Raw genomic sequence first — 576,716 nt, 5'->3', positions numbered from 1 at the left:
ACTCTATTAAGGAAAAAACTTCCAGCTCGCTGAAATCTGTTCATTTGCTGAAAACCATCAAAAGCACGAAAAGTTCTTGTATTTGAAGATAAAATATTTTTGCTTTGAAGAAGAAAGATCTAGCTGACTGAAATAAGTTCATTAGATGAAAACCAACAAAAATTGACAAGAACCACGAAAAGTTCTTGTATTTTAAGATAAAATCTTAGGCTATTAAAGAAAAAACTTCCAGCTCGCTGAAATCTGTTCATTTGCTGAAAACCATCAAAACCACGAAAAGTTCTTGTATTTGAAGATAAAATCTTTCTTCTTTGAAGAAGAAAGATCCAGCTGACTGAAATAAGTTCATTAGATGAAAACCAACAAAAATTGACAAGAGCCACGAAAAGTTCTTGTATTTTAAGATAAAATCTTACGCTATTAAAGAAAAAACTCCCAGCTCGCTGAAATATGTTCATTTGCTGAAAACCAACAAAACCACGAAAAGTTCTTGTATTTGAAGATAAAATCTTTTTTCTTTGAAGAAGAAAGATCGAGCTGACTGAAATAAGTTCATTAGATGAAAACCAACAAAAATTGACAAGAGCCACGAAAAGTTCTTGTATTTTAAGATAAAATCTTACTCTATTAAGGAAAAAACTTCCAGCTCGCTGAAATCTGTTCATTTGCTGAAAACCATCAAAACCACGAAAAGTTCTTGTATTTGAAGATAAAATCTTTTTGCTTTGAAGAAGAAAGATCTAGCTGACTGAAATAAGTTCATTAGATCAAAACCAACAAAAATTGACAAGAGCCACGAAAAGTTCTTGTATTTTAAGATAAAATCTTACTCTATTAAGGAAAAAACTTCCAGCTCGCTGAAATCTGTTCATTTGCTGAAAACCATCAAAACAACGAAAAGTTCTTGTATTTGAAGATAAAATCTTTTTGCTTTGAAGAAGAAAGATCTAGCTGACTGAAATAAGTTCATGAGATGAAAACCAACAAAAATTGACAAGAACCACGAAAAGTTCTTGTACTTTAAGATAAAATCTTAGGCTATTAAAGAAAAAACTTCCAGCTCGCTGAAATCTGTTCATTTGCTGAAAACCATCAAAACCACGAAAAGTTCTTGTATTTGAAGATAAAATCTTTTTGCTTTGAAGAAGAAAGATCGAGCTGACTGAAATAAGTTCATCAGATGAAAACCAACAAAAATTGACAAGAACCACGAAAAGTTCTTGTATTTTAAGATAAAATCTTACTCTATTAAGGAAAAAACTTCCAGCTCGCTGAAATCTGTTCATTTGCTGAAAACCAACAAAACCACCAAAAGTTCTTGTATTTGAAGATAAAATCTTTTTGCTTTGACGAAGAAAGATCTAGCTGACTGAAATAAGTTCATTAGATGAAAACCAACAAAAATTGACAAGAACCACGAAAAGTTCTTGTATTTTAAGATAAAATCTTAGGCTATTAAAGAAAAAACTTCCAGCTCGCTGAAATATGTTCATTTGCTGAAAACCAACAAAACCACGAAAAGTTCTTGTATTTGAAGATAAAATCTTTTTTCTTTGAAGAAGAAAGATCGAGCTGATTGAAATGAGTTCATTAGATGAAAACCAACAAAAATTGACAAGAGCCACGAAAAGTTCTTGTATTTTAAGATAAAATCTTACTCTATTAAGGAAAAAACTTCCAGCTCGCTGAAATCTGTTCATTTGCTGAAAACCATCAAAACCACGAAAAGTTCTTGTATTTGAAGATAAAATCTTTTTGCTTTGAAGAAGAAAGATCTAGCTGACTGAAATAAGTTCATTAGATGAAAACCAACAAAAATTGACAAGAACCACGAAAAGTTCTTGTATTTTAAGATAAAATCTTACTCTATTAAGGAAAAAACTTCCAGCTCGCTGAAATCTGTTCATTTGCTGAAAACCATCAAAACCACGAAAAGTTCTTGTATTTGAAGATAAAATATTTTTGCTTTGAAGAAGAAAGATCTAGCTGACTGAAATAAGTTCATTAGATGAAAACCAACAAAAATTGACAAGAACCACGAAAAGTTCTTGTATTTTAAGATAAAATCTTAGGCTATTAAAGAAAAAACTTCCAGCTCGCTGAAATCTGTTCATTTGCTGAAAACCATCAAAACCACGAAAAGTTCTTGTATTTGAAGATAAAATCTTTCTTCTTTGAAGAAGAAAGATCCAGCTGACTGAAATAAGTTCATTAGATGAAAACCAACAAAAATTGACAAGAGCCACGAAAAGTTCTTGTATTTTAAGATAAAATCTTACGCTATTAAAGAAAAAACTCCCAGCTCGCTGAAATATGTTAATTTGCTGAAAACCAACAAAACCACGAAAAGTTCTTGTATTTGAAGATAAAATCTTTTTTCTTTGAAGAAGAAAGATCTAGCTGACTGAAATAAGTTCATTAGATGAAAACCAACAAAAATTGACAAGAGCCACGAAAAGTTCTTGTATTTTAAGATAAAATCTTACTCTATTAAGGAAAAAACTTCCAGCTCGCTGAAATCTGTTCATTTGCTGAAAACCATCAAAACCACGAAAAGTTCTTGTATTTGAAGATAAAATCTTTTTGCTTTGAAGAAGAAAGATCTAGCTGACTGAAATAAGTTCATTAGATCAAAACCAACAAAAATTGACAAGAGCCACGAAAAGTTCTTGTATTTTAAGATAAAATCTTACTCTATTAAGGAAAAAACTTCCAGCTCGCTGAAATCTGTTCATTTGCTGAAAACCATCAAAACAACGAAAAGTTCTTGTATTTGAAGATAAAATCTTTTTGCTTTGAAGAAGAAAGATCTAGCTGACTGAAATAAGTTCATGAGATGAAAACCAACAAAAATTGACAAGAACCACGAAAAGTTCTTGTATTTTAAGATAAAATCTTAGGCTATTAAAGAAAAAACTTCCAGCTCGCTGAAATCTGTTCATTTGCTGAAAACCATCAAAACCACGAAAAGTTCTTGTATTTGAAGATAAAATCTTTTTGCTTTGAAGAAGAAAGATCGAGCTGACTGAAATAAGTTCATCAGATGAAAACCAACAAAAATTGACAAGAACCACGAAAAGTTCTTGTATTTTAAGATAAAATCTTACTCTATTAAGGAAAAAACTTCCAGCTCGCTGAAATCTGTTCATTTGCTGAAAACCAACAAAACCACCAAAAGTTCTTGTATTTGAAGATAAAATCTTTTTGCTTTGACGAAGAAAGATCTAGCTGACTGAAATAAGTTCATTAGATGAAAACCAACAAAAATTGACAAGAACCACGAAAAGTTCTTGTATTTTAAGATAAAATCTTAGGCTATTAAAGAAAAAACTTCCAGCTCGCTGAAATATGTTCATTTGCTGAAAACCAACAAAACCACGAAAAGTTCTTGTATTTGAAGATAAAATCTTTTTTCTTTGAAGAAGAAAGATCGAGCTGACTGAAATGAGTTCATTAGATGAAAACCAACAAAAATTGACAAGAGCCACGAAAAGTTCTTGTATTTTAAGATAAAATCTTACTCTATTAAGGAAAAAACTTCCAGCTCGCTGAAATCTGTTCATTTGCTGAAAACCATCAAAACCACGAAAAGTTCTTGTATTTGAAGATAAAATCTTTTTGCTTTGAAGAAGACAGATCTAGCTGACTGAAATAAGTTCATTAGATGAAAGCCAACAAAAATTGACAAGAACCACGAAAAGTTCTTGTATTTTAAGATAAAATCTTACTCTATTAAGGAAAAAACTTCCACCTCGCTGAAATCTGTTCATTTGCTGAAAACCATCAAAACCACGAAAAGTTCTTGTATTTGAAGATAAAATATTTTTGCTTTGAAGAAGAAAGATCTAGCTGACTGAAATAAGTTCATGAGATGAAAACCAACAAAAATTGACAAGAACCACGAAAAGTTCTTGTATTTTAAGATAAAATCTTAGGCTATTAAAGAAAAAACTTCCAGCTCGCTGAAATCTGTTCATTTGCTGAAAACCATCAAAACCACGAAAAGTTCTTGTATTTGAAGATAAAATCTTTCTTCTTTGAAGAAGAAAGATCCAGCTGACTGAAATAAGTTCATTAGATGAAAACCAACAAAAATTGACAAGAGCCACGAAAAGTTCTTGTATTTTAAGATAAAATCTTACGCTATTAAAGAAAAAACTCCCAGCTCGCTGAAATATGTTCATTTGCTGAAAACCAACAAAACCACGAAAAGTTCTTGTATTTGAAGATAAAATCTTTTTTCTTTGAAGAAGAAAGATCTAGCTGACTGAAATAAGTTCATTAGATGAAAACCAACAAAAATTGACAAGTGCCACGAAAAGTTCTTGTATTTTAAGATAAAATCTTACTCTATTAAGGAAAAAACTTCCAGCTCGCTGAAATCTGTTCATTTGCTGAAAACCATCAAAACCACGAAAAGTTCTTGTATTTGAAGATAAAATCTTTTTGCTTTGAAGAAGAAAGATCTAGCTGACTGAAATAAGTTCATGAGATGAAAACCAACAAAAATTGACAAGAACCACGAAAAGTTCTTGTATTTTAAGATAAAATCTTCCTCTATTAAGGAAAAAACTTCCAGCTCGCTGAAATATGTTCATTTGCTGAAAACCATCAAAACCACGAAAAGTTCTTGTATTTGAAGATAAAATATTTTTGCTTTGAAGAAGAAAGATCTAGCTGACTGAAGTAAGTTCATTAGATGAAAACCAACAAAAATTGACAAGAACCACGAAAAGTTCTTGTATTTTAAGATAAAATCTTACGCTATTAAAGAAAAAACTCCCAGCTCGCTGAAATATGTTCATTTGCTGAAAAACAACAAAACCGCGAAAAGTTCTTGTATGTGAAGATAAAATCCTTTTGCTTTGAAGAAGAAAGATCTAGCTGACTGAAATAAGTTCATTGGATGAAAACCAACAAAAATTGACAAGAACCACGAAAAGTTCTTGTATTTTAAGATAAAATCTTACGCTATTAAAGAAAAAACTCCCAGCTCGCTGAAATATGTTCATTTGCTGAAAACCAACAAAACCACGAAAAGTTCTTGTATTTGAAGATAAAATCTTTTTGCTTTGAAGAAGAAAGATCTAGCTGACTGAAATAAGTTCATTAGATGAAAACCAACAAAAATTGACAAGAGCCACGAAAAGTTCTTGTATTTTAAGATAAAATCTTACTCTATTAATGAAAAAACTTCCAGCTCGCTGAAATATGTTCATTTGCTGAAAACCATCAAAACCACGAAAAGTTCTTGTATTTGAAGATAAAATCTTTTTGCTTTGAAGAAGAAAGATCTAGCTGACTGAAATAAGTTCATCAGATGAAAACCAACAAAAATTGACAAGAACCACGAAAAGTTCTTGTATTTTAAGATAAAATCTTACTCTATTAAGGAAAAAACTTGCAGCTCGCTGAAATCTGTTGATTTGCTGAAAACCAACAAAACCACCAAAAGTTCTTGTATTTGAAGATAAAATCTTTTTTCTTTGACGAAGAAAGATCTAGCTGACTGAAATAAGTTCATCAGATGAAAACCAACAAAAATTGACAAGAACCACGAAAAGTTCTTGTATTTTAAGATAAAATCTTAGGCTATTAAAGAAAAAACTTCCAGCTCGCTGAAATCTGTTCATTTGCTGAAAACCATCAAAACCACGAAAAGTTCTTGTATTTGAAGATAAAATCTTTTTGCTTTGAAGAAGAAAGATCTAGCTGACTGAAATAAGTTCATTAGATAAAAACCAACAAAAATTGACAAGAACCACGAAAAGTTCTTGTATTTTAAGATAAAATCTTACGCTATTAAAGAAAAAACTTCCAGCTCGCTGAAATATGTTCATTTGCTGAAAACCATCAAAACCATGAAAAGTTCTTGTATTTGAAGATAAAATCTTTTTTCTTTGAAGAAGAAAGATCTCGCTGACTGAAATAAGTTCATTAGATGAAAACCAACAAAAATTGACAAGAACCACGAAAAGTTCTTGTATTTTAAGATAAAATCTTACGCTATTAAAGAAAAAACTCCCAGCTCGGTGAAATATGTTCATTTGCTGAAAACCAACAAAACCACGAAAAGTTCTTGTATTTGAAGATAAAATCTTTTTTCTTTGAAGAAGAAAGATCTAGCTGACTGAAATAAGTTCATTAGATCAAAACCAACAAAAATTGACAAGAGCCACGAAAAGTTCTTGTATTTTAAGATAAAATCTTACTCTATTAAGGAAAAAACTTCCAGCTCGCTGAAATCTGTTCATTTGCTGAAAACCATCAAAACCACGAAAAGTTCTTGTATTTGAAGATAAAATCTTTTTGCTTTGAAGAAGAAAGATCTAGCTGACTGAAATAAGTTCATGAGATGAAAACCAACAAAAATTGACAAGAACCACGAAAAGTTCTTGTATTTTAAGATAAAATCTTAGGCTATTAAAGAAAAAACTTCCAGCTCGCTGAAATCTGTTCATTTGCTGAAAACCATCAAAACCACGAAAAGTTCTTGTATTTGAAGATAAAATCTTTTTGCTTTGAAGAAGAAAGATCGAGCTGACTGAAATAAGTTCATCAGATGAAAACCAACAAAAATTGACAAGAACCACGAAAAGTTCTTGTATTTTAAGATAAAATCTTACTCTATTAAGGAAAAAACTTCCAGCTCGCTGAAATCTGTTCATTTGCTGAAAACCAACAAAACCACCAAAAGTTCTTGTATTTGAAGATAAAATATTTTTGCTTTGAAGAAGAAAGATCTAGCTGACTGAAATAAGTTCATTAGATAAAAACCAACAAAAATTGACAAGAACCACGAAAAGTTCTTGTATTTTAAGATAAAATCTTACGCTATTAAAGAAAAAACTCCCAGCTCGCTGAAATATGTTCATTTGCTGAAAACCAACAAAACCACGAAAAGTTCTTGTATTTGAAGATAAAATCTTTTTTCTTTGAAGAAGAAAGATCTAGCTGACTGAAATAAGTTCATTAGATCAAAACCAACAAAAATTGACAAGAGCCACGAAAAGTTCTTGTATTTTAAGATAAAATCTTACTCTATTAAGGAAAAAACTTCCAGCTCGCTGAAATCTGTTCATTTGCTGAAAACCATCAAAACCACGAAAAGTTCTTGTATTTGAAGATAAAATCTTTTTGCTTTGAAGAAGAAAGATCTAGCTGACTGAAATAAGTTCATGAGATGAAAACCAACAAAAATTGACAAGAACCACGAAAAGTTCTTGTATTTTAAGTTAAAATCTTAGGCTATTAAAGAAAAAACTTCCAGCTCGCTGAAATCTGTTCATTTGCTGAAAACCATCAAAACCACGAAAAGTTCTTGTATTTGAAGATAAAATCTTTTTGCTTTGAAGAAGAAAGATCGAGCTGACTGAAATAAGTTCATCAGATGAAAACCAACAAAAATTGACAAGAACCACGAAAAGTTCTTGTATTTTAAGATAAAATCTTACTCTATTAAGGAAAAAACTTCCAGCTCGCTGAAATCTGTTCATTTGCTGAAAACCAACAAAACCACCAAAAGTTCTTGTATTTGAAGATAAAATCTTTTTGCTTTGACGAAGAAAGATCTAGCTGACTGAAATAAGTTCATTAGATGAAAACCAACAAAAATTGACAAGAACCACGAAAAGTTTTTGTATTTTAAGATAAAATCTTAGGCTATTAAAGAAAAAACTTCCAGCTCGCTGAAATCTGTTCATTTGCTGAAAACAATCAAAACCACGAAAAGTTCTTGTATTTGAAGATAAAATCTTTTTGCTTTGAAGAAGAAAGATCTAGCTGACTGAAATAAGTTCATTAGATGAAAACCAACAAAAATTGACAAGAACCACGAAAAGTTCTTGTATTTTAAGATAAAATCTTACGCTATTAAAGAAAAAACTTCCAGCTCGCTGAAATATGTTCATTTGCTGAAAACCATCAAAACCACGAAAAGTTCTTGTATTTGAAGATAAAATCTTTTTGCTTTGAAGAAGAAAGATCTAGCTGACTGAAATAAGTTCATTAGATGAAAACCAACAAAAATTGACAAGAACCACGAAAAGTTCTTGTATTTTAAGATAAAATCTTACTCTATTAAGGAAAAAACTTCCAGCTCACTGAAATCTGTTCATTTGCTGAAAACCATCAAAACCACGAAAAGTTCTTGCATTTGAAGATAAAATCTTTTTGCTTTGAAGAAGAAAGATCTAGCTGACTGAAATAAGTTCATGAGATGAAAACCAACAAAAATTGACAAGAACCACGAAAAGTTCTTGTATTTTAAGATAAAATCTTACTCTATTAAGGAAAAAACTTCCAGCTCGCTGAAATATGTTCATTTGCTGAAAACCATCAAAACCACGAAAAGTTCTTGTATTTGAAGATAAAATCTTTTTGCTTTGAAGAAGAAAGATCTAGCTGACTGAAATAAGTTCATTAGATGAAAACCAACAAAAATTGACAAGAACCACGAAAAGTTCTTGTATTTTAAGATAAAATCTTACTCTATTAAGGAAAAAACTTCCAGCTCGCTGAAATATGTTCATTTGCTGAAAACCATCAAAACCACGAAAAGTTCTTGTATTTGAAGATAAAATCTTTTTGCTTTGAAGAAGAAAGATCTAGCTGACTGAAATAAGTTCATTAGATGAAAACCAACAAAAATTGACAAGAACCACGAAAAGTTCTTGTATTTTAAGATAAAATCTTACTCTATTCAGGAAAAAACTTCCAGCTCGCTGAAATATGTTCATTTGCTGAAAACCATCAACACCATGAAAAGTTCTTGTATTTGAAGATAAAATCTTTTTGCTTTGAAGAAGAAAGATCTAGCTGACTGAAATAAGTTCATTGGATGAAAACCAACAAAAATTGACAAGAACCACGAAAAGTTCTTGTATTTTAAGATAAAATCTTACTCTATTAAGGAAAAACCTTCCAGCTCGCTGAAATATGTTCATTTGCTGAAAACCATCAAAACCACGAAAAGTTCTTGTATTTGAAGATAAAATCTTTTTGCTTTGAAGAAGAAAGATCTAGCTGACTGAAATAAGTTCATCAGATGAAAACCAACAAAAATTGACAAGAACCACGAAAAGTTCTTGTATTTTAAGATAAAATCTTACGCTATTAAAGAAAAAACTCCCAGCTCGCTGAAATATGTTCATTTGCTGAAAACCAACAAAACCACGAAAAGTTCTTGTATTTGAAGATAAAATCTTTTTGCTTTGAAGAAGAAAGATCTAGCTGACTGAAATAAGTTCATTAGATGAAAACCAACAAAAATTGACAAGAACCACGAAAAGTTCTTGTATTTTAAGATAAAATCTTACGCTATTAAGGAAAAAACTTCCAGCTAGCTGAAATATGTTCATTTGCTGAAAACCATCAAAACCACGAAAAGTTCTTGTATTTGAAGATAAAATCTTTTTGCTTTGAAGAAGAAAGATCTAGCTGACTGAAATAAGTTCATTAGATGAAAACCAACAAAAATTGACAAGGACCACGAAAAGTTCTTGTATTTTAAGATAAAATCTTAGGCTATTAAAGAGAAAAATTCCAGCTCGCTGAAATCTGTTCATTTGCTGAAAACCATCAAAACCACGAAAAGTTCTTGTATTTGAAGATAAAATCTTTTTGCTTTGAAGAAGAAAGATCTAGCTGACTGAAATAAGTTCATTAGATGAAAACCAACAAAAATTGACAAGAACCACGAAAAGTTCTTGTATTTTAAGATAAAATCTTACTCTATCAAGGAAAAAACTTCCAGCTCGCTGAAATCTGTTCATTTGCTGAAAACCATCAAAACCACGAAAAGTTCTTGTATTTGAAGATAAAATCTTTTTGCTTTGAAGAAGAAAGATCTAGCTGACTGAAATAAGTTCATTAGATGAAAACCAACAAAAATTGACAAGAACCACGAAAAGTTCTTGTATTTTAAGATAAAATCTTACTCTATTCAGGAAAAAACTTCCAGCTCGCTGAAATATGTTCATTTGCTGAAAACCATCAAAACCACGAAAAGTTCTTGTATTTGAAGATAAAATCTTTTTGCTTTGAAGAAGAAAGATCTAGCTGACTGAAATAAGTTCATTAGATGAAAACCAACAAAAATTGACAAGAACCACGAAAAGTTCTTGTATTTTAAGATAAAATCTTACGGTATTAAAGAAAAAACTCCCAGCTCGCTGAAATATGTTCATTTGCTGAAAACCAACAAAACCACGAAAAGTTCTTGTATTTGAAGATAAAATCTTTTTTCTTTGAAGAAGAAAAATCTAGCTGACTGAAATAAGTTCATTTGATGAAAACCAACAAAAATTGACAAGAACCACGAAAAGTTCTTGTATTTTAAGATAAAATCTTACTCTATTAAGGAAAAAACTTCCAGCTCGCTGAAATATGTTCATTTGCTGAAAACCATCAAAACCACGAAAAGTTCTTGTATTTGAAGATAAAATCTTTTTGCTTTGAAGAAGAAAGATCTAGCTGACTGAAATAAGTTCATTGGATGAAAACCAACAAAAATTGACAAGAACCACGAAAAGTTCTTGTATTTTAAGATAAAATCTTACGCTATTAAAGAAAAATCTCCCAGCTCGCTGAAATATGTTCATTTGCTGAAAACCATCAAAACCACGAAAATTTCTTGTATTTGAAGATAAAATCTTTTTGCTTTGAAGAAGAAAGATCTAGCTGACTGAAATAAGTTCATTCGATGAAAACCAACAAAAATTGACAAGAACCACGAAAAGTTCTTGTATTTTAAGATAAAATCTGACTCTATTAAGGAAAAAACTTCCAGCTCGCTGAAATATGTTCATTTGCTGAAAACCATCAAAACCACGAAAAGTTCTTGTATTTGAAGATAAAATCTTTTTGCTTTGAAGAAGAAAGATCTAGCTGACTGAAATAAGTTCATTAGATGAAAACCAACAAAAATTGACAAGAACCACGAAAAGTTCTTGTATTTTAAGATAAAATCTTACGCTATTAAAGAAAAAACTCCCAGCTCGCTGAAATATGTTCATTTGCTGAAAACCAACAAAACCACGAAAAGTTCTTGTATTTGAAGATAAAATCTTTTTGCTTTGAAGAAGAAAGATCTAGCTGACTGAAATAAGTTCATTAGATGAAAACCAACAAAAATTGACAAGAACCACGAAAAGTTCTTGTATTTTAAGATAAAATCTTACGCTATTAAAGAAAAAACTCCCAGCTCGCTGAAATATGTTCATTTGCTGAAAACCATCAAAACCACGAAAAGTTCTTGAATTTGAAGATAAAATCTTTTTGCTTTGAAGAAGAAAGATCGAGCTGACTGAAATAAGTTCATGAGATGAAAACCAACAAAAATTGACAAGAACCACGAAAAGTTCTTGTATTTTAAGATAAAATCTTACTCTATTAAGGAAAAAACTTCCAGCTCGCTGAAATATGTTCATTTGCTGAAAACCATCAAAACCACGAAAAGTTCTTGTATTTGAAGATAAAATCTTTTTGCTTTGAAGAAGAAAGATCTAGCTGACTGAAATAAGTTCATGAGATGAAAACCAACAAAAATTGACAAGAACCACGAAAAGTTCTTGTATTTTAAGATAAAATCTTACGCTATTAAAGAAAAAACTCCCAGCTCGCTGAAATATGTTCATTTGCTGAAAACCATCAAAACCACGAAAATTTCTTGTATTTGAAGATAAAATCTTTTTGCTTTGAAGAAGAAAGATCTAGCTGACTGAAATAAGTTCATTAGATGAAAACCAACAAAATTTGACAAGAACCACGAAAAGTTCTTGTATTTTAAGATAAAATCTTACTCTATTAAGGAAAAAACTTCCAGCTCGCTGAAATCTGTTCATTTGCTGAAAACCATCAAAACCACGAAAAGTTCTTGTATTTGAAGATAAAATCTTTTTGCTTTGAAGAAGAAAGATCAAGCTGACTGAAATAAGTTCATTAGATGAAAACCAACAAAAATTGACAAGAACCACGAAAAGTTCTTGTATTTTAAGATAAAATCTTACGCTATTAAAGAAAAAACTTCCAGCTCGCTGAAATATGTTCATTTGCTGAAAACCATCAAAACCACGAAAAGTTCTTGTATTTGAAGATAAAATCTTTTTGCTTTGAAGAAGAAAGATCTAGCTGACTGAAATAAGTTCATTAGATGAAAACCAACAAAAATTGACAAGAACCACGAAAAGTTCTTGTATTTTAAGATAAAATCTTACTCTATTAAGGAAAAAACTTCCAGCTCACTGAAATCTGTTCATTTGCTGAAAACCATCAAAACCACGAAAAGTTCTTGCATTTGAAGATAAAATCTTTTTGCTTTGAAGAAGAAAGATCTAGCTGACTGAAATAAGTTCATGAGATGAAAACCAACAAAAATTGACAAGAACCACGAAAAGTTCTTGTATTTTAAGATAAAATCTTACTCTATTAAGGAAAAAACTTCCAGCTCGCTGAAATATGTTCATTTGCTGAAAACCATCAAAACCACGAAAAGTTCTTGTATTTGAAGATAAAATCTTTTTGCTTTGAAGAAGAAAGATCTAGCTGACTGAAATAAGTTCATTAGATGAAAACCAACAAAAATTGACAAGAACCACGAAAAGTTCTTGTATTTTAAGATAAAATCTTACTCTATTAAGGAAAAAACTTCCAGCTCGCTGAAATATGTTCATTTGCTGAAAACCATCAAAACCACGAAAAGTTCTTGTATTTGAAGATAAAATCTTTTTGCTTTGAAGAAGAAAGATCTAGCTGACTGAAATAAGTTCATTAGATGAAAACCAACAAAAATTGACAAGAACCACGAAAAGTTCTTGTATTTTAAGATAAAATCTTACTCTATTCAGGAAAAAACTTCCAGCTCGCTGAAATATGTTCATTTGCTGAAAACCATCAACACCACGAAAAGTTCTTGTATTTGAAGATAAAATCTTTTTGCTTTGAAGAAGAAAGATCTAGCTGACTGAAATAAGTTCATTGGATGAAAACCAACAAAAATTGACAAGAACCACGAAAAGTTCTTGTATTTTAAGATAAAATCTTACTCTATTAAGGAAAAACCTTCCAGCTCGCTGAAATATGTTCATTTGCTGAAAACCATCAAAACCACGAAAAGTTCTTGTATTTGAAGATAAAATCTTTTTGCTTTGAAGAAGAAAGATCTAGCTGACTGAAATAAGTTCATCAGATGAAAACCAACAAAAATTGACAAGAACCACGAAAAGTTCTTGTATTTTAAGATAAAATCTTACGCTATTAAAGAAAAAACTCCCAGCTCGCTGAAATATGTTCATTTGCTGAAAACCAACAAAACCACGAAAAGTTCTTGTATTTGAAGATAAAATCTTTTTGCTTTGAAGAAGAAAGATCTAGCTGACTGAAATAAGTTCATTAGATGAAAACCAACAAAAATTGACAAGAACCACGAAAAGTTCTTGTATTTTAAGATAAAATCTTACGCTATTAAGGAAAAAACTTCCAGCTAGCTGAAATATGTTCATTTGCTGAAAACCATCAAAACCACGAAAAGTTCTTGTATTTGAAGATAAAATCTTTTTGCTTTGAAGAAGAAAGATCTAGCTGACTGAAATAAGTTCATTAGATGAAAACCAACAAAAATTGACAAGGACCACGAAAAGTTCTTGTATTTTAAGATAAAATCTTAGGCTATTAAAGAGAAAAATTCCAGCTCGCTGAAATCTGTTCATTTGCTGAAAACCATCAAAACCACGAAAAGTTCTTGTATTTGAAGATAAAATCTTTTTGCTTTGAAGAAGAAAGATCTAGCTGACTGAAATAAGTTCATTAGATGAAAACCAACAAAAATTGACAAGAACCACGAAAAGTTCTTGTATTTTAAGATAAAATCTTACTCTATCAAGGAAAAAACTTCCAGCTCGCTGAAATCTGTTCATTTGCTGAAAACCATCAAAACCACGAAAAGTTCTTGTATTTGAAGATAAAATCTTTTTGCTTTGAAGAAGAAAGATCTAGCTGACTGAAATAAGTTCATTAGATGAAAACCAACAAAAATTGACAAGAACCACGAAAAGTTCTTGTATTTTAAGATAAAATCTTACTCTATTCAGGAAAAAACTTCCAGCTCGCTGAAATATGATCATTTGCTGAAAACCATCAAAACCACGAAAAGTTCTTGTATTTGAAGATAAAATCTTTTTGCTTTGAAGAAGAAAGATCCAGCTGACTGAAATAAGTTCATTAGATGAAAACCAACAAAAATTGACAAGAACCACGAAAAGTTCTTGTATTTTAAGATAAAATCTTACGGTATTAAAGAAAAAACTCCCAGCTCGCTGAAATATGTTCATTTGCTGAAAACCAACAAAACCACGAAAAGTTCTTGTATTTGAAGATAAAATCTTTTTTCTTTGAAGAAGAAAAATCTAGCTGACTGAAATAAGTTCATTTGATGAAAACCAACAAAAATTGACAAGAACCACGAAAAGTTCTTGTATTTTAAGATAAAATCTTACTCTATTAAGGAAAAAACTTCCAGCTCGCTGAAATATGTTCATTTGCTGAAAACCATCAAAACCACGAAAAGTTCTTGTATTTGAAGATAAAATCTTTTTGCTTTGAAGAAGAAAGATCTAGCTGACTGAAATAAGTTCATTGGATGAAAACCAACAAAAATTGACAAGAACCACGAAAAGTTCTTGTATTTTAAGATAAAATCTTACGCTATTAAAGAAAAATCTCCCAGCTCGCTGAAATATGTTCATTTGCTGAAAACCATCAAAACCACGAAAATTTCTTGTATTTGAAGATAAAATCTTTTTGCTTTGAAGAAGAAAGATCTAGCTGACTGAAATAAGTTCATTCGATGAAAACCAACAAAAATTGACAAGAACCACGAAAAGTTCTTGTATTTTAAGATAAAATCTGACTCTATTAAGGAAAAAACTTCCAGCTCGCTGAAATATGTTCATTTGCTGAAAACCATCAAAACCACGAAAAGTTCTTGTATTTGAAGATAAAATCTTTTTGCTTTGAAGAAGAAAGATCTAGCTGACTGAAATAAGTTCATTAGATGAAAACCAACAAAAATTGACAAGAACCACGAAAAGTTCTTGTATTTTAAGATAAAATCTTACGCTATTAAAGAAAAAACTCCCAGCTCGCTGAAATATGTTCATTTGCTGAAAACCAACAAAACCACGAAAAGTTCTTGTATTTGAAGATAAAATCTTTTTGCTTTGAAGAAGAAAGATCTAGCTGACTGAAATAAGTTCATTAGATGAAAACCAACAAAAATTGACAAGAACCACGAAAAGTTCTTGTATTTTAAGATAAAATCTTACGCTATTAAAGAAAAAACTCCCAGCTCGCTGAAATATGTTCATTTGCTGAAAACCATCAAAACCACGAAAAGTTCTTGAATTTGAAGATAAAATCTTTTTGCTTTGAAGAAGAAAGATCGAGCTGACTGAAATAAGTTCATGAGATGAAAACCAACAAAAATTGACAAGAACCACGAAAAGTTCTTGTATTTTAAGATAAAATCTTACTCTATTAAGGAAAAAACTTCCAGCTCGCTGAAATATGTTCATTTGCTGAAAACCATCAAAACCACGAAAAGTTCTTGTATTTGAAGATAAAATCTTTTTGCTTTGAAGAAGAAAGATCTAGCTGACTGAAATAAGTTCATGAGATGAAAACCAACAAAAATTGACAAGAACCACGAAAAGTTCTTGTATTTTAAGATAAAATCTTACGCTATTAAAGAAAAAACTCCCAGCTCGCTGAAATATGTTCATTTGCTGAAAACCATCAAAACCACGAAAATTTCTTGTATTTGAAGATAAAATCTTTTTGCTTTGAAGAAGAAAGATCTAGCTGACTGAAATAAGTTCATTAGATGAAAACCAACAAAATTTGACAAGAACCACGAAAAGTTCTTGTATTTTAAGATAAAATCTTACTCTATTAAGGAAAAAACTTCCAGCTCGCTGAAATCTGTTCATTTGCTGAAAACCATCAAAACCACGAAAAGTTCTTGTATTTGAAGATAAAATCTTTTTGCTTTGAAGAAGAAAGATCAAGCTGACTGAAATAAGTTCATTCGATGAAAACCAACAAAAATTGACAAGAACCACGAAAAGTTCTTGTATTTTAAGATAAAATCTTACTCTGTTGAAGAAAAAACTCCCAGCTCGCTGAAATATGTTCATTTGCTGAAAAACAACAAAACCGCGAAAAGTTCTTGTATTTGAAGATAAAATCTTTTTGCTTTGAAGAAGAAAGATCTAGCTGACTGAAATAAGTTCATCAGATGAAAACCAACAAAAATTGACAAGAACCACGAAAAGTTCTTGTATTTTAAGATAAAATCTTACGCTATTAAAGAAAAAACTTACAGCTCGCTGAAATCTGTTCATTTGCTGAAAACCATCAAAACCACGAAAAGTTCTTGTATTTGAAGATAAAATCTTTTTGCTTTGAAGAAGGAAGATCTAGCTGACTGAAATAAGTTCATTAGATGAAAACCAACAAAAATTGACAAGAACCACGAAAAGTTCTTGTATTTTAAGATAAAATCTTACTCTATTCAGGAAAAAACTTCCAGCTCGCTGAAATATGTTCATTTGCTGAAAACCATCAAAACCACGAAAAGTTCTTGTATTTGAAGATAAAATCTTTTTGCTTTGAAGAAGAAAGATCTAGCTGACTGAAATAAGTTCATCAGATGAAAACCAACAAAAATTGACAAGAACCACGAAAAGTTCTTGTATTTTAAGATAAAATCTTACGCTATTAAAGAAAAAACTCCCAGCTCGCTGAAATATGTTCATTTGCTGAAAACCAACAAAACCACGAAAAGTTCTTGTATTTGAAGATAAAATCTTTTTGCTTTGAAGAAGAAAGATCTAGCTGACTGAAATAAGTTCATTAGATGAAAACCAACAAAAATTGACAAGAACCACGAAAAGTTCTTGTATTTTAAGATAAAATCTTACGCTATTAAAGAAAAAACTCCCAGCTCGCTGAAATATGTTCATTTGCTGAAAACCATCAAAACCACGAAAAGTTCTTGAATTTGAAGATAAAATCTTTTTGCTTTGAAGAAGAAAGATCGAGCTGACTGAAATAAGTTCATGAGATGAAAACCAACAAAAATTGACAAGAACCACGAAAAGTTCTTGTATTTTAAGATAAAATCTTACTCTATTAAGGAAAAAACTTCCAGCTCGCTGAAATATGTTCATTTGCTGAAAACCATCAAAACCACGAAAAGTTCTTGTATTTGAAGATAAAATCTTTTTGCTTTGAAGAAGAAAGATCTAGCTGACTGAAATAAGTTCATTAGATGAAAACCAACAAAAATTGACAAGAACCACGAAAAGTTCTTGTATTTTAAGATAAAATCTTACTCTATTAAGGAAAAAACTTCCAGCCAGCTGAAATATGTTCATTTGCTGAAAACCATCAAAACCACGAAAAGTTCTTGTATTTGAAGATAAAATCTTTTTGCTTTGAAGAAGAAAGATCTAGCTGACTGAAATAAGTTCATTAGATGAAAACCAACAAAAATTGACAAGAACCATGAAAAGTTCTTGTATTTTAAGATAAAATCTTACTCTATCAAGGAAAAAACTTCCAGCTCGCTGAAATCTGTTCATTTGCTGAAAACCAACAAAACAACCAAAAATTCTTGTATTTGAAGATAAAATCTTTTTTCTTTGACGAAGAAAGATCCAGCTGACTGAAATAAGTTCATTAGATGAAAACCAACAAAAATTGACAAGAACCACGAAAAGTTCTTGTATTTTAAGATAAAATCTTAGGCTATTAAAGAAAAAACTTCCAGCTCGCTGAAATCTGTTCATTTGCTGAAAACCATCAAAACCACGAAAAGTTCTTGAATTTGAAGATAAAATCTTTTTGCTTTGAAGAAGAAAGATCGAGCTGACTGAAATAAGTTCATGAGATGAAAACCAACAAAAATTGACAAGAACCACGAAAAGTTCTTGTATTTTAAGATAAAATCTTACTCTATTAAGGAAAAAACTTCCAGCTCGCTGAAATATGTTCATTTGCTGAAAACCATCAAAACCACGAAAAGTTCTTGTATTTGAAGATAAAATCTTTTTGCTTTGAAGAAGAAAGATCTAGCTGACTGAAATAAGTTCATTAGATGAAAACCAACAAAAATTGACAAGAACCACGAAAAGTTCTTGTATTTTAAGATAAAATCTTACTCTATTAAGGAAAAAACTTCCAGCCAGCTGAAATATGTTCATTTGCTGAAAACCATCAAAACCACGAAAAGTTCTTGTATTTGAAGATAAAATCTTTTTGCTTTGAAGAAGAAAGATCTAGCTGACTGAAATAAGTTCATTAGATGAAAACCAACAAAAATTGACAAGAACCATGAAAAGTTCTTGTATTTTAAGATAAAATCTTACTCTATCAAGGAAAAAACTTCCAGCTCGCTGAAATCTGTTCATTTGCTGAAAACCAACAAAACAACCAAAAATTCTTGTATTTGAAGATAAAATCTTTTTTCTTTGACGAAGAAAGATCCAGCTGACTGAAATAAGTTCATTAGATGAAAACCAACAAAAATTGACAAGAACCACGAAAAGTTCTTGTATTTTAAGATAAAATCTTAGGCTATTAAAGAAAAAACTTCCAGCTCGCTGAAATCTGTTCATTTGCTGAAAACCATCAAAACCACGAAAAGTTCTTGTATTTGAAGATAAAATCTTTTTGCTTTGAAGAAGAAAGATCTCGCTGACTGAAATAAGTTCATTAGATGAAAACCAACAAAAATTGACAAGAACCACGAAAAGTTCTTGTATTTTAAGATAAAATCTTACTCTATTCAGGAAAAAACTTCCAGCTCGCTGAAATATGTTCATTTGCTGAAAACCATCAAAACCACGAAAAGTTCTTGTATTTGAAGATAAAATCTTTTTGCTTTGAAGAAGAAAGATCTAGCTGACTGAAATAAGTTCATTAGATGAAAACCAACAAAAATTGACAAGAACCACGAAAAGTTCTTGTATTTTAAGATAAAATCTTACTCTATTAAGGAAAAAACTTGCAGCTCGCTGAAATATGTTCATTTGCTGAAAACCATCAAAACCACGAAAAGTTCTTGAATTTGAAGATAAAATCTTTTTGCTTTGAAGAAGAAAGATCTGGCTGACTGAAATAAGTTCATTCGATGAAAACCAACAAAAATTGACAAGAACCACGAAAAGTTCTTGTATTTTAAGATAAAATCTTACTCCATTAAGGAAAAAACTTCCAGCTCGCTGAAATATGTTCATTTGCTGAAAACCATCAAAACCACGAAACGTTCTTGTATTTGAAGATAAAATCTTTTTTCTTTGAAGAAGAAAGTTCAAGCTGAGTGAAATAAGTTCATTGGATGAAAACCAACAAAAATTGACAAGAACCACGAAAAGTTCTTGTATTTTAAGATAAAATCTTAGGCTATTGAAGAAAAAACTTCCAGCTCGCTGAAATCTGTTCATTTGCTGAAAACCATCAAAACCACGAAAAGTTCTTGTATTTGAAGATAAAATCTTTTTGCTTTGAAGAAGAAAGATCCAGCTGACTGAAATAAGTTCATTAGATGAAAACCAACAAAAATTGACAAGAACCACGAAAAGTTCTTGTATTTTAAGATAAAATCTTACTCTATTCAGGAAAAAACTTCCAGCTCGCTGAAATATGTTCATTTGCTGAAAACCATCAAAACCACGAAAAGTTCTTGTATTTGAAGATAAAATCTTTTTGCTTTGAAGAAGAAAGATCTAGCTGACTGAAATAAGTTCATTAGATGAAAACCAACAAAAATTGACAAGAACCACGAAAAGTTCTTGTATTTTAAGATAAAATCTTACTCTGTTAAAGAAAAAGCTCCCAGCTCGCTGAAATATGTTCATTTGCTGAAAAACAACAAAACCGCGAAAAGTTCTTGTATTTGAAGATAAAATCTTTTTGCTTTGAAGAAGAAAGATCTAGCTGACTGAAATAAGTTCATTAGATGAAAACCAACAAAAATTGACAAGAACCACGAAAAGTTCTTGTATTTTAAGATAAAATCTTACGCTATTAAAGAAAAAACTCCCAGCTCGCTGAAATATGTTCATTTGCTGAAAACCAACAAAACCACGAAAAGTTCTTGTATTTGAAGATAAAATCTTTTTTCTTTGAAGAAGAAAGATCAAGCTGACTGAAGTAAGTTCATTAGATGAAAACCAACAAAAATTGACAAGAACCACGAAAAGTTCTTGTATTTTAAGATAAAATCTTAGGCTATTGAAGAAAAAACTTCCAGCTCGCTGAAATCTGTTCATTTGCTGAAAACCATCAAAACCACGAAAAGTTCTTGTATTTGAAGATAAAATCTTTTTGCTTTGAAGAAGAAAGATCTAGCTGACTGAAATAAGTTCATTAGATGAAAACCAACAAAAATTGACAAGAACCACGAAAAGTTCTTGTATTTTAAGATAAAATCTTACTCTATTAAGGAAAAAACTTCCAGCTCGCTGAAATCTGTTCATTTGCTGAAAACCATTAAAACCACGAAAAGTTCTTGTATTTGAAGATAAAATCTTTTTGCTTTGAAGAAGAAAGATCTAGCTGACTGAAATAAGTTCATGAGATGAAAACCAACAAAAATTGACAAGAACCACGAAAAGTTCTTGTATTTTAAGATAAAATCTTACTCTATTCAGGAAAAAACTTCCAGCTCGCTGAAATATGTTCATTTGCTGAAAACCATCAAAACCACGAAAAGTTCTTGTATTTGAAGATAAAATCTTTTTGCTTTGAAGAAGAAAGATGTAGCTGACTGAAATAAGTTCATTAGATGAAAACCAACAAAAATTGACAAGAACCACGAAAAGTTCTTGTATTTAAAGATAAAATCTTACTCTTTTAAGGAAAAAACTTCCAGCTCGCTGAAATATGTTCATTTGCTGAAAAACAACAAAACCGCGAAAAGTTCTTGTATTTGAAGATAAAATCTTTTTGCTTTGAAGAAGAAAGATCTAGCTGACTGAAATAAGTTCATTAGATGAAAACCAACAAAAATTGACAAGAACCACGAAAAGTTCTTGTATTTTAAGATAAAATCTTACTCTATTCAGGAAAAAACTTCCAGCTCGCTGAAATATGTTCATTTGCTGAAAACCATCAACACCACGAAAAGTTCTTGTATTTGAAGATAAAATCTTTTTGCTTTGAAGAAGAAAGATCTAGCTGACTGAAATAAGTTCATTAGATGAAAACCAACAAAAATTGACAAGAACCACGAAAAGTTCTTGTATTTTAAGATAAAATCTGACTCTATTAAGGAAAAAACTTCCAGCTCGCTGAAATATGTTCATTTGCTGAAAACCATCAAAACCACGAAAAGTTCTTGTATTTGAAGATAAAATCTTTTTGCTTTGAAGAAGAAAGATCTAGCTGACTGAAATAAGTTCATTAGATGAAAACCAACAAAAATTGACAAGAACCACGAAAAGTTCTTGTATTTTAAGATAAAATCTTACTCTGTTAAAGAAAAAGCTCCCAGCTCGCTGAAATATGTTCATTTGCTGAAAAACAACAAAACCGCGAAAAGTTCTTGTATTTGAAGATAAAATCTTTTTGCTTTGAAGAAGAAAGATCTAGCTGACTGAAATAAGTTCATTAGATGAAAACCAACAAAAATTGACAAGAACCACGAAAAGTTCTTGTATTTTAAGATAAAATCTTACGCTATTAAAGAAAAAACTCCCAGCTCGCTGAAATATGTTCATTTGCTGAAAACCATCAAAACCACGAAAAGTTCTTGTATTTGAAGATAAAATCTTTTTGCTTTGAAGAAGAAAGATCTAGCTGACTGAAATAAGTTCATTAGATGAAAACCAACAAAAATTGACAAGAACCACGAAAAGTTCTTGTATTTTAAGATAAAATCTTACTCTGTTAAAGAAAAAGCTCCCAGCTCGCTGAAATATGTTCATTTGCTGAAAAACAACAAAACCGCGAAAAGTTCTTGTATTTGAAGATAAAATCTTTTTGCTTTGAAGAAGAAAGATCTAGCTGACTGAAATAAGTTCATTAGATGAAAACCAACAAAAATTGACAAGAACCACGAAAAGTTCTTGTATTTTAAGATAAAATCTTACGCTATTAAAGAAAAAACTCCCAGCTCGCTGAAATATGTTCATTTGCTGAAAACCAACAAAACCACGAAAAGTTCTTGTATTTGAAGATAAAATCTTTTTTCTTTGAAGAAGAAAGATCAAGCTGACTGAAGTAAGTTCATTAGATGAAAACCAACAAAAATTGACAAGAACCACGAAAAGTTCTTGTATTTTAAGATAAAATCTTAGGCTATTGAAGAAAAAACTTCCAGCTCGCTGAAATCTGTTCATTTGCTGAAAACCATCAAAACCACGAAAAGTTCTTGTATTTGAAGATAAAATCTTTTTGCTTTGAAGAAGAAAGATCTAGCTGACTGAAATAAGTTCATTAGATGAAAACCAACAAAAATTGACAAGAACCACGAAAAGTTCTTGTATTTTAAGATAAAATCTTACTCTATTAAGGAAAAAACTTCCAGCTCGCTGAAATCTGTTCATTTGCTGAAAACCATTAAAACCACGAAAAGTTCTTGTATTTGAAGATAAAATCTTTTTGCTTTGAAGAAGAAAGATCTAGCTGACTGAAATAAGTTCATGAGATGAAAACCAACAAAAATTGACAAGAACCACGAAAAGTTCTTGTATTTTAAGATAAAATCTTACTCTATTCAGGAAAAAACTTCCAGCTCGCTGAAATATGTTCATTTGCTGAAAACCATCAAAACCACGAAAAGTTCTTGTATTTGAAGATAAAATCTTTTTGCTTTGAAGAAGAAAGATGTAGCTGACTGAAATAAGTTCATTAGATGAAAACCAACAAAAATTGACAAGAACCACGAAAAGTTCTTGTATTTAAAGATAAAATCTTACTCTTTTAAGGAAAAAACTTCCAGCTCGCTGAAATATGTTCATTTGCTGAAAAACAACAAAACCGCGAAAAGTTCTTGTATTTGAAGATAAAATCTTTTTGCTTTGAAGAAGAAAGATCTAGCTGACTGAAATAAGTTCATTAGATGAAAACCAACAAAAATTGACAAGAACCACGAAAAGTTCTTGTATTTTAAGATAAAATCTTACTCTATTCAGGAAAAAACTTCCAGCTCGCTGAAATATGTTCATTTGCTGAAAACCATCAACACCACGAAAAGTTCTTGTATTTGAAGATAAAATCTTTTTGCTTTGAAGAAGAAAGATCTAGCTGACTGAAATAAGTTCATTAGATGAAAACCAACAAAAATTGACAAGAACCACGAAAAGTTCTTGTATTTTAAGATAAAATCTGACTCTATTAAGGAAAAAACTTCCAGCTCGCTGAAATATGTTCATTTGCTGAAAACCATCAAAACCACGAAAAGTTCTTGTATTTGAAGATAAAATCTTTTTGCTTTGAAGAAGAAAGATCTAGCTGACTGAAATAAGTTCATCAGATGAAAACCAACAAAAATTGACAAGAACCACGAAAAGTTCTTGTATTTTAAGATAAAATCTTACGCTATTAAAGAAAAAACTCCCAGCTCGCTGAAATATGTTCATTTGCTGAAAACCAACAAAACCACGAAAAGTTCTTGTATTTGAAGATAAAATCTTTTTGCTTTGACGAAGAAAGATCTAGCTGACTGAAATAAGTTCATTAGATGAAAACCAACAAAAATTGACAAGAACCACGAAAAGTTCTTGTATTTTAAGATAAAATCTTACGCTATTAAAGAAAAAACTCCCAGCTCGCTGAAATATGTTCATTTGCTGAAAACCATCAAAACCACGAAAAGTTCTTGAATTTGAAGATAAAATCTTTTTGCTTTGAAGAAGAAAGATCGAGCTGACTGAAATAAGTTCATTAGATGAAAACCAACAAAAATTGACAAGAACCACGAAAAGTTCTTGTATTTTAAGATAAAATCTTACTCTATTAAGGAAAAAACTTCCAGCTCGCTGAAATATGTTCATTTGCTGAAAACCATCAAAACCACGAAAAGTTCTTGTATTTGAAGATAAAATCTTTTTGCTTTGAAGAAGAAAGATCTAGCTGACTGAAATAAGTTCATGAGATGAAAACCAACAAAAATTGACAAGAACCACGAAAAGTTCTTGTATTTTAAGATAAAATCTTACGCTATTAAAGAAAAAACTCCCAGCTCGCTGAAATATGTTCATTTGCTGAAAACCATCAAAACCACGAAAATTTCTTGTATTTGAAGATAAAATCTTTTTGCTTTGAAGAAGAAAGATCCAGCTGACTGAAATAAGTTCATTAGATGAAAACCAACAAAATTTGACAAGAACCACGAAAAGTTCTTGTATTTTAAGATAAAATCTTACTCTATTAAGGAAAAAACTTCCAGCTCGCTGAAATATGTTCATTTGCTGAAAACCATCAAAACCACGAAAAGTTCTTGTATTTGAAGATAAAATCTTTTTGCTTTGAAGAAGAAAGATCAAGCTGACTGAAATAAGTTCATTCGATGAAAACCAACAAAAATTGACAAGAACCACGAAAAGTTCTTGTATTTTAAGATAAAATCTTACTCTGTTGAAGAAAAAACTCCCAGCTCGCTGAAATATGTTCATTTGCTGAAAAACAACAAAACCGCGAAAAGTTCTTGTATTTGAAGATAAAATCTTTTTGCTTTGAAGAAGAAAGATCTAGCTGACTGAAATAAGTTCATCAGATGAAAACCAACAAAAATTGACAAGAACCACGAAAAGTTCTTGTATTTTAAGATAAAATCTTACGCTATTAAAGAAAAAACTTCCAGCTCGCTGAAATCTGTTCATTTGCTGAAAACCATCAAAACCACGAAAAGTTCTTGTATTTGAAGATAAAATCTTTTTGCTTTGAAGAAGGAAGATCTAGCTGACTGAAATAAGTTCATTAGATGAAAACCAACAAAAATTGACAAGAACCACGAAAAGTTCTTGTATTTTAAGATAAAATCTTACTCTATTCAGGAAAAAACTTCCAGCTCGCTGAAATATGTTCATTTGCTGAAAACCATCAAAACCACGAAAAGTTCTTGTATTTGAAGATAAAATCTTTTTGCTTTGAAGAAGAAAGATCTAGCTGACTGAAATAAGTTCATTAGATGAAAACCAACAAAAATTGACAAGAACCACGAAAAGTTCTTGTATTTTAAGATAAAATCTTACTCTATTCAGGAAAAAACTTCCAGCTCGCTGAAATATGTTCATTTGCTGAAAACCATCAACACCACGAAAAGTTCTTGTATTTGAAGATAAAATCTTTTTGCTTTGAAGAAGAAAGATCTAGCTGACTGAAATAAGTTCATTAGATGAAAACCAACAAAAATTGACAAGAACCACGAAAAGTTCTTGTATTTTAAGATAAAATCTTACTCTATTAAGGAAAAAACTTCCAGCTCGCTGAAATATGTTCATTTGCTGAAAACCATCAAAACCACGAAAAGTTCTTGTATTTGAAGATAAAATCTTTTTGCTTTGAAGAAAGATCTAGCTGACTGAAATAAGTTCATCAGATGAAAACCAACAAAAATTGACAAGAACCACGAAAAGTTCTTGTATTTTAAGATAAAATCTTACGCTATTAAAGAAAAAACTCCCAGCTCGCTGAAATATGTTCATTTGCTGAAAACCAACAAAACCACGAAAAGTTCTTGTATTTGAAGATAAAATCTTTTTGCTTTGAAGAAGAAAGATCTAGCTGACTGAAATAAGTTCATTAGATGAAAACCAACAAAAATTGACAAGAACCACGAAAAGTTCTTGTATTTTAAGATAAAATCTTACGCTATTAAAGAAAAAACTCCCAGCTCGCTGAAATATGTTCATTTGCTGAAAACCATCAAAACCACGAAAAGTTCTTGAATTTGAAGATAAAATCTTTTTGCTTTGAAGAAGAAAGATCGAGCTGACTGAAATAAGTTCATGAGATGAAAACCAACAAAAATTGACAAGAACCACGAAAAGTTCTTGTATTTTAAGATAAAATCTTACTCTATTAAGGAAAAAACTTCCAGCTCGCTGAAATATGTTCATTTGCTGAAAACCATCAAAACCACGAAAAGTTCTTGTATTTGAAGATAAAATCTTTTTGCTTTGAAGAAGAAAGATCTAGCTGACTGAAATAAGTTCATTAGATGAAAACCAACAAAAATTGACAAGAACCACGAAAAGTTCTTGTATTTTAAGATAAAATCTTACTCTATTAAGGAAAAAACTTCCAGCCAGCTGAAATATGTTCATTTGCTGAAAACCATCAAAACCACGAAAAGTTCTTGTATTTGAAGATAAAATCTTTTTGCTTTGAAGAAGAAAGATCTAGCTGACTGAAATAAGTTCATTAGATGAAAACCAACAAAAATTGACAAGAACCACGAAAAGTTCTTGTATTTTAAGATAAAATCTTACGCTATTAAAGAAAAAACTTCCAGCTCGCTGAAATCTGTTCATTTGCTGAAAACCATCAAAACCACGAAAAGTTCTTGTATTTGAAGATAAAATCTTTTTGCTTTGAAGAAGAAAGATCTAGCTGACTGAAATAAGTTCATTAGATGAAAACCAACAAAAATTGACAAGAACCATGAAAAGTTCTTGTATTTTAAGATAAAATCTTACTCTATCAAGGAAAAAACTTCCAGCTCGCTGAGATCTGTTCATTTGCTGAAAACCAACAAAACAACCAAAAATTCTTGTATTTGAAGATAAAATCTTTTTTCTTTGACGAAGAAAGATCCAGCTGACTGAAATAAGTTCATTAGATGAAAACCAACAAAAATTGACAAGAACCACGAAAAGTTCTTGTATTTTAAGATAAAATCTTAGGCTATTAAAGAAAAAACTTCCAGCTCGCTGAAATCTGTTCATTTGCTGAAAACCATCAAAACCACGAAAAGTTCTTGTATTTGAAGATAAAATCTTTTTGCTTTGAAGAAGAAAGATCTAGCTGACTGAAATAAGTTCATTAGATGAAAACCAACAAAAATTGACAAGAACCACGAAAAGTTCTTGTATTTTAAGATAAAATCTTACTCTATTCAGGAAAAAACTTCCAGCTCGCTGAAATATGTTCATTTGCTGAAAACCATCAAAACCACGAAAAGTTCTTGTATTTGAAGATAAAATCTTTTTGCTTTGAAGAAGAAAGATCTAGCTGACTGAAATAAGTTCATTAGATGAAAACCAACAAAAATTGACAAGAACCACGAAAAGTTCTTGTATTTTAAGATAAAATCTTACTCTATTAAGGAAAAAACTTGCAGCTCGCTGAAATATGTTCATTTGCTGAAAACCATCAAAACCACGAAAAGTTCTTGAATTTGAAGATAAAATCTTTTTGCTTTGAAGAAGAAAGATCTAGCTGACTGAAATAAGTTCATTCGATGAAAACCAACAAAAATTGACAAGAACCACGAAAAGTTCTTGTATTTTAAGATAAAATCTTACTCTATTAAGGAAAAAACTTCCAGCTCGCTGAAATATGTTCATTTGCTGAAAACCATCAAAACCACGAAACGTTCTTGTATTTGAAGATAAAATCTTTTTTCTTTGAAGAAGAAAGTTCAAGCTGAGTGAAATAAGTTCATTGGATGAAAACCAACAAAAATTGACAAGAACCACGAAAAGTTCTTGTATTTTAAGATAAAATCTTAGGCTATTGAAGAAAAAACTTCCAGCTCGCTGAAATCTGTTCATTTGCTGAAAACCATCAAAACCACGAAAAGTTCTTGTATTTGAAGATAAAATCTTTTTGCTTTGAAGAAGAAAGATCCAGCTGACTGAAATAAGTTCATTAGATGAAAACCAACAAAAATTGACAAGAACCACGAAAAGTTCTTGTATTTTAAGATAAAATCTTACTCTATTCAGGAAAAAACTTCCAGCTCGCTGAAATATGTTCATTTGCTGAAAACCATCAAAACCACGAAAAGTTCTTGTATTTGAAGATAAAATCTTTTTGCTTTGAAGAAGAAAGATCTAGCTGACTGAAATAAGTTCATTAGATGAAAACCAACAAAAATTGACAAGAACCACGAAAAGTTCTTGTATTTTAAGATAAAATCTTACTCTGTTAAAGAAAAAGCTCCCAGCTCGCTGAAATATGTTCATTTGCTGAAAAACAACAAAACCGCGAAAAGTTCTTGTATTTGAAGATAAAATCTTTTTGCTTTGAAGAAGAAAGATCTAGCTGACTGAAATAAGTTCATTAGATGAAAACCAACAAAAATTGACAAGAACCACGAAAAGTTCTTGTATTTTAAGATAAAATCTTACGCTATTAAAGAAAAAACTCCCAGCTCGCTGAAATATGTTCATTTGCTGAAAACCAACAAAACCACGAAAAGTTCTTGTATTTGAAGATAAAATCTTTTTTCTTTGAAGAAGAAAGATCAAGCTGACTGAAGTAAGTTCATTAGATGAAAACCAACAAAAATTGACAAGAACCACGAAAAGTTCTTGTATTTTAAGATAAAATCTTAGGCTATTGAAGAAAAAACTTCCAGCTCGCTGAAATCTGTTCATTTGCTGAAAACCATCAAAACCACGAAAAGTTCTTGTATTTGAAGATAAAATCTTTTTGCTTTGAAGAAGAAAGATCTAGCTGACTGAAATAAGTTCATTAGATGAAAACCAACAAAAATTGACAAGAACCACGAAAAGTTCTTGTATTTTAAGATAAAATCTTACGCTATTGAAGAAAAAACTTCCAGCTCGCTGAAATATGTTCATTTGCTGAAAACCATCAAAACCACGAAAAGTTCTTGTATTTGAAGATAAAATCTTTTTTCTTTGAAGAAGAAAGATCTAGCTGACTGAAATAAGTTCATTAGATGAAAACCAACAAAAATTGACAAGAACCACGAAAAGTTCTTGTATTTTAAGATAAAATCTTACTCTATTAAGGAAAAAACTTCCAGCTCGCTGAAATATGTTCATTTGCTGAAAACCATCAAAACCACGAAAAGTTCTTGTATTTGAAGATAAAATCTTTTTGCTTTGAAGAAGAAAGATCTCGCTGACTGAAATAAGTTCATGAGATGAAAACCAACAAAAATTGACAAGAACCACGAAAAGTTCTTGTATTTTAAGATAAAATCTTACTCTGTTAAAGAAAAAACTCCCAGCTCGCTGAAATATGTTCATTTGCTGAAAAACAACAAAACCGCGAAAAGTTCTTGTATTTGAAGATAAAATCTTTTTGCTTTGAAGAAGAAAGATCTAGCTGACTGAAATAAGTTCATTAGATGAAAACCAACAAAAATTGACAAGAACCACGAAAAGTTCTTGTATTTTAAGATAAAATCTTACGCTATTAAAGAAAAAACTCCCAGCTCGCTGAAATATGTTCATTTGCTGAAAACCAACAAAACCACGAAAAGTTCTTGTATTTGAAGATAAAATCTTTTTTCTTTGAAGAAGAAAGATCAAGCTGACTGAAGTAAGTTCATTAGATGAAAACCAACAAAAATTGACAAGAACCACGAAAAGTTCTTGTATTTTAAGATAAAATCTTAGGCTATTGAAGAAAAAACTTCCAGCTCGCTGAAATCTGTTCATTTGCTGAAAACCATCAAAACCACGAAAAGTTCTTGTATTTGAAGATAAAATCTTTTTGCTTTGAAGAAGAAAGATCTAGCTGACTGAAATAAGTTCATTAGATGAAAACCAACAAAAATTGACAAGAACCACGAAAAGTTCTTGTATTTTAAGATAAAATCTTACGCTATTGAAGAAAAAACTTCCAGCTCGCTGAAATATGTTCATTTGCTGAAAACCATCAAAACCACGAAAAGTTCTTGTATTTGAAGATAAAATCTTTTTGCTTTGAAGAAGAAAGATCTCGCTGACTGAAATAAGTTCATGAGATGAAAACCAACAAAAATTGACAAGAACCACGAAAAGTTCTTGTATTTTAAGATAAAATCTTACTCTGTTAAAGAAAAAACTCCCAGCTCGCTGAAATATGTTCATTTGCTGAAAAACAACAAAACCGCGAAAAGTTCTTGTATTTGAAGATAAAATCTTTTTTCTTTGAAGAAGAAAGATCTAGCTGACTGAAATAAGTTCATTAGATGAAAACCAACAAAAATTGACAAGAACCACGAAAAGTTCTTGTATTTTAAGATAAAATCTTACTCTATTCAGGAAAAAACTTCCAGCTCGCTGAAATCTGTTCATTTGCTGAAAACCATCAAAACCACGAAAAGTTCTTGTATTTGAAGATAAAATCTTTTTGCTTTGAAGAAGAAAGATCTAGCTGACTGAAATAAGTTCATTAGATGAAAACCAACAAAAATTGACAAGAACCACGAAAAGTTCTTGTATTTTAAGATAAAATCTTACTCTATTAAGGAAAAATCTTCCAGCTCGCTGAAATCTGTTCATTTGCTGAAAACCATTAAAACCACGAAAAGTTCTTGTATTTGAAGATAAAATCTTTTTGCTTTGAAGAAGAAAGATCTAGCTGACTGAAATAAGTTCATGAGATGAAAACCAACAAAAATTGACAAGAACCACGAAAAGTTCTTGTATTTTAAGATAAAATCTTACTCTATTCAGGAAAAAACTTCCAGCTCGCTGAAATATGTTCATTTGCTGAAAACCATCAAAACCACGAAAAGTTCTTGTATTTGAAGATAAAATCTTTTTGCTTTGAAGAAGAAAGATCTAGCTGACTGAAATAAGTTCATCAGATGAAAACCAACAAAAATTGACAAGAACCACGAAAAGTTCTTGTATTTTAAGATAAAATCTTACTCTTTTAAGGAAAAAACTTCCAGCTCGCTGAAATATGTTCATTTGCTGAAAAACAACAAAACCGCGAAAAGTTCTTGTATTTGAAGATAAAATCTTTTTTCTTTGAAGAAGAAAGATCAAGCTGACTGAAATAAGTTCATTAGATGAAAACCAACAAAAATTGACAAGAACCACGAAAAGTTCTTGTATTTTAAGATAAAATCTTACTCTATCAAGGAAAAAACTTCCAGCTCGCTGAAATCTGTTCATTTGCTGAAAACCATCAAAACCACGAAAAGTTCTTGTATTTGAAGATAAAATCTTTTTGCTTTGAAGAAGAAAGATCCAGCTGACTGAAATAAGTTCATTAGATGAAAACCAACAAAAATTGACAAGAACCACGAAAAGTTCTTGTATTTTAAGATAAAATCTTACTCTATTCAGGAAAAAACTTCCAGCTCGCTGAAATATGTTCATTTGCTGAAAACCATCAAAACCACGAAAAGTTCTTGTATTTGAAGATAAAATCTTTTTGCTTTGAAGAAGAAAGATCTAGCTGACTGAAATAAGTTCATTAGATGAAAACCAACAAAAATTGACAAGAACCACGAAAAGTTCTTGTATTTTAAGATAAAATCTTACTCTGTTAAAGAAAAAGCTCCCAGCTCGCTGAAATATGTTCATTTGCTGAAAAACAACAAAACCGCGAAAAGTTCTTGTATTTGAAGATAAAATCTTTTTGCTTTGAAGAAGAAAGATCTAGCTGACTGAAATAAGTTCATTAGATGAAAACCAACAAAAATTGACAAGAACCACGAAAAGTTCTTGTATTTTAAGATAAAATCTTACGCTATTAAAGAAAAAACTCCCAGCTCGCTGAAATATGTTCATTTGCTGAAAACCAACAAAACCACGAAAAGTTCTTGTATTTGAAGATAAAATCTTTTTTCTTTGAAGAAGAAAGATCAAGCTGACTGAAGTAAGTTCATTAGATGAAAACCAACAAAAATTGACAAGAACCACGAAAAGTTCTTGTATTTTAAGATAAAATCTTAGGCTATTGAAGAAAAAACTTCCAGCTCGCTGAAATCTGTTCATTTGCTGAAAACCATCAAAACCACGAAAAGGTCTTGTATTTGAAGATAAAATCTTTTTGCTTTGAAGAAGAAAGATCTAGCTGACTGAAATAAGTTCATTAGATGAAAACCAACAAAAATTGACAAGAACCACGAAAAGTTCTTGTATTTTAAGATAAAATCTTACGCTATTGAAGAAAAAACTTCCAGCTCGCTGAAATATGTTCATTTGCTGAAAACCATCAAAACCACGAAAAGTTCTTGTATTTGAAGATAAAATCTTTTTTCTTTGAAGAAGAAAGATCTAGCTGACTGAAATAAGTTCATTAGATGAAAACCAACAAAAATTGACAAGAACCACGAAAAGTTCTTGTATTTTAAGATAAAATCTTACTCTATTAAGGAAAAAACTTCCAGCTCGCTGAAATATGTTCATTTGCTGAAAACCATCAAAACCACGAAAAGTTCTTGTATTTGAAGATAAAATCTTTTTGCTTTGAAGAAGAAAGATCTCGCTGACTGAAATAAGTTCATGAGATGAAAACCAACAAAAATTGACAAGAACCACGAAAAGTTCTTGTATTTTAAGATAAAATCTTACTCTGTTAAAGAAAAAACTCCCAGCTCGCTGAAATATGTTCATTTGCTGAAAAACAACAAAACCGCGAAAAGTTCTTGTATTTGAAGATAAAATCTTTTTGCTTTGAAGAAGAAAGATCTAGCTGACTGAAATAAGTTCATTAGATGAAAACCAACAAAAATTGACAAGAACCACGAAAAGTTCTTGTATTTTAAGATAAAATCTTACTCTATTCAGGAAAAAACTTCCAGCTCGCTGAAATATGTTCATTTGCTGAAAACCATCAAAACCACGAAAAGTTCTTGTATTTGAAGATAAAATCTTTTTGCTTTGAAGAAGAAAGATCTAGCTGACTGAAATAAGTTCATTAGATGAAAACCAACAAAAATTGACAAGAACCACGAAAAGTTCTTGTATTTTAAGATAAAATCTTACTCTATTAAGGAAAAAACTTCCAGCTCGCTGAAATCTGTTCATTTGCTGAAAACCATTAAAACCACGAAAAGTTCTTGTATTTGAAGATAAAATCTTTTTGCTTTGAAGAAGAAAGATCTAGCTGACTGAAATAAGTTCATGAGATGAAAACCAACAAAAATTGACAAGAACCACGAAAAGTTCTTGTATTTTAAGATAAAATCTTACTCTATTCAGGAAAAAACTTCCAGCTCGCTGAAATATGTTCATTTGCTGAAAACCATCAAAACCACGAAAAGTTCTTGTATTTGAAGATAAAATCTTTTTGCTTTGAAGAAGAAAGATCTAGCTGACTGAAATAAGTTCATCAGATGAAAACCAACAAAAATTGACAAGAACCACGAAAAGTTCTTGTATTTTCAGATAAAATCTTACTCTTTTAAGGAAAAAACTTCCAGCTCGCTGAAATATGTTCATTTGCTGAAAAACAACAAAACCGCGAAAAGTTCTTGTATTTGAAGATAAAATCTTTTTTCTTTGAAGAAGAAAGATCAAGCTGACTGAAATAAGTTCATTAGATGAAAACCAACAAAAATTGACAAGAACCACGAAAAGTTCTTGTATTTTAAGATAAAATCTTACTCAGTTAAAGAAAAAGCTCCCAGCTCGCTGAAATATGTTCATTTGCTGAAAAACAACAAAACCGCGAAAAGTTCTTGTATTTGAAGATAAAATCTTTTTGCTTTGAAGAAGAAAGATCTAGCTGACTGAAATAAGTTCATTAGATGAAAACCAACAAAAATTGACAAGAACCACGAAATGTTCTTGTATTTTAAGATAAAATCTTACGCTATTAAAGAAAAAACTCCCAGCTCGCTGAAATATGTTCATTTGCTGAAAACCAACAGAACCACGAAAAGTTCTTGTATTTGAAGATAAAATCTTTTTTCTTTGAAGAAGAAAGATCAAGCTGACTGAAGTAAGTTCATGAGATGAAAACCAACAAAAATTGACAAGAACCACGAAAAGTTCTTGTATTTTAAGATAAAATCTTAGGCTATTAAAGAAAAAACTTCCAGCTCGCTGAAATCTGTTCATTTGCTGAAAACCATCAAAACCACGAAAAGTTCTTGTATTTGAAGATAAAATCTTTTTGCTTTGAAGAAGAAAGATCTAGCTGACTGAAATAAGTTCATTAGATGAAAACCAACAAAAATTGACAAGAACCACGAAAAGTTCTTGTATTTTAAGATAAAATCTTACTCTATTCAGGAAAAAACTTCCAGCTCGCTGAAATATGTTCATTTGCTGAAAACCATCAAAACCACGAAAAGTTCTTGTATTTGAAGATAAAATCTTTTTGCTTTGAAGAAGAAAGATCTAGCTGACTGAAATAAGTTCATGAGATGAAAACCAACAAAAATTGACAAGAACCACGAAAAGTTCTTGTATTTTAAGATAAAATCTTACGCTATTAAAGAAAAAACTTCCAGCTCGCTGAAATATGTTCATTTGCTGAAAACCATCAAAACCACGAAAAGTTCTTGTATTTGAAGATAAAATCTTTTTTCTTTGAAGAAGAAAGATCTAGCTGACTGAAATAAGTTCATTAGATGAAAACCAACAAAAATTGACAAGAACCACGAAAAGTTCTTGTATTTTAAGATAAAATCTTACTCTATTAAGGAAAAAACATCCAGCTCGCTGAAATATGTTCATTTGCTGAAAACCATCAAAACCACGAAAAGTTCTTGTATTTGAAGATAAAATCTTTTTGCTTTGAAGAAGAAAGATCTCGCTGACTGAAATAAGTTCATTAGATGAAAACCAACAAAAATTGACAAGAACCACGAAAAGTTCTTGTATTTTAAGATAAAATCTTACTCTATTAAGGAAAAAACTTCCAGCTCGCTGAAATATGTTCATTTGCTGAAAACCATCAAAACCACGAAAAGTTCTTGTATTTGAAGATAAAATATTTTTGCTTTGAAGAAGAAAGATCTCGCTGACTGAAATAAGTTCATTAGATGAAAACCAACAAAAATTGACAAGAACCACGAAAAGTTCTTGTATTTTAAGATAAAATCTTACTCTGTTAAAGAAAAAACTCCCAGCTCGCTGAAATATGTTCATTTGCTGAAAACCATCAAAACCACGAAACGTTCTTGTATTTGAAGATAAAATCTTTTTTCTTTGAAGAAGAAAGATCAAGCTGACTGAAATAAGTTCATTGGATGAAAACCAACAAAAATTGACAAGAACCACGAAAAGTTCTTGTATTTTAAGATAAAATCTTAGGCTATTAAAGAAAAAACTTCCAGCTCGCTGAAATCTGTTCATTTGCTGAAAACCATCAAAACCACGAAAAGTTCTTGTATTTGAAGATAAAATCTTTTTTCTTTGAAGAAGAAAGATCTAGCTGACTGAAATAAGTTCATTAGATGAAAACCAACAAAAATTGACAAGAACCACGAAAAGTTCTTGTATTTTAAGATAAAATCTTACTCTATTAAGGAAAAAACATCCAGCTCGCTGAAATATGTTCATTTGCTGAAAACCATCAAAACCACGAAAAGTTCTTGTATTTGAAGATAAAATCTTTTTGCTTTGAAGAAGAAAGATCTCGCTGACTGAAATAAGTTCATTAGATGAAAACCAACAAAAATTGACAAGAACCACGAAAAGTTCTTGTATTTTAAGATAAAATCTTACTCTATTAAGGAAAAAACTTCCAGCTCGCTGAAATATGTTCATTTGCTGAAAACCATCAAAACCACGAAAAGTTCTTGTATTTGAAGATAAAATATTTTTGCTTTGAAGAAGAAAGATCTCGCTGACTGAAATAAGTTCATTAGATGAAAACCAACAAAAATTGACAAGAACCACGAAAAGTTCTTGTATTTTAAGATAAAATCTTACTCTGTTAAAGAAAAAACTCCCAGCTCGCTGAAATATGTTCATTTGCTGAAAACCATCAAAACCACGAAACGTTCTTGTATTTGAAGATAAAATCTTTTTTCTTTGAAGAAGAAAGATCAAGCTGACTGAAATAAGTTCATTGGATGAAAACCAACAAAAATTGACAAGAACCACGAAAAGTTCTTGTATTTTAAGATAAAATCTTAGGCTATTAAAGAAAAAACTTCCAGCTCGCTGAAATCTGTTCATTTGCTGAAAACCATCAAAACCACGAAAAGTTCTTGTATTTGAAGATAAAATCTTTTTTCTTTGAAGAAGAAAGATCTAGCTGACTGAAATAAGTTCATTAGATGAAAACCAACAAAAATTGACAAGAACCACGAAAAGTTCTTGTATTTTAAGATAAAATCTTACTCTGTTCAGGAAAAAACTTCCAGCTCACTGAAATATGTTCATTTGCTGAAAACCATCAAAACCACGAAAAGTTCTTGTATTTGAAGATAAAATCTTTTTGCTTTGAAGAAGAAAGATCTAGCTGACTGAAATAAGTTCATTAGATGAAAACCAACAAAAATTGACAAGAACCACGAAAAGTTCTTGTATTTTAAGATAAAATCTTACTGTGTTAAAGAAAAAGCTCCCAGCTCGCTGAAATATGTTCATTTGCTGAAAAACAACAAAACCGCGAAAAGTTCTTGTATTTGAAGATAAAATCTTTTTGCTTTGAAGAAGAAAGATCTAGCTGACTGAAATAAGTTCATTAGATGAAAACCAACAAAAATTGACAAGAACCACGAAAAGTTCTTGTATTTTAAGATAAAATCTTACGCTATTAAAGAAAAAACTCCCAGCTCGCTGAAATATGTTCATTTGCTGAAAACCAACAAAACCACGAAAAGTTCTTGTATTTGAAGATAAAATCTTTTTTCTTTGAAGAAGAAAGATCAAGCTGACTGAAGTAAGTTCATTAGATGAAAACCAACAAAAATTGACAAGAACCACGAAAAGTTCTTGTATTTTAAGATAAAATCTTAGGCTATTAAAGAAAAAACTTCCAGCTCGCTGAAATCTGTTCATTTGCTGAAAACCATCAAAACCACGAAAAGTTCTTGTATTTGAAGATAAAATCTTTTTGCTTTGAAGAAGAAAGATCTAGCTGACTGAAATAAGTTCATGAGATGAAAACCAACAAAAATTGACAAGAACCACGAAAAGTTCTTGTATTTTAAGATAAAATCTTACTCTATTCAGGAAAAAACTTCCAGCTCGCTGAAATATGTTCATTTGCTGAAAACCATCAAAACCACGAAAAGTTCTTGTATTTGAAGATAAAATCTTTTTGCTTTGAAGAAGAAAGATCTAGCTGACTGAAATAAGTTCATCAGATGAAAACCAACAAAAATTGACAAGAACCACGAAAAGTTCTTGTATTTTAAGATAAAATCTTACTCTTTTAAGGAAAAAACTTCCAGCTCGCTGAAATATGTTCATTTGCTGAAAAACAACAAAACCGCGAAAAGTTCTTGTATTTGAAGATAAAATCTTTTTTCTTTGAAGAAGAAAGATCAAGCTGACTGAAATAAGTTCATTAGATGAAAACCAACAAAAATTGACAAGAACCACGAAAAGTTCTTGTATTTTAAGATAAAATCTTACTCAGTTAAAGAAAAAGCTCCCAGCTCGCTGAAATATGTTCATTTGCTGAAAAACAACAAAACCGCGAAAAGTTCTTGTATTTGAAGATAAAATCTTTTTGCTTTGAAGAAGAAAGATCTAGCTGACTGAAATAAGTTCATTAGATGAAAACCAACAAAAATTGACAAGAACCACGAAATGTTCTTGTATTTTAAGATAAAATCTTACGCTATTAAAGAAAAAACTCCCAGCTCGCTGAAATATGTTCATTTGCTGAAAACCAACAGAACCACGAAAAGTTCTTGTATTTGAACATAAAATCTTTTTTCTTTGAAGAAGAAAGATCAAGCTGACTGAAGTAAGTTCATGAGATGAAAACCAACAAAAATTGACAAGAACCACGAAAAGTTCTTGTATTTTAAGATAAAATCTTAGGCTATTAAAGAAAAAACTTCCAGCTCGCTGAAATCTGTTCATTTGCTGAAAACCATCAAAACCACGAAAAGTTCTTGTATTTGAAGATAAAATCTTTTTGCTTTGAAGAAGAAAGATCTAGCTGACTGAAATAAGTTCATTAGATGAAAACCAACAAAAATTGACAAGAACCACGAAAAGTTCTTGTATTTTAAGATAAAATCTTACTCTATTCAGGAAAAAACTTCCAGCTCGCTGAAATATGTTCATTTGCTGAAAACCATCAAAACCACGAAAAGTTCTTGTATTTGAAGATAAAATCTTTTTGCTTTGAAGAAGAAAGATCTAGCTGACTGAAATAAGTTCATGAGATGAAAACCAACAAAAATTGACAAGAACCACGAAAAGTTCTTGTATTTTAAGATAAAATCTTACGCTATTAAAGAAAAAACTTCCAGCTCGCTGAAATATGTTCATTTGCTGAAAACCATCAAAACCACGAAAAGTTCTTGTATTTGAAGATAAAATCTTTTTTCTTTGAAGAAGAAAGATCTAGCTGACTGAAATAAGTTCATTAGATGAAAACCAACAAAAATTGACAAGAACCACGAAAAGTTCTTGTATTTTAAGATAAAATCTTACTCTATTAAGGAAAAAACATCCAGCTCGCTGAAATATGTTCATTTGCTGAAAACCATCAAAACCACGAAAAGTTCTTGTATTTGAAGATAAAATCTTTTTGCTTTGAAGAAGAAAGATCTCGCTGACTGAAATAAGTTCATTAGATGAAAACCAACAAAAATTGACAAGAACCACGAAAAGTTCTTGTATTTTAAGATAAAATCTTACTCTATTAAGGAAAAAACTTCCAGCTCGCTGAAATATGTTCATTTGCTGAAAACCATCAAAACCACGAAAAGTTCTTGTATTTGAAGATAAAATATTTTTGCTTTGAAGAAGAAAGATCTCGCTGACTGAAATAAGTTCATTAGATGAAAACCAACAAAAATTGACAAGAACCACGAAAAGTTCTTGTATTTTAAGATAAAATCTTACTCTGTTAAAGAAAAAACTCCCAGCTCGCTGAAATATGTTCATTTGCTGAAAACCATCAAAACCACGAAACGTTCTTGTATTTGAAGATAAAATCTTTTTTCTTTGAAGAAGAAAGATCAAGCTGACTGAAATAAGTTCATTGGATGAAAACCAACAAAAATTGACAAGAACCACGAAAAGTTCTTGTATTTTAAGATAAAATCTTAGGCTATTAAAGAAAAAACTTCCAGCTCGCTGAAATCTGTTCATTTGCTGAAAACCATCAAAACCACGAAAAGTTCTTGTATTTGAAGATAAAATCTTTTTTCTTTGAAGAAGAAAGATCTAGCTGACTGAAATAAGTTCATTAGATGAAAACCAACAAAAATTGACAAGAACCACGAAAAGTTCTTGTATTTTAAGATAAAATCTTACTCTATTAAGGAAAAAACATCCAGCTCGCTGAAATATGTTCATTTGCTGAAAACCATCAAAACCACGAAAAGTTCTTGTATTTGAAGATAAAATCTTTTTGCTTTGAAGAAGAAAGATCTCGCTGACTGAAATAAGTTCATTAGATGAAAACCAACAAAAATTGACAAGAACCACGAAAAGTTCTTGTATTTTAAGATAAAATCTTACTCTATTAAGGAAAAAACTTCCAGCTCGCTGAAATATGTTCATTTGCTGAAAACCATCAAAACCACGAAAAGTTCTTGTATTTGAAGATAAAATATTTTTGCTTTGAAGAAGAAAGATCTCGCTGACTGAAATAAGTTCATTAGATGAAAACCAACAAAAATTGACAAGAACCACGAAAAGTTCTTGTATTTTAAGATAAAATCTTACTCTGTTAAAGAAAAAACTCCCAGCTCGCTGAAATATGTTCATTTGCTGAAAACCATCAAAACCACGAAACGTTCTTGTATTTGAAGATAAAATCTTTTTTCTTTGAAGAAGAAAGATCAAGCTGACTGAAATAAGTTCATTGGATGAAAACCAACAAAAATTGACAAGAACCACGAAAAGTTCTTGTATTTTAAGATAAAATCTTAGGCTATTAAAGAAAAAACTTCCAGCTCGCTGAAATCTGTTCATTTGCTGAAAACCATCAAAACCACGAAAAGTTCTTGTATTTGAAGATAAAATCTTTTTTCTTTGAAGAAGAAAGATGTGGCTGACTGAAATAAGTTCATTAGATGAAAACCAACAAAAATTGACAAGAACCACGAAAAGTTCTTGTATTTTAAGATAAAATCTTACTCTGTTCAGGAAAAAACTTCCAGCTCGCTGAAATATGTTCATTTGCTGAAAACCATCAAAACCACGAAAAGTTCTTGTATTTGAAGATAAAATCTTTTTGCTTTGAAGAAGAAAGATCTAGCTGACTGAAATAAGTTCATTAGATGAAAACCAACAAAAATTGACAAGAACCACGAAAAGTTCTTGTATTTTAAGATAAAATCTTACTGTGTTAAAGAAAAAGCTCCCAGCTCGCTGAAATATGTTCATTTGCTGAAAAACAACAAAACCGCGAAAAGTTCTTGTATTTGAAGATAAAATCTTTTTGCTTTGAAGAAGAAAGATCTAGCTGACTGAAATAAGTTCATTAGATGAAAACCAACAAAAATTGACAAGAACCACGAAAAGTTCTTGTATTTTAAGATAAAATCTTACGCTATTAAAGAAAAAACTCCCAGCTCGCTGAAATATGTTCATTTGCTGAAAACCAACAAAACCACGAAAAGTTCTTGTATTTGAAGATAAAATCTTTTTTCTTTGAAGAAGAAAGATCAAGCTGACTGAAGTAAGTTCATTAGATGAAAACCAACAAAAATTGACAAGAACCACGAAAAGTTCTTGTATTTTAAGATAAAATCTTAGGCTATTAAAGAAAAAACTTCCAGCTCGCTGAAATCTGTTCATTTGCTGAAAACCATCAAAACCACGAAAAGTTCTTGTATTTGAAGATAAAATCTTTTTGCTTTGAAGAAGAAAGATCTAGCTGACTGAAATAAGTTCATTTGATGAAAACCAACAAAAATTGACAAGAACCACGAAAAGTTCTTGTATTTTAAGATAAAATCTTACGCTATTAAAGAAAAAACTTCCAGCTCGCTGAAATATGTTCATTTGCTGAAAACCATCAAAACCACGAAAAGTTCTTGTATTTGAAGATAAAATCTTTTTTCTTTGAAGAAGAAAGATCTAGCTGACTGAAATAAGTTCATTAGATGAAAACCAACAAAAATTGACAAGAACCACGAAACGTTCTTGTATTTTAAGATAAAATCTTACTCTATTAAGGAAAAAACTTCCAGCTCGCTGAAATATGTTCATTTGCTGAAAACCATCAAAACCACGAAAAGTTCTTGTATTTGAAGATAAAATCTTTTTGCTTTGAAGAAGAAAGATCTAGCTGACTGAAATAAGTTCATTAGATGAAAACCAACAAAAATTGACAAGAACCACGAAAAGTTCTTGTATTTTAAGATAAAATCTTACTCTGTTAAAGAAAAAACTCCCAGCTCGCTGAAATATGTTCATTTGCTGAAAAACAACAAAACCGCGAAAAGTTCTTGTATTTGAAGATAAAATATTTTTGCTTTGAAGAAGAAAGATCTAGCTGACTGAAATAAGTTCATTAGATGAAAACCAACAAAAATTGACAAGAACCACGAAAAGTTCTTGTATTTTAAGATAAAATCTTACTCTATTCAGGAAAAAACTTCCAGCTCGCTGAAATATGTTCATTTGCTGAAAACCATCAAAACCACGAAAAGTTCTTGTATTTGAAGATAAAATCTTTTTGATTTGAAGAAGAAAGATCTAGCTGACTGAAATAAGTTCATTAGATGAAAACCAACAAAAATTGACAAGAACCACGAAATGTTCTTGTATTTTAAGATAAAATCTTACGCTATTAAAGAAAAAACTCCCAGCTCGCTGAAATATGTTCATTTGCTGAAAACCATCAAAACCACGAAAAGTTCTTGTATTTGAAGATAAAATCTTTTTGCTTTGAAGAAGAAAGATCTAGCTGACTGAAATAAGTTCATTAGATGAAAACCAACAAAAATTGACAAGAACCACGAAAAGTTCTTGTATTTTAAGATAAAATCTTACTCTATTAAGGAAAAAACTTCCAGCTCGCTGAAATCTGTTCATTTGCTGAAAACCATCAAAACCACGAAAAGTTCTTGTATTTGAAGATAAAATCTTTTTGCTTTGAAGAAGAAAGATCTCGCTGACTGAAATAAGTTCATGAGATGAAAACCAACAAAAATTGACAAGAACCACGAAAAGTTCTTGTATTTTAAGATAAAATCTTACTCTATTCAGGAAAAAACTTCCAGCTCGCTGAAATATGTTCATTTGCTGAAAACCATCAAAACCACGAAAAGTTCTTGTATTTGAAGATAAAATCTTTTTGCTTTGAAGAAGACAGATGCAGCTGACTGAAATAAGTTCATTAGATGAAAACCAACAAAAATTGACAAGAACCACGAAAAGTTCTTGTATTTTAAGATAAAATCTTACTCTTTTAAGGAAAAAACTTCCAGCTCGCTGAAATATGTTCATTTGCTGAAAAACAACAAAACCGCGAAAAGTTCTTGTATTTGAAGATAAAATCTTTTTTCTTTGAAGAAGAAAGATCAAGCTGACTGAAATAAGTTCATTAGATGAAAACCAACAAAAATTGACAAGAACCACGAAATGTTCTTGTATTTTAAGATAAAATCTTACTCTGTTAAAGAAAAAGCTCCCAGCTCGCTGAAATATGTTCATTTGCTGAAAAACAACAAAACCGCGAAAAGTTCTTGTATTTGAAGATAAAATCTTTTTGCTTTGAAGAAGAAAGATCTAGCTGACTGAAATAAGTTCATTAGATGAAAACCAACAAAAATTGACAAGAACCACGAAAAGTTCTTGTATTTTAAGATAAAATCTTACGCTATTAAAGAAAAAACTTCCAGCTCGCTGAAATCTGTTCATTTGCTGAAAACCATCAAAACCACGAAAAGTTCTTGTATTTGAAGATAAAATCTTTTTGCTTTGAAGAAGAAAGATCTAGCTGACTGAAATAAGTTCATCAGATGAAAACCAACAAAAATTGACAAGAACCACGAAAAGTTCTTGTATTTTAAGATAAAATCTTACTCTATTCAGGAAAAAACTTCCAGCTCACTGAAATATGTTCATTTGCTGAAAACCATCAAAACCACGAAAAGTTCTTGTATTTGAAGATAAAATCTTTTTGCTTTGAAGAAGAAAGATCTAGCTGACTGAAATAAGTTCATGAGATGAAAACCAACAAAAATTGACAAGAACCACGAAAAGTTCTTGTATTTTAAGATAAAATCTTACGCTATTAAAGAAAAAACTTCCAGCTCGCTGAAATATGTTCATTTGCTGAAAACCATCAAAACCACGAAAAGTTCTTGTATTTGAAGATAAAATCTTTTTTCTTTGAAGAAGAAAGATCTAGCTGACTGAAATAAGTTCATTAGATGAAAACCAACAAAAATTGACAAGAACCACGAAAAGTTCTTGTATTTTAAGATAAAATCTGACGCTATTGAAGAAAAAACTTCTCCCTCGCTGAAATATGTTCATTTGCTGAAAATCAACAAAACCACGAAAATTTCTTGTATTTCAAGATAAAATCTTTTTGCTTTGAAGAAGAAAGATCTAGCTGACTGAAATAAGTTCATTAGATGAAAACCAACAAAAATTGACAAGAACCACGAAAAGTTCTTGTATTTTAAGATAAAATCTTACTCTGTTAAAGAAAAAACTCCCAGCTCGCTGAAATATGTTCATTTGCTGAAAAACAACAAAACCGCGAAAAGTTCTTGTATTTGAAGATAAAATCTTTTTGCTTTGAAGAAGAAAGATCCAGCTGACTGAAATAAGTTCATTAGATGAAAACCAACAAAAATTGACAAGAACCACGAAAAGTTCTTGTATTTTAAGATAAAATCTTACTCTATTAAGGAAAAAACTTCCAGCTCGCTGAAATCTGTTCATTTGCTGAAAACCATCAAAACCACGAAAAGTTCTTGTATTTGAAGATAAAATCTTTTTGCTTTGAAGAAGAAAGATCTAGCTGACTGAAATAAGTTCATGAGATGAAAACCAACAAAAATTGACAAGAACCACGAAAAGTTCTTGTATTTTAAGATAAAATCTTACTCTATTCAGGAAAAAACTTCCAGCTCGCTGAAATATGTTCATTTGCTGAAAACCATCAAAACCACGAAAAGTTCTTGTATTTGAAGATAAAATCTTTTTGCTTTGAAGAAGAAAGATGTAGCTGACTGAAATAAGTTCATTAGATGAAAACCAACAAAAATTGACAAGAACCACGAAAAGTTCTTGTATTTTAAGATAAAATCTTACTCTTTTAAGGAAAAAACTTCCAGCTCGCTGAAATATGTTCATTTGCTGAAAAACAACAAAACCGCGAAAGGTTCTTGTATTTGAAGATAAAATCTTTTTTCTTTGAAGAAGAAAGATCAAGCTGACTGAAATAAGTTCATTAGATGAAAACCAACAAAAATTGACAAGAACCACGAAAAGTTCTTGTATTTTAAGATAAAATCTTAGGCTATTAAAGAAAAAACTTCCAGCTCGCTGAAATCTGTTCATTTGCTGAAAACCATCAAAACCACGAAAAGTTCTTGTATTTGAAGATAAAATCTTTTTTCTTTGAAGAAGAAAGATCTAGCTGACTGAAATAAGTTCATTAGATGAAAACCAACAAAAATTGACAAGAACCACGAAAAGTTCTTGTATTTTAAGATAAAATCTTACTCTGTTAAAGAAAAAACTCCCAGCTCGCTGAAATATGTTCATTTGCTGAAAAACAACAAAACCGCGAAAAGTTCTTGTATTTGAAGATAAAATATTTTTGCTTTGAAGAAGAAAGATCCAGCTGACTGAAATAAGTTCATTAGATGAAAACCAACAAAAATTGACAAGAACCACGAAAAGTTCTTGTATTTTAAGATAAAATCTTACTCTATTCAGGAAAAAACTTCCAGCTCGCTGAAATATGTTCATTTGCTGAAAACCATCAAAACCACGAAAAGTTCTTGTATTTGAAGATAAAATCTTTTTGCTTTGAAGAAGAAAGATCTAGCTGACTGAAATAAGTTCATTAGATGAAAACCAACAAAAATTGACAAGAACCACGAAAAGTTCTTGTATTTTAAGATAAAATCTTACGCTATTAAAGAAAAAACTCCCAGCTCGCTGAAATATGTTCATTTGCTGAAAACCAACAAAACCACGAAAAGTTCTTGTATTTGAAGATAAAATCTTTTTTCTTTGAAGAAGAAAGATCCAGCTGACTGAAATAAGTTCATGAGATGAAAACCAACAAAAATTGACAAGAACCACGAAAAGTTCTTGTATTTTAAGATAAAATCTTAGGCTATTAAAGAAAAAACTTCCAGCTCGCTGAAATCTGTTCATTTGCTGAAAACCATCAAAACCACGAAAAGTTCTTGTATTTGAAGATAAAATCTTTTTGCTTTGAAGAAGAAAGATCTAGCTGACTGAAATAAGTTCATTAGATGAAAACCAACAAAAATTGACAAGAACCACGAAAAGTTCTTGTATTTTAAGATAAAATCTTACTCTATTAAGGAAAAAACTTCCAGCTCGCTGAAATCTGTTCATTTGCTGAAAACCATCAAAACCACGAAAAGTTCTTGTATTTGAAGATAAAATCTTTTTGCTTTGAAGAAGAAAGATCTAGCTGACTGAAATAAGTTCATGAGATGAAAACCAACAAAAATTGACAAGAACCACGAAAAGTTCTTGTATTTTAAGATAAAATCTTACTCTGTTCAGGAAAAAACTTCCAGCTCGCTGAAATATGTTCATTTGCTGAAAACCATCAAAACCACGAAAAGTTCTTGTATTTGAAGATAAAATCTTTTTGCTTTGAAGAAGAAAGATCTAGCTGACTGAAATAAGTTCATTAGATGAAAACCAACAAAAATTGACAAGAACCACGAAAAGTTCTTGTATTTTAAGATAAAATCTTACTGTGTTAAAGAAAAAGCTCCCAGCTCGCTGAAATATGTTCATTTGCTGAAAAACAACAAAACCGCGAAAAGTTCTTGTATTTGAAGATAAAATCTTTTTGCTTTGAAGAAGAAAGATCTAGCTGACTGAAATAAGTTCATTAGATGAAAACCAACAAAAATTGACAAGAACCACGAAAAGTTCTTGTATTTTAAGATAAAATCTTACGCTATTAAAGAAAAAACTCCCAGCTCGCTGAAATATGTTCATTTGCTGAAAACCAACAAAACCACGAAAAGTTCTTGTATTTGAAGATAAAATCTTTTTTCTTTGAAGAAGAAAGATCAAGCTGACTGAAGTAAGTTCATTAGATGAAAACCAACAAAAATTGACAAGAACCACGAAAAGTTCTTGTATTTTAAGATAAAATCTTAGGCTATTAAAGAAAAAACTTCCAGCTCGCTGAAATCTGTTCATTTGCTGAAAACCATCAAAACCACGAAAAGTTCTTGTATTTGAAGATAAAATCTTTTTGCTTTGAAGAAGAAAGATCTAGCTGACTGAAATAAGTTCATTTGATGAAAACCAACAAAAATTGACAAGAACCACGAAAAGTTCTTGTATTTTAAGATAAAATCTTACGCTATTAAAGAAAAAACTTCCAGCTCGCTGAAATATGTTCATTTGCTGAAAACCATCAAAACCACGAAAAGTTCTTGTATTTGAAGATAAAATCTTTTTTCTTTGAAGAAGAAAGATCTAGCTGACTGAAATAAGTTCATTAGATGAAAACCAACAAAAATTGACAAGAACCACGAAACGTTCTTGTATTTTAAGATAAAATCTTACTCTATTAAGGAAAAAACTTCCAGCTCGCTGAAATATGTTCATTTGCTGAAAACCATCAAAACCACGAAAAGTTCTTGTATTTGAAGATAAAATCTTTTTGCTTTGAAGAAGAAAGATCTAGCTGACTGAAATAAGTTCATTAGATGAAAACCAACAAAAATTGACAAGAACCACGAAAAGTTCTTGTATTTTAAGATAAAATCTTACTCTGTTAAAGAAAAAACTCCCAGCTCGCTGAAATATGTTCATTTGCTGAAAAACAACAAAACCGCGAAAAGTTCTTGTATTTGAAGATAAAATCTTTTTGCTTTGAAGAAGAAAGATCTAGCTGACTGAAATAAGTTCATTAGATGAAAACCAACAAAAATTGACAAGAACCACGAAAAGTTCTTGTATTTTAAGATAAAATCTTACTCTATTCAGGAAAAAACTTCCAGCTCGCTGAAATATGTTCATTTGCTGAAAACCATCAAAACCACGAAAAGTTCTTGTATTTGAAGATAAAATCTTTTTGATTTGAAGAAGAAAGATCTAGCTGACTGAAATAAGTTCATTAGATGAAAACCAACAAAAATTGACAAGAACCACGAAATGTTCTTGTATTTTAAGATAAAATCTTACGCTATTAAAGAAAAAACTCCCAGCTCGCTGAAATATGTTCATTTGCTGAAAACCATCAAAACCACGAAAAGTTCTTGTATTTGAAGATAAAATCTTTTTGCTTTGAAGAAGAAAGATCTAGCTGACTGAAATAAGTTCATTAGATGAAAACCAACAAAAATTGACAAGAACCACGAAAAGTTCTTGTATTTTAAGATAAAATCTTACTCTTTTAAGGAAAAAACTTCCAGCTCGCTGAAATATGTTCATTTGCTGAAAAACAACAAAACCGCGAAAAGTTCTTGTATTTGAAGATAAAATCTTTTTTCTTTGAAGAAGAAAGATCAAGCTGACTGAAATAAGTTCATTAGATGAAAACCAACAAAAATTGACAAGAACCACGAAATGTTCTTGTATTTTAAGATAAAATCTTACTCTGTTAAAGAAAAAGCTCCCAGCTCGCTGAAATATGTTCATTTGCTGAAAAACAACAAAACCGCGAAAAGTTCTTGTATTTGAAGATAAAATCTTTTTGCTTTGAAGAAGAAAGATCTAGCTGACTGAAATAAGTTCATTAGATGAAAACCAACAAAAATTGACAAGAACCACGAAAAGTTCTTGTATTTTAAGATAAAATCTTACGCTATTAAAGAAAAAACTTCCAGCTCGCTGAAATCTGTTCATTTGCTGAAAACCATCAAAACCACGAAAAGTTCTTGTATTTGAAGATAAAATCTTTTTGCTTTGAAGAAGAAAGATCTAGCTGACTGAAATAAGTTCATCAGATGAAAACCAACAAAAATTGACAAGAACCACGAAAAGTTCTTGTATTTTAAGATAAAATCTTACTCTATTCAGGAAAAAACTTCCAGCTCACTGAAATATGTTCATTTGCTGAAAACCATCAAAACCACGAAAAGTTCTTGTATTTGAAGATAAAATCTTTTTGCTTTGAAGAAGAAAGATCTAGCTGACTGAAATAAGTTCATGAGATGAAAACCAACAAAAATTGACAAGAACCACGAAAAGTTCTTGTATTTTAAGATAAAATCTTACGCTATTAAAGAAAAAACTTCCAGCTCGCTGAAATATGTTCATTTGCTGAAAACCATCAAAACCACGAAAAGTTCTTGTATTTGAAGATAAAATCTTTTTTCTTTGAAGAAGAAAGATCTAGCTGACTGAAATAAGTTCATTAGATGAAAACCAACAAAAATTGACAAGAACCACGAAAAGTTCTTGTATTTTAAGATAAAATCTTACTCTATTAAGGAAAAAACTTCCAGCTCGCTGAAATATGTTCATTTGCTGAAAACCATCAAAACCACGAAAAGTTCTTGTATTTGAAGATAAAATCTTTTTGCTTTGAAGAAGAAAGATCTCGCTGACTGAAATAAGTTCATGAGATGAAAACCAACAAAAATTGACAAGAACCACGAAAAGTTCTTGTATTTTAAGATAAAATCTTACTCTGTTAAAGAAAAAACTCCCAGCTCGCTGAAATATGTTCATTTGCTGAAAAACAACAAAACCGCGAAAAGTTCTTGTATTTGAAGATAAAACCTTTTTGCTTTGAAGAAGAAAGATCTAGCTGACTGAAATAAGTTCATTAGATGAAAACCAACAAAAATTGACAAGAACCACGAAAAGTTCTTGTATTTTAAGATAAAATCTTACTCTATTAAGGAAAAAACTTCCAGCTCGCTGAAATCTGTTCATTTGCTGAAAACCATCAAAACCACGAAAAGTTCTTGTATTTGAAGATAAAATCTTTTTGCTTTGAAGAAGAAAGATCTAGCTGACTGAAATAAGTTCATGAGATGAAAACCAACAAAAATTGACAAGAACCACGAAAAGTTCTTGTATTTTAAGATAAAATCTTACTCTATTCAGGAAAAAACTTCCAGCTCGCTGAAATATGTTCATTTGCTGAAAACCATCAAAACCACGAAAAGTTCTTGTATTTGAAGATAAAATCTTTTTGCTTTGAAGAAGAAAGATGTAGCTGACTGAAATAAGTTCATTAGATGAAAACCAACAAAAATTGACAAGAACCACGAAAAGTTCTTGTATTTTAAGATAAAATCTTACTCTTTTAAGGAAAAAACTTCCAGCTCGCTGAAATATGTTCATTTGCTGAAAAACAACAAAACCGCGAAAGGTTCTTGTATTTGAAGATAAAATCTTTTTTCTTTGAAGAAGAAAGATCAAGCTGACTGAAATAAGTTCATTAGATGAAAACCAACAAAAATTGACAAGAACCACGAAAAGTTCTTGTATTTTAAGATAAAATCTTAGGCTATTAAAGAAAAAACTTCCAGCTCGCTGAAATCTGTTCATTTGCTGAAAACCATCAAAACCACGAAAAGTTCTTGTATTTGAAGATAAAATCTTTTTTCTTTGAAGAAGAAAGATCTAGCTGACTGAAATAAGTTCATTAGATGAAAACCAACAAAAATTGACAAGAACCACGAAAAGTTCTTGTATTTTAAGATAAAATCTTACTCTGTTAAAGAAAAAACTCCCAGCTCGCTGAAATATGTTCATTTGCTGAAAAACAACAAAACCGCGAAAAGTTCTTGTATTTGAAGATAAAATCTTTTTGCTTTGAAGAAGAAAGATCCAGCTGACTGAAATAAGTTCATTAGATGAAAACCAACAAAAATTGACAAGAACCACGAAAAGTTCTTGTATTTTAAGATAAAATCTTACTCTATTCAGGAAAAAACTTCCAGCTCGCTGAAATATGTTCATTTGCTGAAAACCATCAAAACCACGAAAAGTTCTTGTATTTGAAGATAAAATCTTTTTGCTTTGAAGAAGAAAGATCTAGCTGACTGAAATAAGTTCATTAGATGAAAACCAACAAAAATTGACAAGAACCACGAAAAGTTCTTGTATTTTAAGATAAAATCTTACGCTATTAAAGAAAAAACTCCCAGCTCGCTGAAATATGTTCATTTGCTGAAAACCAACAAAACCACGAAAAGTTCTTGTATTTGAAGATAAAATCTTTTTTCTTTGAAGAAGAAAGATCCAGCTGACTGAAATAAGTTCATGAGATGAAAACCAACAAAAATTGACAAGAACCACGAAAAGTTCTTGTATTTTAAGATAAAATCTTAGGCTATTAAAGAAAAAACTTCCAGCTCGCTGAAATCTGTTCATTTGCTGAAAACCATCAAAACCACGAAAAGTTCTTGTATTTGAAGATAAAATCTTTTTGCTTTGAAGAAGAAAGATCTAGCTGACTGAAATAAGTTCATTAGATGAAAACCAACAAAAATTGACAAGAACCACGAAAAGTTCTTGTATTTTAAGATAAAATCTTACTCTATTAAGGAAAAAACTTCCAGCTCGCTGAAATCTGTTCATTTGCTGAAAACCATCAAAACCACGAAAAGTTCTTGTATTTGAAGATAAAATCTTTTTGCTTTGAAGAAGAAAGATCTAGCTGACTGAAATAAGTTCATGAGATGAAAACCAACAAAAATTGACAAGAACCACGAAAAGTTCTTGTATTTTAAGATAAAATCTTACTCTTTTAAGGAAAAAACTTCCAGCTCGCTGAAATATGTTCATTTGCTGAAAAACAACAAAACCGCGAAAAGTTCTTGTATTTGAAGATAAAATCTTTTTTCTTTGAAGAAGAAAGATCAAGCTGACTGAAATAAGTTCATTAGATGAAAACCAACAAAAATTGACAAGAACCACGAAAAGTTCTTGTATTTTAAGATAAAATCTTACTCTGTTAAAGAAAAAGCTCCCAGCTCGCTGAAATATGTTCATTTGCTGAAAAACAACAAAACCGCGAAAAGTTCTTGTATTTGAAGATAAAATCTTTTTGCTTTGAAGAAGAAAGATCTAGCTGACTGAAATAAGTTCATGAGATGAAAACCAACAAAAATTGACAAGAACCACGAAAAGTTCTTGTATTTTAAGATAAAATCTTACGCTATTAAAGAAAAAACTTCCAGCTCGCTGAAATATGTTCATTTGCTGAAAACCATCAAAACCACGAAAAGTTCTTGTATTTGAAGATAAAATCTTTTTGCTTTGAAGAAGAAAGATCTAGCTGACTGAAATAAGTTCATGAGATGAAAACCAACAAAAATTGACAAGAACCACGAAAAGTTCTTGTATTTTAAGATAAAATCTTACGCTATTAAAGAAAAAACTTCCAGCTCGCTGAAATATGTTCATTTGCTGAAAACCATCAAAACCACGAAAAGTTCTTGTATTTGAAGATAAAATCTTTTTGCTTTGAAGAAGAAAGATCTCGCTGACTGAAATAAGTTCATGAGATGAAAACCAACAAAAATTGACAAGAACCACGAAAAGTTCTTGTATTTTAAGATAAAATCTTACTCTGTTAAAGAAAAAACTCCCAGCTCGCTGAAATATGTTCATTTGCTGAAAAACAACAAAACCGCGAAAAGTTCTTGTATTTGAAGATAAAACCTTTTTGCTTTGAAGAAGAAAGATCTAGCTGACTGAAATAAGTTCATTAGATGAAAACCAACAAAAATTGACAAGAACCACGAAAAGTTCTTGTATTTTAAGATAAAATCTTACTCTATTAAGGAAAAAACTTCCAGCTCGCTGAAATCTGTTCATTTGCTGAAAACCATCAAAACCACGAAAAGTTCTTGTATTTGAAGATAAAATCTTTTTGCTTTGAAGAAGAAAGATCTAGCTGACTGAAATAAGTTCATGAGATGAAAACCAACAAAAATTGACAAGAACCACGAAAAGTTCTTGTATTTTAAGATAAAATCTTACTCTATTCAGGAAAAAACTTCCAGCTCGCTGAAATATGTTCATTTGCTGAAAACCATCAAAACCACGAAAAGTTCTTGTATTTGAAGATAAAATCTTTTTGCTTTGAAGAAGAAAGATGTAGCTGACTGAAATAAGTTCATTAGATGAAAACCAACAAAAATTGACAAGAACCACGAAAAGTTCTTGTATTTTAAGATAAAATCTTACTCTTTTAAGGAAAAAACTTCCAGCTCGCTGAAATATGTTCATTTGCTGAAAAACAACAAAACCGCGAAAGGTTCTTGTATTTGAAGATAAAATCTTTTTTCTTTGAAGAAGAAAGATCAAGCTGACTGAAATAAGTTCATTAGATGAAAACCAACAAAAATTGACAAGAACCACGAAAAGTTCTTGTATTTTAAGATAAAATCTTACTCTATTAAGGAAAAAACTTCCAGCTCGCTGAAATCTGTTCATTTGCTGAAAACCATCAAAACCACGAAAAGTTCTTGTATTTGAAGATAAAATCTTTTTGCTTTGAAGAAGAAAGATCTAGCTGACTGAAATAAGTTCATGAGATGAAAACCAACAAAAATTGACAAGAACCACGAAAAGTTCTTGTATTTTAAGATAAAATCTTACTCTATTCAGGAAAAAACTTCCAGCTCGCTGAAATCTGTTCATTTGCTGAAAACCATCAAAACCACGAAAAGTTCTTGTATTTGAAGATAAAATCTTTTTGCTTTGAAGAAGAAAGATGTAGCTGACTGAAATAAGTTCATTAGATGAAAACCAACAAAAATTGACAAGAACCACGAAAAGTTCTTGTATTTTAAGATAAAATCTTACTCTTTTAAGGAAAAAACTTCCAGCTCGCTGAAATATGTTCATTTGCTGAAAAACAACAAAACCGCGAAAGGTTCTTGTATTTGAAGATAAAATCTTTTTTCTTTGAAGAAGAAAGATCAAGCTGACTGAAATAAGTTCATTAGATGAAAACCAACAAAAATTGACAAGAACCACGAAAAGTTCTTGTATTTTAAGATAAAATCTTAGGCTATTAAAGAAAAAACTTCCAGCTCGCTGAAATCTGTTCATTTGCTGAAAACCATCAAAACCACGAAAAGTTCTTGTATTTGAAGATAAAATCTTTTTTCTTTGAAGAAGAAAGATCTAGCTGACTGAAATAAGTTCATTAGATGAAAACCAACAAAAATTGACAAGAACCACGAAAAGTTCTTGTATTTTAAGATAAAATCTTACTCTGTTAAAGAAAAAACTCCCAGCTCGCTGAAATATGTTCATTTGCTGAAAAACAACAAAACCGCGAAAAGTTCTTGTATTTGAAGATAAAATCTTTTTGCTTTGAAGAAGAAAGATCCAGCTGACTGAAATAAGTTCATTAGATGAAAACCAACAAAAATTGACAAGAACCACGAAAAGTTCTTGTATTTTAAGATAAAATCTTACTCTATTCAGGAAAAAACTTCCAGCTCGCTGAAATATGTTCATTTGCTGAAAACCATCAAAACCACGAAAAGTTCTTGTATTTGAAGATAAAATCTTTTTGCTTTGAAGAAGAAAGATCTAGCTGACTGAAATAAGTTCATTAGATGAAAACCAACAAAAATTGACAAGAACCACGAAAAGTTCTTGTATTTTAAGATAAAATCTTACGCTATTAAAGAAAAAACTCCCAGCTCGCTGAAATATGTTCATTTGCTGAAAACCAACAAAACCACGAAAAGTTCTTGTATTTGAAGATAAAATCTTTTTTCTTTGAAGAAGAAAGATCCAGCTGACTGAAATAAGTTCATGAGATGAAAACCAACAAAAATTGACAAGAACCACGAAAAGTTCTTGTATTTTAAGATAAAATCTTAGGCTATTAAAGAAAAAACTTCCAGCTCGCTGAAATCTGTTCATTTGCTGAAAACCATCAAAACCACGAAAAGTTCTTGTATTTGAAGATAAAATCTTTTTGCTTTGAAGAAGAAAGATCTAGCTGACTGAAATAAGTTCATTAGATGAAAACCAACAAAAATTGACAAGAACCACGAAAAGTTCTTGTATTTTAAGATAAAATCTTACTCTATTAAGGAAAAAACTTCCAGCTCGCTGAAATCTGTTCATTTGCTGAAAACCATCAAAACCACGAAAAGTTCTTGTATTTGAAGATAAAATCATTTTGCTTTGAAGAAGAAAGATCTAGCTGACTGAAATAAGTTCATGAGATGAAAACCAACAAAAATTGACAAGAACCACGAAAAGTTCTTGTATTTTAAGATAAAATCTTACTCTTTTAAGGAAAAAACTTCCAGCTCGCTGAAATATGTTCATTTGCTGAAAAACAACAAAACCGCGAAAAGTTCTTGTATTTGAAGATAAAATCTTTTTTCTTTGAAGAAGAAAGATCAAGCTGACTGAAATAAGTTCATTAGATGAAAACCAACAAAAATTGACAAGAACCACGAAAAGTTCTTGTATTTTAAGATAAAATCTTACTCTGTTAAAGAAAAAGCTCCCAGCTCGCTGAAATATGTTCATTTGCTGAAAAACAACAAAACCGCGAAAAGTTCTTGTATTTGAAGATAAAATCTTTTTGCTTTGAAGAAGAAAGATCTAGCTGACTGAAATAAGTTCATTAGATGAAAACCAACAAAAATTGACAAGAACCACGAAAAGTTCTTGTATTTTAAGATAAAATCTTACGCTATTAAAGAAAAAACTTCCAGCTCGCTGAAATCTGTTCATTTGCTGAAAACCATCAAAACCACGAAAAGTTCTTGTATTTGAAGATAAAATCTTTTTGCTTTGAAGAAGAAAGATCCAGCTGACTGAAATAAGTTCATTAGATGAAAACCAACAAAAATTGACAAGAACCACGAAAAGTTCTTGTATTTTAAGATAAAATCTTACTCTATTAAGGAAAAAACTTCCAGCTCGCTGAAATCTGTTCATTTGCTGAAAACCATCAAAACCACGAAAAGTTCTTGTATTTGAAGATAAAATCTTTTTGCTTTGAAGAAGAAAGATCTAGCTGACTGAAATAAGTTCATGAGATGAAAACCAACAAAAATTGACAAGAACCACGAAAAGTTCTTGTATTTTAAGATAAAATCTTACTCTATTCAGGAAAAAACTTCCAGCTCGCTGAAATCTGTTCATTTGCTGAAAACCATCAAAACCACGAAAAGTTCTTGTATTTGAAGATAAAATCTTTTTGCTTTGAAGAAGAAAGATGTAGCTGACTGAAATAAGTTCATTAGATGAAAACCAACAAAAATTGACAAGAACCACGAAAAGTTCTTGTATTTTAAGATAAAATCTTACTCTTTTAAGGAAAAAACTTCCAGCTCGCTGAAATATGTTCATTTGCTGAAAAACAACAAAACCGCGAAAGGTTCTTGTATTTGAAGATAAAATCTTTTTTCTTTGAAGAAGAAAGATCAAGCTGACTGAAATAAGTTCATTAGATGAAAACCAACAAAAATTGACAAGAACCACGAAAAGTTCTTGTATTTTAAGATAAAATCTTAGGCTATTAAAGAAAAAACTTCCAGCTCGCTGAAATCTGTTCATTTGCTGAAAACCATCAAAACCACGAAAAGTTCTTGTATTTGAAGATAAAATCTTTTTTCTTTGAAGAAGAAAGATCTAGCTGACTGAAATAAGTTCATTCGATGAAAACCAACAAAAATTGACAAGAACCACGAAAAGTTCTTGTATTTTAAGATAAAATCTTACTCTGTTAAAGAAAAAACTCCCAGCTCGCTGAAATATGTTCATTTGCTGAAAAACAACAAAACCGCGAAAAGTTCTTGTATTTGAAGATAAAATCTTTTTGCTTTGAAGAAGAAAGATCCAGCTGACTGAAATAAGTTCATTAGATGAAAACCAACAAAAATTGACAAGAACCACGAAAAGTTCTTGTATTTTAAGATAAAATCTTACTCTATTCAGGAAAAAACTTCCAGCTCGCTGAAATATGTTCATTTGCTGAAAACCATCAAAACCACGAAAAGTTCTTGTATTTGAAGATAAAATCTTTTTGCTTTGAAGAAGAAAGATCTAGCTGACTGAAATAAGTTCATTAGATGAAAACCAACAAAAATTGACAAGAACCACGAAAAGTTCTTGTATTTTAAGATAAAATCTTACGCTATTAAAGAAAAAACTCCCAGCTCGCTGAAATATGTTCATTTGCTGAAAACCAACAAAACCACGAAAAGTTCTTGTATTTGAAGATAAAATCTTTTTTCTTTGAAGAAGAAAGATCCAGCTGACTGAAATAAGTTCATGAGATGAAAACCAACAAAAATTGACAAGAACCACGAAAAGTTCTTGTATTTTAAGATAAAATCTTAGGCTATTAAAGAAAAAACTTCCAGCTCGCTGAAATCTGTTCATTTGCTGAAAACCATCAAAACCACGAAAAGTTCTTGTATTTGAAGATAAAATCTTTTTGCTTTGAAGAAGAAAGATCTAGCTGACTGAAATAAGTTCATTAGATGAAAACCAACAAAAATTGACAAGAACCACGAAAAGTTCTTGTATTTTAAGATAAAATCTTACTCTATTAAGGAAAAAACTTCCAGCTCGCTGAAATCTGTTCATTTGCTGAAAACCATCAAAACCACGAAAAGTTCTTGTATTTGAAGATAAAATCATTTTGCTTTGAAGAAGAAAGATCTAGCTGACTGAAATAAGTTCATGAGATGAAAACCAACAAAAATTGACAAGAACCACGAAAAGTTCTTGTATTTTAAGATAAAATCTTACTCTTTTAAGGAAAAAACTTCCAGCTCGCTGAAATATGTTCATTTGCTGAAAAACAACAAAACCGCGAAAAGTTCTTGTATTTGAAGATAAAATCTTTTTTCTTTGAAGAAGAAAGATCAAGCTGACTGAAATAAGTTCATTAGATGAAAACCAACAAAAATTGACAAGAACCACGAAAAGTTCTTGTATTTTAAGATAAAATCTTACTCTGTTAAAGAAAAAGCTCCCAGCTCGCTGAAATATGTTCATTTGCTGAAAAACAACAAAACCGCGAAAAGTTCTTGTATTTGAAGATAAAATCTTTTTGCTTTGAAGAAGAAAGATCTAGCTGACTGAAATAAGTTCATGAGATGAAAACCAACAAAAATTGACAAGAACCACGAAAAGTTCTTGTATTTTAAGATAAAATCTTACGCTATTAAAGAAAAAACTTCCAGCTCGCTGAAATATGTTCATTTGCTGAAAACCATCAAAACCACGAAAAGTTCTTGTATTTGAAGATAAAATCTTTTTGCTTTGAAGAAGAAAGATCTAGCTGACTGAAATAAGTTCATGAGATGAAAACCAACAAAAATTGACAAGAACCACGAAAAGTTCTTGTATTTTAAGATAAAATCTTACGCTATTAAAGAAAAAACTTCCAGCTCGCTGAAATATGTTCATTTGCTGAAAACCATCAAAACCACGAAAAGTTCTTGTATTTGAAGATAAAATCTTTTTGCTTTGAAGAAGAAAGATCTCGCTGACTGAAATAAGTTCATGAGATGAAAACCAACAAAAATTGACAAGAACCACGAAAAGTTCTTGTATTTTAAGATAAAATCTTACTCTGTTAAAGAAAAAACTCCCAGCTCGCTGAAATATGTTCATTTGCTGAAAAACAACAAAACCGCGAAAAGTTCTTGTATTTGAAGATAAAACCTTTTTGCTTTGAAGAAGAAAGATCTAGCTGACTGAAATAAGTTCATTAGATGAAAACCAACAAAAATTGACAAGAACCACGAAAAGTTCTTGTATTTTAAGATAAAATCTTACTCTATTAAGGAAAAAACTTCCAGCTCGCTGAAATCTGTTCATTTGCTGAAAACCATCAAAACCACGAAAAGTTCTTGTATTTGAAGATAAAATCTTTTTGCTTTGAAGAAGAAAGATCTAGCTGACTGAAATAAGTTCATGAGATGAAAACCAACAAAAATTGACAAGAACCACGAAAAGTTCTTGTATTTTAAGATAAAATCTTACTCTATTCAGGAAAAAACTTCCAGCTCGCTGAAATATGTTCATTTGCTGAAAACCATCAAAACCACGAAAAGTTCTTGTATTTGAAGATAAAATCTTTTTGCTTTGAAGAAGAAAGATGTAGCTGACTGAAATAAGTTCATTAGATGAAAACCAACAAAAATTGACAAGAACCACGAAAAGTTCTTGTATTTTAAGATAAAATCTTACTCTTTTAAGGAAAAAACTTCCAGCTCGCTGAAATATGTTCATTTGCTGAAAAACAACAAAACCGCGAAAGGTTCTTGTATTTGAAGATAAAATCTTTTTTCTTTGAAGAAGAAAGATCAAGCTGACTGAAATAAGTTCATTAGATGAAAACCAACAAAAATTGACAAGAACCACGAAAAGTTCTTGTATTTTAAGATAAAATCTTAGGCTATTAAAGAAAAAACTTCCAGCTCGCTGAAATCTGTTCATTTGCTGAAAACCATCAAAACCACGAAAAGTTCTTGTATTTGAAGATAAAATCTTTTTTCTTTGAAGAAGAAAGATCTCGCTGACTGAAATAAGTTCATTAGATGAAAACCAACAAAAATTGACAAGAACCACGAAAAGTTCTTGTATTTTAAGATAAAATCTTACTCTATTCAGGAAAAAACTTCCAGCTCGCTGAAATATGTTCATTTGCTGAAAACCATCAAAACCACGAAAAGTTCTTGTATTTGAAGATAAAATCTTTTTGCTTTGAAGAAGAAAGATCTAGCTGACTGAAATAAGTTCATTAGATGAAAACCAACAAAAATTGACAAGAACCACGAAAAGTTCTTGTATTTTAAGATAAAATCTTACTCTATTCAGGAAAAAACTTCCAGCTCGCTGAAATATGTTCATTTGCTGAAAACCATCAAAACCACGAAAAGTTCTTGTATTTGAAGATAAAATCTTTTTGCTTTGAAGAAGAAAGATCTAGCTGACTGAAATAAGTTCATTAGATGAAAACCAACAAAAATTGACAAGAACCACGAAAAGTTCTTGTATTTTAAGATAAAATCTTACGCTATTAAAGAAAAAACTCCCAGCTCGCTGAAATATGTTCATTTGCTGAAAACCAACAAAACCACGAAAAGTTCTTGTATTTGAAGATAAAATCTTTTTTCTTTGAAGAAGAAAGATCCAGCTGACTGAAATAAGTTCATGAGATGAAAACCAACAAAAATTGACAAGAACCACGAAAAGTTCTTGTATTTTAAGATAAAATCTTAGGCTATTAAAGAAAAAACTTCCAGCTCGCTGAAATCTGTTCATTTGCTGAAAACCATCAAAACCACGAAAAGTTCTTGTATTTGAAGATAAAATCTTTTTGCTTTGAAGAAGAAAGATCTAGCTGACTGAAATAAGTTCATTAGATGAAAACCAACAAAAATTGACAAGAACCACGAAAAGTTCTTGTATTTTAAGATAAAATCTTACTCTATTAAGGAAAAAACTTCCAGCTCGCTGAAATCTGTTCATTTGCTGAAAACCATCAAAACCACGAAAAGTTCTTGTATTTGAAGATAAAATCTTTTTGCTTTGAAGAAGAAAGATCTAGCTGACTGAAATAAGTTCATGAGATGAAAACCAACAAAAATTGACAAGAACCACGAAAAGTTCTTGTATTTTAAGATAAAATCTTACTCTTTTAAGGAAAAAACTTCCAGCTCGCTGAAATATGTTCATTTGCTGAAAAACAACAAAACCGCGAAAAGTTCTTGTATTTGAAGATAAAATCTTTTTTCTTTGAAGAAGAAAGATCAAGCTGACTGAAATAAGTTCATTAGATGAAAACCAACAAAAATTGACAAGAACCACGAAAAGTTCTTGTATTTTAAGATAAAATCTTACTCTGTTAAAGAAAAAGCTCCCAGCTCGCTGAAATATGTTCATTTGCTGAAAAACAACAAAACCGCGAAAAGTTCTTGTATTTGAAGATAAAATCTTTTTGCTTTGAAGAAGAAAGATCTAGCTGACTGAAATAAGTTCATGAGATGAAAACCAACAAAAATTGACAAGAACCACGAAAAGTTCTTGTATTTTAAGATAAAATCTTACGCTATTAAAGAAAAAACTTCCAGCTCGCTGAAATATGTTCATTTGCTGAAAACCATCAAAACCACGAAAAGTTCTTGTATTTGAAGATAAAATCTTTTTGCTTTGAAGAAGAAAGATCTAGCTGACTGAAATAAGTTCATGAGATGAAAACCAACAAAAATTGACAAGAACCACGAAAAGTTCTTGTATTTTAAGATAAAATCTTACGCTATTAAAGAAAAAACTTCCAGCTCGCTGAAATATGTTCATTTGCTGAAAACCATCAAAACCACGAAAAGTTCTTGTATTTGAAGATAAAATCTTTTTGCTTTGAAGAAGAAAGATCTCGCTGACTGAAATAAGTTCATGAGATGAAAACCAACAAAAATTGACAAGAACCACGAAAAGTTCTTGTATTTTAAGATAAAATCTTACTCTGTTAAAGAAAAAACTCCCAGCTCGCTGAAATATGTTCATTTGCTGAAAAACAACAAAACCGCGAAAAGTTCTTGTATTTGAAGATAAAACCTTTTTGCTTTGAAGAAGAAAGATCTAGCTGACTGAAATAAGTTCATTAGATGAAAACCAACAAAAATTGACAAGAACCACGAAAAGTTCTTGTATTTTAAGATAAAATCTTACTCTATTAAGGAAAAAACTTCCAGCTCGCTGAAATCTGTTCATTTGCTGAAAACCATCAAAACCTCGAAAAGTTCTTGTATTTGAAGATAAAATCTTTTTGCTTTGAAGAAGAAAGATCTAGCTGACTGAAATAAGTTCATGAGATGAAAACCAACAAAAATTGACAAGAACCACGAAAAGTTCTTGTATTTTAAGATAAAATCTTACTCTATTCAGGAAAAAACTTCCAGCTCGCTGAAATATGTTCATTTGCTGAAAACCATCAAAACCACGAAAAGTTCTTGTATTTGAAGATAAAATCTTTTTGCTTTGAAGAAGAAAGATGTAGCTGACTGAAATAAGTTCATTAGATGAAAACCAACAAAAATTGACAAGAACCACGAAAAGTTCTTGTATTTTAAGATAAAATCTTACTCTTTTAAGGAAAAAACTTCCAGCTCGCTGAAATATGTTCATTTGCTGAAAAACAACAAAACCGCGAAAGGTTCTTGTATTTGAAGATAAAATCTTTTTTCTTTGAAGAAGAAAGATCAAGCTGACTGAAATAAGTTCATTAGATGAAAACCAACAAAAATTGACAAGAACCACGAAAAGTTCTTGTATTTTAAGATAAAATCTTAGGCTATTAAAGAAAAAACTTCCAGCTCGCTGAAATCTGTTCATTTGCTGAAAACCATCAAAACCACGAAAAGTTCTTGTATTTGAAGATAAAATCTTTTTTCTTTGAAGAAGAAAGATCTAGCTGACTGAAATAAGTTCATTAGATGAAAACCAACAAAAATTGACAAGAACCACGAAAAGTTCTTGTATTTTAAGATAAAATCTTACTCTGTTAAAGAAAAAACTCCCAGCTCGCTGAAATATGTTCATTTGCTGAAAAACAACAAAACCGCGAAAAGTTCTTGTATTTGAAGATAAAATCTTTTTGCTTTGAAGAAGAAAGATCCAGCTGACTGAAATAAGTTCATTAGATGAAAACCAACAAAAATTGACAAGAACCACGAAAAGTTCTTGTATTTTAAGATAAAATCTTACTCTATTCAGGAAAAAACTTCCAGCTCGCTGAAATATGTTCATTTGCTGAAAACCATCAAAACCACGAAAAGTTCTTGTATTTGAAGATAAAATCTTTTTGCTTTGAAGAAGAAAGATCTAGCTGACTGAAATAAGTTCATTAGATGAAAACCAACAAAAATTGACAAGAACCACGAAAAGTTCTTGTATTTTAAGATAAAATCTTACTCTATTAAAGAAAAAACTCCCAGCTCGCTGAAATATGTTCATTTGCTGAAAACCAACAAAACCACGAAAAGTTCTTGTATTTGAAGATAAAATCTTTTTTCTTTGAAGAAGAAAGATCCAGCTGACTGAAATAAGTTCATGAGATGAAAACCAACAAAAATTGACAAGAACCACGAAAAGTTCTTGTATTTTAAGATAAAATCTTAGGCTATTAAAGAAAAAACTTCCAGCTCGCTGAAATCTGTTCATTTGCTGAAAACCATCAAAACCACGAAAAGTTCTTGTATTTGAAGATAAAATCTTTTTGCTTTGAAGAAGAAAGATCTAGCTGACTGAAATAAGTTCATTAGATGAAAACCAACAAAAATTGACAAGAACCACGAAAAGTTCTTGTATTTTAAGATAAAATCTTACTCTTTTAAGGAAAAAACTTCCAGCTCGCTGAAATATGTTCATTTGCTGAAAAACAACAAAACCGCGAAAAGTTCTTGTATTTGAAGATAAAATCTTTTTTCTTTGAAGAAGAAAGATCAAGCTGACTGAAATAAGTTCATTAGATGAAAACCAACAAAAATTGACAAGAACCACGAAAAGTTCTTGTATTTTAAGATAAAATCTTACTCTGTTAAAGAAAAAGCTCCCAGCTCGCTGAAATATGTTCATTTGCTGAAAAACAACAAAACCGCGAAAAGTTCTTGTATTTGAAGATAAAATCTTTTTGCTTTGAAGAAGAAAGATCTAGCTGACTGAAATAAGTTCATTAGATGAAAACCAACAAAAATTGACAAGAACCACGAAAAGTTCTTGTATTTTAAGATAAAATCTTACTCTGTTAAAGAAAAAACTCCCAGCTCGCTGAAATATGTTCATTTGCTGAAAAACAACAAAACCGCGAAAAGTTCTTGTATTTGAAGATAAAATCTTTTTGCTTTGAAGAAGAAAGATCTAGCTGACTGAAATAATTTCATTAGATGAAAACCAACAAAAATTGACAAGAACCACGAAAAGTTCTTGTATTTTAAGATAAAATCTTACTCTATTCAGGAAAAAACTTCCAGCTCGCTGAAATATGTTCATTTGCTGAAAACCATCAAAACCACGAAAAGTTCTTGTATTTGAAGATAAAATCTTTTTGCTTTGAAGAAGAAAGATCTAGCTGACTGAAATAAGTTCATTAGATGAAAACCAACAAAAATTGACAAGAACCACGAAAAGTTCTTGTATTTTAAGATAAAATCTTACGCTATTAAAGAAAAAACTCCCTGCTCGCTGAAATATGTTCATTTGCTGAAAAACAACAAAACCGCGAAAAGTTCTTGTATTTGAAGATAAAATCTTTTTGCTTTGAAGAAGAAAGATCTAGCTGACTGAAATAAGTTCATTAGATGAAAACCAACAAAAATTGACAAGAACCACGAAAAGTTCTTGTATTTTAAGATAAAATCTTCCTCTATTCAGGAAAAAACTTCCAGCTCGCCGAAATATGTTCATTTGCTGAAAACCATCAAAACCACGAAAAGTTCTTGTATTTGAAGATAAAATCTTTTTGCTTTGAAGAAGAAAGATCTAGCTGACTGAAATAAGTTCATTAGATGAAAAGCAACAAAAATTGACAAGAACCACGAAAAGTTCTTGTATTTTAAGATAAAATCTTACGCTATTAAAGAAAAAACTCCCAGCTCGCTGAAATATGTTCATTTGCTGAAAACCAACAAAACCACGAAAAGTTCTTGTATTTGAAGATAAAATCTTTTTTCTTTGAAGAAGAAAGATCCAGCTGACTGAAATAAGTTCATGAGATGAAAACCAACAAAAATTGACAAGAACCACGAAAAGTTCTTGTATTTTAAGATAAAATCTTAGGCTATTAAAGAAAAAACTTCCAGCTCGCTGAAATCTGTTCATTTGCTGAAAACCATCGAAACCACGAAAAGTTCTTGTATTTGAAGATAAAATCTTTTTGCTTTGAAGAAGAAAGATCTAGCTGACTGAAATAAGTTCATTAGATGAAAACCAACAAAAATTGACAAGAACCACGAAAAGTTCTTGTATTTTAAGATAAAATCTTACGCTATTAAAGAAAAAACTTCCAGCTCGCTGAAATATGTTCATTTGCTGAAAACCATCAAAACCACGAAAAGTTCTTGTATTTGAAGATAAAATCTTTTTGCTTTGAAGAAGAAAGATCTCGCTGACTGAAATAAGTTCATGAGATGAAAACCAACAAAAATTGACAAGAACCACGAAAAGTTCTTGTATTTTAAGATAAAATCTTACTCTGTTAAAGAAAAAACTCCCAGCTCGCTGAAATATGTTCATTTGCTGAAAAACAACAAAACCGCGAAAAGTTCTTGTATTTGAAGATAAAACCTTTTTGCTTTGAAGAAGAAAGATCTAGCTGACTGAAATAAGTTCATTAGATGAAAACCAACAAAAATTGACAAGAACCACGAAAAGTTCTTGTATTTTAAGATAAAATCTTACTCTATTCAGGAAAAAACTTCCAGCTCGCTGAAATATGTTCATTTGCTGAAAAACAACAAAACCGCGAAAGGTTCTTGTATTTGATGATAAAATCTTTTTTCTTTGAAGAAGAAAGATCAAGCTGACTGAAATAAGTTCATTAGATGAAAACCAACAAAAATTGACAAGAACCACGAAAAGTTCTTGTATTTTAAGATAAAATCTTAGGCTATTAAAGAAAAAACTTCCAGCTCGCTGAAATCTGTTCATTTGCTGAAAACCATCAAAACCACGAAAAGTTCTTGTATTTGAAGATAAAATCTTTTTGCTTTGAAGAAGAAAGATCTAGCTGACTGAAATAAGTTCATGAGATGAAAACCAACAAAAATTGACAAGAACCACGAAAAGTTCTTGTATTTTAAGATAAAATCTTACTCGATTCAGGAAAAAACTTCCAGCTCGCTGAAATATGTTCATTTGCTGAAAACCATCAAAACCACGAAAAGTTCTTGTATTTGAAGATAAAATCTTTTTGCTTTGAAGAAGAAAGATGTAGCTGACTGAAATAAGTTCATTAGATGAAAACCAACAAAAATTGACAAGAACCACGAAAAGTTCTTGTATTTTAAGATAAAATCTTACTCTTTTAAGGAAAAAACTTCCAGCTCACTGAAATATGTTCATTTGCTGAAAAACAACAAAACCGCGAAAGGTTCTTGTATTTGAAGATAAAATCTTTTTTCTTTGAAGAAGAAAGATCAAGCTGACTGAAATAAGTTCATTAGATGAAAACCAACAAAAATTGACAAGAACCACGAAAAGTTCTTGTATTTTAAGATAAAATCTTAGGCTATTAAAGAAAAAACTTCCAGCTCGCTGAAATCTGTTCATTTGCTGAAAACCATCAAAACCACGAAAAGTTCTTGTATTTGAAGATAAAATCTTTTTTCTTTGAAGAAGAAAGATCTAGCTGACTGAAATAAGTTCATTAGATGAAAACCAACAAAAATTGACAAGAACCACGAAAAGTTCTTGTATTTTAAGATAAAATCTTACTCTGTTAAAGAAAAAACTCCCAGCTCGCTGAAATATGTTCATTTGCTGAAAAACAACAAAACCGCGAAAAGTTCTTGTATTTGAAGATAAAATCTTTTTGCTTTGAAGAAGAAAGATCCAGCTGACTGAAATAAGTTCATGAGATGAAAACCAACAAAAATTGACAAGAACCACGAAAAGTTCTTGTATTTTAAGATAAAATCTTACTCTATTCAGGAAAAAACTTCCAGCTCGCTGAAATATGTTCATTTGCTGAAAACCATCAAAACCACGAAAAGTTCTTGTATTTGAAGATAAAATCTTTTTGCTTTGAAGAAGAAAGATCTAGCTGACTGAAATAAGTTCATTAGATGAAAACCAACAAAAATTGACAAGAACCACGAAAAGTTCTTGTATTTTAAGATAAAATCTTACGCTATTAAAGAAAAAACTCCCAGCTCGCTGAAATATGTTCATTTGCTGAAAACCAACAAAACCACGAAAAGTTCTTGTATTTGAAGATAAAATCTTTTTTCTTTGAAGAAGAAAGATCCAGCTGACTGAAATAAGTTCATGAGATGAAAACCAACAAAAATTGACAAGAACCACGAAAAGTTCTTGTATTTTAAGATAAAATCTTAGGCTATTAAAGAAAAAACTTCCAGCTCGCTGAAATCTGTTCATTTGCTGAAAACCATCAAAACCACGAAAAGTTCTTGTATTTGAAGATAAAATCTTTTTGCTTTGAAGAAGAAAGATCTAGCTGACTGAAATAAGTTCATTAGATGAAAACCAACAAAAATTGACAAGAACCACGAAAAGTTCTTGTATTTTAAGATAAAATCTTACTCTTTTAAGGAAAAAACTTCCAGCTCGCTGAAATATGTTCATTTGCTGAAAAACAACAAAACCGCGAAAAGTTCTTGTATTTGAAGATAAAATCTTTTTTCTTTGAAGAAGAAAGATCAAGCTGACTGAAATAAGTTCATTAGATGAAAACCAACAAAAATTGACAAGAACCACGAAAAGTTCTTGTATTTTAAGATAAAATCTTACTCTGTTAAAGAAAAAGCTCCCAGCTCGCTGAAATATGTTCATTTGCTGAAAAACAACAAAACCGCGAAAAGTTCTTGTATTTGAAGATAAAATCTTTTTGCTTTGAAGAAGAAAGATCTAGCTGACTGAAATAAGTTCATTAGATGAAAACCAACAAAAATTGACAAGAACCACGAAAAGTTCTTGTATTTTAAGATAAAATCTTACTCTGTTAAAGAAAAAACTCCCAGCTCGCTGAAATATGTTCATTTGCTGAAAAACAACAAAACCGCGAAAAGTTCTTGTATTTGAAGATAAAATCTTTTTGCTTTGAAGAAGAAAGATCTAGCTGACTGAAATAATTTCATTAGATGAAAACCAACAAAAATTGACAAGAACCACGAAAAGTTCTTGTATTTTAAGATAAAATCTTACTCTATTCAGGAAAAAACTTCCAGCTCGCTGAAATATGTTCATTTGCTGAAAACCATCAAAACCACGAAAAGTTCTTGTATTTGAAGATAAAATCTTTTTGCTTTGAAGAAGAAAGATCTAGCTGACTGAAATAAGTTCATTAGATGAAAACCAACAAAAATTGACAAGAACCACGAAAAGTTCTTGTATTTTAAGATAAAATCTTACGCTATTAAAGAAAAAACTCCCTGCTCGCTGAAATATGTTCATTTGCTGAAAAACAACAAAACCGCGAAAAGTTCTTGTATTTGAAGATAAAATCTTTTTGCTTTGAAGAAGAAAGATCTAGCTGACTGAAATAAGTTCATTAGATGAAAACCAACAAAAATTGACAAGAACCACGAAAAGTTCTTGTATTTTAAGATAAAATCTTCCTCTATTCAGGAAAAAACTTCCAGCTCGCTGAAATATGTTCATTTGCTGAAAACCATCAAAACCACGAAAAGTTCTTGTATTTGAAGATAAAATCTTTTTGCTTTGAAGAAGAAAGATCTAGCTGACTGAAATAAGTTCATTAGATGAAAAGCAACAAAAATTGACAAGAACCACGAAAAGTTCTTGTATTTTAAGATAAAATCTTACGCTATTAAAGAAAAAACTCCCAGCTCGCTGAAATATGTTCATTTGCTGAAAACCAACAAAACCACGAAAAGTTCTTGTATTTGAAGATAAAATCTTTTTTCTTTGAAGAAGAAAGATCCAGCTGACTGAAATAAGTTCATGAGATGAAAACCAACAAAAATTGACAAGAACCACGAAAAGTTCTTGTATTTTAAGATAAAATCTTAGGCTATTAAAGAAAAAACTTCCAGCTCGCTGAAATCTGTTCATTTGCTGAAAACCATCAAAACCACGAAAAGTTCTTGTATTTGAAGATAAAATCTTTTTGCTTTGAAGAAGAAAGATCTAGCTGACTGAAATAAGTTCATTAGATGAAAACCAACAAAAATTGACAAGAACCACGAACAGTTCTTGTATTTTAAGATAAAATCTTACTCTATTAAGGAAAAAACTTCCAGCTCGCTGAAATCTGTTCATTTGCTGAAAACCATCAAAACCACGAAAAGTTCTTGTATTTGAAGATAAAATCTTTTTGCTTTGAAGAAGAAAGATCTAGCTGACTGAAATAAGTTCATGAGATGAAAACCAACAAAAATTGACAAGAACCACGAAAAGTTCTTGTATTTTAAGATAAAATCTTACTCTATTCAGGAAAAAACTTCCAGCTCGCTGAAATCTGTTCATTTGCTGAAAACCATCAAAACCACGAAAAGTTCTTGTATTTGAAGATAAAATCTTTTTGCTTTGAAGAAGAAAGATGTAGCCGACTGAAATAAGTTCATGAGATGAAAACCAACAAAAATTGACAAGAACCACGAAAAGTTCTTGTATTTTAAGATAAAATCTTACTCTTTTAAGGAAAAAACTTCCAGCTCGCTGAAATATGTTCATTTGCTGAAAAACAACAAAACCGCGAAAAGTTCTTGTATTTGAAGATAAAATCTTTTTGCTTTGAAGAAGAAAGATCAAGCTGACTGAAATAAGTTCATGAGATGAAAACCAACAAAAATTGACAAGAACCACGAAAAGTTCTTGTATTTTAAGATAAAATCTTAGGCTATTAAAGAAAAAACTTCCAGCTCGCTGAAATCTGTTCATTTGCTGAAAACCATCAAAACCACGAAAAGGTCTTGTATTTGAAGATAAAATCTTTTTTCTTTGAAGAAGAAAGATCTAGCTGACTGAAATAAGTTCATTAGATGAAAACCAACAAAAATTGACAAGAACCACGAAAAGTTCTTGTATTTTAAGATAAAATCTTCCTCTATTCAGGAAAAAACTTCCAGCTCGCTGAAATATGTTCATTTGCTGAAAACCATCAAAACCACGAAAAGTTCTTGTATTTGAAGATAAAATCTTTTTGCTTTGAAGAAGAAAGATCTAGCTGACTGAAATAAGTTCATTAGATGAAAACCAACAAAAATTGACAAGAACCACGAAAAGTTCTTGTATTTTAAGATAAAATCTTACGCTATTAAAGAAAAAACTCCCTGCTCGCTGAAATATGTTCATTTGCTGAAAACCAACAAAACCACGAAAAGTTCTTGTATTTGAAGATAAAATCTTTTTTCTTTGAAGAAGAAAGATCCAGCTGACTGAAATAAGTTCATGAGATGAAAACCAACAAAAATTGACAAGAACCACGAAAAGTTCTTGTATTTTAAGATAAAATCTTAGGCTATTAAAGAAAAAACTTCCAGCTCGCTGAAATCTGTTCATTTGCTGAAAACCATCAAAACCACGAAAAGTTCTTGTATTTGAAGATAAAATCTTTTTGCTTTGAAGAAGAAAGATCTAGCTGACTGAAATAAGTTCATGAGATGAAAACCAACAAAAATTGACAAGAACCACGAAAAGTTCTTGTATTTTAAGATAAAATCTTACTCTATTAAGGAAAAAACTTCCAGCTCGCTGAAATCTGTTCATTTGCTGAAAACCATCAAAACCACGAAAAGTTCTTGTATTTGAAGATAAAATCTTTTTGCTTTGAAGAAGAAAGATCTAGCTGACTGAAATAAGTTCATGAGATGAAAACCAACAAAAATTGACAAGAACCACGAAAAGTTCTTGTATTTTAAGATAAAATCTTACTCTATTCAGGAAAAAACTTCCAGCTCGCTGAAATATGTTCATTTGCTGAAAACCATCAAAACCACGAAAAGTTCTTGTATTTGAAGATAAAATCTTTTTGCTTTGAAGAAGAAAGATGTAGCTGACTGAAATAAGTTCATTAGATGAAAACCAACAAAAATTGACAAGAACCACGAAAAGTTCTTGTATTTTAAGATAAAATCTTACTCTTCTAAGGAAAAAACTTCCAGCTCGCTGAAATATGTTCATTTGCTGAAAAACAACAAAACCGCGAAAAGTTCTTGTATTTGAAGATAAAATCTTTTTTCTTTGAAGAAGAAAGATCAAGCTGACTGAAATAAGTTCATTAGATGAAAACCAACAAAAATTGACAAGAACCACGAAAAGTTCTTGTATTTTAAGATAAAATCTTACTCTGTTAAAGAAAAAGCTCCCAGCTCGCTGAAATATGTTCATTTGCTGAAAAACAACAAAACCGCGAAAAGTTCTTGTATTTGAAGATAAAATCTTTTTGCTTTGAAGAAGAAAGATCTAGCTGACTGAAATAAGTTCATTAGATGAAAACCAACAAAAATTGACAAGAACCACGAAAAGTTCTTGTATTTTAAGATAAAATCTTACGCTATTAAAGAAAAAACTCCCAGCTCGCTGAAATATGTTCATTTGCTGAAAACCAACAAAACCACGAAAAGTTCTTGTATTTGAAGATAAAATCTTTTTTCTTTGAAGAAGAAAGATCAAGCTGACTGAAGTAAGTTCATCAGATGAAAACCAACAAAAATTGACAAGAACCACGAAAAGTTCTTGTATTTTAAGATAAAATCTTAGGCTATTAAAGAAAAAACTTCCAGCTCGCTGAAATCTGTTCATTTGCTGAAAACCATCAAAACCACGAAAAGTTCTTGTATTTGAAGATAAAATCTTTTTGCTTTGAAGAAGAAAGATCTAGCTGACTGAAATAAGTTCATTCGATGAAAACCAACAAAAATTGACAAGAACCACGAAAAGTTCTTGTATTTTAAGATAAAATCTTACTCTATTCAGGAAAAAACTTCCAGCTCGCTGAAATATGTTCATTTGCTGAAAACCATCAAAACCACGAAAAGTTCTTGTATTTGAAGATAAAATCTTTTTGCTTTGAAGAAGAAAGATCTAGCTGACTGAAATAAGTTCATGAGATGAAAACCAACAAAAATTGACAAGAACCACGAAAAGTTCTTGTATTTTAAGATAAAATCTTACGCTATTAAAGAAAAAACTTCCAGCTCGCTGAAATATGTTCATTTGCTGAAAACCATCAAAACCACGAAAAGTTCTTGTATTTGAAGATAAAATCTTTTTTCTTTGAAGAAGAAAGATCTAGCTGACTGAAATAAGTTCATTAGATGAAAACCAACAAAAATTGACAAGAACCACGAAAAGTTCTTGTATTTTAAGATAAAATCTTACTCTATTAAGGAAAAAACTTCCAGCTCGCTGAAATATGTTCATTTGCTGAAAACCATCAAAACCACGAAAAGTTCTTGTATTTGAAGATAAAATCTTTTTGCTTTGAAGAAGAAAGATCTCGCTGACTGAAATAAGTTCATTAGATGAAAACCAACAAAAATTGACAAGAATCACGAAAAGTTCTTGTCTTTTAAGATAAAATCTTACTCTGTTAAAGACAAAACTCCCAGCTCGCTGAAATATGTTCATTTGCTGAAAAACAACAAAACCGCGAAAAGTTCTTGTATTTGAAGATAAAATCTTTTTGCTTTGAAGAAGAAAGATCTAGCTGACTGAAATAAGTTCATTAGATGAAAACCAACAAAAATTGACAAGAACCACGACAAGTTCTTGTATTTTAAGATAAAATCTTACTCTATTCAGGAAAAAACTTCCAGCTCGCTGAAATATGTTCATTTGCTGAAAACCAACAAAACCACGAAAAGTTCTTGTATTTGAAGATAAAATCTTTTTTCTTTGAAGAAGAAAGATCCAGCTGACTGAAATAAGTTCATGAGATGAAAACCAACAAAAATTGACAAGAACCACGAAAAGTTCTTGTATTTTAAGATAAAATCTTAGGCTATTAAAGAAAAAACTTCCAGCTCGCTGAAATATGTTCATTTGCTGAAAACCATCAAAACCACGAAAAGTTCTTGTATTTGAAGATAAAATCTTTTTTCTTTGAAGAAGAAAGATCTAGCTGACTGAAATAAGTTCATTCGATGAAAACCAACAAAAATTGACAAGAACCACGAAAAGTTCTTGTATTTTAAGATAAAATCTTACTCTATTAAGGAAAAAACTTCCAGCTCGCTGAAATCTGTTCATTTGCTGAAAACCATCAAAACCACGAAAAGTTCTTGTATTTGAAGATAAAATCTTTTTGCTTTGAAGAAGAAAGATCTAGCTGACTGAAATAAGTTCATGAGATGAAAACCAACAAAAATTGACAAGAACCACGAAAAGTTCTTGTATTTTAAGATAAAATCTTACTCTATTCAGGAAAAAACTTCCAGCTCGCTGAAATATGTTCATTTGCTGAAAACCATCAAAACCACGAAATGTTCTTGTATTTGAAGATAAAATCTTTTTGCTTTGAAGAAGAAAGATGTAGCTGACTGAAATAAGTTCATTAGATGAAAACCAACAAAAATTGACAAGAACCACGAAAAGTTCTTGTATTTTAAGATAAAATCTTAGGCTATTAAAGAAAAAACTTCCAGCTCGCTGAAATCTGTTCATTTGCTGAAAACCATCAAAACCACGAAAAGTTCTTGTATTTGAAGATAAAATCTTTTTTCTTTGAAGAAGAAAGATCTAGCTGACTGAAATAAGTTCATTAGATGAAAACCAACAAAAATTGACAAGAACCACGAAAAGTTCTTGTATTTTAAGATAAAATCTTAGGCTATGAAAGAAAAAACATCCAGCTCGCTGAAATCTGTTCATTTGCTGAAAACCATCAAAACCACGAAAAGTTCTTGTATTTGAAGATAAAATCTTTTTGCTTTGAAGAAGAAAGATCTAGCTGACTGAAATAAGTTCATGAGATGAAAACCAACAAAAATTGACAAGAACCACGAAAAGTTCTTGTATTTTAAGATAAAATCTTACTCTGTTAAAGAAAAAACTCCCAGCTCGCTGAAATATGTTCATTTGCTGAAAAACAACAAAACCGCGAAAAGTTCTTGTATTTGAAGATAAAATCTTTTTGCTTTGAAGAAGAAAGATCAAGCTGACTGAAATAAGTTCATTAGATGAAAACCAACAAAAATTGACAAGAACCACGAAAAGTTCTTGTATTTTAAGATAAAATCTTCGGCTATTAAAGAAAAAACTTCCAGCTCGCTGAAATCTGTTCATTTGCTGAAAACCATCAAAACCACGAAAAGTTCTTGTATTTGAAGATAAAATCTTACTCGATTCAGAAAAAAACTTCCAGCTCGCTGAAATATGTTCATTTGCTGAAAACCAACAAAACCACGAAAAGTTCTTGTATTTGAAGATAAAATCTTTTTGCTTTGAAGAAGAAAGATCTAGCTGACTGAAATAAGTTCATCAGATGAAAACCAACAAAAATTGACAAGAACCACGAAAAGTTCTTGTATTTTAAGATAAAATCTTACGCTATTAAGGAAAAAACTCGCAGCTCGCTGAAATATGTTCATTTGCTGAAAACCAACAAAACCACGAAAAGTTCTTGTATTTGAAGATAAAATCTTTTTTCTTTGAAGAAGAAAGATCTAGCTGACTGAAATAAGTTCATTAGATGAAAACCAACAAAAATTGACAAGAACCACGAAAAGTTCTTGTATTTTAAGATAAAATCTTACTCTATTAAGGAAAAAACTTCCAGCTCGCTGAAATATGTTCATTTGCTGAAAACCATCAAAACCACGAAAAGTTCTTGTATTTCAAGATAAAATCTTTTTTCTTTGAAGAAGAAAGATCTAGCTGACTGAAATAAGTTCATTAGATGAAAACCAACAAAAATTGACAAGAACCACGAAAAGTTCTTGTATTTTAAGATAAAATCTTAGGCTATGAAAGAAAAAACTTCCAGCTCGCTGAAATCTGTTCATTTGCTGAAAACCATCAAAACCACGAAAAGTTCTTGTATTTGAAGATAAAATCTTTTTGCTTTGAAGAAGAAAGATCTAGCTGACGGAAATAAGTTCATTAGATGAAAACCAACAAAAATTGACAAGAACCACGAAAAGTTCTTGTATTTTAAGATAAAATCTTACTCCATTAAGGAAAAAACTTCCAGCTCGCTGAAATATGTTCATTTGCTGAAAAACAACAAAACCGCGAAAAGTTCTTGTATTTGAAGATAAAATCTTTTTTCTTTGAAGAAGAAAGATCTCGCTGACTGAAATAAGTTCATTAGATGAAAACCAACAAAAATTGACAAGAACCACGAAAAGTTCTTGTATTTTAAGATAAAATCTTACTCTATTCAGGAAAAAACTTCCAGCTCGCTGAAATATGTTCATTTGCTGAAAACCATCAAAACCACGAAAAGTTCTTGTATTTGAAGATAAAATCTTTTTGCTTTGAAGAAGAAAGATCGAGCTGACTGAAATAAGTTCATTGGATGAAAACCAACAAAAATTGACAAGAACCACGAAAAGTTCTTGTAGTTTAAGATAAAATCTTACGCTATTAAAGAAAAAACTCCCAGCTCGCTGAAATATGTTCATTTGCTGAAAACCAACAAAACCACGAAAAGTTCTTGTATTTGAAGATAAAATCTTTTTTCTTTGAAGAAGAAAGATCAAGCTGACTGAAATAATTTCATTAGATGAAAACCAACAAAAATTGACAAGAACCACGAAAAGTTCTTGTATTTTAAGATAAAATCTTAGGCTATTAAAGAAAAAACTTCCAGCTCGCTGAAATCTGTTCATTTGCTGAAAACCATCAAAACCACGAAAAGTTCTTGTATTTGAAGATAAAATCTTTTTGCTTTGAAGAAGAAAGATCTAGCTGACTGAAATAAGTTCATTAGATGAAAACCAACAAAAATTGACAAGAACCACGAAAAGTTCTTGTATTTTAAGATAAAATCTTACTCGATTCAGAAAAAAACTTCCAGATCGCTGAAATATGTTCATTTGCTGAAAACCAACAAAACCACGAAATGTTCTTGTATTTGAAGATAAAATCTTTTTGCTTTGAAGAAGAAAGATCTAGCTGACTGAAATAAGTTCATTAGATGAAAACCAACAAAAATTGACAAGAACCACGAAAAGTTCTTGTATTTTAAGATAAAATCTTACTCTATTAAAGAAAAAACTCCCAGCTCGCTGAAATATGTTCATTTGCTGAAAACCAACAAAACCACGAAAAGTTCTTGTATGTGAAGATAAAATCTTTTTTCTTTGAAGAAGAAAGATCTAGCTGACTGAAATAAGTTCATTAGATGATAACCAACAAAAATTGACAAGAACCACGAAAAGTTCTTGTATTTTAAGATAAAATCTTACTCTATTAAGGAAAAAACTTGCAGCTCGCTGAAATATGTTCATTTGCTGAAAACCATCAAAACCACGAAAAGTTCTTGAATTTGAAGATAAAATCTTTTTGCTTTGAAGAAGAAAGATCTAGCTGACTGAAATAAGTTCATTAGATGAAAACCAACAAAAATTGACAAGAACCACGAAAAGTTCTTGTATTTTAAGATAAAATCTTAGGCTATTAAAGAAAAAACTTGCAGCTCGCTGAAATCTGTTCATTTGCTGAAAACCATCAAAACCACGAAAAGTTCTTGTATTTGAAGATAAAATCTTTTTGCTTTGAAGAAGAAAGATCTAGCTGACTGAAATAAGTTCATTAGATGAAAACCAACAAAAATTGACAAGAACCACGAAAAGTTCTTGTATTTTAAGATAAAATCTTACTCTATTCAGGAAAAAACTTCCAGCTCGCTGAAATATGTTCATTTGCTGAAAACCATCAAAACCACGAAAAGTTCTTGTATTTGAAGATAAAATCTTTTTGCTTTGAAGAAGAAAGATCTAGCTGACTGAAATAAGTTCATTAGATGAAAACCAACAAAAATTGACAAGAACCACGAAAAGTTCTTGTATTTTAAGATAAAATCTTACGCTATTAAAGAAAAAACTCCCAGCTCGCTGAAATATGTTCATTTGCTGAAAACCAACAAAACCACGAAAAGTTCTTGTATTTGAAGATAAAATCTTTTTTCTTTGAAGAAGAAAGATCCAGCTGACTGAAATAAGTTCATGAGATGAAAACCAACAAAAATTGACAAGAACCACGAAAAGTTCTTGTATTTTAAGATAAAATCTTAGGCTATTAAAGAAAAAACTTCCAGCTCGCTGAAATCTGTTCATTTGCTGAAAACCATCAAAACCACGAAAAGTTCTTGTATTTGAAGATAAAATCTTTTTTCTTTGAAGAAGAAAGATCTAGCTGACTGAAATAAGTTCATTAGATGAAAACCAACAAAAATTGACAAGAACCACGAAAAGTTCTTGTATTTTAAGATAAAATCTTACTCTATTAAGGAAAAAACTTCCAGCTCGCTGAAATCTGTTCATTTGCTGAAAACCATCAAAACCACGAAAAGTTCTTGTATTTGAAGATAAAATCTTTTTGCTTTGAAGAAGAAAGATCTAGCTGACTGAAATAAGTTCATGAGATGAAAACCAACAAAAATTGACAAGAACCACGAAAAGTTCTTGTATTTTAAGATAAAATCTTACTCTATTAAGGAAAAAACTTGCAGCTCGCTGAAATATGTTCATTTGCTGAAAACCATCAAAACCACGAAAAGTTCTTGAATTTGAAGATAAAATCTTTTTGCTTTGAAGAAGAAAGATCTAGCTGACTGAAATAAGTTCATTCGATGAAAACCAACAAAAATTGACAAGAACCACGAAAAGTTCTTGTATTTTAAGATAAAATCTTACTCTATTAAGGAAAAAACTTCCAGCTCGCTGAAATATGTTCATTTGCTGAAAACCATCAAAACCACGAAACGTTCTTGTATTTGAAGATAAAATCTTTTTTCTTTGAAGAAGAAAGATCAAGCTGACTGAAATAATTTCATTAGATGAAAACCAACAAAAATTGACAAGAACCACGAAAAGTTCTTGTATTTTAAGATAAAATCTTAGGCTATTAAAGAAAAAACTTCCAGCTCGCTGAAATCTGTTCATTTGCTGAAAACCATCAAAACCACGAAAAGTTCTTGTATTTGAAGATAAAATCTTTTTGCTTTGAAGAAGAAAGATCTAGCTGACTGAAATAAGTTCATTAGATGAAAACCAACAAAAATTGACAAGAACCACGAAAAGTTCTTGTATTTTAAGATAAAATCTTACTCGATTCAGAAAAAAACTTCCAGATCGCTGAAATATGTTCATTTGCTGAAAACCAACAAAACCACGAAATGTTCTTGTATTTGAAGATAAAATCTTTTTGCTTTGAAGAAGAAAGATCTAGCTGACTGAAATAAGTTCATTAGATGAAAACCAACAAAAATTGACAAGAACCACGAAAGGTTCTTGTATTTTAAGATAAAATCTTACTCTATTAAAGAAAAAACTCCCAGCTCGCTGAAATATGTTCATTTGCTGAAAACCAACAAAACCACGAAAAGTTCTTGTATGTGAAGATAAAATCTTTTTTCTTTGAAGAAGAAAGATCTAGCTGACTGAAATAAGTTCATTAGATGAAAACCAACAAAAATTGACAAGAACCACGAAAAGTTCTTGTATTTTAAGATAAAATCTTACTCTATTAAGGAAAAAACTTGCAGCTCGCTGAAATATGTTCATTTGCTGAAAACCATCAAAACCACGAAAAGTTCTTGAATTTGAAGATAAAATCTTTTTGCTTTGAAGAAGAAAGATCTAGCTGACTGAAATAAGTTCATTAGATGAAAACCAACAAAAATTGACAAGAACCACGAAAAGTTCTTGTATTTTAAGATAAAATCTTAGGCTATTAAAGAAAAAACTTGCAGCTCGCTGAAATCTGTTCATTTGCTGAAAACCATCAAAACCACGAAAAGTTCTTGTATTTGAAGATAAAATCTTTTTGCTTTGAAGAAGAAAGATCTAGCTGACTGAAATAAGTTCATGAGATGAAAACCAACAAAAATTGACAAGAACCACGAAAAGTTCTTGTATTTTAAGATAAAATCTTACTCTATTCAGGAAAAAACTTCCAGCTCGCTGAAATATGTTCATTTGCTGAAAACCATCAAAACCACGAAAAGTTCTTGTATTTGAAGATAAAATCTTTTTGCTTTGAAGAAGAAAGATCTAGCTGACTGAAATAAGTTCATTAGATGAAAAGCAACAAAAATTGACAAGAACCACGAAAAGTTCTTGTATTTTAAGATAAAATCTTAGGCTATGAAAGAAAAAACTTCCAGCTCGCTGAAATCTGTTCATTTGCTGAAAACCATCAAAACCACGAAAAGTTCTTGTATTTGAAGATAAAATCTTTTTGCTTTGAAGAAGAAAGATCTAGCTGACGGAAATAAGTTCATTAGATGAAAACCAACAAAAATTGACAAGAACCACGAAAAGTTCTTGTATTTTAAGATAAAATCTTACTCCATTAAGGAAAAAACTTCCAGCTCGCTGAAATATGTTCATTTGCTGAAAAACAACAAAACCGCGAAAAGTTCTTGTATTTGAAGATAAAATCTTTTTTCTTTGAAGAAGAAAGATCTCGCTGACTGAAATAAGTTCATTAGATGAAAACCAACAAAAATTGACAAGAACCACGAAAAGTTCTTGTATTTTAAGATAAAATCTTACTCTATTCAGGAAAAAACTTCCAGCTCGCTGAAATATGTTCATTTGCTGAAAACCATCAAAACCACGAAAAGTTCTTGTATTTGAAGATAAAATCTTTTTGCTTTGAAGAAGAAAGATCGAGCTGACTGAAATAAGTTCATTGGATGAAAACCAACAAAAATTGACAAGAACCACGAAAAGTTCTTGTAGTTTAAGATAAAATCTTACGCTATTAAAGAAAAAACTCCCAGCTCGCTGAAATATGTTCATTTGCTGAAAACCAACAAAACCACGAAAAGTTCTTGTATTTGAAGATAAAATCTTTTTTCTTTGAAGAAGAAAGATCAAGCTGACTGAAATAATTTCATTAGATGAAAACCAACAAAAATTGACAAGAACCACGAAAAGTTCTTGTATTTTAAGATAAAATCTTAGGCTATTAAAGAAAAAACTTCCAGCTCGCTGAAATCTGTTCATTTGCTGAAAACCATCAAAACCACGAAAAGTTCTTGTATTTGAAGATAAAATCTTTTTGCTTTGAAGAAGAAAGATCTAGCTGACTGAAATAAGTTCATTAGATGAAAACCAACAAAAATTGACAAGAACCACGAAAAGTTCTTGTATTTTAAGATAAAATCTTACTCGATTCAGAAAAAAACTTCCAGATCGCTGAAATATGTTCATTTGCTGAAAACCAACAAAACCACGAAATGTTCTTGTATTTGAAGATAAAATCTTTTTGCTTTGAAGAAGAAAGATCTAGCTGACTGAAATAAGTTCATTAGATGAAAACCAACAAAAATTGACAAGAACCACGAAAAGTTCTTGTATTTTAAGATAAAATCTTACTCTATTAAAGAAAAAACTCCCAGCTCGCTGAAATATGTTCATTTGCTGAAAACCAACAAAACCACGAAAAGTTCTTGTATGTGAAGATAAAATCTTTTTTCTTTGAAGAAGAAAGATCTAGCTGACTGAAATAAGTTCATTAGATGATAACCAACAAAAATTGACAAGAACCACGAAAAGTTCTTGTATTTTAAGATAAAATCTTACTCTATTAAGGAAAAAACTTGCAGCTCGCTGAAATATGTTCATTTGCTGAAAACCATCAAAACCACGAAAAGTTCTTGAATTTGAAGATAAAATCTTTTTGCTTTGAAGAAGAAAGATCTAGCTGACTGAAATAAGTTCATTAGATGAAAACCAACAAAAATTGACAAGAACCACGAAAAGTTCTTGTATTTTAAGATAAAATCTTAGGCTATTAAAGAAAAAACTTGCAGCTCGCTGAAATCTGTTCATTTGCTGAAAACCATCAAAACCACGAAAAGTTCTTGTATTTGAAGATAAAATCTTTTTGCTTTGAAGAAGAAAGATCTAGCTGACTGAAATAAGTTCATTAGATGAAAACCAACAAAAATTGACAAGAACCACGAAAAGTTCTTGTATTTTAAGATAAAATCTTACTCTATTCAGGAAAAAACTTCCAGCTCGCTGAAATATGTTCATTTGCTGAAAACCATCAAAACCACGAAAAGTTCTTGTATTTGAAGATAAAATCTTTTTGCTTTGAAGAAGAAAGATCTAGCTGACTGAAATAAGTTCATTAGATGAAAACCAACAAAAATTGACAAGAACCACGAAAAGTTCTTGTATTTTAAGATAAAATCTTACGCTATTAAAGAAAAAACTCCCAGCTCGCTGAAATATGTTCATTTGCTGAAAACCAACAAAACCACGAAAAGTTCTTGTATTTGAAGATAAAATCTTTTTTCTTTGAAGAAGAAAGATCCAGCTGACTGAAATAAGTTCATGAGATGAAAACCAACAAAAATTGACAAGAACCACGAAAAGTTCTTGTATTTTAAGATAAAATCTTAGGCTATTAAAGAAAAAACTTCCAGCTCGCTGAAATCTGTTCATTTGCTGAAAACCATCAAAACCACGAAAAGTTCTTGTATTTGAAGATAAAATCTTTTTTCTTTGAAGAAGAAAGATCTAGCTGACTGAAATAAGTTCATTAGATGAAAACCAACAAAAATTGACAAGAACCACGAAAAGTTCTTGTATTTTAAGATAAAATCTTACTCTATTAAGGAAAAAACTTGCAGCTCGCTGAAATATGTTCATTTGCTGAAAACCATCAAAACCACGAAAAGTTCTTGAATTTGAAGATAAAATCTTTTTGCTTTGAAGAAGAAAGATCTAGCTGACTGAAATAAGTTCATTCGATGAAAACCAACAAAAATTGACAAGAACCACGAAAAGTTCTTGTATTTTAAGATAAAATCTTACTCTATTAAGGAAAAAACTTCCAGCTCGCTGAAATATGTTCATTTGCTGAAAACCATCAAAACCACGAAACGTTCTTGTATTTGAAGATAAAATCTTTTTTCTTTGAAGAAGAAAGATCAAGCTGACTGAAATAATTTCATTAGATGAAAACCAACAAAAATTGACAAGAACCACGAAAAGTTCTTGTATTTTAAGATAAAATCTTAGGCTATTAAAGAAAAAACTTCCAGCTCGCTGAAATCTGTTCATTTGCTGAAAACCATCAAAACCACGAAAAGTTCTTGTATTTGAAGATAAAATCTTTTTGCTTTGAAGAAGAAAGATCTAGCTGACTGAAATAAGTTCATTAGATGAAAACCAACAAAAATTGACAAGAACCACGAAAAGTTCTTGTATTTTAAGATAAAATCTTACTCGATTCAGAAAAAAACTTCCAGATCGCTGAAATATGTTCATTTGCTGAAAACCAACAAAACCACGAAATGTTCTTGTATTTGAAGATAAAATCTTTTTGCTTTGAAGAAGAAAGATCTAGCTGACTGAAATAAGTTCATTAGATGAAAACCAACAAAAATTGACAAGAACCACGAAAGGTTCTTGTATTTTAAGATAAAATCTTACTCTATTAAAGAAAAAACTCCCAGCTCGCTGAAATATGTTCATTTGCTGAAAACCAACAAAACCACGAAAAGTTCTTGTATGTGAAGATAAAATCTTTTTTCTTTGAAGAAGAAAGATCTAGCTGACTGAAATAAGTTCATTAGATGAAAACCAACAAAAATTGACAAGAACCACGAAAAGTTCTTGTATTTTAAGATAAAATCTTACTCTATTAAGGAAAAAACTTGCAGCTCGCTGAAATATGTTCATTTGCTGAAAACCATCAAAACCACGAAAAGTTCTTGAATTTGAAGATAAAATCTTTTTGCTTTGAAGAAGAAAGATCTAGCTGACTGAAATAAGTTCATTAGATGAAAACCAACAAAAATTGACAAGAACCACGAAAAGTTCTTGTATTTTAAGATAAAATCTTAGGCTATTAAAGAAAAAACTTGCAGCTCGCTGAAATCTGTTCATTTGCTGAAAACCATCAAAACCACGAAAAGTTCTTGTATTTGAAGATAAAATCTTTTTGCTTTGAAGAAGAAAGATCTAGCTGACTGAAATAAGTTCATGAGATGAAAACCAACAAAAATTGACAAGAACCACGAAAAGTTCTTGTATTTTAAGATAAAATCTTACTCTATTCAGGAAAAAACTTCCAGCTCGCTGAAATATGTTCATTTGCTGAAAACCATCAAAACCACGAAAAGTTCTTGTATTTGAAGATAAAATCTTTTTGCTTTGAAGAAGAAAGATCTAGCTGACTGAAATAAGTTCATTAGATGAAAAGCAACAAAAATTGACAAGAACCACGAAAAGTTCTTGTATTTTAAGATAAAATCTTACGCTATTAAAGAAAAAACTCCCAGCTCGCTGAAATATGTTCATTTGCTGAAAACCAACAAAACCACGAAAAGTTCTTGTATTTGAAGATAAAATCTTTTTTCTTTGAAGAAGAAAGATCCAGCTGACTGAAATAAGTTCATGAGATGAAAACCAACAAAAATTGACAAGAACCACGAAAAGTTCTTGTATTTTAAGATAAAATCTTAGGCTATTAAAGAAAAAACTTCCAGCTCGCTGAAATCTGTTCATTTGCTGAAAACCATCAAAACCACGAAAAGTTCTTGTATTTGAAGATAAAATCTTTTTTCTTTGAAGAAGAAAGATCTAGCTGACTGAAATAAGTTCATTAGATGAAAACCAACAAAAATTGACAAGAACCACGAAAAGTTCTTGTATTTTAAGATAAAATCTTACTCTATTAAGGAAAAAACTTCCAGCTCGCTGAAATCTGTTCATTTGCGGAAAACCATCAAAACCACGAAAAGTTCTTGTATTTGAAGATAAAATCTTTTTGCTTTGAAGAAGAAAGATCTAGCTGACTGAAATAAGTTCATGAGATGAAAACCAACAAAAATTGACAAGAACCACGAAAAGTTCTTGTATTTTAAGATAAAATCTTACTCTATTCAGGAAAAAACTTCCAGCTCGCTGAAATATGTTCATTTGCTGAAAACCATCAAAACCACGAAATGTTCTTGTATTTGAAGATAAAATCTTTTTGCTTTGAAGAAGAAAGATCTAGCTGACTGAAATAAGTTCATTAGATGAAAACCAACAAAAATTGACAAGAACCACGAAAAGTTCTTGTATTTTAAGATAAAATCTTACTCTTTTAATGAAAAAACTTCCAGCTCGCTGAAATATGTTCATTTGCTGAAAAACAACAAAACCGCGAAAAGTTCTTGTATTTGAAGATAAAATCTTTTTTCTTTGAAGAAGAAAGATCAAGCTGACTGAAATAAGTTCATTAGATGAAAACCAACAAAAATTGACAAGAACCACGATAAGTTCTTGTATTTTAAGATAAAATCTTAGGCTATTAAAGAAAAAACTTCCAGCTCGCTGAAATCTGTTCATTTGCTGAAAACCATCAAAACCACGAAAAGTTCTTGTATTTTAAGATAAAATCTTACTCTATTAAGGAAAAAACTTCCAGCTCGCTGAAATCTGTTCATTTGCTGAAAACCATCAAAACCACGAAAAGTTCTTGTATTTGAAGATAAAATCTTTTTGCTTTGAAGAAGAAAGATCTAGCTGACTGAAATAAGTTCATGAGATGAAAACCAACAAAAATTGACAAGAACCACGAAAAGTTCTTGTATTTTAAGATAAAATCTTACTCTATTAAGGAAAAAACTTGCAGCTCGCTGAAATATGTTCATTTGCTGAAAACCATCAAAACCACGAAAAGTTCTTGAATTTGAAGATAAAATCTTTTTGCTTTGAAGAAGAAAGATCTAGCTGACTGAAATAAGTTCATTCGATGAAAACCAACAAAAATTGACAAGAACCACGAAAAGTTCTTGTATTTTAAGATAAAATCTTACTCTATTAAGGAAAAAACTTCCAGCTCGCTGAAATATGTTCATTTGCTGAAAACCATCAAAACCACGAAACGTTCTTGTATTTGAAGATAAAATCTTTTTTCTTTGAAGAAGAAAGATCAAGCTGACTGAAATAATTTCATTAGATGAAAACCAACAAAAATTGACAAGAACCACGAAAAGTTCTTGTATTTTAAGATAAAATCTTAGGCTATTAAAGAAAAAACTTCCAGCTCGCTGAAATCTGTTCATTTGCTGAAAACCATCAAAACCACGAAAAGTTCTTGTATTTGAAGATAAAATCTTTTTGCTTTGAAGAAGAAAGATCTAGCTGACTGAAATAAGTTCATTAGATGAAAACCAACAAAAATTGACAAGAACCACGAAAAGTTCTTGTATTTTAAGATAAAATCTTACTCGATTCAGAAAAAAACTTCCAGATCGCTGAAATATGTTCATTTGCTGAAAACCAACAAAACCACGAAATGTTCTTGTATTTGAAGATAAAATCTTTTTGCTTTGAAGAAGAAAGATCTAGCTGACTGAAATAAGTTCATTAGATGAAAACCAACAAAAATTGACAAGAACCACGAAAAGTTCTTGTATTTTAAGATAAAATCTTACTCTATTAAAGAAAAAACTCCCAGCTCGCTGAAATATGTTCATTTGCTGAAAACCAACAAAACCACGAAAAGTTCTTATATGTGAAGATAAAATCTTTTTTCTTTGAAGAAGAAAGATCTAGCTGACTGAAATAAGTTCATTAGATGAAAACCAACAAAAATTGACAAGAACCACGAAAAGTTCTTGTATTTTAAGATAAAATCTTACTCTATTAAGGAAAAAACTTGCAGCTCGCTGAAATATGTTCATTTGCTGAAAACCATCAAAACCACGAAAAGTTCTTGAATTTGAAGATAAAATCTTTTTGCTTTGAAGAAGAAAGATCTAGCTGACTGAAATAAGTTCATTAGATGAAAACCAACAAAAATTGACAAGAACCACGAAAAGTTCTTGTATTTTAAGATAAAATCTTAGGCTATTAAAGAAAAAACTTGCAGCTCGCTGAAATCTGTTCATTTGCTGAAAACCATCAAAACCACGAAAAGTTCTTGTATTTGAAGATAAAATCTTTTTTCTTTGAAGAAGAAAGATCTAGCTGACTGAAATAAGTTCATTAGATGAAAACCAACAAAAATTGACAAGAACCACGAAAAGTTCTTGTATTTTAAGATAAAATCTTACTCTATTAAGGAAAAAACTTCCAGCTCGCTGAAATCTGTTCATTTGCGGAAAACCATCAAAACCACGAAAAGTTCTTGTATTTGAAGATAAAATCTTTTTGCTTTGAAGAAGAAAGATCTAGCTGACTGAAATAAGTTCATGAGATGAAAACCAACAAAAATTGACAAGAACCACGAAAAGTTCTTGTATTTTAAGATAAAATCTTACTCTATTCAGGAAAAAACTTCCAGCTCGCTGAAATATGTTCATTTGCTGAAAACCATCAAAACCACGAAATGTTCTTGTATTTGAAGATAAAATCTTTTTGCTTTGAAGAAGAAAGATCTAGCTGACTGAAATAAGTTCATTAGATGAAAACCAACAAAAATTGACAAGAACCACGAAAAGTTCTTGTATTTTAAGATAAAATCTTACTCTTTTAATGAAAAAACTTCCAGCTCGCTGAAATATGTTCATTTGCTGAAAAACAACAAAACCGCGAAAAGTTCTTGTATTTGAAGATAAAATCTTTTTTCTTTGAAGAAGAAAGATCAAGCTGACTGAAATAAGTTCATTAGATGAAAACCAACAAAAATTGACAAGAACCACGATAAGTTCTTGTATTTTAAGATAAAATCTTAGGCTATTAAAGAAAAAACTTCCAGCTCGCTGAAATCTGTTCATTTGCTGAAAACCATCAAAACCACGAAAAGTTCTTGTATTTGAAGATAAAATCTTTTTTCTTTGAAGAAGAAAGATCTAGCTGACTGAAATAAGTTCATTAGATGAAAACCAACAAAAATTGACAAGAACCACGAAAAGTTCTTGTATTTTGAGATAAAATCTTACTCTATTAAGGAAAAAACTTCCAGCTCGCTGAAATATGTTCATTTGCTGAAAACCATCAAAACCACGAAAAGTTCTTGTATTTGAAGATAAAATCTTTTTTCTTTGAAGAAGAAAGATCGAGCTGACTGAAATAAGTTCATTAGATGAAAACCAACAAAAATTGACAAGAACCACGAAAAGTTCTTGTATTTTAAGATAAAATCTTAAGCTATGAAAGAAAAAACTTCCAGCTCGCTGAAATCTGTTCATTTGCTGAAAACCATCAAAACCACGAAAAGTTCTTGTATTTGAAGATAAAATCTTTTTGCTTTGAAGAAGAAAGATCTAGCTGACTGAAATAAGTTCATGAGATGAAAACCAACAAAAATTGACAAGAACCACGAAAAGTTCTTGTATTTTAAGATAAAATCTTACTCTGTTAAAGAAAAAACTCCCAGCTCGCTGAAATATGTTCATTTGCTGAAAAACAACAAAACCGCGAAAAGTTCTTGTATTTGAAGATAAAATCTTTTTGCTTTGAAGAAGAAAGATCTAGCTGACTGAAATAAGTTCATTAGATGAAAACCAACAAAAATTGACAAGAACCACGAAAAGTTCTTGTATTTTAAGATAAAATCTTACTCTATTCAGGAAAAAACTTCCAGCTCGCTGAAATATGTTCATTTGCTGAAAACCATCAAAACCACGAAAAGTTCTTGTATTTGAAGATAAAATCTTTTTGCTTTGAAGAAGAAAGATCTGGGTGACTGAAATAAGTTCATTAGATGAAAACCAACAAAAATTGACAAGAACCACGAAAAGTTCTTGTATTTTAAGATAAAATCTTACGCTATTAAAGAAAAAACTCCCAGCTCGCTGAAATATGTTCATTTGCTGAAAACCAACAAAACCACGAAAAGTTCTTGTATTTGAAGATAAAATCTTTTTTCTTTGAAGAAGAAAGATCTAGCTGACTGAAATAAGTTCATTAGATGAAAACCAACAAAAATTGACAAGAACCACGAAAAGTTCTTGTATTTTAAGATAAAATCTTACTCTATTCAGGAAAAAACTTCCAGCTCGCTGAAATATGTTCATTTGCTGAAAACCATCAAAACCACGAAATGTTCTTGTATTTGAAGATAAAATCTTTTTGCTTTGAAGAAGAAAGATCTAGCTGACTGAAATAAGTTCATTAGATGAAAACCAACAAAAATTGACAAGAACCACGAAAAGTTCTTGTATTTTAAGATAAAATCTTACTCTATTCAGGAAAAAACTTCCAGCTCGCTGAAATATGTTCATTTGCTGAAAACCATCAAAACCACGAAATGTTCTTGTATTTGAAGATAAAATCTTTTTGCTTTGAAGAAGAAAGATCTAGCTGACTGAAATAAGTTCATTAGATGAAAACCAACAAAAATTGACAAGAACCACGAAAAGTTCTTGTATTTTAAGATAAAATCTTACTCTTTTAATGAAAAAACTTCCAGCTCGCTGAAATATGTTCATTTGCTGAAAAACAACAAAACCGCGAAAAGTTCTTGTATTTGAAGATAAAATCTTTTTTCTTTGAAGAAGAAAGATCAAGCTGACTGAAATAAGTTCATTAGATGAAAACCAACAAAAATTGACAAGAACCACGATAAGTTCTTGTATTTTAAGATAAAATCTTAGGCTATTAAAGAAAAAACTTCCAGCTCGCTGAAATCTGTTCATTTGCTGAAAACCATCAAAACCACGAAAAGTTCTTGTATTTGAAGATAAAATCTTTTTTCTTTGAAGAAGAAAGATCTAGCTGACTGAAATAAGTTAATTAGATGAAAACCAACAAAAATTGACAAGAACCACGAAAAGTTCTTGTATTTTGAGATAAAATCTTACTCTATTAAGGAAAAAACTTCCAGCTCGCTGAAATATGTTCATTTGCTGAAAACCATCAAAACCACGAAAAGTTCTTGTATTTGAAGATAAAATCTTTTTTCTTTGAAGAAGAAAGATCCAGCTGACTGAAATAAGTTCATGAGATGAAAACCAACAAAAATTGACAAGAACCACGAAAAGTTCTTGTATTTTGAGATAAAATCTTACTCTATTAAGGAAAAAACTTCCAGCTCGCTGAAATATGTTCATTTGCTGAAAACCATCAAAACCACGAAAAGTTCTTGTATTTGAAGATAAAATCTTTTTTCTTTGAAGAAGAAAGATCGAGCTGACTGAAATAAGTTCATTAGATGAAAACCAACAAAAATTGACAAGAACCACGAAAAGTTCTTGTATTTTAAGATAAAATCTTAGGCTATGAAAGAAAAAACTTCCAGCTCGCTGAAATCTGTTCATTTGCTGAAAACCATCAAAACCACGAAAAGTTCTTGTATTTGAAGATAAAATCTTTTTGCTTTGAAGAAGAAAGATCTAGCTGACTGAAATAAGTTCATGAGATGAAAACCAACAAAAATTGACAAGAACCACGAAAAGTTCTTGTATTTTAAGATAAAATCTTACTCTGTTAAAGAAAAAACTCCCAGCTCGCTGAAATATGTTCATTTGCTGAAAAACAACAAAACCGCGAAAAGTTCTTGTATTTGAAGATAAAATCTTTTTGCTTTGAAGAAGAAAGATCTAGCTGACTGAAATAAGTTCATTAGATGAAAACCAACAAAAATTGACAAGAACCACGAAAAGTTCTTGTATTTTAAGATAAAATCTTACTCTATTCAGGAAAAAACTTCCAGCTCGCTGAAATATGTTCATTTGCTGAAAACCATCAAAACCACGAAAAGTTCTTGTATTTGAAGATAAAATCTTTTTGCTTTGAAGAAGAAAGATCTAGCTGACTGAAATAAGTTCATTAGATGAAAACCAACAAAAATTGACAAGAACCACGAAAAGTTCTTGTATTTTAAGATAAAATCTTACGCTATTAAAGAAAAAACTCCCAGCTCGCTGAAATATGTTCATTTGCTGAAAACCAACAAAACCACGAAAAGTTCTTGTATTTGAAGATAAAATCTTTTTTCTTTGAAGAAGAAAGATCTAGCTGACTGAAATAAGTTCATTAGATGAAAACCAACAAAAATTGACAAGAACCACGAAAAGTTCTTGTATTTTAAGATAAAATCTTACTCTATTCAGGAAAAAACTTCCAGCTCGCTGAAATATGTTCATTTGCTGAAAACCATCAAAACCACGAAATGTTCTTGTATTTGAAGATAAAATCTTTTTGCTTTGAAGAAGAAAGATCTAGCTGACTGAAATAAGTTCATTAGATGAAAACCAACAAAAATTGACAAGAACCACGAAAAGTTCTTGTATTTTAAGATAAAATCTTACTCTATTCAGGAAAAAACTTCCAGCTCGCTGAAATATGTTCATTTGCTGAAAACCATCAAAACCACGAAATGTTCTTGTATTTGAAGATAAAATCTTTTTGCTTTGAAGAAGAAAGATCTAGCTGACTGAAATAAGTTCATTAGATGAAAACCAACAAAAATTGACAAGAACCACGAAAAGTTCTTGTATTTTAAGATAAAATCTTACTCTTTTAATGAAAAAACTTCCAGCTCGCTGAAATATGTTCATTTGCTGAAAAACAACAAAACCGCGAAAAGTTCTTGTATTTGAAGATAAAATCTTTTTTCTTTGAAGAAGAAAGATCAAGCTGACTGAAATAAGTTCATTAGATGAAAACCAACAAAAATTGACAAGAACCACGATAAGTTCTTGTATTTTAAGATAAAATCTTAGGCTATTAAAGAAAAAACTTCCAGCTCGCTGAAATCTGTTCATTTGCTGAAAACCATCAAAACCACGAAAAGTTCTTGTATTTGAAGATAAAATCTTTTTTCTTTGAAGAAGAAAGATCTAGCTGACTGAAATAAGTTCATTAGATGAAAACCAACAAAAATTGACAAGAACCACGAAAAGTTCTTGTATTTTGAGATAAAATCTTACTCTATTAAGGAAAAAACTTCCAGCTCGCTGAAATATGTTCATTTGCTGAAAACCATCAAAACCACGAAAAGTTCTTGTATTTGAAGATGAAATCTTTTTTCTTTGAAGAAGAAAGATCGAGCTGACTGAAATAAGTTCATTAGATGAAAACCAACAAAAATTGACAAGAACCACGAAAAGTTCTTGTATTTTAAGATAAAATCTTAGGCTATGAAAGAAAAAACTTCCAGCTCGCTGAAATCTGTTCATTTGCTGAAAACCATCAAAACCACGAAAAGTTCTTGTATTTGAAGATAAAATCTTTTTGCTTTGAAGAAGAAAGATCTAGCTGACTGAAATAAGTTCATGAGATGAAAACCAACAAAAATTGACAAGAACCACGAAAAGTTCTTGTATTTTAAGATAAAATCTTACTCTGTTAAAGAAAAAACTCCCAGCTCGCTGAAATATGTTCATTTGCTGAAAAACAACAAAACCGCGAAAAGTTCTTGTATTTGAAGATAAAATCTTTTTGCTTTGAAGAAGAAAGATCTAGCTGACTGAAATAAGTTCATTAGATGAAAACCAACAAAAATTGACAAGAACCACGAAAAGTTCTTGTATTTTAAGATAAAATCTTACTCTATTCAGGAAAAAACTTGCAGCTCGCTGAAATATGTTCATTTGCTGAAAACCATCAAAACCACGAAAAGTTCTTGAATTTGAAGATAAAATCTTTTTGCTTTGAAGAAGAAAGATCTAGCTGACTGAAATAAGTTCATTAGATGAAAACCAACAAAAATTGACAAGAACCACGAAAAGTTCTTGTATTTTAAGATAAAATCTTAGGCTATTAAAGAAAAAACTTGCAGCTCGCTGAAATCTGTTCATTTGCTGAAAACCATCAAAACCACGAAAAGTTCTTGTATTTGAAGATAAAATCTTTTTGCTTTGAAGAAGAAAGATCTAGCTGACTGAAATAAGTTCATTAGATGAAAACCAACAAAAATTGACAAGAACCACGAAAAGTTCTTGTATTTTAAGATAAAATCTTAGGCTATTAAAGAAAAAACTTGCAGCTCGCTGAAATCTGTTCATTTGCTGAAAACCATCAAAACCACGAAAAGTTCTTGTATTTGAAGATAAAATCTTTTTGCTTTGAAGAAGAAAGATCTAGCTGACTGAAATAAGTTCATTAGATGAAAACCAACAAAAATTGACAAGAACCACGAAAAGTTCTTGTATTTTAAGATAAAATCTTACTCTATTCAGGAAAAAACTTCCAGCTCGCTGAAATATGTTCATTTGCTGAAAACCATCAAAACCACGAAAAGTTCTTGTATTTGAAGATAAAATCTTTTTGCTTTGAAGAAGAAAGATCTAGCTGACTGAAATAAGTTCATTAGATGAAAAGCAACAAAAATTGACAAGAACCACGAAAAGTTCTTGTATTTTAAGATAAAATCTTACGCTATTAAAGAAAAAACTCCCAGCTCGCTGAAATATGTTCATTTGCTGAAAACCAACAAAACCACGAAAAGTTCTTGTATTTGAAGATAAAATCTTTTTTCTTTGAAGAAGAAAGATCCAGCTGACTGAAATAAGTTCATGAGATGAAAACCAACAAAAATTGACAAGAACCACGAAAAGTTCTTGTATTTTAAGATAAAATCTTAGGCTATTAAAGAAAAAACTTCCAGCTCGCTGAAATCTGTTCATTTGCTGAAAACCATCAAAACCACGAAAAGTTCTTGTATTTGAAGATAAAATCTTTTTTCTTTGAAGAAGAAAGATCTAGCTGACTGAAATAAGTTCATTAGATGAAAACCAACACAAATTGACAAGAACCACGAAAAGTTCTTGTATTTTAAGATAAAATCTTACTCTATTAAGGAAAAAACTTCCAGCTCGCTGAAATCTGTTCATTTGCGGAAAACCATCAAAACCACGAAAAGTTCTTGTATTTGAAGATAAAATCTTTTTGCTTTGAAGAAGAAAGATCTAGCTGACTGAAATAAGTTCATGAGATGAAAACCAACAAAAATTGACAAGAACCACGAAAAGTTCTTGTATTTTAAGATAAAATCTTACTCTATTCAGGAAAAAACTTCCAGCTCGCTGAAATATGTTCATTTGCTGAAAACCATCAAAACCACGAAATGTTCTTGTATTTGAAGATAAAATCTTTTTGCTTTGAAGAAGAAAGATCTAGCTGACTGAAATAAGTTCATTAGATGAAAACCAACAAAAATTGACAAGAACCACGAAAAGTTCTTGTATTTTAAGATAAAATCTTACTCTTTTAATGAAAAAACTTCCAGCTCGCTGAAATATGTTCATTTGCTGAAAAACAACAAAACCGCGAAAAGTTCTTGTATTTGAAGATAAAATCTTTTTTCTTTGAAGAAGAAAGATCAAGCTGACTGAAATAAGTTCATTAGATGAAAACCAACAAAAATTGACAAGAACCACGATAAGTTCTTGTATTTTAAGATAAAATCTTAGGCTATTAAAGAAAAAACTTCCAGCTCGCTGAAATCTGTTCATTTGCTGAAAACCATCAAAACCACGAAAAGTTCTTGTATTTGAAGATAAAATCTTTTTTCTTTGAAGAAGAAAGATCTAGCTGACTGAAATAAGTTCATTAGATGAAAACCAACAAAAATTGACAAGAACCACGAAAAGTTCTTGTATTTTGAGATAAAATCTTACTCTATTAAGGAAAAAACTTCCAGCTCGCTGAAATATGTTCATTTGCTGAAAACCATCAAAACCACGAAAAGTTCTTGTATTTGAAGATAAAATCTTTTTTCTTTGAAGAAGAAAGATCGAGCTGACTGAAATAAGTTCATTAGATGAAAACCAACAAAAATTGACAAGAACCACGAAAAGTTCTTGTATTTTAAGATAAAATCTTAGGCTATGAAAGAAAAAACTTCCAGCTCGCTGAAATCTGTTCATTTGCTGAAAACCATCAAAACCACGAAAAGTTCTTGTATTTGAAGATAAAATCTTTTTGCTTTGAAGAAGAAAGATCTAGCTGACTGAAATAAGTTCATGAGATGAAAACCAACAAAAATTGACAAGAACCACGAAAAGTTCTTGTATTTTAAGATAAAATCTTACTCTGTTAAAGAAAAAACTCCCAGCTCGCTGAAATATGTTCATTTGCTGAAAAACAACAAAACCGCGAAAAGTTCTTGTATTTGAAGATAAAATCTTTTTGCTTTGAAGAAGAAAGATCTAGCTGACTGAAATAAGTTCATTAGATGAAAACCAACAAAAATTGACAAGAACCACGAAAAGTTCTTGTATTTTAAGATAAAATCTTACTCTATTCAGGAAAAAACTTGCAGCTCGCTGAAATATGTTCATTTGCTGAAAACCATCAAAACCACGAAAAGTTCTTGAATTTGAAGATAAAATCTTTTTGCTTTGAAGAAGAAAGATCTAGCTGAGTGAAATAAGTTCATTAGATGAAAACCAACAAAAATTGACAAGAACCACGAAAAGTTCTTGTATTTTAAGATAAAATCTTAGGCTATTAAAGAAAAAACTTGCAGCTCGCTGAAATCTGTTCATTTGTTGAAAACCATCAAAACCACGAAAAGTTCTTGTATTTGAAGATAAAATCTTTTTGCTTTGAAGAAGAAAGATCTAGCTGACTGAAATAAGTTCATGAGATGAAAACCAACAAAAATTGACAAGAACCACGAAAAGTTCTTGTATTTTAAGATAAAATCTTACTCTGTTAAAGAAAAAACTCCCAGCTCGCTGAAATATGTTCATTTGCTGAAAAACAACAAAACCGCGAAAAGTTCTTGTATTTGAAGATAAAATCTTTTTGCTTTGAAGAAGAAAGATCTAGCTGACTGAAATAAGTTCATTAGATGAAAACCAACAAAAATTGACAAGAACCACGAAAAGTTCTTGTATTTTAAGATAAAATCTTACTCTATTCAGGAAAAAACTTCCAGCTCGCTGAAATATGTTCATTTGCTGAAAACCATCAAAACCACGAAAAGTTCTTGTATTTGAAGATAAAATCTTTTTGCTTTGAAGAAGAAAGATCTAGCTGACTGAAATAAGTTCATTAGATGAAAACCAACAAAAATTGACAAGAACCACGAAAAGTTCTTGTATTTTAAGATAAAATCTTACGCTATTAAAGAAAAAACTCCCAGCTCGCTGAAATATGTTCATTTGCTGAAAACCAACAAAACCACGAAAAGTTCTTGTATTTGAAGATAAAATCTTTTTTCTTTGAAGAAGAAAGATCTAGCTGACTGAAATAAGTTCATTAGATGAAAACCAACAAAAATTGACAAGAACCACGAAAAGTTCTTGTATTTTAAGATAAAATCTTACTCTATTCAGGAAAAAACTTCCAGCTCGCTGAAATATGTTCATTTGCTGAAAACCATCAAAACCACGAAATGTTCTTGTATTTGAAGATAAAATCTTTTTGCTTTGAAGAAGAAAGATCTAGCTGACTGAAATAAGTTCATTAGATGAAAACCAACAAAAATTGACAAGAACCACGAAAAGTTCTTGTATTTTAAGATAAAATCTTACTCTATTCAGGAAAAAACTTCCAGCTCGCTGAAATATGTTCATTTGCTGAAAACCATCAAAACCACGAAATGTTCTTGTATTTGAAGATAAAATCTTTTTGCTTTGAAGAAGAAAGATCTAGCTGACTGAAATAAGTTCATTAGATGAAAACCAACAAAAATTGACAAGAACCACGAAAAGTTCTTGTATTTTAAGATAAAATCTTACTCTTTTAATGAAAAAACTTCCAGCTCGCTGAAATATGTTCATTTGCTGAAAAACAACAAAACCGCGAAAAGTTCTTGTATTTGAAGATAAAATCTTTTTTCTTTGAAGAAGAAAGATCAAGCTGACTGAAATAAGTTCATTAGATGAAAACCAACAAAAATTGACAAGAACCACGATAAGTTCTTGTATTTTAAGATAAAATCTTAGGCTATTAAAGAAAAAACTTCCAGCTCGCTGAAATCTGTTCATTTGCTGAAAACCATCAAAACCACGAAAAGTTCTTGTATTTGAAGATAAAATCTTTTTTCTTTGAAGAAGAAAGATCTAGCTGACTGAAATAAGTTCATTAGATGAAAACCAACAAAAATTGACAAGAACCACGAAAAGTTCTTGTATTTTGAGATAAAATCTTACTCTATTAAGGAAAAAACTTCCAGCTCGCTGAAATATGTTCATTTGCTGAAAACCATCAAAACCACGAAAAGTTCTTGTATTTGAAGATAAAATCTTTTTTCTTTGAAGAAGAAAGATCGAGCTGACTGAAATAAGTTCATTAGATGAAAACCAACAAAAATTGACAAGAACCACGAAAAGTTCTTGTATTTTAAGATAAAATCTTAGGCTATGAAAGAAAAAACTTCCAGCTCGCTGAAATCTGTTCATTTGCTGAAAACCATCAAAACCACGAAAAGTTCTTGTATTTGAAGATAAAATCTTTTTGCTTTGAAGAAGAAAGATCTCGCTGACTGAAATAAGTTCATGAGATGAAAACCAACAAAAATTGACAAGAACCACGAAAAGTTCTTGTATTTTAAGATAAAATCTTACTCTGTTAAAGAAAAAACTCCCAGCTCGCTGAAATATGTTCATTTGCTGAAAAACAACAAAACCGCGAAAAGTTCTTGTATTTGAAGATAAAATCTTTTTGCTTTGAAGAAGAAAGATCTAGCTGACTGAAATAAGTTCATTAGATGAAAACCAACAAAAATTGACAAGAACCACGAAAAGTTCTTGTATTTTAAGATAAAATCTTACTCTATTCAGGAAAAAACTTGCAGCTCGCTGAAATATGTTCATTTGCTGAAAACCATCAAAACCACGAAAAGTTCTTGAATTTGAAGATAAAATCTTTTTGCTTTGAAGAAGAAAGATCTAGCTGACTGAAATAAGTTCATTAGATGAAAACCAACAAAAATTGACAAGAACCACGAAAAGTTCTTGTATTTTAAGATAAAATCTTAGGCTATTAAAGAAAAAACTTGCAGCTCGCTGAAATCTGTTCATTTGCTGAAAACCATCAAAACCACGAAAAGTTCTTGTATTTGAAGATAAAATCTTTTTGCTTTGAAGAAGAAAGATCTAGCTGACTGAAATAAGTTCATTAGATGAAAACCAACAAAAATTGACAAGAACCACGAAAAGTTCTTGTATTTTAAGATAAAATCTTACTCTATTCAGGAAAAAACTTCCAGCTCGCTGAAATATGTTCATTTGCTGAAAACCATCAAAACCACGAAAAGTTCTTGTATTTGAAGATAAAATCTTTTTGCTTTGAAGAAGAAAGATCTAGCTGACTGAAATAAGTTCATTAGATGAAAAGCAACAAAAATTGACAAGAACCACGAAAAGTTCTTGTATTTTAAGATAAAATCTTACGCTATTAAAGAAAAAACTCCCAGCTCGCTGAAATATGTTCATTTGCTGAAAACCAACAAAACCACGAAAAGTTCTTGTATTTGAAGATAAAATCTTTTTTCTTTGAAGAAGAAAGATCCAGCTGACTGAAATAAGTTCATGAGATGAAAACCAACAAAAATTGACAAGAACCACGAAAAGTTCTTGTATTTTAAGATAAAATCTTAGGCTATTAAAGAAAAAACTTCCAGCTCGCTGAAATCTGTTCATTTGCTGAAAACCATCAAAACCACGAAAAGTTCTTGTATTTGAAGATAAAATCTTTTTTCTTTGAAGAAGAAAGATCTAGCTGACTGAAATAAGTTCATTAGATGAAAACCAACAAAAATTGACAAGAACCACGAAAAGTTCTTGTATTTTAAGATAAAATCTTACTCTATTAAGGAAAAAACTTCCAGCTCGCTGAAATCTGTTCATTTGCGGAAAACCATCAAAACCACGAAAAGTTCTTGTATTTGAAGATAAAATCTTTTTGCTTTGAAGAAGAAAGATCTAGCTGACTGAAATAAGTTCATGAGATGAAAACCAACAAAAATTGACAAGAACCACGAAAAGTTCTTGTATTTTAAGATAAAATCTTACTCTATTCAGGAAAAAACTTCCAGCTCGCTGAAATATGTTCATTTGCTGAAAACCATCAAAACCACGAAATGTTCTTGTATTTGAAGATAAAATCTTTTTGCTTTGAAGAAGAAAGATCTAGCTGACTGAAATAAGTTCATTAGATGAAAACCAACAAAAATTGACAAGAACCACGAAAAGTTCTTGTATTTTAAGATAAAATCTTACTCTTTTAATGAAAAAACTTCCAGCTCGCTGAAATATGTTCATTTGCTGAAAAACAACAAAACCGCGAAAAGTTCTTGTATTTGAAGATAAAATCTTTTTTCTTTGAAGAAGAAAGATCAAGCTGACTGAAATAAGTTCATTAGATGAAAACCAACAAAAATTGACAAGAACCACGATAAGTTCTTGTATTTTAAGATAAAATCTTAGGCTATTAAAGAAAAAACTTCCAGCTCGCTGAAATCTGTTCATTTGCTGAAAACCATCAAAACCACGAAAAGTTCTTGTATTTGAAGATAAAATCTTTTTTCTTTGAAGAAGAAAGATCTAGCTGACTGAAATAAGTTCATTAGATGAAAACCAACAAAAATTGACAAGAACCACGAAAAGTTCTTGTATTTTGAGATAAAATCTTACTCTATTAAGGAAAAAACTTCCAGCTCGCTGAAATATGTTCATTTGCTGAAAACCATCAAAACCACGAAAAGTTCTTGTATTTGAAGATAAAATCTTTTTTCTTTGAAGAAGAAAGATCGAGCTGACTGAAATAAGTTCATTAGATGAAAACCAACAAAAATTGACAAGAACCACGAAAAGTTCTTGTATTTTAAGATAAAATCTTAGGCTATGAAAGAAAAAACTTCCAGCTCGCTGAAATCTGTTCATTTGCTGAAAAACAACAAAACCGCGAAAAGTTCTTGTATTTGAAGATAAAATCTTTTTGCTTTGAAGAAGAAAGATCCAGCTGACTGAAATAAGTTCATTAGATGAAAACCAACAAAAATTGACAAGAACCACGAAAAGTTCTTGTATTTTAAGATAAAATCTTACTCTATTCAGGAAAAAACTTGCAGCTCGCTGAAATATGTTCATTTGCTGAAAACCATCAAAACCACGAAAAGTTCTTGAATTTGAAGATAAAATCTTTTTGCTTTGAAGAAGAAAGATCTAGCTGAGTGAAATAAGTTCATTAGATGAAAACCAACAAAAATTGACAAGAACCACGAAAAGTTCTTGTATTTTAAGATAAAATCTTAGGCTATTAAAGAAAAAACTTGCAGCTCGCTGAAATCTGTTCATTTGTTGAAAACCATCAAAACCACGAAAAGTTCTTGTATTTGAAGATAAAATCTTTTTGCTTTGAAGAAGAAAGATCTAGCTGACTGAAATAAGTTCATTAGATGAAAACCAACAAAAATTGACAAGAACCACGAAAAGTTCTTGTATTTTAAGATAAAATCTTACTCTATTCAGGAAAAAACTTCCAGCTCGCTGAAATATGTTCATTTGCTGAAAACCATCAAAACCACGAAAAGTTCTTGTATTTGAAGATAAAATCTTTTTGCTTTGAAGAAGAAAGATCTAGCTGACTGAAATAAGTTCATTAGATGAAAAGCAACAAAAATTGACAAGAACCACGAAAAGTTCTTGTATTTTAAGATAAAATCTTACGCTATTAAAGAAAAAACTCCCAGCTCGCTGAAATATGTTCATTTGCTGAAAACCAACAAAACCACGAAAAGTTCTTGTATTTGAAGATAAAATCTTTTTTCTTTGAAGAAGAAAGATCCAGCTGACTGAAATAAGTTCATGAGATGAAAACCAACAAAAATTGACAAGAACCACGAAAAGTTCTTGTATTTTAAGATAAAATCTTAGGCTATTAAAGAAAAAACTTCCAGCTCGCTGAAATCTGTTCATTTGCTGAAAACCATCAAAACCACGAAAAGTTCTTGTATTTGAAGATAAAATCTTTTTTCTTTGAAGAAGAAAGATCTAGCTGACTGAAATAAGTTCATTAGATGAAAACCAACAAAAATTGACAAGAACCACGAAAAGTTCTTGTATTTTAAGATAAAATCTTACTCTATTAAGGAAAAAACTTCCAGCTCGCTGAAATCTGTTCATTTGCGGAAAACCATCAAAACCACGAAAAGTTCTTGTATTTGAAGATAAAATCTTTTTGCTTTGAAGAAGAAAGATCTAGCTGACTGAAATAAGTTCATGAGATGAAAACCAACAAAAATTGACAAGAACCACGAAAAGTTCTTGTATTTTAAGATAAAATCTTACTCTATTCAGGAAAAAACTTCCAGCTCGCTGAAATATGTTCATTTGCTGAAAACCATCAAAACCACGAAATGTTCTTGTATTTGAAGATAAAATCTTTTTGCTTTGAAGAAGAAAGATCTAGCTGACTGAAATAAGTTCATTAGATGAAAACCAACAAAAATTGACAAGAACCACGAAAAGTTCTTGTATTTTAAGATAAAATCTTACTCTTTTAATGAAAAAACTTCCAGCTCGCTGAAATATGTTCATTTGCTGAAAAACAACAAAACCGCGAAAAGTTCTTGTATTTGAAGATAAAATCTTTTTTCTTTGAAGAAGAAAGATCAAGCTGACTGAAATAAGTTCATTAGATGAAAACCAACAAAAATTGACAAGAACCACGATAAGTTCTTGTATTTTAAGATAAAATCTTAGGCTATTAAAGAAAAAACTTCCAGCTCGCTGAAATCTGTTCATTTGCTGAAAACCATCAAAACCACGAAAAGTTCTTGTATTTGAAGATAAAATCTTTTTTCTTTGAAGAAGAAAGATCTAGCTGACTGAAATAAGTTCATTAGATGAAAACCAACAAAAATTGACAAGAACCACGAAAAGTTCTTGTATTTTGAGATAAAATCTTACTCTATTAAGGAAAAAACTTCCAGCTCGCTGAAATATGTTCATTTGCTGAAAACCATCAAAACCACGAAAAGTTCTTGTATTTGAAGATAAAATCTTTTTTCTTTGAAGAAGAAAGATCGAGCTGACTGAAATAAGTTCATTAGATGAAAACCAACAAAAATTGACAAGAACCACGAAAAGTTCTTGTATTTTAAGATAAAATCTTAGGCTATGAAAGAAAAAACTTCCAGCTCGCTGAAATCTGTTCATTTGCTGAAAACCATCAAAACCACGAAAAGTTCTTGTATTTGAAGATAAAATCTTTTTGCTTTGAAGAAGAAAGATCTAGCTGACTGAAATAAGTTCATGAGATGAAAACCAACAAAAATTGACAAGAACCACGAAAAGTTCTTGTATTTTAAGATAAAATCTTACTCTGTTAAAGAAAAAACTCCCAGCTCGCTGAAATATGTTCATTTGCTGAAAAACAACAAAACCGCGAAAAGTTCTTGTATTTGAAGATAAAATCTTTTTGCTTTGAAGAAGAAAGATCTAGCTGACTGAAATAAGTTCATTAGATGAAAACCAACAAAAATTGACAAGAACCACGAAAAGTTCTTGTATTTTAAGATAAAATCTTACTCTATTCAGGAAAAAACTTCCAGCTCGCTGAAATATGTTCATTTGCTGAAAACCATCAAAACCACGAAAAGTTCTTGTATTTGAAGATAAAATCTTTTTGCTTTGAAGAAGAAAGATCTAGCTGACTGAAATAAGTTCATTAGATGAAAACCAACAAAAATTGACAAGAACCACGAAAAGTTCTTGTATTTTAAGATAAAATCTTACGCTATTAAAGAAAAAACTCCCAGCTCGCTGAAATATGTTCATTTGCTGAAAACCAACAAAACCACGAAAAGTTCTTGTATTTGAAGATAAAATCTTTTTTCTTTGAAGAAGAAAGATCTAGCTGACTGAAATAAGTTCATTAGATGAAAACCAACAAAAATTGACAAGAACCACGAAAAGTTCTTGTATTTTAAGATAAAATCTTACTCCATTAAGGAAAAAACTTCCAGCTCGCTGAAATATGTTCATTTGCTGAAAACCATCAAAACCACGAAAAGTTCTTGTATTTGAAGATAAAATCTTTTTGCTTTGAAGAAGAAAGATCTCGCTGACTGAAATAAGTTCATTAGATGAAAACCAACAAAAATTGACAAGAACCACGAAAAGTTCTTGTATTTTAAGATAAAATCTTACTCTGTTAAAGAAAAAACTCCCAGCTCGCTGAAATATGTTCATTTGCTGAAAAACAACAAAACCGCGAAAAGTTCTTGTATTTGAAGATAAAATCTTTTTTCTTTGAAGAAGAAAGATCTAGCTGACTGAAATAAGTTCATTAGATGAAAACCAACAAAAATTGACAAGAACCACGAAAAGTTCTTGTATTTTAAGATAAAATCTTACTCCATTCAGGAAAAAACTTCCAGCTCGCTGAAATATGTTCATTTGCTGAAAACCATCAAAACCACGAAAAGTTCTTGTATTTGAAGATAAAATCTTTTTGCTTTGAAGAAGAAAGATCGAGCTGACTGAAATAAGTTCATGAGATGAAAACCAAAAAAAATTGACAAGAACCACGAAAAGTTCTTGTATTTTAAGATAAAATCTTACGCTATTAAAGAAAAAACTCCCAGCTCGCTGAAATCTGTTCATTTGCTGAAAAACAACAAAACCGCGAAAAGTTCTTGTATTTGAAGATAAAATCTTTTTGCTTTGAAGAAGAAAGATCTAGCTGACTGAAATAAGTTCATTAGATGAAAACCAACAAAAATTGACAAGAACCACGAAAAGTTCTTGTATTTTAAGATAAAATCTTACGCTATTAAAGAAAAAACTCCCAGCTCGCTGAAATATGTTCATTTGCTGAAAACCAACAAAACCACGAAAAGTTCTTGTATTTGAAGATAAAATCTTTTTTCTTTGAAGAAGAAAGATCAAGCTGACTGAAATAAGTTCATTAGATGAAAACCAACAAAAATTGACAAGAACCACGAAAAGTTCTTGTATTTTAAGATAAAATCTTAGGCTATTAAAGAAAAAACTTCCAGCTCGCTGAAATCTGTTCATTTGCTGAAAACCATCAAAACCACGAAAAGTTCTTGTATTTGAAGATAAAATCTTTTTGCTTTGAAGAAGAAAGATCTAGCTGACTGAAATAAGTTCATTAGATGAAAACCAACAAAAATTGACAAGAACCACGAAAGGTTCTTGTATTTTAAGATAAAATCTTACTCTATTAAAGAAAAAACTCCCAGCTCGCTGAAATATGTTCATTTGCTGAAAACCAACAAAACCACGAAAAGTTCTTGTATTTGAAGATAAAATCTTTTTTCTTTGAAGAAGAAAGATCTAGCTGACTGAAATAAGTTCATCAGATGAAAACCAACAAAAATTGACAAGAACCACGAAAAGTTCTTGTATTTTAAGATAAAATCTTACTCTATTAAGGAAAAAACTTGCAGCTCGCTGAAATATGTTCATTTGCTGAAAACCATCAAAACCACGAAAAGTTCTTGAATTTGAAGATAAAATCTTTTTGCTTTGAAGAAGAAAGATCTAGCTGACTGAAATAAGTTCATTAGATGAAAACCAACAAAAATTGACAAGAACCACGAAAAGTTCTTGTATTTTAAGATAAAATCTTAGGCTATTAAAGAAAAAACTTCCAGCTCGCTGAAATCTGTTCATTTGCTGAAAACCATCAAAACCACGAAAAGTTCTTGTATTTGAAGATAAAATCTTTTTGCTTTGAAGAAGAAAGATCTAGCTGACTGAAATAAGTTCATTAGATGAAAAGCAACAAAAATTGACAAGAACCACGAAAAGTTCTTGTATTTTAAGATAAAATCTTACGCTATTAAAGAAAAAACTCCCAGCTCGCTGAAATATGTTCATTTGCTGAAAACCAACAAAACCACGAAAAGTTCTTGTATTTGAAGATAAAATCTTTTTTCTTTGAAGAAGAAAGATCCAGCTGACTGAAATAAGTTCATGAGATGAAAACCAACAAAAATTGACAAGAACCACGAAAAGTTCTTGTATTTTAAGATAAAATCTTAGGCTATTAAAGAAAAAACTTCCAGCTCGCTGAAATCTGTTCATTTGCTGAAAACCATCAAAACCACGAAAAGTTCTTGTATTTGAAGATAAAATCTTTTTTCTTTGAAGAAGAAAGATCTAGCTGACTGAAATAAGTTCATTAGATGAAAACCAACAAAAATTGACAAGAACCACGAAAAGTTCTTGTATTTTAAGATAAAATCTTACTCTATTAAGGAAAAAACTTCCAGCTCGCTGAAATCTGTTCATTTGCTGAAAACCATCAAAACCACGAAAAGTTCTTGTATTTGAAGATAAAATCTTTTTGCTTTGAAGAAGAAAGATCTAGCTGACTGAAATAAGTTCATGAGATGAAAACCAACAAAAATTGACAAGAACCACGAAAAGTTCTTGTATTTTAAGATAAAATCTTACTCTATTCAGGAAAAAACTTCCAGCTCGCTGAAATATGTTCATTTGCTGAAAACCATCAAAACCACGAAATGTTCTTGTATTTGAAGATAAAATCTTTTTGCTTTGAAGAAGAAAGATGTAGCTGACTGAAATAAGTTCATTAGATGAAAACCAACAAAAATTGACAAGAACCACGAAAAGTTCTTGTATTTTAAGATAAAATCTTACTCTTTTAATGAAAAAACTTCCAGCTCGCTGAAATATGTTCATTTGCTGAAAAACAACAAAACCGCGAAAAGTTCTTGTATTTGAAGATAAAATCTTTTTTCTTTGAAGAAGAAAGATCAAGCTGACTGAAATAAGTTCATTAGATGAAAACCAACAAAAATTGACAAGAACCACGAAAAGTTCTTGTATTTTAAGATAAAATCTTAGGCTATTAAAGAAAAAACTTCCAGCTCGCTGAAATCTGTTCATTTGCTGAAAACCATCAAAACCACGAAAAGTCCTTGTATTTGAAGATAAAATCTTTTTTCTTTGAAGAAGAAAGATCTAGCTGACTGAAATAAGTTCATTAGATGAAAACCAACAAAAATTGACAAGAACCACGAAAAGTTCTTGTATTTTGAGATAAAATCTTACTCTATTAAGGAAAAAACTTCCAGCTCGCTGAAATATGTTCATTTGCTGAAAACCATCAAAACCACGAAAAGTTCTTGTATTTGAAGATAAAATCTTTTTTCTTTGAAGAAGAAAGATCTAGCTGACTGAAATAAGTTCATTAGATGAAAACCAACAAAAATTGACAAGAACCACGAAAAGTTCTTGTATTTTAAGATAAAATCTTAGGCTATGAAAGAAAAAACTTCCAGCTCGCTGAAATCTGTTCATTTGCTGAAAACCATCAAAACCACGAAAAGTTCTTGTATTTGAAGATAAAATCTTTTTGCTTTGAAGAAGAAAGATCTAGCTGACTGAAATAAGTTCATGAGATGAAAACCAACAAAAATTAACAAGAACCACGAAAAGTTCTTGTATTTTAAGATAAAATCTTACTCTGTTAAAGAAAAAACTCCCAGCTCGCTGAAATATGTTCATTTGCTGAAAAACAACAAAACCGCGAAAAGTTCTTGTATTTGAAGATAAAATCTTTTTGCTTTGAAGAAGAAAGATCTAGCTGACTGAAATAAGTTCATTAGATGAAAACCAACAAAAATTGACAAGAACCACGAAAAGTTCTTGTATTTTAAGATAAAATCTTACTCTATTCAGGAAAAAACTTCCAGCTCGCTGAAATCTGTTCATTTGCTGAAAACCATCAAAACCACGAAAAGTTCTTGTATTTGAAGATAAAATCTTTTTGCTTTGAAGAAGAAAGATCTAGCTGACTGAAATAAGTTCATTAGATGAAAACCAACAAAAATTGACAAGAACCACGAAAAGTTCTTGTATTTTAAGATAAAATCTTACGCTATTAAAGAAAAAACTCCCAGCTCGCTGAAATATGTTCATTTGCTGAAAACCAACAAAACCACGAAAAGTTCTTGTATTTGAAGATAAAATCTTTTTTCTTTGAAGAAGAAAGATCTAGCTGACTGAAATAAGTTCATTAGATGAAAACCAACAAAAATTGACAAGAACCACGAAAAGTTCTTGTATTTTAAGATAAAATCTTACTCCATTAAGGAAAAAACTTCCAGCTCGCTGAAATATGTTCATTTGCTGAAAACCATCAAAACCACGAAAAGTTCTTGTATTTGAAGATAAAATCTTTTTGCTTTGAAGAAGAAAGATCTCGCTGACTGAAATAAGTTCATTAGATGAAAACCAACAAAAATTGACAAGAACCACGAAAAGTTCTTGTATTTTAAGATAAAATCTTACTCTGTTAAAGAAAAAACTCCCAGCTCGCTGAAATATGTTCATTTGCTGAAAAACAACAAAACCGCGAAAAGTTCTTGTATTTGAAGATAAAATCTTTTTTCTTTGAAGAAGAAAGATCTAGCTGACTGAAATAAGTTCATTAGATGAAAACCAACAAAAATTGACAAGAACCACGAAAAGTTCTTGTATTTTAAGATAAAATCTTACTCTATTCAGGAAAAAACTTCCAGCTCGCTGAAATATGTTCATTTGCTGAAAACCATCAAAACCACGAAAAGTTCTTGTATTTGAAGATAAAATCTTTTTGCTTTGAAGAAGAAAGATCAAGCTGACTGAAATAAGTTCATGAGATGAAAACCAAAAAAAATTGACAAGAACCACGAAAAGTTCTTGTATTTTAAGATAAAATCTTACGCTATTAAAGAAAAAACTCCCAGCTCGCTGAAATCTGTTCATTTGCTGAAAACCAACAAAACCACGAAAAGTTCTTGTATTTGAAGATAAAATCTTTTTTCTTTGAAGAAGAAAGATCAAGCTGACTGAAATATGTTCATTAGATGAAAACCAACAAAAATTGACAAGAACCACGAAAAGTTCTTGTATTTTAAGATAAAATCTTACGCTATTAAAGAAAAAACTCCCAGCTCGCTGAAATATGTTCATTTGCTGAAAACCAACAAAACCACGAAAAGTTCTTGTATTTGAAGATAAAATCTTTTTTCTTTGAAGAAGAAAGATCTAGCTGACTGAAATAAGTTCATTAGATGAAAACCAACAAAAATTGACAAGAACCACGAAAAGTTCTTGTATTTTAAGATAAAATCTTACTCCATTAAGGAAAAAACTTCCAGCTCGCTGAAATATGTTCATTTGCTGAAAACCATCAAAACCACGAAAAGTTCTTGTATTTGAAGATAAAATCTTTTTGCTTTGAAGAAGAAAGATCTCGCTGACTGAAATAAGTTCATTAGATGAAAACCAACAAAAATTGACAAGAACCACGAAAAGTTCTTGTATTTTAAGATAAAATCTTACTCTGTTAAAGAAAAAACTCCCAGCTCGCTGAAATATGTTCATTTGCTGAAAAACAACAAAACCGCGAAAAGTTCTTGTATTTGAAGATAAAATCTTTTTTCTTTGAAGAAGAAAGATCAAGCTGACTGAAATAAGTTCATTAGATGAAAACCAACAAAAATTGACAAGAACCACGAAAAGTTCTTGTATTTTAAGATAAAATCTTACTCTATTCAGGAAAAAACTTCCAGCTCGCTGAAATATGTTCATTTGCTGAAAACCATCAAAACCACGAAAAGTTCTTGTATTTGAAGATAAAATCTTTTTGCTTTGAAGAAGAAAGATCAAGCTGACTGAAATAAGTTCATGAGATGAAAACCAAAAAAAATTGACAAGAACCACGAAAAGTTCTTGTATTTTAAGATAAAATCTTACGCTATTAAAGAAAAAACTCCCAGCTCGCTGAAATCTGTTCATTTGCTGAAAACCAACAAAACCACGAAAAGTTCTTGTATTTGAAGATAAAATCTTTTTTCTTTGAAGAAGAAAGATCAAGCTGACTGAAATATGTTCATTAGATGAAAACCAACAAAAATTGACAAGAACCACGAAAAGTTCTTGTATTTTAAGATAAAATCTTAGGCTATTAAAGAAAAAACTTCCAGCTCGCTGAAATCTGTTCATTTGCTGAAAACCATCAAAACCACGAAAAGTTCTTGTATTTGAAGATAAAATCTTACTCGATTCAGAAAAAAACTTCCAGCTCGCTGAAATATGTTCATTTGCTGAAAACCAACAAAACCACGAAAAGTTCTTGTATTTGAAGATAAAATCTTTTTGCTTTGAAGAAGAAAGATCTAGCTGACTGAAATAAGTTCATTAGATGAAAACCAACAAAAATTGACAAGAACCACGAAAAGTTCTTGTATTTTAAGATAAAATCTTACGCTATTAAGGAAAAAACTCCCAGCTCGCTGAAATATGTTCATTTGCTGAAAACCAACAAAACCACGAAAAGTTCTTGTATTTGAAGATAAAATCTTTTTTCTTTGAAGAAGAAAGATCTAGCTGACTGAAATAAGTTCATTCGATGAAAACCAACAAAAATTGACAAGAACCACGAAAAGTTCTTGTATTTTAAGATAAAATCTTACTCTATTAAGGAAAAAACTTCCAGCTCGCTGAAATATGTTCATTTGCTGAAAACCATCAAAACCACGAAAAGTTCTTGTATTTGAAGATAAAATCTTTTTTCTTTGAAGAAGAAAGATCTAGCTGACTGAAATAAGTTCATTAGATGAAAACCAACAAAAATTTACAAGAACCACGAAAAGTTCTTGTATTTTAAGATAAAATCTTAGGCTATGAAAGAAAAAACTTCCAGCTCGCTGAAATCTGTTCATTTGCTGAAAACCATCAAAACCACGAAAAGTTCTTGTATTTGAAGATAAAATCTTTTTGCTTTGAAGAAGAAAGATCTAGCTGACTGAAATAAGTTCATTCGATGAAAACCAACAAAAATTGACAAGAACCACGAAAAGTTCTTGTATTTTAAGATAAAATCTTACTCTGTTAAAGAAAAAAACTCCCAGCTCGCTGAAATATGTTCATTTGCTGAAAAACAACAAAACCGCGAAAAGTTCTTGTATTTGAAGATAAAATCTTTTTGCTTTGAAGAAGAAAGATCTAGCTGACTGAAATAAGTTCATGAGATGAAAACCAACAAAAATTGACAAGAACCACGAAAAGTTCTTGTATTTTATGATAAAATCTTACTCTATTAAGGAAAAAACTCCCAGCTCGCTGAAATATGTTCATTTGCTGAAAACCATCAAAACCACGAAAGGTTCTTGTATTTGAAGATAAAATATTTTTGCTTTGAAGAAGAAAGATCTTGCTGACTGAAATAAGTTAATTAGATGAAAACCAACAAAAATTGACAAGAACCACGAAAAGTTCTTGTATTTTAAGATAAAATCTTACTCTATTAAGGAAAAAACTTCCAGCTCGCTGAAATCTGTTCATTTGCTGAACACCAACAAAACCACCAAAAGTTCTTGTATTTGAAGATAAAATCTTTTTTCTTTGAAGAAGAAAGATCTAGCTGACTGAAATAAGTTCATTAGATGAAAACCAACAAAAATTGACAAGAACCACGAAAAGTTCTTGTATTTTAAGATAAAATCTTACTCTATTCAGGAAAAAACTTCCAGCTCGCTGAAATATGTTCATTTGCTGAAAACCATCAAAACCACGAAAAGTTCTTGTATTTGAAGATAAAATCTTTTTGCTTTGAAGAAGAAAGATCGAGCTGACTGAAATAAGTTCATGAGATGAAAACCAAAAAAAATTGACAAGAACCACGAAAAGTTCTTGTATTTTAAGATAAAATCTTACGCTATTAAAGAAAAAACTCCCAGCTCGCTGAAATCTGTTCATTTGCTGAAAAACAACAAAACCGCGAAAAGTTCTTGTATTTGAAGATAAAATCTTTTTGCTTTGAAGAAGGAAGATCTAGCTGACTGAAATAAGTTCATTAGATGAAAACCAACAAAAATTGACAAGAACCACGAAAAGTTCTTGTATTTTAAGATAAAATCTTACGCTATGAAAGAAAAAACTCCCAGCTCGCTGAAATATGTTCATTTGCTGAAAACCAACAAAACCACGAAAAGTTCTTGTATTTGAAGATAAAATCTTTTTTCTTTGAAGAAGAAAGATCAAGCTGACTGAAATAAGTTCATTAGATGAAAACCAACAAAAATTGACAAGAACCACGAAAAGTTCTTGTATTTTAAGATAAAATCTTAGGCTATTAAAGAAAAAACTTCCAGCTCGCTGAAATCTGTTCATTTGCTGAAAACCATCAAAACCACGAAAAGTTCTTGTATTTGAAGATAAAATCTTTTTGCTTTGAAGAAGAAAGATCTCGCTGACTGAAATAAGTTCATTAGATGAAAACCAACAAAAATTGACAAGAACCACGAAAAGTTCTTGTATTTTAAGATAAAATCTTACTCTGTTAAAGAAAAAACTCCCAGCTCGCTGAAATATGTTCATTTGCTGAAAAACAACAAAACCGCGAAAAGTTCTTGTATTTGAAGATAAAATATTTTTTCTTTGAAGAAGAAAGATCTAGCTGACTGAAATAAGTTCATTAGATGAAAACCAACAAAAATTGACAAGAACCACGAAAAGTTCTTGTATTTTAAGATAAAATCTTACTCTATTCAGGAAAAAACTTCCAGCTCGCTGAAATATGTTCATTTGCTGAAAACCATCAAAACCACGAAAAGTTCTTGTATTTGAAGATAAAATCTTTTTGCTTTGAAGAAGAAAGATCGAGCTGACTGAAATAAGTTCATGAGATGAAAACCAAAAAAAATTGACAAGAACCACGAAAAGTTCTTGTATTTTAAGATAAAATCTTACGCTATTAAAGAAAAAACTCCCAGCTCGCTGAAATCTGTTCATTTGCTGAAAACCAACAAAACCACGAAAAGTTCTTGTATTTGAAGATAAAATCTTTTTTCTTTGAAGAAGAAAGATCAAGCTGACTGAAATAAGTTCATTAGATGAAAACCAACAAAAATTGACAAGAACCACGAAAAGTTCTTGTATTTTAAGATAAAATCTTAGGCTATTAAAGAAAAAACTTCCAGCTCGCTGAAATCTGTTCATTTGCTGAAAACCATCAAAACCACGAAAAGTTCTTGTATTTGAAGATAAAATCTTACTCGATTCAGAAAAAAACTTCCAGCTCGCTGAAATATGTTCATTTGCTGAAAACCAACAAAACCACGAAAAGTTCTTGTATTTGAAGATAAAATCTTTTTGCTTTGAAGAAGAAAGATCTAGCTGACTGAAATAAGTTCATTAGATGAAAACCAACAAAAATTGACAAGAACCACGAAAAGTTCTTGTATTTTAAGATAAAATCTTACTCTATTCAGGAAAAAACTTCCAGCTCGCTGAAATATGTTCATTTGCTGAAAACCATCAAAACCACGAAAAGTTCTTGTATTTGAAGATAAAATCTTTTTGCTTTGAAGAAGAAAGATCGAGCTGACTGAAATAAGTTCATGAGATGAAAACCAAAAAAAATTGACAAGAACCACGAAAAGTTCTTGTATTTTAAGATAAAATCTTACGCTATTAAAGAAAAAACTCCCAGCTCGCTGAAATCTGTTCATTTGCTGAAAACCAACAAAACCACGAAAAGTTCTTGTATTTGAAGATAAAATCTTTTTTCTTTGAAGAAGAAAGATCAAGCTGACTGAAATAAGTTCATTAGATGAAAACCAACAAAAATTGACAAGAACCACGAAAAGTTCTTGTATTTTAAGATAAAATCTTAGGCTATTAAAGAAAAAACTTCCAGCTCGCTGAAATCTGTTCATTTGCTGAAAACCATCAAAACCACGAAAAGTTCTTGTATTTGAAGATAAAATCTTACTCGATTCAGAAAAAAACTTCCAGCTCGCTGAAATATGTTCATTTGCTGAAAACCAACAAAACCACGAAAAGTTCTTGTATTTGAAGATAAAATCTTTTTGCTTTGAAGAAGAAAGATCTAGCTGACTGAAATAAGTTCATTAGATGAAAACCAACAAAAATTGACAAGAACCACGAAAAGTTCTTGTATTTTAAGATAAAATCTTACGCTATTAAGGAAAAAACTCCCAGCTCGCTGAAATATGTTCATTTGCTGAAAACCAACAAAACCACGAAAAGTTCTTGTATTTGAAGATAAAATCTTTTTTCTTTGAAGAAGAAAGATCTAGCTGACTGAAATAAGTTCATTAGATGAAAACCAACAAAAATTTACAAGAACCACGAAAAGTTCTTGTATTTTAAGATAAAATCTTAGGCTATGAAAGAAAAAACTTCCAGCTCGCTGAAATCTGTTCATTTGCTGAAAACCATCAAAAGCACGAAAAGTTCTTGTATTTGAAGATAAAATCTTTTTGCTTTGAAGAAGAAAGATCTAGCTGACTGAAATAAGTTCATTCGATGAAAACCAACAAAAATTGACAAGAACCACGAAAAGTTCTTGTATTTTAAGATAAAATCTTACTCTGTTAAAGAAAAAAACTCCCAGCTCGCTGAAGTATGTTCATTTGCTGAAAAACAACAAAACCGCGAAAAGTTCTTGTATTTGAAGATAAAATCTTTTTGCTTTGAAGAAGAAAGATCTAGCTGACTGAAATAAGTTCATGAGATGAAAACCAACAAAAATTGACAAGAACCACGAAAAGTTCTTGTATTTTATGATAAAATCTTACTCTATTAAGGAAAAAACTCCCAGCTCGCTGAAATATGTTCATTTGCTGAAAACCATCAAAACCACGAAAGGTTCTTGTATTTGAAGATAAAATATTTTTGCTTTGAAGAAGAAAGATCTTGCTGACTGAAATAAGTTAATTAGATGAAAACCAACAAAAATTGACAAGAACCACGAAAAGTTCTTGTATTTTAAGATAAAATCTTACTCTATTAAGGAAAAAACTTCCAGCTCGCTGAAATCTGTTCATTTGCTGAACACCAACAAAACCACCAAAAGTTCTTGTATTTGAAGATAAAATCTTTTTTCTTTGAAGAAGAAAGATCTAGCTGACTGAAATAAGTTCATTAGATGAAAACCAACAAAAATTGACAAGAACCACGAAAAGTTCTTGTATTTTAAGATAAAATCTTACTCTATTCAGGAAAAAACTTCCAGCTCGCTGAAATATGTTCATTTGCTGAAAACCATCAAAACCACGAAAAGTTCTTGTATTTGAAGATAAAATCTTTTTGCTTTGAAGAAGAAAGATCGAGCTGACTGAAATAAGTTCATGAGATGAAAACCAAAACAAATTGACAAGAACCACGAAAAGTTCTTGTATTTTAAGATAAAATCTTACGCTATTAAAGAAAAAACTCCCAGCTCGCTGAAATCTGTTCATTTGCTGAAAAACAACAAAACCGCGAAAAGTTCTTGTATTTGAAGATAAAATCTTTTTGCTTTGAAGAAGAAAGATCTAGCTGACTGAAATAAGTTCATTAGATGAAAACCAACAAAAATTGACAAGAACCACGAAAAGTTCTTGTATTTTAAGATAAAATCTTACGCTATGAAAGAAAAAACTCCCAGCTCGCTGAAATATGTTCATTTGCTGAAAACCAACAAAACCACGAAAAGTTCTTGTATTTGAAGATAAAATCTTTTTTCTTTGAAGAAGAAAGATCAAGCTGACTGAAATAAGTTCATTAGATGAAAACCAACAAAAATTGACAAGAACCACGAAAAGTTCTTGTATTTTAAGATAAAATCTTACTCTATTCAGGAAAAAACTTCCATCTCGCTGAAATATGTTCATTTGCTGAAAACCATCAAAACCACGAAAAGTTCTTGTATTTGAAGATAAAATCTTTTTGCTTTGAAGAAGAAAGATCGAGCTGACTGAAATAAGTTCATGAGATGAAAACCAAAAAAAATTGACAAGAACCACGAAAAGTTCTTGTATTTTAAGATAAAATCTTACGCTATTAAAGAAAAAACTCCCAGCTCGCTGAAATCTGTTCATTTGCTGAAAACCAACAAAACCACGAAAAGTTCTTGTATTTGAAGATAAAATCTTTTTTCTTTGAAGAAGAAAGATCAAGCTGACTGAAATAAGTTCATTAGATGAAAACCAACAAAAATTGACAAGAACCACGAAAAGTTCTTGTATTTTAAGATAAAATCTTAGGCTATTAAAGAAAAAACTTCCAGCTCGCTGAAATCTGTTCATTTGCTGAAAACCATCAAAACCACGAAAAGTTCTTGTATTTGAAGATAAAATCTTACTCGATTCAGAAAAAAACTTCCAGCTCGCTGAAATATGTTCATTTGCTGAAAACCAACAAAACCACGAAAAGTTCTTGTATTTGAAGATAAAATCTTTTTGCTTTGAAGAAGAAAGATCTAGCTGACTGAAATAAGTTCATTAGATGAAAACCAACAAAAATTGACAAGAACCACGAAAAGTTCTTGTATTTTAAGATAAAATCTTACGCTATTAAGGAAAAAACTCCCAGCTCGCTGAAATATGTTCATTTGCTGAAAACCAACAAAACCACGAAAAGTTCTTGTATTTGAAGATAAAATCTTTTTTCTTTGAAGAAGAAAGATCTAGCTGACTGAAATAACTTCATTAGATGAAAACCAACAAAAATTGACAAGAACCACGAAAAGTTCTTGTATTTTAAGATAAAATCTTACTCTATTCAGGAAAAAACTTCCAGCTCGCTGAAATATGTTCATTTGCTGAAAACCATCAAAACCACGAAAAGTTCTTGTATTTGAAGATAAAATCTTTTTGCTTTGAAGAAGAAAGATCGAGCTGACTGAAATAAGTTCATGAGATGAAAACCAAAAAAAATTGACAAGAACCACGAAAAGTTCTTGTATTTTAAGATAAAATCTTACGCTATTAAAGAAAAAACTCCCAGCTCGCTGAAATCTGTTCATTTGCTGAAAACCAACAAAACCACGAAAAGTTCTTGTATTTGAAGATAAAATCTTTTTTCTTTGAAGAAGAAAGATCAAGCTGACTGAAATAAGTTCATTAGATGAAAACCAACAAAAATTGACAAGAACCACGAAAAGTTCTTGTATTTTAAGATAAAATCTTAGGCTATTAAAGAAAAAACTTCCAGCTCGCTGAAATCTGTTCATTTGCTGAAAACCATCAAAACCACGAAAAGTTCTTGTATTTGAAGATAAAATCTTACTCGATTCAGAAAAAAACTTCCAGCTCGCTGAAATATGTTCATTTGCTGAAAACCAACAAAACCACGAAAAGTTCTTGTATTTGAAGATAAAATCTTTTTGCTTTGAAGAAGAAAGATCTAGCTGACTGAAATAAGTTCATTAGATGAAAACCAACAAAAATTGACAAGAACCACGAAAAGTTCTTGTATTTTAAGATAAAATCTTACGCTATTAAGGAAAAAACTCCCAGCTCGCTGAAATATGTTCATTTGCTGAAAACCAACAAAACCACGAAAAGTTCTTGTATTTGAAGATAAAATCTTTTTTCTTTGAAGAAGAAAGATCTAGCTGACTGAAATAACTTCATTAGATGAAAACCAACAAAAATTGACAAGAACCACGAAAAGTTCTTGTATTTTAAGATAAAATCTTACTCTATTCAGGAAAAAACTTCCAGCTCGCTGAAATATGTTCATTTGCTGAAAACCATCAAAACCACGAAAAGTTCTTGTATTTGAAGATAAAATCTTTTTGCTTTGAAGAAGAAAGATCGAGCTGACTGAAATAAGTTCATGAGATGAAAACCAAAAAAAATTGACAAGAACCACGAAAAGTTCTTGTATTTTAAGATAAAATCTTACGCTTTAAAGAAAAAACTCCCAGCTCGCTGAAATCTGTTCATTTGCTGAAAAACAACAAAACCGCGAAAAGTTCTTGTATTTGAAGATAAAATCTTTTTGCTTTGAAGAAGAAAGATCTAGCTGACTGAAATAAGTTCATTAGATGAAAACCAACAAAAATTGACAAGAACCACGAAAAGTTCTTGTATTTTAAGATAAAATCTTACGCTATGAAAGAAAAAACTCCCAGCTCGCTGAAATATGTTCATTTGCTGAAAACCAACAAAACCACGAAAAGTTCTTGTATTTGAAGATAAAATCTTTTTTCTTTGAAGAAGAAAGATCAAGCTGACTGAAATAAGTTCATTAGATGAAAACCAACAAAAATTGACAAGAACCACGAAAAGTTCTTGTATTTTAAGATAAAATCTTAGGCTATTAAAGAAAAAACTTCCAGCTCGCTGAAATCTGTTCATTTGCTGAAAACCATCAAAACCACGAAAAGTTCTTGTATTTGAAGATAAAATCTTTTTGCTTTGAAGAAGAAAGATCTCGCTGACTGAAATAAGTTCATTAGATGAAAACCAACAAAAATTGACAAGAACCACGAAAAGTTCTTGTATTTTAAGATAAAATCTTACTCTGTTAAAGAAAAAACTCCCAGCTCGCTGAAATATGTTCATTTGCTGAAAAACAACAAAACCGCGAAAAGTTCTTGTATTTGAAGATAAAATCTTTTTTCTTTGAAGAAGAAAGATCTAGCTGACTGAAATAAGTTCATTAGATGAAAACCAACAAAAATTGACAAGAACCACGAAAAGTTCTTGTATTTTAAGATAAAATCTTACTCTATTCAGGAAAAAACTTCCAGCTCGCTGAAATATGTTCATTTGCTGAAAACCATCAAAACCACGAAAAGTTCTTGTATTTGAAGATAAAATCTTTTTGCTTTGAAGAAGAAAGATCGAGCTGACTGAAATAAGTTCATGAGATGAAAACCAAAAAAAATTGACAAGAACCACGAAAAGTTCTTGTATTTTAAGATAAAATCTTACGCTATTAAAGAAAAAACTCCCAGCTCGCTGAAATCTGTTCATTTGCTGAAAACCAACAAAACCACGAAAAGTTCTTGTATTTGAAGATAAAATCTTTTTTCTTTGAAGAAGAAAGATCAAGCTGACTGAAATAAGTTCATTAGATGAAAACCAACAAAAATTGACAAGAACCACGAAAAGTTCTTGTATTTTAAGATAAAATCTTTTTGCTTTGAAGAAGAAAGATCGAGCTGACTGAAATAAGTTCATGAGATGAAAACCAAAACAAATTGACAAGAACCACGAAAAGTTCTTGTATTTTAAGATAAAATCTTACGCTATTAAAGAAAAAACTCCCAGCTCGCTGAAATCTGTTCATTTGCTGAAAAACAACAAAACCGCGAAAAGTTCTTGTATTTGAAGATAAAATCTTTTTGCTTTGAAGAAGAAAGATCTAGCTGACTGAAATAAGTTCATTAGATGAAAACCAACAAAAATTGACAAGAACCACGAAAAGTTCTTGTATTTTAAGATAAAATCTTACGCTATGAAAGAAAAAACTCCCAGCTCGCTGAAATATGTTCATTTGCTGAAAACCAACAAAACCACGAAAAGTTCTTGTATTTGAAGATAAAATCTTTTTTCTTTGAAGAAGAAAGATCAAGCTGACTGAAATAAGTTCATTAGATGAAAACCAACAAAAATTGACAAGAACCACGAAAAGTTCTTGTATTTTAAGATAAAATCTTAGGCTATTAAAGAAAAAACTTCCAGCTCGCTGAAATCTGTTCATTTGCTGAAAACCATCAAAACCACGAAAAGTTCTTGTATTTGAAGATAAAATCTTTTTGCTTTGAAGAAGAAAGATCTCGCTGACTGAAATAAGTTCATTAGATGAAAACCAACAAAAATTGACAAGAACCACGAAAAGTTCTTGTATTTTAAGATAAAATCTTACTCTGTTAAAGAAAAAACTCCCAGCTCGCTGAAATATGTTCATTTGCTGAAAAACAACAAAACCGCGAAAAGCTCTTGTATTTGAAGATAAAATCTTTTTTCTTTGAAGAAGAAAGATCTAGCTGACTGAAATAAGTTCATTAGATGAAAACCAACAAAAATTGACAAGAACCACGAAAAGTTCTTGTATTTTAAGATAAAATCTTACTCTATTCAGGAAAAAACTTCCAGCTCGCTGAAATATGTTCATTTGCTGAAAACCATCAAAACCACGAAAAGTTCTTGTATTTGAAGATAAAATCTTTTTGCTTTGAAGAAGAAAGATCTAGCTGACTGAAATAAGTTCATTAGATGAAAACCAACAAAAATTGACAAGAACCACGAAAAGTTCTTGTATTTTAAGATAAAATCTTACGCTATTAAGGAAAAAACTCCCAGCTCGCTGAAATATGTTCATTTGCTGAAAACCAACAAAACCACGAAAAGTTCTTGTATTTGAAGATTAAATCTTTTTTCTTTGAAGAAGAAAGATCTAGCTGACTGAAATAACTTCATTAGATGAAAACCAACAAAAATTGACAAGAACCACGAAAAGTTCTTGTATTTTAAGATAAAATCTTACTCTATTCAGGAAAAAACTTCCAGCTCGCTGAAATATGTTCATTTGCTGAAAACCATCAAAACCACGAAAAGTTCTTGTATTTGAAGATAAAATCTTTTTGCTTTGAAGAAGAAAGATCGAGCTGACTGAAATAAGTTCATGAGATGAAAACCAAAAAAAATTGACAAGAACCACGAAAAGTTCTTGTATTTTAAGATAAAATCTTACGCTATTAAAGAAAAAACTCCCAGCTCGCTGAAATCTGTTCATTTGCTGAAAACCAACAAAACCACGAAAAGTTCTTGTATTTGAAGATAAAATCTTTTTTCTTTGAAGAAGAAAGATCAAGCTGACTGAAATAAGTTCATTAGATGAAAACCAACAAAAATTGACAAGAACCACGAAAAGTTCTTGTATTTTAAGATAAAATCTTAGGCTATTAAAGAAAAAACTTCCAGCTCGCTGAAATCTGTTCATTTGCTGAAAACCATCAAAACCACGAAAAGTTCTTGTATTTGAAGATAAAATCTTACTCGATTCAGAAAAAAACTTCCAGCTCGCTGAAATATGTTCATTTGCTGAAAACCAACAAAACCACGAAAAGTTCTTGTATTTGAAGATAAAATCTTTTTGCTTTGAAGAAGAAAGATCTAGCTGACTGAAATAAGTTCATTAGATGAAAACCAACAAAAATTGACAAGAACCACGAAAAGTTCTTGTATTTTAAGATAAAATCTTACGCTATTAAGGAAAAAACTCCCAGCTCGCTGAAATATGTTCATTTGCTGAAAACCAACAAAACCACGAAAAGTTCTTGTATTTGAAGATAAAATCTTTTTTCTTTGAAGAAGAAAGATCTAGCTGACTGAAATAACTTCATTAGATGAAAACCAACAAAAATTGACAAGAACCACGAAAAGTTCTTGTATTTTAAGATAAAATCTTACTCTATTCAGGAAAAAACTTCCAGCTCGCTGAAATATGTTCATTTGCTGAAAACCATCAAAACCACGAAAAGTTCTTGTATTTGAAGATAAAATCTTTTTGCTTTGAAGAAGAAAGATCGAGCTGACTGAAATAAGTTCATGAGATGAAAACCAAAAAAAATTGACAAGAACCACGAAAAGTTCTTGTATTTTAAGATAAAATCTTACGCTATTAAAGAAAAAACTCCCAGCTCGCTGAAATCTGTTCATTTGCTGAAAAACAACAAAACCGCGAAAAGTTCTTGTATTTGAAGATAAAATCTTTTTGCTTTGAAGAAGAAAGATCTAGCTGACTGAAATAAGTTCATTAGATGAAAACCAACAAAAATTGACAAGAACCACGAAAAGTTCTTGTATTTTAAGATAAAATCTTACGCTATGAAAGAAAAAACTCCCAGCTCGCTGAAATATGTTCATTTGCTGAAAACCAACAAAACCACGAAAAGTTCTTGTATTTGAAGATAAAATCTTTTTTCTTTGAAGAAGAAAGATCAAGCTGACTGAAATAAGTTCATTAGATGAAAACCAACAAAAATTGACAAGAACCACGAAAAGTTCTTGTATTTTAAGATAAAATCTTAGGCTATTAAAGAAAAAACTTCCAGCTCGCTGAAATCTGTTCATTTGCTGAAAACCATCAAAACCACGAAAAGTTCTTGTATTTGAAGATAAAATCTTTTTGCTTTGAAGAAGAAAGATCTCGCTGACTGAAATAAGTTCATTAGATGAAAACCAACAAAAATTGACAAGAACCACGAAAAGTTCTTGTATTTTAAGATAAAATCTTACTCTGTTAAAGAAAAAACTCCCAGCTCGCTGAAATATGTTCATTTGCTGAAAAACAACAAAACCGCGAAAAGTTCTTGTATTTGAAGATAAAATCTTTTTTCTTTGAAGAAGAAAGATCTAGCTGACTGAAATAAGTTCATTAGATGAAAACCAACAAAAATTGACAAGAACCACGAAAAGTTCTTGTATTTTAAGATAAAATCTTACTCTATTCAGGAAAAAACTTCCAGCTCGCTGAAATATGTTCATTTGCTGAAAACCATCAAAACCACGAAAAGTTCTTGTATTTGAAGATAAAATCTTTTTGCTTTGAAGAAGAAAGATCGAGCTGACTGAAATAAGTTCATGAGATGAAAACCCAAAAAAATTGACAAGAACCACGAAAAGTTCTTGTATTTTAAGATAAAATCTTACGCTATTAAAGAAAAAACTCCCAGCTCGCTGAAATCTGTTCATTTGCTGAAAACCAACAAAACCACGAAAAGTTCTTGTATTTGAAGATAAAATCTTTTTTCTTTGAAGAAGAAAGATCAAGCTGACTGAAATAAGTTCATTAGATGAAAACCAACAAAAATTGACAAGAACCACGAAAAGTTCTTGTATTTTAAGATAAAATCTTAGGCTATTAAAGAAAAAACTTCCAGCTCGCTGAAATCTGTTCATTTGCTGAAAACCATCAAAACCACGAAAAGTTCTTGTATTTGAAGATAAAATCTTACTCGATTCAGAAAAAAACTTCCAGCTCGCTGAAATATGTTCATTTGCTGAAAACCAACAAAACCACGAAAAGTTCTTGTATTTGAAGATAAAATCTTTTTGCTTTGAAGAAGAAAGATCTAGCTGACTGAAATAAGTTCATTAGATGAAAACCAACAAAAATTGACAAGAACCACGAAAAGTTCTTGTATTTTAAGATAAAATCTTACGCTATTAAGGAAAAAACTCCCAGCTCGCTGAAATATGTTCATTTGCTGAAAACCAACAAAACCACGAAAAGTTCTTGTATTTGAAGATAAAATCTTTTTTCTTTGAAGAAGAAAGATCTAGCTGACTGAAATAAGTTCATTCGATGAAAACCAACAAAAATTGACAAGAACCACGAAAAGTTCTTGTATTTTAAGATAAAATCTTACTCTATTAAGGAAAAAACTTCCAGCTCGCTGAAATATGTTCATTTGCTGAAAACCATCAAAACCACGAAAAGTTCTTGTATTTGAAGATAAAATCTTTTTTCTTTGAAGAAGAAAGATCTAGCTGACTGAAATAAGTTCATTAGATGAAAACCAACAAAAATTGACAAGAACCACGAAAAGTTCTTGTATTTTAAGATAAAATCTTAGGCTATGAAAGAAAAAACTTCCAGCTCGCTGAAATCTGTTCATTTGCTGAAAACCATCAAAACCACGAAAAGTTCTTGTATTTGAAGATAAAATCTTTTTGCTTTGAAGAAGAAAGATCTAGCTGACTGAAATAAGTTCATTCGATGAAAACCAACAAAAATTGACAAGAACCACGAAAAGTTCTTGTATTTTAAGATAAAATCTTACTCTGTTAAAGAAAAAACTCCCAGCTCGCTGAAATATGTTCATTTGCTGAAAAACAACAAAACCGCGAAAAGTTCTTGTATTTGAAGATAAAATCTTTTTGCTTTGAAGAAGAAAGATCTAGCTGACTGAAATAAGTTCATGAGATGAAAACCAACAAAAATTGACAAGAACCACGAAAAGTTCTTGTATTTTATGATAAAATCTTACTCTATTAAGGAAAAAACTTCCAGCTCGCTGAAATATGTTCATTTGCTGAAAACCATCAAAACCACGAAAGGTTCTTGTATTTGAAGATAAAATATTTTTGCTTTGAAGAAGAAAGATCTTGCTGACTGAAATAAGTTAATTCGATGAAAACCAACAAAAATTGACAAGAACCACGAAAAGTTCTTGTATTTTAAGATAAAATCTTACTCTATTAAGGAAAAAACTTCCAGCTCGCTGAAATCTGTTCATTTGCTGAACACCAACAAAACCACCAAAAGTTCTTGTATTTGAAGATAAAATCTTTTTTCTTTGAAGAAGAAAGATCTAGCTGACTGAAATAAGTTCATTAGATGAAAACCAACAAAAATTGACAAGAACCACGAAAAGTTCTTGTATTTTAAGATAAAATCTTACTCTATTCAGGAAAAAACTTCCAGCTCGCTGAAATATGTTCATTTGCTGAAAACCATCAAAACCACGAAAAGTTCTTGTATTTGAAGATAAAATCTTTTTGCTTTGAAGAAGAAAGATCGAGCTGACTGAAATAAGTTCATGAGATGAAAACCAAAAAAAATTGACAAGAACCACGAAAAGTTCTTGTATTTTAAGATAAAATCTTACGCTATTAAAGAAAAAACTCCCAGCTCGCTGAAATCTGTTCATTTGCTGAAAAACAACAAAACCGCGAAAAGTTCTTGTATTTGAAGATAAAATCTTTTTGCTTTGAAGAAGAAAGATCTAGCTGACTGAAATAAGTTCATTAGATGAAAACCAACAAAAATTGACAAGAACCACGAAAGGTTCTTGTATTTTAAGATAAAATCTTACGCTATGAAAGAAAAAACTCCCAGCTCGCTGAAATATGTTCATTTGCTGAAAACCAACAAAACCACGAAAAGTTCTTGTATTTGAAGATAAAATCTTTTTTCTTTGAAGAAGAAAGATCAAGCTGACTGAAATAAGTTCATTAGATGAAAACCAACAAAAATTGACAAGAACCACGAAAAGTTCTTGTATTTTAAGATAAAATCTTAGGCTATTAAAGAAAAAACTTCCAGCTCGCTGAAATCTGTTCATTTGCTGAAAACCATCAAAACCACGAAAAGTTCTTGTATTTGAAGATAAAATCTTTTTGCTTTGAAGAAGAAAGATCTCGCTGACTGAAATAAGTTCATTAGATGAAAACCAACAAAAATTGACAAGAACCACGAAAAGTTCTTGTATTTTAAGATAAAATCTTACTCTGTTAAAGAAAAAACTCCCAGCTCGCTGAAATATGTTCATTTGCTGAAAAACAACAAAACCGCGAAAAGTTCTTGTATTTGAAGATAAAATCTTTTTTCTTTGAAGAAGAAAGATCTAGCTGACTGAAATAAGTTCATTAGATGAAAACCAACAAAAATTGACAAGAACCACGAAAAGTTCTTGTATTTTAAGATAAAATCTTACTCTATTCAGGAAAAAACTTCCAGCTCGCTGAAATATGTTCATTTGCTGAAAACCATCAAAACCACGAAAAGTTCTTGTATTTGAAGATAAAATCTTTTTTCTTTGAAGAAGAAAGATCAAGCTGACTGAAATAAGTTCATTAGATGAAAACCAAGAAAAATTGACAAGAACCACGAAAAGTTCTTGTATTTTAAGATAAAATCTTAGGCTATTAAAGAAAAAACTTCCAGCTCGCTGAAATCTGTTCATTTGCTGAAAACCATCAAAACCACGAAAAGTTCTTGTATTTGAAGATAAAATCTTACTCGATTCAGAAAAAAACTTCCAGCTCGCTGAAATATGTTCATTTGCTGAAAACCAACAAAACCACGAAAAGTTCTTGTATTTGAAGATAAAATCTTTTTGCTTTGAAGAAGAAAGATCTAGCTGACTGAAATAAGTTCATTAGATGAAAACCAACAAAAATTGACAAGAACCACGAAAAGTTCTTGTATTTTAAGATAAAATCTTACGCTATTAAGGAAAAAACTCCCAGCTCGCTGAAATATGTTCATTTGCTGAAAACCAACAAAACCACGAAAAGTTCTTGTATTTGAAGATAAAATCTTTTTTCTTTGAAGAAGAAAGATCTAGCTGACTGAAATAAGTTCATTCGATGAAAACCAACAAAAATTGACAAGAACCACGAAAAGTTCTTGTATTTTAAGATAAAATCTTACTCTATTAAGGAAAAAACTTCCAGCTCGCTGAAATATGTTCATTTGCTGAAAACCATCAAAACCACGAAAAGTTCTTGTATTTGAAGATAAAATCTTTTTTCTTTGAAGAAGAAAGATCTAGCTGACTGAAATAAGTTCATTAGATGAAAACCAACAAAAATTGACAAGAACCACGAAAAGTTCTTGTATTTTAAGATAAAATCTTAGGCTATGAAAGAAAAAACTTCCAGCTCGCTGAAATCTGTTCATTTGCTGAAAACCATCAAAACCACGAAAAGTTCTTGTATTTGAAGATAAAATCTTTTTGCTTTGAAGAAGAAAGATCTAGCTGACTGAAATAAGTTCATTCGATGAAAACCAACAAAAATTGACAAGAACCACGAAAAGTTCTTGTATTTTAAGATAAAATCTTACTCTGTTAAAGAAAAAACTCCCAGCTCGCTGAAATATGTTCATTTGCTGAAAAACAACAAAACCGCGAAAAGTTCTTGTATTTGAAGATAAAATCTTTTTGCTTTGAAGAAGAAAGATCTAGCTGACTGAAATAAGTTCATGAGATGAAAACCAACAAAAATTGACAAGAACCACGAAAAGTTCTTGTATTTTATGATAAAATCTTACTCTATTAAGGAAAAAACTTCCAGCTCGCTGAAATATGTTCATTTGCTGAAAACCATCAAAACCACGAAAGGTTCTTGTATTTGAAGATAAAATATTTTTGCTTTGAAGAAGAAAGATCTTGCTGACTGAAATAAGTTAATTCGATGAAAACCAACAAAAATTGACAAGAACCACGAAAAGTTCTTGTATTTTAAGATAAAATCTTACTCTATTAAGGAAAAAACTTCCAGCTCGCTGAAATCTGTTCATTTGCTGAACACCAACAAAACCACCAAAAGTTCTTGTATTTGAAGATAAAATCTTTTTTCTTTGAAGAAGAAAGATCTAGCTGACTGAAATAAGTTCATTAGATGAAAACCAACAAAAATTGACAAGAACCACGAAAAGTTCTTGTATTTTAAGATAAAATCTTACTCTATTCAGGAAAAAACTTCCAGCTCGCTGAAATATGTTCATTTGCTGAAAACCATCAAAACCACGAAAAGTTCTTGTATTTGAAGATAAAATCTTTTTGCTTTGAAGAAGAAAGATCGAGCTGACTGAAATAAGTTCATGAGATGAAAACCAAAAAAAATTGACAAGAACCACGAAAAGTTCTTGTATTTTAAGATAAAATCTTACGCTATTAAAGAAAAAACTCCCAGCTCGCTGAAATCTGTTCATTTGCTGAAAAACAACAAAACCGCGAAAAGTTCTTGTATTTGAAGATAAAATCTTTTTGCTTTGAAGAAGAAAGATCTAGCTGACTGAAATAAGTTCATTAGATGAAAACCAACAAAAATTGACAAGAACCACGAAAAGTTCTTGTATTTTAAGATAAAATCTTACGCTATTAAAGAAAAAACTCCCAGCTCGCTGAAATATGTTCATTTGCTGAAAACCAACAAAACCACGAAAAGTTCTTGTATTTGAAGATAAAATCTTTTTTCTTTGAAGAAGAAAGATCAAGCTGACTGAAATAAGTTCATTAGATGAAAACCAACAAAAATTGACAAGAACCACGAAAAGTTCTTGTATTTTAAGATAAAATCTTAGGCTATTAAAGAAAAAACTTCCAGCTCGCTGAAATCTGTTCATTTGCTGAAAACCATCAAAACCACGAAAAGTTCTTGTATTTGAAGATAAAATCTTACTCGATTCAGAAAAAAACTTCCAGCTCGCTGAAATATGTTCATTTGCTGAAAACCAACAAAACCACGAAAAGTTCTTGTATTTGAAGATAAAATCTTTTTGCTTTGAAGAAGAAAGATCTAGCTGACTGAAATAAGTTCATTAGATGAAAACCAACAAAAATTGACAAGAACCACGAAAAGTTCTTGTATTTGAAGATAAAATCTTTTTTCTTTGAAGAAGAAAGATCTAGCTGACTGAAATAAGTTCATTAGATGAAAACCAACAAAAATTGACAAGAACCACGAAAAGTTCTTGTATTTTAAGATAAAATCTTACTCTGTTAAGGAAAAAACTTCCAGCTCGCTGAAATATGTTCATTTGCTGAAAACCATCAAAACCACGAAAAGTTCTTGTATTTGAAGATAAAATCTTTTTTCTTTGAAGAAGAAAGATCTAGCTGACTGAAATAAGTTCATTAGATGAAAACCAACAAAAATTGACAAGAAACACGAAAAGTTCCTGTATTTTAAGATAAAATCTTAGGCTATGAAAGAAAAAACTTCCAGCTCGCTGAAATCTGTTCATTTGCTGAAAACCATCAAAACCACGAAAAGTTCTTGTATTTGAAGATAAAATCTTTTTGCTTTGAAGAAGAAAGATCTAGCTGACTGAAATAAGTTCATTAGATGAAAACCAACAAAAATTGACAAGAACCACGAAAAGTTCTTGTATTTGAAGATAAAATCTTTTTTCTTTGAAGAAGAAAGATCTAGCTGACTGAAATAAGTTCATTAGATGAAAACCAACAAAAATTGACAAGAACCACGAAAAGTTCTTGTATTTTAAGATAAAATCTTACTCTGTTAAGGAAAAAACTTCCAGCTCGCTGAAATATGTTCATTTGCTGAAAACCATCAAAACCACGAAAAGTTCTTGTATTTGAAGATAAAATCTTTTTTCTTTGAAGAAGAAAGATCTAGCTGACTGAAATAAGTTCATTAGATGAAAACCAACAAAAATTGACAAGAACCACGAAAAGTTCTTGTATTTTAAGATAAAATCTTAGGCTATGAAAGAAAAAACTTCCAGCTCGCTGAAATCTGTTCATTTGCTGAAAACCATCAAAACCACGAAAAGTTCTTGTATTTGAAGATAAAATCTTTTTGCTTTGAAGAAGAAAGATCTAGCTGACTGAAATAAGTTCATTAGATGAAAACCAACAAAAATTGACAAGAACCACGAAAAGTTCTTGTATTTTAAGATAAAATCTTACTCTGTTAAAGAAAAAACTCCCAGCTCGCTGAAATATGTTCATTTGCTGAAAAACAACAAAACCGCGAAAAGTTCTTGTATTTGAAGATAAAATCTTTTTGCTTTGAAGAAGAAAGATCTAGCTGACTGAAATAAGTTCAGTAGATGAAAACCAACAAAAATTGACAAGAACCACGAAAAGTTCTTGTATTTTAAGATAAAATCTTACTCTATTCAGGAAAAAACTTCCAGCTCGCTGAAATATGTTCATTTGCTGAAAACCATCAAAACCACGAAAAGTTCTTGTATTTGAAGATAAAATCTTTTTGCTTTGAAGAAGAAAGATCTAGCTGACTGAAATAAGTTCATTAGATGAAAACCAACAAAAATTGACAAGAACCACGAAAAGTTCTTGTATTTTAAGATAAAATCTTACTCTATTCAGGAAAAAACTTCCAGCTCGCTGAAATATGTTCATTTGCTGAAAACCATCAAAACCACGAAAAGTTCTTGTATTTGAAGATAAAATCTTTTTGCTTTGAAGAAGAAAGATCCAGCTGACTGAAATAAGTTCATCAGATGAAAACCAACAAAAATTGACAAGAACCACTAAAAGTTCTTGTATTTTAAGATAAAATCTTACGCTATTAAAGAAAAAACTCCCAGCTCGCTGAAATATGTTCATTTGCTGAAAACCAACAAAACCACGAAAAGTTCTTGTATTTGAAGATAAAATCTTTTTGCTTTGAAGAAGAAAGATCTAGCTGACTGAAATAAGTTCATGAGATGAAAACCAACAAAAATTGACAAGAACCACGAAAAGTTCTTGTATTTTATGATAAAATCTTACTCTATTAAGGAAAAAACTTCCAGCTCGCTGAAATATGTTCATTTGCTGAAAACCATCAAAACCACGAAAAGTTCTTGTATTTGAAGATAAAATCTTTTTTCTTTGAAGAAGAAAGATCTAGCTGACTGAAATAAGTTCATTCGATGAAAACCAACAAAAATTGACAAGAACCACGAAAAGTTCTTGTATTTTAAGATAAAATCTTACTCTATTAAGGAAAAAACTTCCAGCTCGCTGAAATATGTTCATTTGCTGAAAACCATCAAAACCACGAAAAGTTCTTGTATTTGAAGATAAAATCTTTTTTCTTTGAAGAAGAAAGATCTAGCTGACTGAAATAAGTTCATTAGATGAAAACCAACAAAAATTGACAAGAACCACGAAAAGTTCTTGTATTTTAAGATAAAATCTTACTCTGTTAAAGAAAAAACTCCCAGCTCGCTGAAATATGTTCATTTGCTGAAAAACAACAAAACCGCGAAAAGTTCTTGTATTTGAAGATAAAATCTTTTTGCTTTGAAGAAGAAAGATCTAGCTGACTGAAATAAGTTCATGAGATGAAAACCAACAAAAATTGACAAGAACCACGAAAAGTTCTTGTATTTTATGATAAAATCTTACTCTATTAAGGAAAAAACTTCCAGCTCGCTGAAATATGTTCATTTGCTGAAAACCATCAAAACCACGAAAGGTTCTTGTATTTGAAGATAAAATATTTTTGCTTTGAAGAAGAAAGATCTTGCTGACTGAAATAAGTTAATTCGATGAAAACCAACAAAAATTGACAAGAACCACGAAAAGTTCTTGTATTTTAAGATAAAATCTTACTCTATTAAGGAAAAAACTTCCAGCTCGCTGAAATCTGTTCATTTGCTGAACACCAACAAAACCACCAAAAGTTCTTGTATTTGAAGATAAAATCTTTTTTCTTTGAAGAAGAAAGATCTAGCTGACTGAAATAAGTTCATTAGATGAAAACCAACAAAAATTGACAAGAACCACGAAAAGTTCTTGTATTTTAAGATAAAATCTTACTCTATTCAGGAAAAAACTTCCAGCTCGCTGAAATATGTTCATTTGCTGAAAACCATCAAAACCACGAAAAGTTCTTGTATTTGAAGATAAAATCTTTTTGCTTTGAAGAAGAAAGATCGAGCTGACTGAAATAAGTTCATGAGATGAAAACCAAAAAAAATTGACAAGAACCACGAAAAGTTCTTGTATTTTAAGATAAAATCTTACGCTATTAAAGAAAAAACTCCCAGCTCGCTGAAATCTGTTCATTTGCTGAAAAACAACAAAACCGCGAAAAGTTCTTGTATTTGAAGATAAAATCTTTTTGCTTTGAAGAAGAAAGATCTAGCTGACTGAAATAAGTTCATTAGATGAAAACCAACAAAAATTGACAAGAACCACGAAAAGTTCTTGTATTTTAAGATAAAATCTTACGCTATTAAAGAAAAAACTCCCAGCTCGCTGAAATATGTTCATTTGCTGAAAACCAACAAAACCACGAAAAGTTCTTGTATTTGAAGATAAAATCTTTTTTCTTTGAAGAAGAAAGATCAAGCTGACTGAAATAAGTTCATTAGATGAAAACCAACAAAAATTGACAAGAACCACGAAAAGTTCTTGTATTTTAAGATAAAATCTTAGGCTATTAAAGAAAAAACTTCCAGCTCGCTGAAATCTGTTCATTTGCTGAAAACCATCAAAACCACGAAAAGTTCTTGTATTTGAAGATAAAATCTTACTCGATTCAGAAAAAAACTTCCAGCTCGCTGAATTATGTTCATTTGCTGAAAACCAACAAAACCACGAAAAGTTCTTGTATTTGAAGATAAAATCTTTTTGCTTTGAAGAAGAAAGATCTAGCTGACTGAAATAAGTTCATTAGATGAAAACCAACAAAAATTGACAAGAACCACGAAAAGTTCTTGTATTTGAAGATAAAATCTTTTTTCTTTGAAGAAGAAAGATCTCGCTGACTGAAATAAGTTCATTAGATGAAAACCAACAAAAATTGACAAGAACCACGAAAAGTTCTTGTATTTTAAGATAAAATCTTACTCTGTTAAGGAAAAAACTTCCAGCTCGCTGAAATATGTTCATTTGCTGAAAACCATCAAAACCACGAAAAGTTCTTGTATTTGAAGATAAAATCTTTTTTCTTTGAAGAAGAAAGATCTAGCTGACTGAAATAAGTTCATTAGATGAAAACCAACAAAAATTGACAAGAACCACGAAAAGTTCTTGTATTTTAAGATAAAATCTTAGGCTATGAAAGAAAAAACTTCCAGCTCGCTGAAATCTGTTCATTTGCTGAAAACCATCAAAACCACGAAAAGTTCTTGTATTTGAAGATAAAATCTTTTTGCTTTGAAGAAGAAAGATCTAGCTGACTGAAATAAGTTCATTAGATGAAAACCAACAAAAATTGACAAGAACCACGAAAAGTTCTTGTATTTTAAGATAAAATCTTACTCTGTTAAAGAAAAAACTCCCAGCTCGCTGAAATATGTTCATTTGCTGAAAAACAACAAAACCGCGAAAAGTTCTTGTATTTGAAGATAAAATCTTTTTGCTTTGAAGAAGAAAGATCTAGCTGACTGAAATAAGTTCAGTAGATGAAAACCAACAAAAATTGACAAGAACCACGAAAAGTTCTTGTATTTTAAGATAAAATCTTACTCTATTCAGGAAAAAACTTCCAGCTCGCTGAAATATGTTCATTTGCTGAAAACCATCAAAACCACGAAAAGTTCTTGTATTTGAAGATAAAATCTTTTTGCTTTGAAGAAGAAAGATCTAGCTGACTGAAATAAGTTCATTAGATGAAAACCAACAAAAATTGACAAGAACCACGAAAAGTTCTTGTATTTTAAGATAAAATCTTACTCTATGAAGGAAAAAATTTCCAGCACGCTGAAATATGTTCATTTGCTGAAAACCATCAAAACCACGAAAAGTTCTTGTATTTGAAGATAAAATCTTTTTGCTTTGAAGAAGAAAGATCCAGCTGACTGAAATAAGTTCATCAGATGAAAACCAACAAAAATTGACAAGAACCACTAAAAGTTCTTGTATTTTAAGATAAAATCTTACGCTATTAAAGAAAAAACTCCCAGCTCGCTGAAATATGTTCATTTGCTGAAAACCAACAAAACCACGAAAAGTTCTTGTATTTGAAGATATAATCTTTTTGCTTTGAAGAAGAAAGATCTAGCTGACTGAAATAAGTTCATGAGATGAAAACCAACAAAAATTGACAAGAACCACGAAAAGTTCTTGTATTTTATGATAAAATCTTACTCTATTAAGGAAAAAACTTCCAGCTCGCTGAAATATGTTCATTTGCTGAAAACCATCAAAACCACGAAAAGTTCTTGTATTTGAAGATAAAATATTTTTGCTTTGAAGAAGAAAGATCTTGCTGACTGAAATAAGTTAATTAGATGAAAACCAACAAAAATTGACAAGAACCGCGAAAAGTTCTTGTATTTTAAGATAAAATCTTACTCTATTAAGGAAAAAACTTCCAGCTCGCTGAAATCTGTTCATTTGCTGAACACCAACAAAACCACCAAAAGTTCTTGTATTTGAAGATAAAATCTTTTTCCTTTGAAGAAGAAAGATCTAGCTGACTGAAATAAGTTCATTAGATGAAAACCAACAAAAATTGACAAGAACCACGAAAAGTTCTTGTATTTTAAGATAAAATCTTACTCTATTCAGGAAAAAACTTCCAGCTCGCTGAAATATGTTCATTTGCTGAAAACCATCAAAACCACGAAAAGTTCTTGTATTTGAAGATAAAATCTTTTTGCTTTGAAGAAGAAAGATCGAGCTGACTGAAATAAGTTCATGAGATGAAAACCAAAAAAAATTGACAAGAACCACGAAAAGTTCTTGTATTTTAAGATAAAATCTTACGCTATTAAAGAAAAAACTCCCAGCTCGCTGAAATCTGTTCATTTGCTGAAAAACAACAAAACCGCGAAAAGTTCTTGTATTTGAAGATAAAATCTTTTTGCTTTGAAGAAGAAAGATCTAGCTGACTGAAATAAGTTCATTAGATGAAAACCAACAAAAATTGACAAGAACCACGAAAAGTTCTTGTATTTTAAGATAAAATCTTACGCTATTAAAGAAAAAACTCCCAGCTCGCTGAAATATGTTCATTTGCTGAAAACCAACAAAACCACGAAAAGTTCTTGTATTTGAAGATAAAATCTTTTTTCTTTGAAGAAGAAAGATCAAACTGACTGAAATAAGTTCATTAGATGAAAACCAACAAAAATTGACAAGAACCACGAAAAGTTCTTGTATTTTAAGATAAAATCTTAGGCTATTAAAGAAAAAACTTCCAGCTCACTGAAATCTGTTCATTTGCTGAAAACCATCAAAACCACGAAAAGTTCTTGTATTTGAAGATAAAATCTTACTCGATTCAGAAAAAAACTTCCAGCTCGCTGAAATATGTTCATTTGCTGACAACCAACAAAACCACGAAAAGTTCTTGTATTTGAAGATAAAATCTTTTTGCTTTGAAGAAGAAAGATCTAGCTGACTGAAATAAGTTCATTGGATGAAAACCAACAAAAATTGACAAGAACCACGAAAAGTTCTTGTATTTTAAGATAAAATCTTACGCTATTCAGGAAAAAACTCCCAGCTCGCTGAAATATGTTCATTTGCTGAAAACCAACAAAACCACGAAAAGTTCTTGTATTTGAAGATAAAATCTTTTTTCTTTGAAGAAGAAAGATCCAGCTGACTGAAATAAGTTCATTAGATGAAAACCAACAAAAATTGACAAGAACCACGAAAAGTTCTTGTATTTTAAGATAAAATCTTACTCTATTAAGGAAAAAACTTCCAGCTCGCTGAAATATGTTCATTTGCTGAAAACCATCAAAACCACGAAAAGTTCTTGTATTTGAAGATAAAATCTTTTTTCTTTGAAGAAGAAAGATCTAGCTGACTGAAATAAGTTCATTAGATGAAAACCAACAAAAATTGACAAGAACCACGAAAAGTTCTTGTATTTTAAGATAAAATCTTACGCTATTAAAGAAAAAACTCCCAGCTCGCTGAAATATGTTCATTTGCTGAAAACCAACAAAACCACGAAAAGTTCTTGTATTTGAAGATAAAATCTTTTTTCTTTGAAGAAGAAAGATCTAGCTGACTGAAATAAGTTCATTAGATGAAAACCAACAAAAATTGACAAGAACCACGAAAAGTTCTTGTATTTTAAGATAAAATCTTACTCCATTAAGGAAAAAACTTCCAGCTCGCTGAAATATGTTCATTTGCTGAAAACCATCAAAACCACGAAAAGTTCTTGTATTTGAAGATAAAATCTTTTTGCTTTGAAGAAGAAAGATCTCGCTGACTGAAATAAGTTCATTAGATGAAAACCAACAAAAATTGACAAGAACCACGAAAAGTTCTTGTATTTTAAGATAAAATCTTAGGCTATTAAAGAAAAAACTTCCAGCTCACTGAAATCTGTTCATTTGCTGAAAACCATCAAAACCACGAAAAGTTCTTGTATTTGAAGATAAAATCTTACTCGATTCAGAAAAAAACTTCCAGCTCGCTGAAATATGTTCATTTGCTGACAACCAACAAAACCACGAAAAGTTCTTGTATTTGAAGATAAAATCTTTTTGCTTTGAAGAAGAAAGATCTAGCTGACTGAAATAAGTTCATTGGATGAAAACCAACAAAAATTGACAAGAACCACGAAAAGTTCTTGTATTTTAAGATAAAATCTTACGCTATTCAGGAAAAAACTCCCAGCTCGCTGAAATATGTTCATTTGCTGAAAACCAACAAAACCACGAAAAGTTCTTGTATTTGAAGATAAAATCTTACTCGATTCAGAAAAAAACTTCCAGCTCGCTGAAATATGTTCATTTGCTGACAACCAACAAAACCACGAAAAGTTCTTGTATTTGAAGATAAAATCTTTTTGCTTTGAAGAAGAAAGATCTAGCTGACTGAAATAAGTTCATTGGATGAAAACCAACAAAAATTGACAAGAACCACGAAAAGTTCTTGTATTTTAAGATAAAATCTTACGCTATTCAGGAAAAAACTCCCAGCTCGCTGAAATATGTTCATTTGCTGAAAACCAACAAAACCACGAAAAGTTCTTGTATTTGAAGATAAAATCTTTTTTCTTTGAAGAAGAAAGATCTAGCTGACTGAAATAAGTTCATTAGATGAAAACCAACAAAAATTGACAAGAACCACGAAAAGTTCTTGTATTTTAAGATAAAATCTTACTCTATTAAGGAAAAAACTTCCAGCTCGCTGAAATATGTTCATTTGCTGAAAACCATCAAAACCACGAAAAGTTCTTGTATTTGAAGATAAAATCTTTTTTCTTTGAAGAAGAAAGATCTAGCTGACTGAAATAAGTTCATTAGATGAAAACCAACAAAAATTGACAAGAACCACGAAAAGTTCTTGTATTTTAAGATAAAATCTTACGCTATTAAAGAAAAAACTCCCAGCTCGCTGAAATATGTTCATTTGCTGAAAACCAACAAAACCACGAAAAGTTCTTGTATTTGAAGATAAAATCTTTTTTCTTTGAAGAAGAAAGATCTAGCTGACTGAAATAAGTTCATTAGATGAAAACCAACAAAAATTGACAAGAACCACGAAAAGTTCTTGTATTTTAAGATAAAATCTTACTCCATTAAGGAAAAAACTTCCAGCTCGCTGAAATATGTTCATTTGCTGAAAACCATCAAAACCACGAAAAGTTCTTGTATTTGAAGATAAAATCTTTTTGCTTTGAAGAAGAAAGATCTCGCTGACTGAAATAAGTTCATTAGATGAAAACCAACAAAAATTGACAAGAACCACGAAAAGTTCTTGTATTTTAAGATAAAATCTTACTCTGTTAAAGAAAAAACTTCCAGCTCGCTGAAATATGTTCATTTGCTGAAAAACAACAAAACCGCGAAAAGTTCTTGTATTTGAAGATAAAATCTTTTTTCTTTGAAGAAGAAAGATCTAGCTGACTGAAATAAGTTCATTAGATGAAAACCAACAAAAATTGACAAGAACCACGAAAAGTTCTTGTATTTTAAGATAAAATCTTACTCTATTCAGGAAAAAACTTCCAGCTCGCTGAAATATGTTCATTTGCTGAAAACCATCAAAACCACGAAAAGTTCTTGTATTTGAAGATAAAATCTTTTTGCTTTGAAGAAGAAAGATCGAGCTGACTGAAATAAGTTCATTAGATGAAAACCAAAAAAAATTGACAAGAACCACGAAAAGTTCTTGTATTTTAAGATAAAATGTTACGCTATTGAAGAAAAAACTCCCAGCTCGCTGAAATATGTTCATTTGCTGAAAAACAACAAAACCGCGAAAAGTTCTTGTATTTGAAGATAAAATCTTTTTGCTTTGAAGAAGAAAGATCTAGCTGACTGAAATAAGTTCATTGGATGAAAACCAACAAAAATTGACAAGAACCACGAAAAGTTCTTGTATTTTAAGATAAAATCTTACGCTATTAAAGAAAAAACTCCCAGCTCGCTGAAATATGTTCATTTGCTGAAAACCAACAAAACCATGAAAAGTTCTTGTGTTTGAAGATAAAATCTTTTTTCTTTGAAGAAGAAAGATCAAGCTGACTGAAATAATTTCATTAGATGAAAACCAACAAAAATTGACAAGAACCACGAAAAGTTCTTGTATTTTAAGATAAAATCTTAGGCTATTAAAGAAAAAACTTCCAGCTCGCTGAAATCTGTTCATTTGCTGAAAACCATCAAAACCACGAAAAGTTCTTGTATTTGAAGATAAAATCTTTTTGCTTTGAAGAAGAAAGATCTAGCTGACTGAAATAAGTTCATTAGATGAAAACCAACAAAAATTGACAAGAACCACGAAAAGTTCTTGTATTTTAAGATAAAATCTTACTCGATTCAGAAAAAAACTTCCAGCTCGCTGAAATATGTTCATTTGCTGAAAACCAACAAAACCACGAAATGTTCTTGTATTTGAAGATAAAATCTTTTTGCTTTGAAGAAGAAAGATCTAGCTGACTGAAATAAGTTCATTAGATGAAAACCAACAAAAATTGACAAGAACCACGAAAAGTTCTTGTATTTTAAGATAAAATCTTACTCTATTAAAGAAAAAACTCCCAGCTCGCTGAAATATGTTCATTTGCTGAAAACCAACAAAACCACGAAAAGTTCTTGTATTTGAAGATAAAATCTTTTTTCTTTGAAGAAGAAAGATCTAGCTGACTGAAATAAGTTCATTAGATGAAAACCAACAAAAATTGACAAGAACCACGAAAAGTTCTTGTATTTTAAGATAAAATCTTACTCTATTAAGGAAAAAACTTGCCGCTCGCTGAAATATGTTCATTTGCTGAAAACCATCAAAACCACGAAAAGTTCTTGAATTTGAAGATAAAATCTTTTTGCTTTGAAGAAGAAAGATCTAGCTGACTGAAATAAGTTCATTAGATGAAAACCAACAAAAATTGACAAGAACCACGAAAAGTTCTTGTATTTTAAGATAAAATCTTAGGCTATTAAAGAAAAAACTTCCAGCTCGCTGAAATCTGTTCATTTGCTGAAAACCATCAAAACCACGAAAAGTTCTTGTATTTGAAGATAAAATCTTTTTGCTTTGAAGAAGAAAGTTCTAGCTGACTGAAATAAGTTCATGAGATGAAAACCAACAAAAATTGACAAGAACCACGAAAAGTTCTTGTATTTTAAGATAAAATCTTACTCTATTCAGGAAAAAACTTCCAGCTCGCTGAAATATGTTCATTTGCTGAAAACCATCAAAACCACGAAAAGTTCTTGTATTTGAAGATAAAATCTTTTTGCTTTGAAGAATAAAGATCTAGCTGACTGAAATAAGTTCATTAGATGAAAACCAACAAAAATTGATAAGAACCACGAAAAGTTCTTGTATTTTAAGATAAAATCTTACGCTATTAAAGAAAAAACTCCCAGCTCGCTGAAATATGTTCATTTGCTGAAAACCAACAAAACCAGAAAAGTTCTTGTATTTGAAGATAAAATCTTTTTTCTTTGAAGAAGAAAGATCTAGCTGACTGAAATAAGTTCATTAGATGAAAACCAACAAAAATTGACAAGAACCACGAAAAGTTCTTGTATTTTAAGATAAAATCTTACTCTATTAAGGAAAAAACTTGCAGCTCACTGAAATATGTTCATTTGCTGAAAACCATCAAAACCACGAAAAGTTCTTGTATTTGAAGATAAAATCTTTTTGCTTTGAAGAAGAAAGATCTAGCTGACTGAAATCAGTTCATTAGATGAAAACCAACAAAAATTGACAAGAACCACGAAAAGTTCTTGTATTTTAAGATAAAATCTTACTCGATTCAGGAAAAAACTTCCAGCTCGCTGAAATCTGTTCATTTGCTGAAAACCATCAAAACCACGAAAAGTTCTTGTATTTGAAGATAAAATCTTTTTGCTTTGAAGAAGAAAGATCTAGCTGACTGAAATAAGTTCATTAGATGAAAACCAACAAAAATTGACAAGAACCACGAAAAGTTCTTGTATTTTAAGATAAAATCTTACGCTATTAAAGAAAAAACTCCCAGCTCGCTGAAATATGTTCATTTGCTGAAAACCAACAAAACCACGAAAAGTTCTTGTATTTGAAGATAAAATCTTTTTTCTTTGAAGAAGAAAGATCTAGCTGACTGAAATAAGTTAATCAGATGAAAACCAACAAAAATTGACAAGAACCACGAAAAGTTCTTGTATTTTAAGATAAAATCTTACTCTATTAAGGAAAAAACTTGCAGCTCGCTGAAATATGTTCATTTGCTGAAAACCATCAAAACCACGAAAAGTTCTTGAATTTGAAGATAAAATCTTTTTGCTTTGAAGAAGAAAGATCTAGCTGACTGAAATAAGTTCATTAGATGAAAACCAACAAAAATTGACAAGAACCACGAAAAGTTCTTGTATTTTAAGATAAAATCTTACTCTATTAAGGAAAAAACATCAAGCTCGCTGAAATATGTTCATTTGCTGAAAACCATCAAAACCACGAAAAGTTCTTGTATTTGAAGATAAAATCTTTTTGCTTTGAAGAAGAAAGATCCAGCTGACTGAAATAAGTTCATCAGATGAAAACCAACAAAAATTGACAAGAACCACGAAAAGTTCTTGTATTTTAAGATAAAATCTTACGCTATTAAAGAAAAAACTCCCAGCTCGCTGAAATATGTTCATTTGCTGAAAACCAACAAAACCACGAAAAGTTCTTGTATTTGAAGATAAAATCTTTTTGCTTTGAAGAAGAAAGATCTAGCTGACTGAAATAAGTTCATAAGATGAAAACCAACAAAAATTGACAAGAACCACGAAAAGTTCTTGTATTTTAAGATAAAATCTTACTCGATTCAGGAAAAAACTTCCAGCTCGCTGAAATCTGTTCATTTGCTGAAAACCATCAAAACCACGAAAAGTTCTTGTATTTGAAGATAAAATCTTTTTGCTTTGAAGAAGAAAGATCTAGCTGACTGAAATAAGTTCATTAGATGAAAACCAACAAAAATTGACAAGAACCACGAAAAGTTCTTGTATTTTAAGATAAAATCTTACGCTATTAAAGAAAAAACTCCCAGCTCGCTGAAATATGTTCATTTGCTGAAAACCAACAAAACCACGAAAAGTTCTTGTATTTGAAGATAAAATCTTTTTTCTTTGAAGAAGAAAGATCTAGCTGACTGAAATAAGTTAATCAGATGAAAACCAACAAAAATTGACAAGAACCACGAAAAGTTCTTGTATTTTAAGATAAAATCTTACTCTATTAAGGAAAAAACTTGCAGCTCGCTGAAATATGTTCATTTGCTGAAAACCATCAAAACCACGAAAAGTTCTTGAATTTGAAGATAAAATCTTTTTGCTTTGAAGAAGAAAGATCTAGCTGACTGAAATAAGTTCATTAGATGAAAACCAACAAAAATTGACAAGAACCACGAAAAGTTCTTGTATTTTAAGATAAAATCTTACTCTATTAAGGAAAAAACATCAAGCTCGCTGAAATATGTTCATTTGCTGAAAACCATCAAAACCACGAAAAGTTCTTGTATTTGAAGATAAAATCTTTTTGCTTTGAAGAAGAAAGATCCAGCTGACTGAAATAAGTTCATCAGATGAAAACCAACAAAAATTGACAAGAACCACGAAAAGTTCTTGTATTTTAAGATAAAATCTTACGCTATTAAAGAAAAAACTCCCAGCTCGCTGAAATATGTTCATTTGCTGAAAACCAACAAAACCACGAAAAGTTCTTGTATTTGAAGATAAAATCTTTTTGCTTTGAAGAAGAAAGATCTAGCTGACTGAAATAAGTTCATAAGATGAAAACCAACAAAAATTGACAAGAACCACGAAAAGTTCTTGTATTTTATGATAAAATCTTACTCTATTAAGGAAAAAACTTCCAGCTCGCTGAAATATGTTCATTTGCTGAAAACCATCAAAACCACGAAAAGTTCTTGTATTTGAAGATAAAATCTTTTTTCTTTGAAGAAGAAAGATCTAGCTGACTGAAATAAGTTAATTAGATGAAAACCAACAAAAATTGACAAGAACCACGAAAAGTTCTTGTATTTTAAGATAAAATCTTACTCTATTAAGGAAAAAACTTGCAGCTCACTGAAATATGTTCATTTGCTGAAAACCATCAAAACCACGAAAAGTTCTTGTATTTGAAGATAAAATCTTTTTGCTTTGAAGAAGAAAGATCCAGCTGACTGAAATAAGTTCATCAGATGAAAACCAACAAAAATTGACAAGAACCACGAAAAGTTCTTGTATTTTAAGATAAAATCTTACTCTATTAAGGAAAAAACTTCCAGCTCGCTGAAATATGTTCATTTGCTGAAAACCATCAAAACCACGAAAAGTTCTTGTATTTGAAGATAAAATATTTTTGCTTTGAAGAAGAAAGATCTAGCTGACTGAAATAAGTTCATTAGATGAAAACCAACAAAAATTGACAAGAACCACGAAAAGTTCTTGTATTTTAAGATAAAATCTTACTCTATTAAGGAAAAAACTTCCAGCTCGCTGAAATCTGTTCATTTGCTGAACACCAACAAAACCACCAAAAGTTCTTGTATTTGAAGATAAAATCTTTTTGCTTTGAAGAAGAAAGATCTAGCTGACTGAAATAAGTTCATTAGATGAAAACAAACAAAAATTGACAAGAACCACGAAAAGTTCTTGTATTTTAAGATAAAATCTTAGGCTATTAAAGAAAAAACTTCCAGCTCGCTGAAATCTGTTCATTTGCTGAAAACCATCAAAACCACGAAAATTTCTTGTATTTGAAGATAAAATCTTTTTGCTTTGAAGAAGAAAGATCTAGCTGACTGAAATAAGTTCATGAGATGAAAACCAACAAAAATTGACAAGAACCACGAAAAGTTCTTGTATTTTAAGATAAAATCTTACTCCATTCAGGAAAAAACTTCCAGCTCGCTGAAATATGTTCATTTGCTGAAAACCATCAAAACCACGAAAAGTTCTTGTATTTGAAGATAAAATCTTTTTGCTTTGAAGAAGAAAGATCTAGCTGACTGAAATAAGTTCATGAGATGAAAACCAACAAAAATTGACAAGAACCACGAAAAGTTCTTGTATTTTAAGATAAAATCTTACGCTATTAAAGAAAAAACTCCCAGCTCGCTGAAATATGTTCATTTGCTGAAAACCAACAAAACCACGAAAAGATCTTGTATTTGAAGATAAAATCTTTTTTCTTTGAAGAAGAAAGATCTAGCTGACTGAAATAAGTTCATTAGATGAAAACCAACAAAAATTGACAAGAACCACGAAAAGTTCTTGTATTTTAAGATAAAATCTTACTCTATTAAGGAAAAAACTTGCAGCTCGCTGAAATATGTTCATTTGCTGAAAACCATCAAAACCACGAAAAGTTCTTGAATTTGAAGATAAAATCTTTTTGCTTTGAAGAAGAACGATCTAGCTGACTGAAATAAGTTCATTAGATGAAAACCAACAAAAATTGACAAGAACCACGAAAAGTTCTTGTATTTTAAGATAAAATCTTACTCTATTAAGGAAAAAACTTCCAGCTCGCTGAAATATGTTCATTTGCTGAAAACCATCAAAACCACGAAAAGTTCTTGTATTTGAAGATAAAATCTTTTTGCTTTGAAGGAGAAAGATCTAGCTAACTGAAATAAGTTCATTAGATGAAAACCAACAAAAATTGACAAGAACCACGAAAAGTTCTTGTATTTTAAGATAAAATCTTAGGCTATTAAAGAAAAAACTTCCAGCTCGCTGAAATCTGTTCATTTGCTGAAAACCATCAAAACCACGAAAAGCTCTTGTATTTGAAGATAAAATCTTTTTGCTTTGAAGAAGAAAGATCTTGCTGACTGAAATAAGTTCATTAGATGAAAACCAACAAAAATTGACAAGAACCACGAAAAGTTCTTGTATTTTAAGATAAAATCTTACTCTATTCAGGAAAAAACTTCCAGCTCGCTGAAATCTGTTCATTTGCTGAAAACCATCAAAACCACGAAAAGTTCTTGTATTTGAAGATAAAATCTTTTTGCTTTGAAGAAGAAAGATCTAGCTGACTGAAATAAGTTCATTAGATGAAAACCAACAAAAATTGACAAGAACCACGAAAAGTTCTTGTATTTTAAGATAAAATCTTACGCTATTAAAGAAAAAACTCCCAGCTCGCTGAAATATGTTCATTTGCTGAAAACCAACAAAACCACGAAAAATTCTTGTATTTGAAGATAAAATCTTTTTTCTTTGAAGAAGAAAGATCTAGCTGACTGAAATAAGGTAATTAGATGAAAACCAACAAAAATTGACAAGAACCACGAAAAGTTCTTGTATTTTAAGATAAAATCTTACGCTATTAAAGAAAAAACTCCCAGCTCGCTGAAATATGTTCATTTGCTGAAAACCAACAAAACCACGAAAAGATCTTGAATTTGAAGATAAAATCTTTTTGCTTTGAAGAAGAAAGATCTAGCTGACTGAAATAAGTTCATTAGATGAAAACCAACAAAAATTGACAAGAACCACGAAAAGTTCTTGTATTTTAAGATAAAATCTTACTCTATTAAGGAAAAAACTTCCAGCTCTCTGAAATATGTTCATTTGCTGAAAACCATCAAAACCACGAAAAGTTCTTGTATTTGAAGATAAAATCTTTTTGCTTTGAAGAAGAAAGATCTAGCTGACTGAAATAAGTTCATTAGATGAAAACCAACAAAAATTGACAAGAACCACGAAAAGTTCTTGTATTTTAAGATAAAATCTTACTCTATTAAGGAAAAAACTTCCAGCTCTCTGAAATATGTTCATTTGCTGAAAACCATCAAAACCACGAAAAGTTCTTGTATTTGAAGGTAAAATCTTTTTGCTTTGAAGAAGAAAGATCTAGCTGACTGAAATAAGTTCATTGGATGAAAACCAACAAAAATTGACAAGAACCACGAAAAGTTCTTGTATTTTAAGATAAAATCTTGCTCTGTTAAAGAAAAAACTCCCAGCTCGCTGAAATATGTTCATTTGCTGAAAAACAACAAAACCGCGAAAAGTTCTTGTATTTGAAGATAAAATCTTTTTGCTTTGAAGAAGAAAGATCTAGCTGACTGAAATAAGTTCATTAGATGAAAACCAACAAAAATTGACAAGAACCACGAAAAGTTCTTGTATTTTAAGATAAAATCTTACTCTATTAAGGAAAAAACTTCGAGCTCGCTGAAATATGTTCCTTTGCTGAAAACCATCAAAACCACGAAAAGTTCTTGTATTTGAAGATAAAATCTTCTTGCTTTGAAGAAGAAAGACCTAGCTGACTGAAATAAGTTCATTAGATGAAAACCAACAAAAATTGACAAGAACCACGAAAAGTTCTTGTATTTTAAGATAAAATCTTACTCTGTTAAAGAAAAAACTCCCAGCTCGCTGAAATATGTTCATTTGCTGAAAAACAACAAAACCGCGAAAAGTTCTTGTATTTGAAGATAAAATCTTTTTGCTTTGAAGAAGAAAGATCTAGCTGACTGAAATAAGTTCATTAGATGAAAACCAACAAAAATTGACAAGAACCACGAAAAGTTCTTGTATTTTAAGATAAAATCTTACTCTATTAAGGAAAAAACTTCCAGCTCGCTGAAATCTGTTCATTTGCTGAAAACCATCAAAACCACGAAAACTTCTTGTATTTGAAGATAAAATCTTTTTGCTTTGAAGAAGAAAGATCTAGCTGACTGAAATAAGTTCATTAGATGAAAACCAACAAAAATTGACAAGAACCACGAAAAGTTCTTGTATTTTAAGATAAAATCTTACGCTATTAAAGAAAAAACTCCCAGCTCGCTGAAATATGTTCATTTGCTGAAAACCAACAAAACCACGAAAAGTTCTTGTATTTGAAGATAAAATCTTTTTGCTTTGAAGAAGAAAGATCTAGCTGACTGAAATAAGTTCATTAGATGAAAACCAACAAAAATTGACAAGAACCACGAAATGTTCTTGTATTTTAAGATAAAATCTTACTCTATTAAGGAAAAAACTTCCAGCTCGCTGAAATCTGTTCATTTGCTGAACACCAACAAAACCACCAAAAGTTCTTGTATTTGAAGATAAAATCTTTTTGCTTTGAAGAAGAAAGATCTAGCTGACTGAAATAAGTTCATTAGATGAAAACAAACAAAAATTGACAAGAACCACGAAAAGTTCTTGTATTTTAAGATAAAATCTTAGGCTATTAAAGAAAAAACTTCCAGCTCGCTGAAATCTGTTCATTTGCTGAAAACCATCAAAACCACGAAAATTTCTTGTATTTGAAGATAAAATCTTTTTGCTTTGAAGAAGAAAGATCTAGCTGACTGAAATAAGTTCATGAGATGAAAACCAACAAAAATTGACAAGAACCACGAAAAGTTCTTGTATTTTAAGATAAAATCTTACTCCATTCAGGAAAAAACTTCCAGCTCGCTGAAATATGTTCATTTGCTGAAAACCATCAAAACCACGAAAAGTTCTTGTATTTGAAGATAAAATCTTTTTGCTTTGAAGAAGAAAGATCTAGCTGACTGAAATAAGTTCATGAGATGAAAACCAACAAAAATTGACAAGAACCACGAAAAGTTCTTGTATTTTAAGATAAAATCTTACGCTATTAAAGAAAAAACTCCCAGCTCGCTGAAATATGTTCATTTGCTGAAAACCAACAAAACCACGAAAAGATCTTGTATTTGAAGATAAAATCTTTTTTCTTTGAAGAAGAAAGATCTAGCTGACTGAAATAAGTTCATTAGATGAAAACCAACAAAAATTGACAAGAACCACGAAAAGTTCTTGTATTTTAAGATAAAATCTTACTCTATTAAGGAAAAAACTTGCAGCTCGCTGAAATATGTTCATTTGCTGAAAACCATCAAAACCACGAAAAGTTCTTGAATTTGAAGATAAAATCTTTTTGCTTTGAAGAAGAACGATCTAGCTGACTGAAATAAGTTCATGAGATGAAAACCAACAAAAATTGACAAGAACCACGAAAAGTTCTTGTATTTTAAGATAAAATCTTACTCTATTAAGGAAAAAACTTCCAGCTCGCTGAAATATGTTCATTTGCTGAAAACCATCAAAACCACGAAAAGTTCTTGTATTTGAAGATAAAATCTTTTTGCTTTGAAGGAGAAAGATCTAGCTAACTGAAATAAGTTCATTAGATGAAAACCAACAAAAATTGACAAGAACCACGAAAAGTTCTTGTATTTTAAGATAAAATCTTAGGCTATTAAAGAAAAAACTTCCAGCTCGCTGAAATCTGTTCATTTGCTGAAAACCATCAAAACCACGAAAAGTTCTTGTATTTGAAGATAAAATCTTTTTGCTTTGAAGAAGAAAGATCTTGCTGACTGAAATAAGTTCATTAGATGAAAACCAACAAAAATTGACAAGAACCACGAAAAGTTCTTGTATTTTAAGATAAAATCTTACTCTATTCAGGAAAAAACTTCCAGCTCGCTGAAATCTGTTCATTTGCTGAAAACCATCAAAACCACGAAAAGTTCTTGTATTTGAAGATAAAATCTTTTTGCTTTGAAGAAGAAAGATCTAGCTGACTGAAATAAGTTCATTAGATGAAAACCAACAAAAATTGACAAGAACCACGAAAAGTTCTTGTATTTTAAGATAAAATCTTACGCTATTAAAGAAAAAACTCCCAGCTCGCTGAAATATGTTCATTTGCTGAAAACCAACAAAACCACGAAAAATTCTTGTATTTGAAGATAAAATCTTTTTTCTTTGAAGAAGAAAGATCTAGCTGACTGAAATAAGGTAATTAGATGAAAACCAACAAAAATTGACAAGAACCACGAAAAGTTCTTGTATTTTAAGATAAAATCTTACGCTTTAAAGAAAAAACTCCCAGCTCGCTGAAATATGTTCATTTGCTGAAAACCAACAAAACCACGAAAAGATCTTGTATTTGAAGATAAAATCTTTTTTCTTTGAAGAAGAAAGATCTAGCTGACTGAAATAAGTTCATTAGATGAAAACCAACAAAAATTGACAAGAACCACGAAAAGTTCTTGTATTTTAAGATAAAATCTTACTCTATTAAGGAAAAAACTTCCAGCTCTCTGAAATATGTTCATTTGCTGAAAACCATCAAAACCACGAAAAGTTCTTGTATTTGAAGATAAAATCTTTTTGCTTTGAAGAAGAAAGATCTAGCTGACTGAAATAAGTTCATTAGATGAAAACCAACAAAAATTGACAAGAACCACGAAAAGTTCTTGTATTTTAAGATAAAATCTTACTCTATTAAGGAAAAAACTTCCAGCTCTCTGAAATATGTTCATTTGCTGAAAACCATCAAAACCACGAAAAGTTCTTGTATTTGAAGGTAAAATCTTTTTGCTTTGAAGAAGAAAGATCTAGCTGACTGAAATAAGTTCATTAGATGAAAACCAACAAAAATTGACAAGAACCACGAAAAGTTCTTGTATTTTAAGATAAAATCTTACTCTATTAAGGAAAAAACTTCCAGCTCTCTGAAATATGTTCATTTGCTGAAAACCAACAAAACCACGAAAAATTCTTGTATTTGAAGATAAAATCTTTTTTCTTTGAAGAAGAAAGATCTAGCTGACTGAAATAAGGTAATTAGATGAAAACCAACAAAAATTGACAAGAACCACGAAAAGTTCTTGTATTTTAAGATAAAATCTTACGCTATTAAAGAAAAAACTCCCAGCTCGCTGAAATATGTTCATTTGCTGAAAACCAACAAAACCACGAAAAGATCTTGTATTTGAAGATAAAATCTTTTTTCTTTGAAGAAGAAAGATCTAGCTGACTGAAATAAGTTCATTAGATGAAAACCAACAAAAATTGACAAGAACCACGAAAAGTTCTTGTATTTTAAGATAAAATCTTACTCTATTAAGGAAAAAACTTCCAGCTCTCTGAAATATGTTCATTTGCTGAAAACCATCAAAACCACGAAAAGTTCTTGTATTTGAAGATAAAATCTTTTTGCTTTGAAGAAGAAAGATCTAGCTGACTGAAATAAGTTCATTAGATGAAAACCAACAAAAATTGACAAGAACCACGAAAAGTTCTTGTATTTTAAGATAAAATCTTACTCTATTAAGGAAAAAACTTCCAGCTCTCTGAAATATGTTCATTTGCTGAAAACCATCAAAACCACGAAAAGTTCTTGTATTTGAAGGTAAAATCTTTTTGCTTTGAAGAAGAAAGATCTAGCTGACTGAAATAAGTTCATTGGATGAAAACCAACAAAAATTGACAAGAACCACGAAAAGTTCTTGTATTTTAAGATAAAATCTTGCTCTGTTAAAGAAAAAACTTCCAGCTCGCTGAAATATGTTCATTTGCTGAAAAACAACAAAACCGCGAAAAGTTCTTGTATTTGAAGATAAAATCTTTTTGCTTTGAAGAAGAAAGATCTAGCTGACTGAAATAAGTTCATTAGATGAAAACCAACAAAAATTGACAAGAACCACGAAAAGTTCTTGTATTTTAAGATAAAATCTTACTCTATTAAGGAAAAAACTTCGAGCTCGCTGAAATATGTTCCTTTGCTGAAAACCATCAAAACCACGAAAAGTTCTTGTATTTGAAGATAAAATCTTCTTGCTTTGAAGAAGAAAGACCTAGCTGACTGAAATAAGTTCATTAGATGAAAACCAACAAAAATTGACAAGAACCACGAAAAGTTCTTGTATTTTAAGATAAAATCTTACTCTGTTAAAGAAAAAACTCCCAGCTCGCTGAAATATGTTCATTTGCTGAAAAACAACAAAACCGCGAAAAGTTCTTGTATTTGAAGATAAAATCTTTTTGCTTTGAAGAAGAAAGATCTAGCTGACTGAAATAAGTTCATGAGATGAAAACCAACAAAAATTGACAAGAACCACGAAAAGTTCTTGTATTTTAAGATAAAATCTTACTCCATTCAGGAAAAAACTTCCAGCTCGCTGAAATATGTTCATTTGCTGAAAACCATCAAAACCACGAAAAGTTCTTGTATTTGAAGATAAAATCTTTTTGCTTTGAAGAAGAAAGATCTAGCTGACTGAAATAAGTTCATGAGATGAAAACCAACAAAAATTGACAAGAACCACGAAAAGTTCTTGTATTTTAAGATAAAATCTTACGCTATTAAAGAAAAAACTCCCAGCTCGCTGAAATATGTTCATTTGCTGAAAACCAACAAAACCACGAAAAGATCTTGTATTTGAAGATAAAATCTTTTTTCTTTGAAGAAGAAAGATCTAGCTGACTGAAATAAGTTCATTAGATGAAAACCAACAAAAATTGACAAGAACCACGAAAAGTTCTTGTATTTTAAGATAAAATCTTACTCTATTAAGGAAAAAACTTGCAGCTCGCTGAAATATGTTCATTTGCTGAAAACCATCAAAACCACGAAAAGTTCTTGAATTTGAAGATAAAATCTTTTTGCTTTGAAGAAGAACGATCTAGCTGACTGAAATAAGTTCATTAGATGAAAACCAACAAAAATTGACAAGAACCACGAAAAGTTCTTGTATTTTAAGATAAAATCTTACTCTATTAAGGAAAAAACTTCCAGCTCGCTGAAATATGTTCATTTGCTGAAAACCATCAAAACCACGAAAAGTTCTTGTATTTGAAGATAAAATCTTTTTGCTTTGAAGGAGAAAGATCTAGCTAACTGAAATAAGTTCATTAGATGAAAACCAACAAAAATTGACAAGAACCACGAAAAGTTCTTGTATTTTAAGATAAAATCTTAGGCTATTAAAGAAAAAACTTCCAGCTCGCTGAAATCTGTTCATTTGCTGAAAACCATCAAAACCACGAAAAGTTCTTGTATTTGAAGATAAAATCTTTTTGCTTTGAAGAAGAAAGATCTTGCTGACTGAAATAAGTTCATTAGATGAAAACCAACAAAAATTGACAAGAACCACGAAAAGTTCTTGTATTTTAAGATAAAATCTTACTCTATTCAGGAAAAAACTTCCAGCTCGCTGAAATCTGTTCATTTGCTGAAAACCATCAAAACCACGAAAAGTTCTTGTATTTGAAGATAAAATCTTTTTGCTTTGAAGAAGAAAGATCTAGCTGACTGAAATAAGTTCATTAGATGAAAACCAACAAAAATTGACAAGAACCACGAAAAGTTCTTGTATTTTAAGATAAAATCTTACGCTATTAAAGAAAAAACTCCCAGCTCGCTGAAATATGTTCATTTGCTGAAAACCAACAAAACCACGAAAAATTCTTGTATTTGAAGATAAAATCTTTGTTCTTTGAAGAAGAAAGATCTAGCTGACTGAAATAAGGTAATTAGATGAAAACCAACAAAAATTGACAAGAACCACGAAAAGTTCTTGTATTTTAAGATAAAATCTTACGCTATTAAAGAAAAAACTCCCAGCTCGCTGAAATATGTTCATTTGCTGAAAACCAACAAAACCACGAAAAGATCTTGAATTTGAAGATAAAATCTTTTTGCTTTGAAGAAGAAAGATCTAGCTGACTGAAATAAGTTCATTAGATGAAAACCAACAAAAATTGACAAGAACCACGAAAAGTTCTTGTATTTTAAGATAAAATCTTACTCTATTAAGGAAAAAACTTCCAGCTCTCTGAAATATGTTCATTTGCTGAAAACCATCAAAACCACGAAAAGTTCTTGTATTTGAAGATAAAATCTTTTTGCTTTGAAGAAGAAAGATCTAGCTGACTGAAATAAGTTCATTAGATGAAAACCAACAAAAATTGACAAGAACCACGAAAAGTTCTTGTATTTTAAGATAAAATCTTACTCTATTAAGGAAAAAACTTCCAGCTCTCTGAAATATGTTCATTTGCTGAAAACCATCAAAACCACGAAAAGTTCTTGTATTTGAAGGTAAAATCTTTTTGCTTTGAAGAAGAAAGATCTAGCTGACTGAAATAAGTTCATTGGATGAAAACCAACAAAAATTGACAAGAACCACGAAAAGTTCTTGTATTTTAAGATAAAATCTTGCTCTGTTAAAGAAAAAACTCCCAGCTCGCTGAAATATGTTCATTTGCTGAAAAACAACAAAACCGCGAAAAGTTCTTGTATTTGAAGATAAAATCTTTTTGCTTTGAAGAAGAAAGATCTAGCTGACTGAAATAAGTTCATTAGATGAAAACCAACAAAAATTGACAAGAACCACGAAAAGTTCTTGTATTTTAAGATAAAATCTTACTCTATTAAGGAAAAAACTTCGAGCTCGCTGAAATATGTTCCTTTGCTGAAAACCATCAAAACCACGAAAAGTTCTTGTATTTGAAGATAAAATCTTCTTGCTTTGAAGAAGAAAGACCTAGCTGACTGAAATAAGTTCATTAGATGAAAACCAACAAAAATTGACAAGAACCACGAAAAGTTCTTGTATTTTAAGATAAAATCTTACTCTGTTAAAGAAAAAACTCCCAGCTCGCTGAAATATGTTCATTTGCTGAAAAACAACAAAACCGCGAAAAGTTCTTGTATTTGAAGATAAAATCTTTTTGCTTTGAAGAAGAAAGATCTAGCTGACTGAAATAAGTTCATTAGATGAAAACCAACAAAAATTGACAAGAACCACGAAAAGTTCTTGTATTTTAAGATAAAATCTTACTCTATTAAGGAAAAAACTTCCAGCTCGCTGAAATCTGTTCATTTGCTGAAAACCATCAAAACCACGAAAACTTCTTGTATTTGAAGATAAAATCTTTTTGCTTTGAAGAAGAAAGATCTAGCTGACTGAAATAAGTTCATTAGATGAAAACCAACAAAAATTGACAAGAACCACGAAAAGTTCTTGTATTTTAAGATAAAATCTTACGCTATTAAAGAAAAAACTCCCAGCTCGCTGAAATATGTTCATTTGCTGAAAACCAACAAAACCACGAAAAGTTCTTGTATTTGAAGATAAAATCTTTTTGCTTTGAAGAAGAAAGATCTAGCTGACTGAAATAAGTTCATTAGATGAAAACCAACAAAAATTGACAAGAACCACGAAATGTTCTTGTATTTTAAGATAAAATCTTACTCTATTAAGGAAAAAACTTCCAGCTCTCTGAAATCTGTTCATTTGCTGAACACCAACAAAACCACCAAAAGTTCTTGTATTTGAAGATAAAATCTTTTTGCTTTGAAGAAGAAAGATCTAGCTGACTGAAATAAGTTCATTAGATGAAAACAAACAAAAATTGACAAGAACCACGAAAAGTTCTTGTATTTTAAGATAAAATCTTAGGCTATTAAAGAAAAAACTTCCAGCTCGCTGAAATCTGTTCATTTGCTGAAAACCATCAAAACCACGAAAATTTCTTGTATTTGAAGATAAAATCTTTTTGCTTTGAAGAAGAAAGATCTAGCTGACTGAAATAAGTTCATGAGATGAAAACCAACAAAAATTGACAAGAACCACGAAAAGTTCTTGTATTTTAAGATAAAATCTTACTCCATTCAGGAAAAAACTTCCAGCTCGCTGAAATATGTTCATTTGCTGAAAACCATCAAAACCACGAAAAGTTCTTGTATTTGAAGATAAAATCTTTTTGCTTTGAAGAAGAAAGATCTAGCTGACTGAAATAAGTTCATGAGATGAAAACCAACAAAAATTGACAAGAACCACGAAAAGTTCTTGTATTTTAAGATAAAATCTTACGCTATTAAAGAAAAAACTCCCAGCTCGCTGAAATATGTTCATTTGCTGAAAACCAACAAAACCACGAAAAGATCTTGTATTTGAAGATAAAATCTTTTTTCTTTGAAGAAGAAAGATCTAGCTGACTGAAATAAGTTCATTAGATGAAAACCAACAAAAATTGACAAGAACCACGAAAAGTTCTTGTATTTTAAGATAAAATCTTACTCTATTAAGGAAAAAACTTGCAGCTCGCTGAAATATGTTCATTTGCTGAAAACCATCAAAACCACGAAAAGTTCTTGAATTTGAAGATAAAATCTTTTTGCTTTGAAGAAGAACGATCTAGCTGACTGAAATAAGTTCATTAGATGAAAACCAACAAAAATTGACAAGAACCACGAAAAGTTCTTGTATTTTAAGATAAAATCTTACTCTATTAAGGAAAAAACTTCCAGCTCGCTGAAATATGTTCATTTGCTGAAAACCATCAAAACCACGAAAAGTTCTTGTATTTGAAGATAAAATCTTTTTGCTTTGAAGGAGAAAGATCTAGCTAACTGAAATAAGTTCATTAGATGAAAACCAACAAAAATTGACAAGAACCACGAAAAGTTCTTGTATTTTAAGATAAAATCTTAGGCTATTAAAGAAAAAACTTCCAGCTCGCTGAAATCTGTTCATTTGCTGAAAACCATCAAAACCACGAAAAGTTCTTGTATTTGAAGATAAAATCTTTTTGCTTTGAAGAAGAAAGATCTTGCTGACTGAAATAAGTTCATTAGATGAAAACCAACAAAAATTGACAAGAACCACGAAAAGTTCTTGTATTTTAAGATAAAATCTTACTCTATTCAGGAAAAAACTTCCAGCTCGCTGAAATCTGTTCATTTGCTGAAAACCATCAAAACCACGAAAAGTTCTTGTATTTGAAGATAAAATCTTTTTGCTTTGAAGAAGAAAGATCTAGCTGACTGAAATAAGTTCATTAGATGAAAACCAACAAAAATTGACAAGAACCACGAAAAGTTCTTGTATTTTAAGATAAAATCTTACGCTATTAAAGAAAAAACTCCCAGCTCGCTGAAATATGTTCATTTGCTGAAAACCAACAAAACCACGAAAAATTCTTGTATTTGAAGATAAAATCTTTTTTCTTTGAAGAAGAAAGATCTAGCTGACTGAAATAAGGTAATTAGATGAAAACCAACAAAAATTGACAAGAACCACGAAAAGTTCTTGTATTTTAAGATAAAATCTTACGCTATTAAAGAAAAAACTCCCAGCTCGCTGAAATATGTTCATTTGCTGAAAACCAACAAAACCACGAAAAGATCTTGTATTTGAAGATAAAATCTTTTTTCTTTGAAGAAGAAAGATCTAGCTGACTGAAATAAGTTCATTAGATGAAAACCAACAAAAATTGACAAGAACCACGAAAAGTTCTTGTATTTTAAGATAAAATCTTACTCTATTAAGGAAAAAACTTCCAGCTCTCTGAAATATGTTCATTTGCTGAAAACCATCAAAACCACGAAAAGTTCTTGTATTTGAAGATAAAATCTTTTTGCTTTGAAGAAGAAAGATCTAGCTGACTGAAATAAGTTCATTAGATGAAAACCAACAAAAATTGACAAGAACCACGAAAAGTTCTTGTATTTTAAGATAAAATCTTACTCTATTAAGGAAAAAACTTCCAGCTCTCTGAAATATGTTCATTTGCTGAAAACCATCAAAACCACGAAAAGTTCTTGTATTTGAAGGTAAAATCTTTTTGCTTTGAAGAAGAAAGATCTAGCTGACTGAAATAAGTTCATTGGATGAAAACCAACAAAAATTGACAAGAACCACGAAAAGTTCTTGTATTTTAAGATAAAATCTTGCTCTGTTAATGAAAAAACTCCCAGCTCGCTGAAATATGTTCATTTGCTGAAAAACAACAAAACCGCGAAAAGTTCTTGTATTTGAAGATAAAATCTTTTTGCTTTGAAGAAGAAAGATCTAGCTGACTGAAATAAGTTCATTAGATGAAAACCAACAAAAATTGACAAGAACCACGAAAAGTTCTTGTATTTTAAGATAAAATCTTACTCTATTAAGGAAAAAACTTCGAGCTCGCTGAAATATGTTCCTTTGCTGAAAACCATCAAAACCACGAAAAGTTCTTGTATTTGAAGATAAAATCTTCTTGCTTTGAAGAAGAAAGACCTAGCTGACTGAAATAAGTTCATTAGATGAAAACCAACAAAAATTGACAAGAACCACGAAAAGTTCTTGTGTTTTAAGATAAAATCTTACTCTGTTAAAGAAAAAACTCCCAGCTCGCTGAAATATGTTCATTTGCTGAAAAACAACAAAACCGCGAAAAGTTCTTGTATTTGAAGATAAAATCTTTTTGCTTTGAAGAAGAAAGATCTAGCTGACTGAAATAAGTTCATTAGATGAAAACCAACAAAAATTGACAAGAACCACGAAAAGTTCTTGTATTTTAAGATAAAATCTTACTCTATTAAGGAAAAAACTTCCAGCTCGCTGAAATATGTTCCTTTGCTGAAAACCATCAAAACCACGAAAACTTCTTGTATTTGAAGATAAAATCTTTTTGCTTTGAAGAAGAAAGATCTAGCTGACTGAAATAAGTTCATTAGATGAAAACCAACAAAAATTGACAAGAACCACGAAAAGTTCTTGTATTTTAAGATAAAATCTTACGCTATTAAAGAAAAAACTCCCAGCTCGCTGAAATATGTTCATTTGCTGAAAACCAACAAAACCACGAAAAGTTCTTGTATTTGAAGATAAAATCTTTTTGCTTTGAAGAAGAAAGATCTAGCTGACTGAAATAAGTTCATTAGATGAAAACCAACAAAAATTGACAAGAACCACGAAAAGTTCTTGTATTTTAAGATAAAATCTTACTCTTTTAAGGAAAAAACTTCCAGCTCGCTGAAATATGTTCATTTGCTGAAAACCATCAAAACCACGTAAAGTTCTTGAATTTGAAGATAAAATCTTTTTGCTTTGAAGAAGAAAGATCAAGCTGACTGAAATAAGTTCATCAGATGAAAACCAACAAAAATTGACAAGAACCACGAAAAGTTCTTGTATTTTAAGATAAAATCTTACTCTATTAAGGAAAAAACTTCCAGCTCGCTGAAATATGTTCATTTGCTGAAAACCATCAAAACCACGAAAAGTTCTTGTATTTGAAGATAAAATCTTTTTGCTTTGAAGAAGAAAGATTGAGCTGACTGAAATAAGTTCATTAGAAGAAAACCAACAAAAATTGACAAGAACCACGAAAAGTTCTTGTATTTTAAGATAAAATCTTACTCTATTAAGGAAAAAACTTCCAGCTCGCTGAAATATGTTCATTTGCTGAAAACCATCAAAACCACGAAACGTTCTTGTATTTGAAGATAAAATCTTTTTGCTTTGAAGAAGAAAGATCTAGCTGACTGAAATAAGTTCATTAGAAGAAAACCAACAAAAATTGACAAGAACCACGAAAAGTTCTTGTATTTTAAGATAAAATCTTAGGCGATTAAAGAAAAAACTTCCAGCTCGCTGAAATCTGTTCATTTGCTGAAAACCATCAAAACCACGAAAAGTTCTTGTATTTGAAGATAAAATCTTTTTGCTTTGAAGAAGAAAGATCGAGCTGACTGAAATAAGTTCATGAGATGAAAACCAACAAAAATTGACAAGAACCACGAAAAGTTCTTGTATTTTAAGATAAAATCTTACGCTATTAAAGAAAAAACTCCCAGCTCGCTGAAATATGTTCATTTGCTGAAAACCAACAAAACCACGAAAAGATCTTGTATTTGAAGATAAAATCTTTTTGCTTTGAAGAAGAAAGATCTAGCTGACTGAAATAAGTTCATTAGATGAAAACCAACAAAAATTGACAAGAACCACGAAAAGTTCTTGTATTTTAAGATAAAATCTTACTCTATTAAGGAAAAAACTTCCAGCTCTCTGAAATATGTTCATTTGCTGAAAACCATCAAAACCACGAAAAGTTCTTGTATTTGAAGATAAAATCTTTTTGCTTTGAAGAAGAAAGATCTAGCTGACTGAAATAAGTTCATTAGATGAAAACCAACAAAAATTGACAAGAACCACGAAAAGTTCTTGTATTTTAAGATAAAATCTTACTCTATTAAGGAAAAAACTTCCAGCTCGCTGAAATATGTTCATTTGCTGAAAACCAACAAAACCACGAAAAGTTCTTGTATTTGAAGGTAAAATCTTTTTGCTTTGAAGAAGAAAGATCTAGCTGACTGAAATAAGTTCATTGGATGAAAACCAAGAAAAATTGACAAGAACCACGAAAAGTTCTTGTATTTTAAGATAAAATCTTAGGCTATTAAAGAAAAAACTTCCAGCTCGCTGAAATCTGTTCATTTGCTGAAAACCATCAAAACCACGAAAAGTTCTTGTATTTGAAGATAAAATCTTTTTGCTTTGAAGAAGAAAGATCGAGCTGACTGAAATAAGTTCATTAGATGAAAACCAACAAAAATTGACAAGAACCACGAAAAGTTCTTGTATTTTAAGATAAAATCTTACGCTATTAAAGAAAAAACTCCCAGCTCGCTGAAATATGTTCATTTGCTGAAAACCAACAAAACCACGAAAAGTATTTGAAGATAAAATCTTTTTGCTTTGAAGAAGAAAGATCTAGCTGACTGAAATAAGTTCATTAGATGAAAACCAACAAAAATTGACAAGAACCACGAAAAGTTCTTGTATTTTAAGATAAAATCTTACTCTATTAAGGAAAAAACTTCCAGCTCGCTGAAATATGTTCATTTGCTGAAAACCATCAAAACCACGAAAAGTTCTTGTATTTGAAGATAAAATCTTTTTGCTTTGAAGAAGAAAGATTGAGCTGACTGAAATAAGTTCATTAGATGAAAACCAACAAAAATTGACAAGAACCACGAAAAGTTCTTGTATTTTAAGATAAAATCTTACTCTATTAAGGAAAAAACTTCCAGCTCGCTGAAATATGTTCATTTGCTGAAAACCATCAAAACCACGAAACGTTCTTGTATTTGAAGATAAAATCTTTTTGCTTTGAAGAAGAAAGATCTAGCTGACTGAAATAAGTTCATTCGAAGAAAACCAACAAAAATTGACAAGAACCACGAAAAGTTCTTGTATTTTAAGATAAAATCTTAGGCTATTAAAGAAAAAACTTCCAGCTCGCTGAAATCTGTTCATTTGCTGAAAACCATCAAAACCACGAAAAGTTCTTGTATTTGAAGATAAAATCTTTTTGCTTTGAAGAAGAAAGATCGAGCTGACTGAAATAAGTTCATGAGATGAAAACCAACAAAAATTGACAAGAACCACGAAAAGTTCTTGTATTTTAAGATAAAATCTTACGCTATTAAAGAAAAAACTCCCAGCTCGCTGAAATATGTTCATTTGCTGAAAACCAACAAAACCACGAAAAGATCTTGTATTTGAAGATAAAATCTTTTTGCTTTGAAGAAGAAAGATCTAGCTGACTGAAATAAGTTCATTAGATGAAAACCAACAAAAATTGACAAGAACCACGAAAAGTTCTTGTATTTTAAGATAAAATCTTACTCTATTAAGGAAAAAACTTCCAGCTCTCTGAAATATGTTCATTTGCTGAAAACCATCAAAACCACGAAAAGTTCTTGTATTTGAAGATAAAATCTTTTTGCTTTGAAGAAGAAAGATCTAGCTGACTGAAATAAGTTCATTAGATGAAAACCAACAAAAATTGACAAGAACCACGAAAAGTTCTTGTATTTTAAGATAAAATCTTACTCTATTAAGGAAAAAACTTCCAGCTCGCTGAAATATGTTCATTTGCTGAAAACCAACAAAACCACGAAAAGTTCTTGTATTTGAAGGTAAAATCTTTTTGCTTTGAAGAAGAAAGATCGAGCTGACTGAAATAAGTTCATTAGATGAAAACCAACAAAAATTGACAAGAACCACGAAAAGTTCTTGTATTTTAAGATAAAATCTTACTCTGTTAAAGAAAAAACTCCCAGCTCGCTGAAATATGTTCATTTGCTGAAAAACAACAAAACCGCGAAAAGTTCTTGTATTTGAAGATAAAATCTTTTTGCTTTGAAGAAGAAAGATCTAGCTGACTGAAATAAATTCATTAGATGAAAACCAACAAAAATTGACAAGAACCACGAAAAGTTCTTGTATTTTAAGATAAAATCTTACTCTTTTCAGGAAAAAACTTCCAGCTCGCTGAAATATGTTCCTTTGCTGAAAACCATCAAAACCACGAAAAGTTCTTGTATTTGAAGATAAAATCTTTTTGCTTTGAAGAAGAAAGATCTAGCTGACTGAAATAAGTTCATTAGATGAAAACCAACAAAAATTGACAAGAACCACGAAAAGTTCTTGTATTTTAAGATAAAATCTTACTCTGTTAAAGAAAAAACTCCCAGCTCGCTGAAATATGTTCATTTGCTGAAAAACAACAAAACCGCGAAAAGTTCTTGTATTTGAAGATAAAATCTTTTTGCTTTGAAGAAGAAAGATCTAGCTGACTGAAATAAGTTCATTAGATGAAAACCAACAAAAATTGACAAGAACTACGAAAAGTTCTTGTATTTTAAGATAAAATCTTACTCTATTAAGGAAAAAACTTCCAGCTCGCTGAAATATGTTCCTTTGCTGAAAACCATCAAAACCACGAAAAGTTCTTGTATTTGAAGATAAAATCTTTTTGCTTTGAAGAAGAAAGATCTAGCTGACTGAAATAAGTTCATTAGATGAAAACCAACAAAAATTGACAAGAACCACGAAAAGTTCTTGTATTTTAAGATAAAATCTTACGCTATTAAAGAAAAAACTCCCAGCTCGCTGAAATATGTTCATTTGCTGAAAACCAACAAAACCGCGAAAAGTTCTTGTATTTGAAGATAAAATCTTTTTGCTTTGAAGAAGAAAGATCTAGCTGACTGAAATAAGTTCATTAGATGAAAACCAACAAAAATTGACAAGAACCACGAAAAGTTCTTGTATTTTAAGATAAAATCTTACTCTATTAAGGAAAAAACTTCCAGCTCGCTGAAATATGTTCATTTGCTGAAAACCATCAAAACCACGAAAAGTTCTTGTATTTGAAGATAAAATCTTTTTGCTTTGAAGAAGAAAGATCTAGCTGACTGAAATAAGTTCATTAGATGAAAACCAACAAAAATTGACAAGAACCACGAAAAGTTCTTGTATTTTAAGATAAAATCTTACGCTATTAAAGAAAAAACTCCCAGCTCGCTGAAATATGTTCATTTGCTGAAAACCAACAAAACCACGAAAAGTTCTTGTATTTGAAGATAAAATCTTTTTGCTTTGAAGAAGAAAGATCTAGCTGACTGAAATAAGTTCATTAGATGAAAACCAACAAAAATTGACAAGAACCACGAAAAGTTCTTGTATTTTAAGATAAAATCTTACTCTATTAAGGAAAAAACTTCCAGCTCGCTGAAATATGTTCATTTGCTGAAAACCATCAAAACCACGAAAAGTTCTTGAATTTGAAGATAAAATCTTTTTGCTTTGAAGAAGAAAGATCAAGCTGACTGAAATAAGTTCATTAGATGAAAACCAACAAAAATTGACAAGAACCACGAAAAGTTCTTGTATTTTAAGATAAAATCTTACTCTATTAAGGAAAAAACTTCCAGCTCGCTGAAATATGTTCATTTGCTGAAAACCATCAAAACCACGAAACGTTCTTGTATTTGAAGATAAAATCTTTTTGCTTTGAAGAAGAAAGATCTAGCTGACTGAAATAAGTTCATTGGAAGAAAACCAACAAAAATTGACAAGAACCACGAAAAGTTCTTGTATTTTAAGATAAAATCTTAGGCTATTGAAGAAAAAACTTCCAGCTCACTGAAATCTGTTCATTTGCTGAAAACCATCAAAACCACGAAAAGTTCTTGTATTTGAAGATAAAATCTTTTTGCTTTGAAGAAGAAAGATCCAGCTGACTGAAATAAGTTCATTAGATGAAAACCAACAAAAATTGACAAGAACCACGAAAAGTTCTTGTATTTTAAGATAAAATCTTACTCTATTAAGGAAAAAACTTCCAGCTCGCTGAAATCTGTTCATTTGCTGAAAACCAACAAAACCACCAAAAGTTCTTGTATTTGAAGATAAAATCTTTTTGCTTTGACGAAGAAAGATCTAGCTGACTGAAATAAGTTCATTGGATGAAAACCAACAAAAATTGACAAGAACCACGAAAAGTTCTTGTATTTTAAGATAAAATCTTACTCTATTAAGGAAAAAACTTCCAGCTCGCTGAAATATGTTCCTTTGCTGAAAACCATCAAAACCACGAAAAGTTCTTGTATTTGAAGATAAAATCTTTTTGCTTTGAAGAAGAAAGATCTAGCTGACTGAAATAAGTTCATTAGATGAAAACCAACAAAAATTGACAAGAACCACGAAAAGTTCTTGTATTTTAAGATAAAATCTTACTCTATTAAGGAAAAAACTTCCAGCTCGCTGAAATATGTTCCTTTGCTGAAAACCATCAAAACCACGAAAAGTTCTTGTATTTGAAGATAAAATCTTTTTGCTTTGAAGAAGAAAGATCTAGCTGACTGAAATAAGTTCATTAGATGAAAACCAACAAAAATTGACAAGAACCACGAAAAGTTCTTGTATTTTAAGAGAAAATCTTACGCTATTAAAGAAAAATCTCCCAGCTCGCTGAAATATGTTCATTTGCTGAAAACCAACAAAACCACGAAAAGTTCTTGTATTTGAAGATAAAATCTTTTTGCTTTGAAGAAGAAAGATCTAGCTGACTGAAATAAGTTCATTAGATGAAAACCAACAAAAATTGACAAGAACCACGAAAAGTTCTTGTATTTTAAGATAAAATCTTACTCTATTAAGGAAAAAACTTCCAGCTCGCTGAAATATGTTCATTTGCTGAAAACCATCAAAACCACGAAAAGTTCTTGAATTTGAAGATAAAATCTTTTTGCTTTGAAGAAGAAAGATCAAGCTGACTGAAATAAGTTCATTAGATGAAAACCAACAAAAATTGACAAGAACCACGAAAAGTTCTTGTATTTTAAGATAAAATCTTACTCTATTAAGGAAAAAACTTCCACCTCGCTGAAATATGTTCATTTGCTGAAAACCATCAAAACCACGAAAAGTTCTTGTATTTGAAGATAAAATCTTTTTGCTTTGAAGAAGAAAGATCTAGCTGACTGAAATAAGTTTATTAGATGAAAACCAACAAAAATTGACAAGAACCACGAAAAGTTCTTGTATTTTAAGATAAAATCTTACTCTATTAAGGAAAAAACTTCCAGCTCGCTGAAATATGTTCATTTGCTGAAAACCATCAAAACCACGAAACGTTCTTGTATTTGAAGATAAAATCTTTTTGCTTTGAAGAAGAAAGATCTAGCTGACTGAAATAAGTTCATTAGAAGAAAACCAACAAAAATTGACAAGAACCACGAAAAGTTCTTGTATTTTAAGATAAAATCTTAGGCTATTAAAGAAAAAACTTCCAGCTCGCTGAAATCTGTTCATTTGCTGAAAACCATCAAAACCACCAAAAGTTCTTGTATTTGAAGATAAAATCTTTTTGCTTTGAAGAAGAAAGATCGAGCTGACTGAAATAAGTTCATTAGATGAAAACCAACAAAAATTGACAAGAACCACGAAAAGTTCTTGTATTTTAAGATAAAATCTTACTCTATTAAGGAAAAAACTTCCAGCTCGCTGAAATCTGTTCATTTGCTGAAAACCAACAAAACCACCAAAAGTTCTTGTATTTGAAGATAAAATCTTTTTGCTTTGACGAAGAAAGATCTAGCTGACCGAAATAAGTTCATTAGATGAAAACCAACAAAAATTGACAAGAACCACGAAAAGTTCTTGTATTTTAGGATAAAATCTTACTCTATTAAGGAAAAAACTTCCAGCTCGCTGAAATATGTTCCTTTGCTGAAAACCATCAAAACTACGAAAAGTTCTTGTATTTGAAGATAAAATCTTTTTGCTTTGAAGAAGAAAGATCTAGCTGACTGAAATAAGTTCATTCGATGAAAACCAACAAAAATTGACAAGAACCACGAAAAGTTCTTGTATTTTAAGATAAAATCTTACGCTATTAAAGAAAAAACTCCCAGCTCGCTGAAATATGTTCATTTGCTGAAAACCAACAAAACCACGAAAAGTTCTTGTATTTGAAGATAAAATCTTTTTGCTTTGAAGAAGAAAGATCTAGCTGACTGAAATAAGTTCATTAGATGAAAACCAACAAAAATTGACAAGAACCACGAAAAGTTCTTGTATTTTAAGATAAAATCTTACTCTATTAAGGAAAAAACTTGCAGCTCGCTGAAATATGTTCATTTGCTGAAAACCATCAAAACCACGAAAAGTTCTTGAATTTGAAGATAAAATCTTTTTGCTTTGAAGAAGAAAGATCAAGCTGACTGAAATAAGTTCATTAGATGAAAACCAAGAAAAATTGACAAGAACCACGAAAAGTTCTTGTATTTTAAGATAAAATCTTACTCTTTTAAGGAAAAAACTTCCACCTCGCTGAAATATGTTCATTTGCTGAAAACCATCAAAACCACGAAAAGTTCTTGTATTTGAAGATAAAATCTTTTTGCTTTGAAGAAGAAAGATCGAGCTGACTGAAATAAGTTCATTAGATGAAAACCAACAAAAATTGACAAGAACCACGAAAAGTTCTTGTATTTTAAGATAAAATCTTACTCTATTAAGGAAAAAACTTCCAGCTCGCTGAAATATGTTCATTTGCTGAAAACCATCAAAACCACGAAACGTTCTTGTATTTGAAGATAAAATCTTTTTGCTTTGAAGAAGAAAGATCTAGCTGACTGAAATAAGTTCATTAGAAGAAAACCAACAAAAATTGACAAGAACCACGAAAAGTTCTTGTATTTTAAGATAAAATCTTACGCTATTAAAGAAAAAACTCCCAGCTCGCTGAAATCTGTTCATTTGCTGAAAACCATCAAAACCACGAAAAGTTCTTGTATTTGAAGATAAAATCTTTTTGCTTTGAAGAAGAAAGATCTAGCTGACTGAAATAAGTTCATTAGATGAAAACCAACAAAAATTGACAAGAACCACGAAAAGTTCTTGTATTTTAAGATAAAATCTTACTCTATTAAGGAAAAAACTTCCAGCTCGCTGAAATATGTTCATTTGCTGAAAACCATCAAAACCACGAAAAGTTCTTGAATTTGAAGATAAAATCTTTTTGCTTTGAAGAAGAAAGATCAAGCTGACTGAAATAAGTTCATTAGATGAAAACCAACAAAAATTGACAAGAACCACGAAAAGTTCTTGTATTTTAAGATAAAATCTTACTCTATTAAGGAAAAAACTTCCACCTCGCTGAAATATGTTCATTTGCTGAAAACCATCAAAACCACGAAAAGTTCTTGTATTTGAAGATAAAATCTTTTTGCTTTGAAGAAGAAAGATCGAGCTGACTGAAATAAGTTCATTAGATGAAAACCAACAAAAATTGACAAGAACCACGAAAAGTTCTTATATTTTAAGATAAAATCTTACTCTATTAAGGAAAAAACTTCCAGCTCGCTGAAATATGTTCATTTGCTGAAAACCATCAAAACCACGAAACGTTCTTGTATTTGAAGATAAAATCTTTTTGCTTTGAAGAAGAAAGATCTAGCTGACTGAAATAAGTTCATTAGAAGAAAACCAACAAAAATTGACAAGAACCACGAAAAGTTCTTGTATTTTAAGATAAAATCTTAGGCTATTAAAGAAAAAACTTCCAGCTCGCTGAAATCTGTTCATTTGCTGAAAACCATCAAAACCACGAAAAGTTCTTGTATTTGAAGATAAAATCTTTTTGCTTTGAAGAAGAAAGATCGAGCTGACTGAAATAAGTTCATTAGATGAAAACCAACAAAAATTGACAAGAACCACGAAAAGTTCTTGTATTTTAAGATAAAATCTTACTCTATTAAGGAAAAAACTTCCAGCTCGCTGAAATATGTTCATTTGCTGAAAACCATCAAAACCACGAAACGTTCTTGTATTTGAAGATAAAATCTTTTTGCTTTGAAGAAGAAAGATCTAGCTGACTGAAATAAGTTCATTGGAAGAAAACCAACAAAAATTGACAAGAACCACGAAAAGTTCTTGTATTTTAAGATAAAATCTTAGGCTATTGAAGAAAAAACTTCCAGCTCACTGAAATCTGTTCATTTGCTGAAAACCATCAAAACCACGAAAAGTTCTTGTATTTGAAGATAAAATCTTTTTGCTTTGAAGAAGAAAGATCCAGCTGACTGAAATAAGTTCATTAGATGAAAACCAACAAAAATTGACAAGAACCACGAAAAGTTCTTGTATTTTAAGATAAAATCTTACTCTATTAAGGAAAAAACTTCCAGCTCGCTGAAATCTGTTCATTTGCTGAAAACCAACAAAACCACCAAAAGTTCTTGTATTTGAAGATAAAATCTTTTTGCTTTGACGAAGAAAGATCTAGCTGACTGAAATAAGTTCATTGGATGAAAACCAACAAAAATTGACAAGAACCACGAAAAGTTCTTGTATTTTAAGATAAAATCTTACTCTATTAAGGAAAAAACTTCCAGCTCGCTGAAATATGTTCCTTTGCTGAAAACCATCAAAACTACGAAAAGTTCTTGTATTTGAAGATAAAATCTTTTTGCTTTGAAGAAGAAAGATCTAGCTGACTGAAATAAGTTCATTCGATGAAAACCAACAAAAATTGACAAGAACCACGAAAAGTTCTTGTATTTTAAGATAAAATCTTACGCTATTAAAGAAAAAACTCCCAGCTCGCTGAAATATGTTCATTTGCTGAAAACCAACAAAACCACGAAAAGTTCTTGTATTTGAAGATAAAATCTTTTTGCTTTGAAGAAGAAAGATCTAGCTGACTGAAATAAGTTCATTAGATGAAAACCAACAAAAATTGACAAGAACCACGAAAAGTTCTTGTATTTTAAGATAAAATCTTACTCTATTAAGGAAAAAACTTGCAGCTCGCTGAAATATGTTCATTTGCTGAAAACCATCAAAACCACGAAAAGTTCTTGAATTTGAAGATAAAATCTTTTTGCTTTGAAGAAGAAAGATCAAGCTGACTGAAATAAGTTCATTAGATGAAAACCAAGAAAAATTGACAAGAACCACGAAAAGTTCTTGTATTTTAAGATAAAATCTTACTCTTTTAAGGAAAAAACTTCCACCTCGCTGAAATATGTTCATTTGCTGAAAACCATCAAAACCACGAAAAGTTCTTGTATTTGAAGATAAAATCTTTTTGCTTTGAAGAAGAAAGATCGAGCTGACTGAAATAAGTTCATTAGATGAAAACCAACAAAAATTGACAAGAACCACGAAAAGTTCTTGTATTTTAAGATAAAATCTTAGGCGATTAAAGAAAAAACTTCCAGCTCGCTGAAATCTGTTCATTTGCTGAAAACCATCAAAACCACGAAAAGTTCTTGTATTTGAAGATAAAATCTTTTTGCTTTGAAGAAGAAAGATCGAGCTGACTGAAATAAGTTCATGAGATGAAAACCAACAAAAATTGACAAGAACCACGAAAAGTTCTTGTATTTTAAGATAAAATCTTACGCTATTAAAGAAAAAACTCCCAGCTCGCTGAAATATGTTCATTTGCTGAAAACCAACAAAACCACGAAAAGATCTTGTATTTGAAGATAAAATCTTTTTGCTTTGAAGAAGAAAGATCTAGCTGACTGAAATAAGTTCATTAGATGAAAACCAACAAAAATTGACAAGAACCACGAAAAGTTCTTGTATTTTAAGATAAAATCTTACTCTATTAAGGAAAAAACTTCCAGCTCTCTGAAATATGTTCATTTGCTGAAAACCATCAAAACCACGAAAAGTTCTTGTATTTGAAGATAAAATCTTTTTGCTTTGAAGAAGAAAGATCTAGCTGACTGAAATAAGTTCATTAGATGAAAACCAACAAAAATTGACAAGAACCACGAAAAGTTCTTGTATTTTAAGATAAAATCTTACTCTATTAAGGAAAAAACTTCCAGCTCGCTGAAATATGTTCATTTGCTGAAAACCAACAAAACCACGAAAAGTTCTTGTATTTGAAGGTAAAATCTTTTTGCTTTGAAGAAGAAAGATCTAGCTGACTGAAATAAGTTCATTGGATGAAAACCAAGAAAAATTGACAAGAACCACGAAAAGTTCTTGTATTTTAAGATAAAATCTTAGGCTATTAAAGAAAAAACTTCCAGCTCGCTGAAATCTGTTCATTTGCTGAAAACCATCAAAACCACGAAAAGTTCTTGTATTTGAAGATAAAATCTTTTTGCTTTGAAGAAGAAAGATCGAGCTGACTGAAATAAGTTCATTAGATGAAAACCAACAAAAATTGACAAGAACCACGAAAAGTTCTTGTATTTTAAGATAAAATCTTACGCTATTAAAGAAAAAACTCCCAGCTCGCTGAAATATGTTCATTTGCTGAAAACCAACAAAACCACGAAAAGTATTTGAAGATAAAATCTTTTTGCTTTGAAGAAGAAAGATCTAGCTGACTGAAATAAGTTCATTAGATGAAAACCAACAAAAATTGACAAGAACCACGAAAAGTTCTTGTATTTTAAGATAAAATCTTACTCTATTAAGGAAAAAACTTCCAGCTCGCTGAAATATGTTCATTTGCTGAAAACCATCAAAACCACGAAAAGTTCTTGTATTTGAAGATAAAATCTTTTTGCTTTGAAGAAGAAAGATTGAGCTGACTGAAATAAGTTCATTAGATGAAAACCAACAAAAATTGACAAGAACCACGAAAAGTTCTTGTATTTTAAGATAAAATCTTACTCTATTAAGGAAAAAACTTCCAGCTCGCTGAAATATGTTCATTTGCTGAAAACCATCAAAACCACGAAACGTTCTTGTATTTGAAGATAAAATCTTTTTGCTTTGAAGAAGAAAGATCTAGCTGACTGAAATAAGTTCATTCGAAGAAAACCAACAAAAATTGACAAGAACCACGAAAAGTTCTTGTATTTTAAGATAAAATCTTAGGCTATTAAAGAAAAAACTTCCAGCTCGCTGAAATCTGTTCATTTGCTGAAAACCATCAAAACCACGAAAAGTTCTTGTATTTGAAGATAAAATCTTTTTGCTTTGAAGAAGAAAGATCGAGCTGACTGAAATAAGTTCATGAGATGAAAACCAACAAAAATTGACAAGAACCACGAAAAGTTCTTGTATTTTAAGATAAAATCTTACGCTATTAAAGAAAAAACTCCCAGCTCGCTGAAATATGTTCATTTGCTGAAAACCAACAAAACCACGAAAAGATCTTGTATTTGAAGATAAAATCTTTTTGCTTTGAAGAAGAAAGATCTAGCTGACTGAAATAAGTTCATTAGATGAAAACCAACAAAAATTGACAAGAACCACGAAAAGTTCTTGTATTTTAAGATAAAATCTTACTCTATTAAGGAAAAAACTTCCAGCTCTCTGAAATATGTTCATTTGCTGAAAACCATCAAAACCACGAAAAGTTCTTGTATTTGAAGATAAAATCTTTTTGCTTTGAAGAAGAAAGATCTAGCTGACTGAAATAAGTTCATTAGATGAAAACCAACAAAAATTGACAAGAACCACGAAAAGTTCTTGTATTTTAAGATAAAATCTTACTCTATTAAGGAAAAAACTTCCAGCTCGCTGAAATATGTTCATTTGCTGAAAACCAACAAAACCACGAAAAGTTCTTGTATTTGAAGGTAAAATCTTTTTGCTTTGAAGAAGAAAGATCGAGCTGACTGAAATAAGTTCATTAGATGAAAACCAACAAAAATTGACAAGAACCACGAAAAGTTCTTGTATTTTAAGATAAAATCTTACTCTGTTAAAGAAAAAACTCCCAGCTCGCTGAAATATGTTCATTTGCTGAAAAACAACAAAACCGCGAAAAGTTCTTGTATTTGAAGATAAAATCTTTTTGCTTTGAAGAAGAAAGATCTAGCTGACTGAAATAAATTCATTAGATGAAAACCAACAAAAATTGACAAGAACCACGAAAAGTTCTTGTATTTTAAGATAAAATCTTACTCTTTTCAGGAAAAAACTTCCAGCTCGCTGAAATATGTTCCTTTGCTGAAAACCATCAAAACCACGAAAAGTTCTTGTATTTGAAGATAAAATCTTTTTGCTTTGAAGAAGAAAGATCTAGCTGACTGAAATAAGTTCATTAGATGAAAACCAACAAAAATTGACAAGAACCACGAAAAGTTCTTGTATTTTAAGATAAAATCTTACTCTGTTAAAGAAAAAACTCCCAGCTCGCTGAAATATGTTCATTTGCTGAAAAACAACAAAACCGCGAAAAGTTCTTGTATTTGAAGATAAAATCTTTTTGCTTTGAAGAAGAAAGATCTAGCTGACTGAAATAAGTTCATTAGATGAAAACCAACAAAAATTGACAAGAACTACGAAAAGTTCTTGTATTTTAAGATAAAATCTTACTCTATTAAGGAAAAAACTTCCAGCTCGCTGAAATATGTTCCTTTGCTGAAAACCATCAAAACCACGAAAAGTTCTTGTATTTGAAGATAAAATCTTTTTGCTTTGAAGAAGAAAGATCTAGCTGACTGAAATAAGTTCATTAGATGAAAACCAACAAAAATTGACAAGAACCACGAAAAGTTCTTGTATTTTAAGATAAAATCTTACGCTATTAAAGAAAAAACTCCCAGCTCGCTGAAATATGTTCATTTGCTGAAAACCAACAAAACCACGAAAAGTTCTTGTATTTGAAGATAAAATCTTTTTGCTTTGAAGAAGAAAGATCTAGCTGACTGAAATAAGTTCATTAGATGAAAACCAACAAAAATTGACAAGAACCACGAAAAGTTCTTGTATTTTAAGATAAAATCTTACTCTGTTAAAGAAAAAACTCCCAGCTCGCTGAAATATGTTCATTTGCTGAAAAACAACAAAACCGCGAAAAGTTCTTGTATTTGAAGATAAAATCTTTTTGCTTTGAAGAAGAAAGATCTAGCTGACTGAAATAAGTTCATTAGATGAAAACCAACAAAAATTGACAAGAACCACGAAAAGTTCTTGTATTTTAAGATAAAATCTTACTCTATTAAGGAAAAAACTTCCAGCTCGCTGAAATATGTTCATTTGCTGAAAACCATCAAAACCACGAAAAGTTCTTGTATTTGAAGATAAAATCTTTTTGCTTTGAAGAAGAAAGATCTAGCTGACTGAAATAAGTTCATTAGATGAAAACCAACAAAAATTGACAAGAACCACGAAAAGTTCTTGTATTTTAAGATAAAATCTTACGCTATTAAAGAAAAAACTCCCAGCTCGCTGAAATATGTTCATTTGCTGAAAACCAACAAAACCACGAAAAGTTCTTGTATTTGAAGATAAAATCTTTTTGCTTTGAAGAAGAAAGATCTAGCTGACTGAAATAAGTTCATTAGATGAAAACCAACAAAAATTGACAAGAACCACGAAAAGTTCTTGTATTTTAAGATAAAATCTTACTCTATTAAGGAAAAAACTTCCAGCTCGCTGAAATATGTTCATTTGCTGAAAACCATCAAAACCACGAAAAGTTCTTGAATTTGAAGATAAAATCTTTTTGCTTTGAAGAAGAAAGATCAAGCTGACTGAAATAAGTTCATTAGATGAAAACCAACAAAAATTGACAAGAACCACGAAAAGTTCTTGTATTTTAAGATAAAATCTTACTCTATTAAGGAAAAAACTTCCAGCTCGCTGAAATATGTTCATTTGCTGAAAACCATCAAAACCACGAAACGTTCTTGTATTTGAAGATAAAATCTTTTTGCTTTGAAGAAGAAAGATCTAGCTGACTGAAATAAGTTCATTGGAAGAAAACCAACAAAAATTGACAAGAACCACGAAAAGTTCTTGTATTTTAAGATAAAATCTTAGGCTATTGAAGAAAAAACTTCCAGCTCACTGAAATCTGTTCATTTGCTGAAAACCATCAAAACCACGAAAAGTTCTTGTATTTGAAGATAAAATCTTTTTGCTTTGAAGAAGAAAGATCCAGCTGACTGAAATAAGTTCATTAGATGAAAACCAACAAAAATTGACAAGAACCACGAAAAGTTCTTGTATTTTAAGATAAAATCTTACTCTATTAAGGAAAAAACTTCCAGCTCGCTGAAATCTGTTCATTTGCTGAAAACCAACAAAACCACCAAAAGTTCTTGTATTTGAAGATAAAATCTTTTTGCTTTGACGAAGAAAGATCTAGCTGACTGAAATAAGTTCATTGGATGAAAACCAACAAAAATTGACAAGAACCACGAAAAGTTCTTGTATTTTAAGATAAAATCTTACTCTATTCAGGAAAAAACTTCCAGCTCGCTGAAATATGTTCCTTTGCTGAAAACCATCAAAACCACGAAAAGTTCTTGTATTTGAAGATAAAATCTTTTTGCTTTGAAGAAGAAAGATCTAGCTGACTGAAATAAGTTCATTAGATGAAAACCAACAAAAATTGACAAGAACCACGAAAAGTTCTTGTATTTTAAGATAAAATCTTACTCTATTAAGGAAAAAACTTCCAGCTCGCTGAAATATGTTCCTTTGCTGAAAACCATCAAAACCACGAAAAGTTCTTGTATTTGAAGATAAAATCTTTTTGCTTTGAAGAAGAAAGATCTAGCTGACTGAAATAAGTTCATTAGATGAAAACCAACAAAAATTGACAAGAACCACGAAAAGTTCTTGTATTTTAAGAGAAAATCTTACGCTATTAAAGAAAAATCTCCCAGCTCGCTGAAATATGTTCATTTGCTGAAAACCAACAAAACCACGAAAAGTTCTTGTATTTGAAGATAAAATCTTTTTGCTTTGAAGAAGAAAGATCTAGCTGACTGAAATAAGTTCATTAGATGAAAACCAACAAAAATTGACAAGAACCACGAAAAGTTCTTGTATTTTAAGATAAAATCTTACTCTATTAAGGAAAAAACTTCCAGCTCGCTGAAATATGTTCATTTGCTGAAAACCATCAAAACCACGAAAAGTTCTTGAATTTGAAGATAAAATCTTTTTGCTTTGAAGAAGAAAGATCAAGCTGACTGAAATAAGTTCATTAGATGAAAACCAACAAAAATTGACAAGAACCACGAAAAGTTCTTGTATTTTAAGATAAAATCTTACTCTATTAAGGAAAAAACTTCCACCTCGCTGAAATATGTTCATTTGCTGAAAACCATCAAAACCACAAAACGTTCTTGTATTTGAAGATAAAATCTTTTTGCTTTGAAGAAGAAAGATCTAGCTGACTGAAATAAGTTCATTAGAAGAAAACCAACAAAAATTGACAAGAACCACGAAAAGTTCTTGTATTTTAAGATAAAATCTTAGGCTATTAAAGAAAAAACTTCCAGCTCGCTGAAATCTGTTCATTTGCTGAAAACCATCAAAACCACCAAAAGTTCTTGTATTTGAAGATAAAATCTTTTTGCTTTGAAGAAGAAAGATCGAGCTGACTGAAATAAGTTCATTAGATGAAAACCAACAAAAATTGACAAGAACCACGAAAAGTTCTTGTATTTTAAGATAAAATCTTACTCTATTAAGGAAAAAACTTCCAGCTCGCTGAAATCTGTTCATTTGCTGAAAACCAACAAAACCACCAAAAGTTCTTGTATTTGAAGATAAAATCTTTTTGCTTTGACGAAGAAAGATCTAGCTGACCGAAATAAGTTCATTAGATGAAAACCAACAAAAATTGACAAGAACCACGAAAAGTTCTTGTATTTTAAGATAAAATCTTACTCTATTAAGGAAAAAACTTCCAGCTCGCTGAAATATGTTCCTTTGCTGAAAACCATCAAAACTACGAAAAGTTCTTGTATTTGAAGATAAAATCTTTTTGCTTTGAAGAAGAAAGATCTAGCTGACTGAAATAAGTTCATTCGATGAAAACCAACAAAAATTGACAAGAACCACGAAAAGTTCTTGTATTTTAAGATAAAATCTTACGCTATTAAAGAAAAAACTCCCAGCTCGCTGAAATATGTTCATTTGCTGAAAACCAACAAAACCACGAAAAGTTCTTGTATTTGAAGATAAAATCTTTTTGCTTTGAAGAAGAAAGATCTAGCTGACTGAAATAAGTTCATTAGATGAAAACCAACAAAAATTGACAAGAACCACGAAAAGTTCTTGTATTTTAAGATAAAATCTTACTCTATTAAGGAAAAAACTTGCAGCTCGCTGAAATATGTTCATTTGCTGAAAACCATCAAAACCACGAAAAGTTCTTGAATTTGAAGATAAAATCTTTTTGCTTTGAAGAAGAAAGATCAAGCTGACTGAAATAAGTTCATTAGATGAAAACCAAGAAAAATTGACAAGAACCACGAAAAGTTCTTGTATTTTAAGATAAAATCTTACTCTTTTAAGGAAAAAACTTCCACCTCGCTGAAATATGTTCATTTGCTGAAAACCATCAAAACCACGAAAAGTTCTTGTATTTGAAGATAAAATCTTTTTGCTTTGAAGAAGAAAGATCGAGCTGACTGAAATAAGTTCATTAGATGAAAACCAACAAAAATTGACAAGAACCACGAAAAGTTCTTGTATTTTAAGATAAAATCTTACTCTATTAAGGAAAAAACTTCCAGCTCGCTGAAATATGTTCATTTGCTGAAAACCATCAAAACCACGAAACGTTCTTGTATTTGAAGATAAAATCTTTTTGCTTTGAAGAAGAAAGATCTAGCTGACTGAAATAAGTTCATTAGAAGAAAACCAACAAAAATTGACAAGAACCACGAAAAGTTCTTGTATTTTAAGATAAAATCTTACGCTATTAAAGAAAAAACTCCCAGCTCGCTGAAATCTGTTCATTTGCTGAAAACCATCAAAACCACGAAAAGTTCTTGTATTTGAAGATAAAATCTTTTTGCTTTGAAGAAGAAAGATCTAGCTGACTGAAATAAGTTCATTAGATGAAAACCAACAAAAATTGACAAGAACCACGAAAAGTTCTTGTATTTTAAGATAAAATCTTACTCTATTAAGGAAAAAACTTCCAGCTCGCTGAAATATGTTCATTTGCTGAAAACCATCAAAACCACGAAAAGTTCTTGAATTTGAAGATAAAATCTTTTTGCTTTGAAGAAGAAAGATCAAGCTGACTGAAATAAGTTCATTAGATGAAAACCAACAAAAATTGACAAGAACCACGAAAAGTTCTTGTATTTTAAGATAAAATCTTACTCTATTAAGGAAAAAACTTCCACCTCGCTGAAATATGTTCATTTGCTGAAAACCATCAAAACCACGAAAAGTTCTTGTATTTGAAGATAAAATCTTTTTGCTTTGAAGAAGAAAGATCGAGCTGACTGAAATAAGTTCATTAGATGAAAACCAACAAAAATTGACAAGAACCACGAAAAGTTCTTATATTTTAAGATAAAATCTTACTCTATTAAGGAAAAAACTTCCAGCTCGCTGAAATATGTTCATTTGCTGAAAACCATCAAAACCACGAAACGTTCTTGTATTTGAAGATAAAATCTTTTTGCTTTGAAGAAGAAAGATCTAGCTGACTGAAATAAGTTCATTAGAAGAAAACCAACAAAAATTGACAAGAACCACGAAAAGTTCTTGTATTTTAAGATAAAATCTTAGGCTATTAAAGAAAAAACTTCCAGCTCGCTGAAATCTGTTCATTTGCTGAAAACCATCAAAACCACGAAAAGTTCTTGTATTTGAAGATAAAATCTTTTTGCTTTGAAGAAGAAAGATCGAGCTGACTGAAATAAGTTCATTAGATGAAAACCAACAAAAATTGACAAGAACCACGAAAAGTTCTTGTATTTTAAGATAAAATCTTACTCTATTAAGGAAAAAACTTCCAGCTCGCTGAAATATGTTCATTTGCTGAAAACCATCAAAACCACGAAACGTTCTTGTATTTGAAGATAAAATCTTTTTGCTTTGAAGAAGAAAGATCTAGCTGACTGAAATAAGTTCATTGGAAGAAAACCAACAAAAATTGACAAGAACCACGAAAAGTTCTTGTATTTTAAGATAAAATCTTAGGCTATTGAAGAAAAAACTTCCAGCTCACTGAAATCTGTTCATTTGCTGAAAACCATCAAAACCACGAAAAGTTCTTGTATTTGAAGATAAAATCTTTTTGCTTTGAAGAAGAAAGATCCAGCTGACTGAAATAAGTTCATTAGATGAAAACCAACAAAAATTGACAAGAACCACGAAAAGTTCTTGTATTTTAAGATAAAATCTTACTCTATTAAGGAAAAAACTTCCAGCTCGCTGAAATCTGTTCATTTGCTGAAAACCAACAAAACCACCAAAAGTTCTTGTATTTGAAGATAAAATCTTTTTGCTTTGACGAAGAAAGATCTAGCTGACTGAAATAAGTTCATTGGATGAAAACCAACAAAAATTGACAAGAACCACGAAAAGTTCTTGTATTTTAAGATAAAATCTTACTCTATTAAGGAAAAAACTTCCAGCTCGCTGAAATATGTTCCTTTGCTGAAAACCATCAAAACTACGAAAAGTTCTTGTATTTGAAGATAAAATCTTTTTGCTTTGAAGAAGAAAGATCTAGCTGACTGAAATAAGTTCATTCGATGAAAACCAACAAAAATTGACAAGAACCACGAAAAGTTCTTGTATTTTAAGATAAAATCTTACGCTATTAAAGAAAAAACTCCCAGCTCGCTGAAATATGTTCATTTGCTGAAAACCAACAAAACCACGAAAAGTTCTTGTATTTGAAGATAAAATCTTTTTGCTTTGAAGAAGAAAGATCTAGCTGACTGAAATAAGTTCATTAGATGAAAACCAACAAAAATTGACAAGAACCACGAAAAGTTCTTGTATTTTAAGATAAAATCTTACTCTATTAAGGAAAAAACTTGCAGCTCGCTGAAATATGTTCATTTGCTGAAAACCATCAAAACCACGAAAAGTTCTTGAATTTGAAGATAAAATCTTTTTGCTTTGAAGAAGAAAGATCAAGCTGACTGAAATAAGTTCATTAGATGAAAACCAAGAAAAATTGACAAGAACCACGAAAAGTTCTTGTATTTTAAGATAAAATCTTACTCTTTTAAGGAAAAAACTTCCACCTCGCTGAAATATGTTCATTTGCTGAAAACCATCAAAACCACGAAAAGTTCTTGTATTTGAAGATAAAATCTTTTTGCTTTGAAGAAGAAAGATCGAGCTGACTGAAATAAGTTCATTAGATGAAAACCAACAAAAATTGACAAGAACCACGAAAAGTTCTTGTATTTTAAGATAAAATCTTACTCTATTAAGGAAAAAACTTCCAGCTCGCTGAAATATGTTCATTTGCTGAAAACCATCAAAACCACGAAACGTTCTTGTATTTGAAGATAAAATCTTTTTGCTTTGAAGAAGAAAGATCTAGCTGACTGAAATAAGTTCATTAGAAGAAAACCAACAAAAATTGACAAGAACCACGAAAAGTTCTTGTATTTTAAGATAAAATCTTACGCTATTAAAGAAAAAACTCCCAGCTCGCTGAAATCTGTTCATTTGCTGAAAACCATCAAAACCACGAAAAGTTCTTGTATTTGAAGATAAAATCTTTTTGCTTTGAAGAAGAAAGATCTAGCTGACTGAAATAAGTTCATTAGATGAAAACCAACAAAAATTGACAAGAACCACGAAAAGTTCTTGTATTTTAAGATAAAATCTTACTCTATTAAGGAAAAAACTTCCAGCTCGCTGAAATATGTTCATTTGCTGAAAACCATCAAAACCACGAAAAGTTCTTGAATTTGAAGATAAAATCTTTTTGCTTTGAAGAAGAAAGATCAAGCTGACTGAAATAAGTTCATTAGATGAAAACCAACAAAAATTGACAAGAACCACGAAAAGTTCTTGTATTTTAAGATAAAATCTTACTCTATTAAGGAAAAAACTTCCACCTCGCTGAAATATGTTCATTTGCTGAAAACCATCAAAACCACGAAAAGTTCTTGTATTTGAAGATAAAATCTTTTTGCTTTGAAGAAGAAAGATCGAGCTGACTGAAATAAGTTCATTAGATGAAAACCAACAAAAATTGACAAGAACCACGAAAAGTTCTTATATTTTAAGATAAAATCTTACTCTATTAAGGAAAAAACTTCCAGCTCGCTGAAATATGTTCATTTGCTGAAAACCATCAAAACCACGAAACGTTCTTGTATTTGAAGATAAAATCTTTTTGCTTTGAAGAAGAAAGATCTAGCTGACTGAAATAAGTTCATTAGAAGAAAACCAACAAAAATTGACAAGAACCACGAAAAGTTCTTGTATTTTAAGATAAAATCTTAGGCTATTAAAGAAAAAACTTCCAGCTCGCTGAAATCTGTTCATTTGCTGAAAACCATCAAAACCACGAAAAGTTCTTGTATTTGAAGATAAAATCTTTTTGCTTTGAAGAAGAAAGATCGAGCTGACTGAAATAAGTTCATTAGATGAAAACCAACAAAAATTGACAAGAACCACGAAAAGTTCTTGTATTTTAAGATAAAATCTTACTCTATTAAGGAAAAAACTTCCAGCTCGCTGAAATATGTTCATTTGCTGAAAACCATCAAAACCACGAAACGTTCTTGTATTTGAAGATAAAATCTTTTTGCTTTGAAGAAGAAAGATCTAGCTGACTGAAATAAGTTCATTGGAAGAAAACCAACAAAAATTGACAAGAACCACGAAAAGTTCTTGTATTTTAAGATAAAATCTTAGGCTATTGAAGAAAAAACTTCCAGCTCACTGAAATCTGTTCATTTGCTGAAAACCATCAAAACCACGAAAAGTTCTTGTATTTGAAGATAAAATCTTTTTGCTTTGAAGAAGAAAGATCCAGCTGACTGAAATAAGTTCATTGGATGAAAACCAACAAAAATTGACAAGAACCACGAAAAGTTCTTGTATTTTAAGATAAAATCTTACTCTATTAAGGAAAAAACTTCCAGCTCGCTGAAATATGTTCCTTTGCTGAAAACCATCAAAACCACGAAAAGTTCTTGTATTTGAAGATAAAATCTTTTTGCTTTGAAGAAGAAAGATCTAGCTGACTGAAATAAGTTCATTAGATGAAAACCAACAAAAATTGACAAGAACCACGAAAAGTTCTTGTATTTTAAGATAAAATCTTACTCTATTAAGGAAAAAACTTCCAGCTCGCTGAAATATGTTCCTTTGCTGAAAACCATCAAAACCACGAAAAGTTCTTGTATTTGAAGATAAAATCTTTTTGCTTTGAAGAAGAAAGATCTAGCTGACTGAAATAAGTTCATTAGATGAAAACCAACAAAAATTGACAAGAACCACGAAAAGTTCTTGTATTTTAAGAGAAAATCTTACGCTATTAAAGAAAAATCTCCCAGCTCGCTGAAATATGTTCATTTGCTGAAAACCAACAAAACCACGAAAAGTTCTTGTATTTGAAGATAAAATCTTTTTGCTTTGAAGAAGAAAGATCTAGCTGACTGAAATAAGTTCATTAGATGAAAACCAACAAAAATTGACAAGAACCACGAAAAGTTCTTGTATTTTAAGATAAAATCTTACTCTATTAAGGAAAAAACTTCCAGCTCGCTGAAATATGTTCATTTGCTGAAAACCATCAAAACCACGAAAAGTTCTTGAATTTGAAGATAAAATCTTTTTGCTTTGAAGAAGAAAGATCAAGCTGACTGAAATAAGTTCATTAGATGAAAACCAACAAAAATTGACAAGAACCACGAAAAGTTCTTGTATTTTAAGATAAAATCTTAGGCTATTAAAGAAAAAACTTCCAGCTCGCTGAAATCTGTTCATTTGCTGAAAACCATCAAAACCACCAAAAGTTCTTGTATTTGAAGATAAAATCTTTTTGCTTTGAAGAAGAAAGATCGAGCTGACTGAAATAAGTTCATTAGATGAAAACCAACAAAAATTGACAAGAACCACGAAAAGTTCTTGTATTTTAAGATAAAATCTTACTCTATTAAGGAAAAAACTTCCAGCTCGCTGAAATCTGTTCATTTGCTGAAAACCAACAAAACCACCAAAAGTTCTTGTATTTGAAGATAAAATCTTTTTGCTTTGACGAAGAAAGATCTAGCTGACTGAAATAAGTTCATTAGATGAAAACCAACAAAAATTGACAAGAACCACGAAAAGTTCTTGTATTTTAAGATAAAATCTTACTCTATTAAGGAAAAAACTTCCAGCTCGCTGAAATATGTTCCTTTGCTGAAAACCATCAAAACTACGAAAAGTTCTTGTATTTGAAGATAAAATCTTTTTGCTTTGAAGAAGAAAGATCTAGCTGACTGAAATAAGTTCATTCGATGAAAACCAACAAAAATTGACAAGAACCACGAAAAGTTCTTGTATTTTAAGATAAAATCTTACTCTATTAAGGAAAAAACTTGCAGCTCGCTGAAATATGTTCATTTGCTGAAAACCATCAAAACCACGAAAAGTTCTTGAATTTGAAGATAAAATCTTTTTGCTTTGAAGAAGAAAGATCAAGCTGACTGAAATAAGTTCATTAGATGAAAACCAAGAAAAATTGACAAGAACCACGAAAAGTTCTTGTATTTTAAGATAAAATCTTACTCTTTTAAGGAAAAAACTTCCACCTCGCTGAAATATGTTCATTTGCTGAAAACCATCAAAACCACGAAAAGTTCTTGTATTTGAAGATAAAATCTTTTTGCTTTGAAGAAGAAAGATCGAGCTGACTGAAATAAGTTCATTAGATGAAAACCAACAAAAATTGACAAGAACCACGAAAAGTTCTTGTATTTTAAGATAAAATCTTACTCTATTAAGGAAAAAACTTCCAGCTCGCTGAAATATGTTCATTTGCTGAAAACCATCAAAACCACGAAACGTTCTTGTATTTGAAGATAAAATCTTTTTGCTTTGAAGAAGAAAGATCTAGCTGACTGAAATAAGTTCATTAGAAGAAAACCAACAAAAATTGACAAGAACCACGAAAAGTTCTTGTATTTTAAGATAAAATCTTACGCTATTAAAGAAAAAACTCCCAGCTCGCTGAAATCTGTTCATTTGCTGAAAACCATCAAAACCACGAAAAGTTCTTGTATTTGAAGATAAAATCTTTTTGCTTTGAAGAAGAAAGATCTAGCTGACTGAAATAAGTTCATTAGATGAAAACCAACAAAAATTGACAAGAACCACGAAAAGTTCTTGTATTTTAAGATAAAATCTTACTCTATTAAGGAAAAAACTTCCAGCTCGCTGAAATATGTTCATTTGCTGAAAACCATCAAAACCACGAAAAGTTCTTGAATTTGAAGATAAAATCTTTTTGCTTTGAAGAAGAAAGATCAAGCTGACTGAAATAAGTTCATTAGATGAAAACCAACAAAAATTGACAAGAACCACGAAAAGTTCTTGTATTTTAAGATAAAATCTTACTCTATTAAGGAAAAAACTTCCACCTCGCTGAAATATGTTCATTTGCTGAAAACCATCAAAACCACGAAAAGTTCTTGTATTTGAAGATAAAATCTTTTTGCTTTGAAGAAGAAAGATCGAGCTGACTGAAATAAGTTCATTAGATGAAAACCAACAAAAATTGACAAGAACCACGAAAAGTTCTTGTATTTTAAGATAAAATCTTACTCTATTAAGGAAAAAACTTCCAGCTCGCTGAAATATGTTCATTTGCTGAAAACCATCAAAACCACGAAACGTTCTTGTATTTGAAGATAAAATCTTTTTGCTTTGAAGAAGAAAGATCTAGCTGACTGAAATAAGTTCATTAGAAGAAAACCAACAAAAATTGACAAGAACCACGAAAAGTTCTTGTATTTTAAGATAAAATCTTAGGCTATTAAAGAAAAAACTTCCAGCTCGCTGAAATCTGTTCATTTGCTGAAAACCATCAAAACCACGAAAAGTTCTTGTATTTGAAGATAAAATCTTTTTGCTTTGAAGAAGAAAGATCGAGCTGACTGAAATAAGTTCATTAGATGAAAACCAACAAAAATTGACAAGAACCACGAAAAGTTCTTGTATTTTAAGATAAAATCTTACTCTATTAAGGAAAAAACTTCCAGCTCGGTGAAATATGTTCATTTGCTGAAAACCATCAAAACCACGAAAAGTTCTTGAATTTGAAGATAAAATCTTTTTGCTTTGAAGAAGAAAGATCTAGCTGACTGAAATAAGTTCATTAGATGAAAACCAAGAAAAATTGACAAGAACCACGAAAAGTTCTTGTATTTTAAGATAAAATCTTACTCTATTAAGGAAAAAACTTCCACCTCGCTGAAATATGTTCATTTGCTGAAAACCATCAAAACCACGAAAAGTTCTTGTATTTGAAGATAAAATCTTTTTGCTTTGAAGAAGAAAGATCGAGCTGACTGAAATAAGTTCATTAGATGAAAACCAACAAAAATTGACAAGAACCACGAAAAGTTCTTGTATTTTAAGATAAAATCTTACTCTATTAAGGAAAAAACTTCCAGCTCGCTGAAATATGTTCATTTGCTGAAAACCATCAAAACCACGAAACGTTCTTGTATTTGAAGATAAAATCTTTTTGCTTTGAAGAAGAAAGATCTAGCTGACTGAAATAAGTTCATTAGAAGAAAACCAACAAAAATTGACAAGAACCACGAAAAGTTCTTGTATTTTAAGATAAAGTCTTAGGCTATTAAAGAAAAAACTTCCAGCTCGCTGAAACCTGTTCATTTGCTGAAAACCATCAAAACCACGAAAAGTTCTTGTATTTGAAGATAAAATCTTTTTGCTTTGAAGAAGAAAGATCTCGCTGACTGAAATAAGTTCATTAGATGAAAACCAACAAAAATTGACAAGAACCACGAAAAGTTCTTGTATTTTAAGATAAAATCTTACTCTATTCAGGAAAAAACTTCCAGCTCGCTGAAATATGTTCATTTGCTGAAAACCATCAAAACCACGAAAAGTTCTTGTATTTGAAGATAAAATCTTTTTGCTTTGAAGAAGAAAGATCTAGCTGACTGAAATATGTTCATTAGATGAAAACCAACAAAAATTGACAAGAACCACGAAAAGTTCTTGTATTTTAAGATAAAATCTTACGCTATTAAAGAAAAAACTCCCAGCTCGCTGAAATATGTTCATTTGCTGAAAACCAACAAAACCACGAAAAGTTCTTGTATTTGAAGATAAAATCTTTTTTCTTTGAAGAAGAAAGATCCAGCTGACTGAAATAAGTTCATGAGATGAAAACCAACAAAAATTGACAAGAACCACGAAAAGTTCTTGTATTTTAAGATAAAATCTTACTCTATTAAGGAAAAAACTTCCAGCTCGCTGAAATATGTTCATTTGCTGAAAACCATCAAAACCACGAAAAGTTCTTGTATTTGAAGATAAAATCTTTTTGCTTTGAAGAAGAAAGATCTAGCTGACTGAAATAATTTCATTAGATGAAAACCAACAAAAATTGACAAGAACCACGAAAAGTTCTTGTATTTTAAGATAAAATCTTACTCTGTTAAAGAAAAAACTCCCAGCTCGCTGAAATACGTTCATTTGCTGAAAAATAACAAAACCGCGAAAAGTTCTTGTATTTGAAGATAAAATCTTTTTGCTTTGAAGAAGAAAGATCTAGCTGACTGAAATAAGTTGATTAGATGAAAACCAACAAAAATTGACAAGAACCACGAAAAGTTCTTGTATTTTAAGATAAAATCTTACTCTATTAAGGAAAAAACTTCCAGCTCGCTGAAATCTGTTCATTTGCTGAAAACCAACAAAACCACCAAAAGTTCTTGTATTTGAAGATAAAATCTTTTTGCTTTGACGAAGAAAGATCTAGCTGACTGAAATAAGTTCATTAGATGAAAACCAACAAAAATTGACAAGAACCACGAAAAGTTCTTGTATTTTAAGATAAAATCTTACTCTATTAAGGAAAAAACTTCCAGCTCGCTGAAATATGTTCCTTTGCTGAAAACCATCAAAACTACGAAAAGTTCTTGTATTTGAAGATAAAATCTTTTTGCTTTGAAGAAGAAAGATCTAGCTGACTGAAATAAGTTCATTCGATGAAAACCAACAAAAATTGACAAGAACCACGAAAAGTTCTTGTATTTTAAGATAAAATCTTACTCTATTAAGGAAAAAACTTGCAGCTCGCTGAAATATGTTCATTTGCTGAAAACCATCAAAACCACGAAAAGTTCTTGAATTTGAAGATAAAATCTTTTTGCTTTGAAGAAGAAAGATCAAGCTGACTGAAATAAGTTCATTAGATGAAAACCAAGAAAAATTGACAAGAACCACGAAAAGTTCTTGTATTTTAAGATAAAATCTTACTCTTTTAAGGAAAAAACTTCCACCTCGCTGAAATATGTTCATTTGCTGAAAACCATCAAAACCACGAAAAGTTCTTGTATTTGAAGATAAAATCTTTTTGCTTTGAAGAAGAAAGATCGAGCTGACTGAAATAAGTTCATTAGATGAAAACCAACAAAAATTGACAAGAACCACGAAAAGTTCTTGTATTTTAAGATAAAATCTTACTCTATTAAGGAAAAAACTTCCAGCTCGCTGAAATATGTTCATTTGCTGAAAACCATCAAAACCACGAAACGTTCTTGTATTTGAAGATAAAATCTTTTTGCTTTGAAGAAGAAAGATCTAGCTGACTGAAATAAGTTCATTAGAAGAAAACCAACAAAAATTGACAAGAACCACGAAAAGTTCTTGTATTTTAAGATAAAATCTTACGCTATTAAAGAAAAAACTCCCAGCTCGCTGAAATCTGTTCATTTGCTGAAAACCATCAAAACCACGAAAAGTTCTTGTATTTGAAGATAAAATCTTTTTGCTTTGAAGAAGAAAGATCTAGCTGACTGAAATAAGTTCATTAGATGAAAACCAACAAAAATTGACAAGAACCACGAAAAGTTCTTGTATTTTAAGATAAAATCTTACTCTATTAAGGAAAAAACTTCCAGCTCGCTGAAATATGTTCATTTGCTGAAAACCATCAAAACCACGAAAAGTTCTTGAATTTGAAGATAAAATCTTTTTGCTTTGAAGAAGAAAGATCAAGCTGACTGAAATAAGTTCATTAGATGAAAACCAACAAAAATTGACAAGAACCACGAAAAGTTCTTGTATTTTAAGATAAAATCTTACTCTATTAAGGAAAAAACTTCCACCTCGCTGAAATATGTTCATTTGCTGAAAACCATCAAAACCACGAAAAGTTCTTGTATTTGAAGATAAAATCTTTTTGCTTTGAAGAAGAAAGATCGAGCTGACTGAAATAAGTTCATTAGATGAAAACCAACAAAAATTGACAAGAACCACGAAAAGTTCTTGTATTTTAAGATAAAATCTTACTCTATTAAGGAAAAAACTTCCAGCTCGCTGAAATATGTTCATTTGCTGAAAACCATCAAAACCACGAAACGTTCTTGTATTTGAAGATAAAATCTTTTTGCTTTGAAGAAGAAAGATCTAGCTGACTGAAATAAGTTCATTAGAAGAAAACCAACAAAAATTGACAAGAACCACGAAAAGTTCTTGTATTTTAAGATAAAATCTTAGGCTATTAAAGAAAAAACTTCCAGCTCGCTGAAATCTGTTCATTTGCTGAAAACCATCAAAACCACGAAAAGTTCTTGTATTTGAAGATAAAATCTTTTTGCTTTGAAGAAGAAAGATCGAGCTGACTGAAATAAGTTCATTAGATGAAAACCAACAAAAATTGACAAGAACCACGAAAAGTTCTTGTATTTTAAGATAAAATCTTACTCTATTAAGGAAAAAACTTCCAGCTCGGTGAAATATGTTCATTTGCTGAAAACCATCAAAACCACGAAAAGTTCTTGAATTTGAAGATAAAATCTTTTTGCTTTGAAGAAGAAAGATCAAGCTGACTGAAATAAGTTCATTAGATGAAAACCAAGAAAAATTGACAAGAACCACGAAAAGTTCTTGTATTTTAAGATAAAATCTTACTCTATTAAGGAAAAAACTTCCACCTCGCTGAAATATGTTCATTTGCTGAAAACCATCAAAACCACGAAAAGTTCTTGTATTTGAAGATAAAATCTTTTTGCTTTGAAGAAGAAAGATCGAGCTGACTGAAATAAGTTCATTAGATGAAAACCAACAAAAATTGACAAGAACCACGAAAAGTTCTTGTATTTTAAGATAAAATCTTACTCTATTAAGGAAAAAACTTCCAGCTCGCTGAAATATGTTCATTTGCTGAAAACCATCAAAACCACGAAACGTTCTTGTATTTGAAGATAAAATCTTTTTGCTTTGAAGAAGAAAGATCTAGCTGACTGAAATAAGTTCATTAGAAGAAAACCAACAAAAATTGACAAGAACCACGAAAAGTTCTTGTATTTTAAGATAAAGTCTTAGGCTATTAAAGAAAAAACTTCCAGCTCGCTGAAACCTGTTCATTTGCTGAAAACCATCAAAACCACGAAAAGTTCTTGTATTTGAAGATAAAATCTTTTTGCTTTGAAGAAGAAAGATCTCGCTGACTGAAATAAGTTCATTAGATGAAAACCAACAAAAATTGACAAGAACCACGAAAAGTTCTTGTATTTTAAGATAAAATCTTACTCTATTCAGGAAAAAACTTCCAGCTCGCTGGAATATGTTCATTTGCTGAAAACCATCAAAACCACGAAAAGTTCTTGTATTTGAAGATAAAATCTTTTTGCTTTGAAGAAGAAAGATCTAGCTGACTGAAATATGTTCATTAGATGAAAACCAACAAAAATTGACAAGAACCACGAAAAGTTCTTGTATTTTAAGATAAAATCTTACGCTATTAAAGAAAAAACTCCCAGCTCGCTGAAATATGTTCATTTGCTGAAAACCAACAAAACCACGAAAAGTTCTTGTATTTGAAGATAAAATCTTTTTTCTTTGAAGAAGAAAGATCCAGCTGACTGAAATAAGTTCATGAGATGACAACCAACAAAAATTGACAAGAACCACGAAAAGTTCTTGTATTTTAAGATAAAATCTTACTCTATTAAGGAAAAAACTTCCAGCTCGCTGAAATATGTTCATTTGCTGAAAACCATCAAAACCACGAAAAGTTCTTGTATTTGAAGATAAAATCTTTTTGCTTTGAAGAAGAAAGATCTAGCTGACTGAAATAATTTCATTAGATGAAAACCAACAAAAATTGACAAGAACCACGAAAAGTTCTTGTATTTTAAGATAAAATCTTACTCTGTTAAAGAAAAAACTCCCAGCTCGCTGAAATACGTTCATTTGCTGAAAAATAACAAAACCGCGAAAAGTTCTTGTATTTGAAGATAAAATCTTTTTGCTTTGAAGAAGAAAGATCTAGCTGACTGAAATAAGTTGATTAGATGAAAACCAACAAAAATTGACAAGAACCACGAAAAGTTCTTGTATTTTAAGATAAAATCTTACGCTATTAAAGAAAAAACTCCCAGCTCGCTGAAATATGTTCATTTGCTGAAAACCAACAAAACCACGAAAAGTTCTTGTATTTGAAGATAAAATCTTTTTTCTTTGAAGAAGAAAGATCGAGCTGACTGAAATAAGTTCATTAGATGAAAACCAACAAAAATTGACAAGAACCACGAAAAGTTCTTGTATTTTAAGATAAAATCTTACTCTATTAAGGAAAAAACTTGCAGCTCGCTGAAATATGTTCATTTGCTGAAAACCATCAAAACCACGAAAAGTTCTTGAATTTGAAGATAAAATCTTTTTGCTTTGAAGAAGAAAGATCTAGCTGACTGAAATAAGTTCATTAGATGAAAACCAACAAAAATTGACAAGAACCACGAAAAGTTCTTGTATTTTAAGATAAAATCTTACTCTATTAAGGAAAAAACTTCCAGCTCGCTGAAATATGTTCATTTGCTGAAAACCATCAAAACCACGAAAAGCTCTTGTATTTGAAGATAAAATCTTTTTGCTTTGAAGAAGAAAGATCTAGCTGACTGAAATAAGTTCATTAGATGAAAACCAACAAAAATTGACAAGAACCACGAAAAGTTCTTGTATTTTAAGATAAAATCTTACTCTATTAAGGAAAAAACTTCCAGCTCGCTGAAATATGTTCATTTGCTGAAAACCATCAAAACCACGAAAAGTTCTTGTATTTGAAGATAAAATCTTTTTGCTTTGAAGAAGAAAGATCTAGTTGACTGAAATAAGTTCATTAGATGAAAACCAACAAAAATTGACAAGAACCACGAAAAGTTCTTGTATTTTAAGATAAAATCTTAGGCTATTAAAGAAAAAACTTCCAGCTCGCTGAAATCTGTTCATTTGCTGAAAACCATCAAAACCACGAAAAGTTCTTGTATTTGAAGATAAAATCTTTTTGCTTTGAAGAAGAAAGATCTAGCTGACTGAAATAAGTTCATTAGATGAAAACCAACAAAAATTGACAAGAACCACGAAAAGTTCTTGTATTTTAAGATAAAATCTTACTCTATTAAGGAAAAAACTTCCAGCTCGCTGAAATCTGTTCATTTGCTGAAAACCAACAAAACCACCAAAAGTTCTTGTATTTGAAGATAAAATCTTTTTGCTTTGACGAAGTAAGATCCAGCTGACTGAAATAAGTTCATTTGATGAAAACCAACAAAAATTGACAAGAACCACGAAAAGTTCTTGTATTTTAAGATAAAATCTTAGGCTATTAAAGAAAAAACTTCCAGCTCGCTGAAATCTGTTCATTTGCTGAAAACCATCAAAACCACGAAAAGTTCTTGTATTTGAAGATAAAATCTTTTTGCTTTGAAGAAGAAAGATCTAGCTGACTGAAATCAGTTCATTAGATGAAAACCAACAAAAATTGACAAGAACCACGAAAAGTTCTTGTATTTTAAGATAAAATCTTACTCTGTTAAAGAAAAAACTCCCAGCTCGCTGAAATATGTTCATTTGCTGAAAAACAACAAAACCGCGAAAAGTTCTTTTATTTGAAGATAAAATCTTTTTTCTTTGAAGAAGAAAGATCTGGCTGACTGAAATAAGTTCATTAGATGAAAACCAACAAAAATTGACAAGAACCACGAAAAGTTCTTGTATTTTAAGATAAAATCTTACTCTATTAAGGAAAAAACTTGCAGCTCGCTGAAATATGTTCATTTGCTGAAAACCATCAAAACCACGAAAAGTTCTTGAATTTGAAGATAAAATCTTTTTGCTTTGAAGAAGAAAGATCTAGCTGACTGAAATAAGTTCATTAGATGAAAACCAACAAAAATTGACAAGAACCACGAAAAGTTCTTGTATTTTAAGATAAAATCTTACTTTATTAAGGAAAAAACTTCCAGCTCGCTGAAATATGTTCATTTGCTGAAAACCATCAAAACCACGAAAAGTTCTTGTATTTGAAGATAAAATCTTTTTGCTTTGAAGAAGAAAGATCTAGCTGACTGAAATAAGTTCATTAGATGAAAACCAACAAAAATTGACAAGAACCACGAAAAGTTCTTGTATTTTAAGATAAAATCTTACTCTATTAAGGAAAAAACTTCCAGCTCGCTGAAATATGTTCATTTGCTGAAAACCATCAAAACCACGAAAAGTTCTTGTATTTGAAGATAAAATCTTTTTGCTTTGAAGAAGAAAGATCTAGCTGACTGAAATAAGTTCATGAGATGAAAACCAACAAAAATTGACAAGAACCACGAAAAGTTCTTGTATTTTAAGATAAAATCTTAGGCTATTAAAGAAAAAACTTCCAGCTCGCTGAAACCTGTTCATTTGCTGAAAACCATCAAAACCACGAAAAGTTCTTTTATTTGAAGATAAAATCTTTTTGCTTTGAAGAAGAAAGATCTCGCTGACTGAAATAAGTTCATTAGATGAAAACCAACAAAAATTGACAAGAACCACGAAAAGTTCTTGTATTTTAAGATAAAATCTTACTCTATTCAGGAAAAAACTTCCAGCTCGCTGAAATATGTTCATTTGCTGAAAACCATCAAAACCACGAAAAGTTCTTGTATTTGAAGATAAAATCTTTTTGCTTTGAAGAAGAAAGGTCTAGCTGACTGAAATAAGTTCATGAGATGAAAACCAACAAAAATTGACAAGAACCACGAAAAGTTCTTGTATTTTAAGATAAAATCTTACGCTATTAAAGAAAAAACTCCCAGCTCGCTGAAATATGTTCATTTGCTGAAAACCAACAAAACCACGAAAAGTTCTTGTATTTGAAGATAAAATCTTTTTTCTTTGAAGGAGAAAGATCCAGCTGACTGAAATAAGTTCATGAGATGAAAACCAACAAAAATTGACAAGAACCACGAAAAGTTCTTGTATTTTAAGATAAAATCTTACTCTATTAAGGAAAAAACTTCCAGCTCGCTGAAATATGTTCATTTGCTGAAAACCATCAAAACCACGAAAAGTTCTTGTATTTGAAGATAAAATCTTTTTGCTTTGAAGAAGAAAGATCTAGCTGACTGAAATAAGTTCATTAGATGAAAACCAACAAAAATTGACAAGAACCACGAAAAGTTCTTGTATTTTAAGATAAAATCTTACTCTGTTGAAGAAAAAACTCCCAGCTCGCTGAAATATGTTCATTTGCTGAAAAACAACAAAACCGCGAAAAGTTCTTGTATTTGAAGATAAAATCTTTTTGCTTTGAAGAAGAAAGATCTAGCTGACTGAAATAAGTTCATTAGATGAAAACCAACAAAAATTGACAAGAACCACGAAAAGATCTTGTATTTTAAGATAAAATCTTACGCTATTAAAGAAAAAACTCACAGCTCGCTGAAATATGTTCATTTGCTGAAAACCAACAAAACCACGAAAAGTTCTTGTATTTGAAGATAAAATCTTTTTTCTTTGAAGAAGAAAGATCTAGCTGACTGAAATAAGTTCATTAGATGAAAACCAACAAAAATTGACAAGAACCACGAAAAGTTCTTGTATTTTAAGATAAAATCTTATTCTATTCAGGAAAAAACTTGCAGCTCGCTGAAATATGTTCATTTGCTGAAAACCATCAAAACCACGAAAAGTTCTTGAATTTGAAGATAAAATCTTTTTGCTTTGAAGAAGAAAGATCTAGCTGACTGAAATAAGTTCATTAGATGAAAACCAACAAAAATTGACAAGAACCACGAAAAGTTCTTGTATTTTAAGATAAAATCTTACGCTATTAAAGAAAAAACTCCCAGCTCGCTGAAATATGTTCATTTGCTGAAAACCAACAAAACCACGAAAAGTTCTTGTATTTGAAGATAAAATCTTTTTTCTTTGAAGAAGAACGATCCAGCTGACTGAAATAAGTTCATGAGATGAAAACCAACAAAAATTGACAAGAACCACGAAAAGTTCTTGTATTTTAAGATAAAATCTTACTCTATTAAGGAAAAAACTTCCAGCTCGCTGAAATATGTTCATTTGCTGAAAACCATCAAAACCACGAAAAGTTCTTGTATTTGAAGATAAAATCTTTTTGCTTTGAAGAAGAAAGATCTAGCTGACTGAAATAAGTTCATTAGATGAAAACCAACAAAAATTGACAAGAACCACGAAAAGTTCTTGTATTTTAAGATAAAATCTTACTCTGTTGAAGAAAAAACTCCCAGCTCGCTGAAATATGTTCATTTGCTGAAAAACAACAAAACCGCGAAAAGTTCTTGTATTTGAAGATAAAATCTTTTTGCTTTGAAGAAGAAAGATCTAGCTGACTGAAATAAGTTCATTAGATGAAAACCAACAAAAATTGACAAGAACCACGAAAAGATCTTGTATTTTAAGATAAAATCTTACGCTATTAAAGAAAAAACTCACAGCTCGCTGAAATATGTTCATTTGCTGAAAACCAACAAAACCACGAAAAGTTCTTGTATTTGAAGATAAAATCTTTTTTCTTTGAAGAAGAAAGATCTAGCTGACTGAAATAAGTTCATTAGATGAAAACCAACAAAAATTGACAAGAACCACGAAAAGTTCTTGTATTTTAAGATAAAATCTTATTCTATTCAGGAAAAAACTTGCAGCTCGCTGAAATATGTTCATTTGCTGAAAACCATCAAAACCACGAAAAGTTCTTGAATTTGAAGATAAAATCTTTTTGCTTTGAAGAAGAAAGATCTAGCTGACTGAAATAAGTTCATTAGATGAAAACCAACAAAAATTGACAAGAACCACGAAAAGTTCTTGTATTTTAAGATAAAATCTTACGCTATTAAAGAAAAAACTCCCAGCTCGCTGAAATATGTTCATTTGCTGAAAACCAACAAAACCACGAAAAGTTCTTGTATTTGAAGATAAAATCTTTTTTCTTTGAAGAAGAACGATCCAGCTGACTGAAATAAGTTCATGAGATGAAAACCAACAAAAATTGACAAGAACCACGAAAAGTTCTTGTATTTTAAGATAAAATCTTACTCTATTAAGGAAAAAACTTCCAGCTCGCTGAAATATGTTCATTTGCTGAAAACCATCAAAACCACGAAAAGTTCTTGTATTTGAAGATAAAATCTTTTTGCTTTGAAGAAGAAAGATCTAGCTGACTGAAATAAGTTCATTAGATGAAAACCAACAAAAATTGACAAGAACCACGAAAAGTTCTTGTATTTTAAGATAAAATCTTACTCTGTTAAAGAAAAAACTCCCAGCTCGCTGAAATATGTTCATTTGCTGAAAAACAACAAAACCGCGAAAAGTTCTTGTATTTGAAGATAAAATCTTTTTGCTTTGAAGAAGAAAGATCTAGCTGACTGAAATAAGTTCATTAGATGAAAACCAACAAAAATTGACAAGAACCACGAAAAGTTCTTGTATTTTAAGATAAAATCTTACGCTATTAAAGAAAAAACTCCCAGCTCGCTGAAATATGTTCATTTGCTGAAAACCAACAAAACCACGAAAAGTTCTTGTATTTGAAGATGAAATCTTTTTTCTTTGAAGAAGAAAGATCTAGCTGACTGAAATAAGTTCATCAGATGAAAACCAACAAAAATTGACAAGAACCACGAAAAGTTCTTGTATTTTAAGATAAAATCTTACGCTATTAAAGAAAAAACTCCCAGCTCGCTGAAATATGTTCATTTGCTGAAAACCAACAAAACCACGAAAAGTTCTTGTATTTGAAGATAAAATCTTTTTTCTTTGAAGAAGAAAGATCTAGCTGACTGAAATAAGTTCATTAGATGAAAACCAACAAAAATTGACAAGAACCACGAAAAGTTCTTGTATTTTAAGATAAAATCTTATTCTATTCAGGAAAAAACTTGCAGCTCGCTGAAATATGTTCATTTGCTGAAAACCATCAAAACCACGAAAAGTTCTTGAATTTGAAGATAAAATCTTTTTGCTTTGAAGAAGAAAGATCTAGCTGACTGAAATAAGTTCATTAGATGAAAACCAACAAAAATTGACAAGAACCACGAAAAGTTCTTGTATTTTAAGATAAAATCTTACTCTATTAAGGAAAAAACTTCCAGCTCGCTGAAATATGTTCATTTGCTGAAAACCATCAAAACCACGAAAAGCTCTTGTATTTGAAGATAAAATCTTTTTGCTTTGAAGAAGAAAGATCTCGCTGACTGAAATAAGTTCATTAGATGAAAACCAACAAAAATTGACAAGAACCACGAAAAGTTCTTGTATTTTAAGATAAAATCTTACTCTATTCAGGAAAAAACTTCCAGCTCGCTGAAATATGTTCATTTGCTGAAAACCATCAAAACCACGAAAAGTTCTTGTATTTGAAGATAAAATCTTTTTGCTTTGAAGAAGAAAGATCTAGCTGACTGAAATAAGTTCATTAGATGAAAACCAACAAAAATTGACAAGAACCACGAAAAGTTCTTGTATTTTAAGATAAAATCTTACGCTATTAAAGAAAAAACTCCCAGCTCGCTGAAATATGTTCATTTGCTGAAAACCAACAAAACCACGAAAAGTTCTTGTATTTGAAGATAAAATCTTTTTTCTTTGAAGAAGAAAGATCCAGCTGACTGAAATAAGTTCATGAGATGAAAACCAACAAAAATTGACAAGAACCACGAAAAGTTCTTGTATTTTAAGATAAAATCTTACTCTATTAAGGAAAAAACTTCCAGCTCGCTGAAATATGTTCATTTGCTGAAAACCATCAAAACCACGAAAAGTTCTTGTATTTGAAGATAAAATCTTTTTGCTTTGAAGAAGAAAGATCTAGCTGACTGAAATAAGTTCATTAGATGAAAACCAACAAAAATTGACAAGAACCACGAAAAGTTCTTGTGTTTTAAGATAAAATCTTACTCTGTTAAAGAAAAAACTCCCAGCTCGCTGAAATATGTTCATTTGCTGAAAAACAACAAAACCGCGAAAAGTTCTTGTATTTGAAGATAAAATCTTTTTGCTTTGAAGAAGAAAGATCTAGCTGACTGAAATAAGTTCATTAGATGAAAACCAACAAAAATTGACAAGAACCACGAAAAGTTCTTGTATTTTAAGATAAAATCTTACGCTATTAAAGAAAAAACTCCCAGCTCGCTGAAATATGTTCATTTGCTGAAAACCAACAAAACCACGAAAAGTTCTTGTATTTGAAGATAAAATCTTTTTGCTTTGAAGAAGAAAGATCTAGCTGACTGAAATAAGTTCATTAGATGAAAACCAACAAAAATTGACAAGAACCACGAAAAGTTCTTGTATTTTAAGATAAAATCTTACTCTATTCAGGAAAAAACTTCCAGCTCGCTGAAATATGTTCATTTGCTGAAAACCATCAAAACCACGAAAAGTTCTTGTATTTGAAGATAAAATCTTTTTGCTTTGAAGAAGAAAGATCTAGCTGACTGAAATAAGTTCATTAGATGAAAACCAACAAAAATTGACAAGAACCACGAAAAGTTCTTGTATTTTAAGATAAAATCTTACGCTATTAAAGAAAAAACTCCCAGCTCGCTGAAATATGTTCATTTGCTGAAAACCAACAAAACCACGAAAAGTTCTTGTATTTGAAGATAAAATCTTTTTTCTTTGAAGAAGAAAGATCCAGCTGACTGAAATAAGTTCATGAGATGAAAACCAACAAAAATTGACAAGAACCACGAAAAGTTCTTGTATTTTAAGATAAAATCTTACTCTATTAAGGAAAAAACTTCCAGCTCGCTGAAATATGTTCATTTGCTGAAAACCATCAAAACCACGAAAAGTTCTTGTATTTGAAGATAAAATCTTTTTGCTTTGAAGAAGAAAGATCTAGCTAACTGAAATAAGTTCATTAGATGAAAACCAACAAAAATTGACAAGAACCACGAAAAGTTCTTGTATTTTAAGATAAAATCTTACTCTGTTAAAGAAAAAACTCCCAGCTCGCTGAAATATGTTCATTTGCTGAAAAACAACAAAACCGCGAAAAGTTCTTGTATTTGAAGATAAAATCTTTTTGCTTTGAAGAAGAAAGATCTAGCTGACTGAAATAAGTTCATTAGATGAAAACCAACAAAAATTGACAAGAACCACGAAAAGTTCTTGTATTTTAAGATAAAATCTTACGCTATTAAAGAAAAAACTCCCAGCTCGCTGAAATATGTTCATTTGCTGAAAACCAACAAAACCACGAAAAGTTCTTGTATTTGAAGATGAAATCTTTTTTCTTTGAAGAAGAAAGATCTAGCTGACTGAAATAAGTTCATCAGATGAAAACCAACAAAAATTGACAAGAACCACGAAAAGTTCTTGTATTTTAAGATAAAATCTTACGCTATTAAAGAAAAAACTCCCAGCTCGCTGAAATATGTTCATTTGCTGAAAACCAACAAAACCACGAAAAGTTCTTGTATTTGAAGATAAAATCTTTTTTCTTTGAAGAAGAAAGATCTAGCTGACTGAAATAAGTTCATTAGATGAAAACCAACAAAAATTGACAAGAACCACGAAAAGTTCTTGTATTTTAAGATAAAATCTTATTCTATTCAGGAAAAAACTTGCAGCTCGCTGAAATATGTTCATTTGCTGAAAACCATCAAAACCACGAAAAGTTCTTGAATTTGAAGATAAAATCTTTTTGCTTTGAAGAAGAAAGATCTAGCTGACTGAAATAAGTTCATTAGATGAAAACCAACAAAAATTGACAAGAACCACGAAAAGTTCTTGTATTTTAAGATAAAATCTTACTCTATTAAGGAAAAAACTTCCAGCTCGCTGAAATATGTTCATTTGCTGAAAACCATCAAAACCACGAAAAGCTCTTGTATTTGAAGATAAAATCTTTTTGCTTTGAAGAAGAAAGATCTCGCTGACTGAAATAAGTTCATTAGATGAAAACCAACAAAAATTGACAAGAACCACGAAAAGTTCTTGTATTTTAAGATAAAATCTTACTCTATTCAGGAAAAAACTTCCAGCTCGCTGAAATATGTTCATTTGCTGAAAACCATCAAAACCACGAAAAGTTCTTGTATTTGAAGATAAAATCTTTTTGCTTTGAAGAAGAAAGATCTAGCTGACTGAAATAAGTTCATTAGATGAAAACCAACAAAAATTGACAAGAACCACGAAAAGTTCTTGTATTTTAAGATAAAATCTTACGCTATTAAAGAAAAAACTCCCAGCTCGCTGAAATATGTTCATTTGCTGAAAACCAACAAAACCACGAAAAGTTCTTGTATTTGAAGATAAAATCTTTTTTCTTTGAAGAAGAAAGATCCAGCTGACTGAAATAAGTTCATGAGATGAAAACCAACAAAAATTGACAAGAACCACGAAAAGTTCTTGTATTTTAAGATAAAATCTTACTCTATTAAGGAAAAAACTTCCAGCTCGCTGAAATATGTTCATTTGCTGAAAACCATCAAAACCACGAAAAGTTCTTGTATTTGAAGATAAAATCTTTTTGCTTTGAAGAAGAAAGATCTAGCTGACTGAAATAAGTTCATTAGATGAAAACCAACAAAAATTGACAAGAACCACGAAAAGTTCTTGTATTTTAAGATAAAATCTTACTCTGTTAAAGAAAAAACTCCCAGCTCGCTGAAATATGTTCATTTGCTGAAAAACAACAAAACCGCGAAAAGTTCTTGTATTTGAAGATAAAATCTTTTTGCTTTGAAGAAGAAAGATCTAGCTGACTGAAATAAGTTCATTAGATGAAAACCAACAAAAATTGACAAGAACCACGAAAAGTTCTTGTATTTTAAGATAAAATCTTACGCTATTAAAGAAAAAACTCCCAGCTCGCTGAAATATGTTCATTTGCTGAAAACCAACAAAACCACGAAAAGTTCTTGTATTTGAAGATAAAATCTTTTTGCTTTGAAGAAGAAAGATCTAGCTGACTGAAATAAGTTCATTAGATGAAAACCAACAAAAATTGACAAGAACCACGAAAAGTTCTTGTATTTTAAGATAAAATCTTACTCTATTCAGGAAAAAACTTGCAGCTCGCTGAAATATGTTCATTTGCTGAAAACCATCAAAACCACGAAAAGTTCTTGAATTTGAAGATAAAATCTTTTTGCTTTGAAGAAGAAAGATCTAGCTGACTGAAATAAGTTCATTAGATGAAAACCAACAAAAATTGACAAGAACCACGAAAAGTTCTTGTATTTTAAGATAAAATCTTACTCTATTAAGGAAAAAACTTCCAGCTCGCTGAAATATGTTCATTTGCTGAAAACCATCAAAACCACGAAAAGTTCTTGTATTTGAAGATAAAATCTTTTTGCTTTGAAGAAGAAAGATCTAGCTGACTGAAATAAGTTCATTAGATGAAAACCAACAAAAATTGACAAGAACCACGAAAAGTTCTTGTATTTTAAGATAAAATCTTAGGCTATTAAAGAAAAAACTTCCAGCTCGCTGAAATCTGTTCATTTGCTGAAAACCATCAAAACCACGAAAAGTTCTTGTATTTGAAGATAAAATCTTTTTGCTTTGAAGAAGAAAGATCTAGCTGACTGAAATAAGTTCATGAGATGAAAACCAACAAAAATTGACAAGAACCACGAAAAGTTCTTGTATTTTAAGATAAAATCTTACTCGATTCAGGAAAAAACTTCCAGCTCGCTGAAATATGTTCATTTGCTGAAAACCATCAAAACCACGAAAAGTTCTTGTATTTGAAGATAAAATCTTTTTGCTTTGAAGAAGAAAGATCGAGCTGACTGAAATAAGTTCATGAGATGAAAACCAACAAAAATTGACAAGAACCATGAAACATTCTTGTATTTTAAGATAAAATCTTACGCTATTAAAGAAAAAACTCCCAGCTCGCTGAAATATGTTAATTTGCTGAAAACCAACAAAATCACGAAAAGTTCTTGTATTTGAAGATAAAATCTTTTTTCTTTGAAGAAGAAAGATCTAGCTGACTGAAATAAGTTCATTAGATGAAAACCAACAAAAATTGACAAGAACCACGAAAAGTTCTTGTATTTTAAGATAAAATCTTACTCTATTCAGGAAAAAACTTCCAGCTCGCTGAAATATGTTCATTTGCTGAAAACCATCAAAACCACGAAAAGTTCTTGTATTTGAAGATAAAATCTTTTTGCTTTGAAGAAGAAAGATCTAGCTGACTGAAATAAGTTCATTAGATGAAAACCAACAAAAATTGACAAGAACCACGAAAAGTTCTTGTATTTTAAGATAAAATCTTACGCTATTAAAGAAAAAACTCCCAGCTCGCTGAAATCTGTTCATTTGCTGAAAACCATCAAAACCACGAAAAGTTCTTGTATTTGAAGATAAAATCTTTTTGCTTTGAAGAAGAAAGATCTAGCTGACTGAAATAAGTTCATTAGATGAAAACCAACAAAAATTGACAAGAACCACGAAAAGTTCTTGTATTTTAAGATAAAATCTTACGCTATTAAAGAAAAAACTCCCAGCTCGCTGAAATATGTTCATTTGCTGAAAACCAACAAAACCACGAAAAGTTCTTGTATTTGAAGATAAAATCTTTTTTCTTTGAAGAAGAAAGATCTAGCTGACTGAAATAAGTTCATCAGATGAAAACCAACAAAAATTGACAAGAACCACGAAAAGTTCTTGTATTTTAAGATAAAATCTTACTCTATTAAGGAAAAAACTTGCAGCTCGCTGAAATATGTTCATTTGCTGAAAACCATCAAAACCACGAAAAGTTCTTGTATTTGAAGATAAAATCTTTTTGCTTTGAAGAAGAAAGATCGAGCTGACTGAAATAAGTTCATGAGATGAAAACCAACAAAAATTGACAAGAACCATGAAACATTCTTGTATTTTAAGATAAAATCTTACGCTATTAAAGAAAAAACTCCCAGCTCGCTGAAATATGTTAATTTGCTGAAAACCAACAAAATCACGAAAAGTTCTTGTATTTGAAGATAAAATCTTTTTTCTTTGAAGAAGAAAGATCTAGCTGACTGAAATAAGTTCATTAGATGAAAACCAACAAAAATTGACAAGAACCACGAAAAGTTCTTGTATTTTAAGATAAAATCTTACTCTATTCAGGAAAAAACTTCCAGCTCGCTGAAATATGTTCATTTGCTGAAAACCATCAAAACCACGAAAAGTTCTTGTATTTGAAGATAAAATCTTTTTGCTTTGAAGAAGAAAGATCTAGCTGACTGAAATAAGTTCATTAGATGAAAACCAACAAAAATTGACAAGAACCACGAAAAGTTCTTGTATTTTAAGATAAAATCTTACGCTATTAAAGAAAAAACTCCCAGCTCGCTGAAATCTGTTCATTTGCTGAAAACCATCAAAACCACGAAAAGTTCTTGTATTTGAAGATAAAATCTTTTTGCTTTGAAGAAGAAAGATCTAGCTGACTGAAATAAGTTCATGAGATGAAAACCAACAAAAATTGACAAGAACCACGAAAAGTTCTTGTATTTTAAGATAAAATCTTACTCGATTCAGGAAAAAACTTCCAGCTCGCTGAAATATGTTCATTTGCTGAAAACCATCAAAACCACGAAAAGTTCTTGTATTTGAAGATAAAATCTTTTTGCTTTGAAGAAGAAAGATCGAGCTGACTGAAATAAGTTCATGAGATGAAAACCAACAAAAATTGACAAGAACCATGAAACATTCTTGTATTTTAAGATAAAATCTTACGCTATTAAAGAAAAAACTCCCAGCTCGCTGAAATATGTTAATTTGCTGAAAACCAACAAAATCACGAAAAGTTCTTGTATTTGAAGATAAAATCTTTTTTCTTTGAAGAAGAAAGATCTAGCTGACTGAAATAAGTTCATTAGATGAAAACCAACAAAAATTGACAAGAACCACGAAAAGTTCTTGTATTTTAAGATAAAATCTTACTCTATTCAGGAAAAAACTTCCAGCTCGCTGAAATATGTTCATTTGCTGAAAACCATCAAAACCACGAAAAGTTCTTGTATTTGAAGATAAAATCTTTTTGCTTTGAAGAAGAAAGATCTAGCTGACTGAAATAAGTTCATTAGATGAAAACCAACAAAAATTGACAAGAACCACGAAAAGTTCTTGTATTTTAAGATAAAATCTTACGCTATTAAAGAAAAAACTCCCAGCTCGCTGAAATCTGTTCATTTGCTGAAAACCATCAAAACCACGAAAAGTTCTTGTATTTGAAGATAAAATCTTTTTGCTTTGAAGAAGAAAGATCTAGCTGACTGAAATAAGTTCATTAGATGAAAACCAACAAAAATTGACAAGAACCACGAAAAGTTCTTGTATTTTAAGATAAAATCTTACGCTATTAAAGAAAAAACTCCCAGCTCGCTGAAATATGTTCATTTGCTGAAAACCAACAAAACCACGAAAAGTTCTTGTATTTGAAGATAAAATCTTTTTTCTTTGAAGAAGAAAGATCTAGCTGACTGAAATAAGTTCATCAGATGAAAACCAACAAAAATTGACAAGAACCACGAAAAGTTCTTGTATTTTAAGATAAAATCTTACTCTATTAAGGAAAAAACTTGCAGCTCGCTGAAATATGTTCATTTGCTGAAAACCATCAAAACCACGAAAAGTTCTTGAATTTGAAGATAAAATCTTTTAGCTTTGAAGAAGAAAGATCTAGCTGACTGAAATAAGTTCATTAGATGAAAACCAACAAAAATTGACAAGAACCACGAAAAGTTCTTGTATTTTAAGATAAAAATCTTACTCTATTAAGGAAAAAACTTCCAGCTCGCTGAAATATGTTCATTTGCTGAAAACCATCAAAACCACGAAAAGCTCTTGTATTTGAAGATAAAATCTTTTTGCTTTGAAGAAGAAAGATCTAGCTGACTGAAATAAGTTCATTAGATGAAAACCAACAAAAATTGACAAGAACCACGAAAAGTTCTTGTATTTTAAGATAAAATCTTTCTCTATTAAGGAAAAAACTTCCAGCTCGCTGAAATATGTTCATTTGCTGAAAACCATCAAAACCACGAAAAGTTCTTGTATTTGAAGATAAAATCTTTTTTCTTTGAAGAAGAAAGATCTAGCTGACTGAAATAAGTTCATAAGATGAAAACCAACAAAAATTGACAAGAACCACGAAAAGTTCTTGTATTTTAAGATAAAATCTTACTCTATTAAGGAAAAAACTTGCAGCTCGCTGAAATATGTTCATTTGCTGAAAACCATCAAAACCACGAAAAGTTCTTGAATTTGAAGATAAAATCTTTTTGCTTTGAAGAAGAAAGATCCAGCTGACTGAAATAAGTTCATTAGATGAAAACCAACAAAAATTGACAAGAACCACGAAAAGTTCTTGTATTTTAAGATAAAATCTTACTCTATTAAGGGAAAAACTTCCAGCTCGCTGAAATATGTTCATTTGCTGAAAACCATCAAAACCACAAAAAGTTCTTGTATTTGAAGATAAAATCTTTTTGCTTTGAAGAAGAAAGATCAAGCTGACTGAAATAAGTTCATTAGATGAAAACCAACAAAAATTGACAAGAACCACGAAAAGTTCTTGTATTTTAAGATAAAATCTTACTCTATTAAGGAAAAAACTTCCAGCTCGCTGAAATATGTTCATTTGCTGAAAACCATCAAAACCACGAAAAGTTCTTGTATTTGAAGATAAAATCTTTTTGCTTTGAAGAAGAAAGATCCAGCTGACTGAAATAAGTTCATTAGATGAAAACCAACAAAAATTGACAAGAACCACGAAAAGTTCTTGTATTTTAAGATAAAATCTTACTCTATTAAGGAAAAAACTTCCAGCTCGCTGAAATCTGTTCATTTGTTGAAAACCAACAAAACCACCAAAAGTTCTTGTATTTGAAGATAAAATCTTTTTGCTTTGACGAAGAAAGATCGAGCTGACTGAAATAAGTTCATTAGATGAAAACCAACAAAAATTGACAAGAACCACGAAAAGTTCTTGTATTTTAAGATAAAATCTTACTCGATTAAGGAAAAAACTTCCAGCTCGCTGAAATCTGTTCATTTGCTGAAAACCAACAAAACCACCAAAAGTTCTTGTATTTGAAGATAAAATCTTTTTGCTTTGACGAAGAAAGATCGAGCTGACTGAAATAAGTTCATTAGATGAAAACCAACAAAAATTGACAAGAACCACGAAAAGTTATTGCATTTTAAGATAAAATCTTAGGCTATTAAAGAAAAAACTTCCAGCTCGCTGAAATATGTTCATTTGCTGAAAACCATCAAAACCACGAAAAGTTCTTGTATTTGAAGATAAAATCTTTTTGCTTTGAAGAAGAAAGATCTAGCTGACTGAAATAAGTTCATGAGATGAAAACCAACAAAAATTGACAAGAACCACGAAAAGTTCTAGTATTTTAAGATAAAATCTTACGCTATTAAAGAAAAAACTCCCAGCTCGCTGAAATATGTTCATTTGCTGAAAACCAACAAAACCACGAAAAGTTCTTGTATTTGAAGATAAAATCTTTTTTCTTTGAAGAAGAAAGATCTAGCTGACTGAAATAAGTTCATTAGATGAAAACCAACAAAAATTGACAAGAACCATGAAAAGTTCTTGTATTTTAAGATAAAATCTTACTCTATTAAGGAAAAAACTTCCAGCTCGCTGAAATATGTTCATTTGCTGAAAACCATCAAAACCACGAAAAGTTCTTGTATTTGAAGATAAAATCTTTTTGCTTTGAAGAAGAAAGATCTAGCTGACTGAAATAAGTTCATCAGATGAAAAACAACAAAAATTGACAAGAACCACGAAAAGTTCTTGTATTTTAAGATAAAATCTTACGCTATTAAAGAAAAAACTCCCAGCTCGCTGAAATATGTTCATTTGCTGAAAACCAACAAAACCACGAAAAGTTCTTGTATTTGAAGATAAAATCTTTTTTCTTTGAAGAAGAAAGATCCAGCTGACTGAAATAAGTTCATCAGATGAAAACCAACAAAAATTGACAAGAACCACGAAAAGTTATTGTATTTTAAGATAAAATCTTAGGCTATTAAAGAAAAAACTTCCAGCTCGCTGAAATCTGTTCATTTGCTGAAAACCAACAAAACCACGAAAAGTTCTTGTATTTGAAGATAAAATCTTTTTTCTTTGAAGAAGAAAGATCTAGCTGACTGAAATAAGTTCATTAGATGAAAACCAACAAAAATTGACAAGAACCACGAAAAGTTCTTGTATTTTAAGATAAAATCTTACTCTATTAAGGAAAAAACTTCCAGCTCGCTGAAATATGTTCATTTGCTGAAAACCATCAAAACCACGAAAAGTTCTTGTATTTGAAGATAAAATCTTTTTGCTTTGAAGAAAGATCTAGCTGACTGAAATAAGTTCATGAGATGAAAACCAACAAAAATTGACAAGAACCACGAAAAGTTCTTGTATTTTAAGATAAAATCTTACTCTGTTAAAGAAAAAACTCCCAGCTCGCTGAAATATGTTCATTTGCTGAAAAACAACAAAACCGCGAAAAGTTCTTGTATTTTAAGATAAAATCTTACTCTATTAAGGGAAAAACTTCCAGCTCGCTGAAATATGTTCATTTGCTGAAAACCATCAAAACCACAAAAAGTTCTTGTATTTGAAGATAAAATCTTTTTGCTTTGAAGAAGAAAGATCAAGCTGACTGAAATAAGTTCATTAGATGAAAACCAACAAAAATTGACAAGAACCACGAAAAGTTCTTGTATTTTAAGATAAAATCTTACTCTGTTAAAGAAAAAACTCCCAGCTCGCTGAAATATGTTCATTTGCTGAAAAACTACAAAACCGCGAAAAGTTCTTGTATTTTAAGATAAAATCTTACTCTATTAAGGGAAAAACTTCCAGCTCGCTGAAATATGTTCATTTGCTGAAAACCATCAAAACCACGAAAAGTTCTTGTATTTGAAGATAAAATCTTTTTGCTTTGAAGAAGAAAGATCTAGCTGACTGAAATAAGTTCATGAGATGAAAACCAACAAAAATTGACAAGAACCACGAAAAGTTCTAGTATTTTAAGATAAAATCTTACGCTATTAAAGAAAAAACTCCCAGCTCGCTGAAATATGTTCATTTGCTGAAAACCAACAAAACCACGAAAAGTTCTTGTATTTGAAGATAAAATCTTTTTTCTTTGAAGAAGAAAGATCTAGCTGACTGAAATAAGTTCATTAGATGAAAACCAACAAAAATTGACAAGAACCATGAAAAGTTCTTGTATTTTAAGATAAAATCTTACTCTATTAAGGAAAAAACTTCCAGCTCGCTGAAATATGTTCATTTGCTGAAAACCATCAAAACCACGAAAAGTTCTTGTATTTGAAGATAAAATCTTTTTGCTTTGAAGAATAAAGATCTAGCTGACTGAAATAAGTTCATCAGATGAAAACCAACAAAAATTGACAAGAACCACGAAAAGTTCTTGTATTTTAAGATAAAATCTTACGCTATTAAAGAAAAAACTCCCAGCTCGCTGAAATATGTTCATTTGCTGAAAACCAACAAAACCACGAAAAGTTCTTGTATTTGAAGATAAAATCTTTTTTCTTTGAAGAAGAAAGATCCAGCTGACTGAAATAAGTTCATCGGATGAAAACCAACAAAAATTGACAAGAACCACGAAAAGTTATTGTATTTTAAGATAAAATCTTAGGCTATTAAAGAAAAAACTTCCAGCTCGCTGAAATCTGTTCATTTGCTGAAAACCAACAAAACCACGAAAAGTTCTTGTATTTGAAGATAAAATCTTTTTTCTTTGAAGAAGAAAGATCTAGCTGACTGAAATAAGTTCATTAGATGAAAACCAACAAAAATTGACAAGAACCACGAAAAGTTCTTGTATTTTAAGATAAAATCTTACTCTATTAAGGAAAAAACTTCCAGCTCGCTGAAATATGTTCATTTGCTGAAAACCATCAAAACCACGAAAAGTTCTTGTATTTGAAGATAAAATCTTTTTGCTTTGAAGAAAGATCTAGCTGACTGAAATAAGTTCATGAGATGAAAACCAACAAAAATTGACAAGAACCACGAAAAGTTCTTGTATTTTAAGATAAAATCTTACTCTATTAAGGAAAAAACTTCCAGCTCGCTGAAATATGTTCATTTGCTGAAAACCATCAAAACCACGAAAAGTTCTTGTATTTGAAGATAAAATCTTTTTGCTTTGAAGAAGAAAGATCTAGCTGACTGAAATAAGTTCATTAGATGAAAACCAACAAAAATTGACAAGAACCACGAAAAGTTCTTGTATTTTAAGATAAAATCTTACTCTGTTAAAGAAAAAACTTCCAGCTCGCTGAAATCTGTTCATTTGCTGAAAACCAACAAAACCACCAAAAGTTCTTGTATTTGAAGATAAAATCTTTTTGCTTTGACGAAGAAAGATCGAGCTGACTGAAATAAGTTCATTAGATGAAAACCAACAAAAATTGACAAGAACCACGAAAAGTTATTGCATTTTAAGATAAAATCTTAGGCTATTAAAGAAAAAACTTCCAGCTCGCTGAAATCTGTTCATTTGCTGAAAACCATCAAAACCACGAAAAGTTCTTGTATTTGAAGATAAAATCTTTTTGCTTTGAAGAAGAAAGATCTAGCTGACTGAAATAAGTTCATGAGATGAAAACCAACAAAAATTGACAAGAACCACGAAAAGTTCTTGTATTTTAAGATAAAATCTTACTCTATTAAGGAAAAAACTTCCAGCTCGCTGAAATATGTTCATTTGCTGAAAACCATCAAAACCACGAAAAGTTCTTGTATTTGAAGATAAAATCTTTTTGCTTTGAAGAAGAAAGATCTAGCTGACTGAAATAAGTTCATTAGATGAAAACCAACAAAAATTGACAAGAACCACGAAAAGTTCTTGTATTTTAAGATAAAATCTTACTCTGTTAAAGAAAAAACTCCCAGCTCGCTGAAATATGTTCATTTGCTGAAAAACAACAAAACCGCGAAAAGTTCTTGTATTTGAAGATAAAATCTTTTTGCTTTGAAGAAGAAAGATCTAGCTGACTGAAATAAGTTCATTAGATGAAAACCAACAAAAATTGACAAGAACCACGAAAAGTTCTTGTATTTTAAGATAAAATCTTACGCTATTAAAGAAAAAACTCCCAGCTCGCTGAAATATGTTCATTTGCTGAAAACCAACAAAACCACGAAAAGTTCTTGTATTTGAAGATGAAATCTTTTTTCTTTGAAGAAGAAAGATCTAGCTGACTGAAATAAGTTCATCAGATGAAAACCAACAAAAATTGACAAGAACCACGAAAAGTTCTTGTATTTTAAGATAAAATCTTACGCTATTAAAGAAAAAACTCCCAGCTCGCTGAAATATGTTCATTTGCTGAAAACCAACAAAGCCACGAAAAGTTCTTGTATTTGAAGATAAAATCTTTTTTCTTTGAAGAAGAAAGATCTAGCTGACTGAAATAAGTTCATTAGATGAAAACCAACAAAAATTGACAAGAACCACGAAAAGTTCTTGTATTTTAAGATAAAATCTTATTCTATTCAGGAAAAAACTTGCAGCTCGCTGAAATATGTTCATTTGCTGAAAACCATCAAAACCACGAAAAGTTCTTGAATTTGAAGATAAAATCTTTTTGCTTTGAAGAAGAAAGATCTAGCTGACTGAAATAAGTTCATTAGATGAAAACCAACAAAAATTGACAAGAACCACGAAAAGTTCTTGTATTTTAAGATAAAATCTTACTCTATTAAGGAAAAAACTTCCAGCTCGCTGAAATATGTTCATTTGCTGAAAACCATCAAAACCACGAAAAGTTCTTGTATTTGAAGATAAAATCTTTTTGCTTTGAAGAAGAAAGATCTAGCTGACTGAAATAAGTTCATGAGATGAAAACCAACAAAAATTGACAAGAACCACGAAAAGTTCTTGTATTTTAAGATAAAATCTTACTCTATTAAGGAAAAAACTTCCAGCTCGCTGAAATATGTTCATTTGCTGAAAACCATCAAAACCACGAAAAGTTCTTGTATTTGAAGATAAAATCTTTTTGCTTTGAAGAAAGATCTAGCTGACTGAAATAAGTTCATGAGATGAAAACCAACAAAAATTGACAAGAACCACGAAAAGTTCTTGTATTTTAAGATAAAATCTTACTCTGTTAAAGAAAAAACTCCCAGCTCGCTGAAATATGTTCATTTGCTGAAAAACAACAAAACCGCGAAAAGTTCTTGTATTTGAAGATAAAATCTTTTTGCTTTGAAGAAGAAAGATCTAGCTGACTGAAATAAGTTCATTAGATGAAAACCAACAAAAAATGACAAGAACCACGAAAAGTTCTTGTATTTTAAGATAAAATCTTCCTCGATTAAGGAAAAAACTTCCAGCTCGCTGAAATCTGTTCATTTGCTGAAAACCAACAAAACCACCAAAAGTTCTTGTATTTGAAGATAAAATCTTTTTGCTTTGACGAAGAAAGATCGAGCTGACTGAAATAAGTTCATTAGATGAAAACCAACAAAAATTGACAAGAACCACGAAAAGTTATTGCATTTTAAGATAAAATCTTAGGCTATTAAAGAAAAAACTTCCAGCTCGCTGAAATCTGTTCATTTGCTGAAAACCATCAAAACCACGAAAAGTTCTTGTATTTGAAGATAAAATCTTTTTGCTTTGAAGAAGAAAGATCTAGCTGACTGAAATAAGTTCATGAGATGAAAACCAACAAAAATTGACAAGAACCACGAAAAGTTCTTGTATTTTAAGATAAAATCTTACTCTATTAAGGAAAAAACTTCCAGCTCGCTGAAATATGTTCATTTGCTGAAAACCATCAAAACCACGAAAAGTTCTTGTATTTGAAGATAAAATCTTTTTGCTTTGAAGAAGAAAGATCTAGCTGACTGAAATAAGTTCATTAGATGAAAACCAACAAAAATTGACAAGAACCACGAAAAGTTCTTGTATTTTAAGATAAAATCTTACTCTGTTAAAGAAAAAACTCCCAGCTCGCTGAAATATGTTCATTTGCTGAAAAACAACAAAACCGCGAAAAGTTCTTGTATTTGAAGATAAAATCTTTTTGCTTTGAAGAAGAAAGATCTAGCTGACTGAAATAAGTTCATTAGATGAAAACCAACAAAAATTGACAAGAACCACGAAAAGTTCTTGTATTTTAAGATAAAATCTTACGCTATTAAAGAAAAAACTCCCAGCTCGCTGAAATATGTTCATTTGCTGAAAACCAACAAAACCACGAAAAGTTCTTGTATTTGAAGATGAAATCTTTTTTCTTTGAAGAAGAAAGATCTAGCTGACTGAAATAAGTTCATCAGATGAAAACCAACAAAAATTGACAAGAACCACGAAAAGTTCTTGTATTTTAAGATAAAATCTTACGCTATTAAAGAAAAAACTCCCAGCTCGCTGAAATATGTTCATTTGCTGAAAACCAACAAAACCACGAAAAGTTCTTGTATTTGAAGATAAAATCTTTTTTCTTTGAAGAAGAAAGATCTAGCTGACTGAAATAAGTTCATTAGATGAAAACCAACAAAAATTGACAAGAACCACGAAAAGTTCTTGTATTTTAAGATAAAATCTTATTCTATTCAGGAAAAAACTTGCAGCTCGCTGAAATATGTTCATTTGCTGAAAACCATCAAAACCACGAAAAGTTCTTGAATTTGAAGATAAAATCTTTTTGCTTTGAAGAAGAAAGATCTAGCTGACTGAAATAAGTTCATTAGATGAAAACCAACAAAAATTGACAAGAACCACGAAAAGTTCTTGTATTTTAAGATAAAATCTTGCTCTATTAAGGAAAAAAGTTCCAGCTCGCTGAAATATGTTCATTTGCTGAAAACCATCAAAACCACGAAAAACTCTTGTATTTGAAGATAAAATCTTTTTGCTTTGAAGAAGAAAGATCTCGCTGACTGAAATAAGTTCATTAGATGAAAACCAACAAAAATTGACAAGAACCACGAAAAGTTCTTGTATTTTAAGATAAAATCTTACTCTATTCAGGAAAAAACTTCCAGCTCGCTGAAATATGTTCATTTGCTGAAAACCATCAAAACCACGAAAAGTTCTTGTCTTTGAAGATAAAATCTTTTTGCTTTGAAGAAGAAAGATCTAGCTGACTGAAATAAGTTCATTAGATGAAAACCAACAAAAATTGACAAGAACCACGAAAAGTTCTTGTATTTTAAGATAAAATCTTACGCTATTAAAGAAAAAACTCCCAGCTCGCTGAAATATGTTCATTTGCTGAAAACCAACAAAACCACGAAAAGTTCTTGTATTTGAAGATAAAATCTTTTTTCTTTGAAGAAGAAAGATCCAGCTGACTGAAATAAGTTCATGAGATGAAAACCAACAAAAATTGACAAGAACCACGAAAAGTTCTTGTATTTTAAGATAAAATCTTACTCTATTAAGGAAAAAACTTCCAGCTCGCTGAAATATGTTCATTTGCTGAAAACCATCAAAACCACGAAAAGTTCTTGTATTTGAAGATAAAATCTTTTTGCTTTGAAGAAGAAAGATCTAGCTGACTGAAATAAGTTCATTAGATGAAAACCAACAAAAATTGACAAGAACCACGAAAAGTTCTTGTATTTTAAGATAAAATCTTACTCTGTTAAAGAAAAAACTCCCAGCTCGCTGAAATATGTTCATTTGCTGAAAAACAACAAAACCGCGAAAAGTTCTTGTCTTTGAAGATAAAATCTTTTTGCTTTGAAGAAGAAAGATCTAGCTGACTGAAATAAGTTCATTAGATGAAAACCAACAAAAATTGACAAGAACCACGAAAAGTTCTTGTATTTTAAGATAAAATCTTACGCTATTAAAGAAAAAACTCCCAGCTCGCTGAAATATGTTCATTTGCTGAAAACCAACAAAACCACGAAAAGTTCTTGTATTTGAAGATAAAATCTTTTTTCTTTGAAGAAGAAAGATCCAGCTGACTGAAATAAGTTCATTAGATGAAAACCAACAAAAATTGACAAGAACCACGAAAAGTTCTTGTATTTTAAGATAAAATCTTACTCTATTCAGGAAAAAACTTGCAGCTCGCTGAAATATGTTCATTTGCTGAAAACCATCAAAACCACGAAAAGTTCTTGTATTTGAAGATAAAATCTTTTTGCTTTGAAGAAGAAAGATCGAGCTGACTGAAATAAGTTCATGAGATGAAAACCAACAAAAATTGACAAGAACCATGAAACATTCTTGTATTTTAAGATAAAATCTTACGCTATTAAAGAAAAAACTCCCAGCTCGCTGAAATATGTTCATTTGCTGAAAACCAACAAAATCACGAAAAGTTCTTGTATTTGAAGATAAAATCTTTTTTCTTTGAAGAAGAAAGATCTAGCTGACTGAAATAAGTTCATTAGATGAAAACCAACAAAAATTGACAAGAACCACGAAAAGTTCTTGTATTTTAAGATAAAATCTTACTCTATTCAGGAAAAAACTTCCAGCTCGCTGAAATATGTTCATTTGCTGAAAACCATCAAAACCACGAAAAGTTCTTGTATTTGAAGATAAAATCTTTTTGCTTTGAAGAAGAAAGATCTAGCTGACTGAAATAAGTTCATTAGATGAAAACCAACAAAAATTGACAAGAACCACGAAAAGTTCTTGTATTTTAAGATAAAATCTTACGCTATTAAAGAAAAAACTCCCAGCTCGCTGAAATCTGTTCATTTGCTGAAAACCATCAAAACCACGAAAAGTTCTTGTATTTGAAGATAAAATCTTTTTGCTTTGAAGAAGAAAGATCTAGCTGACTGAAATAAGTTCATTAGATGAAAACCAACAAAAATTGACAAGAACCACGAAAAGTTCTTGTATTTTAAGATAAAATCTTACGCTATTAAAGAAAAAACTCCCAGCTCGCTGAAATATGTTCATTTGCTGAAAACCAACAAAACCACGAAAAGTTCTTGTATTTGAAGATAAAATCTTTTTTCTTTGAAGAAGAAAGATCTAGCTGACTGAAATAAGTTCATCAGATGAAAACCAACAAAAATTGACAAGAACCACGAAAAGTTCTTGTATTTTAAGATAAAATCTTACTCTATTAAGGAAAAAACTTCCAGCTCGCTGAAATATGTTCATTTGCTGAAAACCATCAAAACCACGAAAAGTTCTTGAATTTGAAGATAAAATCTTTTAGCTTTGAAGAAGAAAGATCTAGCTGACTGAAATAAGTTCATTAGATGAAAACCAACAAAAATTGACAAGAACCACGAAAAGTTCTTGTATTTTAAGATAAAATCTTACTCTATTAAGGAAAAAACTTCCAGCTCGCTGAAATATGTTCATTTGCTGAAAACCATCAAAACCACGAAAAGCTCTTGTATTTGAAGATAAAATCTTTTTGCTTTGAAGAAGAAAGATCTAGCTGACTGAAATAAGTTCATTAGATGAAAACCAACAAAAATTGACAAGAACCACGAAAAGTTCTTGTATTTTAAGATAAAATCTTTCTCTATTAAGGAAAAAACTTCCAGCTCGCTGAAATATGTTCATTTGCTGAAAACCATCAAAACCACGAAAAGTTCTTGTATTTGAAGATAAAATCTTTTTGCTTTGAAGAAGAAAGATCTAGCTGACTGAAATAAGTTCATTAGATGAAAACCAACAAAAATTGACAAGAACGACGAAAAGTTCTTGTATTTTAAGATAAAATCTTAGGCGATTAAAGAAAAAACTTCCAGCTCGCTGAAATCTGTTCATTTGCTGAAAACCATCAAAACAACGAAAAGTTCTTGTATTTGAAGATAAAATCTTTTTGCTTTGAAGAAGAAAGATCTAGCTGACTGAAATAAGTTCATGAGATGAAAACCAACAAAAATTGACAAGAACCACGAAAAGTTCTTGTATTTTAAGATAAAATCTTACGCTATTAAAGAAAAAACTCCCAGCTCGCTGAAATATGTTCATTTGCTGAAAACCAACAAAACCACGAAAAGTTCTTGTATTTGAAGATAAAATCTTTTTTCTTTGAAGAAGAAAGATCCAGCTGACTGAAATAAGTTCATAAGATGAAAACCAACAAAAATTGACAAGAACCACGAAAAGTTCTTGTATTTTAAGATAAAATCTTACTCTATTAAGGAAAAAACTTGCAGCTCGCTGAAATATGTTCATTTGCTGAAAACCATCAAAACCACGAAAAGTTCTTGAATTTGAAGATAAAATCTTTTTGCTTTGAAGAAGAAAGATCCAGCTGACTGAAATAAGTTCATTAGATGAAAACCAACAAAAATTGACAAGAACCACGAAAAGTTCTTGTATTTTAAGATAAAATCTTACTCTATTAAGGGAAAAACTTCCAGCTCGCTGAAATATGTTCATTTGCTGAAAACCATCAAAACCACAAAAAGTTCTTGTATTTGAAGATAAAATCTTTTTGCTTTGAAGAAGAAAGATCAAGCTGACTGAAATAAGTTCATTAGATGAAAACCAACAAAAATTGACAAGAACCACGAAAAGTTCTTGTATTTTAAGATAAAATCTTACTCTATTAAGGAAAAAACTTCCAGCTCGCTGAAATATGTTCATTTGCTGAAAACCATCAAAACCACGAAAAGTTCTTGTATTTGAAGATAAAATCTTTTTGCTTTGAAGAAGAAAGATCCAGCTGACTGAAATAAGTTCATTAGATGAAAACCAACAAAAATTGACAAGAACCACGAAAAGTTCTTGTATTTTAAGATAAAATCTTACTCTATTAAGGAAAAAACTTCCAGCTCGCTGAAATCTGTTCATTTGCTGAAAACCAACAAAACCACCAAAAGTTCTTGTATTTGAAGATAAAATCTTTTTGCTTTGACGAAGAAAGATCGAGCTGACTGAAATAAGTTCATTAGATGAAAACCAACAAAAATTGACAAGAACCACGAAAAGTTCTTGTATTTTAAGATAAAATCTTACTCGATTAAGGAAAAAACTTCCAGCTCGCTGAAATCTGTTCATTTGCTGAAAACCAACAAAACCACGAAAAGTTCTTGTATTTGAAGATAAAATCTTTTTGCTTTGACGAAGAAAGATCGAGCTGACTGAAATAAGTTCATTAGATGAAAACCAACAAAAATTGACAAGAACCACGAAAAGTTATTGCATTTTAAGATAAAATCTTAGGCTATTAAAGAAAAAACTTCCAGCTCGCTGAAATCTGTTCATTTGCTGAAAACCATCAAAACCACGAAAAGTTCTTGTATTTGAAGATAAAATCTTTTTGCTTTGAAGAAGAAAGATCTAGCTGACTGAAATAAGTTCATTAGATGAAAACCAACAAAAATTGACAAGAACCACGAAAAGTTCTTGTATTTTAAGATAAAATCTTACTCTATTCAGGAAAAAACTTCCAGCTCGCTGAAATATGTTCATTTGCTGAAAACCATCAAAACCACGAAAAGTTCTTGTATTTGAAGATAAAATCTTTTTGCTTTGAAGAAGAAAGATCTAACTGACTGAAATACGTTCATGAGATGAAAACCAACAAAAATTGACAAGAACCACGAAAAGTTCTAGTATTTTAAGATAAAATCTTACGCTATTAAAGAAAAAACTCCCAGCTCGCTGAAATATGTTCATTTGCTGAAAACCAACAAAACCACGAAAAGTTCTTGTATTTGAAGATAAAATCTTTTTTCTTTGAAGAAGAAAGATCCAGCTGACTGAAATAAGTTCATGAGATGAAAACCAACAAAAATTGACAAGAACCACGAAAAGTTCTTGTATTTTAAGATAAAATCTTACTCTGTTAAAGAAAAAACTCCCAGCTCGCTGAAATATGTTCATTTGCTGAAAAACAACAAAACCGCGAAAAGTTCTTGTATTTGAAGATAAAATCTTTTTGCTTTGAAGAAGAAAGATCTAGCTGACTGAAATAAGTTCATCAGATGAAAACCAACAAAAATTGACAAGAACCACGAAAAGTTCTTGCATTTTAAGATAAAATCTTACGCTATTAAAGAAAAAACTCCCAGCTCGCTGAAATATGTTCATTTGCTGAAAACCAACAAAACCACGAAAAGTTCTTGTATTTGAAGATAAAATCTTTTTTCTTTGAAGAAGAAAGATCCAGCTGACTGAAATAAGTTCATCAGATGAAAACCAACAAAAATTGACAAGAACCACGAAAAGTTATTGTATTTTAAGATAAAATCTTAGGCTATTAAAGAAAAAACTTCCAGCTCGCTGAAATCTGTTCATTTGCTGAAAACCAACAAAACCACGAAAAGTTCTTGTATTTGAAGATAAAATCTTTTTTCTTTGAAGAAGAAAGATCTAGCTGACTGAAATAAGTTCATTAGATGAAAACCAACAAAAATTGACAAGAACCACGAAAAGTTCTTGTATTTTAAGATAAAATCTTACTCTATTAAGGAAAAAACTTCCAGCTCGCTGAAATATGTTCATTTGCTGAAAACCATCAAAACCACGAAAAGTTCTTGTATTTGAAGATAAAATCTTTTTGCTTTGAAGAAAGATCTAGCTGACTGAAATAAGTTCATGAGATGAAAACCAACAAAAATTGACAAGAACCACGAAAAGTTCTTGTATTTTAAGATAAAATCTTACTCTGTTAAAGAAAAAACTCCCAGCTCGCTGAAATATGTTCATTTGCTGAAAAACAACAAAACCGCGAAAAGTTCTTGTATTTGAAGATAAAATCTTTTTGCTTTGAAGAAGAAAGATCTAGCTGACTGAAATAAGTTCATTAGATGAAAACCAACAAAAATTGACAAGAACCACGAAAAGTTCTTGTATTTTAAGATAAAATCTTCCTCGATTAAGGAAAAAACTTCCAGCTCGCTGAAATCTGTTCATTTGCTGAAAACCAACAAAACCACCAAAAGTTCTTGTATTTGAAGATAAAATCTTTTTGCTTTGATGAAGAAAGATCGAGCTGACTGAAATAAGTTCATTAGATGAAAACCAACAAAAATTGACAAGAACCACGAAAAGTTATTGCATTTTAAGATAAAATCTTAGGCTATTAAAGAAAAAACTTCCAGCTCGCTGAAATCTGTTCATTTGCTGAAAACCATCAAAACCACGAAAAGTTCTTGTATTTGAAGATAAAATCTTTTTGCTTTGAAGAAGAAAGATCTAGCTGACTGAAATAAGTTCATTAGATGAAAACCAACAAAAATTGACAAGAACCACGAAAAGTTCTTGTATTTTAAGATAAAATCTTACTCTATTCAGGAAAAAACTTCCAGCTCGCTGAAATATGTTCATTTGCTGAAAACCATCAAAACCACGAAAAGTTCTTGTATTTGAAGATAAAATCTTTTTGCTTTGAAGAAGAAAGATCTAGCTGACTGAAATAAGTTCATGAGATGAAAACCAACAAAAATTGACAAGAACCACGAAAAGTTCTAGTATTTTAAGATAAAATCTTACGCTATTAAAGAAAAAACTCCCAGCTCGCTGAAATATGTTCATTTGCTGAAAACCAACAAAACCACGAAAAGTTCTTGTATTTGAAGATAAAATCTTTTTTCTTTGAAGAAGAAAGATCTAGCTGACTGAAATAAGTTCATTAGATGAAAACCAACAAAAATTGACAAGAACCATGAAAAGTTCTTGTATTTTAAGATAAAATCTTACTCTATTAAGGAAAAAACTTCCAGCTCGCTGAAATATGTTCATTTGCTGAAAACCATCAAAACCACGAAAAGTTCTTGTATTTGAAGATAAAATCTTTTTGCTTTGAAGAAGAAAGATCTAGCTGACTGAAATAAGTTCATCAGATGAAAACCAACAAAAATTGACAAGAACCACGAAAAGTTCTTGTATTTTAAGATAAAATCTTACGCTATTAAAGAAAAAACTCCCAGCTCGCTGAAATATGTTCATTTGCTGAAAACCAACAAAACCACGAAAAGTTCTTGTATTTGAAGAGAAAATCTTTTTTCTTTGAAGAAGAAAGATCCAGCTGACTGAAATAAGTTCATTAGATGAAAACCAACAAAAATTGACAAGAACCACGAAAAGTTATTGTATTTTAAGATAAAATCTTAGGCTATTAAAGAAAAAACTTCCAGCTCGCTGAAATCTGTTCATTTGCTGAAAACCAACAAAACCACGAAAAGTTCTTGTATTTGAAGATAAAATCTTTTTTCTTTGAAGAAGAAAGATCTAGCTGACTGAAATAAGTTCATTAGATGAAAACCAACAAAAATTGACAAGAACCACGAAAAGTTCTTGTATTTTAAGATAAAATCTTACTCTATTAAGGAAAAAACTTCCAGCTCGCTGAAATATGTTCATTTGCTGAAAACCATCAAAACCACGAAAAGTTCTTGTATTTGAAGATAAAATATTTTTGCTTTGAAGAAGAAAGATCTAGCTGACTGAAATAAGTTGATTAGATGAAAACCAACAAAAATTGACAAGAACCACGAAAAGTTCTTGTATTTTAAGATAAAATCTTACTCTGTTAAAGACAAAACTCCCAGCTCGCTGAAATATGTTCATTTGCTGAAAAACAACAAAACCGCGAAAAGTTCTTGTATTTGAAGATAAAATCTTTTTGCTTTGAAGAAGAAAGATCTAGCTGACTGAAATAAGTTCATTAGATGAAAACCAACAAAAATTGACAAGAACCACGAAAAGTTCTTGTATTTTAAGATAAAATCTTACGCTATTAAAGAAAAAACTCCCAGCTCGCTGAAATATGTTCATTTGCTGAAAACCAACAAAACCACGAAAAGTTCTTGTATTTGAAGATAAAATCTTTTTTCTTTGAAGAAGAAAGATCTAGCTGACTGAAATAAGTTCATTAGATGAAAACCAACAAAAATTGACAAGAACCACGAAAAGTTCTTGTATTTTAAGATAAAATCTTCCTCGATTAAGGAAAAAACTTCCAGCTCGCTGAAATCTGTTCATTTGCTGAAAACCAACAAAACCACCAAAAGTTCTTGTATTTGAAGATAAAATCTTTTTGCTTTGACAAAGAAAGATCGAGCTGACTGAAATAAGTTCATTAGATGAAAACCAACAAAAATTGACAAGAACCACGAAAAGTTATTGCATTTTAAGATAAAATCTTAGGCTATTAAAGAAAAAACTTCCAGCTCGCTGAAATCTGTTCATTTGCTGAAAACCATCAAAACCACGAAAAGTTCTTGTATTTGAAGATAAAATCTTTTTGCTTTGAAGAAGAAAGATCTAGCTGACTGAAATAAGTTCATTAGATGAAAACCAACAAAAATTGACAAGAACCACGAAAAGTTCTTGTATTTTAAGATAAAATCTTACTCTATTCAGGAAAAAACTTCCAGCTCGCTGAAATATGTTCATTTGCTGAAAACCATCAAAACCACGAAAAGTTCTTGTATTTGAAGATAAAATCTTTTTGCTTTGAAGAAGAAAGATCTAGCTGACTGAAATAAGTTCATGAGATGAAAACCAACAAAAATTGACAAGAACCACGAAAAGTTCTAGTATTTTAAGATAAAATCTTACGCTATTAAAGAAAAAACTCCCAGCTCGCTGAAATATGTTCATTTGCTGAAAACCAACAAAACCACGAAAAGTTCTTGTATTTGAAGATAAAATCTTTTTTCTTTGAAGAAGAAAGATCTAGCTGACTGAAATAAGTTCATTAGATGAAAACCAACAAAAATTGACAAGAACCATGAAAAGTTCTTGTATTTTAAGATAAAATCTTACTCTATTAAGGAAAAAACTTCCAGCTCGCTGAAATATGTTCATTTGCTGAAAACCATCAAAACCACGAAAAGTTCTTGTATTTGAAGATAAAATCTTTTTGCTTTGAAGAAGAAAGATCTAGCTGACTGAAATAAGTTCATCAGATGAAAACCAACAAAAATTGACAAGAACCACGAAAAGTTCTTGTATTTTAAGATAAAATCTTACGCTATTAAAGAAAAAACTCCCAGCTCGCTGAAATATGTTCATTTGCTGAAAACCAACAAAACCACGAAAAGTTCTTGTATTTGAAGAGAAAATCTTTTTTCTTTGAAGAAGAAAGATCCAGCTGACTGAAATAAGTTCATTAGATGAAAACCAACAAAAATTGACAAGAACCACGAAAAGTTATTGTATTTTAAGATAAAATCTTAGGCTATTAAAGAAAAAACTTCCAGCTCGCTGAAATCTGTTCATTTGCTGAAAACCAACAAAACCACGAAAAGTTCTTGTATTTGAAGATAAAATCTTTTTTCTTTGAAGAAGAAAGATCTAGCTGACTGAAATAAGTTCATTAGATGAAAACCAACAAAAATTGACAAGAACCACGAAAAGTTCTTGTATTTTAAGATAAAATCTTACTCTATTAAGGAAAAAACTTCCAGCTCGCTGAAATATGTTCATTTGCTGAAAACCATCAAAACCACGAAAAGTTCTTGTATTTGAAGATAAAATCTTTTTGCTTTGAAGAAGAAAGATCTAGCTGACTGAAATAAGTTGATTAGATGAAAACCAACAAAAATTGACAAGAACCACGAAAAGTTCTTGTATTTTAAGATAAAATCTTACTCTGTTAAAGACAAAACTCCCAGCTCGCTGAAATATGTTCATTTGCTGAAAAACAACAAAACCGCGAAAAGTTCTTGTATTTGAAGATAAAATCTTTTTGCTTTGAAGAAGAAAGATCTAGCTGACTGAAATAAGTTCATTAGATGAAAACCAACAAAAATTGACAAGAACCACGAAAAGTTCTTGTATTTTAAGATAAAATCTTACGCTATTAAAGAAAAAACTCCCAGCTCGCTGAAATATGTTCATTTGCTGAAAACCAACAAAACCACGAAAAGTTCTTGTATTTGAAGATAAAATCTTTTTTCTTTGAAGAAGAAAGATCTAGCTGACTGAAATAAGTTCATTAGATGAAAACCAACAAAAATTGACAAGAACCACGAAAAGTTCTTGTATTTTAAGATAAAATCTTACTCTATTAAGGAAAAAACTTGCAGCTCGCTGAAATATGTTCATTTGCTGAAAACCATCAAAACCACGAAAAGTTGTTGAATTTGAAGATAAAATCTTTTTGCTTTGAAGAAGAAAGATCTAGCTGACTGAAATAAGTTCATTAGATGAAAACCAACAAAAATTGACAAGAACCATGAAAAGTTCTTGTATTTTAAGATAAAATCTTACTCTATTAAGGAAAAAACTTCCAGCTCGCTGAAATATGTTCATTTGCTGAAAACCATCAAAACCACGAAAAGTTCTTGTATTTGAAGATAAAATCTTTTTGCTTTGAAGAAGAAAGACTAGCTGACTGAAATAAGTTCATGAGATGAAAACCAACAAAAATTGACAAGAACCACGAAAAGTTCTTGTATTTTAAGATAAAATCTTACTCTATTAAGGAAAAAACTTCCAGCTCGCTGAAATATGTTCATTTGCTGAAAACCATCAAAACCACGAAAAGTTCTTGTATTTGAAGATAAAATCTTTTAGCTTTGAAGAAGAAAGATCGAGCTGACTGAAATAAGTTCATTAGATGAAAACCAACAAAAATTGACAAGAACCACGAAAAGTTCTTGTATTTTAAGATAAAATCTTAGGCTATTAAAGAAAAAACTTCCAGCTCGCTGAAATCTGTTCATTTGCTGAAAACCATCAAAACCACGAAAAGTTCTTGTATTTGAAGATAAAATCTTTTTGCTTTGAAGAAGAAAGATCTAGCTGACTGAAATAAGTTCATTAGATGAAAACCAACAAAAATTGACAAGAACCACGAAAAGTTCTTGTATTTTAAGATAAAATCTTACTCTATTAAGGAAAAAACTTCCAGCTCGCTGAAATCTGTTCATTTGCTGAAAACCAACAAAACCTCCAAAAGTTCTTGTATTTGAAGATAAAATCTTTTTGCTTTGACGAAGAAAGATCGAGCTGACTGAAATAAGTTCATTAGATGAAAACCAACAAAAATTGACAAGAACCACGAAAAGTTCTTGCATTTTAAGATAAAATCTTAGGCTATTAAAGAAAAAACTTCCAGCTCGCTGAAATCTGTTCATTTGCAGAAAACCATCAAAACCACGAAAAGTTCTTGTATTTGAAGATAAAATCTTTTTGCTTTGAAGAAGAAAGATCGAGCTGACTGAAATAAGTTCATTAGATGAAAACCAACAAAAATTGACAAGAACCACAAAAAGTTCTTGTATTTTAAGATAAAATCTTACGCTATAAAGAAAAAACTCCCAGCTCGCTGAAATATGTTCATTTGCTGAAAAACAACAAAACCGCGAAAAGTTCTTGTATTTGAAGATAAAATCTTTTTGCTTTGAAGAAGAAAGATCTCGCTGACTGAAATAAGTTCATTAGATGAAAACCAACAAAAATTGACAAGAACCACGAAAAGTTCTTGTATTTTAAGATAAAATCTTACTCTATTAAGGAAAAAACTTCCAGCTCGCTGAAATATGTTCATTTGCTGAAAACCATCAAAACCACGAAAAGTTCTTGTATTTGAAGATAAAATCTTTTTGCTTTGAAGAAGAAAGATCTAGCTGACTGAAATAAGTTCATGAGATGAAAACCAACAAAAATTGACAAGAACCACGAAAAGTTCTTGTATTTTAAGATAAAATCTTACTCGATTCAGGAAAAAACTTCCAGCTCGCTGAAATATGTTCATTTGCTGAAAACCATCAAAACCACGAAAAGTTCTTGTATTTGAAGATAAAATCTTTTTGCTTTGAAGAAGAAAGATCTAGCTGACTGAAATAAGTTCATTAGATGAAAACCAACAAAAATTGACAAGAACCACGAAAAGTTCTTGTATTTTAAGATAAAATCTTACGCTATTAAAGAAAAAACTCCCAGCTCGCTGAAATATGTTCATTTGCTGAAAACCAACAAAACCACGAAAAGTTCTTGTATTTGAAGATAAAATCTTTTTGCTTTGAAGAAGAAAGATCTAGCTGACTGAAATAAGTTCATGAGATGAAAACCAACAAAAATTGACAAGAACCACGAAAAGTTCTTGTATTTTAAGATAAAATCTTCCTCTATTCAGGAAAAAACTTCCAGCTCGCTGAAATATGTTCATTTGCTGAAAACCATCAAAACCACGAAAAGTTCTTGTATTTGAAGATAAAATCTTTTTGCTTTGAAGAAGAAAGATCTAGCTGACTGAAATAAGTTCATTAGATGAAAACCAACAAAAATTGACAAGAACCACGAAAAGTTCTTGTATTTTAAGATAAAATCTTACTCTATTAAGGAAAAAACTTGCAGCTCGCTGAAATATGTTCATTTGCTGAAAACCATCAAAACCACGAAAAGTTCTTGAATTTGAAGATAAAATCTTTTTGCTTTGAAGAAGAAAGATCTAGCTGACTGAAATAAGTTCATTAGATGAAAACCAACAAAAATTGACAAGAACCACGAAAAGTTCTTGTATTTTAAGATAGAATCTTAGGCTATTAAAGAAAAAACTTCCAGCTCGCTGAAATCTGTTCATTTGCTGAAAGCCATCAAAACCACGAAAAGTTCTTGTATTTGAAGATAAAATCTTTTTGCTTTGAAGAAGAAAGATCCAGCTGACTGAAATAAGTTCATTAGATGAAAACCAACAAAAATTGACAAGAACCACGAAAAGTTCTTGTATTTTAAGATAAAATCTTACTCTATTCAGGAAAAAACTTTCAGCTCGCTGAAATATGTTCATTTGCTGAAAACCATCAAAACCACGAAAAGTTCTTGTATTTGAAGATAAAATCTTTTTTCTTTGAAGAAGAAAGATCTAGCTGACTGAAATAAGTTCATTAGATGAAAACCAACAAAAATTGACAAGAACCACGAAAAGTTCTTGTATTTTAAGATAAAATCTTACGCTATTAAAGAAAAAACTCCCAGCTCGCTGAAATATGTTCATTTGCTGAAAAACAACAAAACCGCGAAAAGTTCTTGTATTTGAAGATAAAATCTTTTTGCTTTGAAGAAGAAAGATCTAGCTGACTGAAATAAGTTCATTAGATGAAAACCAACAAAAATTGACAAGAACCACGAAAAGTTCTTGTATTTTAAGATAAAATCTTACTCTATTAAGGAAAAAAACTTGCAGTTCGCTGAAATATGTTCATTTGCTGAAAACCATCAAAACCACGAAAAGTTCTTGAATTTGAAGATAAAATCTTTTTGCTTTGAAGAGGAAAGATCTAGCTGACTGAAATAAGTTCATTAGATGAAAACCAACAAAAATTGACAAGAACCACGAAAAGTTCTTGTATTTTAAGATAAAATCTTACTCTATTAAGGAAAAAACTTCCAGCTCGCTGAAATCTGTTCATTTGCTGAAAACCAACAAAACCACCAAAAGTTCTTGTATTTGAAGATAAAATCTTTTTGCTTTGACGAAGAAAGATCGAGCTGACTGAAATAAGTTCATTAGATGAAAACCAACAAAAATTGACAAGAACCACGAAAAGTTCTTGTATTTTAAGATAAAATCTTCGGCTATTAAAGAAAAAACTTCCAGCTCGCTGAAATCTGTTCATTTGCTGAAAACCATCAAAACCACGAAAAGTTCTTGTATTTGAAGATAAAATCTTTTTGCTTTGAAGAAGAAAGATCTAGCTGACTGAAATAAGTTCATTAGATGAAAACCAACAAAAATTGACAAGAACCACGAAAAGTTCTTGTATTTTAAGATAAAATCTTATTCTATTCAGGAAAAAACTTCCAGCTCGCTGAAATATGTTCATTTGCTGAAAACCATCAAAACCACGAAAAGTTCTTGTATTTGAAGATAAAATCTTTTTGCTTTGAAGAAGAAAGATCTAGCTGACTGAAATAAGTTCATTAGATGAAAACCAACAAAAATTGACAAGAACCACGAAAAGTTGTTGTATTTTAAGATAAAATCTTACGCTATTAAAGAAAAAACTCCCAGCTCGCTGAAATATGTTCATTTGCTGAAAAACAACAAAACCGCGAAAAGTTCTTGTATTTGAAGATAAAATCTTTTTGCTTTGAAGAAGAAAGATCTAGCTGACTGAAATAAGTTCATGAGATGAAAACCAACAAAAATTGACAAGAACCACGAAAAGTTCTTGTATTTTAAGATAAAATCTTACGCTATTAAAGAAAAAACTCCCAGCTCGCTGAAATATGTTCATTTGCTGAAAACCAACAAAACCACGAAAAGTTCTTGTATTTGAAGATAAAATCTTTTTTCTTTGAAGAAGAAAGATCTAGCTGACTGAAATAAGTTCATTAGATGAAAACCAACAAAAATTGACAAGAACCACGAAAAGTTCTTGTATTTTAAGATAAAATCTTCGGCTATTAAAGAAAAAACTTCCAGCTCGCTGAAATCTGTTCATTTGCTGAAAACCATCAAAACCACGAAAAGTTCTTGTATTTGAAGATAAAATCTTTTTGCTTTGAAGAAGAAAGATCTAGCTGACTGAAATAAGTTCATTAGATGAAAACCAACAAAAATTGACAAGAACCACGAAAAGTTCTTGTATTTTAAGATAAAATCTTATTCTATTCAGGAAAAAACTTCCAGCTCGCTGAAATATGTTCATTTGCTGAAAACCATCAAAACCACGAAAAGTTCTTGTATTTGAAGATAAAATCTTTTTGCTTTGAAGAAGAAAGATCTAGCTGACTGAAATAAGTTCATTAGATGAAAACCAACAAAAATTGACAAGAACCACGAAAAGTTGTTGTATTTTAAGATAAAATCTTACGCTATTAAAGAAAAAACTCCCAGCTCGCTGAAATATGTTCATTTGCTGAAAAACAACAAAACCGCGAAAAGTTCTTGTATTTGAAGATAAAATCTTTTTGCTTTGAAGAAGAAAGATCTAGCTGACTGAAATAAGTTCATGAGATGAAAACCAACAAAAATTGACAAGAACCACGAAAAGTTCTTGTATTTTAAGATAAAATCTTACGCTATTAAAGAAAAAACTCCCAGCTCGCTGAAATATGTTCATTTGCTGAAAACCAACAAAACCACGAAAAGTTCTTGTATTTGAAGATAAAATCTTTTTTCTTTGAAGAAGAAAGATCTAGCTGACTGAAATAAGTTCATTAGATGAAAACCAACAAAAATTGACAAGAACCACGAAAAGTTCTTGTATTTTAAGATAAAATCTTACGCTATTAAAGAAAAAACTCCCAGCTCGCTGAAATATGTTCATTTGCTGAAAACCAACAAAACCACGAAAAGTTCTTGTATTTGAAGATAAAATCTTTTTTCTTTGAAGAAGAAAGATCCAGCTGACTGAAATAAGTTCATTAGATGAAAACCAACAAAAATTGACAAGAACCACGAAAAGTTCTTGTATTTTAAGATAAAATCTTACGCTATTAAAGAAAAAACTCACAGCTCGCTGAAATATGTTCATTTGCTGAAATCCAACAAAACCACGAAAAGTTCTTGTATTTGAAGATAGAATCTTTTTTCTTTGAAGAAGAAAGATCTAGCTGACTGAAATAAGTTCATTAGATGAAAACCAACAAAAATTGACAAGAACCACGAAAAGTTCTTGTATTTGAAGATAAAATCTTACTCTATTAAGGAAAAAACTTGCAGCTCGCTGAAATATGTTCATTTGCTGAAAACCATCAAAACAACGAAAAGTTCTTGAATTTGAAGATAAAATCTTTTTGCTTTGAAGAAGAAAGATCTAGCTGACTGAAATAAGTTCATTAGATGAAAACCAACAAAAATTGACAAGAACCACGAAAAGTTCTTGTATTTTAAGATAAAATCTTACTCTATTAAGGAAAAAACTTCCAGCTCGCTGAAATATGTTCATTTGCTGAAAACCATCAAAACCACGAAAAGTTCTTGTATTTGAAGATAAAATCTTTTTGCTTTGAAGAAGAAAGATCCAGCTGACTGAAATAAGTTCATTAGATGAAAACCAACAAAAATTGACAAGAACCACGAAAAGTTCTTGTATTTTAAGATAAAATCTTACTCTATTAAGGAAAAAACTTCCAGCTCGCTGAAATATGTTCATTTGCTGAAAACCATCAAAACCACGAAAAGTTCTTGTATTTGAAGATAAAATCTTTTTGCTTTGAAGAAGAAAGATCTAGCTGACTGAAATAAGTTCATTAGATGAAAACCAACAAAAATTGACAAGAACCACGAAAAGTTCTTGTATTTTAAGATAAAATCTTAGGCTATTAAAGAAAAAACTTCCAGCTCGCTGAAATCTGTTCATTTGCTGAAAACCATCAAAACCACGAAAAGTTCTTGTATTTGAAGATAAAATCTTTTTGCTTTGAAGAAGAAAGATCTAGCTGACTGAAATAAGTTCATGAGATGAAAACCAACAAAAATTGACAAGAACCACGAAAAGTTCTTGTATTTTAAGATAAAATCTTCCTCTATTCAGGAAAAAACTTCCAGCTCGCTGAAATATGTTCATTTGCTGAAAACCATCAAAACCACGAAAAGTTCTTGTATTTGAAGATAAAATCTTTTTGCTTTGAAGAAGAAAGATCTAGCTGACTGAAATAAGTTCATTAGATGAAAACCAACAAAAATTGACAAGAACCACGAAAAGTTCTTGTATTTTAAGATAAAATCTTACTCTATTAAGGAAAAAACTTGCAGCTCGCTGAAATATGTTCATTTGCTGAAAACCATCAAAACCACGAAAAGTTCTTGAATTTGAAGATAAAATCTTTTTGCTTTGAAGAAGAAAGATCTAGCTGACTGAAATAAGTTCATTAGATGAAAACCAACAAAAATTGACAAGAACCACGAAAAGTTCTTGTATTTTAAGATAGAATCTTAGGCTATTAAAGAAAAAACTTCCAGCTCGCTGAAATCTGTTCATTTGCTGAAAGCCATCAAAACCACGAAAAGTTCTTGTATTTGAAGATAAAATCTTTTTGCTTTGAAGAAGAAAGATCCAGCTGACTGAAATAAGTTCATTAGATGAAAACCAACAAAAATTGACAAGAACCACGAAAAGTTCTTGTATTTTAAGATAAAATCTTACGCTATTAAAGAAAAAACTCCCAGCTCGCTGAAATATGTTCATTTGCTGAAAAACAACAAAACCGCGAAAAGTTCTTGTATTTGAAGATAAAATCTTTTTGCTTTGAAGAAGAAAGATCTAGCTGACTGAAATAAGTTCATTAGATGAAAACCAACAAAAATTGACAAGAACCACGAAAAGTTCTTGTATTTTAAGATAAAATCTTACTCTATTAAGGAAAAAAACTTGCAGCTCGCTGAAATATGTTCATTTGCTGAAAACCATCAAAACCACGAAAAGTTCTTGAATTTGAAGATAAAATCTTTTTGCTTTGAAGAGGAAAGATCTAGCTGACTGAAATAAGTTCATTAGATGAAAACCAACAAAAATTGACAAGAACCACGAAAAGTTCTTGTATTTTAAGATAAAATCTTACTCTATTAAGGAAAAAACTTCCAGCTCGCTGAAATCTGTTCATTTGCTGAAAACCAACAAAACCACCAAAAGTTCTTGTATTTGAAGATAAAATCTTTTTGCTTTGACGAAGAAAGATCGAGCTGACTGAAATAAGTTCATTAGATGAAAACCAACAAAAATTGACAAGAACCACGAAAAGTTCTTGTATTTTAAGATAAAATCTTCGGCTATTAAAGAAAAAACTTCCAGCTCGCTGAAATCTGTTCATTTGCTGAAAACCATCAAAACCACGAAAAGTTCTTGTATTTGAAGATAAAATCTTTTTGCTTTGAAGAAGAAAGATCTAGCTGACTGAAATAAGTTCATTAGATGAAAACCAACAAAAATTGACAAGAACCACGAAAAGTTCTTGTATTTTAAGATAAAATCTTATTCTATTCAGGAAAAAACTTCCAGCTCGCTGAAATATGTTCATTTGCTGAAAACCATCAAAACCACGAAAAGTTCTTGTATTTGAAGATAAAATCTTTTTGCTTTGAAGAAGAAAGATCTAGCTGACTGAAATAAGTTCATTAGATGAAAACCAACAAAAATTGACAAGAACCACGAAAAGTTCTTGTATTTTAAGATAAAATCTTACGCTATTAAAGAAAAAACTCCCAGCTCGCTGAAATATGTTCATTTGCTGAAAAACAACAAAACCGCGAAAAGTTCTTGTATTTGAAGATAAAATCTTTTTGCTTTGAAGAAGAAAGATCTAGCTGACTGAAATAAGTTCATGAGATGAAAACCAACAAAAATTGACAAGAACCACGAAAAGTTCTTGTATTTTAAGATAAAATCTTACGCTATTAAAGAAAAAACTCCCAGCTCGCTGAAATATGTTCATTTGCTGAAAACCAACAAAACCACGAAAAGTTCTTGTATTTGAAGATAAAATCTTTTTTCTTTGAAGAAGAAAGATCTAGCTGACTGAAATAAGTTCATTAGATGAAAACCAACAAAAATTGACAAGAACCACGAAAAGTTCTTGTATTTTAAGATAAAATCTTACGCTATTAAAGAAAAAACTCCCAGCTCGCTGAAATATGTTCATTTGCTGAAAACCATCAAAACCACGAAAAGTTCTTGTATTTGAAGATAAAATCTTTTTGCTTTGAAGAAGAAAGATCTAGCTGACTGAAATAAGTTCATTAGATGAAAACCAACAAAAATTGACAAGAACCACGAAAAGTTCTTGTATTTTAAGATAAAATCTTACTCTATTAAGGAAAAAACTTCCAGCTTGCTGAAATATGTTCATTTGCTGAAAACCATCAAAACCACGAAAAGTTCTTGTATTTGAAGATAAAATCTTTTTGCTTTGAAGAAGAAAGATCAAGCTGACTGAAATAAGTTCATTAGATGAAAACCAACAAAAATTGACAAGAACCACGAAAAGTTCTTGTATTTTAAGATAAAATCTTACGCTATTAAAGAAAAAACTCCCAGCTCGCTGAAATATGTTCATTTGCTGAAAACCAACAAAACCACGAAAAGTTCTTGTATTTGAAGATAAAATCTTTTTTCTTTGAAGAAGAAAGATCTAGCTGACTGAAATAAGTTCATTAGATGAAAACCAACAAAAATTGACAAGAACCACGAAACGTTCTTGTATTTTAAGATAAAATCTTAGGTTATTAAAGAAAAAACTTCCAGCTCGTTGAAATCTGTTCATTTGCTGAAAACCATCAAAACCACGAAAAGTTCTTGTATTTGAAGATAAAATCTTTTTGCTTTGAAGAAGAAAGATCTAGCTGACTGAAATAAGTTCATTAGATGAAAACCAACAAAAATTGACAAGAACCACGAAAAGTTCTTGTATTTTAAGATAAAATCTTAGGCTATTAAAGAAAAAACTTCCAGCTCGCTGAAATCTGTTCATTTGCTGAAAACCATCAAAACCACGAAAAGTTCTTGTATTTGAAGATAAAATCTTTTTGCTTTGAAGAAGAAAGATCTAGCTGACTGAAATAAGTTCATTAGATGAAAACCAACAAAAATTGACAAGAACCACGAAAAGTTCTTGTATTTTAAGATAAAATCTTACTCTATTAAGGAAAAAACTTCCAGCTCGCTGAAATATGTTCATTTGCTGAAAACCATCAAAACCACGAAAAGTTCTTGTATTTGAAGATAAAATCTTTTTGCTTTGAAGAAGAAAGATCTAGCTGACTGAAATAAGTTCATTAGATGAAAACCAACAAAAATTGACAAGAACCACGAAAAGTTCTTGTATTTTAAGATAAAATCTTACGCTATTAAAGAAAAAACTCCCAGCTCGCTGAAATATGTTCATTTGCTGAAAACCAACAAAACCACGAAAAGTTCTTGTATTTGAAGATAAAATCTTTCTTCTTTGAAGAAGAAAGATCCAGCTGACTGAAATAAGTTCATTAGATGAAAACCAACAAAAATTGACAAGAACAAGAAAAGTTCTTGTATTTTAAGATAAAATCTTACTCTATTAAGGAAAAAACTTCCAGCTCGCTGAAATATGTTCATTTGCTGAAAACCATCAAAACCACGAAAAGTTCTTGTATTTGAAGATTAAATCTTTTTGCTTTGAGGAAGAAAGATCTAGCTGACTGAAATAAGTTCATTAGATGAAAACCAACAAAAATTGACAAGAACCACGAAAAGTTCTTGTATTTTAAGATAAAATCTTACTCTGTTAAAGAAAAAACTCCCAGCTCGCTGAAATATGTTCATTTGCTGAAAAACAACAAAACCGCGAAATGTTCTTGTATTTGAAGATAAAATCTTTTTGCTTTGAAGAAGAAAGATCTAGCTGACTGAAATAAGTTCATTAGATGAAAACCAACAAAAATTGACAAGAACCACGAAAAGTTCTTGTATTTTAAGATAAAATCTTACTCTATTAAGGAAAAAACTTCCAGCTCGCTGAAATCTGTTCATTTGCTGAAAACCAACAAAACCACGAAAAGTTCTTGTATTTTAAGATAAAATCTTAGGCTATTAAAGAAAAAACTTCCAGCTCGCTGCAATCTGTTCATTTGCTGAAAACCATCAAAACCACGAAATGTTCTTGTATTTGAAGATAAAATCTTTTTGCTTTGAAGAAGAAAGATCCAGCTGACTGAAATAAGTTCATTAGATGAAAACCAACAAAAATTGACAAGAACCACGAAAAGTTCTTGTATTTTAAGATAAAATCTTACTCCATTCAGGAAAAAACTTCCAGCTCGCTGAAATATGTTCATTTGCTGAAAACCATCAAAACCACGAAAAGTTCTTGTATTTGAAGATAAAATCTTTTTGCTTTGAAGAAGAAAGATCTAGCTGACTGAAATAAGTTCATTAGATGAAAACCAACAAAAATTGACAAGAACCACGAAAAGTTCTTGTATTTTAAGATAAAATCTTACGCTATTAAAGAAAAAACTCCCAACTCGCTGAAATATGTTCATTTGCTGAAAACCAACAAAACCACGAAAAGTTCTTTTATTTGAAGATAAAATCTTTTTTCTTTGAAGAAGAAAGATCTAGCTGACTGAAATAAGTTCATGAGATGAAAACCAACAAAAATTGACAAGAACCACGAAAAGTTCTTGTATTTTAAGATAAAATCTTACGCTATTAAAGAAAAAACTCCCAGCTCGCTGAAATATGTTCATTTGCTGAAAACCAACAAAACCACGAAAAGTTCTTGTATTTGAAGATAAAATCTTTTTTCTTTGAAGAAGAAAGATCTAGCTGACTGAAATAAGTTCATTAGATGAAAACCAACAAAAATTGACAAGAACCACGAAACGTTCTTGTATTTTAAGATAAAATCTTAGGTTATTAAAGAAAAAACTTCCAGCTCGTTGAAATCTGTTCATTTGCTGAAAACCATCAAAACCACGAAAAGTTCTTGTATTTGAAGATAAAATCTTTTTGCTTTGAAGAAGAAAGATCTAGCTGACTGAAATAAGTTCATTAGATGAAAACCAACAAAAATTGACAAGAACCACGAAAAGTTCTTGTATTTTAAGATAAAATCTTAGGCTATTAAAGAAAAAACTTCCAGCTCGCTGAAATCTGTTCATTTGCTGAAAACCATCAAAACCACGAAAAGTTCTTGTATTTGAAGATAAAATCTTTTTGCTTTGAAGAAGAAAGATCTAGCTGACTGAAATAAGTTCATTAGATGAAAACCAACAAAAATTGACAAGAACCACGAAAAGTTCTTGTATTTTAAGATAAAATCTTACTCTATTAAGGAAAAAACTTCCAGCTCGCTGAAATATGTTCATTTGCTGAAAACCATCAAAACCACGAAAAGTTCTTGTATTTGAAGATAAAATCTTTTTGCTTTGAAGAAGAAAGATCTAGCTGACTGAAATAAGTTCATTAGATGAAAACCAACAAAAATTGACAAGAACCACGAAAAGTTCTTGTATTTTAAGATAAAATCTTACGCTATTAAAGAAAAAACTCCCAGCTCGCTGAAATATGTTCATTTGCTGAAAACCAACAAAACCACGAAAAGTTCTTGTATTTGAAGATAAAATCTTTTTTCTTTGAAGAAGAAAGATCCAGCTGACTGAAATAAGTTCATTAGATGAAAACCAACAAAAATTGACAAGAACAAGAAAAGTTCTTGTATTTTAAGATAAAATCTTACTCTATTAAGGAAAAAACTTCCAGCTCGCTGAAATATGTTCATTTGCTGAAAACCATCAAAACCACGAAAAGTTCTTGTATTTGAAGATTAAATCTTTTTGCTTTGAGGAAGAAAGATCTAGCTGACTGAAATAAGTTCATTAGATGAAAACCAACAAAAATTGACAAGAACCACGAAAAGTTCTTGTATTTTAAGATAAAATCTTACTCTGTTAAAGAAAAAACTCCCAGCTCGCTGAAATATGTTCATTTGCTGAAAAACAACAAAACCGCGAAATGTTCTTGTATTTGAAGATAAAATCTTTTTGCTTTGAAGAAGAAAGATCTAGCTGACTGAAATAAGTTCATTAGATGAAAACCAACAAAAATTGACAAGAACCACGAAAAGTTCTTGTATTTTAAGATAAAATCTTACTCTATTAAGGAAAAAACTTCCAGCTCGCTGAAATCTGTTCATTTGCTGAAAACCAACAAAACCACGAAAAGTTCTTGTATTTTAAGATAAAATCTTAGGCTATTAAAGAAAAAACTTCCAGCTCGCTGCAATCTGTTCATTTGCTGAAAACCATCAAAACCACGAAATGTTCTTGTATTTGAAGATAAAATCTTTTTGCTTTGAAGAAGAAAGATCCAGCTGACTGAAATAAGTTCATTAGATGAAAACCAACAAAAATTGACAAGAACCACGAAAAGTTCTTGTATTTTAAGATAAAATCTTACTCCATTCAGGAAAAAACTTCCAGCTCGCTGAAATATGTTCATTTGCTGAAAACCATCAAAACCACGAAAAGTTCTTGTATTTGAAGATAAAATCTTTTTTCTTTGAAGAAGAAAGATCTAGCTGACTGAAATAAGTTCATTAGATGAAAACCAACAAAAATTGACAAGAACCACGAAAAGTTCTTGTATTTTAAGATAAAATCTTACGCTATTAAAGAAAAAACTCCCAGCTCGCTGAAATATGTTCATTTGCTGAAAACCAACAAAACCACGAAAAGTTCTTGTATTTGAAGATAAAATCTTTTTTCTTTGAAGAAGAAAGATCTAGCTGACTGAAATAAGTTCATTAGATGAAAACCAACAAAAATTGACAAGAACCACGAAACGTTCTTGTATTTTAAGATAAAATCTTAGGCTATTAAAGAAAAAACTTCCAGCTCGCTGAAATCTGTTCATTTGCTGAAAACCATCAAAACCACGAAAAGTTCTTGTATTTGAAGATAAAATCTTTTTCTTTGAAGAAGAAAGATCTCGCTGACTGAAATAAGTTCATTAGATGAAAACCAACAAAAATTGACAAGAACCACGAAAAGTTCTTGTATTTTAAGATAAAATCTTACGCTATTAAAGAAAAAACTCCCAGCTCGCTGAAATATGTTCATTTCCTGAAAACCAACAAAACCACGAAAAGTTCTTGTATTTGAAGATAAAATCTTTTTGCTTTGAGGAAGAAAGATCTAGCTGACTGAAATAAGTTCATTAGATGAAAACCAACAAAAATTGATAAGAACCACGAAAAGTTCTTGTATTTTAAGATAAAATCTTACTCTGTTAAAGAAAAAACTCCCAGCTCGCTGAAATATGTTCATTTGCTGAAAAACAACAAAACCGCGAAATGTTCTTGTATTTGAAGATAAAATCTTTTTGCTTTGAAGAAGAAAGATCTAGCTGACTGAAATAAGTTCATTAGATGAAAACCAACAAAAATTGACAAGAACCACGAAAAGTTCTTGTATTTTAAGATAAAATCTTACGCTATTCAGGAAAAAACTTCCAGCTCGCTGAAATATGTTCATTTGCTGAAAACCATCAAAACCACGAAAAGTTCTTGAATTTGAAGATAAAATCTTTTTGCTTTGAAGAAGAAAGATCTAGCTGACTGAAATAAGTTCATTAGATGAAAACCAACAAAAATTGACAAGAAGCACAAAAAGTTCTTGTATTTTAAGATAAAATCTTACGCTATTAAAGAAAAAACTCCCAGCTCGCTGAAATATGTTCATTTGCTGAAAACCAACAAAACCACGAAAAGTTCTTGTATTTGAAGATAAAATCTTTTTTCTTTGAAGAAGAAAGATCTAGCTGACTGAAATAAGTTCATTAGATGAAAACCAACAAAAATTGACAAGAACCACGAAAAGTTCTTGTATTTTAAGATAAAATCTTACTCTATTAAGGAAAAAACTTCCAGCTCGCTGAAATATGTTCATTTGCTGAAAACCATCAAAACCACGAAAAGTTCTTGTATTTTAAGATAAAATCTTACTCTGTCAAAGAAAAAAACTCCCAGCTCGCTGAAATATGTTCATTTGCTGAAAAACAACAAAACCGCGAAAAGTTCTTGTATTTGAAGATAAAATCTTTTTTCTTTGAAGAAGAAAGATCTAGCTGACTGAAATAAGTTCATTAGATGAAAACCAACAAAAATTGACAAGAACCACGAAAAGTTCTTGTATTTTAAGATAAAATCTTACGCTATTAAAGAAAAAACTCCCAGCTCGCTGAAATATGTTCATTTGCTGAAAACCAACAAAACCACGAAAAGTTCTTGTATTTGAAGATAAAATCTTTTTTCTTTGAAGAAGAAAGATCTAGCTGACTGAAATAAGTTCATTAGATGAAAACCAACAAAAATTGACAAGAACCACGAAAAGTTCTTGTATTTTAAGATAAAATCTTACTCTATTCAGGAAAAAACTTCCAGCTCGCTGAAATATGTTCATTTGCTGAAAACCATCAAAACCACGAAAAGTTCTTGTATTTGAAGATAAAATCTTTTTGCTTTGAAGAAGAAAGATCTTGCTGACTGAAATAAGTTCATTAGATGAAAACCAACAAAAATTGACAAGAACCACGAAAAGTTCTTGTATTTTAAGATAAAATCTTGCTCTATTCAGGAAAAAACTTCCAGCTCGCTGAAATATGTTCATTTGCTGAAAACCATCAAAACCACGAAAAGTTCTTGTATTTGAAGATAAAATCTTTTTGCTTTGAAGAAGAAAGATCTAGCTGACTGAAATAAGTTCATTAGATGAAAACCAACAAAAATTGACAAGAACCACGAAAAGTTCTTGTATTTTAAGATAAAATCTTAGGCTATTAAAGAAAAAACTTCCAGCTCGCTGAAATCTGTTCATTTGCTGAAAACCATCAAAACCACGAAAAGTTCTTGTATTTGAAGATAAAATCTTTTTGCTTTGAAGAAGAAAGATCTAGCTGACTGAAATAAGTTCATTAGATGAAAACCAACAAAAATTGACAAGAACCACGAAAAGTTCTTGTATTTTAAGATAAAATCTTACTCTATTAAGGAAAAAACTTCCAGCTCGCTGAAATATGTTCATTTGCTGAAAACCAACATAACCACGAAAAGTTCTTGTATTTGAAGATAAAATCTTTTTGCTTTGAAGAAGAAAGATCTAGCTGACTGAAATAAGTTCATGAGATGAAAACCAACAAAAATTGACAAGAACAAGAAAAGTTCTTGTATTTTAAGATAAAATCTTACTCTATTAAGGAAAAAACTTCCAGCTCGCTGAAATATGTTCATTTGCTGAAAACCATCAAAACCACGAAAAGTTCTTGTATTTGAAGATAAAATCTTTTTGCTTTGAGGAAGAAAGATCTAGCTGACTGAAATAAGTTCATTAGATGAAAACCAACAAAAATTGACAAGAACCACGAAAAGTTCTTGTATTTTAAGATAAAATCTTACGCTATTCAGGAAAAAACTCCCAGCTCGCTGAAATATGTTCATTTGCTGAAAACCAACAAAACCACGAAAAGTTCTTGTATTTGAAGATAAAATCTTTTTTCTTTGAAGAAGAAAGATCTAGCTGACTGAAATAAGTTCATTAGATGAAAACCAACAAAAATTGACAAGAACCACGAAAAGTTCTTGTATTTTAAGATAAAATCTTACTCTATTAAGGAAAAGACTTCCAGCTCGCTGAAATATGTTCATTTCCTGAAAACCAACAAAACCACGAAAAGTTCTTGTATTTGAAGATAAAATCTTTTTGCTTTGAGGAAGAAAGATCTAGCTGACTGAAATAAGTTCATTAGATGAAAACCAACAAAAATTGATAAGAACCACGAAAAGTTCTTGTATTTTAAGATAAAATCTTACTCTGTTAAAGAAAAAACACCCAGCTCGCTGAAATATGTTCATTTGCTGAAAAACAACAAAACCGCGAAATGTTCTTGTATTTGAAGATAAAATCTTTTTGCTTTGAAGAAGAAAGATCCAGCTGACTGAAATAAGTTCATTGGATGAAAACCAACAAAAATTGACAAGAACCACGAAAAGTTCTTGTATTTTAAGATAAAATCTTACTCTATTCAGGAAAAAACTTCCAGCTCGCTGAAATATGTTCATTTGCTGAAAACCATCAAAACCACGAAAAGTTCTTGTATTTGAAGATAAAATCTTTTTGCTTTGAAGAAGAAAGATCTAGCTGACTGAAATAAGTTCATTAGATGAAAACCAACAAAAATTGACAAGAAGCACGAAAAGTTCTTGTATTTTAAGATAAAATCTTACGCTATTAAAGAAAAAACTCCCAGCTCGCTGAAATATGTTCATTTGCTGAAAACCAACAAAACCACGAAAAGTTCTTGTATTTGAAGATAAAATCTTTTTTCTTTGAAGAAGAAAGATCTAGCTGACTGAAATAAGTTCATTAGATGAAAACCAACAAAAATTGACAAGAACCACGAAAAGTTCTTGTATTTTAAGATAAAATCTTACTCTATTAAGGAAAAAACTTCCAGCTCGCTGAAATATGTTCATTTGCTGAAAACCATCAAAACCACGAAAAGTTCTTGTATTTTCAGATAAAATCTTACTCTGTCAAAGAAAAAAACTCCCAGCTCGCTGAAATATGTTCATTTGCTGAAAAACAACAAAACCGCGAAAAGTTCTTGTATTTGAAGATAAAATCTTTTTTCTTTGAAGAAGAAAGATCTAGCTGACTGAAATAAGTTCATTAGATGAAAACCAACAAAAATTGACAAGAACCACGAAAAGTTCTTGTATTTTAAGATAAAATCTTACGCTATTAAAGAAAAAACTCCCAGCTCGCTGAAATATGTTCATTTGCTGAAAACCAACAAAACCACGAAAAGTTCTTGTATTTGAAGATAAAATCTTTTTTCTTTGAAGAAGAAAGATCTAGCTGACTGAAATAAGTTCATTAGATGAAAACCAACAAAAATTGACAAGAACCACGAAAAGTTCTTGTATTTTAAGATAAAATCTTACTCTATTCAGGAAAAAACTTCCAGCTCGCTGAAATATGTTCATTTGCTGAAAACCATCAAAACCACGAAAAGTTCTTGTATTTGAAGATAAAATCTTTTTGCTTTGAAGAAGAAAGATCTAGCTGACTGAAATAAGTTCATTAGATGAAAACCAACAAAAATTGACAAGAACCACGAAAAGTTCTTGTATTTTAAGATAAAATCTTGCTCTATTCAGGAAAAAACTTCCAGCTCGCTGAAATATGTTCATTTGCTGAAAACCATCAAAACCACGAAAAGTTCTTGTATTTGAAGATAAAATCTTTTTGCTTTGAAGAAGAAAGATCTAGCTGACTGAAATAAGTTCATTAGATGAAAACCAACAAAAATTGACAAGAACCACGAAAAGTTCTTGTATTTTAAGATAAAATCTTAGGCTATTAAAGAAAAAACTTCCAGCTCGCTGAAATCTGTTCATTTGCTGAAAACCATCAAAACCACGAAAAGTTCTTGTATTTGAAGATAAAATCTTTTTGCTTTGAAGAAGAAAGATCTAGCTGACTGAAATAAGTTCATTAGATGAAAACCAACAAAAATTGACAAGAACCACGAAAAGTTCTTGTATTTTAAGATAAAATCTTACTCTATTAAGGAAAAAACTTCCAGCTCGCTGAAATATGTTCATTTGCTGAAAACCAACAAAACCACGAAAAGTTCTTGTATTTGAAGATAAAATCTTTTTGCTTTGAAGAAGAAAGATCCAGCTGACTGAAATAAGTTCATGAGATGAAATCCAACAAAAATTGACAAGAACAAGAAAAGTTCTTGTATTTTAAGATAAAATCTTACTCTATTAAGGAAAAAACTTCCAGCTCGCTGAAATATGTTCATTTGCTGAAAACCATCAAAACCACGAAAAGTTCTTGTATTTGAAGATAAAATCTTTTTGCTTTGAGGAAGAAAGATCTAGCTGACTGAAATAAGTTCATTAGATGAAAACCAACAAAAATTGACAAGAACCACGAAAAGTTCTTGTATTTTAAGATAAAATCTTACGCTATTCAGGAAAAAACTCCCAGCTCGCTGAAATATGTTCATTTGCTGAAAACCAACAAAACCACGAAAAGTTCTTGTATTTGAAGATAAAATCTTTTTTCTTTGAAGAAGAAAGATCTAGCTGACTGAAATAAGTTCATTAGATGAAAACCAACAAAAATTGACAAGAACCACGAAAAGTTCTTGTATTTTAAGATAAAATCTTACTCTATTAAGGAAAAAACTTCCAGCTCGCTGAAATATGTTCATTTCCTGAAAACCAACAAAACCACGAAAAGTTCTTGTATTTGAAGATAAAATCTTTTTGCTTTGAGGAAGAAAGATCTAGCTGACTGAAATAAGTTCATTAGATGAAAACCAACAAAAATTGATAAGAACCACGAAAAGTTCTTGTATTTTAAGATAAAATCTTACTCTGTTAAAGAAAAAACTCCCAGCTCGCTGAAATATGTTCATTTGCTGAAAAACAACAAAACCGCGAAATGTTCTTGTATTTGAAGATAAAATCTTTTTGCTTTGAAGAAGAAAGATCCAGCTGACTGAAATAAGTTCATTGGATGAAAACCAACAAAAATTGACAAGAACCACGAAAAGTTCTTGTATTTTAAGATAAAATCTTACTCTATTCAGGAAAAAACTTCCAGCTCGCTGAAATATGTTCATTTGCTGAAAACCATCAAAACCACGAAAAGTTCTTGTATTTGAAGATAAAATCTTTTTGCTTTGAAGAAGAAAGATCTAGCTGACTGAAATAAGTTCATTAGATGAAAACCAACAAAAATTGACAAGAAGCACGAAAAGTTCTTGTATTTTAAGATAAAATCTTACGCTATTAAAGAAAAAACTCCCAGCTCGCTGAAATATGTTCATTTGCTGAAAACCAACAAAACCACGAAAAGTTCTTGTATTTGAAGATAAAATCTTTTTTCTTTGAAGAAGAAAGATCTAGCTGACTGAAATAAGTTCATTAGATGAAAACCAACAAAAATTGACAAGAACCACGAAAAGTTCTTGTATTTTAAGATAAAATCTTACTCTATTAAGGAAAAAACTTCCAGCTCGCTGAAATATGTTCATTTGCTGAAAACCATCAAAACCACGAAAAGTTCTTGTATTTTCAGATAAAATCTTACTCTGTCAAAGAAAAAAACTCCCAGCTCGCTGAAATATGTTCATTTGCTGAAAAACAACAAAACCGCGAAAAGTTCTTGTATTTGAAGATAAAATCTTTTTTCTTTGAAGAAGAAAGATCTAGCTGACTGAAATAAGTTCATTAGATGAAAACCAACAAAAATTGACAAGAACCACGAAAAGTTCTTGTATTTTAAGATAAAATCTTACGCTATTAAAGAAAAAACTCCCAGCTCGCTGAAATATGTTCATTTGCTGAAAACCAACAAAACCACGAAAAGTTCTTGTATTTGAAGATAAAATCTTTTTTCTTTGAAGAAGAAAGATCTAGCTGACTGAAATAAGTTCATTAGATGAAAACCAACAAAAATTGACAAGAACCACGAAAAGTTCTTGTATTTTAAGATAAAATCTTACTCTATTCAGGAAAAAACTTCCAGCTCGCTGAAATATGTTCATTTGCTGAAAACCATCAAAACCACGAAAAGTTCTTGTATTTGAAGATAAAATCTTTTTGCTTTGAAGAAGAAAGATCTAGCTGACTGAAATAAGTTCATTAGATGAAAACCAACAAAAATTGACAAGAACCACGAAAAGTTCTTGTATTTTAAGATAAAATCTTGATCTATTCAGGAAAAAACTTCCAGCTCGCTGAAATCTGTTCATTTGCTGAAAACCATCAAAACCACGAAAAGTTCTTGTATTTGAAGATAAAATCTTTTTGCTTTGAAGAAGAAAGATCTAGCTGACTGAAATAAGTTCATGAGATGAAAACCAACAAAAATTGACAAGAACCACGAAAAGTTCTTGTATTTTAAGATAAAATCTTGCTCTATTCAGGAAAAAACTTCCAGCTCGCTGAAATATGTTCATTTGCAGAAAACCATCAAAACCACGAAAAGTTCTTGTATTTGAAGATAAAATCTTTTTGCTTTGAAGAAGAAAGATCTAGCTGACTGAAATAAGTTCATTAGATGAAAACCAACAAAAATTGACAGGAACCACGAAAAGTTCTTGTATTTTAAGATAAAATCTTAGGCTATTAAAGAAAAAACTTCCAGCTCGCTGAAATCTGTTCATTTGCTGAAAACCATCAAAACCACGAAAAGTTCTTGTATTTGAAGATAAAATCTTTTTGCTTTGAAGAAGAAAGATCTAGCTGACTGAAATAAGTTCATTAGATGAAAACCAACAAAAATTGACAAGAACCACGAAAAGTTCTTGTATTTTAAGATAAAATCTTACTCTATTAAGGAAAAAACTTCCAGCTCGCTGAAATATGTTCATTTGCTGAAAACCAACAAAACCACGAAAAGTTCTTGTATTTGAAGATAAAATCTTTTTGCTTTGAAGAAGAAAGATCCAGCTGACTGAAATAAGTTCATGAGATGAAAACCAACAAAAATTGACAAGAACAAGAAAAGTTCTTGTATTTTAAGATAAAATCTTACTCTATTAAGGAAAAAACTTCCAGCTCGCTGAAATATGTTCATTTGCTGAAAACCATCAAAACCACGAAAAGTTCTTGTATTTGAAGATAAAATCTTTTTGCTTTGAGGAAGAAAGATCTAGCTGACTGAAATAAGTTCATTAGATGAAAACCAACAAAAATTGACAAGAACCACGAAAAGTTCTTGTATTTTAAGATAAAATCTTACTCTGTTAAAGAAAAAACTCCCAGCTCGCTGAAATATGTTCATTTGCTGAAAAACAACAAAACCGCGAAAAGTTCTTGTATTTGAAGATAAAATCTTTTTGCTTTGAAGAAGAAAGATCTAGCTGACTGAAATAAGTTCATTGGATGAAAGCCAACAAAAATTGACAAGAACCACGAAAAGTTCTTGTATTTTAAGATAAAATCTTACGCTATTAAAGAAAAAACTCCCAGCTCGCTGAAATATGTTCATTTGCTGAAAACCATCAAAACCAAGAAAAGTTCTTGTATTTGAAGATAAAATCTTTTTGCTTTGAAGATGAAAGATCTAGCAGACTGAAATAAGTTCATCAGATGAAAACCAACAAAAATTGACAAGAACCACGAAAAGTTCTTGTATTTTAAGATAAAATCTTACTCTATTCAGGAAAAAACTTCCAGCTCGCTGAAATATGTTCATTTGCTGAAAACCATCAAAACCACGAAAAGTTCTTGTATTTGAAGATAAAATCTTTTTGCTTTGAAGAAGAAAGATCTAGCTGACTGAAATAAGTTCATTAGATGAAAACCAACAAAAATTGACAAGAACCACGAAAAGTTCTTGTATTTTAAGATAAAATCTTAGGCTATTAAAGAAAAAACTTCCAGCTCGCTGAAATCTGTTCATTTGCTGAAAACCATCAAAACCACGAAAAGTTCTTGTATTTGAAGATAAAATCTTTTTGCTTTGAAGAAGAAAGATCTCGCTGACTGAAATAAGTTCATTAGATGAAAACCAACAAAAATTGACAAGAACAAGAAAAGTTCTTGTATTTTAAGATAAAATCTTACTCTATTAAGGAAAAAACTTCCAGCTCGCTGAAATATGTTCATTTGCTGAAAACCATCAAAACCACGAAAAGTTCTTGTATTTGAAGATAAAATCTTTTTGCTTTGAGGAAGAAAGATCTAGCTGACTGAAATAAGTTCATTAGATGAAAACCAACAAAAATTGACAAGAACCACGAAAAGTTCTTGTATTTTAAGATAAAATCTTACTCTGTTAAAGAAAAAACTCCCAGCTCGCTGAAATATGTTCATTTGCTGAAAAACAACAAAAGCGCGAAATGTTCTTGTATTTGAAGATAAAATCTTTTTGCTTTGAAGAAGAAAGATCTAGCTGACTGAAATAAGTTCATTGGATGAAAACCAACAAAAATTGACAAGAACCACGAAAAGTTCTTGTATTTTAAGATAAAATCTTACTCTATTAAAGAAAAAACTCCCAGCTCGCTGAAATATGTTCATTTGCTGAAAACCAACAAAACCACGAAAAGTTCTTGTATTTGAAGATAAAATCTTTTTTTCTTTGAAGAAGAAAGATCCAGCTGACTGAAATAAGTTCATTAGATGAAAACCAACAAAAATTGACAAGAACCACGAAAAGTTCTTGTATTTTAAGATAAAATCTTACTCTATGAAGGAAAAAACTTCCAGCTCGCTGAAATATGTTCATTTGCTGAAAACCATCAAAACCACGAAAAGTTCTTGTATTTGAAGATAAAATCTTTTTGCTTTGAAGAAGAAAGATCTAGCTGACTGAAATAAGTTCATTAGATGAAAACCAACAAAAATTGACAAGAACCACGAAAAGTTCTTGTATTTTAAGATAAAATCTTACGCTATTAAAGAAAAAACTCCCAGCTCGCTGAAATCTGTTCATTTGCTGAAAACCAACAAAATCACGAAAAGTTCTTGTATTTGAAGATAAAATCTTTTTTCTTTGAAGAAGAAAGATCTAGCTGACTGAAATAAGTTCATTAGATGAAAACCAACAAAAATTGACAAGAACAAGAAAAGTTCTTGTATTTTAAGATAAAATCTTACTCTATTAAGGAAAAAACTTCCAGCTCGCTGAAATATGTTCATTTGCTGAAAACCATCAAAACCACGAAAAGTTCTTGTATTTGAAGATAAAATCTTTTTGCTTTGAGGAAGAAAGATCTGGCTGACTGAAATAAGTTCATTAGATGAAAACCAACAAAAATTGACAAGAACCACGAAAAGTTCTTGTATTTTAAGATAAAATCTTACTCTGTTAAAGAAAAAACTCCCAGCTCGCTGAAATATGTTCATTTGCTGAAAAACAACAAAACCGCGAAAAGTTCTTGTATTTGAAGATAAAATCTTTTTGCTTTGAAGAAGAAAGATCTAGCTGACTGAAATAAGTTCATTGGATGAAAACCAACAAAAATTGACAAGAACCACGAAAAGTTCTTGTATTTTAAGATAAAATCTTACGCTATTAAAGAAAAAACTCCCAGCTCGCTGAAATATGTTCATTTGCTGAAAACCATCAAAACCAAGAAAAGTTCTTGTATTTGAAGATAAAATCTTTTTGCTTTGAAGATGAAAGATCTAGCAGACTGAAATAAGTTCATTAGATGAAAACCAACAAAAATTGACAAGAACCACGAAAAGTTCTTGTATTTTAAGATAAAATCTTACTCGAGTCAGGAAAAAACTTCCAGCTCGCTGAAATATGTTCATTTGCTGAAAACCATCAAAACCACGAAAAGTTCTTGTATTTGAAGATAAAATCTTTTTGCTTTGAAGAAGAAAGATCTAGCTGACTGAAATAAGTTCATTAGATGAAAACCAACAAAAATTGACAAGAACCACGAAAAGTTCTTGTATTTTAAGATAAAATCTTAGGCTATTAAAGAAAAAACTTCCAGCTCGCTGAAATCTGTTCATTTGCTGAAAACCATCAAAACCACGAAAAGTTCTTGTATTTGAAGATAAAATCTTTTTGCTTTGAAGAAGAAAGATCTAGCTGACTGAAATAAGTTCATTAGATGAAAACCAACAAAAATTGACAAGAACCACGAAAAGTTCTTGTATTTTAAGATAAAATCTTACTCTATTAAGGAAAAAACTTCCAGCTCGCTGAAATATGTTCATTTGCTGAAAACCATCAAAACCACGAAAAGTTCTTGTATTTGAAGATAAAATCTTTTTGCTTTGAGGAAGAAAGATCTAGCTGACTGAAATAAGTTCATTAGATGAAAACCAAGAAAAATTGACAAGAACCACGAAAAGTTCTTGTATTTTAAGATAAAATCTTACTCTGTTAAAGAAAAAACTCCCAGCTCGCTGAAATATGTTCACTTGCTGAAAAACAACAAAACCGCGAAAAGTTCTTGTATTTGAAGATAAAATCTTTTTGCTTTGAAGAAGAAAGATCTAGCTGACTGAAATAAGTTCATTGGATGAAAACCAACAAAAATTGACAAGAACCACGAAAAGTTCTTGTATTTTAAGATAAAATCTTACGCTATTAAAGAAAAAACTCCCAGCTCGCTGAAATATGTTCATTTGCTGAAAACCATCAAAACCAAGAAAAGTTCTTGTATTTGAAGATAAAATCTTTTTGCTTTGAAGATGAAAGATCTAGCAGACTGAAATAAGTTCATTAGATGAAAACCAACAAAAATTGACAAGAACCACGAAAAGTTCTTGTATTTTAAGATAAAATCTTAGGCTATTAAAGAAAAAACTTCCAGCTCGCTGAAATCTGTTCATTTGCTGAAAACCATCAAAACCACGAAAAGTTCTTGTATTTGAAGATAAAATCTTTTTGCTTTGAAGAAGAAAGATCTCGCTGACTGAAATAAGTTCATTAGATGAAAACCAACAAAAATTGACAAGAACAAGAAAAGTTCTTGTATTTTAAGATAAAATCTTACTCTATTAAGGAAAAAACTTCCAGCTCGCTGAAATATGTTCATTTGCTGAAAACCATCAAAACCACGAAAAGTTCTTGTATTTGAAGATAAAATCTTTTTGCTTTGAGGAAGAAAGATCTAGCTGACTGAAATAAGTTCATTAGATGAAAACCAACAAAAATTGACAAGAACCACGAAAAGTTCTTGTATTTTAAGATAAAATCTTACTCTGTTAAAGAAAAAACTCCCAGCTCGCTGAAATATGTTCATTTGCTGAAAAACAACAAAAGCGCGAAATGTTCTTGTATTTGAAGATAAAATATTTTTGCTTTGAAGAAGAAAGATCTAGCTGACTGAAATAAGTTCATTGGATGAAAACCAACAAAAATTGACAAGAACCACGAAAAGTTCTTGTATTTTAAGATAAAATCTTACTCTATTCAGGAAAAAACTTCAAGCTCGCTGAAATATGTTCATTTGCTGAAAACCATCAAAACCACGAAAAGTTCTTGTATTTGAAGATAAAATCTTTTTGCTTTGAAGATGAAAGATCTAGCTGACTGAAATAAGTTCATTAGATGAAAACCAACAAAAATTGACAAGAACCACGAAAAGTTGTTGTATTTTAAGATAAAATCTTAGGCTATTAAAGAAAAAACTTCCAACTCGCTGAAATCTGTTCATTTGCTGAAAACCATCAAAACCACGAAAAGTTCTTGTATTTGAAGATAAAATCTTTTTTCTTTGAAGAAGAAAGATCCAGCTGACTGAAATAAGTTCATTAGATGAAAACCAACAAAGATTGACAAGAACCACGAAAAGTTCTTGTATTTTAAGATAAAATCTTACTCTATTAAGGAAAAAACTTCCAGCTCGCTGAAATATGTTCATTTGCTGAAAACCATCAAAACCACGAAAAGTTCTTGTATTTGAAGATAAAATCTTTTTGCTTTGAAGAAGAAAGATCTAGCTGACTGAAATAAGTTCATTAGATGAAAACCAACAAAAATTGACAAGAACCACGAAAAGTTCTTGTATTTTAAGATAAAATCTTACGCTATTAAAGAAAAAACTCCCAGCTCGCTGAAATATGTTCATTTGCTGAAAACCAACAAAACCACGAAAAGTTCTTGTATTTGAAGATAAAATCTTTTTTCTTTGAAGAAGAAAGATCTAGCTGACTGAAATAAGTTCATTAGATGAAAACCAACAAAAATTGACAAGAACAAGAAAAGTTCTTGTATTTTAAGATAAAATCTTACTCTATTAAGGAAAAAACTTCCAGCTCGCTGAAATATGTTCATTTGCTGAAAACCATCAAAACCACGAAAAGTTCTTGTATTTGAAGATAAAATCTTTTTGCTTTGAGGAAGAAAGATCTGGCTGACTGAAATAAGTTCATTAGATGAAAACCAACAAAAATTGACAAGAACCACGAAAAGTTCTTGTATTTTAAGATAAAATCTTACTCTGTTAAAGAAAAAACTCCCAGCTCGCTGAAATATGTTCATTTGCTGAAAAACAACAAAACCGCGAAAAGTTCTTGTATTTGAAGATAAAATCTTTTTGCTTTGAAGAAGAAAGATCTAGCTGACTGAAATAAGTTCATTGGATGAAAACCAACAAAAATTGACAAGAACCACGAAAAGTTCTTGTATTTTAAGATAAAATCTTACGCTATTAAAGAAAAAACTCCCAGCTCGCTGAAATATGTTCATTTGCTGAAAACCATCAAAACCAAGAAAAGTTCTTGTATTTGAAGATAAAATCTTTTTGCTTTGAAGATGAAAGATCTAGCAGACTGAAATAAGTTCATTAGATGAAAACCAACAAAAATTGACAAGAACCACGAAAAGTTCTTGTATTTTAAGATAAAATCTTACTCTATTCAGGAAAAAACTTCCAGCTCGCTGAAATATGTTCATTTGCTGAAAACCATCAAAACCACGAAAAGTTCTTGTATTTGAAGATAAAATCTTTTTGCTTTGAAGAAGAAAGATCTAGCTGACTGAAATAAGTTCATTAGATGAAAACCAACAAAAATTGACAAGAACCACGAAAAGTTCTTGTATTTTAAGATAAAATCTTAGGCTATTAAAGAAAAAACTTCCAGCTCGCTGAAATCTGTTCATTTGCTGAAAACCATCAAAACCACGAAAAGTTCTTGTATTTGAAGATAAAATCTTTTTGCTTTGAAGAAGAAAGATCTAGCTGACTGAAATAAGTTCATTAGATGAAAACCAACAAAAATTGACAAGAACCACGAAAAGTTCTTGTATTTTAAGATAAAATCTTACTCTGTTAAAGAAAAAACTCCCAGCTCGCTGAAATATGTTCATTTGCTGAAAAACAACAAAACCGCGAAATGTTCTTGTATTTGAAGATAAAATCTTTTTGCTTTGAAGAAGAAAGATCTAGCTGACTGAAATAAGTTCATTGGATGAAAACCAACAAAAATTGACAAGAACCACGAAAAGTTCTTGTATTTTAAGATAAAATCTTACGCTATTAAAGAAAAAACTCCCAGCTTGCTGAAATATGTTCATTTGCTGAAAACCAACAAAACCACGAAAAGTTCTTGTATTTGAAGATAAAATCTTTTTTCTTTGAAGAAGAAAGATCCAGCTGACTGAAATAAGTTCATTAGATGAAAACCAACAAAAATTGACAACAACCACGAAAAGTTCTTGTATTTTAAGATAAAATCTTACTCTATTAAGGAAAAAACTTCCAGCTCGCTGAAATATGTTCATTTGCTGAAAACCATCAAAACCACGAAAAGTTCTTGTATTTGAAGATAAAATCTTTTTGCTTTGAAGAAGAAAGATCTAGCTGACTGAAATAAGTTCATTGGATGAAAACCAACAAAAATTGACAAGAACCACGAAAAGTTCTTGCATTTTAAGATAAAATCTTACGCTATTAAAGAAAAAACTCCCAGCTCGCTGAAATATGTTCATTTGCTGAAAACCATCAAAACCAAGAAAAGTTCTTGTATTTGAAGATAAAATCTTTTTGCTTTGAAGATGAAAGATCTAGCAGACTGAAATAAGTTCATTAGATGAAAACCAACAAAAATTGACAAGAACCACGAAAAGTTCTTGTATTTTAAGATAAAATCTTACTCGAGTCAGGAAAAAACTTCCAGCTCGCTGAAATATGTTCATTTGCTGAAAACCATCAAAACCACGAAAAGTTCTTGTATTTGAAGATAAAATCTTTTTGCTTTGAAGAAGAAAGATCTAGCTGACTGAAATAAGTTCATTAGATGAAAACCAACAAAAATTGACAAGAACCACGAAAAGTTCTTGTATTTTAAGATAAAATCTTAGGCTATTAAAGAAAAAACTTCCAGCTCGCTGAAATCTGTTCATTTGCTGAAAACCATCAAAACCACGAAAAGTTCTTGTATTTGAAGATAAAATCTTTTTGCTTTGAAGAAGAAAGATCTAGCTGACTGAAATAAGTTCATTAGATGAAAACCAACAAAAATTGACAAGAACCACGAAAAGTTCTTGTATTTTAAGATAAAATCTTACTCTATTAAGGAAAAAACTTCCAGCTCGCTGAAATATGTTCATTTGCTGAAAACCATCAAAACCACGAAAAGTTCTTGTATTTGAAGATAAAATCTTTTTGCTTTGAGGAAGAAAGATCTAGCTGACTGAAATAAGTTCATTAGATGAAAACCAACAAAAATTGACAAGAACCACGAAAAGTTCTTGTATTTTAAGATAAAATCTTACTCTGTTAAAGAAAAAACTCCCAGCTCGCTGAAATATGTTCACTTGCTGAAAAACAACAAAACCGCGAAAAGTTCTTGTATTTGAAGATAAAATCTTTTTGCTTTGAAGAAGAAAGATCTAGCTGACTGAAATAAGTTCATTGGATGAAAACCAACAAAAATTGACAAGAACCACGAAAAGTTCTTGTATTTTAAGATAAAATCTTACGCTATTAAAGAAAAAACTCCCAGCTCGCTGAAATATGTTCATTTGCTGAAAACCATCAAAACCAAGAAAAGTTCTTGTATTTGAAGATAAAATCTTTTTGCTTTGAAGATGAAAGATCTAGCAGACTGAAATAAGTTCATTAGATGAAAACCAACAAAAATTGACAAGAACCACGAAAAGTTCTTGTATTTTAAGATAAAATCTTACTCTATTCAGGAAAAAACTTCCAGCTCGCTGAAATATGTTCATTTGCTGAAAACCATCAAAACCACGAAAAGTTCTTGTATTTGAAGATAAAATCTTTTTGCTTTGAAGAAGAAAGATCTAGCTGACTGAAATAAGTTCATTAGATGAAAACCAACAAAAATTGACAAGAACCACGAAAAGTTCTTGTATTTTAAGATAAAATCTTAGGCTATTAAAGAAAAAACTTCCAGCTCGCTGAAATCTGTTCATTTGCTGAAAACCATCAAAACCACGAAAAGTTCTTGTATTTGAAGATAAAATCTTTTTGCTTTGAAGAAGAAAGATCTCGCTGACTGAAATAAGTTCATTAGATGAAAACCAACAAAAATTGACAAGAACAAGAAAAGTTCTTGTATTTTAAGATAAAATCTTACTCTATTAAGGAAAAAACTTCCAGCTCGCTGAAATATGTTCATTTGCTGAAAACCATCAAAACCACGAAAAGTTCTTGTATTTGAAGATAAAATCTTTTTGCTTTGAGGAAGAAAGATCTAGCTGACTGAAATAAGTTCATTAGATGAAAACCAACAAAAATTGACAAGAACCACGAAAAGTTCTTGTATTTTAAGATAAAATCTTACTCTGTTAAAGAAAAAACTCCCAGCTCGCTGAAATATGTTCATTTGCTGAAAAACAACAAAAGCGCGAAATGTTCTTGTATTTGAAGATAAAATCTTTTTGCTTTGAAGAAGAAAGATCTAGCTGACTGAAATAAGTTCATTGGATGAAAACCAACAAAAATTGACAAGAACCACGAAAAGTTCTTGTATTTTAAGATAAAATCTTACTCTATTCAGGAAAAAACTTCAAGCTCGCTGAAATATGTTCATTTGCTGAAAACCATCAAAACCACGAAAAGTTCTTGTATTTGAAGATAAAATCTTTTTGCTTTGAAGATGAAAGATCTAGCTGACTGAAATAAGTTCATTAGATGAAAACCAACAAAAATTGACAAGAACCACGAAAAGTTGTTGTATTTTAAGATAAAATCTTAGGCTATTAAAGAAAAAACTTCCAGCTCGCTGAAATCTGTTCATTTGCTGAAAACCATCAAAACCACGAAAAGTTCTTGTATTTGAAGATAAAATCTTTTTTCTTTGAAGAAGAAAGATCCAGCTGACTGAAATAAGTTCATTAGATGAAAACCAACAAAAATTGACAAGAACCACGAAAAGTTCTTGTATTTTAAGATAAAATCTTACTCTATTAAGGAAAAAACTTCCAGCTCGCTGAAATATGTTCATTTGCTGAAAACCATCAAAACCACGAAAAGTTCTTGTATTTGAAGATAAAATCTTTTTGCTTTGAAGAAGAAAGATCTAGCTGACTGAAATAAGTTCATTAGATGAAAACCAACAAAAATTGACAAGAACCACGAAAAGTTCTTGTATTTTAAGATAAAATCTTACGCTATTAAAGAAAAAACTCCCAGCTCGCTGAAATATGTTCATTTGCTGAAAACCAACAAAACCACGAAAAGTTCTTGTATTTGAAGATAAAATCTTTTTTCTTTGAAGAAGAAAGATCTAGCTGACTGAAATAAGTTCATTAGATGAAAACCAACAAAAATTGACAAGAACAAGAAAAGTTCTTGTATTTTAAGATAAAATCTTACTCTATTCAGGAAAAAACTTCCAGCTCGCTGAAATATGTTCATTTGCTGAAAACCATCAAAACCACGAAAAGTTCTTGTATTTGAAGATAAAATCTTTTTGCTTTGAGGAAGAAAGATCTGGCTGACTGAAATAAGTTCATTAGATGAAAACCAACAAAAATTGACAAGAACCACGAAAAGTTCTTGTATTTTAAGATAAAATCTTACTCTGTTCAAGAAAAAACTCCCAGCTCGCTGAAATATGTTCATTTGCTGAAAAACAACAAAACCGCGAAAAGTTCTTGTATTTGAAGATAAAATCTTTTTGCTTTGAAGAAGAAAGATCTAGCTGACTGAAATAAGTTCATTGGATGAAAACCAACAAAAATTGACAAGAACCACGAAAAGTTCTTGTATTTTAAGATAAAATCTTACGCTATTAAAGAAAAAACTCCCAGCTCGCTGAAATATGTTCATTTGCTGAAAACCATCAAAACCAAGAAAAGTTCTTGTATTTGAAGATAAAATCTTTTTGCTTTGAAGATGAAAGATCTAGCAGACTGAAATAAGTTCATTAGATGAAAACCAACAAAAATTGACAAGAACCACGAAAAGTTCTTGTATTTTAAGATAAAATCTTACTCTATTCAGGAAAAAACTTCCAGCTCGCTGAAATATGTTCATTTGCTGAAAACCATCAAAACCACGAAAAGTTCTTGTATTTGAAGATAAAATCTTTTTGCTTTGAAGAAGAAAGATCTAGCTGACTGAAATAAGTTCATTAGATGAAAACCAACAAAAATTGACAAGAACCACGAAAAGTTCTTGTATTTTAAGATAAAATCTTAGGCTATTAAAGAAAAAACTTCCAGCTCGCTGAAATCTGTTCATTTGCTGAAAACCATCAAAACCACGAAAAGTTCTTGTATTTGAAGATAAAATCTTTTTGCTTTGAAGAAGAAAGATCTAGCTGACTGAAATAAGTTCATTAGATGAAAACCAACAAAAATTGACAAGAACCACGAAAAGTTCTTGTATTTTAAGATAAAATCTTACTCTGTTAAAGAAAAAACTCCCAGCTCGCTGAAATATGTTCATTTGCTGAAAAACAACAAAACCGCGAAATGTTCTTGTATTTGAAGATAAAATCTTTTTGCTTTGAAGAAGAAAGATCTAGCTGACTGAAATAAGTTCATTGGATGAAAACCAACAAAAATTGACAAGAACCACGAAAAGTTCTTGTATTTTAAGATAAAATCTTACGCTATTAAAGAAAAAACTCCCAGCTCGCTGAAATATGTTCATTTGCTGAAAACCAACAAAACCACGAAAAGTTCTTGTATTTGAAGATAAAATCTTTTTTCTTTGAAGAAGAAAGATCCAGCTGACTGAAATAAGTTCATTAGATGAAAACCAACAAAAATTGACAACAACCACGAAAAGTTCTTGTATTTTAAGATAAAATCTTACTCTATTAAGGAAAAAACTTCCAGCTCGCTGAAATATGTTCATTTGCTGAAAACCATCAAAACCACGAAAAGTTCTTGTATTTGAAGATAAAATCTTTTTGCTTTGAAGAAGAAAGATCTAGCTGACTGAAATAAGTTCATTAGATGAAAACCAACAAAAATTGACAAGAACCACGAAAAGTTCTTGTATTTTAAGATAAAATCTTACGCTATTAAAGAAAAAACTCCCAGCTCGCTGAAATATGTTCATTTGCTGAAAACCAACAAAACCACGAAAAGTTCTTGTATTTGAAGATAAAATCTTTTTTCTTTGAAGAAGAAAGATCTAGCTGACTGAAATAAGTTCATTAGATGAAAACCAACAAAATTTGACAAGAACCACGAAAAGTTCTTGTATTTTAAGATAAAATCTTACTCTATTAAGGAAAAAACTTCCAGCTCGCTGAAATATGTTCATTTGCTGAAAACCATCAAAACCACGAAAAGTTCTTGTATTTGAAGATAAAATCTTTTTGCTTTGAAGAAGAAAGATCTAGCTGACTGAAATAAGTTCATCAGATGAAAACCAACAAAAATTGACAAGAACCACGAAAAGTTCTTGTATTTTAAGATAAAATCTTACTCTGTTAAAGAAAAAACTCCCAGCTCGCTGAAATATGTTCATTTGCTGAAAAACAACAAAACCGCGAAAAGTTCTTGTATTTGAAGATAAAATCTTTTTGCTTTGAAGAAGAAAGGTCTAGCTGACTGAAATAAGTTCATTAGATGAAAACCAACAAAAATTGACAAGAACCACGAAAAGTTCTTGTATTTTAAGATAAAATCTTACGCTATTAAAGAAAAAACTCCCAGCTCGCTGAAATATGTTCATTTGCTGAAAACCAACAAAACCACGAAAAGTTCTTGTATTTGAAGATAAAATCTTTTTTCTTTGAAGAAGAAAGATCTAGCTGACTGAAATAAGTTCATTAGATGAAAACCAACAAAAATTGACAAGAACCACGAAAAGTTCTTGTATTTTAAGATAAAATCTTACTCTATTCAGGAAAAAACTTCCAGCTCGCTGAAATATGTTCATTTGCTGAAAACCATCAAAACCACAAAAAGTTCTTGTATTTGAAGATAAAATCTTTTTGCTTTGAAGAAGAAAGATCTAGCTGACTGAAATAAGTTCATTAGATGAAAACCAACAAAAATTGACAAGAACCACGAAAAGTTCTTGTATTTTAAGATAAAATCTTACTCTATTCAGGAAAAAACTTCCAGCTCGCTGAAATATGTTCATTTGCTGAAAACCAACAAAACCACGAAAAGTTCTTGTATTTGAAGATAAAATCTTTTTTCTTTGAAGAAGAAAGATCTAGCTGACTGAAATAAGTTCATTCGATGAAAACCAACAAAAATTGACAAGAACCACGAAAAGTTCTTGTATTTTAAGATAAAATCTTACTCTATTCAGGAAAAAACTTCCAGCTCGCTGAAATATGTTCATTTGCTGAAAACCATCAAAACCACGAAAAGTTCTTGTATTTGAAGATAAAATCTTTTTGCTTTGAAGAAGAAAGATCTAGCTGACTGAAATAAGTTCATTAGATGAAAACCAACAAAAATTGACAAGAACCACGAAAAGTTCTTGTATTTTAAGATAAAATCTTACTCTATTCAGGAAAAAACTTCCAGCTCGCTGAAATATGTTCATTTGCTGAAAACCATCAAAACCACGAAAAGTTCTTGTATTTGAAGATAAAATCTTTTTGCTTTGAAGAAGAAAGATCTAGCTGACTGAAATAAGTTCATTAGATGAAAACCAACAAAAATTGACAAGAACCATGAAACGTTCTTGTATTTTAAGATAAAATCTTAGGCTATTAAAGAAAAAACTTCCAGCTCGCTGAAATCTGTTCATTTGCTGAAAACCATCAAAACCACGAAAAGTTCTTGTATTTGAAGATAAAATCTTTTTGCTTTGAAGAAGAAAGATCTAGCTGACTGAAATAAGATCATGAGATGAAAACCAAAAAAAATTGACAAGAACCACGAAAAGTTCTTGTATTTTAAGATAAAATCTTACTCTATTCAGGAAAAAACTTCCAGCTCGCTGAAATATGTTCATTTGCTGAAAACCATCAAAACCACGAAAAGTTCTTGTATTTGAAGATAAAATCTTTTTGCTTTGAAGAAGAAAGATCTCGCTGACTGAAATAAGTTCATTAGATGAAAACCAACAAAAATTGACAAGAACCACGAAAAGTTCTTGTATTTTAAGATAAAATCTTACGCTATTAAAGAAAAAACTCCCAGCTCGCTGAAATATGTTCATTTCCTGAAAACCAACAAAACCACGAAAAGTTCTTGTATTTGAAGATAAAATCTTTTTGCTTTGAAGAAGAAAGATCCAGCTGACTGAAATAAGTTCATTAGATGAAAACCAACAAAAATTGACAAGAACCACGAAAAGTTCTTGTATTTTAAGATAAAATCTTACTCTATTCAGGAAAAAACTTCCAGCTCGCTGAAATATGTTCATTTGCTGAAAACCATCAAAACCACGAAAAGTTCTTGTATTTGAAGATAAAATCTTTTTGCTTTGAAGAAGAAAGATCTAGCTGACTGAAATAAGTTCATTAGATGAAAACCAACAAAAATTGAAAAGAACCACGAAAAGTTCTTGTATTTTAAGATAAAATCTTACGCTATTAAAGAAAAAACTTCCAGCTCGCTCAAATATGTTCATTTGCTGAAAACCATCAAAACCACGAAAAGTTCTTGTATTTGAAGATAAAATCTTTTTTCTTTGAAGAAGAAAGATCTAGCTGACTGAAATAAGTTCATTAGATGAAAACCAACAAAAATTGACAAGAACCACGAAAAGTTATTGTATTTTAAGATAAAATCTTACTCTATTAAGGAAAAAACTTCCAGCTCGCTGAAATATGTTCATTTGCTGAAAACCATCAAAACCACGAAAAGTTCTTGTATTTGAAGATAAAATATTTTTGCTTTGACGAAGAAAGATCTTGCTGACTGAAAAAAGTTCATTCGATGAAAACCAACAAAAATTGACAAGAACCACGAAAAGTTCTTGTATTTTAAGATAAAATCTTACTCTGTTAAAGAGAAAACTCCCAGCTCGCTGAAATCTGTTCATTTGCTGAAAAACAACAAAACCGCGAAAAGTTCTTGTATTTGAAGATAAAATCTTTTTGCTTTGAAGAAGAAAGATCTAGCTGACTGAAATAAGTTCATTAGATGAAAACCAACAAAAATTGACAAGAACCACGAAAAGTTCTTGTATTTTAAGATAAAATCTTACGCTATTAAAGAAAAAACTCCCAGCTCGCTGAAATATGTTCATTTGCTGAAAACCATCAAAACCAGGAAAAGTTCTTGGATTTGAAGAGAAAATCTTTTTTCTTTGAAGAAGAAAGATCTAGCTGACTGAAATAAGTTCATTAGATGAAAACCAAGAAAAATTGACAAGAACCACGAAAAGTTCTTGTATTTTAAGATAAAATCTTACTCTATTAAGGAAAAAACTTCCAGCTCGCTGAAATATGTTCATTTGCTGAAAACCATCAAAACCACGAAAAGTTCTTGTATTTGAAGATAAAATCTTTTTGCTTTGAAGAAGAAAGATCTAGCTGACTGAAATAAGTTCATGAGATGAAAACCAACAAAATTTGACAAGAACCACGAAAACTTCTTGTATTTTAAGATAATATCTTACGCTATTAAAGAAAAAACAACAAAACCGCGAAAAGTTCTTGTATTTGAAGATAAAATCTTTTTGCTTTGAAGAAGAAAGGTCTAGCTGACTGAAATAAGTTCATTAGATGAAAACCAACAAAAATTGACAAGAACCACGAAAAGTTCTTGTATTTTAAGATAAAATCTTACGCTATTAAAGAAAAAACTCCCAGCTCGCTGAAATATGTTCATTTGCTGAAAATCAACAAAACCACGAAAAGTTCTTGTATTTGAAGATAAAATCTTTTTTCTTTGAAGAAGAAAGATCTAGCTGACTGAAATAAGTTCATTAGATGAAAACCAACAAAAATTGACAAGAACCACGAAAAGTTCTTGTATTTTAAGATAAAATCTTACTCTATTCAGGAAAAAACTTCCAGCTCGCTGAAATATGTTCATTTGCTGAAAACCATCAAAACCACAAAAAGTTCTTGTATTTGAAGATAAAATCTTTTTGCTTTGAAGAAGAAAGATCTAGCTGACTGAAATAAGTTCATTAGATGAAAACCAACAAAAATTGACAAGAACCACGAAAAGTTCTTGTATTTTAAGATAAAATCTTACTCTATTCAGGAAAAAACTTCCAGCTCGCTGAAATATGTTCATTTGCTGAAAACCAACAAAACCACGAAAAGTTCTTGTATTTGAAGATAAAATCTTTTTTCTTTGAAGAAGAAAGATCTAGCTGACTGAAATAAGTTCATTCGATGAAAACCAACAAAAATTGACAAGAACCACGAAAAGTTCTTGTATTTTAAGATAAAATCTTACTCTATTCAGGAAAAAACTTCCAGCTCGCTGAAATATGTTCATTTGCTGAAAACCATCAAAACCACGAAAAGTTCTTGTATTTGAAGATAAAATCTTTTTGCTTTGAAGAAGAAAGATCTAGCTGACTGAAATAAGTTCATTCGATGAAAACCAACAAAAATTGACAAGAACCACGAAAAGTTCTTGTATTTTAAGATAAAATCTTACTCTATTCAGGAAAAAACTTCCAGCTCGCTGAAATATGTTCATTTGCTGAAAACCATCAAAACCACGAAAAGTTCTTGTATTTGAAGATAAAATCTTTTTGCTTTGAAGAAGAAAGATCTAGCTGACTGAAATAAGTTCATTAGATGAAAACCAACAAAAATTGACAAGAACCACGAAAAGTTCTTGTATTTTAAGATAAAATCTTACTCTATTCAGGAAAAAACTTCCAGCTCGCTGAAATATGTTCATTTGCTGAAAACCATCAAAACCACGAAAAGTTCTTGTATTTGAAGATAAAATCTTTTTGCTTTGAAGAAGAAAGATCTAGCTGACTGAAATAAGTTCATTAGATGAAAACCAACAAAAATTGACAAGAACCATGAAACGTTCTTGTATTTTAAGATAAAATCTTAGGCTATTAAAGAAAAAACTTCCAGCTCGCTGAAATCTGTTCATTTGCTGAAAACCATCAAAACCACGAAAAGTTCTTGTATTTGAAGATAAAATCTTTTTGCTTTGAAGAAGAAAGATCTAGCTGACTGAAATAAGATCATGAGATGAAAACCAAAAAAAATTGACAAGAACCACGAAAAGTTCTTGTATTTTAAGATAAAATCTTACTCTATTCAGGAAAAAACTTCCAGCTCGCTGAAATATGTTCATTTGCTGAAAACCATCAAAACCACGAAAAGTTCTTGTATTTGAAGATAAAATCTTTTTGCTTTGAAGAAGAAAGATCTCGCTGACTGAAATAAGTTCATTAGATGAAAACCAACAAAAATTGACAAGAACCACGAAAAGTTCTTGTATTTTAAGATAAAATCTTACGCTATTAAAGAAAAAACTCCCAGCTCGCTGAAATATGTTCATTTCCTGAAAACCAACAAAACCACGAAAAGTTCTTGTATTTGAAGATAAAATCTTTTTGCTTTGAAGAAGAAAGATCCAGCTGACTGAAATAAGTTCATTAGATGAAAACCAACAAAAATTGACAAGAACCACGAAAAGTTCTTGTATTTTAAGATAAAATCTTACTCTATTCAGGAAAAAACTTCCAGCTCGCTGAAATATGTTCATTTGCTGAAAACCATCAAAACCACGAAAAGTTCTTGTATTTGAAGATAAAATCTTTTTGCTTTGAAGAAGAAAGATCTAGCTGACTGAAATAAGTTCATTAGATGAAAACCAACAAAAATTGAAAAGAACCACGAAAAGTTCTTGTATTTTAAGATAAAATCTTACGCTATTAAAGAAAAAACTTCCAGCTCGCTCAAATATGTTCATTTGCTGAAAACCATCAAAACCACGAAAAGTTCTTGTATTTGAAGATAAAATCTTTTTTCTTTGAAGAAGAAAGATCTAGCTGACTGAAATAAGTTCATTAGATGAAAACCAACAAAAATTGACAAGAACCACGAAAAGTTATTGTATTTTAAGATAAAATCTTACTCTATTAAGGAAAAAACTTCCAGCTCGCTGAAATATGTTCATTTGCTGAAAACCATCAAAACCACGAAAAGTTCTTGTATTTGAAGATAAAATATTTTTGCTTTGACGAAGAAAGATCTTGCTGACTGAAAAAAGTTCATTCGATGAAAACCAACAAAAATTGACAAGAACCACGAAAAGTTCTTGTATTTTAAGATAAAATCTTACTCTGTTAAAGAGAAAACTCCCAGCTCGCTGAAATCTGTTCATTTGCTGAAAAACAACAAAACCGCGAAAAGTTCTTGTATTTGAAGATAAAATCTTTTTGCTTTGAAGAAGAAAGATCTAGCTGACTGAAATAAGTTCATTAGATGAAAACCAACAAAAATTGACAAGAACCACGAAAAGTTCTTGTATTTTAAGATAAAATCTTACGCTATTAAAGAAAAAACTCCCAGCTCGCTGAAATATGTTCATTTGCTGAAAACCATCAAAACCAGGAAAAGTTCTTGGATTTGAAGAGAAAATCTTTTTTCTTTGAAGAAGAAAGATCTAGCTGACTGAAATAAGTTCATTAGATGAAAACCAAGAAAAATTGACAAGAACCACGAAAAGTTCTTGTATTTTAAGATAAAATCTTACTCTATTAAGGAAAAAACTTCCAGCTCGCTGAAATATGTTCATTTGCTGAAAACCATCAAAACCACGAAAAGTTCTTGTATTTGAAGATAAAATCTTTTTGCTTTGAAGAAGAAAGATCTAGCTGACTGAAATAAGTTCATGAGATGAAAACCAACAAAATTTGACAAGAACCACGAAAACTTCTTGTATTTTAAGATAATATCTTACGCTATTAAAGAAAAAACTTCTGGCTCGCTGAAATATGTTCATTTGCTGAAAACCAACAAAACCACGAAAAGTTCTTGTATTTGAAGATAAAATCTTTTTGCTTTGAAGAAGAAAGATCTAGCTGACTGAAATAAGTTCATTGGATGAAAACCAACAAAAATTGACAAGCACCACGAAAAGTTCTTGTATTTTAAGATAAAATCTTACTCTATTAAGGAAAAAACTTCCAGCTCGCTGAAATCTGTTCATTTGCTGAAAAGCATCAAAACCACGAAAAGTTCTTGTATTTGAAGATAAAATCTTTTTGCTTTGAAGAAGAAAGATCCAGCTGACTGAAATAAGTTCATTAGATGAAAACCAACAAAAATTGACAAGAACCACGAAAAGTTCTTGTATTTTAAGATAAAATCTTACTCTATTAAGGAAAAAACTTCCAGCTCGCTGAAATCTGTTCATTTGCTGAAAACCAACAAAACCACGAAAAGGTCTTGTATTTGAAGATAAAATCTTTTTGTTTTGACGGAGAAAGATCTAGCTGACTGAAATAAGTTCATTAGATGAAAACCAACAAAAATTGACAAGAACCACGAAAAGTTCTTGTATTTTAAGATAAAATCTTAGGCTATTAAAGAAAAAACTTCCAGCTCGCTGAAATCTGTTCATTTGCTGAAAACCATCAAAACCACGAAAAGTTCTTGTATTTGAAGATAAAATCTTTTTGCTTTGAAGAAGAAAGATCTAGCTGACTGAAATAAGTTCATGAGATGAAAACCAACAAAAATTGACAAGAACCACGAAAAGTTCTTGTATTTTAAGATAAAATCTTACTCTATTCAGGAAAAAACTTCCAGCTCGCTGAAATATGTTCATTTGCTGAAAACCATCAAAACCACGAAAAGTTCTTGTATTTGAAGATAAAATATTTTTGCTTTGAAGAAGAAAGATCTAGCTGACTGAAATAAGTTCATTAGATGAAAACCAACAAAAATTGACAAGAAATACGAAAAGTTCTTGTATTTTAAGATAAAATCTTACGCTATAAAAGAAAAAACTCCCAGCTCGCTGAAATATGTTCATTTGCTGAAAACCAACAAAACCACGAAAAGTTCTTGTATTTGAAGATAAAATCTTTTTTCTTTGAAGAAGAAAGATCCAGCTGACTGAAATAAGTTCATTAGATGAAAACCAACAAAAATTGACAAGAACAAGAAAAGTTCTTGTATTTTAAGATAAAATCTTTCTCTATTAAGGAAAAAACTTCCAGCTCGCTCAAATATGTTCATTTGCTGAAAACCATAAAAACCACGAAAAGTTCTTGTATTTGAAGATAAAATCTTTTTGCTTTGAAGAAGAAAGATCTAGCTGACTGAAATAAGTTCATTAGATGAAAACCAACAAAAATTGACAAGAACCACGAAAAGTTCTTGTATTTTAAGATAAAATCTTAGGCTATTAAAGAAAAAACTTCCAGCTCGCTGAAATCTGTTCATTTGCTGAAAACCATCAAAACCACGAAAAGTTCTTGTATTTGAAGATAAAATCTTTTTGCTTTGAAGAAGAAAGATCGCGCTGACTGAAATAAGTTCATTAGATGAAAACCAACAAAAATTGACAAGAACCACGAAAAGTTCTTGTATTTTAAGATAAAATCTTACTCTATGAAGGAAAAAACTTCCAGCTCGCTGAAATCTGTTCATTTGCTGAAAACCATCAAAACCACGAAAAGTTCTTGTATTTGAAGATAAAATCTTTTTGCTTTGAAGAAGAAAGATCTAGCTGACTGAAATAAGTTCATTAGATGAAAACCAACAAAAATTGACAAGAACCACGAAAAGTTCTTGTATTTTAAGATAAAATCTTACGCTATTAAAGTAAAAACTCCCAGTTCGCTGAAATATGTTAATTTGCTGAAAACCAACAAAACCACGAAAAGTTCTTGTATTTGAAGATAAAATCTTTTTTCTTTGAAGAAGAAAGATCCAGCTGACTGAAATAAGTTCATTAGATGAAAACCAACAAAAATTGACAAGAACCACGAAAAGTTCTTGTATTTTAAGATAAAATCTTACGCTATTAAAGTAAAAACTCCCAGTTCGCTGAAATATGTTAATTTGCTGAAAACCAACAAAACCACGAAAAGTTCTTGTATTTGAAGATAAAATCTTTTTTCTTTGAAGAAGAAAGATCCAGCTGACTGAAATAAGTTCATTAGATGAAAACCAACAAAAATTGACAAGAACCACGAAAAGTTCTTGTATTTTAACATAAAATCTTACTCTGTTAAAGAGAAAACTCCCAGCTCGCTGAAATATGTTCATTTGCTGAAAAACAACAAAACCGCGAAAAGTTCTTGTATTTGAAGATAAAATCTTTTTGCTTTGAAGAAGAAAGATCTAGCTGACTGAAATAAGTTCATTAGATGAAAACCAACAAAATTTGACAAGAACCACGAAAACTTCTTGTATTTTAAGATAATATCTTACGCTATTAAAGAAAAAACTTCTGGCTCGCTGAAATATGTTCATTTGCTGAAAACCAACAAAACCACGAAAAGTTCTTGTATTTGAAGATAAAATCTTTTTGCTTTGAAGAAGAAAGATCTAGCTGACTGAAATAAATTCATTGGATGAAAACCAACAAAAATTGACAAGAACCACGAAAAGTTCTTGTAGTTTAAGATAAAATCTTACTCTATTAAGGAAAAAACTTCCAGCTCGCTGAAATCTGTTCATTTGCTGAAAACCATCAAAACCACGAAAAGTTCTTGTATTTGAAGATACAATCTTTTTGCTTTGAAGAAGAAAGATCCAGCTGACTGAAATAAGTTCATTAGATGAAAACCAACAAAAATTGACAAGAACCACGAAAAGTTCTTGTATTTTAAGATAAAATCTTACTCTATTAAGGAAAAAACTTCCAGCTCGCTGAAATCTGTTCATTTGCTGAAAACCAACAAAACCACGAAAAGTTCTTGTATTTGAAGATAAAATCTTTTTGCTTTGACGGAGAAAGATCTAGCTGACTGAAATAAGTTCATTAGATGAAAACCAACAAAAATTGACAAGAACCACGAAAAGTTCTTGTATTTTAAGATAAAATCTTAGGCTATTAAAGAAAAAACTTCCAGCTCGCTGAAATCTGTTCATTTGCTGAAAACCATCAAAACCACGAAAAGTTCTTGTATTTGAAGATAAAATCTTTTTGCTTTGAAGAAGAAAGATCTAGCTGACTGAAATAAGTTCATGAGATGAAAACCAACAAAAATTGACAAGAACCACGAAAAGTTCTTGTATTTTAAGATAAAATCTTACTCTATTCAGGAAAAAACTTCCAGCTCGCTGAAATATGTTCATTTGCTGAAAACCATCAAAACCACGAAAAGTTCTTGTATTTGAAGATAAAATCTTTTTTCTTTGAAGAAGAAAGATCCAGCTGACTGAAATAAGTTCATCAGATGAAAACCAACAAAAATTGACAAGAACCACGAAAAGTTCTTGTATTTTAAGATAAAATCTTACTCTATTAAGGAAAAAACTCCCAGCTCGCTGAAATATGTTCATTTGCTGAAAACCATCAAAACCACGAAAAGTTCTTGTATTTGAAGATAAAATCTTTTTGCTTTGATGAAGAAAGATCTAGCTGACTGAAATAAGTTCATTCGATGAAAACCAACAAAAATTGACAAGAACCACGAAAAGTTCTTGTATTTTAAGATAAAATCTTAGGCTATTAAAGAAAAAACTTCCAGCTCGCTGAAATCTGTTCATTTGCTGAAAACCATCAAAACCACGAAAAGTTCTTGTATTTGAAGATAAAATCTTTTTGCTTTGAAGAAGAAAGATCTAGCTGACTGAAATAAGTTCATGAGATGAAAACCAACAAAAATTGACAAGAACCACGAAAAGTTCTTGTATTTTAAGATAAAATCTTACGCTATTAAAGAAAAAACTCCCAGCTCGCTGAAATCTGTTCATTTGCTGAAAACCATCAAAACCACGAAAAGTTCTTGTATTTGAAGATAAAATCTTTTTGCTTTGAAGAAGAAAGATCTAGCTGACTGAAATAAGTTCATTAGATGAAAACCAACAAAAATTGACAAGAACCACGAAAAGTTCTTGTATTTTAAGATAAAATCTTACTCTGTTAAAGAGAAAACTCCCAGCTCGCTGAAATATGTTCATTTGCTGAAAAACAACAAAACCGCGAAAAGTTCTTGTATTTGAAGATAAAATCTTTTTGCTTTGAAGAAGAAAGATCGCGCTGACTGAAATAAGTTCATTAGATGAAAACCAACAAAAATTGACAAGAACCACGAAAAGTTCTTGTATTTTAAGATAAAATCTTACTCTATGAAGGAAAAAACTTCCAGCTCGCTGAAATATGTTCATTTGCTGAAAACCATCAAAACCACGAAAAGTTCTTGTATTTGAAGATAAAATCTTTTTGCTTTGATGAAGAAAGATCTAGCTGACTGAAATAAGTTCATTCGATGAAAACCAACAAAAATTGACAAGAACCACGAAAAGTTCTTGTATTTTAAGATAAAATCTTACTCTATTCAGGAAAAAACTTCCAGCTCGCTGAAATATGTTCATTTGCTGAAAACCATCAAAACCACGAAAAGTTCTTGTATTTGAAGATAAAATCTTTTTTCTTTGAAGAAGAAAGATCCAGCTGACTGAAATAAGTTCATCAGATGAAAACCAACAAAAATTGACAAGAACCACGAAAAGTTCTTGTATTTTAAGATAAAATCTTACTCTATTAAGGAAAAAACTCCCAGCTCGCTGAAATATGTTCATTTGCTGAAAACCATCAAAACCACGAAAAGTTCTTGTATTTGAAGATAAAATCTTTTTGCTTTGATGAAGAAAGATCTAGCTGACTGAAATAAGTTCATTCGATGAAAACCAACAAAAATTGACAAGAACCACGAAAAGTTCTTGTATTTTAAGATAAAATCTTAGGCTATTAAAGAAAAAACTTCCAGCTCGCTGAAATCTGTTCATTTGCTGAAAACCATCAAAACCACGAAAAGTTCTTGTATTTGAAGATAAAATCTTTTTGCTTTGAAGAAGAAAGATCTAGCTGACTGAAATAAGTTCATGAGATGAAAACCAACAAAAATTGACAAGAACCACGAAAAGTTCTTGTATTTTAAGATAAAATCTTACGCTATTAAAGAAAAAACTCCCAGCTCGCTGAAATCTGTTCATTTGCTGAAAACCATCAAAACCACGAAAAGTTCTTGTATTTGAAGATAAAATCTTTTTGCTTTGAAGAAGAAAGATCTAGCTGACTGAAATAAGTTCATTAGATGAAAACCAACAAAAATTGACAAGAACCACGAAAAGTTCTTGTATTTTAAGATAAAATCTTACTCTGTTAAAGAGAAAACTCCCAGCTCGCTGAAATATGTTCATTTGCTGAAAAACAACAAAACCGCGAAAAGTTCTTGTATTTGAAGATAAAATCTTTTTGCTTTGAAGAAGAAAGATCGCGCTGACTGAAATAAGTTCATTAGATGAAAACCAACAAAAATTGACAAGAACCACGAAAAGTTCTTGTATTTTAAGATAAAATCTTACTCTATGAAGGAAAAAACTTCCAGCTCGCTGAAATATGTTCATTTGCTGAAAACCATCAAAACCACGAAAAGTTCTTGTATTTGAAGATAAAATCTTTTTGCTTTGATGAAGAAAGATCTAGCTGACTGAAATAAGTTCATTCGATGAAAACCAACAAAAATTGACAAGAACCACGAAAAGTTCTTGTATTTTAAGATAAAATCTTACGCTATTAAAGAAAAAACTCCCAGTTCGCTGAAATATGTTAATTTGCTGAAAACCAACAAAACCACGAAAAGTTCTTGTATTTGAAGATAAAATCTTTTTTCTTTGAAGAAGAAAGATCCAGCTGACTGAAATAAGTTCATTAGATGAAAACCAACAAAAATTGACAAGAACCACGAAAAGTTCTTGTATTTTAAGATAAAATCTTCGGCTGTTAAGGAAAAAACTTCCAGCTCGCTGAAATCTGTTCATTTGCTGAAAACCATCAAAACCACGAAAAGTTCTTGTATTTGAAGATAAAATCTTTTTGCTTTGAAGAAGAAAGATCTAGCTGACTGAAATAAGTTCATTGGATGAAAACCAACAAAAATTGACAAGAACCACGAAAAGTTCTTGTATTTTAAGATAAAATCTTACTCTGTTAAAGAGAAAACTCCCAGCTCGCTGAAATATGTTCATTTGCTGAAAAACAACAAAACCGCGAAAAGTTCTTGTATTTGAAGATAAAATCTTTTTGCTTTGAAGAAGAAAGATCTAGCTGACTGAAATAAATTCATTGGATGAAAACCAACAAAAATTGACAAGAACCACGAAAAGTTCTTGTAGTTTAAGATAAAATCTTACTCTATTAAGGAAAAAACTTCCAGCTCGCTGAAATCTGTTCATTTGCTGAAAACCATCAAAACCACGAAAAGTTCTTGTATTTGAAGATAAAATCTTTTTGCTTTGAAGAAGAAAGATCCAGCTGACTGAAATAAGTTCATTAGATGAAAACCAACAAAAATTGACAAGAACCACGAAAAGTTCTTGTATTTTAAGATAAAATCTTACTCTATTAAGGAAAAAACTTCCAGCTCGCTGAAATCTGTTCATTTGCTGAAAACCAACAAAACCACGAAAAGTTCTTGTTTTTGAAGATAAAATCTTTTTGCTTTGACGGAGAAAGATCTAGCTGACTGAAATAAGTTCATTAGATGAAAACCAACAAAAATTGACAAGAACCACGAAAAGTTCTTGTATTTTAAGATAAAATCTTAGGCTATTAAAGAAAAAACTTCCAGCTCGCTGAAATCTGTTCATTTGCTGAAAACCATCAAAACCACGAAAAGTTCTTGTATTTGAAGATAAAATCTTTTTGCTTTGAAGAAGAAAGATCTAGCTGACTGAAATAAGTTCATGAGATGAAAACCAACAAAAATTGACAAGAACCACGAAAAGTTCTTGTATTTTAAGATAAAATCTTACTCTATTCAGGAAAAAACTTCCAGCTCGCTGAAATATGTTCATTTGCTGAAAACCATCAAAACCACGAAAAGTTCTTGTATTTGAAGATAAAATCTTTTTTCTTTGAAGAAGAAAGATCCAGCTGACTGAAATAAGTTCATTAGATGAAAACCAACAAAAATTGACAAGAACCACGAAAAGTTCTTGTATTTTAAGATAAAATCTTACTCTATTAAGGAAAAAACTCCCAGCTCGCTGAAATATGTTCATTTGCTGAAAACCATCAAAACCACGAAAAGTTCTTGTATTTGAAGATAAAATCTTTTTGCTTTGATGAAGAAAGATCTAGCTGACTGAAATAAGTTCATTCGATGAAAACCAACAAAAATTGACAAGAACCACGAAAAGTTCTTGTATTTTAAGATAAAATCTTAGGCTATTAAAGAAAAAACTTCCAGCTCGCTGAAATCTGTTCATTTGCTGAAAACCATCAAAACCACGAAAAGTTCTTGTATTTGAAGATAAAATCTTTTTGCTTTGAAGAAGAAAGATCCAGCTGACTGAAATAAGTTCATTAGATGAAAACCAACAAAAATTGACAAGAACAAGAAAAGTTCTTGTATTTTAAGATAAAATCTTACTCTATTAAGGAAAAAACTTCCAGCTCGCTGAAATATGTTCATTTGCTGAAAACCATAAAAACCACGAAAAGTTCTTGTATTTGAAGATAAAATCTTTTTTCTTTGAAGAAGAAAGATCTAGCTGACTGAAATAAGTTCATTAGATGAAAACCAACAAAAATTGACAAGAACAAGAAAAGTTCTTGTATTTTAAGATAAAATCTTACTCTATTAAGGAAAAAACTTCCAGCTCGCTGAAATATGTTCATTTGCTGAAAACCATCAAAACCACGAAAAGTTCTTGTATTTGAAAATAAAATCTTTTTGCTTTGATGAAGAAAGATCTAGCTGACTGGAATAAGTTCATTAGATGAAAACCAACAAAAATTGACAAGAACCACGAAAAGTTCTTGTATTTTAAGATAAAATCTTAGGCTATTAAAGAAAAAACTTCCAGCTCGCTGAAATCTGTTCATTTGCTGAAAACCATCAAAACCACGAAAAGTTCTTGTATTTGAAGATAAAATCTTTTTGCTTTGAAGAAGAAAGATCTAGCTGACTGAAATAAGTTCATGAGATGAAAACCAACATAAATTGACAAGAACCACGAAAAGTTCTTGTATTTTAAGATAAAATCTTACTCTATTCAGGAAAAAACTTCCAGCTCGCTGAAATATGTTCATTTGCTGAAAACCATCAAAACCACGAAAAGTTCTTGTATTTGAAGATAAAATCTTTTTGCTTTGAAGAAGAAAGATCTAGCTGACTGAAATAAGTTCATTAGATGAAAACCAACAAAAATTGACAAGAACCACGGAAAGTTCTTGTATTTTAAGATAAAATCTTACGCTATTAAAGAAATAACTCCCAGTTCGCTGAAATATGTTAATTTGCTGAAAACCAACAAAACCACGAAAAGTTCTTGTATTTGAAGATAAAATCTTTTTTCTTTGAAGAAGAAAGATCCAGCTGACTGAAATAAGTTCATTAGATGAAAACCAACAAAAATTGACAAGAACCACGAAAAGTTCTTGTATTTTAAGATAAAATCTTAGGCTGTTAAGGAAAAAACTTCCAGCTCGCTGAAATCTGTTCATTTGCTGAAAACCATCAAAACCACGAAAAGTTCTTGTATTTGAAGATAAAATCTTTTTGCTTTGAAGACGAAAGATCTAGCTGACTGAAATAAGTTCATTAGATGAAAACCAACAAAAATTGACAAGAACCACGAAAAGTTCTTGTATTTTAAGATAAAATCTTACTCTGTTAAAGAGAAAACTCCCAGCTCGCTGAAATATGTTCATTTGCTGAAAAACAACAAAACCGCGAAAAGTTCTTGTATTTGAAGATAAAATCTTTTTGCTTTGAAGAAGAAAGATCTAGCTGACTGAAATAAGTTCATTAGATGAAAACCAACAAAAATTGACAAGAACCACGAAAAGTTCTTGTATTTTAAGATAAAATCTTACGCTATTAAAGAAAAAACTCCCAGCTCGCTGAAATATGTTCATTTGCTGAAAACCAACAAAACCACGAAAAGTTCTTGTATTTGAAGATAAAATCTTTTTTCTTTGAAGAAGAAAGATCTCGCTGACTGAAATAAGTTCATGAGATGAAAACCAACAAAATTTGACTAGAACCACGAAAACTTCTTGTATTTTAAGATAATATCTTACGCTATTAAAGAAAAAACTTCTGGCTCGCTGAAATATGTTCATTTGCTGAAAACCAACAAAACCACGAAAAGTTCTTGTATTTGAAGATAAAATCTTTTTGCTTTGAAGAAGAAAGATCTAGCTGACTGAAATAAATTCATTGGATGAAAACCAACAAAAATTGACAAGAACCACGAAAAGTTCTTGTATTTTAAGATAAAATCTTAGGCTATTAAAGAAAAAACTTCCAGCTCGCTGAAATCTGTTCATTTGCTGAAAACCATCAAAACCACGAAAAGTTCTTGTATTTGAAGATAAAAGCTTTTTGCTTTGAAGAAGAAAGATCTAGCTGACTGAAATAAGTTCATTCGATGAAAACCAACAAAAATTGACAAGAACCACGAAAAGTTCTTGTATTTTAAGATAAAATCTTACTCTATTAAGGAAAAAACTTCCAGCTCGCTGAAATATGTTCATTTGCTGAAAACCATCAAAACCACGAAAAGTTCTTGTATTTGAAGATAAAATCTTTTTGCTTTGAAGAAGAAAGATCTAGCTGACTGAAATAAGTTCATGAGATGAAAACCAACAAAAATTGACAAGAACCACGAAAAGTTCTTGTATTTAAAGATAAAATCTTACGCTATTAAAGAAAAAACTCCCAGCTCGCTGAAATATGTTCATTTGCTGAAAACCAACAAAACCACGAAAAGTTCTTGTATTTGAAGATAAAATCTTTTTTCTTTGAAGAAGAAAGATCCAGCTGACTGAAATAAGTTCATTAGATGAAAACCAACAAAAATTGACAAGAACAAGAAAAGTTCTTGTATTTTAAGATAAAATCTTACTCTATTAAGGAAAAAACTTCCAGCTCGCTGAAATATGTTCATTTGCTGAAAACCATCAAAACCACGAAAAGTTCTTGTATTTGAAGATAAAATCTTTTTTCTTTGAAGAAGAAAGATCCAGCTGACTGAAATAAGTTCATTAGATGAAAACCAACAAAAATTGACAAGAACCACGAAAAGTTCTTGTATTTTAAGATAAAATCTTACTCTATTAAGGAAAAAACTCCCAGCTCGCTGAAATATGTTCATTTGCTGAAAACCATCAAAACCACGAAAAGTTCTTGTATTTGAAGATAAAATCTTTTTGCTTTGATGAAGAAAGATCTAGCTGACTGAAATAAGTTCATTCGATGAAAACCAACAAAAATTGACAAGAACCACGAAAAGTTCTTGTATTTTAAGATAAAATCTTAGGCTATTAAAGAAAAAACTTCCAGCTCGCTGAAATCTGTTCATTTGCTGAAAACCATCAAAACCACGAAAAGTTCTTGTATTTGAAGATAAAATCTTTTTGCTTTGAAGAAGAAAGATCCAGCTGACTGAAATAAGTTCATTAGATGAAAACCAACAAAAATTGACAAGAACAAGAAAAGTTCTTGTATTTTAAGATAAAATCTTACTCTATTAAGGAAAAAACTTCCAGCTCGCTGAAATATGTTCATTTGCTGAAAACCATAAAAACCACGAAAAGTTCTTGTATTTGAAGATAAAATCTTTTTTCTTTGAAGAAGAAAGATCTAGCTGACTGAAATAAGTTCATTAGATGAAAACCAACAAAAATTGACAAGAACAAGAAAAGTTCTTGTATTTTAAGATAAAATCTTACTCTATTAAGGAAAAAACTTCCAGCTCGCTGAAATATGTTCATTTGCTGAAAACCATCAAAACCACGAAAAGTTCTTGTATTTGAAAATAAAATCTTTTTGCTTTGATGAAGAAAGATCTAGCTGACTGGAATAAGTTCATTAGATGAAAACCAACAAAAATTGACAAGAACCACGAAAAGTTCTTGTATTTTAAGATAAAATCTTAGGCTATTAAAGAAAAAACTTCCAGCTCGCTGAAATCTGTTCATTTGCTGAAAACCATCAAAACCACGAAAAGTTCTTGTATTTGAAGATAAAATCTTTTTGCTTTGAAGAAGAAAGATCTAGCTGACTGAAATAAGTTCATGAGATGAAAACCAACATAAATTGACAAGAACCACGAAAAGTTCTTGTATTTTAAGATAAAATCTTACTCTATTCAGGAAAAAACTTCCAGCTCGCTGAAATATGTTCATTTGCTGAAAACCATCAAAACCACGAAAAGTTCTTGTATTTGAAGATAAAATCTTTTTGCTTTGAAGAAGAAAGATCTAGCTGACTGAAATAAGTTCATTAGATGAAAACCAACAAAAATTGACAAGAACCACGGAAAGTTCTTGTATTTTAAGATAAAATCTTACGCTATTAAAGAAATAACTCCCAGTTCGCTGAAATATGTTAATTTGCTGAAAACCAACAAAACCACGAAAAGTTCTTGTATTTGAAGATAAAATCTTTTTTCTTTGAAGAAGAAAGATCCAGCTGACTGAAATAAGTTCATTAGATGAAAACCAACAAAAATTGACAAGAACCACGAAAAGTTCTTGTATTTTAAGATAAAATCTTAGGCTGTTAAGGAAAAAACTTCCAGCTCGCTGAAATCTGTTCATTTGCTGAAAACCATCAAAACCACGAAAAGTTCTTGTATTTGAAGATAAAATCTTTTTGCTTTGAAGACGAAAGATCTAGCTGACTGAAATAAGTTCATTAGATGAAAACCAACAAAAATTGACAAGAACCACGAAAAGTTCTTGTATTTTAAGATAAAATCTTACTCTGTTAAAGAGAAAACTCCCAGCTCGCTGAAATATGTTCATTTGCTGAAAAACAACAAAACCGCGAAAAGTTCTTGTATTTGAAGATAAAATCTTTTTGCTTTGAAGAAGAAAGATCTAGCTGACTGAAATAAGTTCATTAGATGAAAACCAACAAAAATTGACAAGAACCACGAAAAGTTCTTGTATTTTAAGATAAAATCTTACGCTATTAAAGAAAAAACTCCCAGCTCGCTGAAATATGTTCATTTGCTGAAAACCAACAAAACCACGAAAAGTTCTTGTATTTGAAGATAAAATCTTTTTTCTTTGAAGAAGAAAGATCTCGCTGACTGAAATAAGTTCATGAGATGAAAACCAACAAAATTTGACTAGAACCACGAAAACTTCTTGTATTTTAAGATAATATCTTACGCTATTAAAGAAAAAACTTCTGGCTCGCTGAAATATGTTCATTTGCTGAAAACCAACAAAACCACGAAAAGTTCTTGTATTTGAAGATAAAATCTTTTTGCTTTGAAGAAGAAAGATCTAGCTGACTGAAATAAATTCATTGGATGAAAACCAACAAAAATTGACAAGAACCACGAAAAGTTCTTGTATTTTAAGATAAAATCTTAGGCTATTAAAGAAAAAACTTCCAGCTCGCTGAAATCTGTTCATTTGCTGAAAACCATCAAAACCACGAAAAGTTCTTGTATTTGAAGATAAAAGCTTTTTGCTTTGAAGAAGAAAGATCTAGCTGACTGAAATAAGTTCATTCGATGAAAACCAACAAAAATTGACAAGAACCACGAAAAGTTCTTGTATTTTAAGATAAAATCTTACTCTATTAAGGAAAAAACTTCCAGCTCGCTGAAATATGTTCATTTGCTGAAAACCATCAAAACCACGAAAAGTTCTTGTATTTGAAGATAAAATCTTTTTGCTTTGAAGAAGAAAGATCTAGCTGACTGAAATAAGTTCATGAGATGAAAACCAACAAAAATTGACAAGAACCACGAAAAGTTCTTGTATTTAAAGATAAAATCTTACGCTATTAAAGAAAAAACTCCCAGCTCGCTGAAATATGTTCATTTGCTGAAAACCAACAAAACCACGAAAAGTTCTTGTATTTGAAGATAAAATCTTTTTTCTTTGAAGAAGAAAGATCCAGCTGACTGAAATAAGTTCATTAGATGAAAACCAACAAAAATTGACAAGAACAAGAAAAGTTCTTGTATTTTAAGATAAAATCTTACTCTATTAAGGAAAAAACTTCCAGCTCGCTGAAATATGTTCATTTGCTGAAAACCATAAAATCCACGAAAAGTTCTTGTATTTGAAGATAAAATCTTTTTTCTTTGAAGAAGAAAGATCTAGCTGACTGAAATAAGTTCATTAGATGAAAACCAACAAAAATTGACAAGAACCACGAAAAGTTCTTGTATTTTAAGATAAAATCTTAGGCTATTAAAGAAAAAACTTCCAGCTCGCTGAAATCTGTTCATTTGCTGAAAACCATCAAAACCACGAAAAGTTCTTGTATTTGAAGATAAAATCTTTTTGCTTTGAAGAAGAAAGATCTAGCTGACTGAAATAAGTTCATGAGATGAAAACCAACAAAAATTGACAAGAACCACGAAAGGTTCTTGTATTTTAAGATAAAATCTTACTCTATTCAGGAAAAAACTTCCAGCTCACTGAAATATGTTCATTTGCTGAAAACCATCAAAACCACGAAAAGTTCTTGTATTTGAAGATAAAATCTTTTTGCTTTGAAGAAGAAAGATCTAGCTGACTGAAATAAGTTCATTAGATGAAAACCAACAAAAATTGACAAGAACCACGAAAAGTTCTTGTATTTTAAGATAAAATCTTACGCTATTAAAGAAAAAACTCCCAGCTCGCTGAAATCTGTTCATTTGCTGAAAACCATCAAAACCACGAAAAGTTCTTGTATTTGAAGATAAAATCTTTTTGCTTTGAAGAAGAAAGATCTAGCTGACTGAAATAAGTTCATTAGATGAAAACGAACAAAAATTGACAAGAACCACGGAAAGTTCTTGTATTTTAAGATAAAATCTTACGCTATTAAAGAAATAACTCCCAGTTCGCTGAAATATGTTAATTTGCTGAAAACCAACAAAACCACTAAAAGTTCTTGTATTTGAAGATAAAATCTTTTTTCTTTGAAGAAGAAAGATCCAGCTGACTGAAATAAGTTCATTAGATGAAAACCAACAAAAATTGACAAGAACCACGAAAAGTTCTTGTATTTTAAGATAAAATCTTAGGCTGTTAAGGAAAAAACTTCCAGCTCGCTGAAATCTGTTCATTTGCTGAAAACCATCAAAACCACGAAAAGTTCTTGTATTTGAAGATAAAATCTTTTTGCTTTGAAGACGAAAGATCTAGCTGACTGAAATAAGTTCATTAGATGAAAACCAACAAAAATTGACAAGAACCACGAAAAGTTCTTGTATTTTAAGATAAAATCTTACTCTGTTAAAGAGAAAACTCCCAGCTCGCTGAAATATGTTCATTTGCTGAAAAACAACAAAACCGCGAAAAGTTCTTGTATTTGAAGATAAAATCTTTTTGCTTTGAAGAAGAAAGATCTAGCTGACTGAAATAAGTTCATTAGATGAAAACCAACAAAAATTGACAAGAACCACGAAAAGTTCTTGTATTTTAAGATAAAATCTTACGCTATTAAAGAAAAAACTCCCAGCTCGCTGAAATATGTTCATTTGCTGAAAACCAACAAAACCACGAAAAGTTCTTGTATTTGAAGATAAAATCTTTTTTCTTTGAAGAAGAAAGATCTCGCTGACTGAAATAAGTTCATGAGATGAAAACCAACAAAATTTGACAAGAACCACGAAAACTTCTTGTATTTTAAGATAATATCTTACGCTATTAAAGAAAAAACTTCTGGCTCGCTGAAATATGTTCATTTGCTGAAAACCAACAAAACCACGAAAAGTTCTTGTATTTGAAGATAAAATCTTTTTGCTTTGAAGAAGAAAGATCTAGCTGACTGAAATAAATTCATTGGATGAAAACCAACAAAAATTGACAAGAACCACGAAAAGTTCTTGTATTTTAAGATAAAATCTTACTCTATTAAGGAAAAAACTTCCAGCTCGCTGAAATCTGTTCATTTGCTGAAAACCATCAAAACCACGAAAAGTTCTTGTATTTGAAGATAAAATCTTTTTGCTTTGAAGAAGAAAGATCTAGCTGACTGAAATAAGTTCATTAGATGAAAACCAACAAAAATTGACAAGAACCACGAAAAGTTCTTGTATTTTCAGATAAAATCTTACGCTATTAAAGAAAAAACTCCCAGCTCGCTGAAATCTGTTCATTTGCTGAAAACCATCAAAACCACGAAAAGTTCTTGTATTTGAAGATAAAATCTTTTTGCTTTGAAGAAGAAAGATCTAGCTGACTGAAATAAGTTCATTAGATGAAAACCAACAAAAATTGACAAGAACCACGGAAAGTTCTTGTATTTTAAGATAAAATCTTACGCTATTAAAGAAATAACTCCCAGTTCGCTGAAATATGTTAATTTGCTGAAAACCAACAAAACCACGAAAAGTTCTTGTATTTGAAGATAAAATCTTTTTTCTTTGAAGAAGAAAGATCCAGCTGACTGAAATAAGTTCATTAGATGAAAACCAACAAAAATTGACAAGAACCACGAAAAGTTCTTGTATTTTAAGATAAAATCTTAGGCTGTTAAGGAAAAAACTTCCAGCTCGCTGAAATCTGTTCATTTGCTGAAAACCATCAAAACCACGAAAAGTTCTTGTATTTGAAGATAAAATTTTTTGCTTTGAAGACGAAAGATCTAGCTGACTGAAATAAGTTCATTAGATGAAAACCAACAAAAATTGACAAGAACCACGAAAAGTTCTTGTATTTTAAGATAAAATCTTACTCTGTTAAAGAGAAAACTCCCAGCTCGCTGAAATATGTTCATTTGCTGAAAAACAACAAAACCGCGAAAAGTTCTTGTATTTGAAGATAAAATCTTTTTGCTTTGAAGAAGAAAGATCTAGCTGACTGAAATAAGTTCATTAGATGAAAACCAACAAAAATTGACAAGAACCACGAAAAGTTCTTGTATTTTAAGATAAAATCTTACGCTATTAAAGAAAAAACTCCCAGCTCGCTGAAATATGTTCATTTGCTGAAAACCAACAAAACCACGAAAAGTTCTTGTATTTGAAGATAAAATCTTTTTTCTTTGAAGAAGAAAGATCTCGCTGACTGAAATAAGTTCATGAGATGAAAACCAACAAAATTTGACAAGAACCACGAAAACTTCTTGTATTTTAAGATAATATCTTACGCTATTAAAGAAAAAACTTCTGGCTCGCTGAAATATGTTCATTTGCTGAAAACCAACAAAACCACGAAAAGTTCTTGTATTTGAAGATAAAATCTTTTTGCTTTGAAGAAGAAAGATCTAGCTGACTGAAATAAATTCATTGGATGAAAACCAACAAAAATTGACAAGAACCACGAAAAGTTCTTGTATTTTAAGATAAAATCTTACTCTATTAAGGAAAAAACTCCCAGCTCGCTGAAATCTGTTCATTTGCTGAAAACCATCAAAACCACGAAAAGTTCTTGTATTTGAAGATAAAATCTTTTTGCTTTGAAGAAGAAAGATCTAGCTGACTGAAATAAGTTCATTAGATGAAAACCAACAAAAATTGACAAGAACCACGAAAAGTTCTTGTATTTTCAGATAAAATCTTACTCTATTAAGGAAAAAACTTCCAGCTCGCTGAAATCTGTTCATTTGCTGAAAACCAACAAAACCACGAAAAGTTCTTGTATTTGAAGATAAAATCTTTTTGCTTTGACGGAGAAAGATCTCGCTGACTGAAATAAGTTCATTAGATGAAAACCAACAAAAATTGACAAGAACCACGAAAAGTTATTGTATTTTAAGATAAAATCTTAGGCTATTAAAGAAAAAACTTCCAGCTCGCTGAAATCTGTTCATTTGCTGAAAACCATCAAAACCACGAAAAGTTCTTGTATTTGAAGATAAAATCTTTTTGCTTTGAAGAAGAAAGATCTAGCTGACTGGAATAAGTTCATGAGATGAAAACCAACAAAAATTGACAAGAACCACGAAAAGTTCTTGTATTTTAAGATAAAATCTTACTCTATTCAGGAAAAAACTTCCAGCTCGCTGAAATATGTTCATTTGCTGAAAACCATCAAAACCACGAAAAGTTCTTGTATTTGAAGATAAAATCTTTTTGCTTTGAAGAAGAAAGATCTAGCTGACTGAAATAAGTTCATTAGATGAAAACCAACAAAAATTGACAAGAACCACGAAAAGTTCTTGTATTTTAAGATAAAATCTTACGCTTTCAAAGAAAAAACTCCCAGCTCGCTGAAATATGTTCATTTGCTGAAAACCAACAAAACCACGAAAAGTTCTTGTATTTGAAGATAAAATCTTTTTTCTTTGAAGAAGAAAGATCCAGCTGACTGAAATAAGTTCATTAGATGAAAACCAACAAAAATTGACAAGAACAAGAAAAGTTCTTGTATTTTAAGATAAAATCTTACTCTATCAAGGAAAAAACTTCCAGCTCGCTGAAATATGTTCATTTGCTGAAAACCATAAAAACCACGAAAAGTTCTTGTATTTGAAGATAAAATCTTTTTGCTTTGAAGAAGAAAGATCTAGCTGACTGAAATAAGTTCATTAGATGAAAACCAACAAAAATTGACAAGAACCACGAAAAGTTCTTGTATTTTAAGATAAAATCTTAGGCTATTAAAGAAAAAACTTCCAGCTCGCTGAAATCTGTTCATTTGCTGAAAACCATCAAAACCACGAAAAGTTCTTGTATTTGAAGATAAAATCTTTTTGCTTTGAAGAAGAAAGATCTAGCTGACTGAAATAAGTTCATGAGATGAAAACCAACAAAAATTGACAAGAACCACGAAAAGTTCTTGTATTTTAAGATAAAATCTTACGCTATTAAAGAAAAAACTCCCAGCTCGCTGAAATCTGTTCATTTGCTGAAAACCATCAAAACCACGAAAAGTTCTTGTATTTGAAGATAAAATCTTTTTGCTTTGAAGAAGAAAGATCTAGCTGACTGAAATAAGTTCATTAGATGAAAACCAACAAAAATTGACAAGAACCACGGAAAGTTCTTGTATTTTAAGATAAAATCTTACGCTATTAAAGAAATAACTCCCAGTTCGCTGAAATATGTTAATTTGCTGAAAACCAACAAAACCACGAAAAGTTCTTGTATTTGAAGATAAAATCTTTTTTCTTTGAAGAAGAAAGATCCAGCTGACTGAAATAAGTTCATTAGATGAAAACCAACAAAAATTGACAAGAACCACGAAAAGTTCTTGTATTTTAAGATAAAATCTTAGGCTGTTAAGGAAAAAACTTCCAGCTCGCTGAAATCTGTTCATTTGCTGAAAACCATCAAAACCACAAAAAGTTCTTGTATTTGAAGATAAAATCTTTTTGCTTTGAAGAAGAAAGATCTAGCTGACTGAAATAAGTTCATTAGATGAAAACCAACAAAAATTGACAAGAACCACGAAAAGTTCTTGTATTTTAAGATAAAATCTTACTCTGTAAAAGAGAAAACTCCCAGCTCGCTGAAATATGTTCATTTGCTGAAAAACAACAAAACCGCGAAAAGTTCTTGTATTTGAAGATAAAATCTTTTTGCTTTGAAGAAGAAAGATCTAGCTGACTGAAATAAGTTCATTAGATGAAAACCAACAAAAATTGACAAGAACCACGAAAAGTTCTTGTATTTTAAGATACAATCTTACGCTATTAAAGAAAAAACTCCCAGCTCGCTGAAATATGTTCATTTGCTGAAAACCAACAAAACCACGAAAAGTTCTTGTATTTGAAGATAAAATCTTTTTTCTTTGAAGAAGAAAGATCTCGCTGACTGAAATAAGTTCATGAGATGAAAACCAACAAAATTTGACAAGAACCACGAAAACTTCTTGTATTTTAAGATAATATCTTACGCTATTAAAGAAAAAACTTCTGGCTCGCTGAAATATGTTCATTTGCTGAAAACCAACAAAACCACGAAAAGTTCTTGTATTTGAAGATAAAATCTTTTTGCTTTGAAGAAGAAAGATCGAGCTGACTGAAATAAATTCATTGGATGAAAACCAACAAAAATTGACAAGAACCACGAAAAGTTCTTGTAGTTTAAGATAAAATCTTACTCTATTAAGGAAAAAACTTCCAGCTCGCTGAAATCTGTTCATTTGCTGAAAACCATCAAAACCACGAAAAGTTCTTGTATTTGAAGATAAAATCTTTTTGCTTTGAAGAAGAAAGATCTAGCTGACTGAAATAAGTTCATTAGATGAAAACCAACAAAAATTGACAAGAACCACGAAAAGTTCTTGTATTTTCAGATAAAATCTTACTCTATTAAGGAAAAAACTTCCAGCTCGCTGAAATCTGTTCATTTGCTGAAAACCAACAAAACCACGAAAAGTTCTTGTATTTGAAGATAAAATCTTTTTGCTTTGACGGAGAAAGATCTAGCTGACTGAAATAAGTTCATTAGATGAAAACCAACAAAAATTGACAAGAACCACGAAAAGTTCTTGTATTTTAAGATAAAATCTTAGGCTATTAAAGAAAAAACTTCCAGCTCGCTGAAATCTGTTCATTTGCTGAAAACCATCAAAACCACGAAAAGTTCTTGTATTTGAAGATAAAATCTTTTTGCTTTGAAGAAGAAAGATCTAGCTGACTGAAATAAGTTCATGAGATGAAAACCAACAAAAATTGACAAGAACCACGAAAAGTTCTTGTATTTTAAGATAAAATCTTACTCTGTTCAGGAAAAAACTTCCAGCTCGCTGAAATATGTTCATTTGCTGAAAACCATCAAAACCACGAAAAGTTCTTGTATTTGAAGATAAAATCTTTTTGCTTTGAAGAAGAAAGATCTAGCTGACTGAAATAAGTTCATTAGATGAAAACCAACAAAAATTGACAAGAACCACGAAAAGTTCTTGTATTTTAAGATAAAATCTTACGCTATAAAAGAAAAAACTCCCAGCTCGCTGAAATATGTTCATTTGCTGAAAACCAACAAAATCACGAAAAGTTCTTGTATTTGAAGATAAAATCTTTTTTCTTTGAAGAAGAAAGATCCAGCTGACTGAAATAAGTTCATTAGATGAAAACCAACAAAAATTGACAAGAACAAGAAAAGTTCTTGTATTTTAAGATAAAATCTTACTCTATCAAGGAAAAAACTTCCAGCTCGCTGAAATATGTTCATTTGCTGAAAACCATAAAAACCACGAAAAGTTCTTGTATTTGAAGATAAAATCTTTTTGCTTTGAAGAAGAAAGATCCAGCTGACTGAAATAAGTTCATTAGATGAAAACCAACAAAAATTGACAAGAACCACGAAAAGTTCTTGTATTTTAAGATAAAATCTTACTCTATGAAGGAAAAAACTTCCAGCTCGCTGAAATCTGTTCATTTGCTGAAAACCATCAAAACCACGAAAAGTTCTTGTATTTGAAGATAAAATCTTTTTGCTTTGAAGAAGAAAGATCTAGCTGACTGAAATAAGTTCATGAGATGAAAACCAACAAAAATTGACAAGAACCACGAAAAGTTCTTGTATTTTAAGATAAAATCTTACTCTATTCAGGAAAAAACTTCCAGCTCGCTGAAATATGTTCATTTGCTGAAAACCATCAAAACCACGAAAAGTTCTTGTACTTGAAGATAAAATCTTTTTGCTTTGAAGAAGAAAGATCTAGCTGACTGAAATAAGTTCATTAGATGAAAACCAACAAAAATTGACAAGAACCACGAAAAATTCTTGTATTTTAAGATAAAATCTTGCGCTATTAAAGAAAGAACTCCCAGCTCGCTGAAATCTGTTCATTTGCTGAAAACCATCAAAACCACGAAAAGTTCTTGTATTTGAAGATAAAATCTTTTTGCTTTGAAGAAGAAAGATCTAACTGACTGAAATAAGTTCATTAGATGAAAACCAACAAAAATTGACAAGAACCACGAAAAGTTCTTGTATTTTAAGATAAAATCTTACGCTATTAAAGAAAAAACTCCCAGCTCGCTGAAATATGTTAATTTGCTGAAAACCAACAAAACCACGAAAAGTTCTTGTATTTGAAGATAAAATCTTTTTTCTTTGAAGAAGAAAGATCCAGCTGACTGAAATAAGTTCATTAGATGAAAACCAACAAAAATTGACAAGAACCACGAAAAGTTCTTGTATTTTAAGATAAAATCTTAGGCTATTAAGGAAAAAACTTCCAGCTCGCTGAAATCTGTTCATTTGCTGAAAACCATCAAAACCACGAAAAGTTCTTGTATTTGAAGATAAAATCTTTTTGCTTTGAAGAAGAAAGATCTAGCTGACTGAAATAAGTTCATTAGATGAAAACCAACAAAAATTGACAAGAACCACGAAAAGTTCTTGTATTTTAAGATAAAATCTTACTCTATGAAGGAAAAAACTCCCAGCTCGCTGAAATATGTTCATTTGCTGAAAACCATCAAAACCACGAAAAGTTCTTGTATTTGAAGATAAAATCTTTTTGCTTTGAAGAAGAAAGATCTAGCTGACTGAAATAAGTTCATTCGATGAAAACCAACAAAATTTGACAAGAACCACGAAAAGTTCTTGTATTTTAAGATAAAATCTTACGCTATTAAAGAAAAAACTCCCAGCTCGCTGAAATATGTTCATTTGCTGAAAACCCACAAAACCACGAAAAGTTCTTGTATTTGAAGATAAAATCTTTTTTCTTTGAAGAAGAAAGATCCAGCTGACTGAAATAAGTTCATTAGATGAAAACCAACAAAAATTGACAAGAACAAGAAAAGTTCTTGTATTTTAAGATAAAATCTTACTCTATTAAGGAAAAAACTTCCAGCTCGCTGAAATATGTTCATTTGCTGAAAACCATAAAAACCACGAAAAGTTCTTGTATTTGAAGATAAAATCTTTTTTCTTTGAAGAAGAAAGATCTAGCTGACTGAAATAAGTTCATTCGATGAAAACCAACAAAAATTGACAAGAACCACGAAAAGTTCTTGTATTTTAAGATGAAATCTTAGGCTATTAAAGAAAAAACTTCCAGCTCGCTGAAATCTGTTCATTTGCTGAAAACCATCAAAACCACGAAAGGTTCTTGTATTTGAAGATAAAATCTTTTTGCTTTGAAGAAGAAAGATCTAGCTGACTGAAATAAGTTCATTAGATGAAAACCAACAAAAATTGACAAGAACCACGAAAAGTTCTTGTATTTTAAGATAAAATCTTACTCTATTAAGGAAAAAACTTCCAGCTCGCTGAAATCTGTTCATTTGCTGAAAACCAACAAAACCACGAAAAGTTCTTGTATTTGAAGATAAAATCTTTTTGCTTTGACGAAGAAAGATCGAGCTGACTGAAATAAGTTCATAAGATGAAAACCAACAAAAATTGACAAGAACCACGAAAAGTTCTTGTATTTTAAGATAAAATCTTAGGCTATTAAAGAAAAAACTTCCAGCTCGCTGAAATCTGTTCATTTGCTGAAAACCATCAAAACCACGAAAAGTTCTTGTATTTGAAGATAAAATCTTTTTTCTTTGAAGAAGAAAGATCTAGCTGACTGAAATAAGTTCATTAGATGAAAACCAACAAAAATTGACAAGAACCACGAAAAGTTCTTGTATTTTAAGATAAAATCTTACTCTATTAAGGAAAAAACTTCCAGCTCGCTGAAATCTGTTCATTTGCTGAAAACCATCAAAACCACGAAAAGTTCTTGAATTTGAAGATAAAATCTTTTTGCTTTGAAGAAGAAAGATCTAGCTGACTGAAATAAGTTCATTAGATGAAAACCAACAGAAATTGACAAGAACCACGAAAAGTTATTGTATTTTAAGATAAAATCTTACTCTGTTAAAGAAAAAACTCCCAGCTCGCTGAAATATGTTCATTTGCTGAAAAACAACAGAACCGCGAAAAGTTCTTGTATTTGAAGATAAAATCTTTTTGCTTTGAAGAAGAAAGATCTAGCTGACTGAAATAAGTTCATTGGATGAAAACCAACAAAAATTGACAAGAACCACGAAAAGTTCTTGTATTTTAAGATAAAATCTTACGCTATTGAAGAAAAAACTCCCAGCTCGCTGAAATATGTTCATTTGCTGAAAACCAACAAAACCACGAAAAGTTCTTGTATTTGAAGATAAAATCTTTTTGCTTTGAAGAAGAAAGATCTAGCTGACTGAAATAAGTTCATTAGATGAAAACCAACAAAAATTGACAAGAACCACGAAAAGTTCTTGTATTTTAACATAAAATCTTACTCTGTTAAGGAAAAAACTTCCAGCTCGCTGAAATATGTTCATTTGCTGAAAACCATCAAAACCACGAAAAGTTCTTGTATTTGAAGATAAAATCTTTTTGCTTTGAAGAAGAAAGATCCAGCTGACTGAAATAAGTTCATTAGATGAAAACCAACAAAAATTGACAAGAACCACGAAAAGTTCTTGTATTTTAACATAAAATCTTACTCTATTAAGGAAAAAACTTCCGGCTCGCTGAAATATGTTCATTTGGTGAAAACCATCAAAACCACGAAAAGTTCTTGTATTTGAAGATAAAATCTTTTTGCTTTGAAGAAGAAAGATCTAGCTGACTGAAATAAGTTCATTAGATGAAAACCATCAAAACCACGAAAAGTTCTTGTATTTGAAGATAAAATCTTTTTGCTTTGAAGAAGAAAGATCTCGCTGACTGAAATAAGTTCATTCGATGAAAACCAACAAAAATTGACAAGAACCACGAAAAGTTCTTGTATTTTAAGATAAAATCTTACGCTATTAAAGAAAAAACTCCCAGCTCGCTGAAATATGTTAATTTGCTGAAAACCAACAAAACCACGAAAAGTTCTTGTATTTGAAGATAAAATCTTTTTTCTTTGAAGAAGAAAGATCCAGCTGACTGAAATAAGTTCATTCGATGAAAACCAACAAAAATTGACAAGAACCACGAAAAGTTCTTGTATTTTAAGATAAAATCTTAGGCTATTAAAGAAAAAATTTCCAGCTCGCTGAAATCTGTTCATTTGCTGAAAACCATCAAAACCACGAAAAGTTCTTGTATTTGAAGATAAAATTTTTTTGCTTTGAAGAAGAAAGATCTAGCTGACTGAAATAAGTTCATTGGATGAAAACCAACAAAAATTGACAAGAACCACGAAAAGTTCTTGTATTTTAAGATAAAATCTTACTCTATCAAGGAAAAAACTTCCAGCTCGCTGAAATATGTTCATTTGCTGAAAACCATCAAAACCACGAAAAGTTCTTGTATTTGAAGATAAAATCTTTTTGCTTTGAAGAAGAAAGATCTAGCTGACTGAAATAAGTTCATTAGATGAAAACCAACAAAAATTGACAAGAACCACGAAAAGTTCTTGTATTTTAAGATAAAATCTTAGGCTATTAAAGAAAAAACTTCCAGCTCGCTGAAATCTGTTCATTTGCTGAAAACCATCAAAACCACGAAAAGTTCTTGTATTTGAAGATAAAATCTTTTAGCTTTGAAGAAGAAAGATCTAGCTGACTGAAATAAGTTCATGAGATGAAAACCAACAAAAATTGACAAGAACCACGAAAAGTTCTTGTATTTTAAGATAAAATCTTACTCTATTCAGGAAAAAACTTCCAGCTCGCTGAAATATGTTCATTTGCTGAAAACCATCAAAACCACGAAAAGTTCTTGTATTTGAAGATAAAATCTTTTTGCTTTGAAGAAGAAAGATCTAGCTGACTGAAATAAGTTCATTAGATGAAAACCATCAAAACCACGAAAAGTTCTTGTATTTGAAGATAAAATCTTTTTGCTTTGAAGAAGAAAGATCTCGCTGACTGAAATAAGTTCATTAGATGAAAACCAACAAAAATTGACAAGAACCACGAAAAGTTCTTGTATTTTAAGATAAAATCTTAGGCTATTAAAGAAAAAACTTCCAGCTCGCTGAAATCTGTTCATTTGCTGAAAACCATCAAAACCACGAAAAGTTCTTGTATTTGAAGATAAAATTTTTTTGCTTTGAAGAAGAAAGATCTAGCTGACTGAAATAAGTTCATTGGATGAAAACCAACAAAAATTGACAAGAACCACGAAAAGTTCTTGTATTTTAAGATAAAATCTTACTCTATGAAGGAAAAAACTTCCAGCTCGCTGAAATATGTTCATTTGCTGAAAACCATCAAAACCACGAAAAGTTCTTGTATTTGAAGATAAAATCTTTTTGCTTTGAAGAAGAAAGATCTAGCTGACTGAAATAAGTTCATTAGATGAAAACCAACAAAAATTGACAAGAACCACGAAAAGTTCTTGTATTTTAAGATAAAATCTTAGGCTATTAAAGAAAAAACTTCCAGCTCGCTGAAATCTGTTCATTTGCTGAAAACCATCAAAACCACGAAAAGTTCTTGTATTTGAAGATAAAATCTTTTAGCTTTGAAGAAGAAAGATCTAGCTGACTGAAATAAGTTCATGAGATGAAAACCAACAAAAATTGACAAGAACCACGAAAAGTTCTTGTATTTTAAGATAAAATCTTACTCTATTCAGGAAAAAACTTCCAGCTCGCTGAAATATGTTCATTTGCTGAAAACCATCAAAACCACGAAAAGTTCTTGTATTTGAAGATAAAATCTTTTTGCTTTGAAGAAGAAAGATCTAGCTGACTGAAATAAGTTCATTAGATGAAAACCAACAAAAATTGACAAGAACCACGAAAAGTTCTTGTATTTTAAGATAAAATCTTACGCTATTAAAGAAAAAACTCCCAGCTCGCTGAAATATGTTCATTTGCTGAAAACCAACAAAACCACGAAAAGTTCTTGTATTTGAAGATAAAATCTTTTTTCTTTGAAGAAGAAAGATCCAGCTGACTGAAATAAGTTCATTAGATGAAAACCAACAAAAATTGACAAGAACAAGAAAAGTTCTTGTATTTTAAGATAAAATCTTACTCTATTAAGGAAAAAACTTCCAGCTCGCTGAAATATGTTAATTTGCTGAAAACCATCAAAACCACGAAAAGTTCTTGTATTTTAAGATAAAATCTTAGGCTATTAAAGAAAAAACTTCCAGCTCGCTGAAATCTGTTCATTTGCTGAAAACCATCAAAACCACGAAAAGTTCTTGTATTTGAAGATAAAATCTTTTTGCTTTGAAGAAGAAAGATCTCGCTGACTGAAATAAGTTCATTAGATGAAAACCAACAAAAATTGACAAGAACAAGAAAAGTTCTTGTATTTTAAGATAAAATCTTACTCTATCAAGGAAAAAACTTCCAGCTCGCTGAAATATGTTCATATGCTGAAAACCATAAAAACCACGAAAAGTTCTTGTATTTGAAGATAAAATCTTTTTGCTTTGAAGAAGAAAGATCTAGCTGACTGAAATAAGTTCATTAGATGAAAACCAACAAAAATTGACAAGAACCACGAAAAGTTCTTGTATTTTAAGATAAAATCTTAGGCTATTAAAGAAAAAACTTCCAGCTCGCTGAAATCTGTTCATTTGCTGAAAACCATCAAAACCACGAAAAGTTCTTGTATTTGAAGATAAAATCTTTTTGCTTTGAAGAAGAAAGATCGCGCTGACTGAAATAAGTTCATTAGATGAAAACCAACAAAAATTGACAAGAACCACGAAAAGTTCTTGTATTTTAAGATAAAATCTTACTCTATGAAGGAAAAAACTTCCAGCTCGCTGAAATCTGTTCATTTGCTGAAAACCATCAAAACCACGAAAAGTTCTTGTATTTGAAGATAAAATCTTTTTGCTTTGAAGAAGAAAGATCTAGCTGACTGAAATAAGTTCATGAGATGAAAACCAACAAAAATTGACAAGAACCACGAAAAGTTCTTGTATTTTAAGATAAAATCTTAGGCTATTAAAGAAAAAACTTCCAGCTCGCTGAAATCTGTTCATTTGCTGAAAACCATCAAAACCACGAAAAGTTCTTGTATTTGAAGATAAAATCTTTTTGCTTTGAAGAAGAAAGATCTAGCTGACTGAAATAAGTTCATGAGATGAAAACCAACAAAAATTGACAAGAACCACGAAAAGTTCTTGTATTTTAAGATAAAATCTTACTCTATTCAGGAAAAAACTTCCAGCTCGCTGAAATATGTTCATTTGCTGAAAACCATCAAAACCACGAAAAGTTCTTGTACTTGAAGATAAAATCTTTTTGCTTTGAAGAAGAAAGATCTAGCTGACTGAAATAAGGTCATTAGATGAAAACCAACAAAAATTGACAAGAACCACGAAAAATTCTTGTATTTTAAGATAAAATCTTACGCTATTAAAGAAAGAACTCCCAGCTCGCTGAAATCTGTTCATTTGCTGAAAACCATCAAAACCACGAAAAGTTCTTGTATTTGAAGATAAAATTTTTTTGCTTTGAAGAAGAAAGATCTAGCTGACTGAAATAAGTTCATTGGATGAAAACCAACAAAAATTGACAAGAACCACGAAAAGTTCTTGTATTTTAAGATAAAATCTTACTCTATGAAGGAAAAAACTTCCAGCTCGCTGAAATATGTTCATTTGCTGAAAACCATCAAAACCACGAAAAGTTCTTGTATTTGAAGATAAAATCTTTTTGCTTTGAAGAAGAAAGATCTAGCTGACTGAAATAAGTTCATTAGATGAAAACCAACAAAAATTGACAAGAACCACGAAAAGTTCTTGTATTTGAAGATAAAATTTTTTTGCTTTGAAGAAGAAAGATCTAGCTGACTGAAATAAGTTCATTGGATGAAAACCAACAAAAATTGACAAGAACCACGAAAAGTTCTTGTATTTTAAGATAAAATCTTACTCTATGAAGGAAAAAACTTCCAGCTCGCTGAAATATGTTCATTTGCTGAAAACCATCAAAACCACGAAAAGTTCTTGTATTTGAAGATAAAATCTTTTTGCTTTGAAGAAGAAAGATCTAGCTGACTGAAATAAGTTCATTAGATGAAAACCAACAAAAATTGACAAGAACCACGAAAAGTTCTTGTATTTTAAGATAAAATCTTAGGCTATTAAAGAAAAAACTTCCAGCTCGCTGAAATCTGTTCATTTGCTGAAAACCATCAAAACCACGAAAAGTTCTTGTATTTGAAGATAAAATCTTTTAGCTTTGAAGAAGAAAGATCTAGCTGACTGAAATAAGTTCATGAGATGAAAACCAACAAAAATTGACAAGAACCACGAAAAGTTCTTGTATTTTAAGATAAAATCTTACTCTATTCAGGAAAAAACTTCCAGCTCGCTGAAATATGTTCATTTGCTGAAAACCATCAAAACCACGAAAAGTTCTTGTATTTGAAGATAAAATCTTTTTGCTTTGAAGAAGAAAGATCTAGCTGACTGAAATAAGTTCATTAGATGAAAACCAACAAAAATTGACAAGAACCACGAAAAGTTCTTGTATTTTAAGATAAAATCTTACGCTATTAAAGAAAAAACTCCCAGCTCGCTGAAATATGTTCATTTGCTGAAAACCAACAAAACCACGAAAAGTTCTTGTATTTGAAGATAAAATCTTTTTTCTTTGAAGAAGAAAGATCCAGCTGACTGAAATAAGTTCATTAGATGAAAACCAACAAAAATTGACAAGAACAAGAAAAGTTCTTGTATTTTAAGATAAAATCTTACTCTATTAAGGAAAAAACTTCCAGCTCGCTGAAATATGTTAATTTGCTGAAAACCATCAAAACCACGAAAAGTTCTTGTATTTTAAGATAAAATCTTAGGCTATTAAAGAAAAAACTTCCAGCTCGCTGAAATCTGTTCATTTGCTGAAAACCATCAAAACCACGAAAAGTTCTTGTATTTGAAGATAAAATCTTTTTGCTTTGAAGAAGAAAGATCTCGCTGACTGAAATAAGTTCATTAGATGAAAACCAACAAAAATTGACAAGAACAAGAAAAGTTCTTGTATTTTAAGATAAAATCTTACTCTATCAAGGAAAAAACTTCCAGCTCGCTGAAATATGTTCATTTGCTGAAAACCATAAAAACCACGAAAAGTTCTTGTATTTGAAGATAAAATCTTTTTGCTTTGAAGAAGAAAGATCTAGCTGACTGAAATAAGTTCATTAGATGAAAACCAACAAAAATTGACAAGAACCACGAAAAGTTCTTGTATTTTAAGATAAAATCTTAGGCTATTAAAGAAAAAACTTCCAGCTCGCTGAAATCTGTTCATTTGCTGAAAACCATCAAAACCACGAAAAGTTCTTGTATTTGAAGATAAAATCTTTTTGCTTTGAAGAAGAAAGATCGCGCTGACTGAAATAAGTTCATTAGATGAAAACCAACAAAAATTGACAAGAACCACGAAAAGTTCTTGTATTTTAAGATAAAATCTTACTCTATGAAGGAAAAAACTTCCAGCTCGCTGAAATCTGTTCATTTGCTGAAAACCATCAAAACCACGAAAAGTTCTTGTATTTGAAGATAAAATCTTTTTGCTTTGAAGAAGAAAGATCTAGCTGACTGAAATAAGTTCATGAGATGAAAACCAACAAAAATTGACAAGAACCACGAAAAGTTCTTGTATTTTAAGATAAAATCTTAGGCTATTAAAGAAAAAACTTCCAGCTCGCTGAAATCTGTTCATTTGCTGAAAACCATCAAAACCACGAAAAGTTCTTGTATTTGAAGATAAAATCTTTTTGCTTTGAAGAAGAAAGATCTAGCTGACTGAAATAAGTTCATGAGATGAAAACCAACAAAAATTGACAAGAACCACGAAAAGTTCTTGTATTTTAAGATAAAATCTTACTCTATTCAGGAAAAAACTTCCAGCTCGCTGAAATATGTTCATTTGCTGAAAACCATCAAAACCACGAAAAGTTCTTGTACTTGAAGATAAAATCTTTTTGCTTTGAAGAAGAAAGATCTAGCTGACTGAAATAAGGTCATTAGATGAAAACCAACAAAAATTGACAAGAACCACGAAAAATTCTTGTATTTTAAGATAAAATCTTACGCTATTAAAGAAAGAACTCCCAGCTCGCTGAAATCTGTTCATTTGCTGAAAACCATCAAAACCACGAAAAGTTCTTGTATTTGAAGATAAAATCTTTTTGCTTTGAAGAAGAAAGATCTAACTGACTGAAATAAGTTCATTAGATGAAAACCAACAAAAATTGATAAGAACCACGAAAAGTTCTTGTATTTTAAGATAAAATCTTACGCTATTAAAGAAAAAACTCCCAGCTCGCTGAAATATGTTAATTTGCTGAAAACCAACAAAACCACGAAAAGTTCTTGTATTTGAAGATAAAATCTTTTTTCTTTGAAGAAGAAAGATCCAGCTGACTGAAATAAGTTCATTAGATGAAAACCAACAAAAATTGACAAGAACCACGAAAAGTTCTTGTATTTTAAGATAAAATCTTAGGCTATTAAGGAAAAAACTTCCAGCTCGCTGAAATCTGTTCATTTGCTGAAAACCATCAATACCACGAAAAGTTCTTGTATTTGAAGATAAAATCTTTTTGCTTTGAAGAAGAAAGATCTAGCTGACTGAAATAAGTTCATTAGATGAAAACCAACAAAAATTGACAAGAACCACGAAAAGTTCTTGTATTTTAAGATAAAATCTTACTCTATGAAGGAAAAAACTTCCAGCTCGCTGAAATATGTTCATTTGCTGAAAACCATCAAAACCACGAAAAGTTCTTGTATTTGAAGATAAAATCTTTTTGCTTTGAAGAAGAAAGATCTAGCTGACTGAAATAAGTTCATTCGATGAAAACCAACAAAATTTGACAAGAACCACGAAAAGTTCTTGTATTTTAAGATAAAATCTTACGCTATTAAAGAAAAAACTCCCAGCTCGCTGAAATATGTTCATTTGCTGAAAACCAACAAAACCACGAAAAGTTCTTGTATTTGAAGATAAAATCTTTTTTCTTTGAAGAAGAAAGATCCAGCTGACTGAAATAAGTTCATTCGATGAAAACCAACAAAAATTGACAAGAACAAGAAAAGTTCTTGTATTTTAAGATAAAATCTTACTCTATTAAGGAAAAAACTTCCAGCTCGCTGAAATATGTTCATTTGCTGAAAACCATAAAAACCATGAAAAGTTCTTGTATTTGAAGATAAAATCTTTTTTCTTTGAAGAAGAAAGATCTAGCTGACTGAAATAAGTTCATTCGATGAAAACCAACAAAAATTGACAAGAACCACGAAAAGTTCTTGTATTTTAAGATGAAATCTTAGGCTATTAAAGAAAAAACTTCCAGCTCGCTGAAATCTGTTCATTTGCTGAAAACCATCAAAACCACGAAAAGTTCTTGTATTTGAAGATAAAATCTTTTTGCTTTGAAGAAGAAAGATCTAGCTGACTGAAATAAGTTCATTAGATGAAAACCAACAAAAATTGACAAGAACCACGAAAAGTTCTTGTATTTTAAGATAAAATCTTACTCTATTAAGGAAAAAACTTCCAGCTCGCTGAAATCTGTTCATTTGCTGAAAACCAACAAAACCACCAAAAGTTCTTGTATTTGAAGATAAAATCTTTTTGCTTTGACGAAGAAAGATCTAGCTGACTGAAATAAGTTCATTAGATGAAAACCAACAAAAATTGACAAGAACCACGAAAAGTTCTTGTATTTTAAGATAAAATCTTACTCTATTCAGGAAAAAACTTCCAGCTCGCTGAAATATGTTCATTTGCTGAAAACCATCAAAACCACGAAAAGTTCTTGTATTTGAAGATAAAATCTTTTTGCTTTGACGAAGAAAGATCGAGCTGACTGAAATAAGTTCATAAGATGAAAACCAACAAAAATTGACAAGAACCACGAAAAGTTCTTGTATTTTAAGATAAAATCTTAGGCTATTAAAGAAAAAACTTCCAGCTCGCTGAAATCTGTTCATTTGCTGAAAACCATCAAAACCACGAAAAGTTCTTGTATTTGAAGATAAAATCTTTTTTCTTTGAAGAAGAAAGATCTAGCTGACTGAAATAAGTTCATTAGATGAAAACCAACAAAAATTGACAAGAACCACGAAAAGTTCTTGTATTTTAAGATAAAATCTTACTCTATTAAGGAAAAAACTTCCAGCTCGCTGAAATATGTTCATTTGCTGAAAACCATCAAAACCACGAAAAGTTCTTGAATTTGAAGATAAAATCTTTTTGCTTTGAAGAAGAAAGATCTAGCTGACTGAAATAAGTTCATTAGATGAAAACCAACAAAAATTGACAAGAACCACGAAAAGTTATTGTATTTTAAGATAAAATCTTACTGTTAAAGAAAAAACTCCCAGCTCGCTGAAATATGTTCATTTGCTGAAAAACAACAGAACCGCGAAAAGTTCTTGTATTTGAAGATAAAATCTTTTTGCTTTGAAGAAGAAAGATCTAGCTGACTGAAATAAGTTCATTGGATGAAAACCAACAAAAATTGACAAGAACCACGAAAAGTTCTTGTATTTTAAGATAAAATCTTACGCTATTAAAGAAAAAACTCCCAGCTCGCTGAAATATGTTCATTTGCTGAAAACCAACAAAACCACGAAAAGTTCTTGTATTTGAAGATAAAATCTTTTTGCTTTGAAGAAGAAAGATCTAGCTGACTGAAATAAGTTCATTGGATGAAAACCAACAAAAATTGACAAGAACCATGAAAAGTTCTTGTATTTTAAGATAAAATCTTACTCTATTCAGGAAAAAACTTCCAGCTCGCTGAAATATGTTCATTTGCTGAAAACCATCAAAACCACGAAAAGTTCTTGAATTTGAAGATAAAATCTTTTTGCTTTGAAGAAGAAAGATCTAGCTGACTGAAATAAGTTCATTAGATGAAAACCATCAAAACCACGAAAAGTTCTTGTATTTGAAGATAAAATCTTTTTGCTTTGAAGAAGAAAGATCTCGCTGACTGAAATAAGTTCATTAGATGAAAACCAACAAAAATTGACAAGAACCACGAAAAGTTCTTGTATTTTAAGATAAAATCTTACGCTATTAAAGAAAAAACTCCCAGCTCGCTGAAATATGTTAATTTGCTGAAAACCAACAAAACCACGAAAAGTTCTTGTATTTGAAGATAAAATCTTTTTTCTTTGAAGAAGAAAGATCCAGCTGACTGAAATAAGTTCATTCGATGAAAACCAACAAAAATTGACAAGAACCACGAAAAGTTCTTGTATTTTAAGATAAAATCTTAGGCTATTAAAGAAAAAACTTCCAGCTCGCTGAAATCTGTTCATTTGCTGAAAACCATCAAAACCACGAAAAGTTCTTGTATTTGAAGATAAAATTTTTTTGCTTTGAAGAAGAAAGATCTCGCTGAATGAAATAAGTTCATTGGATGAAAACCAACAAAAATTGACAAGAACCACGAAAAGTTCTTGTATTTTAAGATAAAATCTTACTCTATGAAGGAAAAAACTTCCAGCTCGCTGAAATCTGTTCATTTGCTGAAAACCATCAAAACCACGAAAAGTTCTTGTATTTGAAGATAAAATCTTTTAGCTTTGAAGAAGAAAGATCTAGCTGACTGAAATAAGTTCATGAGATGAAAACCAACAAAAATTGACAAGAACCACGAAAAGTTCTTGTATTTTAAGATAAAATCTTACTCTATTCAGGAAAAAACTTCCAGCTCGCTGAAATATGTTCATTTGCTGAAAACCATCAAAACCACGAAAAGTTCTTGTATTTGAAGATAAAATCTTTTTGCTTTGAAGAAGAAAGATCTAGCTGACTGAAATAAGTTCATTAGATGAAAACCATCAAAACCACGAAAAGTTCTTGTATTTGAAGATAAAATCTTTTTGCTTTGAAGAAGAAAGATCTCGCTGACTGAAATAAGTTCATTAGATGAAAACCAACAAAAATTGACAAGAACCACGAAAAGTTCTTGTATTTTAAGATAAAATCTTACGCTATTAAAGAAAAAACTCCCAGCTCGCTGAAATATGTTAATTTGCTGAAAACCAACAAAACCACGAAAAGTTCTTGTATTTGAAGATAAAATCTTTTTTCTTTGAAGAAGAAAGATCTAGCTGACTGAAATAAGTTCATTGGATGAAAACCAACAAAAATTGACAAGAACCACGAAAAGTTCTTGTATTTTAAGATAAAATCTTACTCTATGAAGGAAAAAACTTCCAGCTCGCTGAAATATGTTCATTTGCTGAAAACCATCAAAACCACGAAAAGTTCTTGTATTTGAAGATAAAATATTTTTGCTTTGAAGAAGAAAGATCTAGCTGACTGAAATAAGTTCATTAGATGAAAACCAACAAAAATTGACAAGAACCACGAAAAGTTCTTGTATTTTAAGATAAAATCTTAGGCTATTAAAGAAAAAACTTCCAGCTCGCTGAAATCTGTTCATTTGCTGAAAACCATCAAAACCACGAAAAGTTCTTGTATTTGAAGATAAAATCTTTTAGCTTTGAAGAAGAAAGATCTAGCTGACTGAAATAAGTTCATGAGATGAAAACCAACAAAAATTGACAAGAACCACGAAAAGTTCTTGTATTTTAAGATAAAATCTTACTCTATTCAGGAAAAAACTTCCAGCTCGCTGAAATATGTTCATTTGCTGAAAACCATCAAAACCACGAAAAGTTCTTGTATTTGAAGATAAAATCTTTTTGCTTTGAAGAAGAAAGATCTAGCTGACTGAAATAAGTTCATTAGATGAAAACCAACAAAAATTGACAAGAACCACGAAAAGTTCTTGTATTTTAAGATAAAATCTTACGCTATTAAAGAAAAAACTCCCAGCTCGCTGAAATATGTTCATTTGCTGAAAACCAACAAAACCACGAAAAGTTCTTGTATTTGAAGATAAAATCTTTTTTCTTTGAAGAAGAAAGATCCAGATGACTGAAATAAGTTCATTAGATGAAAACCAACAAAAATTGACAAGAACAAGAAAAGTTCTTGTATTTTAAGATAAAATCTTACTCTATTAAGGAAAAAACTTCCAGCTCGCTGAAATATGTTAATTTGCTGAAAACCATCAAAACCACGAAAAGTTCTTGTATTTTAAGATAAAATCTTAGGCTATTAAAGAAAAAACTTCCAGCTCGCTGAAATCTGTTCATTTGCTGAAAACCATCAAAACCACGAAAAGTTCTTGTATTTGAAGATAAAATCTTTTTGCTTTGAAGAAGAAAGATCTCGCTGACTGAAATAAGTTCATTAGATGAAAACCAACAAAAATTGACAAGAACCACGAAAAGTTCTTGTATTTTAAGATAAAATCTTACTCTATGAAGGAAAAAACTTCCAGCTCGCTGAAATATGTTCATTTGCTGAAAACCATCAAAACCACGAAAAGTTCTTGTATTTGAAGATAAAATCTTTTTGCTTTGACGAAGAAAGATCTAGCTGACTGAAATAAGTTCATTAGATGAAAACCAACAAAAATTGACAAGAACCACGAAAAGTTCTTGTATTTTAAGATAAAATCTTACGCTATTAAAGAAAAAACTCCCAGCTCGCTGAAATATGTTCATTTGCTGAAAACCAACAAAACCACGAAAAGTTCTTGTATTTGAAGATAAAATCTTTTTGCTTTGAAGAAGAAAGATCTAGCTGACTGAAATAAGTTCATTCGATGAAAACCAACAAAAATTGTCAAGAACCATGAAAAGTTCTTGTATTTTAAGATAAAATCTTACTCTATTCAGGAAAAAACTTCCAGCTCGCTGAAATATGTTCATTTGCTGAAAACCATCAAAACCACGAAAAGTTCTTGTATTTGAAGATAAAATCTTTTTGCTTTGAAGAAGAAAGATCTAGCTGACTGAAATAAGTTCATTGGATGAAAACCAACAAAAATTGACAAGAAGCACGAAAAGTTCTTGTATTTTAAGATAAAATCTTAGGCTATTAAGGAAAAAACTTCCAGCTCGCTGAAATCTGTTCATTTGCTGAAAACCATCAAAACCACGAAAAGTTCTTGTATTTGAAGATAAAATCTTTTTGCTTTGAAGAAGAAAGATCTAGCTGACTGAAATAAGTTCATTAGATGAAAACCAACAAAAATTGACAAGAACCACGAAAAGTTCTTGTATTTTAAGATAAAATCTTACTCTATGAAGGAAAAAACTTCCAGCTCGCTGAAATCTGTTCATTTGCTGAAAACCATCAAAACCACGAAAAGTTCTTGTATTTGAAGATAAAATCTTTTTGCTTTGAAGAAGAAAGATCTAGCTGACTGAAATAAGTTCATTCGATGAAAACCAACAAAATTTGACAAGAACCACGAAAAGTTCTTGTATTTTAAGATAAAATCTTACGCTATTAAAGAAAAAACTCCCAGCTCGCTGAAATATGTTCATTTGCTGAAAACCAACAAAACCACGAAAAGTTCTTGTATTTGAAGATAAAATCTTTTTTCTTTGAAGAAAGATCCAGCTGACTGAAATAAGTTCATTGGATGAAAACCAACAAAAATTGACAAGAACCACGAAAAGTTCTTGTATTTTAAGATAAAATCTTACGCTATTAAAGAAAAAACTCCCAGCTCGCTGAAATATGTTCATTTGCTGAAAACCAACAAAACCACGAAAAGTTCTTGTATTTGAAGATAAAATCTTTTTGCTTTGAAGAAGAAAGATCTAGCTGACTGAAATAAGTTCATTCGATGAAAACCAACAAAAATTGTCAAGAACCATGAAAAGTTCTTGTATTTTAAGATAAAATCTTACTCTATTCAGGAAAAAACTTCCAGCTCGCTGAAATATGTTCATTTGCTGAAAACCATCAAATCCACGAAAAGTTCTTGTATTTGAAGATAAAATCTTTTTGCTTTGAAGAAGAAAGATCTAGCTGACTGAAATAAGTTCATTAGATGAAAACCAACAAAAATTGACAAGAACCACGAAAAGTTCTTGTATTTTAAGATAAAATCTTAGGCTATTAAGGAAAAAACTTCCAGCTCGCTGAAATCTGTTCATTTGCTGAAAACCATCAAAACCACGAAAAGTTCTTGTATTTGAAGATAAAATCTTTTTGCTTTGAAGAAGAAAGATCTAGCTGACTGAAATAAGTTCATTAGATGAAAACCAACAAAAATTGACAAGAACCACGAAAAGTTCTTGTATTTTAAGATAAAATCTTACTCTATGAAGGAAAAAACTTCCAGCTCGCTGAAATATGTTCAGTTGCTGAAAACCATCAAAACCACGAAAAGTTCTTGTATTTGAAGATAAAATCTTTTTGCTTTGAAGAAGAAAGATCTAGCTGACTGAAATAAGTTCATTCGATGAAAACCAACAAAATTTGACAAGAACCACGAAAAGTTCTTGTATTTTAAGATGAAATCTTAGGCTATTAAAGAAAAAACTTCCAGCTCGCTGAAATCTGTTCATTTGCTGAAAACCATCAAAACCACGAAAAGTTCTTGTATTTGAAGATAAAATCTTTTTGCTTTGAAGAAGAAAGATCTAGCTGACTGAAATAAGTTCATTAGATGAAAACCAACAAAAATTGACAAGAACCACGAAAAGTTCTTGTATTTTAAGATAAAATCTTACTCTATTAAGGAAAAAACTTCCAGCTCGCTGAAATCTGTTCATTTGCTGAAAACCAACAAAACCACCAAAAGTTCTTGTATTTGAAGATAAAATCTTTTTGCTTTGACGAAGAAAGATCTAGCTGACTGAAATAAGTTCATTAGATGAAAACCAACAAAAATTGACAAGAACCACGAAAAGTTCTTGTATTTTAAGATAAAATCTTACTCTATTCAGGAAAAAACTTCCAGCTCGCTGAAATATGTTCATTTGCTGAAAACCATCAAAACCACGAAAAGTTCTTGTATTTGAAGATAAAATCTTTTTGCTTTGACGAAGAAAGATCGAGCTGACTGAAATAAGTTCATTAGATGAAAACCAACAAAAATTGACAAGAACCACGAAAAGTTCTTGTATTTTAAGATAAAATCTTAGGCTATTAAAGAAAAAACTTCCAGCTCGCTGAAATCTGTTCATTTGCTGAAAACCATCAAAACCACGAAAAGTTCTTGTATTTGAAGATAAAATCTTTTTTCTTTGAAGAAGAAAGATCTAGCTGACTGAAATAAGTTCATTGGATGAAAACCAACAAAAATTGACAAGAACCACGAAAAGTTCTTGTATTTTAAGATAAAATCTTACTCTATTAAGGAAAAAACTTCCAGCTCGCTGAAATATGTTCATTTGCTGAAAACCATCAAAACCACGAAAAGTTCTTGAATTTGAAGATAAAATCTTTTTGCTTTGAAGAAGAAAGATCTAGCTGACTGAAATAAGTTCATTAGATGAAAACCAACAAAAATTGACAAGAACCACGAAAAGTTATTGTATTTTAAGATAAAATCTTACTCTGTTAAAGAAAAAACTCCCAGCTCGCTGAAATATGTTCATTTGCTGAAAAACAACAGAACCGCGAAAAGTTCTTGTATTTGAAGATAAAATCTTTTTGCTTTGAAGAAGAAAGATCTAGCTGACTGAAATAAGTTCATTGGATGAAAACCAACAAAAATTGACAAGAACCACGAAAAGTTCTTGTATTTTAAGATAAAATCTTACGCTATTAAAGAAAAAACTCCCAGCTCGCTGAAATATGTTCATTTGCTGAAAACCAACAAAACCACGAAAAGTTCTTGTATTTGAAGATAAAATCTTTTTGCTTTGAAGAAGAAAGATCTAGCTGACTGAAATAAGTTCATTAGATGAAAACCAACAAAAATTGACAAGAACCATGAAAAGTTCTTGTATTTGAAGATAAAATCTTGCTCTATTCAGGAAAAAACTTCCAGCTCGCTGAAATATGTTCATTTGCTGAAAACCATCAAAACCACGAAAAGTTCTTGTATTTGAAGATAAAATCTTTTTGCTTTGAAGAAGAAAGATCTAGCTGACTGAAATAAGTTCATTAGATGAAAACCAACAAAAATTGACAAGAACCACGAAAAGTTCTTGTATTTTAACATAAAATCTTACTCTGTTAAGGAAAAAACTTCCAGCTCGCTGAAATATGTTCATTTGCTGAAAACCATCAAAACCACGAAAAGTTCTTGTATTTGAAGATAAAATCTTTTTGCTTTGAAGAAGAAAGATCTAGCTGACTGAAATAAGTTCATTAGATGAAAACCAACAAAAATTGACAAGAACCACGAAAAGTTCTTGTATTTTAACATAAAATCTTACTCTATTAAGGAAAAAACTTCCGGCTCGCTGAAATATGTTCATTGCTGAAAACCATCAAAACCACGAAAAGTTCTTGTATTTGAAGATAAAATCTTTTTGCTTTGAAGAAGAAAGATCTAGCTGACTGAAATAAGTTCATTAGATGAAAACCATCAAAACCACGAAAAGTTCTTGTATTTGAAGATAAAATCTTTTTGCTTTGAAGAAGAAAGATCTCGCTGACTGAAATAAGTTCATTAGATGAAAACCAACAAAAATTGACAAGAACCACGAAAAGTTCTTGTATTTTAAGATAAAATCTTACGCTATTAAAGAAAAAACTCCCAGCTCGCTGAAATATGTTAATTTGCTGAAAACCAACAAAACCACGAAAAGTTCTTGTATTTGAAGATAAAATCTTTTTTCTTTGAAGAAGAAAGATCCAGCTGACTGAAATAAGTTCATTAGATGAAAACCAACAAAAATTGACAAGAACCACGAAAAGTTCTTGTATTTTAAGATAAAATCTTAGGCTATTAAAGATAAAACTTCCAGCTCGCTGAAATCTGTTCATTTGCTGAAAACCATCAAAACCAGGAAAAGTTCTTGTATTTGAAGATAAAATTTTTTTGCTTTGAAGAAGAAAGATCTAGCTGACTGAAATAAGTTCATTGGATGAAAACCAACAAAAATTGACAAGAACCACGAAAAGTTCTTGTATTTTAAGATAAAATCTTACTCTATGAAGGAAAAAACTTCCAGCTCGCTGAAATATGTTCATTTGCTGAAAACCATCAAAACCACGAAAAGTTCTTGTATTTGAAGATAAAATCTTTTTGCTTTGAAGAAGAAAGATCCAGCTGACTGAAATAAGTTCATTAGATGAAAACCAACAAAAATTGACAAGAACCACGAAAAGTTCTTGTATTTTAAGATAAAATCTTACTCTATGAAGGAAAAAACTTCCAGCTCGCTGAAATCTGTTCATTTGCTGAAAACCATCAAAACCACGAAAAGTTCTTGTATTTGAAGATAAAATCTTTTTGCTTTGAAGAAGAAAGATCTAGCTGACTGAAATAAGTTCATTGGATGAAAACCAACAAAAATTGACAAGAACCACGAAAAGTTCTTGTATTTTAAGATAAAATCTTACGCTATTAAAGAAAAAACTCCCAGCTCGCTGAAATATGTTCATTTGCTGAAAACCAACAAAACCACGAAAAGTTCTTGTATTTGAAGATAAAATCTTTTTGCTTTGAAGAAGAAAGATCTAGCTGACTGAAATAAGTTCATTAGATGAAAACCAACAAAAATTGACAAGAACCATGAAAAGTTCTTGTATTTGAAGATAAAATCTTGCTCTATTCAGGAAAAAACTTCCAGCTCGCTGAAATATGTTCATTTGCTGAAAACCATCAAAACCACGAAAAGTTCTTGTATTTGAAGATAAAATCTTTTTGCTTTGAAGAAGAAAGATCTAGCTGACTGAAATAAGTTCATTAGATGAAAACCAACAAAAATTGACAAGAACCACGAAAAGTTCTTGTATTTTAACATAAAATCTTACTCTGTTAAGGAAAAAACTTCCAGCTCGCTGAAATATGTTCATTTGCTGAAAACCATCAAAACCACGAAAAGTTCTTGTATTTGAAGATAAAATCTTTTTGCTTTGAAGAAGAAAGATCTAGCTGACTGAAATAAGTTCATTAGATGAAAACCAACAAAAATTGACAAGAACCACGAAAAGTTCTTGTATTTTAACATAAAATCTTACTCTATTAAGGAAAAAACTTCCGGCTCGCTGAAATATGTTCATTGCTGAAAACCATCAAAACCACGAAAAGTTCTTGTATTTGAAGATAAAATCTTTTTGCTTTGAAGAAGAAAGATCTAGCTGACTGAAATAAGTTCATTAGATGAAAACCATCAAAACCACGAAAAGTTCTTGTATTTGAAGATAAAATCTTTTTGCTTTGAAGAAGAAAGATCTCGCTGACTGAAATAAGTTCATTAGATGAAAACCAACAAAAATTGACAAGAACCACGAAAAGTTCTTGTATTTTAAGATAAAATCTTACGCTATTAAAGAAAAAACTCCCAGCTCGCTGAAATATGTTAATTTGCTGAAAACCAACAAAACCACGAAAAGTTCTTGTATTTGAAGATAAAATCTTTTTTCTTTGAAGAAGAAAGATCCAGCTGACTGAAATAAGTTCATTAGATGAAAACCAACAAAAATTGACAAGAACCACGAAAAGTTCTTGTATTTTAAGATAAAATCTTAGGCTATTAAAGATAAAACTTCCAGCTCGCTGAAATCTGTTCATTTGCTGAAAACCATCAAAACCAGGAAAAGTTCTTGTATTTGAAGATAAAATTTTTTTGCTTTGAAGAAGAAAGATCTAGCTGACTGAAATAAGTTCATTGGATGAAAACCAACAAAAATTGACAAGAACCACGAAAAGTTCTTGTATTTTAAGATAAAATCTTACTCTATGAAGGAAAAAACTTCCAGCTCGCTGAAATATGTTCATTTGCTGAAAACCATCAAAACCACGAAAAGTTCTTGTATTTGAAGATAAAATCTTTTTGCTTTGAAGAAGAAAGATCTAGCTGACTGAAATAAGTTCATTAGATGAAAACCAACAAAAATTGACAAGAACCACGAAAAGTTCTTGTATTTTAAGATAAAATCTTAGGCTATTAAAGAAAAAACTCCCAGCTCGCTGAAATATGTTCATTTGCTGAAAACCAACAAAACCACGAAAAGTTCTTGTATTTGAAGATAAAATCTTTTTTCTTTGAAGAAGAAAGATCCAGCTGACTGAAATAAGTTCATTAGATGAAAACCAACAAAAATTGACAAGAACAAGAAAAGTTCTTGTATTTTAAGATAAAATCTTACTCTATTAAGGAAAAAACTTCCAGCTCGCTGAAATATGTTCATTTGCTGAAAACCATCAAAACCACGAAAAGATCTTGTATTTTAAGATAAAATCTTAGGCTATTAAAGAAAAAACTTCCAGCTCGCTGAAATCTGTTCATTTGCTGAAAACCATCAAAACCACGAAAAGTTCTTGTATTTGAAGATAAAATCTTTTTGCTTTGAAGAAGAAAGATCTCGCTGACTGAAATAAGTTCATTAGATGAAAACCAACAAAAATTGACAAGAACCACGAAAAGTTCTTGTATTTTAAGATAAAATCTTACTCTATGAAGGAAAAAACTTCCAGCTCGCTGAAATATGTTCATTTGCTGAAAACCATCAAAACCACGAAAAGTTCTTGTATTTGAAGATAAAATCTTTTTGCTTTGACGAAGAAAGATCTAGCTGACTGAAATAAGTTCATTAGATGAAAACCAACAAAAATTGACAAGAACCACGAAAAGTTCTTGTATTTTAAGATAAAATCTTAGGCTAGTAAAGAAAAAACTTCCAGCTCGCTGAAATCTGTTCATTTGCTGAAAACCATCAAAACCACGAAAAGTTCTTGTATTTGAAGATAAAATCTTTTTTCTTTGAAGAAGAAAGATCTAGCTGACTGAAATAAGTTCATCAGATGAAAACCAACAAAAATTGACAAGAACCACGAAAAGTTCTTGTATTTTAAGATAAAATCTTACTCTATTAAGGAAAAAACTTCCAGCTCGCTGAAATATGTTCATTTGCTGAAAACCATCAAAACCACGAAAAGTTCTTGAATTTGAAGATAAAATCTTTTTGCTTTGAAGAAGAAAGATCTAGCTGACTGAAATAAGTTCATGAGATGAAAACCAACAAAAATTGACAAGAACCACGAAAAGTTCTTGTATTTTAAGATAAAATCTTACTCTGTTAAAGAAAAAACTCCCAGCTCGCTGAAATATGTTCATTTGCTGAAAAACAACAAAACCGCGAAAAGTTCTTGCATTTGTAGATAAAATCTTTTTGCTTTGAAGAAGAAAGATCCAGCTGACTGAAATAAGTTCATTGGATGAAAACCAACAAAAATTGACAAGAACCACGAATAGTTCTTGTATTTTAAGATAAAATCTTACGCTATTAAAGAAAAAACTCCCAGCTGGCTGAAATATGTTCATTTGCTGAAAACCAACAAAACCACGAAAAGTTCTTGTATTTGAAGATAAAATCTTTTTGCTTTGAAGAAGAAAGATCTAGCTGACTGAAATAAGTTCATTCGATGAAAACCAACAGAAATTGTCAAGAACCATGAAAAGTTCTTGTATTTTAAGATAAAATCTTACTCTATTCAGAAAAAAACTTCCAGCTCGCTGAAATATGTTCATTTGCTGAAAACCATCAAAACCACGAAAAGTTCTTGTATTTGAAGATAAAATCTTTTTGCTTTGAAGAAAGATCTAGCTGACTGAAATAAGTTCATTAGATGAAAACCAACAAAAATTGACAAGAACCACGAAAAGTTCTTGTATTTTAACATAAAATCTTACTCTATTAAGGAAAAAACTTCCAGCTCGCTGAAATATGTTCATTTGCTGAAAACCATCAAAACCACGAAAAGTTCTTGTATTTGAAGATAAAATCTTTTTGCTTTGAAGAAGAAAGCTCTAGCTGACTGAAATAAGTTCATGAGATGAAAACCATCAAAACCACGAAAAGTTCTTGTATTTGAAGATAACATCTTTTTGCTTTGAAGAAGAAAGATCTCGCTGACTGAAATAAGTTCATTAGATGAAAACCAACAAAAATTGACAAGAACCACGAAAAGCTCTTGTATTTTAAGATAAAATCTTAGGCTATTAAAGAAAAAACTTCCAGCTCGCTGAAATCTGTTCATTTGCTGAAAACCATCAAAACCACGAAAAGTTCTTGTATTTGAAGATAAAATCTTTTTGCTTTGAAGAAGAAAGATCTAGCCGACTGAAATAAGTTCATTAGATGAAAACCAACAAAAATTGACAAGAACCATGAAAAGTTCTTGTATTTTAAGATAAAATCTTACTCTATTCAGGAAAAAACTTCCAGCTCGCTGAAATATGTTCATTTGCTGAAAACCATCAAAACCACGAAAAGTTCTTGTATTTGAAGATAAAATCTTTTTGCTTTGAAGAAGAAAGATCTAGCTGACTGAAATAAGTTCATTAGATGAAAACCAACAAAAATTGACAAGAACCACGAAAATTTCTTGTATTTTAACATAAAATCTTACTCTATTAAGGAAAAAACTTCCAGCTCGCTGAAACATGTTCATTTGCTGAAAACCATCAAAACCACGAAAAGTTCTTGTATTTGAAGATAAAATCTTTTTGCTTTGAAGAAGAAAGATCTCGCTGACTGAAATAAGTTCATTCGATGAAAACCATCAAAACCATGAAAAGTTCTTGTATTTGAAGATAAAATCTTTTTGCTTTGAAGAAGAAAGATCTCGCTGACTGAAATAAGTTCATTAGATGAAAACCAACAAAAATTGACAAGAACCACGAAAAGTTCTTGTATTTTAACATAAAATCTTACTCTGTTAAGGAAAAAACTTCCAGCTCGCTGAAATATGTTCATTTGCTGAAAACCATCAAAACCACGAAAAGTTCTTGTATTTGAAGATAAAATCTTTTTTCTTTGAAGAAGAAAGATCCAGCTGACTGAAATAAGTTCATTAGATGAAAACCAACAAAAATTGACAAGAACCACGAAAAGTTCTTGTATTTTAAGATAAAATCTTAGGCTATTAAGGAAAAAACTTCCAGCTCGCTGAAATCTGTTCATTTGCTGAAAACCATCAAAACCACGAAAAGTTCTTGTATTTGAAGATAAAATCTTTTTTCTTTGAAGAAGAAAGATCTAGCTGACTGAAATAAGTTCATTAGATGAAAACCAACAAAAATTGACAAGAACCACGAAAGGTTCTTGTATTTTAAGATAAAATCTTACTCTATTAAGGAAAAAACTTCCAGCTCGCTGAAATATGTTCATTTGCTGAAAACCATCAAAACCACGAAAAGTTCTTGAATTTGAAGATAAAATCTTTTTGATTTGAAGAAGAAAGATCTAGCTGACTGAAATAAGTTCATTAGATGAAAACCAACAAAAATTGACAAGAACCACGAAAAGTTCTTGTATTTTAAGATAAAATCTTACTCTGTTAAAGAAAAAACTCCCAGCTCGCTGAAATATGTTCATTTGCTGAAAAACAACAAAACCGCGAAAAGTTCTTGTATTTGAAGATAAAATCTTTTTGCTTTGAAGAAGAAAGATCTAGCTGACTGAAATAAGTTCATTGGATGAAAACCAACAAAAATTGAGAAGAACCACGAAAAGTTCTTGTATTTTAAGATAAAATCTTACGCTATTAAAGAAAAAACTCCCAGCTCGCTGAAATATGTTCATTTGCTGAAAACCAACAAAACCACGAAAAGTTCTTGTATTTGAAGATAAAATCTTTTTGCTTTGAAGAAGAAAGATCTAGCTGACTGAAATAAGTTCATTAGATGAAAACCAACAAAAATTGACAAGAACCACGAAAAGTTCTTGTATTTTAACATAAAATCTTACTCTATGAAGGAAAAAACTTCCAGCTCGCTGAAATATGTTCATTTGCTTAAAACCTTCAAAACCACGAAAAGTTCTTGTATTTGAAGATAAAAACTTTTTGCTTTGAAGAAGAAAGATCTAGCTGACTGAAATAAGTTCATTAGATGAAAACCAACAAAACCACGAAAAGTTCTTGTATTTGAAGATAAAATCTTTTTGCTTTGAAGAAGAAAGATCCAGCTGACTGAAATAAGTTCATTAGATGAAAACCAACAAAAATTGACAAGAACCACGAAAAGTTCTTGTATTTTAAGATAAAATCTTAGGCTATTAAAGAAAAAACTTCCAGCTCGCTGAAATATGTTCATTTGCTGAAAACCATCAAAACCACGAAAAGTTCTTGTATTTGAAGATAAAATCTTTTTGCTTTGAAGAAGAAAGATCTAGCTGACTGAAATAAGTTCATTAGATGAAAACCAACAAAAATTGACAAGAACCACGAAAAGTTCTTGTATTTTAAGATAAAATCTTACGCTGTTAAAGAAAAAACTCCCAGCTCGCTGAAATATGTTCATTTGCTGAAAACCAACAAAACCACGAAAAGTTCTTGTATTTGAAGATAAAATCTTTTTTCTTTGAAGAAGAAAGATCTCGCTGACTGAAATAAGTTCATTAGATGAAAACCAACAAAAATTGACAAGAACCACGAAAAGTTCTTGTATTTTAAGTTAAAATCTTACTCTATTAAGGAAAAAACTTGCAGCTCGCTGAAATATGTTCATTTGCTGAAAACCATCAAAACCACGAAAAGTTCTTGTATTTGAAGATAAAATCTTTTTGCTTTGAAGAAGAAAGATCTAGCTGACTGAAATAAGTTCATTAGATGAAAACCATCAAAACCACGAAAAGTTCTTGAATTTGAAGATAAAATCTTTTTGCTTTGAAGAAGAAAGATCCAGCTGACTGAAATAAGTTCATTCGATGAAAACCAACAAAAATTGAAAAGAACCACGAAAAGTTCTTGTATTTCAAGATAAAATCTTAGGCTATTAAAGAAAAAACTTCCAGCTCGCTGAAATCTGTTCATTTGCTGAAAACCATCAAAACCACGAAAAGTTCTTGTATTTGAAGATAAAATCTTTTTGCTTTGAAGAAGAAAGATCTAGCTGACTGAAATAAGTTCATTAGATGAAAACCAACAAAAATTGACAAGAACCACGAAAAGTTCTTGTATTTTAAGATAAAATCTTAGGCTATTAAAGAAAAAACTTCCAGCTCGCTGAAATCTGTTCATTTGCTGAAAACCATCAAAACCACGAAAAGTTCTTGTATTTGAAGATAAAATCTTTTTGCTTTGAAGAAGAAAGATCTAGCTGACTGAAATAAGTTCATTAGATGAAAACCAACAAAAATTGACAAGAACCACGAAAAGTTCTTGTATTTTAAGATAAAATCTTACGCTATTAAAGAAAAAACTCCCAGCTCGCTGAAATATGTTCATTTGCTGAAAACCAACAAAACCACGAAAAGTTCTTGCATTTGAAGATAAAATCTTTTTTCTTTGAAGAAGAAAGATCCAGCTGACTGAAATAAGTTCATCAGATGAAAACCAACAAAAATTGACAAGAACAAGAAAAGTTCTTGTATTTTAAGATAAAATCTTACTCTATTAAGGAAAAAACTTCCAGCTCGCTGAAATATGTTCATTTGCTGAAAACCAACAAAACCACGAAAAGTTCTTGTATTTGAAGATAAAATCTTTTTTCTTTGAAGAAGAAAGATCCAGCTGACTGAAATAAGTTCATTAGATGAAAACCAACAAAAATTGACAAGAACAAGAAAAGTTCTTGTAATTTAAGATAAAATCTTACTCGATTCAGGAAAAAACTTCCAGCTCGCTGAAATATGTTTATTTGCTGAAAACCATCAAAACCACGAAAAGTTCTTGTATTTGAAGATAAAATCTTTTTGCTTTGAAGAAGAAAGATCTCGCTGACTGAAATAAGTTCATTAGATGAAAACCAACAAAAATTGACAAGAACCACGAAAAGTTCTTGTATTTTAAGATAAAATCTTAGGCTATTAAAGAAAAAACTTCCAGCTCGCTGAAATCTGTTCATTTGCTGAAAACCATAAAAACCACGAAAAGTTCTTGTATTTGAAGATAAAATCTTTTTGCTTTGAAGAAGAAAGATCTAGCTGATGAAATAAGTTCATTAGATGAAAACCAACAAAAATTGACAAAAACCACGAAAAGTTCTTGTATTTTAAGATAAAATCTTACTCTATTCAGGAAAAAACTTCCAGCTCGCTGAACTATGTTCATTTGCTGAAAACCATCAAAACCACGAAAAGTTCTTGTATTTGAAGATAAAATCTTTTTGCTTTGACGAAAAAAGATCTAGCTGACTGAAATACGTTCATTAGATGAAAACCAACAAAAATTGACAAGAACCACGAAAAGTTCTTGTATTTTAAGATAAAATCTTAGGCTATTAAAGAAAAAACTTCCAGCTCGCTGAAATCTGTTCATTTGCTGAAAACCATCAAAACCACGAAAAGTTCTTGTATTTGAAGATAAAATCTTTTTGCTTTGAAGAAGAAAGATCTAGCTGACTGAAATAAGTTCATTAGATGAAAACCAACAAAAATTGACAAGAACCACGAAAAGTTCTTGTATTTTAAGATAAAATCTTACTCTATGAAGGAAAAAACTTCCAGCTCGCTGAAATATGTTCATTTGCTGAAAACCATCAAAACCACGAAAAGTTCTTGTATTTGAAGATAAAATCTTTTTGCTTTGAAGAAGAAAGATCTAGCTGACTGAAATAAGTTCATTAGATGAAAACCAACAAAAATTGACAAGAACCACGAAAAGTTCTTGTATTTTAAGATAAAATCTTAGGCTATTAAAGAAAAAACTTCCAGCTCGCTGAAATCTGTTCATTTGCTGAAAACCATCAAAACCACGAACAGTTCTTGTATTTGAAGATAAAATCTTTTTTCTTTGAAGAAGAAAGATCTAGCTGACTGAAATACGTTCATTAGATGAAAACCAACAAAAATTGACAAGAACCACGAAAAGTTCTTGTATTTTAAGATAAAAACTTACTCTATTAAGGAAAAAACTTCCAGCTCGCTGAAATATGTTGATTTGCTGAAAACCATCAAAACCACGAAAAGTTCTTGAATTTGAAGATAAAATCTTGTTGCTTTGAAGAAGAAAGATCTAGCTGACTGAAATAAGTTCATTAGATGAAAACCAACAAAAATTGACAAGAACCACGAAAAGTTCTTGTATTTTAAGATAAAATCTTACTCTGTTAAAGAAAAAACTCCCAGCTCGCTGAAATATGTTCATTTGCTGAAAACCAACAAAACCACGAAAAGTTCTTGTATTTGAAGATAAAATCTTTTTTCTTTGAAGAAGAAAGATCTAGCTGACTGAAATAAGTTCATTAGATGAAAACCAACAAAAATTGACAAGAACCACAAAAAGTTCTTGTATTTTAAGATAAAATCTTACTCTATTAAGGAAAAAACTTCCAGCTCGCTGAAATATGTTCATTTGCTGAAAACCATCAAAACCACGAAAAGTTCTTGTATTTGAAGATAAAATCTTTTTGCTTTGAAGAAGAAAGATCCAGCTGACTGAAATAAGTTCATTGGATGAAAACCAACAAAAATTGACAAGAACCACGAAAAGTTCTTGTATTTTAAGATAAAATCTTACTCTATTAAGGAAAATACTTCCAGTTCGCTGAATTATGTTCATTTGCTGAAAACCATCAAAACCACGAAAAGTTCTTGTATTTGAAGATAAAATCTTTTTGCTTTGAAGAAGAAAGATCTAGCTGACTGAAATAAGTTCATTAGATGAAAACCAACAAAAATTGACAAGAACCACGAAAAGTTCTTGTATTTTAAGATAAAATCTTACTCTATCAAGGAAAAAACTTCCAGCTCGCTGAAATCTGTTCATTTGCTGAAAACCAACAAAACCACCAAAAGTTCTTGTATTTGAAGATAAAATCTTTTTGCTTTGACGGAGAAAGATCGAGCTGACTGAAATAAGTTCATTCGATGAAAACCAACAAAAATTGACAATAACCACGAAAAGTTCTTGTATTTTAAGATAAAATCTTAGGCTATTAAAGAAAAAACTTCCAGCTCGCTGAAATATGTTCATTTGCTGAAAACCATCAAAACCACGAAAAGTTCTTGTATTTGAAGATAAAATCTTTTTGCTTTGAAGAAGAAAGATCTAGCTGACTGAAATAAGTTCATTAGATGAAAACCAACAAAAATTGACAAGAACCATGAAAAGTTCTTGTATTTTAAGATAAAATCTTACTCTATTCAGGAAAAAACTTCCAGCTCGCTGAAATATGTTCATTTGCTGAAAACCATCAAAACCACGAAAAGTTCTTGTATTTGAAGATAAAATCTTTTTGCTTTGAAGAAGAAAGATCTAGCTGACTGAAATAAGTTCATTAGATGAAAACCAACAAAAATTGACAAGAACCACGAAAAGTTCTTGTATTTTAAGATAAAATCTTACGCTGTTAAAGAAAAAACTCCCAGCTCGCTGAAATATGTTCATTTGCTGAAAACCAACAAAACCACGAAAAGTTCTTGTATTTGAAGATAAAATCTTTTTTCTTTGAAGAAGAAAGATCTAGCTGACTGAAATAAGTTCATTAGATGAAAACCAACAAAAATTGACAAGAACCACGAAAAGTTCTTGTATTTTAAGATAAAATCTTACTCTATTAAGGAAAAAACTTCCAGCTCGCTGAAATATGTTCATTTGCTGAAAACCATCAAAACCACGAAAAGTTCTTGTATTTGAAGATAAAATCTTTTTGCTTTGAAGAAGAAAGATCTAGCTGACTGAAATAAGTTCATTAGATGAAAACCAACAAAAATTGACAAGAACCACGAAAAGTTCTTGTATTTTAAGATAAAATCTTACTCTATGAAGGAAAAAACTTCCAGCTCGCTGAAATATGTTCATTTGCTGAAAACCATCAAAACCACGAAAAGTTCTTGTATTTGAAGATAAAATCTTTTTGCTTTGAAGAAGAAAGATCTAGCTGACTGAAATAAGTTCATTAGATGAAAACCAACAAAAATTGACAAGAACCACGAAAAGTTCTTGTATTTTAAGATAAAATCTTAGGCTATTAAAGAAAAAACTTCCAGCTCGCTGAAATCTGTTCATTTGCTGAAAACCATCAAAACCACGAAAAGTTCTTGTATTTGAAGATAAAATCTTTTTTCTTTGAAGAAGAAAGATCTAGCTGACTGAAATACGTTCATTAGATGAAAACCAACAAAAATTGACAAGAACCACGAAAAGTTCTTGTATTTTAAGATAAAATCTTACTCTATTAAGGAAAAAACTTCCAGCTCGCTGAAATATGTTGATTTGCTGAAAACCATCAAAACCACGAAAAGTTCTTGAATTTGAAGATAAAATCTTGTTGCTTTGAAGAAGAAAGATCTAGCTGACTGAAATAAGTTCATTAGATGAAAACCAACAAAAATTGACAAGAACCACGAAACGTTCTTGTATTTTAAGATAAAATCTTACTCTGTTAAAGAAAAAACTCCCAGCTCGCTGAAATATGTTCATTTGCTGAAAACCAACAAAACCACGAAAAGTTCTTGTATTTGAAGATAAAATCTTTTTTCTTTGAAGAAGAAAGATCTAGCTGACTGAAATAAGTTCATTAGATGAAAACCAACAAAAATTGACAAGAACCACGAAAAGTTCTTGTATTTTAAGATAAAATCTTACTCTATGAAGGAAAAACTTCCAGCTCGCTGAAATATGTTCATTTGCTGAAAACCATCAAAACCACGAAAAGTTCTTGAATTTGAAGATAAAATCTTTTTGCTTTGAAGAAGAAAGATCTAGCTGACTGAAATAAGTTCATTAGATGAAAACCAACAAAAATTGACAAGAACCACAAAAAGTTCTTGTATTTTAAGATAAAATCTTACTCTATTAAGGAAAAAACTTCCAGCTCGCTGAAATATGTTCATTTGCTGAAAACCATCAAAACCACGAAAAGTTCTTGTATTTGAAGATAAAATCTTTTTGCTTTGAAGAAGAAAGATCCAGCTGACTGAAATAAGTTCATTGGATGAAAACCAACAAAAATTGACAAGAACCACGAAAAGTTCTTGTATTTTAAGATAAAATCTTACTCTATTAAGGAAAATACTTCCAGTTCGCTGAATTATGTTCATTTGCTGAAAACCATCAAAACCACGAAAAGTTCTTGTATTTGAAGATAAAATCTTTTTGCTTTGAAGAAGAAAGATCTAGCTGACTGAAATAAGTTCATTAGATGAAAACCAACAAAAATTGACAAGAACCACGAAAAGTTCTTGTATTTTAAGATAAAATCTTACTCTATCAAGGAAAAAACTTCCAGCTCGCTGAAATCTGTTCATTTGCTGAAAACCAACAAAACCACCAAAAGTTCTTGTATTTGAAGATAAAATCTTTTTGCTTTGACGGAGAAAGATCTAGCTGACTGAAATAAGTTCATTCGATGAAAACCAACAAAAATTGACAATAACCACGAAAAGTTCTTGTATTTTAAGATAAAATCTTAGGCTATTAAAGAAAAAACTTCCAGCTCGCTGAAATATGTTCATTTGCTGAAAACCATCAAAACCACGAAAAGTTCTTGTATTTGAAGATAAAATCTTTTTGCTTTGAAGAAGAAAGATCTAGCTGACTGAAATAAGTTCATTAGATGAAAACCAACAAAAATTGACAAGAACCATGAAAAGTTCTTGTATTTTAAGATAAAATCTTACTCTATTCAGGAAAAAACTTCCAGCTCGCTGAAATATGTTCATTTGCTGAAAACCATCAAAACCACGAAAAGTTCTTGTATTTGAAGATAAAATCTTTTTGCTTTGAAGAAGAAAGATCTAGCTGACTGAAATAAGTTCATTAGATGAAAACCAACAAAAATTGACAAGAACCACGAAAAGTTCTTGTATTTTAAGATAAAATCTTACGCTGTTAAAGAAAAAACTCCCAGCTCGCTGAAATATGTTCATTTGCTGAAAACCAACAAAACCACGAAAAGTTCTTGTATTTGAAGATAAAATCTTTTTTCTTTGAAGAAGAAAGATCTAGCTGACTGAAATAAGTTCATTAGATGAAAACCAACAAAAATTGACAAGAACCACGAAAAGTTCTTGTATTTTAAGATAAAATCTTACTCTATTAAGGAAAAAACTTCCAGCTCGCTGAAATATGTTCATTTGCTGAAAACCATCAAAACCACGAAAAGTTCTTGTATTTGAAGATAAAATCTTTTTGCTTTGAAGAAGAAAGATCGAGCTGACTGAAATAAGTTCATTAGATGAAAACCAACAAAAATTGACAAGAGCCACGAAAAGTTCTTGTATTTTAAGATAAAATCTTACTCTATTAAGGAAAAAACTTCCAGCTCGCTCAAATATGTTCATTTGCTGAAAACCAACAAAACCACCAAAAGTTCCTGTATTTGAAGATAAAATCTTTTTTCTTTGAAGAAGAAAGATCCAGCTGACTGAAATAAGTTCATTAGATGAAAACCAACAAAAATTGACAAGAACCATGAAAAGTTCTTGTATTTTAAGATAAAATCTTAGGCTATTAAAGAAAAAACTTCCAGCTCGCTGAAATATGTTCATTTGCTGAAAACCATCAAAACCACGAAAAGTTCTTGTATTTGAAGATAAAATCTTTTTGCTTTGAAGAAGAAAGATCTAGCTGACTGAAATAAGTTCATTTGATGAAAACCAACAAAAATTGACAAGAACCACGAAAAGTTCTTGTATTTTAAGATAAAATCTTACTCTATTAAGGAAAAAACTTCCAGCTCGCTGAAATATGTTCATTTGCTGAAAACCATCAAAACCACGAAAAGTTCTTGTATTTGAAGATAAAATCTTTTTGCTTTGAAGAAGAAAGATCTAGCTGACTGAAATAAGTTCATTAGATGAAAACCAACAAAAATTGACAAGAACCACGAAAAGTTCTTGTATTTTAAGATAAAATCTTAGGCTATTAAAGAAAAAACTTCCAGCTCGCTGAAATATGTTCATTTGCTGAAAACCATCAAAACCACGAAAAGTTCTTGTATTTGAAGATAAAATCTTTTTGCTTTGAAGAAGAAAGATCTAGCTGACTGAAATAAGTTCATTTGATGAAAACCAACAAAAATTGACAACAACCACGAAAAGTTCTTGTATTTTAAGATAAAATCTTACTCTATTAAGGAAAAAACTTCCAGCTCGCTGAAATATGTTCATTTGCTGAAAACCATCAAAACCACGAAAAGTTCTTGTATTTGAAGATAAAATCTTTTTGCTTTGAAGAAGAAAGATCTAGCTGACTGAAATAAGTTCATTAGATGAAAACCAACAAAAATTGACAAGAACCACGAAAAGTTCTTGTACTTTAAGATAAAATCTTAGGCTATTAAAGAAAAAACTTCCAGCTCGCTGAAATCTGTTCATTTGCTGAAAACCATCAAAACCACGAAAAGTGCTTGTATTTGAAGATAAAATCTTTTTTCTTTGAAGAAGAAAGATCTAGCTGACTGAAATAAGTTAATTAGATGAAAACCAACAAAAATTGACAAGAACCACGAAAAGTTCTTGTATTTTAAGATAAAATCTTACTCTATTCAGGAAAAAACTTCCAGCTCGCTGAAATATGTTCATTTGCTGAAAACAATCAAAACCACGAAAAGTTCTTGAATTTGAAGATAAAATCTTTTTGCTTTGAAGAAGAAAGATCTGGCTGACTGAAATAAGTTCATTAGATGAAAACCAACAAAAATTGACAAGAACCACGAAAAGTTCTTGTATTTTAAGATAAAATCTTACTCTGTTAAAGAAAAAACTCCCAGCTCGCTGAAATATGTTCATTTGCTGAAAAACAACAAAACCGCGAAAAGTTCTTGTATTTGAAGATAAAATCTTACGCTATTAAAGAAAAAACTCCCAGCTCGCTGAAATATGTTCATTTGCTGAAAACCAACAAAACCACGAAAAGTTCTTGTATTTGAAGATAAAATCTTTTTTCTTTGAAGAAGAAAGATCTAGCTGACTGAAATAAGTTCATTAGATGAAAACCAACAAAAATTGACAAGAACCACGAAAAGTTCTTGTATTTTAAGATAAAATCTTACTCTATTAAGGAAAAAACTTCCAGCTCGCTGAAATATGTTCATTTGCTGAAAACCATCAAAACCACGAAAAGTTCTTGAATTTGAAGATAAAATCTTTTTGCTTTGAAGAAGAAAGATCTAGCTGACTGAAATAAGTTCATTAGATGAAAACCAACAAAAATTGACAAGAACCACAAAAAGTTCTTGTATTTTAAGATAAAATCTTACTCTATTAAGGAAAAAACTTCCAGCTCGCTGAAATATGTTCATTTGCTGAAAACCATCAAAACCACGAAAAGTTCTTGTATTTGAAGATAATATCTTTTTGCTTTGAAGAAGAAAGATCTAGCTGACTGAAATAAGTTCATTAGATGAAAACCAACAAAAATTGACAAGAACCACGAAAAGTTCTTGTATTTTAAGATAAAATCTTACTCTATTAAGGAAAAAACTTCCAGCTCGCTGAAATATGTTCATTTGCTGAAAACCATCAAAACCACGAAAAGTTCTTGTATTTGAAGATAAAATCTTTTTGCTTTGAAGAAGAAAGATCCAGCTGACTGAAATAAGTTCATTGGATGAAAACCAACAAAAATTGACAAGAACCACGAAAAGTTCTTGTATTTTAAGATAAAATCTTACTCTATTAAGGAAAAAACTTCCAGCTCGCTGAAATATGTTCTTTTGCTGAAAACCATCAAAACCACGAAAAGTTCTTGTATTTGAAGATAAAATCTTTTTGCTTTGAAGAAGACAGATTCAGCTGACTGAAATAAGTTCATTAGATGAAAACCAACAAAAATTGACAAGAACCACGAAAAGTTCTTGTATTTTAAGATAAAATCTTACTCTATTGAGGAAAAAACTTCCAGTTCACTGAATTATGTTCATTTGCTGAAAACCATCAAAACCACGAAAAGTTCTTGTATTTGAAGATAAAATCTTTTTGCTTTGAAGAAGAAAGATCAAGCTGACTGAAATAAGTTCATTAGATGAAAACCAACAAAAAATGACAATAACCACGAAAAGTTCTTGTATTTTAAGATAAAATCTTAGGCGATTAAAGAAAAAACTTCCAGCTCGCTGAAATATGTTCATTTGCTGAAAACCATCAAAACCTCGAAAAGTTCTTGTATTTGAAGATAAAATCTTTTTGCTTTGAAGAAGAAAGATCTAGCTGACTGAAATAAGTTCATTAGATGAAAACCAACAAAAATTGACAAGAACCATGAAAAGTTCTTGTATTTTAAGATAAAATCTTACTCTATTCAGGAAAAAACTTCCAGCTCGCTGAAATATGTTAATTTGCTGAAAACCATCAAAACCTCGAAAAGTTCTTGTATTTGAAGATAAAATCTTTTTGCTTTGAAGAAGAAAGATCTAGCTGACTGAAATAAGTTCATTAGATGAAAACCAACAAAAATTGACAAGAACCACGAAAAGTTCTTGTATTTTAAGATAAAATCTTAGGCTATTAAAGAAAAAACTTCCAGCTCGCTGAAATATGTTCATTTGCTGAAAACCATCAAAACCACGAAAAGTTCTTGTATTTGAAGATAAAATCTTTTTGCTTTGAAGAAGAAAGATCTAGCTGACTGAAATAAGTTCATTTGATGAAAACCAACAAAAATTGACAACAACCACGAAAAGTTCTTGTATTTTAAGATAAAATCTTACTCTATTAAGGAAAAAACTTCCAGCTCGCTGAAATATGTTCATTTGCTGAAAACCATCAAAACCACGAAAAGTTCTTGTATTTGAAGATAAAATCTTTTTGCTTTGAAGAAGAAAGATCTAGCTGACTGAAATAAGTTCATTAGATGAAAACCAACAAAAATTGACAAGAACCACGAAAAGTTCTTGTACTTTAAGATAAAATCTTAGGCTATTAAAGAAAAAACTTCCAGCTCGCTGAAATCTGTTCATTTGCTGAAAACCATCAAAACCACGAAAAGTGCTTGTATTTGAAGATAAAATCTTTTTTCTTTGAAGAAGAAAGATCTAGCTGACTGAAATAAGTTAATTAGATGAAAACCAACAAAAATTGACAAGAACCACGAAAAGTTCTTGTATTTTAAGATAAAATCTTACTCTATTCAGGAAAAAACTTCCAGCTCGCTGAAATATGTTCATTTGCTGAAAACAATCAAAACCACGAAAAGTTCTTGAATTTGAAGATAAAATCTTTTTGCTTTGAAGAAGAAAGATCTGGCTGACTGAAATAAGGTCATTAGATGAAAACCAACAAAAATTGACAAGAACCACGAAAAGTTCTTGTATTTTAAGATAAAATCTTACTCTGTTAAAGAAAAAACTCCCAGCTCGCTGAAATATGTTCATTTGCTGAAAAACAACAAAACCGCGAAAAGTTCTTGTATTTGAAGATAAAATCTTACGCTATTAAAGAAAAAACTCCCAGCTCGCTGAAATATGTTCATTTGCTGAAAACCAACAAAACCACGAAAAGTTCTTGTATTTGAAGATAAAATCTTTTTTCTTTGAAGAAGAAAGATCTAGCTGACTGAAATAAGTTCATTAGATGAAAACCAACAAAAATTGACAAGAACCACGAAAAGTTCTTGTATTTTAAGATAAAATCTTACTCTATTAAGGAAAAAACTTCCAGCTCGCTGAAATATGTTCATTTGCTGAAAACCATCAAAACCACGAAAAGTTCTTGAATTTGAAGATAAAATCTTTTTGCTTTGAAGAAGAAAGATCTAGCTGACTGAAATAAGTTCATTAGATGAAAACCAACAAAAATTGACAAGAACCACAAAAAGTTCTTGTATTTTAAGATAAAATCTTACTCTATTAAGGAAAAAACTTCCAGCTCGCTGAAATATGTTCATTTGCTGAAAACCATCAAAACCACGAAAAGTTCTTGTATTTGAAGATAATATCTTTTTGCTTTGAAGAAGAAAGATCTAGCTGACTGAAATAAGTTCATTAGATGAAAACCAACAAAAATTGACAAGAACCACGAAAAGTTCTTGTATTTTAAGATAAAATCTTACTCTATTAAGGAAAAAACTTCCAGCTCGCTGAAATATGTTCATTTGCTGAAAACCATCAAAACCACGAAAAGTTCTTGTATTTGAAGATAAAATCTTTTTGCTTTGAAGAAGAAAGATCCAGCTGACTGAAATAAGTTCATTGGATGAAAACCAACAAAAATTGACAAGAACCACGAAAAGTTCTTGTATTTTAAGATAAAATCTTACTCTATTAAGGAAAAAACTTCCAGCTCGCTGAAATATGTTCTTTTGCTGAAAACCATCAAAACCACGAAAAGTTCTTGTATTTGAAGATAAAATCTTTTTGCTTTGAAGAAGACAGATTCAGCTGACTGAAATAAGTTCATTAGATGAAAACCAACAAAAATTGACAAGAACCACGAAAAGTTCTTGTATTTTAAGATAAAATCTTACTCTATTGAGGAAAAAACTTCCAGTTCACTGAATTATGTTCATTTGCTGAAAACCATCAAAACCACGAAAAGTTCTTGTATTTGAAGATAAAATCTTTTTGCTTTGAAGAAGAAAGATCAAGCTGACTGAAATAAGTTCATTAGATGAAAACCAACAAAAAATGACAATAACCACGAAAAGTTCTTGTATTTTAAGATAAAATCTTAGGCGATTAAAGAAAAAACTTCCAGCTCGCTGAAATATGTTCATTTGCTGAAAACCATCAAAACCTCGAAAAGTTCTTGTATTTGAAGATAAAATCTTTTTGCTTTGAAGAAGAAAGATCTAGCTGACTGAAATAAGTTCATTAGATGAAAACCAACAAAAATTGACAAGAACCATGAAAAGTTCTTGTATTTTAAGATAAAATCTTACTCTATTCAGGAAAAAACTTCCAGCTCGCTGAAATATGTTAATTTGCTGAAAACCATCAAAACCTCGAAAAGTTCTTGTATTTGAAGATAAAATCTTTTTGCTTTGAAGAAGAAAGATCTAGCTGACTGAAATAAGTTCATTAGATGAAAACCAACAAAAATTGACAAGAACCACGAAAAGTTCTTGTATTTTAAGATAAAATCTTAGGCTATTAAAGAAAAAACTTCCAGCTCGCTGAAATATGTTCATTTGCTGAAAACCATCAAAACCACGAAAAGTTCTTGTATTTGAAGATAAAATCTTTTTGCTTTGAAGAAGAAAGATCTAGCTGACTGAAATAAGTTCATTTGATGAAAACCAACAAAAATTGACAACAACCACGAAAAGTTCTTGTATTTTAAGATAAAATCTTACTCTATTAAGGAAAAAACTTCCAGCTCGCTGAAATATGTTCATTTGCTGAAAACCATCAAAACCACGAAAAGTTCTTGTATTTGAAGATAAAATCTTTTTGCTTTGAAGAAGAAAGATCTAGCTGACTGAAATAAGTTCATTAGATGAAAACCAACAAAAATTGACAAGAACCACGAAAAGTTCTTGTACTTTAAGATAAAATCTTAGGCTATTAAAGAAAAAACTTCCAGCTCGCTGAAATCTGTTCATTTGCTGAAAACCATCAAAACCACGAAAAGTGCTTGTATTTGAAGATAAAATCTTTTTTCTTTGAAGAAGAAAGATCTAGCTGACTGAAATAAGTTAATTAGATGAAAACCAACAAAAATTGACAAGAACCACGAAAAGTTCTTGTATTTTAAGATAAAATCTTACTCTATTCAGGAAAAAACTTCCAGCTCGCTGAAATATGTTCATTTGCTGAAAACAATCAAAACCACGAAAAGTTCTTGAATTTGAAGATAAAATCTTTTTGCTTTGAAGAAGAAAGATCTGGCTGACTGAAATAAGTTCATTAGATGAAAACCAACAAAAATTGACAAGAACCACGAAAAGTTCTTGTATTTTAAGATAAAATCTTACTCTGTTAAAGAAAAAACTCCCAGCTCGCTGAAATATGTTCATTTGCTGAAAAACAACAAAACCGCGAAAAGTTCTTGTATTTGAAGATAAAATCTTACGCTATTAAAGAAAAAACTCCCAGCTCGCTGAAATATGTTCATTTGCTGAAAACCAACAAAACCACGAAAAGTTCTTGTATTTGAAGATAAAATCTTTTTTCTTTGAAGAAGAAAGATCTAGCTGACTGAAATAAGTTCATTAGATGAAAACCAACAAAAATTGACAAGAACCACGAAAAGTTCTTGTATTTTAAGATAAAATCTTACTCTATTAAGGAAAAAACTTCCAGCTCGCTGAAATATGTTCATTTGCTGAAAACCATCAAAACCACGAAAAGTTCTTGAATTTGAAGATAAAATCTTTTTGCTTTGAAGAAGAAAGATCTAGCTGACTGAAATAAGTTCATTAGATGAAAACCAACAAAAATTGACAAGAACCACAAAAAGTTCTTGTATTTTAAGATAAAATCTTACTCTATTAAGGAAAAAACTTCCAGCTCGCTGAAATATGTTCATTTGCTGAAAACCATCAAAACCACGAAAAGTTCTTGTATTTGAAGATAATATCTTTTTGCTTTGAAGAAGAAAGATCTAGCTGACTGAAATAAGTTCATTAGATGAAAACCAACAAAAATTGACAAGAACCACGAAAAGTTCTTGTATTTTAAGATAAAATCTTACTCTATTAAGGAAAAAACTTCCAGCTCGCTGAAATATGTTCATTTGCTGAAAACCATCAAAACCACGAAAAGTTCTTGTATTTGAAGATAAAATCTTTTTGCTTTGAAGAAGAAAGATCCAGCTGACTGAAATAAGTTCATTGGATGAAAACCAACAAAAATTGACAAGAACCACGAAAAGTTCTTGTATTTTAAGATAAAATCTTACTCTATTAAGGAAAAAACTTCCAGCTCGCTGAAATATGTTCTTTTGCTGAAAACCATCAAAACCACGAAAAGTTCTTGTATTTGAAGATAAAATCTTTTTGCTTTGAAGAAGACAGATTCAGCTGACTGAAATAAGTTCATTAGATGAAAACCAACAAAAATTGACAAGAACCACGAAAAGTTCTTGTATTTTAAGATAAAATCTTACTCTATTGAGGAAAAAACTTCCAGTTCACTGAATTATGTTCATTTGCTGAAAACCATCAAAACCACGAAAAGTTCTTGTATTTGAAGATAAAATCTTTTTGCTTTGAAGAAGAAAGATCAAGCTGACTGAAATAAGTTCATTAGATGAAAACCAACAAAAAATGACAATAACCACGAAAAGTTCTTGTATTTTAAGATAAAATCTTAGGCGATTAAAGAAAAAACTTCCAGCTCGCTGAAATATGTTCATTTGCTGAAAACCATCAAAACCTCGAAAAGTTCTTGTATTTGAAGATAAAATCTTTTTGCTTTGAAGAAGAAAGATCTAGCTGACTGAAATAAGTTCATTAGATGAAAACCAACAAAAATTGACAAGAACCATGAAAAGTTCTTGTATTTTAAGATAAAATCTTACTCTATTCAGGAAAAAACTTCCAGCTCGCTGAAATATGTTAATTTGCTGAAAACCATCAAAACCTCGAAAAGTTCTTGTATTTGAAGATAAAATCTTTTTGCTTTGAAGAAGAAAGATCTAGCTGACTGAAATAAGTTCATTTGATGAAAACCAACAAAAATTGACAAGAACCATGAAAAGTTCTTGTATTTTAAGATAAAATCTTACTCTATTCAGGAAAAAACTTCCAGCTCGCTGAAATATGTTCATTTGCTGAAAACCATCAAAACCACGAAAAGTTCTTGTATTTGAAGATAAAATATTTTTGCTTTGAAGAAGAAAGATCTAGCTGACTGAAATAAGTTCATTAGATGAAAACCAACAAAAATTGACAAGAACCACGAAAAGTTCTTGTATTTTAAGATAAAATCTTACGCTGTTAAAGAAAAAACTCCCAGCTCGCTGAAATATGTTCATTTGCTGAAAACCAACAAAACCACGAAAAGTTCTTGTATTTGAAGATAAAATCTTTTTTCTTTGAAGAAGAAAGATCCAGCTGACTGAAATAAGTTCATTAGATGAAAACCAACAAAAATTGACAAGAACCACGAAAAGTTCTTGTATTTTAAGATAAAATCTTACTCTATTAAGGAAAAAACTTCCAGCTCGCTGAAATATGTTCATTTGCTGAAAACCATCAAAACCACGAAAAGTTCTTGTATTTGAAGATAAAATCTTTTTGCTTTGAAGAAGAAAGATCTAGCTGACTGAAATAAGTTCATTAGATGAAAACCAACAAAAATTGACAAGAACCACGAAAAGTTCTTGTATTTTAAGATAAAATCTTACTCAATGAAGGAAAAAACTTCCAGCTCGCTGAAATCTGTTCATTTGCTGAAAACGAACAAAACCACCAAAAGTTCTTGTATTTGAAGATAAAATCTTTTTGCTTTGACGAAGAAAGATCTAGCTGACTGAAATAAGTTCATGAGATGAAAACCAACAAAAATTGACAGGAACCACGAAAATTTCTTGTATTTTAAGATAAAATCTTAGGCTATTAAAGAAAAAACTTCCAGCTCGCTGAAATCTGTTCATTTGCTGAAAACCATCAAAACCACGAAAAGTTCTTGTATTTGAAGATAAAATCTTTTTGCTTTGAAGAAGAAAGATCTAGCTGACTGAAATAAGTTCATTTGATGAAAACCAACAAAAATTGACAAGAACCACGAAAAGTTCTTGTATTTTAAGATAAAATCTTACTCTATGAAGGAAAAAACTTCCAGCTCGCTGAAATCTGTTCATTTGCTGAAAACCATCAAAACCACGAAAAGTTCTTTTATTTGAAGATAAAATCTTTTTTCTTTGAAGAAGAAAGATCCAGCTGACTGAAATAAGTTCATTAGATGAAAACCAACAAAAATTGACAAGAACCACGAAAAGTTCTTGTATTTTAAGATAAAATCTTACTCTATTAAGGAAAAAACTTCCAGCTCGCTGAAATATGTTCATTTGCTGAAAACCATCAAAACCACGAAAAGTTCTTGAATTTGAAGATAAAATCTTTTTTCTTTGAAGAAGAAAGATCTAGCTGACTGAAATAAGTTCATTAGATGAAAACCAACAAAAATTGACAAGAACCACGAAAAGTTCTTGTATTTTAAGATAAAATCTTACTCTATTAAGGAAAAACTTCCAGCTCACTGAAATATGTTCATTTGCTGAAAACCATCAAAACCACGAAAAGTTCTTGAATTTGAAGATAAAATCTTTTTGCTTTGAAGAAGAAAGATCTAGCTGACTGAAATAAGTTCATTAGATGAAAACCAACAAAAATTGACAAGAACCACAAAAAGTTCTTGTATTTTAAGATAAAATCTTACTCTATTAAGGAAAAAACTTCCAGCTCGCTGAAATATGTTCATTTGCTGAAAACCATCAAAACCACGAAAAGTTCTTGTATTTGAAGATAAAATCTTTTTGCTTTGAAGAAGAAAGATCTAGCTGACTGAAATAAGTTCATTAGATGAAAACCAACAAAAATTGACAAGAACCACGAAAAGTTCTTGTATTTGAAGATAAAATCTTACTCTATTAAGGAAAAAACTTCCAGCTCGCTGAAATATGTTCATTTGCTGAAAACCTTCAAAACCACGAAAAGTTCTTGTATTTGAAGATAAAATCTTTTTGCTTTGAAGAAGACAGATCCAGCTGACTGAAATAAGTTCATTAGATGAAAACCAACAAAAATTGACAAGAACCACGAAAAGTTCTTGTATTTGAAGATAAAATCTTACTCTATTAAGGAAAAAACTTCCAGTTCACTGAATTATGTTCATTTGCTGAAAACCATCAAAACCACGAAAAGTTCTTGTATTTGAAGATAAAATCTTTTTGCTTTGAAGAAGAAAGATCTAGCTGACTGAAATAAGTTCATTAGATGAAAACCAACAAAAATTGACAAGAACCACGAAAAGTTCTTGTATTTTAAGATAAAATCTTAGGCTATTAAAGAAAAAACTTCCAGCTCGCTGAAATCTGTTCATTTGCTGAAAACCATCAAAACCACGAAAAGTTCTTTTATTTGAAGATAAAATCTTTTTTCTTTGAAGAAGAAAGATCCAGCTGACTGAAATAAGTTCATTAGATGAAAACCAACAAAAATTGACAAGAACCACGAAAAGTTCTTGTATTTTAAGATAAAATCTTACTCTATTAAGGAAAAAACTTCCAGCTCGCTGAAATATGTTCATTTGCTGAAAACCAACAAAACCACCAAAAGTTCTTGTATTTGAAGATAAAATCTTTTTGCTTTGACGGAGAAAGATCTAGCTGACTGAAATAAGTTCATTCGATGAAAACCAACAAAAATTGACAATAACCACGAAAAGTTCTTGTATTTTAAGATAAAATCTTAGGCTATTAAAGAAAAAACTTCCAGCTCGCTGAAATCTGTTCATTCGCTGAAAACCAACAAAACAACCAAAAGTTCTTGTATTTGAAGATAAAATCTTTTTGCTTTGACGAAGAAAGATCTAGCTGACTGAAATAAGTTCATTAGATGAAAACCAACAAAAATTGACAAGAACCACGAAAAGTTCTTGTATTTTAAGATAAATCTTACTCTATTCAGGAAAAAACTTCCAGCTCGCTGAAATATGTTCATTTGCTGAAAACCATCAAAACCACGAAAAGTTCTTGTATTTGAAGATAAAATCTTTTTGCTTTGAAGAAGAAAGATCTAGCTGACTGAAATAAGTTCATTGGATGAAAACCAACAAAAATTGACAAGAACCACGAAAAGTTCTTGTATTTTAAGATAAAATCTTACGCGATGAAAGAAAAAACTCCCAGCTCGCTGAAATATGTTCATTTGCTGAAAACCAACAAAACCACGAAAAGTTCTTGTATTTGAAGATAAAATCTTACTCTATTAAGGAAAAAACTTCCAGCTCGCTGAAATATGTTCATTTGCTGAAAACCATCAAAACCACGAAAAGTTCTAGTATTTGAAGATAAAATCTTTTTGCTTTGAAGAAGAAAGATCAAGCTGACTGAAATAAGTTCATTAGATGAAAACCAACAAAAATTATCAAGAACCACGAAAAGTTCTTGTATTTTAAGATAAAATCTTACTCTGTTGAAGAAAAAACTCCCGGCTCGCTGAAATATGTTCATTTGCTGAAAAACAACAAAACCGCGAAAAGTTCTTGTATTTGAAGATAAAATCTTTTTGCTTTGAAGAAGAAAGATCTAGCTGACTGAAATAAGTTCATTAGATGAAAACCAACAAAAATTGACAAGAACCACGAAAAGTTCTTGTATTTTAAGATAAAATCTTACGCTATTAAAGAAAAAACTCCCAGCTCGCTGAAATATGTTCATTTGCTGAAAACCAACAAAATCACGAAAAGTTCTTGTATTTGAAGATAAAATCTTTTTTCTTTGAAGAAGAAAGATCAAGCTGACTGAAATAAGTTCATTAGATGAAAACCAACAAAAATTGACAAGAACCACGAAAAGTTCTTGTATTTTAAGATAAAATCTTAGGCTATTAAAGAAAAAACTTCCAGCTCGCTGAAATCTGTTCATTTGCTGAAAACCATCAAAACCACGAAAAGTTCTTGTATTTGAAGATAAAATCTTTTTGCTTTGAAGAAGAAAGATCTAGCTGACTGAAATAAGTTCATTAGACGAAAACCAACAAAAATTGACAAGAACCACGAAAAGTTCTTGTATTTTAAGATAAAATCTTACTCTATTCAGGAAAAAACTTCCAGCTCGCTGAAATATGTTCATTTGCTGAAAACCATCAAAACCACGAAAAGTTCTTGTATTTGAAGATAAAATCTTTTTGCTTTGAAGAAGAAAGATCTAGCTGACTGAAATAAGTTCATTAGATGAAAACCAACAAAAATTGACAAGAACCACGAAAAGTTCTTGTATTTTAAGATAAAATCTCACTCTGTTAAAGAAAAAGCTCCCAGCTCGCTGAAATATGTTCATTTGCTGAAAAACAACAAAACCGCGAAAAGTTCTTGTATTTGAAGATAAAATCTTTTTGCTTTGAAGAAGAAAGATCTAGCTGACTGAAATAAGTTCATTAGATGAAAACCAACAAAAATTGACAAGAACCACGAAAAGTTCTTGTATTTTAAGATAAAATCTTACTCTATTCAGGAAAAAACTTCCAGCTCGCTGAAATATGTTCATTTGCTGAAAACCATCAAAACCACGAAAAGTTCTTGTATTTGAAGATAAAATCTTTTTGCTTTGAAGAAGAAAGATCTAGCTGACTGAAATAAGTTCATGAGATGAAAACCAACAAAAATTGACAAGAACCACGAAAAGTTCTTGTATTTTAAGATAAAATCTTACGCTATTAAAGAAAAAACTTCCAGCTCGCTGAAATCTGTTCATTTGCTGAAAACCATCAAAACCACGAAAAGTTCTTGTATTTGAAGATAAAATCTTTTTTCTTTGAAGAAGAAAGATCTAGCTGACTGAAATAAGTTCATTAGATGAAAACCAACAAAAATTGACAAGAACCACGAAAAGTTCTTGTATTTTAAGATAAAATCTTACTCTATTAAGGAAAAAACTTACAGCTCGCTGAAATATGTTCATTTGCTGAAAACCATCAAAACCACGAAAAGTTCTTGTATTTGAAGATAAAATCTTTTTGCTTTGAAGAAGAAAGATCCAGCTGACTGAAATAAGTTCATTGGATGAAAACCAACAAAAATTGACAAGAACCACGAAAAGTTCTTGTATTTTAAGATAAAATCTTACTCTATTAAGGAAAAAACTTCCAGCTCGCTGAAATATGTTCTTTTGCTGAAAACCATCAAAACCACGAAAAGTTCTTGTATTTGAAGATAAAATCTTTTTGCTTTGAAGAAGACAGATTCAGCTGACTGAAATAAGTTCATTAGATGAAAACCAACAAAAATTGACAAGAACCACGAAAAGTTCTTGTATTTTAAGATAAAATCTTACTCTATTGAGGAAAAAACTTCCAGTTCACTGAATTATGTTCATTTGCTGAAAACCATCAAAACCACGAAAAGTTCTTGTATTTGAAGATAAAATCTTTTTGCTTTGAAGAAGAAAGATCAAGCTGACTGAAATAAGTTCATTAGATGAAAACCAACAAAAAATGACAATAACCACGAAAAGTTCTTGTATTTTAAGATAAAATCTTAGGCGATTAAAGAAAAAACTTCCAGCTCGCTGAAATATGTTCATTTGCTGAAAACCATCAAAACCTCGAAAAGTTCTTGTATTTGAAGATAAAATCTTTTTGCTTTGAAGAAGAAAGATCTAGCTGACTGAAATAAGTTCATTAGATGAAAACCAACAAAAATTGACAAGAACCATGAAAAGTTCTTGTATTTTAAGATAAAATCTTACTCTATTCAGGAAAAAACTTCCAGCTCGCTGAAATATGTTCATTTGTTGAAAACCATCAAAACCTCGAAAAGTTCTTGTATTTGAAGATAAAATCTTTTTGCTTTGAAGAAGAAAGATCTAGCTGACTGAAATAAGTTCATTAGATGAAAACCAACAAAAATTGACAAGAACCATGAAAAGTTCTTGTATTTTAAGATAAAATCTTACTCTATTCAGGAAAAAACTTCCAGCTCGCTGAAATATGTTCATTTGCTGAAAACCAGCAAAACCACGAAAAGTTCTTGTATTTGAAGATAAAATATTTTTGCTTTGAAGAAGAAAGATCTAGCTGACTGAAATAAGTTCATTAGATGAAAACCAATAAAAATTGACAAGAACCACGAAAAGTTCTTGTATTTTAAGATAAAATCTTACGCTGTTAAAGAAAAAACTCCCAGCTCGCTGAAATATGTTCATTTGCTGAAAACCAACAAAACCACGAAAAGTTCTTGTATTTGAAGATAAAATCTTTTTTCTTTGAAGAAGAAAGATCCAGCTGACTGAAATAAGTTCATTAGATGAAAACCAACAAAAATTGACAAGAACCACGAAAAGTTCTTGTATTTTAAGATAAAATCTTACTCTATTAAGGAAAAAACTTGCAGCTCGCTGAAATATGTTCATTTGCTGAAAACCATCAAAACCACGAAAAGTTCTTGTATTTGAAGATAAAATCTTTTTGCTTTGAAGAAGAAAGATCTAGCTGACTGAAATAAGTTCATTTGATGAAAACCAACAAAAATTGACAAGAACCACGAAAAGTTCTTGTATTTTAAGATAAAATCTTACTCTATGAAGGAAAAAACTTCCAGCTCGCTGAAATCTGTTCATTTGCTGAAAACCATCAAAACCACGAAAAGTTCTTGTATTTGAAGATAAAATCTTTTTGCTTTGAAGAAGAAAGATCTAGCTGACTGAAATAAGTTCATTAGATGAAAACCAACAAAAATTGACAAGAACCACGAAAAGTTCTTGTATTTTAAGATAAAATCTTAGGCTATTAAAGAAAAAACTTCCAGCTCGCTGAAATCTGTTCATTTGCTGAAAACCATCAAAACCACGAAAAGTTCTTTTATTTGAAGATAAAATCTTTTTTCTTTGAAGAAGAAAGATCCAGCTGACTGAAATAAGTTCATAAGATGAAAACCAACAAAAATTGACAAGAACCACGAAAAGTTCTTGTATTTTAAGATAAAATCTTACTCTATTAAGGAAAAAACTTCCAGCTCGCTGAAATATGTTCATTTGCTGAAAACCATCAAAACCACGAAAAGTTCTTGAATTTGAAGATAAAATCTTTTTTCTTTGAAGAAGAAAGATCTAGCTGACTGAAATAAGTTCATTAGATGAAAACCAACAAAAATTGACAAGAACCACGAAAAGTTCTTGTATTTTAAGATAAAATCTTACTCTATTAAGGAAAAACTTCCAGCTCACTGAAATATGTTCATTTGCTGAAAACCATCAAAACCACGAAAAGTTCTTGAATTTGAAGATAAAATCTTTTTGCTTTGAAGAAGAAAGATCTAGCTGACTGAAATAAGTTCATTAGATGAAAACCAACAAAAATTGACAAGAACCACAAAAAGTTCTTGTATTTTAAGATAAAATCTTACTCTATTAAGGAAAAAACTTCCAGCTCGCTGAAATATGTTCATTTGCTGAAAACCATCAAAACCACGAAAAGTTCTTGTATTTGAAGATAAAATCTTTTTGCTTTGAAGAAGAAAGATCTAGCTGACTGAAATAAGTTCATTGGATGAAAACCAACAAAAATTGACAAGAACCACGAAAAGTTCTTGTATTTGAAGATAAAATCTTACTCTATTAAGGAAAAAACTTCCAGCTCGCTGAAATATGTTCATTTGCTGAAAACCTTCAAAACCACGAAAAGTTCTTGTATTTGAAGATAAAATCTTTTTGCTTTGAAGAAGAAAGATCTAGCTGACTGAAATAAGTTCATTAGATGAAAACCAACAAAAATTGACAAGAACCACGAAAAGTTCTTGTATTTTAAGATAAAATCTTACTCTATTCAGGAAAAAACTTCCAGCTCGCTGAAATATGTTCATTTGCTGAAAACCATCAAAACCACGAAAAGTTCTTGTATTTGAAGATAAAATCTTTTTGCTTTGAAGAAGAAAGATCTAGCTGACTGAAATAAGTTCATGAGATGAAAACCAACAAAAATTGACAAGAACCACGAAAAGTTCTTGTATTTTAAGATAAAATCTTACGCTATTAAAGAAAAAACTTCCAGCTCGCTGAAATCTGTTCATTTGCTGAAAACCATCAAAACCACGAAAAGTTCTTGTATTTGAAGATAAAATCTTTTTTCTTTGAAGAAGAAAGATCTAGCTGACTGAAATAAGTTCATTAGATGAAAACCAACAAAAATTGACAAGAACCACGAAAAGTTCTTGTATTTTAAGATAAAATCTTACTCTATTAAGGAAAAAACTTACAGCTCGCTGAAATATGTTCATTTGCTGAAAACCATCAAAACCACGAAAAGTTCTTGTATTTGAAGATAAAATCTTTTTGCTTTGAAGAAGAAAGATCCAGCTGACTGAAATAAGTTCATTGGATGAAAACCAACAAAAATTGACAAGAACCACGAAAAGTTCTTGTATTTTAAGATAAAATCTTACTCTATTAAGGAAAAAACTTCCAGCTCGCTGAAATATGTTCTTTTGCTGAAAACCATCAAAACCACGAAAAGTTCTTGTATTTGAAGATAAAATCTTTTTGCTTTGAAGAAGACAGATTCAGCTGACTGAAATAAGTTCATTAGATGAAAACCAACAAAAATTGACAAGAACCACGAAAAGTTCTTGTATTTTAAGATAAAATCTTACTCTATTGAGGAAAAAACTTCCAGTTCACTGAATTATGTTCATTTGCTGAAAACCATCAAAACCACGAAAAGTTCTTGTATTTGAAGATAAAATCTTTTTGCTTTGAAGAAGAAAGATCAAGCTGACTGAAATAAGTTCATTAGATGAAAACCAACAAAAAATGACAATAACCACGAAAAGTTCTTGTATTTTAAGATAAAATCTTAGGCGATTAAAGAAAAAACTTCCAGCTCGCTGAAATATGTTCATTTGCTGAAAACCATCAAAACCTCGAAAAGTTCTTGTATTTGAAGATAAAATCTTTTTGCTTTGAAGAAGAAAGATCTAGCTGACTGAAATAAGTTCATTAGATGAAAACCAACAAAAATTGACAAGAACCATGAAAAGTTCTTGTATTTTAAGATAAAATCTTACTCTATTCAGGAAAAAACTTCCAGCTCGCTGAAATATGTTCATTTGTTGAAAACCATCAAAACCTCGAAAAGTTCTTGTATTTGAAGATAAAATCTTTTTGCTTTGAAGAAGAAAGATCTAGCTGACTGAAATAAGTTCATTAGATGAAAACCAACAAAAATTGACAAGAACCATGAAAAGTTCTTGTATTTTAAGATAAAATCTTACTCTATTCAGGAAAAAACTTCCAGCTCGCTGAAATATGTTCATTTGCTGAAAACCAGCAAAACCACGAAAAGTTCTTGTATTTGAAGATAAAATATTTTTGCTTTGAAGAAGAAAGATCTAGCTGACTGAAATAAGTTCATTAGATGAAAACCAATAAAAATTGACAAGAACCACGAAAAGTTCTTGTATTTTAAGATAAAATCTTACGCTGTTAAAGAAAAAACTCCCAGCTCGCTGAAATATGTTCATTTGCTGAAAACCAACAAAACCACGAAAAGTTCTTGTATTTGAAGATAAAATCTTTTTTCTTTGAAGAAGAAAGATCCAGCTGACTGAAATAAGTTCATTAGATGAAAACCAACAAAAATTGACAAGAACCACGAAAAGTTCTTGTATTTTAAGATAAAATCTTACTCTATTAAGGAAAAAACTTGCAGCTCGCTGAAATATGTTCATTTGCTGAAAACCATCAAAACCACGAAAAGTTCTTGTATTTGAAGATAAAATCTTTTTGCTTTGAAGAAGAAAGATCTAGCTGACTGAAATAAGTTCATTTGATGAAAACCAACAAAAATTGACAAGAACCACGAAAAGTTCTTGTATTTTAAGATAAAATCTTACTCTATGAAGGAAAAAACTTCCAGCTCGCTGAAATCTGTTCATTTGCTGAAAACCATCAAAACCACGAAAAGTTCTTGTATTTGAAGATAAAATCTTTTTGCTTTGAAGAAGAAAGATCTAGCTGACTGAAATAAGTTCATTAGATGAAAACCAACAAAAATTGACAAGAACCACGAAAAGTTCTTGTATTTTAAGATAAAATCTTAGGCTATTAAAGAAAAAACTTCCAGCTCGCTGAAATCTGTTCATTTGCTGAAAACCATCAAAACCACGAAAAGTTCTTTTATTTGAAGATAAAATCTTTTTTCTTTGAAGAAGAAAGATCCAGCTGACTGAAATAAGTTCATAAGATGAAAACCAACAAAAATTGACAAGAACCACGAAAAGTTCTTGTATTTTAAGATAAAATCTTACTCTATTAAGGAAAAAACTTCCAGCTCGCTGAAATATGTTCATTTGCTGAAAACCATCAAAACCACGAAAAGTTCTTGAATTTGAAGATAAAATCTTTTTTCTTTGAAGAAGAAAGATCTAGCTGACTGAAATAAGTTCATTAGATGAAAACCAACAAAAATTGACAAGAACCACGAAAAGTTCTTGTATTTTAAGATAAAATCTTACTCTATTAAGGAAAAACTTCCAGCTCACTGAAATATGTTCATTTGCTGAAAACCATCAAAACCACGAAAAGTTCTTGAATTTGAAGATAAAATCTTTTTGCTTTGAAGAAGAAAGATCTAGCTGACTGAAATAAGTTCATTAGATGAAAACCAACAAAAATTGACAAGAACCACAAAAAGTTCTTGTATTTTAAGATAAAATCTTACTCTATTAAGGAAAAAACTTCCAGCTCGCTGAAATATGTTCATTTGCTGAAAACCATCAAAACCACGAAAAGTTCTTGTATTTGAAGATAAAATCTTTTTGCTTTGAAGAAGAAAGATCTAGCTGACTGAAATAAGTTCATTGGATGAAAACCAACAAAAATTGACAAGAACCACGAAAAGTTCTTGTATTTGAAGATAAAATCTTACTCTATTAAGGAAAAAACTTCCAGCTCGCTGAAATATGTTCATTTGCTGAAAACCTTCAAAACCACGAAAAGTTCTTGTATTTGAAGATAAAATCTTTTTGCTTTGAAGAAGACAGATCCAGCTGACTGAAATAAGTTCATTAGATGAAAACCAACAAAAATTGACAAGAACCACGAAAAGTTCTTGTATTTGAAGATAAAATCTTACTCTATTAAGGAAAAAACTTCCAGTTCACTGAATTATGTTCATTTGCTGAAAACCATCAAAACCACGAAAAGTTCTTGTATTTGAAGATAAAATCTTTTTGCTTTGAAGAAGAAAGATCAAGCTGACTGAAATAAGTTCATTAGATGAAAACCAACAAAAATTGACAAGAACCACGAAAAGTTCTTGTATTTTAAGATAAAATCTTACTCTATTAAGGAAAAAACTTCCAGCTCGCTGAAATCTGTTCATTTGCTGAAAACCAACAAAACCACCAAAAGTTCTTGTATTTGAAGATAAAATCTTTTTGCTTTGACGGAGAAAGATCTAGCTGACTGAAATAAGTTCATTCGATGAAAACCAACAAAAATTGACAATAACCACGAAAAGTTCTTGTATTTTAAGATAAAATCTTAGGCTATTAAAGAAAAAACTTCCAGCTCGCTGAAATCTGTTCATTCGCTGAAAACCAACAAAACAACCAAAAGTTCTTGTATTTGAAGATAAAATCTTTTTGCTTTGACGAAGAAAGATCTAGCTGACTGAAATAAGTTCATTAGATGAAAACCAACAAAAATTGACAAGAACCACGAAAAGTTCTTGTATTTTAAGATAAATCTTACTCTATTCAGGAAAAAACTTCCAGCTCGCTGAAATATGTTCATTTGCTGAAAACCATCAAAACCACGAAAAGTTCTTGTATTTGAAGATAAAATCTTTTTGCTTTGAAGAAGAAAGATCTAGCTGACTGAAATAAGTTCATTAGATGAAAACCAACAAAAATTGACAAGAACCATGAAAAGTTCTTGTATTTTAAGATAAAATCTTACTCTATTCAGGAAAAAACTTCCAGCTCGCTGAAATATGTTCATTTGTTGAAAACCATCAAAACCTCGAAAAGTTCTTGTATTTGAAGATAAAATCTTTTTGCTTTGAAGAAGAAAGATCTAGCTGACTGAAATAAGTTCATTAGATGAAAACCAACAAAAATTGACAAGAACCATGAAAAGTTCTTGTATTTTAAGATAAAATCTTACTCTATTCAGGAAAAAACTTCCAGCTCGCTGAAATATGTTCATTTGCTGAAAACCAGCAAAACCACGAAAAGTTCTTGTATTTGAAGATAAAATATTTTTGCTTTGAAGAAGAAAGATCTAGCTGACTGAAATAAGTTCATTAGATGAAAACCAATAAAAATTGACAAGAACCACGAAAAGTTCTTGTATTTTAAGATAAAATCTTACGCTGTTAAAGAAAAAACTCCCAGCTCGCTGAAATATGTTCATTTGCTGAAAACCAACAAAACCACGAAAAGTTCTTGTATTTGAAGATAAAATCTTTTTTCTTTGAAGAAGAAAGATCCAGCTGACTGAAATAAGTTCATTAGATGAAAACCAACAAAAATTGACAAGAACCACGAAAAGTTCTTGTATTTTAAGATAAAATCTTACTCTATTAAGGAAAAAACTTGCAGCTCGCTGAAATATGTTCATTTGCTGAAAACCATCAAAACCACGAAAAGTTCTTGTATTTGAAGATAAAATCTTTTTGCTTTGAAGAAGAAAGATCTAGCTGACTGAAATAAGTTCATTTGATGAAAACCAACAAAAATTGACAAGAACCACGAAAAGTTCTTGTATTTTAAGATAAAATCTTACTCTATGAAGGAAAAAACTTCCAGCTCGCTGAAATCTGTTCATTTGCTGAAAACCATCAAAACCACGAAAAGTTCTTGTATTTGAAGATAAAATCTTTTTGCTTTGAAGAAGAAAGATCTAGCTGACTGAAATAAGTTCATTAGATGAAAACCAACAAAAATTGACAAGAACCACGAAAAGTTCTTGTATTTTAAGATAAAATCTTAGGCTATTAAAGAAAAAACTTCCAGCTCGCTGAAATCTGTTCATTTGCTGAAAACCATCAAAACCACGAAAAGTTCTTTTATTTGAAGATAAAATCTTTTTTCTTTGAAGAAGAAAGATCCAGCTGACTGAAATAAGTTCATAAGATGAAAACCAACAAAAATTGACAAGAACCACGAAAAGTTCTTGTATTTTAAGATAAAATCTTACTCTATTAAGGAAAAAACTTCCAGCTCGCTGAAATATGTTCATTTGCTGAAAACCATCAAAACCACGAAAAGTTCTTGAATTTGAAGATAAAATCTTTTTTCTTTGAAGAAGAAAGATCTAGCTGACTGAAATAAGTTCATTAGATGAAAACCAACAAAAATTGACAAGAACCACGAAAAGTTCTTGTATTTTAAGATAAAATCTTACTCTATTAAGGAAAAACTTCCAGCTCACTGAAATATGTTCATTTGCTGAAAACCATCAAAACCACGAAAAGTTCTTGAATTTGAAGATAAAATCTTTTTGCTTTGAAGAAGAAAGATCTAGCTGACTGAAATAAGTTCATTAGATGAAAACCAACAAAAATTGACAAGAACCACAAAAAGTTCTTGTATTTTAAGATAAAATCTTACTCTATTAAGGAAAAAACTTCCAGCTCGCTGAAATATGTTCATTTGCTGAAAACCATCAAAACCACGAAAAGTTCTTGTATTTGAAGATAAAATCTTTTTGCTTTGAAGAAGAAAGATCTAGCTGACTGAAATAAGTTCATTGGATGAAAACCAACAAAAATTGACAAGAACCACGAAAAGTTCTTGTATTTGAAGATAAAATCTTACTCTATTAAGGAAAAAACTTCCAGCTCGCTGAAATATGTTCATTTGCTGAAAACCTTCAAAACCACGAAAAGTTCTTGTATTTGAAGATAAAATCTTTTTGCTTTGAAGAAGAAAGATCTAGCTGACTGAAATAAGTTCATTAGATGAAAACCAACAAAAATTGACAAGAACCACGAAAAGTTCTTGTATTTTAAGATAAAATCTTACTCTATTCAGGAAAAAACTTCCAGCTCGCTGAAATATGTTCATTTGCTGAAAACCATCAAAACCACGAAAAGTTCTTGTATTTGAAGATAAAATCTTTTTGCTTTGAAGAAGAAAGATCTAGCTGACTGAAATAAGTTCATGAGATGAAAACCAACAAAAATTGACAAGAACCACGAAAAGTTCTTGTATTTTAAGATAAAATCTTACGCTATTAAAGAAAAAACTTCCAGCTCGCTGAAATCTGTTCATTTGCTGAAAACCATCAAAACCACGAAAAGTTCTTGTATTTGAAGATAAAATCTTTTTTCTTTGAAGAAGAAAGATCTAGCTGACTGAAATAAGTTCATTAGATGAAAACCAACAAAAATTGACAAGAACCACGAAAAGTTCTTGTATTTTAAGATAAAATCTTACTCTATTAAGGAAAAAACTTACAGCTCGCTGAAATATGTTCATTTGCTGAAAACCATCAAAACCACGAAAAGTTCTTGTATTTGAAGATAAAATCTTTTTGCTTTGAAGAAGAAAGATCCAGCTGACTGAAATAAGTTCATTGGATGAAAACCAACAAAAATTGACAAGAACCACGAAAAGTTCTTGTATTTTAAGATAAAATCTTACTCTATTAAGGAAAAAACTTCCAGCTCGCTGAAATATGTTCTTTTGCTGAAAACCATCAAAACCACGAAAAGTTCTTGTATTTGAAGATAAAATCTTTTTGCTTTGAAGAAGAAAGATCAAGCTGACTGAAATAAGTTCATTAGATGAAAACCAACAAAAAATGACAATAACCACGAAAAGTTCTTGTATTTTAAGATAAAATCTTAGGCGATTAAAGAAAAAACTTCCAGCTCGCTGAAATATGTTCATTTGCTGAAAACCATCAAAACCTCGAAAAGTTCTTGTATTTGAAGATAAAATCTTTTTGCTTTGAAGAAGAAAGATCTAGCTGACTGAAATAAGTTCATTAGATGAAAACCAACAAAAATTGACAAGAACCATGAAAAGTTCTTGTATTTTAAGATAAAATCTTACTCTATTCAGGAAAAAACTTCCAGCTCGCTGAAATATGTTCATTTGTTGAAAACCATCAAAACCTCGAAAAGTTCTTGTATTTGAAGATAAAATCTTTTTGCTTTGAAGAAGAAAGATCTAGCTGACTGAAATAAGTTCATTAGATGAAAACCAACAAAAATTGACAAGAACCATGAAAAGTTCTTGTATTTTAAGATAAAATCTTACTCTATTCAGGAAAAAACTTCCAGCTCGCTGAAATATGTTCATTTGCTGAAAACCAGCAAAACCACGAAAAGTTCTTGTATTTGAAGATAAAATATTTTTGCTTTGAAGAAGAAAGATCTAGCTGACTGAAATAAGTTCATTAGATGAAAACCAATAAAAATTGACAAGAACCACGAAAAGTTCTTGTATTTTAAGATAAAATCTTACGCTGTTAAAGAAAAAACTCCCAGCTCGCTGAAATATGTTCATTTGCTGAAAACCAACAAAACCACGAAAAGTTCTTGTATTTGAAGATAAAATCTTTTTTCTTTGAAGAAGAAAGATCCAGCTGACTGAAATAAGTTCATTAGATGAAAACCAACAAAAATTGACAAGAACCACGAAAAGTTCTTGTATTTTCAGATAAAATCTTACTCTATTAAGGAAAAAACTTGCAGCTCGCTGAAATATGTTCATTTGCTGAAAACCATCAAAACCACGAAAAGTTCTTGTATTTGAAGATAAAATCTTTTTGCTTTGAAGAAGAAAGATCTAGCTGACTGAAATAAGTTCATTTGATGAAAACCAACAAAAATTGACAAGAACCACGAAAAGTTCTTGTATTTTAAGATAAAATCTTACTCTGTGAAGGAAAAAACTTCCAGCTCGCTGAAATCTGTTCATTTGCTGAAAACCATCAAAACCACGAAAAGTTCTTGTATTTGAAGATAAAATCTTTTTGCTTTGAAGAAGAAAGATCTAGCTGACTGAAATAAGTTCATTAGATGAAAACCAACAAAAATTGACAAGAACCACGAAAAGTTCTTGTATTTTAAGATAAAATCTTAGGCTATTAAAGAAAAAACTTCCAGCTCGCTGAAATCTGTTCATTTGCTGAAAACCATCAAAACCACGAAAAGTTCTTTTATTTGAAGATAAAATCTTTTTTCTTTGAAGAAGAAAGATCCAGCTGACTGAAATAAGTTCATAAGATGAAAACCAACAAAAATTGACAAGAACCACGAAAAGTTCTTGTATTTTAAGATAAAATCTTACTCTATTAAGGAAAAAACTTCCAGCTCGCTGAAATATGTTCATTTGCTGAAAACCATCAAAACCACGAAAAGTTCTTGAATTTGAAGATAAAATCTTTTTTCTTTGAAGAAGAAAGATCTAGCTGACTGAAATAAGTTCATTAGATGAAAACCAACAAAAATTGACAAGAACCACGAAAAGTTCTTGTATTTTAAGATAAAATCTTACTCTATTAAGGAAAAACTTCCAGCTCACTGAAATATGTTCATTTGCTGAAAACCATCAAAACCACGAAAAGTTCTTGAATTTGAAGATAAAATCTTTTTGCTTTGAAGAAGAAAGATCTAGCTGACTGAAATAAGTTCATTAGATGAAAACCAACAAAAATTGACAAGAACCACAAAAAGTTCTTGTATTTTAAGATAAAATCTTACTCTATTAAGGAAAAAACTTCCAGCTCGCTGAAATATGTTCATTTGCTGAAAACCATCAAAACCACGAAAAGTTCTTGTATTTGAAGATAAAATCTTTTTGCTTTGAAGAAGAAAGATCTAGCTGACTGAAATAAGTTCATTGGATGAAAACCAACAAAAATTGACAAGAACCACGAAAAGTTCTTGTATTTGAAGATAAAATCTTACTCTATTAAGGAAAAAACTTCCAGCTCGCTGAAATATGTTCATTTGCTGAAAACCTTCAAAACCACGAAAAGTTCTTGTATTTGAAGATAAAATCTTTTTGCTTTGAAGAAGACAGATCCAGCTGACTGAAATAAGTTCATTAGATGAAAACCAACAAAAATTGACAAGAACCACGAAAAGTTCTTGTATTTGAAGATAAAATCTTACTCTATTAAGGAAAAAACTTCCAGTTCACTGAATTATGTTCATTTGCTGAAAACCATCAAAACCACGAAAAGTTCTTGTATTTGAAGATAAAATCTTTTTGCTTTGAAGAAGAAAGATCAAGCTGACTGAAATAAGTTCATTAGATGAAAACCAACAAAAATTGACAAGAACCACGAAAAGTTCTTGTATTTTAAGATAAAATCTTACTCTATTAAGGAAAAAACTTCCAGCTCGCTGAAATCTGTTCATTTGCTGAAAACCAACAAAACCACCAAAAGTTCTTGTATTTGAAGATAAAATCTTTTTGCTTTGACGGAGAAAGATCTAGCTGACTGAAATAAGTTCATTCGATGAAAACCAACAAAAATTGACAATAACCACGAAAAGTTCTTGTATTTTAAGATAAAATCTTAGGCTATTAAAGAAAAAACTTCCAGCTCGCTGAAATCTGTTCATTCGCTGAAAACCAACAAAACAACCAAAAGTTCTTGTATTTGAAGATAAAATCTTTTTGCTTTGACGAAGAAAGATCTAGCTGACTGAAATAAGTTCATTAGATGAAAACCAACAAAAATTGACAAGAACCACGAAAAGTTCTTGTATTTTAAGATAAATCTTACTCTATTCAGGAAAAAACTTCCAGCTCGCTGAAATATGTTCATTTGCTGAAAACCATCAAAACCACGAAAAGTTCTTGTATTTGAAGATAAAATCTTTTTGCTTTGAAGAAGAAAGATCTAGCTGACTGAAATAAGTTCATTGGATGAAAACCAACAAAAATTGACAAGAACCACGAAAAGTTCTTGTATTTTAAGATAAAATCTTACGCGATGAAAGAAAAAACTCCCAGCTCGCTGAAATATGTTCATTTGCTGAAAACCAACAAAACCACGAAAAGTTCTTGTATTTGAAGATAAAATCTTTTTTCTTTGAAGAAGAAAGATCTAGCTGACTGAAATAAGTTCATTGGATGAAAACCAACAAAAATTGACAAGAACCACGAAAAGTTCTTGTATTTTAAGATAAAATCTTACTCTATTAAGGAAAAAACTTCCAGCTCGCTGAAATATGTTCATTTGCTGAAAACCATCAAAACCACGAAAAGTTCTTGTATTTGAAGATAAAATCTTTTTGCTTTGAAGAAGAAAGATCAAGCTGACTGAAATAAGTTCATTAGATGAAAACCAACAAAAATTATCAAGAACCACGAAAAGTTCTTGTATTTTAAGATAAAATCTTACTCTGTTGAAGAAAAAACTCCCGGCTCGCTGAAATATGTTCATTTGCTGAAAAACAACAAAACCGCGAAAAGTTCTTGTATTTGAAGATAAAATCTTTTTGCTTTGAAGAAGAAAGATCTAGCTGACTGAAATAAGTTCATTAGTTGAAAACCAACAAAAATTGACAAGAACCACGAAAAGTTCTTGTATTTTAAGATAAAATCTTACGCTATTAAAGAAAAAACTCCCAGCTCGCTGAAATATGTTCATTTGCTGAAAACCAACAAAACCACGAAAAGTTCTTGTATTTGAAGATAAAATCTTTTTTCTTTGAAGAAGAAAGATCAAGCTGACTGAAGTAAGTTCATTCGATGAAAACCAACAAAAATTGACAAGAACCACGAAAAGTTCTTGTATTTTAAGATAAAATCTTAGGCTATTAAAGAAAAAACTTCCAGCTCGCTGAAATCTGTTCATTTGCTGAAAACCATCAAAACCACGAAAAGTTCTTGTATTTGAAGATAAAATCTTTTTGCTTTGAAGAAGAAAGATCTAGCTGACTGAAATAAGTTCATTAGATGAAAACCAACAAAAATTGACAAGAACCACGAAAAGTTCTTGTATTTTAAGATAAAATCTTACTCTATTCAGGAAAAAACTTCCAGCTCGCTGAAATATGTTCATTTGCTGAAAACCATCAAAACCACGAAAAGTTCTTGTATTTGAAGATAAAATCTTTTTGCTTTGAAGAAGAAAGATCTAGCTGACTGAAATAAGTTCATGAGATGAAAACCAACAAAAATTGACAAGAACCACGAAAAGTTCTTGTATTTTAAGATAAAATCTTACGCTATTAAAGAAAAAACTTCCAGCTCGCTGAAATCTGTTCATTTGCTGAAAACCATCAAAACCACGAAAAGTTCTTGTATTTGAAGATAAAATCTTTTTGCTTTGAAGAAGAAAGATCTAGCTGACTGAAATAAGTTCATTAGATGAAAACCAACAAAAATTGACAAGAACCACGAAAAGTTCTTGTATTTTAATATAAAATCTTAGGCTATTAAAGAAAAAACTTCCAGCTCGCTGAAATCTGTTCATTTGCTGAAAACCATCAAAACCACGAAAAGTTCTTGTATTTGAAGATAAAATCTTTTTGCTTTGAAGAAGAAAGATCTAGCTGACTGAAATAAGTTCATTAGATGAAAACCAACAAAAATTGACAAGAACCACGAAAAGTTCTTGTATTTTAAGATAAAATCTTACTCTATTCAGGAAAAAACTTCCAGCTCGCTGAAATATGTTCATTTGCTGAAAACCATCAAAACCACGAAAAGTTCTTGTATTTGAAGATAAAATCTTTTTGCTTTGAAGAAGAAAGATCTAGCTGACTGAAATAAGTTCATTAGATGAAAACCAACAAAAATTGACAAGAACCACGAAAAGTTCTTGTATTTTAAGATAAAATCTTACGCTATTAAAGAAAAAACTCCCAGCTCGCTGAAATATGTTCATTTGCTGAAAACCAACAAAACCACGAAAAGTTCTTGTATTTGAAGATAAAATCTTTTTTCTTTCAAGAAGAAAGATCTAGCTGACTGAAATAAGTTCATTAGATGAAAACCAACAAAAATTGACAAGAACCACGAAAAGTTCTTGTATTTTAAGATAAAATCTTACTCTATTAAGGAAAAAACTTCCAGCTCGCTGAAATATGTTCATTTGCTGAAAACCATCAAAACCACGAAAAGTTCTTGTATTTGAAGATAAAATCTTTTTGCTTTGAAGAAGAAAGATCTAGCTGACTGAAATAAGTTCTTTCGATGAAAACCAACAAAAATTGACAAGAACCACGAAAAGTTCTTGTATTTTAAGATAAAATCTTACTCTGTTAAAGAAAAAACTTCCAGCTCGCTGAAATATGTTCATTTGCTGAAAACCATCAAAACCACAAAAAGTTCTTGTATTTGAAGATAAAATCTTTTTGCTTTGAAGAAGAAAGATCTAGCTGACTGAAATAAGTTCATTAGATGAAAACCAACAAAAATTGACAAGAACCACGAAAAGTTCTTGTATTTTAAGATAAAATCTTACGCTATTAAAGAAAAAACTCCCAGCTCGCTGAAATATGTTCATTTGCTGAAAACCAACAAAACCACGAAAAGTTCTTGTATTTGAAGATAAAATCTTTTTTCTTTGAAGAAGAAAGATCTAGCTGACTGAAATAAGTTCATCAGATGAAAACCAACAAAAATTGACAAGAACCACGAAAAGTTCTTGTATTTTAAGATAAAATCTTAGGCTATTAAAGAAAAAACTTCCAGCTCGCTGAAATCTGTTCTTTTGCTGAAAACCATCAAAACCACGAAAAGTTCTTGTATTTGAAGATAAAATCTTTTTGCTTTGAAGAAGAAAGATCTAGCTGACTGAAATAAGTTCATTAGATGAAAACCAACAAAAATTGACAAGAACCACGAAAAGTTCTTGTATTTTAAGATAAAATCTGAGGCTATTAAAGAAAAAACTTCCAGCTCGCTGAAATCTGTTCATTTGCTGAAAACCATCAAAACCACGAAAAGTTCTTGTATTTGAAGATAAAATCTTTTTGCTTTAAAGAAGAAAGATCTAGCTGACTGAAATAAGTTCATTAGATGAAAACCAACAAAAATTGACAAGAACCACGAAAAGTTCTTGTATTTTAAGATAAAATCTTACTCTATTCAGGAAAAAACTTCCAGCTCGCTGAAATATGTTCATTTGCTGAAAACCATCAAAACCACGAAAAGTTCTTGTATTTGAAGATAAAATCTTTTTGCTTTGAAGAAGAAAGATCTAGCTGACTGAAATAAGTTCATGAGATGAAAACCAACAAAAATTGACAAGAACCACGAAAAGTTCTTGTATTTTAAGATAAAATCTTACGCTATTAAAGAAAAAACTTCCAGCTCGCTGAAATCTGTTCATTTGCTGAAAACCATCAAAACCACGAAAAGTTCTTGTATTTGAAGATAAAATCTTTTTGCTTTGAAGAAGAAAGATCTAGCTGACTGAAATAAGTTCATTAGATGAAAACCAACAAAAATTGACAAGAACCACGAAAAGTTCTTGTATTTTAATATAAAATCTTAGGCTATTAAAGAAAAAACTTCCAGCTCGCTGAAATCTGTTCATTTGCTGAAAACCATCAAAACCACGAAAAGTTCTTGTATTTGAAGATAAAATCTTTTTGCTTTGAAGAAGAAAGATCTAGCTGACTGAAATAAGTTCATTAGATGAAAACCAACAAAAATTGACAAGAACCACGAAAAGTTCTTGTATTTTAAGATAAAATCTTACTCTATTCAGGAAAAAACTTCCAGCTCGCTGAAATATGTTCATTTGCTGAAAACCATCAAAACCACGAAAAGTTCTTGTATTTGAAGATAAAATCTTTTTGCTTTGAAGAAGAAAGATCTAGCTGACTGAAATAAGTTCATTAGATGAAAACCAACAAAAATTGACAAGAACCACGAAAAGTTCTTGTATTTTAAGATAAAATCTTACGCTATTAAAGAAAAAACTCCCAGCTCGCTGAAATATGTTCATTTGCTGAAAACCAACAAAACCACGAAAAGTTCTTGTATTTGAAGATAAAATCTTTTTTCTTTCAAGAAGAAAGATCTAGCTGACTGAAATAAGTTCATTAGATGAAAACCAACAAAAATTGACAAGAACCACGAAAAGTTCTTGTATTTTAAGATAAAATCTTACTCTATTAAGGAAAAAACTTCCAGCTCGCTGAAATATGTTCATTTGCTGAAAACCATCAAAACCACGAAAAGTTCTTGTATTTGAAGATAAAATCTTTTTGCTTTGAAGAAGAAAGATCTAGCTGACTGAAATAAGTTCTTTCGATGAAAACCAACAAAAATTGACAAGAACCACGAAAAGTTCTTGTATTTTAAGATAAAATCTTACTCTGTTAAAGAAAAAACTTCCAGCTCGCTGAAATATGTTCATTTGCTGAAAACCATCAAAACCACAAAAAGTTCTTGTATTTGAAGATAAAATCTTTTTGCTTTGAAGAAGAAAGATCTAGCTGACTGAAATAAGTTCATTAGATGAAAACCAACAAAAATTGACAAGAACCACGAAAAGTTCTTGTATTTTAAGATAAAATCTTACGCTATTAAAGAAAAAACTCCCAGCTCGCTGAAATATGTTCATTTGCTGAAAACCAACAAAACCACGAAAAGTTCTTGTATTTGAAGATAAAATCTTTTTTCTTTGAAGAAGAAAGATCTAGCTGACTGAAATAAGTTCATCAGATGAAAACCAACAAAAATTGACAAGAACCACGAAAAGTTCTTGTATTTTAAGATAAAATCTTAGGCTATTAAAGAAAAAACTTCCAGCTCGCTGAAATCTGTTCTTTTGCTGAAAACCATCAAAACCACGAAAAGTTCTTGTATTTGAAGATAAAATCTTTTTGCTTTGAAGAAGAAAGATCTAGCTGACTGAAATAAGTTCATTAGATGAAAACCAACAAAAATTGACAAGAACCACGAAAAGTTCTTGTATTTTAAGATAAAATCTGAGGCTATTAAAGAAAAAACTTCCAGCTCGCTGAAATCTGTTCATTTGCTGAAAACCATCAAAACCACGAAAAGTTCTTGTATTTGAAGATAAAATCTTTTTGCTTTAAAGAAGAAAGATCTAGCTGACTGAAATAAGTTCATTAGATGAAAACCAACAAAAATTGACAAGAACCACGAAAAGTTCTTGTATTTTAAGATAAAATCTTACTCTATTCAGGAAAAAACTTCCAGCTCGCTGAAATATGTTCATTTGCTGAAAACCATCAAAACCACGAAAAGTTCTTGTATTTGAAGATAAAATCTTTTTGCTTTGAAGAAGAAAGATCTAGCTGACTGAAATAAGTTCATTGGATGAAAACCAACAAAAATTGACAAGAACCACGAAAAGTTCTTGTATTTTAAGATAAAATCTTACGCTATTAAAGAAAAAACTCCCAGCTCGCTGAAATATGTTCTTTTGATGAAAACCAACAAAACCACGAAAAGTTCTTGTATTTGAAGATAAAATCTTTTTGCTTTGAAGAAGAAAGATCTAGCTGACTGAAATAAGTTCATTAGATGAAAACCAACAAAAATTGACAAGAACCACGAAAAGTTCTTGTATTTTAAGATAAAATCTTACTCTATTAAGGAAAAAACTTCCAGCTCGCTGAAATATGTTCATTTGCTGAAAACCATCAAAACCACGAAAAGTTCTTGTATTTGAAGATAAAATCTTTTTGCTTTGAAGAAGAAAGATCAAGCTGACTGAAATAAGTTCATTAGATGAAAAACAACAAAAATTGACAAGAACCACGAAAAGTTCTTGTATTTTAAGATAAAATCTTACTCTGTTGAAGAAAAAACTCCCGGCTCGCTGAAATATGTTCATTTGCTGAAAAACAACAAAACCGCGAAAAGTTCTTGTATTTGAAGATAAAATCTTTTTGCTTTGAAGAAGAAAGATCTAGCTGACTGAAATAAGTTCATTAGATGAAAACCAACAAAAATTGACAAGAACCACGAAAAGTTCTTGTATTTTAAGATAAAATCTTACGCTATTAAAGAAAAAACTCCCAGCTCGCTGAAATATGTTCATTTGCTAAAAACCAACAAAACCACGAAAAGTTCTTGTATTTGAAGATAAAATCTTTTTTCTTTGAAGAAGAAAGATCAAGCTGACTGAAATAAGTTCATTAGATGAAAACCAACAAAAATTGACAAGAACCACGAAAAGTTCTTGTATTTTAAGATAAAATCTTAGGCTATTAAAGAAAAAACTTCCAGCTCGCTGAAATCTGTTCATTTGCTGAAAACCATCAAAACCACGAAAAGTTCTTGTATTTGAAGATAAAATCTTTTTGCTTTGAAGAAGAAAGATCTAGCTGACTGAAATAAGTTCGTTAGATGAAAACCAACAAAAATTGACAAGAACCACGAAAAGTTCTTGTATTTTAAGATAAAATCTTACTCTATTCAGGAAAAAACTTCCAGCTCGCTGAAATATGTTCATTTGCTGAAAACCATCAAAACCACGAAAAGTTCTTGTATTTGAAGATAAAATCTTTTTGCTTTGAAGAAGAAAGATCTAGCTGACTGAAATAAGTTCATTAGATGAAAACCAACAAAAATTGACAAGAACCACGAAAAGTTCTTGTATTTTAAGATAAAATCTCACTCTGTTAAAGAAAAAGCTCCCAGCTCGCTGAAATATGTTCATTTGCTGAAAAACAACAAAACCACGAAAAGTTCTTGTATTTGAAGATAAAATCTTTTTGCTTTGAAGAAGAAAGATCTAGCTGACTGAAATAAGTTCATTAGATGAAAACCAACAAAAATTGACAAGAACCACGAAAAGTTCTTGTATTTTAAGATAAAATCTTACGCTATTAAAGAAAAAACTCCCAGCTCGCTGAAATATGTTCGTTTGCTGAAAACCAACAAAACCACGAAAAGTTCTTGTATTTGAAGATAAAATCTTTTTTCTTTGAAGAAGAAAGATCAAGCTGACTGAAGTAAGTTCATTAGATGAAAACCAACAAAAATTGACAAGAACCACGAAAAGTTCTTGTATTTTAAGATAAAATCTTAGGCTATTAAAGAAAAAACTTCCAGCTCGCTGAAATCTGTTCATTTGCTGAAAACCATCAAAACCACGAAAAGTTCTTGTATTTGAAGATAAAATCTTTTTGCTTTGAAGAAGAAAGATCTAGCTGACTGAAATAAGTTCATTAGATGAAAACCAACAAAAATTGACAAGAACCACGAAAAGTTCTTGTATTTTAAGATAAAATCTTACTCTATTCAGGAAAAAACTTCCAGCTCGCTGAAATATGTTCATTTGCTGAAAACCATCAAAACCACGAAAAGTTCTTGTATTTGAAGATAAAATCTTTTTGCTTTGAAGAAGAAAGATCTAGCTGACTGAAATAAGTTCATGAGATGAAAACCAACAAAAATTGACAAGAACCACGAAAAGTTCTTGTATTTTAAGATAAAATCTTGCGCTATTAAAGAAAAAACTTCCAGCTCGCTGAAATCTGTTCATTTGCTGAAAACCATCAAAACCACGAAAAGTTCTTGTATTTGAAGATAAAATCTTTTTTCTTTGAAGAAGAAAGATCTAGCTGACTGAAATAAGTTCATTAGATGAAAACCAACAAAAATTGACAAGAACCACGAAAAGGTCTTGTATTTTAAGATAAAATCTTAGGCTATGAAAGAAAAAACTTCCAGCTCGCTGAAATCTGTTCATTTGCTGAAAACCATCAAAACCACGAAAAGTTCTTGTATTTGAAGATAAAATCTTTTTGCTTTGAAGAAGAAAGATCTAGCTGACTGAAATAAGTTCATTAGATGAAAACCAACAAAAATTGACAAGAACCACGAAAAGTTCTTGTATTTTAAGATACAATCTTACTCTGTTAAAGAAAAAACTCCCAGCTCGCTGAAATATGTTCATTTGCTGAAAAACAACAAAACCGCGAAAAGTTCTTGTATTTGAAGATAAAATCTTTTTGCTTTGAAGAAGAAAGATCTAGCTGACTGAAATAAGTTCATTAGATGAAAACCAACAAAAATTGACAAGAACCACGAAAAGTTCTTGTATTTTAAGATAAAATCTTACTCTATTCAGGAAAAAACTTCCAGCTCGCTGAAATATGTTCATTTGCTGAAAACCATCAAAACCACGAAAAGTTCTTGTATTTGAAGATAAAATCTTTTTGCTTTGAAGAAGAAAGATCTAGCTGACTGAAATAAGTTCATTAGATGAAAACCAACAAAAATTGACAAGAACCACGAAAAGTTCTTGTATTTTAAGATAAAATCTCACGCTATTAAAGAAAAAACTCCCAGCTCGCTGAAATATGTTCATTTGCTGAAAACCAACAAAACCACGAAAAGTTCTTGTATTTGAAGATAAAATCTTTTTTCTTTGAAGAAGAAAGATCTAGCTGACTGAAATAAGTTCATTAGATGAAAACCAACAAAAATTGACAAGAACCACGAAAAGTTCTTGTATTTTAAGATAAAATCTTACGCTATTAAAGAAAAAACTCCCAGCTCGCTGAAATATGTTCATTTGCTGAAAACCAACAAAACCACGAAAAGTTCTTGTATTTGAAGATAAAATCTTTTTTCTTTGAAGAAGAAAGATCAAGCTGACTGAAATAAGTTCATTAGATGAAAACCAACAAAAATTGACAAGAACCACGAAAAGTTCTTGTATTTTAAGATAAAATCTTAGGCTATTAAAGAAAAATCTTTCATCTCGCTGAAATCTGTTCATTTGCTGAAAACCATCAAAACCACGAAAAGTTCTTGTATTTGAAGATAAAATCTTTTTGCTTTGAAGAAGAAAGATCTAGCTGACTGAAATAAGTTCATTAGATGAAAACCAACAAAAATTGACAAGAACCACGAAAAGTTCTTGTATTTTAAGATAAAATCTCACGCTATTAAAGAAAAAACTCCCAGCTCGCTGAAATATGTTCATTTGCTGAAAACCAACAAAACCACGAAAAGTTCTTGTATTTGAAGATAAAATCTTTTTTCTTTGAAGAAGAAAGATCTAGCTGACTGAAATAAGTTCATTAGATGAAAACCAACAAAAATTGACAAGAACCACGAAAAGTTCTTGTATTTTAAGATAAAATCTTACGCTATTAAAGAAAAAACTCCCAGCTCGCTGAAATATGTTCATTTGCTGAAAACCAACAAAACCACGAAAAGTTCTTGTATTTGAAGATAAAATCTTTTTTCTTTGAAGAAGAAAGATCAAGCTGACTGAAATAAGTTCATTAGATGAAAACCAACAAAAATTGACAAGAACCACGAAAAGTTCTTGTATTTTAAGATAAAATCTTAGGCTATTAAAGAAAAATCTTTCATCTCGCTGAAATCTGTTCATTTGCTGAAAACCATCAAAACCACGAAAAGTTCTTGTATTTGAAGATAAAATCTTTTTGCTTTGAAGAAGAAAGATCTAGCTGACTGAAATAAGTTCATTAGATGAAAACCAACAAAAATTGACAAGAACCACGAAAAGTTCTTGTATTTTAAGATAAAATCTCACTCTGTTAAAGAAAAAGCTCCCAGCTCGCTGAAATATGTTCATTTGCTGAAAAACAACAAAACCACGAAAAGTTCTTGTATTTGAAGATAAAATCTTTTTGCTTTGAAGAAGAAAGATCTAGCTGACTGAAATAAGTTCATTAGATGAAAACCAACAAAAATTGACAAGAACCACGAAAAGTTCTTGTATTTTAAGATAAAATCTTACGCTATTAAAGAAAAAACTCCCAGCTCGCTGAAATATGTTCGTTTGCTGAAAACCAACAAAACCACGAAAAGTTCTTGTATTTGAAGATAAAATCTTTTTTCTTTGAAGAAGAAAGATCAAGCTGACTGAAGTAAGTTCATTAGATGAAAACCAACAAAAATTGACAAGAACCACGAAAAGTTCTTGTATTTTAAGATAAAATCTTAGGCTATTAAAGAAAAAACTTCCAGCTCGCTGAAATCTGTTCATTTGCTGAAAACCATCAAAACCACGAAAAGTTCTTGTATTTGAAGATAAAATCTTTTTGCTTTGAAGAAGAAAGATCTAGCTGACTGAAATAAGTTCATTAGATGAAAACCAACAAAAATTGACAAGAACCACGAAAAGTTCTTGTATTTTAAGATAAAATCTTACTCTATTCAGGAAAAAACTTCCAGCTCGCTGAAATATGTTCATTTGCTGAAAACCATCAAAACCACGAAAAGTTCTTGTATTTGAAGATAAAATCTTTTTGCTTTGAAGAAGAAAGATCTAGCTGACTGAAATAAGTTCATGAGATGAAAACCAACAAAAATTGACAAGAACCACGAAAAGTTCTTGTATTTTAAGATAAAATCTTGCGCTATTAAAGAAAAAACTTCCAGCTCGCTGAAATCTGTTCATTTGCTGAAAACCATCAAAACCACGAAAAGTTCTTGTATTTGAAGATAAAATCTTTTTTCTTTGAAGAAGAAAGATCTAGCTGACTGAAATAAGTTCATTAGATGAAAACCAACAAAAATTGACAAGAACCACGAAAAGGTCTTGTATTTTAAGATAAAATCTTAGGCTATGAAAGAAAAAACTTCCAGCTCGCTGAAATCTGTTCATTTGCTGAAAACCATCAAAACCACGAAAAGTTCTTGTATTTGAAGATAAAATCTTTTTGCTTTGAAGAAGAAAGATCTAGCTGACTGAAATAAGTTCATTAGATGAAAACCAACAAAAATTGACAAGAACCACGAAAAGTTCTTGTATTTTAAGATACAATCTTACTCTGTTAAAGAAAAAACTCCCAGCTCGCTGAAATATGTTCATTTGCTGAAAAACAACAAAACCGCGAAAAGTTCTTGTATTTGAAGATAAAATCTTTTTGCTTTGAAGAAGAAAGATCTAGCTGACTGAAATAAGTTCATCAGATGAAAACCAACAAAAATTGACAAGAACCACGAAAAGTTCTTGTATTTTAAGATAAAATCTTACTCTATTCAGGAAAAAACTTCCAGCTCGCTGAAATATGTTCATTTGCTGAAAACCATCAAAACCACGAAAAGTTCTTGTATTTGAAGATAAAATCTTTTTGCTTTGAAGAAGAAAGATCTAGCTGACTGAAATAAGTTCATTAGATGAAAACCAACAAAAATTGACAAGAACCACGAAAAGTTCTTGTATTTTAAGATAAAATCTCACGCTATTAAAGAAAAAACTCCCAGCTCGCTGAAATATGTTCATTTGCTGAAAACCAACAAAACCACGAAAAGTTCTTGTATTTGAAGATAAAATCTTTTTTCTTTGAAGAAGAAAGATCCAGCTGACTGAAATAAGTTCATTAGATGAAAACCAACAAAAATTGACAAGAACCACGAAAAGTTCTTGTATTTTAAGATAAAATCTTACGCTATTAAAGAAAAAACTCCCAGCTCGCTGAAATATGTTCATTTGCTGAAAACCAACAAAACCACGAAAAGTTCTTGTATTTGAAGATAAAATCTTTTTTCTTTGAAGAAGAAAGATCAAGCTGACTGAAATAAGTTCATTAGATGAAAACCAACAAAAATTGACAAGAACCACGAAAAGTTCTTGTATTTTAAGATAAAATCTTAGGCTATTAAAGAAAAATCTTTCATCTCGCTGAAATCTGTTCATTTGCTGAAAACCATCAAAACCACGAAAAGTTCTTGTATTTGAAGATAAAATCTTTTTGCTTTGAAGAAGAAAGATCTAGCTGACTGAAATAAGTTCATTAGATGAAAACCAACAAAAATTGACAAGAACCACGAAAAGTTCTTGTATTTTAAGATAAAATCTTACTCGATTCAGAAAAAAACTTCGAGCTCGCTGAAATATGTTCATTTGCTGAAAACCAACAAAACCACGAAAAGTTCTTGTATTTGAAGATAAAATCTTTTTGCTTTGAAGAAGAAAGATCTAGCTGACTGAAATAAGTTCATTAGATGAAAACCAACAAAAATTGACAAGAACCACGAAAAGTTCTTGTATTTTAAGATAAAATCTTACTCTATTAAGGAAAAAACTTCCAGCTCGCTGAAATCTGTTCATTTGCTGAAAACCATCAAAACCACAAAAAGTTCTTGTATTTGAAGATAAAATCTTTTTGCTTTGAAGAAGAAAGATCTAGCTGACTGAAATAAGTTCATGAGATGAAAACCAACAAAAATTGACAAGAACCACGAAAAGTTCTTGTATTTTAAGATAAAATCTTACTCCATTCAGGAAAAAACTTCCAGCTCGCTGAAATATGTTCATTTGCTGAAAACCATCAAAACCACGAAAAGTTCTTGTATTTGAAGATAAAATCTTTTTGCTTTGAAGAAGAAAGATCTAGCTGACTGAAATAAGTTCATGAGATGAAAACCAACAAAAATTGACAAGAACCACGAAAAGTTCTTGTATTTTAAGATAAAATCTTACGCTATTAAAGAAAAAACTCCCAGCTCGCTGAAATATGTTCATTTGCTGAAAACCAACAAAACCACGAAAAGATCTTGTATTTGAAGATAAAATCTTTTTTCTTTGAAGAAGAAAGATCTAGCTGACTGAAATAAGTTCATTAGATGAAAACCAACAAAAATTGACAAGAACCACGAAAAGTTCTTGTATTTTAAGATAAAATCTTACTCTATTAAGGAAAAAACTTGCAGCTCGCTGAAATATGTTCATTTGCTGAAAACCATCAAAACCACAAAAAGTTCTTGTATTTGAAGATAAAATCTTTTTGCTTTGAAGAAGAAAGATCTAGCTGACTGAAATAAGTTCATGAGATGAAAACCAACAAAAATTGACAAGAACCACGAAAAGTTCTTGTATTTTAAGATAAAATCTTACGCTATTAAAGAAAAAACTCCCAGCTCGCTGAAATATGTTCATTTGCTGAAAACCAACAAAACCACGAAAAGATCTTGTATTTGAAGATAAAATCTTTTTGCTTTGAAGAAGAAAGATCTAGCTGACTGAAATAAGTTCATTGGATGAAAACCAACAAAAATTGACAAGAACCACGAAAAGTTCTTGTATTTTAAGATAAAATCTTACGCGATGAAAGAAAAAACTCCCAGCTCGCTGAAATATGTTCATTTGCTGAAAACCAACAAAACCACGAAAAGTTCTTGTATTTGAAGATAAAATCTTTTTGCTTTGAAGAAGAAAGATCTAGCTGACTGAAATAAGTTCATGAGATGAAAACCAACAAAAATTGACAAGAACCACGAAAAGTTCTTGTATTTTAAGATAAAATCTTACGCTATTAAAGAAAAAACTCCCAGCTCGCTGAAATATGTTCATTTGCTGAAAACCAACAAAACCACGAAAAGATCTTGTATTTGAAGATAAAATCTTTTTTCTTTGAAGAAGAAAGATCTAGCTGACTGAAATAAGTTCATTAGATGAAAACCAACAAAAATTGACAAGAACCACGAAAAGTTCTTGTATTTTAAGATAAAATCTTACGCTATTAAAGAAAAAACTCCCAGCTCGCTGAAATATGTTCATTTGCTGAAAACCAACAAAACCACGAAAAGATCTTGTATTTGAAGATAAAATCTTTTTTCTTTGAAGAAGAAAGATCTAGCTGACTGAAATAAGTTCATTAGATGAAAACCAACAAAAATTGACAAGAACCACGAAAAGTTCTTGTATTTTAAGATAAAATCTTACTCTATTAAGGAAAAAACTTGCAGCTCGCTGAAATATGTTCATTTGCTGAAAACCATCAAAACCACAAAAAGTTCTTGTATTTGAAGATAAAATCTTTTTGCTTTGAAGAAGAAAGATCTAGCTGACTGAAATAAGTTCATGAGATGAAAACCAACAAAAATTGACAAGAACCACGAAAAGTTCTTGTATTTTAAGATAAAATCTTACTCCATTCAGGAAAAAACTTCCAGCTCGCTGAAATATGTTCATTTGCTGAAAACCATCAAAACCACGAAAAGTTCTTGTATTTGAAGATAAAATCTTTTTGCTTTGAAGAAGAAAGATCAAGCTGACTGAAATAAGTTCATGAGATGAAAACCAACAAAAATTGACAAGAACCACGAAAAGTTCTTGTATTTTAAGATAAAATCTTACGCTATTAAAGAAAAAACTCCCAGCTCGCTGAAATATGTTCATTTGCTGAAAACCAACAAAACCACGAAAAGATCTTGTATTTGAAGATAAAATCTTTTTGCTTTGAAGAAGAAAGATCTAGCTGACTGAAATAAGTTCATGAGATGAAAACCAACAAAAATTGACAAGAACCACGAAAAGTTCTTGTATTTTAAGATAAAATCTTACTCCATTCAGGAAAAAACTTCCAGCTCGCTGAAATATGTTCATTTGCTGAAAACCATCAAAACCACGAAAAGTTCTTGTATTTGAAGATAAAATCTTTTTGCTTTGAAGAAGAAAGATCAAGCTGACTGAAATAAGTTCATGAGATGAAAACCAACAAAAATTGACAAGAACCACGAAAAGTTCTTGTATTTTAAGATAAAATCTTACGCTATTAAAGAAAAAACTCCCAGCTCGCTGAAATATGTTCATTTGCTGAAAACCAACAAAACCACGAAAAGATCTTGTATTTGAAGATAAAATCTTTTTTCTTTGAAGAAGAAAGATCTAGCTGACTGAAATAAGTTCATTAGATGAAAACCAACAAAAATTGACAAGAACCACGAAAAGTTCTTGTATTTTAAGATAAAATCTTACTCTATTAAGGAAAAAACTTGCAGCTCGCTGAAATATGTTCATTTGCTGAAAACCATCAAAACCACGAAAAGTTCTTGAATTTGAAGATAAAATCTTTTTGCTTTGAAGAAGAAAGATCTAGCTGACTGAAATAAGTTCATTAGATGAAAACCAACAAAAATTGACAAGAACCACGAAAAGTTCTTGTATTTTAAGATAAAATCTTACTCTATTAAGGAAAAAACTTCCAGCTCGCTGAAATATGTTCATTTGCTGAAAACCATCAAAACCACGAAAAGTTCTTGTATTTGAAGATAAAATCTTTTTGCTTTGAAGAAGAAAGATCTGGCTGACTGAAATAAGTTCATTAGATGAAAACCAACAAAAATTGACAAGAACCACGAAAAGTTCTTGTATTTTAAGATAAAATCTTAGGCTATTAAAGAAAAAACTTCCAGCTCGCTGAAATATGTTCATTTGCTGAAAACCATCAAAACCACGAAAAGTTATTGTATTTGAAGATAAAATCTTTTTGCTTTGAAGAAGAAAGATCTAGCTGACTGAAATAAGTTCATTAGATGAAAACCAACAAAAATTGACAAGAACCACGAAAAGTTCTTGTATTTTAAGATAAAATCTTACGCTATTAAAGAAAAAACTCCCAGCTCGCTGAAATATGTTCATTTGCTGAAAACCAACAAAACCACGAAAAGTTCTTGTATTTGAAGATAAAATCTTTTTTCTTTGAAGAAGAAAGCTCTAGCTGACTGAAATAAGGTAATCAGATGAAAACCAACAAAAATTGACAAGAACCACGAAAAGTTCTTGTATTTTAAGATAAAATCTTACTCTATTAAGGAAAAAACTTGCAGCTCGCTGAAATATGTTCATTTGCTGAAAACCATCAAAACCACGAAAAGTTCTTGAATTTGAAGATAAAATCTTTTTGCTTTGAAGAAGAAAGATCTAGCTGACTGAAATAAGTTCATTAGATGAAAACCTTCAAAAATTGACAAGAACCACGAAAAGTTCTTGTATTTTAAGATAAAATCTTAGGCTATTAAAGAAAAAACTTCCAGCTCGCTGAAATATGTTCATTTGCTGAAAACCATCAAAACCACGAAAAGTTATTGTATTTGAAGATAAAATCTTTTTGCTTTGAAGAAGAAAGATCTAGCTGACTGAAATAAGTTCATTAGATGAAAACCAACAAAAATTGACAAGAACCACGAAAAGTTCTTGTATTTTAAGATAAAATCTTACGCTATTAAAGAAAAAACTCCCAGCTCGCTGAAATATGTTCATTTGCTGAAAACCAACAAAACCACGAAAAGTTCTTGTATTTGAAGATAAAATCTTTTTTCTTTGAAGAAGAAAGCTCTAGCTGACTGAAATAAGGTAATCAGATGAAAACCAACAAAAATTGACAAGAACCACGAAAAGTTCTTGTATTTTAAGATAAAATCTTACTCTATTAAGGAAAAAACTTGCAGCTCGCTGAAATATGTTCATTTGCTGAAAACCATCAAAACCACGAAAAGTTCTTGAATTTGAAGATAAAATCTTTTTGCTTTGAAGAAGAAAGATCTAGCTGACTGAAATAAGTTCATTAGATGAAAACCTTCAAAAATTGACAAGAACCACGAAAAGTTCTTGTATTTTAAGATAAAATCTTACTCTATTAAGGAAAAAACTTCCAGCTCGCTGAAATCTGTTCATTTGCTGAACACCAACAAAACCACCAAAAGTTCTTGTATTTGAAGATAAAATCTTTTTGCTTTGAAGAAGAAAGATCTAGCTGACTGAAATAAGTTCATTAGATGAAAACAAACAAAAATTGACAAGAACCACGAAAAGTTCTTGTATTTTAAGATAAAATCTTAGGCTATTAAAGAAAAAACTTCCAGCTCGCTGAAATCTGTTCATTTGCTGAAAACCATCAAAACCACAAAAAGTTCTTGTATTTGAAGATAAAATCTTTTTGCTTTGAAGAAGAAAGATCTAGCTGACTGAAATAAGTTCATGAGATGAAAACCAACAAAAATTGACAAGAACCACAAAAAGTTCTTGTATTTTGAGATAAAATCTTACTCCATTCAGGAAAAAACTTCCAGCTCGCTGAAATATGTTCATTTGCTGAAAACCATCAAAACCACGAAAAGTTCTTGTATTTGAAGATAAAATCTTTTTGCTTTGAAGAAGAAAGATCTAGCTGACTGAAATAAGTTCATGAGATGAAAACCAACAAAAATTGACAAGAACCACGAAAAGTTCTTGTATTTTAAGATAAAATCTTACGCTATTAAAGAAAAAACTCCCAGCTCGCTGAAATATGTTCATTTGCTGAAAACCAACAAAACCACGAAAAGATCTTGTATTTGAAGATAAAATCTTTTTTCTTTGAAGAAGAAAGATCTAGCTGACTGAAATAAGTTCATTAGATGAAAACCAACAAAAATTGACAAGAACCACGAAAAGTTCTTGTATTTTAAGATAAAATCTTACTCTATTAAGGAAAAAACTTGCAGCTCGCTGAAATATGTTCATTTGCTGAAAACCATCAAAACCACAAAAAGTTCTTGTATTTGAAGATAAAATCTTTTTGCTTTGAAGAAGAAAGATCTAGCTGACTGAAATAAGTTCATGAGATGAAAACCAACAAAAATTGACAAGAACCACGAAAAGTTCTTGTATTTTAAGATAAAATCTTACTCCATTCAGGAAAAAACTTCCAGCTCGCTGAAATATGTTCATTTGCTGAAAACCATCAAAACCACGAAAAGTTCTTGTATTTGAAGATAAAATCTTTTTGCTTTGAAGAAGAAAGATCTAGCTGACTGAAATAAGTTCATGAGAAGAAAACCAACAAAAATTGACAAGAACCACGAAAAGTTCTTGTATTTTAAGATAAAATCTTACGCTATTAAAGAAAAAACTCCCAGCTCGCTGAAATATGTTCATTTGCTGAAAACCAACAAAACCACGAAAAGATCTTGTATTTGAAGATAAAATCTTTTTTCTTTGAAGAAGAAAGATCTAGCTGACTGAAATAAGTTCATTAGATGAAAACCAACAAAAATTGACAAGTACCACGAAAAGTTCTTGTATTTTAAGATAAAATCTTACTCTATTAAGGAAAAAACTTGCAGCTCGCTGAAATATGTTCATTTGCTGAAAACCATCAAAACCACGAAAAGTTCTTGAATTTGAAGATAAAATCTTTTTGCTTTGAAGAAGAAAGATCTAGCTGACTGAAATAAGTTCATTAGATGAAAACCAACAAAAATTGACAAGAACCACGAAAAGTTCTTGTATTTTAAGATAAAATCTTACTCTATTAAGGAAAAAACTTCCAGCTCGCTGAAATATGTTCATTTGCTGAAAACCATCAAAACCACGAAAAGTTCTTGTATTTGAAGATAAAATCTTTTTGCTTTGAAGAAGAAAGATCTAGCTGACTGAAATAAGTTCATTAGATGAAAACCAACAAAAATTGACAAGAACCACGAAAAGTTCTTGTATTTTAAGATAAAATCTTAGGCTATTAAAGAAAAAACTTCCAGCTCGCTGAAATATGTTCATTTGCTGAAAACCATCAAAACCACGAAAAGTTCTTGTATTTGAAGATAAAATCTTTTTGCTTTGAAGAAGAAAGATCTAGCTGACTGAAATAAGTTCATTAGATGAAAACCAACAAAAATTGACAAGAACCACGAAAAGTTCTTGTATTTTAAGATAAAATCTTACGCTATTAAAGAAAAAACTCCCAGCTCGCTGAAATATGTTCATTTGCTGAAAACCAACAAAACCACGAAAAGTTCTTGTATTTGAAGATAAAATCTTTTTGCTTTGAAGAAGAAAGATCTAGCTGACTGAAATAAGTTCATGAGATGAAAACCAACAAAAATTGACAAGAACCACGAAAAGTTCTTGTATTTTAAGATAAAATCTTACGCTATTAAAGAAAAAACTCCCAGCTCGCTGAAATATGTTCATTTGCTGAAAACCAACAAAACCACGAAAAGATCTTGTATTTGAAGATAAAATCTTTTTTCTTTGAAGAAGAAAGATCTAGCTGACTGAAATAAGTTCATTAGATGAAAACCAACAAAAATTGACAAGAACCACGAAAAGTTCTTGTATTTTAAGATAAAATCTTACTCTATTAAGGAAAAAACTTGCAGCTCGCTGAAATATGTTCATTTGCTGAAAACCATCAAAACCACAAAAAGTTCTTGTATTTGAAGATAAAATCTTTTTGCTTTGAAGAAGAAAGATCTAGCTGACTGAAATAAGTTCATGAGATGAAAACCAACAAAAATTGACAAGAACCACGAAAAGTTCTTGTATTTTAAGATAAAATCTTACTCCATTCAGGAAAAAACTTCCAGCTCGCTGAAATATGTTCATTTGCTGAAAACCATCAAAACCACGAAAAGTTATTGTATTTGAAGATAAAATCTTTTTGCTTTGAAGAAGAAAGATCTAGCTGACTGAAATAAGTTCATGAGATGAAAACCAACAAAAATTGACAAGAACCACGAAAAGTTCTTGTATTTTAAGATAAAATCTTACGCTATTAAAGAAAAAACTCCCAGCTCGCTGAAATATGTTCATTTGCTGAAAACCAACAAAACCACGAAAAGATCTTGTATTTGAAGATAAAATCTTTTTTCTTTGAAGAAGAAAGATCTAGCTGACTGAAATAAGTTCATTAGATGAAAACCAACAAAAATTGACAAGAACCACGAAAAGTTCTTGTATTTTAAGATAAAATCTTACTCTATTAAGGAAAAAACTTGCAGCTCGCTGAAATATGTTCATTTGCTGAAAACCATCAAAACCACGAAAAGTTCTTGAATTTGAAGATAAAATCTTTTTGCTTTGAAGAAGAAAGATCTAGCTGACTGAAATAAGTTCATTAGATGAAAACCAACAAAAATTGACAAGAACCACGAAAAGTTCTTGTATTTTAAGATAAAATCTTACTCTATTAAGGAAAAAACTTCCAGCTCGCTGAAATATGTTCATTTGCTGAAAACCATCAAAACCACGAAAAGTTCTTGTATTTGAAGATAAAATCTTTTTGCTTTGAAGAAGAAAGATCTAGCTGACTGAAATAAGTTCATTAGATGAAAACCAACAAAAATTGACAAGAACCACGAAAAGTTCTTGTATTTTAAGATAAAATCTTAGGCTATTAAAGAAAAAACTTCCAGCTCGCTGAAATATGTTCATTTGCTGAAAACCATCAAAACCACGAAAAGTTCTTGTATTTGAAGATAAAATCTTTTTGCTTTGAAGAAGAAAGATCTAGCTGACTGAAATAAGGTAATCAGATGAAAACCAACAAAAATTGACAAGAACCACGAAAAGTTCTTGTATTTTAAGATAAAATCTTACTCTATTAAGGAAAAAACTTGCAGCTCGCTGAAATATGTTCATTTGCTGAAAACCATCAAAACCACGAAAAGTTCTTGAATTTGAAGATAAAATCATTTTGCTTTGAAGAAGAAAGATCTAGCTGACTGAAATAAGTTCATTAGATGAAAACCTTCAAAAATTGACAAGAACCACGAAAAGTTCTTGTATTTTAAGATAACATCTTACTCTATTAAGGAAAAAACTTCCAGCTCGCTGAAATATGTTCATTTGCTGAAAACCAACAAAACCACGAAAAGTTCTTGTATTTGAAGATAAAATCTTTTTTCTTTGAAGAAGAAAGATCTAGCTGACTGAAATAAGTTCATTAGATGAAAACCAACAAAAATTGACAAGAGCCACGAAAAGTTCTTGTATTTTAAGATAAAATCTTACTCTATTGAGGAAAAAACTTCCAGCTCGCTGAAATCTGTTGATTTGCTGAAAACCAAGAAAACCACGAAAAGTTCTTGTATTTGAAGATAAAATCTTTTTGCTTTGAAGAAGAAAGTTCCAGCTGACTGAAATAAGTTCATTAGATGAAAACCAACAAAAATTGACAAGAACCACGAAAAGTTCTTGTATTTTAAGATAAAATCTTGAGCTATTAAAGAAAAAACTTCCAGCTCGCTGAAATATGTTCATTTGCTGAATACAAAGAAAACCACGAAATCATAGAATCATAGATCATAGAAGTTACAACATGGAAACAGGCCCTTCGGCCCAACATGTCCATGTCGCCCAGTTTATACCACTAAGCTAGTCCCAATTGCCTGCACTTGGCCCATATCCCTCGATCCCCATCTTACCCATGTAACTGTCCAAATGCTTTTTAAAAGACAAAATTGTACCCGCCTCTACTACTGCCTCTGGCAGCTCGTTCCAGACACTCACCACCCTTTGAGTGAAAAAATTGCCCCTCTGGATCCTTTTGTATCTCTCCCCTCTCACCTTAAATCTGTGCCCCCTCGTTATAGACTCCCCTACCTTTGGGAAAAGATTTTGACTATCGACCTTATCTATGCCCCTCATTATTTTATAGACTTCTATAAGATCACCCCTTAACCTCCTACTCTCCAGGGAATAAAGTCCCAGTCTGTCTAACCTCTCCCTGTAAGTCAAACCATCAAGTCCCGGTAGCATCCTAGTAAATCTTTTCTGCACTCTTTCTAGTTTAATAATATCCTTTCTATAATAGGGTGACCAGAACTGTACACAGTACTCCAAGTGTGGCCTCACCAATGCCCTGTACAACTTCAACAAGACATCCCAACTCCTGCATTCAATGTTCTGACCAATGAAACCAAGCATGCTGAATGCCTTCTTCACCACCCTATCCACCTGTGACTCCACTTTCAAGGAGCTATGAATCTGTACTCCTAGATCTCTTTGTTCTATAACTCTCCCCAACGCCCTACCATTAACGGAGTAGGTCCTGGCCCGATTCGATCTACCAAAATGCATCACCTCACATTTCTCTAAATTAAACTCCATCTGCCGTTCATCGGCCCACTGGCCCAATTTATCAAGATCCCGTTGCAATCCTAGATAACCTTCTTCACTGTCCACAATGCCACCAATCTTGGTGTCATCTGCAAACTTACTAACCATGCTTCCTAAATTCTCATCCAAATCATTAATATAAATAACAAATAACAGCGGACCCAGCACCGATCCCTGAGGCACACCGCTGGACACAGGCATCCAGTTTGAAAAACAACCCTCGACAACCACCCTCTGTCTTCTGTCGTCAAGCCAATTTTGTATCCAATTGGCTACCTCACCTTGGATCCCATGAGATTTAACCTTATGTAACAACCTACCATGCGGTACCTTGTCAAATGCTTTGCTGAAGTCCATGTAGACCACGTCTACTGCACAGCCCTCATCTATCTTCTTGGTTACCCCTTCAAAAAACTCAATCAAATTCGTGAGACATGATTTTCCTCTCACAAAACCATGCTGACTGTTCCTAATTAGTCCCTGCCTCTCCAAATGCCTGTAGATCCTGTCCCTCAGAATACCCTCTAACAACTTACCCACTACAGATGTCAGGCTCACTGGTCTGTAGTTCCCAGGCTTTTCCCTGCCGCCCTTCTTAAACAAAGGCACAACATTTGCTACCCTCCAATCTTCAGGCACCTCACCTGTTGCGGTGGATGATTCAAATATCTCTGCTAGGGGACCCGCAATTTCCTCCCTAACCTCCCTTAACGTCCTGGGATACATTTCATCAGGTCCCGGAGATTTATCTACCTTGATGCGCGTTAAGACTTCCAGCAGCTCCCTCTCTGTAATATGTACACTCCTCAAGACATCACTATTTATTTCCCCAAGTTCCCTAACATCCATGCCTTTCTCAACCGTAAATACCGATGTGAAATATTCGTTCAGGATCTCACCCATCTCTTGTGGTTCCGCACATAGATGACCTTGTTGATCCTTAAGAGGCCCTACTCTCTCCCTAGTTACCCTTTTGCCCTTTATGTATTTGTAGAAGCTCTTTGGATTCACCTTTGCCTGATCTGCCAAAGCAATCTCATATCCCCTTTTTGCCCTCCTGATTTCTCTCTTAACTCTACTCCGGCAATCTCTATACTCTTCAAGGGATCCACTTGATCCCAGCTGCCTATGCATGTCATATGCCTCCTTCTTATTTTTGACTAGTGCCTCAATCTCCCGAGTCATCCAAGGTTCCCTACTTCTACCAGCCTTGCCCTTCACTTTATAAGGAATGTGCTTACACTGAACCCTGGTTAACACACTTTTGAAAGCCTCCCACTTACCAGACGTCCCTTTGCCTGCCAACAGACTCTCCCAATCAACTTCTGAAAGTTCCTGTCTAATACCATCAAAATTGGCCTTTCCCCAATTTCGAATTTTAACTTTTGGGCCAGACCTATCCTTCTCCATAGCTATCTTAAAACTAATGGAATTATGATCACTGGTCCCAAAGTGATCCCTCACTAACACTTCTGTCACCTGCCCTTCCTTATTTCCCAAGAGGAGGTCAAGTTTTGCCCCCTCTCTAGTCGGGCCATCCACATACTGAATGAGAAATTCCTCCTGAATACACTCAACAAATTTCTCTCCATCCAAGCCCCTAATGCTATGGCTGTCCCAGTCAATGTTGGGAAAGTTAAAGTCCCCTACTATTACCACCCTATTTTTCTTGCAGCTGTCTGTAATCTCCTTACATATTTGCTCCTCAATTTCCCGTTGACTATTTGGGGGTCTGTAGTACAATCCTATCAAAGTGATCTCTCCCTTCTTATTTTTCAGTTCTACCCATATGGACTCAGTGGGCGAACCCTCGGATATATCCCCTCTCACTACTGCCGTGATGTTCTCCCTAATCAAGAACGCAACTCCCCCTCCTCTCTTACCTCCTGCTCTATCTTTCCTATAGCATCTGTACCCTGGAACATTGAGCTGCCAGTCCTGCCCCTCCCTTAGCCATGTTTCAGTAATAGCTATAACATCCCAGTCCCATGTACCCATCCATGCCCTGAGTTCATCTGCCTTGCCCATCAGACTTCTTGCATTGAAATAAATGCAGTTTAATCTAGACTTCCCTTGGTCTTTGCCCTGCTTTCTCAGACCATCTGTCCGGTCATGTTCTGTACACTCTCCCTTACTGCCTTTTGTTTCTGTCACCACTTTATTTCCCACTGACTTCCTGCATCGGTTCCCATCCCCCTGCCACATTAGTTTAAACCCTCCCCAACAGCACTGGCAAACACTCCCCCTAGGACATTGGTTCCAGTCCTGCCCAGATGCAGACCGTCCAATTTGTACTGGTCCCACCTCCCCCAGAACCGGTTCCAATGGCCCAGGAATTTGAATCCCTCCAGCTTGCACCATCTCTCAAGCCACGTATTCATCTTAGCTATCCTGTCATTCCTACTCTGACGAACCCGTGGCACTGGGAGCAATCCTGAGATTACTACCTTTGAGGTCCTACTCTTTAGTTTAACTCCTAACTCCCTAAATTCAGCTTGTAGGACCTCATCCTGTTTTTTACCTATATCGTTGGTGCCTATATGCACCACGACAACTGGCTGTTCACCCTCCCCCTCCAGAATGTCCTGCAGCCGCTCCGAGACATCCTTGACCCTTGCACCAGGGAGGCAACATACCATCCTGGAGTCTCGGTTGCGTCCGCAGAAACGCCTGTCTATTCCCCTTACAATCGAGTCCCCTATCACTATAGCTCTGCCACTCTTTTTCCTGCCCTCCTGTGCAGCAGAGCCAGCCACGGTGCCATGAACCTGGCCACTGCCACCTTCCCCTGGTGAGCCATCTCCGCCAACAGTATCCAAAACGGTATACCTGTTTTGGAGGGAGATGACCGCAGGGGACCCCTGCACTGCCTTCCTACTCTTCCTCTGTCTGTTGGTCACCCATTCACTATCTCCCTCAGTAATTTTTATCTGCGGTGTGACCAACTCACTGAACGTGCTATCCACGACTTTCTCAGCATCGCGGATGCTCCAAAGTGAGTCCATCCGCAGCTCCAGAGCCGTCAAGCGGTCAAACAATAGCTGCAGCTGGACACACTTCCCGCAGGTGAAGGAATCAGGGATACAGGAAGGAGCCCTGAATTCCCACATCCCACAAGAGGAACATGACACGGCGCTGGGATCTCCTGCCATGACTTAACCCTTAAATTAGCTTAAGAACAACTACAATGTCAAGAGAAAAAAAAAGGAAAGAAAAACTACTTACCACTCCCTTTAAGGAGTTTACTCCTTTAAATTGTTCTCAATTTAGAGAATGTTAACTACACTAGGGACCTTGATTCACTAAAAAATAAACGCTTCTTCCTATAAGACCTGCAGACCTTCCCTTTCCTTTTACTTCAGTTACTGTAGATAAGGAGAAATACTCACCTGAACCTACTCACCAATCAGGTGCCTCCCCTGTGTCGCGTCCCGATCTGATTCCTGACGTCACTTCGAACTCGGTCGCAGCTCCGCTCGGCTCCTCTCAGCGATCTGAAATCCCGCCTTTTATCGGACGCTCCCTCCGCTCGGCTCCTCTCAGCGCTCTGAAATCCCGCCTTTTATCGGACGCTCCCTCCGCTCGGCTCGGCTCCTCTCAGCTGTTCTCAGCGCTCTGAAATCCCGCCTTTTATCGGACGCTCCCTCCGCTCGGCTCGGCTCCTCTCAGCTGTTCTCAGCGCTCTGAAATCCCGCCTTTTATCGGACGCTCCCTCCGCTCGGCTCGGCTCCTCTCAGCGCTCTGAAATCCCGCCTTTTATCGGACGCTCCCTCCGCTCGGCTCGGCTCCTCTCAGCTGCACTCAGCGCTCTGAAATCCCGCCTTTTATCGGACGCTCCCTCCGCTCGGCTCGGCTCCTCTCAACGCTCTGAAATCCCGCCTTTTATCGGACGCTCCCTCCACTCGGCTCGGCTCCTATCAGCTGTTCTCAGCGCTCTGAAATCCCGCCTTTTATGGGACGCTCCCTCCGCTCGGCTCGGCTCCTCTCAGAGTGTTCGTGAGGGATCTCTTTGGGACCAGTGATCATAATGTTCTTGTGTTTTAAGATAAAATCTTATTCTATTAAAGAAAACACTTCGAGCTCGCTGAAATATGTTCTTTTGCTGAAAACCAACAAATCCACGAAAAGTTCTTGTGTTTTAAGATAAAATCTTATTCTATTAAAGAAAACACTTCGAGGTCGCTGAAATATGTTCTTTTGCTGAAAACCAACAAAACCACGAAAAGTTATTGTGCTTGAAGATAAAATCTTTTTGCTTTGAAGAATAAAGATCTCGCTGACTGAAATAAGTTCATGAGATGAAAACCAACAAGAATTCACAAGATCCACGAAAAGTTCTTGTATTTTAAGATAAAATCTTATGCTATGAAAGAAAAAACTTCCAGCTCGCTGAAATATGTTCTTTGCTGAAAACCAACAAAACCACGAAAAGTTCTTGTATTTGAAGATAAAATCGTTTTGCATTAAAGAAGAAAGATCTAGCTGACTGAAATAAGTTCATTCGATGAAAACCAACAAGAATTCACAAGAACCACGAAATGTTCTTGTATTTTAAGACAAATTCTTGAGCTATTAAAGAAAAATCTTCCAGCTCGCTGAAATATGTTCTTTTGCTGAAAACCAACAAAACCACGAAAAGTTCTTGTATTTGAAGATAAAATCTTTTTGCTTTGAAGAAGGAAGATCTAGCTGACTGAAATAAGTTCATGAGATGAAAACCAACAAAAATTGAAAAGAACCACGAAAAGTTCATGTATTTTAAGATAAAATCTTATGCCATCAAAGAAAAAACTTCGAGCTCGCTGAAATATGTTTTTTGCTGAAAACCAACAAAACCACGAAAAGTTCTTGTATTTGAAGATGAAATCTTTTTGCTTTGAAGAAGAAAGATCAAGCTGACTGAAATAAGTTCATCAGATGAAAACCAACAAAAATTGACAAGAACCACGAAAAGTTCTTGTATTTTAAGATAAAATCTTGAGCTATTAAGGAAAAAACTTCCAGCTCGCTGAAATATGTTCATTTGCTGAAAACAAAGAAAACCACGAAAAGTTCTTGTATTTGAAGATAAAATCTTTTGCTTTAAAGAAGAAAGATCGACCTGACTGAAATAAGTTCATTGGATGAAAACCAACAAGAATTCACAAGAACCACGAAATGTTCTTGTATTTTAAGATAAAATCTTACGCTCTTAAAGAAAAAACTTCCAGCTCGCTGAAATATGTTCATTTGCTGAAAACCATCAAAACCACGAAAAGTTCTTGTATTTGAAGATAAAATCTTTTTGCTTTGAAGAAGAAAGTTCCAGCTGACTGAAATAAGTTCATGAGATGAAAACCAACAAAAATTGACAAGAACCACGAAAAGTTCTTGTATTTTAAGATAAAATCTTGAGCTATTAAAGAAAAAACTTCCAGCTCGCTGAAATATGTTCTTTTGCAGAAAACCAACAAAACCACGAAAAGTTCTTGTATTTGAAGATGAAATCTTTTTGCTTTGAAGAAGAAAGATCAAGCTGACTGAAATAAGTTCATCAGATGAAAACCAACAAAAATTGACAAGAACCACGAAAAGTTCTTGTATTTTAAGATAAAATCTTGAGCTATTAAAGTCAAAACTTCCAGCTCGCTGAAATATGTTCATTTGCTGAAAACAAAGAAAACCACGAAAAGTTCTTGTATTTGAAGATAAAATCTTTTTGCTTTGAAGAAGAAAGATCTAGCTGACTGAAACAATTTCATTAGATGAAAACCAACAAAAATTGACAAGAACCACGAAAAGTTCTTGCATTATAAGGCAAAATCTTACGCTATTAAAGAAAAAACGTCAAGCTCGCTGAGATATGTTCTTTTGCTGAAAACCAACAAAACAACGAAAAGTTCTTGTATTTGAAGATAAAATCTTTTTGCATTAAAGAAGAAAGATCTAGCTGACTGAAATAAGTTCATTCGATGAAAACCAACAAAAATTGACAAGCACCACGAAAAGTTTTTGTGTTTTAAGATAAAATCTTGAGCAATGAAAGAAAAAACTTCGAGCTCGCTGAAATATGTTTTTTGCTGAAAACCAACAAAACCACGAAAAGTTCTTGTATTTGAAGATAAAATCGTTTTGCATTAAAGAAGAAAGATCTAGCTGACTGAAATAAGTTCATTCGATGAAAACCAACAAGAATTCACAAGAACCACGAAATGTTCTTGTATTTTAAGACAAATTCTTGAGCTATTAAAGAAAAATCTTCCAGCTCGCTGAAATATGTTCTTTTGCTGAAAACCAACAAAACCACGAAAAGTTCTTGTATTTGAAGATAAAATCTTTTTGCTTTGAAGAAGGAAGATCTAGCTGACTGAAATAAGTTCATGAGATGAAAACCAACAAAAATTGAAAAGAACCACGAAAAGTTCATGTATTTTAAGATAAAATCTTATGCAATCAAAGAAAAAACTTCGAGCTCGCTGAAATATGTTTTTTGCTGAAAACCAACAAAACCACGGAAAGTTCTTGTATTTGAAGATGAAATCTTTTTGCATTGAAGAAGAAAGATCAAGCTGACTGAAATAAGTTCATCAGATGAAAACCAACAAAAATTGACAAGAACCACGAAAAGTTCTTGTATTTTAAGATAAAATCTTGAGCTATTAAGGAAAAAACTTCCAGCTCGCTGAAATATGTTCATTTGCTGAAAACAAAGAAAACCACGAAAAGTTCTTGTATTTGAAGATAAAATCTTTTGCTTTAAAGAAGAAAGATCGACCTGACTGAAATAAGTTCATTGGATGAAAACCAACAAGAATTCACAAGAACCACGAAATGTTCTTGTATTTTAAGATAAAATCTTACGCTCTTAAAGAAAAAACTTCCAGCTCGCTGAAATATGTTCATTTGCTGAAAACCATCAAAACCACGAAAAGTTCTTGTATTTGAAGATAAAATCTTTTTGCTTTGAAGAAGAAAGTTCCAGCTGACTGAAATAAGTTCATGAGATGAAAACCAACAAAAATTGACAAGAACCACGAAAAGTTCTTGTATTTTAAGATAAAATCTTGAGCTATTAAAGAAAAAACTTCCAGCTCGCTGAAATATGTTCTTTTGCAGAAAACCAACAAAACCACGAAAAGTTCTTGTATTTGAAGATAAAATCTTTTTGCTTTGAAGAAGAAAGATCAAGCTGACTGAAATAAGTTCATCAGATGAAAACCAACAAAAATTGACAAGAACCACGAAAAGTTCTTGTATTTTAAGATAAAATCTTGAGCTATTAAAGTCAAAACTTCCAGCTCGCTGAAATATGTTCATTTGCTGAAAACAAAGAAAACCACGAAAAGTTCTTGTATTTGAAGATAAAATCTTTTGCTTTAAAGAAGAAAGATCTACCTGACTGAAATAAGTTCATTGGATGAAAACCAACAAGAATTCACAAGAACCACGAAATGTTCTTGTATTTTAAGATAAAATCTTACGCTCTTAAAGAAAAAACTTCCAGCTCGCTGAAATATGTTCATTTGCTGAAAACCATCAAAACCACGAAAAGTTCTTGTATTTGAAGATAAAATCTTTTTGCTTTGAAGAAGAAAGTTCCAGCTGACTGAAATAAGTTCATTAGATGAAAACCAACAAAAATTGACAAGAACCACGAAAAGTTCTTGTATTTTAAGATAAAATCTTGAGCTATTAAAGAAAAAACTTCCAGCTCGCTGAAATATGTTTTTTGCAGAAAACCAACAAAACCACGAAAAGTTCTTGTATTTGAAGATAAAATCTTTTTGCTTTGAAGAAGAAAGATCTCGCTGACTGAAATAAGTTCATGAGATGAAAACCAACAAAAATTGACAAGAACCACGAAAAGTTCTTGCATTATAAGGCAAAATCTTACGCTATTAAAGAAAAAACTTCAAGCTCGCTGAGATATGTTCTTTTGCTGAAAACCAACAAAACCACGAAAAGTTCTTGTATTTGAAGATAAAATCTTTTTGCATTAAAGAAGAAAGATCTAGCTGACTGAAATAAGTTCATTCGATGAAAACCAACAAAAATTGACAAGCACCACGAAAAGTTTTTGTGTTTTAAGATAAAATCTTGAGCTTTTAAAGAAAAATCTTCCAGCTCGCTGAAATATGTTCTTTTGCTGAAAACCAACAAAACCACGAAAAGTTCTTGTATTTGAAGATAAAATCTTTTTGCTTTGAAGAAGGAAGATCTAGCTGACTGAAATAAGTTCATGAGATGAAAACCAACAAACATTGAAAAGAACCACGAAAAGTTCATGTATTTTAAGATAAAATCTTATGCTATTAAAGAAAAAACTTCGAGCTCGCTGAAATATGTTTTTTGCTGAAAACCAACAAAACCACGAAAAGTTCTTGTATTTGAAGATGAAATCTTTTTGCTTTGAAGAAGAAAGATCAAGCTGACTGAAATAAGTTCATCAGATGAAAACCAACAAAAATTGACAAGAACCACGAAAAGTTCTTGTATTTTAAGATAAAATCTTACGCTATGAAAGAAAAAACTTCCAGCTCGCTGAAATATGTTCTTCAGCTGAAAACCAACAAAACCACGAGAAGTTCTTGTGTTTGAAGATCAAATCTTTTTGCATTAAAGAAGAAAATCTAGCTGACTGAAATAAGTTCATTGGATGAAAACCAACACAAATTGACAAGAACCACGAAAAGTTCTTGTATTTTAAGATAAAATCTTGAGCTATGAAAGAAAAAACTTCCAGCTCGCTGAAATATGTTGATTTGCTGAAAACAAAGAAAACCACGAAAAGTTCTTGTATTTGAAGATAAAATCTTTTTGCTTTGAAGAAGAAAGATCGAGCTGACTGAAACAATTTCAGTGGATGAAAACCAACAAAAATTGACAAGAACCACGGAAAGTTCTTGTATTTTAAGATAAAATCTTACGCTGTTAATGAAAAAACTTCCAGCTCGCTGAAATATGTTCATTTGCTGAAAACCAACAAAACCACGAAAAGTTCTTGTATTTGAAGATAAAATATTTTTGCTTTGAAGAATAAAGATCCAGCTGACTGAAGTAAGTTCATCAGATGAAAACCAACAAAAATTGAAAAGAACCAGGAAAAGTTCTTCTATTTCAAGGCAAACTCTTACGCTATTAAAGAAAAAACTTCCAGCTCGCTGAAATATGTTCTTTTGCTGAAAACCAACAAAACAACGAAAAGTTCTTGTATTTTAAGGTAAAATCTTTTTGCATTGAAGAAGAAAGATCCAGCTGACTGAAATCAGTTCATCAGATGAAATCCAACAAAAATTGACAAGAACCACGAAAAGTTCTTGTATTTTAAGAAAAAATCTTACGCTATGAAAGAAAAAACGTCCAGCTCGCTGAAATATGTTCATTTGCTGAAAACCAAGAAAACCACGAAAAGTACTGGTATTTGAAGATGAAATCTTTTTGCATTAAAGAAGAAAGATCTCGCTGACTGAAATAAGTTCATCAGATGAAAACCAACAAACATTGACAAGAACCACGAAAAGTTCTTGTATTTTAAGATAAAATCTTGAGCTATTAAAGAAAAAACTTCCAGCTCCCTGAAATATGTTCATTTGCTGAAAACCAACAAAACCACGAAAAGGTCTTGTATTTGAAGATAAAATCTTTTTGCTTTGAAGCAGAAAGATCTAGCTGACTAAAATAAGTTCATTGGATGAAAACCAACAAAAATTGACAAGAACCACGAGAAGTTCTTGTATTTTAAGATAAAATCTTGAGCTGTTAAAGAAAAAAACTACCAGCTCGCTGAAATATGTTCATTTGCTGAAAACCAACAAAACCACGAAAAGTTCTTGTATTTGAAGATGAAATCTTTTTGCATTAAAGAAAGATCTAGCTGACTGAAATAAGTTCATTAGATGAAAATCAACAAAAATTGACATGAACCACGAAAAGTTATTGTGTTTTAAGATAAAATCTTATGCTATTAAAGAAGAAACTTCGAGCTCGCTGAAATATGTTCTTTTGCTGAAAACCAACAAAACCACGAAAAGTTCTTGTATTTGAAGATAAAATCTTTTTGCATTAAAGAAGAAAGATCTCGCTGACTGAAATAAGTTCATTGGATGAAAACCAACAAGAATTCACAAGAACCACGAAAAGTTCTTGTATTTTAAGATAAAATCTTATGCTATTAAAGAAGAAACTTCGAGCTCGCTGAAATATGTTCTTTTGCTGAAAACCAACAAAACAACGAAAAGTTCTTGTATTTGAAGATAAAATCTTTTTGCATTAAAGAAGAAAGATCCAGCTGACTGAAATAAGTTCATTCGATGAAAACCAACAAAAATTGACAAGCACCACGAAACGTTTTTGTGTTTTAAGATAAAATCTTGAGCAATGAAAGAAAAAACTTCGAGCTCGCTGAAATATGTTTTTTGCTGAAAACCAACAAAACCACGAAAAGTTCTTGTATTTGAAGATAAAATCGTTTTGCATTAAAGAAGAAAGATCTAGCTGACTGAAATAAGTTCATTCGATGAAAACCAACAAGAATTCACAAGAACCACGAAATGTTCTTGTATTTTAAGACAAATTCTTGAGCTATTAAAGAAAAATCTTCCAGCTCGCTGAAATATGTTCTTTTGCTGAAAACCAACAAAACCACGAAAAGTTCTTGTATTTGAAGATAAAATCTTTTTGCTTTGAAGAAGGAAGATCTAGCTGACTGAAATAAGTTCATGAGATGAAAACCAACAAAAATTGAAAAGAACCACGAAAAGTTCATGTATTTTAAGATAAAATCTTATGCCATCAAAGAAAAAACTTCGAGCTCGCTGAAATATGTTTTTTGCTGAAAACCAACAAAACCACGAAAAGTTCTTGTATTTGAAGATGAAATCTTTTTGCTTTGAAGAAGAAAGATCAAGCTGACTGAAATAAGTTCATCAGATGAAAACCAACAAAAATTGACAAGAACCACGAAAAGTTCTTGTATTTTAAGATAAAATCTTGAGCTATTAAGGAAAAAACTTCCAGCTCGCTGAAATATGTTCATTTGCTGAAAACAAAGAAAACCACGAAAAGTTCTTGTATTTGAAGATAAAATCTTTTGCTTTAAAGAAGAAAGATCGACCTGACTGAAATAAGTTCATTGGATGAAAACCAACAAGAATTCACAAGAACCACGAAATGTTCTTGTATTTTAAGATAAAATCTTACGCTCTTAAAGAAAAAACTTCCAGCTCGCTGAAATATGTTCATTTGCTGAAAACCATCAAAACCACGAAAAGTTCTTGTATTTGAAGATAAAATCTTTTTGCTTTGAAGAAGAAAGTTCCAGCTGACTGAAATAAGTTCATGAGATGAAAACCAACAAAAATTGACAAGAACCACGAAAAGTTCTTGTATTTTAAGATAAAATCTTGAGCTATTAAAGAAAAAACTTCCAGCTCGCTGAAATATGTTCTTTTGCAGAAAACCAACAAAACCACGAAAAGTTCTTGTATTTGAAGATAAAATCTTTTTGCTTTGAAGAAGAAAGATCAAGCTGACTGAAATAAGTTCATCAGATGAAAACCAACAAAAATTGACAAGAACCACGAAAAGTTCTTGTATTTTAAGATAAAATCTTGAGCTATTAAAGTCAAAACTTCCAGCTCGCTGAAATATGTTCATTTGCTGAAAACAAAGAAAACCACGAAAAGTTCTTGTATTTGAAGATAAAATCTTTTTGCTTTGAAGAAGAAAGATCTAGCTGACTGAAACAATTTCATTAGATGAAAACCAACAAAAATTGACAAGAACCACGAAAAGTTCTTGCATTATAAGGCAAAATCTTACGCTATTAAAGAAAAAACGTCAAGCTCGCTGAGATATGTTCTTTTGCTGAAAACCAACAAAACAACGAAAAGTTCTTGTATTTGAAGATAAAATCTTTTTGCATTAAAGAAGAAAGATCTAGCTGACTGAAATAAGTTCATTCGATGAAAACCAACAAAAATTGACAAGCACCACGAAAAGTTTTTGTGTTTTAAGATAAAATCTTGAGCAATGAAAGAAAAAACTTCGAGCTCGCTGAAATATGTTTTTTGCTGAAAACCAACAAAACCACGAAAAGTTCTTGTATTTGAAGATAAAATCGTTTTGCATTAAAGAAGAAAGATCTAGCTGACTGAAATAAGTTCATTCGATGAAAACCAACAAGAATTCACAAGAACCACGAAATGTTCTTGTATTTTAAGACAAATTCTTGAGCTATTAAAGAAAAATCTTCCAGCTCGCTGAAATATGTTCTTTTGCTGAAAACCAACAAAACCACGAAAAGTTCTTGTATTTGAAGATAAAATCTTTTTGCTTTGAAGAAGGAAGATCTAGCTGACTGAAATAAGTTCATGAGATGAAAACCAACAAAAATTGAAAAGAACCACGAAAAGTTCATGTATTTTAAGATAAAATCTTATGCAATCAAAGAAAAAACTTCGAGCTCGCTGAAATATGTTTTTTGCTGAAAACCAACAAAACCACGGAAAGTTCTTGTATTTGAAGATGAAATCTTTTTGCATTGAAGAAGAAAGATCAAGCTGACTGAAATAAGTTCATCAGATGAAAACCAACAAAAATTGACAAGAACCACGAAAAGTTCTTGTATTTTAAGATAAAATCTTGAGCTATTAAGGAAAAAACTTCCAGCTCGCTGAAATATGTTCATTTGCTGAAAACAAAGAAAACCACGAAAAGTTCTTGTATTTGAAGATAAAATCTTTTGCTTTAAAGAAGAAAGATCGACCTGACTGAAATAAGTTCATTGGATGAAAACCAACAAGAATTCACAAGAACCACGAAATGTTCTTGTATTTTAAGATAAAATCTTACGCTCTTAAAGAAAAAACTTCCAGCTCGCTGAAATATGTTCATTTGCTGAAAACCATCAAAACCACGAAAAGTTCTTGTATTTGAAGATAAAATCTTTTTGCTTTGAAGAAGAAAGTTCCAGCTGACTGAAATAAGTTCATGAGATGAAAACCAACAAAAATTGACAAGAACCACGAAAAGTTCTTGTATTTTAAGATAAAATCTTGAGCTATTAAAGAAAAAACTTCCAGCTCGCTGAAATATGTTCTTTTGCAGAAAACCAACAAAACCACGAAAAGTTCTTGTATTTGAAGATAAAATCTTTTTGCTTTGAAGAAGAAAGATCAAGCTGACTGAAATAAGTTCATCAGATGAAAACCAACAAAAATTGACAAGAACCACGAAAAGTTCTTGTATTTTAAGATAAAATCTTGAGCTATTAAAGTCAAAACTTCCAGCTCGCTGAAATATGTTCATTTGCTGAAAACAAAGAAAACCACGAAAAGTTCTTGTATTTGAAGATAAAATCTTTTGCTTTAAAGAAGAAAGATCTACCTGACTGAAATAAGTTCATTGGATGAAAACCAACAAGAATTCACAAGAACCACGAAATGTTCTTGTATTTTAAGATAAAATCTTACGCTCTTAAAGAAAAAACTTCCAGCTCGCTGAAATATGTTCATTTGCTGAAAACCATCAAAACCACGAAAAGTTCTTGTATTTGAAGATAAAATCTTTTTGCTTTGAAGAAGAAAGTTCCAGCTGACTGAAATAAGTTCATTAGATGAAAACCAACAAAAATTGACAAGAACCACGAAAAGTTCTTGTATTTTAAGATAAAATCTTGAGCTATTAAAGAAAAAACTTCCAGCTCGCTGAAATATGTTTTTTGTAGAAAACCAACAAAACCACGAAAAGTTCTTGTATTTGAAGATAAAATCTTTTTGCTTTGAAGAAGAAAGATCTCGCTGACTGAAATAAGTTCATGAGATGAAAACCAACAAAAATTGACAAGAACCACGAAAAGTTCTTGCATTATAAGGCAAAATCTTACGCTATTAAAGAAAAAACTTCAAGCTCGCTGAGATATGTTCTTTTGCTGAAAACCAACAAAACCACGAAAAGTTCTTGTATTTGAAGATAAAATCTTTTTGCATTAAAGAAGAAAGATCTAGCTGACTGAAATAAGTTCATTCGATGAAAACCAACAAAAATTGACAAGCACCACGAAAAGTTTTTGTGTTTTAAGATAAAATCTTGAGCTTTTAAAGAAAAATCTTCCAGCTCGCTGAAATATGTTCTTTTGCTGAAAACCAACAAAACCACGAAAAGTTCTTGTATTTGAAGATAAAATCTTTTTGCTTTGAAGAAGGAAGATCTAGCTGACTGAAATAAGTTCATGAGATGAAAACCAACAAACATTGAAAAGAACCACGAAAAGTTCATGTATTTTAAGATAAAATCTTATGCTATTAAAGAAAAAACTTCGAGCTCGCTGAAATATGTTTTTTGCTGAAAACCAACAAAACCACGAAAAGTTCTTGTATTTGAAGATGAAATCTTTTTGCTTTGAAGAAGAAAGATCAAGCTGACTGAAATAAGTTCATCAGATGAAAACCAACAAAAATTGACAAGAACCACGAAAAGTTCTTGTATTTTAAGATAAAATCTTACGCTATGAAAGAAAAAACTTCCAGCTCGCTGAAATATGTTCTTCAGCTGAAAACCAACAAAACCACGAGAAGTTCTTGTGTTTGAAGATCAAATCTTTTTGCATTAAAGAAGAAAATCTAGCTGACTGAAATAAGTTCATTGGATGAAAACCAACACAAATTGACAAGAACCACGAAAAGTTCTTGTATTTTAAGATAAAATCTTGAGCTATGAAAGAAAAAACTTCCAGCTCGCTGAAATATGTTGATTTGCTGAAAACAAAGAAAACCACGAAAAGTTCTTGTATTTGAAGATAAAATCTTTTTGCTTTGAAGAAGAAAGATCGAGCTGACTGAAACAATTTCAGTGGATGAAAACCAACAAAAATTGACAAGAACCACGGAAAGTTCTTGTATTTTAAGATAAAATCTTACGCTGTTAATGAAAAAACTTCCAGCTCGCTGAAATATGTTCATTTGCTGAAAACCAACAAAACCACGAAAAGTTCTTGTATTTGAAGATAAAATATTTTTGCTTTGAAGAATAAAGATCCAGCTGACTGAAGTAAGTTCATCAGATGAAAACCAACAAAAATTGAAAAGAACCAGGAAAAGTTCTTCTATTTCAAGGCAAACTCTTACGCTATTAAAGAAAAAACTTCCAGCTCGCTGAAATATGTTCTTTTGCTGAAAACCAACAAAACAACGAAAAGTTCTTGTATTTTAAGGTAAAATCTTTTTGCATTGAAGAAGAAAGATCCAGCTGACTGAAATCAGTTCATCAGATGAAATCCAACAAAAATTGACAAGAACCACGAAAAGTTCTTGTATTTTAAGAAAAAATCTTACGCTATGAAAGAAAAAACGTCCAGCTCGCTGAAATATGTTCATTTGCTGAAAACCAAGAAAACCACGAAAAGTACTGGTATTTGAAGATGAAATCTTTTTGCATTAAAGAAGAAAGATCTCGCTGACTGAAATAAGTTCATCAGATGAAAACCAACAAACATTGACAAGAACCACGAAAAGTTCTTGTATTTTAAGATAAAATCTTGAGCTATTAAAGAAAAAACTTCCAGCTCCCTGAAATATGTTCATTTGCTGAAAACCAACAAAACCACGAAAAGGTCTTGTATTTGAAGATAAAATCTTTTTGCTTTGAAGCAGAAAGATCTAGCTGACTAAAATAAGTTCATTGGATGAAAACCAACAAAAATTGACAAGAACCACGAGAAGTTCTTGTATTTTAAGATAAAATCTTGAGCTGTTAAAGAAAAAAACTACCAGCTCGCTGAAATATGTTCATTTGCTGAAAACCAACAAAACCACGAAAAGTTCTTGTATTTGAAGATGAAATCTTTTTGCATTAAAGAAAGATCTAGCTGACTGAAATAAGTTCATTAGATGAAAATCAACAAAAATTGACATGAACCACGAAAAGTTATTGTGTTTTAAGATAAAATCTTATGCTATTAAAGAAGAAACTTCGAGCTCGCTGAAATATGTTCTTTTGCTGAAAACCAACAAAACCACGAAAAGTTCTTGTATTTGAAGATAAAATCTTTTTGCATTAAAGAAGAAAGATCTCGCTGACTGAAATAAGTTCATTGGATGAAAACCAACAAGAATTCACAAGAACCACGAAAAGTTCTTGTATTTTAAGATAAAATCTTATGCTATTAAAGAAGAAACTTCGAGCTCGCTGAAATATGTTCTTTTGCTGAAAACCAACAAAACAACGAAAAGTTCTTGTATTTGAAGATAAAATCTTTTTGCATTAAAGAAGAAAGATCCAGCTGACTGAAATAAGTTCATTCGATGAAAACCAACAAAAATTGACAAGCACCACGAAAAGTTTTTGTGTTTTAAGATAAAATCTTGAGCAATGAAAGAAAAAACTTCGAGCTCGCTGAAATATGTTTTTTGCTGAAAACCAACAAAACCACGAAAAGTTCTTGTATTTGAAGATAAAATCGTTTTGCATTAAAGAAGAAAGATCTAGCTGACTGAAATAAGTTCATTCGATGAAAACCAACAAGAATTCTCAAGAACCACGAAATGTATTCTAAGACAAATTCTTGAGCTATTAAAGAAAAATCTTCCAGCTCGCTGAAATATGTTCTTTTGCTGAAAACCAACAAAACCACGAAAAGTTCTTCTATTTGAAGATGAAATCTTTTTGCTTTGAAGAAGAAAGATCAAGCTGACTGAAATAAGTTCATCAGATGAAAACCAACAAAAATTGACAAGAACCACGAAAAGTTCTTGTATTTTAAGGCAAAATCTTACGCTATTAAAGAAAAAACTTCAAGCTCGCTGAAATATGTTCTTTTGCTGAAAACCAACAAAACCACGAAAAGTTCTTGTATTTGAAGATAAAATCTTTTTGCTTTGAAGAAGAAAGATCTAGCTGACTGAAATAAGTTCATCAGATGAAAACCAACAAAAATTGACAAGAACCACGAAAAGTTCTTGTATTTTAAGATAAAATCTTGAGCTATTAAGAAAAAACTTCCAGCTCGCTGAAATCTGTTCATTTGCTGAAAACAAAGAAAACCACGAAAAGTTCTTGTATTTGAAGATAAAATCTTTTGCTTTAAAGAAGAAAGATCTACCTGACTGAAATAAGTTCATTGGATGAAAACCAACAAGAATTCACAAGAACCACGAAATGTTCTTGTATTTTAAGATAAAATCTTACGCTCTTAAAGAAAAAACTTCCAGCTCGCTGAAATATGTTCATTTGCTGAAAACCATCAAAACCACGAAAAGTTCTTGTATTTGAAGATAAAATCTTTTTGCTTTGAAGAAGAAAGTTCCAGCTGACTGAAATAAGTTCATTAGATGAAAACCAACAAAAATTGACAAGAACCACGAAAAGTTCTTGTATTTTAAGATAAAATCTTGAGCTATTAAAGAAAAAACTTCCAGCTCGCTGAAATATGTTCTTTTGCAGAAAACCAACAAAACCACGAAAAGTTCTTGTATTTGAAGATAAAATCTTTTTGCTTTGAAGAAGAAAGATCAAGCTGACTGAAATAAGTTCATCAGATGAAAACCAACAAAAATTGACAAGAACCACGAAAAGTTCTTGCATTACAAGGCAAAATCTTACGCTATTAAAGAAAAAACTTCAAGCTCGCTGAGATATGTTCTTTTGCTGAAAACCAAGAAAACCACGAAAAGTTCTTGTATTTGAAGATAAACTCTTTTTGCATTAAAGAAGAAAGATCTAGCTGACTGAAATAAGTTCATTCGATGAAAACCAACAAAAATTGACAAGCACCACGAAAAGTTTTTGTGTTTTAAGATAAAATCTTGAGCTTTTAAAGAAAAATCTTCCAGCTCGCTGAAATATGTTCTTTTGCTGAAAACCAACAAAACCACGAAAAGTTCTTGCATTTGAAGATAAAATCTTTTTGCTTTGAAGAAGGAAGATCTAGCTGACTGAAATAAGTTCATGAGATGAAAACCAACAAAAATTGAAAAGAACCACGAAAAGTTCATGTATTTTAAGATAAAATCTTATGCTATCAAAGAAAAAACTTCGAGCTCGCTGAAATATGTTTTTTGCTGAAAACCAACAAAACCACGAAAAGTTCTTGTATTTGAAGATGAAATCTTTTTGCTTTGAAGAAGAAAGATCAAGCTGACTGAAATAAGTTCATCAGATGAAAACCAACAAAAATTGACAAGAACCACGAAAAGTTCTTGTATTTTAAGATAAAATCTTACGCTATGAAAGAAAAAACTTCCAGCTCGCTGAAATATGTTCTTCAGCTGAAAACCAACAAAACCACGAGAAGTTCTTGTGTTTGAAGATAAAATCTTTTTGCATGAAAGAAGAAAATCTAGCTGACTGAAATAAGTTCATTGGATGAAAACCAACACAAATTGACAAGAACCACGAAAAGTTCTTGTATTTTAAGATAAAATCTTGAGCTATGAAAGAAAAAACTTCCAGCTCGCTGAAATATGTTGATTTGCTGAAAACAAAGAAAACCACGAAAAGTTCTTGTATTTGAAGATAAAATCTTTTTGCTTTGAAGAAGAAAGATCGAGCTGACTGAAACAATTTCAGTGGATGAAAACCAACAAAAATTGACAAGAACCACGGAAAGTTCTTGTATTTTAAGATAAAATCTTACGCTGTTAATGAAAAAACTTCCAGCTCGCTGAAATATGTTCATTTGCTGAAAACCAACAAAACCACGAAAAGTTCTTGTATTTGAAGATAAAATATTTTTGCTTTGAAGAATAAAGATCCAGCTGACTGAAGTAAGTTCATCAGATGAAAACCAACAAAAATTGAAAAGAACCAGGAAATGTTCTTCTATTTGAAGGCAAACTCTTACGCTATTAAAGAAAAAACTTCCAGCTCGCTGAAATATGTTCTTTTGCTGAAAACCAACAAAACAACGAAAAGTTCTTGTATTTTAAGGTAAAATCTTTTTGCATTGAAGAAGAAAGATCCAGCTGACTGAAATCAGTTCATCAGATGAAAACCAACAAAAATTGACAAGAACCACGAAAAGTTCTTGTATTTTAAGAAAAAATCTTACGCTATGAAAGAAAAAACGTCCAGCTCGCTGAAATATGTTCATTTGCTGAAAACCAAGAAAACCACGAAAAGTACTGGTATTTGAAGATGAAATCTTTTTGCATTAAAGAAAGATCCAGCTGACTGAAATAAGTTCATTAGATGAAAATCAACAAAAATTGACATGAACCACGAAAGGTTATTGTGTTTTAAGATAAAATCTTATGCTTTAAAGAAGAAACTTCGAGCTCGCTGAAATATGTTCTTTTGCTGAAAACCAACAAAACCACGAAAAGTTCTTGTATTTGAAGATAAAATCTTTTTGCATTAAAGAAGAAAGATCTCGCTGACTGAAATAAGTTCATTGGATGAAAACCAACAAGAATTCACAAGAACCACGAAAAGATCTTGTATTTTAAGATAAAATCTTATGCTATTAAAGAAGAAACTTCGAGCTCGCTGAAATATGTTCTTTTGCTGAAAACCAACAAAACAACGAAAAGTTCTTGTATTTGAAGATAAAATCTTTTTGCATTAAAGAAGAAAGATCTAGCTGACTGAAATAAGTTCATTCGATGAAAACCAACAAAAATTGACAAGCACCACGAAAAGTTTTTGTGTTTTCAGATAAAATCTTGAGCAATGAAAGAAAAAACTTCGAGCTCGCTGAAATATGTTTTTTGCTGAAAACCAACAAAACCACGAAAAGTTCTTGTATTTGAAGATAAAATCGTTTTGCATTAAAGAAGAAAGATCTAGCTGACTGAAATAAGTTCATTCGATGAAAACCAACAAGAATTCACAAGAACCACGAAATGTTCTTGTATTTTAAGACAAATTCTTGAGCTATTAAAGAAAAATCTTCCAGCTCGCTGAAATATGTTCTTTTGCTGAAAACCAACAAAACCACGAAAAGTTCTTGTATTTGAAGATAAAATCTTTTTGCTTTGAAGAAGGAAGATCTAGCTGACTGAAATAAGTTCATGAGATGAAAACCAACAAAAATTGAAAAGAACCACGAAAAGTTCATGTATTTTAAGATAAAATCTTATGCTATCAAAGAAAAAACTTCGAGCTCGCTGAAATATGTTTTTTGCTGAAAACCAACAAAACCACGAAAAGTTCTTGTATTTGAAGATGAAATCTTTTTGCTTTGAAGAAGAAAGATCAAGCTGACTAAAATAAGTTCATCAGATGAAAACCAACAAAAATTGACAAGAACCACGAAAAGGTCTTGTATTTTAAGGCAAAATCTTCCGCTATTAAAGAAAAAACTTCAAGCTCGCTGAAATATGTTCTTTTGGTGAAAAGCAACAAAACCACGAAAAGTTCTTGTATTTGAAGATAAAATCTTTTTGCTTTGAAGAAGAAAGATCTAGCTGACTGAAATAAGTTCATCAGATGAAAACCAACAAAAATTGACAAGAACCACGAAAAGTTCTTGTATTTTAAGATAAAATCTTGAGCTATTAAGAAAAAACTTCCAGCTCGCTGAAATATGTTCATATGCTGAAAACAAAGAAAACCACGAAAAGTTCTTGTATTTGAAGATAAAATCTTTTGCTTTAAAGAAGAAAGATCTACCTGACTGAAATAAGTTCATTGGATGAAAACCAACAAGAATTCACAAGAACCACGAAATGTTCTTGTATTTTAAGATAAAATCTTACGCTATGAAAGAAAAAACTTCCAGCTCGCTGAAATATGTTCTTCAGCTGAAAACCAACAAAACCACGAGAAGTTCTTGTGTTTGAAGATAAAATCTTTTTGCATTAAAGAAGAAAATCTAGCTGACTGAAATAAGTTCATTGGATGAAAACCAACACAAATTGACAAGAACCACGAAAAGTTCTTGTATTTTAAGATAAAATCTTGAGCTATTAAAGAAAAAACTTCCAGCTCGCTGAAATATGTTGATTTGCTGAAAACAAAGAAAACCACGAAAAGTTCTTGTATTTGAAGATAAAATCTTTTTGCTTTGAAGAAGGAAGATCTAGCTGACTGAAATAAGTTCATGAGATGAAAACCAACAAAAATTGAAAAGAACCACGAAAAGTTCATGTATTTTAAGATAAAATCTTATGCTATCAAAGAAAAAACTTCGAGCTCGCTGAAATATGTTTTTTGCTGAAAACCAACAAAACCACGAAAAGTTCTTGTATTTGAAGATGAAATCTTTTTGCTTTGAAGAAGAAAGATCAAGCTGACTAAAATAAGTTCATCAGATGAAAACCAACAAAAATTGACAAGAACCACGAAAAGGTCTTGTATTTTAAGGCAAAATCTTCCGCTATTAAAGAAAAAACTTCAAGCTCGCTGAAATATGTTCTTTTGCTGAAAAGCAACAAAACCACGAAAAGTTCTTGTATTTGAAGATAAAATCTTTTTGCTTTGAAGAAGAAAGATCTAGCTGACTGAAATAAGTTCATTGGATGAAAACCAACACAAATTGACAAGAACCACGAAAAGTTCTTGTATTTTAAGATAAAATCTTGAGCTATTAAAGAAAAAACTTCCAGCTCGCTGAAATATGTTGATTTGCTGAAAACAAAGAAAACCACGAAAAGTTCTTGTATTTGAAGATAAAATCTTTTTGCTTTGAAGAAGAAAGATCTAGCTGACTGAAACAATTTCAGTGGATGAAAACCAACAAAAATTGACAAGAACCACGGAAAGTTCTTGTATTTTAAGATAAAATCTTACGCTGTTAATGAAAAAACTTCCAGCTCGCTGAAATATGTTCATTTGCTGAAAACCAACAAAACCACGAAAAGTTCTTGTATTTGAAGATAAAATATTTTTGCTTTGAAGAATAAAGATCCAGCTGACTGAAGTAAGTTCATCAGATGAAAACCAACAAAAATTGAAAAGAACCAGGAAATGTTCTTCTATTTGAAGGCAAACTCTTACGCTATTAAAGAAAAAACTTCCAGCTCGCTGAAATATGTTCTTTTGCTGAAAACCAACAAAACAACGAAAAGTTCTTGTATTTTAAGGTAAAATCTTTTTGCATTGAAGAAGAAAGATCCAGCTGACTGAAATCAGTTCATCAGATGAAAACCAACAAAAATTGACAAGAACCACGAAAAGTTCTTGTATTTGAAGATAAAATCTTTTTGCTTTGAAGAAGAAAGTTCCAGCTGACTGAAATAAGTTCATTAGATGAAAACCAACAAAAATTGACAAGAACCACGAAAAGTTCTTGTATTTTAAGATAAAATCTTGAGCTATTAAAGAAAAAACTTCCAGCTCGCTGAATTATGTTCTTTTGCAGAAAACCAACAAAACCACGAAAAGTTCTTGTATTTGAAGATAAACTCTTTTTGCATTAAAGAAGAAAGATCTAGCTGACTGAAATAAGTTCATTCGATGAAAACCAACAAAAATTGACAAGCACCACGAAATTTTTTTGTGTTTTAAGATAAAATCTTGAGCTTTTAAAGAAAAATCTTCCAGCTCGCTGAAATATGTTCTTTTGCTGAAAACCAACAAAACCACGAAAAGTTCTTGTATTTGAAGATAAAATCTTTTTGCATTAAAGAAGAAAGATCTCGCTGACTGAAATAAGTTCATTGGATGAAAACCAACAAGAATTCACAAGAACCACGAAAAGTTCTTGTATTTTAAGATAAAATCTTATGCTATTAAAGAAGAAACTTCGAGCTCGCTGAAATATGTTCTTTTGCTGAAAACCAACAAAACAACGAAAAGTTCTTGTATTTGAAGATAAAATCTTTTTGCATTAAAGAAGAAAGATCTAGCTGACTGAAATAAGTTCATTCGATGAAAACCAACAAAAATTGACAAGCACCACGAAAAGTTTTTGTGTTTTCAGATAAAATCTTGAGCAATGAAAGAAAAAACTTCGAGCTCGCTGAAATATGTTTTTTTGCTGAAAACCAACAAAACCACGAAAAGTTCTTGTATTTGAAGATAAAATCGTTTTGCATTAAAGAAGAAAGATCTAGCTGACTGAAATAAGTTCATTCGATGAAAACCAACAAGAATTCACAAGAACCACGAAATGTTCTTGTATTTTAAGACAAATTCTTGAGCTATTAAAGAAAAATCTTCCAGCTCGCTGAAATATGTTCTTTTGCTGAAAACCAACAAAACCACGAAAAGTTCTTGTATTTGAAGATAAAATCTTTTTGCTTTGAAGAAGAAAGATCTCGCTGAATGAAATAAGTTCATGAGATGAAAACCAACAAAAATTGAAAAGAACCACGAAAAGTTCATGTATTTTAAGATAAAATCTTATGCTATCAAAGAAAAAACTTCGAGCTCGCTGAAATATGTTTTTTGCTGAAAACCAACAAAACCACGAAAAGTTCTTGTATTTGAAGATGAAATCTTTTTGCTTTGAAGAAGAAAGATCAAGCTGACTGAAATAAGTTCATCAGATGAAAACCAACAAAAATTGACAAGAACCACGAAAAGGTCTTGTATTTTAAGGCAAAATCTTCCGCTATTAAAGAAAAAACTTCAAGCTCGCTGAAATATGTTCTTTTGCTGAAAAGCAACAAAACCACGAAAAGTTCTTGTATTTGAAGATAAAATCTTTTTGCTTTGAAGAAGAAAGATCTAGCTGACTGAAATAAGTTCATCAGATGAAAACCAACAAAAATTGACAAGAACCACGAAAAGTTCTTGTATTTTAAGATAAAATCTTGAGCTATTAAGAAAAAACTTCCAGCTCGCTGAAATATGTTCATATGCTGAAAACAAAGAAAACCACGAAAAGTTCTTGTATTTGAAGATAAAATCTTTTGCTTTAAAGAAGAAAGATCTACCTGACTGAAATAAGTTCATTGGATGAAAACCAACAAGAATTCACAAGAACCACGAAATGTTCTTGTATTTTAAGATAAAATCTTACGCTATGAAAGAAAAAACTTCCAGCTCGCTGAAATATGTTCTTCAGCTGAAAACCAACAAAACCACGAGAAGTTCTTGTGTTTGAAGATAAAATCTTTTTGCATTAAAGAAGAAAATCTAGCTGACTGAAATAAGTTCATTGGATGAAAACCAACACAAATTGACAAGAACCACGAAAAGTTCTTGTATTTTAAGATAAAATCTTGAGCTATTAAAGAAAAAACTTCCAGCTCGCTGAAATATGTTGATTTGCTGAAAACAAAGAAAACCACGAAAAGTTCTTGTATTTGAAGATAAAATCTTTTTGCTTTGAAGAAGAAAGATCTAGCTGACTGAAACAATTTCAGTGGATGAAAACCAACAAGAATTCACAAGAACCACGAAATGTTCTTGTATTTTAAGATAAAATCTTACGCTGTTGATGAAAAAACTTCCAGCTCGCTGAAATATGTTCATTTGCTGAAAACCAACAAAACCACGAAAAGTTCTTGTATTTGAAGATAAAATATTTTTGCTTTGAAGAACAAAGATCCAGCTGACTGAAGTAAGTTCATCAGATGAAAACCAACAAAAATTGAAAAGAACCAGGAAATGTTCTTCTATTTGAAGGCAAACTCTTACGCTATTAAAGAAAAAACTTCCAGCTCGCTGAAGTATGTTCTTTTGCTGAAAACCAACAAAACAACGAAAAGTTCTTGTATTTTAAGGTAAAATCTTTTTGCATTGAAGAAGAAAGATCCAGCTGACTGAAATCAGTTCATCAGATGAAAACCAACAAAAATTGACAAGAACCACGAAAAGTTCTTGTATTTGAAGATAAAATCTTTTTGCTTTGAAGAAGAAAGTTCCAGCTGACTGAAATAAGTTCATTAGATGAAAACCAACAAAAATTGACAAGAACCACGAAAAGTTCTTGTATTTTAAGATAAAATCTTGAGCTATTAAAGAAAAAACTTCCAGCTCGCTGAAATATGTTCTTTTGCAGAAAACCAACAAAACCACGAAAAGTTCTTGTATTTGAAGATAAAATCTTTTTGCTTTGAAGAAGAAAGATCTCGCTGAATGAAATAAGTTCATGAGATGAAAACCAACAAAAATTGAAAAGAACCACGAAAAGTTCATGTATTTTAAGATAAAATCTTATGCTATCAAAGAAAAAACTTCGAGCTCGCTGAAATATGTTTTTTGCTGAAAACCAACAAAACCACGAAAAGTTCTTGTATTTGAAGATGAAATCTTTTTGCTTTGAAGAAGAAAGATCAAGCTGACTGAAATAAGTTCATCAGATGAAAACCAACAAAAATTGACAAGAACCACGAAAAGGTCTTGTATTTTAAGGCAAAATCTTCCGCTATTAAAGAAAAAACTTCAAGCTCGCTGAAATATGTTCTTTTGCAGAAAACCAACAAAACCACGAAAAGTTCTTGTATTTGAAGATAAAATCTTTTTGCTTTGAAGAAGAAAGATCTAGCTGACTGAAATAAGTTCATCAGATGAAAACCAACAAAAATTGACAAGAACCACGAAAAGTTCTTGTATTTTAAGATAAAATCTTGAGCTATTAAGAAAAAACTTCCAGCTCGCTGAAATATGTTCATATGCTGAAAACAAAGAAAACCACGAAAAGTTCTTGTATTTGAAGATAAAATCTTTTGCTTTAAAGAAGAAAGATCTACCTGACTGAAATAAGTTCATTGGATGAAAACCAACAAGAATTCACAAGAACCACGAAATGTTCTTGTATTTTAAGATAAAATCTTACGCTATGAAAGAAAAAACTTCCAGCTCGCTGAAATATGTTCTTCAGCTGAAAACCAACAAAACCACGAGAAGTTCTTGTGTTTGAAGATAAAATCTTTTTGCATTAAAGAAGAAAATCTAGCTGACTGAAATAAGTTCATTGGATGAAAACCAACACAAATTGACAAGAACCACGAAAAGTTCTTGTATTTTAAGATAAAATCTTGAGCTATTAAAGAAAAAACTTCCAGCTCGCTGAAATATGTTGATTTGCTGAAAACAAAGAAAACCACGAAAAGTTCTTGTATTTGAAGATAAAATCTTTTTGCTTTGAAGAAGAAAGATCTAGCTGACTGAAACAATTTCAGTGGATGAAAACCAACAAAAATTGACAAGAACCACGGAAAGTTCTTGTATTTTAAGATAAAATCTTACGCTGTTAATGAAAAAACTTCCAGCTCGCTGAAATATGTTCATTTGCTGAAAACCAACAAAACCACGAAAAGTTCTTGTATTTGAAGATAAAATATTTTTGCTTTGAAGAACAAAGATCCACCTGACTGAAGTAAGTTCATCAGATGAAAACCAACAAAAATTGAAAAGAACCAGGAAATGTTCTTCTATTTGAAGGCAAACTCTTACGCTATTAAAGAAAAAACTTCCAGCTCGCTGAAGTATGTTCTTTTGCTGAAAACCAACAAAACAACGAAAAGTTCTTGTATTTTAAGGTAAAATCTTTTTGCATTGAAGAAGAAAGATCCAGCTGACTGAAATCAGTTCATCAGATGAAAACCAACAAAAATTGACAAGAACCACGAAAAGTTCTTGTATTTGAAGATAAAATCTTTTTGCTTTGAAGAAGAAAGTTCCAGCTGACTGAAATAAGTTCATTAGATGAAAACCAACAAAAATTGACAAGAACCACGAAAAGTTCTTGTATTTTAAGATAAAATCTTGAGCTATTAAAGAAAAAACTTCCAGCTCGCTGAAATATGTTCTTTTGCAGAAAACCAACAAAACCACGAAAAGTTCTTGTATTTGAAGATAAACTCTTTTTGCATGAAAGAAGAAAGATCTAGCTGACTGAAATAAGTTCATTCGATGAAAACCAACAAAAATTGACAAGCACCACGAAAAGTTTTTGTGTTTTAAGATAAAATCTTGAGCTTTTAAAGAAAAATCTTCCAGCTCGCTGAAATATGTTCTTTTGCTGAAAACCAACAAAACCACGAAAAGTTCTTGTATTTGAAGATAAAATCTTTTTGCTTTGAAGAAGGAAGATCTAGCTGACTGAAATAAGTTCATGAGATGAAAAACAACAAAAATTGAAAAGAACCACGAAAAGTTCATGTATTTTAAGATAAAATCTCATGCTATTAAAGAAAAAACTTCGAGCTCGCTGAAATATGTTTTTTGCTGAAAACCAACAAAACCACGAAAAGTTCTTCTTTTGAAGATGAAATCTTTTTGCTTTGAAGAAGAAAGATCAAGCTGACTGAAATAAGTTCATCAGATGAAAACCAACAAAAATTGACAAGAACCACGAAAAGTTCTTGTATTTTAAGATAAAATCTTTTTGCATTAAAGAAGAAAGATCTAGCTGACTGAAATAAGTTCATTCGATGAAAACCAACAAGAATTCACAAGAACCACGAAATGTTCTTGTATTTTAAGACAAATTCTTGAGCTATTAAAGAAAAATCTTCCAGCTCGCTGAAATATGTTCTTTTGCTGAAAAGCAACAAAACCACGAAAAGTTCTTGTATTTGAAGATAAAATCTTTTTGCTTTGAAGAAGGAAGATCTAGCTGACTGAAATAAGTTCATGAGATGAAAACCAACAAAAATTGAAAAGAACCACGAAAAGTTCATGTATTTTAAGATAAAATCTTATGCTATCAAAGAAAAAACTTCCAGCTCGCTGAAATATGTTTTTTGCTGAAAACCAACAAAACCACGAAAAGTTCTTGTATTTGAAGATGAAATCTTTTTGCTTTGAAGAAGAAAGATCAAGCTGACTGAAATAAGTTCATCAGATGAAAACCAACAAAAATTGACAAGAACCAAGAAAAGTTCTTGTATTTTAAGGCAAAATCTTACGCTATTAAAGAAAAAACTTCAAGCTCGCTGAAATATGTTCTTTTGCTGAAAACCAACAAAACCACGAAAAGTTCTTGTATTTGAAGATAAAATCTTTTTGCTTCGAAGAAGAAAGATCTAGCTGACTGAAATAAGTTCATCAGATGAAAACCAACAAAAATTGACAAGAACCACGAAAAGTTCTTGTATTTTAAGATAAAATCTTGAGCTATTAAAGAAAAAACTTCCAGCTCGCTGAAATATGTTCATTTGCTGAACACAAAGAAAACCACGAAAAGTTCTTGTATTTGAAGATAAAATCTTTTTGCTTTGAAGAAGAAAGTTCCAGCTGACTGAAATAAGTTCATTAGATGAAAACCAACAAAAATTGACAAGAACCACGAAAAGTTCTTGTATTTTAAGATAAAATCTTGAGCTATTAAAGAAAAAACTTCCAGCTCGCTGAAATATGTTCTTTTGCAGAAAACCAACAAAACCACGAGAAATTCTTGTATTTGTAGATCAAATCTTTTTGCTTTAAAGAAGCAAGATCTGGCTGACTGAAATATGTTCATCAGATGAAAACCAACAAAAATTGACAAGAACGACGAAACGTTCTTGTATTTTTAGATAAAATCTTACGCTATTGAAGAAAAAACTTCTCGCTCGCTGAAATATGTTCATTTGCTGAAAACCAACAAAATCACGAAAAGTTCTTGTATTTGAAGATAAAATATTTTTGCTTTGAAGAATAAAGATCCAGCTGACTGAAGTAAGTTCATCAGATGAAAACCAACAAAAATTGAAAAGAACCAGGAAAAGTTCTTCTATTTCAAGGCAAACTCTTACGCTATTAAAGAAAAAACTTCCAGCTCGCTGAAATATGTTCTTTTGCTGAAAACCAACAAAACAACGAAAAGTTCTTGTATTTTAAGGTAAAATCTTTTTGCATTGAAGAAGAAAGATCCAGCTGACTGAAATCAGTTCATCAGATGAAAACCAACAAAAATTGACAAGAACCACGAAAAGTTCTTGTATTTTAAGAAAAAATCTTACGCTATGAAAGAAAAAACGTCCAGCTCGCTGAAATATGTTCATTTGCTGAAAACCAAGAAAACCACGAAAAGTACTGGTATTTGAAGATGAAATCTTTTTGCATTAAAGAAGAAAGATCTCGCTGACTGAAATAAGTTCATCAGATGAAAACCAACAAACATTGACAAGAACCACGAAATGTTCTTGTGTTTTAAGATAAAATCTTATGCTATTAAAGAAGAAACTTCGAGCTCGCTGAAATATGTTCTTTTGCTGAAAACCAACAAAACCACGAAAAGTTCTTGTATTTGAAGATAAAATCTTTTTGCATTAAAGAAGAAAGATCTCGCTGACTGAAATAAGTTCATTGGATGAAAACCAACAAGAATTCACAAGAACCACGAAAAGTTCTTGTATTTTAAGATAAAATCTTACGCTATTAAAGAAAACACTTCCAGCTCGCTGAAATATGTTCATTTGCTGAAAACCAACAAAACCACGAAAAGTTCTTGTATTTGATGATAAAATCTGTTTGATTTGAAAAAGAACGATCTCGCTGACTGAAATAAGTTCATGAGATGAAAACCAACAAAAATTGACAAGAACCACGAAAAGTTCATGTATTTTCAGATAAAATCTTGAGCTATTAAGGAAAAAACTTCCAGCTCGCTGAAATATGTTCATTTGCTGAAAACAAAGAAAACCACGAAAAGTTCTTGTATTTGAAGATAAAATCTTTTGCTTTAAAGAAGAAAGATCGACCTGACTGAAATAAGTTCATTGGATGAAAACCAACAAGAATTCACAAGAACCACGAAATGTTCTTGTATTTTAAGATAAAATCTTACGCTCTTAAAGAAAAAACTTCCAGCTCGCTGAAATATGTTCATTTGCTGAAAACCAAGAAAACCACGAAAAGTTCTTGTATTTGAAGATAAAATCTTTTTGCTTTGAAGAAGAAAGTTCCAGCTGACTGAAATAAGTTCATGAGATGAAAACCAACAAAAATTGACAAGAACCACGAAAAGTTCTTGTATTTTAAGATAAAATCTTGAGCTATTAAAGAAAAAACTTCCAGCTCGCTGAAATATGTTCATTTGCTGAATACAAAGAAAACCACGAAATGTTCTTGTGTTTTAAGATAAAATCTTATTCTATTAAAGAAAACACTTCGAGCTCGCTGAAATATGTTCTTTTGCTGAAAACCAACAAATCCACGAAAAGTTCTTGTATTTTAAGATAAAATCTTATGCTATTCAAGAAAAAACTTCCAGCTCGCTGAAATATATTCTTTTGCAGAAAACCAACAAAACCACGAAAAGTTCTTGTATTTGAAGATAAAATCTTTTTGCTTTGAAGAAGAAAGATCTGGCTGACTGAAACAATTTCATTAGATGAAAACCAACAAAAATTGACAAGAACCACGAAAAGTTCTTGCATTATAAGGCAAAATCTTACGCTATGAAAGAAAAAACTTCAAGCTCGCTGAAATATGTTCTTTTGCTGAAAACCAACAAATCCACGAAAAGTTCTTGTATTTTAAGATAAAATCTTATGCTATTAAAGAAAAAACTTCCAGCTCGCTGAAATATGTTCTTTTGCTGAAAACCAACACAACCACGAAAAGTTCTTGTATTTGAAGATAAAATCTTTTTGCATTAAAGAAGAAAGATCTAGCTGACTGAAATAAGTTCATTCGATGAAAACCAACAAAAATTGACAAGAACCACGAAATGTTCTTGTATTTTAAGATAAAATCTTGAGCTATTAAAGAAAAATCTTCCAGCTCGCTGAAATATGTTCTTTTGCTGAAAACCAACAAAACCACGAAAAGTTATTGTATTTGAAGATAAAATCTTTTTGCTTTGAAGAAGGAAGATCAAGCTGACTGAAATAAGTTCATGAGATGAAAACCAACAAAAATTGAAAAGAACCACGAAAAGTTCATGTATTTTAAGATAAAATCTTATGCTATTAAAGAAAAAACTTCGAGCTCGCTGAAATATGTTTTTTGCTGAAAACCAACAAAACCACGAAAAGTTCTTGTATTTGAAGATGAAATCTTTTTGCTTTGAAGAAGAAAGATCAAGCTGACTGAAATAAGTTCATTCGATGAAAACCAACAAAAATTGACAAGCACCACGAAAAGTTCTTGTGTTTTATGATAAAATCTCATTCTATTAAAGAAAAAACTTCAAGCTCGCTGAAATATGTTCTTTTGCTGAAAACCAACATAACCACGAAAAGTTCTTTGTTTGAAGATAAAATCTTTTTGCACAAAAGAAGAAAGATCTCGCTGACTGAAATAAGTTCATTAGATGAAAACCAACAAGAATTCACAAGATCCACGAAATGTTGTTGTATTTTAAGATAAAATCTTGAGCTATCAAAGAAAAAACTTCCAGCTCGCTGAAATATGTTCTTTTGCTGAAAACCAACAAAACCACGAAAAGTTCTTGTATTTGAAAATAAAATCTTTTTGCTTTGAAGAATAAAGATCGAGCTGACCGAAATAAGTTCATTGGATAAAAAATAAGAAAAATTGACAAGAACCACGAAAAGTTCTTGTATTTTAAGATAAAATCTTATGCTATTAAAGAAAAAACTTCGAGCTCGCTGAAATATGTTCTTTTGCAGAAAACCAACAAAACCACGAAAAGTTCTTGTGTTTGAAGATAAAATCTTTTTGCTTTGAAGAAGAAAGATCAAGCTGACTGAAATAAGTTCATTCGATGAAAACCAACAAAAATTGACAAGCACCACGAAAAGTTCTTGTGTTTTAAGATAAAATCTCATTCTATTAAAGAAAAAACTTCAAGCTCGCTGAAATATGTTCTTTTGCTGAAAACCAACATAACCACGAAAAGTTCTTTGTTTGAAGATAAAATCTTTTTGCACAAAAGAAGAAAGATCTCGCTGACTGAAATAAGTTCATTAGATGAAAACCAACAAGAATTCACAAGATCCACGAAATGTTGTTGTATTTTAAGATAAAATCTTGAGCTATCAAAGAAAAAACTTCCAGCTCGCTGAAATATGTTCTTTTGCTGAAAACCAACAAAACCACGAAAAGTTCTTGTATTTGAAAATAAAATCTTTTTGCTTTGAAGAATAAAGATCGAGCTGACCGAAATAAGTTCATTGGATAAAAAATAAGAAAAATTGACAAGAACCACGAAAAGTTCTTGTATTTTAAGATAAAATCTTATGCTATTAAAGAAAAAACTTCGAGCTCGCTGAAATATGTTCTTTTGCAGAAAACCAACAAAACCACGAAAAGTTCTTGTGTTTGAAGATAAAATCTTTTTGCTTTGAAGAAGAAAGATCTAGCTGACTGAAATAAGTTCATCAGATGAAAACCAACAAAAATTGACAAGAACCACGAAAAGTTCTTGTATTTTAAGGCAAAATCTTACGCTATTAAAGAAAAAACTTCAAGCTCGCTGAAATATGTTCTTTTGCTGAAAACCAAGAAAACCACGAAAAGTTCTTGTGTTTGAAGATAAAATATTTTGCATTAAAGAAGAAAGATCTCGCTGATTGAAATAAGTTCATTCGATGAAAACCAACAAAAATTGACAAGAACCACGAAAAGTTCTTGTATTTTAAGATAAAATCTTGAGCTATTAAAGAAAAAACTTCCAGCTCGCTGAAATATGTTCATTTGCTGAAAGCAAAGAAAACCACGAAAAGTTCTTGTATTTGAAGATAAAATCTTTTTGCTTTGAAGAAGAAAGATCTACCTGACTGAAATAAGTTCATTGGATGAAAACCAACAAGAATTCACAAGAACCACGAAATGTTCTTGTATTTTAAGATAAAATCTTACGCTATTAAAGAAAATACTTCGAGCTCGCTGAAATATGTTCATTTGCTGAAAACCAACAAAACCACGAAAAGTTCTTGTATTTGAAGATAAAATCTTTTGCATTAAAGAAGCAAGATCGAGCTGACTGAAAAAAGTTCATTAGATGAAAACCAACAAAAATTGACAAGAACCACGAAAAGTTCTTGTATTTTAAGATAAAATCTTACGCTCTTAAAGAAAAAACTTCCAGCTCGCTGAAATATGTTCATTTGCTGAAAACCAACAAAACCACGAAAAGTTCTTGCATTTGAAGATAAAATCTTTTTGCTTTGAAGAAGAAAGATCCAGCTGACTGAAATAAGTTCATTAGATGAAAACCAACAAGAATTCACAAGATCCACGAAATGTTCTTGTATTTTAAGATAAAATCTTGAGCTATCAAAGAAAAAACTTCCAGCTCGCTGAAATATGTTCATTTGCTGAAAACCAACAAAACCACGAAAAGTTCATGTATTTGAAGATAAAATCTTTTTGCTTTGAAGAAGAAAGATCTAGCTAGCTGAAATTAGTTCATTGGATGAAAACCAACAAAAAATGACAAGAACCACGAAAAGTTCTTGCATTTTAAGATAAAATCTTGAGCTATTAAAGAAGAAACTTCCAGCTCGCTGAAATATGTTCATTTGCTGAAAACAAAGAAAGCCACAAAAAGTTCTTGTATTTGAAGATAAAATCTTTTTGCTTTGAAGAAGAAAGATCTAGCTGACTGAAATAAGTTCATTAGATGAAAACCAACAAAAATTGACAAGAACCACGAAAAGTTCTTATATTTTGAGATAAAATCTTTTTGCTTTGAAGCAGAAAGATCGAGCTGACTGAAATAAGATCTATCCGACTGCAGGTGGAGGAGAAGGAGCAGGATTTGGAGAAGGAGGAGGAAAATGAGCAGGAGAAGGAGCAGGAGCAGGAGGAGCAGATTGTTGAGAACGAGCTGGAGGAGATGAAGGAGCAGGAGTAGGAGAATCAGCAGGAGGTGAAGAATGAGTTGGAGGTGAAGAATGCACAGGAGGAGGAGTGGTAGCAGAAGGAGAAGGAGCAGGAGGAGGAGAAGCAGCAGCAGGAGGAGAAGCAGGAGCAGATGAAGAATGAGCAGGAGGTGAAGAATGAGCAGGAGAAGGAGTGGGAGCAAAATGAGATGGAGCAGGAGCAGGAGAAGGAGCAGGAGGTCGACAGGTAAGCAGGAGGTGGAGGAGGAGAAGAAGGAGGCGAAGGGGCAGAAGGTGCAGGGGATGGAAAGGGACCAGGAGTTATCGAAGGAGCAGGAGGTGGAGAAAGAGCAGGAGGGGGAGAAGGAGCAGGAGTGGGTAAAGAAGCAGGAGAAGGAGGGGTTCCAGGAGATGGAGCGGAAGGGGGTGAAGGAGCAGGAGATCGAGAGGGAGCAAGAGGTGGAGAAGGAACTGGAGGACTAGGAGCAGAAGGAGCAGGAATTGGAGAAGGAGCAGTTGGAGGAGAAATAGCAGGAAGTGGAGACAAAGCAGGAGGAGGCGGAGCAGAATGAGCAGAACGTGGTGAAGGAGCAGGAGGAGGAGAAGGAGCAGGTTGTGGAGAACGAGCTGGAGGAGAAGGAGCAGGAGGAGGAGAAGGAGCACGAGGAGGAGAAGCAGAAGGAGGTGGAGAAGGAGCAGGCGGTGGGGAAGCAGCACTAGGAGGAGAAGGAGCTGGAGGAGGAGAAGGAGCAGGAGGAGGAAAAGGAGCAGGAGGAGGAGAAGGAGCAGGAGCAGGAGAAGGAGCAGGAGCAGGAGAAGCAGCAGGAGGTGGAGAAGGAGGAGGAGGAGGAGAAGGTGCAGGAGGAGGAGTTGGAGCAGCAGGGGGAGACGGAGCAGGAGTTGGGGAAGGAGCAGGAGGGGGAGAAGGAGCAGGAGTAGGAGGGGTAGCAGAAGATGGAGCGGAAGGGGGAAAAGGAGCAGGAGATGGAGAGGGAGCAGGAGGTGGAGAAGGAGCAGGACGTGGAGAAGGAGCAGGACGTGGAGATGGAGCAGGAGGGGGAGAAGGAGCAGGAGTAGGAGGGCGAGCAGGAATTGGAGAAGGAACAGGAGCTGGAGAAGGAGCAGGAGGAGCAGAAAGAGCAGGAGGAGGAGCAGAAGGAGGAGGAGGAGGAGAAAGAGAAGGAGCCGGAGGTGGAGAAGGAGCCGGAGGTGGAGAAGGAGCAGGAGGTGTAGAAGGAGCAGGAGTAGGAGAAGGAGCAGGAGTAGGAGAAGATGCAGGAGGAGGAGAAGGAGCCTGGAGGAGGAAAAGTAGCAGGAGGAGGAGAAGGAGCAGGAGGTGGAGAAGGAGCAGCAGGTGGAGGAGGAGCAGGAGGTGGAGAAGGAGCAGGAGGTGGAGAAGGAGCATGAGGTGCAGAAGTAGCAGGAGCAGGAGAAGGAGCAGGAGGAGGAGAAGGATCAGGAGGTGGAGAAGGAGCAGCTGTTGGAGGAGGACCAGGAGGTGGAGAAGGAGCAGGAGGTGGAGAAGGAGCATGAGGTGCAGAAGTAGCAGGAGCAGGAGAAGGAGCAGGAGGAGGAGAAGGAGCCGGAGGAGACGGAGCAGGACGAAGAGAAGGAGCAAAAGGAGCATTAGGTGGAGATGGAGCAGGACGTGGAGAAGTTGCAGGAGGAGGAGAAGGAGCCCGAGATGGAGAAAGAGCCGGAGGTGGAGGAGCAGCAGGAAGCGGAGAACGAGCTGGGGGAGGAGAACAAGCTGGAGGAGGAGAAGGAGCAGGAGGTGGAGAAGGAGCAGGAAGAGGAGAAGGAGCAGGAGGTGGAGAAGCAGCAGCAGGTGGAGAAGGAGCAGGAGGTGGAGAAGGAGCAAGAGGTGGGGATGGAGCAGGAGGAGGAGGAGGAGCAGACGGAGAAGGAGCAGGCGGTGGAGGCGGACTAGGAGGTGGAAAACGACCAGGAGGAGGGAAAGGAGCAGGAGGTGGAGAAGGAGCAGGAGGTGGATAAGGAACAGGAGCAGGAGAAGCAGCAGGAGCAGGAGAAGGAGCAGGTGGAGGAGAAGGAGCAGGAGGTGGAGAACGAGCAGGAGGAGGAGAACGAGCAGGAGCAGGAGAAGGTGCAGGTAGAGGAGAAGGAACTGGAGTAGGAGAAGGAGCAGGATGGGGAGAAGGAGCAGGATTAGCAGGGGTAGCAGGAGATGGAGCAGAAGGTGGAAAAGGAGCAGGAGATGGAGAGGGAGCAGCAGGTGGAGAAGGAGCAGGACGTGGAGACGGAGCAGGACGTGGAGAAGGAGCAGGAGGGGGAGAAGGAGCAGGTGATGGAGAAGGAACAGGAGATGGATAAGGACCAGGAGCTGGCGAAGGAGCATGAGGAGTAGAAGGATTAGGAGGAGGATAAGCAGAAGGAGCAGGAATTGGAGAAAGAGCAGTTGGAGGAGAAGGAGCAGGAATTGGAGAATGAGCAGGAGATGGACAAGGAGAAGGAGGAGGTGAAGGAGCAGGAAGTGGACAAGGAGCAGGAGGTGGAGAAGGAGCAGGAGGTGCAGAAGCAGCATGAGCAGGAGAAGGTCCGGGAGGAGGAGAAGGAGCCGGAGGAGGAGAAGGAGCAGGAGGATGAGAAGGAGCAAATGGAGCAGGAGGTGGAGATGGAGCAGGACGTGGAGAAGTAGCAGGAGGAGGAGAAGGAGATGGAGACTGAGTTGGAGAAGAAAAAGGAGGTGGAGAAGGAGCAGGAAGTGGAGAACGAGCTGGAGTAGGAGAACGAGTGGGAGGAGGCGAAGGAGCAGGAGGAGCAGTAAGAGCAGGAGGAGGAGAAGGAGCAGGAGCTGGAGAAGGAGCAGGAGGAGGAGAAGGAGCAGGCCGTGGAGAAGGTGCAGGAGGAGGACAACGAGCAGGAGGAGGGGTAGGAGCAGCAGGTGGTGAAGGAGCAGGAGGTGGAGAAGGAGCAGGAGCAGGAGAAGGAGCAGGAGGAGGAGAACGAGCAGGAGGAGGAGAAGGAGCAGGAGAAGGAGAACGAGCAGGAGGAGGAGAAGGAGCAGGAAGAGGAGCAGGAGCAGGAGGTGGAGAAGGAGCAGGAGGTGGAGAAGGAGCAGGAGCTGGAGAAGGAGCAGGAGGAGAAAAAGGAGCAGGAGGAGGAGAAGGAGCAGGAGTTGGAGAAGGAGCAGGAGGTGGAGAAGGAGCTGGAGCAGGATAAGGAGCAGGAGGAGAAAAAGGAGCAGGAGGAGGAGAAGGAGCAATTGATGGAGAAGGAGCAGTAGGTGGAGAAGGAGGAGGAGGAGGAGAAGGAGCAGGAGGTGGAGAAGGAGCAGGAGCTGGAGAAGGAGCAGGAGCAGAAAAGGAAGCAGGAGGAGGAGAAGGAGCAGGAGTTGGAGAAGGAGCAGAAGGTGGAGAAGGAGCTGGAGCAGGATAAGGAGCAGGAGGAGAAAAAGGAGCAGGAGGAGGAGAAGGAGCAGGAGGTGGAGAATGAGCAGGAGGTGGAGAAGGAGGAGGAGGAGGAGAAGGTGCAGGAGGAGGAGAAGGAGCAGGAGGAGGAGAAGGAGCAGGAGGTGGAGAAGGAGCAGGAGGGGGAGAAGGAGCAGGAGTATGAGGGGTAGCAAGAGATGGAGCAGAAGGGGGAAATGGAGCAGGAGATGGAGAGGGAGGAGGAGGTGGAGACGGAGCAGGACGTTGAGAAGGAGCAGGACGTGGAGATGGAGCAGGAGGGGGTAAGGAGCAGGAGGGGTAGAAGGAGTAGGAGGGGGAGAAGGGGCAGGAGTTGGAGTGGTAGCAGGAGATGGAGCGGAAGGGGGAGGAGGAGCACGAGGTGGAGAGGGAGCAGGAGGTGGAGAAGGAGCAGGAGGTGGAGAAGGAACAGGGGATGGAGAACGAACAAAAGCTGGAGAAGGAGCAGGAGGAGGACAAGGAGCCTGAGGTGGAGAAGGAGCAGGAGGTGCAGAAAGTGCAGCAGGAGGAGCAGAAGGAGCAGAAGGTGGAGATGGAGCAGGACGTGAAGAAGGAGCAGGTGGAGGAGATGGAGAAGCAGCCGGAGGTGGAGATGGAGCCGGTGGTGGAGAAGGAGCAGGACGTGTAGAAGGAGCAGGTTGTGGAGAATGAGCTGGAGGAGGAGAACGAGCTGTAGGAGGAGAAGGAGCAGGAGGAGGGTAATGAGCAGGAGGAGGAGAAGGAGCAGGAGGTGGAGAAGGAGCAGGAGGAGGAGGGGAACAGAAGGAGAAGGAGCAGGCGGTGGAGAAGGAGCAGGAGGGGTCAAACGAACAGGAAGAGGAGAAGGAGCAGGAGGAGGAGAAGGAGCTGGTGGAGGAAAAGGAGCAGAAGGAGCAGGAGGTGGAGATGGAGCAGGACGTGGAGAAGTAGCAGGAGGAGTAGAAGGAGAAGGAGCCTGAGTTGGAGAAGGAGCCGAATGTGGAGAAGGAGCAGGAAGTGGAGAACAAGGTGGAGGAGGAGAACGAGCTGGAGGAGAAAGAACAGGAGCTGGAGAAGGAGCAGAAGGAGGAGATGGAGCCGGAGGTGGAGAAGGAGCCGGAGGTTGAGTAGCAGCAGGAGGTGTAGAAGGAGCAGGTTATGGAGAACGAGCTGGAGGAGGAGAACGAGCTGGAGGAGGAAACGGAGCAGGAGGAGGGGAATGAGCAGGAGGAAGAGAAGGAGCAGGAGGTGGAGAAGGAGCAGGAGGAGGAGGGGGAGCAGAAGGACAAGGAGCAGGGGGTGGAGAAGGAGCAGGAGGAGGCGAACGAGCAGGAGGAGGAGAAGGAGCAGGAGGTGGAGACGGAGCTGGAGGAGGAGAACGAGCTGGAGGAGGAGAAGGAGCAGGAGATGGAGACGGAGCAGGAGGTGGAGAAGGAGCAGGAAGGGGAGAAGGAGCAGGAGTAGGAGGGGTAGCAGGAGATGGAGCGGAAGGGGGAGAAGGAGGGGTAGATGGAGAGGGTGCAGGAGGTGGGGAAGGAGCAGGAGGAGGAAAAGGAGCAGGACGAGGAAAAGGAGCAGGAGGAGCAGAAGGAGCAGGAGTTGGAGAAGGAGCTGGAGGAGGAGAACGAGCTTGAGGAGGAGAAGGAGCAGGAGGTGGAGACGGAGCAGGAGGTGGAGAAGGAGCAGGAGGGGGAGAGGGAGCAGGAGTAGGAGTAGGAGGGGTAGCAGGAGATGGAGCGGAAGGGGGAGAAGGAGGGGTAGATGGAGAGGGTGCAGGAGGAGGAGAAGGAGCAGGAGCAGGAGAAGGAGCAGGAGGTGGAGAAGGAGCAGGAGGAGGAGAAGGAGCAGGTGGAGGAGAAGGAGCAGGTGGAGGAGGGGGAGCAGAAGGTGAAGGAGCAGGCGGTGGGGAAGCAGCACTAGGAGGAGAAAGAGCTGGAGGAGGAGAAGGAGCAGGAGGAGGAAAAGGAGCAGGAGGAGGAGAAGGAGCAGGAGCAGGAGAAGGAGCAGGAGCAGGAGAAGCAGCAGGAGGTAGAGAAGGAGGAGGAGGAGGAGAAGGTGCAGGAGGAGGAGTTGGAGCAGCAGGGGGAGACGGAGCAGGAGTTGGAGAAGGAGCAGGAGGGGGAGAAGGAGCAGGAGTAGGAGGGGTAGCAGAAGATGGAGCGGAAGGGGGAAAAGGAGCAGGAGATGGAGAGGGAGCAGGAGGTGGAGAAGGAGCAGGACGTGGAGAAGGAGCAGGACGTGGAGATGGAGCAGGAGGGGGAGAAGGAGCAGGAGTAGGAGGGCGAGCAGGAATTGGAGAAGGAACAGGAGCTGGACAAGGAGCAGGAGGAGCAGAAAGAGCAGGAGGAGGAGCAGAAGGAGGAGGAGGAGGAGAAAGAGAAGGAGCCGGAGGTGGAGAAGGAGCCGGAGGTGGAGAAGGAGCAGGAGGTGTAGAAGGAGCAGGAGTAGGAGAAGGAGCAGGAGTAGGAGAAGATGCAGGAGGAGGAGAAGGAGCCTGGAGGAGGAAAAGGAGCAGGAGGAGGAGAAGGAGCAGGAGTAGGAGAAGGAGCAGGAGTAGGAGAAGATGCAGGAGGAGGAGAAGGAGCCTGGAGGAGGAAAAGGAGCAGGAGGAGGAGAAGGAGCAGGAGGTGGTGAAGGAGCAGCAGTTGGAGGAGGAGCAGGAGGTGGAGAAGGAGCAGGAGGTGGAGAAGGAGCATGAGGTGCAGAAGTAGCAGGAGCAGGAGAAGGAGCAGGAGGAGGAGAAGGAGCAGGAGGTGGAGAAGGAGCAGCAGTTGGAGGAGGACCAGGAGGTGGAGAAGGAGCAGGAGGTGGAGAAGGAGCATGAGGTGCAGAAGTAGCAGGAGCAGGAGAAGGAGCAAGAGGAGGAGAAGGCGCCGGAGGAGACGGAGCAGGACGAGGAGAAGGGGCAAAAGGAGCATTAGGTGGAGATGGAGCAGGACGTGGAGAAGTTGCAGGAGGAGGAGAAGGAACCTGAGATGGAGAAAGAGCCGGAGGTGGAAAACGACCAGGAGGAGGGAAAGGAGCAGGAGGTGGAGAAGGAGCAGGAGGTGGAGAAGGAGCAGGAGGAGGAGCAGAAGGAGCAGGACGTGGAGAAGGAGCAGGATGAGGAGAAGGAACAGGAGATGGAGAAGGAGATGGAGCAGGAGGTGGAGAAGGAGCAGGAGGAGGAGAAGGAGCAGGATGAGGAGAAGGAGCAGGAGGAGGAGAAGGAGCAGGAGGAGGAAAAGGAGCAGGAGGAGGAAAAGGAGCAGGAGGAGGAGAAGGAGCATGTGGAGGTGAAGGAGCAGGAAGTGGACAAGGAGCAGGAGGTGGAGAAGGAGCAGGAGGAGGAGGTGGAGCAGAAGGAGATGTAGCAGGCGGTGGAGAAGGAGCAGGAGGAGGAGAAGGTGGAGGAAGAGGAGAAGGAGCAGGAGGAGAAGAAGGAGCAGGAGGAGGAAAAGGAGAAGGAGGAGGAAAGGGAGCAGGAGGAGGAGAAGGAGCAGGTGGAGGTGAAGGAGCAGGAAGTGGACAAGGAGCAGGAGGTGGAGAAGGAGCAGGCGGTGCAGAAGCAGCAGGAGCAGGAGAAGGTGGGGGAGGAGGAGAACGAGCCGGAGGAGGAGAAGGAGCAGGAGGATGAGAAGGAGCAAATGGAGCAGGAGGTGGAGATGGAGCAGGACGTGGAGAAGTAGCAGGAGGAGGAGAAGGAGATGGAGACTGAGTTGGAGAAGAAAAAGGAGGTGGAGAAGGAGCAGGAAGTGGAGAACGAGCTGGAGTAGGAGAACGAGTGGGAGGAGGCGAAGTAGCAGGAGGAGGAGTAAGAGCAGGAGGAGGAGAAGGAGCAGGAGCTGGAGAAGGAGCAGGAGGTGGAGAAGGAGCAGGAGGTGGAGAAGGAGCAGGAGGAGGAGAAGGAGCAGAAGGAGAAGGAGCAGGCCGTGGAGAAGGAGCAGGAGGAGGACAACGAGCAGGAGGAGGGGTAGGAGCAGCAGGTGGAGAAGGAGCAGGAGGTGGAGAAGGAGCAGGAGCAGGAGAAGGAGCAGGAGGAGGAGAACGAGCAGGAGGAGGAGAAGGAGCAGGAGAAGGAGAACGAGCAGGAGGAGAAAAAGGAGCAGGAGGAGGAGAAGGAGCAGGAGTTGGAGAAGGAGCAGGAGCTGGAGAAGGAGCAGGAGGAGAAAAAGGAGCAGGAGGAGGAGAAGGAGCAGGAGGTGGAGAAGGAGCAGGAGGTGGAGAAGGAGGAGGAGGAGGAGAAGGTGCAGGAGGAGGAGAAGGAGCAGGAGGAGGAGAAGGAGCAGGAGGGGGAGAAGGAGCAGGAGGGGGAGAAGGAGCAGGAGTATGAGGGGTAGCAAGAGATGGAGCAGAAGGGGGAAATGGAGCAGGAGATGCAGAGGGAGGAGGAGGTGGAGACGGAGCAGGACGTGGAGAAGGAGCAGGACGTGGAGATGGAGCAGGAGGGGGTAAGGAGCAGGAGGGGTAGAAGGAGTAGGAGGGGAGAAGTGGCAGGAGTTGGAGTGGTAGCAGGAGATGGAGCGGAAGGGGGAGGAGGAGCACGAGGTGGAGAGGGAGCAGGAGGTGGAGAAGGAGCAGGAGGTGGAGAAGGAACAGGGGATGGAGAACGAACAAAAGCTGGAGAAGGAGCAGGAGGAGGACAAGGAGCCGGAGGTGGAGAAGGAGCAGGAGGTGCAGAAAGTGCAGCAGGAAGAGCAGAAGGAGCAGAAGGTGGAGATGGAGCAGGACGTGAAGAAGGAGCAGGTGGAGGAGATGGAGAAGCAGCCGGAGGTGGAGATGGAGCCGGAGGTGGAGAAGGAGCAGGACGTGTAGAAGGAGCAGGTTGTGGAGAATGAGCTGGAGGAGGAGAACGAGCTGAAGGAGGAGAAGGAGCAGGAGGTGGAGAAGGAGCAGGAGGAGGAGGGGGAGCAGAAGGAGAAGGAGCAGGCGGTGGAGAAGGAGCAGGAGGGGTCGAACGAACAGGAAGAGGAGAAGGAGCAGGAGGAGGAGAAGGAGCTGGTGGAGGAAAAGGAGCAGAAGGAGCAGCAGGTGGAGATGGAGCAGGACGTGGAGAAGTAGCAGGAAGTGGAGAACGAGCTGGAGGAGGAGAACGAGCTGGAGGAGAAGGAGCAGCAGCAGGAGGAGAAGGAGCAGGAGGTGGAGATGGAGCAGGAGGTGGAGAAGGAACAGGGCATGGAGAAAGAACAGGAGCTGGAGAAGGAGCAGAAGGAGGAGATGGAGCCGGAGGTGGAGAAGGAGCCGGAGGTTGAGTAGGAGCAGGAGGTGTAGAAGGAGCAGGTTATGGAGAACGAGCTGGAGGAGGAGAACGAGCTGGAGGAGGAAACGGAGCAGGAGGGGGGGAATGAGCAGGAGGAAGAGAAGGAGCAGGAGGTGGAGAAGGAGCAGGAGGAGGAGAATGAGCAGGAGGTGGAGAAGGAGCAGGAGGTGGAGACGGAGCTGGAGGAGGAGAACGAGCTGGAGGAGGAGAAGGAGCAGGAGGTGGAGACGGAGCAGGAGGTGGAGAAGGAGCAGGAGGGGGAGAAGGAGCAGGAGTAGGAGGGGTAGCAGGAGATGGAGCGGAAGGGGGAGAAGGAGGGGTAGATGGAGAGGGTGCAGGAGGTGGGGAAGGAGCAGGAGGAGGAAAAGGAGCAGGATGAGGAAAAGGAGCAGGAGGAGCAGAAGGAGCAGGAGGTGGAGAAGGAGCTGGAGGAGGAGAACGAGCTGGAGGAGGAGAAGGAGCAGGAGGTGGAGACGGAGCAGGAGGTGGAGAAGGAGCAGGAGGGGGAGAGGGAGCAGGAGTAGGAGTAGGAGGGGTAGCAGGAGATGGAGCGGAAGGGGAGAAGGAGGGGTAGATGGAGAGGGTGCAGGAGGTGGAGAAGGAGCAGGAGGAGGAGAAGGAGCAGGAGCAGGAGAAGGAGCAGGAGGTGGAGAAGGAGCAGGAGGAGGAGAAGGAGCAGGTGGAGGAGAAGGAGCAGGAGGAGGAGATGGAGGAGGAGGAGGAGAAGGAGCCGGAGGAGGAGAAGGAGCATGAGGAGGAGAAGAAGCAGTAGGAGCAGAAGGTGGAGATGGAGCAGAAAGCGGAGAAGTAGCAAGAGGAGGTGAAGGAAAAGGAGACTGAGTTGGAGAAGGAAAAGGAGGTGGTGAAGGAGCAGGAAGTGGAGAACGAGCTGGAGGAGGAGAACGAGCTGGAGGAGGAGAAGGAGCAGGAGGAGGAGAAGGAGCAGGAGTAGGAGAAGGAGCAGGAGGTGGAGAAGGAGCAGGAGGTGGAGAATGATCAGGAGGTGGAGAAGGAGCAGGAGGAGGAGGAGGAGCAGAAGAAGAAGGAGCAGTCCGTGGAGAAAGAGCAGGAGGAGGAAAACGAGCAGGAGGAGGAGAAGGAGCAGAAGGAGAAGGAGCAGAAGCAGGAGATCGAGCAGGAGGATTAAAAGGAGCAGGAGGAGGAGAAGGAGCAGGAGGAGGAGAAGGAGCAGGAGGAGGAGAAGGAGCAGGAGGGGTAGAAGGAGCAGGAGGGTGAGAAGGAGCAGGAGTAGGAGGGGTAGCAGGAGATGCAGCGGAAGGGGGAAAAGGAGCAGGCGATGGAGTGGGAGCAGGAGGTGGAGACGGAGCAGGACGTGGAGAAAGAGCAGGACGTGGAGATGGAGCATGAGGGGTGAAGGAGCAGGAGGGGGAGAAGGAGCAGGAGGGGGAGAAGGAGCAGGAGTAGGAGGGGTAGCAGGAGATGGAGCGGAAGGGGGGGGAGGAGCAGGAGGTGGAGAGGGAGCAGGAGGTGGAGAAGGAGCAGGAGGTGGTGAAGGAACAGGGGATGCAGAAGGAACAGGAGCTGGAGAAGGAGCAGGAGGAGGACAAGGAGCCGGAGGTGGAGAAGGAGCAGGAGTTGTAGAAGGAGCAGGTTGTGGAGAACGAGCTGGAGGAGGAGAACGAGCTGGAGGAGCATAAGGAGCAGGAATTGGAGAAAGCAGTTGCAGGAGAAGGAGCAGGATTTGGAGAATGAGTAGGAGATGCAGAAGGAGAAGGAGCAGGAGGAGGAGAAGGATCAGGAGGAGGAGAAGCAGCAGGAGGGAGAGAAGGAACTGGAGGGGGAGAAGGAACTGGAGGGGGAGAAGGAGCAGGAGGAGGAAAAGCAGCAGGAAGTGGAGAAGGAGCAGGAGGAGGAGAAAGAGCAGGAGGAGGAGAGGAAGGAGAAGGAGGTGGAGATGGAGCAGGACGTGGAGAAGGAGCAGGAGGAGGAGAAGGAGAAGCAGCCGGAGGTGGAGAAGGAGCCGAAGGTGGAGAAGGAGCAGCAGGTGTAGAAGGAGCAGGTTGTGGAGGATGAGCTGGAGGTGGAGAACGAGCTGGAGGAGGAGAAGGAGCAGGAGGAGGGGAATGAGCAGGAGGAGGTGAAGGAGCAGGAGGTGGAGAAGGAGCAGGAGGTGCAGAAGGAGCAGGAGCAGGAGAAGGAGCAGGAGGAGGAGAAGGAGCCGGAGGAGGAGAAGGAGCAGGCGGTGGAGAAGGAGCAGGAGGAGGAGGAGGAGCAGAAGAAGAAGGAGCAGTCCGTGGAGAAAGAGCAGGAGGAGGAAAACGAGCAGGAGGAGGAGAAGGAGCAGAAGGAGAAGGAGCAGAAGCAGGAGATCGAGCAGGAGGATTAAAAGGAGCAGGAGGAGGAGAAGGAGCAGGAGGAGGAGAATGAGCAGGAGGAGGAGAAGGAGCAGGAGCGGTAGAAGGAGCAGGAGGGTGAGAAGGAGCAGGAGTAGGAGGGGTAGCAGGAGATGCAGCGGAAGGGGGAAAAGGAGCAGGCGATGGAGTGGGAGCAGGAGGTGGAGACGGAGCAGGACGTGGAGAACGAGCTGGAGGAGGAGAAGGAGCAGGAGGAGGAGAAGGAGCAGGAGGAGGAGAAGGAGCAGGAGGAGGAGAAGCGGCAGGAGGAGGAAAATGAGCAGGAGGAGGAGAAGGAGCAGGAGGAGGAGAAGGAGCAGGAGGAGGAGAAGGAGCCGGAGGAGGAGAAGGAGCAGGCGGTGGAGAAGGAGCAGGAGGTGGAGAAGGAGCAGGAAGTGGAGAAGGAGCAGGAGCAGGAGGGGGAGGAGAAGGAGAAGGAGCAGAAGGTGGAAAAGGAGCAGGAGGAGGGGAGGGAGCAGGAGGTGGAGATGGAGCAGGAGGTGTACAAGGAGCAGGTTGTGGAGAGCGAGCTGGAGGAGGAGAACGAACTGGAGGAGGAGAAGGAGCAGGAGGAGGAGGTGGAGCAGAAGGAGATGGAGCAGGCGGTGGAGAAGGTGCAGGAGGAGGAGATTGAGCAGGAGGAGGAGAAGGAGCAGGAGGAGGAGAAGCGGCAGGAGGAGGAAAATGAGCAGGAGGAGGAGAAGGAGCAGGAGGAGGAGAAGGAGCAGGAGGAGGAAAAGGAGCAGGAGGAGGAGAAGGAGCAGGAGGTGGAGAAGGAGCAGAAGGTGAAGTCGGAGCAGGAGCTGCAGAAGGAGCAGGAGCAGGAGAAGGAGGAGGAGGAGGAGAAGGAGCCGGAGGAGGAGAAGGAGCAGGAGGAGGAGAAGGAACAGGAGGTGGAGAAGGAGCAGGAGGTGGAGAAGGAGCAGGAGGAGGAGGAGGAGCAGAAAGAGAAGGAGCAGGAGGTGGAGAAGGAGTAGGAGGAAGAAAAGGAGCAGGAGGAGGGGAAGGAGTAGGAGGAGGAGAAGGAGCCGGAGGAGGAGAAGGAGCAGGAGGAGGAGAAGGAGCAGAAGGAGCAGGAGGTGGAGAAGGAGCAGGAAGTGGAGAAGGAGCAGGAGAAGGAGAAGGAGCAGAAGGATGCGAACGAGCAGGATTAGGAGAAGAAGCAGGAGGACGAGAAGGAGCCGGAGGAGGAGATGGAGCAGTAGTTGGAGAAGGAAAAGGAGGTGGAGAAGCAGCAGGAAGTGGAGAACGAGCTGGAGGAGGAGAACGAGCAGGAGGAGGAGAAGGAGCAGGAGGAGGAGAAGGAGCAGGAGGTGGAGAAGGTGCAGGAGGTGGAGAAGGAGCAGGAGGAGGAGGAGGAGCAGAAAGAGAAGGAGCAGGAGGTGGAGAAGGAGCAGGGGGAGGAAAAGCAGCAGGAGGAGGGGAAGAAGTAGGGGGAGGAGAAGGAGCCGGAGGAGGAGAAGGAGCAGGAGGAGCAGGAGGTGGAGATGGAGCAGGACGTGGGGAAGTAGCAGGAGGAGGAGAAGGAGAAGGAGCCTGAGTTGTCGATGGAAAAGGAGGTGGAGAAGGAGCAGGAAGTGGAGAAGGAGCAGGAGGAGGAGAAGGAGCAGGATTAGGAGATGGAGCAGGAGGACGAGAAGGAGTCGGAGGAGAAGATGGAGCAGGCGGTGGAGAAGGAGCAGGAGGTGGAGAAGGAGCAGGAGCAGGAGAAGGGGCAGGAGGAGGAGAAGGAGCAGGTGGAGGAGAAGGAGCAGGTAGTGGAGAATGAACTGGAGGTGGAGAAGGAGGAGGAGGAGGAGGAGGTGCAGGAGGAGGACAAGGAGCAGGAGACGGAGAAGGAGCAGGAGGAGGAAAAGGAGCAGGAGGAGGAGAAGGAGCAGGGGGTGGAGAAGGAGCAGAAGGTGGAGTCGGAGAAGGAGCTGCAGAAGGAGCAGGAGCAGGAGAAGGAGGAGGAGGAGGAGAAGGAGCCGTAGGAGGAGAAGGAGCAGGAGGAGCAGGAGGTGGAGAAGGAGCAGGAAGTGGAGAAGGAGCAGGAGGAGGAGAAGGAGCAGGAGGATGAGAACGAGCAGGATTAGGAGAAGGAGCAGGAGGACGAGATGGAGCCGGAGGAGGAGATGGAGCAGGAGGTGGAGAAGGAGCAGGAGGTGGAGAAGGAGCAGGAGCAGCAGAAGGAGCAGGTGGAGGAGAAGGAGCAGGAGTAGGAGATGGAGCAGGTTGTGGAGGACGAGCTGGAGGTGGAGAACGAGCTGGAGGAGAAGAAGGAGCAGGAGGAGGGGAATGAGCAGGAGGAGGTGAAGGAGCAGGAGGTGGAGAAGGAGCAGGAGGAGGTTGGGGAGCAGAAGTAGAAGGAGCAGGCGGTGGAGAAGGAGAAGGAAGTGGAGAACGAGCTGGAGGAGGAGAAGGAGCAGGAGGAGGAGAAGGAGCAGGAGGAGGAGAAGGAGCAGGAGGTGGAGAAGGAGCAGGAGTTGGAGAAGGAGCAGGAGGTGCAGAAGGAGCTGGAGCAGGAGAAGGAGCCGGAGGAGCAGGAGGTGGAGAAGGAGCAGGAAGTGGAGAAGGAGCAGGAGGAGGAGAAGCAGCAGGAGGTGTAGAAGGAGCAGGTTGTGGAGGACGAGCTGGAGGTGGAGAACGAGCTGGAGGAGTTGAAGGAGCAGGAGGTGGAGAAGGAGCAGGAGGATGTTGGGGAGCAGAAGTAGAAGGAGCAGACGGTGGAGAAGGAGCAGGAAGTGGAGAACGAGCTGCAGGAGGAGAAGGAGCAGGAGGAGGAGAAGGAGCAGGAGGAGGAGAAGGAGCAGGAGGTGGAGAAGGAGCAGGAGGTGGAGAAGGAGCAGGAGGTGCAGAAGGAGCAGGAGCAGGAGAAGGAGCAGGAGGAGGAGAAGGAGCCGGAGGAGGAGAAGGAGCAGGCGGTGGAAAAGGAGCAGGAGGTGGAGAAGGAGCAGGAAGTGGAGAAGGAGCAGGAGCAGTAGGGGGAGTAGAAGGAGAAGGAGCAGAAGGTGGAAAAGGAGCAGTAGGAGGGGAGGGAGCAGGAGGTGGAGATGGAGCAGGAGGTGTAGAAGTAGCAGGTTGTGGAGAGCGAGCTGGAGGAGGAGAACGAACTGGAGGAGGAGACGGAGCAGGAGGAGGAGGTGGAGCAGAAGGAGATGGAGCAGGCGGTGGAGAAGGTGCAGGAGGTGGAGATGGAGCAGGAGGAGGAGAAGGAGCAGGAGGAGGAGAAGCGGCAGGAGGATGAAAATGAGCAGGAGGAGGAGAAGGAGCAGGAGGAGGAGAAGGAGCAGGAGGAGGAAAAGGAGCAGGAGGAGGAGAAGGAGCAGGAGGTGGAGAAGGAGCAGAAGGTGGAGTCGGAGCAGGAGCTGCAGAAGGAGCAGGAGCAGGAGAAGGAGGAGGAGGAGGAGATGGAGCCGGAGGAGGAGAAGTAGCAGGAGGAGGAGAAGGAACAGGAGGTGGAGAAGGAGCAGGAGGTGGAGAAGGAGCAGGAGGAGGAGGAGGAGCAGAAAGAGAAGGAGCAGGAGGTGGAGAAGGAATAGGAGGAAGAAAAGGAGCAGGAGGAGGAGAAGGAGCAGGAGGAGGAGAAGGAGCAGAAGGAGCAGGAGGTGGAGATGGAGCAGGAAGTGGAGAAGTAGCAGGAGGAGGAGAAGGAGCCTGAGTTGTAGATGGAAATGGAGGTGGAGAAGGAGCAGGAAGTGGAGAAGGAGCAGGAGGAGGAGAAGGAGCAGGAGGATGCGAACGAGCAGGATTAGGAGAAGAAGCAGGAGGACGAGAAGGAGCAGGAGGAGGAGATGGAGCAGGAGTTGGAGAAGGAGCAGGTGGTGGGGAAGGAGCAGGAGGTGGAGAAGGAGCAGGAGCAGGAGAAGGAGCCTGAGTTGGAGAAGGAAAAGGAGGTGGAGAAGTAGCAGGAAGTGGAGAACGAGCTGGAGGAGGAGAACGAGCTGGAGGAGGAGTAGGAGCAGGAGGAGGAGAAGGAGCAGGAGGTGGAGAAGGTGCAGGAGGTGGAGAAGGAGCAGGAGGAGGAGGAGGAGCAGAAACAGAAGGAGCAGGAGGTGGAGAAGGAGCAGGGGGAGGAAAGGAGCAGGAGGAGGGGAAGAGGTAGGGGGAGGAGAAGGAGCCGGAGGAGGAGAAGGAGCAGGAGGACGAGAAGGAGCAGAAGGAGCAGGAGGTGGAAATGGAGCAGGATGTGGGGCAGTAGCAGGAGGAGGAGAAGGAGAAGGAGCCTGAGTTGTCGATGGAAAAGGAGGTGGAGAAGGAGCAGGAAGTGGAGATGGAGCAGGAGGACGAGAAGGAGTCGGAGGAGGAGATGGAGCAGGAGGTGGAGAAGGAGCAGGAGGTGGAGAAGGAGCAGGAGCAGGAGAAGGAGCAGGAGGAGGAGAAGGAGCAGGTGGAGGAGAAGGAGCAGGTAGTGGAGAATGAGCAGGAGGTGGAGAAGGAGGAGGAGGAGGAGAAGGTGCAGGAGGAGGACAAGGAGCAGGAGGCGGAGAAGGAGCAGGAGGAGGAAAAGGAGCAGGAGGAGCAGAAGGAGCAGGAGGTGGAGAAGGAGCTGGAGGAGGAGAACGAGCTGGAGGAGGAGAAGGTGCAGGAGGTGGAGACGGAGCAGGAGGTGGAGAAGGAGTCGGAGGGGGAGAGGGAGCAGGAGTAGGAGTAGGAGGGGTAGCAGGAGATGGAGCGGAAGGGGGAGAAGGAGGGGTAGATGGAGAGGGTGCAGGAGGTGGAGAAGGAGCAGGAGGAGGAGAAGGAGCTGGAGGAGGAGAAGGAGCAGGAGTGGAGAAGGAGCAGGAGGAGGAGAAGGAGCAGGTGGAGGAGAAGGAGCAGGAGGTGGAGAAGGAGCAGGAGCGTGGAGAAGGAGCAGGAGCAGGAGAAGGAGCCTGAGTTGGAGAAGGAAAAGGAGGTGGAGAATTAGCAGGAAGTGGAGAACGAGCTGGAGGAGGAGAACGAGCTGAGGAGGAGAAGGAGCAGGAGGAGGAGAAGGAGCAGGAGGTGAGAAGGAGCAGGAGGTGGAGAAGGTGCAGGAGGTGGAGAAGGAGCAGGAGGAGGAGGAGGAGGAGGAGGAGAAGGAGCCGGAGGAGGAGAAGGAGCATGAGGAGGAGAAGGAGCAGTAGGAGCAGAAGGTGGAGATGGAGCAGGAAGCGGAGAAGTAGCAGGAGGAGGAGAAGGAAAATGAGACTGAGTTGGAGAAGGAAAAGGAGGTGGTGAAGGAGCAGGAAGTGGAGAACGAGCTGGAGGAGGAGAACGAGCTGGAGGAGGAGAAGGAGCAGGAGGAGGAGAAGGAGCAGGAGGAGGAGAAGGAGCAGGAGGAGGAGGAGGGAGGAGGAGGAGGGAGGAGAAGGAGCCGGAGGAGGAGAAGGAGCATGAGGAGGAGAAGGAGCAGTAGGAGCAGAAGGTGGAGATGGAGCAGGAAGCGGAGAAGTAGCAGGAGAGGAGAAGGAAAAGGAGACTGAGTTGGAGAAGGAAAAGGAGGTGGTGAAGGAGCAGGAAGTGGAGAACGAGCTGGAGGAGGAGACCGAGCTGGAGGAGGAGAAGGAGCAGGAGGTGGAGAAGGAGCAGGAGGTGGAGAATGATCAGGAGGTGGAGAAGGAGCAGGAGGAGGAGGAGGAGCAGAAGAAGAAGGAAGCAGGCCGTGGAGAAAGAGCTGGAGGTGGAGAACGAGCTGGAGGAGAGAAGGAGCAGGAGGAGGGGAATGAGCAGGAGGAGGTAAAGGAGCAGGAGGTGGAGAAGGAGCAGGAGGAGGTTGTGGAGCAGAAGTAGAAGGAGCAGGCGGTGGAGAAGGAGCAGGAATTGGAGAACGAGCTGGAGGAGGAGAAGGAGCAGGAGGAGGAGAAGGAGCAGGAGGTGGAGAAGGAGCAGGAGGTGGAGAAGGAGCAGGAGGTGCAGAAGGAGCAGGAGCAGGAGAAGAGCAGGAGAAGGAGCCGGAGGAGGAGAAGGAGCAGGCGGTGGAGAAGGAGCAGGAGGTGGAGAAGGAGCAGGAAGTGGAGAAGGAGCAGGAGGAGGAGGAGGAGCAGAAAGAGAAGGAGCAGGAGGTGGAGAAGGAGTAGGAGGAAGAAAAGGAGCAGGAGGAGGGGAAGGAGGAGGAGGAGGAGAAGGAGCCGGAGGAGAAGGTGGAGGAGAAGGAGATGGAGCAGGCGGTGGATAAGGTGCAGGAGGAGGAGATGGAGCAGGAGGAGGAGAAGGAGCAGGAGGAGGAGAAGCGGCAGAAGGAGGAAAATGAGCAGGAGGAGGCGAAGGAGCAGGAGGAGGAGAAGGAGCAGGAGGTGAAGAAGGAGCAGAAGGTGCAGTCGGAGCAGGAGCTGCAGAAGGAGCAGGAGCAGGAGAAGGAGGAGGAGGAGGAGAAGGAGCCGGAGGAGGAGAAGGAGCAGGAGGAGGAGAAGGAACAGGAGGTGGAGAAGGAGCAGAAGGTGGAGAAGGAGCAGGAGGAGGAGGAGGAGCAGAAAGAGAAGGAGCAGGAGGTGGAGAAGGAGTAGGAGGAAGAAAAGGAGCAGGAGGAGGGGAAGGAGTAGGAGGAGGAGAAGGAGCCGGAGGAGGAGAAGGAGCAGAAGGAGCAGGAGGTGGAGATGGAGCAGGAAGTGGAGAAGTAGCAGGAGGAGGAGATGGAGCCTGAGTTGTAGATGGAAATGGAGGTGAGAAGGAGCAGGAAGTGGAGAAGGAGCAGGAGGACGAGAAGGAGCCGGAGGAGGAGATGGAGCAGGAGTTGGAGAAGGAGCAGGAGGTGGAGAAGGAGCAGGAGGTGGAGAATGAGCAGGAGGTGGAGTCGGAGCAGGAGCTCCAGAAGGAGCAGGAGCAGGAGAAGGAGGAGCAGGAGGAGAAGGAGCCGGAGGAGGAGAAGGAGCAGGAGGAGCCGGAGGAGGAGAAGGAGCAGGAGGAGGAGAAGGAGCAGAAGGAGCAGGAGGTGGAGATGGAGCAGGAAGTGGAGAAGTAGCAGGAGGAGGAGAAGGAGCCTGAGTTGTAGATGGAAATGGAGGTGGAGAAGCAGCAGGAAGTGGAGAAGGAGCAGGAGGACGTGAAGGAGCCGGAGGAGGAGATGGAGCAGGAGTTGGAGAAGGAGCAGGAGGTGGAGAAGGAGCAGGAGGTGGAGAAGGAGCAGGAGGTGGAGAATGAGCAGGAGGTGGAGTCGGAGCAGGAGCTCCAGAAGGAGCAGGAGCAGGAGAAGGAGGAGGAGGAGGAGAAGGAGCCGGAGGAGGAGAAGGAGCAGGAGGAGCCTGAGTTGGAGAAGGAAAAGGAGGTGGAGAAGCAGCAGGAAGTGGAGAACGAGCTGGAGGAGGAGAAGGAGCAGGAGGAGGAGAAGGAGCAGGAGGTGGAGAAGGTGCAGGAGGTGGAGAAGGAGCAGTAGGAGGAGGAGGAGCAGAAAGAGAAGGAGCAGGAGGTGGAGAAGGAGCAGGGGGAGGAAAAGGAGCAGGAGGAGGGGAAGAAGTAGGGGGAGGAGAAGGAGCCGGAGGAGGAGAAGGAGCAGGAGGACGAGAAGGAGCAGAAGGAGCAGGAGGTGGAGATGGAGCAGGACGTGGGGAAGTAGCAGGAGGAGGAGAAGGAGAAGGAGCCTGAGTTGTCGATGGAAAAGGAGGTGGAGAAGGAGCAGGAAGTGGAGAAGGAGCAGGAGGAGGAGAAGGGGCAGGAGGAGGAGAAGGAGCAGGTGGAGGAGAAGGAGCAGGTAGTGGAGAATGAACTGGAGGTGGAGAAGGAGGAGGAGGAGGAGAAGGTGCAGGAGGAGGACAAGGAGCAGGAGGCGGAGAAGGAGCAGGAGGAGGAAAAGGAGCAGGAGGAGGAGAAGGAGCAGGGGGTGGAGAAGGAGCAGAAGGTGGAGTCGGAGCAGGAGCTGCAGAAGGAGCAGGAGCAGGAGAAGGAGGAGGAGGAGGAGAAGGAACCGAAGGAGGAGAAGGAGCAGGAGGAGCAGGAGGTGGAGAAGGAGCAGGAGGTGGAGAAGGAGCAGGAGGAGGAGAAGGAGCAGGAGGATGAGAACGAGCAGGATTAGGAGAAGGAGCAGGAGGACGAGATGGAGCCGGAGGAGGAGATGGAGCAGGAGGTGGAGAAGGAGCAGGAGGTGGAGAAGGAGCAGGGGCAGGAGAAGGAGCAGGTGGAGGAGAAGGAGCAGGAGTAGGAGATGGAGCAGGTTGTGGAGGACGAGCTGGAGTTGGAGAACGAGCTGGAGGAGGAGAAGGAGCAGGAGGAGGGGAATGAGCAGGAGGAGGTGAAGGAGCAGGAGGAGGAGAAGGAGCAGGAGGAGGAGAAGGAGCAGGAGGTGGGGAAGGAGCAGGAGGTGGTGAAGGAGCAGGAGGTGCAGAAGGAGCAGGAGCAGGAGAAGTAGCAGGAGGAGCAGGAGGTGGAGAAGGAGCAGGAAGTGGAGAAGGAGCAGGAGGAGGAGAAGGAGCAGGAGGTGTAGAAGGAGCAGGTTGTGGAGGACGAGCTGGAGGTGGAGAACGAGCTGGAGGAGGAGAAGGAGCAGGAGGAGGGGAATGAGCAGGAGGAGGTGAAGGAGCAGGAGGTGGAGAAGGAGCAGGAGGTGCAGAAGGAGCAGGAGCAGGAGAAGGAGCAGGAGGAGGAGAAGGAGCCGGAGGAGGAGAAGGAGCAGGCGGTGGAGAAGGAGCAGGAGGTGGAGAAGGAGCAGGAAGTGGAGAAGGAGCAGGAGCAGTAGGGGGAGCAGAAGGAGAAGGAGCAGAATGTGGAAAAGGAGCAGGAGGAGGGGAGGGAGCAGGAGGTGGAGATGGAGCAGGAGGTGTAGAAAGAGCAGGTTGTGGAGAGCGAGTGGAGGAGGAGAACGAACTGGAGGAGGAGAAGGAGCAGGAGGAGGAGGTGGAGCAGAAGGAGAAGGAGCAGGCGGTGGAGAAGGTGCAGGAGGTGGAGATGGAGCAGGAGGAGGAGAAGTAGCAGGAGGAGGAGAAGCGGCAGGAGGATGAAAATGAGCAGGAGGAGGAGAAGGAGCTGGAGGAGGAGAAGGAGCAGGAGGAGGAAAAGGAGCAGGAGGAGGAGAAGGAGCAGGAGGTGGAGAAGGAGCAGAAGGTGGAGTCGGAGCAGGAGCTGCAGAAGGAGCAGGAGCAGGAGAAGGAGGAGGAGGAGGAGATGGAGCCGGAGGAGGAGAAGGAGCAGGAGGAGGAGAAGGAACAGGAGGTGGAGAAGGAGCAGGAGGTGGAGAAGGAGCAGGAGGAGGAGGAGGAGCAGAAAGAGAAGGAGCAGGAGGTGGAGAAGGAGCAGAAAAAGAAGGAGCAGGACGTGGAGAAGGACGAGGAGGAGGAAAACGAGCAGGTGGAGGGAAAGGAGAAGTAGGTGGAGATGGAGCAGAAGCAGGAGTAGGAGCAGTAGGAGGATAACGAGGAGGAGGAGGAGAAGGAGCAGGAGCAGGAGAAGGAGGAAGAAAAGGAGCATAAGGTGTAGAAGGAGCAGGAGGTGGAGCAGGAGGAGGAGGAGGAGGAGAAGGTGCAGGAGGAGGAGAAGGAGCAGGAGGAGGAGATGGAGCAGGACGGGGAGAAGGAGCAGGAGGGGGAGATGGAGCAGGAGGGGGAGAAGGAGCAGGAGGGGGAGAAGGAGCAGGAGGGATAGAAGGAGCAGGAGGGGGAGAAGGAGCAGGAGGGGGAGAAGGTTCAGGAGGGGGAGAAGGAGCAGGAGGGGGAGAAGGAGAAGGAGTAGGATGAAGAAAAGGAGCAGGAGGAGGGGAAGGAGTAGGAGGAGGAGAAGGAGCCGGAGGAGGAGAAGGAGCAGGAGGAGCAGAAGGAGAAGGAGCAGGAGGTGGAGAAGGAGCAGGAGGAAGAAAAGGAGCAGGAGGAGGGGAAGGAGCAGGAGGAGGAGAAGGAGGAGGAGGAGGAGAAGGAGCAGAATGTGCAGGAGGTGGAGAAGGAGCAGGAAGTGGAGAAGGAGCAGGAGGTGGAGAAGGAACAGGTGATGGAGAAGGAACAGGAGCTGGAGAAGGAGCAGGAGGAGGAGACGGAGCAGGAGGAGGAGGCGCAGAAGGAGCAGGAATTGGAGAAAGAGCAGCTCTCGGAGAAGGAGCAGGAATTGGAGAATGAGCAGGAGATGGTGAAGGAGAAGGAGGAGCTGATGGAGCAGGAGGTGGAGAAGGAGCAGGACGGGGAGAAATAGCAGGAGGCGGAGAAGGAGCCTGAGCTGTAGATGGAAAAGGACATGGAGAAGGAGCAGGAAGTGGAGAAGGAGCAGGAGGAGGAGAAGGAGCAGGAGGATGCGAACGAGCAGGATTAGGAGAAGGAGCAGGACGACGAGAAGGAGCCGGTGGAGGAGATGGAACAGGAGGTGGAGAAGGAGCAGGAGGTGGAGAAGGAGCAGGAGGTGGAGAAGGAGCAGGAGCAGGAGAAGGAGCAGGAGGAGGAGAAGGAGCAGGAAGTGGAGAATGAGCAGGAGGTGGAGAAGGAGGAGGAGGAGGAGAAGGTGCAGGAGGAGGGCAAGGAGCAGGAGGAGGAGAAGGAGCAGGAGGTTGAGCCGGAGCAGGAGCTGCAGAAGGAGCAGGAGCAGGAGAAGGAGGAGGAGGAGGAGAAGGTGCAGGAGGAGGAGAAGGAGCAGGAGCAGGAGAAGGAGCAGGAGGAGGAGAAGGAGCAGGTGGAGGAGAAGGATCGGTTAGTGGAGAATGAGCAGGAGGTGGAGAAGGAGGAGGAGTAGGAGAAGGTGCAGGAGGAGGACAAGGAGCAGGAGGAGGAGAAGGAGCAGGAGGATGAAAAGGAGCAGGAGGAGGAGAAGGAGCAGGACGTGGAGAAGGAGCAGAAGGTGGAGTCGGAGCAGGAGCTGCAGAAGGAGCAGGAGCAGGAGAAGGAGGAAGAGGAGGAGAAGGTGCAGGAGGAGGACAAGGAGCAGGAGGAGGAGAAGGAGCAGGAGGAGGAGAAGGTGCAGGCGGAGGACAGGGAGCAGGAGGAGGAGAAGGAGCAGGAGGGGGAGAAGGAGCAGGAGGAGGAGAAGGTGCAGCAGTAGGAGGGGTAAAAGGAGATGGAGCGCATAGGGGAAAAGGAGCAGGAGATGGAGAGGGAGCAGGAGGTGGAGAAGGAGCAGGAGGTGGAGAAGAAACAGGGGATGGGAAGGAACAGGAGCTGGAGAAGGAGCAGGAGGAGGAGGCGCAGAAGGAGCAGGAATTGGAGAAAGAGCATTTCTCGGAGAAGGAGCAGGAATTGGAGAATGAGCAGGAGATGGTGAAGGAGAAGGAGGAGCTGATGGAGCAGGAGGTGGAGAAGGAGCAGGAAGTGGAGAAGGAGCAGGAGGAGGAGAAAGAGCAGGAGGATGAGAACGAGCTGGATTAGGAGAAGGAGCAGGGTGACGAGAAGGAGCCGGAGGAGGAGATGGAGCAGGAGGTGGAGAAGGAGCAGGAGGTGGAGAAGGAGCAGGAGCAGGAGAAGGAGCAGTAGGAGGAGAAGGAGCAGGAGGAGGAGAAGGAGCAGGAAGTGGAGAATGAGAGGGAGATGGAGACGGAGGAGGAGGAGGAGAAGGAGCAGGAGGAGGAGAAGGAGCAGGAGGAGGAGAAGGAGCAGGAGGGGGAGAAGGAGCAGGAGGAGGAGAAGGTGCAGCAGTAGGAGGGGTAAAAGGAGATGGAGCGCAAGGGGAAAAGGAGCAGGAGATGGAGAGGGAGCAGGAGGTGGAGAAGGAGCAGGAGGTGGAGAAGAAACAGGGGATGGAGAAGGAACAGGAGCTGGAGAAGGAGCAGGAGGAGGAGACGGAGCAGGAGGAGTAGGCGCAGAATGAGCAGGAATTGGAGAAAGAGCAGTTCTCGGAGAAGGAGCAGGAATTGGAGAATGAGCAGGAGATGGTGAAGGAGAAGGAGGAGCTGATGGAGCAGGAGGTGGAGAAGGAGCAGGATGGGGAGAAGGAACAGGAGGAGGAGAAGGAACTGGAGGGGGAGAAGGAGCAGGAGGAGCAGAAGTATCAGGAGGAGGAGAAGGAGGAGGAGGGGGAGGAGAAGGAGCTGGAGGTGGAGAAAGAGCAGGAGGAGGAGCAGAAGGAGCAGGAGGAGGAGAAGGAGAAGGAGCCGCATGTGTAGGTGGAGCCGGAGGTGGAGAAGGAGCAGGAGGTGCAGAAGTAGCAGGTTGTGGAGAACGAGCTGGAGGAGGAGAACGAGCTGGAGGAGGAGATGGATCAGGACGGGGAGAAGGAGAGGAGGAGGAGAAGGAGCAGGAGGTGGAGAATGAGCAGGAGGTGTAGAAGGAGCAGGAGGAGGAGGGGGAGCTGAAGGAGAAGGTGCAGGCGGCGGAGAAGGAGCAGAAGTGGGAAAAGGAGCAGGAGAAGGAGCAGGAGGTGGAGAAGCTGCAGGAGGTGGAGAAGGAATAGCAGGTCCAGAATTAGCAGGAGCATGAGAAGGAGCAGAAGGTGGAGAAGGAGCAGAAGGAGGAGAAGGAGCTGGAGGTGGAGAAGGAGCAGGAGGAGGGGAAGGAGCAGAAGGAGCAGGAGGTGGAGATGGAGCAGGACGTGGCGAAGTAGCAGGGGGAGGAGAAGGAGATGGAGACTGAGTTGGAGAAGGAGCCGGAGGTGGAGTAGGAGCAGGAAGTGGAGAACGATCTGGAGGAGGAGAACGAGCTGGATGAGGAGAAGACGCAGGAGGATGAGAAGGAGCAGGAGGAGGAGAAGGAGCAGGAGGTGGAGAAGGAGCAGGAGGTGCCGAAGGAGCAGGAGGTGGAGAAGGAGCAGGAGGTGGAGAAGGAGCAGAAAAAGAAGGAGCAGGACGTGGAGAAGGACAAGGAGGAGGAAAACGACCAGGGGGCGGGAAAAGAGCAGTAGGTGGAGATGGAGCAGAAGCAGGAGTAGGAGCAGTCGGAGGAGAACGAGGAGGAGGAGGTGGAGGAGAAGGAGCAGTAGGAGGAGAACGAGCAGGAGGAGGAGAAGGAGCAGGAGCAAGAGAAGGAGGAGGAAAAGGAGCATAAGGTGTAGAAGGAGCAGGAGGTGGAGCAGGAGGAGGAGGAGGAGGAGGAGAAGGTGCAGGAGGAGGAGAAGGAGCAGGAGGACGAGAAGGAGCCGGAGGAGGAGATGGAGCAGGAGGTGGAGAAGGAGCAGGAGCAGGAGAAGGAGCAGGAGGAGGAGAAGGAGCAGGAGGAGGAGAAGGAGCAGGAAGTGGAGAATGAGCAGGAGATGGAGAAGGAGGAGGAGGAGGAGAATGTGCAGGAGGAGGACAAGGAGCAGGAGGAGGAGAAGGAGCAGGAGGGGGAGAAGGAGCAGGAGGTGGAGAAGGTGCAGCAGTAGAAGGGGTAAAAGGAGATGGAGCGCATGGGGAAAAGGAGCAGGAGATGGAGAGGGAGCAGGAGGTGGAGAAGGAGCAGGAGGTGGAGAAGAAACAGGGGATGGAGAAGGAACAGGAGCTGGAGAAGGAGCACGAGGAGGAGACGGAGCAGGAGGAGGAGGCGCAGAAGGAGCAGGAATTGGAGAAAGAGCAGTTCTCGGAGAAGGAGCAGGAATTGGAGAATGAGCAGGAGATGGTGAAGGAGAAGGAGGAGCTGATGGAGCAGGAGGTGGAGAAGGAGCAGGACGGGGAGAAGGAACAGGAGGAGGAGAAGGAACTGGAGGGGGAGAAGGAGCAGGAGGAGCAGAAGTATCAGGAGGAGGAGAAGGAGGAGGAGCGGGAGGAGAAGGAGAAGGAGCTGGAGGTGGAGAAAGAGCAGGAGGAGGAGCAGAAGGAGCAGGAGGTGGAGATGGAGGAGTACGTGGAGAAGGAGCAGGAGGAGGAGAAGGAGAAGTAGCCGCATGTGTAGGTGGAGCCGGAGGTGGAGAAGAAGCAGGAGGTGCAGAAGGAGCAGGTTGTGGAGAACGAGCTGGAGGAGGAGAACGAGCTGGAGGAGGAGATGGATCAGGAGGGGGAGAAGGAGCAGGAGGAGGAGAACGAGCAGGAGGAGGAGAAGGAGCAGGAGCAGGAGAAGGAGGAGGAAAAGGAGCATAAGGTGTAGAAGGAGCAGGAGGTGGAGCAGGAGGAGGAGGAGGAGGAGGAGAAGGTGCAGGAGGAGGAGAAGGAGCAGGAGGACGAGATGGAGCCGGAGGAGGAGATGGAGCAGGAGGTGGAGAAGGAGCAGGAGCAGGAGAAGGAGCAGGAGGAGGAGAAGGTGCAGGAGGAGGACAAGGAGCAGGAGGAGGAGAAGGAGCAGGAGGGGGAGATGGAGCAGGAGGAGGAGAAGGTGCAGCAGTAGGAGGGGTAAAAGGAGATGGAGCGCAAGTGGAAAAGGAGCAGGAGATGGAGAGGGAGCAGGAGGTGGAGAAGGAGCAGGAGGTTGAGAAGAAACAGGGGATGGGAAGGAACAGGAGCTGGAGAAGGAGCAGGAGGAGGAGACGGAGCAGGAGGAGGAGGCGCAGAAGGAGCAGGAATTGGAGAAAGAGCAGTTCTCGGAGAAGGAGCAGGAATTGGAGAATGAGCAGGAGATGGTGAAGGAGAAGGAGGAGCTGATGGAGCAGGAGGTGGAGAAGGAGCAGGAAGTGGAGAAGGAGCAGGAGGAGGAGAAAGAGCAGGAGGATGAGAACGAGCTGGATTAGGAGAAGGAGCAGGATGACGAGAAGGAGCCGGAGGAGGAGATGGAGCAGGAGGTGGAGAAGGAGCAGGAGGTGGAGAAGGAGCAGGAGCAGGAGAAGGAGCAGTAGGAGGAGAAGGAGCAGGAGGAGGAGAAGGAGCAGGAAGTGGAGAATGAGAGGGAGATGGAGAAGGAGGAGGAGGAGGAGAAGGTGCAGGACGAGGACAAGGAGCAGGAGGAGGAGAAGGAGCAGGAGGGGGAGAAGGAGCAGGAGGAGGAGAAGGTGCAGCAGTAGGAGGGGTAAAAGGAGATGGAGCGCAAGGGGAAAAGGAGCAGGAGATGGAGAGGGAGCAGGAGGTGGAGAAGGAGCAGGAGGTGGAGAAGAAACAGGGGATGGAGAAGGAACAGGAGCTGGAGAAGGAGCAGGAGGAGGAGGCGCAGAATGAGCAGGAATTGGAGAAAGAGCAGTTCTCGGAGAAGGAGCAGGAATTGGAGAATGAGCAGGAGATGGTGAAGGAGAAGGAGGAGCTGATGGAGCAGGAGGTGGAGAAGGAGCAGGACGGGGAGAAGGAACAGGAGGAGGAGAAGGAACTGGAGGGGGAGAAGGAGCAGGAGGAGCAGAAGTATCAGGAGGAGGAGAAGGAGGAGGAGGGGGAGGAGAAGGAGCTGGAGGTGGAGAAAGAGCAGGAGGAGGAGCAGAAGGAGCAGGAGGTGGAGATGGCGGAGTACGTGGAGAAGGAGCAGGAGGAGGAGAAGGAGACGGAGCCGCATGTGTAGGTGGAGCCGGAGGTGGAGAAGGAGCAGGAGGTGCAGAAGGAGCAGGTTGTGGAGAACGAGCTGGAGGAGGAGAACGAGCTGGAGGAGGAGATGGATCAGGAGGGGGAGAAGGAGAGGAGGAGGAGAAGGAGCAGGAGGTGGAGAATGAGCAGGAGGTGTAGAAGGAGCAGGAGGAGGAGGGGGAGCTGAAGGAGAAGGTGCAGGCGGCGGAGAAGGAGCAGAAGTGGGAAAAGGAGCAGGAGAAGGAGCAGGAGGTGGAGAAGCTGCAGGAGGTGGAGAAGGAACAGGAGGAGGAGAAGGAGCAGAAGGAGCAGGAGGTGGAGATGGAGCAGGACGTGGCGAAGTAGCAGGGGGAGGAGAAGGAGATGGAGACTGAGTTGGAGAAGGAGCCGGAGGTGGAGAAGGAGCAGGAAGTGGAGAACGATCTGGAGGAGGAGAACGAGCTGGATGAGGAGAAGACGCAGGAGGATGAGAAGGAGCAGGAGGAGGAGAAGGAGCAGGAGGAGGAGAAGGAGCAGGAGGTGGAGAAGGAGCAGGAGGTGCCGAAGGAGCAGGAGGTGGAGAAGGAGCAGGAGGTGGAGAAGGAGCAGAAAAAGAAGGAGCAGGACGTGGAGAAGGACAAGGAGGAGGAAAACAACCAGGGGGAGGGAAAAGAGCAGTAGGTGGAGATGGAGCAGAAGCAGGAGTAGGAGCAGTCGGAGGAGAACGAGGAGGAGGAGGTGGAGGAGAAGGAGCAGTAGGAGGTAACGAGCAGGAGGAGGAGAAGGAGCAGGAGCAGGAGAAGGAGGAGGAAAAGGAGCATAAGGTGTAGAAGGAGCAGGAGGTGGAGCAGGAGGAGGAGGAGGAGGAGGAGAAGGTGCAGGAGGAGGAGAAGGAGCAGGAGGACGAGAAGGAGCCGGAGGAGGAGATGGAGCAGGAGGTGGAGAAGGAGCAGGAGCAGGAGAAGGAGCAGGAGGAGGAGAAGGAGCAGGAGGAGGAGAAGGAGCAGGAAGTGGAGATATGAGCAGGAGATGGAGAAGGAGGAGGAGGAGGAGAAGGTGCAGGAGGAGGACAAGGAGCAGGAGGAGGAGGAGGAGGAGGAGAAGGTGCAGGAGGAGGAGAAGGAGCAGGAGGACGAGAAGGAGCCGGAGGAGGAGATGGAGCAGGAGGTGGAGAAGGAGCAGGAGCAGGAGAAGGAGCAGGGAGGAGGAGAAGGAGCAGGAAGTGGAGAATGAGCAGGAGATGGAGAAGGAGAAGGAGGAGCTGATGGAGCAGGAGGTGGAGAAGGAGCAGGACGGGGAGAAGGAACAGGAGGAGGAGAAGGAACTGGAGGGGGAGAAGGAGCAGGAGGAGCAGAAGTATCAGGAGGAGGAGAAGGAGGAGGAGGGGGAGGAGAAGGAGCTGGAGGTGGAGAAAGAGCAGGAGGAGGAGCAGAAGGAGCAGGAGGTGGAGATGGCGGAGTACGTGGAGAAGGAGCAGGAGGAGGAGAAGGAGGACGGAGCCGCATGTGTAGGTGGAGCCGGAGGTGGAGAAGGAGCAGGAGGTGCAGAAGGAGCAGGTTGTGGAGAACGAGCTGGAGGAGGAGAACGAGCTGGAGGAGGAGATGGATCAGGAGGGGGAGAAGGAGAGGAGGAGGAGAAGGAGCAGGAGGTGGAGAATGAGCAGGAGGTGTAGAAGGAGCAGGAGGAGGAGGGGGAGCTGAAGGAGAAGGTGCAGGCGGCGGAGAAGGAGCAGAAGTGGGAAAAAGGAGCAGGAGAAGGAGCAGGAGGTGGAGAAGCTGCAGGAGGTGGAGAAGGAACAGGAGGAGGAGAAGGAGCAGAAGGAGCAGGAGGTGGAGATGGAGCAGGACGTGGCGAAGTAGCAGGGGGAGGAGAAGGAGATGGAGACTGAGTTGGAGAAGGAGCCGGAGGTGGAGAAGGAGCAGGAAGTGGAGAACGATCTGGAGGAGGAGAACGAGCTGGATGAGGAGAAGACGCAGGAGGATGAGAAGGAGCAGGAGGAGGAGAAGGAGCAGGAGGAGGAGAAGGAGCAGGAGGTGGAGAAGGAGCAGGAGGTGCCGAAGGAGCAGGAGGTGGAGAAGGAGCAGGAGGTGGAGAAGGAGCAGAAAAAGAAGGAGCAGGACGTGGAGAAGGACAAGGAGGAGGAAAACAACCAGGGGGAGGGAAAAGAGCAGTAGGTGGAGATGGAGCAGAAGCAGGAGTAGGAGCAGTCGGAGGAGAACGAGGAGGAGGAGGTGGAGGAGAAGGAGCAGTAGGAGGAGAACGAGCAGGAGGAGGAGAAGGAGCAGGAGCAGGAGAAGGAGGAGGAAAAGGAGCATAAGGTGTAGAAGGAGCAGGAGGTGGAGCAGGAGGAGGAGGAGGAGGAGGAGAAGGTGCAGGAGGAGGAGAAGGAGCAGGAGGACGAGAAGGAGCCGGAGGAGGAGATGGAGCAGGAGGTGGAGAAGGAGCAGGAGCAGGAGAAGGAGCAGGAGGAGGAGAAGGAGCAGGAGGAGGAGAAGGAGCAGGAAGTGGAGAATGAGCAGGAGATGGAGAAGGAGGAGGAGGAGGAGAAGGTGCAGGAGGAGGACAAGGAGCAGGAGGAGGAGGAGGAGGAGGAGAAGGTGCAGGAGGAGGAGAAGGAGCAGGAGGACGAGAAGGAGCCGGAGGAGGAGATGGAGCAGGAGGTGGAGAAGGAGCAGGAGCAGGAGAAGGAGCAGGAGGAGGAGAAGGAGCAGGAAGTGGAGAATGAGCAGGAGATGGAGAAGGAGGAGGTGGAGGAGAAGGTGCAGGAGGAGGACAAGGAGCAGGAGGAGGAGAAGGAGCAGGAGGGGGAGAAGGAGCAGGAGGAGGAGAAGGTGCAGCAGTAGGAGGGGTAAAAGGAGATGGAGCGCATAGGGAAAAGGAGCAGGAGATGGAGAGGGAGCAGGAGGTGGAGAAGGAGCAGGAGGTGGAGAAGAAACAGGGGATGGAGAAGGAACAGGAGCTGGAGAAGGAGCACGAGGAGGAGACGGAGCAGGAGGAGGAGGCGCAGAAGGAGCAGGAATTGGAGAAAGAGCAGTTCTCGGAGAAGGAGCAGGAATTGGAGAATGAGCAGGAGATGGTGAAGGAGAAGGAGGAGCTGATGGAGCAGGAGGAGGAGAAGGAGCAGGAGCAGGAGAAGGAGGAGGAAAAGGAGCATAAGGTGTAGAAGGAGCAGGAGGTGGAGCAGGAGGAGGAGGAGGAGGAGGAGAAGGTGCAGGAGGAGGAGAAGGAGCAGGAGGACGAGAAGGAGCCGGAGGAGGAGATGGAGCAGGAGGTGGAGAAGGAGCAGGAGCAGGAGAAGGAGCAGGAGGAGGAGAAGGAGCAGGAGGAGGAGAAGGAGCAGGAAGTGGAGAATGAGCAGGAGATGGAGAAGGAGGAGGAGGAGGAGAAGGTGCAGGAGGAGGACAAGGAGCAGGAGGAGGAGGAGGAGGAGGAGAAGGTGCAGGAGGAGGAGAAGGAGCAGGAGGACGAGAAGGAGCCGGAGGAGGAGATGGAGCAGGAGGTGGAGAAGGAGCAGGAGCAGGAGAAGGAGCAGGAGGAGGAGAAGGAGCAGGAAGTGGAGAATGAGCAGGAGATGGAGAAGGAGAAGGAGGAGCTGATGGAGCAGGAGGTGGAGAAGGAGCAGGACGGGGAGAAGGAACAGGAGGAGGAGAAGGAACTGGAGGGGGAGAAGGAGCAGGAGGAGCAGAAGTATCAGGAGGAGGAGAAGGAGGAGGAGGGGGAGGAGAAGGAGCTGGAGGTGGAGAAAGAGCAGGAGGAGGAGCAGAAGGAGCAGGAGGTGGAGATGGCGGAGTACGTGGAGAAGGAGCAGGAGGAGGAGAAGGAGACGGAGCCGCATGTGTAGGTGGAGCCGGAGGTGGAGAAGGAGCAGGAGGTGCAGAAGGAGCAGGTTGTGGAGAACGAGCTGGAGGAGGAGAACGAGCTGGAGGAGGAGATGGATCAGGAGGGGGAGAAGGAGAGGAGGAGGAGAAGGAGCAGGAGGTGGAGAATGAGCAGGAGGTGTAGAAGGAGCAGGAGGAGGAGGGGGAGCTGAAGGAGAAGGTGCAGGCGGCGGAGAAGGAGCAGAAGTGGGAAAAGGAGCAGGAGAAGGAGCAGGAGGTGGAGAAGCTGCAGGAGGTGGAGAAGGAACAGGAGGAGGAGAAGGAGCAGAAGGAGCAGGAGGTGGAGATGGAGCAGGACGTGGCGAAGTAGCAGGGGGAGGAGAAGGAGATGGAGACTGAGTTGGAGAAGGAGCCGGAGGTGGAGAAGGAGCAGGAAGTGGAGAACGATCTGGAGGAGGAGAACGAGCTGGATGAGGAGAAGACGCAGGAGGATGAGAAGGAGCAGGAGGAGGAGAAGGAGCAGGAGGAGGAGAAGGAGCAGGAGGTGGAGAAGGAGCAGGAGGTGCCGAAGGAGCAGGAGGTGGAGAAGGAGCAGGAGGTGGAGAAGGAGCAGAAAAAGAAGGAGCAGGACGTGGAGAAGGACAAGGAGGAGGAAAACAACCAGGGGGAGGGAAAAGAGCAGTAGGTGGAGATGGAGCAGAAGCAGGAGTAGGAGCAGTCGGAGGAGAACGAGGAGGAGGAGGTGGAGGAGAAGGAGCAGTAGGAGGAGAACGAGCAGGAGGAGGAGAAGGAGCAGGAGCAGGAGAAGGAGGAGGAAAAGGAGCATAAGGTGTAGAAGGAGCAGGAGGTGGAGCAGGAGGAGGAGGAGGAGGAGGAGAAGGTGCAGGAGGAGGAGAAGGAGCAGGAGGACGAGAAGGAGCCGGAGGAGGAGATGGAGCAGGAGGTGGAGAAGGAGCAGGAGCAGGAGAAGGAGCAGGAGGAGGAGAAGGAGCAGGAGGAGGAGAAGGAGCAGGAAGTGGAGAATGAGCAGGAGATGGAGAAGGAGGAGGAGGAGGAGAAGGTGCAGGAGGAGGACAAGGAGCAGGAGGAGGAGGAGGAGGAGGAGAAGGTGCAGGAGGAGGAGAAGGAGCAGGAGGACGAGAAGGAGCCGGAGGAGGAGATGGAGCAGGAGGTGGAGAAGGAGCAGGAGCAGGAGAAGGAGCAGGAGGAGGAGAAGGAGCAGGAAGTGGAGAATGAGCAGGAGATGGAGAAGGAGGAGGTGGAGGAGAAGGTGCAGGAGGAGGACAAGGAGCAGGAGGAGGAGAAGGAGCAGGAGGGGGAGAAGGAGCAGGAGGAGGAGAAGGTGCAGCAGTAGGAGGGGTAAAAGGAGATGGAGCGCATAGGGAAAAGGAGCAGGAGATGGAGAGGGAGCAGGAGGTGGAGAAGGAGCAGGAGGTGGAGAAGAAACAGGGGATGGAGAAGGAACAGGAGCTGGAGAAGGAGCACGAGGAGGAGACGGAGCAGGAGGAGGAGGCGCAGAAGGAGCAGGAATTGGAGAAAGAGCAGTTCTCGGAGAAGGAGCAGGAATTGGAGAATGAGCAGGAGATGGTGAAGGAGAAGGAGGAGCTGATGGAGCAGGAGGTGGAGATGGAGCAGGACGGGGAGAAGGAACAGGAGGAGGAGAAGGAACTGGAGGGGGAGAAGGAGCAGGAGGAGCAGAAGTATCAGGAGGAGGAGAAGGAGGAGGAGCGGGAGGAGAAGGAGAAGGAGCTGGAGGTGGAGAAAGAGCAGGAGGAGGAGCAGAAGGAGCAGGAGGTGGAGATGGAGGAGTACGTGGAGAAGGAGCAGGAGGAGGAGAAGGAGAAGTAGCCGCATGTGTAGGTGGAGCCGGAGGTGGAGAAGAAGCAGGAGGTGCAGAAGGAACAGGTTTTGGAGAACGAGCTGGAGGAGGAGAACGAGCTGGAGGAGGAGATGGATCAGGAGGGGGAGAAGGAGCAGGAGGAGGAGAAGGAGCAGGAGGAGGAGAAGGAGCAGGAGCAGGAGAAGGAGGAGGAAAAGGAGCATAAGGTGTAGAAGGAGCAGGAGGTGGAGCAGGAGGAGGAGGAGGAGGAGGAGAAGGTGCAGGAGGAGGAGAAGGAGCAGGAGGACGAAATGGAGCCGGAGGAGGAGATGGAGCAGGAGGTGGAGAAGGAGCAGGAGCAGGAGAAGGAGCAGGAGGAGGAGAAGGTGCAGGAGGAGGACAAGGAGGAGGAGGAGGAGAAGGAGCAGGAGGGGGAGAAGGAGCAGGAGGAGGAGAAGGTGCAGCAGTAGGAGGGGTAAAAGGAGATGGAGCGCAAGGGGAAAAGGAGCAGGAGATGGAGAGGGAGCAGGAGGTGGAGAAGGAGCAGGAGGTGGAGAAGAAACAGGGGATGGAGAAGGAACAGGAGCTGGAGAAGGAGCAGGAGGAGGAGACGGAGCAGGAGGAGGAGGCGCAGAATGAGCAGGAATTGGAGAAAGAGCAGTTCTCGGAGAAGGAGCAGGAATTGGAGAATGAGCAGGAGATGGTGAAGGAGAAGGAGGAGCTGATGGAGCAGGAGGTGGAGAAGGAGCAGGATGGGGAGAAGGAACAGGAGGAGGAGAAGGAACTGGAGGGGGAGAAGGAGCAGGAGGAGCAGAAGTATCAGGAGGAGGAGAAGGAGGAGGAGGGGGAGGAGAAGGAGCTGGAGGTGGAGAAAGAGCAGGAGGAGGAGCAGAAGGAGCAGGAGGAGGAGAAGGAGAAGGAGCCGCATGTGTAGGTGGAGCCGGAGGTGGAGAAGGAGCAGGAGGTGCAGAAGTAGCAGGTTGTGGAGAACGAGCTGGAGGAGGAGAACGAGCTGGAGGAGGAGATGGATCAGGACGGGGTGAAGGAGAGGAGGAGGAGAAGGAGCAGGAGGTGGAGAATGAGCAGGAGGTGTAGAAGGAGCAGGAGGAGGAGGGGGAGCTGAAGGAGAAGGTGCAGGCGGCGGAGAAGGAGCAGAAGTGGGAAAAGGAGCAGGAGAAGGAGCAGGAGGTGGAGAAGCTGCATGAGGTGGAGAAGAAACAGGGGATGGAGAAGGAACAGGAGCTGGAGAAGGAGCAGGAGGAGGAGACGGAGCAGGAGGAGGAGGCGCAGAAGGAGCAGGAATTGGAGAAAGAGCAGTTCTCGGAGAAGGAGCAGGAATTTTAGAATGAGCAGGAGATGGTGAAGGAGAAGGAGGAGCTGATGGAGCAGGAGGTGGAGAAGGAGCAGGACGGGGAGAAGGAACAGGAGGAGGAGAAGGAACTGGAGGGGGAGAAGGAGCAGGAGGAGCAGAAGTATCAGGAGGAGAAGGAGGAGGAGGGGGAGCAGAAGGAGAAGGAGCTGGAGGTGGAGAAAGAGCAGGAGGAGGAGCAGAAGGAGCAGGAGGTGGAGATGGAGGAGTACGTGGAGAAGGAGCAGGAGGAGGAGAAGGAGAAGTAGCCGCATATGTAGGTGGAGCCGGAGGTGGAGAAGAAGCAGGAGGTGCAGAAGGAGCAGGTTGTGGAGAACGAGCTGGAGGAGGAGAACGAGCTGGAGGAGGAGATGGATCAGGAGGGGGAGAAGGAGCAGGAGGAGGAGAAAGAGCAGGTGGTGGAGAATGAGCAGGAGGTGGAGAAGGAGCAGGAGGAGCAGGGCGAGCTGAAGGAGAAGGTGCAGGCGGCGGAGAAGGAGCAGAAGGAGGAAAAGGAGCAGGAGAAGGAGCAGGAGGTGGAGAAGGTGCAGGAGGTGGAGAAGGAACAGGAGGTGCAGAATTAGCAGCAGCAGGAGAAGGAGCAGAAGGAGGAGAAGGAGCTGGAGGTGGAGAAGGATCAGGAGGAGGAGATGGAGCAGGACGTGTAGAAGGAGAAGGAGCAGGAGAAGGAGAAGGAGCCTTAGTTGGAGAAGGAAAAGGAGGTGGAATAGGAGCAGGAAGTGGAGAACGAGCTGGAGGAGGTGAACGAGCTGGAGGAGGAGAAGGAGCAGGACGAGGAGAAGTAGCAGGAGGTGGAGAAGGAGCAGGAGGAGGAAAATGAGCAGTATGAGGAGAAGGAGCAGGAGGTGGAGAAGGAGCAGGAGGTGGAGAAGGAGCAGGAGCAGGAGAACGAGCAGGAGGAGGAGAAGGAGCAGGAGGTGGAGAAGGAGCAGGATGAGGAGGAGCAGAAGGAGATGGAGCAGGCGGTGGAGAAGGAGCAGGAGGTGGAGAAGGAGCAGGAGCAGGAGATGGAGCAGGAGGAGGAGAAGGAGCAGGAGGAGGAGAAGGAGCAGGAGGTGGAGAAGGAGCAGGAGGTGGAGAAGGAGGAGGCGGAGGACAAGGTGCAGGAGGAGGACAAGTAGCAGGAGGAGAAGGAGCAGGAGCGGGTGAAGGAGCAGGATGGGGAGAAGGAGCAGGAGTAGGAGGGATAGCAGGAAGTGGAGCGGAAGGGGGAAAAGGAGCAGAAGATGTAGAGGCAGCAGGAGGTGGAGAAGGAGCAGGACGTGGAGAAGGAGCAGGACGTGAAGATGGAGCAGGAGGGGTGCAAGGAGCAGGCGGGGGAGATGGAGCAGGAGGGGTAGAAGGAGCAGGTGCCGGAGGGGTAGCAGGAGATGGAGCGGAAGGGGGAGACGGAGCAGGAGGTGGAGAGGGAGCAGGAGGTGGAAAAGGAGCATTAGGTGAAGAAGCAACAGGGGATGGAGAAGGAACAGCAGCTGGAGCAGGAGCAGGAGGAGGAGACGTAGCAGGAGGAGGAGCAGAAGGAGCAGTTATTGGAGAAAGAACAGGAGATGGAGAAGGAGCAGGAATTGGAGAATGAGCAGGTGATGGAGAAGGAGAAGGAGGAGGTGATGGAGCAGGAGGTGGAGAAGGAGCAGGAGGGGAGAAGGAACTGGAGGAGGAGAAGGAACTGGAGGGGGAGAAGGAGCAGGAGGAGGAGAAGGAGCAGGAAGTGGAGAAGGAGAAGGAGGAGGAGGGGGAGCAGAAGGAGCAGGAGGTGGAGATGGAGCAGGGCGTGTAGAAGGAGCAGAAGGAGGAGAAGGAGAAGGAGCCGGAGGTGGAGAAGGAGCCGGAGGTGTAGAAGGAGCAGGTTGTGGAGAAAGAGCTGGAGGAGGAGAACGAGCAGGAGGAGGAGAAGGAGCAGGAGGTGGAGAAGGAGCAGGAGGAGGAGGGCGAGCAGAAGGAGAAGGAGCAGGCGGTGGAGAAGATGCAGGAGGAGGAAAAGGCGCAGGAGGAGGAAAAGGAGCTGGAGGAGGAGAAGGAGCAGGAGGTGGAGACGGAGCAGGAGGTGGAGTAGGAGCAGGAGTTGCAGAAGGAGCAGGAGCAGGAGAAGGAGCAGGAGGGGGAGAAGGAGCAGGAGTAGGAGCGTTAGCAGGAGATGGAGAGGAAGGGGGAGAAGGAGCAGGAGATATGGTGGGAGCAGGAGGTGGAGAAGGAACAGAAGATGGAGAAGTAACAGGAGCTGGAGAAGGAGCAGGAGGAAGAGAAGGAGCAGGAGGAGGAGGAGCAGAAGGAGCAGGATTTGGAGAAAGAGCAGTTGGAGGAGAAGGAGCAGGAATTGGAGAATGAGCAGGAGATGGAGAAGGAGAAGGAGGAGGTGATGGAGCAGGAGGTGGAGAAGGATCAGGAGGTGGAGAAGGAACTGGTGGGGGAGAAGGAACTGGTGGGCGAGAAGAAACTGGTGGGGGAGAAGGAGCAGGAGCAGGAGAAGGAGCAGGAAGTGGAGAAGGAGAAGGAGGAGAAGGGTGAGTAGAAGGAGAAGGAGCAGGAGGTGGAAAAGGAGCAGCACGAGGGGAGGGAGCAGGAGGTGGAGAAGGAGCAGGAGTTGGAGAAAGAGCAGGAGGAGGAGTAGAAGGAGCAGGAGGTGGAGATGGAGCAGGACGTGGAGAAGGAGCAGGAGGAGGACAAGGAGAAGGAGCCGGAGGTGGGGAAGGAGCCGGAGGTGGAGAAGGAGCAGGAGGTGTAGAAGGAGCAGGAGGAGGAGAAGGAGCAGGTGGAGGAGAAGGAGCAGTAGGAGGAGAAGGAGCAGGAGGAGGTGAAAGAGCAGGAGGAGGAGAAGGAGCAGGAGGAGGAGGGGGAGCAGAAGGAGAATGAGCAGGTAGTGCAGAAGGAGGAGGAGGAGGAGAAGGCGCAGGTGGAGGAAAAGGAGCAGGATGAGGAGAAGAAGCAGTAGGTGGAGAAGGAGCAGTAGGAGGAGAAGGAGCAGGAGGAGGAGACGGAGCAGGAGGAGGAGAAAGTCGTGGAGGTGGAGAAGTAACAGGAGGTGGAGAAGGAGGAGAAGGAGGAGGAGAAGGTGCAGGAGGAGTAGAAGGAGCAGGAGGAGGAGAAGGAGCAGGAGGCGGAGAAGGAGCAGGAGAAGGAGGGGTAGCAGGAGATGGAGAGGAAGCGGGAAAAGGAGCAGGAGATGGAGAGGGAGCAGGAGGTGGAGAAGCAGCAGGGCGTGGAGAAAGAGCTGGAGGAGGAGAACGAGCTGGAGGAGGAGAAGGAGCAGGAGGGCGAGAAGGAGTAGGTAGTGCAGAAGGAGCTGGTGGAGGAAGGTGAGCAGAAGGAGAAGGAGCAGGAGGTGGAAAAGTAGCAGGAGGGGGGAAGGGAGCAGGAGGTGGAGAAGGAGCAGGAGGTGTGGAAAGAGCAGGAGGAGGAGAAGGAGCAGTAGGTGGAGAAGGAGCAGGAGGTGGAGAAGGAGCAGGATGTGCAGAAGCAGCAGGAGAAGGGGGAGGAGGAGGAGAAGGAGACGGAGGAGGAGAAGGTGCAGGATGAGGAGAAGGAGCAGAAGGAGCAGGAGGTGGAGAAGGAGCTGGTGCAGGAGAAGTAACAGGAGGAGGTGAAGGAGCAGGAGGAGGAGGAGCAGCCGGAGATGGAGAAGTAGCATCAGGAGGAGAAGGAGCAGGTTGAGGAGAAGGAGCAGGAGGTGTAGAAAGAGCTGGAGGAGGAGAACGAGCTGGAGGAGGAGAAGGAGCAGGAGGGGGAGAAGGAGCAGGTGGAGGAGAAGGAGCAGTAGGAGGAGAAGGAGCAGGAGGTGGAGAAAGAGCAGGAGCAGGAGAAGGAGCAGGAGGAGGAGAAGGAGATGGAGGTGGAGAAGCAGCAGGAGGTGGAGAAGGAGGAGGAGGAGGAGAAGGTGCAGGAGGAGGAGAAGGAGCAGGAGGAGGAGAAGGAGCAGGTCGGGGAGAAGGAGCTGGAGCAGGAGGGGTTGAAGGAGATGGAGCGGAAGCGGGAAAAGGAGCAGGAGATGGAGAGGGAGCAGGAGGAGGAGAAGCAGCAGGGCTTGGAGAAAGAGCTGGACGAGGAGAACGAGCTGGAGGAGGAGAAGGAGCAGGAAGGGGAGAAGGAGCAGGAAGTGGAGAATGAGCAGGAGGAGGAGGGTGAGCAGAAGGAGATGGAGCAGGCGGTGGAGAAGGAGCAGGAGGAGGAGAAGGAGCAGGAAGTGGAGTAGGAGCAGGAGGAGGAGGTGGAGCAGAAGGAGATGGAGCAGGAGGTGGAGAAGGAGCAGGAGGAGGAGAAGGAGCAGGAGGTGGAGAAGGAGCAGGAGGTGGATAAGGAACAGGAGGTGCAGAAAGAGCAGGAGCAGGAGAAGGAGGAGGAGGAGCAGAAGGAGTCGGAGGAGGAGACGGAGCAGGAGGAGAAGAAGAAGCAGAAGGAGCAGGAGGTGGAGATGGAGCAGGACGTGGAGAAGGAGAAGGAGCAGGAGAAGGAGAAGGAGCCTTAGTTGGAGAAGGAAAAGGAGGTGGAAAAGGAGCAGGAAGTGGAGAACGAGCTGGAGGAGGTGAACGAGCTGGAGGAGGAGAAGGAGCAGGACGAGGAGAAGGAGCAGGAGGTGGAGAAGGAGCAGGAGGAGGAAAATGAGCAGGAGGAGGAGAAGGAGCAGGAGGTGGAGAAGGAGCAGGAGGTGGAGAAGGAGCAGGAGCAGGAGATGGAGCAGGAGGAGGAGAAGGAGCAGGAGGAGGAGAAGGAGCAGGAGGTGGAGAAGGAGCAGGAGGTGGAGAAGGAGGAGGAGGAGGACCAGGTGCAGGAGGAGGACAAGTAGCAGGAGGAGGAGAAGGAGCAGGAGCGGGTGAAGGAGCAGGATGGGGAGAAGGAGTAGGAGTAGGAGGGATAGCAGGAGGTGGAGCGGAAGGGGGAAAAGGAGCAGAAGATGTAGAGGCAGCAGGAGGTGGAGAAGGGGCAGGACGTGGAGAAGGAGCAGGACGTGAAGATGGAGCAGGAGGGGTGCAAGGAGCAGGCGGGGGAGAAGGAGCAGGAGGGGTAGAAGGAGCAGGTGTAGGAGGGGTAGCAGGAGATGGAGCGGAAGGTGGAGACGGAGCAGGAGGTGGAGAGGGAGCAGGAGGTGGAAAAGGAGCATTAGGTGAAGAAGCAACAGGGGATGGAGAAGGAACAGGAGCTGGAGAACGAGCAGGAGGAGGAGACGTCGCAGGAGGAGGAGCAGAAGGAGCAGGAATTGGAGAAAGAACAGGAGATGGAGAAGGAGCAGGAATTGGAGAATGAGCAGGTGATGGAGAAGGAGAAGGAGGAGATGATGGAGCAGGAGGTGGAGAAGGAGCAGGAGGGGGAGAAGGAACTTGAGGAGGAGAAGGAACTGGAGGGGGAGAAGGAGCAGGAGGAGGAGAAGGAGCAGCAAATGGAGAAGGAGAAGGAGGAGGAGGGGGAGCCGAAGGAGCAGGAGGTGGAGATGGAGCAGGGCGTGTAGAAGGAGCAGAAGGAGGAGAAGGAGAAGGAGCCGAAGGTGGAGAAGGAGCCGGTGGTGTAGAAGGAGCAGGTTGTGGAGAAAGAGCTGGAGGCGGAGAACGAGCAGGAGGAGGAGAAGGAGCAGGAGGTGGAGAAGTAGCAGGAGGTGGAGAAGTAGCAGGAGGAGGAGGGCGAGCAGAAGGAGAAGGAGCAGGCGGTGGAGAAGGAGCAGGAGGAGGAAAAGGCGCAGGAGGAGGAAAAGGAGCAGGAGGAGGAGAAGGAGATGGAGCTGGAGGAGGAGAAGGAACAGGAGGTGGAGAAGGATCAGGAGGTGGAGACGGAGCAGGAGGAGGAGGTGGAGCAGAAGGAGATGGAGCAGGCGGTGGAGAAAGAGCAGGAGGAGGAGGAGGAGCAGGAAGTGGAGTAGGAGCAGGAGGAGGAGGTGGAGCAGAAGGAGATGGAGCAGGCGGTGGAGAAGGAGCAGGAGGAGGAGAAGGAGATGGAGCTGGAGGTGGAGAAGGAACAGGAGGTGCAGAAAGAGCAGGAGCAGGAGAAGGAGGAGGAGGAGCAGAAGGAGTCGGAGGAGGAGACGGAGCAGGAGGAGAAGAAGAAGCAGAAGGAGCAGGAGGTGGAGATGGAGCAGGACGTGGAGAAGGAGAAGGAGCAGGAGAAGGAGAAGGAGCCTTAGTTGGAGAAGGAAAAGGAGGTGGAAAAGGAGCAGGAAGTGGAGAACGAGCTGGAGGAGGTGAACAAGCTGGAGGAGGAGAAGGAGCAGGACGAGGAGAAGGAGCAGGAGGTGGAGAAGGAGCAGGAGGAGGAAAATGAGCAGGAGGAGAAGGAGCAGGAGGTGGAGAAGGAGCAGGAGCAGGAGATGGAGCAGGAGGAGGAGAAGGAGCAGGAGGTGGAGAAGGAGGAGGAGGAGGACGAGGTGCAGGAGGAGGACAAGTAGCAGGAGGAGGAGAAGGAGCAGGAGCGGGTGAAGGAGCAGGATGGGGAGAAGGAGCAGGAGTAGGAGGGATAGCAGGAGGTGGAGCGGAAGGGGGAAAAGGAGCAGAAGATGTAGAGGCAGCAGGAGGTGGTGAAGGGGCAGGACGTGGAGAAGGAGCAGGACGTGAAGATGGAGCAGGAGGGGTGCAAGGAGCAGGCGGGGGAGAAGGAGCAGGAGGGGTAGAAGGAGCAGGTGTAGGAGGGGTAGCAGGAGATGGAGCGGAAGGTGGAGACGGAGCAGGAGGTGGAGAGGGAGCAGGAGGTGGAAAAGGAGCATTAGGTGAAGAAGCAACAGGGGATGGAGAAGGAACAGGAGCTGGAGAACGAGCAGGAGGAGGAGACGTAGCAGGAGGAGGAGCAGAAGGAGCAGGAATTGGAGAAAGAACAGGAGATGGAGAAGGAGCAGGAATTGGAGAATGAGCAGGTGATGGAGAAGGAGAAGGAGGAGATGATGGAGCAGGTGGTGGAGAAGGAGCAGGAGGGGGAGAAGGAACTGGAGGAGGAGAAGGAACTGGAGGGGGAGAAGGAGCAGGAGGAGGAGAAGGAGCAGGAAGTGGAGAAGGAGAAGGAGGAGGAGGGGGAGCAGAAGGAGCAGGAGGTGGAGATGGAGCAGGGCGTGTAGAAGGAGCAGAAGGAGGAGAAGGAGAAGGAGCCGAAGGTGGAGAAGGAGCCGGTGGTGTAGAAGGAGCAGGTTGTGGAGAAAGAGCTGGAGGAGCAGAACGAGCAGGAGGAGGAGAAGGAGCAGGAGGTGGAGAAGGAGCAGGAGGTGGAGAAGTAGCAGGAGGAGGAGAAGGAACAGGAGTAGGAGGGTTAGCAGGAGATGGAGAGGAAGGGGGAGAAGGAGCAGGAGATGTAGAGGGAGCAGGAGGTGGAGAAGGAGCAGGAGGAGGAGAAGGAGCAGGAGGTGGAGACGGAGCAGGAGGTGGAGAAGGAGCAGGAGGTGCAGAAGGAGCAGGAGCATGAGAAGGAGCAGGAAGTGGAGAAGGAGCAGGAGGTGGAGAAGGAGCAGGAGGTGGAGAAGGAGCAGGAGCAGGAGAAGGAGCAGGAGGGGGAGAAGGAACAGGAGTAGGAGGGTTAGCAGGAGATGGAGAGGAAGGGGAGAAGGAGCAGGAGATGTAGAGGGAGCAGGAGGTGGAGAAGGAGCAGGAGGTGAATAAGGAGCAGGAGGTGGAGAAGGAACAGAAGATGGAGAAGGAACAGGAGCTGGAGAAGGAGCAGGAGGAAGAGAAGGAGCAGGAGGAGGAGGAGTAGAAGGAGCAGGAATTGGAGAAAGAGCAGTTGGAGGAGAAGGAGCAGGAATAGGAGAATGAGCAGGAGATGGAGAATGAGAAGGAGGAGGTGATGGAGCAGGAGGTGGAGAAGGAGCAGGAGGTGGAGAAGGAACTGGTGGGCGAGAAGAAACTGGAGGGCGAGAAGGAACTGGAGGGGGAGAAGGAGCAGGAGCAGGAGAAGGAGCAGGAAGTGGAGAAGGAGCAGGAGGAGAAGGGTGAGTAGAAGGAGAAGGAGCAGGAGGTGGAAAAGGAACAGCAGGAGGGAAGGGAGCAGGAGGAGGAGAAGGAGCAGGAGGTGGAGAAAGAGCAGGAGGAGGAACAGAAGGAGCAGGAGGTGGAGATGGAGCAGGACCTGGAGAAGGAGCAGGAGATGGAGAAGGAGCAGGAGGAGGAAAATGAGCAGGAGGAGGAGAAGGAGCAGGAGGTGGAGAAGGAGCAGGAGGTGGAGAAGGAGCAGGAGCATGAGATGGAGCAGGAGGAGGAGAAGGAGCAGGAGGAGGAGAAGGAGCAGGAGGTGGAGAAGGAGCAGGCGGTGGAGAAGGAAGAGGAGGAGGACGATGTGCAGGAGGAGGACAAGTAGCAGGAGGAGGAGAAGGAGCAGGAGCAGGTGAAGGAGCAGGATGGGGAGAAGGAGCAGGAGTAGGAGGGATAGCAGGAGGTGGAGCGGAAGGGGGAAAAGGAGCAGAAGATGTTGAGGCAGCAGGAGGTGGAGAAGGGGCAGGACGTGGAGAAGGAGCAGGACGTGAAGATGGAGCAGGAGGGGTGCAAGGAGCAGGCGGGGGAGAAGGAGCAGGAGGGGTAGAAGGAGCAGGTGTAGGAGGGGTAGCAGGAGATGGAGCGGAAGGTGGAGACGGAGCAGGAGGTGGAGAGGGAGCAGGAGGTGGAAAAGGAGCATTAGGTGAAGAAGCAACAGGGGATGGAGAAGGAACAGGAGCTGGAGAACGAGCAGGAGGAGGAGACGTAGCAGGAGGAGGAGCAGAAGGAGCAGGAATTGGAGAAAGAACAGGAGATGGAGAAGGAGCAGGAATTGGAGAATGAGCAGGTGATGGAGAAGGAGAAGGAGGAGATGATGGAGCAGGAGGTGGAGAAGGAGCAGGAGGGGGAGAAGGAACTGGAGGAGGAGAAGGAACTGGAGGGTGAGAAGGAGCAGGAGGATGAGAAGGAGCAGGATGTGGAGAAGGAGAAGGAGGAGGAGGGGGAGCAGAAGTAGCAGGAGGTGGAGATGGAGCAGGGCGTGTAGAAGGAGCAGAAGGAGGAGAAGGAGAAGGAGCCGAAGGTGGAGAAGGAGCCGGTGGTGTAGAAGGAGCAGGTTGTGGAGAAAGAGCTGGAGGAGGAGAACGAGCAGGAGGAGGAGAAGGAGCAGGAGGTGGAGAAGGAGCAGGAGGTGGAGAAGTAGCAGGAGGAGGAGGGCGAGCAGAAGGAGAAGGAGCAGGCGGTGGAGAAGGAGCAGGAGGAGGAAAAGGCGCAGGAGGAGGAAAAGGAGCAGGAGGAGGAGAAGGAGCAGGAGGTGGAGACGGAGCAGGAGGTGGAGAAGGAGCAGGAGGTGCAGAAGGAGCAGGAGCATGAGAAGGAGCAGGAAGTGGAGAAGGAGCAGGAGGTGGAGAAGGAGCATGAGGTGGAGAACGAGGAGGAGCAGGAGAAGGAGCAGGAGGGGGAGAAGGAACAGGAGTAGGAGGGTTAGCAGGAGATGGAGAGGAAGGGGGAGAAGGAGCAGGAGATGTAGAGGGAGCAGGAGGTGGAGAAGGAGCAGGAGGTGAATAAGGAGCAGGAGGTGGAGAAGGAACAGAAGATGGAGAAGGAACAGGAGCTGGAGAAGGAGCAGGAGGAAGAGAAGGAGCAGGAGGAGGAGGAGTAGAAGGAGCAGGAATTGGAGAAAGAGCAGTTGGAGGAGAAGGAGCAGGAATTGGAGAATGATCAGGAGATGGAGAAGGAGAAGGAGGAGGTGATGGAGCAGGACGTGGAGAAGGAGCAGGAGGTGGAGAAGGAACTGGAGGGGGAGAAGGAACTGGTGGGCGAGAAGAAACTGGAGGGCGAGAAGAAACTGGAGGGGGAGAAGGAGCAGGAGGAGGAGAAGGAGCAGGAAGTGGAGAAGGAGCAGGAGGAGGGAAGGGAGCAGGAGGTGGAGAAGGAGCAGGAGGTGGAGATAGAGCAGGAGGAGGAGCAGAAGGAGCAGGAGGTGGAGATCGAGCAGGACGTGGAGAAGGAGCAGGAGGAGGAGAAGGCGAAGGAGCCGGAGGTGGAAAAGGAGCAGCAGGAGGGAAGGGAGCAGGAGGTGGAGAAGGAGCAGGAGGTGGAGAAAGAGCAGGAGGAGGAGCAGAAGGAGCAGCAGGTGGAGATGGAGCAGGACGTGGAGAAGGAGCAGGAGGAGGAGAAGGAGAAGGAGCCGGAGGTGGAGAAGGAGCCGGAGGTGGAGAAGGAGCAGGAGGTGTAGAAGGAGCAGGAGGAGGTGAAGGAGCAGGTGGAGGAGAAGGAGCAGTAGGAGGAGAAGGAGCAGGAGGTGGAGAAAGAGCAGGAGCAGGAGAAGGAGCAGGAGGACGAGGTGGAGCAGAAGGAGAATGAGCAGGTGGTGCAGAAGGAGGAGGAGGAGGAGAAGGCGCAGGAGGAGGAAAAGGAGCAGTAGGAGGAGAAGGAGCAGTAGGTGGAGAAGGAGCAGTAGGAGGAGAAGGAGCAGGTTGAGGAGAAGGAGCAGTAGGTGGAGAAGGATCAGGAGGTGGAGAAAGAGCAGGAGGAGGAGAAGGAGCAGGGGGAGGAGACGGAGCAGGAGGAGGAGAAGGTGGTGGAGGTGGAGAAGTAACAGGAGGTGGAGAAGGAGGAGGAGGAGGAGGAGAAGGTGCAGGAGGAGGAGAAGGAGCAGGAGGAGGAGAAGGAGCAGGAGGGGGAGAAGGAGCAGGAGAAGGAGGGGTAGCAGGAGATGGAGCGGAAGCGGGAAAAGGAGCAGGAGATGGAGAGGGAGCAGGAGGTCGAGAAGCAGCAGGGCGTGGAGAAAGAGCTGGAGGAGGAGAACGAGCTGGAGGGGGAGAATGAGCAGGAGGGCGAGAAGGAGCAGGAGGTGCAGAAGGAGCACGTGGAGGAGGGTGAGCAGAAGGAGAAGGAGCAGGAGGTGGAGAAGGAGCAGGAGGTGTGGAAAGAGCAGGAGGAGGAGAAGGAGCAGTATGTGGAGAAGGAGCAGGAGGTGGAGAAGGAGCAGGAGGTGCAGAAGGAGCAGGAGAAGGGGGAGGAGGAGGAGAAGGAGACGGAGTAGGAGAAGGAGCAGGAGGAGGAGAAGGAGCAGAAGGAGCAGGAGGTGGAGAAGGAGCTGGTGCAGGAGAAGTAACAGGAGGAGGTGAAGGAGCAGGAGGAGGAGAAGCAGCCGGAGTTGGAGAAGGAGCATCAGGAGGAGAAGGAGCAGGTGGAGGAGAAGGAGCAGGAGGTGGAGAAAGAGCTGGAGGAGGAGAACGAGCTGGAGGAGGAGAAGGAGCAGGAGGGGGAGAAGGAGCAGGAGGTGCAGAAGGAGCAGCAGCATGAGAAGGAGCAGGAAGTGGAGAAGGAGCAGGAGGTGGAGAAGGAGCAGGAGGGGGAGAAGGAACAGGAGTAGGAGGGTTAGCAGGAGATGGAGAGGAAGGGGGAGAAGGAGCAGGAGATGTAGAGGGAGCAGGAGGTGGAGAAGGAGCAGGAGGTGAATAAGGAGCAGGAGGTGGAGAAGGAACAGAAGATGGAGAAGGAACAGGAGCTGGAGAAGGAGCAGGAGGAAGAGAAGGAGCAGGAGGAGGAGGAGTAGAAGGAGCAGGAATTGGAGAAAGAGCAGTTGGAGGAGAAGGAGCAGGAATTGGAGAATGAGCAGGAGATGGAGAAGGAGAAGGAGGAGGTGATGGAGCAGGAGGTGGAGAAGGAGCAGTAGGTGCAGAAGGAACTGGAGGGGGAGAAGGAACTGGTGGGCGAGAAGAAACTGGAGGGCGAGAAGGAACTGGAGGGGGAGAAGGAGCAGGAGCAGGAGAAGGAGCAGGAAGTGGAGAAGGAGCAGGAGGAGAAGGGTGAGTAGAAGGAGAAGGAGCAGGAGGTGGAAAAGGAGCAGCAGGAGGGAAGGGAGCAGGAGGTGGAGAAGGAGCAGGAGGTGGAGAAAGAGCAGGAGGAGGAGCAGAAGGAGCAGGAGGTGGAGATGGAGCAGGACGTGGAGAAGGAGCAGGAGGAGGAGAAGGAGAAGGAGCCGGAGGTGGAGAAGGAGCCGGTGGTGGAGAAGGAGCAGGAGGTGTAGAAGGAGCAGGAGGAGGTGAAGGAGCAGGTGGAGGATAAGGAGCAGTAGGAGGAGAAGGAGCAGGAGGTGGAGAAAGAGCAGGAGCAGGAGAAGGAGCAGGAGGAGGAGGGGGAGCAGAAGGAGAATGAGCAGGTGGTGCAGAAGGAGGAGGAGGAGGAGAAGGCGCAGGAGGAGGAAAAGGAGCAGGAGGAGGAGAAGGAGCAGTAGGTGGAGAAGGAGCAGTAGGAGGAGAAGGAGCAGGTTGAGGAGAAGGAGCAGTAGGTGGAGAAGGAGCAGGAGATGGAGAAGCAGCCGGAGATGGAGAAGGAGCATCAGGAGGAGAAGGAGCAGGTGGAGGAGAAGGAGCAGGAGGTGGAGAAAGAGCTGGAGGAGGAGAACGAGCTGGAGGAGGAGAAGGAGCAGGAGGGGGAGAAGGAGCAGGTGGAGGAGAAGGAGCAGTAGGTGGAGAAGGAGCAGGAGGTGGAGAACGAGCAGGAGCAGGAGAAGGAGCAGGAGGAGGAGAAGGAGATGGAGGTGGAGAAGCAGCAGTAGGTGGAGAAGGAGGAGGAGGAGGAGGAGAAGGTGCAGGAGGAGGAGAAGGAGCAGGAGGAGGAGAAGGAGCAGGTCGGGGAGAAGGAGCAGGAGCAGGAGGGGTTGAAGGAGATGGAGCGGAAGCGGGAAAAGGAGCAGGAGATGGAGAGGGAGCAGGAGGTGGAGAAGCAGCAGGGCGTGGAGAAAGAGCTGGAGGAGGAGAACGAGCTGGAGGAGGAGAAGGAGCAGGAAGGGAAGAAGGAGCAGGAAGTGGAGAAGGAGCAGGAGGAGGAGGGTGAGCAGAAGGAGACGGAGCAGGATGTGGAAAATGAGCAGCAGGAGGGAAGGGAGCAGGAGGTGGAGAAGGAGCAGGAGGTGGAGAAAGAGCAGGAGGAGGAGCAGAAGGAGCAGGAGGTGGAGATGGAGCAGGACATGGAGAAGGAGCAGGAGGAGGAGGAGGAAAAGGAGCCGGAGGTGGAGAAGGAGCCGGTGGTGGAGAAGGAGCAGGAGGTGTAGAAGGAGCAGGAGGAGGTGAAGGAGCAGGTGGAGGAGAAGGAGCAGTAGGAGGAGAAGGAGCAGGAGGTGGAGAAAGAGCAGGAGCAGGAGAAGGAGCAGGAGGAGGAGGGGGAGCAGAAGGAAAATGAGCAGGTGGTTCAGAAGGAGGAGGAGGAGGAGAAGGCGCAGGAGGAGGAGAAGGAGCAGGTGGAGGAGAAGGAGCAGTCGGAGGAGAAGGAGCAGGAGGTGGAGAAAGAGCAGGAGCAGGAGAAGGAGCAGGAGGAGGAGAAGGAGATGGAGGTGGAGAAGCAGCAGGAGGTGGAGAAGGAGGAGGAGGAGGAGGAGTAGAAGGTGCAGGAGGAGGAGAAGGAGCAGGAGGAGGAGAAGGAGCAGGTCGGGGAGAAGGAGCTGGAGCAGGAGGGTTTGAAGGAGATGGAGCGGAAGCGGGAAAAGGAGCAGGAGATGGAGAGGGAGCAGGAGGTGGAGAAGCAGCAGGGCGTGGAGAAAGAGCTGGAGGAGGAGAACGAGCTGGAGGAGGAGAAGGAGCAGGAAGGGGAGAAGGAGCAGGAAGTGGAGAAGGAGCAGGAGGAGGAGGGTGAGCAGAAGGAGACGGAGCATGAGGTGGAAAATGAGCAGGAGGACGGAAGGGAGCAGGAGGTGGAGAAGGAGCAGGAGGTGGAGAAAGAGCAGGAGGAGGAGCAGAAGGAGCAGGAGGTGGAGATGGAGCAGGACATGGAGAAGGAGCAGGAGGAGGAGGAGGAGATGGAGCTGGAGGAGGAGAAGGAACAGGAGGTGGAGAAGGATCAGGAGGTGGAGACGGAGCAGGAGGAGGAGGTGGAGCAAAAGGAGATGGAGCAGGCGGTGGAGAAGGAGCAGGAGGAGGAGGAGGAGCAGGAAATGGAGTAGGAGCAGGAGGAGGAGGTGGAGCAGAAGGAGATGGAGCAGGCGGTGGAGAAGGAGCAGGAGGAGGAGAAGGAGAAGCAGGTGCAGAAGGAGCAGGAGGTGGAGAAGGAACAGGAGGTGCAGAAAGAGCAGGAGCAGGAGAAGGAGGAGGAGGAGCAGAAGGAGTCGGAGGAGGAGACGGAGCAGGAGGAGAAGAAGAAGCAGAAGGAGCAGGAGGTGGAGATGGAGCAGGACGTGGAGAAGGAGAAGGAGCAGGAGAAGGAGAAGGAGCCTTAGTTGGAGAAGGAAAAGGAGGTGGAAAAGGAGCAGGAAGTGGAGAACGAGCTGGAGGAGGTGAACAAGCTGGAGGAGGAGAAGGAGCAGGACGAGGAGAAGGAGCAGGAGGTGGAGAAGGAGCAGGAGGAGGAAAATGAGCAGGAGGAGAAGGAGCAGGAGGTGGAGAAGGAGCAGGAGCAGGAGATGGAGCAGGAGGAGGAGAAGGAGCAGGAGGTGGAGAAGGAGGAGGAGGAGGACGAGGTGCAGGAGGAGGACAAGTAGCAGGAGGAGGAGAAGGAGCAGGAGCGGGTGAAGGAGCAGGATGGGGAGAAGGAGCAGGAGTAGGAGGGATAGCAGGAGGTGGAGCGGAAGGGGGAAAAGGAGCAGAAGATGTAGAGGCAGCAGGAGGTGGTGAAGGGGCAGGACGTGGAGAAGGAGCAGGACGTGAAGATGGAGCAGGAGGGGTGCAAGGAGCAGGCGGGGGAGAAGGAGCAGGAGGGGTAGAAGGAGCAGGTGTAGGAGGGGTAGCAGGAGATGGAGCGGAAGGTGGAGACGGAGCAGGAGGTGGAGAGGGAGCAGGAGGTGGAAAAGGAGCATTAGGTGAAGAAGCAACAGGGGATGGAGAAGGAACAGGAGCTGGAGAACGAGCAGGAGGAGGAGACGTAGCAGGAGGAGGAGCAGAAGGAGCAGGAATTGGAGAAAGAACAGGAGATGGAGAAGGAGCAGGAATTGGAGAATGAGCAGGTGATGGAGAAGGAGAAGGAGGAGATGATGGAGCAGGAGGTGGAGAAGGAGCAGGACGGGGAGAAGGAACTGGAGGAGGAGAAGGAACTGGAGGGGGAGAAGGAGCAGGAGGAGGAGAAGGAGCAGGAAGTGGAGAAGGAGAAGGAGGAGGAGGGGGAGCAGAAGGAGCAGGAGGTGGAGATGGAGCAGGGCGTGTAGAAGGAGCAGAAGGAGGAGAAGGAGAAGGAGCCGAAGGTGGAGAATGAGCCGGTGGTGTAGAAGGAGCAGGTTGTGGAGAAAGAGCTGGAGGAGCAGAACGAGCAGGAGGAGGAGAAGGAGCAGGAGGTGGAGAAGGAGCAGGAGGTGGAGAAGTAGCAGGAGGAGGAGAAGGAACAGGAGTAGGAGGGTTAGCAGGAGATGGAGAGGAAGGGGGAGAAGGAGCAGGAGATGTAGAGGGAGCAGGAGGTGGAGAAGGAGCAGGAGGAGGAGAAGGAGCAGGAGGTGGAGACGGAGCAGGAGGTGGAGAAGGAGCAGGAGGTGCAGAAGGAGCAGGAGCATGAGAAGGAGCAGGAAGTGGAGAAGGAGCAGGAGGTGGAGAAGGAGCAGGAGGTGGAGAAGGAACAGGAGCAGGAGAAGGAGCAGGAGGGGGAGAAGGAACAGGAGTAGGAGGGTTAGCAGGAGATGGAGAGGAAGGGGAGAAGGAGCAGGAGATGTAGAGGGAGCAGGAGGTGGAGAAGGAGCAGGAGGTGAATAAGGAGCAGGAGGTGGAGAAGGAACAGAAGATGGAGAAGGAACAGGAGCTGGAGAAGGAGCAGGAGGAAGAGAAGGAGCAGGAGGAGGAGGAGTAGAAGGAGCAGGAATTGGAGAAAGAGCAGTTGGAGGAGAAGGAGCAGGAATAGGAGAATGAGCAGGCGATGGAGAATGAGAAGGAGGAGGTGATGGAGCAGGAGGTGGAGAAGGAGCAGGAGGTGGAGAAGGAACTGGTGGGCGAGAAGAAACTGGAGGGCGAGAAGGAACTGGAGGGGGAGAAGGAGCAGGAGCAGGAGAAGGAGCAGGAAGTGGAGAAGGAGCAGGAGGAGAAGGGTGAGTAGAAGGAGAAGGAGCAGGAGGTGGAAAAGGAACAGCAGGAGGGAAGGGAGCAGGAGGAGGAGAAGGAGCAGGAGGTGGAGAAAGAGCAGGAGGAGGAACAGAAGGAGCAGGAGGTGGAGATGGAGCAGGACCTGGAGAAGGAGCAGGAGATGGAGAAGGAGCAGGAGGAGGAAAATGAGCAGGAGGAGGAGAAGGAGCAGGAGGTGGAGAAGGAGCAGGAGGTGGAGAAGGAGCAGGAGCAGGAGATGGAGCAGGAGGAGGAGAAGGAGCAGGAGGAGGAGAAGGAGCAGGAGGTGGAGAAGGAGCAGGCCGTGGAGAAGGAAGAGGAGGAGGACGATGTGCAGGAGGAGGACAAGTAGCAGGAGGAGGAGAAGGAGCAGGAGCGGGTGAAGGAACAGGATGGGGAGAAGGAGCAGGAGTAGGAGGGATAGCAGGAGGTGGAGCGGAAGGGGGAAAAGGAGCAGAAGATGTTGAGGCAGCAGGAGGTGGAGAAGGAGCAGGACGTGGAGAAGGAGCAGGACGTGAAGATGGAGCAGGAGGGGTGCAAGGAGCAGGCGGGGGAGAAGGAGCAGGAGGGGTAGAAGGAGCAGGTGTAGGAGGGGTAGCAGGAGATGGAGCGGAAGGTGGAGACGGAGCAGGAGGTGGAGAGGGAGCAGGAGGTGGAAAAGGACCATCAGGTGAAGAAGCAACAGGGGATGGAGAAGGAACAGGAGCTGGAGAACGAGCAGGAGGAGGAGACGTAGCAGGAGGAGGAGCAGAAGGAGCAGGAATTGGAGAAAGAACAGGAGATGGAGAAGGAGCAGGAATTGGAGAATGAGCAGGTGATGGAGAAGGAGAAGGAGGAGATGATGGAGCAGGAGGTGGAGAAGGAGCAGGAGGGGGAGAAGGAACTGGAGGAGGAGAAGGAACTGGAGGGTGAGAAGGAGCAGGAGGATGAGAAGGAGCAGGATGTGGAGAAGGAGAAGGAGGAGGAGGGGGAGCAGAAGGAGCAGGAGGTGGAGATGGAGCAGGGCGTGTAGAAGGAGCAGAAGGAGGAGAAGGAGAAGGAGCCGAAGGTGGAGAAGGAGCCGGTGGTGTAGAAGGAGCAGGTTGTGGAGAAAGAGCTGGAGGAGGAGAACGAGCAGGAGGAGGAGAAGGAGCAGGAGGTGGAGAAGGAGCAGGAGGTGGAGAAGTAGCCGGAGGAGGAGGGCGAGCAGAAGGAGAAGGAGCAGGCGGTGGAGAAGGAGCAGGAGGAGGAAAAGGCGCAGGAGGAGGAAAAGGAGCAGGAGGAGGAGAAGGAGCAGGAGGTGGAGACGGAGCAGGAGGTGGAGAAGGAGCAGGAGGTGCAGAAGGAGCAGGAGCATGAGAAGGAGCAGGAAGTGGAGAAGGAGCAGGAGGTGGAGAAGGAGCATGAGGTGGAGAACGAGCAGGAGCAGGAGAAGGAGCAGGAGGGGGAGAAGGAACAGGAGTAGGAGGGTTAGCAGGAGATGGAGAGGAAGGGGGAGAAGGAGCAGGAGATGTAGAGGGAGCAGGAGGTGGAGAAGGAGCAGGAGGTGAATAAGGAGCAGGAGGTGGAGAAGGAACAGAAGATGGAGAAGGAACAGGAGCTGGAGAAGGAGCAGGAGGAAGAGAAGGAGCAGGAGGAGGAGGAGTAGAAGGAGCAGGAATTGGAGAAAGAGCAGTTGGAGGAGAAGGAGCAGGAATTGGAGAATGAGCAGGAGATGGAGAAGGAGAAGGAGGAGGTGATGGAGCAGGACGTGGAGAAGGAGCAGGAGGTGGAGAAGGAACTGGAGGGGGAGAAGGAACTGGTGGGCGAGAAGAAACTGGAGGGCGAGAAGGAACTGGAGGGGGAGAAGGAGCAGGAGCGGGAGAAGGAGCAGGAAGTGGAGAAGGAGCAGGAGGAGGGAAGGGAGCAGGAGGTGGAGAAGGAGCAGGAGGTGGAGAAAGAGCAGGAGGAGGAGCAGAAGGAGCAGGAGGTGGAGATCGAGCAGGACGTGGAGAAGGAGCAGGAGGAGGAGAAGGCGAAGGAGCCGGAGGTGGAGAAGGAGCAGCAGGAGGGAAGGGAGCAGGAGGTGGAGAAGGAGCAGGAGGTGGAGAAAGAGCAGGAGGAGGAGCAGAAGGAGCAGGAGGTGGAGATGGAGCAGGACGTGGAGAAGGAGCAGGAGGAGGAGAAGGAGAAGGAGCCGGAGGTGGAGAAGGAGCCGGAGGTGGAGAAGGAGCAGGAGGTGTAGAAGGAGCAGGAGGAGGTGAAGGAGCAGGTGGAGGAGAAGGAGCAGTAGGAGGAGAAGGAGCAGGAGGTGGAGAAAGAGCAGGAGCAGGAGAAGGAGCAGGAGGACGAGGGGGAGCAGAAGGAGAATGAGCAGGTGGTGCAGAAGGAGGAGGAGGAGGAGAAGGCGCAGGAGGAGGAAAAGGAGCAGTAGGAGGAGAAGGAGCAGTAGGTGGAGAAGGAGCAGTAGGAGGAGAAGGAGCAGGTTGAGGAGAAGGAGCAGTAGGTGGAGAAGGAGCAGGAGGAGGAGAAGGAGAAGGAGCCGGAGGTGGAGAAGGAGCCGGAGGTGGAGAAGGAGCAGGAGGTGTAGAAGGAGCAGGAGGAGGAGACGGAGCAGGAGAAGGAGGGGTAGCAGGAGATGGAGCGGGAGCGGGAAAAGGAGCAGGAGATGAAGAGGGAGCAGGAGGTCGAGAAGCAGCAGGGCGTGGAGAAAGAGCTGGAGGAGGAGAACGAGCTGGAGGGGGAGAAGGAGCAGGAAGTGCAGAAGGAGCACGTGGAGGAGGGTGAGCAGAAGGAGAAGGAGCAGGAGGTGGAGAAGGAGCAGGAGGTGTGGAAAGAGCAGGAGGAGGAGAAGGAGCAGTATGTGGAGAAGGAGCAGGAGGTGGAGAAGGAGCAGGAGGTGCAGAAGGAGCAGGAGAAGGGGGAGGAGGAGGAGAAGGAGACGGAGTAGGAGAAGGAGCAGGAGGAGGAGAAGGAGCAGAAGGAGCAGGAGGTGGAGAAGGAGCTGGTGCAGGAGAAGTAACAGGAGGAGGTGAAGGAGCAGGAGGAGGAGAAGCAGCCGGAGTTGGAGAAGGAGCATCAGGAGGAGAAGGAGCAGGTGGAGGAGAAGGAGCAGGAGGTGGAGAAAGAGCTGGAGGAGGAGAACGAGCTGGAGGAGGAGAAGGAGCAGGAGGGGGAGAAGGAGCAGGTGGAGGAGAAGGAGCAGTAGGAGGAGAAGGAGCAGGAGGTGGAGAAAGAGCAGGAGCAGGAGAAGGATCAGGAGGAGGAGAAGGAGATGGAGGTGGAGAAGCAGCACTAGGTGGAGAAGGAGGAGGAGGAGGAGGAGAAGGTGCAGGAGGAGGAGAAGGAGCAGGAGGAGGAGAAGGAGCAGATCGGGGAGAAGGAGCAGGAGCAGGAGGGGTTGAAGGAGATGGAGCGGAAGCGGGAAAAGGAGCAGGAGATGGAGAGGGAGCAGGAGGTGGAGAAGCAGCAGGGCGTGGAGAAAGAGCTGGAGGAGGAGAACCAGCTGGAGGAGGAGAAGTAGCAGGAGGTGTAGAAGGAGCAGGACGTGGAGAAGGCGCATGAGGAGGAAATGGAGCTGGAGGAGGAGAAGGAGCTGGAGGTGGAGAAGGAGCAGGAGGTGGAGAAGGAGCAGGAGGTGGAGAAGTAGCCGGAGGAGGAGGGCGAGCAGAAGGAGAAGGAGCAGGCGGTGGAGAAGGAGCAGGAGGAGGAAAAGGCGCAGGAGGAGGAAAAGGAGCAGGAGGAGGAGAAGGAGCAGGAGGTGGAGACGGAGCAGGAGGTGGAGAAGGAGCAGGAGGTGCAGAAGGAGCAGGAGCATGAGAAGGAGCAGGAAGTGGAGAAGGAGCAGGAGGTGGAGAAGGAGCATGAGGTGGAGAACGAGCAGGAGCAGGAGAAGGAGCAGGAGGGGGAGAAGGAACAGGAGTAGGAGGGTTAGCAGGAGATGGAGAGGAAGGGGGAGAAGGAGCAGGAGATGTAGAGGGAGCAGGAGGTGGAGAAGGAGCAGGAGGTGAATAAGGAGCAGGAGGTGGAGAAGGAACAGAAGATGGAGAAGGAACAGGAGCTGGAGAAGGAGCAGGAGGAAGAGAAGGAGCAGGAGGAGGAGGAGTAGAAGGAGCAGGAATTGGAGAAAGAGCAGTTGGAGGAGAAGGAGCAGGAATTGGAGAATGAGCAGGAGATGGAGAAGGAGAAGGAGGAGGTGATGGAGCAGGACGTGGAGAAGGAGCAGGAGGTGGAGAAGGAACTGGAGGGGGAGAAGGAACTGGTGGGCGAGAAGAAACTGGAGGGCGAGAAGGAACTGGAGGGGGAGAAGGAGCAGGAGCGGGAGAAGGAGCAGGAAGTGGAGAAGGAGCAGGAGGAGGGAAGGGAGCAGGAGGTGGAGAAGGAGCAGGAGGTGGAGAAAGAGCAGGAGGAGGAGCAGAAGGAGCAGGAGGTGGAGATCGAGCAGGACGTGGAGAAGGAGCAGGAGGAGGAGAAGGCGAAGGAGCCGGAGGTGGAAAAGGAGCAGCAGGAGGGAAGGGAGCAGGAGGTGGAGAAGGAGCAGGAGGTGGAGAAAGAGCAGGAGGAGGAGCAGAAGGAGCAGGAGGTGGAGATGGAGCAGGACGTGGAGAAGGAGCAGGAGGAGGAGAAGGAGAAGGAGCCGGAGGTGGAGAAGGAGCCGGAGGTGGAGAAGGAGCAGGAGGTGTAGAAGGAGCAGGAGGAGGTGAAGGAGCAGGTGGAGGAGAAGGAGCAGTAGGAGGAGAAGGAGCAGGAGGTGGAGAAAGAGCAGGAGCAGGAGAAGGAGCAGGAGGACGAGGGGGAGCAGAAGGAGAATGAGCAGGTGGTGCAGAAGGCGGAGGAGGAGGAGAAGGCGCAGGAGGAGGAAAAGGAGCAGTAGGAGGAGAAGGAGCAGTAGGTGGAGAAGGAGCAGTAGGAGGAGAAGGAGCAGGTTGAGGAGAAGGAGCAGGAGGTGGAGAAAGAGCTGGAGGAGGAGAACGAGCTGGAGGAGGAGAAGGAGCAGGAGGGGGAGAAGGAGCAGGTGGAGGAGAAGGAGCAGTAGGAGGAGAAGGAGCAGGAGGTGGAGAAAGAGCAGGAGCAGGAGAAGGATCAGGAGGAGGAGAAGGTGATGGAGGTGGAGAAGCAGCACTAGGTGGAGAAGGAGGAGGAGGAGGAGGAGAAGGTGCAGGAGGAGGAGAAGGAGCAGGAGGAGGAGAAGGAGCAGATCGGGGAGAAGGAGCAGGAGCAGGAGGGGTTGAAGGAGATGGAGCGGAAGCGGGAAAAGGAGCAGGAGATGGAGAGGGAGCAGGAGGTGGAGAAGCAGCAGGGCGTGGAGAAAGAGCTGGAGGAGGAGAACCAGCTGGAGGAGGAGAAGTAGCAGGAGGTGTAGAAGGAGCAGGACGTGGAGAAGGCGCATGAGGAGGAAATGGAGCTGGAGGAGGAGAAGGAGCTGGAGGTGGAGAAGGAGCAGGAGGTGCTGAAGGAGCAGGAGCAGGAGAAGGAGCATGAGGAGGAGACGGAGCTGGAGGAGGAGAAGGAGCAGGAGGAGGAGAAAGAGCAGAAGGAGCAGGAGGTGGAGATGGAGCAGGAAGTGGAGAAGGAGCAGGAGGAGGAGAACGAGCAGGAGGTAGAGAAGGGGCAGGATGTGGAGAAGGAGCAGGAGGAGGTGGAGGAGCAGAAGGAGAAGGAGCAGGCGGTGGAGAAGAACTGGGAGGAGGAAAACCAGCAGGTGGAGGGAAAGGAGCAGGAGGTGGAGAAGTTGCAGAAGGTGGAGAAGGAGCAGGAGCAGGAGAAGGAGCAGCAGCAGGAGAAGGAGCACGAGTAGGAGATGGAGAACGAGGAGGAGGAGGAGAAGGTGCAGGAGGAGAAGGAGCTGGAGCAGGAGGGGTAGCGGGAGATGGAGCGGAAGGGGTAAAAGGAGCAGGAGCTGGAGAGGGAGCAGGAGGTGGAGAAGGAGTAGGACGTGGAGAATGAGCTGGACGTGGAGAAGGAGCAGCAGGGGGAGAAGGAGCAGGAGGGGGAGAAGGAGCAGGAGTAGGAGGGGTAGCAGGAGATGGAGCGGAATGGGTAAAAGGAGCAGGAGATGGAGAGGGAGCAGGAGGTGGAGAAGGAGCAGGGCGTGGAGAATGAGCTGGACGTGGAGAAGGAGCCGGTGGAGGAGAAGGAACAGGAGGAGGTGAAGGAGCAGGAGGAGGAGAAGCAGCCGGAGGTGGAGAAGGAGCAGGAGGAGGTGAAGGAGCCGGTGGAGGAGAAGGAGCAGTAGGAGGAGAAGGAGGAGGAGGTGGAGAAGGAGCAGGAGGAGGAGATGGAGCTGGAGGTGGAGAAGGAGCAGAAGTAGGAGGGGTAGCAGGAGATGGAGCGGATGGGCGATAAGTAGCAGGAGATGGAGAGGGAGCAGGAGATGCAGAAGGAGCAGGAGCAGGAGAAGGAGGAGGAGGAGGAGAAGGAGCCGGAGGAGGAGAAGGAACAGGAGGAGGTGAAGGAGCAGGAGGTGGAGAAGGAGCAGGAGAAGGAGAAGGAGCAGGAGGGGGAGAAGGAGCAGAAGTAGGAGCGGTAGCCAGAGATGGAGCGGAAGCGGGAAAAGTAGCAGGAGATGGAGAGGGAGCAGGAGGTTGAGAAGCAGCAGGACGTGGAGAAGGAGCAGGACGTGGAGAAGGAGCAGTATGGGGAGAGGGAGCAGGAGGTGGAGAAGGAGCAGGGGGTGGAGAAGGAACAGGAGATGGAAAAGGAACAGGAGCTTGAGAAGGAGCAGGAGGAGGACAAGTAGCAGGAGGAGGAGGAGCAGAATGAGCAGGAATTGGAGAAAGAGCAGTTGGAGGAGAAGGAGCAGGAATTGGAGAATGAGCAGGAGATGGAGAAGGAGAAGGAGGAGGTGATGGAGCAGGAGGTGGAGAAGGAGCAGGAGGGTGAGAAGGAACTGGAGGGGGTGAATTAACTGGAGGGGGAGAAGGAGCAGGAGGAGGAGTGGTTGCAGAAGGAAAAGGAGCAGGAGGTGGAAAAGGAGCAGGAGGAGGGAAGGAGCCTGGAGGAGGAGAAGGAGGAGGAGGTGGAGAAGGAGCAGGAGGTGGAGAAGGAGCAGGTCGGGGAGAAGTAGCAGGAGTAGGAGGGGTAGAAGTAGATGGAGCGGAAGCGGGAAAAGTAGCAGGAGATGGAGAGGGAGCAGGAGGTTGAGAAGCAGCAGGACGTGTAGAAGGAGCAGGACGTGGAGAAGGAGCAGGGGGTGGAGAAGGAACAGGAGTGTGAGAAGGAACTGGAGGGGTGAATTAACTGGAGGGGGAGAAGGAGCAGGAGGAGGAGAAGTAGCAGGGGTAGGAGGGGTAGAAGTAGATGGAGCGGAAGCGTGCAGAAGGAGCAGGAGATGGAGAGGGAGCAGGAGATGCAGAAGGAGCAGGATGCAGGAGAAGGAGGAGGAGGAGGAGATGGAGGAGGAGATGGAGTCGGAGGAGGCGAAGGAGCAGGAGGAGGAGAAGGAGCAGAAGGAGCAGGAGGTGGAAAAGGAGCCGGTGGAGCAGAAGGAACAGGAGGAGATGAAGGAGCAGGAGGAGGAGAAGCAGCCGGAGGTGGAGAAGGAGCAGAAGGAGGTGAAGGAGCAGGAGGTGGAGAAGTATCCGGAGGTGGAGAATGTGGAGGAGGAGGAGAAGGTGCATGAGGAGGAGAAGGAGCAGGAGGAGCAGATGGAGCAGGAGGGGTAGAAGGAGCAGAAGTAGGAGCGGTAGCCGGAGATGGAGCGGAAGCGGGAAAAGTAGCAGGAGATGGAGAGGGAGCAGGAGGTTGAGAAGCAGCAGGACGTGGAGAAGGAGCAGGACGTGGAGAAGGAGCAGTATGGGGAGAGGGAGCAGGAGGTGGAGAAGGAGCAGGGGGTGGAGAAGGAACAGGAGATGGAAAAGGAACAGGAGCTTGAGAAGGAGAAGGAGGAGGACAAGTAGCAGGAGGAGGAGGAGCAGAAGGAGCAGGAATTGGAGAAAGAGCAGTTGGAGGAGAAGGAGCAGGAATTGGAGTTTGAGCAGGAGATGGAGAAGGAGGAGGTGATGGAGCAGGAGGTGGAGAAGGAGCAGGAGGGTGTGAAGGAACTGGAGGGGGTGAAATAACTGGAGGGGGAGAAGGAGCAGGAGGAGGGGAAGGAGCCTGGAGGAGGAGAAGGAGGAGGAGGTGGAGATGGAGCAGGAGTTGGGGAAGGAGCAGGTCGGGGAGAAGGAGCAGGAGTAGGAGGGGTAGAAGGAGATGGAGCGGAAGCTGGAAAAGGAGCAGGAGATGGAGAGGGAGCAGGAGGTGGAGAAGCAGCAGGGCGTGGAGATAGAGCTGGAGGAGGAGAACGAGCTGGAGGAGGAGAAGGAGCAGGAAGGGGAGAAGGAGCAGGAAGTGGAGAAGGACCAGGAGGAGGAGGGTGAGCAGAAGGAGACGGAGCAGGAGGTGGAAAAGGAGCAGGAGGAGGGAAGGGAGCAGGAGGTGGAGAAGGAGCAGGAGGTGGAGAAAGAGCAGGAGGAGGAGCAGAAGGAGCAGGAGGTGGAGATGGAGCAGGACGTGGAGAAGGAGCAGGAGGAGGAGAAGGAGCAGGAAGAGGAGAAGGAGCTGAAGGAGGAGAAGCAGCAGCAGGAGGAAAAGGAGCAGAAGGAGGAGAAGGAGCAGGAGGTGGAGAAGGAGCAGGGGGTGGAGAAGGAACAGGAGGTGCAGAAAGAGCAGGAGCAGGAGAAGGAGGAGGAGGAGCAGAAGGAGTCGGAGGAGGAGAAGGAGCAGGAGGAGAAGACGAAGAAGAAGGAGCAGGAGGTGGAGATGGAGCCGGTGGAGGAGAAGGAACAGGAGGAGGTGAAGGAGCTGGAGGAGGAGAAGGAGCAGGAGGTGGAGAACTAGCAGGAGTTGGAGAAGGAGGAGGAGGAGGAGAAGGTGCAGGAGGAGGAGAAGGAGCAGGAGGAGGGGAAGGAGCAGGAGTAGGAGGGGTTGCAGGAGATGGAGCGGGAGGTGGAGAAGCAGCAGGACGTGGAGAAAAAGCTGGAGGAGGAGAACGAGCTGGAGGAGGAGAAGGAGCAGGAGCAGGAGAAGGAGCAGGAGGAGGAGAAGGCGCAGGAGGAGGAAAAGGAACAGGAGGAGGAGAAGGAGCAGGAGGTGGAGAAGGAGCAGGAGCAGGAGAAGGAGCAGGAGGAGGAGACGGAGCTGGAGGAGGAGAAGGAGCAGGAGGAGGAGAAGGAGCAGAAGGAGCAGGAGGTGGAGATGGAGCAGGACGTGGCGAAGTAGCACGAGGAGATAAAGGAGATGGAGACTGAGTTGGAGAAGGAGCCGGTGTTTGGAGAAGGAGCTGGAGGAGGAGAACGAGCTGGAGTGGGAGAAGGAGCAGGAGGAGGAGAAGGAGCAGGAGTGGGAGAAGGAGCAGGAGGAGGAGAAGGAGCAGGAGGGAGAGAAGGAGCAGGAGTAGGAGGGGTAGCAGGAGATGGAGAGAAAGGGGGGAAGGAGCATGAGATGGAGAGGGAGCAAGAGGTTGAGAAGGAGCAGGAGGTGGAGAACGAGCTGGAGGAGGAGAACGAGCTGGAGGAGGAGATGGAGCAGGAGGAGGAGAAGGAGCAGGAGGAGGAGAACGAGCAGGAGGTAGAGAAGGGGCAGGATGTGGAGAAGGAGCAGGAGGAGGAGGAGGAGCAGAAGGAGAAGGAGCAGGCGGTGGAGAAGGACTGGGAGGAGGAAAACGAGCAGGAGGAAGGAAAGGAGCAGGAGGTGGAGAAGGAGCAGAAGGTGGAGAAGGAGCAGGAGCAGTAGCAGGAGTAGGAGCAGGAGTAGGAGATGGAGAAGTAGGAGGAGGAGGAGGAGGAGGAGGAGAAGGTGCAGGAGGAGAAGGAGCAGGAGTAAGAGGTGTCGCAGGAGATGGAGCGGAAGGGGTAAAAGGAGCAGGAGATGGAGAGGGAGCAGGAGGTGGAGAAGGAGCAGGACGTGGAGAATGAGCTGGACGTGGAGAAGGAGCAGGAGGGTGAGAAGGAGCAGGAGTGGGAGAAGGAGCAGGAGGGGGAGAAGGAGCAGGAGGGGGAGAAGGAGCAGGAGAAGGAGGGGTAGCAGGAGATGGAGCGGAATGGGTAAAAGGAGCAGGAATTGGAGAGGGAGCAGGAGGTGGAGAAGGAGCAGGAGCAGGAGAAGGAGGAGGAGGAGGAGAAGGAGCCGGAGGAGGAGAAGGAGCAGGAGGAGGAGAAGGAGCAGAAGGAGCAGGAGGTGGAAAAGGAGCCGGTGGAGGAGAAGGAACAGGAGGACGTGAAGGAGCAGGAGGAGGAGAAGCAGCCGGAGGTGGAGAAGGAGCAGGAGGAGGTGAAGGAGCAGGAGGGGGAGAAGGAGCAGAAGTAGGAGGGGTAGCAGGAGATGGAGCGGATGGGGTAAAGGTAGCAGGAGATGGAGAGGGAGCAGGAGATGCAGAAGGAGCAGGAGCAGGAGAAGGAGGAGGAGGAGGAGAAGGAGCCGGAGGAGGAGAAGGAGCAGGAGGAGGAGAAGGAGCAGAAGGAGCAGGAGGTGGAAAAGGAGCCGGTGGAGGAGAAGGAACAGGAGGAGGTGAAGGAGCAGGAGGAGGAGAAGCAGCCGGAGGTGGAGAAGGAGCAGCAGGAGGTGAAGGAGCAGGAGGTGGAGAAGGAGCAGGAGGCGGAGAAGGAGCTCGAGGTGAAGAAGTAGCCGGAGGTGGAGAAGGAGGAGGAGGAGGAGAAGGTGCAGGAGGAGGAGAAGGAGCAGGAGGAGGAGAAGGAGCAGGAAGGGGAGAAGGAGCAGAAGTCGGAGCGGTAGCCGGAGATGGAGCGGATGGGGGAAAAGTCGCAGGAGATGGAGAGGGAGCAGGAGGTTGAGAAGCAGCAGGACGTGGAGAATGAGCATGACGTGGAGAAGGAGCAGTATGGGGAGAAGGAGCAGGAGGGGGAGAAGAAGCAGGAGGGGAGAAGGAGCAGTAGTAAGTGGGGTAGCAGGGGGTGGAGCGGAAGGGGGAGAAGGAGCAGGAGATGGAGAAGGAACAGGAGATGGAAAAGGAACAGGAGCTTGAGAAGGAACAGGAGGAGGACAAGTTGCAGGAGGAGGAGGAGCAGTAGGAGCAGGAATTGGAGAAAGAGCAGTTGGAGGAGAAGGAGCAGGAATTGGAGAATGAGCAGGAGATGGAGAAGGAGAAGGAGGAGGTGATGGAGCAGGTGGTGGAGAAGGAGCAGGAGGGTGAGAAGGAACTGGAGGGGGTGAATTAACTGGAGGGGGTGAAGGAGCAAGAGGAGGAGGGGGTGCAGATGGAAAAGGAGCACGAGGTGGAAAAGGAGCAGGAGGAGGGGAAGGAGCCTGGAGGAGGAGAAGGAGGAGGAGGTGGAGAAGGACCAGGAGGTGGAGAAGGAGCATGAGGTGCAGAAGTAGCAGGAGCAGGAGAAGGAGCAGGAGGAGGTGAAGGAGCCGGAGGAGGAGACGGAGCAGGAGGAAGAAAAGGAGCAGAAGGAGCAGGAGGTGGTGATGGAGCAGGACGTGGTGAAGTAGCAGGAGGAGGATAAGGAGAAGGAGCCTGAGTTGGAGAAGGAGCCGGAGGTGGAGGAGGAGCAGGAAGTGGAGAACGAGGTGGAGGAGGAAAACGAGCTGGGGAAGGAGAAGGAGCAGGAGGAGGAGAAGGAGCAGGAAGAGGAGAAGGAGCAGAAGGTGGAGCAGGAGCAGGAGGAGGAGAAGGAGCAGGATGTGTCGATGGAGCAGGAGGTGGACAAGGAGCAGGAGGAGGAGGAGGAGCAGGAGCAGGAGAAGGAGCAGGAGCAGGAGAAGGAGGAGGAGCATGAGAAGGAGCAGGAGGAGCAGAACGAGCAGGAGGAGAAGGAGCAGGATGAGGTGAACGAGCAGAAGGAAGTGAAGGAGCAGGAGGAGGAAAAGGAGCAGGAGGAGGAGAAGGAGAAGGAGCAGGCAGTGGATAAGGACTAGGAGGAGGAGGTGGAGCATAATGAGATGGAGCAGGCGTTGGAGAAGGAGCAGGATGAGGAGAAGGAGCAGGAGGAGGAGAAGGAGCAGGACGTGGAGAATGAGCTGGACGTGGAGAAGGAGCAGGAGGGTGAGAAGGAGCAGGAGTGGGAGAAGGAGCAGGAGGGGGAGAAGGAGCAGGAGGGGGAGAAGGAGCAGGAGAAGGAGGGGTAGCAGGAGATCGAGCGGAATGGGTAAAAGGAGCAGGAATTGGAGAGGGAGCAGGAGGTGGAGAAGGAGCAGGACTTGGAGAATGAGTTGGACGTGGAGAAGGAGCAGGAGGGGGTGAAGGAGCAGGAGTGGGAGAAGGAGCAGGAGTGGGAGAAGGAGCAGGAGGAGGAGAAGGAGCAGGAGTGGGAGAAGGAGCAGGAGGAGGAGAAGGAGCAGGAGGGAGAGAAGGAGCAGGAGTAGGAGGGGTAGCAGGAGATGGAGAGAAAGGGGGGAAGGAGCATGAGATGGAGAGGGAGCAAGAGGTTGAGAAGGAGCAGGAGGTGGAGAAGGAGCAGAAGGAGCAGGAGGTGAAAATGGAGCCAGTGGAGGAGAAGGAACAGGAGGACGTGAAGGAGCAGGAGGAGGAGAAGCAGCCGGAGGTGGAGAAGGAGCAGGAGGAGGTGATGGAGCAGGAGGGGGAGAAGGAGCAGAAGTAGGAGGGGTAGTAGGAGATGGAGCGGATGGGGGAAAGGTAGCAGGAGATGGAGAGGGAGCAGGAGATGCAGAAGGAGCAGGAGCAGTAGAAGGAGGAGGAGGAGGAGAAGGAGCCGGAGGAGGAGAAGGAGCAGGAGGAGGAGAAGGAGCAGAAGGAGCAGGAGGTGGAAAAGGAGCCGGTGGAGGAGAAGGAACAGGAGGAGGTGAAGGAGCAGGAGGAGGAGAAGCAGCCGGAGGTGGAGAAGGAGCAGCAGGAGGTGAAGGAGCTCGAGGTGAAGAAGTAGCCGGAGGTGGAGGAGGAGGAGGAGGAGGAGAAGGTGCAGGAGGAGGAGAAGGAGCAGGAGGAGGAGAAGGAGCAGGAGGGGGAGAAGGAGCAGAAGTCGGAGCGGTAGCCAGAGTTGGAGCGGAAGGGGGAAAAGTCGCAGGAGATGGAGAGGGAGCAGGACGTTGAGAAGCAGCAGGACGTGGAGAATGAGCAGGACGTGGAGAAGGAGCAGTATGGGGAGAAGGAGCAGGAGGGGGAGAAGAAGCAGGAGGGGAGAAGGAGCAGTAGTAAGTGGGGTAGCAGGGGGTGGAGCGGAAGGGGGAGAAGGAGCAGGAGATGGAGAGGGAGCAGGAGGTGGAGAAGGAGCAGGAGGTGGAGAAGGAACAGGAGATGGAAAAGGAACAGGAGCTTGAGAAGGAACAGGAGGAGGACAAGTTGCAGGAGGAGGAGCAGAAGGAGCAGGAATTGGAGAAAGAACAGTTGGAGGAGAAGGAGCAGGAATTGGAGAATGAGCAGGAGATGGAGAAGGAGAAGGAGGAGGTGATGGAGCAGGTGGTGGAGAAGGAGCAGGAGGGTGAGAAGGAACTGGAGGGGGTGAATTAACTGGAGGGGGTGAAGGAGCAGGAGGAGGAGGGGGTGCAGATGGAAAAGGAGCACGAGGTGGAAAAGGAGCAGGAGGAGGGGAAGGAGCCTGGAGGAGGAGAAGGAGGAGGAGGTGGAGAAGGAGCAGGAGGTGGAGAAGGAGCATGAGGTGCAGAAGTCGCAGGAGCAGGAGAAGGAGCAGGAGGAGGTGAAGGAGCCGGAGGAGGAGACGGAGCAGGAGGAAGAAAAGGAGCAGAAGGAGCAGGAGGTGGTGATGGAGCAGGACGTGGTGAAGTAGCTGGAGGAGGATAAGGAGAAGGAGCCTGAGTTGGAGAAGGAGCCGGAGGTGGAGGAGGAGCAGGAAGTGGCGAACGAGGTGGAGGAGGAAAACGAGCTGAGGAAGGAGAAGGAGCAGGAGGAGGAGAAGGAGCAGGAAGAGGAGAAGGAGCAGAAGGTGGAGCAGGAGCAGGAGGAGGAGAAGGAGCAGGATGTGTCGATGGAGCAGGAGGTGGACAAGGAGCAGGAGGAGGAGGAGGAGCAGGAGCAGGAGAAGGAGCAGGAGCAGGAGAAGGAGGAGGAGCATGAGAAGGAGCAGGAGGTGCAGAACGAGCAGGAGGAGAAGGAGCAGGATGAGGTGAACGAGCAGGAGGAAGTGAAGGAGCAGGAGGAGGAAAAGGAGCAGGAGGAGGAGGAGGAGGAGAAGGAGAAGGAGCAGGCAGTGGATAAGGACTAGGAGGAGGAGGTGGAGCATAATGAGATGGAGCAGGCGTTGCAGAAGGAGCAGGATGAGGAGAAGGAGCAGGAGGAGGAGAAGGAGCAGGAGGAAAAGAAGGAGCAGGAGGTGGAGAAGGAGCAGGAGGTGCAGAAGGAGCAGCAGCAGGAGAAGGAGAATGAGCAGGAGGAGGAGAACTAGCAGGAGGAGGAAATGGAGCAGGATGTGGAGAAGGAGGAGGAGGAGAAGGAGCAGGAGGACGAGAATGAGCAGGAGGAGGAGAAGGAGCTGGACGTGGAGAACCAGCAGGAGGTGGAGAAGGAGGAGGAGGAGGAGAAGGTGCAGGAGAATGAGAAGGAGCAGAAGGAGGAGAAGGGGCAGGAGGGGGAGAAGGAGCACGAGTAGGAGGGGTGGCAGGAGATGGAGCGGAAGGGGGAAAAGGAGCAAGAGATGGAGAGGGAGCAGGAGGTGGAGAAGCAGCAGGACGTGGAGAAAGAGCTGGAGGAGGAGACCGAGCTGGTGAAGGAGAAGGAGCAGGAGGGGGAGAAGGAGCAGGAGGTGGAGAATGAGCAGGACGTGGAGAAGGAGCAGTATGGGGAGAAGGAGCAGGAGGGGGAGAGGAAGCAGGAGATGGAGAGGGAGCAGGAGGTGGAGAAGGAGGAGGAGGTGGAGAAGGAACAGGAGATGGAAAAGGAACAGGAGCTTGAGAAGTAGCAGGAGGAGAACAAGTTGCAGGAGGAGGAGGAGCAGAAGGAGCAGGAATTGGAGAAAGAGCAGTTGGAGGAGAAGGAGCAGGAGGTGGAGAAGGAGCAGGAGGAGGAGGAGGAGGAGAAGGAGAAGGAGCAGGCAGTGGATAAGGACTAGGAGGAGGAGGTGGAGCATAATGAGATGGAGCAGGCGTTGGAGAAGGAGCAGGGTGAGGAGAAGGAGCAGGAGGAGGAGAAGGAGCAGGAGGAAGAGAAGGAGCAGGAGGTGGAGAAGGAGCAGGAGGTGCAGAAGGAGCAGCAGTAGGAGAAGGAGAATGAGCAGGAGGAGGAGAAGGAGCAGGAGGAGGAAATGGAGCAGGATGTGGAGAAGGAGGAGGAGGAGGAGGAGGAGGAGGAGCAGAAGGTGCAGGAGGAGGAAAAGGAGCTGGAGGTGCAGAAGGAGCAGGAGCAGGAGAAGGAAGAGGAGGAGGAGAAGGAGTCGGAGGAGGAAAAGGAGCAGGAGCAGGAGAAGGAGCAGGAGGACGAGAAGGAGCAGGAGGAGGAGAAGGAGCTGGACGTGGAGAACCAGCAGGAGGTGGAGAAGGAGGAGGATGAGGAGAAGGTGCAGGAGAATGAGAAGGAGCAGAAGGAGGAGAAGGGGCAGGAGGGGGAGAAGGAGCACGAGTAGGAGGGGTGGCAGGAGATGGAGCGGAAGGGGGAAAAGGAGCAGGAGATGGAGAGGGAGCAGGAGGTGGAGAAGCAGCAGGACGTGGAGAAAGAGCTGGAGGAGGAGACCGAGCTGGTGGAGGAGAAGGAGCAGGAGGGGGAGAAGGAGCAGGAGGAGGAGAAGGAGCAGGAGGTGGAGAAGGAGCAGGAGGTCGAGAAGGAGCAGGAGGTGGAGAATGAGGAGGACGTGGAGAAGGAGCAGTATGGGGAGAAGGAGCAGGAGGGGGAGAGGAAACAGGAGGGTAGAAGGAGCAGTAGTAAGTGGGGTAGCAGGGGGTGGAGCGGAATGGGGAGAAGGAGCAGGAGATGGAGACGGAGCAGGAGGTGGAGAAGGAGCAGGAGGTGGAGAAGGAACAGGAGATGGAAAAGGAACAGGAGCTTGAGAAGGAGCAGGAGGAGGACAAGTTGCAGGAGGAGGAGGAGCAGAAGGAGCAGGAATTGGAGAAAGAGCAGTTGGAGGAGAAGGAGCAGGAGGAGGAGAAGGAGCAGGAAGAGGAGAAGGAGCAGAAGGTGGAGCAGGAGCAGGAGGAGGAGAAGGAGCAGGATGTGTCGATGGAGCAGGAGGTGGACAAGGAGCAGGAGGAGGAGGAGGAGCACGAGCAGGAGAAGGAGCAGGAGCAGGAGAAGGAGGAGGAGCATGAGAAGGAGCAGGAGGTGCAGAACGAGCAGGAGGAGAAGGAGCAGGATGAGGTGAACGAGCAGGAGGAAGTGAAGGAGCAGGAGGAGGAAAAGGAGCAGGAGGAGGAGGAGGAGGAGAAGGAGAAGGAGCAGGCAGTGGATAAGGACTAGGAGGAGGAGGTGGAGCATAATGAGATGGAGCAGGCGTTGGAGAAGGAGCAGGATGAGGAGAAGGAGCAGGAGGAGGAGAAGGAGCAGGAGGAAGAGAAGGAGCAGGAGGTGGAGAAGGAGCAGGAGGTGCAGAAGGAGCAGCAGCAGGAGAAGGAGAATGAGCAGGAGGAGGAGAACTAGCAGGAGGAGGAAATGGAGCAGGATGTGGAGAAGGAGGAGGAGGAGAAGGAGCAGGAGGACGAGAAGGAGCAGGAGGAGGAGAAGGAGCTGGACGTGGAGAACCAGCAGGAGGTGGAGAAGGAGGAGGAGGAGGAGAAGGTGCAGGAGAATGAGAAGGAGCAGAAGGAGGAGAAGGGGCAGGAGGGGGAGAAGGAGCACGAGTAGGAGGGGTGGCAGGAGATGGAGCGGAAGGGGGAAAAGGAGCAAGAGATGGAGAGGGAGCAGGAGGTGGAGAAGCAGCAGGACGTGGAGAAAGAGCTGGAGGAGGAGACCGAGCTGGTGAAGGAGAAGGAGCAGGAGGGGGAGAAGGAGCAGGAGGTGGAGAATGAGCAGGACGTGGAGAAGGAGCAGTATGGGGAGAAGGAGCAGGAGGGGGAGAGGAAGCAGGAGATGGAGAGGGAGCAGGAGGTGGAGAAGGAGCAGGAGGTGGAGAAGGAACAGGAGATGGAAAAGGAACAGGAGCTTGAGAAGTAGCAGGAGGAGGACAAGTTGCAGGAGGAGGAGGAGCAGAAGGAGCAGGAATTGGAGAAAGAGCAGTTGGAGGAGAAGGAGCAGGAGGTGGAGAAGGAGCAGGAGGAGGAGGAGGAGGAGAAGGAGAAGGAGCAGGCAGTGGATAAGGACTAGGAGGAGGAGGTGGAGCATAATGAGATGGAGCAGGCGTTGGAGAAGGAGCAGGATGAGGAGAAGGAGCAGGAGGAGGAGAAGGAGCAGGAGGAAGAGAAGGAGCAGGAGGTGGAGAAGGAGCAGGAGGTGCAGAAGGAGCAGCAGCAGGAGAAGGAGAATGAGCAGGAGGAGGAGAAGGAGCAGGAGGAGGAAATGGAGCAGGATGTGGAGAAGGAGGAGGAGGAGGAGGAGGAGGAGGAGCAGAAGGTGCAGGAGGAGGAAAAGGAGCTGGAGGTGCAGAAGGAGCAGGAGCAGGAGAAGGAAGAGGAGGAGGAGAAGGAGTCGGAGGAGGAAAGGAGCAGGAGCAGGAGAAGGAGCAGGAGGACGAGAAGGAGCAGGAGGAGGAGAAGGAGCTGGACGTGGAGAACCAGCAGGAGGTGGAGAAGGAGGAGGATGAGGAGAAGGTGCAGGAGAATGAGAAGGAGCAGAAGGAGGAGAAGGGGCAGGAGGGGTAGAAGGAGCACGAGTAGGAGGGGTGGCAGGAGATGAAGCGGAAGGGGGAAAAGGAGCAGGAGATGGAGAGGGAGCAGGAGGTGGAGAAGCAGCAGGACGTGGAGAAAGAGCTGGAGGAGGAGACCGAGCTGGTGGAGGAGAAGGAGCAGGAGGGGGAGAAGGAGCAGGAGGAGGAGAAGGAGCAGGAGGTGGAGAAGGAGCAGGAGGTCGATAAGGAGCAGGAGGTGGAGAATGAGGAGGACGTGGAGAAGGAGCAGTATGGGGAGAAGGAGCAGGAGGGGGAGAGGAAGCAGGAGGGTAGAATGAGCAGTAGTAAGTGGGGTAGCAGGGGGTGGAGCGGAAGGGGGAGAAGGAGCAGGAGATGGAGAGGGAGCAGGAGGTGGAGAAGGAGCAGGAGGTGGAGAAGGAACAGGAGATGGAAAAGGAACAGGAGCTTGAGAAGGAGCAGGAGGAGGACAAGTTGCAGGAGGAGGAGGAGCAGAAGGAGCAGGAATTGGAGAAAGAGCAGTTGGAGGAGAAGGAGCAGGAGGTGGAGAAGGAGCAGGAGCAGGAGAAGGAGCTGGAGGTGAAGAAGTATCCGGAGGTGGAGAAGGTGGAGGAGGAGGAGAAGGTGCATGAGGAGGAGAAGGAGCAGGAGGAGCAGATGGAGCAGGAGGGGTAGAAGGAGCAGAAGTAGGAGCGGTAGCCGGAGATGGAGCGGAAGCGGGAAAAGTAGCAGGAGTTGGAGAGGGAGCAGGAGGTTGAGAAGCAGCAGGACGTGGAGAAGGAGCAGGACGTGGAGAAGGAGCAGTATGGTGAGAAGGAGCATTATGGGGAGAAGGAGCAGGAGGGGAGAGGGAGCAGTCGTAAGTGGGGTAGCAGGAGATGGAGCGGAAGCGGGAGAAGGAGCAGCAGATGCAGAGGGAGCAGGAGGTGGAGAAGGAGCAGGAGGTGGAGAAGGAACAGGAGCTTGAGAAGGAGCAGGAGGAGGACAAGTAGCAGGAGGAGCAGGAGCAGAAGGAGCAGGAATGGGAGAAAGAGCAGTTGGAGGAGAAGGAGCAGGAATTGGAGTATGAGCAGGAGATGGAGAAGGAGGAGGAGGAGGTGATGGAGCAGCTGGTGGAGAAGGAGCAGGAGGGTGAGAAGGAACTGGAGGGGGTGAATTAACTGGAGGGGGTGAAGGAGCAGGAGGAGGGGAAGGAGCCTGGAGGAGGAGAAGGAGGAGGAGGTGGAGATGGAGCAGGAGTTGGAGAAGGAGCAGGTCGGGGAGAAGTAGCAGGAGTAGGAGGGGTAGAAGGACATGGAGCGGAAGCTGGAAAAGGAGCAGGAGATGGAGAGGGAGCAGGAGGTGGAGAAGCAGCAGGGCGTGGAGATAGAGCTGGAGGAGGAGAACGAGCTGGAGGAGGAGAAGGAGCAGGAAGGGGAGAAGGAGCAGGAAGTGGAGAAGGACCAGGAGGAGGAGGGTGAGCAGAAGGAGACGGAGCAGGAGGTGGAAAAGGAGCAGGAGGAGGGAAGGGAGCAGGAGGTGGAGAAGGAGCAGGAGGTGGAGAAAGAGCAGGAGGAGGAGCAGAAGGAGCAGGAGGTGGAGATGGAGCAGGACGTGGAGAAGTAGCACGAGGAGATAAAGGAGAAGGAGACTGAGTTGGAGAAGGAGCCGGAGTTTGGAGAAGGAGCAGGTAGTGGAGAACGAGCTGGAGGAGGAGAACGAGCTGGAGGAGGAGGAGGAGGAGCAGAAGGAGAAGGAGCAGGCGGTGGAGAAGGACTGGGAGGAGGAAAACGAGCAGGAGGAGGGAAAGGAGCAGGAGGTGGAGAATGAGCAGAAGGTGGAGAAGGAGCAGGAGCAGTAGCAGGAGTAGGAGCAGGAGTAGGAGATGGAGAAGTAGGAGGAGGAGGAGGAGGAGGAGGAGAAGGTGCAGGAGGAGAAGGAGCAGGAGTAGGAGGTGTCGCAGGAGATGGAGCGGAAGGGGTAAAAGGAGCAGGAGATGGAGAGGGAGCAGGAGGTGGAGAAGGAGCAGGACGTGGAGAATGAGCTGGACGTGGAGAAGGAGCAGGAGGGTGAGAAGGAGCAGGAGTGGGAGAAGGAGCAGGAGGGGGAGAAGGAGCAGGAGGGGGAGAAGGAGCAGGAGAAGGAGGGGTAGCAGGAGATGGAGCGGAATGGGTAAAAGAAGCAGGAATTGGAGAGGGAGCAGGAGGTGGAGAAGGAGCAGGACTTGGAGAATGAGCTGGACGTGGAGAAGGAGCAGGAGGGGGTGAAGGAGCAGGAGTGGGAGAAGGAGCAGGAGTGGGAGAAGGAGCAGGAGGGGGAGAAGGAGCAGGAGGGAGAGAAGGAGTAGGAGGGGTAGCAGGAGATGGAGACAAAGGGGGAGAAGGAGCATGAGATGGAGAGGGAGCAAGAGGTTGAGAAGGAGCAGGAGGTGGAGAAGGAGCAGAAGGAGCAGGAGGTGAAAATGGAGCCGGTGGAGGAGAAGGAATAGGAGGACGTGAAGGAGCAGGAGGAGGAGAAGCAGCCGGAGGTGGAGAAGGAGCAGGAGGAGGTGAAGGAGCAGGAGGGGGAGAAGGAGCAGAAGTAGGAGGGGTAGCAGGAGATGGAGCGGATGGGGGAAAGGTAGCAGGAGATGGAGAGGGAGCAGGAGATGCAGAAGAAGCAGGAGCAGGAGAAGGAGGAGGAGGAGGAGAATTAGCCGGAGGAGGAGAAGGAGCAGGAGGAGGAGAAGGAGCAGAAGGAGCAGGAGGTGGAAAAGGAGCCGGTGGAGGAGAAGGAACAGGAGGAGGTGAAGGAGCAGGAGGTGGAGAAGCAGCCGGAGGTGGAGAAGGAGCAGCAGGAGGTGAAGGAGCAGGAGGTGGAGAAGGAGCAGGAGGCGGAGAAGGAACTCGAGGTGAAGAAGTAGCCGGAGGTGGAGAAGGAGGAGGAGGAGGAGAAGGAGCAGGAGGGGGAGAAGGAGCAGAAGTCGGAGCGGCAGCCGGAGATGGAGCGGAACGGGGATAAGTCGCAGGAGATGGAGAGCGAGCAGGAGTTTGAGAAGCAGCAGGACGTGGAGAATGAGCAGGACGTGGAGAAGGAGCAGTATGGGGAGAAGGATCAGGAGGGGGAGAAGAAGCAGGAGGGGAGAAGGAGCAGTGGTAAGTGGGGTAGCAGGGGGTGGAGCGGAAGGGGGAGAAGGAGCAGGAGATGGAGAGGGAGCAGGAGGTGGAGAAGGAGCAGGAGGTGGAGAAGGAACAGGAGGAGGACAAGTTGCAGGAGGATGAGGAGCAGAAGGAGCAGGAATTGGAGAAAGAGCAGTTGGAGGAGAAGGAGCAGGAATTGGAGAATGAGCAGGAGATGGAGAAGGAGAAGGAGGAGGTGATGGAGCAGCTGGTGGAGAAGGAGCAGGAGGGTGAGAAGGAACTGGAGGGGGTGAATTAACTGGAGGGGGTGAAGGAGCAGGAGGAGGAGGGGGTGCAGATGGAAAAGGAGCACGAGGTGGAAATGGAGCAGGAGGAGGGGAAGGAGCCTGGAGGAGGAGAAGGAGGAGGAGGTGGAGAAGGAGCAGGAGGTGGAGAAGGAGCATGAGGTGCAGAAGTAGCAGGAGCAGGAGAAGGAGCAGGAGGAGGTGAAGGAGCCGGAGGAGGAGACGGAGCAGGAGGAAGAAAAGGAGCAGAAGGAGCAGGAGGTGGTGATGGAGCAGGACGTGGTGAAGTAGCAGGAGGAGGATAAGGAGAAGGAGCCTGAGTTGGAGAAGGAGCCGGAGGTGGAGGAGGAGCAGGAAGTGGAGAACGAGGTGGAGGAGGAAAACGAGCTGGGGAAGGAGAAGGAGCAGGAGGAGGAGAAGGAGAAGGAAGAGGAGAAGGAGCAGAAGGTGGAGCAGGAGCAGGAGGAGGAGAAGGAGCAGGATGTGTCGATGGAGCAGGAGGTGGACAAGGAGCAGGAGGAGGAGGAGGAGCAGGAGGAGAAGGAGCAGGATGAGGTGAACGAGCAGGAGGAAGTGAAGGAGCAGGAGGAGGAAAAGGAGCAGGAGGAGGAGGAGGAGGAGAAGGAGAAGGAGCAGGCAGTGGATAAGAACTAGGAGGAGGAGGTGGAGCATAATGAGATGGAGCAGGCGTTGGAGAAGGAGCAGGATGAGGAGAAGGAGCAGGAGGAGGAGAAGGAGCAGGAGGAAGAGAAGGAGCAGGAGGTGGAGAAGGAGCAGGAGGTGCAGAAGGAGCAGCAGCAGGAGAAGGAGAATGAGCAGGAGGAGGAGAAGGAGCAGGAGGAGGAAATGGAGCAGGATGTGGAGAAGGAGGAGGAGGAGGAGGAGGAGGAGGAGGAGGAGGAGAAGGTGCAGGAGGAGGAGAAGGAGCTGGAGGTGCAGAAGGAGCAGGAGCAGGAGAAGGAAGAGGAGGAGGAGAAGGAGTCGGAGGAGGAAAAGGAGCAGGAGCAGGAGAAGGAGCAGGAGGAGGAGAAGGAGCTGGACGTGGAGAACCAGCAGGAGGTGGAGAAGGAGGAGGAGGAGGAGAAGGTGCAGGAGAATGAGAAGGAGCAGAAGGAGGAGAAGGGGCAGAAGGGGGAGAAGGAGCACGAGTAGGAGGGGTGGCAGGAGATGGAGCGGAAGGGGGAAAAGGAGCAGGAGATGGAGAGGGAGCAGGAGGTGGAGAAGCAGCAGGACGTGGAGAAAGAGCTGGAGGAGGAGACCGAGCTGGTGGAGGAGAAGGAGCAGGAGGGGGAGAAGGAGCAGGAGGAGGAGAAGGAGCAGGAGGTGGAGAAGGAGCAGGAGGTCGAGAAGGAGCAGGAGGTGGAGGGGGAGTTGAAGGAGAAGGAGCAGGCGGTGGAGAAGGAGCAGGAGGAGGAGGAGGCGCAGGAGCAGGAAAAGGAGCAGGAGGAGGAGAAGGATCTGGAGGAGGGGAAGGAGCAGGAGGAGGAGATGGAGCAGGACGTGGCGAAGCAGCAGGAGGAAGAGAAGGAGATGGAGACTGAGTTGGAGAAGGAGCCGGAGGTGGAGAAGGAGCAGGAAGTGGAGAACGAGCTGGAGGAGGAGAACGAGCTGGAGGAGGAGATGGAGCAGGAGGAGGAGAAGGAGCAGGAGGAGGAGAAGGAGCAGGAGGAGGAGAAGGAGCAGGAGATGGCGAAGGAGCAGGAGTTGGAGAAGGAGGAGGAGGTGCAGAAGGAGCAGGAGGAGGAGGAGGAGCAGAAGGAGAAGGAGCAGGCGGTGGAGAAGGACGAGGAGGAGGAAAACGAGCAGGAGGAGGAGATGGAGCAGGAGGAGGAGAAGGAGCAGGAGCAGGAGAAGGAGCAGCAGGAGGAGAACGAGCAGGAGGAGAAGGAGCAGGAGAAGGAGAAGGCGCAGTAGGAGGAGAAGGAGGAGGAGTAGGAGCCGGAGGAGGAGAAGGTGCAGGTGGAGGAAAAGGAGCAGGAGCAGGTAAAGGAGCAGTAGGAGGAGAAGGAGCAGGAGGTGGAGAAGGCGTAGGAAGTGGAGAAGGAGCAGGAGTAGGAGATGGAGAAGGAGGAGGAGAAGTAGCAGGAGGAGAAGGAGCAGGAGTAGCAGGGGTAGCAGGAGATGGAGCGGAAGGGCTAAAAGGAGCAGGAGACGGAGAGGGAGCAGGAGGTGGAGAAGGAGCAGGACGTGGAGAAGGAGCTGGACGTGGAGAAGGAGCAGGAGGGGGAGAAGGAGCAGCAGTTGGAGAAGGAGCAGGAGGGGGAGACGGAGCAGGAGGGGGAGAAGGCGCAGGAGTAGGAGAGGTAGCAGGAGATGGAGCGGAAGTGGGAGAAGGAGCTGGAGATGGAGAGAGAGCAATGGTGGAGAAGGTGCAGGAGGTGGAGAAGGAGCAGGAGGTGGAGAAGGAACAGGAAATGGAGAAGGAACAGGAGCTGCAGAAGGAGCAGGAGGAAGAGAAGGAGCAGGAGGAGGAGGAACAGAAGGAGCAGGAATTGGAGAAAGAGCAGTGGGAGGAGATGGAGCAGGAATTGGAGAATGAGCAGGAGGGGGAGAAGGAGCAGGAGTAGGAGAGGTAGCAGGAGATGGAGCGGAAGGGGGAGAAGGAGCTGGAGATGGAGAGGGAGCAAATGTGGAGAAGGAGCAGGAGGTGGAGAAGGAGCAGGAGGTGGAGAAGGAACAGGAGATGGAGAAGGAACAGGAGCTGCAGAAGGAGCAGGAGGAGGAGGAACAGAAGGAGCAGGAATTGGAGAATGAGCAGGAGATGGAGAAGGAGAAGGAGGAGGTGATGGAGCAGGAGGTGGAGAAGGAGCAGGAGGTGGAGAAGGAACTGGTGGGCGAGAAGAAACTGGAGGGCGAGAAGGAACTGGAGGGGGAGAAGGAGCAGGAGCAGGAGAAGGAGCAGGAGGAGGGAAGTGAACAGGAGGTGGAAAAGGAGCAGGAGGTGGAGAACGAGCAGGAGGAGGAACAGAAGGAGCAGGAGGTGGAGATGGAGCACGACGTGGAGAAGGAGCAGGAGGAGGAGAAGGAGAGGAGCCGGAGGTGGAGAAGGAGCCGGAGGTGGAGAAGGAGCAGGAAGTGTAGAAGGAGCAGACGGAGGAGAAGGAGCAGGAGGAGGAAAAGGAGCTGAAGGATGAGAAGGAACAGGAGGTGGAGAAGGAGCAGGAGGTGGAGAAGGAGCAGGAGGTGCAGAAGGAGCAGGAGCAGGAGAAGGAGGAGGAGAAGTAGCAGGAGGAGAAGGAGCAGGAGTAGCAGGGGTAGCAGGAGATGGAGCGGAAGGGCTAAAAGGAGCAGGAGACGGAGAGGGAGCAGGAGGTGGAGAAGGAGCAGGACGTGGAGAAGGAGCTGGACGTGGAGAAGGAGCAGGAGGGGGAGAAGGAGCAGCAGTTGGAGAAGGAGCAGGAGGGGGAGACGGAGCAGGAGGGGGAGAAGGCGCAGGAGTAGGAGAGGTAGCAGGAGATGGAGCGGAAGTGGGAGAAGGAGCTGGAGATGGAGAGAGAGCAATGGTGGAGAAGGTGCAGGAGGTGGAGAAGGAGCAGGAGGTGGAGAAGGAACAGGAGATGGAGAAGGAACAGGAGCTGCAGAAGGAGCAGGAGGAAGAGAAGGAGCAGGAGGAGGAGGAACAGAAGGAGCAGGAATTGGAGAAAGAGCAGTGGGAGGAGATGGAGCAGGAATTGGAGAATGAGCAGGAGGGGGAGAAGGAGCAGGACTAGGAGAGGTAGCAGGAGATGGAGCGGAAGGGGGAGAAGGAGCTGGAGATGGAGAGGGAGCAAATGTGGAGAAGGAGCAGGAGGTGGAGAAGGAGCAGGAGGTGGAGAAGGAACAGGAGATGGAGAAGGAACAGGAGCTGCAGAAGGAGCAGGAGGAGGAGGAACAGAAGGAGCAGGAATTGGAGAATGAGCAGGAGATGGAGAAGGAGAAGGAGGAGGTGATGGAGCAGGAGGTGGAGAAGGAGCAGGAGGTGGAGAAGGAACTGGTGGGCGAGAAGAAACTGGAGGGCGAGAAGGAACTGGAGGGGGAGAAGGAGCAGGAGCAGGAGAAGGAGCAGGAGGAGGGAAGTGAACAGGAGGTGGAAAAGGAGCAGGAGGTGGAGAAAGAGCAGGAGGAGGAACAGAAGGAGCAGGAGGTGGAGATGGAGCACGACGTGGAGAAGGAGCAGGAGGAGGAGAAGGAGAGGAGCCGGAGGTGGAGAAGGAGCCGGAGGTGGAGAAGGAGCAGGAAGTGTAGAAGGAGCAGACGGAGGAGAAGGAGCAGGAGGAGGAAAAGGAGCTGAAGGATGAGAAGGAACAGGAGGTGGAGAAGGAGCAGGAGGTGGAGAAGGAGCAGGAGGTGCAGAAGGAGCAGGAGCAGGAGAAGGAGGAGGAGAAGGAGCAGAAGGAGCAGGAGGTGGAGAAGGAGCCGGTGGAGCAGAAGGAACAGGAGGAGGTAAAGAAGCAGGAGGTGGAGAAGCAGCCGGAGGTGGAGAAGGAGCAGGAGGTCGAGAAGGAGCAGGAGGTGGAGGGGGAGCTAAAGGAGAAGGAGCAGGCGGTGGAGAAGGAGCAGGAGGAGGAGGAGGCACAGGAGCAGGAAAAAGAGCAGGATGAGGAGAAGGATCTGGAGGAGGGGAAGGAGCAGGAGGAGGAGATGGAGCAGGACGTGGCGAAGCAGCAGGAGGAAGAGAAGGAGATGGAGACTGATTTGGAGAAGGAGCCGGAGGTGGAGAAGGAGCAGGAAGTTGAGAACGAGCTGGAGGAGGAGAACGAGCTGGAGGAGGAGATGGAGCAGGAGGAGGAGAAGGAGCAGGAGGAGGAGAAGGAGCAGGAGGAGGAGAAGGAGCAGGAGATGGCGAAGGAGCAGGAGTTGGAGAAGGAGGAGGAGGTGCAGAAGGAGCAGGAGGAGGAGGAGGAGCAGAAGGAGAAGGAGCAGGCGGTGGAGAAGGACGAGGAGGAGGAAAACGAGCAGGAGGAGGAGATGGAGCAGGAGGAGGAGAAGGAGCAGGAGCAGAGAAGGAGCAGGAGGAGGAGAACGAGCAGGAGGAGAAGGAGCAGGATAAGGAGAACAAGCAGTAGGAGGAGAAGGAGCAGGAGGAGGAGAAGGCGCAGGAGGAGGAGAAGGAGGAGGAGTAGGAGCCGGAGGAGGAGAAGGTGCAGGTGGAGGAAAAGGAGCAGGAGCAGGTAAAGGAGCAGTAGGAGGAGAAGGAGCAGGAGGTGGAGAAGGCGTAGGAGGTGGAGAAGGAGCAGGAGTAGGAGATGGAGAAGGAGGAGGAGAAGTAGCAGGAGGAGAAGGAGCAGGAGTAGCAGGGGTAGCAGGAGATGGAGCGGAAGGGCTAAAAGGAGCAGGAGACGGAGAGGGAGCAGGAGGTGGAGAAGGAGCAGGACGTGGAGAAGGAGCTGGACGTGGAGAAGGAGCAGGAGGGGGAGAAGGAGCATCAGTTGGAGAAGGAGCAGGAGGGGGAGACGGAGCAGGAGGGGGAGAAGGAGCAGGAGTAGGAGAGGTAGCAGGAGTTGGAGCGGAAGTGGGAGAAGGAGCTGGAGATGGAGAGGGAGCAAAGGTGGAGAAGGAGCAGGAGGTGGAGAAGGAGCAGGAGGTTGAGAAGGAACAGGAGATGGAGAAGGAACAGGAGCTGCAGAAGGAGCAGGAGGAAGAGAAGGAGCAGGAGGAGGAGGAACAGAAGGAGCAGGAATTGGAGAAAGAGCAGTGGGAGGAGATGGAGCAGGAATTGGAGAATGAGCAGGAGATGGAGAAGGAGAAGGAGGAGGTGATGGAGCAGGAGTTGGAGAAGGAGCAGGAGGGGGAGACGGAGCAGGAGGGGGAGAAGGAGCAGGAGTAGGAGAGGTAGCAGGAGATGGAGCGGAAGGGGGAGAAGGAGCTGGAGATGGAGAGGGAGCAAATGTGGAGAAGGAGCAGGAGGTGGAGAAGGAGCAGGAGGTGGAGAAGGAACAGGAGATGGAGAAGGAACAGGAGCTGCAGAAGGAGCAGGAGGAGGAGGAACAGAAGGAGCAGGAATTGGAGAATGAGCAGGAGATGGAGAAGGAGAAGGAGGAGGTGATGGAGCAGGAGGTGGAGAAGGAGCAGGAGGTGGAGAAGGAACTGGTGGGCGAGAAGAAACTGGAGGGCGAGAAGGAACTGGAGGGGGAGAAGGAGCAGGAGCAGGAGAAGGAGCATGAAGTGGAGAAGGAGCAGGAGGAGGGGGTTAGCAGAAGGAGAAGGAGCAGGAGGTGGAAAAGGAGCAGGAGGAGGGAAGTGAGCAGGAGGTGGAGAAGGAGCAGGAGGTGGATAAAGAGCAGGAGGTGGAGATGGAGCAGGACGTGGAGAAGGAGCAGCAGGAGGAGAAGGAGAGGAGCCGGAGGTGGAGAAGGAGCCGGAGGTGGAGAAGGAGCAGGAAGTGTAGAAGGAGCAGACGGAGGAGAAGGAGCAGGAGGAGGAAAAGGAGCTGAAGGATGAGAAGGAACAGGAGGTGGAGAAGGAGCAGGAGGTGGAGAAGGAGCAGGAGGTGCAGAAGGAGCAGGAGCAGGAGAAGGAGGTGGAGGAGGAGGAGGAGAAGCAGCCGGAGGAGGAGAAGGAGCAGGAGGAGGAGAAGGAGCAGAAGGAGCAGGAGGTGTAGAAGGAGCCGGTGGAGCAGAAGGAACAGGAGGAGGTAAATGAGCAGGAGGTGGAGAAGCAGCCGGAGGTGGAGAAGGAGCAGGAGGAGGTGAAGGAGCAGGTGGAGGAGAAGGAGCAGTCGGAGGAGAAGGAGCAGGAGGTGGAGAAAGAGCAGGAGCAGGAGAAGGAGCAGGAGGAGGAGAAGGAGCAGGAGGTGGAGAAGGAGCTGGAGGTCAAGAAGTAGCCGGAGGTGCAGAAGGAGGAGGAGAAGGTGCAGGAGGAGGAGAAGGAGCAGGAGGAGGAGAAGGAGCAGGAGGGGGAGAAGGAGCAAGAGGGGGAGAAGGAGCAGGAGGGGGAGAAGGAGCAGGAGTCGGAGGGGTAGCAGGAGATGGAGCGGAAGGGGGAAAAGGAGCAGGAGATGGAAAGGGAGCAGGAGGTGGAGAAGCAGCAGGACGTGGAGAAGGAGCAGGACGTGGAAATGTAACAGGAGCTTGAGAAGGAGCAGGAGGAGGAGAAGTATCAGGAGGAGGAGGAGCAGAAGGAGCAGGGATTGGAGAAAGAGCAGTTGGAGGAGAAGGAGCAGGAATTGGAGAATGAGCAGGAGATGGAGAAGGAGAAGGAGGAGGTGATGGAGCAGGATGTGGCGAAGGAGCAGGAAGGGGAGAAGGAACTGGAGGAGGAGGATTATCTGGAGGGGGAGAAGGAGCAGGAGGAGGAGGGGGTGCAGAAGGAGAAGGAGCTGGAGGTGGAAAAGGAGCAGGAGGAGGGGAAGGAGCCTGGAGGAGGAGAAGGAGGAGGAGATGGAGAAGGAGCAGGAGGTGGAGAAGGAGCATGAGGTGCAGAAGTAGCAGGAGCAGGAGAAGGAGCAGGAGGAGGAGACGGAGCAGGAGGAAGAGAAGGAGCAGAAGGAGCAGGAGGTGGTGATGGAGCAGGACGTGGAGAAGCAGCAGGAGGAGGAGAAGGAGAAGGAGCCTGAGTTGGAGAAGGAGCCGGAGGTGGAGGAGGAGCAGGAAGTGGAGAATGAGGTGGAGGAGGATAAGGAGCAGGAGGTGGAGAAGGCGCAGGAAGAGGAGAAGGAGCAGGAAGAGGAGAAGGATCACGAGGTGGAGAAGGAGCAGGAGGTGGAGAAGGAGCAGGAGGTGCAGAAGGAGCAGGAGGTGGAGAAGGAGCAGGAGGAGGAGCAGTAGCAGAAGGAGAAGGAGCAGGCAGTGGATAAGGACTAGGAGGAGGAAAACAATCAGGAGGAGGGAAAGGAGCAGGAGGTGTAGAGGGAGCAGGAGGTGGAGAAGGAGCAGCAGCAGGAGAAGGAGCAGGAGGTGGAGAAGGAGCAGGAGGAGGAGGTGGAGCAGAATGAGATGGAGCAGGCGATCGAGAAGGAGCAGGAGGAGGTGAAGGAGCAGGTGGAGGAGAAGGAGCAGGAGGAGGAGAAGGAGTAGGAGGGGAGAAGGAGCAGGAGGGGGAGAAGGAGCAGGAGGGGAGAAGGAGCTGGAGTAAGAGGGGGAGCAGGAGATGGAGCGGATTTGGGAGAAGGAGCAGGAGATGGAGAGGGAGCAGGAGGTGGAGAAGGAGCAGGAGGTGGAGAAGTAACAGGAGATGGAAAAGGAACAGGAGCTTGAGAAGGAGCAGGAGCAGGAGAAGTTACAGGAGGAGGAGGTGGAGCAGAATGAGATGGAGCAGGCGGTCGTGAAGGAGCAGGAGGAGGTGAAGATGCAGGTGGAGGAGAAGGAGCACTCGGAGGAGAAGGAGCAGGAGGTGGAGAAAGAGCAGGAGCAGGAGAAGGAGCAGGAGGTGGAGAAAGAGCAGGAGCAGGAGAAGGTGCAGGAGGAGGAGAAGGAGCAGGAGGAGGAGAAGGAGCAGGAGGGGGAGAAGGAGCAGGAATATGAGGGGTAGCAGGAGATGGAGTGGAAGGGGGAAAAGGAGCAGGAGATGGAGAGGGAGCAGGAGGTGGAGAAGAAGCAGGGCGTGGAGAAGGAGCAGGACGTGGAGAATGAGCTGTAGGAGGAGAAGGAGCAGGAGGGGGAGAAAGAGCAGGAGGGGAGAAGGAGCAGGAGGTGGAGAAGGAGCAGGAAGAGGAGAAGGAGCAGGAAGAGGAGAAGGATCACGAGGTGTAGAAGGAGCAGGAGGTGGAGAAGGAGCAGGAGGTGCAGAAGGAGCAGAAGGTGGAGAAGGAGCAGGAGGAGGAGCAGGAGCAGAAGGAGAAGGAGCAGGCAGTGGATAAGGACTAGGAGGAGGAAAACAATCAGGAGGAGGGAAAGGAGCAGGAGGTGGAGAGGGAGCAGGAGGTTCAGAAGGAGCAGGAGCAGGAGAAGGAGCAGGATGTGGAGAAGGAGCAGGAGGAGGAGGTGGAGCAGAATGAGATGGAGCAGGCGATCGAGAAGGAGCAGGAGGAGGTGAAGGAGCAGGTGGAGGAGAAGGAGCAGGAGGGGAGAAGGAGCAGGAGTAAGAAGGGGAGCAGGAGATGGAGCGGATTTGGGAGAAGGAGCAGGAGATGGAGAGGGAGCAGGAGGTGGAGAAGGAGCAGGAGGTGGAGAAGGAACAGGAGATGGAAAAGGAACAGGAGCCTGAGAAGGAGCAGGAGGAGGAGAAGTTACAGGAGGAGGAGGTGGAGCAGAATGAGATGGAGCAGGCGGTCGTGAAGGAGCAGGAGGAGGTGAAGGAGCAGGTGGAGGAGAAGGAGCACTCGGAGGAGAAGGAGCAGGAGGTGGAGAAAGAGCAGGAGCAGGAGAAGGAGCAGGAGGTGGAGAAAGAGCAGGAGCAGGAGAAGGTGCAGGAGGAGAAGAAGAAGCAGGAGGAGGAGAAGGAGCAGAATGGGGAGAAGGAGCAGGAGTATGAGGGGTAGCAGGAGATTGAGCGGAAGGGAGAAAAGGAGCAGGAAATGGAGAGGGAGCAGGAGGTGGAGAAGCAGCAGGACGTGGAGAAGGAGCAGGACGTGGAGAATGAGCTGTTGGCGGAGAAGGAGCAGTAGGGGGAGAAGGAGCAGGAGGGGAGAAGGAGCAGGAGTAAGAGGGGTAGCAGTAGATGGAGCGGATTTGGGAGAAGGAGCAGGAGATGGAGAGGGAGCAGGAGGTGGAGATGGAGGAGGAAGTGGAGAAGGAACAGGAGATGGAAAAGGAACAGGAGCTTGAGAAGGAACAGGAGGAGGAGAAGTAACAGGAGGAGGAGGAGCAGAAGTAGCAGGAATTGGAGAAAGAGCAGTTGGAGGAGAATGAGCAGGAATTGGAGAATGAGCAGGAGATGGAGAAGGAGAAGGAGGAGGTGATGGAGCAGGAGGTGGAGAAGGAGCAGGAGGGGGAGAAGGAACTGGAGGGGCCGGATTAACTGGAGGGGGAGAAGGAGCAGGAGGAGGAGGGGTTGCAGAAGGAGAAGGAGAAGGACTGGAGGTGGAAAAAGAGAAGGAGGAGGTGAAGGAGGAGGAGGTGGAGATGGAGCAGGTGGATGAGAAGGAGCAGGAGGAGGAGGTGGAGCAGAATGAGATGGAGCAGGCGGTCGAAAAGGAGCAGGAGGAGGGGAAGGAGAAGAAGGAGGAGAAGGAGCAGGAGGAGGAGAAGGAGCAGCAGGAGGAAAAGGAGCAGGAGGATGAGAAGGAGCAGGATGTGGAGAAGGAGGAGGAGGAGGAGAAGTTGCAGGAGGAGGAGAAGGAGCTGGAAGCGGAGCAGGAGCAGGAGGTGGAGAAGGAGGCGGAGGAGGAGTAGGAGGAGGAGAAGGTGCAGGAGGAGGAGAAGGAGCAGGAGGAGGAGAAGGAGCAGGAGGGGGAGAAGGAGCAAGAGGGGGAGAAGGAGCAGGAGGGGGAGAAGGAGCAGGAGTCGGAGGGGTAGCAGGAGATGGAGCGGAAGGGGGAAAAGTAGCAGGAGATGGAAAGGGAGCAGGAGGTGGAGAAGCAGCAGGACGTGGAGAAGGAGCAGGACGTGGAAATGTAACAGGAGCTTGAGAAGGAGCAGGAGGAGGAGAAGTATCAGGAGGAGGAGGAGCAGAAGGAGCAGGGATTGGAGAAAGAGCAGTTGGAGGAGAAGGAGCAGGAATTGGAGAATGAGCAGGAGATGGAGAAGGAGAAGGAGGATGTGATGGAGCAGGATGTGGCGAAGGAGCAGGAAGGGGAGAAGGAACTGGAGGAGGAGGATTATCTGGAGGGGGAGAAGGAGCAGGAGGAGGAGGGGGTGCAGAAGGAGAAGGAGCTGGAGGTGGAAAAGGAGCAGGAGGAGGGGAAGGAGCCTGGAGGAGGAGAAGGAGGAGGAGGTGGAGAAGGAGCAGGAGGTGGAGAAGGAGCATGAGGTGCAGAAGTAGCAGGAGCAGGAGAAGGAGCAGGAGGAGGAGACGGAGCAGGAGGAAGAGAAGGAGCAGAAGGAGCAGGAGGTGGTGATGGAGCAGGACGTGGAGAAGCAGCAGGAGGAGGAGAAGGAGAAGGAGCCTGAGTTGGAGAAGGAGCCGGAGGTGGAGGAGGAGCAGGAAGTGGAGAATGAGGTGGAGGAGGATAAGGAGCAGGAGGTGGAGAAGGCGCAGGAAGAGGAGAAGGAGCAGGAAGAGGAGAAGGATCACGAGGTGGAGAAGGAGCAGGAGGTGGAGAAGGAGCAGGAGGTGCAGAAGGAGCAGGAGGTGGAGAAGGAGCAGGAGGAGGAGCAGTAGCAGAAGGAGAAGGAGCAGGCAGTGGATAAGGACTAGGAGGAGGAAAACAATCAGGAGGAGGGAAAGGAGCAGGAGGTGTAGAGGGAGCAGGAGGTGGAGAAGGAGCAGCAGCAGGAGAAGGAGCAGGAGGTGGAGAAGGAGCAGGAGGAGGTGGTGGAGCAGAATGAGATGGAGCAGGCGATCGAGAAGGAGCAGGAGGAGGTGAAGGAGCAGGTGGAGGAGAAGGAGCAGGAGGAGGAGAAGGAGTAGGAGGGGAGAAGGAGCAGGAGGGGGAGAAGGAGCAGGAGGGGAGAAGGAGCTGGAGTAAGAGGGGGAGCAGGAGATGGAGCGGATTTGGGAGAAGGAGCAGGAGATGGAGAGGGAGCAGGAGGTGGAGAAGGAGCAGGAGGTGGAGAAGTAACAGGAGATGGAAAAGGAACAGGAGCTTGAGAAGGAGCAGGAGCAGGAGAAGTTACAGGAGGAGGAGGTGGAGCAGAATGAGATGGAGCAGGCGGTCGTGAAGGAGCAGGAGGAGGTGAAGATGCAGGTGGAGGAGAAGGAGCACTCGGAGGAGAAGGAGCAGGAGGTGGAGAAAGAGCAGGAGCAGGAGAAGGAGCAGGAGGTGGAGAAAGAGCAGGAGCAGGAGAAGGTGCAGGAGGAGGAGAAGGAGCAGGAGGAGGAGAAGGAGCAGGAGGGGGAGAAGGAGCAGGAATATGAGGGGTAGCAGGAGATGGAGTGGAAGGGGGAAAAGGAGCAGGAGATGGAGAGGGAGCAGGAGGTGGAGAAGAAGCAGGGCGTGGAGAAGGAGCAGGACGTGGAGAATGAGCTGTAGGAGGAGAAGGAGCAGGAGGGGGAGAAGGAGCAGGAAGAGGAGAAGGAGCAGGAAGAGGAGAAGGATCACGAGGTGTAGAAGGAGCAGGAGGTGGAGAAGGAGCAGGAGGTGCAGAAGGAGCAGAAGGTGGAGAAGGAGCAGGAGGAGGAGCAGGAGCAGAAGGAGAAGGAGCAGGCAGTGGATAAGGACTAGGAGGAGGAAAACAATCAGGAGGAGGGAAAGGAGCAGGAGGTGGAGAGGGAGCAGGAGGTTCAGAAGGAGCAGGAGCAGGAGAAGGAGCAGGATGTGGAGAAGGAGCAGGAGGAGGAGGTGGAGCAGAATGAGATGGAGCAGGCGATCGAGAAGGAGCAGGAGGAGGTGAAGGAGCAGGTGGAGGAGAAGGAGCAGGAGGGGGAGAAGGTGCAGGAGGGGGAGAAGGAGCAGGAGGGGAGAAGGAGCAGGAGTAAGAAGGGGAGCAGGAGATGGAGCGGATTTGGGAGAAGGAGCAGGAGATGGAGAGGGAGCAGGAGGTGGAGAAGGAGCAGGTGGTGGAGAAGGAACAGGAGATGGAAAAGGAACAGGAGCCTGAGAAGGAGCAGGAGGAGGAGAAGTTACAGGAGGAGGAGGTGGAGCAGAATGAGATGGAGCAGGCGGTCGTGAAGGAGCAGGAGGAGGTGAAGGAGCAGGTGGAGGAGAAGGAGCACTCGGAGGAGAAGGAGCAGGAGGTGGAGAAAGAGCAGGAGCAGGAGAAGGAGCAGGAGGTGGAGAAAGAGCAGGAGCAGGAGAAGGTGCAGGAGGAGAAGAAGAAGCAGGAGGAGGAGAAGGAGCAGAATGGGGAGAAGGAGCAGGAGTATGAGGGGTAGCAGGAGATTGAGCGGAAGGGAGAAAAGGAGCAGGAAATGGAGAGGGAGCAGGAGGTGGAGAAGCAGCAGGACGTGGAGAAGGAGCAGGACGTGGAGAATGAGCTGTTGGCGGAGAAGGAGCAGTAGGGGGAGAAGGAGCAGGAGGGGAGAAGGAGCAGGAGTAAGAGGGGTAGCAGTAGATGGAGCGGATTTGGGAGAAGGAGCAGGAGATGGAGAGGGAGCAGGAGGTGGAGATGGAGGAGGAAGTGGAGAAGGAACAGGAGATGGAAAAGGAACAGGAGCTTGAGAAGGAACAGGAGGAGGAGAAGTAACAGGAGGAGGAGGAGCAGAAGTAGCAGGAATTGGAGAAAGAGCAGTTGGAGGAGAATGAGCAGGAATTGGAGAATGAGCAGGAGATGGAGAAGGAGGAGGAGGAGGTGATGGAGCAGGAGGTGGAGAAGGAGCAGGAGGGGGAGAAGGAACTGGAGGGGCCGGATTAACTGGAGGGGGAGAAGGAGCAGGAGGAGGAGGGGTTGCAGAAGGAGAAGGAGAAGGACTGGAGGTGGAAAAAGAGAAGGAGGAGGTGAAGGAGGAGGAGGTGGAGATGGAGCAGGTGGATGAGAAGGAGCAGGAGGAGGAGGTGGAGCAGAATGAGATGGAGCAGTCGGTCGAGAAGGAGCAGGAGGAGGGGAAGGAGAAGAAGGAGGAGAAGGAGCAGGAGGAGGAGAAGGAGCAGCAGGAGGAAAAGGAGCAGGAGGATGAGAAGGAGCAGGATGTGGAGAAGGAGGAGGAGGAGGAGAAGTTGCAGGAGGAGGAGAAGGAGCTGGAAGCGGAGCAGGAGCAGGAGGTGGAGAAGGAGGCGGAGGAGGAGTAGGAGGAGGAGGAGGTGAAGGTGCAGGAGGAGGAGATTGAGCGGAAGGGGGAAAAGGAGCAGGAGATGGAGAGGGAGCAGGAGGTGGAGAAGCAGCGGGACGTGGTGAAGGAGCAGGACGTGGAGAAGGAGCAGGAGGGGGAGAAGGAGCAGGAGGTGTAGAATGAGCAGGAGGTGGAGAAGGAGCAGGAGGAGGAGGAGGAGCAGAAGGAGAAGGTGCAGGCAGTGGATAAGGACGAGGAGGAGGAAAACGAGCAGGAGGAGGGAATGGAGCAGGAGGTGGAGAAGGAGCAGGAGGTGGAGAAGGAGCTGGAGAAGGAGCAAGAGCAGGAGAAGGAGCAGGAGCAGGAGCAGGAGCAGGAGCAGGAGGAGGAGAAGGAGCAGGAGGAGGAGAAGGAGCAGCATGTGGAGAAGGAAGAGGAGGAGGAGGAGGAGGAGAAGGTGCAGGTGGAGGAGAAGGAGCTGGAAGTGGAGAAGGAGCTGGAGAAGGAGAAAGAGCAGGAGCAGGAGAAGGAGCAGGAGCAGGAGCAGGAGCAGGAGCAGGAGGAGGAGAAGGAGCAGGTGGAGGAGAAGGAGCAGGAGGGGGAGAAGGAGCATCAGGAGGAGAAGGAGCAGGAGTTGGAGAAGGAGCAGTAGGAGGAGGTGGAGCAGAATGAGATGGAGCAGGCGGTGGAGAAGGAGCAGGATGAGGAGAAGGAGCAGGAGGAGGAGAAGGAGCAGGTGGAGGAAAATGAGCAGGAGGAGGAGAAGGAGCAGGAGGAGAAGTAGCAGGAGGAGGAGAAGGAGCAGGAGGAGGAAAAGGAGCTGGAGGAGGAGAAGGAGCAGGATGTGGAGAAGGAGGAGGAGGATGAGATGGAGCTGGAAGTGGAGAATGAGCAGGAGGTGGAGAAGGAGGAGGAGGAGGAGTAGGAGGAGGAGGAGGTGAAGGTGCAGGAGGATGAGAAGGAGAAAGAGGAGGAGAAGGTGCAGGAGGGGGAGAAGGAGCAGGATTAGGAGGGGTAGCGGGAGATGGAGCGGAAGGGGGAAAAGGAGCAGGAGATGGAGAGGGAGCAGGAGCTGGAGAAACAGCAGGACGTGGACAAGGAGCAGGACGTGGAGAACGAGCAGGAGGGGGAGAAGGAGCAGGATGGGAGAAGGAGCAGGAGTAAAAGGGGTAGCAGGAGATGGAGCGGAAGGGGGAGAAGGAGCAGGAGATGGAGAGTGAGCAGGAGGTGGAGATGGAGCAGGAGGTGGAGAAGGAACAGGAGATGGAAAAGGAACTGGATGTGGAGAAGGAGGAGGAGGAGGAGGAGAAGGTGCAGTAGGATGAGAAGGAGCCGGAGGAGGAGAAGAAGCAGGAGGAGGAAAAGGATCAGGAGGAGGAGAAGGAGCAGGAGGAGGAGATGGAGGAGGACGTGGAGAAGTAGCAGGAGGAGGAGAAGGAGAAGGAGCCTGAGTTGGAGAAGGAGCAGGAGGAGGAGGTGGAGCAGAATGAGATGGAGCAGGCGGTGGAGAAGGAGCAGGATGAGGAGAAGGAGCAGGAGGATGGGAAGGAGCAGGAGGGGGAGAAGGAGCAGGAGGAGGAGAAGGAGCAGGAGGTGGAGAAGGAGCAGGAGGAGGAGGTAAAGCAGAATGAGATGGAGCAGGCGGTGGAGAAGGAGCAGGATGAGGAGAAGGAGCAGGAGGAGGAGAAGGAGCAGGAGGAGGAAAATGAGCAGGAGGAGAAGGAACAGGAGGAGAAGGAGCAGGAGGAGGAGAAGGAGCAGGAGGAGGATAAGGAGCAGGAGGAGGAAAAGGAGCTGGAGGAAGAGAAGGAGCAGGATGTGGAGAAGGAGGAGGAGGATGAGAAGGAGCTGGAAGTGGAGAATGAGCAGGAGGTGGAGAAGGAAGAGGAGGAGGAGAAGGAGGAGGAGGAGGTGAAGGTGCAGGAGGATGAGAAGGAGCAGGAGGAGGAGAAGGTGCAGGAGGGGGAGAAGGAGCAGGAGAAGGAGGGGTAGCGGGAGATGGAGCGGAAGGGGGAAAAGGAGCAGGAGATGGAGAGGGAGCAGGAGGTGGAGAAACAGCAGGACGTGAAGAAGGAGCAGGACGTGGAGAAGGAGCAGGAGGGGAAGAAGGAGCAGGATGGGAGAAGGAGCAGGAGTAAGAGGGGTAGCAGGAGATGGAGCGGAAGGGGGAGAAGGAGCAGGAGATGGAGAGTGAGCAGGAGGTCGAGATGGAACAGGAGGTGGAGAAGGAACAGGTGATGGAAAAGGAACTGGATGTGGAGAAGGAGGAGGAGGAGGAGGAGAAGGTGCAGGAGGATGGGAAGGAGCAGGATGTGGAGAAGGAGGAGAAGGAGGAGGAGGAGAAGGTGCAGGAGGAAGAGAAGGAGCTGGAAGTGGAGAAGGAGCAGGAGGTGGAGAAGGAGGAGCAGGAGAATGAGCAGGAGGAGGAGAAGGAGCAGGAGGGGCGAAGGAGCAGGAGTAGGAGGGGTAGCAGGAGATGGGGCGGAAGGGGGAAAAGAAGCAGTAGATGGAGAGGGAGCAGGAGGTGGAGAAGCAGCAGGACGTGGAGAAGGAGCAGGAGGATGAGGTGGAGCAGAATGAGATGGAGCAGGCGGTGGAGAAGGAGCAGGATGAGGAGAAGGAGCAGGAGGAGGAGAATGAGCAGGAGGAGGAGAAGGAGCAGGAGGAGGATACAGAGCAGGAGGAGGATAAGGAGCAGGAGGAGGAAAAGGAGCTGGAGGAGGAGAAGGAGCAGGATGTGGAGAAGGAGGAGGAGGAGGAGGAGGAGGAGAAGGTGCAGGTGGAGGAGTAGGAGCTGGAAGTGGAGAATGAGCAAGAGGTAAAGAAGGAGGAGGAGGAGGAGAAGGAGGAGGAGGAGGAGAAGGTGCAGGAGGATGAGAAGGAGCAGGAGGAGGAGAAGGTGCAGGAGGGGGAGAAGGAGCAGGAGTAGGAGGGGTAGCAGGAGATGGAGCGGAAGGGGTTAAAGGAGCAGGAGATGGAGAGGGAGCAGGAGGTGGAGATGGAGCAGGAGGTGGAGAAGGAACAGGAGATGGAAAAGGAACTGGATGTGGAGAAGGAGGAGGAGGAGGAGGAGAAGGTGCAGTACGATGAGAAGGAGCAGGAGGAGGAGAAGGAGCAGGATGAGGAGATGGAGCAGGACGTGGAGAAGTAGCAGGAGGAGGAGAAGGAGAAGGAGCCTGAGTTGGAGAAGGAGCAGGAGGAGGAGGTGGAGCAGAATGAGATGGAGCAGGCGGTGGAGAAGGAGCAGGATGAGGAGAAGGAGCAGGAGGATGGGAAGGAGCAGGAGGAGGAGAAAGAGCAGGATGTGGAGAAGGAGGAGGAGGAGGAGGAGGAGAAGGTCTAGGAGGAGGAGAAGGAGCAGGATGTGGAGAAGGAGGAGAAGCAGGAGGAGGAGAAGGTGCAGGAGGAGGAGAAGGAGCTGGAACTGGAGAATGAGCAGGAGGTGGAGAAGGAGGATGAGGAGGAGAAGTAACAGGAGGGGGAGAATGAGCAGGAGTAGGAGGGGTAGCAGGAGATGGGGCAGAAGGGGGAAAAGATGCAGGAGATGGAGAGGGAGCAGGAGGTGGAGAAGCAGCAGAACGTGGAGAAGGAGCAGGACGTGGAGAAGGAGCAGGAGGGTGAGAAGGAGCAGGAGGTGGAGAAGGAGCAGGAGGAGGAGAAGGAGCAGGAGGGGAGAAGGAGCAGGAGTAAGAGGGGTAGCAGGAGATGGAGCGGAAGGGGGAGAAGGAGCAGGAGATGGAGAGGGAGCAGGAGGTGGAGAAGGAGCAGGATGTGCAGAAGGAACAGGAGATGGAAAAGGAACAGAGCTTGGGAAGGAGCAGGAGGAGAAGCAGCAGGAGGACGAGGAGCAGAAGGAGCAGGAATTGGAGAATGAGCAGGAGATGGAGAAGGAGAAGGAGGAGGTGATGGAGCAGAAGGTGGGGAAGGAGCAGGAGGAGGAGAAGGAACTGGAGGGGGTGATGGAACTGGAGGGCGAGAAGGAACTGGAGGGGGAGAAGGATCAGGAGGAGGAGGGGGAGCAGAAGGTGAAGGAGCAGGAGGTGGAAAAGGAGCAGGACGAGGGGATGGAAACTGGAGGAGGAGAAGGGGCAGGAGGTGGAGAAGGAGCAGGAGGTGGAGAAGTAGCAGGAGCAGGAGAATTAGCAGCAGGAGGAGAAGAAGCCGGAGGAGGACACGGAGCAGGAGGAAGAGAAGGAGCAGAAGGAGCAGGATGTGGAGATGGAGCAGGACGTGGAGAAGTAGCAGGAGGAGGAGAAGGAGAAGGTGCCTGAGTTGGAGAAGGAGCCGGAAGTGGAGGAGGAGCAGGAAGTGGAGAACGAGCTGGAGGAGGAGAACGCGCTGGAGGAGGAGATGGAGCAGGAGGAGGGTAAGGAGCAGGAAGAGGAGAAGGAGCAGGAGGTGGAGAAAGAGAAGGAGGTGGAGAAGGAGCAGGAGGAGGAGGACGAGCAGAAGGAGAAGGAGCAGGCAGATGAGAAGGACTGGGAGGAGGAAAACGAGCAGGAGGAGGGAAAGGAGCAGGAGGTGGAGAAGGAGCAGGAGGTGGAGAAGGAGCAGGAGCAGAAGTAGGAGCAGGATGAGGAGATTGAGCAGGAGGAGGAGAATGAGCAGGAGGGGGTGAACGAGCAGGAGGAGGAGAAGGAGCAGCAGGCGGAGAAGGAGCAGGAGGAGTAGAAGGAGCAGGAGGTGGAGAAGGAGCAGGAGGAGGGGAACGAGCAGGAGGAGGAGAAGGAGCAGGGTGATGAGAACGAGCAGGGTGATGAGAACGAGCAGGAGGAGGAGGAGGAGCAGGAGGTGGAGAAGGAGCAGGAGAGGGAGAAGGAGCAGGAGTGGGAGTTGTAGCAGGAGATGGAGCGGAATGGCGGAAAGGAGCACGAGATGGATTCGGAGCAGGAGGTGGAGAAGGAGCAGGACGTGGAGAAGGAGCAGGACGTGGGGAAGGAGCAGGAGGGGGAGAAGGAGCAGGAGGGGGAGAAGGAGCAGGAGAAGGTGGTTAGCATGAGATGGAGCGGAAGGGTGAGAAGGAGCAGGAGATGGAGAGGGAGCAGGAGGTGCAGAAGGAGCAGGAGGTGGAGAAGCAACAGGGGATGGAGAAGGAACAGGAGGAGGAGACGGAGCAAGAGGAGGAGGTGCAGACGGAGCAGGAATTGGAGAAAGAGCAGGAGATGGAGAAGGAGCAGGAATTGGAGAATGAGCAGGAGATGGAGAAGGAGAAGGAGGTGGTGATGGAGCAGGAGTTGGAGAAGGAGCATGAGGGGGAGAAGGAAGTGGAGGGGGAGAAGGAACTGGAGGGGGAAAAGGAGCAGGAGGAGGAGAAGGAGCAGGAAGTGGAGAAAGAGAATGAGGAGGAGGGGGAGCAGAAGCAGAAGGAACAGGAGGTGGAGAAAGAGCAGGAGGAGGAGCAGAAGGACCAGGAGGTGGAGATGGAGCAGGACGTGGAGAAGTCGCAGGAGGAGGAGAAGGAGAAGGAGCCTGAGTTGGAGAAGGAAAAGGAGGTGGAGAAGGAGCAGGAGCAGGAGAAGGAGCAGGAGGAGGAGAACGAGCTGGAGGAGGAGAAGGAGCAGGAGGAGGAGAGGAGCCGGAGGAGGAGAAGGAGCAGGAGGTGGAGAAGAAGCAGGAGGTGGAGAAGGAGGAGGAGGAGGAGAAGGTGCAGCAGGAGGAGAAGGAGGAGAAGGAGCAGTTGGAGAAGAAGGAGCAGGAGGGGGAGAAGGAGCAGGAGGGAGAGAAGGAGCAGGAGTGGGAGTTGTAGCAGGAGATGGAGCGGAAGGGCGAAAAGGAGCATGAGATGGAGACGGAGCAGGAGGTGGAGAAGAAGCAGGACGTGGGGAAGCAACAGGGGATGGAGATGGAACATGTGCTGGAGAAGGAGCAGGAGGAGGAGACGGAGCAAGAGGAGGAGGAGCAGATGGAGCAGGAATTGGGGAATGAGCAGGAGATGGAGAAGGAGAAGGAGGTGGTGATGGAGCAGGAGGTGGTGAAGGAGCATGAGGGGGTGAAGGAACTGAAGGGTGAGTAGGAATTGGAGGGCGAGAAGGAGCAGGAGGAGGAGAAGGAGCAGGAAGTGGAGAAAGAGAAGGAGGAGGAGGGGGAGCAGAAGGAGAAGGAGCAGGCGGTGGAGAAGGAGCAGGAGGAGGAGAAGGAGATGGAGCCGAAGGTGGAGAAGGAGCCGGAGGTGGAAAGGAGCAGGAGGTGGAGAAGGAGCAGAAGGAGCAGGAAGTGGAGATGGAGCAGGACGTGGAGAAGGAGCAGGAGGGGGAGAAGGAGCAGGAGGAGGAGGAGGAGCAGAAGGAGAAGGAGCAGGCGTTAGAGAAGGACTAGGAGGAGGAAAACGAGCAGGAGGGAAAGGAGCAGGAGGTGGAGAAGGAGCAGGAGGTGGAGACGGAGCAGGAAGTAGAGAACGAGCTGGAGGAGGAGAAGGAGGAGGAGGAGGAGAAGGAGCAGGAGGAGGAGAAGGAGCATGCGGAGGAGAAGGAGCAGGAGGAGGAGAACAGGGAGGAGGAGGAGAAGGAGCAGGAGGAGGAGAAGGAGCAGGAGGAGGAGTTGTAGCCGGAGGAGGAGGAGAAGGAGAAGGAGGAGGAAAAGGAGCAGGAGGAGGAAAAGGAGCAGTATGAGGAGAAGGAGCAGGAGGTGGAGAAGGAGCAGGAGGTGGAGAAGCAGCAGGACGTGGAGAAGGAGCAGGACGTGGAGAATGAGCTGTTGGCGGAGAAGGAGCAGTAGGGGGAGAAGGAGCAGGAGGGGAGAAGGAGCAGGAGTAAGAGGGGTAGCAGTAGATGGAGCGGATTTGGGAGAAGGAGCAGGAGATGGAGAGGGAGCAGGAGGTGGAGATGGAGGAGGAAGTGGAGAAGGAACAGGAGATGGAAAAGGAACAGGAGCTTGAGAAGGAGCAGGAGGAGGAGAAGTAACAGGAGGAGGAGGAGCAGAAGTAGCAGGAATTGGAGAAAGAGCAGTTGGAGGAGAATGAGCAGGAATTGGAGAATGAGCAGGAGATGGAGAAGGAGAAGGAGGAGGTGATGGAGCAGAAGGTGGGGAAGGAGCAGGAGGAGGAGAAGGAACTGGAGGGGGTGATGGAACTGGAGGGCGAGAAGGAACTGGAGGGGGAGAAGGATCAGGAGGAGGAGGGGGAGCAGAAGGTGAAGGAGCAGGAGGTGGAAAAGGAGCAGGACGAGGGGATGGAAACTGGAGGAGGAGAAGGGGCAGGAGGTGGAGAAGGAGCAGGAGGTGGAGAAGTAGCAGGAGCAGGAGAATTAGCAGCAGGAGGAGAAGAAGCCGCAGGAGGACACGGAGCAGGAGGAAGAGAAGGAGCGGAAGGAGCAGGAGGTGGAGATGGAGCAGGACGTGGAGAAGTAGCAGGAGGAGGAGAAGGTGCCTGAGTTGGAGAAGGAGCCGGAAGTGGAGGAGGAGCAGGAAGTGGAGAACGAGCTGGAGGAGGAGAACGAGCTGGAGGAGGAGAACGCGCTGGAGGAGGAGATGGAGCAGGAGGAGGGTAAGGAGCAGGAAGAGGAGAAGGAGCAGGAGGTGGAGAAAGAGAAGGAGGTGGAGAAGGAGCAGGAGGAGGAGGACGAGCAGAAGGAGAAGGAGCAGGCAGTGGAGAAGGACTGGGAGGAGGAAAACGAGCAGGAGGAGGGAAAGGAGCAGGAGGTGGAGAAGGAGCAGGAGGTGGAGAAGGAGCAGGAGCAGAAGTAGGAGCAGGATGAGGAGATTGAGCAGGAGGAGGAGAATGAGCAGGAGGGGGTGAACGAGCAGGAGGAGGAGAAGGAGCAGCAGGCGGAGAAGGAGCAGGAGGAGTAGAAGGAGCAGGAGGTGGAGAAGGAGCAGGAGGAGGGGAACGAGCAGGAGGAGGAGAAGGAGCAGGGTGATGAGAACGAGCAGGGTGATGAGAACGAGCAGGAGGAGGAGGAGGAGCAGGAGGTGGAGAAGGAGCAGGAGGGGGAGAAGGAGCAGGAGTGGGAGTTGTAGCAGGAGATGGAGCGGAATGGCGGAAAGGAGCACGAGATGGATTCGGAGCAGGAGGTGGAGAAGGAGCAGGACGTGGAGAAGGAGCAGGACGTGGGGAAGGAGCAGGAGGGGGAGAAGGAGCAGGAGGGGGAGAAGGAGCAGGAGAAGGTGGTTAGCATGAGATGGAGCGGAAGGGTGAGAAGGAGCAGGAGATGGAGAGGGAGCAGGAGGTGCAGAAGGAGCAGGAGGTGGAGAAGCAACAGGGGATGGAGAAGGAACAGGAGGAGGAGACGGAGCAAGAGGAGGAGGTGCAGACGGAGCAGGAATTGGAGAAAGAGCAGGAGATGGAGAAGGAGCAGGAATTGGAGAATGAGCAGGAGATGGAGAAGGAGAAGGAGGTGGTGATGGAGCAGGAGTTGGAGAAGGAGCATGAGGGGGAGAAGGAAGTGGAGGGGGAGAAGGAACTGGAGGGGGAAAAGGAGCAGGAGGAGGAGAAGGAGCAGGAAGTGGAGAAAGAGAATGAGGAGGAGGGGGAGCAGAAGCAGAAGGAACAGGAGGTGGAGAAAGAGCAGGAGGAGGAGCAGAAGGACCAGGAGGTGGAGATGGAGCAGGACGTGGAGAAGTCGCAGGAGGAGGAGAAGGAGAAGGAGCCTGAGTTGGAGAAGGAAAAGGAGGTGGAGAAGGAGCAGGAGCAGGAGAAGGAGCAGGAGGAGGAGAACGAGCTGGAGGAGGAGAAGGAGCAGGAGGAGGAGAAGGAGCAGGAGGAGGAGAAGGAGCAGGAGGAGGAGAGGAGCCGGAGGAGGAGAAGGAGCAGGAGGTGGAGAAGAAGCAGGAGGTGGAGAAGGAGGAGGAGGAGGAGAAGGTGCAGCAGGAGGAGAAGGAGGAGAAGGAGCAGTTGGAGGAGAAGGAGCAGGAGGGGGAGAAGGAGCAGGAGGGAGAGAAGGAGCAGGAGTGGGAGTTGTAGCAGGAGATGGAGCGGAAGGGCGAAAAGGAGCATGAGATGGAGACGGAGCAGGAGGTGGAGAAGAAGCAGGACGTGGGGAAGCAACAGGGGATGGAGATGGAACATGTGCTGGAGAAGGAGCAGGAGGAGGAGACGGAGCAAGAGGAGGAGGAGCAGACGGAGCAGGAATTGGGGAATGAGCAGGAGATGGAGAAGGAGAAGGAGGTGGTGATGGAGCAGGAGGTGGTGAAGGAGCATGAGGGGGTGAAGGAACTGAAGGGTGAGTAGGAATTGGAGGGCGAGAAGGAGCAGGAGGAGGAGAAGGAGCAGGAAGTGGAGAAAGAGAAGGAGGAGGAGGGGGAGCAGAAGGAGAAGGAGCAGGCGGTGGAGAAGGAGCAGGAGGAGGAGAAGGAGATGGAGCCGAAGGTGGAGAAGGAGCCGGAGGTGGAAAGGAGCAGGAGGTGGAGAAGGAGCAGAAGGAGCAGGAAGTGGAGATGGAGCAGGACGTCGAGAAGGAGCAGGAGGGGGAGAAGGAGCAGGAGGAGGAGGAGGAGCAGAAGGAGAAGGAGCAGGCGTTAGAGAAGGACTAGGAGGAGGAAAACGAGCAGGAGGGAAAGGAGCAGGAGGTGGAGAAGGAGCAGGAGGTGGAGACGGAGCAGGAAGTAGAGAACGAGCTGGAGGAGGAGAAGGAGGAGGAGGAGGAGAAGGAGCAGGAGGAGGAGAAGGAGCATGCGGAGGAGAAGGAGCAGGAGGAGGAGAACAGGGAGGAGGAGGAGAAGGAGCAGGAGGAGGAGAAGGAGCAGGAGGAGGAGAAGGAGCAGGAGGAGGAGTTGTAGCCGGAGGAGGAGGAGAAGGAGAAGGAGGAGGAAAAGGAGCAGGAGGAGGAAAAGGAGCAGTATGAGGAGAAGGAGCAGGAGGTGGAGAAGGAGCAGGAGGTGGAGAAGCAGCAGGACGTGGAGAAGGAGCAGGACGTGGAGAATGAGCTGTTGGCGGAGAAGGAGCAGTAGGGGGAGAAGGAGCAGGAGGGGAGAAGGAGCAGGAGTAAGAGGGGTAGCAGTAGATGGAGCGGATTTGGGAGAAGGAGCAGGAGATGGAGAGGGAGCAGGAGGTGGAGATGGAGGAGGAAGTGGAGAAGGAACAGGAGATGGAAAAGGAACAGGAGCTTGAGAAGGAGCAGGAGGAGGAGAAGTAACAGGAGGAGGAGGAGCAGAAGTAGCAGGAATTGGAGAAAGAGCAGTTGGAGGAGAATGAGCAGGAATTGGAGAATGAGCAGGAGATGGAGAAGGAGAAGGAGGAGGTGATGGAGCAGAAGGTGGGTAAGGAGCAGGAGGAGGAGAAGGAACTGGAGGGGGTGATGGAACTGGAGGGCGAGAAGGAACTGGAGGGGGAGAAGGATCAGGAGGAGGAGGGGGAGCAGAAGGTGAAGGAGCAGGAGGTGGAAAAGGAGCAGGACGAGGGGATGGAAACTGGAGGAGGAGAAGGGGCAGGAGGTGGAGAAGGAGCAGGAGGTGGAGAAGTAGCAGGAGCAGGAGAATTAGCAGCAGGAGGAGAAGAAGCCGGAGGAGGACACAGAGCAGGAGGAAGAGAAGGAGCAGAAGGAGCAGGAGGTGGAGATGGAGCAGGACGTGGAGAAGTAGCAGGAGGAGGAGAAGGTGCCTGAGTTGGAGAAGGAGCCGGAAGTGGAGGAGGAGCAGGAAGTGGAGAACGAGCTGGAGGAGGAGAACGAGCTGGAGGAGGAGAACGCGCTGGAGGAGGAGATGGAGCAGGAGGAGGGTAAGGAGCAGGAAGAGGAGAAGGAGCAGGAGGTGGAGAAAGAGAAGGAGGTGGAGAAGGAGCAGGAGGAGGAGGACGAGCAGAAGGAGAAGGAGCAGGCAGTGGAGAAGGACTGGGAGGAGGAAAACGAGCAGGAGGAGGGAAAGGAGCAGGAGGTGGAGAAGGAGCAGGAGGTGGAGAAGGAGCAGGAGCAGAAGTAGGAGCAGGATGAGGAGATTGAGCAGGAGGAGGAGAATGAGCAGGAGGGGGTGAACGAGCAGGAGGAGGAGAAGGAGCAGCAGGCGGAGAAGGAGCAGGAGGAGTAGAAGGAGCAGGAGGTGGAGAAGGAGCAGGAGGAGGAGAACGAGCAGGAGGAGGAGAAGGAGCAGGGTGATGAGAACGAGCAGGGTGATGAGAACGAGCAGGAGGAGGAGGAGGAGCAGGAGGTGGAGAAGGAGCAGGAGGGGGAGAAGGAGCAGGAGTGGGAGTTGTAGCAGGAGATGGAGCGGAATGGCGGAAAGGAGCACGAGATGGATTCGGAGCAGGAGGTGGAGAAGGAGCAGGACGTGGAGAAGGAGCAGGACGTGGGGAAGGAGCAGGAGGGGGAGAAGGAGCAGGAGGGGGAGAAGGAGCAGGAGAAGGTGGTTAGCATGAGATGGAGCGGAAGGGTGAGAAGGAGCAGGAGATGGAGAGGGAGCAGGAGGTGCAGAAGGAGCAGGAGGTGGAGAAGCAACAGGGGATGGAGAAGGAACAGGAGGAGGAGACGGAGCAAGAGGAGGAGGTGCAGACGGAGCAGGAATTGGAGAAAGAGCAGGAGATGGAGAAGGAGCAGGAATTGGAGAATGAGCAGGAGATGGAGAAGGAGAAGGAGGTGGTGATGGAGCAGGAGTTGGAGAAGGAGCATGAGGGGGAGAAGGAAGTGGAGGGGGAGAAGGAACTGGAGGGGGAAAAGGAGCAGGAGGAGGAGAAGGAGCAGGAAGTGGAGAAAGAGAATGAGGAGGAGGGGGAGCAGAAGCAGAAGGAACAGGAGGTGGAGAAAGAGCAGGAGGAGGAGCAGAAGGACCAGGAGGTGGAGATGGAGCAGGACGTGGAGAAGTCGCAGGAGGAGGAGAAGGAGAAGGAGCCTGAGTTGGAGAAGGAAAAGGAGGTGGAGAAGGAGCAGGAGCAGGAGAAGGAGCAGGAGGAGGAGAAGGAGCAGGAGGATGAGAACGAGCAGGAGGAGGAGAAGGAGCAGGAGGAGGAGAGGAGCCGGAGGAGGAGAAGGAGCAGGAGGTGGAGAAGAAGCAGGAGGTGGAGAAGGAGGAGGAGGAGGAGAAGGTGCAGCAGGAGGAGAAGGAGGAGAAGGAGCAGTTGGAGGAGAAGGAGCAGGAGGGGGAGAAGGAGCAGGAGGGAGAGAAGGAGCAGGAGTGGGAGTTGTAGCAGGAGATGGAGCGGAAGGGCGAAAAGGAGCATGAGATGGAGACGGAGCAGGAGGTGGAGAAGAAGCAGGACGTGGGGAAGCAACAGGGGATGGAGATGGAACATGTGCTGGAGAAGGAGCAGGAGGAGGAGACGGAGCAAGAGGAGGAGGAGCAGACGGAGCAGGAATTGGGGAATGAGCAGGAGATGGAGAAGGAGAAGGAGGTGGTGATGGAGCAGGAGGTGGTGAAGGAGCATGAGGGGGTGAAGGAACTGAAGGGTGAGTAGGAATTGGAGGGCGAGAAGGAGCAGGAGGAGGAGAAGGAGCAGGAAGTGGAGAAAGAGAAGGAGGAGGAGGGGGAGCAGAAGGAGAAGGAGCAGGCGGTGGAGAAGGAGCAGGAGGAGGAGAAGGAGATGGAGCCGAAGGTGGAGAAGGAGCCGGAGGTGGAAAGGAGCAGGAGGTGGAGAAGGAGCAGAAGGAGCAGGAAGTGGAGATGGAGCAGGACGTGGAGAAGGAGCAGGAGGGGGAGAAGGAGCAGGAGGAGGAGGAGGAGCAGAAGGAGAAGGAGCAGGCGTTAGAGAAGGACTAGGAGGAGGAAAACGAGCAGGAGGGAAAGGAGCAGGAGGTGGAGAAGGAGCAGGAGGTGGAGACGGAGCAGGAAGTAGAGAACGAGCTGGAGGAGGAGAAGGAGGAGGAGGAGGAGAAGGAGCAGGAGGAGGAGAAGGAGCATGCGGAGGAGAAGGAGCAGGAGGAGGAGAACAGGGAGGAGGAGGAGAAGGAGCAGGAGGAGGAGAAGGAGCAGGAGGAGGAGAAGGAGCAGGAGGAGGAGTTGTAGCCGGAGGAGGAGGAGAAGGAGAAGGAGGAGGAAAAGGAGCAGGAGGAGGAAAAGGAGCAGTATGAGGAGAAGGAGCAGGAGGTGGAGAAGGAGCAGGAGGTGGAGAAGCAGCAGGACGTGGAGAAGGAGCAGGACGTGGAGAATGAGCTGTTGGCGGAGAAGGAGCAGTAGGGGGAGAAGGAGCAGGAGGGGAGAAGGAGCAGGAGTAAGAGGGGTAGCAGTAGATGGAGCGGATTTGGGAGAAGGAGCAGGAGATGGAGAGGGAGCAGGAGGTGGAGATGGAGGAGGAAGTGGAGAAGGAACAGGAGATGGAAAAGGAACAGGAGCTTGAGAAGGAGCAGGAGGAGGAGAAGTAACAGGAGGAGGAGGAGCAGAAGTAGCAGGAATTGGAGAAAGAGCAGTTGGAGGAGAATGAGCAGGAATTGGAGAATGAGCAGGAGATGGAGAAGGAGAAGGAGGAGGTGATGGAGCAGAAGGTGGGGAAGGAGCAGGAGGAGGAGAAGGAACTGGAGGGGGTGATGGAACTGGAGGGCGAGAAGGAACTGGAGGGGGAGAAGGATCAGGAGGAGGAGGGGGAGCAGAAGGTGAAGGAGCAGGAGGTGGAAAAGGAGCAGGACGAGGGGATGGAAACTGGAGGAGGAGAAGGGGCAGGAGGTGGAGAAGGAGCAGGAGGTGGAGAAGTAGCAGGAGCAGGAGAATTAGCAGCAGGAGGAGAAGAAGCCGGAGGAGGACACAGAGCAGGAGGAAGAGAAGGAGCAGAAGGAGCAGGAGGTGGAGATGGAGCAGGACGTGGAGAAGTAGCAGGAGGAGGAGAAGGTGCCTGAGTTGGAGAAGGAGCCGGAAGTGGAGGAGGAGCAGGAAGTGGAGAACGAGCTGGAGGAGGAGAACGAGCTGGAGGAGGAGAACGCGCTGGAGGAGGAGATGGAGCAGGAGGAGGGTAAGGAGCAGGAAGAGGAGAAGGAGCAGGAGGTGGAGAAAGAGAAGGAGGTGGAGAAGGAGCAGGAGGAGGAGGACGAGCAGAAGGAGAAGGAGCAGGCAGTGGAGAAGGACTGGGAGGAGGAAAACGAGCAGGAGGAGGGAAAGGAGCAGGAGGTGGAGAAGGAGCAGGAGGTGGAGAAGGAGCAGGAGCAGAAGTAGGAGCAGGATGAGGAGATTGAGCAGGAGGAGGAGAATGAGCAGGAGGGGGTGAACGAGCAGGAGGAGGAGAAGGAGCAGCAGGCGGAGAAGGAGCAGGAGGAGTAGAAGGAGCAGGAGGTGGAGAAGGAGCAGGAGGAGGAGAACGAGCAGGAGGAGGAGAAGGAGCAGGGTGATGAGAACGAGCAGGGTGATGAGAACGAGCAGGAGGAGGAGGAGGAGCAGGAGGTGGAGAAGGAGCAGGAGGGGGAGAAGGAGCAGGAGTGGGAGTTGTAGCAGGAGATGGAGCGGAATGGCGGAAAGGAGCACGAGATGGATTCGGAGCAGGAGGTGGAGAAGGAGCAGGACGTGGAGAAGGAGCAGGACGTGGGGAAGGAGCAGGAGGGGGAGAAGGAGGAGGAGGAGGAGAAGGTGCAGCAGGAAGTGAAGGAGGAGAAGGAGCAGTTGGAGGAGAAGGAGCAGGAGGGGGAGAAGGAGCAGGAGGGAGAGAAGGAGCAGGAGTGGGAGTTGTAGCAGGAGATGGAGCGGAAGGGCGAAAAGGAGCATGAGATGGAGACGGAGCAGGAGGTGGAGAAGAAGCAGGACGTGGGGAAGCAACAGGGGATGGAGATGGAACATGTGCTGGAGAAGGAGCAGGAGGAGGAGACGGAGCAAGAGGAGGAGGAGCAGACGGAGCAGGAATTGGGGAATGAGCAGGAGATGGAGAAGGAGAAGGAGGTGGTGATGGAGCAGGAGGTGGTGAAGGAGCATGAGGGGGTGAAGGAACTGAAGGGTGAGTAGGAATTGGAGGGCGAGAAGGAGCAGGAGGAGGAGAAGGAGCAGGAAGTGGAGAAAGAGAAGGAGGAGGAGGGGGAGCAGAAGGAGAAGGAGCAGGCGGTGGAGAAGGAGCAGGAGGAGGAGAAGGAGATGGAGCCGAAGGTGGAGAAGGAGCCGGAGGTGGAAAGGAGCAGGAGGTGGAGAAGGAGCAGAAGGAGCAGGAAGTGGAGATGGAGCAGGACGTGGAGAAGGAGCAGGAGGGGGAGAAGGAGCAGGAGGAGGAGGAGGAGCAGAAGGAGAAGGAGCAGGCGTTAGAGAAGGACTAGGAGGAGGAAAACGAGCAGGAGGGAAAGGAGCAGGAGGTGGAGAAGGAGCAGGAGGTGGAGACGGAGCAGGAAGTAGAGAACGAGCTGGAGGAGGAGAAGGAGGAGGAGGAGGAGAAGGAGCAGGAGGAGGAGAAGGAGCATGCGGAGGAGAAGGAGCAGGAGGAGGAGAACAGGGAGGAGGAGGAGAAGGAGCAGGAGGAGGAGAAGGAGCAGGAGGAGGAGAAGGAGCAGGAGGAGGAGTTGTAGCCGGAGGAGGAGGAGAAGGAGAAGGAGGAGGAAAAGGAGCAGGAGGAGGAAAAGGAGCAGTATGAGGAGAAGGAGCAGGAGGTGGAGAAGGAGCAGGAGGTGGAGAAGCAGCAGGACGTGGAGAAGGAGCAGGACGTGGAGAATGAGCTGTTGGCGGAGAAGGAGCAGTAGGGGGAGAAGGAGCAGGAGGGGAGAAGGAGCAGGAGTAAGAGGGGTAGCAGTAGATGGAGCGGATTTGGGAGAAGGAGCAGGAGATGGAGAGGGAGCAGGAGGTGGAGATGGAGGAGGAAGTGGAGAAGGAACAGGAGATGGAAAAGGAACAGGAGCTTGAGAAGGAGCAGGAGGAGGAGAAGTAACAGGAGGAGGAGGAGCAGAAGTAGCAGGAATTGGAGAAAGAGCAGTTGGAGGAGAATGAGCAGGAATTGGAGAATGAGCAGGAGATGGAGAAGGAGAAGGAGGAGGTGATGGAGCAGAAGGTGGGGAAGGAGCAGGAGGAGGAGAAGGAACTGGAGGGGGTGATGGAACTGGAGGGCGAGAAGGAACTGGAGGGGGAGAAGGATCAGGAGGAGGAGGGGGAGCAGAAGGTGAAGGAGCAGGAGGTGGAAAAGGAGCAGGACGAGGGGATGGAAACTGGAGGAGGAGAAGGGGCAGGAGGTGGAGAAGGAGCAGGAGGTGGAGAAGTAGCAGGAGCAGGAGAATTAGCAGCAGGAGGAGAAGAAGCCGGAGGAGGACACAGAGCAGGAGGAAGAGAAGGAGCAGAAGGAGCAGGAGGTGGAGATGGAGCAGGACGTGGAGAAGTAGCAGGAGGAGGAGAAGGTGCCTGAGTTGGAGAAGGAGCCGGAAGTGGAGGAGGAGCAGGAAGTGGAGAACGAGCTGGAGGAGGAGAACGAGCTGGAGGAGGAGAACGCGCTGGAGGAGGAGATGGAGCAGGAGGAGGGTAAGGAGCAGGAAGAGGAGAAGGAGCAGGAGGTGGAGAAAGAGAAGGAGGTGGAGAAGGAGCAGGAGGAGGAGGACGAGCAGAAGGAGAAGGAGCAGGCAGTGGAGAAGGACTGGGAGGAGGAAAACGAGCAGGAGGAGGGAAAGGAGCAGGAGGTGGAGAAGGAGCAGGAGGTGGAGAAGGAGCAGGAGCAGAAGTAGGAGCAGGATGAGGAGATTGAGCAGGAGGAGGAGAATGAGCAGGAGGGGGTGAACGAGCAGGAGGAGGAGAAGGAGCAGCAGGCGGAGAAGGAGCAGGAGGAGTAGAAGGAGCAGGAGGTGGAGAAGGAGCAGGAGGAGGAGAACGAGCAGGAGGAGGAGAAGGAGCAGGGTGATGAGAACGAGCAGGGTGATGAGAACGAGCAGGAGGAGGAGGAGGAGCAGGAGGTGGAGAAGGAGCAGGAGGGGGAGAAGGAGCAGGAGTGGGAGTTGTAGCAGGAGATGGAGCGGAATGGCGGAAAGGAGCACGAGATGGATTCGGAGCAGGAGGTGGAGAAGGAGCAGGACGTGGAGAAGGAGCAGGACGTGGGGAAGGAGCAGGAGGGGGAGAAGGAGCAGGAGGGGGAGAAGGAGCAGGAGAAGGTGGTTAGCATGAGATGGAGCGGAAGGGTGAGAAGGAGCAGGAGATGGAGAGGGAGCAGGAGGTGCAGAAGGAGCAGGAGGTGGAGAAGCAACAGGGGATGGAGAAGGAACAGGAGGAGGAGACGGAGCAAGAGGAGGAGGTGCAGACGGAGCAGGAATTGGAGAAAGAGCAGGAGATGGAGAAGGAGCAGGAATTGGAGAATGAGCAGGAGATGGAGAAGGAGAAGGAGGTGGTGATGGAGCAGGAGTTGGAGAAGGAGCATGAGGGGGAGAAGGAAGTGGAGGGGGAGAAGGAACTGGAGGGGGAAAAGGAGCAGGAGGAGGAGAAGGAGCAGAAGGAGAAGGAGCAGGCGTTAGAGAAGGACTAGGAGGAGGAAAACGAGCAGGAGGGAAAGGAGCAGGAGGTGGAGAAGGAGCAGGAGGTGGAGACGGAGCAGGAAGTAGAGAACGAGCTGGAGGAGGAGAAGAAGGAGGAGGAGGAGAAGGAGCAGGAGGAGGAGAAGGAGCATGAGGAGGAGAAGGAGCAGGAGGAGGAGAACAGGGAGGAGGAGGAGAAGGAGCAGGAGGAGGAGAAGGAGCAGGAGGAGGAGAAGGAGCAGGAGGAGGAGTTGTAGCCGGAGGAGGAGGAGAAGGAGAAGGAGGAGGAAAAGGAGCAGGAGGAGGAAAAGGAGCAGTATGAGGAGAAGGAGCAGGAGGTGGAGAAGGAGCAGGAGGTGGAGAAGGAGCAGGAGCAGGAGAACGAGCAGGAGGAGGAGAAGGAGCAGAATGCGTAGAATGAGCAGCAGGTGGAGAAGGAGGAGGAGGACAAGGTGAAGGAGGAGGAGAAGGAGCAGGAGGTGGAGATGGAGCAGGAGGGGGAGATGGAGCAGGAGGGGGAGAAGGAGCAGGAGTAGGAGGAGAAGAAGGAGATGGAGCGGAAGGGGGAAAAGGAGCAGCAGATGGAGAGGGAGCAGGAGTTGGAGAAGGAGCAGGGCGTGGAGAAGGTGCTGGACGTGGAGAAGGAGCAGGAGATGGAGAAGGAACAGGAGCTGGAGAAGGAGCAGGAGGAGGAGACGGAACAAGAGGAGGAGGAGCAGACGGAGCAGGAATTGGAGAAAGAGCAGTTGGAGGAGCAGGAGCAGGAATTGGAGAATGAGGAGGAGATGGAGATGGAGAAGGAAAAGGTGATGGAACAGGAGGTGGAGAAGGAGCAGGAGGTGGAGACGGAACTGGAGGGGGAGAATGAACTGGAGGGCGAGAAGGAACTGGAGGTGGAGAAGGAACTGGAGGTGGAGAAGGAACTGGAGGTGGAGAAGGAGCCGGGCGAGGAGAAGTAGCAGGAGGAGGAGAAGGAGCAGAAGGAGAGAAGCAGCCGGAGGTGGAGACGGAGAAGGAGGAGGAGAAGGAGCAGGAGGAGGTGAAGGAGAAGGAGGAGGAGAAGCATCCGAAGGTGGAGAAGGAGCATGAGCAGGAGAAGGAGCAGGAGGTCGAGACGTAGCTGGAGGAGGAGAAGGAGCAGGAGGTCGAGAAGCAGCCGGAGCAGGAGAAGGAGCAGGAGGACGAGAAGGAGCAGGAGGAGAAGATGGAGCAGGAGGTGGAGAAGGAGCTGGCGGTGGAGAAGGAGGAGGAGGAGAAGGTGCAGGAGGAGGAGAAGGAGCAGGAGGAGAAGGAGCAGGAGGGGGAGAAGGAGCAGGAGTAGTAGAGGTAGAAGGAGATGGAGCTGAAGGTGGAAAAGGAGCAGGAGATGGAGACGGAGCAGGAGGTGGAGAAGCAGCAGGACGTGCAGAAGGAGCAGGACGTGGAGAAGGAGCAGGAGGGGGAGAAGGAGCAGGGGGGAGAGATAGAGCAGGAGGGAGAGAAGGAGCAGGAGCAGGAGGGGTCGCAGGAGATGGAGCGGAAGGGGCAGAATGTGCAGGAGATGGTGAGGGAGCATGATGTGGAGAAGGAGCAAGAGGTGGAGAAGGAACAGGAGATGGAGAAGGAACAGGAGCTTGAGAAGGAGGGGAAGGAGCAGGAGGAGGAGGAGCAGATGGAGCAGGAATTGGAGAAAGAGCAGTTGGAGGAGAAGGAGCAGGAATTGATCCCAGCTGCCTATCCATGTCATATTCCTCCTTCTTCTTTTTGACTAGTGCCTCAATCTCCCGAGTCATCCAAGGTTCCCTGCTTCCAGCAGCCTTGCCCTTCACTTTATAAGGAATGTGCTTACCCTGAACCCTGGTTAACACACTTTTGAAAGCCTCCCACTTACCAGACGTGCCTTTGCCTGCCAACAGACTCTCCCAATCAACTTCTGAAAGTTCCTGTCTAATACCATCAAAATTGGCCTTTCCCCAATTTAGAATTTTAACTTTTGGGCCAGACCTATCCTTCTCCATAGCTATCTTAAAACTAATGGAATTATGGTCACTGGTCCCAAAGTGATCCCTCACTAACACTTCTGTCACCTGCCCTTCCTTATTTCCCAAGAGGAGGTCAAGTTTTGCCCCCTCTCTAGTCGGGCCATCCACATACTGAATGAGAAATTCCTCCTGAATACACTCAACAAATTTCTCTCCATCCAAGCCCCTAATGCTATGGCTGTCCCAGTCAATGTTGGGAAAATTAAAGTCCCCAATATTACCACCCTATTTTTCTTGCAGCTGTCTGTAATCTCCTTACATATTTGCTCCTCAATTTCCCGTTGACTATTTGGGGGTCTGTAGTACAATCCTATCAAAGTGATCTCTCCCTTCTTGTTTTTCAGTTCTACCCATATAGACTCAGTGGGCGAACCCTCGGATATATCCCCTCTCACGACTGCCGTGATGTTCTCCCTAATCAAGAACGCAACTCCCCCTCCTCTCTTACCTCCTGCTCTATCTTTCCTACAGCATCTGTACCCTGGAACATTGAGCTGCCAGTCCTGCCCCTCCCTTAGCCATGTTTCAGTAACAGCTATAACATCCCAGTCCCATGTACCCATCCATGCCCTGAGTTCATCTGCCTTGCCCATCAGACTTCTTGCATTGAAATAAATGCAGTTTAATCTAGACTTCCCTTGGTCTTTGCCCTGCTTTCTCAGACCATCTGTCCGGTCATGTTCTGTACACTCTCCCTTACTGCCTTTTGTTTCTGTCTCCACTTTATTTCCCACTGACTTCCTGCATCGGTTCCCATTCCCCTGCCACATTAGTTTAAACCCTCCCCAACAGCACTGGCAAACACTCCCCCTCGGACATTGGTTCCAGTCCTGCCCAGATGCAGACCGTTCAATTTGTACTGGTCCCACCTCCCCCAGAACCGGTTCCAATGGCCCAGGAATTTGAATCCCTCCCTCTTGCACCATCTCTCAAGCCACGTATTCATCTTAGCTATCCTGTCATTCCTACTCTGACTAACCCGTGGCACTGGTAGCAATCCTGAGATTACTACCTTTGAGGTCCTACTCTTTAGTTTAACTCCTAACTCCCTAAATTCAGCTTGTAGGACCTCATCCTGTTTTTTACCTATATCGTTGGTGCCTATATGCACCACGACAACTGGCTGTTCACCCTCCCCCTCCAGAATGTCCTGCAGCCGCTCCGAGACATCCTTGACCCTTGCACCAGGGAGGCAACATACCATCCTGGAGTCTCGGTTGCGTCCGCAGAAACGCCTGTCTATTCCCCTTACAATCGAGTCCCCTATCACTATAGCTCTGCCACTCTTTTTCCTGCCCTCCTGTGCAGCAGAGCCAGCCACGGTGCCATGAACCTGGCCACTGCCACCTTCCCCTGGTGAGCCATCTCCCCCAACAGTATCCAAAACGGTATACCTGTTTTGGAGGGAGATGACCGCAGGGGACCCCTGCACTGCCTTCCTACTCTTCCTCTGTCTGTTGGTCACCCATTCACTATCTCCCTCAGTAATTTTTATCTGCGGTGTGACCAACTCACTGAACGTGCGATCCACGACTTTCTCAGCATCGCGGATGCTCCAAAGTGAGTCCATCCGCAGCTCCAGAGCCGTCAAGCGGTCAAACAACAGCTGCAGCTAGACACACTTCCCGCAGGTGAAGGAATCAGGGATACAGGAAGGAGCCCTGATTCCTTCACCTGCGGGAATTCCCACATCCCACAAGAGGAACATGACACGGCCCTGGGATCTCCTGCCATGACTTAACCCTTAAATTAGCTTAAGGACAACTACAATGTCAAGAGAAAAAAAAAGGAAAGAAAAACTACTTCCCAATCCCTTGAAGAGTATAGAGATTTCCGGAGTAGAGTTAGAACATAAGAACATAAGAACATAAGAAATTGGAGCCGGAGTAGGCCAATCGGCCCCTCGAGCCTGCTCCGCCATTCAATAAGATCATGGCTGATCTGATCCCAACCACAAATCTAAAGAACACAAGAAGTCGGAGCAGGACCCGGCCACATAGCCCCTGGGCCCTCTCCGCCACCCACAGGGCATTGACCGATCCGAACTCAGCTTCATGTCCAATTTCCTGCCTGCTCCCCATAACCCCTAATTCCCTTTACTTCTAGGAGGGAGATGACCGCAGGGGACCCCTGCACTGCCTTCCTACTCTTCCTCTGTCTGTTGGTCACCCATTCACTATCTCCCTCAGTAATCAGGAGGGCAAAAAGGGGATATGAGATTGCTTTGGCAGATCAGGCAAAGGTGAATCCAAAGAGCTTCTACAAATACATAAAGGGCAAAAGGGTAACTAGGGAGAGAGTAGGGACTCTTAAGGATCAACAAGGTCATCTATGTGCGGAACCACAAGAGATGGGTGAGATCCTGAATGAATATTTCACATCGGTATTTACGGTTGAGAAAGGCATGGATGTTAGGGAACTTGGGGAAATAAATAGTGATGTCTTGAGGAGTGTACATATTACAGAGAGGGAGGTGCTGGAAGTCTTAACGCGCATCAAGGTAGATAAATCTCCGGGACCTGATGAAATGTATCCCAGGACGTTATGGGAGGTTAGGGAGGAAATTGCGGGTCCCCTAGCAGAGATATTTGAATCATCCACCGCTACAGGTGAGGTGCCTGAAGATTGGAGGGTAGCAAATGTTGTGCCTTTGTTTAAGAAGGGCGGCAGGGAAAATCCTGGGAACGACAGACCAGTGAGCCTGACATCTGTAGTGGGTAAGTTGTTAGAGGGTATTCTGAGGGACAGGATCTACAGGCATTTGGAGAGGCAGGGACTAATTAGGAACAGTCAGCATGGTTTTGTGAGAAGAAAATCATGTCTCACGAATTTGATTGAGTTTTTTGAAGGGGTAACCAAGAAGATAGATGAGGGCTGTGCAGTAGACGTGGTCTACATGGACTTCAGCAAAGCATTTGACAAGGGACCGCATGGTAGGTTGTTACATAAGGTTAAATCTCATGGGATCCAATGTGAGGTAGCCAATTGGATACAAAATTGGCTTGACGACAGAAGACAGAGGGTGGTTGTAGAGGGTTGTTTTTCAAACTGGATGCCTGTGTCCAGCGGTGTGCCTCAGGGATCGGTGCTGGGTCCGCTGTTATTTGTTATTTATATTAATGATTTGGATGAGAATTTAGGAGGCATGGTTAGTAAGTTTGCAGATGACACCAAGATTGGTGGCATTGTGGACAGTGAAGAAGGTTATCTAGGATTGCAACGGGATCTTGATAAATTGGGCCAGTGGGCCGATGAATGGCAGATGGAGTTTAATTTAGATAAATGTGAGGTGATGCATTTTGGTAGATCGAATCGGGCCAGGACCTACTCCGTTAATGGTAGGGCGTTGTGGAGAGTTAGAGAACAAAGAGATCTGGGAGTACAGATTCATAGCTCCTTGAAAGTGGAGTCACAGGTGGATAGGGTGGTGAAGAAGGAATTCAGCATGCTTGGTTTCATTGGTCAGAACATTGAATGCAGGAGTTGGGATGTCTTGTTGAAGTTGTACAGGGCATTGGTGAGGCCACACTTGGAGTACTGTGTACAGTTCTGGTCACCCTATTATAGAAAGGATATTATTAAACTAGAAAGAGTGCAGAAAAGATTTACTAGGATGCTACCGGGATTTGATGGTTTGACTTACAGGGAGAGGTTAGACAGACTGGGACTTTTTTCCCTGGAGAGCAGGAGGTTAAGGGGTGATCTTATCGAAGTCTATAAAATAATGAGGGGCATAGATAAGGTCGATAGTCAAAATCTTTTCCCAAAGGTAGGGGAGTGTATAACGAGGGGGCATAGATTTAAGGTGAGAGGGGAGAGATACAAAAGGGTCCAGAGGGGCAATTTTTTCACTCAAAGGGTGGTGAGTGTCTGGAACGAGCTTGCAGAGGCAGTAGTAGAGGCGGGTACAATTTTGTCTTTGAAAAAGCATTTGGACAGTTACATGGGTAAGATGGGTATAGAGGGATATGGGCCAAGTGCAGGTAATTGGGACTAGCTTAGTGGTATAAACTGGGCGACATGGACATGTTGGGCCGAAGGGCCTGTTTCCATGTTGTAACGTCTATGAAAAAAATGAACAGGAGATGGAGAAGGAGAAGGAGGAGGTGATGGAGCAGGAGGTAGAGAAGGAGCAGAAGGGGGAGAAGCAACAGGAGGGGGAGAAGGAGCAGTAGCAGGAGAAGGAGCAGGTTGTGGAGATCGAGCTGGAGGAGGAGAATGAGCAGGAGGAGGAGGAGGATAAGATGCCGAAGGTGGAGAAGGAGCAGGAGGAGGAGAAGTAGCAGGAGGAGGTGAAGGAGCAGGAGGAGGAGAAGGAGCCGGAGGTGGAGATGGAGCAGGAGGAGGAGGACGAGCAGGAGAAGGAGGAGGAGCCGGAGGAGGAGATGTAGCAGGAGGAGGAGATGGAGCAGGAGGAAGAGATCGAGCCAGAGGAGGGGAAGTAGCAGGAGGAGGAGAAGGAGCCGGAGCAGGAGAAGGAGCATGAGGAGCAGAATGAGCAAGAGGAGGTGAAGGAGCAGCAGGAGGAGCAGGAGCCGGATGTGGAGAAGCAGCAGGAGCAGGAGGTCGAGAAGGAGCAGGAGGAGGAGTGGGGGCAGAAGGAGAATGAGAAGGAGGTGGAGAAGAAGCAGGAGGTGGAGAAGGAGAAGGAGGTGGAGAAGGAGCAGGACGTGGAGAAGGAGAAGGAGCCTGAGTTGGAGAAGGAGCCGGAGCCGGAGCTGGAGAAGGAGCAGGAAGTGGAGAAGGAGCAGTTTGTGGAGAACGAGCTGGAGGAATAGAACAAGCTGGAGGAGGAGAAGGAGGAGGAGGAGGAGACGGAGTAGGGGGAGGAGAAGGAGCATGAGCTGGAGAAGGAGCAGGAGGTGGAGAATGAGCAGGAGATGGAGAAGGAGCAGAAGGAGGAGGGGGAGCAGAAGGACAAGGAGCAGGCGGTGGAGAAGGAGCAGGAGGAGGAGAAGGAGCAGGAGGAGGAGAAGCAGCAGGAGGAGGAGAAGAAGCAGGAGGAAGGGAAGGAGCAAGAGGTGGAGAAGGAGCAGGATGTGGAGAAGGAGCAGAAGCAGGAACAGGAGATAGAGCAGGAGGAGGAGAACGAGCAGGAGGAGGAGAAGGAGCAGGAGGAGGAGCAGTAGCAGAAGGAGGAGAAGGAGCAGGAGGAGGAAAAGGAGCCGGAGGAGGAGAAGGAGCAGGCGGAGGTGAAGGAGCAGGAGGAGGAGAAGGAGCAGGAGGTCGAGAAGTAGCAGGAAGTGGCACAGGAGAAAGCGCAGGAGAAGGAGAAGGAGCAGGAGGAGATGAAGGAGCAGGAGGTGGAGAAGGAGCAGGAGGTGGAGATGGAGCAGGAGGAGGAGAAGGTGCAGGTGGAGGAGAAAGAGCAGGAGCAGGAGGGGTAGCAGGACATGGAGCGTAAGGGGGAGAATTAGCAGGAGATGGAGAGGGATCAGGAGGTGGAGAATGAGCCGGATGAGGAGAAGGAGCAGGAGCGGGAGAGAAGCAGGTGGGGCAGATGGAGCAGGAGTAGGAGGGGTAGCAGGAGATGGAGCGGAAGGGGGAGATGGAGGAGGTGATGGGGAGCGAGCAGGACGTGGAGAAGGAGCCTGAGGTGGAGAAGGAGCAGGAGGAGGAGGACGGGCAGGAGAAGGAGGAGGAGCCAGAGGAGGAGATGGAGCAGGAGGAGGAGATGGAGCAGGAGGAAGAGATGGAGCCGGAGGAGGGGAAGTAGCAGGAGGAGGAGAAGGAGCTGGAGCAGGAGAAGGAGCAGGAGGATGTGAAGGAGCAGCAGGAGGAGAAGGAGCCGGAGGTGTTGAAGCAGCAGGAGCAGGAGGTCGAGATGGAGCAGGAGGAGGAGGGGGAGTAGAAGGAGAAGGAGCAGGAGGTGGAGAAGCAGCTGCAGGTGGAGAAGGAGCAGGAGGTGGAGAAGAAGCAGGAGGTGGAGATGGAGCAGTTTGTGGAGAACGAGCTGGAGCAGGAGAACGAGCTGGAGGAGGAGAAGGAGGAGGAGGATGAGACGGAGCAGGAGGAGGAGAAGGAGCAGGTGGAGGAGGAGGAGCCGGATGAGGAGATGGAGCAGGAGGAGATGGAGCAGGAGGAAGAGATGGAGCTGGAGGAGGAGAAGTAGCAGGAGGAGGAGAAGGAGCAGGAGGAGGAGATGGAGCCGGAGGAGCAGAATGAGCAAGAGGAGGTGAAGGAGCAGCAGGAGGAGAAGGAGCCGGATGTGGAGAAGCAGCAGGAGCAGAAGGTCGAGAAGGAGCAGGAGGAGGAGTGGGGGCAGAAGGAGAAGGAGCAGGAGGTGGAGAAGAAGCAGGAGGTGGTGAAGGAGAAGGAGGTGGAGAAGGAGCAGGACGTGGAGAAGGAGCCTGAGTTGGAGAAGGAGCCGGAGCTGGAGAAGGAGCCGGAGCTGGAGAAGGAGCCGGAGCCGGAGCTGGAGAAGGAGCAGGAAGTGGAGAAGGAGCAGTTTGTGGAGAACGAGCTGGAGGAACAGAACGAGCTGGAGGAGGAGAAGGAGGAGGAGGAGGAGACGGAGTAGGGGGAGGAGAAGGAGCAGGAGCTGGAGAAGGAGCAGGAGGTGGAGAATGAGCAGGAGGTGGAGAAGGAGCAGAAGGAGGAGGGGGAGCAGAAGGACAAGGAGCAGGCGGTGGAGAAGGAGTAGGAGGAGGAGAAGGAGCAGGAGGAGCAGAAGCAGCAGGAGGAGGAGAACAGCAGGAGGAGGAGAAGAAGCAGGAGGAAGGAAAGGAGCAAGAGGTGGAGAAGGAGCAGGACTTGGAGAAGGAGCAGAAGCAGGAACAGGAAATAGAGCAGGAGGAGGAGAACGAGCAGGAGGAGGAGAAGGAGCAGGAGGAGGAAAAGGAGGAGAAGGAGGAGAAGGAGCAGTATGTGGAGAAGGAGAAGGAGGAGGAGAAGGAGCAGGAGGAGGAAAAGGAGCCGGAGGAGGAGAAGGAGCAGGCGGAGGTGAAGGAGCAGGAGGAGGAGAAGGAGCAGGAGGTCGAGAAGTAGCAGGAAGTGGAGCAGGAGAAAGGGCAGGAGAAGGAGAAGGAGCAGGAGGTGGAGAAGGAGCAGGAGGTGGAGATGGAGCAGGAGGAGGAGAAGGTGCAGGAGGAGGAGAAAGAGCAGGAGCAGGAAGGGTAGCAGGACATGGAGCGTAAGGGGGAGAATTAGCAGGAGATGGAGAGGGATCAGGAGGTGGAGAATGAGCAGGATGGGGAGAAGGAGCAGGAGGGGGAGAGAAGCACGTGGGGCAGATGGAGCAGGAGTAGGAGGGGTCGCAGGAGATGAAGCTGAAGGGGGAGATGGAGGAGCTGATGGGGAGCGAGCAGGAGGTGGAGAATGAGCAGGAGGTGGAGAAGGACCTGGAGGTGGAGAAGGTGCAGGAAGTGGAGAAGGTGCAGGAAGTGGAGAAGGAGCAGGAGGTATCGAAGGAGCATGAGGAGGTGAAGGAGCAGGAGGAGGAGAAGGAGCCGGAAGTGGGGAAGAAGCATGAGTAGGAGAAGGAGAAGGAGGTCGAGAAGTCGCAGGAGGAGGAGGGGGAGCAGAAGGAGAAGGAGCAGGAAGTGGAGAAGGAGCAGGAGCTGGAGAAGGAGGAGGAGGTGGAGAATGAGCAGAAGGTGGAGAAGGAGCAGGCGGTCGAGAAGTAGCAGGAGGAGGAGAAGGAGCAGGAGCAGGAGAAGGAGCATGTGGAGGAGAACGTGCTGGACGAGGAGAACGAGATGGAGGAGGAGAAGGAGCAGGAGGAGGAGAAGCAGGAGGACGACGAGAAGGAGCCGGAGTTGGAGAAGCAGCAGGAGGATGAGAAGGAGCAGGAGGAGGTGATGGAGCAGGAGGAGGAGCAGGCGCAGGAGGAGGAGAAGAAGCAGAAGGAGGAGAAGGAGCAGGAGGAGTAGATGGAGCAGGAGGAGGAGATGGAGCAGGAGGAGATGGAGCAGGAGGAATAGATGGAGCTGGAGGAGGAGAAGTAGCAGGAGGAGGAGAAGGAGCAGGAGGAGGAGATGGAGCCGGAGGAGCAGAATGAGCAAGAGGAGGTGAAGGAGCAGCAGGAGGAGAAGGAGCCGGATGTGGAGAAGCAGCAGGAGCAGAAGGTCGAGAAGGAGCAGGAGGAGGAGTGGGGGCAGAAGGAGAAGGAGCAGGAGGTGGAGAAGAAGCAGGAGGTGGTGAAGGAGAAGGAGGTGGAGAAGGAGCAGGACGTGGAGAAGGAGAAGGAGCCTGAGTTGGAGAAGGAGCCGGAGCTGGAGAAGGAGCCGGAGCTGGAGAAGGAGCAGGAAGTGGAGAAGGAGCAGTTTGTGGAGAACGAGCTGGAGGAATAGAACGAGCTGGAGGAGGAGAAGGAGGAGGAGGAGGAGACGGAGTAGGGGGAGGAGAAGGAGCAGGAGCTGGAGAAGGAGCAGGAGGTGGAGAATGAGCAGGAGGTGGAGAAGGAGCAGAAGGAGGAGGGGGAGCAGAAGGATAAGGAGCAGGCGGTGGAGAAGGAGTTTGAGGAGGAGAAGGAGCAGGAGGAGCAGAAGCAGCAGGAGGAGGAGAACAGCATGAGGAGGAGAAGAAGCAGGAGGAAGGAAAGGAGCAAGAGTTGGAGAAGGAGCAGGACTTGGAGAAGGAGCAGAAGCAGGAACAGGAGATAGAGCAGGAGGAGGAGAACGAGCAGGAGGAGGAGAAGGAGCAGGAGGAGGAAAAGGAGGAGAAGGAGGAGAAGGAGCAGTAGGTGGAGAAGGAGAAGGAGGAGGAGAAGGAGCAGGAGGAGGAAAAGGAGCCGGAGGAGGAGAAGGAGCAGGCGGAGGTGAAGGAGCAGGAGGAGGAGAAGGAGCAGGAGGTCGAGAAGTAGCAGGAAGTGGAGCAGGAGAAAGGGCAGGAGAAGGAGAAGGAGCAGGAGGAGATGAAGGAGCAGGAGGTGGAGAAGGAGCAGGAGGTGGAGATGGAGCAGGAGGAGGAGAAGGTGCAGGAGGAGGAGCAAGAGCAGGAGCAGGAAGGGTAGCAGGACATGGAGCGTAAGGGGGAGAATTAGCAGGAGATGGAGAGGGATCAGGAGGTGGAGAATGAGCAGGATGGGGAGAAGGAGCAGGAGGGGGAGAGAAGCAGGTGGGGCAGATGGAGCAGGAGTAGGAGGGGTCGCAGGAGATGAAGCTGAAGGGGGAGATGGAGGAGCTGATGGGGAGCGAGCAGGAGGTGGAGAAGGAGCAGGAGGAGGAGAAGTAGCAGGAGGAGGTGAAGGAGCAGGAGGAGGAGAAGGAGCCGGAGGTGGAGATGGAGCAGGAGGAGGAGGACGAGCAGGAGAAGGAGGAGGAGCCGGAGGAGGAGATGTAGCAGGAGGAGGAGATGGAGCAGGAGGAAGAGATCGAGCCAGAGGAGGGGAAGTAGCAGGAGGAGGAGAAGGAGCCGGAGCAGGAGAAGGAGCATGAGGAGCAGAATGAGCAAGAGGAGGTGAAGGAGCAGCAGGAGGAGCAGGAGCCGGATGTGGAGAAGCAGCAGGAGCAGGAGGTCGAGAAGGAGCAGGAGGAGGAGTGGGGGCAGAAGGAGAATGAGAAGGAGGTGGAGAAGAAGCAGGAGGTGGAGAAGGAGAAGGAGGTGGAGAAGGAGCAGGACGTGGAGAAGGAGAAGGAGCCTGAGTTGGAGAAGGAGCCGGAGCCGGAGCTGGAGAAGGAGCAGGAAGTGGAGAAGGAGCAGTTTGTGGAGAACGAGCTGGAGGAATAGAACAAGCTGGAGGAGGAGAAGGAGGAGGAGGAGGAGACGGAGTAGGGGGAGGAGAAGGAGCATGAGCTGGAGAAGGAGCAGGAGGTGGAGAATGAGCAGGAGATGGAGAAGGAGCAGAAGGAGGAGGGGGAGCAGAAGGACAAGGAGCAGGCGGTGGAGAAGGAGCAGGAGGAGGAGAAGGAGCAGGAGGAGGAGAAGCAGCAGGAGGAGGAGAAGAAGCAGGAGGAAGGGAAGGAGCAAGAGGTGGAGAAGGAGCAGGATGTGGAGAAGGAGCAGAAGCAGGAACAGGAGATAGAGCAGGAGGAGGAGAACGAGCAGGAGGAGGAGAAGGAGCAGGAGGAGGAGCAGTAGCAGAAGGAGGAGAAGGAGCAGGAGGAGGAAAAGGAGCCGGAGGAGGAGAAGGAGCAGGCGGAGGTGAAGGAGCAGGAGGAGGAGAAGGAGCAGGAGGTCGAGAAGTAGCAGGAAGTGGCACAGGAGAAAGCGCAGGAGAAGGAGAAGGAGCAGGAGGAGATGAAGGAGCAGGAGGTGGAGAAGGAGCAGGAGGTGGAGATGGAGCAGGAGGAGGAGAAGGTGCAGGTGGAGGAGAAAGAGCAGGAGCAGGAGGGGTAGCAGGACATGGAGCGTAAGGGGGAGAATTAGCAGGAGATGGAGAGGGATCAGGAGGTGGAGAATGAGCCGGATGAGGAGAAGGAGCAGGAGCGGGAGAGAAGCAGGTGGGGCAGATGGAGCAGGAGTAGGAGGGGTAGCAGGAGATGGAGCGGAAGGGGGAGATGGAGGAGGTGATGGGGAGCGAGCAGGACGTGGAGAAGGAGCCTGAGGTGGAGAAGGAGCAGGAGGAGGAGGACGGGCAGGAGAAGGAGGAGGAGCCAGAGGAGGAGATGGAGCAGGAGGAGGAGATGGAGCAGGAGGAAGAGATGGAGCCGGAGGAGGGGAAGTAGCAGGAGGAGGAGAAGGAGCTGGAGCAGGAGAAGGAGCAGGAGGATGTGAAGGAGCAGCAGGAGGAGAAGGAGCCGGAGGTGTTGAAGCAGCAGGAGCAGGAGGTCGAGATGGAGCAGGAGGAGGAGGGGGAGTAGAAGGAGAAGGAGCAGGAGGTGGAGAAGCAGCTGCAGGTGGAGAAGGAGCAGGAGGTGGAGAAGAAGCAGGAGGTGGAGATGGAGCAGTTTGTGGAGAACGAGCTGGAGCAGGAGAACGAGCTGGAGGAGGAGAAGGAGGAGGAGGATGAGACGGAGCAGGAGGAGGAGAAGGAGCAGGTGGAGGAGGAGGAGCCGGATGAGGAGATGGAGCAGGAGGAGATGGAGCAGGAGGAAGAGATGGAGCTGGAGGAGGAGAAGTAGCAGGAGGAGGAGAAGGAGCAGGAGGAGGAGATGGAGCCGGAGGAGCAGAATGAGCAAGAGGAGGTGAAGGAGCAGCAGGAGGAGAAGGAGCCGGATGTGGAGAAGCAGCAGGAGCAGAAGGTCGAGAAGGAGCAGGAGGAGGAGTGGGGGCAGAAGGAGAAGGAGCAGGAGGTGGAGAAGAAGCAGGAGGTGGTGAAGGAGAAGGAGGTGGAGAAGGAGCAGGACGTGGAGAAGGAGCCTGAGTTGGAGAAGGAGCCGGAGCTGGAGAAGGAGCCGGAGCTGGAGAAGGAGCCGGAGCCGGAGCTGGAGAAGGAGCAGGAAGTGGAGAAGGAGCAGTTTGTGGAGAACGAGCTGGAGGAACAGAACGAGCTGGAGGAGGAGAAGGAGGAGGAGGAGGAGACGGAGTAGGGGGAGGAGAAGGAGCAGGAGCTGGAGAAGGAGCAGGAGGTGGAGAATGAGCAGGAGGTGGAGAAGGAGCAGAAGGAGGAGGGGGAGCAGAAGGACAAGGAGCAGGCGGTGGAGAAGGAGTAGGAGGAGGAGAAGGAGCAGGAGGAGCAGAAGCAGCAGGAGGAGGAGAACAGCAGGAGGAGGAGAAGAAGCAGGAGGAAGGAAAGGAGCAAGAGGTGGAGAAGGAGCAGGACTTGGAGAAGGAGCAGAAGCAGGAACAGGAAATAGAGCAGGAGGAGGAGAACGAGCAGGAGGAGGAGAAGGAGCAGGAGGAGGAAAAGGAGGAGAAGGAGGAGAAGGAGCAGTATGTGGAGAAGGAGAAGGAGGAGGAGAAGGAGCAGGAGGAGGAAAAGGAGCCGGAGGAGGAGAAGGAGCAGGCGGAGGTGAAGGAGCAGGAGGAGGAGAAGGAGCAGGAGGTCGAGAAGTAGCAGGAAGTGGAGCAGGAGAAAGGGCAGGAGAAGGAGAAGGAGCAGGAGGTGGAGAAGGAGCAGGAGGTGGAGATGGAGCAGGAGGAGGAGAAGGTGCAGGAGGAGGAGAAAGAGCAGGAGCAGGAAGGGTAGCAGGACATGGAGCGTAAGGGGGAGAATTAGCAGGAGATGGAGAGGGATCAGGAGGTGGAGAATGAGCAGGATGGGGAGAAGGAGCAGGAGGGGGAGAGAAGCACGTGGGGCAGATGGAGCAGGAGTAGGAGGGGTCGCAGGAGATGAAGCTGAAGGGGGAGATGGAGGAGCTGATGGGGAGCGAGCAGGAGGTGGAGAATGAGCAGGAGGTGGAGAAGGACCTGGAGGTGGAGAAGGTGCAGGAAGTGGAGAAGGTGCAGGAAGTGGAGAAGGAGCAGGAGGTATCGAAGGAGCATGAGGAGGTGAAGGAGCAGGAGGAGGAGAAGGAGCCGGAAGTGGGGAAGAAGCATGAGTAGGAGAAGGAGAAGGAGGTCGAGAAGTCGCAGGAGGAGGAGGGGGAGCAGAAGGAGAAGGAGCAGGAAGTGGAGAAGGAGCAGGAGCTGGAGAAGGAGGAGGAGGTGGAGAATGAGCAGAAGGTGGAGAAGGAGCAGGCGGTCGAGAAGTAGCAGGAGGAGGAGAAGGAGCAGGAGCAGGAGAAGGAGCATGTGGAGGAGAACGTGCTGGACGAGGAGAACGAGATGGAGGAGGAGAAGGAGCAGGAGGAGGAGAAGCAGGAGGACGACGAGAAGGAGCCGGAGTTGGAGAAGCAGCAGGAGGATGAGAAGGAGCAGGAGGAGGTGATGGAGCAGGAGGAGGAGCAGGCGCAGGAGGAGGAGAAGAAGCAGAAGGAGGAGAAGGAGCAGGAGGAGTAGATGGAGCAGGAGGAGGAGATGGAGCAGGAGGAGATGGAGCAGGAGGAATAGATGGAGCTGGAGGAGGAGAAGTAGCAGGAGGAGGAGAAGGAGCAGGAGGAGGAGATGGAGCCGGAGGAGCAGAATGAGCAAGAGGAGGTGAAGGAGCAGCAGGAGGAGAAGGAGCCGGATGTGGAGAAGCAGCAGGAGCAGAAGGTCGAGAAGGAGCAGGAGGAGGAGTGGGGGCAGAAGGAGAAGGAGCAGGAGGTGGAGAAGAAGCAGGAGGTGGTGAAGGAGAAGGAGGTGGAGAAGGAGCAGGACGTGGAGAAGGAGAAGGAGCCTGAGTTGGAGAAGGAGCCGGAGCTGGAGAAGGAGCCGGAGCTGGAGAAGGAGCAGGAAGTGGAGAAGGAGCAGTTTGTGGAGAACGAGCTGGAGGAATAGAACGAGCTGGAGGAGGAGAAGGAGGAGGAGGAGGAGACGGAGTAGGGGGAGGAGAAGGAGCAGGAGCTGGAGAAGGAGCAGGAGGTGGAGAATGAGCAGGAGGTGGAGAAGGAGCAGAAGGAGGAGGGGGAGCAGAAGGATAAGGAGCAGGCGGTGGAGAAGGAGCAGGAGGAGCAGAAGCAGCAGGAGGAGGAGAACAGCATGAGGAGGAGAAGAAGCAGGAGGAAGGAAAGGAGCAAGAGTTGGAGAAGGAGCAGGACTTGGAGAAGGAGCAGAAGCAGGAACAGGAGATAGAGCAGGAGGAGGAGAACGAGCAGGAGGAGGAGAAGGAGCAGGAGGAGGAAAAGGAGGAGAAGGAGGAGAAGGAGCAGTAGGTGGAGAAGGAGAAGGAGGAGGAGAAGGAGCAGGAGGAGGAAAAGGAGCCGGAGGAGGAGAAGGAGCAGGCGGAGGTGAAGGAGCAGGAGGAGGAGAAGGAGCAGGAGGTCGAGAAGTAGCAGGAAGTGGAGCAGGAGAAAGGGCAGGAGAAGGAGAAGGAGCAGGAGGAGATGAAGGAGCAGGAGGTGGAGAAGGAGCAGGAGGTGGAGATGGAGCAGGAGGAGGAGAAGGTGCAGGAGGAGGAGCAAGAGCAGGAGCAGGAAGGGTAGCAGGACATGGAGCGTAAGGGGGAGAATTAGCAGGAGATGGAGAGGGATCAGGAGGTGGAGAATGAGCAGGATGGGGAGAAGGAGCAGGAGGGGGAGAGAAGCAGGTGGGGCAGATGGAGCAGGAGTAGGAGGGGTCGCAGGAGATGAAGCTGAAGGGGGAGATGGAGGAGCTGATGGGGAGCGAGCAGGAGGTGGAGAATGAGCAGGAGGTGGAGAAGGACCTGGAGGTGGAGGAGGAGCAGGAGGAGGAGAAGGAGCAGGAGGAGGAGAAGGAGCAGGAAGTGGAGAAGGAGCAGGAAGTGGAGAAGGTGCAGGAAGTGGCGAAGGAGCAGGAGGTATCGAAGGAGCATGAGGAGGTGAAGGAGCAGGATCGGGAGAAGGATCCGGAGGTGGGGAAGGAGCAGGGGGAGGAGAAGGAACAGGAGGGAGAGAAGGAGCAGGAGATGGAGAAGGAGAAGGAGGAAATGAAGGAGAATGAGGAGGTGAAGGAGCAGGAGGAGGAGAAGGAGCCGGAGGTGGGGAAGAAGCATAAGTAGGAGAAGGAGAAGGAGGTCGAGAAGTCGCAGGAGGAGGAGGGGGAGCAGAAGGAGAAGGAGCAGGAAGTGGAGAAGGAGCAGGAGCTGGAGAAGGAGGAGGAGGTGGAGAAGTAGCAGGAGGAGGAGAAGGAGCAGGAGCAGGAGAAGGAGCATGTGGAGGAGAACGTGCTGGACGAGGAGAACGAGATGGAGGAGGAGAAGGAGCAGGAGGAGGAGAAGCAGGAGGACGACGAGAAGGAGCCGGAGTTGGAGAAGCAGCAGGAGGAGGAGAAGGAGCAGGAGGAGGTGATGGAGCAGGAGGAGGAGCAGGCGCATGAGGAGGAGAAGAAGCAGAAGGAGGAGAAGGAGCAGGAGGAGGAGATGGAGCAGGAGGAGGAGATGGAGCCGGAGGTGGAGAAGGAGGAGGAGGAGGTGAAGGAGCAGGAGGTGGAGAAGGAGCAGGATGAGGAGAAGGAGCCGGAGGTGCAGAAGGATCAGGAGGAGGAGAAGGAGCAGGACGTGGAGAAGGAGCAGGAGGAGATGAATGAGCAGGAGGAGGAGTAGGAGCAGGAGGAGAAGGTGGAGAAGGAGCAGGAAGAGAAGGAGCAGGAGGAGGAGAAGGAGCAGGAGGAGGTGAAGGAGCAGGAGGAGGTGAAGGAGCAGGAGGAGGAGAAGGAGCAGGAGCAGGAGAACGTTGTGGAGAACGTGCTGGAGGAGGATAACGAGCTGGTGGACGAGACGGTGATGGAGGAGGAGAACGAGCTGGAGGAGGTGAACGAGCTGGAGGAGGAGAACGAACTGGAGGAGCAGAACGAGCTGGAGGAGGAGAATGCGCAGGAGGAGGAGAAGGAGCCGGAGGTGGAGAATGAGCAGGAGGAGGAGAAGGAGTAGGAGGTCGAGAAGTAGCAGGAGGAGAAGGCGGAGCAGAAGGAGAAGGAGCAGGAGTTGGTGAAGGAGCAGGAGCTGGACAAGGAGCAGGAGGTGGAGAACGAGCAGGATGAGGAGACGGAGCAGCAGCAGGAGAAGAAGCATGTTGTGCAGAACGTACTGGACGAGGAGAACGAGCTGGAGGAGGAGAAGGAGCAGGAGGAGGAGAAGCAGGAGGAGGAGGAGAAGGAGCCGGAGGTGCAGAAGGAGCAGGAGTAGGAAAAGGAGTCCGACGTGAAGAAGGAACAGGAGGAGAAGAAGGAGCAGGAGCTGGAGAAGGGGCAGGAGGAGGAAGGGAGCAGGTGGAGGAGAAGGAGCTGGAGGTGGAGAAGGAGCTGGAGGTGGAGAAGGAGCAGGAGGTGGAGAAGAAGCAGGAGGAGGAGAAGGAACAGAAGGTTAAGACGGAGCAGGAGGAGGAGAAAGGATAGCAACAGGAGAAAGAGCAGGTTGTGGAGAACGAACAGAAGTAGGAAAAGGAGCAGGAGGAGGAGAAGGAGCAGGAGGTGGAGAAGGAGCAGGAGGAGGAGAATGAGAAGGAGCAGGAACAGGAGATGGAGCAGGAGGTGGAGAAGGAGCAGGAGGAGGGGAAGGTGCAGGTTGCGGGTAAGGTGCAGGAGTCGGAGGGGGAGCAGGAGGTGGAGCGGGAGGTGTAGTCGGAGATGGAGAGGGGTCAGGAGGAGGAAAAAGAGCCAGAGTTGAATAAGATACCGGAGGTGGAGAAGGAGCCGGAGGTGGAGAAGCAGCCGGAGGTGGAGAAGGAGCAGGAGGTGGGGAAGGAGCCGGAGGAGGAGATGGAGCAGGAGCAGGAGATGGAGCCGGAGGTGGAGAAGGAGGAGGGGGAGGTGAAGGAGCAGGAGGTGGAGAAGGAGAAGGAGAAGGAGCCGGAGGTGGAGATGGATCAGGAGGAGGAGATGGAGCAGGAGGTGGAGAAGGAGCAGGAACAGGAGAATGAGCAGGACGTGGAGAAGGAGCAGGAGGAGGTGAATGAGCCGGAGGAGCAGAAAAAGCAGGAGGAGGAGATGGAGCCGGAGGAGGAGAAGGAGCAGGAGGAGGAGAAGGAACAGGAGGAGGAGAAGGAGCAGGAGGAGGTGAAGGAGCAGGAGGAGGAGAAGGAGCAGGAGGAGGAGAAGGAGCAGGAGGAGGAGAAGGAACAGGAGGTGGAGAAGGAGCAGAAGGAGGAGAAGGAGAAGGAGCAGGAACAGGAGATGGAGCAGGAGGTGGAGAAGGAGCAGGAGGAGGTGAAGGAGCAGGAGGAGGTGAAGAAGCAGGAGGAGGAGAAGGAACAGAAGGGGAAGACGGAGCAGGAGGAGGAGAAGGAGAAGGAGCAGGAACAGGAGAATGAGCAGGACGTGGAGAAGGAGCAGGAGGAGGTGAATGAGCCGGAGGAGCAGAAAAAGCAGGAGGAGGAGATGGAGCCGGAGGAGGAGAAGGAGCAGGAGGAGGAGAAGGAACAGGAGGAGGAGAAGGAGCAGGAGGAGGTGAAGGAGCAGGAGGTGGAGAAGGAGCAGGAGGAGGAGAAGGAGCAGGAGGAGGAGAAGGAACAGGAGGTGGAGAAGGAGCAGAAGGAGGACAAGGAGAAGGAGCAGGAACAGGAGATGGAGCAGGAGGTGGAGAAGGAGCAGGAGGAGGTGAAGGAACAGGAGGAGGTGAAGAAGCAGGAGGAGGAGAAGGAACAGAAGGTGAAGACGGAGCAGGAGGAGGAGAAAGTGCAGCAACAGGAAAAAGAGCACGTTGTGGAGAACGAACAGAAGTAGGAAAAGGAGCAGGGGGAGGAGAAGGAGCAGGAGGAGGAGAAGGAGCAGGAGGAGGAGAAGGAGCAGGAGGAGGAGAAGGAACAGGAGGTGGAGAAGGAGCAGGAGGAGGAGAAGGAGAAGGAGCAGGAACAGGAGATGGAGCAGGAGGTGGAGAAGGAGCAGGAGGAGGTGAAGGAGCAGGAGGAGGTGAAGGAGCATGATGAGGGGAAGGTGCAGGTTGAGGGGAAGGTGCAGGAGTCGGAGGGGGAGCAGGAGGTGGAGCGGGAGGGGCAGTAGGAGATGGAGAGGGGGCAGGAGGAGGAAAAAGAGCCAGAGTTGGATAAGATACCGGAGGCGGAGAAGGAGCCGGAGGTGGAGAAGGAGCCGGATGTGGAGAAGGAGCAGGAGGTGGAGCAGGAGGAGCAGATTGTGGAGAAGGAGCAGGAGGAGGAGATGGAGCAGGAGGAGGAGATGGAGCCGGAGGTGGAGAAGGAGGAGGAGGAGGTGAATGAGCAGGAGGTGGAGAAGGAGCAGGAGGAGGAGATGGAGCAGGACGTGGAGAAGGAGCAGGAGGAGGTGAATGAGCAGGAGGAGGAGAAGGAGCCGGAGGTGGAGAAGGAGCAGGAGGAGGTGAATGAGCCGGAGGAGGTGAATGAGCAGGAGGAGGAGAAGGAACAGGAGGAGGAGAAGGAGCAGGAGGAGGTGAATGAGCAGGAGGAGGAGAAGGAGCCGGAGGTGGAGAAGGAGCAGGAGGAGGTGAATGAGCCGGAGGAGCAGAAAAAGCAGGAGGAGGAGATGGAGCCGGAGGACGAGAAGGAGCAGGAGGAGGAGAATGAGCAGGAGGAGGTGAAGGAGCAGGAGGAGGTGAAGGTGCAAGAGGAGGAGAAGGAGCAGGAGAAGGTTGTGGAGAACGAGCTGGAGGGGGAAAACGAGCTGGTGCAGGAGACGGGGCTGGAGGAGGAGAACGAGCTGGAGGAGGTGAACGAGCTGGAGGAAGAGAACGAACTGGAGGAGCAGAACGAGCTGGAGGAGGAGAATGCGCAGGAGGAGGAGAAGGACCAAATGGTGGAGAAGGAGCAGGGGGAGGAGAAGGAGCAGGAGGAGGAGAAGGAGCCTGAGGTGGAGAATGAGCAGGAGGAGGAGAAGGAGCAGGAGGTCGAGAAGTACCAGGAGGAGGAGGCGGAGCAGAAGGAGAAGGAGCAGGAGGTGGAGAAGGAGCAGGAGCTGGACAAGGAGCAGGAGGTGGAGAACGAGCAGGATGAGGAGAAGGAGCAGCAGCAGGAGAAGAAGCATGTTGTGCAGAACGTACTGGACGAGGAGAACGAGCTGGAGGAGGAGAAGGAGCAGGAGGAGGAGAAGCAGGAGGTGGAGGAGAAGGAGCCGGAGGTGCATGAGGAGCAGGAGGAGGAGAAGGAGTCCGAGGTGAAGAAGGAACAGGAGGAGAAGAAGGAGCAGGAGCTGGAGAAGGGGCAGGAGGAGGAGGGGAGCAGGTGGAGGAGAAGGAGCTGGAGGTGAAGAAGGAGCTGGAGGTGGAGAAGGAGCAGGAGGTGGAGAAGAAGCAGGAGGAGGAGATGGAGCCGGAGGTGAAGAAGGAGAAGGAGGAGGAGGAGCAGGAGGTCGATAAGTAGCAGCAGGAGAAGGAGCAGGAGTTGGAGTAGTATCAGGAGTAGGAGAAGCGAGAAGGAGCAGGAGGAGGAGAAGGAGCAGGAGGTGGAGAAGGAGCAGGAGGAAGAGAAGGAGCAGGAGGAGGAGAAGGGGCAGGAGGAGGAGGGGAGAAGGTGGAGGAGAAGGAGCTGGAGGTGAAGAAGGAGCTGGAGGTGGAGAAGGAGCAGGAGGTGGAGCGGGGTGGGCAGCAGGAGATGGAGAGGAAAAAGCAGGAGGAGGAAAAAGCGCCAGAGTTGATTAAGATACCGGACGTGGAGAAGGAACCGTCGGTGGAGAAGGAGCCGGAGGTGGAGTAGGAGCCGGAGGAGGAGGTGGAGCAGGAGGCGCAGTTTGTGGAGAAGGAGCTGGAGGAGAAGGAGCAGGAGGAGAAGAGGCATCCGGAGGAGGAGAAGCAGCAGGAGGTGAAGAATGAGCAGGAGGTGAAGAATGAGCAGGAGGAGGAGGGGGAGCAGAAGGAGAAGGAGCAGGAGGAGGAGATGGAGCCGGAGGTGAAGAAGGAGAAGGAGGAGGAGGAGCAGGAGGTCGATAAGTAGCAGCAGGAGAAGGAGCAGGAGGTGGAGAAGTATCAGGAGGAGGAGAAGCGAGAAGGAGCAGGAGGAGGAGAAGGAGCAGGAGGAGGAGGTGGAGCAGGAGGAGCAGATTGTGGAGAAGGAGCTGGTGGAGAAGGATCAGGAGGAGGAGAAGCAGCCGGAGGAGGAGAAGCAGCAGGAGGTGAAGAATGAGCAGGAGGTGAAGAATGAGCAGGAGGAGGAGGGGAGCAGAAGGAGAAGGAGCAGGAGGAGGAGATGGAGCTGGAGGTGAAGAAGGAGCTGGAGGTGGAGAAGGAGCAGGAGGTGGAGAAGAAGCAGGAGGAGGAGAAGGAAAAGAAGATGAAGACGGAGCAGGAGGAGGAGAAACTGCAGCAACAGGAGAAAGAGCAGGTTGTGGAGAAGGAGCAGGAGGAGGTGAAGGAGCAGGAGGAGGTGAAGGAGCATGATGAGGGGAAGGTGCAGATTGAGGGGAAGGTGCAGGAGTAGGAGGGGGAGCAGGAGGTGGAGCGGGATGGGTAGTAGGAGATGGAGAGGGGGCAGGAGGAGGAAAAAACGCCAGAGTTGGATAAGATACCGGAGGTGGAGAAGGAGCAGGAGGTGGGGAAGGAACAGGATGAGAAGGAGAAGGAGGTGGAGCAGGAGGAGCAGATTGTGGAGAAGGAGCTGGAGGAGAAGGAGCAGGAGGAGGAGAAGCAGCCGGAGGAGGAGAAACAGCAGGAGGTGAAGAATGAGCAGGAGGTGAAGAATGAGCAGGAGGAGCAGGGGAGCAGAAGGAGAAGGAGTAGGAGGTGGAGATGGAGCCGGAGGTGAAGAAGGAGAAGGAGGAGGAGGAGCAGGAGGTCGATAAGTAGCAGCAGGAGAAGGAGCAGGAGGTGGAGAAGTATCAGCAGGAGGAGAAGCGAGAAGGAGCAGGAGGAGGAGAAGGAGTTGGAGGTGGAGAAGGAGCAGGAGGAAGAGAAGGAGCAGGAGGAGGAGAAGGGGCAGGAGGAGGAGGGGAGCAGGTGGAGGAGAAGGAGCTGGAGGTGAAGAAGGAGATGGAGGTGGAGAAGGAGCAGGAGGTGGAGAAGAAGCAGGAGGAGGAGAAGGAACAGAAGGTGAAGACGGAGCAGGAGGAGGAGAAAGTGCAGCAACAGTAGAAAGAGCAGGTTGTGGAGAAGGAGCAGTAGGAGGTGAAGGAGCAGGAGGAGGTGAAGGAGCATGATGAGGGGAAGGTGCAGGTTGAGGCGAAGGTGCAGGAGCAGGAGGTGGAGCGGGGTGGGCAGTAGGAGATGGAGAGGAAAAAGCAGGAGGAGGAAAAAGCGCCAGAGTTGGATAAGATACCGGAGGTGGAGAAGGAGCAGGAGGTGGAGAAGGAACAGGATGAGAAGGAGAAGGAGGTGGAGCAGGAGGAGCAGATTGTGGAGAAGGAGCTGGTGGAGAAGGAGCAGGAGGAGGAGAAGCAGCCGGAGGAGGAGAAGCAGCAGGAGGTGAAGAATGAGCAGGAGGTGAAGAATGAGCAGGAGGAGGAGGGGAGCAGAAGGAGAAGGAGCAGGAGGAGGAGATGGAGCCGGAGGTGAAGAAGGAGAAGGAGGTGGAGGAGCAGGAGGTCGATAAGTAGCAGCAGGAGAAGGAGCAGGAGGTGGAGAAGTATCAGGAGGAGGAGAAGCGAGAAGGAGCAGGAGGAGGAGAAGGAGTAGGAGGTGGAGAAGGATCAGGAGGAAGAGAAGGAGCAGTAGGAGGAGAAGGGGCAGGAGGAGGAGGGGAGCAGTTAAAGGAGAAGGAGCTGGAGGAGAAGAAGGAGCTGGAGGTGGAGAAGGAGCAGGAGGTGGAGAAGAAGCAGGAGGAGGAGAAGGAACAGAAGGTGAAGACGGAGCAGGAGGAGGAGAAAGTGCAGCAACAGTAGAAAGAGCAGGTTGTGGAGAAGGAGCAGGAGGAGGTTAAGGAGCTGGAGGAGGTGAAGGAGCATGATGAGGGGTATGTGCAGGTTGAGGGGAAGGTGCAGGAGCAGGAGGTGGAGCGGGGTGGGCAGTAGGAGATGGAGAGGAAAAAGCAGGAGGAGGAAAAAACGCCAGAGTTGGATAAGATACCGGAGGTGGAGAAGGAACCGGAGGTGGAGAAGGAGCCGGAGGTGGAGAAGAAGCAGGAGGAGGAGAAGGAACAGAAGGTGAAGACGGAGCAGGATGAGGAGAAAGTGCAGCAACAGGAGGAAGAGCAGGTTGTGGAGAAGGAGCAGGAGGATGTGAAGGAGCAGGAGGAGGTGAAGGAGCAGGAGGTGGAGAAGGAGTAGGAGGTGGAGAAGAAGCAGGAGGAGGAGAAGGAACAGAAGGTGAAGACTGAGCAGGATGAGGAGAAAATGCAGCAACAGGAGAAAGAGCAGGTTGTGGAGAAGGAGCAGTAGGAGGTGAAGGAGCAGGAGGAGGTGAAGGAGCATGATGAGGGGAAGGTGCAGGTTGAGGCGAAGGTGCAGGAGCAGGAGGTGGAGCGGGGTGGGCAGTAGGAGATGGAGAGGAAAAAGCAGGAGGAGGAAAAAGCGCCAGAGTTGGATAAGATACCGGAGGTGGAGAAGGAGCAGGAGGTGGGGAAGGAACAGGATGAGAAGGAGAAGGAGGTGGAGCAGGAGGAGCAGATTGTGGAGAAGGAGCTGGTGGAGAAGGAGCAGGAGGAGGAGAAGCAGCCGGAGGAGGAGAAGCAGCAGGAGGTGAAGAATGAGCAGGAGGTGAAGAATGAGCAGGAGGAGGAGGGGAGCAGAAGGAGAAGGAGCAGGAGGAGGAGATGGAGCCGGAGGTGAAGAAGGAGAAGGAGGTGGAGGAGCAGGAGGTCGATAAGTAGCAGCAGGAGAAGGAGCAGGAGGTGGAGAAGTATCAGGAGGAGGAGAAGCGAGAAGGAGCAGGAGGAGGAGAAGGAGTAGGAGGTGGAGAAGGATCAGGAGGAAGAGAAGGAGCAGTAGGAGGAGAAGGGGCAGGAGGAGGAGGGGAGCAGTTAAAGGAGAAGGAGCTGGAGGAGAAGAAGGAGCTGGAGGTGGAGAAGGAGCAGGAGGTGGAGAAGAAGCAGGAGGAGGAGAAGGAACAGAAGGTGAAGACGGAGCAGGAGGAGGAGAAAGTGCAGCAACAGTAGAAAGAGCAGGTTGTGGAGAAGGAGCAGGAGGAGGTTAAGGAGCTGGAGGAGGTGAAGGAGCATGATGAGGGGTATGTGCAGGTTGAGGGGAAGGTGCAGGAGCAGGAGGTGGAGCGGGGTGGGCAGTAGGAGATGGAGAGGAAAAAGCAGGAGGAGGAAAAAGCGCCAGAGTTGGATAAGATACCGGAGGTGGAGAAGGAACCGGAGGTGGAGAAGGAGCCGGAGGTGGAGAAGAAGCAGGAGGAGGAGAAGGAACAGAAGGTGAAGACGGAGCAGGATGAGGAGAAAGTGCAGCAACAGGAGGAAGAGCAGGTTGTGGAGAAGGAGCAGGAGGATGTGAAGGAGCAGGAGGAGGTGAAGGAGCAGGAGGTGGAGAAGGAGTAGGAGGTGGAGAAGAAGCAGGAGGAGGAGAAGGAACAGAAGGTGAAGACTGAGCAGGATGAGGAGAAAATGCAGCAACAGGAGAAAGAGCAGGTTGTGGAGAAGGAGCAGGAGGATGTGAAGGAGCAGGAGGAGGTGAAGGAGCAGGAGGTGGAGAAGGAGTAGGAGGTGGAGAAGAAGCAGGAGGAGGAGAAGGAACAGAAGGTGAAGACTGAGCAGGATGAGGAGAAAATGCAGCAACAGGAGAAAGAGCAGGTTGTGGAGAAGGAGCAGTAGGAGGTGAAGGAGCAGGAGGAGGTGAAGGAGCATGATGAGGGGAAGGTGCAGGTTGAGGCGAAGGTGCAGGAGCAGGAGGTGGAGCGGGGTGGGCAGTAGGAGATGGAGAGGAAAAAGCAAGAGGAGGAAAAAGCGCCAGAGTTGGATAAGATACCGGAGGTGGAGAAGGAGCAGGAGGTGGGGAAGGAACAGGATGAGAAGGAGAAGGAGGTGGAGCAGGAGGAGCAGATTGTGGAGAAGGAGCTGGTGGAGAAGGAGCAGGAGGAGGAGAAGCAGCCGGAGGAGGAGAAGCAGCAGGAGGTGAAGAATGAGCAGGAGGTGAAGAATGAGCAGGAGGAGGAGGGGAGCAGAAGGAGAAGGAGCAGGAGGAGGAGATGGAGCCGGAGGTGAAGAAGGAGAAGGAGGTGGAGGAGCAGGAGGTCGATAAGTAGCAGCAGGAGAAGGAGCAGGAGGTGGAGAAGTATCAGGAGGAGGAGAAGCGAGAAGGAGCAGGAGGAGGAGAAGGAGTAGGAGGTGGAGAAGGATCAGGAGGAAGAGAAGGAGCAGTAGGAGGAGAAGGGGCAGGAGGAGGAGGGGAGCAGTTAAAGGAGAAGGAGCTGGAGGAGAAGAAGGAGCTGGAGGTGGAGAAGGAGCAGGAGGTGGAGAAGAAGCAGGAGGAGGAGAAGGAACAGAAGGTGAAGACGGAGCAGGAGGAGGAGAAAGTGCAGCAACAGTAGAAAGAGCAGGTTGTGGAGAAGGAGCAGGAGGAGGTTAAGGAGCTGGAGGAGGTGAAGGAGCATGATGAGGGGTATGTGCAGGTTGAGGGGAAGGTGCAGGAGCAGGAGGTGGAGCGGGGTGGGCAGTAGGAGATGGAGAGGAAAAAGCAGGAGGAGGAAAAAGCGCCAGAGTTGGATAAGATACCGGAGGTGGAGAAGGAACCGGAGGTGGAGAAGGAGCCGGAGGTGGAGAAGAAGCAGGAGGAGGAGAAGGAACAGAAGGTGAAGACGGAGCAGGATGAGGAGAAAGTGCAGCAACAGGAGGAAGAGCAGGTTGTGGAGAAGGAGCAGGAGGATGTGAAGGAGCAGGAGGAGGTGAAGGAGCAGGAGGTGGAGAAGGAGTAGGAGGTGGAGAAGAAGCAGGAGGAGGAGAAGGAACAGAAGGTGAAGACTGAGCAGGATGAGGAGAAAATGCAGCAACAGGAGAAAGAGCAGGTTGTGGAGAAGGAGCAGTAGGAGGTGAAGGAGCAGGAGGAGGTGAAGGAGCATGATGAGGGGAAGGTGCAGGTTGAGGCGAAGGTGCAGGAGCAGGAGGTGGAGCGGGGTGGGCAGTAGGAGATGGAGAGGAAAAAGCAGGAGGAGGAAAAAGCGCCAGAGTTGGATAAGATACCGGAGGTGGAGAAGGAGCAGGAGGTGGGGAAGGAACAGGATGAGAAGGAGAAGGAGGTGGAGCAGGAGGAGCAGATTGTGGAGAAGGAGCTGGTGGAGAAGGAGCAGGAGGAGGAGAAGCAGCCGGAGGAGGAGAAGCAGCAGGAGGTGAAGAATGAGCAGGAGGAGGAGGGGAGCAGAAGGAGAAGGAGCAGGAGGAGGAGATGGAGCCGGAGGTGAAGAAGGAGCTGGAGGTGGAGAAGGAGCAGGAGGTGGAGAAGGAGCAGGAGGAGGTGAAGGAGCATGATGAGGGGAAGGTGCAGATTGAGGGGAAGGTGCAGGAGTAGGAGGGGGAGCAGGAGGTGGAGCGGGATGGGTAGTAGGAGATGGAGAGGGGGCAGGAGGAGGAAAAAGCGCCAGAGTTGGATAAGATACCGGAGGTGGAGAAGGAGCAGGAGGTGGGGAAGGAACAGGATGAGAAGGAGAAGGAGGTGGAGCAGGAGGAGCAGATTGTGGAGAAGGAGTTGGTGGAGAAGGAGCAGGAGGAGGAGAAGCAGCCGGAGGAGGAGAAGCAGCAGGAGGTGAAGAATGAGCAGGAGGAGGACGGGAGCAGAAGGAGAAGGAGCAGGAGGAGGAGATGGAGCCGGAGGTGAAGAAGGAGAAGGAGGAGGAGGAGCAGGAGGTCGATAAGTAGCAGCAGGAGAAGGAGCAGGAGGTGGAGAAGTATCAGGAGGAGGAGAAGCGAGAAGGAGCAGGAGGAGGTGAAGGAGTAGGAGGTGGAGAAGGAGCAGGAGGAAGAGAAGGAGCAAGAGGAGGAGAAGGGGCAGGAGGAGGAGGGGAGCAGGTGGAGGAGAAGGAGCTGGAGGTGAAGAAGGAGCTGGAGGTGGAGAAGGAGCAGGAGGAGGAGAAGAAACAGGAGGAGGAGAAGGAACAGAAGGTGAAGACGGAGCAGGAGGAGGAGAAAATGCAGCAACAGGAGAAAGAGCAGGTTGTGGAGAAGGAGCAGGAGGAGGTGAAGGAGCAGGAGGAGGTGAAGGAGCATGATGAGGGGAAGGTGCAGGTTGAGGGGAAGGTGCAGGAGCAGGAGGTGGAGCGGGATGGGCAGTATGAGATGGAGAGGAAAAAGCAAGAGGAGGAAAAAGCGCCAGAGTTGGATAAGATACCGGAGGTGGAGAAGGAACCGGAGGTGGAGAAGGAGCCGGAGGTGGAGAAGAAGCAGGAGGAGGAGAAGGAACAGAAGGTGAAGACGGAGCAGGATGAGGAGAAAGTGCAGCAACAGGAGAAAGAGCAGCTTGTGGAGAAGGAGCAGGAGGAGGTGAAGGAGCAGGACGAGTTGAAGGAGCAGGAGGTGGAGAAGGAGCAGGAGGTGGAGAAGGAGCACGAGGTGGAGAAGGAGCAGGAGGTGGAGAAGGAGCAGGAGGAGGAGAAGGAGCACGAGGTGGAGAAGGAGCACGAGGTGGAGAAGAAGCAGGAGTTGGACAAGAAGCAGGAGTTGGATAAGGAGCAGGAGGAGGAGGTGGAGCAGGTGGTTGAGAAGGAGCAGGTGGTTGAGAAGGAGCAGGAATTGGAGAAGGAGCAGGAGGAGGAGAAGGAGCAGGAGGAGGAGAAGGAGCAGGAGGAGGTGAAGGAGCATGATGAGGGGAAGGTGCAGGTTGAGGGGAAGGTGCAGGAGTAGGAGGGGCAGCAGGAGGTGGAGCGGGAGGGGTAGTAGGAGATGGAGAGGGGGCAGGAGGAGGAAAAAGAGCCAATGTTGGATAAGGTACTGGAGGTGGAGAAGGAGCTGGATGTGGAGAAGGACCAGAAGGTGGAGAAGGAGCAGGAGGAGGAGAAGGAGCCGGAGGTGGAGGGGGAGCAGAAGGAGAAGGAGCAGGATGTGGAGAAGGAGCAGGAGCTGGAGAAGGAGCAGGTGGTCGAGAAGGAGTAGGAGGAGGAAAAGGAGCGTGAGGTGAAGAAGGCGGAGGAGGAGGAGAAGCAGCAGAAGGAGAAGGAGCAGGAAGAGGAGATGGAGCAGGAGGAGGAGAAGGAACAGGAGGTGGAGAAGGAGCAGGAGGAGGAGAAGTAGCAGGAGGAAAAGGAGCAGAAGGAGAAGGAATTGGAGAATGAGCAGGAGAAGGAGGAGGTGATGGAGGTGGAGGTGGGGAAGGAGCAGGAGGGGGAGAAGGATCCAGAGGGGGAGAATTAACCCAAGGGGGAGAAGGAGCAGGAGGAGGAGGGGGTGCAGAAGGAGAAGGAGCAGGAGGTGGAAAAGGAGCAGAAGGAGGGGAAGGAGCCAGGAGGAGGAGAAGGAGCAGCAGGTGGAGAAGGAGCAGGAGGTGGAGATGGACCATGAGGTGCAGAAGTAGCAGGAGCAGGAGAATGAACAGGACGTGGAGAAGTAGCTGGAGGAGGAGAAGGAGAAGGAGCCTGAATTTTAGAAGGAGCCGGAGGTGGAGGAGGAGCACGAAGAAAAGAACGAGGTGGAGACGGAAAACGAGCTGGAGGAGGAGAAGGAGCAGGAAGAGGAGAAGGAGCAGGAGGTGGAGAAGGAGCTGGACAAGGAGCAAGAGCAGGAGAAGGAGCAGGAGCAGGAGCAGGAGGAGGAGAACGAGCAGGAGGAGGAGAAGGAGCAGGAGGGGGAGAAGGAGCAGGAGGAGGAGATGGAGCAGGAGGTGGAGAAGGAGCAGGAGGAGGAGGCGGAGCAGAATGAGATGGAACAGGCGGTGGAGAAGGAGCAGGATGAGGAGAAGGAGCAGGAGGAGGAAAATGAGCAGGAGCAGGAGAAGGAGCAGGAGGAGGATAAGGAGCAGAAGGAGGAAAAGGAGCTGGAGGAGGAGAAGGAGCAGGATGTGGAGAAGGAGGAGGAGGAGAAGGTGCAGGTGAAGGAGAAGGAGCTGGAAGTGGAGAAGGAGCTGGAGAAGGAAAAGGAGCAGGAGCAGGAGAAGGAGCAGGAGCAGGAGCAGGAGGAGGAGAAGGAGCAGGAGGAGGAGAAGGAGCAGGAGGGGGAGTAGGAGCAGGAGGAGGAGAAGGAGCAGGAGGTGGAGAAGGAGCAGGAGGAGGAGGTGGAGCAGAATGAGATGGAGCAGGCGGTGGAGACGGAGCAGGATGAGGAGAAGGAGCAGGAGGAGGAGAAGGAGCAGGAGGAGGAAAATGAGCAGGAGGAGGAGAGGAGCAGGAGGAGAAGTAGCAGGAGGAGGAGAAGGAGCAGGAGTAGGAGAAGGAGCAGGAGGAGGAAAAGGAGCTGGAGGAGGAGAAGGAGCAGGATGTGGAGAAGGAGGAGGAGGATGAGAAGGAGCTGGAAGTAGAGAATGAGCAGGAGGTGGAGAAGGAAGAGGAGGAGGAGAAGGAGGAGGAGGAGGTGAAGGTTCAGGAGGATGAGAAGGAGCAGGAGGAGGAGAAGGTGCAGGAGGGGGAGAAGGAGCAGGAGATGGAGAGTGAGCTGGAGGTGGAGATGGAGCAGGAGGTGGAGAAGGAACAGGAGATGGAAAAGGAACTGGATGTGGAGAAGGAGGAGGAGGAGGAGGAGAAGGTGCAGTAGGATGAGAAGGAGCCGGAGGAGGAGAAGAAGCAGGAGGAGGAAAAGGATCAGGAGGAGGAGAAGGAGCAGGAGGAGGAGATGGAGCAGGATGTGGAGAAGTAGCGGGAGGAGGAGAAGGAGAAGGAGCCTGAGTTGGAGAAGGAGCAGGAGGAGGAGGTGGAGCAGAATGAGATGGAGCAGGCGGTGGAGAAGGAGCAGGATGAGGAGAAGGAGCAGGAGGATGGGAAGGAGCAGGAGGGGGAGAAGGAGCAGGAGGAGGAGAAGGAGCAGGAGGTGGAGAAGGAGCAGGAGGAGTAGGTAAAGCAGAATGAGATGGAGCAGGCAGTGGAGAAGGAGCAGGATGAGGAGAAGGAGCAGGAGGAGGAGAAGGAGCTGGAGGAGGAAAATGAGCAGGAGGAGGAGAAGGAGCAGGAGGAGAAGGAGCAGGAAGAGGAGAAGGAGCAGGAGGAGGAGAAGGAGCAGGAGGAGGAAAAGGAGCTGGAGGAAGAGAAGGAGCAGGATGTGGAGAAGGAGGAGGAGGATGAGAAGGAGCTGGAAGTGGAGAATGAGCAGGAGGTGGAGAAGGAGGAGGAGGAGGAGAAGGAGGAGGAGGAGGTGAAGGTGCAGGAGGATGAGAAGGAGCAGGAGGAGGAGAAGGCGCAGGAGGGGGAGAAGGAGCAGGAGAAGGAGGGGTAGCGGGAGATGGAGCGGAAGGGGGAAAAGGAGCAGGAGATGGAGAGGGAGCAGGAGGTGGAGAAACAGCAGGACGTGGAGAAGTAGCAGGACGTGGAGAAGGAACAGGAGGGGAAGAAGGAGCAGGATCGGAGAAGGAGCAGGAGTAAGAGGGGTAGCAGGAGATGGAGCGGAAGGGGGAGAAGGAGCAGGAGATGGAGAGTGAGCAGGAGGTGGAGATGGAGCAGGAGGTGGAGAAGGAACAGGTGATGGAAAAGGAACTGGATGTGGAGAAGGACGAGGAGGAGGAGGAGAAGGTGCAGGAGGATGGGAAGGAGCAGGATGTGGAGAAGGAGGAGAAGGAGGAGGAGGAGAAGGTGCAGGAGGAAGAGAAGGAGCTGGAAGTGGAGAAGGAGCAGGAGGTGGAGAAGGAGGAGGAGGAGGAGAAGGAGCAGGAGGAGGAGAAGAAGCAGGAGGGGGAAGGAGCAGGAGTAGGAGGGGTAGCAGGAGATGGGGCGGAAGGGGGAAAAGAAGCAGTAGATGGAGAGGGAGCAGGAGGTGGAGAAGCAGCAGGACGTGGAGAAGGAGCAGGAGGATGAGGTGGAGCAGAATGAGATGGAGCAGGCGGTGGAGAAGGAGCAGGATGAGGAGAAGGAGCAGGAGGAGCAGAAGGAGCAGGAGGAGGAGAAGCAGCAGGAGGAGGATAGGGAGCAGGAGGAGGATAAGGAGCAGGAGGAGGAAAAGGAGCTGGAGGAGGAGAAGGAGCAGGATGTGGAGAAGGAGGAGGAGGAGGAGGAGGAGAAGGTGCAGGTGGAGGAGTCGGAGCTGGAAGTGGTGAATGAGCAAGAGGTAGAGAAGGAGGAGGAGGAGAAGGAGGAGGAGGAGGAGAAGGTGCAGGAGGATGAGAAGGAGCAGGAGGAGGAGAAGGTGCAGGAGGGGGAGAAGGAGCAGGAGTAGGAGGGGTAGCAGGAGATGGAGTGGAAGGGGGTAAAGGAGCAGGAGATGGAGAGGGAGCAGGAGGTGGAGACACAGCAGGACGTGGAGAAGGAGCAGGACGTGGAGAAGGAGCAGGAGGGGGAGAAGGAGCAGGATGGGAGAAGGAGCAGGAGTAATAGGGGTAGCAGGAGATGGAGCGGAAGGGGGAGAAGGAGTAGGAGATGGAGAGTGAGCAGGAGGTGGAGATGGAGCAGGAGGTGGAGAAGGAACAGGAGATGGAAAAGGAACTGGATGTGGAGAACGAGGAGGAGGAGGAGGAGGAGAAGGTGCAGTAGGATGAGAAGGAGCAAGAGCAGGAGAAGGAGCAGGAGGAGGAAAGGGATCAGGAGGAGGAGAAGGAGCAGGATGAGGAGATGGAGCAGGACGTGGAGAAGTAGCAGGAGGAGGAGAAGGAGAAGGAGCCTGAGTTGGAGAAGGAGCAGGAGGAGGAGGTGGAGCAGAATGAGATGGAGCAGGCGGTGGAGAAGGAGCAGGATGAGGAGAAGGAGCAGGAGGATGGGAAGGAGCAGGAGGAGGAGAAGGAGCAGGAGGAGGAGAAGGAGCAGGAGGAGGAAAAGGAGCTGGAGGATGAGAAGGAGCAGGATGTGGAGAAGGAGGAGGAGGAGGAGAAGGTGCAGGTGGAGGAGTCGGAGCTGGAAGTGGTGAATGAGCAAGAGGTAGAGAAGGAGGAGGAGGAGAAGGAGGAGGAGGAGGAGAAGGTGCAGGAGGATGAGAAGGAGCAGGAGGAGGAGAAGGTGCAGGAGGGGGAGAAGGAGCAGGAGTAGGAGGGGTAGCAGGAGATGGAGCGGAAGGGGGTAAAGGAGCAGGAGATGGAGAGGGAGCAGGAGGTGGAGACACAGCAGGACGTGGAGAAGGAGCAGGACGTGGAGAAGGAGCAGGAGGGGGAGAAGGAGCAGGATGGGAGAAGGAGCAGGAGTAATAGGGGTAGCAGGAGATGGAGCGGAAGGGGGAGAAGGAGCAGGAGATGGAGAGTGAGCAGGAGGTGGAGATGGAGCAGGAGGTGGAGAAGGAACAGGAGATGGAAAAGGAACTGGATGTGGAGAACGAGGAGGAGGAGGAGGAGAAAATGCAGTAGGATGAGAAGGAGCAAGAGGAGGAGAAGGAGCAGGAGGAGGAAAAGGATCAGGAGGAGGAGAAGGAGCAGGATGAGGAGATGGAGCAGGACGTGGAGAAGTAGCAGGAGGAGGAGAAGGAGAAGGAGCCTGAGTTGGAGAAGGAGCAGGAGGAGGAGGTGGAGCAGAATGAGATGGAGCAGGCGGTGGAGAAGGAGCAGGATGAGGAGAAGGAGCAGGAGGATGGGAAGGAGCAGGAGGAGGAGAAGGAGCAGGAGGAGGAGAAGGAGCAGGAGGAGGAAAAGGAGCTGGAGGAGGAGAAGGAGCAGGATGTGGAGAAGGAGGAGGAGGAGGAGAAGGTGCAGGTGGAGGAGTCGGAGCTGGAAGTGGTGAATGAGGAAGAGGTAGAGAAGGAGGAGGAGGAGAAGGAGGAGGAGGAGGAGAAGGTGCAGGAGGATGAGAAGGAGCAGGAGGAGGAGAAGGTGCAGGAGGGGGAGAAGGAGCAGGAGTAGGAGGGGTAGCAGGAGATGGAGCGGAAGGGGGTAAAGGAGCAGGAGATGGAGAGGGAGCAGGAGGTGGAGACACAGCAGGACGTGGAGAAGGAGCAGGACGTGGAGAAGGAGCAGGAGGGGGAGAAGGAGCAGGATGGGAGAAGGAGCAGGAGTAATAGGGGTAGCAGGAGATGGAGCGGAAGGGGGAGAAGGAGCAGGAGATGGAGAGTGAGCAGGAGGTGGAGATGGAGCAGGAGGTGGAGAAGGAACAGGAGATGGAAAAGGAACTGGATGTGGAGAACGAGGAGGAGGAGGAGGAGAAGGTGCAGTAGGATGAGAAGGAGCAAGAGGAGGAGAAGGAGCAGGAGGAGAAAAAGGATCAGGAGGAGGAGAAGGAGCAGGATGAGGAGATGGAGCAGTACGTGGAGAAGTAGCAGGAGGAGGAGAAGGAGAAGGAGCCTGAGTTGGAGAAGGAGCAGGAGGAGGAGGTGGAGCAGAATGAGATGGAGCAGGCGGTGGAGAAGGAGCAGGATGAGGAGAAGGAGCAGGAGGATGGGAAGGAGCAGGAGGAGGAGAAGGAGCAGGAGGAGGAGAAGGATCAGGAGGAGGAGATGGAGCAGGAGGAGGAGAAAGAGCAGGATGTGGAGAAGGAGGAGGAGGAGGAGGAGGAGGAGAAGGTCTAGGAGGAGGAGAAGGAGCAGGAGGAGGAGAAGGAGGAGAAGTAGGAGGAGGAGAAGGTGCAGGAGGAGGAGAAGGAGCTGGAACTGGAGAATGAGCAGGAGGTGGAGAAGGAGGATGAGGAGGAGAAGGAGCAGGAGGAGGAGAAGGAGCAGGAGGGGGAGAAGGAGCAGTAGTAGGAGGGGTCGCAGGAGATGGGGCAGAAGGGGGAAAAGAAGCAGGAGATGGAGAGGGAGCAGGAGGTGGAGAAGCAGCAGGACGTGGAGAAGGAGCAGGACGTGGAGAAGGAGCAGGAGGGTGAGAAGGAGCAGGAGGTGGAGAAGGAGCAGGAGGAGGAGAAGGAGCAGGAGGGGAGAAGGAGCAGGAGTAAGAGGGGTAGCAGGAGATGGAGCGGAAGGGGGAGAAGGAGCAGGAGATGGAGAGGGAGCAGGAGGTGGAGAAGGAGCAGGATGTGCAGAAGGAACAGGAGATGGAAAAGGAACAGAAGCTTGGGAAGGAGCAGGAGAAGAAGCAGCAGTAGGAGGAGGAGCAGAAGGAGCAGGAATTGGAGAATGAGCAGGAGATGGAGAAGGAGAAGGAGGAGGTGATGGAGCAGAAGGTGGGGAAGGAGCAGGAGGGGGAGAAGGAACTGGAGGGGGTGATGGAACTGGAGGGCGAGAAGGAACTGGAGGGGGAGAAGGATCAGGAGGAGGAGGGGGAGCAGAAGGTGAAGGAGCAGGAGGTGGAAAAGGAGCAGGACGAGGGGATGGAAACTGGAGGAGGAGAAGGGGCAGGAGGTGGAGAAGGAGCAGGAGGTGGAGAAGTAGCAGGAGCAGGAGAATTAGCAGCAGGAGGAGAAGAAGCCGGAGGAGGACACGGAGCAGGAGGAAGAGAAGGAGCAGAAGGAGCAGGAGGTGGAGATGGAGCAGGACGTGGAGAAGTAGCAGGAGGAGGAGAAGGAGAAGGTGCCTGAGTTGGAGAAGGAGCCGGAAGTGGAGGAGGAGCAGGAAGTGGAGTACGAGCTGGAGGAGGAGAACGAGCTGGAGGAGGAGAACGTGCTGGAGGAGGAGGTGGAGCAGGAGGAGGGTAAGGAGCAGGAAGAGGAGAAGGAGCAGGAGGTGGAGAAAGAGAAGGAGGTGGAGAAGGAGCAGGAGGAGGAGGACGAGCAGAAGGAGAAGGAGCAGGCAGTGGAGAAGGACTGGGAGGAGGAAAACGAGCAGGAGGAGGGAAAGGAGCAGGAGGTGGAGAAGGAGCAGGAGGTGGAGAAGGAGCAGGAGCAGAAGAAGGAGCAGGATGAGGAGATTGAGCTGGAGGAGGAGAATGAGCAGGAGGGGGTGAACTAGCAGCAGGAGGAGAAGGAGCAGCAGGCGGAGAAGGAGCAGGAGGAGTAGAAGGAGCAGGAGGTGGAGAAGGAGCAGGAGGAGGGGAACGAGCAGGAGGAGGAGAAGGAGCAGGGTGATGAGAACGAGCAGGGTGATGAGAACGAGCAGGAGGAGGAGGAGTAGCAGGAGGTGGAGAAGGAGCAGGAGGGGGAGAAGGAGCAGGAGTGGGAGTTGTAGCAGGAGATGGAGCGGAATGGCGGAAAGGAGCACGAGATGGAGTCGGAGCAGGAGGTGGAGAAGGAGCAGGACGTGGAGAAGGAGCAGGACGTGGAGAAGGAGCAGGACGTGGGGAAGGAGCAGGAGGGGGAGAAGGAGCAGGAGGGGGAGAAGGAGCAGGAGAAGGGGTTTAGCATGAGATGGAGCGGAAGGGTGAGAAGGAGCAGGAGATGGAGTGGGAGCAGGAGGTGCAGAAGGAGCAGGAGGTGGAGAAGCAACATGGGATGGAGAAGGAACAGGAGCTGGAGAAGGAGCAGGAGGAGGAGACGGAGCAAGAGGAGGAGGTGCAGACGGAGCAGGAATTCGAGAAAGAGCAGGAGATGGAGAAGGAGCAGGAATTGGAGAATGAGCAGGAGATGGAGAAGGAGAAGGAGGTGGTGATGGAGCAGGAGTTGGAGAAGGAGCATGAGGGGGAGAAGGAAGTGGAGGGGGAGAAGGAACTGGAGGGGGAAAAGGAGCAGGAGGAGGAGAAGGAGCAGGAAGTGGAGAAAGAGAATGAGGAGGAGGGGGAGCAGAAGCAGAAGGAACAGGAGGTGGAGAAAGAGCAGGAGGAGGAGCAGAAGGACCAGGAGGTGGAGATGGAGCAGGACGTGGAGAAGTCGCAGGAGGAGGAGAAGGAGAAGGAGCCTGAGTTGGAGAAGGAAAAGCAGGTGGAGAAGGAGCAGGAGCAGGAGAAGGAGCAGGAGGAGGAGAACGAGCTGGAGGAGGAGAAGGAGCAGGAGGATGAGAACGAGCAGGAGGAGGAGAAGTAGCAGGAGGAGGAGTGGAGCCGGAGGAGGAGAAGGAGCAGGAGGTGGAGAAGAAGCAGGAGGTGGAGAAGGAGGAGGAGGAGGAGAAGGTGCAGGAGGAGGATAAGGAGGAGAAGGAGCAGTTGGAGGAGAAGGAGCAGGAGGGGGAGAAGGAGCTGGAGGGAGAGAAGGAGCAGGAGTGGGAGTTGTAGCAGGAGATGGAGCGGAAGGGCGAAAAGGAGCATGAGATGGAGACGGAGCAGGAGGTGGAGAAGAAGCAGGACGTGGGGAAGCAACAGGGGATGGAGATGGAACATGTGCTGTAGAAGGAGCAGGAGGAGGAGACGGAGCAAGAGGAGGAGGAGCAGACGGAGCAGGAATTGGAGAAAGAGCAGGAGATGGAGAAGGAGAAGGAGCAGGAATTGGGGAATGAGCAGGAGATGGAGAAGGAGAAGGAGGTGGTGATGGAGCAGGAGGTGGTGAAGGAGCATGAGGGGGTGAAGGAACTGGAGGGGGAGAAGGAATTGGAGGGCGAGAAGGAGCAGGAGGAGGAGAAGGAGCAGGAAGTGGAGAAAGAGAAGGAGGAGGAGGGGGAGCAGAAGGAGAAGGAGCAGGCGGTGGAGAAGGAGCAGGAGGAGGAGAATGAGATGGAGCCGAAGGTGGAGAAGGAGCCGGAGGTGGAAAGGAGCAGGAGGTGGAGAAGGAGCAGAAGGAGCAGGAAGTGGAGATGGAGCAGGACGTGGAGAAGTAGCAGGAGGAGGAGAAGGAGAAGAAGACTGAGTTGGAGAAGGAAAAGGAGGTGGAGAAGAAGCAGGAAGAGGAGAAGGAGCAGGAGGAGGAGAAGGATCAGGAGGTGGAGAAGGAGCAGGAGGTGGCGAAGGAGCAGGAGGTGGAGAAGGATCAGGAGGGGGAGAAGGAGCAGGAGGAGGAGGAGGAGCAGAAGGAGAAGGAGCAGGCGTTAGAGAAGGACTAGGAGGAGGAAAACGAGCAGGAGGGAAAGGAGCAGGAGGTGGAGAAGGAGCAGGAGGTGGAGACGGAGCAGGAAGTAGAGAACGAGCTGGAGGAGGAGAAGGAGGAGGAGGAGGAGAAGGAGCAGGAGGAGGAGAAGGAGCAGGAGGAGGAGAAGGAGCAGGAGGAGGAGAACAGGGAGGAGGAGGAGAAGGAGCAGGAGGAGGAGAAGGAGCAGGAGGAGGAGAAGGAGCAGGAGGAGGAGTTGTAGCCGGAGGAGGAGGAGAAGGAGAAGGAGGAGGAAAAGGAGCAGGAGGAGGAAAAGGAGCAGTATGAGGAGAAGGAGCAGGAGGTGGAGAAGGAGCAGGAGGTGGAGAAGGAGCAGGAGCAGGAGAACGAGCAGGAGGAGGAGAAGGAGCAGAATGCGTAGAAGGAGCAGCAGGTGGAGAAGGAGGAGGAGGACAAGGTGAAGGAGGAGGAGAAGGAGCAGGAGGTGGAGATGGAGCAGGAGGGGGAGAAGGAGCAGGAGTAGGAGGAGAAGAAGGAGATGGAGCGGAATGGGGAAAAGGAGCAGCAGATGGAGAGGGAGCAGGAGGTGGAGAAGGAGCAGGGCGTGGAGAAGGTGCTGGACGTGGAGAAGGAGCAGGAGGCGGAGAAGGAGCAGGAGTGGGAGAAGGAGCAGGAGGGGGTGAAGAAGCATGAGTAGGAGGGGTAGCAGGAGATGGAGCGGAAGGGGGAGTAGGAGTAGGAGATCGAGATGGAGCAGGAGGTGGAGAAGGAGCAGGAGGTGGAGAAGAAGCAGGAGATGGAGAAGGAACAGGAGCTGGAGAAGAAGCAGGAGGAGGAGACGGAGCAAGAGGAGGAGGAGCAGACGGAGCAGGAATTGGAGAAAGAGCAGTTGGAGGAGCAGGAGCAGGAATTGGAGAATGAGCAGGCGATGGAGATGGAGAAGGAAAATGTGATGGAACAGGAGGTGGAGAAGGAGCAGGAGGTGGAGACGGAACTTGAGGGGGAGAATGAACTGGAGGGCGAGAAGGAACTGGAGGTGGAGAAGGAACTGGAGGTGGAGAAGGAACTGGAGGTGGAGAAGGAGCCGGGCGAAGAGAAGTAGCAGGAGGAGGAGAAGGAGCAGAAGGAGCATTAGGTGGAGATGGAGCCGGAGGAGGAGATGGATCAGGAGGAGGTGAAGGAGCAGGAGGAGAGAAGCAGCCGGAGGTGGAGACGCAGCAGGAGGAGGAGAAGGAGCAGGAGGAGGTGAAGGAGAAGGAGGAGGAGAAGCATCCGAAGGTGGAGAAGGAGCATGAGCAGGAGAAGGAGCAGGAGGTCGAGACGTAGCTGGAGGAGGAGAAGGAGCAGGAGGTCGAGAAGCAGCCGGAGCAGGAGAAGGAGCAGGAGGACGAGAAGGAGCAGGAGGAGAAGATGGAGCAGGAGTTGGAGAAGGAGCTGGCGGTGGAGAAGGAGGAGGAGGAGAAGGTGCAGGAGGAGGAGAAGGAGCAGGAGATGGAGACGGAGCAGGAGGTGGAGAAGCAGCAGGACGTGCAGAAGGAGCAGGACGTGGAGAAGGAGCAGGAGGGGGAGAAGGAGCAGGGGGGAGAGATGGAGCAGGAGGGAGAGAAGGAGCAGGAGCAGGAGGGGTCGCAGGAGATGGAGCGGAAGGGGCAGAATGTGCAGGAGATGGTGATGGAGCATGAGGTGGAGAAGGAGCAAGAGGTGGAGAAGGAACATGAGATGGAGAAGGAACAGGAGCTTGAGAAGGAGGGGAAGGAACAGGAGGAGGAGGAGCAGATGGAGCAGGAATTGGAGAAAGAGCAGTTGGAGGAGAAGGAGCAGGAATTGATCCCAGCTGCCTATCCATGTCATATGCCTCCTTCTTCTTTTTGACTAGGGCCTCAATCTCCCGAGTCATCCAAGGTTCCCTACTTCTACCAGCCTTGCCCTTCACTTTATAAGGAATGTGCTTACCCTGAACCCTGGTTAACACACTTTTGAAAGCCTCCCACTTACCAGACGTCCCTTTGCCTGCCAACAGACTCTCCCAATCAACTTCTGAAAGTTCCTGTCTAATACCATCAAAATTGGCCTTTCCCCAATTTAGAATTTTAACTTTTGGGCCAGACCTATCCTTCTCCATAGCTATCTTAAAACTAATGGAATTATGATCACTGGTCCCAAAGTGATCCCTCACTAACACTTCTGTCATCTGCCCTTCCTTATTTCCCAAGAGGAGGTCAAGTTTTGCCCCCTCTCTAGTCGGGCCATCCACATACTGAATGAGAAATTCCTCCTGAATACACTCAACAAATTTCTCTCCATCCAAGCCCCTAATGCTATGGCTGTCCCAGTCAATGTTGGGAAAGTTAAAGTCCCCTACTATTACCACCCTATTTTTCTTGCAGCTGTCTGTAATCTCCTTACATATTTGCTCCTCAATTTCCCGTTGACTATTTGGGGGTCTGTAGTACAATCCTATCAAAGTGATCTCTCCCTTCTTATTTTTCAGTTCTACCCATATAGACTCAGTGGGCGAACCCTCGGATATATCCCCTCTCACGACTGCCGTGATGTTCTCCCTAATCAAGAACGCAACTCCCCCTCCTCTCTTACCTCCTGCTCTATCTTTCCTACAGCATCTGTACCCTGGAACATTGAGCTGCCAGTCCTGCCCCTCCCTTAGCCATGTTTCAGTAATAGCTATAACATCCCAGTCCCATGTACCCATCCATGCCCTGAGTTCATCTGCCTTGCCCATCAGACTTCTTGCATTGAAATAAATGCAGTTTAATCTAGACTTCCCTTGGTCTTTGCCCTGCTTTCTCAGACCATCTGTCCGGTCATGTTCTGTACACTCTCCCTTACTGCCTTTTGTTTCTGTCTCCACTTTACTTCCCACTGACTTCCTGCATCGGTTCCCATCCCCCTGCCACATTAGTTTAAACCCTCCCGAACAGCACTGGCAAACACTCCCCCTAGGACATTGGTTCCAGTCCTGCCCAGATGCAGACCGTCCAATTTGTACTGGTCCCACCTCCCCCAGAACCGGTTCCAATGGCCCAGGAATTTGAATCCCTCCCTCTTGCACCATCTCTCAAGCCACGTATTCATCTTAGCTATCCTGTCATTCCTACTCAAAATTCTATTCAAAATCTTTTCCCAAAGGTAGGGGAGTCTATAACGAGAGGGCATAGATACAAAAGGGTCCAGAGGGGCAATTTATTCACTCAAAGGGTGGTGAGTGTCTGGAACGAGCTGCCAGAGGCAGTAGTGGAGGCGGGTACAATTTTGTCTTTTAAAAAGCATTTGGACAGTTACATGGGTAAGATGGGTATAGAGGGATATGGGCCAAGTGCAGGCAATTGGGACTAGCTTAGTGGTATAAACTGGGCGACATGGACATGTTGGGCCGAAGGGCCTGTTTCCATGTTGTAACTTCTATGAAAAAAATGAACAGGAGATGGAGAAGGAGAAGGAGGAGGTGATGGAGCAGGAGGTAGAGAAGGAGCAGAAGGGGGAGAAGCAACTGGAGGGGGAGAAGGAGCAGTAGCAGGAGAAGGAGCAGGTTGTGGAGATCGAGCTGGAGGAGGAGAATGAGCAGGAGGAGGAGGAGGATAAGGTGCCGAAGGTGGAGAAGGAGCAGGAGGAGGAGAAGTAGCAGGAGGAGGTGAAGGAGCAGGAGGAGGAGAAGGAGCAGGAGGAGGAGAAGGAGCCGGATGTGGAGATGGAGCAGGAGGAGGAGGATGAGCAGGAGAAGGAGGAGGAGCCGGAGGAGGAGATGGAGCAGGAGGAGGAGATGGAGCAGGAGGAAGAGATCGAGCCAGAGGAGGGGAAGTAGCAGGAGGAGGAGAAGGAGCCGGAGCAGGAGAAGGAGCAGGAGGTGTTGAAGCAGCAGGAGCAGGAGGTCGAGATGGAGCAGGAGGAGGAGTGGGAGCAGAAGGAGAAGGAGCAGGAGGTGGAGAAGGAGCAGCAGGTGGAGAAGGAGCAGGAGGTGGAGATGGAGCAGGACGAGGAGAAGGAGCAGTTTGTGGAGAACGAGCTCGAGGAGGAGAACGAGCTGGAGGAGAAGGAGGAGGAGGATGAGACGGAGCAGGAGGAGAAGAAGGAGCAGGTGGAGGAGGAGGAGCCGGAAGAGGAGATGGAGCAGGAGGAGGAGATGGAGCAGGAGGAAGAGATGGAGCTGGAGGAGGAGGAGTAGCAGGAGGAGGAGAAGGAGCAGGAGGAGGAGATGGAGCCGGAGGAGCAGAATGAGCAAGAGGAGGTGAAGGAGCAGCAGGAGGAGCAGGAGCCGGATGTGGAGAAGCAGCGGGAGCAGGAGGTCGAAAAGGAGCAGGAGGACGAGTGGGGGCAGAAGGAGAATGAGAAGAAGGTGGAGAAGAAGCAGGAGGTGGAGAAGGAGAAGGAGGTGGAGAAGGAGCAGGACGTGGAGAAGGAGAAGGAGCCTGAGTTGGAGAAGGAGCCGGAGCCGGAGCTGGAGAAGGAGCAGGAAATGGAGAAGGAGCAGTTTGTGGAGAACGAGCTGGAGGAATAGAACAAGCTGGAGGAGGAGAAGGAGGAGGAGGAGGAGACGGAGTAGGGGGAGGAGAAGGAGCATGAGCTGGAGAAGGAGCAGGAGGTGGAGAATGAGCAGGAGGTGGAGAAGGAGCAGAAGGAGGAGGGGGAGCAGGAGGAGGAGAAGCAGCAGGAGGAGGAGAAGAAGCAGGAGGAAGGGAAGGAGCAAGAGGTGGAGAAGGAGCAGGATGTGGAGAAGGAGCAGAAGCAGGAACAGGAGATAGAGCAGGAGGAGGAGAACGAGCAGGTGGAGGAGAAGGAACAGGAGGAGGAGCAGTAGCAGAAGGAGGAGAACGAGCAGGAGGAGGAAAAGGAGGAGAAGGAGGAGAAGGAGCAGGAGGTGGAGAAGGAGCTGGAGGAGGAGAAGGAGCAGGAGGAGGAAAAGGAGCCGGAGGAGGAGAAGGAGCAGGCGGAGGTGAAGGAGCAGGAGGAGGAGAAGGAGCAGGAGGTCGAGAAGTAGCAGGAAGTGGCGCAGGAGAAAGGGCAGGAGAAGGAGAAGGAGCAGGAGGAGATGAAGCAGCAGGAGGTGGAGAAGGAGCAGGAGGTGGGAATGGAGCAGGAGGAGGAGAAGGTGCAGGTGGAGGAGAAAGAGCAGGAGCAGGAGGGGTAACAGGACATGGAGCGTAAGGGGGAGAATTAGCAGGAGATGGAGAGGGATCAGGAGGTGGAGAATGAGCCGGATGGGGAGAAGGAGCAGGAGGGGGAGAGAAGCAGGTGGGGCAGATGGAGCAGGAGTAGGAGGGGTAGCAGGAGATGGAGCGGAAGGGGGCGATGGAGGAGGTAATGGGGAGCGAGCAGGAGGTGGAGAATGAGCAGGAGGTGGAGAAGGAGCAGGAGGAGGAGGACGGGCAGGAGAAGGAGGAGGAGCCGGAGGAGGAGATGGAGCAGGAGGAGGAGATGGAGCAGGAGGAACAGATGGAGCCGGAGGAGGGGAAGTAGCAGGAGGAGGAGAAGGAGCTGGAGCAGGAGAAGGAGCAGGAGGATGTGCAGGAGCAGCAGGAGGAGAAGGAGCCGGAGGTGTTGAAGCAGCAGGAGCAGGAGGTCGAGATGGAGCAGGAGGAGGAGGGGGAGCAGAAGGAGAAGGAGCAGGAGGTGGAGAAGCAGCTGCAGGTGGAGAAGGAGCAGGAGGTGGAGATGGAGCAGGAGGTGGAGATGGAGCAGTTTGTGGAGAACGAGCTGGAGGAGGAGAACGAGCTGGAGGAGGAGAAGGAGGAGGAGGATGAGACGGAGCAGGAGGAGGAGAAGGAGCAGGTGGAGGAGGAGGAGCCGGATGAGGAGATGGAGCAGGAGGAGATGGAGCAGGAGAAAGAGATGGAGCTGGAGGAGGAGAAGTAGCAGGAGGAGGAGAAGGAGCAGGAGGAGGAGATGGAGCCGGAGGAGCAGAATGAGCAAGAGGAGGTGAAGGAGCAGCAGGAGGAGAAGGAGCCGGATGTGGAGAAGCAGCAGGAGCAGAAGGTCGAGAAGGAGCAGGAGGAGGAGTGGGGGCAGAAGAAGAAGGAGCAGGAGGTGGAGAAGAAGCAGGAGGTGGTGAAGGAGAAGGAGGTGGAGAAGGAGCAGGACGTGGAGAAGGAGCAGTTTGTGGAGAACGAGCTGGAGGAATAGGAGGAGCTGGAGGAGGAGAAGGAGGAGGAGGAGGAGAGGGAGTAGGGGGAGGAGAAGGAGCAGGAGCTGGAGAAGAAGCAGGAGGTGGAGAATGAGCAGGAGGTGGAGAAGGAGCAGAATGAGGAGGGGGAGCAGAAGGACAAGGAGCAGGCGGTGGAGAAGGAGTAGGAGGAGGAGAAGGAGCAGGGGGAGGAGAAGCAGCAGGAGGAGGAGAACAGCAGGAGGAGAAGAAGAAGCAGGAGGAAGGAAAGGAGCAAGAGGTGGAGAAGGAGCAGTACTTGGAGAAGGAGCAGAAGCAGGAGCAGGAGATAGAGCAGGAGGAGGAGAACGAGCAGAAGGAGGAGAAGGAGCAGGAGGAGGAAAAGGAGGAGAAGGAGGAGAAGGAGCAGTAGGTGGAGAAGGAGAAGGAGGAGGAGAAGGAGCAGGAGGAGGAAAAGGAGCCGGAGGAGGAGAAGGAGCAGGCGGAGGTGAAGGAGCAGGAGGAGGAGAAGGAGCTCCACTCCTCACTCTTTATTTACCTGCTCCACTCCTCGCTCTTTATTTACCTGCTCCACTCTTCACTCTTGATGTGCCTGCTCATCTCCTCGCTCTTTATACACCTCCTCCGCTCCTCACTCTTTATTTACCTGGTCCGCTCCTCACTCTTTATTTACCTGCTCCTCTCCTCACTCTTTATTAAACTGCTCCACTCCTGGTTCTTTATTAAACTGCTCCACTTATCGTTCTTTATTGATCTGATCCGCTCTTCATTCTTTATTTACCAGCTCCACGATGTGCTCTTAAATTTCCTGCTCCGCTCCTCACTCTTTATTTACCTGCTCTGCTCCTCGCTCTTTATTTATCTGCTCATCTCCTCGCTCTTTTTTTGCCTGCTCCCCTCCTCGCTCTTTATTTACCTGCTCCGCTCCTCATTCTTTATTTACCTGCTCTGCTCCTCGAGATTTATGAATCTGCTCCTCTCCTCGCTATTTATTTACCTGCTCCGCTCCTCGCTCTTTATTTACCTGCTACGCTCCTCACTCTTTATTTACCTGCTCCTCTCCTCACTCTTTATTAAACTGCTCCACTCCACGCTCTTTATTGATCTGATCCGCTCCTCACTCTATATTTACCAGCTCCACCATGTGCTCTTAAATTTCCTTCTCCGCTCCTCACTCTTTATTTACCTGCTCTGCTCCTCGCTCTTTATTTATCTGCTGCTCTCCTCGCTCTTTTTTTGCCTGCTCCTCTCCTCGCTCTTTATTTACCTGCTGCCCTCCTCGCTCTTTATTTACCTGCTCCGCATCTCACTCTGTTTTTCCCTGCTCCTCTCCTCGCTCTTTATTTACCTGCTCCTCTCCTCGCTCTTTATTTCCCGGCTCCGCTCCTAACTCTTTATTTACCTGCTCCGCTCCTCGCTCCTTATTTACCTGCTCCTCTCCTCACTCTTTATTAAACTGTTCCACTCCTCGTTCTTTGTTAACCTGCTCCACTTATCGTTCTTTATTGATCTGATCCGCTCTTCACTCTTTATTTACCAGCTCCACGATGTGCTCTTAAATTTCCTGCTCCGCTCCTCACTCTTTATTTACCTGCTCTGCTCCTCGCTCTTTATTTATCTGCTCCTCTCCTCGCTCTTTTTTTGCCTGCTCCTCTCCTCGCTCTTTATTTACCTGTTCCGCTCCTCACTCTTTATTTTCCTGCTCTGCTCCTCACTCTTTATTTACCTGCTCTGCTCCTCACTCTTTATTTACCTGCTCCTCTCCTCGCTCTTTTTTTTGCTTGCTCCTCTCCTCCCTCTTTATTTACCTGCTCCTCTCCTCGCTCTTTATTTACCTGCTCTGCTTCTCACTCTTTTTTTACCTGCTCCTCTCCTCGCTCTAAATTTATCTGCTCCTCTCCTCGCTCTTTATTTTTCTGCTCCATTCCTCGCTCTTAATTTATCTGCTCCTCTCCTCGCTCTTCATTTACCTGCTCCTCTCCTCGTTCTTAATTTACCTGCTCCTCTCCTCACTCTTTATTAACGGAATGTTGGCTTTTATTGCTCGGGGGATAGAATATAAAAACAAGGAGGTATTGCTGCAGTTATATAAGGTATTGGTGAGACCGCACCTGGAATCCTGCATGCAGTTTTGGTCTCCATACTTAAGAAAAGACATACTTGCTCTCGAGGCAGTACAAAGAAGGTTCACTCGGTTAATCCCGGGGATGAGGGGGCGGACATATGAGGAGAGGTTGAGTAGATTGGGACTCTACTCATTGGAGTTCAGAAGAATGAGAGGCGATCTTATTGAAACATATAAGATTGTGAAGGGTCTTGATCGGGTGGATGCAGTAAGGATGTTCCCAAAGATGGGTGAAACTAGAACTAGGGGGCATAATCTTAGAATAAGGGACTGCTCTTTCAAAACTGAGATGAGGAGAAACTTCTTCACTCAGAGGGTGGTCGGTCTGTGGAATTTGCTGCCCCAGGAAGCTGTGGAAGCTACATCATTAGATAAATTTAAAACAGAAATAGACAGTTTCCTAGAAGTAAAGGGAATTAGGGGTTATGGGGAGCGGGCAGGAAATTGGACATGAAGCTGAGTTCGGATCGGTCAATGCCCTGTGGGTGGCGGAGATGGCCCAGGGGCTATGTGGCCGGGTCCTGCTCCGACTTCTTGTGTTCTTTAGATTTGTGGTTGGGATCAGATCAGCCATGATCTTATTGAATGGCGGAGCAGGCTCGAGGGGCCGATTGGCCTACTCCTGCTCCAATTTCTTATGTTCTTATGTTCTTATGCTCCACACCTCGCTCTTTATTGATCTGGTCCGCTCCTCACTTTATATTTAACAGCTCCACGATGTGCTTTAAATTTCATGCTCCGCTCCTCACTCTTCATTTACCTGCTCCTCTCCTCACTCTTTATTTACCTGCTCTGCTCCTCGCTGCTTGTTTACCTGCTCCGCTCTTCACTCTTTATTTACCTGCTCCACTCCTCACTCTTTATTTACCTGCTCCTCTCCTCACTCTTTATTTACCTGCTCCTCTCCTCACTCTTTATTTACCTCCTCCTCTCCTCACTCTTTATTTACCTGCTCCACACTGTACTCTTTATTCACCTCCTCCACTCCTCACTCTTTATTCACCTCCTCCACTCCTCACTCTTTATTTACCTGCTCCACTCCTCGCTCTTTATTTACCTGCTCCACTCCTCACTCTTAATATGCCTGCTCATCTCCTCGCTCTTTATACACCTCCTCCGCTCCTCACTCTTTATTTACCTGGTCCGCTCCTCACTCTTTATTTACCTGCTCCACTCCTCACTCTTTATTCACCTCCTCCGCTCCTCACTCTTTATTTGCCTGCCCCGCTGCTCGCTCTTTATTTACCTGCTCCACTACTCGCTCTATATTTACCTGCTCCGCTCCTCACTCTTTATTTACCTGCTGCTCTCCTGGCTTTTTATTTAACTGCTCCGCTCCTCGCTCTTTAATTACCAGCTCTGCTCCTCGCTCTTTATTTACCTGCTCCAGTACTCGCTGTATATTTAGCTGGTCCTCTCCTCTCTCTTTATTAATGCTCCGCTCCACGCTCGTTGTTTACCTGCTCCACTCCTCGCTCTTTTTTTACGTGCTCCTCTCCTCACTCTTTGTTTACCTGCTCCGCTCCTCGCTCTTTATTTACCTGCTCCGTTCCTCACTCATTATTTACCTTCTCCACTCCTCGCTCTTTATTTACCTGCTCCACTCCTCACTCTTTATTTACCTGCTCCACTCCTCGCTCTTTATTCACCTCCTCCGCTCATCACTCTTTATTTACCTGCTCCGCTCCTCACTCTTTATTTACCTGCTCCGCTCCTCACTCTTTATTTACCTGCTCCACTCTTCATTCTTTAATTACCTGCTCCACTCCTCGCTCTTTATTTACCTGCTCCTCTCCTCGCTCTTTATTTCCCTGCTCCTCTCCTCGCTCTTTATTTACCAGCTCCACTCGGGGAAGTGCTTGAAGGAGGTGCTGCTTTGCCTTGCTTTTCCTATTTTTTTTCCCAGAGCGGCAGTGGACCTGAGAGTAGAAGTCTGAGATTGGGGAATAAAAGCAGCAGCAGACCTGCAACAAGAGACAACTACTGTGCGACGTCAAAGGTGAGGCAGGAGAGTCCGAGTGGTGAGCACAGGATAAAAGGAGAGTCCTGGAGCGGGAGGAGAGTCTGATGCAATTCATGGCAGCACAGCTCGCACCCGTGATATGCTCCTCCTGCACTATGTGGGAAGTCATGGACACTACCATTGTCCCTGGTGACCATGTGTGCAGGAAGTGTGTCCAGCTGCAGCTATTGGCTAACCGTCTTTCGGAGCTGGAGCTGCGGGTGGATTCACTGTGGAGCATCCGCGATGCTGAGACAATCGTGGATCGCACGTTCAGTGAGGTGGTCACACCGCAGGTGAAGAATACGCAGGCAGAAAGGAAATGGGTGACTGCCAGGCAGAGTAAAAGGACGAGGCAGGTAGAGCAGGAGCCCCCTGGGGCCATCTCCCCAGGGGGCTCCTTCAGAAGGGAGATTGAGACCATACAATGGCAACATGTTCCCGTAAAGGTCAAGGGTGGTTCCAAGAACTCCAGGGAACCTTGGATGTCAGGGGATATACGAGAATGGATTAGGAAAAAAAGGAGGGCTTTTGGCAGATACAAAAGGCTAAAGACGGAGGAAGCCCGAGAGGAGTACAAAAAGTGCAGGGGGATACTTAAAAAAGAAATTAGGAGATCAAGGAGGGGCCATGAAATGACACTGGCGAGCAAAACAAAGGAAAATCCTGAGATGTTTTATAAGTATATTAAGGGTAAGAGGATGACTAGGGGAAAAATAGGGCCCATTAGGGACAAAAATGGCAATCTGTGTGTGGAGCCGGCAGATGTAGGAGGGTTTCTAAATGAATTTTTTGCATCTGTTTTCACTATGGAGAAGGACGATGTAGACATAGAAATACGGCAGGGGGACTGTGATATACTCGAACATATTAACATCGAGCGGGAGGAGGTATTGGCGGTTTTAGCAGGCCTAAAAATGGATAAATCCCCAGGCCCGGACGAAATGTATCCCAGGCTACTGTGTGAGGCAAAGGAGGAGATTGCGGGGGCTCTGACACATATATTCAGAACCTCTCTGGCCACAGGGATGTGCCAGAGGACTGGAGAACCGCTAATGTAATACCATTATTCAAGAAGGGGAGTAGGGAAAAACCGGGGAACTACAGGCCAGTGAGCCTAACATCAATGGCAGGAAAATTATTGGAAAAAATTCTGAAGGACAAAATTAGTCTCCACTTGGAGAAGCAAGGATTAATCAGGGATAGTCAACATGGCTTTGTCAAGGGAAGATCATGTCTGACTAATTTGATTGAATTTTTTGAGGGGATGGCTAGGCGTGTGGATGAGGGTAACGCAGTGGATGTGGTATACATGGATTTCAGTAAGGCCTTCGATAAAGTCCCCCACAGGAGACTGGTCAAGAAGGTACGAGCCCATGGAATCCAGGGTGCCTTGGCACTTTGGATACAAAACTGGCTTAGTGGCAGAAGGCAGAGGGTGATGGTCGAAGGTTGTTTTTGTGACTGGAAGCCTGTGGTACCACAGTGATCGGTGCTGGGTCCCTTGCTGTTTGTGGTCTACATTAATGACTTGGATATGAATGTAAAAGGTATGATCAGTAAGTTCGCTGATGATACAAAATTGGTAGGGTGGTAAATAGCGAGGAGGATAGCCTCAGTCTGCAGGACGATATAGATGGGTTGGTCAGATGGGCGGAACAGCGGCAAATGGAATTTAACCCGGAAAAGTGCGAGGTGATGCACTTTGGAGGGACTGACAAGGCAAGGGAATACACAATGAATGGGAGGACCCTAGGCAAGACAGAGGGTCAGAGGGATCTTGGTGTGCAAGTTCACAGATCCCTGAAGGCGGCGGAACAGGTAGATAAGGTGGTAAAGAAGGCATATGGGATACTTGCCTTTATTAGCCGAGGCATAGAATATAAGAGCAAGGAGGTTATGATGGAGCTGTATAAAACACTGGTTATGCCACAGCTGGAGTACTGTGTGCAGTTCTGGTCGCCACACTACAGGAAGGATGTGATCGCTTTTGAGAGGGTGCAGAGGAGATTCACCAGGATGTTACCAGGGCTGGAGCGCTTCAGCTATGAAGAGAGACTGGGAAGATTGGGTTTGTTTTCCTTGGAGCAGAGGAGGCTGAGGGGGGACATGATTGAGGTGTACAAAATTATGAGGGGCACAGATAGGATGGATACTGAGGAGCTTTTTCCCTTCGTTGAGGGTACTATAACAAGGGGACATAGATTCAAGGTAAAAGGCGGGAGGTTTAGAGGGGATTTGAGAAAGAACTTTTTCACCCAGAGGGTGGTTGGAGTCTGGAACTCACTGCCTGAAAGGGTTGTGGAGGCAGGAACCCTCACAACATTCAAGAAGCATTTGGATGAGCACTTGAAATGCCATAGCATACAAGGCTACGGACCAAATGCTGGAATATGGGATGAGAGTCGACAGGGCTGATGGCCGGCGCGGACACGATGGGCCGAAGGGCCTCTATCCGTGCTGTATAACTCTATGACTCTATGACTCTATGACTCCCTCTCAAACAGATATTCTGCTTTAGACACTGTTGGGGGAGATGGCTTATCAGGGGAAAGCAGCAAGAGCCAGGTTCGGGGCACCACGGGTGGCTCTGCTGCACATGAGGGAAAGAAGAAGAGTGGCAGGGCTATAGTGATAGGGGATTCAATTGTAAGGGGAACAGATAGGCGTTTCTGCGGCCGCAAACGTGACTCCAGGATGGTATGTTGCCTCCCTGGTGCTAGGGTCAAGAATGTCACGGAGTGGCTGCAGGGCATTCTGGAAAGGGAGGGTGAACAGCCAGTAGTCGTGGTCCATATTGGTACCAACGACATGGGTAAAAAAAGGGATGGGGTCCTGCAAGGTGAATTTATGGAGTTAGGAGATAAATTAAAAAGCAGGACTTCAAAGGTAGTGATCTCAGGATTACTACCGGTGCCACGTGCTAGTGAGTATCGGAACAGGAGAATAGACAGGATGAATGCGTGGCTGCAGGGATGGTGTAGGAGGGAGGGATTTAGATTCCTGGGGCATTGGGACCGGTTCAGGGGAATGTGGGACCTCTCCAAGCGTGACGGGTTACACCCGAGCAGGACCGGGACCAATGTCCTCGCGGGGGTGTTTGCTCGTGCTGTTGGGGAAGGTTTAAACTGGAGTGGCAGGGGGATGGGAACCTGAGCGGGGAGTCAGAAGGGAATAAAATTGAGAGCAGCAAGAGAGGGGAAGACCCAGGGGAAATCTACAATACAAATAGTACAAACAGTTGTTCAAGAACAAGTGAAAGGGAAAAGCGTAGAGCAGCGGAAAGAAAGTGTACGTTAGGCACGACAGATAAAATAAAAACTAGAGGGCGTAAGGCGATAAACCCAGCATCAAAGCTGTGGGAGGGGGTTGGGAACCTGAGCAGGGAGACAGAGGAAAGCGTGTCAGGAAGGGACAGAAGGTGTGGAGTAAAAGGTAAAGTGTTAAAAAAGGAAAAAGCAGGAACTAAGTGTCACAAAACGTATTTGAAAGTTCTTTATCTGAATGCACGTAGCATTCGTAACAAAACGGACGAGTTAACGGCGCAAATAACTATGTATGAGTGTGATCTTGTGGCCATTACAGAAACATGGCTGCAGGGTGACAACAACTGTGAATTAAATGTGCCAAGCTATTTAACAATTAGGAACGACAGGCAGGAAGGAAGGGGAGATGGGTGGCTATGTTAATAAAGGAAGGATTCACTGTAATACAGAGAAATGATATTGGGACAAAGGATCAGGATAATGAAACAGTTTGGGTAGAGATAAGGAATAATAAGGGGAAAAAACACTAGTGGGCATAATATATAGGCCTCCTAATAGTTGCAACTCTGCTGGAAGAAGTATTAATCAGGAAATAGTCGGGGCATGTAATAAGGGAACAGCTATAATTAAGGGAAATTTTAACTATCATATTAATTGGACAAATCCAATTGGGCAGGGCAGCCTTGAGGAAGAGTTTATTGAGTGTATCAGGGATGGATTTCTTGAGCAGTATGTAACTGATCCGACAAGGGTGCAGGCAACCTTGGGCCTGGTCCTGTGTAATGAGCCAAGATTAATTAATAATGTCCTAGTTAAGGATCCCCTTCGAATGAGTGACCATAACATGGTTACATTCCATATCCAATTAGAGGGTGAGAAGGTTGGTTCTCAAACAAGCGTACTGAGCTTGAATAAAGGAGACCATGATGGTATGAGAGCGGAATTAATTAAAGTGGACTGGGAATATAAATTAAAGGGTAAGACGGTACATGAACAGTGGTGTTCATTGAAGGAGTTATTTTACAACTTTCAAAAAATATATATTCCACTGAGGAAAAAAGGGTGTAAAAGAAATGACAGCCATCCGTGGCTAAGTAAAGAAATTAAGGATAGTATCCGACTAAAAACAAGGACATATAAGGTAGCCAAACTTAGTGGGAGGATAGAAGATTGGGAAGTCTTCAAAAGACAGCAAAAAGTAACGAAAGGATTGATTAAGAAAGGGAAGATAGATTATGAAAATTAATTAGCAAAAAATCTAAAAACAGATGGCAAGAGTTTCTACAGTTATACAAAAATAAAAGGGTGGCTAAGGCAAACGTAGGTCCCTTAGAGGATGAGACCGGGAAATTAATGGTGGGAAACATGGAGATGGCAAAAATGCTGAACAAATATTTTGTTTCAGTCTTTACGGTAGAGGACACTAAGAATATCCCAACACTGGACAAATAGGGGGCTCTAGGGGGGGAGGAGCTAAATACGATTAAAATCACGAAGGAATTGGTACTCAGTAAATTAATGGGACTCAAGGCGGATAAATCCCCTGGACCTGATGGCTGACATCCTAGGGTCTTGAGGGAAGTGGCAGTCGGGATTCTGGATGCTTTGGTAATAATTTTCCAAAATTCTCTGGACTCAGCAAAGGTCCCGGCAGATTGGAAAACTGCTAAAAAAACACCCTTATTTAAAAAGGGTAGTAGACAGAAGGCTTGAAATTATAGACCAGTTAGCCTAACATCTGTGGGTGTGTAAAATGTTGGAGTTTATTATTAAGGAGACAGTAGTAGAACATTTGGATAAACATAATTTAATAGGACAAAGTCAGCATGGGTTTACGAAGGGGAAGTCATGTCTGACAAATGTGCTTGAGTTCTTTGAGGACATAACGCACAGGGCGAATAAAGGGGAACCAGTGGACGTAGTGTATTTAGACTTCCAGAAGGCATTCGACAAGTTGCCACGTAAAAGATTATTGCTCAAGATAAAGAATCACTGGATTGGGGGTAATCATAGAGTCATAGAGTCATAGAGTTATTCAGCACGGATAGAGGCCCTTCGGCCCATCGTGTCCGCGCCGGCCATCAGCCCTGTCTACTCGAATCCCATATTCCAGCATTTGGTCCGTAGCCTTGTATGCTATGGCATTTCAAGTGCTCATCCAAATGCTTCTTGAATGTTGTGAGGGTTCTTGCCTCCACAACCCTTTCAGACAGTGAGTTCCAGACTCCAACCACCCTCTGGTTGAAAAAGTTCTTTCTCAAATCCCCTCTAAACCTCCCGCCTTTTACCTTGAATCTTTGTCCCCTTGTTATAGAACCCTCAACGAAGGGTAAAACGCTCCTTAGTATCCATCCTATCTGTGCCCCTCATAATTTTGTACACCTCAATCATGTCCCCCCTCAGCCTCCTCTGCTCCAAGGAAAACAAACCCAATCTTCCCAGTCTCTCTTCATAGCTGAAGCGCTCCAGCCCTGGTAACATCCTGGTGAATCTCCTCTGCACCCTCTCCAAAGCGATCACATCCTTCCTGTAGTGCGGCGACCAGAACTGCACACAGTGCTCCAGCTGTGGCCTAACCAGTGTTTTATACAGCTCCATCATCACCTCCTTGCTCTTATATTCTATGCCTCGGCTAATAAAGGCAAGTATCCCATATGCCTTCTTTACCACCTTATCTACCTGTTCCGCCGCCTTCAGGGATCTGTGAACTTGCACAGCAAGATCCCTCTGACCCTCTGTCTTGCCTAGGGTCCTCCCATTCATTGTGTATTCCCTTGCCTTGTTAGTCCCTCCAAAGTGCATCACCTCGCACTTTTCCGGGTTAAATTCCATTTGCCACTCTACCGCCCATCTGACCAACCCATCTATATCGTCCTGCAGACTGAGGCTATCCACCTCGCTATTTACCACCCTACCAATCTTTGTATCATCAGCGAACTTACTGATCATACCTTTTACATTCATATCCAAGTCATTAATGTAGACCACAAACAGCAAGGGACCCAGCACCGATCCCTGTGGTACCCCACTGGCCACAGGCTTCCAGTCACAAAAACAACCTTCGACCATCACCCTCTGCCTTCTGCCACTAAGCTAGTCTTGTATCCAAAGTGCCAAGGCACCCTGGATTCCATGGGCTCGTACCTTCTTGACCAGTCTCCTGTGGGGGACTTTATCGAAGGCCTTACTGAAATCCATGTATACCACATCCACTGCGTTACCCTCATCCACACGCCGAGTCACCCCCTCAAAAAATTCAATCAAATTAGTCAGACATGATCTTCCCTTGACAACGCCATGTTGACTATCCCTGATTAATCCTTGCTTCTCCAAGTGGAGACTAATTTTGTCCTTCAGAATTTTTTCCAATAATTTTCCTACCACTGATGTTCGGCTCACTGGCCTGTAGTTCCCCGGTTTTTCCCTACTCCCCTTCTTGAATAATGGTATTACATTAGCGGTTCTCCAGTCCTCTGGCACATCCCCTGTGGCCAGAGAGGTTCTGAATATATGTGTCAGAGGCCCCGCAATCTCCTCCTTTTCCTCACACAGTAGCCTGGGATACATTTCGTCCGGTCCTGGGGATTTATCCATTTTTTGGCCTGCTAAAACCGCCAATACCTCCTCCCGCTCAATGTTAATATGTTCGAGTATATCACAGTCCCCCTGCCGTATTTCTATGTCTACATCGTCCTTCTCCATCGTGAAAACAGATGCAAAAAATTCATTTAGAACCCCTGCTACATCTGCCGGCTCCACACACAGATTGCCATTTTTTCCCTAATGGGCCCTATTTGTTCCCTCGTCATCCTCTTACCCTGAATATACTTATAAAACATCTTCGGATTTTCCTTTATTTTGCTCGCCAGTGTTATTTCATGGCCCCTCCTTGATCTCCTAATTTCTTTTTTAAGTATCCCCCTGCACTTTTTGTACTCCTCTAGGGCTTCCTCCGTCTTTAGCATTTGTATCTGCCAAAAGCCATCCATTTTTTCCTAATCCATTCTCGTATATCCCCTGACATCCAAGGTTCGTTGGAGTTCTTGGAACCACCCTTGACCTTTACGGGAACATGTTGCCATTGTATGGTCTCAATCTCCCTTCTGAAAGACTCCCATTGCTCCGATGCGGATTTTCCTACAAGCAGCTGATCCCAGTCCATTTTGGCCAGATCCTGCCTTATCCTATTAAAATCGGCCTTCCCCCAATTTAGATCCTTTATTTCCGGCCCTTCCCTGTCCTTTTCCATGACCACCTTAAATCTCACCGAATTATGGTCACTCTCACCAAAGTGCTCACCTACTAGCACTTCTTCCACTTGGCCGGCCACATTCCCTAGAATTAGGTCCAGTACCGCCCCCTCTCTTGTAGGACTTTCTACATGCTGGCTCAAAAAGCTCTCCCGGATGCATGTTAAGAATTTTGTACCCTCTAAGCCTTTGACACTCTGAGTATCCCAGTTAATATTGGGGAAGTTGAAATCCCCCACTATTATTACCCTATTATTTGCACAATTTTCTGAGATTTGCCTACATATCTGTTCCTCTATCTCCCCCTGACTGTTTGGGGGCCTATAGTACACTCCCATCAAAGTGCTTGCCCCCTTTTTGTTTTTAAGCTCCACCCATATGGCCTCATTAGAGGAACCTGCTAATATATCATCCCTCCTTATGGCAGTAATTGATTCTTTAATTAATATTGCGACCCCCCCTCCTCTTATACCTCCCCCTCTGTCTCGCCTGAAGATTCTGTACCCCGGAATATTGAGCTGCCAGTCTTGCCCCTCCCTCAACCATGTCTGTGTGACAGCAACAATATCATACTCCCATGTGTTTATCAACAATTCAGTTCATCCACCTTATTCGCAAGACTCCTTGCATTAAAATAGATGCCATCCAGCCTTGCCCTCACATATTTGCCCTGTCTTCCAAGCTGACTTGTTTTTTTCTCTATATTTGGCTGCACATCACCCCCTTTTGTAGCTCCACTCTGTATCCCATCCCCCTGCAAAGTTAGTTTAAACCCTCCCCCCAACAGTGCTCGCAAACCTCCCCGCAAGGATATTTGTCCCGCTCTGGTTCAGGTGCAACCCGTCTGGCATGGGTGGAGGATTGGTTATCCAAATGGAAGCAGAGAGTTGGGATAAATGGTTCATTCTCGGACTGGCAACCAGTAGCCAGTGGTGTTCCACAGGGGTCGGTGCTGGATTCCCAACTCTTGACAATCTATATTAACGATTTGGAGGAGGGGACCGAGTGTAACATATCAAAGTTTGCAGATGATACAAAGATGGGAGGGAAAGAAGAGAGTGAGAAGGACATAATAAACCTACAAGGGGATATAGACAAGCTGGGTGAGTGGGCGGAGATTTGGCAGATGCAATACAATATGAGAAAATGTGAGGTTATGCACTTTAGCAGGAAAAATCAGAGAGCAAGTTATTATCTTAATGGCGAGAAACTGGAAAGTACTGCAGTACAAAGGGATATGGGGGTCCCAGAACAAGAAAATCAAAAATTAGTGTGCAGGTGCAGCAGGTGATCAAGAAGGCCAACGGAATGTTGGCTTTTATTGCTAGGGGGATAGAATATAAAAACAGGGAGGTATTGCTGCAGTTCTATAAGGTATTGGTGAGACCGCACCTGGAATACTGCATACAGTTTTGGTCTCCATACTTAAGAAAAGACATACTTGCTATCGAGGCAGTACAAAGAAGGTTCACTCGGTTAATCCCGGGGATGAGGGGGCGGACATATGAGGAGAGGTTGAGCAGATTGGGACTCTACTCATTGGAGTTCAGAAGAATGAGAGTCGATCTTATTGAAACATATAAGATTGTGAAGGGGCTTGATCGGGTGGATGCGGTCAGGATGTTCCCAAGGAGGGGGAGAAACTAGAACGAGGGGGCATAATCGTAGAATAAGGGGCTGCTCTTTCAAAACTGAGATGAGGAGAAACTTCTTCACTCAGTGGGTGGTGGGTCTGTGGAATTTGCTGCCCCAGGAAGCTGTGGAAGCGACATCATTAAATAAATTTAAAACAGAAATAGACAATTTCCAAGAAGTAAAGGGAATTAGGGGTTACGGGTAGCGGGCAGGAAATTGGACATGAATTTAGATTTGAGGTCAGGATCAGATCAGCCATGATCTTATTGAATGGCGGAGCAGGCTCGAGGGGCCGATTGGCCGACTCCTGCTACTATTTCTTATTTTCTGATGTTCACTCCTCACTCTTTATTTACCTGCTCCTCGCCTCGCTCTTTGTTTACCTGCTCTGCTCCGTGCTCTTTAATTACCTGCTCATCTCCTCACTCTTTGTTTACCTGCTCCGCTCCTCACTCTTTAATTACTTGCTCCGATCCTCAATCTTTATTTAACTGCTCCTCTGCTCGCTCATTATTTACCTGCTCCTCTCCTCGCTCTTTTTTTTACTTGCTCCGTTCCTCATTCTTTGTTAACCTGCTCCACTCCTCTCTCTTTATTTACCTGCTCCTCTCCTCACTCTTTATTTAACTGCTCCTCTCCTCGCTCTTTTTTTACTTGCTCCGTTCCTCACTCTTTATTAACCTGCTCCGCTCCACACTCTTTATTTACCTGCTGCTCTCCTCGCTCTTTGTTTCCCTGCTGCCCTCCTCGCTATTTATTTACCTGCTCCGCATCTCACTCTGTTTTTCCCTGCTCCGCTCCTCGCTCTTTATTTACCTGCTCCTCTCCTCGCTCTTTATTTCCCGGCTCCGCTCCTCACTCTTTATTTACCTGCTCCGCTCCTCGCTCCTTATTAGAACATAAGAACATAAGAAATTGGAGCAGGAGTAGGCCAATCGGCCCCTCGAGCCTGCTCCGCCATTCAATAAGATCATGGCTGATCTGATCCCAACCACAAATCTAAAGAACACAAGAAGTCGGAGCAGGACCCGGCCACATACCCCCTGGGCCCTCTCCGCCACCCACAGGGCATTGACCGATCCGAACTCAGCTTCATGTCCAATTTCCTGCCCGCTCCCCATAACCCCTAATTGCCTTTACTTCTAGGAAACTGTCTATTTCTGTTTTAAATTTATCTAATGATGTAGCTTCCACAGCTTCCTGGGGCAGCAAATTCCACAGACCGACCACCCTCTGAGTGAAGAAGTTTCTCCTCATCTCAGTTTTGAAAGAGCAGCCCCTTATTCTAAGATTATGCCCCCTAGTTCTAGTTTCACCCATCTTTGGGAACATCCTTACTGCATCCACCCGATCAAGACCCTTCACAATCTTATATGTTTCAATAAGATCGCCTCTCATTCTTCTGAACTCCAATGAGTAGAGTCCCAATCTACTCAACCTCTCCTCATATGTCCGCCCCCTCATCCCCGGGATTAACCGAGTGAACCTTCTTTGTACTGCCTCGAGAGCAAGTATGTATTTTCTTAAGTATGGAGACCAAAACTGTATGCAGTATTCCAGGTGCGGTCTCACCAATACCTTATATAACTGCAGCAATACCTCCTTGTTTTTATATTCTATCCCCCTAGCAATAAAAGCCAACATTCCGTTGGCTTTCTTGTTCACCTGCTGCACCTGCATACCAACTTTTTGATTTTCTTGCACTAGGACCCCCAGATCCCTTTGTACTGCAGTACTTTCCAGTCTCTCGCCATTAAGAAAATAACTTGCTCTCTGATTTTTCCTGCCAAAGTGCATAACCTCAGATTTTCCAATATTATATTGCATCTGCCAAATCTCCGCCCACTCACCCAGCCTGTCTATATCCCCTTGCAGGTTTTTTATGTCCTCCTCACTCTCTACTTTCCCTCCCATCTTTGTATCATCTGCAAATTTTGATATGTTGCACTCGGTCCCCTCCTCCAAATCGTTAATATAGATTGTAAAGAGTTGGGGACCCAGCACCGACCCCTGTGGAACACCACTGGTTACTGGTTGCCAGTCCGAAAATGAACCATTTATCCCAACTCTCTGCTTCCTGTTCGATAACCAATCCTCCACCCATGCCAGAATATTACCCCCAATCCCGTGATTTTTTATCTTAAGTAATAATCTTTTATGTGGCACCTTGTCGAATGCCTTCTGGAAGTCTAAATACACTACGTCCACTGGTTCCCCTTTATCCACCCTATACGTTATATCCTCGAAGAACTCAAGCAAATTTGTCAGACATGACTTCCCCTTCATAAAGCCATGCTGACTTTGTCCTATTAAATTATGCTTATCTAAATGTTCCGTTACTGTCTCCTTAATAATAGACTCCAAAATTTTACCCACCACAGATGTTAAGCTAACTGGCCTATAATTTCCAGCCTTCTGCCTACTACCCTTTTTAAATAACGGTGTTACATTAGCAGTTTTCCAATCTGCCGGGACCTCTCCTGAGTCCAGGGAATTTTGGAAAACTATCACCAAAGCATCCACAATCCCTACTGCCACTTCCCTCAAGACCCTAGGATGGAAGCCATCAGGTCCAGGGGATTTATCCGCCTTGAGTCCCATTATTTTACTGAGTACCATCTCCTGAGTGATTTTAATCGTATTTAGCTCCTCCCCCCCGAGAGTCCCCTGTTTGTCCAGTGTTGGGATATTCTTAGTGTCCTCTACTGTAAAGACTGAAACAAAATATTTGTTCAGCATTTTTGCCATCTCCATGTTTCCCACCATTAATTTCCCGGTCTCATCCTCTAAGGGACCTATGTTTGCCTTAGCCACCCTTTTTCTTTTTATATAACTATAGAAACTCTTGCTATCTGTTTTTATATTTTTTGCTAATTTCTTTTCATAATCTAACTTCCCTTTCTTAATCAATCCTTTCGTTACTTTTTGCTGTCTTTTGAAGAATTCCCAATCTTCTATCCTCCCACTAAGTTTGGCTACCTTATATGTCCTTGTTTTTAGTCGGATACTATCCTTGATTTCTTTACTTAGCCACGGATGGCTGTCATTTCTTTTACACCCTTTTTTCCTCAGTGGAATATATTTATTTTGAAAGTTGTAAAATAACTCCCTAAATGAACACCACTGCTCATGTACCGTCTTACCCTTTAATCTATTTTCCCAGTCCACTTTAATCAATTCCGCTCTCATACCATCATAGTCTCCTTTATTCAAGCTCAGTACGCTTGTTTGAGAATCAACCTTCTCACCCTCTAATTGGATATGGAATTCAACCATGTTGTGGTCGCTCATTCGAAGGGGATCCTTAACTAGGACATTATTAATTAATCCTGACTCATTACACAGGACCAGGTCCAAGGTTGCCTGCCCCCTTGTAGGATCAGTTACATACTGCTCAAGAAATCCATCCCTGATGCACTCAATGAACTCGTCCTCAAGGCTGCTCTGCCCAATTTGATTTGTCCACTTAATATGATAATTAAAATCCCCCATAATTATGGCTGTTCCCTTATTACATGCCCCGACTATCTCCTGATTAATACTTCTTCCAGCAGAGTTGCAACTATTAGGAGGCCTATATACTACGCCCACTAATGTTTTTTTCCCTTATTATTCCTTATCTCCACCCAAACTGTTTCATTATCTTGATGCTTTGTCCCAATATCATTTCTCTGTATTACAGTGATTCATTCCTTTATTAACATAGCCACCCCACCTCCCCTTCCTTCCTGCCTGTCCTTCCTGATTGTTAAATACCCTGGCATATTTAATTCCCAGTCGTTGTCACCCTGCAGCCATGTTTCTGTAATGGCCACAAGATCATACCCATACGTAGTTATTTGTGCCGTTAACTCGTCCATTTTATTACGAATGCTACGTGCATTCAGATAAAGAACTTTCAAATCTGTTTTGTGATGCTTAGTTCCTGCTTTTTCCTTTTTTAACACTTTACCTATTACTCCATACCTTCTGTCCCTTCCTGTTACGCTTTCCTCTCTCTCCCTGCTCAGGTTCCCAACCCCCTGCCACTTTAGTTTAAACCCTCCCCAACAGCACTAGCAAACACTCCTCCTAGGACAGCGGTCCCGGCCCTGCCCAGGTGCAGACCATCCGGTTTGTACTGGTCCCACCTCCCCCAGAACCGTTTCCAGTGTCCCAGGAATTTGAATCCCTCCCCCTTGCACCATTCCTCTAGCCACGTATTCATTTGAAATATCCTCCTATTTCTACTCTGACTAGCACGTGGCACTGGCAGCAATCCTGAGATTACTACCTTTGAGGTCCTATTTTTTAATTTACCTCCTAACTCCCTATATTCTGCTTTTAGGACCTCATCCCCTTTTTTACCTATATCGTTGGTGCCTATGTGCACCACGACAGCTGGCTGTTCGCCCTCCCCCTCCAAAATGTTCTGTAGCCGCTCCGAGACATCCTTGATCCTTGCACCAGGGAGGCAACACACCATCCTGGAGTCTCGGTTGCGGCCGCAGAAACGCCTGTCTATTCCCCTTACAATTGAGTCCCCTATCACTATAGCTCTGCCACTCTTTTTCCTCCCAGCCTGTGCAGCAGAGCTACCCGTGGTGCCAGGAAGTTGGCTGCTGCTGCCTTCCCCTGATAAGTCATCCCCCCCAACAGCATCCAAAGTGGCATATCTGTTTGAGAGGGGGATGGCCACAGGGGACCCCTGCACTACCTGCCTGCATCTCTTACTCTTCCTGGTGGTCACCCATTCACTTCCTGCCTGTATACCCTTTACCTGCGGTGTGACCAACTCGCTAAACGTGCTATCCACGAGTTTCTCTGCATCGCGGATGCTCCACAGTGAGTCCACCCGCAGCTCCAGCTCCGAGATACGATCGTTCAGTAGCTGCAGGTGGACACACTTCCCGCACACATGGTCGGCAGGGACACTGGTAGTGTCCATGACTTCCCACATCTTGCAGGAGGAGCATATCACGGGTGCGAGGTCTGCTGCCATGACTTGCCTTAGCTTAGTTACCCCTTTTAAATTACGTTGAAATTAGAAAATGTTAACTATACTAGGGACCTAGATTCACTAAAAAAAACACTATCTGCTATAAAACCTGCAGATCTTCCCTTTCTTATTACTTTACTTACAGTAAAATGGTAGAAATACTCACCTGAACCGACTCACCAATCAGCTGCCTCCCCTGTGCCGCGTCACTTTCTGACTGCTCCTCTCCTCACTCTTCATTAAACTGCTCCACTCCTGGTTCTTTATCAACCTGCTCCACTTATCGTTCTTTATTGATCTGATCCGCTCATCACTCTTTATTTACCTGCTCTGCTCCTCGCTCTTTATTTATCTGCTCCTCTCCTCGCTCTTTTTTTGCCTGCTCCCCTCCTCGCTCTTTATTTACCTGCTCCGCTCCTCACTCTTTATTTAACTGCTCTACTCCTCACGCTTTATTAACCTGCTCCTCTCCTCGCTATTTATTTACCTGCTCCTCTCCTCGCTCTTTATTTACCTGCTCCGCTCCTCACTCTTTATTTACCTGCTCCTCTCCTCGCTCTTTATTTACCTGCTCCACTCCTCGCTCTTTATTCACCTGCTGCTCAACTCGCTCTTTATTTACCTGCTCCCCTCCTCACTCTTTATTTCCCAGCTCCTCTCCTCACTCTTTATTTCCCTGCTCCTATCCTCACTCTTTATTAACCTGCCCCAATCCTCGCTCTTAATTTATCTGCTCCTCTCCTCGCTCTTTATTTACCTGTTCCGCTCCTCACTCTTTATTTTCCTGCTCTGCTCCTCACTCTTTATTTACCTGCTCTACTCCTCACTCTTTATTTACCTGCTCCTCTCCTCGCTCTTTTTTTTGCTTGCTCCTCTCCCCCCTCTTTATTTAACTGCTCATCTCCTCGCTCTTTATTTATCTGCTCTGCTCCTCACTCTTTATCAACCTGCTCCTCTCCTCGCTCTTAATTTATCTGCTCCTCTCCTCGCTCTTTATTTACCTGCTCCATTCCTCGCTCTTAATTTATCTGCTCCTCTCCTCGCTCTTTATTTACCTGCTCCTCTCCTCGTTCTTAATTTACCTGCTCCTCTCCTCACTCTTTATTAACCTGCTCCACACCTCGCTCTTTATTGATCTGATGCGCTCCTCACTTTATATTTAATAGCTCCACGATGTGCTTTAAATTTCCTGCTCCGCTCCTCACTCTTCATTTACCTGCTCCTCTCCTCACTCTTTATTTACCTGCTCTGCTCCTCGCTCTTTATTTAGCTGCTGCTCTCCTCGCTCTTTATTTTCCTGCTCCTCTCCTCGCTCTTTATTTACCTGCTCCGCTCCTTACTCTTTATTTACCTGCTCTGCTCCTCGCTCTTTATTTAGCTGCTCCTCTCCTCGCTCTTTATTTACCTGCTCCTCTCCTCGCTCTTGACTGACCTGCTCCGCTCCTCACACTTTATTTACCTGCTCTACTCCTCACTCTTTATTTACCTGCTGCTCTCCTCGCTCTTTATTTTCCTGCTCCTCTCCTCGCTTTTTATTTACTTGCTCCTCTCCTCGCTCTATATTTACCTGCTCCTCTCCTCGCTCTTTATTTACCTGCTCCTCTCCTCGCTCTTTATTTACCTGCTCCGCTCCTCACTCTTTATTTACCTGCTCCTCTCCTCGCTCTTTATTTACCTGCTCCACTCCTCGCTCTTTATTCACCTGCTGCTCAACTCGCTCTTTATTTACCTGCTCCGCTCCTCACTCTTTATTTCCCAGCTCCTCGCCTCACACTTTATTTCCCTGCTCCTCTCCTCACTCTTTATTAACCTGCCCCAATCCTCGCTCTTAATTTATCTGCTCCTCTCCTCGCTCTTTATTTACCTGTTCCGCTCCTCACTCTTTATTTTCCTGCTCTGCTCCTCACTCTTTATTCACCGGCTCTACTCCTCACTCTTTATTTACCTGCTCCTCTCCTCGCTCTTTTTTTTTGCTTGCTCCTCTCCCCCCTCTTTATTTACCTGCTCCTCTCCTCGCTCTTTATTTATCTGCTCTGCTCCTCACTCTTTATTAACCTGCTCCTCTCCTCGCTCTTAATTTATCTGCTCCTCTCCTCGCTCTTTATTTACCTGCTCCTCTCCTCGTTCTTAATTTACCTGCTCCTCTCCTCACTCTTTATTAACCTGCTCCACACCTCGCTCTTTATTGATCTGATGCGCTCCTCACTTTATATTTAACAGCTCCACGATGTGCTTTAAATTTCCTGCTCCGCTCCTCACTCTTCATTTACCTGCTCCTCTCCTCACTCTTTATTTACCTGCTCTGCTCCTCGCTCTTTATTTAGCTGCTGCTCTCCTCGCTCTTTATTTTCCTGCTCCTCTCCTCGCTCTTTATTTACCTGCTCCTCTCCTCGCTCTATATTTACCTGCTCCTCTCCTCGCTCTTTATTTACCTGCTCCTCTCCTCGCTCTTTATTTACCTGCTCCGCTCCTTACTCTTTATTTACTTGCTCCTCTCCTCGCTCTTTATTTCCCTGCTCCACTCCTCGCTCTTCATTCACCTGCTGCTCAACTCGCTCTTTATTTACCTGCTCCGCTCCTCACTCTTTATTTACCTACTCCTCTCCTCGCTCTTTATTTACCTGCTCCACTCCTCGCTCTTTATTCACCTGCAGCTCAACTCGCTCTTTATTTACCTGCTCCGGTCCTCACTCTTTATTTCCCAGCTCTTCTCCTCACTCTTTATTTCCCTGCTCCTCTCCTCACTCTTTATTTACCTGCCCCACTCCTCGCTCTTAATGTATCTGCTCCTCTCCTCGCTCTTTATTTAACTGCTCCTCTCCTCGCTCTTTTTTTACTTGCTCCGTTCCTCACTCTTTTTTAACCTGCTCTGCTCCTCAATCTTTATTTACCTGTTGCTCTCTTCGCTCTTTATTAACTGATGCCCTCCTCGCTCTTTATTTACCTGCTCCGCATCTCACTCTGTTTTTCCCTGCTCCTCTCCTCGATCTTGACTGACCTGCTCCGCTCCTCACACTTTATTTACCTGCTCTACTCCTCACTCTTTATTTACCTGCTCCTCTCCTCGCTCTTTATTTCCTGCTCCTCTCCTCGCTCTTTATTTACCTGCTCCTCTCCTCGCTCTATATTTACCTGCTCCTCTCCTCGCTCTTTATTTACCTGCTCCTCTCCTCGCTCTTTATTTACCTGCTCCGCTCCTCACTCTTTCTTGAGCTGCTCCTCTCCTCGCTCTTTATTTCGCTGCTCCACTCCTCGCTCTTTATTCACCTGCTGCTCAACTCGCTCTTTATTTACCTGCTCCCCTCCTCACTCTTTATTTACCTGCTCCGCTTCTCGCTCCTTATTGACCTGCTCCTCTCCTCACTCTTTATTAAACTGCTCCACTCCTCGTTCTTTATTAACCTGCTCCACTTATCGTTCTTTTGTTGATCTGATCCGCTCTTTACTCTTTATTTACCAGCTCAACGATGTGCTCTTAAATTTCCTGCTCCGCTCCTCACTCTTTATTTACCTGCTCTGCTCCTCGCTCTTTATTTATCTGATCCTCTCCTCGCTCTTTTTTTGCCTGCTCCCCTCCTCGCTCTTTATTTACCTGCTCCGCTCCCCATTCTTTATTTCCCTGCTCTGCTCCTCGATCTTTATGAATCTGCTCCTCTCCTCGCTATTTATTGACCTGCTCCGCTCCTCGCTCTTTATTTACCTGCTACGCTCGTCATTCTTTATTTACCTGCTCCTCTCCTCACTCTTTATTAAACTGCTCCACTCCAGGCTCTTTATTGAGCTGATCCGCTCCTCACTCTATATTTACTAGCTCCACCATGTGCTCTTAAATTTCCTGCTCCGCTCCTCACTCTTTATTTACCTGCTCTGCTCCTCGCTCTTTATTTGTCGGCTGCTCTCCTCGCTCTTTTTTTTGCTTGCTCCTCTCCTCCCTCTTTATTTCCCTGCTCCTCTCTTCACTCTTTATTAACCTGCTCCACACCTCGCTCTTTATTTTCCTGCTCTGCTCCTCACTCTTTATTTCCCAGCTCCTCTCCTCACTCTTTATTTCCCTGCTCCTCTCCTCACTCTTTATTTACCTGCCCCACTCCTCGCTCTTAATCCATCTGCTCCTCTCCTCGCTCTTTATTTACTTGCTCCTCTCCTCGCTCTTGATTTCCCGGCTCCGCTCCTCACTCTTTATTTACCTGCTCCGCTTCTCGCTCCTTATTTACCTGCTCCTCTCCTCACTCTTTATTAAACTGCTCCGCGTCTCGCTCCTTATTTACCTGCTGCCCTCCTCGCTCTTTATTTACCTGCTCCGCATCTCACTCTGTTTTTCCCTGCTCCTCTCCTCGCTGTTTATTTACCTGCTCCTCTCCTCGCTCTTTATTTCCCGGCTCCGCTCCTCACTCTTTATTTAACTGCTCCGCTTCTCGCTCCTTATTTACCTGCTCCTCTCCTCACTCTTTATTAAACTGATCCACTCCTCGTTCTTTATTAACCTGCTCCACTTATCGTTCTTTATTGATCTGATCCGCTCTTCACTCTTTACTTACCAGCTCCACGATGTGCTCTTAAATTTCAAGCTCCGCTCCTCACTCTTTATTTACCTGCTCTGCTCCTCGCTCTTTATTAATCTGCTGCTCTCCTCGCTCTTTTTTTGCCTGCTCCTCTCCTCGCTCTTTATTTCCCTGTTCCGCTCCTCACTCTATATTTTCCTGCTCTGCTCCTCACTCTTTATTTACCTGCTCTACTCCTCACGCTTTATTAACCTGCTCCTCTCCTCGCTCTTTATTTACCTGCTCCTCTCCTCGCTCTTTATTTACCTGCTCCGCTCCTCACTCTTTATTTACCTGCTCCTCTCCTCGCTCTTTATTTACCTGCTCCACTCCTCGCTCTTTATTCACCTGCTGCTCAACTCGCTCTTTATTTACCTGCTCCGCTCCTCACTCTTTATTTCCCAGCTCCTCTCCTCACTCTTTATTTCCCTGCTCCTATCCTCACTCTTTATTAACCTGCCCCAATCCTCGCTCTTAATTTATCTGCTCCTCTCCTCGCTCTTTATTTACCTGTTCCGCTCCTCACTCTTTATTTTCCTGCTCTGCTCCTCACTCTTTATTTAACCTGCTCTACTCCTCACTCTTTATTTACCTGCTCCTCTCCTCGCTCTTTTTTTTGCTTGCTCCTCTCCCCCCTCTTTATTTAACTGCTCCTCTCCTCGCTCTTTATTTATCTGCTCTGCTCCTCACTCTTTATCAACCTGCTCCTCTCCTCGCTCTTAATTTATCTGCTCCTCTCCTCGCTCTTTATTTACCTGCTCCATTCCTCGCTCTTAATTTATCTGCTCCTCTCCTCGCTCTTTATTTACCTGCTCCTCTCCTCGTTCTTAATTTACCTGCTCCTCTCCTCACTCTTTATTAACCTGCTCCACACCTCGCTCTTTATTGATCTGATGCGCTCCTCACTTTATATTTAACAGCTCCACGATGTGCTTTAAATTTCCTGCTCCGCTCCTCACTCTTCATTTACCTGCTCCTCTCCTCACTCTTTATTTACCTGCTCTGCTCCTCGCTCTTTATTTAGCTGCTGCTCTCCTCGCTCTTTATTTTCCTGCTCCTCTCCTCGCTCTTTATTTACCTGCTCCGCTCCTTACTCTTTATTTACCTGCTCTGCTCCTCGCTCTTTATTTAGCTGCTCCTCTCCTCGCTCTTTATTTACCTGCTCCTCTCCTCGCTCTTGACTGACCTGCTCCGCTCCTCACACTTTATTTACCTGCTCTCCTCCTCACTCTTTATTTACCTGCTCCTCTCCTCGCTCTTTATTTTCCTGCTCCTCTCCTCGCTTTTTATTTACTTGCTCGTCTCCTCGCTCTATATTTACCTGCTCCTCTCCTCGCTCTTTAGATACCTGCTCCTCTCCTCGCTCTTTATTTTCCTGCTCCGCTCCTCACTCTTTATTTACCTGCTCCTCTCCTCGCTCTTTATTTACCTGCTCCACTCCTCGCTCTTTATTCACGTGCTGCTCAACTCGCTCTTTATTTACCTGCTCCGCTCCTCACTCTTTATTTCCCAGCTCCTCTCCTCACACTTTATTTCCCTGCTCCTCTCCTCACTCTTTATTAACCTGCCCCAATCCTCGCTCTTAATTTATCTGCTCCTCTCCTCGCTCTTTATTTACCTGTTCCGCTCCTCACTTTTTATTTTCCTGCTCTGCTCCTCACTCTTTATTCACCGGCTCTACTCCTCACTCTTTATTTACCTGCTCCTCTCCTCGCTCTTTTTTTTTGCTTGCTCCTCTCCCCCCTCTTTATTTACCTGCTCCTCTCCTCGCTCTTTATTTATCTGCTCTGCTCCTCACTCTTTATTAACCTGCTCCTCTCCTCGCTCTTAATTTATCTGCTCCTCTCCTCGCTCTTTATTTACCTGCTCCATTCCTCGCTCTTAATTTATCTGCTCCTCTCCTCGCTCTTTATTTACCTGCTCCTCTCCTCGTTCTTAATTTACCTGCTCCTCTCCTCACTCTTTATTAACCTGCTCCACACCTCGCTCTTTATTGATCTGATGCGCTCCTCACTTTATATTTAACAGCTCCACGATGTGCTTTAAATTTCCTGCTCCGCTCCTCACTCTTCATTTACCTGCTCCTCTCCTCACTCTTTATTTACCTGCTCTGCTCCTCGCTCTTTATTTAGCTGCTGCTCTCCTCGCTCTTTATTTTCCTGCTCCTCTCCTCGCTCTTTATTTACCTGCTCCTCTCCTCGCTCTATATTTACCTGCTCCTCTCCTCGCTCTTTATTTACCTGCTCCTCTCCTCGCTCTTTATTTACCTGCTCCGCTCCTTACTCTTTATTTACCTGCTCCTCTCCTCGCTCTTTATTTCCCTGCTCCACTCCTCGCTCTTCATTCACCTGCTGCTCAACTCGCTCTTTATTTACCTGCTCCGCTCCTCACTCTTTATTTACCTACTCATCTCCTCGCTCTTTATTTACCTGCTCCACTCCTCGCTCTTTATTCACCTGCTGCTCAACTCGCTCTTTATTTACCTGCTCCGGTCCTCACTCTTTATTTCCCAGCTCTTCTCCTCACTCTTTATTTCCCTGCTCCTCTCCTCACTCTTTATTTACCTGCCCCACTCCTCGCTCTTAATTTATCTGCTCCTCTCCTCGCTCTTTATTTAACTGCTCCTCTCCTCGCTCTTTTTTTACTTGCTCCGTTCCTCACTCTTTTTTAACCTGCTCTGCTCCTCAATCTTTATTTCCCTGTTGCTCTCTTCGCTCTTTATTAACTGATGCCCTCCTCGCTCTTTATTTACCTGCTCCGCATCTCACTCTTTTTTTCCCTGCTCCTCTCCTCGATCTTGACTGACCTGCTCCGCTCCTCACACTTTATTTACCTGCTCTCCTCCTCACTCTTTATTTACCTGCTCCTCTCCTCGCTCTTTATTTTCCTGCTCCTCTCCTCGCTTTTTATTTACTTGCTCGTCTCCTCGCTCTATATTTACCTGCTCCTCTCCTCGCTCTTTAGATACCTGCTCCTCTCCTCGCTCTTTATTTTCCTGCTCCGCTCCTCACTCTTTATTTACCTGCTCCTCTCCTCGCTCTTTATTTACCTGCTCCACTCCTCGCTCTTTATTCACGTGCTGCTCAACTCGCTCTTTATTTACCTGCTCCGCTCCTCACTCTTTATTTCCCAGCTCCTCTCCTCACACTTTATTTCCCTGCTCCTCTCCTCACTCTTTATTAACCTGCCCCAATCCTCGCTCTTAATTTATCTGCTCCTCTCCTCGCTCTTTATTTACCTGTTCCGCTCCTCACTTTTTATTTTCCTGCTCTGCTCCTCACTCTTTATTCACCGGCTCTACTCCTCACTCTTTATTTACCTGCTCCTCTCCTCGCTCTTTTTTTTTGCTTGCTCCTCTCCCCCCTCTTTATTTACCTGCTCCTCTCCTCGCTCTTTATTTATCTGCTCTGCTCCTCACTCTTTATTAACCTGCTCCTCTCCTCGCTCTTAATTTATCTGCTCCTCTCCTCGCTCTTTATTTACCTGCTCCATTCCTCGCTCTTAATTTATCTGCTCCTCTCCTCGCTCTTTATTTACCTGCTCCTCTCCTCGTTCTTAATTTACCTGCTCCTCTCCTCACTCTTTATTAACCTGCTCCACACCTCGCTCTTTATTGATCTGATGCGCTCCTCACTTTATATTTAACAGCTCCACGATGTGCTTTAAATTTCCTGCTCCGCTCCTCACTCTTCATTTACCTGCTCCTCTCCTCACTCTTTATTTACCTGCTCTGCTCCTCGCTCTTTATTTAGCTGCTGCTCTCCTCGCTCTTTATTTTCCTGCTCCTCTCCTCGCTCTTTATTTACCTGCTCCTCTCCTCGCTCTATATTTACCTGCTCCTCTCCTCGCTCTTTATTTACCTGCTCCTCTCCTCGCTCTTTATTTACCTGCTCCGCTCCTTACTCTTTATTTACCTGCTCCTCTCCTCGCTCTTTATTTCCCTGCTCCACTCCTCGCTCTTCATTCACCTGCTGCTCAACTCGCTCTTTATTTACCTGCTCCGCTCCTCACTCTTTATTTACCTACTCCTCTCCTCGCTCTTTATTTACCTGCTCCACTCCTCGCTCTTTATTCACCTGCTGCTCAACTCGCTCTTTATTTACCTGCTCCGGTCCTCACTCTTTATTTCCCAGCTCTTCTCCTCACTCTTTATTTCCCTGCTCCTCTCCTCACTCTTTATTTACCTGCCCCACTCCTCGCTCCTAATTTATCTGCTCCTCTCCTCGCTCTTTATTTAACTGCTCCTCTCCTCGTTCTTTTTTTACTTGCTCCGTTCCTCACTCTTTTTTAACCTGCTCTGCTCCTCAATCTTTATTTCCCTGTTGCTCTCTTCGCTCTTTATTAACTGATGCCCTCCTCGCTCTTTATTTACCTGCTCCGCATCTCACTCTTTTTTTCCCTGCTCCTCTCCTCGATCTTGACTGACCTGCTCCGCTCCTCACACTTTATTTACCTGCTCTACTCCTCACTCTTTATATACCTGCTCCTCTCCTCGCTCTTTATTTCCTGCTCCTCTCCTCGCTGTTTATTTACCTGCTCCTCTCCTCGCTCTATATTTACCTGCTCCTCTCCTCGCTCTTTATTTACCTGCTCCTCTCCTCGCTCTTTATTTACCTGCTCCGCTCCTCACTCTTTCTTGAGCAGCTCCTCTCCTCGCTCTTTATTTCGCTGCTCCACTCCTCGCTCTTTATTCACCTGCTGCTCAACTCGCTCTTTATTTACCTGCTCCCCTCCTCACTCTTTATTTACCTGCTCCGCTTCTCGCTCCTTATTGACCTGCTCCTCTCCTCACTCTTTATTAAACTGCTCCACTCCTCGTTCTTTATTAACCTGCTCCACTTATCGTTCTTTATTGATCTGATCCGCTCTTTACTCTTTATTTACTAGCTCAACGATGTGCTCTTAAATTTCCTGCTCCGCTCCTCACTCTTTATTTACCTGCTCTGCTCCTCATTCTTTATTTACCTGCTCTGCTCCTCGAGCTTTATGAATCTGCTCCATTCCTCGCTATTTATTTAACTGCTCCGCTCCTCACTCTTTATTTACCTGCTCCTCTCCTCACTCTTTATTAAACTGCTCCACTCCACGCTCTTAATTGATCTGATCCGCTCCTCACTCTATATTTACCAGCTCCACCATGTGCTCTTAAATTTCCTGCTCTGCTCCTCACTCTTTATTTACCTGCTCTACTCCTCACGCTTTATTAACCTGCTCCTCTCCTCGCTCTTTATTTACCTGCTCCTCTCCTCGCTCTTTATTTACCTGCTCCGCTCCTCACTCTTTATTCACCTGCTCCTCTCCTCGCTCTTTATTTACCTGCTCCACTCCTCGCTCTTTATTCACCTGCTGCTCAACTCGCTCTTTATTTACCTGCTCCGCTCCTCACTCTTTATTTCCCAGCTCCTCTCCTCACTCTTTATTTCCCTGCTCCTATCCTCACTCTTTATTAACCTGCCCCAATCCTCGCTCTTAATTTATCTGCTCCTCTCCTCGCTCTTTATTTACCTGTTCCGCTCCTCACTCTTTATTTTCCTGCTCTGCTCCTCACTCTTTATTTACCTGCTCTACTCCTCACTCTTTATTTACCTGCTCCTCTCCTCGCTCTTTTTTTTTGCTTGCTCCTCTCCCCCCTCTTTATTTAACTGCTCCTCTCCTCGCTCTTTATTTATCTGCTCTGCTCCTCACTCTTTATCAACCTGCTCCTCTCCTCGCTCTTAATTTAGCTGCTCCTCTCCTCGCTCTTTATTTACCTGCTCCATTCCTCGCTCTTAATTTATCTGCTCCTCTCCTCGCTCTTTATTTACCTGCTCCTCTCCTCGTTCTTAATTTACCTGCTCCTCTCCTCACTCTTTATTAACCTGCTCCACACCTCGCTCTTTATTGATCTGATGCGCTCCTCACTTTATATTTAACAGCTCCACGATGTGCTTCAAATTTCCTGCTCCGCTCCTCACTCTTCATTTACCTGCTCCTCTCCTCACTCTTTATTTACCTGCTCTGCTCCTCGCTCTTTATTTAGCTGCTGCTCTCCTCGCTCTTTATTTTCCTGCTCCTCTCCTCGCTCTTTATTTACCTGCTCCGCTCCTTACTCTTTATTTACCTGCTCTGCTCCTCGCTCTTTATTTAGCTGCTCCTCTCCTCGCTCTTTGTTTACCTGCTCCTCTCCTCGCTCTTGACTGACCTGCTCCGCTCCTCACACTTTATTTACTGCTCTACTCCTCACTCTTTATTTACCTGCTCCTCTCCTCGCTCTTTATTTTCCTGCTCCTCTCCTCGCTTTTTATATACTTGCTCCTCTCCTCGCTCTATATTTACCTGCTCCTCTCCTCGCTCTTTATTTACCTGCTCCTCTCCTCGCTCTTTATTTACCTGCTCCACTCCTCGCTCTTTATTCACGTGCTGCTCAACTCGCTCTTTATTTACCTGCTCCGCTCCTCACTCTTTATTTCCCAGCTCCTCTCCTCACACTTTATTTCCCTGCTCCTCTCCTCACTCTTTATTAACCTGCCCCAATCCTCGCTCTTAATTTATCTGCTCCTCTCCTCGCTCTTTATTTACCTGTTCCGCTCCTCACTCTTTATTTTCCTGCTCTGCTCCTCACTCTTTATTCACCGGCTCTACTCCTCACTCTTTATTTACCTGCTCCTCTCCTCGCTCTTTTTTTTTTGCTTGCTCCTCTCCCCCCTCTTTATTTACCTGCTCCTCTCCTCGCTCTTTATTTATCTGCTCTGCTCCTCACTCTTTATTAACCTGCTCCTCTCCTCGCTCTTAATTTATCTGCTCCTCTCCTCGCTCTTTATTTACCTGCTCCATTCCTCGCTCTTAATTTATCTGCTCCTCTCCTCGCTCTTTATTTACCTGCTCCTCTCCTCGTACTTAATTTACCTGCTCCTCTCCTCACTCTTTATTAACCTGCTCCACACCTCGCTTTTTATTGATCTGATGCGCTCCTCACTTTATATTTAACAGCTCCACGATGTGCTTTAAATTTCCTGCTCCGCTCCTCACTCTTCATTTACCTGCTCCTCTCCTCACTCTTTATTTACCTGCTCTGCTCCTCGCTCTTTATTTAGCTGCTGCTCTCCTCGCTCTTTATTTTCCTGCTCCTCTCCTCGCTCTTTATTTACCTGCTCCTCTCCTCGCTCTATATTTACCTGCTCCTCTCCTCGCTCTTTATTTACCTGCTCCTCTCCTCGCTCTTTATTTACCTGCTCCGCTCCTTACTCTTTATTTACCTGCTCCTCTCCTCGCTCTTTATTTCCCTGCTCCACTCCTCGCTCTTCATTCACCTGCTGCTCAACTCGCTCTTTATTTACCTGCTCCGCTCCTCACTCTTTATTGACCTACTCATCTCCTCGCTCTTTATTTACCTGCTCCGCTCCTCGCTCTTTATTCACCTGCTGCTCAACTCGCTCTTTATTTACCTGCTCCGGTCCTCACTCTTTATTTCCCAGCTCTTCTCCTCACTCTTTATTTCCCTGCTCCTCTCCTCACTCTTTATTTACCTGCCCCACTCCTCGCTCTTAATTTATCTGCTCCTCTCCTCGCTCTTTATTTAACTGCTCCTCTCCTCGCTCTTTTTTTACTTGCTCCGTTCCTCACTCTTTTTTAACCTGCTCTGCTCCTCAATCTTTATTTACCTGTTGCTCTCTTCGCTCTTTATTAACTGATGCCCTCCTCGCTCTTTATTTACCTGCTCCGCATCTCACTCTGTTTTTCCCTGCTCCTCTCCTCGATCTTGACTGACCTGCTCCGCTCCTCACACTTTATTTACCTGCTCTACTCCTCACTCTTTATTTACCTGCTCCTCTCCTCGCTCTTTATTTCCTGCTCCTCTCCTCGCTCTTTATTTACCTGCTCCTCTCCTCGCTCTATATTTACCTGCTCCTCTCCTCGCTCTTTATTTACCTGCTCCTCTCCTCGCTCTTTATTTATCTGCTCCTCTCCTCGCTCTTTATTCACCTGCTGATAAACTCGCTCTTGATTTACCTGCTCCCCTCCTCACTCTTTATTTACCTGCTCCGCTTCTCGCTCCTTATTGACCTGCTCCTCTCCTCACTCTTTATTAAACTGCTCCACTCCTCGTTCTTTATTAACCTGCTCCACTTATCGTTCTTTATTGATCTGATCCGCTCTTTACTCTTTATTTACCAGCTCAACGATGTGCTCTTAAATTTCCTGCTCCGCTCCTCACTCTTTATTTACCTGCTCTGCTCCTCGCTCTTTATTTATCTGCTCCTCTCCTCGCTCTTTTTTTGCCTGCTCCCCTCCTCGCTCTTTATTTACCTGCTCCGCTCATCATTCTTTATTTACCTGCTCCTCTCCTCACTCTTTATTAAACTGCTCCACTCCACGCTCTTTATTGATCTGATCCGCTCCTCACTCTTTATTTACCAGCTCCACCATGTGCTCTTAAACTTCCTGCTCCGCTCCTCACTCTATATTTACCTGCTCTGCTCCTCGCTCTTTATTTGTCTGCTGCTCTCCTCGCTCTTTTTTTTGCTTGCTCCTCTCCTCCCTCTTTATTTCCCTGCTCCTCTCCTCGCTCTTTATTTACCTGTTCCGCTCCTCACTCTTTATTTTCCTGCTCTGCTCCTCACTCTTTATTTACCTGCTCTACTCCTCACTCTTTATTTACCTGCTCCTCTCCTCGCTCTTTTTTTTGCTTCCTCCTCTCCTCCCTCTTTATTTACCTGCTCCTCTCCTCGCTCTTTATTTACCTGCTCTGCTCCTCACTCTTAATTTACCTGCTCCTCTCTTCACTCTTTATTAACCTGCTCCACACCTCGCTCTTTATTTTCCTGCTCTGCTCCTCACTCTTTATTTCCCAGCTCCTCTCCTCACTCTTTATTTCCCTGCTCCTCTCCTCACTCTTTATTTACCTGCCCCACTCCTCGCTCTTAATTCATCTGCTCCTCTCCTCGCTCTTTATTTACCTGCTCCTCTCCTCGCTCTTCATTTCCCGGCTCCGCTCCTCACTCTTTATTTACCTGCTCCGCTTCTCGCTCCTTATTTACCTGCTCCTCTCCTCACTCTTTATTAAACTGCTCCGCGTCTCGCTCCTTATTTACCTGCTGCCCTCCTCGCTCTTTATTTACCTGCTCCTCATCTCACTCTGTTTTTCCCTGCTCCTCTCCTCGCTGTTTATTTACCTGCTCCTCTCCTCGCTCTTTATTTCCCGGCTCCGCTCCTCACTCTTTATTTACCTGCTCCGCTTCTCGCTCCTTATTTACCTGCTCCGCTCCTCGCTCTTTATTTACCTGCGACGCTCCTCACTCTTTATTTACCTGCTCCTCTCCTCACTCTTTATTAAACTGCTGCACTCCACGCACTTTATTGATCTAATCCGCTCCTCACTCTATATTTACCAGCTCCTCCATGTGCTCTTAAATTTCCTGCTCCGCTCCTCACTCTTTATTTACCTGCTCTGCTCCTCCCTCTTTATTTACCTGCTCCTCTCCTCGCTCTTTTTTTTGCTTGCTCCTCTCCTCCCTCTTTATTTACCTGCTCCTCTCCTCGCTCTTTATTTACCTGCTCTGCTCCTCACTCTTAATTTACCTGCTCCTCTCTTCACTCTTTATTAACCTGCTCCACACCTCGCTCTTTATTTTCCTGCTCTGCTCCTCACTCTTTATTTCCCAGCTCTTCTCCTCACTCTTTATTTCCCTGCTCCTCTCCTCACTCTTTATTAAACTGCTCCACTCCTCGTTCTTTATTAACCTGCTCCACTTATCGTTCTTTATTGATCTGATCCGCTCTTCACTCTTTACTTACCAGCTCCACGATGTGCTCTTAAATTTCAAGCTCCGCTCCTCACTCTTTATTTACCTGCTCTGCTCCTCGCTCTTTATTTATCTGATCCTCTCCTCGCTCTTTTTTTGCCTGCTCCCCTCCTCGCTCTTTATTTACCTGCTCCGCTCCTCATTCTTTATTTCCCTGCTCTGCTCCTCGATCTTTATGAATCTGCTCCTCTCCTTGCTAATTATTTACCTGCTCCGCTCCTCGCTCTTTATTTACCTGCTACGCTCCTCACTCTTTATTTACCTGCTCCTCTCCTCACTCTTTATTAAACTGCTGCACTCCACGCACTTTATTGATCTAATCCGGTCCTCACTCTATATTTACCAGGGCCTCCATGTGCTCTTAAATTTCCTGCTCCGCTCCTCACTTTTTATTTACCTGCTCTGCTCCTCGCTCTTTATTTATCTGCTGCTCTCCTCGCTCTTTTTTTTGCTTGCTCCTCTCCTCCCTCTTTATTTACCTGCTCCTCTCCTCGCTCTTTATTTACCTGTTCCGCTCCTCACTCTTTATTTTCCTGCTTTGCTCCTCACTCTTTATTTACCTGCTCTACTCCTCACTCTTTATTTACCTGCTCCTCTCCTCGCTCTTTTTTTTGCTTGCTCCTCTCCTCGCTCTTCATTTACCTGCTACTCTCCTCGCTCTTTATTTGCCTGCTCTGCTCCTCACTCTTTGTTTACCTGCTCCTCTCCTCGCTCTTAATTTATCTGCTCCTCTCCTCGCTTTTTATTTAACTGCTCCATTCCTCGCTCTTAATTTATCTGCTCCATTCCTCGCTCTTAATATATCTGCTCCTCTCCTCACTCTTTATTAACCGGCTCCACACCTCGCTCTTTATTGACCTGCTCCACTCCTCGCTCTTTATTGATCTGATCGGCTCCTCACTCTGTATTTACCAGCTCCACGATGTGCTCTTAAATTTCCTGCTCCGCTCCTCACTCTTTAATTACCTGCGACTCTCCTCACTCATTATTTACCTGCTCGACTCCTCACTCTTTATTTACCTGCTCCTATCCTCGCTCTTTATTTACCTGCTCCTCTCCTCGCTCTTTATTTATCTGCTTCTCTCCTCGCTCTTTATTTTCCTGCTCCTCTTCTCGCTCTTTATTTACCTGCTACTCTCCTCGCTCTATATTTACCAGCTCCTCTCCTCGCTCTTTATTGACCTGCTCCTCTCCTCGCTCTTTATTTACCTTCTCCACTCCTCGCTCTTTATTCACCTGCTGCTAAACTCGCTCTTTTTTTACCTGCTCCGCTCCTCACTCTGTATTTCCCAGCTCCTCTCCTCACTCTTTTTTTCCCTGCTCATCCCCTCACTCTTTATTTACCTGCCCCACTCCTCTCTCTTAATTCACCTGCTCCTCTCCTCACTCTTTAATTAACTGCTCTACTCCTCGCTCTGTATTTACCTGCTCCTCTCCTCGCTCTTTATTTATCTGCTCCTCTCCTCGCTCTTTATTTATCTGCTTCTCTCCTCACTCTTTATTTTCCTGCTCTACTCCTCGCTCTTTATTTACCTGCTCCTTGCCTCGCTCTTTATTTATCTGCTCCTCTCCTCACTATTTACCTGCTCCTCTCCTCGCTCTTTATTTGTCTGCTCCTCTCCTCACTCTTTATTTACCTGCTCCTCTCCACACTCTTTCTTTATCTGCTCCTCTCCTCAATCTTTATTTACCTGCTCCTCTCCTCGCTCTTTATTTATCTGCTCCTCTCCTCACTCTTCATTTATCTGCTCCTCTCCTCGCTCTTTATTTACCTGCTCCTCTCCTCACTCTTTATTTATCTGCTCCACTCCTCACTCTTTATTTACCTGCTCCTCTCCTCACTTTTAATTTATCTGCTCTGCTCCTCACTTTTTATCTATCTGCTCCTCTCCACGCTCTTTATTTAACTGCTCTACTCCTCGCTCTTTATTTACCTGCTCCTCTCCTCGCTCTTTATTTATCTGCTCCTCTCCTCGCTCTTTATTTATCTGCTTCTCTCCTCACTCTTTATTTTCCTGCTCTACTCCTCGCTCTTTATTTACGTGCTCCTTGCCTCGCTCTTTATTTATCTTCTCCTCTCCTCACTCTTTATTTACCTGCTCCTCTCCTCACTTTTTATTAACCTGCTCCTCTCCACGCTCTTTCTTTATCTGCTCCTCTCCTCAATCTTTATTTAACTGCTCCTCTCCTCGCTCTTTATTTATCTGCTCCTCTCCTCACTCTTTATTTACCTGCTCCTCTCCTCACTCTTTATTTACCTGCTCCTCTCCTCGCTCTTTTTTTTATCTGCTCCGCTCCTCACTCTTTTTTTTGCTTGCTCCTCTCCTCACTCTTTATTTACCTGCTCCTCTCCTCGCTCTTTATTTAACTGCTCTGCTCCTCACTCTTCATTTACCTGCTCCTCTCCTCACTCTTAATTTATCTGCTCCTCTCCTCGCTCTTTGTTTACCTGCTCCTCTCCTCGCTCTTAATTTATCTGCTCCTCTCCTCGCTCATCATTTACCTGCTCCTCTGCTCGCTCTTTATTTACCTGCTCCTCTCCTCGCTCTTATTTTATCTGCTCCTCTCCTCGCTCTTCATTTACCTGCTCCTCTGCTCGCTCTTTATTTACCTGCTCCTCTGCTCGCTCTTTATTTACCTGCTCCTCTGCTCGCTCTTTATTTACCTGCTCCTCTCCTCGCTCTTTATTTACCTGCTCCTCTCCTCACTCTTTATTTACCTGCTCATCTCCACGCTCTTTTTTTATCCGCTCCTCTCCTCAATCTTTATTTACCTGCTCCTCTCCTCGCTCTTTATTTATCTGCTCGTCTCCTCACTCTTTATTTACCTGCTCCTCTCCTCGCTCTTTATTTACCTGCTCCGCTCCTCATTCATTATTTCCCTGCTCCTCTCCTCACTCTGAATTTATCTGCTCCTCTCCTCGCTCTTTATTTACCTGCGCCTCTCCTCGCTCTTTATTTACCTGCTCCGCACCTCGCTCTTTATTTACCTGCTCCTCTCCTCACTCTTTATTAACCTGCTTCACTCCTCGCTCTTTATTGATCTGATCCGCTCCTAACTCTATCATTACCAACTCTACGATGTGCTCTTAAATGTCCTGCTCCGCTCCTCACTCTTTATTTACCTGCTCCGCTCCTCGCACTTTATTTACCTGCTCCGCTCCTCACACTTTATTTACCTGCTCTACTACTCACCCTTTATTTACCTGCTCCTCTCCTCACTCTTTATTTACCTGCTCCTCTCCTCACTCTTTATTTACCTGCTCCTCTCCTCGCTCTTTTTTTTATCTGCTCCGCTCCTCACTCTTTTTTTTGCTTGCTCCTCTCCTCACTCTTTATTTACCTGCTCATCTCCTCGCTCTTTATTCAACTGCTCTGCTCCTCACTCTTCATTTACCTGCACCTCTCCTCGCACTTTATTCACCTGCTGCTCTCCTCGCTCTTTATTTACCTGCTCCGCTCCTCGCTCTTGATTTCCCTGCTCCTCTCCTCACTCTTAATTTATCTGCTCCTCTCCTCGCTCGTTGTTTACCTGCTCCTCTCCTCGCTCTTAATTTATCTGCTCCTCTCCTCGCTCATCATTTACCTGCTCCTCTGCTCGCTCTTTATTTACCTGCTCCTCTCCTCGCTCTTATTTTATCTGCTCCTCTCCTCGCTCTTCATTCACCTGCTCCTCTGCTCGCTCTTTATTTACCTGCTCCTCTGCTCGCTCTTTATTTACCTGCTCCTCTGCTCGCTCTTTATTTACCTGCTCCTCTCCTCGCTCTTTATTTACCTGCTCATCTCCACGATCTTTTTTTATCTGCTCCTCTCCTCAATCTTTATTTACCTGCTCCTCTCCTCGCTCTTTATTTATCTGCTCCTCTCCTCACTCTTTATTTACCTGCTCCTCTCCTCACTCTTTATTTACCTGCTCCTCTCCTCGCTCTGTATTTAGCTGCTCCGCTCCTCACTCTTTTTTTTGCTTGCTCTTCTCCTCACTCTTAATTTATCTGCTCCTCTCCTCGCTCTTTATTTACCTGCTCCATTCCTCGCTCTTAATTTATCTGCTCCTCTCCTCGCTCTTTATTTACCTGCTCCTCTCCTCGTTCTTAATTTACCTGCTCCTCTCCTCACTCTTTATTAACCTGCTCCACACCTCGCTCTTTATTGAGCTGATGCGCTCCTCACTTTATATTTAACAGCTCCACGATGTGCTTTAAATTTCCTGCTCCGCTCCTCACTCTTCATTTACCTGCTCCTCTCCTCACTCTTTATCTACCTGCTCTGCTCCTCGCTCTTTATTTAGCTGCTGCTCTCCTCGCTCTTTATTTTCCTGCTCCTCTCCTCGCTCTTTATTTACCTGCTCCTCTCCTCGCTCTATATTTACCTGCTCCTCTCCTCGCTCTTTATTTACCTGCTCCTCTCCTCGCTCTTTATTTACCTGCTCCGCTCCTTACTATTTATTTACCTGCTCCTCTCCTCGCTCTTTATTTCCCTGCTCCACTCCTCGCTCTTCATTCACCTGCTGCTCAACTCGCTCTTTATTTACCTGCTCCGCTCCTCACTCTTTATTTCCCAGCTCCTCTCCTCACACTTTATTTCCCTGCTCCTCTCCTCACTCTTTATTAACCTGCCCCAATCCTCGCTCTTAATTTATCTGCTCCTCTCCTCGCTCTTTATTTACCTGTTCCGCTCCTCACTTTTTATTTTCCTGCTCCGCTCCTCACTCTTTATTTACCTACTCCTCTCCTCGCTCTTTATTTACCTGCTCCACTCCTCGCTTTTTATTCACCTGCTGCTCAACTCGCTCTTTATTTACCTGCTCCGGTCCTCACTCTTTATTTCCCAGCTCTTCTCCTCACTCTTTATTTCCCTGCTCCTCTCCTCACTCTTTATTTACCTGCCCCACTCCTCGCTCTTAATTTATCTGCTCCTCTCCTCGCTCTTTATTTAACTGCTCCTCTCCTCGCTCTTTTTTTACTTGCTCCGTTCCTCACTCTTTTTTAACCTGCTCTGCTCCTCAATCTTTATTTACCTGTTGCTCTCTTCGCTCTTTATTAACTGATGCCCTCCTCGCTCTTTATTTACCTGCTCCGCATCTCACTCTGTTTTTCCCTGCTCCTCTCCTCGATCTTGACTGACCTGCTCCGCTCCTCACACTTTATTTACCTGCTCTACTCCTCACTCTTTATTTACCTGCTCGTCTCCTCGCTCTTTATTTACCTGCTCCTCTCCTCGCTCTTTATTTCCTGCTCCTCTCCTCACTCTTTATTTACCTGCTCCTCTCCTCGCTCTTTATTTCCTGCTCCTCTCCTCGCTCTTTATTTACCTGCTCCTCTCCTCGCTCTATATTTACCTGCTCCTCTCCTCGCTCTTTATTTACCTGCTCCTCTCCTCGCTCTTTATTTACCTGCTCCGCTCCTCACTCTTTATTGAGCTGCTCCTCTCCTCGCTCTTTATTTCGCTGCTCCACTCCTCGCTCTTTATTCACCTGCTGATAAACTCGCTCTTTATTTACCTGCTCCCCTACTCACTCTTTATTTACCTGCTCCGCTTCTCGCTCCTTATTGACCTGCTCCTCTCCTCACTCTTTATTAAACTGCTCCACTCCTCGTTCTTTATTAACCTGCTCCACTTATCGTTCTTTATTGATCTGATCCGCTCTTTACTCTTTATTTACCAGCTCAACGATGTGCTCTTAAATTTCCTGCTCCGCTCCTCACTCTTTATTTACCTGCTCTGCTCCTCGCTCTTTATTTATCTGCTCCTCTCCTCGCTCTTTTTTTGCCTGCTCCCCTCCTCGCTCTTTATTTACCTGCTACGCTCATCATTCTTTATTTACCTGCTCCTCTCCTCACTCTTTATTAAACTGCTCCACTCCACGCTCTTTATTGATCTGATCCGCACCTCGCTCTTTATTTACCTGCTCCTCTCCTCACTCTTTATTAAACTGCTCCACTCCACGCTCTTTATTGATCTGATCCGCTCCTCACTCTATATTTACTAGCTCCACCATGTGCTCTTAAATTTCCTGCTCCGCTCCTCACTCTATATTTACCTGCTCTGCTCCTCGCTCTTTATTTGTCTGCTGCTCTCCTCGCTCTTTTTTTTGCTTGCTCCTCTCCTCCCTCTTTATTTCCCTGCTCCTCTCCTCGCTCTTTATTTACCTGCTCCGCTCCTCACTCTTTATTTCCCTGCTCCTCTCCTCGCTCTTTATTTACCTGCCCCACTCCTCGCTCTTAATTCATCTGCTCCTCTCCTCGCTCTTTATTAAACTGCTCCACTCCTCGTTCTTTATTAACCTGCTCCACTTATCGTTCTTTATTGATCTGATCCGCTCTTCACTCTTTACTTACCAGCTCCACGATGTGCTCTTAAATTTCAAGCTCCGCTCCTCACTCTTTATTTACCTGCTCTGCTCCTCGCTCTTTATTTATCTGATCCTCTCCTCGCTCTTTTTTTGCCTGCTCCCCTCCTCGCTCTTTATTTACCTGCTCCGCTCCTCATTCTTTATTTCCCTGTTCTGCTCCTCGATCTTTATGAATCTGCTCCTCTCCTTGCTAATTATTTACCTGCTCCGCTCCTCGCTCTTTATTTACCTGCTCCGCTCCTCACTCTTTATTTACCTGCTCCTCTCCTCGCTCTTTATTTACCTGCTCCTCTCCTCACTCTTTATTTACCTGCTCATCTCCACGCTCTTTTTTTTATCCGCTCCTCTCCTCAATCTTTATTTACCTGCTCCTCTCCTCGCTCTTTATTTATCTGCTCCTCTCCTCACTCTTTATTTACCTGCTCCTCTCCTCGCTCTTTATTTACCTGCTCCGCTCCTCACTCATTATTTCCCTGCTCCTCTCCTCACTCTGAATTTATCTGCTCCTCTCCTCGCTCTTTATTTACCTGCTCCTCTCCTCACTCTTTATTAACCTGCTTCTCTCCTCGCTCTTTATTGATCTGATCCGCTCCTAACTCTATCATTACCAACTCTACGATGTGCTCTTAAATGTCCTGCTCCGCTCCTCACTCTTTATTTACCTGCTCCGCTCCTCGCACTTTATTTACCTGCTCCGCTCCTCACACTTTATTTACCTGCTCTACTACTCACTCTTTATTTACCTGCTCCTCTCCTCACTCTTTATTTACCTGCTCCTCTCCTCACTCTTTATTTACCTGCTCCTCTCCTCGCTCTTTTTTTTATCTGCTCCGCTCCTCACTCTTTTTTTTGCTTGCTCCTCTCCTCACTCTTTATTTACCTGCTCATCTCCTCGCTCTTTATTCAACTGCTCTGCTCCTCACTCTTCATTTACCTGCACCTCTCCTCGCTCTTTATTCACCTGCTGCTCTCCTCGCTCTTTATTTACCTGCTCCGCTCCTCGCTCTTTATTTCCCTGCTCCTCTCCTCACTCTTAATTTATCTGCTCCTCTCCTCGCTCTTTGTTTACCTGCTCCTCTCCTCGCTCTTAATTTATCTGCTCCTCTCCTCGCTCATCATTTACCTGCTCCTCTGCTCGCTCTTTATTTACCTGCTCCTCTCCTCGCTCTTATTTTATCTGCTCCTCTCCTCGCTCTTCATTTACCTGCTCCTCTGCTCGCTCTTTATTTACCTGCTCCTCTGCTCGCTCTTTATTTACCTGCTCCTCTGCTCGCTCTTTATTTACCTGCTCCTCTCCTCGCTCTTTATTTACCTGCTCCTCTCCTCACTCTTTATTTACCTGCTCCTCTCCTCGCTCTTTTTTTTATCTGCTCCTCTCCTCGCTCTTCATTTACCTGCTCCTCTGCTCGCTCTTTATTTACCTGCTCCTCTGCTCGCTCTTTATTTACCTGCTCCTCTGCTCGCTCTTTATTTACCTGCTCCTCTCCTCGCTCTTTATTTACCTGCTCCTCTCCTCACTCTTTATTTACCTGCTCATCTCCTCGCTCTTTATTCAACTGCTCTGCTCCTCACTCTTCATTTACCTGCTCCTCTCCTCACTCTTTATTTACCTGCTCATCTCCACGCTCTTTTTTTATCTGCTCCTCTCCTCAATCTTTATTTACCTGCTACTCTCCTCGCTCTTTATTTATCTGCTCCTCTCCTCACTCTTTATTTACCTGCTCCTCTCCTCACTCTGTATTTACCTGCTCCTCTCCTCGCTCTGTATTTAGCTGCTCCGCTCCTCACTCTTTTTTTTGCTTGCTCTTCTCCTCACTCTTAATTTATCTGCTCCTCTCCTCGCTCTTTATTTACCTGCTCCATTCCTCGCTCTTAATTTATCTGCTCCTCTCCTCGCTCTTTATTAACCTGCTCCACACCTCGCTCTTTATTGATCTGATGCGCTCCTCACTTTATATTTAACAGCTCCACGATGTGCTTTAAATTTCCTGCTCCGCTCCTCACTCTTCATTTACCTGCTCCTCTCCTCACTCTTTATTTACCTGCTCTGCTCCTCGCTCTTTATTTAGCTGCTGCTCTCCTCGCTCTTTATTTTCCTGCTCCTCTCCTCGCTCTTTATTTACCTGCTCCTCTCCTCGCTCTTTATTTACCTGCTCCTCTCCTCGCTCTATATTTACCTGCTCCTCTCCTCGCTCTTTATTTACCTGCTCCTCTCCTCGCTCTTTATTTACCTGCTCCGCTCCTTACTCTTTATTTACCTGCTCCTCTCCTCGCTCTTTATTTCCCTGCTCCACTCCTCGCTCTTCATTCACCTGCTGCTCAACTCGCTCTTTATTTACCTGCTCCGCTCCTCACTCTTTATTTACCTACTCCTCTCCTCGCTCTTTATTTACCTGCTCCACTCCTCGCTCTTTATTCACCTGCTGCTCAACTCGCTCTTTATTTACCTGCTCCGGTCCTCACTCTTTATTTCCCAGCTCTTCTCCTCACTCTTTATTTCCCTGCTCCTCTCCTCACTCTTTATTTACCTGCCCCACTCCTCGCTCTTAATTTATCTGCTCCTCTCCTCGCTCTTTATTTAACTGCTCCTCTCCTCGCTCTTTTTTTACTTGCTCCGTTCCTCACTCTTTTTTAACCTGCTCTGCTCCTCAATCTTTATTTACCTGTTGCTCTCTTCGCTCTTTATTAACTGATGCCCTCCTCGCTCTTTATTTACCTGCTCCGCATCTCACTCTGTTTTTCCCTGCTCCTCTCCTCGATCTTGACTGACCTGCTCCGCTCCTCACACTTTATTTACCTGCTCTACTCCTCACTCTTTATTTATCTGCTCCTCTCCTCGCTCTTTATTTCTAGCTCCTCTCCTCGCTCTTTATTTACCTGCTCCTCTCCTCGCTCTATATTTACCTGCTCCTCTCCTCGCTCTTTATTTACCTGCTCCTCTCCTCGCTCTTTATTTACCTGCTCCGCTCCTCACTCTTTATTGAGCTGCTCCTCTCCTAGCTCTTTATTTCGCTGCTCCACTCCTCGCTCTTTATTCACCTGCTGATAAACTCGCTCTTTATTTACCTGTTCCCAACTCACTCTTTATTTACCTGCTCCGCTTCTCGCTCCTTATTGACCTGCTCCTCTACTCACTCTTCATTAAACTGCTCCACTCCTCGTTCTTTATTAACCTGCTCCACTTATCGTTCTTTATTGATCTGATCCGCTCTTTACTCTTTATTTACCAGCTCAACGATGTGCTCTTAAATTTCCTGCTCCGCTCCTCACTCTTTATTTACCTGCTCTGCTCCTCGCTCTTTATTTATCTGCTCCTCTCCTCGCTCTTTTTTTGCCTGCTCCCCTCCTCGCTCTTTATTTACCTGCTACGCTCATCATTCTTTATTTACCTGCTCCTCTCCTCACTCTTTATTAAACTGCTCCACTCCACGCTCTTTATTGATCTGATCCGCTCCTCACTCTATATTTACCAGCTCCAACATGTGCTCTTAAATTTCCTGCTCCGCTCCTCACTCTATATTTACCTGCTCTGCTCCTCGCTCTTTATTTGTCTGCTGCTCTCCTCGCTCTTTTTTTTGCTTGCTCCTCTCCTCCCTCTTTATTTCCCTGCTCCTCTCCTCGCTCTTTATTTACCTGTTCCGCTCCTCACTCTTTATTTTCCTGCTCTGCTCCTCACTCTTTATTTACCTGCTCTACTCCTCACTCTTTATTTACCTGCTCCTCTCCTCGCTCTTTTTTTTGCTTCCTCCTCTCCTCCCTCTTTATTTACCTGCTCCTCTCCTCGCTCTTTATTTACCTGCTCTGCTCCTCACTCTTAATTTACCTGCTCCTCTCTTCACTCTTTATTAACCTGCTCCACACCTCGCTCTTTATTTTCCTGCTCTGCTCCTCACTCTTTATTTCCCAGCTCCTCTCCTCACTCTTTATTTCCCTGCTCCTCTCCTCACTCTTTATTTACCTGCCCCACTCCTCGCTCTTAATTCATCTGCTCCTCTCCTCGCTCTTTATTTACCTGCTCCTCTCCTCGCTCTTCATTTCCCGGCTCCGCTCCTCACTCTTTATTTACCTGCTCCGCTTCTCGCTCCTTATTTACCTGCTCCTCTCCTCACTCTTTATTAAACTGCTCCGCGTCTCGCTCCTTATTTACCTGCTGCCCTCCTCGCTCTTTATTTACCTGCTCCTCATCTCACTCTGTTTTTCCCTGCTCCTCTCCTCGCTGTTTATTTACCTGCTCCTCTCCTCGCTCTTTATTTCCCGGCTCCGCTCCTCACTCTTTATTCACCTGCTCCGCTTCTCGCTCCTTATTTACCTGCTCCGCTCCTCGCTCTTTATTTACCTGCTACGCTCCTCACTCTTTATTTACCTGCTCCTCTCCTCACTCTTTATTAAACTGCTGCACTCCACGCACTTTATTGATCTAATCCGCTCCTCACTCTATATTTACCAGCTCCTCCATGTGCTCTTAAATTTCCTGTTCCGCTCCTCACTCTTTATTTACCTGCTCTGCTCCTCGCTCTTTATTTATCTGCTGCTCTCCTCGCTCTTTTTTTTGCTTGCTCCTCTCCTCCCTCTTTATTTACCTGCTCCTCTTCTCGCTCTTTTTTTTGCTTCCTCCTCTCCTCCCTCTTTATTTACCTGCTCCTCTCCTCGCTCTTTATTTACCTGCTCTGCTCCTCACTCTTAATTTACCTGCTCCTCTCTTCACTCTTTATTAACCTGCTCCACACCTCGCTCTTTATTTTCCTGCTCTGCTCCTCACTCTTTATTTCCCAGCTCCTCTCCTCACTCTTTATTTCCCTGCTCCTCTCCACACTC

Source organism: Heptranchias perlo, unplaced genomic scaffold (assembly GCF_035084215.1).
Source record: "Heptranchias perlo isolate sHepPer1 unplaced genomic scaffold, sHepPer1.hap1 HAP1_SCAFFOLD_87, whole genome shotgun sequence".
NCBI lineage: Eukaryota > Metazoa > Chordata > Chondrichthyes > Hexanchiformes > Hexanchidae > Heptranchias > Heptranchias perlo.
This window is presented reverse-complemented; position numbering follows the sequence as displayed.